Raw genomic sequence first — 494,529 nt, forward strand, 5'->3', positions numbered from 1 at the left:
CTTTCTGGCTGCTATAAAATAGCAAAAATATGAAATTATAAAATAAATGAAATGACTCTTTGAGGCTGAAACAAGCCTACATAATAGACCCTATATACAGCATGACAACCCGATTGCAAAAGGCGGTGAAATCCTACAAAGTTAGACTCGAGTCAGACTGTACCTCAGGCTATGACTGACTAACAAAGACATGGATTGTGGTGTGGTTGTGTTTTGAAAACACTTGAATGATTGCTCAAATTACTGATATCCAAACTCTTTAAAGAATAAGTAGACATGAACTGCCATTTTTAATGAAAGGAAAATATTTGAGCCTTTTGCCGGAGCTCCTTTTGTTTTTCAACAAAAGCTTTAAATCAGTGAAAAGCCGTTTTCTTCAGAGTGAGAGGAGAGATGGAGAGGAGACTCAGGCCACATCCTCCCCTCACCTCATTCCCTGTGAAGCCTCTTCTAATGGCTATTTAATTCATAGTACTAGCGGATTATCAAAGCCATTTAAATTAGTCATCATGGAGAGGATAGATTGTGAGACTGCCATGGGAGGTAGGTCACGTTAACCAAAAGGCCCGGAGCAAAGATGAGGAAGAGCATGCAAATGAAATACAAAAAAAAAGGATGATTTTTCTTCGTTCCGTCTGCAGATTCCACAGGCTCTACTTATGATTTAATCTGCTATAAAAGCTGAGCCCACTGTGGGAAGCCCTCGAGGAGGAGCCTTCGATGCTACACTTTAACCAGAAATAATGTTACAGATTTGAGAGAATCTGAGGAGAGAGAGGAGAGACAAAAGAATATGTGTGTGCTAGAGAACAAAGCTGGAAAGAGAAACGTAGGAGCAAGACAAGGAGCGTGAAACACAGGCAGCACAGAAGCCAATAAAATATAGATCTCAAACATCACATCCAAGTGACAGGGTGACCTTGTAGCCAGAGAGTGCCATTTATGAAAAACAAAAGGAAATGCAAATAGAGTTAGGTTGTACTTAATGTAAGCCTGCATTACTCTCCCAGCTGTCTCTCTCCCACTCTACATTGTTTGGTTTATGCATTTTGCAAGGTGGCTGGACTAAATCCAGACTCTGTAAAATCCCTTTCACAATGAGAGCAAAACTACTTTCCTGTCTGGCCCTGAAGACAGTATCAGTCAGAGAAAAATTAGAATTATGACATCTGAGTTTATTTTGAAGGCATAGTTCATTTTGGTGAAACGGGTTTATTCACTTTCTTGACGAGAGTTAGAGAGAGCATAAAGACTAGAAGCAGAGGGAGACAGCAAGTCAGGATGTGTCCAGAATCCAACTACCAGCACCTCGAACAACCCATAAATTTACAAATGAACAAGTAATATCTTGTAACAATATCTAACCCATATAAAACCATGTAATAACGAGTTATTTGAGGGATTAAGTGCGGGACTATTTCTTGGCAGGGAGCAGTGACTTCCTAGAGTCTTCTTCATCATGTTAGCTTTTTGCTAATCAACAGACACTTATCTTAGCTTAGCATAAAGACTGGGAACAGAAGGGTACAGCTAGCCTGGCTCTGTCTAAATGTAATAAAATCCACCGACCAGCTTTCACTGAACACTTTATATCTTGCATCAAAGATGAATAATCCACACAGAAACAAAAGTTTAAAAACAAAAGTAATTAAAGGGATTACGTGTCGGACTATTTCTTGGCCAGAAGCAGTGACCTCTTTGTGTCTTCCTCAGCATGTTAGCTTATGCTAAGCTAAGATAACCATCTTTTGGCTCCAGCTCCATATTTACAATGGCTCCCTTTATTAAATTAGGGCATGTGTACGAGTGTAAAACCAACAAGTTATTTGAGAGATTATGTGCCGGTTTTTTTTAGTCTTTATGCTATGGTAGCTATCTCTTGGCTTCAGCTTAATATTTTTCACATTATATATTCATATTTTTTTTGTTAAACATATTCTACCTGTTTAAAACAGCTTTAATTAACAAATGTAACCATGATGACCATTTTGAGTCTATCAGCGAATGATTTTATCCATCAATCACTTCCTAGATTTCATGTCAAACCAATAGTGAAACTCGATGGAGACAGTTTCACATGCTTGATTGACTCAAACCCTCAAATACACTTTCTTTTTTTTTTTTTACAATGATAATGAACAGAGTAAAACAGTTAATCATCACATTAAAGAAGCTCCAATCAGTGGATGTTTGGTATCAGAGCTCTGCAGCAGAGATTAACGATTCAAATTTAGACGATTGCTGGAGATGAGTGAGAATTTAAATGCATTTTAAACACAATAAAATCCCTGTTTCTGTGTTACATTAAACTCCCACATCACATCATTATTCTTATCGTATAACCATGTGAGATTAAAGTGTGCTGAGAGATGCACTTGTGCATCCACACATGAGCGCAGAGTCACAAATGTCTGACACAGACCACTTCATCAGCTCATGTCTCTGCCCGCCACAGGCCACCAGCTCCCCTCCGCCGTGAAAATATCCTCCAAACCATATAAATATTTATGTCCATTAATAGTAAAGAGGCGGCACGAGTAGATGCATAATGCTCTGTGCTGGTCTTATTTTTGCAGGAGATGCACTCCAACTGCCACAACGTCTCTGTCGCCATGACAACGGAGTTCAGCGAGCGAGCCAAAGCAGGACTTGGCCTCGCCGGTCTGCTCAGACAAAAGTATCACGATTCTCACAGAGAGGGGAAACAATGTGCACGTCAAGTGTGCTCCAGCAGCAATATGCATGTTAATGATAACTTGTAGTTACTTTAACATCACAAGGACAGGAAAAAGAGTGTGCACAACAAGCTTCATCACTACCTTTTTTTTGAACAGGCTACATCACAGATGTCAAAACGTGGATATGATTAGATGATCTCAGGCCATTTCTAGACATTGTTACCAAACAGCAGGAGACACAGAATACTTTGACCATATAAAGATGTGAACGCTTATGAGGAAAGCAGATGTGAGGAGTTACAAGCTATCACATTCACATTCCACAGACCAATGAGTGCCTGACTCCAAGTCCAAAATATTGTCTTAACAAAGAGCCTGAGATTTATTGTCTTTCTGCTGTCAGATGTTAGTCAACGGGGGAATTTCCAAAGAATCATTATACATATGAACACATTCACTCATATAAACTAACTAATAATCTCACCCCTGACTCCTCTTCCTTCCATCTCTCTCACTCAAACACATGCCGTTCCTGTAGCTCTGGGCTTCAGCCTGTCAGAGAACTGAAGTTTCGTGATCACGGACATGATTCCTCTTTGCACTGACATCTCCTCTGGGAGCAGCGACGGTTCTGGGGTAGAAGATGGATGTAGAATGAAGGGGGGGTCGGTCCAGCTACAGCTGGTGGATGAGAAACAAATGAAAGACAGGAAGCACAGATAAAGCTGAGGCGTGTGTCAGAAAACAGAAGCAGAGTGTTATTGGAGTGTGTGTCGAACACAGCAGCTCGGTGAGGGATTAGGAGGCCGAGCAGCAGGAGCGATTTGCTCCAGAGAGAACAGCTTACTGACTTTCTGCTTTCAAGGTAGCACAGCTTTCACTCCCAGACTCAGCATGCGTGCATGCTCGGGCTCAAAGTGCATCCTGCAAGATTAACGAGGAAGTTTGCTCATTGTGTGAAGAAAATATCTGCCACCAGAAGACAGAGGTGGAAAGGTTGAGTTTTGTCCCAATGATAAAAAAGTCTGTGAGGTGAAGGTTTACATCATACAGTTAGTCATTTTCCCCATGATGAAGAGTTCCTTTGTAATGACAAGGGTCTGTCCCCTCAAGCTGTCCTCAAAGACTTTAACTTTCCAGCTGAGAGATGGCCTCGTGAGACTCGAAGCGTGTTTATTTAAGCTTTCAAACACGGAGAAAATCAAATAAGAGGAATGAAAATAAAAGAAAGTAAAAATAGAAACTGTCAAGGAGTAAATATGTCAATCAGAGCTACGGGAAACAAAAGACATTTTAATTTAGATTTTGATCATTTGCATGTAGTAGCTACATGAGCCTTGTGCTTTTGGTCTGAAGCTCCAGTTGACTGCTTCCTAAAGAGCCTGTCAAGAGCCTCTACTTGGTTTATAGTCTTCAAGCAAATTAGAAATTTATTTTGGCTTTAGACCAAAACAGTGATTTATAAACTAGCTGCAGCTCGTTAAAATATGCTCTACTAACTATATGGAAGCCAGTATAAAGATTTAAAAGATATTTCCTGGTTATCACAGCCTGACCATCAGAAAGCTGCAGTAGATGAAGAGAAGATTGAGCAGCTGAGCACATTACTCCTGTTCCTAAACGAAGCGTGTACCACAAGTTTGGGTTTACTTTGGTTATTTTGACACCTTCTGATGAAATCTTGGATCACAATCACATCACTACAATAGTCCACCAGGGGAAGAAAGACGAGCGACAGACAATGATGCAGGTTCGACGGGCAGCGGGTCTGTGATGTCTGTAACAGTCCCTCACTCTACAGAACACTCGAAATGATTTAGTTGTTTGAAATAGTATTTCTGCATAATGTATACCAAGTTGAATACCACTGTTGTGTTTTTGCTACCTTAGAATATGTCTTTTATTTCTCTCCTCTACCACTGAGTCCGCCATGTTGCACCGCCATGTTTCTACAGTAGCCCAGAACGGACAAACCAAACATTACAGAGAACCTTTCGCATTGTTTGTACTTTTAGTGGCCACTGCAGCACAGGGTGAGGGGTATTCAGTTGGTAGCAGTCTTCAACCTCACGGCTAGATGCCACTAAATCTTACACACTAGACCATTAAAGGGTAACTACAACAATTTTACACAGGAAGCAGGATTTGAAAAGCAGTCCACTGGTCTAAAATTGCATTCCTATAACACAGTTGGGCTCAGTATGGGCAGTTATGGTACAAATGATGAACCACATATTCTTCCTCCTTTTCAGATGACAACTGCACAAGCACAACAAAATTGTTCACTTCCCCACACAGCTTGCATTCAAATAGGTGGATATTTTAGGGACACCACCGCACTAATGGAGACTTGTGTATTTCTGGTCATGCATGTATTCCACTTTAATTGTTTTTTTAATGCCATCGGCGTTCATCCTTTTCTTGAATAAGATCTTCTAATTAGAATTTACTGTGTGTCAAAGTTGCACCAGGAACTGTGATGGATGTTTCTAACAGATTTGCTTGGGTTAATAATGTTACAATTCGCCTCAGTGCTCGTGTCTAAATAAGTTTGGCTAACCAGCTGGTGTGTTCCAAGAAGTGTTGTGAGCACAGTGTTAATACTACAATTTTAAAAGTTACTTTAAAAACGTCAGGAAACTGATGACCCCAGAATAACTATTGACTAATGACTATTAAAGTTAAGTTGTGTGAGCCAAAAAGTTTTAACAACTTAAAATTATTAGTCTATGCTACTTTTGTGGTAAACGGTTTCCTCGTTGTGTAAGTATAGACAAAGTCAGATTTTACAGTGTACTGATAGAAATGATGTCCAAAGCTATAAAAAAAATTCCTATCAAGTTGTGATAGAGAGGATTTCGTCTTTGAGAACAGGAACATTGTGCTCAGCTCTCCTGTTTCTTGTTAAAATAGTGGCAGCACATTCAGGATGAGATGGGACTGTTAATGCAGTTGTCCACCTCGCTGGAGATATGGATGAGCCCTTTTCTGACATGAAACTTCACATTTACAACCAGCGTCCACTGGAAAATGTGCCCGTCATTCAACACTGCTTTGCACTGTCTACCCATCAGAGGTGATGTTATTTGTTCAGACTGCGACCCAAACATCCCCCACTCCTATTTGAGTGGGCAAGAGAGAGAGAGACCTCATGTAGAGACAAAACAGACGAGGGTGTGGATGAAGACTCCCCTGCTTGCAGTGACAGCAGGACGTTCCCACACACACACACACACACACACACACACACACACACACACACAGTCCATCCCTCTGAGATATCCCAAAAAACAGCAGGAACCCCAGGGAGCGGGAGAGCAGGGTGGAGGGTCAGTGGGTGGGGGTGTCTCAGCTGTGCCTGGGGACAGTGAGACAGCAAAATCCAGGACAGGAACACACACACATATAATTACGCGCACACACCCACACCCACACCCACACATGCCACTCACTGTTATTAATACAGGTCGTCAATTAGGCCTGACCTAGAAAGCCTGTCTGCACGAAGGCTACACAACAAGCTGAAACAGACTGATGGGCCTCCAAATCCCTCCACTCAGCTCGCTGTCTAAAAGCCTGGATTAACTCACACACATATAAACACACACATTTATGAGACAATATACACGCACGCCTGAAAATGCCACTTATAATCAACCCCAAGACTGATTTTAAAGATGCAGTAACATGCAGAGAGGCACATAAACACGGCATGTTGCGGGACAAAAAGACAAATAGGCGGTGTGCCAGTGCTGAAATTAGGCAGCTAATTCAAAGCCTTTGAACGTGCTCTCCGTGCAGTTGTCAGCAGAGGAGACAATTAGTTCCAGCATGTCTGTAACTTGTTTCTGTGACTCTGCAGGTACGGCATGTTTGCGGGGGAAGCTGGTAAACCATGTAAGCAGCGTTAACCTGCCGCGAGTGATATGGATACCGCCGCCTTTTTGTCTCTGTGCTTTTCTTTCCGTCGTATAGAGTGCAGGGAGCAACTTTCACGAGTCTTAGGGGCCATGTTGAGTGCATTAGCATTAGGAGGAGGAGGAGGAGGAGGCAGGAGGATGTTCTGAAGGTGAGGAGGGTGAAAGTTGTCCTCCTGTGCCAGCCATGTGCTCTCAGTTAGCGGGCAAGGACATGCCAGGGGCAAGCAGTCTTGTTTGGCTCCGTTCCCTGTGCCCAGACCCTCTGCTTTCATTCATAGTCTCGTCTTAAGAGCTTTTTATTCCTCCATTGTTACACAAGGCCTATCTAAAGGGTTTATGCCTCTGACTTGTGCTAAGCACTCGGGGTGACAGAGCCAGAGCTCATCGCAAATCCTAAAACCCTCTGCAAATGCCTTTTCTTTTTCCTCGCTGCTTTCTGCCTTTATTATTGTTTTTTTCCTCCCCCCCTCCCCCCTCTCTCCCTCCCCTCAGTCCCCTCCCTCCTCACTCTCTGCTCTCTTCATATCTTAATGCTTCTATCTCCTCTCCACTCTCACTGTGACACTGGAGTGCAGGCGAGCGCTAATCTAAGCCAGATGAGCTAGAAAAACACAGGCTTCCTCCGTCGTTTGCTTTCCCCATTAACTGAGAGGCCCATCATTTCTCTGTCCAATCACAGGGCAGACTTCTGAGGTTTACCAGCACGTCTGCATATGCACTGCAGCAGACGAGCCAGTAAAACTCCTCTATGACTGATTTATAATGACACTCGATGGCTTTGCTGCTGTCATCTTCTATCTCCTCGCCACAGACTATTGGGCAGTGGCTCGGAGCCAGACTCATGGCACCTGTTGAAGATACGGCAGTATCAAAGCTGTTTTACATAATGTTCACTTTTTATGGATGGATGTGGCTTTCCAACATCCTGAAGGTACTTTTTCAGTGTTGCCTGTAAACGTGGCTCCCGATCAGACTAGACTGAGCGTCCAGTCGCCATCATGGTTGGGCTGAGGCTCCTTCCTCTCTGTCATGGTGAGTTTGGGCTGAGGCTTTCATTTAGGACTGGCTGACTCTCGCTCACTGCTGAGGCAGAAGGACATCACGTCCCTCTGGGGACGGTTGCCGTCCCGCCCTGTCACTTTCACTCTCTTATCCACAGGCCAAGAAGCACATGGCAAACAAGTCCAGACTACAGTGAGGCAGTGGGGGGAAGAAGAGGAAAAGAAAGGGGGAAAAGATAAACAGGATGCTTGGCAGAAGGTCGGAGATAGCTGAAAATTGTTTTTTTTTTGAATGACAGTTTCGAGTTTTCACGCAATTGCGTGAACAAAGCTGTGAATCAGGGAAACAAAATGTTATGTTGCCATTACGTTGAGGTTAGGGTTACACAAATAAACACTCCCACACCTCCGCACAACCCTGCAGGTCAGTAGTGCATTTATGGCTTTTGTGTGAATGCTGCCAAAGGACACACTTCATCCTGTCTGCTGTTTGCCTCTCTACTCTGCCTGTGTGTGTCTGTAGCTCAGTCCCTCCCTCGGTCAAGCTGTGACACAAACCTGCAGCTCTCATTGTCCATGGCAGACTGAGAGCAGAGGGGGAGGAAGGAGAAAGCGATGTAACCTGGTTGCTACATTTTTAAAGGCTCCCAACAGGTTCTGTTAATGGTTGGGGAAACCTACTTCTAGGACCTACGTCCTACTTCTAAAGCTAAATGAAATCCCCTGGGATTGTTTGGAGTATGATCTGTTACAAAGCTGAAAACAGGGCTGTTTGTCTCGTGGAATCTCAAAGGAAGGTCATACTACAAACAAAGCACATGATGCATTGCTGTTAATATACTACTCAAGAGTATATCAAGTAGTTAAATTAACTCCACCAAGCACTAAAATGCAACATACACATTCATGTAGCTGTAGTTATATTAATCCAAACACTATTACTTTACTTTTAATACTTTAATGATAAAACTTTTGCTTAAGTATGATTTTTTTAATGTAGGACTAAACCTGCAGGGTATTTTCACAGCGTGGTTTCGCTATTTTTACTCCAGTGAAGAACCTGAATATGTCTGCCTGCACACCAAATCAAGCCATTTCAATATTCTTCTCTTTCCCACTCTGTCTTCTCCTTCCTCCCTTGTGCTACCCCCGTCATGCACCCACCTTCAGCTCACAGCAGTAGGTACAATAAGTGAAGATAGTGAGAATTCAATCAGCGGCAAGATTTAGGAAGTGAGGGGGAAAAAAAGAAACTTTCCTCAACAATTTATCATTTTCCAAGTTCCCCCTTGTGACTGCTCCGCTCTTTTACAGGGCACATCTAAGATGGTAAGTTAATAACACAGGGAGGAGAGCATGGTGCGGCAGGAGAACAGGCTCAGGACCGCACGATAACACACTCACTAGCGAGCCCCACATGAATCAAAATGACAAAGCCAATCTAGCAAAAAATTCTCTCTTGCTGGCTGTAAACTGCTCGGCTCTCTGGATGGGTGGATACAGGAGTACAAGCTGGGGGAAATTGTGAGCTCAATTTAAAAAAGTAAAATTCAGTTAGGTGTGCAGCCTCTACAACCCCACCTCGTATTCCCCGTGGAGGAGTTAATCACATCCTGGTTTATGGCACTAGTACTCTTCCCAGTGATACAGGCTTTCACTTTTTGCGGCTGCACATGTGTATCATAAAGGCCTGTCAGCGGAGACGGGAGAGGTCAGTTAAAGTCGAGCGAGTTCACTTATCCCTGCAGCTGCCTGTAGAGTATAAAACTAACCAGAACCACAAGCTAACCTCAAGAGGGTAAAGTAATCTTTATATATACATACTGCTCGCCTTCGCTGTTGAATTCTGCTGCCTCGAGAAGAACGAGAATTATCACAACCATGAAGCCAACAGGTCATTAGAATACAGCGCAGTGAAAGGGGAAAACATATAGAAGAGGTGAGATGGAAACGTGAAGCACGGAAACAGCTCAGCCGAGGTGAGAAGGGGTTAAGCTTCTTTTTCCATCCAGAACCCAGGTGTACCGTGTCCCACCCCCAGGCTGTGAGAGTCTCCATGCTGGGGAGACCTTTAACAGCCTTGAGATGGAAGCACACTATCCCCAATAACCCATAAAAGACAGCGTTCCCCTGTCCCATTCCCCCCTGTCTGTCTGGTATGGCCTCATAAAAGACTTAAGTGGTCTCGCATGACTCCTCTGTCCACTGGTGCATTGATTGGCTGAATCATCAGCAGCACGGGATGTGATTGGATGGAAAGACTGTAAAGGACAGGGTGTTTCACGGCAGCGCTCATCCTGTCCACTGTCAGCTGGGCCTAAGACAAATGTTTAAATATTACTAAGAAATGTTATTAACTGTCTCAAAAATCTTAAAATACTACTCTGGATATTGCACAAACATTGATGCAGTGGTACCAGAGATACCTTCTTTTTTATTCCATGTATCCTTCTTCCTCATCAATACCTGGTGTCGGCATGACTCACAATGCTACCACACCTTTATCAGTGCGGTCGGAGATTCAGTTGTGCTTCATTAGCTATTAAATCCATACTGTTTGGTTGTTGAGAGAACGCACACAGATTCACACAGAGCACGCACACACGTACACACGAATGCATCGCAAACGTAACTAGCCTAGTCACTGAAGTGCAGATGCAAGGCAGCTCAGTCAAGGTGGGTCGGACACTGTCACCACAAAAAGCCTCGAACAAAGACGAGTATATGAGGTAGGAAGAAGGGAAACATGACAGGAAAGAGGAAAGGAAGGGATGAAATGAAAAGGTAAAGAAGGAACAAGTGAACTAAACAAAAAGGGATGAAGGGTATAAAGGCAGGGAGGAGCTCTAGCAGTAAAGCAGTAATATTTAAATATTTTACAGTAACTGTTACTGCAGTGATACCAACCATTACATTAGATGATACAGCTGGACACTTTGTACTGGTCTGATGTTATGTGATGGAATTTATGAAATAGAAAAGTCATTGTTGCTGATGAATGTGTCACATTAATTTAGATATTTCATTTCAACTATGTGTTGAATTTTATGTTATGTTCTATTTGAAATACCATGAGCCTGCGCCACAAAGCTATAAATTAGTAATTGAATTAATTTACATACTTTAAGCTTTTTAATATATTCAAATATGTGATCTGGGGCACTTCCTCTGGATGAAATTGCAAAATATAGGCCTACTGATAATTATTCTTATGCTACTGTAGCCAGATAAATTATCTAACCACCTGTTAAAAGGCACCAAAATACATGAAATGATATCTACTCTATGAAAACAGGAGGGAACCCCCAAACCTCCATTAAAATCGTCCTACACACATTTTAAGCGCTTCCGGCACCCATGTGTCAAGTTCACTTCTTTCTAAGAAGTCCGTTCCTCATTTTGCTTGAGGCTAGCAGCTCACACACAACTGGATCGATGACCAAAATGTTAAAGCTTGAGTTGCGTTGTGGGAAACGTCGCCACCAGGTATTGACAAAAGCAAAGAATACATGGAATAAAAAAGACAATATCACAGGGACTGCTGCACCAATGTTGATCTTTGTGCAATGGAGTCATGTTTTAAGATTTCTGAAACAGTTAGCCCCATTTTTTAATTTTATTTTTTAAACATGTAGTCTTCAGCCACATCCGATGCTAACTGTTTCCATCTTATTGTCAAGCGAATTTGAAGCAATCTTTTGAAATGTTGCAAACTTTGGTTTACGCATCTGGAACAGCAAGCCATTGAATACTGTGTTTTGAGTTGAAGTGAGTCCAATCAAGTTCAGTAAGTTCAGTTCTTCATTGTCCCACGTGGGAAATTTGGCTTGTTGCTCGGCAGTACCAGGAACATCTAAGCAGACATCAGACACATTAGACAGGGGACAGAATAAATACGACCAACGTTAAAGCAAAATGCAAATAAAAGACATGTACTGTGTTGTTTCAACGGTTTGCTGTAGAAGGTAAATAAACTTTTATGACAAACCTCCAAATGACGGTATACATAAATTGTTGCAGAATAGTCAAAGTGTGACCACAGAAGCTGTGCACAGTAACGTGGGGGACTTTTCTCTGGATGTTTGCTTGTGGTTTTCTGTTTTGTTTTCCCTCAGCTGGGGAGAGGTCGGCTGTTGAGACCAGAGTGCAAATGCAGCACCCTGGGATCCATCCCTCCATCCGACCTCTGCCGACCTCTCCCTTTCTGTCACGACGCTGAGGCTGCAGCCGCTCAGCTAGCATGGACTGAGGAAGTGTGTGGCCTGAGGGAGGCCATTAGCACCGGGACTGAAACAGGATCACCTACACACACAGACACACTTCTGCCTAATAGGGGCCACTTTAGTCTGGCTGCAAACACCTCCGGCCCCCCCCCTCCTGCTGTCCACAATCACAGTCTCAACTCTTTCCTTAAAACTTCTCCCTCTCTATCTCCCCCACTCTCACACACTTGTACATACACACCCACAGGCATTCCAACACATTTGTTTCTGTTTCTGCATCTGGCCGATGTTTTACTCTTCCATCTTTGTTTTGAAGCGCTCGCATGCCAAAAAAAGTAATTAGGTCGCAGTTTATCTGAAGCAAAGTACTTGCACAATAGTTGCTCCTCCAGCTTTCTCTCATATGAAAAGGATATGTACACATATGTCCTCAAACTGGCTGGATTAGGAGTTTCTTCCTGGGGTCAACAGAGCTGAAAGCCTCAGATGTTCTCACCATGAACTCATCCTTAAGCTCACTGAGCTAAAACATCTGGGCCTCCTTCTTTCTCTGCAAAGCTTTTCACTGAGCACAAAGATGGCTCCTTCAGGATTTGGCTGGTGGGCAACACACATATACAGTCTACACACACACACACATACACACACTGAGGCACTCTGTTGAGTGACAGCACCTGACAGGCTATGATGCACTGCTTATAGGTGAAGAAACCAACAGCAGCGGCCCGTTTGTCATTACTCCTGTTAATGTGGGCCAGCTGCCTGCCTGTCACGTGGCGTCGTCACCCGTACTCAAATCCCAAGATGCCGTGCGTTAGTGTGTGTGCGGTGGATGGCTGCTCCTCCCAGAGTGCTGTGCGAGGTGTGTGTGATGTTAGAGCTGCGACTTCACAACTGCGATCATTACAGAGTTTGGAGGAAAAAAGGCCAGATCCCCTGCTGTCTTAGTCCGGTGTAAACACGGCTCCCTCTGCGAGGAAGAGACAGACCGAGAGGAAGGACGTGAGAAAAGGACTAAAATATGAGACTAGGAAAGGGACCGCGCGAAATGGACGGCGCAGACAGCCGCAGCAGGGGGCATGCTGTTCTCCGTATTAGACTGTCAATGAATCTCATTAACATGGCTTCTCTAATCAGAATCCGAGAATATTCCACTGAAGGCCATCCGCTCCCCTCCCCGCCTCCTTCCTCTCATTTTGATTACACTGATGCATAAATTTACCATTATTTTTCTCCCCGTTTTTATTAAAGGAGCCCAATTTAAACTCTTGTATTTCTCTGTTTCCACTGCGTCCAGTAGCCTGTCTTTGCATGCAAACACAGCAGGCTGCCGTGTTAAGGAGATCCACTCTGCACTCAGGAGAGGCTTGTTTTCCACCATTTCAGCCCCGCTCAATAAGCAGTGGGAATAAATGGGCACTCATGCTGAAAAGTCTGTCTTTTCCAAAAGACAGCTCACGAGATAAACACAGACAAATTGCTTCCAAACGGTGACACGAGAAAAATTTGGGGTTGCTCTAACATGGTACAGTAATTCCCGAGTCCTCTCGCTGTTCTCTTCGATTTGTTGACACCACGTAATAGCAGTGCTTGTCAATTATTTCATGTGAGGACGAAAACGCAAAAGGATGGCAGGATGTTTCCATTTCCGCAACGCAGAGCAGGTTTTTCCTCCTGAAGGTCGAGGATGAACAAAGAGGTGTCGCATGTGTCACATGACAGGGCCCCCAACAGGAAGCTGGCTGCTTGTTAAACAGGAAGGTCGGACCCCCTGAAGGGGTGTTCCTCTTTTTTATTTGCCCTGTGCTTTTCCTTAATGAGAGCAGCTGGTATCCAACGCAAACAAACCGGGGTTATTGTCCAGACACATCGAAACAGTAATATTTGATTGCCCTCGGAGAGATTTGCGTGGCATAAGATAAAACAGAGGAGATTAGAGGTTGGAAGCGAAGAGTCATGCCAAAGACATTCCCAACACCACACATGCTCATTCTTTAATCATGATCAAGTCCTGCCAATATTGGGAAATCTGAATTCCAAAGGCTGTTCGACATCAAATGGGACCAGCGAAGCTTCGTCTATCTCCCTAACTTCTGACGGAGTGACTAATGGGAGCTACTGAAGCTCCACTCCCCCCCAAAGAAACCCCAAACCTAAACACTCACTCGTAGACTCCAAGCCTCCCCCTTTATGTCTTCAGAGGCAGCCTAGACTTTACATGCAACAGTTCTGACACACATCTTCAGGTCCAGACTGATTTACTATCTGTCCTCGAGTCCTTTCCCTTTCTCTACACTCTCCAGCGGCTGGAGGCAGCGTTCCCATAGTCCTATGTGCTCTCAGGGTGTGTTCCTGGCACTGAACGTGCAGATAGGATAAATAAATCACACACAGGCCCTCTGGAGAGCAGAGAAACCGACTGGAACGAGCTACAGGGAATAAAGAAGACATCTGGCGGAGGAGCTGGAGCCTTTCTGGTGAGGAGAAAAATGACTTATAGAAAGATATTACGATAGGACGACTACCGGAGCCAGTTACACCGATTCTTCATACATGTTCCACCTCGGCCGCTGTTTGCTGAGATTAGTTTTTAAATATTTACACCCGGTAACTGGAGGTGGTGGAATGTGATTAAGTACATTTATTTGAATATGATGCATTGTTAAAAGATTAAAGCGCCCAATGGTATATAAAATAGTTGAAATTAGCACAGCCTTCGATAGTAAAAACAGCACTTTAATGCATCAGTGATAACAACCCAACAAAATAATAAGAATAGTCGTATGAGTATAACAATTATATATATCAAATATTTAATGTTATTATGTATGAAATTAAAAACAGGGACAAAGTACTGTGGCCGGTGCTTTACTATCGAAGGACAGCTGAAACAATCGTCTCATTGTGAGATACAAATGAACCACTGACCAGAAGGAGAGATCACATCTCTGTCAGCCAGCATCATGAGTCGATTCAGGGCGTATGTTGCGTGGTGGCACCTACTTTTAGTCATTTTGGATGGGCTGCCACATTTGTAGGCCATGCACAAACGCAGCCATGAAACCTTTCACAGTTGATCCCCTATCGACGCCGGTCCTGGTGGGCTAACGAACACAGATCCTATTAAATACTGTTAGCTGCTGCATTCTGTAGAGGAGGGGGGAAAAACACACATGCACCAACCTCCATCTGCTGCGGTCAGCTTTGGCACGGAGTCAGCGAGATTCTCCAAACGACGGAGCTTACTTTGTGTGTGCGACGAGTGCAGGAGAAATTTCGAGAGAAAAGAGAAGCAGACGCGGAGAGATGGAGCAGGGAGGGAAGTCAGGCGGAGAAAGAAGAAAGCAAAGAAGAAGCGAGAACAGCCATCCGCAACAAATGTGCTGCGAGGCTTTCGTATCGGGGTGACAGGTGCATTATCATAGGTTAATGAGAAGCCTAGTGCTGCCTGTAGCTTCAATCAGGGGAGCGCTGCCTCCAATACCACCTCCATCAATCAGATCAGACACAAGCTCCCACTCAGGCACCGAGTACACACTCACGGGCACACACAGGTGCGTACACTCCACCAACACATACAGTACAGGTAAAGATACAAACATCCTCAAGAAGTCAATGCAGAGAATTATAGCTCGTGGGGTACACTGATACAACAATATTGTGATTGGTACAGAAGATAAGAGTGTGACTACGAGGTATTTATGGACACAAAGAGAGATAATTAGCACCTGAAGCAGTCAGCCCGCAGGTGTGATCGTCAAAAGATGTTAACTCCAGCTGCAGTCTGTAATCTGTAGAAAAAGACAGTGGTGTAGATACTCACAGGCCCCGAAGGCGTTTTCTCCTCAATCATAATCTTATTATGAGTTACAGTTACTACACAAGCCAACAATGGGTTTCACATGAGAGCTTTTGGTGTTTGTGTTTTGTATCTTTGCTCAAGTTCGAAGGCTCTGATGGAAAAAAAAGGTGATGTCATGTGTTTCCATGCACCAGTAAGCATTAATATATACTGCAGTTAGAAAGTGATAACGGTTGCCAGGTTGTTGCTCATGGTCACCAGGGAGACGCCACTGTTCATTCAAACCTGATCAAGCCACATCCACACTGTCATCTGTATTATTATTTTATCTATTAGTCAGCCAGTTATTTAAAAATACTGAGAAATGTCTCACTTTTTCACAGTTTCCCAGAACTCAGAGTGAGTTCAGAAGTCTTGTTTGTCAGACCAACAGTCCAGTACTTTGAACAATTAAAGGCTAAATAAAAACAGCAATTACAGTATTCACTTCTGACAGGCTAAGAGGAGCGACTTTATGGCTTTATTGGTTAGAAAATGCCCTTAACTCTATTAACTTCATCTTTGAGACTTCCTTGGTCATGAACATTTTAATGAAAATGAAAATTTTAAATTTAAAACCAGGTACCTCAAGAAAGACCATGCTGTGGGAAAAAATAACCTATTACAGGTTATAGTTTTGTATTCAAGTTAAACTAACTAGCATGTTGCCATCACTGGATGGTAATGATGGGTTTGTGTGATATTGTTTAGACCCAAGTCAGAATAACGGAAGGCTTTTGTTCTTCCCATTCTGCAGACACGGTGTGAATGCAGCATACAAAGATACTAGCTACCGGCAACCTGCTACCAATCTGTCAAGCTAACTAGCGTGTGTACAGCATTAGCAGCATGAATGAACAGGGGTTGAATACACAAATCAAATTGCTCGGCAAGGTCTGCTCAACAAGTTGTTAAGATTTCTCAACACAGGCCGGTAAAGATGTGTTTGTGTATCTTCAGTGTATCTACCGCAGTCTGTCTATTATAATTTTGCAACCTGCATTGCTTACTTCCTGGCAGTCTTCTTCTTCCCTGCCTTTGTTGGTATATTGATTGTGTTGGTTATTTGCCACTTCCTGCAGCTCAGTGGAATAGTGTGAAATCACTGGCAGAAATGTATATCCTGTTATCTGCCTGAATTTGTGTCATCGTGCACGAGAACTGGTGCCTATTTGTAGTTTCCGTCTCTCTCGGTCCACACTTGTCGCCAAGAGTCTCTCATCATGCCCATCTCTCTCTCCATCTCACCGGAACAGGAGTGGAAACAGTGTTTTCAGAGTCATATTGCTGATGTTCACCGGTGTTTGACGAGGAAGTGGAGCTGCAGCAGAGCTACTTTAGATGTTTTTACTCTCCGAGGGGCCAAAGAGGCCTCATGGAGAGGAGAGCTCGCCCTTATCACAATGGATAAGGCCACCAGAGGAATAAGAGAGAGAGAGGGAGGTGTGTAAAGATGAAGAGAGAGAAAGGAAGGTGGCCCTGAGGGTGACTCAGAGTATCATTCTTCTCTGATGCTGGATTGTACAAGCCGCTGGGCAGGAAATGAGGCAGAGGACACCCACTGACCTGCCGCCACTTGCCGCCTCTGAGCCTATCACAGAAACAATTTAAACAGCTAATGGAAGTGGGCTGATCCTCTTTCCATCTCATACAGAGGCACTGTGACTCATACTGCTCATTTCTGATTAGGGCTCCTCAGGCTTAAAAGTAATCTGCACCAGACAGGGGATAGACCGGGCTAGTTATGTTATTATACATATCTATCAGACGGGTATATGTGTAAGCGAGCTGAGAGCACACTGTTTGTTTATGTATGATCCCTGAGAGAGATTCAGAACAGGAAAGCAGGAGGGGGTCCGTGCAGGAGAACGGGAACAGGGTCGGTCTGCAGGTGGAGGTGGGGTCCTTAGTGGGGGTGCTGCCTGAACATGTTCACGACACGAGAGAGCCCCCCCACCGTCATCCGTGGTGGATGAGCACCAGTGGAGCGGAGAGTTCTCTAAAAACACACACTGATAGGGAAGTAAATACATACAGTAAACACACGTCTCATTTGTATGCATGAACTCCTCGCAGTGGTGTAAAATACATGTGTGCTTCAAGTTAAGAAAGGACTGCATTATCCTCAAGAGAGGTGTTTTTCAAATCAGCATATTCTTTAGATTTCACTCCAGGTTACTCAGAGCTTACCGAACACGTGGACTTGACATCTTCATTATTCATCCTTTTTATTTCATTCGGTCTCAGTGGGATCATCATCTGTCCCACTTCCTCTGCCCCCGACTCACTGACTGACAGCTATGTGGAAAAAACACAGAGGAAGCTTTCCTTCCTTGTTGTGCTTGGCTTGTGTGTGTGCACGTGTGTGTAATCTGATGAGCCCAGCAGCAGCACACCATCCTGCCTATAGCCCCGGCTTACTTTTCCACAGCCTATATACAAAGAAAAAAATCCATATTATGGACACAACTTCAACTATTTGGTTAATTTAAGTGTTAATCTGATGATTCGTTTTTCGAGTTATCAATTAGCGCTGCAAATAACGATCGTTTTCATTATTTTAAGCAACATTTTGTAACTTTTTACCTCAAAGTAACAGCTTCATAATCATATTGATGGTACAGTGTCTTGTAAAAGGATGAATGGTGTAGGATCACAGCGTTACATACATGTTTACTTCAACATACAAGTATTCCACACATGACATTGTTATGACGTAATGAGTTTTGTTTGTTGCTAGTGATATTTACGACAGTGGTGTTGCACTCAGAAACTGTGGGGGGCGCCAAATCACACAAAATGCCAATTTCTTCATAATATTGCTTCATTTATTGAATTGACAATTAATCCCATGAGTATTATCCTGAGTACAATAGTTGTTTTCGATGATAGTTTTATTTTATTATCATGACTTGATTGTTTATTCTTCTATTCATATCATTGTTTTTCCGAGTAGCATAAACAGTCTACAATTATCATTTCATTAGACAAATTTGTGTTGTATACGGTTGAATACATTTAATCGTGATGAATTTATTAATAGTTTTGTCTATAAAATGTCAGAAAATAGTGAAAAATTACCATCACCATACCTGAAAGTCCACGGTGACATTTTTAAATGTCTCGTTTTGTCCGACCAACAGTCCTAAATCCAAACCACAGTGACGTCTTCAGATAGCTTGTTTTGTCCTACAAACAGTCCAGAATGGAAATGCATTCACTTCGAATTGAATTGCAAAATAGTCGCTTTTATGAACTTGTTTGAGCAATAATGTGCACATTTTAACCTTCTAGTGGTAAAACAATAATGCAGTAAGACTTGAGCTGACTAATCCAGAGACAGAAGATATTATTGGACATTCCTCAGCCACGTTGTCCCCATCGTTTCTCCCCTCAGTCACACAATTATTCTTAACAAGTTCTGAACTTCAATCATATTGTAAGTGTTGTTGATTATAATGACACTAAACAATGAGTTGACTCCGATGTCAACAGGATGTAATCAGTTATGTGCTAAAATAAACTTTGTTCTTTGTCATGTTGGCCGTCTGCCTGCTGAATATCCGGTAGAGCTAAAACGTTGTCTTTTTCAGTCCTATGACATTTTTGGAGCTTGAATCCAGTTTGTGGATACTCTCCTTGTAGCCCACAGTTGTTGTTCTCGAATCACACAGCATGGACAGAACTCCCTGGTGAGCCGTGGCTCTGTTGAAATACTTGAAAACAATCTCCTGAGAGAACACTAAGCTGTACTCATTAAACCGAGGTTAAGTGTCTTAGACGACAGTGGATTAGAGCAGGAGGGTCCGTGCTGTGATTGCTCTGTTTTGCTCGAAAAGCAGCGTTGGTTGAGTCAGTGGTGAGGTATTAGCTCCTGGCATGACATGACATCACGAGACTCCCTTTCCTTGATAAGAGTCAATGCACTTAAATCTTAAGAGAGGAGCTTTTGTGTTTACTGCAGATGAAAAATCCTGTTATCAGAGGGAAATGAATGGCTGTGGAGCTCTTTGTTCCGTTCAGCCACAGGGTAGTCAGACCAAATTAACAAGAAAACACAAAAGCTAAATTGGGAAATAATCCAAAAAACACACAAAAGGAGAAATGAATTAGCTTAGAGGTGTAGGATTGAGAAACTGGGGAGGTAGTGAAATAAGTAATTTCTTTCGAATCAGCACGAAGCCTTAATTAAAGCTGCAGCTTCTACAAATCAGGTTTTTAAAACATAATTAATCCATTGATGAATAATCTTTCATTGTACACAGAAAACGCCATAACATACTAATTTTGCTCATCTGGTCCAAATGCATTTCAGTCAGAGGCTGTGACACTGTTGATTGTATACTGCCATCTTCTGGTTGCTTTAGGTATAAAACCTAACAACGGACCATGGGAAAGACAAAATATCAGTCTGCATGTCAAGTTGTGTTACCAATGTTCAGGTTTATTTAATAGTTCTCAATAATAAAAAGGTTTTAAACATGGCATACAGGTCCACAAATATTTTTTCTACTACATTGAATCATTCATTTTTTTGTAAAAGCGTAAAAATATCTTAAACAAACAGTAAAAAGCCTTCATCTCTTTTTAACTTAAATTAATCTTTCAATTTGGCAGGTCAGAAAATAGAAAATGAATTTAATTCTAACAGACATAACAGTTTTTTTTTTTTTTGAATGACCAGTCTCCTCCCTCTTGTGTAATCGCAGCATAATGAACATGATTTGAAATGACTCGTGAGGCATGAAAAACTACCAACAACATAAAAGTGCAACATAACCACTGAATTAACCATAAATTCATCCATGATAGTGTGTTTGAAATGAAGCTCAGGGACTAACACGACGAGATGGATACAGTCGAATGAGGAAACTCAACGCGACATTTTTGTAAAACATTTCCAGCAAATCTGACGAACACTATTTTTTTCTGGTCATAGCAATCAAATCATTCTGAAATATGCAATCACTGCTGGCTTCCAACGTTTTCTCTGCTCTTGTTACCGATAATATAAACCGGGCAAATTGACTTCTTGGAAAACAAACTCCCCCTGCAGAGAAGGGAAAGTACATTGTGGTCACAAAGCTGCTATAATGGTAAAAAACTTGATTTTTTTCAAAATGAAGGAAGCGTGAGGAACTTAAATAAAGATGCTATGGTAGGTTGTCTGTTCACAAACTCACGCTGTGCTGAAGAAATGAAAATATAGCTTCAAGAGCGATGACAGATTCACTCGAAAGGGTTCCGATTTCTCTGATTCAGACCTAAATAGTGCTGACGAGCTGCTGTGGCAGCCACATTCTGTACATCATAAACAACAGACAGGAAACGAAGAACAATAGGACTCTTAAAACAAGAGCATGTGGGTGACAGCTTTCCCATATAAAATGCTGACCAAGCACTAAAGTGCCATAATCCCTTACCGAAGTCATATGTACAGTTGTAAAAAAAACAGATGACATGAGAATATATATAAAAAAAAAGAATACAAAGAAATTAAAATACTCACTCAACACATCATACACACATTTACTTCATGCAAAACTAGTCAATTTGGAAAGCTACTGGTTACCAGTCAGACACGCCCGCGAGGACGTGATTTAGAGACGCTAACAGATGGATGGCGGAAACGAGGAGGAGGCGGTGGCAGTGGGTGTAAACGGAGGTTAATATCAGGGCTACTGGGTACAAGGAGCTGATGAAAGAAGCCAAAACCTCCACCACAGCAGCCCTGCCCTGGCTCAGCCCTGGGCCTCTCCTCCACCCTCTGCACCAAAAATACCAGCTGCAGGATCACATAGTGGCATTAATCCTTGAAAAAGCGTCTACCACGCAGCCACCCACACCCTCCCGTCTCCCTCTCATCTTCGAGCCCCGGAGTCAGAAGACGCTCCGGCTCTCAGCTCACCAAATGTCACTAAAGTGCTCTCTCTACTACTATGATAAGCGCTTCATTGAGGTCAGCCAAGGAAAACAAAACGACACATAAATGAACATTTGCATCGTATCAAACCGCACAAGTTCTCAGGCTTTCACCATTGAAATATTACAGAGACATCATAAACGAAATGATAAGACAACAATGGTAACTTGTGGAGTCCAACAAGTGTGTCAAGCTTGATTGAGAGGTGTGTGTGTTTATGTGTGTGTGGGACATATGGAGCGTGAGAAATCTGCACAGCTGTCGCGGCAGGAGAAGCTCAAATGGTGGAGACAGCTGTCTTAATTTGTGTGTGTGTTCATAAGAATGTGAGACAAGGAGAGAGAGAGAGAGGAAAAGAGTCGGTCCATCTGTGTGCGGTGTGAAGCTGGCTCTGTCTTCAGCTCAGTACTTCGGTACTTTGGTATAATCCTCCTGGACGACACTCTTGCACAGACACATGGAGAGGATCATTCCGAGGAGCTGGAGGAGATGGAGTTGTCAGCTTAGTTATCAGAGTTGAAACTGACAAGTGAAGCATTCACTCAATCATATAGATGTTGAAGCCAATAAATTAAAAAGACATGGCTTCCATCCAAATCTAGAGCGGATTTTAACCCAATTTCCAGAAAATCAGCACAAGAAAATCTGAATTTATGTCTGTTTCCATCTACTACAGTTGTATGAATGATGGCCGCTGGTTCATCAAGATAAACAGTTTGTAGAGCTAAATCTTCAATCGAGCACCATAAAGCATTGTGGAAAAAGAGGACGCAACAAGATGCCGTATTGCTTAATTTAATTTTAATTATAATTGTTATTAAGTCTGGCCTTTCTTTTTCTTTGATTTGGCAGTCTATGTCTTAAATACAAGAACAAACTGGTAAAAATCGTCCAGCTGTGCTGTAAGTTTACTGGTGTTACCCTTAACGACTCTACTCTACTCTTGGTCCATTGAGAACCAGAAGATGGTAAAAAATGCCAGTCAAAATTTCCTAAAGATAAAGGGAGATGTCATCAATTTGAATTTGTGTCAGTCCAACAAGTCATTTTATTCCAAAACCTGAAAATAATGTTGATTTTCATATAGGACAAAGAAAAGCAGCAAATACTCATATTTTGGACGTTGGAACAAGAGGATGTTGAGCTTGTTTGCTCGAGAAAGGACAAGCTATTAAACTGATTATCAAAATAGGTGCCCATTATTTTGTCAACTAAATTAATTTCTCTAGTTTTTTGTTGTTGTAATCTCAAAATCCACACTGCTTCTTCCTTTGTAGGGTTACTGCTGCTTTTTTGTCCTGAGAGACCCAGACTGGTGAAGCCTCATATTAGCTTTGTTTAAACTAAGAATGGTTCATTTGTTTGGATTTAGTTTCAGGGATTGATTCATGGCCAGTATGAACAAGAAAATAAAATACGTGTTCAATACATATGTGTGTGAGTATTGTATCATGACAGTTTTGAAAAATAAAAGCACAACTCATTCTTTAAGGCTAGTCTGGAAAAAAGATAGATACCTCAATGACTGCCACACCGACACAGATTCCCAGAATAACTCCACAGTTGTCCAGAAGCCATTTCTCCACACTGGTTATACAGCCCTGGAGGAGAGAACAGAGAGAGAGAGGTTAAGAAAGACATGGAAAGAGGGGGGTTTCAGGCCAACGTGCCGAGCAGAGATGAATGGCTACGTGATCCCAGCCGGACATGAACAGAGCCTTTTCAAAACACAACTGTTGGCTTTGGAGCGAATCAGTGAGGGGAAGAAAAACACGGCTTAGCTGAGCTGAGGAAAACTGTGAGAGAGACTAAAGTTTCTGAAACAGGCAGACCAAACAACAGAACAATGGAGCTTTCCTGGTGTTTGAACAAATCACACAGCACAAACAACACGCCTCGGCTGTCGGTGTTCACTGTGCTGATTAGGTACGACCACGCTGCCACACCGAGCTGGCAGAGTCAAAATGACTTATGTAATGAGGTTTATCAGAACAATGCAGGCGTGCTGTAGCTGAAGTATCAGCGTTTAAATTTTTAAGTTTATGTAAACCTCAGAGGGGCTGGGTAGCATTTCTTATTCATTAAGGTGTCAGGAGAGGTAACAGTAGTGGCATGACATTTTGAAGAATATGTACTTTACTTTGGTAGGTAAACTTAGTAGTACTTTAGCTAGTAAAAGTAAGTAAAAAGTACAAAGTAGAAGTTATAGTTTTCAAATTGTGATCTTGACAAGCATTTGATTAGTCTGTAACATGTTAATGATTTAACTACCCAACAGTATGAAATTATCAACAGAGAACAGACTATGAAGAAATGAGATTTCTGACATCATGTTGAAGACGTCTGTGCAGTATTATACAAAGGTGAAACAAAATAAACAGTTTTAGTGCCGTACTACCAGGCTACAGAGACGCTGCTTAACTTAATTCATCCTCAACACTCCTGGATGGATACGTCAGTATCTGATCCAGGGAGAGGCAATGGGAATACCTATTATAACAAAAAACAAATAGCCAATCTTCTAGTTGATGGTCTTCTTGTTTGCTTATGTAGGTCATATACAGGCATCAGTATGAGACTGAGACTGTTCCATAATCATTAAAAACTCCTTGTAGTACATTTAAGTAAAAGATCTCAATATTGCTTCCACCACTACAAGTTGCATGATGCACAGACTCTCAATGACTAAATGTGAATGTTTAAGCAATAACTCACTGTCTGATATTGCAAAAGACTTAATATAAGCAAACAGAAGATTAAAATTCATTAAAATGCAAGACATGTTTTGCAAGATATTGCCAAGGAAACCAAAAACAGCTGAGTGATATCCGACATGTCTGTGTGGTGAATGAATCATCGCTGATCATCAACCAAAATTAATACATTGACGTAAAAACCTGCATAGGTGAAAAGTCCCTTGTTAAAAAGCAGTTAGTTCATCAGTGCAGCCGACCACAGCTGCTCTACACAGCAGTTTCACACGCTGCCTGCGTGACTGAGTAACCGCAAAAATGATGAACCAAGTTGGAAGGATTTTACAACCAATGGCAGAATTATGCTGCTTTATAACAAAGATTTATTTGCATACTGCCATGCCAGCCTCAGATGGAAAAAAGTGGATGAACAGCTGTTGGCTTCATGAGTAAATTCACAATTATGATTTTCGAAATTACTTCCAACCTTAATGCAGAGAAAACATGGCAGATTTGGGTGATTTGTACCGTTTCATAGATGGGTGGATCTGGGGACAGGTGCTCACACAGGCCGACCTGCTTGATATCCGGTCCAGGCAGTGACTCGTTGCGACAGGAACAAGGGTGGAGCCTCTGAGTGCTGTTCCTGATCACAATGTTCTCAGTCCAGTTTCCTGGACCAGTCCATCCACAGCACTTCATCTGGTGATATGAAGGAGACGGAGGATATGAGTCGAGTGATTAGGTAGAAAAGAGGAAGGAGTGAAACAAAAAGGCTGAGAGCCAGAAATTAACGGTACAATAAATAATATGAAAGCAAAACTACAGTGGCAAATCCATTGGCTCAGTGAAATAGTATTTTGTTGTGCTTGAGATCAATCTGGGGGAAAGCAGCGTGGCAGGAAAGATAAAGAGAGAAGGAGGAAGGAGATAGTGAAGAAAATGATCAGATCACGGAACAGTCTGATTCAGCTTACTTCAAGTTCAGACTTGTTTTTACTAGCTATGGGCTGATAAGTTTAATGAGTCACTTCATCCACGTACAACAAACAAAACATATTTTCTCCCTTATCCTTCATGTGTTTGATCATGCAAATGGTTTCAGTTTTATGTGCTGTGATTCCAACATATCCTCCTCTGAAACTGAAACTGCTGCCAGCCCCAAACATTAGCAGTGAATGGAATTTTGTTTGTTCTCCTCAAAACATTGAAACTTTAAATTTAATAAACTCAACAGCAACATGCTTTCTTGAAACAGTGTCTCAGTTTCTCAGGATAACGCTTTCTTCACGAGAGAATAGAAAAACAATAAAAAACTCTTCACTGTGAGGTCTATGGGTTATTGAAGCAAAGTGAAGGTTAGACAAGTTGGTATTTTTTTATTTAAGTTTTTAATGTTTTGAGCAGCCTGCATAAAATTTCAATTACCTATATTGTGCTAGATACAAAAAAAAACAACTTTCTGAATCTCATTTCACCTTTATTTTACCAGAAAGTCCTACCGAGATCAAAATCTCTTTGACAAGAGAGTAGGTCAAGGTAGCAGGCGTACAAAATCACAACATAATACGAAAATGCAGTTTCCCCTATCTGTCAAACCCTAGGTACATTAAAAAGCAACTACTTCTTGGAGGGGTGTAGCTGGTAACTCAGAGCTGAGACAGACAGAAGGGGACACCGGTACTTTGGAAGTTTACCCAGTATAGCTTTATAGATAAAATTATACCAGTGCTGTTGTCATGTCGTTGACTAATTTTGTTGAAGTGGCCCTATACAGCAAGTTTATGTTGCATTGCTTTGACCATAATTACAAGCAACCATTCACATCAGCCTCACAGTTGTTTGTCCTCATCAGAGGTACTAGAAACGTTTGAATGTTTCCCCCACTTGGTCAAAAGAAGTGTCAACGGATTGTTTGTAAAAATGGCTGCAAACCACCACTTACAGCTACACAAAATAAAATTTTAAAAATGATACCAATATTCGAATTACTTAATTTAAAAAGGAGCTATACTTGGTTTGTTTGTATTTGCTTTAATTTGTCAACAAATTAAAAGGTTAGCTTTAACCCCCGAACCATGTGGAGTAAAGGTTAGTTTTCCTGTTCTTGCCATTCTGCTGACCTTGTGTTCATTGCAGCATTACAATGAAAAGAACATGCGACTATAGTGAAGGGTCAAGAACTCAATTCACACTGGAGACACCCAGTCTATAAATAAATGCACTCACGGTGCTGTAAGAGTCACTTCAGATAACACCTCTGACCAAATGGCATCTGTTGTTTTCAACCTGCTGCTGTTCATGCATCTATGCACGTAGCATGTATTCTTAAGATAACTTTGGCAGTGTCATGGGCAGTAAAGGGGGATTCATGGGACCAGCAATGCAAACTGTCACTTTAATACAACACACTTGTTTTGATGCATTAAGTTCATTCCTTGTTCAATGTTAGTGGAAGAAGACGTGATGCTGATTAAAAACCACATGAAGAAAATGGATATCTAAATTTTTGATTACATTAGACTTTTGTGTGTGTTGAAGAGTCTACTCACCGTCCTCTGAATGTAGTCCCAGGTGTGCTCTGTGGTTCTGTTCTGGCCTGTGTAGTTGACTATCATGCCCTTTATGATGTTGGACATCTCATGTTTCAACTGGAAATGACACAAGAATACATTCTCAACAATAATCAACTTATATCTTGTTTTAAGTTGATACAAATACTATAAATAGCTCTGTGCATGTTTGTATATGATCCAAATACAGAGTAAACAGATCGCCCACAGAGAAATCAATCTTTGAAGCAGAGTAGAGAGATAGAGTTTAAAAAAAAGTAAACACTCCCACACAAACTCTTTTTCTAAAATTTACTACCAACATCTGAACTTAATGTTTCTTAGGGCAACACCTCGGGTGGTATGTCCCTGTGAAGTCTCAAGCTGGGCTGAAACATTGCACAAACACAGCTTCGCAGAGGCATGACTGTGTGTTTATGTGTGTAAAACCACAGAGCGGTGGCAGCGACGTATCTTCAGAGCTCTACAGGAGACGAGCGACTGCCTCACCCTATTCTGGGAAAGAGCACCACCCTGCCCTGTGGTAAGCCTTAAACACAGGGAGTGTGTCTAAAGCTACAGATACACACGTGCGCTCAGAGATACACACAAACACACACACACACACAGAAGCTTGAGGGCTAACAGCTGAAAGAGCGACATCAGCCTCTGCCTATCCTGAGCGCTACAGGTGTGAGGTCTATCGAGGGAAAGGCTTTTCAAGTCCTGGGAGGGAATGGACATGTTCAGAGTCTGAAACCGGTCCAAGAGGTGGGTGTGTCCAAACACAACACTCCCTTCACACACACATCGCAAACAAACATGGCTGATTCTTTTGTTTAGGCCTGTTCTATTATTAATTTGACCTCAGATTCAAAAGTTTAAGAGAAAAAACCCTGGACAAGAGTTCAAACCTTCCCTCTGTTTGATGGTTACCAACATTAATGCTGCATTTTGTAACTTAAAAAGTGTGATAGTGACCCTAAAGGTGCCAAAAGGCTCCACATGTAAAGCTCACAAACAATGTAAAACTCACAAACAATGTATGATGTTCTGATGTATTTTGTAATATTGGATGTATTCTTGACATTTGGCTGCAATGTCTGTCTATTTTATTGGTCTTGTGTAAGGTGCATCACTTGTGATTTGTCTTTTTTAACGACTCATTTATGACTCAGATAACTGCAGGTTATGAAACATAGTCAATCGACCTTGGTGAGTTGGTGACGCCACCTTTAGGGGGCACTGTTTCATCAAAGACTTTGGTAGATAGTGGTTTCTGTCCCTGGGGTGATAATTACTGCCTTGGATGGGGCAGTGTTAGACATAACAATCTAATATGTCACAACCGCTTAGCTTTAGCAACTCTCATCCATCATGAGTTTGTCTGCCCTCTACTTCTTACACAAAACACCCACCCAGAGGGGGAACTGAGACGACTATGGAAACTTTCAGTCCAAAAATCTCGCTCCCTACTTCCTCTGTCACACATCTCCTAAATTCCACCTGCTTCATCTTACTTTCTACCAACTTTCGACCGAACTACCATTTTGTCACTTTCCATTCGCTGAGGTAGGAACATGTGTTACGTCACAGGATGCAGGGGGCTCCTCACAGCTTTGGCTAAGACCTACATGCAGTCAGCCACAGCTGTAAAGAGGGGGAAGCACAAACACCCACTAGGCCCCAGCTGTGCCAGCGGGTAGAAAGGTTGTGGGAGGAAGAGGGTTAAAAGGTGAAGAAGAAAAAACACTAAAAGACTAAAAAACATACTGGAGGACAATTTATAAAGAAGGGAAATTAAGAAAGGGGGGAAGGAGAAAAGTAGATGTAGTGTCTTACCCGATCTCTTTGGAAGTAAATGAGAACTCCAGCAGTGACCTGGGCGATGAGGATGAGGAGGAGGCAGGTGAAGTACTGCGGGGGATTAAGAAAAATGTTTATATAAAAATATTTACAATTACAACTTTTAAAACACTGACAATACAGCAAAAAAAAACAATATTCTCCAATTACTAATTGTAGAAAATTAAATAAAGAAGAAAAATTAAGTGGCTATAATCGAATCCACTAAATTACACCTAATCACCCAGCAGCAGACAGACAACAGTTAGCTACAAGCTGGCGGAGCATTTAGAAGCTAAAGAGCCAGATATTTCCCTCGGGAGTTGGTAGAGACCAAAAACAGGAGAGTGAATATTGGATTTACATTCATCATGTGGACAGAAACATGACTCCAAATCAATGTTAATGTTGCTCTGTAACTGTTGGATGTGTAAACAAGCAACTGTTTGTTAACAAATCTGCTATATTAACTTAAAAGATGGTATATCAATGTTGTGTTTACAACTTGTTTCTGTGGCCGAAAAATCCCACATTATGTAAGAAAACAAGCAGAAGTGAAGAACACTCTTGTGGAGACATTTTGCCTTTAACTAGTCATTAATCTGAGGTTAGAGTATTAGACATAATCTCTCAAGTCTTCTGCAAGACTAATGTAAGTCATAAAGATCCTTCCTTAGTGTAGAGGTGGTCTTTCTGTGTGTCTGTGTGTTTGTGTGTGTGATGGGGGTCTTGCACCAGCTGGTCACTGTCACTGGGAGAAGTAGGTCACAGCAGTTCTTCAGTTAACCCCTAGCAGGTTTAACGCTGCCGAGGTCACGCACCCATCCCCACTCTTGTTGTACCCCCTACATCTCGCTGGCTTTATCCCTGGCACCCCCCTCCCCTCTGTAAATCCACACATGCTGCGAGCCACCCGGCCCACACATAAGCAGAAATGCGAAAGGGCTTTACTGTCAGCAGGAATCTATCATGCGTTCTTAGCCGAGCTTGAGAATTCAAGCAGGAGCTTTTTAGGTGAATGTTTCTTGCCAAAAAAAAAAGTCTGCATTAACTTCAAGCATATAGTTAGCAGACGAACTGCTCTGGTTGATTAGAGAGGCAAAAACTGCTGAGAATCTTTATTATTTTGGCGGGGTATTCTATGTCTTTATTAGAGACTAAATATTAAAGAGAGACAGGAAATGTATTTGCTGTCATACAACAGAGCATCTAGTTTCCTGTGTGGTAATAACTGAGCTGTGGTAAGACGTTAGATCTTTCATGAGTGAAAGCTTCCTTATCGCACCATAGTGGCGGTGTTAACCCTGTGTCTGCCTCTTATTAAATTTAACCATGCTGTAGCTGTAAGTGAATGTCATTCCTCACCAGACCCAGCAGACAACGGATTTCGTAGATGGCTCCGATGCAGCCGAAGAAGCCCATGGCCATTGACAGGGAGCCCACTCCAATGAGGATGTAGGAAGCCACTTTGACTGTGTCTGATGATTCCTCTGAACAGACAAAAAACACAAGAAGAGTTCAACTCACATAGAACCACTGAAACTTATATAGGCACTGAAAACTATAAACCTGCTACGACAGCTTTATAGCAACAATTTGCAGTTAAATTCAGGTCTTTAGCTCCTTTTTCAACAAAAAACACAACCACCTAGCACAAAAATGCACTGACACACATCTCATCTTAATAGAAAAGCAGATGTAGGATGCTAATCTCTGCTCTTGTTTTTCTACTTTATCCACAGAGTGTGTGTGTGTGTGTGTGTGTGTGTGTGTGTGTGTGTGTGTGTGTGTGTGTGTGTGTGTGTGTGTGTGTGTGTGTGTGTGTGTGTGTGTGTGAGTGTGCCCGCAAACAAATGCAGCTCAGAGGAAGGCCTCGTTCACATGCAAAACCCATTTTCATACAGATGGTTACAGCATGCCAAAAATGATTCACAGCGCAAACCTTTCACTTCTCCAAACTCAGAGCATTCAATTGCTTTTCTCCCACAAAAGATTATTTTTAATAGGCCACCAGAGAGAGTTTGACCAAAACAAGTCAATGTGTGGCAAGATTAATTGATTTCCCTCTTTGGTATGTGGAGCGGGAGAGCTCCTGGAGGAGAGGGGTGCAGGGACTGAAATGGAAGATTGGAAGGTTGGAGAGGAGATAAACTGGAGCCATTATGTGGCTGTGTGTTATCTGAGGCTGGAGGAGCTCCAGAGAGTCAGAGCTCGGTCTGCAGACGAAGCCAGAATCGGAGCTCTGTGAAACGGCTCCAACTCCTAGAGATTCCTGGGCCAAGAGAACCAGCCAGAGCGATCAGATAACTCACTCCCATCCATTTGGTGAAGAAGCTGACAGACACAGCAGCTCCTCCATCGCTTCTTGGCTCGCTCGCTAGGAAGCTGAATAGAGGCAGCTCCAAGGTCCCTTATCATATTAGCTGCTGCTGCTTCATGCAGTCATATACAGTACGCACTCTGGCAGATGTGCAGTGATTATGAATTATCCCACAGACAGTAAAAACAAGCTGTCTCTCCAAATATAAGTCTACTGTGTAAAACTCAATGGCTGCACATACACTGAGGCAACATTTGTTCACACATATATTAGACAAGTCAAACTGTAAGTTGCTGCTTGTGATTTAGCACCACCTTACTTTGCAGACCTCCTCAGTCTTGTCTTTATATTCCATCATGGACACTCATTATCACAGGATGCAGGCTGTATCATTATCCCAAAGATAAATAAGCAATCTGAAGGGAGGCAGAGTATTTTCCTCCCAAGCCCCAATTCTTTGGAATAAACTACTTCACTTGAACACGTACTCAAACACCAAGGACATTTTTGAGACAAGACTTAAAACCAATTTATTTTTTACTGTCATAAATATGAATCTATAGGTACAAAAAGTTGTTTACAATAACAGCTTATTCTTATGTAAAAGGTTAATATATTTTACATGTTGGTCATTATTCTGTTATTTTATTTTTTGTGTATGATGTACTTTTCTTTGCCTTTTATGGACAGCTGATGGTAGAGAGACAGCTGGATTTGAAGCACAGATATTGCAGTTATATGCATCTTAACCATTTGCCAAATAGGACCTATATGTAACTGAGTTGAAAGGTCAATAAATCAATTAACAAAAATGTACCGACAACTTTGTTGATAATCAATTAATAGTTCCAGTAATTTTTCAAGCAAAACTTCAACCATTCACCAGTTTATGCTTTGGATTTGCTGCTTTTTTCAGTTTCATATCACTGTAAACTGAATATCTTTGGATTTTGGACTGTTAGTTGGACAAAAGCAAGACACCTGATGATGTCACCTTGGACTCTTTGACATTTTTACTCATTGTGTACTGCATTTACTTTGAAAAATGAATTATCTATTTTTATTTTATTTATTTAACTTTCCTTTTCTTTCTTCAACCTTCCTTCCTTTACTGTGATTTTGTCTTCCTGAGTTTCCTGCTTTTTGCTTGATTGTCAAAGCGCTTTGTAAACTCTAAATAAAGTTTATTATTGTTATTATTTTCTACATTTATTAGCCCAAAAAACATGTACTCAGGAAAAAAATCGGCAGAATACTAAAAAAAGAAAGCAAATGTTAGTTTCAGCCATTTATATTTTGTACATCTTGTACTGAGTTACCAAATTACTATAAAGAAATCTACTAATTTATAACACAGACGCAAAGTACGCAAGCTTGCACAAGGACATCATTATATGTATGTACAACGCCGACTGTTCATGGTTTACCAGAACGGTGCATGTTGAGGTGGTTTGACAATAATTGAAAGCTAAAAGTACTTCAACATATGCAGAGTGTTCATGTGGCTACAGGGTAGCATTTAAAAGGAGGCAGACGAGCGGACTGTATGTTCTATATCTGGCAATCTGTAGAAGCATGTTATTTCAGTCGCTCTCTGTTTCTCTCTCTGAAACACACTGAACATGCAAAACCAAAAGTTGAGAGACACTGCTCGATGCAGATCAATATCTCAAGCAGAGATAAAATAGAGAAAGCAGTGACGCAAGTTTAAGTGTCTAACTGGTACTGCACGATGCATGTTCATCAGTTTTTCTGCTACTATGATTACAGTTGTCAGCCTCAATGTTTGCTGAAAGGAACAGAACTGTTTCACTGCACTTGTGGCACATTTAGTAGGCATAACACAGATTTATTTGGTGGACCATTCAAATATTATATTTCCATGTAGATCATAAGCCTTTTTTCCCTGATTATTAATTGTGGGAAGTGTAATAGAGATTGATGTTTGTGTGCGGTTTCCCTGCAGCCCAGTGAGTAAGTGAACACTTGTTCCAATGAAAACACACACCCTGGAGTTAGAGGAGACATCATGCAACACTAATGCAACCCCAAAACTATTCTCCGCTGTGACCACTTCTAAAGTCAAAATCGAAGCAGTTAAGTCTAATGTTCTTGGCTGTACATCTAACATTTGGACACCATGTAGAATCAGTAGCTAACATGGAACATATTCAGGGGGACTTTTACTTTTTTAGTTGCTATTTCAACTCTTGAAATGAAAGTGTTTTAAACTAAAGATAAGTGGTTCCTCTCAGACCATCTGCCAGGTGTATAAAGGTTTTGGAACAACAGATACTTTACAACTTTCCTGCTGCAGAGCTAGCTTCTAGTCCTGCAGTAATTTCACACCTTTTCCCCAAGTCAGCATGTGTTCCCCTGGTTACTGCTCTGCTCTGTCGTGTAACATGGCAAGTTTCCATGTGGGTCACTGAAAGATATTCTAAAATAGTTCTTTGGGTGTTTTCCATGGAACTTTCCATTTAAAGAGGCAAGAATTATGGTGGCCTACAAGAAAGCTGCTGAGGGAGGAGGCGGGACTGTTTGCAGGTCCTTCTGTAAACATGACCAGAGCCACACATTTAGCTTGTACAGAGCTGAAGGAAAGTCATGGTTGGCATTATATACAGATTTAAAATGTAAACATAAGTAGATCGACTTTGTGTGGAATTTCTAGAGATTAAGCAGCTCCTCCACTTAAACTGTTCCTCTCCTCTGTCTTCGTGACTTTGGAAAGTTTCTGAATTAATCTGCAGCATATTTCCAAACTCTGCTCTGGCGCAGAGACCTCCTTTTCCAAGGCTGACTTTTGTTTAAACATAAGGCAAGCTGTGTTTTTTCAAGTGCTAGCAAGATGAACTCAAGGCATCATATCACCGAAGTAAAGTATTAACAGCATTGTGTTGATACAGAAGGGTGTCCATTGAGGGGAAGATGCCCTTTTAAATGAAAAATAATGGACCCGAAACCAAAACATTCCCAAAGTTCCCTTGCCTGAAGTCATTGGGACAGCTGCAGATGGCCTCTATTAATATAACTCATAAAGAATGGAAACTGAAAACACACAGATCCTGTTTATGGTCAGGCAATGGTACGACTTCTGAGGGGAGCACGAAGAGTCAATAAACAGAGCTGCTTGCAACATTGGTTTTTGTTCCTCTACAGGGTGCAAAGACATTTCCAGTGAGGTTAGAAATCCATGGACCTAGGGAGGAGGTTGAGGTTGACCTATCCTTGGTACAGGGAACAAAAATACATGGGAGGAGAGAAGGTCATCGAGCCCAACATAGGAAGGGATATCCTCAGGGTATCAGTGAAGCAGGATCTCTGCTATCTCTGGAGGAACAGCTGGATTATCATAACAATAGCACTGGGGCTCGCAGATATGATGGATACTGTACTAGCCTTTATGTTCTGGAGGCCTGACTGGAGATAAGCAAACTCAGCTCAATAATAACCTTGAAGCGATTGCTCCCTGAGTATTGACCTCCATAGCTGAAATATGAGCCAGAGAAAGACAGGGCTCAGTCTGACTCCTTCAGGACCCAAGGTCAGTTCTGGCTGGTCTTCGTCAAAACTCCAGTGTTTTCACCATTTGGGAGCCAAAGCAGCACAGACCGCCAGCCTAAATATAGATTTCTCCAGCTCTGCTCAGCCCTCAGAGATCAGCCGTTCTCATTTCATCAACTGCAAACACAAGCTAAAAAATTTCAGGCTGAAACCTACGCTTATTTTCTTGTTTAATCAGTTTATTGTTATGTCTTTAAGAAAATAGTGAAAATCACAATATCCCAGAGGTCGAGATGATGTCTTCAGACATTTTGTTTGTTTTGCCTGACAAACAGTCCAAAACCAACAAATATTCACAATGAAATACACCAGTTAGAAACAGCAAATCCTCACATTTGAGAAACTGCAACCAGAGAGCATTTGGCTTGAAGAAAAACTTAAAATAGTTGTTGTATTTGAATCAAATAATGGTCTGGTAATGATGCCTGAGTAAAGATATTCACTCTTGGAATATTTCATTAAAAATTCATAGCTGTTGATTGGCACATTGATGCACGCTATTACCACATGTGATTGATCTGTAAGGGTTAACACTCATTATCAGACATAACTATGTGACCCACGTCATATGCTCACCTCCCACTGGAAAGGTGTATCTCTCTGAAAGAAACGCTATATTTGACTTCTAACACTTACATTCAGTTGGCAGATAATAAATTGAAAGAATTCTTCTTTATAGACTGATGCTGGGAGAAAACTCCACTGCTGCTCTCGGCAACGCTCCATCTGGGATGAATACACTGAAAACATTTATTACAAGATTTATGGCAACTAAGAGTTTCCATCCGTGGTTCCCTGCGCTTTTGAGGCAAGGCTGGAACTGGGTTTCATTACTCTCTTTTCACAGTAGATAACCAAAGTTAGACATAGTGTTGTCAATGACAAAGCTGATAACTTAGCCTTATTTTGGGGGCATGGTTCCTTTTTTCACTTCGCACTGTCTAAAAAAAGATCTGTGACAACATGTGTGAGGGTGGGAAATTCTATCTGTGCACCTCTGCCATCTGGGCTTCAAAGTACAACTCAGTGGAAACTGTGGGGAAAATAAAGTTGCTGTTTTTCACCATAAGATGAAACAACTTGTGATGCCTTAATAATCATCAGTCTGTCACCTCCCCCTGACTAACCTACTCCCCTGGATCTGCACACATGTGTTTGTCTGTGTTTGTCTGTATGTCTACAGGGTAGCTTTCTGAGTGGCTGAGGAAGTCATTAAATTTCATCTGTGAGTCACATTTTTGGTTTGGTGCGAACATCCCTTTGTGGTTCCTTGGGGAATGAGTCCTATGGGATAAATTTCACATAAACTACACAGAGTAGAGCCAGAGTTTTTTAAGATTTGACAAGCACACTCTCCAATCTCTATTTCCACTTCAACTGTGCTCAGGACAGCTGAACTGACATGGGTCAAAAGTGCTGAATGTTTGCCAACATGAGCGTTATCACTAAAGGACGTGGCAGCTGGACTGCGGGGGTGTGTGTGAGTGTTTTAACACTTACGTAGAACAGCAATGAAGCTCTGGTTATCAAAGAGGACCCAAAGGCCAAAGCCCATGATCAGTGCTCCGAAGATCTGTGAAAGGGGAAACAGAGAGAATAAATCTTGTATGAAAGTAAAACAGAGAGCTTTATTTCTGTTCCTCAGTCTGTCACATCTGGGATTAATCAGTTCCTAACTCTTCTCTATGTCCCTTTCTCTCACAGTGACGTGCAGAGGGAATGAGGATGTGGAGAGGATCAAGAGACCCGCTCTTCCCGTTTTTCTCACAATTAACACCAAGCCAGCCACAGATCTATTAGTCATACTCAGTCTGTGATATCACATTCAAAGCAGCAAACTAAGCAGTGGTAAGTGAGGATAAGGAAGAAAAGAAATGAGAAGAATCATCACCTCTAGACCGGAACATTTTGTCTCTGGCGTCTGAAAGCCTCCGAAAATTATCAGTTTTACCTCATGTACCCTTGTAATGAGGTTATGAAGTGCAGAACTCTATGTAATTATGAGGGATCTTGTTTAGACGTTGTGGGGCGCTGCAGTGGGGGCAATATCCATAGATGAGAGGCTGTTGATTCGCCAGCTTCCCCCCTTGGACCGCCACCCCTCCCCAACCCCACAACAGTCATTAGAGCCCTGGGTAAGAACTGTTCATTTAGAGCGACTGTTATGCTCCCGGCAGCCATCATTAGCCCACCACTTCCTGGCTTCCTCTAGCCTCCACTAGTCTAATCTGTCCACATGGACAAACACTGACACAGACACACACGCTTCCTATTAGAGTCGAGTGTTCACATCAAACAGTCTGCGTCAGGTTTACAGCCGCAGTCTCATTGGAAGGGTCTGGACATCCTCGCAGAGGCAGTTTTAGGAGTCTGGGGTAGTATCAACCCCTGGACTTTATATTGTGGCTGGTTTGAGAGAGGAGGAAACAAACCTGGTTGTTCTATGGTAATCTGTAATGTGTCTCATCACAGGGACAGACACATTTCCCTATGTATCTCCACTAATCTCTTGTGCTATTTATAAAAGAATGCTTATTCAAATAAAGACTGCTGAAAGGTATCAGACGACTCTTTATGTGTCATGACTGTCTGATTCAGCTGAGAGAGAGCAGAGCATACCTATCTTTTTTATCTTGGGTAAACAAGGCTGCTGACATAGTGGAAGTCATGTGACATGATTCTGACAGGGCACGCTATGCTCCTGCAGCAACTGCAGCATGGCCACCAAACAGTGAGGATGTGAAATGTGATTACTTACAAAGAAGAGGAGGTTGAAGAGGAATAGAAAATATTTGGTGACTGTGATGCATCCTTTCCCCATGGCTGCGCCTCTGGAAGACAGAAGTAAACAGAATTTATAGGTTAAATTAAACATCTGATGGTTATATCGCAGTATAGTGTGGGTGGGTCAAATAGAGAAGACGGATGGAGAAAAGAAACAAAGACGGCTAGCCTTTTGAAAAGCCTTGCTTTAATAGTATAATAAGTCAGCCACAGGACACACAGGAAAATCTGCACAGTTGGGTTCCTGATTAAACAGCTTTAATCTTCAAAGCAACAACATCAGCCTAATTCATTTTCTACAGCCATGTTGCTCAAGTATTAAAGTGCCCAAACTGCTCTAGTCCCCACGTTTACAAGACAACAATTGGCCATTTGTCTTAGAATATTAGATTTAATGATGGTGGTGTACACGTTTGAAAGCAAGCTTGTGAACAAATGTAGTTTTATTCTTGACAAACAAGAGGAACTACCCTGGTGAGACGGACCGGAGGGAAGACCACCACAAAAGTAAAGAGTGGTGAAGTCATGATGACTGTGTGGAGCCCATGACAGCATGTGGTTAGGCATGCTATTGTCATCACAAGCAGAAGGAAAGCAGGCCCATCTACAACTGTGTTTACTAGCAGCAAAAAACTTTGTTAGAAGTAGAGTTTTACAGTCAATTTTATGAACTACTTAAAGCCGACTGTACAACAAGAGCATCCCGTTTAAAACCATATCCAGCCGTGTTCAACAGGTCTGGCTCATGTCGGATAACCACATAACAGACAACACCATAATGTTGTGACTCAAGCCCTCGAAAGCAAGCTGAGAGCTGTAGCTGTCTGACATTTAAAGTCTGGGCATGTTACACTGACGTCTGGGTTATTTTATGATCAGTTTACTGTACGTATCACTCTTCTTCATTTATAATTCCCATGTACACAGATGTTATCATGAGCATACAAGCCTACACGTATGACTGGTAGGTGACTTTTCTGTGAGTAACATGTTCCTCTGAGGAAACACCTGTAGGCCAGGCCAGCACCACACATACAGCACAGTGGGGACACTTCATGAAACTCTCTGGCAGCACGGATCAGCCTGGGCTCCACGAGTCCAAAGAAAATATTTACCACAACCAGACCTTTTCCTTCAGTGGGAGAACTGAAAATACAACCAGCCATTGTGGTTATTTGAGGAGTCTGAAAATATCCTATAAAGACAACTCCCTGTGTATCAGATGACAAGCTGTTCTCTTCTCCCTGTCTCTTGTACATCAAAACTGTAGGTTCTTCCCAATGGCTAGGCCTATAATGGTGTGTATTTAGTTAAATTTTAAACAGTGCATACTGCTTTTAGAAGCAGAAACCCATGACCTTATGTTTACTGTGTATAATCTCTGAATATACAAGGTACAGTTACTCACAAACCTTCAAAAAAGGTCCTGCACTTTGCAGTGTTTTGTTTTTGTTTTTGACCTACGTCTTTTGTTGTGATGGATTTCTTGTTTAGAGATTTGTGCGCATGTGTCACTGAAAATTACTTTTGTGTTATGACAGATGACGTGCTGAATGGGTAAATAAAAATGTTTATTATTAATGTTTTATCAAGCAAAACATCACTTTCTACAGGGACTTAATATGTTATATTACCAGTTAAATAACATTAAATTTACCTTGGAAACACACTTGAGTAATTTGCAAATATATTAACTTTGCAGACAACTCGAAGTCATATTTTTGACTTGTATCTTCCTCTTCAGTCAGTGGTGTATTTGTGTGTACATGTAATTGAAAAAGGAAGAAATAATATCGAAGCAAATTATACATCATGAAAACAGGTAATGAACTGCGGCCTACTCTGAACAGGAAACGGGGTATTTAATAAGAACTACACCCGGCTAAAAATGTTATCAGGCTGTTCACTTGCTGTTTTTTTCCAACTATGGTGTTACTTTTACCCCTGCCTTCTGACTAAAGGGACACTGTGTTATTGTGTTTTTGTCTAATCTAATCTTCCCAATTCGATTCATGGGTCAGAAATAAAAAAAAAATTGAAAGTTAACATTCACCAAGTAATACAATTTGAACTTCTGGGAAATGTCACAAGAGCACAAGGTATTTCGAGTAACCAAATGCAAACATGGGCAACTGAATATTGTATATCTCTCTGATCCAAAATGTGTGGCTGGGTTTCAGCTTTATGTGGAAAATAAAGTCTGTAGAGCAAGCCTGTCAAAAGACGGCTACAGTTAACATTGTTATTAAAGGCTATTAATTGTACTTGATAACCTACATACCAACACAATATCATGTTTACAAAACTGCACACAGTATAAAGTCCAAACTACATAGCAGATAACCCTGCAAAGTAGATAATCCTTAAAGGAGATTGCTGGTGTTTATGTCTAGATGGTGAGCAGCAGTGCGGATTAAAAAAGGCTTAGTTATGACAACCATTGTTTGTTGACTGAGCCCTGTCCATCTGAAAATAATTCCCAACAATGCCTCAATGCTGCTACTTATTATATCTTTCAAACAACAATAAAAAAAATAGGCTAACAGGCCCAGTCCAATTTATTCTGAAGCAGCCAGCAGACTATATTGAGGTTAGCAGCCAAGCCAAATCATAAATACACTCAGTGTTTCTGCAGAAATTCATGCAAGCGCAAACATTGAGCACACACTGTAAACTGTGGGGGCATTTTATAGGTTTATTTCTGCTTAACCTACCTAGAAAAAACCCAATCACACTGGACTCCCTGAAAGGAAATGACAAATCTGTTCCGAGGTGAAAAAAAGGAGCGAAAACTGTGATGGAAATTCAAGGCAGAGCCAAACAGCAATTCCAAGTACCAGTGACATTATAACCTTGTATAACAGCTTGTATCCATAATGCTGTTGACAGCACAAGAAGATAAGAGAGCAGAAGCAGACAAGAGTAAGCTCAGTTGTATGGTGCAAAAACCATGTGTAGAAAAAGAAACAACTTGCTCCAAGAAAGCTGCAAATGAGTCACCTGGTCTTTCTGAAGTCTGTGACCTCCTACAGCCATTTTCCCCTCTGAAGCCCCCTGTTTCCTCCCAGTGCAGAGGAGGTGTTCAATTGAAATTAGTGTTGGTTTATTGAACAACAGAAGCATGGGGAATGGAGACGATTATGAAGACAGCACTAGTGGCAGATTGCATTGACTGTGTCTGTAATAGACCCAGCATGGATCAACTGCAGCTCCGTTGTACTCTAAAAGGCAGGCGATGCGCCAACATCCATCTACCACCACCTCCTATCATGTTCATGTATGACCCATTTACACATCTGTGAGGCCATCAGGCTGGCACGAACCTGCCAACACCATCCTGGTACTAAAGCCCTTAATACCATGTCAGAATCCTGCTTTAATAGAGGCAACAATGTTGTTTATCCATCTGTAAGGACAGGATGTAGCTCATGATCTACTGTATAGTGACAGAACTACGTGGAACAATTAGCATTTTTGTTTGAGTAACAGGAAACAGCATAACCACAGATACTTTTCTGAGAACAGCTGAATTCAATTTTGTAAAGGTGAGGACTAGGCCTGGTTGTAAACTTTCATTATCTAAATATTGTATGCGTCTTTAAATGTTCATTCATCTGGATCATACAAAATCTGTAGTCTAGACAATATTTCATCGGTTCAGTTGCTTCAGTTAATAAGCTTAAACACATTTTGTAGAATGGAGGGGATTTCCCATTGAGTAACTGGGTCTCTTACTGTATGACATGTCTGCTAAATGCCCTTAATGTAAATGTAACATAAAGGCCACCATCCAGTGGAAATGATGAGACATCAGTGGCAACAACACTAAACAGAGCATAACTGTTTTTTACAAACTACTACCAGATATTACTGATCATCTACGACACAATGAAACTATCACTACATACCAGAGGCAAAATTACTTAAAAAATTACTTTCTTGGTTTGTCCAGCTAAAACCATTCAACAGAGATTTATCTTATGAAAACTGAAAAAGGATGTGCCATTGTTGCAACAAGGGCAATTTTTTTTCTTTTTCCGCTGATGTAAAACACAGAAAAAAAACTCATGTTTCTGTCACAACCGGCATCAAAAGTGATGGAAACACCATTAACCTCTTGAAGCTTAATGTGTACATCACCAGTAGACCCAATATGAGCAATATGAGGCTTCATTCAGTTATAGCCTTCCTCCAATGTCTCCTGAGATATGATTTTCCACTTGCAAGCAACAATATTGCAAAAAAGCTTCTATGTCAAAAACTCTGTGGTAATGGGATGTTGCCTTCAATGTGGCATGTAGGTCTTACTCATTGCTTCTTTACTTCTTTGTCTCTGTAAAGCTCACAACCTTCTTCCTGTCAAGGCCTCGAGTAAATACACGTATCCTAATGAAAATAGGTTTGTGTCCCATTGAAACCTCCCTGACAGCTTTGTTGTTATCGAATTGTGCCGACTACCAATGTCACATAAGATATCTGTACATAGCCAGGGCTTCTGTTAAAGAATACAATATAAAATACAAGACACATACATGCAATGTTGTATAAATATCAAAACAACAAAATAAAGATATTGTGTAAAAATATTTCTTTGGTAAAAGTGAAAGTCACCCATTACAATAGTACTTAAGTAAAAGTCTTTAAGTGTCTGATATTAAATGCACTTAAGTATAAAAAGCAGAAGTAAAAGTAAATGATGTATATCCTGTATACTATGGGTTGATCGATTATCGGTACGGCCAATTATCGGATCGATTATTCAACATTTTGCTGGTTATTGAAACTAATGGGTTTTTTTTGTCTGTCGATAAAATAAATTAATTTAAACATGCACCCTTCTTCCTCTGATGCCGCCAGTAATCTGCAAAGTAACTAGTAACTTAAGTTATCAAATTAATGAAGTGGAGTAAAAAGTATAATATTAGCCTCAAAGTACCTCAAAATTGTACTTAAGTACTGTCCTTGAGTAAATTAACGAGTTAAACTCCATGCATACATACAGTAACAGTGCAGATAATATTTACTTTCTGAGCGGATGGCTCCATCAGTCACTTTACAGCTGAGACACTGGCCCCTGTGATGAGGACAGTTTTTCTGTCACACTGTACAGTCTCTAAATTGGCTTATACCTCTGTTAGGTGAAAAAAAGACATTTCACCATTTCACCATATGCTGGACCCCTGACAGTAAAGCTAAATTAGCTAATCCTGGAGGTCCATTCATACTGGGGGGCCATATGACATCTGCTTTAACGTTTATGGGATTAAAACCAACAGTACTGAACTAATTTAGCGTTATCATAAAAGATTAATCACAACATTTATGTCACACAACAGCAAAAAGAGCGATAACACAGAGCTAGAAAATGTCTCCAAATTCCCCGAAAAGTTGAGAAGTCCCCCCTGACCATGGAGGACAGGTCCAGCCCGTTAATAGCTCTCTCTCTTGGACTGAGCCTGGATGTTGAGTTGAAACTGAAACTAACCGATTTATACAAACTTATTTCAGAGTCTCCAACACTTTATCGAAGTTTATCAAACGTTAATCCAAACCAGCTCCGTTAATCATTTCACGGACTTCACAGAACGTTAACGTCACGTTACGTTAACGTCAACTGTAAACTAACGTAACTTTAGCCGAGACAGCTAACTTAGTTAACCGACTACTCTAACACGTTAGCTAGCTTTCTGATAAACTAGCAGAAACTTGGTCATTATTTTATTTTTTCGAGAGCTAGACTTTAAGTTTTCTCCTGGCAAACCAGACAGCTGCGAACTGACAACGGTAACTTTAACGTTTAATACTCTGGTGTGAGTTAGCTCATCTTGTAGGCTATTATTACTAGCTAACGTTAGATATGTAAAAGTGATGACTGCTAAAACTTACTTTGCCTTCTTCTCCTGAGGTGGCTGAGAGGTTGACCGTCTTCTGTCCTGCTCGCTGTGTGACTAACGCGTCTCTGGTGAGAACCAAGTACCGTGTGTGTCTATCTGCATGTGTGTGTGTGTGTGTGTGTGTGTGTCTGGGTAAGTGTTCACACCCCTACCGTGCAGCAGACTGTTTTAACCCTCTCCTGACCTGGCAAGCCAACTAGTCTGGAGCAGCACTTAGTGGTGGGCCACAGGCCAAAAACAAGCACCCTTGTAATGCTAAGATGTATTAATTATTGATCCCTTATTAATAATTTGGGATCCTTCACATTTAAAGAGCATTACGCAAAAAATAAAGATCAAATAATGAAAGTGATTAATACAATATAAAATAAATAAAAAGGGCATAAACATTGTTTTACTAATTTTTTATTAATTTAAAAAATGTTTTCACTAGAAGCATCTGACAGGCTAAGTGAACCTTATAACGGGCCAACTGTGGTCCGCTGGCCCCACTTTGGGCAACCCTGGTGTAGAGGACACACAGGTGGTGCATTTTCTTATGATAACCAGTGGTGGAGGAAGTGCACTAAAATATTATAAGTCCTGCATTGAAAGAGTATGCAAGTATGATCAGAAAAGTATGGAAGCCCATTAAAGAAAAAAAATTATGAAAACTTTGAGATAAAAAGAAGAAATAAAAAAATCTAAATGATTAAGGTGAAAATTAAATGTATGAGATAAATGTTTTAATCTTACAGTTTTCATCCTATTTTTTTTTTTTCTTTAACTGGCGGAAATGGGCTCCCATAGAAAAGCATACTTGAAAGTACTATGAATAAAAATACTATTGTGGTAGTTTGTTGATAGTTGGTTGAGTTGGAGCTAATTTAAACTATTTTGTATAGGACTGTCATTAATGATTATTCTCATTATTGATTAATAAGCTGATTATTCTCTTGATTAATTGACTGATTGTTGTGAGAGCCCAAAGTAACATCTCCACGATGCTTTGTTTGGTCCAACCAATAGTCCATACCTCAATGATTAAATATGAATTTAAATAATTCATAGGGAAAGCAGAAAATCCTCTCAAATATTAAGAAAAGGATTTCTGGAGCATTTCTTGACTAAAGTTAAAATCTCAAATTTATATTTGAGTAAATGATAACTGAGCACGTTTTCATCTGATGATCACATAAGGCCTGCTTGGTGGTGGTCTTTACATTATTCAACGTTTTTCTATAATCATCAGGAAACAGAGCTTTTAATAACGCAAAATAATTATACTTTGCTCCTGCAAAAACACAACATAAAAATATGTAGTACCAGAAAATTATCAACTGGTTATATTTACATGTATGTTGATAGTAACCTGTCGCTAGGGTTAACCCAACAACATGTTTAAAACAGTCTTTCAAATGATCCGTTGCAAGCAATCTTAAATACTGTTTACTACCATGCCTTGAGAAACAAACCAGCACTCAATAGATTTACTGGAAAGTATGGGGAGAATGCGTACGCAGTGGACACATGGGAGCTTTTTGCCTATAAACAACCCTGAACCACACACACATTTCCTGTGCCACACAATCCCCCTTTTCACCCTGAGCCCAGTATGTGAGTAAAGTAGGGAGAGCTGGGGATGGGAAAAATTAGGCTGGAATATGTGGGAGGCTAAAGATCTCCGTGCGGACCTGAGGATGATCCTGTTATGACATGTTCAACGCCTTCCAAAACAGAAAACACTAAACAAAGGGTGAGATTACATAACACTGTCGAGACATGTTAGAACAAAGTTGTGGGATCTGCTCTGTGGAGTGATACGCTTTGTTAAATTTAAGTCTCTCCACTTTCAAGGTAACTAAAGGTAGGGAGCCTGTTCGAGGCTGCGATACGCTGTCGGCTATCAAATAAGAGTGTGTACCTATGCTTAAAAATTAAAGTCTCACCCTCGCTGCTGGGCATCACTTATGCAACATGTTTGAAGCGTACTTATACTCACATCAACGAGAATACATGAGTGGAGTTAGAGTAGATGTTTTGACTGAATGGAAAACTTTTCTCAACCTTAATATATAAGTTATTCATTTCTGGTATTTCAGTTTGTTGGAAGTAGATTCAACAGCTTTTTAACTGAATTTAAAGGCCTTGAAACTGTGATGAATACACGATTGTTCCAGCAGACAACTGAGTGTCCATGTGGCCGCTTAATAAGTGCCAATTTACATCATTTGTATTTATAAAGCAGCAACCATTAGTTGATCAGTTGATTAGTTGAAGATTAATCAGCAACTATTTTGGTTTTTTAGTTACTTTCCAAGCAAAAATGTGGTTTGTGGTTCTAGCTCCCCTAAAAAGTGAGGATTTGCTGTTTTTCTGTCAATGCGCAGGATGAGGAGAGGTGTACTGTGTTACATCTTTGATGCTTGGTGCTCACACGCAGTCAAAGTGGATGGACAGTGTTTCCCAGATGTCGAACTCTGATTGTTAAGATTCCTACCATATTATTATCACCAAGTCGCTGCTGCTTTTTACATTCACCCCCGTGGCAAACTCAAAATAATTCCTATGTTTTATGTATAAACTATATATAACTAGCTGTATATTTGTTCAATGTTTGTGTGGCATGCAGGAGTTTACAATGTTGTGTTGTGCAATGACAAGTAAATCATCTTGAACCTTGATTTGTGAATATCTTTTGCCTTCAGAATAAGACAAGCAACTTAAGATACCACTTGGGCCTAAGGAAATTGTGATTTTTCACTATTTTCTGACACTTTATGGACAAAAAAATTAACTGATTGATCGAGAAATATACAGCTACAGATTACAGCCCCTATATACTGTATGCCAGAAATGACGATGGGGAAAAAAAAAAGATTACATCACTTTTGAAGTCTTCAAAATAAACAAGTGTCCTTTATTTCAAACTAAATTGTGGAAATCCATAACAATTCATTTCTGAGGTACAATATAGCACATATATACATAAAAACACGATGCTACAACTTGAAACAGTTTGACCTGGCAGGCTATTCACAACAGTATAATATATGTTGGATCTACATGAGAGGGAACGTATAGCTCAACCTACTATTCCTCTAAAGTTTCAAGGACACGACTTACTGATGTTTTTGACTAATTTACGTCAGAGAACCAGGAGGATGAAAGAGCTATTTCTTTGCCTCCCTGTTTCTGCCCATCCCCCTCAAAACTGCCCCATCCCTCCTAAAATAACCTGCTTCACAGACCTTTTTCATTTCACCAGGCTGATGATTTGAGGCCTGTAGTATCGACGGAAATGGAACGACATTTTTCTTGAACTCCATAATTACCATGCTAGTCAGGACAGAGCAGTAGGTTGGGGCGCACAATGTCACTCGGGAGAGCTGCATCTAATTAAACACTGGCAAAAAGATAATTACAACTTTTCAGGAATACGTGAGACCTCACCCATGTTTCACGTTCCCTATCTGAGCCGAGAGCTCACCCAAGCAACGAGCACATCTGCCCTCGATGCCGGACTCGCTGCTGCAAACCCTCAATCACTCCGACCTCAGGACCACTCCCTTCTGGGGCAGGACTGAACGTGGTCATTTGCAACAATATGGACCACCTTTGGAGGAGAACTACAGTATGTTTCTTGTTCGACTTAAAATAATGTTTCAAGTTAAATTTACAAAATGAGTCAACTATCTTTAGGGTGTCTTTGACTGGCCTTAGGTGCTGAAGAGGTTGACAAATTAGCTTGGCTGGCACTGCTCTGAAACACTGAGCTGGGATGTCACGTACCTGAGGGCGTGCCAGGTATCGGGAGGTAGAAAATATATTAAATCTCATCTATCGATTGGGTGAAAACTGTCAAGTGTTGTGTCATATCTGCTTTAAAGGACGAATCATTAATTGCCTTATAAATCAAAATTTCCTTTTCGTCTCTTTGCCATTTTTAACTTCAGTTCACCACCATTTACATCTTTATTTGCGTTCTAGTCCGTGGCAGCTTGCTACACAGTTCGAGCTATTTCTTTTGCTGGATTATATTGCATGCATAATGTCAAAAAACACAAATGTCACTTAAATAGGTACAAAATATCACACGCCAAGAGAAAGATCAACCTTTGAAAATCATTTAACTAATACTGAACAAGTTCCCTGTTCGGTTCACAAGAACACCACGTAATAGTAAATACTTTTATTTACATATGTACACAAGAAGTAGGATGCAGTGTTGATGACTGTTCTTTTGAGTAGTTTTAAGGCAAGGCTTAGGATATGGTGTATGTAAAAAAAACTGTGCTACATCACTGAAGAGGAACCAGCTCAGGTTTGTTTGACCCGCACACTGACATGCTCAGGTGTGACACTAGTTTTACAGTAAAAGTCAGAATGTTAAATACGTCCTTTCTGTAAGCTTGCTCAGGCTAAAGTCCTGCCTGACTGCACACACAACAAGGAGAGAACTACGCTGCTGCAGTTTACATGTGCATTTATCAACACAATACATGTATTAACCTCAGTAGTGTAAATATTCTGTACAAAACAATTCCCATCAACTTTGGTAGAACTTCTTGACCTCAAGGAATAATAAAATAAAAAGAAAAAAATCACTTTGTCCCTGAAAATTTTTTAGATTCAGCATTTCTTATTGGATAGTCTAAATCTGAATGTGATTGATGGGCGTGATTTCAGAGTCAAAACTGACCTTTAGGAGTTTAGCTTATCTGACTGCACCTGAATCTTACACTAAGGACAGTTGAGGCCTTTTTTTCCATTCAATGTGTTCACTGGAGAGCTGTCAGAGAAGCATGCAAGAGCACAGATGTTCAGGCTTCACTTTGGATTACAGACAGTGTGAGTTAACATCAACAGCATCAAAAAGGAAACACATTATAACACAAACTCTTTGTCCTCCAGTGTGATTAATAAGCCGTTTTTATCAGATGACACTAAATACTAAATCTGGAAATCATGTCGCTGTACATGAATATAGTCAAATGTTTGAAATCAATCTGTACTGTACATATTAAATCATATAACTAGGTGACACAAGTACACAATGCACTACAAACGGCTCCTTCTGTATAATACCAGCACTCAGGACTGAACAAAGGAGGAATGTGTGTCAAGAGGGGCTTGACCTCACAGCCCAGTGAAAGAGTAATTCACTTGCACTATGAGGTTTCTCGTCCTTGTTGTAGAGTCTGGAATGCGACACTGTGCTCGTCTGTTGAATACTGGGGGTTGTAATAGGTTAGGTCCACTGGACGAGGGCAGGGGGCATCCGCTGGTAATGCTCCGAGCCCCTGTCAAAAATTATTCAAAACCTTCCGACCCCACGTTTGTGATCTGTGCTCAGCTGTCCCCTCCCTGGAAGTATCAGCTCAGATCTTCTTCGGCTTACGGCCCAGGTGGTAATAGTAAGCCATGGTGACCACCAGGAAGAGCACTCGACTGAGGAGCAGAAGCATGGCGGCATTGGGCAGGATGCCAATCTCCATTAAGGTGATAGATGTCACTGAAACCCAGAGCAACATTCAGCACTTTAAATATCCTTTTTTATAAAAAGCACATTGCACATGATTTACATCAGGGATATTTAAGAATGCATTTCTACATGCTGTTGAGTGTTTGACTGCATGTCTAAATCTCCTATATGATGATTATATTTGTATGTCATTACCACAACCATTTTCATTATTATTTTATTCTGTACTCAGGTCTCACTTGTAAATAAGATCTTGAATTTCAATGTGACTTCCTGCTTACATAAAGTATTACATGTATCATATAAATAACTGTTTTATTATCATCCAGCCCTTAATCACATTATCTTTGAAAGAGCACAAATTAGATAATAAACATTCCTATTATTATTACCTTTTATTTGTATAGCGTTTTTCTAAACAAATTGACAAAGCGTTCCACAGTTTGGAGGCTCTGACTGAAAAGGCCCAGTCACATTGAGTCACAAGCAAGGATTTAGGAACAACCACCAGAGCTGTATGAAATAACCTTCAATATAACCTTTTTTGAATGGAATTGAATTGAGTGCAAATGTATTTCGGACATGTGAAAACAAAACAAAACAAAGGAGTAGGAAGAAGTATACACTTATTTAATCCTACTCCTTCTCCACAACTCAGTAATTTATCATAATCAATTTACTTCCATTCTATTTCACATGAGAAAGATTATTTTTTTAAAAAGTAACTACTTTTCTTTTTAGCCTGACATATAATTTCCTACTCAATTATATTTTCAGGACTTATGTAGCCTTACAAACTGGTGACAGGGAGCCAGTAGCTCATTTATGTGCCTGTGCACAATTGATGTGACATATGAGATAAAAATCAGATTGTCATCTTAATGGCTGATAGCAGTCAACAAGATGAATATCAGCTGGTGGCAACGTTTGGCTGATAAATCAGTGCATCCCTACAGGAAAGCGGACCCTAACGAATTAAGACCAGATGCAATGATTACGTGTTTCTCCCGTTGGTGCCTGATGTGACGTGAGCGTGTTTTGGATAATGTGTTCTCTTTCAAGACATGTGACTGAAGAAATGCATTGTAATTTCTTAATGAACATTAGAGCAAAGGCAATGATTTCCAAATAAAGCATGAGCTCCTTAATGGTTTTTATTTCAAGGTTTTAGTGAACATCCACAATGCATTTTAAATGACCACCCTAGGTCTTAATAGGATTGAGGAGGTTCACATTTTTATAACTCGATCTTAAAAACAATGCTCATATGTACATTGAAAGGGTTATCTGTCATTAAAAGTTCCTTTTTTGTTAGTAAATTCCCTTTTTGTGTTTCCTTGAACAGCATTTTCTTGCTGAGCTGTGGTAGAGAGATAATAACACAAAGAGGGACTATGGTACTCTCTTTGGTAAGACTGCAAGAAAGCAACTTGATTTCTTGACTGCTGAAGCCTCGTAATGGCTTCAGTAGAACCTAAGAAGAAAAATTTTCCCATCACTTAATTAAAATTGCTTCAGGAAGGAGGCTCTTCACATCCAGTATGGACAGTAGGAATGCTAATATTTTAATTTAAGGTAAGGCTGTGACTCCACACTCTGAACACAAGAGGGCAGTATCAACACATGTGCACAACTGGTACAATCAATCCTGACTAATGGCCTGTCTCAACTCTGACACTATCATAGCGAGATAGAGAAAGGGGGGTGTCTATTGCTGGCATTCTAACAGCTAGAGACAAAAACACAGACCTGTGAAATAATCAACTTGACAGGTTTAATCACCTAGAAACTGGACAGCAAAATAGCAGGCTTCACTGAGCAGCGTCCACTGGATGACAATCTTCTCCGCTGTGTAGAGACCATTCCACATGATGAGGGCCAGGCCTGGAAGAAGACGCGATAAAAAGGAAATTTATAGGTTCAGGGGCATGGGAATGAAAACAGAGGAAGCTCAGGAAAGAAGACTCCTACACGTCCAAGGAGCTATTCCATTAACAAAACTACTCTGAGAACAGTTTACTTGCAGCTGCAATCTGTGATTCCATGCGAACATGGTGATAATTGGCCTATTGATTCTGCTGAATGCTCTGACTCATTGATTCTGATAAAAGCCTGTGCTCAATCATTTCATTCCCTGCCATTCTTCCAGTTAATTTTCCTGCATTTCACTTCTACCCACACACAAACACACACACCCACACACACAGTAGTGAGGCGATGGAGACGAGCAGGGGTAGGCAGAAAGGTGGGAGGGCTGATGGACTGCATCCTCTCCCTGCCAGGTTCCATCTGTGAGGCAGATGAGACCTCATCCTTCACCCCCTTTACCGTTCCTTTTCTTGTAAGACATCCCCCCTCCTCCTTTGCTAATCCCCACAGCCCTGCTGACATTTAAAATAAAGAAGCCCATCTTTTGTTGGCCTTCATATCTTCCTCTAGAGTACCATGTGTTTAAGGTTGTATCTTTTCTCAGGGAATGCAGTAATCGTTCAGAGGGAGATTTTTTTGATTTGGAGACAGTCATCTACAAAGTTTTAGAAAGAATCCTGGAGACCCAGTAGTGCAGCCATCTAGTGGAGCAGAATTTATAAGGGCTGTTGTTTAGTCAGGAGATCACGTAGATATGATGGTAGTTTACCCAGTATTGCTTTGTAAATGAAAATGCACCAATGCTGCTGTCTCCTTAGGCTTAATGGAAACCAGGAAACCAGTTTATAAAGTACACAGTGACGTGTTCGGTTCAAGGAGTTGGTTATGAAAACGGAGAGAGCTGTGATACAAAGCATCAAGGTGGTGAAGTGTAGAGGATACTTAAGAAAGTAGCCTGTACCAGTGTTTTCCTGGCTACTAAGTTAAAACAAGCTTATTTCATAAAGAAAGATCAAGCTCAGCTCAGTACTTGGATAATTTATACAATCGTGTTTCACGCAGTGAAAACGACTGAGCCTTTCAAGGATACCCCTTTCATACCCAATCATGATAGTATCACCTGTTACCAATTAACCTGTTAATCTGTGCAATGTTCCAAACAGGTGTTTTTGGCCTCTGAAAGGCTTTGCTGGCATCAAATTCAAATTAACATCTTTTGACAAAAAATAAGCTGATGAGGATTTAAATTGAATATAGCTTGAAAAGGGTTCGCAAACTATCTCATTGTCTTTTATTTATGTTTTACACCACCTTTTGGGAATCAGGGTTGCAGATAGATTAAATATGTTGTGCCCCCGCATCAATTTAAAGGTCTATGTGCTCACCTCCTGACATATGTCATGGTCTGCTTCAGCTAAAAATGACATCCTGCCAAAATTTACAAAAATATAAACCTTGACTCCCATATTCTCTTTTTCTTGCTTACTTTCCCATCAAGGAGCATCCAGTGTGCCACCTGCATCTGTGTCACAGTCACATTGTGCCTCTTCACCCTGCAATCACTAACTGACTCACCGATTTGCCTGACAGCCTTATCTCAAACTAAGGCCATTAAAATAATCGCTCACATCTCCAATATAATTTGTTCGTGAGAAATGCCATAATTACCTGGCATATTTATGAGCATTGATTGTCTCCTGTGGGTGGTGTGGCAGAACTCTACTTAATGTGCGTTTGAGTGAGCAAGCTGAACATTTTTTAATGTACAGCAATGCACTGCATTCTCTCTGAGATCCACACCAAACCACACCCGCGCGCACACACACACACACACACACACACACACACACACACACAGCAACATAGCAATACACTGTCCTGCCACCCCTCACTGTTCCCTCCCGATTTAGACCTGATATATGAGGCGACACAAAAGCGACTGGAGCTTTTGCTGCGAGTTGAGGAGAATTTGTGTCTGTACCCAGCAAACCCTCACAGTGAACTTTAGATACACAGAACTGCATGAAATTATTCAGCCTGTTTGTAGCCTAAAGGACAGATTTTGCAACAAGAAGGGAGCTTTTTGTGCATAATCTGAATGCATGTGTGACCTGAAATGAATGCATAAGAGGCCATTACCATGAGAGACCACATGTAGTTGAGCAGTGTATATTCTTAGTATGTATATAAATAAATATTAAAATGACGTGCGTCAGCATCATTACAGCAAAGTGAATGAACTCCCTCATGCGTAGCTGCAGTATATTCACTGCGCTGCAGTTACGCATGAAGAAGCAAGAATAGCTTTATGTACTTATGATCGGTGTTTCTTTCTTCATTTTAGGAGTGCAGACTTACTAAGCAGCGCTCCTCCATAAAGGCGAACGGAGAGGTTAGTCGTGGAGAGCTCCTCCTCAAAAACAAGCTCATAGAGCTGGTTGGGAACCACCAGGGCCTGTGTAGGAAAACAAAAGAACAACACAACTCTGTCATATCAACACAACAGCATTCTGTCTTCCCCAAATGCCCCCAAAATGTAGCAGCAGTGACAAAGTCTCCCTGTCTGTGAATCACTGCGAATGTCCTGAACACTGAGGATATTGAGCATTTAGGCGATGTCGCCGACAAAGACGTAGCTGTTTTTCCAGATGTCTCTCACTGATAAGAATCTACAGTCATTGACTGCTGGGTTTGCATTACAAGGTTTTTTTCTAAAATGAGTGCTTTTTCTTCTTCATAACTGTACAGAAGTCTCTGTTGAAAAAGATGGGATGCTGCATAAAAACCAAAACAGAATGTCATAATTTTCCTAATCCTTTATGACACAATCTCAATTGAAACAGTACAAAGACCATATATTTAATGTTTAACATTATCAGCATCATTGATTTTATATACTTTTATATAGTAATATACTACTACTTGCAGTTATATACTATTTGATGCCAGCAAAACATTTCACATTGGTGACAGGGGCAACAAAAGACTGGAGAAGTTGTGGGATGCTCAAAAAATACCTGTTTGGATCATTCCACAAGGAAACAGGTTCATTGTAACAAGTGATAGTATCACAATTGTCTATGAAAGGGGCATCCTTGAAAAGCTCAGCTGTTGGGCTGAGGTTCACCACTTTGTGAAACACATGATTGTATAAAACGTATTACTGCATTGGCATGGGAACACTTTCTAAAGCTGTTAAATGGTAAACACAGCTCGTCTACAAATTATTTCATTCCTGTTTTATTTACATTTTATGCCCTGTGTCAACATAATGTTTTATTTCTGAGTGCTGGTGTCTTTCTTTTTACCTTGTTTCCAGGAGAGAGCATATGTGGCAGCATGTTGCTGCCTAGAGAAAAAACACTGGACCCCGCGTCTCTTTTCAGAGCTCTCTTTTAGTCTCTTTTTAGTTATGAATGTGAAACAGCGTCTTCACTGTGTTGCTAATTTATGTAACACTTACCATCAGGGCCATAACTGTGAAACCCACTGCTGAGATGAGAATCCACACCCTAAAAAGAGAAACATCACATGACTTACTGCATCCTTCCTGCAACCACTGCTGATTGTACATTTGTTTTCTTTGCGTTTACAACATGTTGAACTTGACTAAGAAGTGATACACAGATGATCTCACACAGTCTGCCGTGTGAACTGTGCGCTGTTCTGAGCAGTTGAAGTCTCACCTCAGCCCGATAGGCTCTCGCACTGTAAACTTGATCTCATTTCCGAGCATCTGACTGATCTGTGTGTGAACAAGGCAAGACAAAAGAAAAAGGAAATGAGTTACGCGAAGGGAAATGTAACAGCAATCACGTCATCTTAACAGGTATCTATTATGACAGCCTTCAACAGAAGCCACATAACCAAGAATAAAGTGCCTTTCATCAAGGTATATTCAGTGTTGTCAGTGTATCTGTAGCAAGCTGCTGGAGAGAAGCACATTAAACAAAGCAGTAGAGAGAAAAGAAAAGAGGCTTGGTGTCAAAGAAGGACCTATTAAGATGTTAATTAGAGACTGTAAATGTGTTCACCTCCTTAATCACCCCCTGACGATTAAGAGGGTATGTCATAACAACATCCTGCAGTGAATTTGGATGAATAACCAACAACCAAGTCTACGCCAGAAGGAAAGCCTTATTTTCTACACATTAACTTAATCCTAGCAACACAAGCACCACGCAATGCTCAATTTATAATCCTGAGGAGCAGTTAGTGGGAGAAAATTACCACAAACTCAAGGTACTTGTGCATTCCAGTTGAATAGAAAAACTGTTAATATTTCATTAAATGCCACACAGAATGAATTTTATCAAACAGCAATTTGGAGAAGACAAACCCAAGTAATATATGTCAGGATAGGCATCTCTTATCACAAGCTAGAGGATGCTCAAATGCTAATAATTGGCAACTCATTTGTCCTAGTCTGCTCCACCAAGCACTAATATATTCACATATAAGTCTCCAAGAAACACAAATGTAAAAAGCATCCAAGAATTACTTTGTTCAGTCTGATATTAACAGCCTGCCGTCGTTTATCAAACAAAATGATAAACATTTGCTAGTTCGAGCTCCTGAATTTGGAGGTTTTCTGATGGGTTAGGATTTTCATAATGCACACTAAAAATTGTAATCAATACAAAAATATTGAACAGATTAATTAGAAATAACAAGAATCATGCGCATGCCACAAATGAACAAGATCTCTATACAAAGTACAATGTGTATTCTGTAATTGTGGTGCCTTTAAAGTCTAAAGCATCCTAAACTCAACAGATTCCAAGTGAAAGGAAATACCTAGAGTTATTTAAACTGATTGATGTATATATGTCTGTATATGTCTGTTAATATATGGGGAAAAAACAGAGGACGTAGTTTATAGAGTAAGAACATTTATTCTTTTTGTGGAGTGTGCAGAGGATATAAACTCAGAAAAAAAAATCAGATTCAGACATCAGATTTTGTTATTTTCTAAATCCCTTAAAATACACAAGGGCAGGAAGGTAAACAAGCTATCACAGATAAACCACAGAGGACAAGGGAAATAAATAAACCCAGTTTTCAGCCTGAAGAAACAGCAACTCACAGATAAAGTACAACTGTTGGTTTGCTGTAAAGTTGAATTCCTTCATCCAAAGCCTTCAGGTCCTATCACTCTTCTAACATCAATGAGTTCCCTTTATCATTATATATATCTTCTAGTGTTGCAGTGAGACGTACCATCACTGAAACTAAAAACTACATAAGCATGAAAACCACCAAAGCAGAGAAGATTAAGCTTCTGACTAGCCTTATTTTCAGGGATCTTGGTATCAGTTAGAAAGCCATTTTCTACTTGACAAGCCTGTGAAATCCCAGCGTGAATGAATCCAAATGATTCATGTCGTACACAGGAGTGATCAAAACATTATGATTTTAACCGATCAAAACAAGGGTTTTCAAGGGTTTTGCCACCACGCAAATGACTAATGTATCTGGAACCTTTTGAAAAACAACTGTACTCCATCTAGTTTTTAGAATAGTGGTAGTAGTAGGAGTGGTAGTGGTAGTACTGGGCTTCAGACTGCAACCATTTTTGAAGACATTGTGACTAAATGTTATAACTGGTAGCACCAATGCTCCTTGCAAATATGCCCCTTGTCCATCGTAAATAACACCAGAAGCAGCATTTCCACTGGTAACATTCATCCAGGCTGCCACAGCAATAAATAAAAATTTTAAAAAATCACAAAAGAAAACAAAACACTCCGCGATCAATCATCTGATCCACTTCCTATGAGTTTCTGTAAATTGTCTATTTATTATAAAATTTTGCAACTGTGTGTTGTCCACCTCACTGATTATGTAAAAATACTTCAGAAGCTTGTATTCAATAAGTTATAGCACATTAAGTGATACATGCGTCACTCAAACGCAGTAAAACATACATTATGTGTACAAATCGAAAACAAGTATAGTGGGATGTTCTTGCATCTTTGCACTGGCAGCGTACTGCATTCAAACATGAATGAGTGATACCAATGGGCTGAGAGGCCTCTTTTAAGAAGCTTCATAGAACTGGCATTTTCAGATGTCAAAAATAGAAGAGAGGAAGACATGAAAAGATTTAATGTGTCTTAATAGAACTGGAGAAAAAAGAAATCTCTGTGTTGCTGCTTTTTTCTGAGTTTCTGAAACATTTCCTCTCAAGCATGGTTGCTGCTCGCCTTGATCTGAAAGCAGAGCCTTTAAAAAAGACATCCCTAAAGTTAAACTCCAGGGATAACTCTAAAAAATATTAAGATAAAAGACTAGACTCGGTACATCTCTCCTTGCACTGCAGCTGAAGTGCCTGTACACAAATCCATCTGTGCCAGCTGTGATCACATGACCAGGTGAATCAGCCTTCCTGTGCCATGGTCTTAGGGGCTGTTTTTGACAGGAACATATAAATATTCATGACTGGCATGAGAAATACTCAAAGGGAACTAAGCGTCAACTGATGGCACAGGGCTGGCTCGGGGTGGAATAGAGCGGATGCGAGTTGGGGAGAGAAGTAGAAACAGGAAAAGGAAGAAATACACAATGCTGTTTGTGGAGAGACCCGCTTAATCACAGCTGCTGTGGCCTGGCCTTGTCAGCAGTCACTCAGTCAGCTACATTCAGTAAACAAAGGGCAACTTTTCAACCAGAGAGCATGAACATTATTCAGGAGAAGTCTGTCATCCACCACACTGAAAATTTGTCATCTGAGTATGTGCGCTTCTCATCTGATGGATGTTTTCATTAAGAGGATTGTGATCACAGTTTTGTCTTTCAGCGGGACACAAAATATTCACAAAACATTATGGTATGTCTTATTTATGAAGGCCTGGGCTCATGCTGTCAGAGCCTGGTTGCTGCTACACAACGTTAGTGTACCGGTAGGTTAAACAAGCTGACAGTGACACAATGGGCAATATCTCCTGGCACAGTTGCACTCACATATGGTAGCTCAAAAACAAAGCCTCTCTCTCACTGAGGTGTAAGTAACAGGAGCAGTATTCTTATCTCTAAGCCGGCAGGAAGAGACAGTCAGCGGACTACAGGAGCACTTCCCTCCTTTGTTTACAAGGACCACCAAGTCAACTGTTTCCCCTCCAAACCAACTCCTGCTATGCGGCTAACCTTACTTTAGATCCCATGGGTCTCTTTACCACAAACACTTGTGGCAAGGATAAGTGGAACAGCTCAAGAGCAACAGCACAATGCAGTAGAAGAAGACAATAATATTGTAAGAGAAACAATTTAATTTCTAAAATAGGGTCAATGCCACAGTTAAATAGGGAAACCTATTTTCATGACGGCACATACAATAGAGTGCTGCAGGGATGAGGTAATTTTGTAGGCAAACCCAGAAGTTAGCATCGCCCTGGTTCCCTCTACAAAAATAATTTGGAATGCTCTGCGGCAAACACAAGTTTATGAACAATTGCACATTTTGTTCAGCAAGATGAAGTGAACATCATTTTTTAATTGTGAAAATGAAATTGGAGGAGTAAAAAGCTACTCTTAGGCTATAAACTAACAACATCTCGGTCACATGACTTCAACGTCACCAGCACTACTCTTACTAAACTATACTGAACACACTTTACTATGAATTGATCAATTTATAAGTCGTAAAGTTAGAGTTAGAATTGCAACTTGAGTCCACCTGTAAAGACGGACTAGTGAGTAGAGGAGTCTCTGTTTGGCGTGATGACATTTAATGCCCCGACTTTTTTTGCTATGGTATATATAAGTAAGATAAGATGCGGTATTAACTGATTTTGTTGTAGGACAAAACTTGAATATCTTTTGAAGCTTGTATTTACAGCAAGCCTTATTTCGAGCATTTAACTGAAAACCCATTCCCTCGAAGTGTAAAAATGCGGACTAATTTCCAGGTTTTAGGATCCTTCCTGCACCACTCTCTAACCACGATAACCAAAGTATTGCGTTACTGTATTTTGCATAGTCTGCTGCTGGATCATCAGTCATAACAGACAGTATCTAACCACAGGAATCTTTCTCAAATTAAAGATTAATTGGTATGGGAGCTGAGGCATTCAATGTTTCTTTTTCTTTCTCAGTATATGTATCCGTCAATGCGCTTTGTGGAAGAGATCTGAGTGGCAGATGTCTGGGTTAGTCTTCTCGCTAAAACATTGAGAGAGAAAACAAACACTCAGGAGGGCTGAGAAAAAGGGGCCAACATCTCATCGCAAGCTATCAGCCGCCACCGTATGCCCGTTCCCTTCTGTTCTGTTCCCATCTCCCACTTGCCTGATTAATATTTCAGTGAGGAACAGTTTGCTCTGCCTATCATACGATTGCAATCTGATAAAAAAAAAAGAGTCTTGATATTTGAGCTCTCTGAAACCGAACAAGAAATCATTGTCAGCCTGCAACTGTGCAGCTCAACATGCATGAATATAACAAGTGTTTTTGTGTCTCCTGGAACGAACCAGCATGTGTGCTGTTGTGTTTGTGGTATACACATCACTGTGCACTGTCTGTATAAATGTGCAAATACATGTGAGGCAGGAATATAATGCATGAGATGTAAGATGCAGGGAGTCTCCCAGAGGAGCCAGTCACATCTCAGTGGAGCTGCGGGAACTCATGGGATTACGTGATCTAGATTCATTGAAGCATAAGGAGTAAATGCACACAATGGGACACTATGAGAGTGATGAGCCAATTAGCAGTCTATTGTGGCTTTTAAAAAGAATCCATAGCTCTTCTCTGAGTTAATGAACACTTCTGTGGTGACTGCCATTGTTGCTTATGCATTGCTGCAATATTATCCATTTGAGTGATGATGGTTTAACAAATCTGCTTACATTTATAACAAGTTTGTTTGTTGCACTAATGCACTAGCTTCTTGCCTTTGTTGTCTGTATTAGTGTGAATGAAAATATCATGAATAAATCATCATGTGACGTAATCTGACCTTTGAGCGGTGCACTTCCCCATCATCATCCTCGCCGCCAACTCCAAGTATCTTCCGGCTCTTCAGGCGGCTTATCAGGTCTGTCTGACTGTGCTTCTTCATCAGAGGAGCGTGAGGTTTAGACGTCATGGTGCACACACCTGACGGAGAAGTGGAAAGAGATGTAGATAAGCAGGGTATGCGTGGCAGGATTGTTGGAGGGAATAAATTAAATAGAGAAAGAGTACAAAAGATGTGAAAAAAACATTATATTTGAGTTCTCATACTATTATATACTTTTCCTGTGTTATTTCCCCTCACACTGAAGAGGATACCTCTATGCAGCACAGGCAGGAAGAGGTATCTACCAATCTACCAATAATCCCCTTGGGGACTTGACTTATGCAACACAATTACATAACACGGGTCGAGCAAATACAAGCAACCTACAAAATCCTCCTATTAAATCAGAATGGAAGCAGGAGCCAGATGTCCTCCAGGTCTGCTTAGAGGCCAACAGACGCAGGTGCCCACTCTTAGAGCCAACGGATCTTTACACAGGCTTTACACGCACACGCGCACACACACACACACGGGTCACAAGGCCATGGGTCTCACTGTTCATATTGATCAAGTTCAACTGTCAAACATGTGACTCATCAGGTGCAATATGATCAAACCTACAGACACATTTCTGTCTCATTTGAAATAAACTCAATGGTTTCTTTTCTAACAACTTTTTCATTATCTGATTTCTTTCTTTCTGTATAGTTTGTCACAGTTTCCAGCTTTAAGCCGTAAGAATGCCTTATTTTTATCCCCACATACTGCTGTGATTAAAAGAGACTAAAGCTTCACTGTTGGACAGCCAGACAGCTTTGTTAGTTTTTCAAGTAATAAAAAATGGATTTCATAACCAAGCAACAGTGGAGAAAGAACTCTGCTTACCCTTTATAAGTCAGAAAGTTAACAGTAAAGCTGTGATCCTTGTATTTTTTTTTAGTAGCTTAAAACAACAATTAAAAATCTGATCTATATATGCAAACAGTGTTTTATTTAATGACTAAAACTAGAAATATTGTAAATCACAAACATTTAGATGCCACTTATAGTATTATTCTGCCTATGTATGTTTGAGCCCTGTTAGCAGAATACACTACGGTGGCCCTATTGATCAGTGTGAACGAATAGTGAGCACAAGCAACAGTCGAATCAAGAGAGATCATCATCGACTCAGTAATGAAGCGGTAGTGGTTCAACTGGATGCAAAAAGGCACGCACATGTGCACACACATACAAAGGGACTGCCTGTCTAAACATTGATGGCTGCAATTCACTAGAGGAGTTAAATAGGAGCAATTTTGAGCTTCTCTTTCCAGAATAAGGACAGCACCTCTAAAAGACAGCTTTGTCCTCAGGAAAGGGAGAAAAAAAAAAAACAATATCAGCGGCACCAGGAAACAACATCATCTTCACAGTTAGAGGCACAAACATATAAATAAATACTGTTGGTTTTCAAACAAAAGCCAAAATGCACAGCAAGGCAGGTTGCAAAAAAAGAAAAAAAGAGAAAGTACATGTCAACACATCATGTGGGATATATTACATTTCAGTGATAGTTAAGAGAGGCGTTGGTTCAACTATTATTCTATTACAGCTTTATTAAATGTTCTACTAGAATTTGTGCTGAAACAATTAGTTGATGAATTCATTTAACATATTTCTTTTTTTTTTTTTTTTTACGACTGATTAATTCATTAGTCAATTACCAAGTAAGAAATGATTACAAGGCACTTAATGGTTCGGGTGTTGATGATTTGCTCCTTCTCTTTTTAATATTACAGCACATTTAATATCTTTGGGATTTCTGACTGCTGCTGGTGAGAAACAATGTGAAATTGTATAAATCTCTTGGCAAAACAATTAAGTTAAAGCTGCTACAAGGAAGTTTCCTTTTTTGTTGATTCTGGCGGCCCCTGTGAACAAAAGCGATATGAGCTCCTGTGGTGAAGATCTTAATTTGGCGAGCGCAAGAAAGACGCAACATACTTCAATACGGTTTTTCTTTTTTTGAGCAGCTGTTTGCAGGATGCATGGGGATAAGTTAATGTATCTATTCGTGTCCATGTAAGATTACAACTACAATATGTTGATGGTGAAACAGAGTAGACTTTGTTTTAATGCTATATCACCAGACCACAGAGTCGCTTCCTTCCTCAGGCTGTGAGACCCCTCAATTCATCTTCAGGAATACACATAAAAAATAGTTTTATGACCTGGATAAGTCAGAATGTGACTCAGTGACACTCACAGGCATTTCAAATAACTATACTAACTATACAGAAAAAGCCAATCTTCTTGCTAATGACCTTGTTTGCTGATGTAGGCCATATCAGGCTGCATCAGTATTAAACTAGACTGTTTCATAACCAGTTCAAAGTTCCTTGTTGTATGTTTTTATATAAACAAGCTTAAACAATAATGTAAATAAACACATACTGCAGCCATACATCTTCCTCAAAGTTTGTTCTCCTTCCCATGTGTTCGAAGGGACAGACAGGTGGGAACTAAATGTGCTAAACCGAGTACATTTCTGTCATATGGGAAGATTTGACTACATTCCCTTGTACTGGCATGCATACACAGGATTGCAAAGGTCAGTGAAGGTTGCCCAGCATGTGTTCAGGCTTCTGTTGTCAAACATTCCACTTTGACTCCCACACAGCGCCTCAAGGCTCTAGACTTTCCCTTCTCTGTAACTATCAGCAGAAAGAGGCACCCCAGGAGGACAGGGAATATGATGATGTGCTTCAACCAGGCCTGAGTGCAGGGGCTGAAAACACAGGATTGCTTTTTTTGTTTATGTGAAATGTATTTAGCGAATTTAGCAATTTGCAAAAGCTGTCTTTTCACTTCATCGCTAATTGTTTCACACAAAAATCAATCAGACTTGTAAGCTTGCTTTATATGCTCATTGAATAAGTGAACCATCAGATTGATTGTGATAAGACATTTGCTTCAGGCGACATTATGTTAATTATCAGATGAAATACACTGTCTATTAGCCATTATAAAAGAAAACTTAACTAGTTTTCAAGCAGTAAAATCAAGTGTTGACATGCTGGGCCCAATTTGCTCTGTTACGATGCATCCTTTGTAATTGTGATCATTCCATATGCTTACAGTCAAAGTTATATTAAGGCTGAGATGATATATTTTTCTGCCCTACAATCGCCCTCGAATCATGTCTTGTTTCATGCAGTAAAGTGACCAATTGTATCCCAAAACGTCCCCATTCATAGAAAAGTAACCAAATCATTCTCCCTGCTTTCATTGCCACATCACTGGCCCTATCTGAGGAGCACTGAGAAAGCATGCATTGCATTATGTCCCTGTAAATGATGCAGAACTACAGCAATGACATTGTGGCTCCACCATCAAAACACCATCAGAATGTGCGATAAAGCAGTAAATAAGAAACATCTCAATGCATGCATTGGTAAGCCGCGTGCTTAAATACCCTTGCACGTCTCATCCTTTGAATCTCCCGACCAGTGCTACTCTACTTCCCAGAGTAATGCTGATGGCGTTGCCTAGCAACTGCCAATGGAGGAATTTCTTCTTCATTATCGAAAACACCTTTCATGATTGAGGCCACCTTTGATGATGAGGTTTCTGCTGAGAGCCACTCATGACTCCACTGTTGTTACATGTTAGGATAAATTAAGACACTTTGATCTGCGTTCAGTCAACTGGAGTGAAGATATGCGCTCCTAATGAGAGGCTTTGAGTCGGCGTAAATTACTTAAAAGGAACTTACTTTTAGTCTTCAATAGGGTTGCAACTATATGAAATTTTCACATTTTTAATGGTATCACGTTAACGCTACCACACAATTATTAATTTTATTTAAAATATTATCAGTAACAATAACCTATTTTCTTTCGTTGAACAAACACTTTAAAACTATTACCAAAAAAAACTAAATATTATGATTTCCCAAAATATTATGTCTAGACAGACACTTAACTTGATATAAAGTTGAAAAAAGATGCTTTTTTTTATAACACTAATATTAATATAACTAATTTAACTAACACTCGGTATCCCCAGAAAATGACTGCAACCATTAATCTCACAATTTCAGATTAGCAGTTTGCTTGAGGTGTGAACCAGATCACATTTTACCTGGATAAGAGAACGGTACAAGTTGCGCAAAACACTGAATTATTGAGTGAGCTCGACAGGATGAATGAACAGGAGCTGAATATAGGAGCAGATCAACAGAGACAGCAGTCCATTTTTTTTTTGGCATCCAGGAGAAAAACTTCAGCATTCACAGAAGATGTATCATGATGTATGTTCATCAAGGTGAAGGGTACTTATTATGCTGCCCTGAAGTAAGAGATTTCGTTTCTAATCAGCCTTTAATGCATTAAACACATTTGCCTTGGAATATACATTATGCTTAACATAATCATGTTCAATCGTGCTAATGTTACCATTGAACTGAGGAGCATTAATAAGTTTAGTAGAGTGTAAAACAAACTGTCATTCCTGCTGAGAGCAGAAGAATAGCAGGTGAAATATTATCTAAGACATGCTAATAAAACAGCCTCCAAAAATACTTCCAGAGCACTTGTCATCTCAGCAGGACAAGAACTAATCAGTGCTGTGTTATAAGAGGGATCATTTTCTAGGAGACATAGATGTTCCTGGAGTAACTGTATAATAAGGTAATGCCATTTCTATTCGGGAAATCCTGTTTCCCATTTCAAGCGTGCATTACTTGAAAGAATTTAAAGATATGGTTAATTAAAAAACAGCCTCATTAAAATAGAGCACACCCACTCAACAATTTCCAGCAATACGAGTGTGGTTAATGTCTTACTTCAGACTCTCAAGCATCATCACCAACCTCGATTCTATGTAAAACACAAAAAAGAAAAAAGGTACATCCACAGATTCCTGAAAAGATGACACAAATAAAATTGCCTCAAAGATGGCAGATGTATTTGTGTGCTGGGAAGCCTGCTATTGATGCAGACTGAAGAGACAGGATTTTACTATCTGTGAGTGTGATTGAGTATGTCTGCAGAACATCAATGCATTTACCTCCCTGCAGGATAGACCATTAGGGAAAAGAGTCTTATCACAGAAGAACATTTAAATGAATCAATGTGTCTTGGGGGGAGGACAGGTTAGTCCACCTGGAGGGAAAAAAAGAACCAAAGTGGGGCTGCACAGTGTGGCCAAAAATCACACTGGGATGATTTTCATAGATATTGAAATTGTGATGTGATTCGTGATTAGTGGGGACGATAATTTTTTCATTGTGATTTTCTTGTTCACTATAAAATTATTAAAAACATGATGTGATATTTGTTGGGGTCTTTAGATGTTACTTATATCTGAAGAACAAGATTTGTAGGCCAGAGCATCTCTGCAACACTACAGTACTTCATTATAATCAAGTTTGGTCACACATTTTACCTTTGTCAAAAAATTGAAGCCTCTTGCAATTTGGATATTGCACTTTGCCATATTGTGATTTGGATTATATTGTGATTAATTGTGCAGCCCTTAACGAAAACCTGAGAGTTTAGTACTACCAATAATGTGAGTCACAAATACTCTTTCTGTTCCTTCACCAGGATTTTGTGACAGAACATGTGCTGTGCAAATGAAAAGCTGCTAAACATAGGAGGAAGATATTGTGGGAAAGGCGCGAACTCCTTGAGAGATTTCTGTTAGTGACTACGAAGATGTTCTGTAAAAAATAATTGTATCATACGAACAAAGCAGTGTGTGGGTGTGGAGGAGCAACTGTGAACAAATGTGTTACTCAAAATAAGAAAGCAGACTCTACAGCCTGCTCGTCTCCTCCTTTCCCTCAATAACACGAGACACAGTTGCCCAAATGCCTCTAAATCCCCTCACCACCATGTTTGGGACATATCACAGCACCACATAATGCCAGGATTAGATAATCTCTCCTCAACAGACTCTAAAAACAATTGCCATCTGTGCATCATCAATGAAATGTCTGTCTCCAGTGCCCAATAATTTACTGACCTTTAGTAAATGTTTTACCCCTCATGGTTAGTGTTAATGGTATGGATTTCTCATTGCCCTCAGGAATACTGGAGGTCCGGCTCAGTGTAACTTTAAGATTAGGACAGGAAGATCCAGTCTTGGGTGATCTGACGGAATAAGATCAAGCATCATTGACCATTATTGGATTCCACATATCCTAACAATGTTAAGTGTTGCTTGTTTGTGTTGTCTTGCTGTTGCAACACACTGAGCCAGTCCCTCTGATCCTGATGTTGGAGCTGTAAACAGGGAAGAGGAATCTGGAGATGTGGAGAAGTACTTATATCTTATACCTATATCAATACTTAAGCCTGCTTCACCTCTCATTGGACTCGTCAATGAGAACGGCAAAGAACAAAAAGTACAGCTGATTCTGTGCATCAGCGAGGCATTTATAACACCCACACGTGGACCTGTAAACCATCATCATGGTAAAATCTAAATCATCATTATTAACGTCAGAAGGCCGATCAATGATTATTCTATAGAGCTCATATTGAGAGAGACTTTCAAAGTGCTTCACAATTCATGATCAAATGAAAAGATCATTAGCAGTGAGACTCCAATGTAATAAAAATAATAAAATTAATCAAAAGAAGCTTATAAATGTTCATTTTATAGTTGGGTTGTGAAATAATTACATCCCTGTTTGTGTGTGACCAACATCCAATTACTGTTGAAGATAGAGACATGAGTTTTCCTTGACACATGCTAACATGACTGTCTGGTGCCCTAGGGTGAGTGGAGCTGGGTTACTGTAGGACTCCACTTTGAAGTCTGTGAGTGCTCAGCATTTCTACAACAACCTCAGATACCTACTCAGCTGAGATAATCTGATTCACTCCCACAACCACCAGGAAGGGTTTACAAGATCTGGGTTTGGATAGATGCCTGTGGCATGCAGCAGCATGAGCAATCCTGAGCAGAAGTGAAGGTGTAAACACTGTTTCTATATAATAGGAAGAGCATTAGAAAAGGCATTGTTCACCCTGATGATGTGTCTGTCCTCAACTGTGAATCTAAACTTGTTAGTCTAAAAGCCTTACTTCAGTCTCTTTTTCAACTTTTTGCTCAGAAACCAAACCTGTCTGATACACTGATCAGAGAATACTGTAACCCTGAGTTTTGTTATGTCCCTGCATTACAGTTCTAACTAGTCATGTAACAGATAAAAGCCTCAACTGCTCTCTGATCCACTTTCCTTTTAGCTGTGCTCTATCAGACTGCTGCAATTAAGTCAATTTCTCCCTCACAATGTTCAGTGCTGATTCAATAGAAAACAAGCACTTAGCAGTGTCCACACATCAAGAGTTTTCTCAAGCAAAAAGTTAGCTTTCTGTGGCTTACCCTGGTGGAAAAAAACAGAGTTTCTTTTATGTAACTCTAAAGCCTTTAGTTTCTACATCTCTTTAGTTTCTACATTTCACTGCTGGAACAACAAAAGGTGTGAAGAAGCACTAGACTAGTGGAAGGCTTTTACTGTTCGCTAGTGTGCATTAACAGTCAATTAAGACCACAAAGGAGGACTAGACCTCATTACAGCATCAACAAAGTCATTACAGCACCAATCAAGCACTGCTGAAAGGAGTAGATTAAAACACAGCAAGGCTCATACGAGGTGTTTACACCTGGGCTTTAATAATATCCTGATACAAGTTGGTGCATCATGGTTTGTAGGTGATACTCTAAACCTGGGGTGCTAAAACATTTGTCTTTGGTTCGCCAAAACTGAATCCAAATGGCAGACCATGTGCCAAAAGAGAGCACCAGTTGTATTGTATTGTTAGGATGCAGAATGGTACTGGATGCAAAGTTCTCTTAAATGACTGACTCTGCACAAACTATCAATTTGCCACCATGCTCAAATTTTGAAATATAAATAATTTTGGGATCCTACATATCTAAAGAACATTTTTCCTTATACAGGATGAACAGTCATTTATATATTTTTAAAAATAATTTTTAGTTTTATTTCCTATAGAAACATTGGGTTTTGGACAAAACAGGACATTTGAGGACATCATCTTGGGCTTTGGAAAACACTGATGAATTTTGTCAGACTTTTTGTAGACTAAACAACTTATTGATTAATCATAAAAATACACAACAGATTAGAAAACAAAAATATGGAAATAATCGCTAGTTGCAGCCCTAGATCCTTCAAAGTCACCAGCCCACAAGAGTGAACAACATTAACAGAAAACAAAGCCTAAAGACAAAACCCTCTCTGATACAACCAGAACAAAAACATCACATAAGTATTTGTTGCAATTATATTGTAATAAATATTAGCTTGCACAGGTTGTCAAAATATTTTGGCAAACTCCTTTGTCTGTTAGATGAACTAAAAAAAAAAAAAGACACAAAAATGCTAGCACCTCATGTTGTGCAGGGGCAACAAAACAACTGATCGATGAACATAACAAGTCTTAAATGGTGCCTTTTCTCTCCCTGTGGCCTGCGTCAATGCACATTTTATATGTTCAGTTGACTATGACATCAGTACAGCTCAGTCAAGGTTCAAGGCGCTGGTAACAGGGATTATACCATGTAAATTGAGAGAGAGATCCTGTAGTTGTCCAGGGGTGTTGAAACTCAGATTTCTTCAGATTACCTAAAGTAAGGGTTTCCCCGCCTGATAGATGCTGGATCTGATGTAGTGGAAACTACGAATGAGGTTCAGTTGAGGCAAAAGGGCAGAGAAAAGGAGATGTACACAGAAAACCATGCTCATGACTGCTGGTAATAAACAAAGGACAATGAAGAAGGCAGTGAATTCCTATCTTGACACAGAACAGACCACCAATGCATGCCCTGGAAACTGTACACGCAGTCAATCTGAGAAGAGAACTGCTCCTCAGTCTCCATCAATGGATTATTGTGCTGAGTCAGACTGATTAACACTGTTAAATCATCTGGGGACAGTCACCAAGGAATTAACTAGTCCTAATGATTGTTGGGAATTGGAGTTTCCCTGCCTAATATTCAGTTATTACATCACACTGCAGCTAGGGAAATTACCCTCTTGATGGCTGACTTACTCCAACGTTATTATGTAAGAATGTTCCTAGAGTGGATCTTCATGGAGTCACAATTACATACAAAGCCGACAGTCCCAGGAGTCACTTTCACTGAAATGTGATGTTATAACTGTATCTGTTAGCACTTTTAACAAAGCAAACGTGTTGAAAAGCACAGTTTCGGTATTATTAGAATCATAATTGAATGCTACTTGACTACTCACCTCATAAAGTGAGATATCAAGAGCATTTGTGCGTTTCTGAAAAACAATGTCAAGTACTGTCCTATAAGCTCAGCAGTAGCGACTGAGTTCACAGCCTGAGGTAAAAATAGTAAATCTGGTTGGATTGGTAAATACACTAGTGGGCTGAGTTTAAGATGACAAATAAAAATGTTAAAAACTTGTTTTTAATCACTCATTATGAATTTATTTACTCCATGGCAGCAAACATATAACAATCATCACCACCAGATATTCCGGTACAGTAAACAGGCTCACTCTGTACTTTCCAATTCAAAGAAAAGTGTTGTGTGAATGTTTAGCCTTAGAATATTATACAACCTCCATTTACTAAAATTGAATTTCCAGGGGAAAAAAAGCATCAGATATTTGCGTTAAAACTCTCTAGATCTTTGCTGAATAAATTGAAGATTTTAAGTGGGATAAATTTGCCAATTTCACATATCTCTGCAACTGCCAGTTGTCTACCCAGATGTGACTGCCGTTGATAGCACACGTCACACTGGTTCAGTATATTGATAAAATTGGTTTAATCCGGATTTTCAGCACATTTGCAGTTAAAATGTGGCTACATTTAATACTACTAGTATTATACTATTTGTAGAATTAGGTTCCTGGGGTGGTTGCATAGGGATGTTTCCAAATTGTGTGATCCAAACATTAATAACTCCAGAACACTGTCATGTCTGAAAGTCAAAATGTATCAAATATACATGGATGTAATCATTTTCAAAATTCACAATATGTTTTAATTGGACCAAACATTCTTCTTTAATTCCTATTTTTAGCCTTTCAAAAACAGCATTTTACTGCAGTCTAAAAATGGTTTGCTCTCCTGATTAACGAGTAATGCGAGTTATATTAATTAAAGTTGATTTAAAGCTATTACAAGGAACATTCTTTTGTTGATTTCAGTGGCCACGTCGGACAAATGATGAGAAGGGTGAAACAAAGTGACTAACATCGCAGCTTCTTTCCTCAGGCTGTGAGACTGATGGTCTCTTTTGCTTGTATAGGTCATATAGGGGCATCAGTATGTAACTGAGACTGTTTTATAATCAGTTAAAAATTCCTTTTTTAGGGTAATGACATTTCTAAATTATGACAACATACATTGAAACCTTCAATCGAAAACCTCAACTGAAACTTCGAATGTAAAAAATGACATCGGATATGGCCCACTTTCAAATGACAGCACACGCTTGACACAGCTTTGAACTCGAATGCACCAACAAAATGTATAATTTAATGGTGCGTAATAAAGACAGGTGGGTTATTTTTACCATTGGTTACATGAACTGAGGGGGGCCCTCTAGTAGTGATTGGTTGGTGTTTCTATCTCTGGAGCCATCTTGACATGGCAGGCTAGCTGTGAATCCAACGCAGAAGCAACAAAGACGTGGTGACGTAAAGCAGAGCTGACACTTGGTGCACACACACAGCTGGGAGGTGAATGATCCTCCTCCGAGGAGCAAAATCATCGGAGCTCCGCAGGGATCCAGCACACAGAACAGACGACGAGAATGAGATCCCTGCCTGCCTTCAATCTATACACAAAAAACAAAGCTGACGCAAAGCTTCAGAGCCTGTCTGTACTGTACTCGAAGACACTGCTGTGAAAAACAGCCAAACAGCAATTATTACTACTTATATATAATTATTATTTTACTGTTACAGTGACAGAGTTGTTGTTGATTTCCTCATCTCTGAAGTAGCATATTATAGCACTGTCACTATGAGGAAGCAGAAATCAATGTTCTGTTTCATTACACATACACTCAGTTTTTAGTGTATTAGGTACACCTAGCTAGAAGTAATTTAGTCCAATACAGCAGTCCTGCAAAAAATCCTACCTTTATCAAGGCAATAATGTTCAATTTATGTTGAAGCCGTTACATACCACTTTTAACCCCAAATTAGCATATTTATGCTGTTTCTTTAGGTAACAGGTAAACCTGTTAAAAACAGGCAAATGACTCCTTTCCCTTTGCCTGAGGACTGTTTTCCTTTATGTTTCTGTCAGCTCTGGAAGCCACAGAAGTTCAGATCGTTGTTTTCTTTTAAATATTTTATACTTCAGTTTCTCTTTTAAACTCAGCGCCGTCTGAACGACGGTCATGAGCTGCCAGATGGAAAAGTATTTACAAGACTCCTTAACATCAATGCGTGTCATAACATGGTGCCTGACAAGGGGCAAAAATCTGCATGTTCACCAGGGTGTTGAGCCGATAAACAACAATAACTACTACAGAGTCATTTGACGTGGGGGTGAGTACCAATTGTACCCATTCACATTTAAGACTAAAGTCAGGCAGGTGTTATTTGGGGGACGAAGTTTGTGGTGCTAATGCATTATACAGAGAAGTGTTTCTGTTGTGTAGTCTACCTCTTTTTATATAAAATGGGGTGGACAGCATGTATCTACAGAGTTAAGTCAGGAGAAATGAAGGCCCTGGTGGTGCAGTGGAGTCACAGGTAGCTGGAAATACCAGATGTCAAATGCTTGTTGTCCAGGGTAACTGTGAGCCGAGACTAATTAAATGATCGAATGAGGCAGGCTTTAATGACGCACAACAAATGGTTATTAGTGGATAAATCTCTGCACACCCGATTATTTTCCCCTCAAGACCGCTGGCTTATTAGAAGAGATTTCAGGCATTTCAAGGGGACCACTGACCCTTCACTACACAAAACACTGTCACAGTAAAAGGGGTTGTGTTAGTGCACTTTGTGGATGAGGCGAGTTACATTTCAGATCATGGTGCTAGAATGCTGTACATTTTTGCTTGTGGGTAACAGTGAGAATTATTACTTACATAGCCTTGAAATGCAGGCAGTAACAGCTGCAGTGATTTCGTGAGAGAATAACAGAGAAATTATTATGATTATGGGGTTGTTTTGTATCTACAAGTTCATCTTGGTAAGAGCTGTGAGAAATATGAGTATGTGTTTAATAAGTAGATTGCAATGGGTAATGATCAGTAATGGTGATATTTCACAGCGGTGGTATTTTATTTTGTGTGAGTAAGTTTGTGTTGCGTCTCTCCCTGGGGATTGTAATGTCAGAAACAGGATCCAAAGGTTATTACACATTCCATTTGGTATGCACATTTTCGTACATTCAGCCCACTGTTACCTGTAGACCGAAAGATTATTTTGCTACCAATTTGAGGAATGATCAATTGAAACACCGTATGAAGAAAGCATTGTACATAAGTCCTGGGGCTGCAGAGGTATAGGTTTAGAGATTAAAGGGAGAAGTGTACATTTGATCTGGGTTTCTGACTCTAAAATCTTGGCCTAAGGGCATGATGTCTATTGATACTCCAACACCATATAACTGAAATACATGTCTTAAAGCAGAAAGAAGGTAGGAAAAATCCCATTGGTGTTCTTTATCAATCTCACAATTTTTGTCATCTTTCTGACTTCCCTTTTCACATTCTTCTCTGATCTAGTTGACCGTGGTGCAGAAAAACAAAAAAAGGGGTGTGTGATAATGTGCAATTTCTTTAAGTGAAAAAGACATGTTTCTGTGTTTCTAGGGAACCCCACGTCGCTAGGGGCATTTACTTTCTCTCGCTGACAAAAGTGAGTGTTAAAGCAAATGAAACAGCTTCCTGGCTGTCTACCTCCTGGAGCCTCCGGACTGTGATCAGCGGTAGAATGGAAATACATTCTTTCTATGAATTTTAAGGTCATGCCATACTTAAGAAATACTGTGAAAACTGATTTTGGCATTGTTATAAATGTTGATATATTTCCATTAGCACAAATCAATAAAGGTGTTTCACAATAGATGAAACAATGTTAATTGCATAGAGGACTGATTCCTGAGGTTTCACAATATGACTATTTAAAGACTTCGACTTTGTCCCTCCTTCCTCAGCTTGCCTTGCTTGCTGAAGCGCTACCTGGTTGCTAGGCAGCCCTGCTGGATGACGAAGAGGATTCATTTGAAGGCTCAATATGAGTAACTGAGGGTCTCTCTGTGTGGAATTAATTGCTTAGGAAAGCTCAAAAAGAAATCCTCAAACATCCAAACATTTTATATTGGCTTCTAATAACATGTAGTTCATGTCATTAAATGTTATGTTATCCTCCACTGTCTCACTTCCTTTCCTGAACAAGTGTAAGATAGCTTGTTATACTATAATCCTCTGCTCATCATTCCAGACACAGAGGAGGTAATGAATGCACACACACGTACATAGGTCCATACAGCAATAAACGCACGTTTATTGCCTATAAAGTTCAAATGAGCCTACAAGAAGGTTCCACAGTAGAGCCAACATCATCAACATTAGTGGGTGTAGGTGCAGCTTTTCAGTATAAGGCCTTAGGCACAACTACTTCCATCTTGTTGTCACACACTTGAAAATCAGGCAACAACATGGGCTCACTCACTCCATGATATGTGACTGTTTGTACATAACAAAGGATTGGCTTTCAGGAATAAAGTGGTAGTTTACATTTTAACATTACAGAGACAACATATATACAAACACAGAAAGAGAGAGAGGGAGATCTTTTCTTTTGGACAAATTAAACTAGTGTAACAGATCCACCACACACTGACTTTTTATTTTATTTTAAAGCTTTGTGTTCCAAGAGCAACAAGAATTTATGAAGTTGACATTTCATTTGCTGAATAGTCAGTATGACAAATCATCTTGTTCTACAGCGCACACTGCAGCAGCAATTATGACTCAAAACAACCTTCTTGGGTTATAGTTTATCGTCTCACCAGTAACCCTGAAACAACGACCCCCAACCCTTCAAAGCAGCCCCTTGCGTTGTTTTAACACAGGGCTTTTTTCTGTCTGATGAGCCACTTACAAAACTGACCAATAATGTGATCAAAACTAGAGACACGATTTTGCTGGGGCTCAAGTATTTAAGTTAGATACCCTGGCCTAATTATTACACAAGATAGCTAAATAGATAAAGCCACTAGTTGATTGATTTACTCCACATTTCACAATCAAAGTAATTTACTGCTATAGGTCAGTAGGTCAGAATGTCCTCTCTCATGAGGCCTATCCTCCTGAGACAACCCTAGTCTCTGTGCTTATGGCCACCCCCATGTCTAATACAAAGAACCTGATTATAGCATTTCATCAGCCTGTCATTGTTTCTGTGTTACTCAGCTCTGATACAATGACATAAACGCTTGAATCAATTCCCCCTATTAGTAAGCAGAGCACATTCCACAAACAGTGCAATATACACAGCTGCATCCATGTCAACGCAGGCACATACCATTCTTGTTTCGATTCAGACTCTGTGATTAGTTTGTCCATCATTCTCCCACACTGCAGACAGAGCGCAAATAATAAAGGTTCTCTGTGACAGAAAATCAATACTTTCAACATGAAATGTTATAACCTCCCTAAAACTTCAACCTTTCTCTTGTCTGTAGAAAATACAAAGCAATCTTCAACTAGAGACCAAATTGACTCACATACTCATAGAACTGGAGTTACAGCCGGTGACGTTAATTACCATTCCTTACTCATGTCGACCAACATGAACAACAATCCAACAAAGAACCGCAATTACTCCATTGTTGTCTGCAAAAACCAGCACAGGAAGTGAAGACCCAGTGGATTAACTTGATTTTTGATGGAAATGTCCCCACAACAACTTGCTTCAAAACTCAAGCTCAGTCATTAGAGCGTTCAAACTTGGAACCTGTAAGTTTCGCCACTTCTTAAGGATATACATTTAAAGTCATACTACCTACCCCTATTGGACAGCAATGAATCATGCAACATAATTAAGTGACAGACAATGGAATTTCAGTCATCTCCTTCAAGCTCTTCTTGGAAATGTTATAGCTTTGCTCAGGAAGTTGAACATGGCCTGCATCTTGCCAGGAGTAGTAAAACACAGCCCAAACACAGAATAAAGGCCTAAATCAAGCCTTTGTTCGTTAGTGGGTACTAGTTTCGTCTGAACCAAAGATTGCAGCTGATTTTTTTTCAAAGGGTTCCAACTCTTCAAAGTGTCCCCAAACTCTGTCTGGGCGTGTGTGTGTGTGTGTGTGTGTGTGTGTGTAAGGCCTTTGATGTAGCGAAATCACCCTTTTGCCCTAAACACATCCGTATTAGACTGCCAGAAATAGCTCAGACAGCTTGTTACTAAAATTGTGGAATTTGCTCAATAGCCTACAGTAGCAGCAATCTGCGAAGAGCCAAAAATGATTAGATCACTTTTCACGTCCATAGTGGAAAAACCATAACAGTACAGCCATGGCCAGTGATTAAACGGTCACTAAATAATTAAAAGTGCTGCAACATAGTCAACTGTTTATATTTAGTGACATGTTGCAACATGTCACTAAATATTGTGTTTATGCTTTAAATATTTCCATAGGTAAAACTTTGATTTTTCCTACTTGCATCCAGATAAGCTTTCTCTACCACTGAGCCATTACTGCCAATTTTGTCTCACTCTATATTGTTAACCTATCCTCACATATGCCACAGTGACCACTTGGTAAATGTGAGTACACCCACGCAGCTTGCTAATCAGGTTTTTACTGAGCACCACAAATGCCATGAGGGCTCAGCTGAGTTTACACAGAAACAAATGAGGGAATCAACCTTAGCCAAAGGCTGATGTTGAGCATGATGAGGTGGATATCTAATAGCGAAAAAGGTTGCATTTGACTCGTGGCCCTATTAGCTTCAGTTTACTCCTTTGACAAGAGACATTTATTAACCTATTTAGAAGAAAATTAAACTTTTCAACAGCAAGAAGTTGCTAATTTCTCTGGCTCATTAATGTCAGAAATTCTGTCAGAACCATCCAAATAAAATACTGACTGATGTTAAGAACACTATGAAAGCTGGGAAATAAAGTTGTGACTATCATTGGATTTATAAAAACATTTTTAAATCATTAAATTATATGGCAAATGTTTGCAAAATGACATGTAAAATAATCAAATTAATGTGCATTGCAATGAATTATTTTCCACTGCATTAGATCAAACAAAATTTCATATGAAACACCTTAATTTAATTAGTTTATCAGCTTTTAATAACAATTTGTTAGGAATCATAAATACTAGGGATCAACCACTATATTTTTTTTTCCCCAGGCCAATAACAATACCGATTTTGATCAAGAAACTGAGTGAGACCACAATAGTGGTGACTAAAAAATTAGAAAGGATGCTGCATCAGAGCCAAAGTAGGACATTTTATATTAATCTATTTTATTAGCAATAGGTCACGAAAAATACTGATACTAATAATCACAAAAATGCTAAATATTGGCCCCGCAAGGCAAATAATCTACAGTCTACCCCAAATAAATATGGCCGTAAAACGACATAATATGATATCAAGATACTGTATGGTTCCACTGTAAGGCAATATACTATGATATTGTAGAATACCACAAACATGAAATACTTAAAGTAGCAAGCACATTAAATAGGAGAGAAAAATAATAATAAATAATATATATAGTATAGTATGTCATAGAACAATGACTGGACAGACGTATCTTGTTATCAATGCAGTCTTTATTTCAGACGATGTGTGGCACCTCCACTATAAAACGCTTTGTCAAACCCTGTAAAGTACTGCTTCACTGTGTACTGAAGAGCTTTTCTCAGAAGAAGTGGCATTTGATGGATTAAATTTATTTTAAGAACGGATACAGTTTTTAAAAAGGTATGAAAAAAGGGCATCAAAACTAACCAGAGTTAATGTGTTAGAATGAAATAAGTGACCACAGTTTGGTTGTTATTAGATAAAATGGGAGTCAAACAGTGTTTTACGCTGGGAAAATTAAAACTGCATAATGTTTTGACCCTTGTGTGAGCTCAAGTACTAAGGAAAGGTGTGTACCTGCGAGTGAGTGTGTGAGTGTCTAATGTGTGTTTTGTGCAGGGAAGGGGAAGGCTGGCGCGTTAAGGCTGAATTATATTTTACCCTGGGTTTCAATCATTTTGCACAGGGCGACTAGGGTGTTAGCATGCATTTGCATACATTTGCATTGAAGATGCTTCATCCCTCGGGAGGTGCAATTTATTACCATTAGTCCTTTGCCTACAAGTGGTCGTGTTTCTTCGGAGTGTATGTGATGGAGGTATACATGACACTTGGTACTGGAAGCCCCAGCATGCGTCACTCTTCGCAGCTTGTCAAGTGTGAAAGGGTACAAAAACAGGAGCGCCTGTTGTTGAGCTACCTTGATTTGAATTCTGTTAATTACATATATTACAGTATACACAATCCTGATACTAACCGGTGTGATCATGTTTATTTGAGCTCCTGACATGCAGTTTAGTTAAAACAACTCACTGTGGATGATGCACAGAATTTGGACATGGTATGATTTCAGGTTTTACCATGAATGCAAGCTAGTTGTAATTTATTAAACTAGAACAAAGTTCTCTTCAAAATGAGAGAGGAGGAACAATCAAGTCATTAACTAGTGAAGTCAGCTGAAACTATTTTGAAACAGCGTCATAGGATTGAGATTTCTGTCCTTCTCTAAAACAACACAACAAGAAAAGGCAGATAAAAGACATTGTGGAACAAAGGATGCCAAGTTGGACCAGGGTCATACATTCTTCTGAAAACAGCTGCTGCTGAATGTCCTCTTCAGCATCATATGATAATTTAGACCAACTTCAGGTTTAGATATTTTTCTGCCTCTTTATACACCTGTCTTGGTAACATCTGAAAATGGTAACCATTAATCAATTAATTGACTGATAGATAGAAAATAATTGGTGAATGATTCTGTCAAAAATCCCCAGAATAAATGTTGGCAATGTACATTTCTGCAAACCACGGATATGTTAAACTTAATAAATTTTAGGTTTAATTTTCAATGTTACCTTGCTATGCTTATGCCCTAGTTAGGTTGAGGCACAAAAAACACTTGGTTAGGGTTAGGGAAAGCTCATGTGTTGCCTTAAAATATCTGTTTTGGTCCCTACGAACATGGCTAGAGATTAAAAACACCCAGTTTTTTTCGCCACAATCGTGGCTGGAAATTTTCCTGAGGTCTCCTTTAAAATATCCAGTGGTTTCACACTTCGTAATGATGAAAATCAGTCTTGAACTGCGGTCACTGGCTTGGCAAAGTTCTCATCTGTAACTCCATCACCATCCCCGACAGGACATGTACAAATGTGAACGCATCAGTGGGTTGCAGAAACTTGAACTGCCAACATTTAATCCTGGTGATTGAGCTGGAATATTCCCTGTTTTCTCAAGTCTTTCATGGTAGAAAATTGGTTATATTTGGGTTTTGTACTGTTGGCCAAAAGAAACAATTTGAAAGCCTTAACTTGGGCTTTGGAAAACATTTTTTCCAAACCAAACAATTAACCTAGTCAAATTGGCTCTATTTAACAATTCATGGCAATTTACATGCATCAATCACTTTTTTATTGGCCATATGTGAGCAGATTATAATGTGATGTGAAAAATTAGACCTTCTCCGTCTCTCTCGGCTGCCTATACAAGCCTGTGGACAACTTAATTCAGTCATTTAATGCTGCTGGACTCTGGATTTCTTTTTCAAGGACTTTTGTTGAATTTTCCAGTCCAAAGGATGTGACTTCATGCACGTTTTGGAGTGCCTCATCTCTGTTAAAAATAGAGCAACAGTAGCTAAAATTAGATAACATTAGTCCACTAAAATAAAACTAATGACGGGCTTCCAGCACAACACAGAGGTCCCACATGCCCCTTTAATAGAAAATGAAAAATAATAACTGTTGCAGCTCTATATTACTTACATTTTCTACTTTCTCAAAGTATGACAAGATATGTACTATTAAATTCACAGAGAAACTACTTTAGAGAAGCGACCTCTAGATGAACCCAGAACATTAAGTGATCCATTATGCAGTACTCTGGCACAGTTGTCAGTACAGTGAGAACCAAATGTTCAGTGGTGAACTGCTACTGGTGTCTAAATGGAATCAGTGAGTAAATGAAAAAGACAGAACGCTAACAGGAAATGGATTAAGCAACCTGAATAGGGATGGCTGTGAGGTTATAGCCTGAGCCTATAGAGAGATAAAGCTGCTGCCTCAATTCTTAACATTTAGCAGCTGAGGTACTTCCATTTCTTTCATCATATTTTGAGAGTGTAGTCCTTCCAGTAAAAGTTTGGTAGGAGGTCAGTAAACCAGACATACTAAGCAAGTGATGAAAATGTTAGGCGTGCTGCTGAGGAAAACTGAAAGGGGACTTTGTCCAAAATGGCAAGGGAGAAATATGAAACCATATTATTAAAGAAACTCAAAGCGCTCACACAAGCAGCCAAATCAATCACAATGCTCCACTGTGAGCATGAATACATACAGACCTCAAACAACCAGTCTCCACAGAATGACTCTTTAAACATCTGACCAGCACAGCCTGGCAATTTCCTCATTTTGGGTGACTGCAGGCCTTTTACTACAAACATACCAATTACTAAAGAATTACAAAACAGGTAAGTGAAACAAAAACAAAACCTTTACTTACTGAAATACAGATATTATCAGATGTTGAATACACACTTTGCTCTTAACCCCAGTGGAAGAAGATGAAGCTTCTGCTGCCAATACTCCGCTCTTCCAAATGTCCTGTAGGGTCTCCTTAAGTTTACCTGTCAATTAAAAATTAAATATATGTTTTAGGGCTACACGATATGGTAAGAAAAAAAAAATCTCATTGTGATTATTTCACAGGTATTGTGATTGCAATATGATTTATGATCCCATCAAACAAACATGTTTTCTCACATCTGGAGAACAAGATTTTTAGAAGAGGGCATCTCTGCAGCACTACAGCACTTCTTCCTCATGTTGTTTAATCACACATTTTGGGTTTAACAAAAAGACTGCAGCATGCTGCGATTTGAATATTGCACTTAGCAATATTGCAATTTGGATTGTATTTCGATTAATTGTTCAGTCCTGTTATATTTTACTACGAATGAAATGAAATGAATGAAAGTCGCAGAAATATTCTTTGACCAAACAAGAGGATGCAAGTGAGCCAAACAAAAGATAGCGCCACATGATGCAAAACATTACAACATAAAATGAAGGGTTATCAAAGAAAATGAATTCTAAATTAGATTTTGCCGAGTTTATATGGACAGCTGGAATTGCCTGAGGGAAATTACTTGCCAAATATACACAGAAATTGTCTACAGTGTTTTGCCAGAACTCAATAATAGAATTGCTTTTCAGTCTTCCCCACATGTAATTAATGAGTTGGGCAGCCGATGATCACTGCCATAAAACGACAAAGTCTGAAAGCAGCATCTGGTCTTAGCTTCTCTAATCTTGTCCACTGGAAATAAACAGAAGCACATCTGCTGTAGAGTCTTTATTAAAGTCAATGGCTAACCCACTGTCACACCACACAGTAGAAAATTAAAAGCAAAAGGAAGAAAAGGATCCTTATTGGCAGAAGAATATTGCGGGCACACAGCAACAGTAGTCCCTTGAGAAAGACCAGAAGTCAGTACAGTGAGATGAAACTAAAAATAGCTAACCACCATTTTGCTGAGGTAAATCACATCTGTTGCTGTTGTAAGAATTAATCTAAAGTAACAAAACAACGCTAGTAAAAGAGATCCACATTCACTGTAAGCCTGATCCATCTGTTCTCTGAGAATCATAAAATAAAGGAACAAAAACAAAGCTGTGAGGTAAAGATCCTTTACAGCCACTGTACAATCACATGGGCTGCGACTAATTATTATTTTCATAGTTGATTATTTTCTCAATTAATCGATTAGTTGTTTGGCCTTTAAAATGTCAAAAAATGTTGATGATTGTTTTCCAAAGCCCAAGATGACCTCCTTAAAGGTCTTGTTTTGTCCACAACAAAAAGATATCCGGTTTACAGTCATGGAAGAGTAAAGAAAACCAGAAGACATTCACATTTAAAAAGATGAAATCAGAGAATCTTGACTTAAAATTATTTGAAAAAAATTACTCAAACAGATTAATCGAAATAGTTGCCAATGAATTTAATGGTTGCCAACTAATTGATTAATTTGTGCAACTGTGCCTTAAGAGCTAAGCTAACAAAAATAACCATTACAATTGTAATTACAGTTTGTTGTGTGATTTGTGAAGTGTTAATTAATCACTGAGGGGTTAAAACTAAAAAAGCGGTCACCATCTGCTTTGGTTCCCCAGCATGCAGCATGCCAAGAGTGTGTGAAGGACCTGTGGGACTGCCTCAGGGCTGTCCTCTGTGCCACTGCCTGCCTCAGTGCCTCTTCACATGAAACTATACAGGGATGCATAAGTGTCTACATATGCTACTGCCTAACTCTCCGAGGCTTAGTTCAGCCTCACAGCCCCGGCTCCACTGAGACCGGGTTAACTCTCTATCCAGTCTGATGGAGTGCACTGGGGACGTTTAAAACTTGCAAAGGGATATTATCCTTTTCCACTTGGTTTTGAAGAAAATATAGTGCTACTTCCACCAACAGTACCCCCGCACTGAATCTGACCTGTTAAATAGGGAATTCACAATTTAATGTAGTATTTCCATGGGTCGAACAGCTGTAAAGTACAGTTGTAAGACATGTGTACCACTTCAGGGTGACACCAAGAGGTGTGCTGTGGTTCTGCATGAGAGCCAATAATGAGAAGAGCTTGCAACAAAAGCTGAAAGAGTCTTTGAGGTTGGCTGAGGTGAAAAAATCCTGCAGTCACAAGCGTTCATGGAAAGAGAAACAGTCTAAAAGGTCAACAGGGCAGATACGACCCATTTACCAGAGCTACTCTTGCATCCAGAAAGTGGAGTTCTACGTGGTTAACGGTGGAAATATCTGATGGTTTGATCTTGCTTTGGTTAAAAGGACGGAGATGCTGTTGAGCACGTACCTCCGACCACAAAAACTGCTGATGGCTACATCAGCACTGCCACGGTATCTTCAACAGACATCCACTGCCGCCCACTCCACATCAACTTTATTCATTTCCCACAAAGCTAAAAACTGTGTCACTGTGCACACAAGGAACAGAGGAGGAAGCCACGTTTCAGCTTTCCTTTTTCCTTGGCCAATTAGAATCCCCCGCCCGCCCACAGAGCCAGGATGACAAGTTGATTCCTGAAGTGATTAGAGAAAAACCAGTATGACTGCTGCCATGGGAATAAGACTTGATTCATAAAAAAGACAAAGCAATCCATCATACTTCATTCTGAGCGGTAGAATAGCTCATTTGTCTCCATGTCACATTTTTCATTTTGAGACATAAGGAATGTAATAACCACCATGTTGCTTCCCTCATGTAATTTGCTTCCGTTTCTGTTTTGAGGTTTGTTGTGTGTTGAAATGCTTGTAGTCTTACAAACATGGGCATGTTGATGCATACCTCATTCAGCAGTAGTATCATTTTAAGGTAAAAATACAACTGTTTATTGTCTGTTCTTGCTTCTAAAACACTTTCAAATTCAGTGATTGGAGGTTGGAAACACTTAACACAACACACTTACAATAAGTTGATCATGGTGAATTTTCACCACGATAATCATGAATATCCTCACATTGTTGGCTTGAAAAAGCTGTCTAGCCAAGCCTGACACCATGGCTGAAGGCATGGCTTGTTCATTGTAGAATGACCCCCACAAAAAGAAGCTTTATTGGATGTGGTTAATACTATGGATACCAAACTAGGGAGTTGAGGTTAATGTTCATTAATGTATCCTTTATTTTTGCAGAAAGACCTTAAAATGTATGATAACTTATTTGAGATTCTTTGATTGTTTGGTTTAAACTAAAAAAAAGATGCTTGTCATACTGTGATGCAATAAAAACATTATTTTTTAGAAAGTAATTCCAGTAATGTTTCGCACTGCCTCAATTCTAGTTTTAATTTTGAAGTTTTAAGAATATGTTGTTGATTATCAGGATAATATCGTGAACAGGATAATCTTGACATGACATTCTCATATCGTCCCATGCCTTCTTGGAAAATAAGCTGATATTGCCAACCAATCAACTGTCAGACTAATCAGACTTTCCCTGCAGGCTGCTAAACAGAATGCTACGGTTGCACAATGAATTGCAAAATAATCTAAATTGCAGTAGGGCTACAGTAAGTGAAATATTAAGATTGCAAGAAGCTGGAATTTATTGACAGAGGTAAAATGTGCAACAAAACATGATTGTAATGAAGTATTGTAAATATGCCCCAGCCTACAAATGTTGTTCTCCTGATGCAAGAAAACTTTTTTTTTGTACAGACTTTAACAAATGTTATTCATCTTTGAAATGTTTGAGGTTATTGCAATTTCTTGTAGCGTATGCTGTTATTTAGATGAAGAAAAACATGTATTTGCAACTTTATTCTTGTATACAATAATTTACAAATTGTGTTAAGAATTCAAACATATTCACCTAAATGAAAAAGTCAGGCGAACCAGCACAAGTTAGTCAGGAGCCCGTTTTGTGGTTTTAATGGTGAAAACCAAAACTGATGCAAAAATTATCATTCCTACAAATCTGTACCACATCGCCATATCTGTCAAAATAGTTGCAATATGATTGTTTGACTACGTCGTGCAGTCCAACACAATAGCGATAGCTCATTTCACAGCACTGACAAAACGACTGTTTATTCTGGGAGTGCTGCAGCATTGCTGAACTCCACTTGGGACAAGTCTCGACACCACAAACACTAACCTGAACTGTTAGGCTGCAGACTCACACTGAGTGATTCATCTCTGCCAGGAGAAACAGCCACTATTTCAACACACAATTAATCTCAATTTCAGGAGGGAAATCCAGCCATATAAACATGAACGCTGATACAAACCCCTTTCATTTTTATATAAACATGGCAGCACACTACTGTGTATGCCTCCCTTCTTTCTTGCAATAAACACAGCTTGTACACTGGCATTTCTTTTCTCAATAATAATCCCAAGTGCTGCCCTTATTGGGCAATTTCGATCACTGAAACATCCAGATATCGGGTGTGTTTCGCCTCTACCACACTGCTAAATAATCCACTTTCACCTATTAAGCTGTCAACTCTGTCGCCTCCTTTTGAAAACTTAACATTTTTGAGGGATTTTCAGGCAATACACACGTTTAATTAATAATGGCAGCACATGTTTTAGGGCTTTGAACTGGGTAATAATTAGTTGTGAACCTTTGGCTGCTGAATAACTTCACAGTTTAACTGCGTGGGGTGAAGCACCTCACGTCGCACGGGGATAAATGAATAGGTTCACCTTCTGATTAAGATACACGTTTTTCCTGAAGTTAAAGCTAACTGATGAGAATTATTTTAACGGTTTATTTTCTTCAACGGTTTTTTGACAAAAGCTGTCGACCACGCTCAACTTCACTTCCCCCAGCTTTTTCTATTGTTATCCACACTTCAAAGATAAATTCACACCGACTACCACCACGACTCAACAACTTAACCACCGGATAAAAACAGTCGAGCTTGAAATTTCTTACATTTTTAGCTAGCCGTTAACGACGAGGACAAAACACAGGTTGAAGCATCTTAAAGTACAACTGTAACGTTACTTCGACAATAGTTACGGTGTTTTGTTTTTTTAAAAAGCACAGAATAAATGTGTAACTCACAGTGAGAAGTGGAGAGGTGTCTTGAGTTTGCTTCAGAGTGAGACGCTAGCCGTCATTTCAGTCAGTGGTCACAGTGAGAGTGAGGAGGCTCCGAGCTTTACTCACCACAGCAGCAGCAGCACACAAGGCGAGCGAGCTGCACTCTACCGTAATGACCCGCGCTCACACGAAGGCGCACATTGGATCGTGTCTACCGTAATACACAGACCAGCATGTGATTTATGCAGTGGAAAAACTAATGCTAGTTTCAATCATCGGTGTAAGAAGTATTGACATCGTTAAACTGTATTCAATTCAACTCATTTCAATAGGCTTAACTGGCATGACGTTTTACATGTGTTGCCAAAGCACAATTATGAAATTATTTTTAAAAAAATAAGGAAGGAAGAAACTCAATCTGTGACTACATACAAATCTATGAGTGTCAAAATATAGTCCTACCTTAAAGCAACATTATGCAACTTTTTTTTAATATTAAAATAAGTCTCAAAATCATTTAGATGGCACAGTGTCTTTCAGTGGGGAGCTAAAGTCCAGTGGACCCCATGGGACCTAATTTTGGAAGAACATTGTAATGGAAAGAGACAAATCATTGTTTCAACCCGTTTGAGTTGTGCCATGAACTACACATATGATGTTTGCCAATTTGAAAGATAATTTTCCAAGTCAAGAGAGTCGCAGTTTGTCGTAATTAAAGTGATTGCCAGCGGAACCACCTCCAGCTCAACGCCGGGAAGACCAAAGAGCTGGTGGTGGATTTCCGCAGGCGCAAACAACCCTGCATTCAGGTGAACATCCTGGGAACAGACATTGAGATGGTGACATCTTACAAGTACCTGGGAGTTCACCTGAACAATAAACTGGACTGGACTGATCACACTGCAGCAATATACAAGAAAGGTCAGAGCAGACTCCATCTGCTGAGGAAGCTCAGGTCCCGTGGAGTGCAGGGGGCACTCCTGACTTCTTTCTATGACTCTGTGGTGGCATCAGCCATTTTCTATGGTATAGTCTGCTGGAGCAGCAGCATTTCGGCAGCAGATAGGAAGAGACTTGATAAACTTATCAAGAAGGCCAGCTCCATCCTGGGATGCCCTCTTGACCCAGTGCAGGTGGTGGGAGACAGCAGGATGATGGCCAAGCTATCATCGCTGCTGGTGAAGGAGTCCCACCCCCTACAGGCCACTATCACAGCACTGGTCAGCTCCTTCAGTGACAGGCTGATACACCCCAAGTGTGTGAAGGAGAGGTATCGCAGGTCCTTCCTTCCTGCTGCTGTTAGAGTCTACAACCAGCAGTGCTCCCAGTAGACCTCACTGTGCACTGTGCAATAAAAAAACTCTGCACATATCCACACACTTTCTGGTTTGCACAAATTGGACAATTTTTAATATCCATATTTATTATTTATTGTTTGTAAATAAAAATACCAACTGTTTAAACTTACACTGTCCATATTATAAATAATAAATACTATGTCATATTGTAAATACCAATTTCATATTGTAGATATTATGTATATACCAGTTAAATTCTATTTCTTATGTCTTATTATATTGTTTATTTTTTACTTTTATTACTGTTTAAGTGTGATACTGTCCTTTGGCTGTTGTGACAAAGAAATTTCCCCATTTGCGGGACAAATAAAGGAATTCTGATTCTGATTCTGATTCTGATTCTGAAATACCATCTAGTTTTGTGTTAAACCGCTCAGTGAGCTACATCGTCCTGCTCAACAGACATCACCAACACCACTGCCAACACCAACTCGACACAGAAAAAGTATTAACAAAGGTGAAAACCACAATAACTCTGGTCATATAGACAACTGCAGTTACATGAAAGGGTAGTTCGCCAGTTCTGTGAGCAAGCTAATATACAGGCAAAAGCAAATAAAACTTCTCTATCAAAGTCAGGCCCAGTTTGCCCCATGGGAGCTTATTGGTAATACAACTGTTTGCCCCAGAAAGTTGGACCCAGAAGAAAAAAAAACTTTGTATGGTAGAGAATGCTGTTAACTTTCTATTAACGACTGTGCTTTTCTAGGATTAAATAACCTGTGGAATTGTGCTTAGATTCAGTCATGGCTGAATTTGAGTCATGCATTCTTGTGAACTCTTTCTACTTGTGCGTTCAAGTATTGCTGATTATTTTCATAATTTCAATCATAGGTTATGCCCTACTGATGCTACGTTATGCAAGATTTTTCCCATTTTTTTCATCTGAGCCCTAATGTCCCCACCACTTTTCAACACAAAGTGACGTCCTTGTACAGAATGGCCCTTTTCAAAAAAATAAATCTATTGCATCTCTATTCACCGTTAAGATTTTGCGGCAACAGTTATAAAATACAAAAAATGAAAGCCCATATAATCAGGCATATTTATTCAAATATTGTACTTCAGTATACTTTTGTTTTGTATGCTACTTTACTACATTTAGCTGACATAATAAGCTTATAAAATACAATGCACCGCTTAGGATTATAAACAAGCAGGTTCCATATAGATTTTGTTTTCTGTTTTCCTTCTTTTATACCCCATATCATCTCACAAATCACTTGCCTTGTGACCTTTGAGTCAAGTCTGGTAAGTCTGTTTTAACACAATAATTGCCCATGCTGATACAGGAATTACTTGCTGTAATCATCCCTTCCTAAGACACTTCCAACTACTGTATGGACACCGAACTACTGTTTGAAGACAAAATGGACATGATTAACAAAGTATGACAGCAATGAAAAAAGGCATATTGTGGAAAAAATTAGCAGAGGCTTTAAAAATTCAACACGGTGGTTTGAGAATCATTCTCTTCATTTGACAATTGTGTCAAGGTAATTGAGAAAAACAAAAAAGAAGATTGTCCACAGGCATCAATCACAAAGATATTTTCTTTTACACAAAGGTAATGACGCGAACAAGTTATTTCCTGTCAGAAATATGAGATGGCCCTGAGGTTCAAAACATCCTGTACATACCTGAGTGTGCAAATAGGTTCCTTTGCATTCCTGTGCCTATTATGGATTCACTACATGGCTTTTCTCGATGCTCATTTCAGCCATTTCAAAGAAGCACCTTGACAGCATATACAGACCATTGCAGGCACTCTCATATATATCGAGTGAGCATATGGTCATAGTGCTTCCTTAAAACCTAGTATTTCAACAGTAAGCCTTTCGTAATATTGCAAAATAGTTACAGTTCAACAGCTTTATATTTCCACATTTTATCTCTAGAGCCTGGCTGTAAAGGGCAGGGTTATTTGTCTTTAATTGCCTGTGTAACAGCATCAAGGCTACACAGGCAGGTGCTAATAAAACAGGCTACTCAGCTTTGCATAGAGGTGGTAAATTAGTGTTGGAAGAAGGACCTCTGAGGATTTCCTGGCAGATGCAGAATGAAAGGTGTGGGAGGGAAAAGGTACACGGAGGTTGGCAACCAGATGGAGTAGCACACACTCAAAAGAACAGCTTTATGGTGACATAATGTACACACACATTTCTCTGAAAGAAACATCACAGTGCTACTGCACTGTAGGAAGAAGTCGGCCAATTTTTTATGATGTATTTCTGACACTGTGACCGAAAGAAAATCACACAGTAGTGGAACAATTATATGTTATATTATTTATTTATTTATTTATCTATTTTATTCATTTTATTTGTCAGGGACAGTGCATATTGATGAACATTGCTGTAAATATGCCAAAATTAGCCAAGAGGCTAGTTTTCATCTGTTGTCCCTGGCCAGATGTAAAGTGGCATCCTAAAATCAAGACGCAGGTTTAAAACAACAGTTTCAGTATAAAACGTTAAGATAAAAGTAGGACAAAGATATAAACAAAAATAAAAGCAGGATAAATACATTAGCAACAGCAGAACAGAACAAAGTGCAACAGAGCAGGGACAGACAATAGCAGCATACATAAGCAGGCACACATATGACATGTACAATGCAGCAATTTTGCAAGACAGACAAACAAGAACATACAAGAGCAATCACAAGCAGACTAATCTTAGGAACAAGACAACAATGACACTGATCTATGTGGAGGAGCAGAGCAGTTAAGCATCATACACATTATTTCTATTTGACTAATGCTGACAGATTTGATTGCCAATCAGCCATTTTTTTAACTGTTTAGAGAACGACCTGTAGGTGGTGAGTTCTCTGATATGAACCGGGCCCGGCACAGTGTTCCACTCGTGAGCTGCTTTAATGGAGAGGGCGGATTGACTAAAAGCAGACTTTCTTAGTTATTATTATTATCAGAATGTTGCTTCAACAGACCATATTCACACAGAGGCCATTTCCTCTGACATCATACTCGGGGTGGGAAGGTCAAATGTCGCACTGCTGTGTTCGCAGGTTGCAAGTCCAATAAACACAGTGATTGTCATCAGTTATCATCATTTGACCACTTTCTGATTGGTCACCCACTGAAAAGACAATGGATAGTGAAAATCCAGAGGTGTATGGTGCCATATTCAAAAGTAAATTACATTTTTGATAACCCAGTGTGATGGTTTAGTGTTTCTATTCTACAGTATGTTGTTAGTTTTATCCTCATTGTCTTGTTTTGATTTTTTGTCTTTGTGGTTGGATAAAATGTAAACTTCATATTGAACTAGACAATATTTTATACAATAAACCGCTCTATGAGCCAGTGGAACTACATGAGTAGTTCTCCTTCAGCATATCACACGAGTGAGCGACAACTGATGCTCTTTGTTAGCTGTCCTTGGCTGTAGCTAGCTAACATTAGCTAATTAGCTCATGGCTCAGTTAGCCTTGGAGCCATTTGCCCAAGAGTTTGTCTGGACCGAAACCTTGAATCACAGTGGATGTCACCATGGATGACAGGGCCATGCTCAACTGTAGTTAGCAGCCTGATCTGAGTGTGAAAACAGCTAGACACCTAACTGGGGCTGAACACAGCCTCCAAGGCCGACTAAGGTCAGGGGGGACACAGTACCGAAGTGATTAACAGCGGGTCTGACCAAGACTTCAGGGACTACAAGACACAGCTGGCGGGATTGTGAGATGTGATGAAGAATCGACAGAGTTGAGCGTGTAGAGCTGGAATATTTTTACATCTTATCTGTGAATTGAAGATTTATTTCGACCAAATAAGAGGTGATTGTGGAAAGAAAAACCAAGACTGTTTAGGTGAGTTTTACTTGTTGAGTTGGAATGAAGTGTGTTTTATGACGAGTTAACAAGGCAGTGAAGCTTAGGGAAACTTGAAATCACAAGGTGTACAGTTTGATTTTCCTGTTTAGTAAGGAAAATAAAGAGAAGAGCAGTTAATTTCTTAATATTTTGTGAGTTTATCTTGTTAATGTGTTACACTAACAGCTGGCATATTCAGTATCTGCCAGCTGAAACTACAAGGGCTATCAGACTATCGCCTCTTCCGGGTACAAAGTGGTATTACGAGACAAGAAAGGGTCGGGGCTAGCTGGTTAGCATGCTAACCTCAGTAGCTATCTCTGCACACAATACTTAAATGTCTTTGATGTAATGTCATCACTGTTGTTTCTTGTTGTTTCTTGTTTTTTTATATTTTAAACTAAAATTCAGGCCATATCTTACAAAATGTCAGTGGCTATTTGGCTTTGATACTGTTTTTTGCACATGCAGCTCAGTAAAAAAAAAAGAAAAAAAAACTGTAATTCAGATGTAATTCATAATGTGAACAGTCTAACACAAACAGGATCTGAGCTGTAAATCATAACGTACCATTGTTTGGTGTAAATCAACATTCGTGAGTAGAGGATATCTGATAGAGCAGACCCACTGACACAAAACAGACTCAGCAGGGTGACCAGTGAAAAGCCGTGATGCAGATGTTATAGTGATATCTCCAAGTATTCATAATGTAGCCAAATCTAGGTATTACCAAGGAAGTCCACTTCCACTAAAAGCTTACACTGTTACCTTTAGACTATTTTTACACACCAGATGGGTCTTGCTGTTTATGAATAATGTCAGTCAGGAAACTAACCTATGACAGGATAATGGAGAACATTTTGAAATCAGGACTGTGGTCATATTTCAGTGGCATTTTCCCCCACCTGCGTGATTATGACAGCCACCCTTCAGGATGTTGGACATTCAAGCATTCAAGGGAAACAGTGACATTTAAGAGGGACCGGTAATAGCTGTGGGTGGATGCAGGTGAATGGCAGGCAGGGGCAATTTGTCAAGAGATAGAAAGGGTAGGAGGTCTGGTAGACCGGCGTGAGCAGAGCGAAGATGTGTGGGCACGCTGAGAGGAAAAAGACATTTTTTATTTATACAGGGGGATCCAATGAGAGCTCAGTTAGACCTACAAACAGGATGCAGCTAAAGTGTTTATAAAAGCTGCATTAAATAAAATCTAAACCCAATAATATGGCATAGTTAACCTTCAAAATCTGCACCGCACTAAGACAAGATAAGGGAAGATAAGATAAGAAAAACTAAAAATGATAAAATAGAAATAGACTATCTAACCATTGCAGGTACATGAATTGTCAGTAGTAAAAAGTCTGAAAAATAAATCTTTAAAACTTCTTGTTGAAGTTGATTTTGAGATTCTTGCTACAAAAGTAGACCACACATGTAAATTATATCACCATAGTGCTGACAAGATTATTATGATTTGGGTGGAGAGACATGCCGAGCTGAGACGGAGATGTTTTCACTTTAATTCTGTTTATTATAACATTCTTCTTCAACACTGGCCATCTTCAGCCTGCAGACACAGAAATGTGCACATGTACTGTATGCGCTTTGAGCAATGAGGGAGAAAATATGGGCTCTAAGAAAAGGGGCTGATATGTGGGAGGCATGTGTGCTTTGTCTTCACCCACACTCAAACCTGTCAAACAAACAACACTCTTCTACCACCCCCAACCTGCAGCGACCAATCATGTTTCAGGATGACAAAACCCAATTTCCATCCTCTTGCTCGGTCTTTCTCAGATGAAATTGTCTGTAACAAGGGGTTTCACTCTCATGGATGAGGAGGAGAAGCTATTACAGCCTACCTTGCGCGCTCTCATGCTTAATTATTCTACAGCTTTCGGTTGTAATTTATCATTTGAATATTGTCTCAGATCCAACAAAAGTAACAAAAGTGTTTTTCTTCTTTCACTGTTTGTGTTTTGCTGCAGAAATGCAAAAACAAATTAACAGTAGGAGGAAAATCCCTTTACTCCACTGAAACATTTCACGTGACATAAGAAAATCAGGGTTCTTGGTCACGGCCACTCAATTTCATTACCAACAACTCTGAGATCCGTGTGACATTCGTCTTGTTATCCATTGTCCCATGAATAATTGTCCTTTAGGAGAAGCTGCAGACCAACTCCCTGCACTCAACACCTCATTGGACCTTGGTGACACTGCGCTTGATTTATCAGCTCCTTTACAGACATCCCACCTCTTCAACTAATCATGTTAGACAGCCCTGTAGGCATACGTCTTAAATTCCCCTGCTGTGCCTCGTCTCGCTCCACGTCCTAAGATTCCAGGATGTTTTTAGAGCATGAGATATCTTTCACATATGGTAATCATATAGCCTTAAAAATGTATTAAATCTTATCCCCTTAATCCCCCCGTGCCTCAAGAAAGCAGGATATGCTGTTTAAGAGCAAGATTGTGATATTTTTTTTCATTTTTAAGGAATGGATTATTTAGGCTTTTTGCCAGTGGGCAGAGAAAACTGAAACCACAGTAATCACAACAGGAAGACTGTGGGGGATCGAGGAGGATGGTGACTTCCTGGAAAAGAGCAGGAATCAGCCAATACTGTCCACAGCCAATAATGGCAGGTGAGAGGATGTGTTGAAGCAGACGCTGGACAACAGGAAGAAGTGAGGTGGTTCAACAAGCACCCAGGGGTGATAGGGCTTTCTGTTCTGTAAAGGAACAGTCTTACATGGCTGTTAGTCATCAAGCTCACTGTATCAAGAGTACAACAGTCCTGTTCTTCAAATGTGGCTCCACTAATTCAGGCCAACATGCTTTTATATGGCTTCAATAACTCTATTAATTCTCATCCAGCTACTGTGCTTCTTTAAAAGCAGTTTGAACATTGATTTGACAATCCTGGACGAAGTTATCTCTTGGGCAGAGAGTTGAAATCATCATCAGTCATTGGTTGAGTACTGATCAATGATTGCAGGTGCATATGTGTTGGACTCCCACTACATTGACTGAATATCCGTCCGTTCACTCTTGTTTTACCTCCATTTCTATCATTATCTCTTTTTCGCCTTCTTTGCCTCCTCCATCAGCGGGGTTCTTCCTGTTTTGGCAGGCAGACGACCTTCCTCTGTGCCGAAATTCGACCTCGGTTTTTCTGGGAAGAATCCATCCCAATGGAAAACCAATTAGCATAGTGAAAGCGTGATTTATAGTGGACCAATCTATTTGCGGACGGTGTCCTTTTTCTGCAGCCATTACACTCTTCAGTCAGTCAATCTCTTCAGTATTTACTTAAGGATGATAAGTTAAAGCAAAATAATTCTCTTTGATTGTTTGTTTGTTTGAGGTGCAGTGTTCTGAAAGTGGCATTTCTTTGTTTTTGTTATTGATTTGCACTATGATGCTTATAAGCTGCTTGTTTATATCAAAAGTATATTTGATCTTAAATACAATTTAACGTTCAAGCAGCGTTTGTATGACAATCTTACATTTCTATCTTAGTTTGAGCAGTTCATGTTTGTACAGGTAATTGCACAGAACTTGAATTTCTCTAAGAGCATCATCCAAGACAAACACAACGTGGCGTTGCACGTGGTCACTAAGTCAGCATCAATGTAGTCACACTCTTGGAGGGTTTTATGACCCACTTCCACGCCTCGCTTGTTGATTTTAGATGGAACTTAATGTGGCAGATCCACACGTGGAGGCGCCTAGAAGTGGGTAGGGAAAGGGTGCAGGGGGTGATTTGAGAGAGGCCTCTGGAGTGGGGTGGGGTGGGGTGGGGGGTGCATGACGTGCAGCAGTCAGCTGTGGCTTGGCTGTTTACTTATCAGTGAGAGTCTCCCATGAGCTTTAGCCCAACTGTTGCTCGAAAGTAGAAGGAGGCAAAGGTCAACTATTATTGAAATGCAGTCCCTGTCTCCCCTCCACTCTGTCTGCACACGGGCTTATTGACCCGGCGTACACCAGACTGGATGAATGCACAGCCAGTTAATCATTTCCTTGGCTCATCCGTTACCTTGAGATTAATCATTACTTTCTCTATCTGATCCTGGACAGAATTAGAGAACCCACTAATCCAAAAACAATAATGACACGAGACAAGAAAAACAGGAGCAAAGTGATGTCTTTGTGGAGGTGATGTCCATCTGAGAATCACTTTGGTGCATTCAAAAAGATTAAGCAAATGGAAATGGTTTTTAAAAAAAAAAGCTGTCAGCACATTGTGCTGCTACGTGGGATCTAACTAAATATTTAACACCTAAGCTGCTCTTCTTATGGCAACAATGGTTTCCGTTCTTTCAAGTATAATTAAATTTCCTCTTTGCTTCAGCCAAGAGCTATTTTCATAACCTGGCTCATATTTGTTCTAAGCAGGAGCGAAATCATTAACCCAAACATGGGATTAATTCAGATTTGAGGGCATTTTACCTCCCAGACTTGACAAAAGAGGCTCAGGAGTTGACTCATAAGGGGCTAAATCAGATTTTATATCATGTATGAAACATAAACTCTTCACACGCTGAAAGATGTCCAGAGGGTGTTATAGAAGAAATAAAATATATAGGAACCTGTGTGCTTTAAAATGAGGTGCCTGTGGGTCTCAGCCAGAAGAAATGCTAATAACTTCATTAAATACAGATTCATTCTAATTAATTCTGGTTTGAAATTAGAAGAGATGCTGACTGTTGCGTCAGCAGACTGGATGCACAAACAAGACTATATACTTGGAAACAGCGGCAGTGTTCGAACCTTTTAAACCAATAAATGTGTAATTGAAATCACTCCCACACCCACCGCATCTATCTGATATCCAGTATACCACAGAGGGTATAAATCCACTGCTGTACAGTATCCCCCCCCCTCCAGGATGAATGTATGATTTCCTGCACAAGCCTGCATTTTATATTTACATAATGTTTCATCATTAAGGAATAAAACTGCTCATGCATAGAAGGTGAATAATTTCATAGCTGATGCAGGCTAGCTTCTCTCCATCTGTGAGCCTCGCAGATAAACAATCTAACACGCTGCAGCATGCACAAAAACTGAACACGGCTTAAATATTTTATAGAGGAACTTTTGTTTTGCCAGTACAACATAGTCCTGGAGTGTTTGATGAGATATTTATAATGTGTGGTAGCAGAAATTACCTCGACTTCTTAGATAACAGCATGTACCCACAATATGCCATCTGTGTCTACCAGTAGCCAAGAATTTTAGCATGTTAGCATCCTGATGTTAGCAGCCTTCTCCAGCCCTAACCAACGTACCTTTAAGCTGTCTCTAACTCCTACTCTCACCCAATCAAAGACCAGATACACAACACACTTGCCCTTTACTGAGGCGCCAGCACAGCTGAAGACTCAGTCCTGTTAACACACAGTCAAGTAGGCACAACATGAATACGTAATTTCAATATCAAACGGCTATTTATCGGCTAAAAGGTTAAGTGTTGACATGAAAAAGAGCTGAGAGAGAAAATGGGTGCATGGAAGGAAGGAAAAACTGAGCCCCAGTGTCACACCAACAACATGATGAAACTGATTTGCCAACAAAACCCACAGCTATCCTTCAGTGGATGGATCTGAGGTTTGCCTCTGTTGCTTACTCTGTACTTGTATTTATACCATTTCCACTGCTCCCTCCCCATGGTACTGCCAGCCCCCAAAAAATACTGTACACTGTGTTTCTGACCACAACACAAGATCTGTTCTTAGATTAGTGGTGGGGGAACTCCTGAGGGACTGTGAGCTGTTTTCTCACATCTTCTCATTTTGCAGCCCCTCCCTGCCTTCAACTGCCGCACAACATGCCTGTTTAAACTGGTGGCTGTCTGACTTTTTTCACCCACACGAATAAACAAAATCCCGCCCTGTTTCCGTTTTGCACCCAGTGAATTTACTTCAGTAATGGATGCAGCACTTGGTTATTTCTCCTGGTGAGATACCTGAATAAAAAGGACGTGTTGGGCCTTTGCCTGTTCAATTACCAAGATACTGGGGAGATGGAAGCACATCATAAATTGCTCCTAGCATTAATCTAATCCTGCCTACTTCCATGCCTCACATTTCCCTCTAGCTAGGTTACTTCTTTTCTATGCTTTCCCACTGACCCTGCTTTGCCTCAGAGACTGCTCTTGCACATCTAGCAGCTTCTTTCTGCCTCTGAATCTCCTCTTCCAACTGCAGTTGCTTTGCTCCATGTAAGTTGTACTATGTTTAGTCCAATATATATAACATATAACACATATTGTGATATTTACTTCTTGTAGCACTTTCGAGACTTGGTAAAAATAAATGTGATTCATTCATTGGGAGAAACATCTTGAACTGTGGTCCACGGGGAGTGGACCACAATGTAAGTGTGCAGCAGAATGTGAAAAACAGATTAAAAGGAGTCCAGCTTGGTGCCAACGATAAAGGAGGAAGACTCAGAGTTCTTGGTCTGAATCTCCGGCAAGCTGAGAGATTAGAGCTGAGGCTGGAAGAGAGTGAACAGGGTTGTCTTTGTCAAGGTTCACACATCAGCAAACACCCCACCCTGAGGCCCACAGGCGCAGGAAAAACAGGAGGAAGAAAAATACAAGAATGAAGGAGTTTAAAATGGGCAGATTTTCAAAGTAGGGAAGGTAGTTAATCGTTGGTCCTCGTGCCCAGGTCTTCAAATACTGATGCTTTGGGTTCGAATTTCGCCTTCCTGACCTTTAAACTGAAAATCTGGTTATTTAAGGGCAGGAGAAGAAGAATTAACTTCTGAGTCTGCATCAGGCCGATCTCATGCCTTGAAATCTGGCTAAGAGCGATTTAGACGACCTCAGCTCATCAAAGACGTTCTCATGTAAAAGCACACATTGATTTGTTCTGTATCCTGCTGACAGGCGGGTCACTGAGGGAACTGAGGGTACTGTATCTCTCTTTCCACTCTAACAGAAGATGAAATTAGACCCGACTGTCACTGTTGAAGTCTCTGCTCTGCCTGGTGAGAATACAGCGGCTCACCGACATTCATGTAATTGCCGAGGGGGACAGGGTCTGCTCCATTAGATGAAATATGGAAATTTGTCACCTCCAATGATCCTAATTTCATTGACTAGTTTGTTCTGTGTTTTACCGAACATCTATCATGAGCTGCTGGTTAAAGAGAAATACCCAGCGTATTTGGTTATTACAAAACAAGCCCTTCTACTGACTTTGTTTCAGGTGTGTGTGCCTTCGGACACAAGCAGGAGCCAGACTGACAGGATTTAAAGAACCAAGCTGACCTGCTGATTCCAGTGTGGCGTAACACACGCCTGACTGAAGATTTCGCCCTTGCTCTCTGGGGATACAGAAGGGCAGCCGACTTCTCTTACACTTCCCTGCAGTGCTTTATCTATCAATCAGGATGTGTTCTACTTTGGCGCACAGTGAAAGCTAAAGGCAAAGTCAATATGATCGGCTCCTTCAACAAGCTATTTCAGGCCAGCGATGTCTTCAACGTCACTGGCTCAAACCATATTAGGAAATAATTCTGAGTTTGTATAAACCCTAACAGCTTTTCAGTAAAAGTGTGTTAAATTGATTTTCAAGTACTTTTTTCTGTGACTGTCTGAACTTTAGCGGCAGTGGGACATACGGTCAATGCCACAATAGCAATAATAGAGCATGTGGTGAAATGCACATACTGATGTCTACCAGTATTTTGGCTTTTGCTAAATCGATAGTCAGTTTGTTGCAGACTAAATCATCTCAACAACTATTGCTGAGCTATTGTGCACATATTCATGTTCCCCAGAGGATGGATCCTACAGTCTTCCTTGATCTCCTAATCTTTGCCACCGTGAGGTCAAACATAAAGTCAAAGAGATGCTGATCGGTGATAATGTCACAATCTTTTCTCCGTTTGCTGTGAATAAACTGATGGATGTGCCGCCAGTCTCCTAAAGGAGCAGGCAGTGGCAGAAATACACATGACACAGAGACAGGAAAGGACTTTTTAAGTGTGCCGTCTGTGTCTGAGCCCTATCTGATTTGGTACTGGCATTCATGTTCCCCTCGGGGTGATCAGAATATGTTGTTTTACTTTGAACTGTGGCCTGATGTCCCTATGGATTTCACTATATCTTTCTGTTGCTGATCAGTCAGGAAGCAGTGCAATGATAATATTGTTTATATTGTTTTCTATACAGCTTGCAGCCTGGAACACAGCAGACATTGGAGCTTCCCACCCTGAGCGTGACGTCACAGGAAAATGGCCGCCATGTAAATACAGTCTATTGTTGATTGACCCACAACATTTCATACAGCGCCATCATCAGGTCACAATTTGAATGTGTCCTATTTGCTTTATGACCAGAAAATATCTGGGCTACCTGCTGAGCACCAGCATGTTAGCATTGTCATTGTGGGCATGTTAGCATTTAGCTAACCTAGCATGGCTGTTGTTATGTTTTACACTGAAATATACTGAAAGGACAATGTGGTGAGTCAAACCTTTTGACAAATTATCTGCTTGCTAATGTTTAAGACTGAGTTTTTATTTCATTGTTTGAAGTCTGCTGAATTTTATTTGGGTATCCAACACGTAGCACATCTGCAGCACAGTGCCTAAACTGAAATATACTACAACACTCTTCTCTATTACAGCTTTGTTTTATGAGTGTTTTGTTTGGTAAGTCCTATGTGGGGTTTATTTCTACATATTATATCCTGCCTAATGCATTGTTAAGGCACTCATGGTGCTTCAAAGGACCATTGAGGCACACACCACCTACACACCTACCTTCCAACAAAGTGGGTTGAAGCAAAAACTTTTTGATATGTCTGTAGAACTAACGTGATTGGAATACAGGAGCATTAGTGAGGTAGGTTTTAATAATGCTGCCCCAGGGACACAGACGTTATTCACATTTCGCCATGAGACTGAATTTGAGATGGGAATAAATCATGTCAGCAAAAGCTCGAGGAGGAGGAGACAAATGACAGTGCGAGAAGATAGAGAGAATAAACTGTGGGAATTCGTAACGGGCCAGAGACAGTTCAAGTAAAAAGCAGAAAAACAGCGAGAAGAGTGAATATTTCATTTTAATGAGCACGCTTCATTAGGGGGATTTAAGGACTCGTCGGAAAATAGCACAGAGAGCATTTCAAGGTTTTTCTCAGACAGAAGAAAAATCTGCTACAAGTAACGACCCGCTCGTTACAAAGACAATGAAAGCACGCCATAGAATAATGATTTGTGGCTTTTGAGACAAGATGCCCTGACCGCAATATGTGGACCGATATCATTAGTGTTCATAAAAACAGAAATAACATCATGATTCATATCGAATATATATCCATCCACAGGTGCAAACAGAAACATCCCAATTACCTTGAAACACCGTGAAGCCCCTCAGTCTCCATCAGCAATAGAAAAACCTTCCAGGCAGCTGACAGTGGGCCCAGGAGGAAGCAGGGGAAATGAAAATGCTGAATGGTAACAATAAGGATGCAATACTTTTGCACCAAAAAGGCCTGATTGCAGAAGGCAGAGCTGATGGTCTCAGGCCTGCTTCCTTCATCTTGTGGTCACAAAGCCACCTTGTGTGGAAATGCCAAACGTTTTCTTGCACACAATAGTTCAGCGCCTGTGTATCCGTTCAGGGTCAGGAGCCTTCCTGCCTGACATTTTGATGGTGTAGGGGTAATTTGAAAACACAGCTCCCAGATTCACCATTAAGACTTATGTTGTTTAATAAATTATGGTTAACTGTCTTGATTGTTTCATTGATAGCCACCAGCTATAAAGAAATCTACACAGTGGGGCAGATTGTTGAACTGATCTTGCTAAATGGATCATAACTCTGCATGTTTTTCCCCGCGGCACTCTGAAATATCATTAAACCAAATGCAAAATAACCCGTGATTGACTACACATATCAGGCTGTAGAAATCTGTACCTCCAAGGTCTGCTGTATGACTGCAGTCATGCGTCTCCTACAGAAATGTTGGCTTGTTGATTCTCATGGGAGATGGCTCCACTCTACTTCATTTTCACCCATTATCATGTATGATTTTAGTACTTTCACTGCAATTTTTACTTTCATTCTCAGCTTTCATGGGGGGATCTGGTGAGATATGCTTATATTCTTCCTTGCTAGAGCTGGTTGAAAAGATCGATATGAGTCTAATCTGTCTGCTCAATAGTAACAGCTATCTTGGTTCTGCCTGAAAGCAAGAAAAACTCGATTTACAGGCACCTCTACAGCTCACAGATAAACACACTATGTTTTGTAGAAGTGTCAAAACTGCAATTTAAAATTTGAAACATAATAGTGTTTGTTTCGTGTATGCAGGAATAGTCCTGCACATATGGATCAAAGAAACAAGATAGTACATTAGTTAATTAGTTGGTTAGTTTAAAGGGGCCGGTATAATTGATCAGAATAGCTTGTCAGATGGCTGAACAGCTTCTGAAACTCCTCACATCTCCTACCTCTCTATGACGGCTGACGTTTTACTTGGTCAAAGTGTGGCCAGAATAAATATAAACAAATTCTGGCTTGGTCAGATATGTCTGATATGTCATACAAAGTAGTTAATTTCTAGCATAACTCAGTCCATAGAGGTGCTGGTAGGCAGGTTTTGTTAACCTCAGACGGAGCCAGGCTAACTTTTCTCGCCCAGTTTTTTAGTCCGTATGCTCAGCTAAGCTAACTAGCTGCTGGTGGTAGTTTCATATTTAGCAAATACACGAGGCACATCAACCTTCTCATCTAACTCTAAGCATGAAAGTGAATAAGCGTATTTTATGTAATGTCAAACTATTCCTTTAAAGGTCCAGTGTGTCAGATTTAGTGGCATCAAGCAGTGTGGACGAAGCACGAAGAGGCATAGAGGCAGTGTTTGGCTTGTTAATTCTGGGTTACTGAAGAAACATGGCTGTGCAACATGGCGGACTCACTGTAGACGGCAACCTGCTCCCTCTGTAGATATTAAAGCTCATTTTAAGGTAACAAAAACATGATTCTTCATTTCAGGTGATTATACACTCATGAAAATATAATTATGAATATTGAATTCCATTTCTGCAAAAAGGTGCTCTTAATCCTACACACTGGACCTGTACATATACAGTGACTGTCCTACCATGGTCTGAGTACTGTATGTGTTTGTGTGGGAGAATCTCTGAAACGGGTCACAGGAGTCACTGGATATGACAGAAATAACGAACTGTCAGACGATGTGAAACTTTGCTCTGAGCTGAATAGGAGCACAACAGAAAGAAACGAGGGATGATTAAAAAACACAAGATAGCTCTGTCTTTCTTGTGATTGTTGTTGTGATGAGCAACCTGTAAACTTTGGCCAGAAAAAGACAAAACCTCAGAGGTGAAAGCAGAAAGATGAAGAAAGCCCCAACTGTGTCTGTCTGGGAAATGAAGGTGCAGGATGATCAGAGCTGAGAACGGCTTCAGTTCATCTCTGCAAATACCATTTCATTCCTGCAAAGGTCATAAAGGACTACCAAAAGACAACTAAAGGGAACCAAAAAGTTTAGAAATGAAGAAAATCCAGTCGTCTCTTCAATGACTGACATTTCAATTACGTCTATGTGAACTACCCTCGTGGAATAAATCACACATTTGGGACTCCAAACAAAGACAATTATCTTCTTCAGAATCTCGGCACTGAAGCGACAGGAAGAATAAATGGAATCACAGGAGGTGATTAAAAAACTAGACTGTGTTGCTGCATTGCTATAAAGAGCTATTTCTCTGGCATTGGAGGCGGCACTATGAAAGCTTGAAACCCATATATCACTTTTCTGTTACATGCAGCTTACATTTAACAGTTTCTTCTCAATCTTAAAAGAAAAACGTTGAGTGAGGCTGGTATTTTCCCTGACTGAGGCTGTACTCATGTTTGTTGCATTCCCTCATCTTTGAGTTTGGTTCTGCAGATCATTAGTCAGTCATGTGACCTATAGTATAGATCCAGTCCCTTCCCGTAAAGGATAAGGTCACCCAAAAAAGAAAGTTCAGTCACTATCTATCCACCCCGATTCCAATGGAAAGTCAGGTGAAGCTTTGAATTCCACAAAACATTTTCTGGAGCTTCACCCACTTCAGACAGGGTGCATGCTTACGCTATATCTTAGCAGCTGCATTGAAGATTTCAGCTTTAAAAAGGGTGTAAATAATGTCTTTTTAAATCAAGTTGGGATCTCGGGGGCTTCCGGGACACTTGGATTACGCCGGATGGGCTGCATGGAGCCAATAAATATTTTTTATTAGTTCATTTTTAATGCTTTTTTTTTTTTATTTCTGGGTGAACTGGATTGAAAAACAGAGGGGGAGATGAATTTGTGATTTGAATTTCTGAGGTTCAGGAGATTTTTGTTCAAATCCTCTGGATGATATCTGGAATCTTTTGAGAACAATATATAATTTAGTTAAAGGATGCGTGTCTTTAGGTAATAGGTAGATTGATTTTGAGATAAGTTAGGATTACCCATAAATATTAAAAGATGGAAAAGATTTGAGTCTAAAATAGTTTGAAAACGAGACTGAATGTGTTCAAAATTGTACTAAAAGTGTGATTCAACCTCTCATCCAGTGACGGGTTAAGATAATGTTTTGTCGTTTGTGTAAGACTTGCTCTCTCATGAGAGCAAGAATCCCCTCAGCGAACATGTCCTTGACTAAGACACTGAATCCCAGCCACTTCCTGAGGCTCTGTCTGCCACTGACCCTGCACTCTGACCTGCCTGCGGAGGGGCCAAGTGAAAAGAGCAGGAGGGCGGACGAATAAATAAATAATGCTAAAGACACTGCAGACATTCGGAGAGATGACAGAAAGGACGGAGGGGGTGCTGGTGTTGGTGAGGGGGGGGCAGTATGTAGGATGGAGGAGGAGGCGGAGACAGACAGGCACCATACAGCTGACAATAGAGAGTGCTTGAAATAGATGCTGCTGCAATTTTAGCCTCATCTTAATGTGCTGATGTGTTAGATTGACAAAAGGGCAACGCCACTAAATAACAGCCAGGGACAGACAGTTAGACCCTTTTATAGAATATAGCTATGCTAATCAATCACACAATCAGCATGCTTTGTTTTCTTTTCATGCATTTAGAAACTGTACATTTCCACTACAGACTGTAGTCACATGAGACAGAGCAGTCACAGAAACACATGTACGCTTTCTTTCTTTATCACGTTGGAATGTATCAATTCAGCGCTGGCTGACGGACGGACCCAGAGATAGACCTGCTTCATGAAAAGTCATGAGGTGTTTTTCTGCGGCGCAGTCGGGAGTAAATTGAATTGCCTGGGGAAAGGTGAAGGAAAAGAATAGGCATGTCACTCAACAACAGGCCGTCACTTCTTCTTTCTCGGATTTCCACGGACTGTTCCAGGCCTGGCAGGTGACTGGGTCAGACACGTGAGACTCTCTCCCAGTTCACCTGAGCTCGCCAACTGTTGCCATGCCTACAGGGGGGGACGGATGTCGGTGTGTGTATAGATTGTGCCAACACCTGGTAATACTTGCATAGCATTCCTTCCTCTCTTCCTGCTGCTGTCAGAGCAAAGACCACACACCAAAGCGACTCAGCTCACTCATGTGCAACATCAGTGTGTACTAAACTGTGCAACAATGCCTGTACTCATCTATTATTTCTTGCTTTTGTACTGATGTTTCTTACCATTGTGCGATCCCCATTGTTGCTGTAGCTGTTGAACTGATAAGAGATTATCTTATTTTAGAGGGTGTGTATTTGCAACCCAATCACCAGAATAAATGTTGGCAAAACCACAGATAAGTTAAAGCTTTACGTTTACTTATGTTGCAACTTTCTTTAGGTTCAATTTTCGTTTTTTTCTCTTGTCACAAGGCTGTGCTTGTGCTCTGGTTAGGTTTAGACACGAAAACCACTTGGTTAGCTTTAGGAAGACATATTTCGGCTTAAAATAGCTGTTGTGTTCGCCAAAAACGCGACTGTAGACGCTCCGAGGTCTCGTCAGAAACACCTTGTTTTGTCGCCACAAACACGGCTGCAGGTGTCCTGACCTCCCGTCAAAACTATCTGTTTTTTGTTGTCACAAACACGGCGTGAATTTGTCCCAAGGTCTCCTCAAGAATATCCAGTGGTCACGCTCTATGTCACACTTACAAATCTTGAAACAGTCTTTAACTGTGACTGCTGGCTTGTCGTCCACGTCCAAAAAGGAAAGTCAGGTAACGAACATTTCATTTGAACGTTATATGACACATTTTGTCGACATGTCACTACAGTAAGTAGTCTCTGACACATACAAATTTGAACATATATGTGGTTTACAAGAAACATTAATGCCAACATTTTCTCCTGGTGACTGGGCTCCTACTTGTGAGATTGTTATGAGCACAACATTTAAGACTATTGAATGACTTTTAAAGCAATTTACATGTATTAATCACCTTTTTTTGGCCACATGTGAGCAGATTGTAACATGGCATGACAAATGAGACCTTCCCTGCCCTCTCTTAGTTGCCTATACAAGCCTGTGGATGATTCTTTAAAAGTTGCTTAATGCTGCTGGACTGTTTCTTTGCGGAGGACTCAGCTGGATTTTCCACGACAGTCCAAAGGATGTGACCACATGCAGGTTCTCCAGTGCTTTGCCCCGTGCCTCTCTCCGCTCCGCTAACACGGAGGCTACACAGAGCCTCTTTAATGCCTAATATTTCGAAAATCAAATCTTTTTGAGGGCGTGCAGACAACCTGTGTAACTCATAATTACAATTTTAAATTCTGGTTCATGTGCAGGCTGAGAAAGGACACGGGTCATTCTTTGGCTTTCATAATTGTTCTGAAGAGGAAAAAGTTTGAAAATGTTTTTCTAATCAAGATGTTTTTACAAACTTGGTTTGATTTTGATGAAATGTGGTGCAAAACTAGGACTGCGGCCTTCATAAAAAGATGACATTACCCCAAATTCTTACCTAATTATCCAGAAAGACGGGTTCCTTAATTCTCTAGCAACACCAAGAGAGCGCAACATAGTTGAGTTCAAGCATTTACTTCCATTAATGCTCCCACAACATGCTTGTTGTCGAACACAGTCTGGAACTTGAGCTATGAAGTAATTGGCTGTACTCTAATTTGGGCCTGTGCTCATTAGAAGGCATATACTCATTAACAGAATGACAGGACGACATCTTCCTCCAGAGAGGGCAGAAATCACCTCACAGTCCACTTCAGCAGCTTGCCAGCAGGCAGCACAGAGGTTCCTGCTCATGCATAACAATTGTGTTAACTGCAACTATCTGCTTTGAGAGGTAGAGCAGTTGCCATCCTTTTTTATGAACAATTTATTGATACTTAAGTACTAAAGTTTACACATGGGGATTTTCTACAAACTTCTTGAAAATGAGAATTGGATATCTATTAGTATCCTAGCAGCAGAGCACAGGAGGTCCTCTGTGTGTTCCAGGTTTATTATATCCAGACAAAAGTAATACTAGTCATTTATCCTTTCGTATTGTCAACAAATCCGACAGAACAAAACACCAGCAATGATTTTATCCCACAGAGAAGTTATGTCCGTGTAGCACGTCTTTGTTGTCCAAAAATGATTAAAAACACCTGAAAGAGCCGTCATGTTGTATGGGTGACATATTCTTGTGAGTGTGTGGTTTGAACAGTGTGTTTTACCTTTCAAAACTGCAGATTAGGAGCATGTGATGGATGAAAAGGCAGATTTTTGGTGACATCTAACTTCACAGGTCCCCAAACGTCGATAAGCTGTTCGATTTGAATAACATAAAGCACCCAATTTAACCATTTTTAAAATGTGAGTTATCAGCTAAGATTTTGAGCACACCAACTGATCGGGTCTTGTTGGCTGACTATAAATACAACATTTCACAAGCTGAATGGGCTCAAATCAGCGCGTTTGGCTGATCTCGACCCAGGAGGTAAAGGTTGGCTCGGGCCAGATTTTCACATGGAAGAATGAGGATTGAATTGGCGCCTGTTCCCAGCCCGGGAGCAACTGCAGTCTGTGCTGCACGGTCACCATTACCTCCACAAAAATACAGAAAAAGAGGCTTTGATGTTCAGCGGCCTGCATCAAATGGTGCAGTAGCTATATCAAAATCTCAAAGTAAAAATTAAATCGCTTAACCTAACACAAGGTCAACGACAAATCAAAAAAGCTCCAAGTTAAGAAGAGTGACATTTTGTGGCATTAAGGAGACGCAAGCCTGAGTGGGAGGCTTGCTGCCAACCATCTGCTCGAACGTCTCTGACCTCTGTGAGTTTGTGTCATTCCACTTTCCATCCTGACAACAATGATGAGAGATAAAAGCACGCAATCTAAAGGAGAGTGCTGCCTAGTAAAGCAAATGAGACCCACTTGCCCTACTTACTGCTGCTTTGAGAAGAAAGGCACGAACAAATGAGATGAATGTAAGTCTAGTCTTTAGAGTTGGATGAGTTTAGATTCTCCTTAATTAAATATTGATTTTAAAAGCAAATAGCACCCTCTATTGCCTGGCCCTCTCCTCCTAATCTGCCTGTTTATTTGCCTTTGAGAGCACCATGGGAATTGAACAATATATTACCGTAAATCAACCTGTTATTTTCCCCAGAAGCTTACTGTCGCTGTAACTCGAAGGCTTTTCAGCTAAAAGGCGAGGCCGCATCCTCCGAGTGATTCATCACTGTACACTGGTAATTTAGGGATTTGACTCTTTGCATATCCCTCTGTGACACAGTGCATCTCACCACAGCAGCCACAAGAAGTCCGTAGGGGTATGTTATTATGTGAGGACATTTTGACAAGTAGATACCTTCGGGGACTGATGGGATCACTAATGAAGACCCTGCACCTTTATTTAGGGACGCCCCATTAGCAGCCGATGTACAGTAGCTGTCTAGAGCGCCGTACTTCATCACGGAAATTTTATTCCTTAATAACTATGTGACAAATTGTTCCCTGCCAACACACTATAAGTCATTAGCTCATTTAATTTGATGGTAACAAGTCTGGAAAAGCTTGTAGGAGCCTATCTGTCTTTGAGAGAGAGTACTGGACAGACAGGGAGAAGGGGATTTAATTATCCTGACTCTTAAAGCTCCCCTCGTCAAAGACATGTCTAGTATCCCGCCTTCGTGAAGCGAGAAAGAAAGGACAACCCACAGAGGATTTCGGACTACCTTTCTTGACTGTCCTGTGGCTGCCAGTGTGAAACTGTTGCCATGGTTGACTGGTGCACCTGCAAGTTTGTCTGAAATGCTGCCAAATGAAGGCCTGTCAGAAAGGAGGCAGACATTTTGGCGATATTAGTTTGAACTATGAAAAAATAATTGCAGGTGTTGAATGGACCTTAAAAAGCTCTTGTGTACAAGCGCAATTAAGACTTTTATTCAGTCCTGTTCAAAAGTACTTCAAGTACATTTATTACCATCATTCCTGCAGATTTGAACCCTTTCAACTCTGCCGGTTTTCTACATTTGTAATTTTGCTTGTTGTGTTTATTGAGTATCTCCAAATGCTTCATATCCATGAAACCTGTACAACCTAAGCTTAAAGGATATTTAAGACAATAAACAATTATAAATGATTAAAGTATTGAAATTATGTCACAATTAAAAAAAAATCTAAATCAAAAAGTCATCAAATCTTTACTGATTAAAAACACAAATATCGATCAACAGATTTCTAAATGTAGAAACATGAAAAAACTATTTTTTTAAGACTCCTGAAATCTTTACAACCTAAGCTTAAAGATTATTTAAGTCAATAAACAATAAAAGTATTAAAATTGTGTAATAAACAAGTCAAATATAAAAATAATTTTCAATTGACATTTTTCATCAAATTTTACTGAATTAAAAATCAAAACATATTGATCCCAAAAATGTCTTAATGTAGAATAATAAAATATTTCTCAACACTCAACATTTTATTTGATCTACATACATATGTCAGTGTTTGAGATATGCTCATTTTTAAGAGCAGTGTACAGAGGAGTTTTTATAGCTCCATCTGCAACAGAAACAGTATTGCACAGGTATTTTTGCTTATTGTGATGTCATCTCTTGGAGTATCTTCATATGCTCAGTTTGCTCACAAACTACAATATGCACTATACAATATATACGGCCAGCTGTCTCTTAACCTCCGGCATGCAGGTGCTCTACCAGTCATCCAGGAGTTTATGTCAAAAGCCACTTTGATCCCTCTCAGTGACGTCAACCACACAGACCGCTCGTCAGAATAAATGAGCCTCAGAGCTCACACGGAGTTGGGTAATTTAACAACAGTAGCGACCTGTGGTGCTGTAAGGGGTTTGTGCCAAAGGCAGTGTTTGTTGGTAAGCTCTCATGCTGTGGGGGCAGTGACAGTTCAAAGGTAGCAACTGTTACCTGTTTTTCCTGAGTGGGAACACACTACCCATTCACACACCTGTGTTTCTGTTTAACAAACAGAAAGTATAAAGGAAAGACGTAACGCCGGCTTCTGCATCTTTAACATTTTATTATGAGTGAAAGAGGTGTCAAAAAGGGGATATAAAGCATATTTTAAGACGATATCAAAATGGAAACATGATACAAATCTACTCTTTATTGATCTGTGCTGATAGCTTGCCTCCAAAGTAAAAACTTGCTAATTTATTCACTGACATCCTAAAATTAAAAATCTATAAAAATTAAAATCCTGATACCAAATATATGCGAACACTGTTTAAAATGCTGCAGCGTGGAAAGTTTACAATGATCAGCATTTCTGGCATGGTACAATTCCAGTTCTATCATATAAAAATCACATTTAAGTATAGCATCAATTACAGTGCATGACAAAAGTATAATCCCAGAGAAGTTTACAAATCGGCTCATTTCAAAAGATGCTGATGACATGATATTGACATATATAACTGTGTTTCCAAAAAAGTAGGGACACAGTTGGGGTTTTTTGAATTGGGCCGCGCAACGCCCAGGATGGACCCTCTCTGGAGTCAGGACAAGTGAAATGAAAACCCAACTTTTCCTGATTTTGCTGCTTCCTGTTTAAAGGTTTTAAATAGCTAAATAACAAAAGGACTTTTATAAACATTTATAAAGGAAATTAAAAAGGTGTTTGCCACCAGATTAGTAGATTTTCTTAGCAGCAATTTTTTGGTAGCACTGCAGAAGGAGTATTTACAGCTGCTCCTTAGACCATTACACAAGACAAGCACGTCATTAGTTAGAGGCACCTTCATGAGATGGCCTGTTGAAATGGAAATGCAAATCCCTGCTGAACTGACATGCAGGACTAGTAAAGCTGAAAAATCTTCCTCTGGAAAACATTGCTGATCTGACACTTGCAAATCTATTTTTGAAATAAACTCTTTGAAAACAGTAAAAAAACAATATGATTAATGTTTTACTTCATCAACTTGAACTTCAATATATGCTGATTCTGACATTCTGTTTGCAAATGATTGCAGTCTACTTTTATTTACGTCTTACACAGCATCCCAGCTTTTTTGGAATCTGGGTTATAAAAAGGCACAGCGCTTTCATGTATTCTGTAATATTCAGCAGAACTGACATGCCAGTATTTTATGGTTTATGACTGGAACAGATCACAGATGGCCAGGTGTGTTTTAGACACAGACCAGGCTGGGTAAAGAGGGTCAGTAAACCTGTGCTTGAAGGAATGCATTAAAGCTAGACTGCCCCCTGGTGTCACATTAAAGAATGATAAAATACCCTCTTCGAAGTCGAGGAACACTCCAACCCTCTGCAGCTGGTCTGCTTCCACAGGAGTCGCCTCCTTGTTATGCAGAGCTTCCACCTTCTTTCTGTCACAGGCCAGGCACCAGGAAACGGAGTTGAATCCCAGACGAGAGCTGTCCTTCTGGCCTTTCCTCTCCATCTGACCCTCACACAGCCCCACCTTCCAGCGGCCCTCATCCACAGCCACGTCCACTTCCCAGTACCAGCGCCCTCCCTCCAGGGCGCAGGAGGCCAGGACCTGTGGGAAGGAGCTGAAGCGAGCCTCGTGGTTTGTGTAGGCCTGCTGGACTTCGCTGTAGGTCACCTTCCTGTTGTTATCAGACAGCTGCAGCTTGGGATGGGCTGTATCTGCATCCAAGAAGGGGACGCTACCATCTGAACACAGGAAAGGACATTAAAGGAGAATTTAGATGAGAGCATTAAGACTTATCGATTGTGCCACATTTGGGCCTACAGGATGCATTTAGTCGTTTGGTTTAATTAGCTGTGATTCATCCGTGAGTGGAAAAATAAACAGGTGTTGGTATAAAAAAAACACTCGACTCACAGAGCAGTCTGTAGAGGTCTCTGTCTTTTCCTGGCACAGTGATGACTACTGTGTCCAACCGTTTCTCAGTCCAGCTCTGCAGACATCTCAGCCGGGCTTGATCCACTTCCTCTGGAGCCTCAAACTGGTCCAGGCAGTTCCCCATGTTACTAGCCCTGGTGAAGAAGAGAGGAGTGAGTAATAGAGCAGAGAGACCTACTTGATAAACTTACATGTATGTGAGTAGTTTCATATGGAGACAAAACTAGTAAAGGGCTGGTTCACCAAAATGACAATAACCCATTTTTCTCTAACCTCTTGTGGTATCTATCCATGTAGATAGTTTTGGTTCCTTCTCTGAGATTTGAGCATCAACCCAAATGTGTTTGGGTTGATTTGAGCATCAACCCAAACACATAAAAGTTGAATGTAGTTTTGTTTGCGGGCTGTAATATATATATTTATTTTTGTGTTTTATTTGTGTGTATTTCCTTTATCGTCAAATCGCACAGCACTATGGTAACTTCACTCATCTAGAAAAAAATACAGAAGAAAGTAGCTCCAGGAAAAAATCTTTACAGCGAGGTCTGTGGATCATCGAGAGAAACAGAGGCACCGATTTAGATGTCTCATAATCTTTATAAATAAAAGCTTAAACTATCTGCATGGCTTAACACCACTGCGAGTAGGTGAGAAAATAAGTTGGCCATTTGTAATAAGTGCGAACTGACCCTTACAGACTTTACAGGCTGTACTGAAGCACTGCTTTGTTGGTGACTAATTTAGGTATCGACATTTAAAACTAATAACCACTTTACATGCAACTAGGTAGAAGTTCAGAGATGACTTACAGTTGGGCAGTCTTGCTGTATTCCTGTCATGGGAAAAAAGACAAAAAAGAAATTTCCTTGTGTTAATGTTTTATAATCTAACAGTAAATCTTCTTTTAAATCAACCAACATGTCTGTCTCCTAACAGCGTACACACCATAATGAAAGCCTGGTCCTGAATGAGTTTGTCTCCCTTGGCATCAGCCAGCCCCTCCAGTGTGTGGAGGCCCTGCTGGATGGACTGCAGGGAGCTCCTGAGGTGGCCGAGTTTCTCCTCTAGTCCCCCCAGAACCCTGTTCTCCTCCTTTGTCACACATTGAAGAGCTAATTGCTCCTCCTGCTCCAGGGCCTCTCTGATGGCTCCGTACTGCTGCTGCACCCCCGCTCGGGCATCACTTAAAACCACCTGGACGGACACAGTGTAAATAAATGTCATGTGATGCAATGGTATCGATTCCTAAAAACTCTCAAGTTCAGTAATTGGTCTACCATGCAACCAACATTACAGAAAGGTGAAAATCTGAATTTAAGATGATGTTCTCTCAAGCAAAATAACTCAAGATGTACAGTGGAGATCACTATGTATCAACTTAAAAATAAATTAACTGTTCTTGGGTACTTTTTCATCAAATTCAACTCTTTTTGGCAGACTAACCATATAATGAGAACAAGTCTTCAAAGCCTTGAAACAGTGATTGTGGTAAACATGACTAGATTTCTCTTATCCATTTGAAGCTAATCAAACCTACTTGTCAGAATTAGAGTAAAAAGTCACATCTGGTGGCACTTTCAAGGCTATAGAATCATTAGCTAATAGGCTAAGCAATAATAAAAGTTAGTAATATTCACTAAAGTCGCTAACTTAGAGCTTCATAAATAAATGATAAGCTGTACATGCAACTGCTCTAACAAAGAGGATGAGCATCCTGTTACCATGACTGAACATTTTTATACTGCAAGTCTAAGTAGAGCTGCAATTATTAGTCGATTAATCTATCAGTCACCAAGAGAAAATTTGTTTCCTACTATTAAGCTGATTAATTCATCTTTTATGTCGATTTTTATGGAAAAATGTCGAACATTAGCTGGTTACAGCTTCTTCAATGTAACAATTTACTTATTTTCTTTATCCTTTATGATAATAAATGAATGATATGCCTGCACAGAGCCAAAGGGATGCTAAAAGACAACATTCACCCAGCCACAGTCTGTTCACTCTGCTACCATCCGACAAAAGATACAGAAGTGTCTGCTGCTGTACCACAACACTACGGAGCAGCTTCATTCCTCAGGCTGTGAGACCACTCAATTCATCATCAACACTCCACTCTATGAAATAGTTTGTTTAGTTTGTCTTTGATGTAGCATAAAGGGACTTCAACTCAGTTTCGTTTTGCAACCCTGTTGTTGTAAAATGATATGGTTCAAGGTTCATTTATTTGAGTTCTTTGGACTTTGGACTGTTGGTTGGACAAGAGAAGCAATTCAAAGAAATCACTATGGACATGGAAAACTGTGGGGAGCATTTTTTTTTTTTTTTTTTTACAATGTTTTGACATTGTATAGAATAAAAACTTAAACTGAAATAATCTGCAGATTACTAGCTAATGAAAATAATCTCTAGTTGCAGCCCTAATTCTAAGCAATTAACCTAAAAACATACAGAGTTAACTCTCTCACTTTGAAGGTCTCTTTCTTCTGTGTGAGATCAGTCACTCTGTTCTTCATTTGCTCTTCAGCCTCCTGAAGTTGTTTGATCTCTTCTTTTAGGTTCCCCTGTGGAAAAAGAGTTGAAAATTCACTTATTTATTGCTAAGGGTGTGTTAACATCTATCTCAATTTTAACATAAATTACTGTATATCTACAGTATATATGGTGCTGCAAAGTCACCACTTACCCTGAGCTCTTTCTCTGCCTCCCTGATGCTGATGCAGACATGGTCTCGGTGCGAGCCAATGACAGTACACACTGTGCACACACACACTCCACACTGTCGGCAGTAGATTCGGTTTATCTCCTGGTGGTCCTGACACCTCCAGGTAGAAATGTCCTCCATCGGAGGGACCAGGGTGTGATTCTGAAAGACAGGGGATTCCAGGTGTGGACGCAGGTGCTCTTTACACATAGAAGCTCCGCAAACTAGACAAGTCTTCACAGCGGTCTGAGACCCACCTTTAGGGCAGTAATGGCAGGGTACAGGGCTGGTACTTTTGCTCTCTGACCGGTGGAAGACGCCAAAACGTGTTGGGGATCCTGAAGCAGCTGCAGGATGTTTGGTGGAAATCGTAGGAGACTTATCTTTACCTGGAGTTGAGGTCCCAGGAAAGGACCTGCCAGGTAAGTCACGTGTCTTTGGCGATGCATGGTTTCCTGTCACTTGTGCGTCTTTCTTGGGGGTTGTAGGAGGAGGTGCATCACATAGATCTACTTCATCAGAGCTGTCAGAATCATCCAATGTGACGACTTCTTCGGATTTCTGCTCGTTCTGCTGGATTGAGACGTCATGTGGCACTTCACCTGCAGTGGCTGCTTTGCTGTCGGCGTTGTTGCTGGAGTATGTGGCATTACCACGCTTAGACGGAGTAGATTCTTGGTTCACTATCTCCTTCGATGTCTTCACAGTAGTCGACTGCGCGGGTTTATCTGAGATGGAGTTTGAGAATGAAGTGGTTGGGGTCTCGGGGTCATTGGACCGCTCACGGGGAACTTCCACAGTTGATCGCTTTGCGTCAGGTTGCTCTGCTGAGGGTGTGCTGGCCTTTCTCTTCCCGAGAAGTCGGCTGGTGAGTGAGGGCCTCCTCAATGCTGGATCCAATGTGTCTCCTTCATTGTTACTGGATGCCCCTTTTAAAATAGAATATACAAAAAAGGAAAACTGGTGAGAGGGAGTGTTGACTTCTATAATAATACTTTAAAAAGAAACACTTGTCAGGTGCCTTTTGCTTATCACCTCAATACTCAACTTTTACTGCCAACAGAGCAGTTTCACTTTTGGTGGGTCAAACAGTGCCTATCTGGGTTATTTGATATAATATGAGTTATTATGATGTCTTGTAAGCCAAAGCTACAACAATGAGACAATTAATCGATTAGTCGATGAAAGGAAATTAATGTGCCAACTATTTTGATAAATAATCATTCCTTTAAAGCATAACATTGCGATAACATGTTTATCTCTCTAATCTATACTGCATGCTGTCAAGAGCATGACAAAAGCTATCTGCGCTTGTTCCTTTTCTCCTTCAGTGTATACTGTAGGTATCTCAGTGTGTAGATGATCCACTTTTTAAGCAACTGAAAGCAATTTGGCTTCATATTATTGGCTAAAATTTAACAGATACCAATAAATAACCATTTTTTTTTGGTCCAGTATGTAGTATATTGTGCATCACTAAGTTTGAAGACATTGCTGTGTGCTCTGGGACATTGAGCAATTAATCATACAGCCATTATGAACATAGATACTGATCGTGGACATCATAAACTGTGAAATACAAATTGTATAATGTGGACACTACATGAACACATGCCATAACGTGGTCGACCTTTGCCCTTACTGATTATTGGAAACCACAAACTTTGGGCTTGGAATGACATTTAGATGTAAACAGTACACGAGCATAGAGCACCACTACTATAACACTAAGAAAGAGCTGCCTTAAAAAGAGAAACACTTTAAATATGTGAATGTAATGATACGTACTTGGCTTAAAGCGCTAAGGACGTGGAAGGAAGGGCAATTTCAGGTGTGAAAGTTTAGTCTAGTGTTTGTTTTGTCAGGATGCCAGAATCACAAATAACCAAACACCCACAGAATAACGTTAGCTAGCATTAGCACCTACCTTAAATATGAAGTACTAAGTTAGCCTGGGACAGTTTTAATATCGTATAATGTGAGAGAGTGAATACACAAACGTTAACTAGCTAAGTTAGCTACACCTTCATGTATTCGGCCACTTTTCAGTCCAACATTGACAGAGTGTAGTTTTTATTTACCTGCAGTGCTCCGAGGCTGAGCACGCCGACTGTTGCTGTGCGGCGGCCGTATCACGCTGCTATCAAACGGCAGAGTGTCGTACACCGTCTTGCACCTCCACTCCGGACAGTGGTACGGTCCGTTCGGGGTAACGCTCCACAAGTCCCCGATACATCGTTGGCAGAAGCGGTGGTTGCACTTCAGGGTGACGGGGGTCCCTGTCAGCTCGTTGCACAGAGGACACCTCGCCGGGGTGTCCAGCGATGCCCCCATTTTGTTTTGGCTGATGTTTAGTTTCTGTTTCCGCGATGACAAGCGGCAGAGGCGGAGCTAGACGGTTTGAATCCCGCTCCTCCCCCCCCCGCAGTGCACGTCTTAAAGGTACAGTCCATGGGTTTAGGAACAGGAAATGGTAGAGGAAGATTTTAAAGGTTAAGTTCGGTATTTTTCAAGCTTGATCCATATTCTTTGTGTGTGACTAATGGGGACCGTAGTGCGGTTTAGTTTGTTGTCCTAAAACCCAAAAATCCTTTAGCATTTTTGCACTTCTGGTTCCCTTGTCTCAAAGTCAATGACTTTTTTTAATTGGTCTTCGGTTAAAAGCCTGAGATAAGGTCACGGGCTTAAGATATTTAAGTGTTTTGTTTAAAATACAGCATTAAATGTCCCACAATTGAATAATAAAGCGCTTACGTGTCGTAAAAAACGACGGCTAAATGAGACAACAGACGTCATCACGGACATTAACATCATCACACCAAACAAAGAGACTCATCTACTCACTAGTCCATTTTTAGGACTAGTGGTGTTCACCTGTGAAGATTATCTTGCTGAACAAAACGTGTAAGTACCATAAACTTTTGTTTGTCACAAAGCTTTTTTCCAATCCAAAAAATCCAATTCAGATATCACATAGGCTTTTTGTTGAGGGAACCAGGGCAGTGCTAACTTCCGGGTTAGCCTACAAAAATATGTCATCGCTACACCACTCTATTACCTTTTTTTGTGTGTGTGTGTCTAAGTGATTAATAGACCATATTCACATGGTCATTTTCCTCTGATGTCATGCTCAGGGTGGGAAGCTCGCAATCTTGTACTGCCTTGTTCCAGGTTGAAAGTCATAAACGAAGGGAATCTAACAGATTGTTATCATTTCACAGCTTCCTGATTGAACGGCTACTGCAAAGACAATGGATACTGGAAATTAGGAGGGACATCTGGCCATATTTGAAGGTAAAACAACATATTTGATAACTCATTAGGTACTGTTAGACAATAGCTAACATTAGTATTCAACCACATCCTAGCTAACATTAACGTTTGATTAGATCCAGTGCATTTCACCTCAAGGCTTTAATAAATGCAGTTAGCTGTTGTGTGAATATACACCGTTAAAGTTCATCCACTTAAAGTGCTTGTTTTTGCAATTGACACGCTCATATTGTTATTCTAAGTGTCTGACAACATTATGGAAAGGTTTCCCAGAGCGATAAACCTCCTTGTTAAATAATTAGATCTTTCGTGTTCAACTAGAAACAGACTTTTACGCTCTCGCTAAAGCCACCATACTCCATTTGCAGAAACATTTATTTGATTGTCGTAAAGCATGCTTCATTCAAGCTCAACGTGAAAACCAAATTAAATTCCCCAAAAAACTTTGTCTTTCCACTTATCCAATAATCAACAGCTTTGGTCACAGTAAACCCTCAATTCACCGCATTAGGTGTGAAAACGTCAGGATATCAGAGAAGCAGCAGGGGAAAACAGCATCTAGAGCCAGAGTATTACTTTTCCCAGGTACCCTTTTGTATCAAGACTCATGATTGTGTGGTGAGTTTGTCCTACGGGGCCCTATTTTACATTTACTCATTGTGATTTAAAACATAACTGCGTTACAGTTTCTACCATGAAAGCAGCTTTAACTAAGACACTACAAATTCAAATCTCAAGTCTAAATACTGCTGTGATTTCATGCACTTGCTCATTGTGCTGCAATGAAATGCTGTTAGTCAAAATGAAGTTTTCCCTCGTATGACCCCCTGGATACCCTAAAGGACTCCCGTGAGGACCATGAACCACACATAGCTTCTAACTGTCCTTTTTCTGTTCCTGATGACAAACCCATCTGAGCGTTAAGAAATGGGTTGCTGCTGTTTTGCCTTCAAGCATCAGCTGCAGACGAAAACTGCTAAATGTGCTGTTTTCTTTTCCCCCTCATGGTTCTCTCCCCCACAGCATTCTTTTCTTAATGGTGGTCGAGACATGTGACTTGGATAAAAAGTCTATTGTGAGATGTTAATCTTTCATAATCTCAAAGACCAAATCTTGTCTCAAAGAACCTGTGCTCTCTCACTTGTGTTGCCTGGCACTTATAGATGAGAATGGTGGCTAGATGTAAGCTCTGCTAAAAGTTAATGCTCTGATTTTTCAATCATAGAAGTCGAAGGTAAGCATGAAAATAAAAGGTAAATTAAAGAATTGCGTTTTATTTTAAAAAGCCTTTAAAGCTGAAGAGCAGACTCCATTCTTCCTCTCAAAGCCGCAATCCGCTCTTTTAAAGCTTTCAGGCTGTGGCAACATCCAGTTCTTGCATAATAGAGGCGCACATCAAGCAATAAAGTGTGCTGGCTGTCTTCTGCTTCTTTCTTCTTCTTTTTTGCCCTCAAACACATTTTGAGTGTTGTGCACCAATTTCTTATGTAATCTTTCTGTAACCCATTAAGGCTACATACATTTTAACAAACAGTCATGCTGAGAATGTTGTAATCCACAAATACATCCATTTACTCAGACCTTACCATTGTTAGGCATGGAAGTTTATTTATTCCTGAAAATATTCCAACTCAATGTCCTTATTGTGACTTGTTCTTGTAAAAAATAAAACAACAAAACGAACCCAAGCCACTGAGGGGCTGCTGGCTGGGTACTTGAAGTAATTAACGCGTCGTCTTCCGGGTCCAATGAATGAATGAAATGAAAAACAGTGAGCGTCGTATGCAGTCATCAAACATTTATTTGCTATTTTGCGCTCTTAACAGTAAGCGATCTCCGCCGACCTGTGCAGACACTTAATTCCATAACTTGAATGCAAATCAAACAAAGGCTCACATGTTTGCCACAACGCACTAAAGCATGACGACGACGGCGATGACCGTCAAGACTGTGTGCTTCTCCAGTCAGCAACACACCTGCCGAGTAATTACCTGTGGTTCTATTTGACGATTTTCTGCACACCACCGTACAGAGCACCACCTACTGTGGCTTCCAGTATTACACAGAAAACGAACACAAACACACATAAACCAAAAGATGGCTCTAACAGTCCTCATACTAGCCTTTGTGGAGCTTTTAACTGTATAATGTGGTCTTTGGCAGCAGATAAATGAGCTTGCAACAGATCTGTCTGAGCAAAGTCCATCCATTGATGATGAATATGATACAATTGATTGCTGTGATTAAAAGTAAACCTTGAGTTGGGATTCTTTTATTGAATTTACCCTGCATTAACACAGCAGAATGTAATGTATGCTGACGTGAAAGAAAAACAAACTCTTCAGAAAACGTTCTTCATTAAGATATAGTCCTTATAAACTCAGTATTCATAATTATAGTAAATATACAGCTGTTTTGTGTATTGTGACCAATTGCTCCAAGTGACCTGTTTTTAATAACTGTCAAATGTCCTACCCAATGACCATATTTGGCCTTTTAAAGGGGCACTCCAGCAATTTTGTAAAGCACATCCATAAAGTGAGAGAACTTGTTAGAGACAGAAAAACAGGTTGACATTTAGTGCCTATAGTATATTGAAACCACAAGATCCTACAGTTCCCATAGTGCAGCTCAATCTCTTTTTAAACCCTCTTCTCAGAGCTCAGTTCCAAGCCCCCAGGAACAGCACATAGTGGTCAAACTGTGTAATTACAATGTATCTGCACACTGACCCAAAAAGACTATTCCCACTGGAAAATGCTGGATACATTTTTTAATGCCATTCAGTCAGATTTGGTACGTCTAGCAGAGCTGTATTATTAAATGATTTTATTAAAGTTTTAACCAGAAGTTAGCTGCTCGACTTGAAGTCTCAAGTGTGCAAACTTGCACACGATGTGGAAGCTATGAGGAAGATCCATGTCATTTTACACCCAGGAGGTCAAACTTCTTTTGGCTTCATGCGGCAGCATTTTATTTATTAGGAATAAACGGGGCTCCGCCTCCAACACTGTATCCATATCTTTCCTTTTTGGATCCATGCCCCCTCCAAATCCACAAGAAGATATTATGCAACTGTTCACAGGCCAAGTAGTACTAACCATAATCATTATGTGTAAAATTGATATAATACTGCTTTTTAAAAAAAAATCATGAACAAAAAAAAAATCACAACAGAGTTTTACAGTGAAAACCTTTATTAAGTGTTCATATATTCTTAAAGGAATCTCTTAAATTGATCTAAGTTAATCTCCTCCATGTTTGCTAATTGTTTGGTATCTATAGAATATCTATTTACACAATATCGACAGGTGAGGCTGGGACAGGCCTTCCTAATCCATTACCACTGCAGTTCACTCCTCAGGCACACCAGTCACTGTACACAATACTCCATCATGTTACCCTGTATGTCCCAACAAAACAAAGCCAGTAAGGGAGTCAGAAACAGAAAGAGAGAGCTGGAGACAAAGACAGAGACAGATTTAGCTACACAACAGGACAAGTGTGTGTGAGGCTGGCATATTGGTTCACCGGCCCAACAACACACTTGCACACACGCTCACATATGTGCATGCACTCGCACTCACAGACTTCCCTGCACGCACACACATTCACACAGCAGCTATGAGTCCTGCAGCACACAGTCCTAGTAGCCCCCATCACAGTGTAGATACCACAGACTATAAAATATTAGATTTCTTCTCAAACTGAAGCGCTGTGCAAAGTTAGCTAGCAGGGCATTGAGTGGATTTAGGTAAAATTCTTAGAACATCTTTAATATTCACTGTACATACTTTGTAATACAAGTTTTTTCTCTTTTGGATGATAATATTCTTATAAAACAGTCTTAAATGTCTTTTTTCTAGTAAATGAAGAGGAACAAAGGGGGCATATGAGCAAAGAAGAAGAAACTAAAACTTCCATTTCATTGTCAAACCTTACAATATGAAACACAATAGATTTACATCAATTATCTGAAAATGAGCCGTTTTCTCTTTTCACAAATAAAACATGACACACACATTCTGACGGTGGTACACACGGCTAAGTGTTAACATAGTATAATACTTGTAATTACAGAGTTTGTCGATGTATGTTCTGTGTGTGCGTGTGTTACAGAGTTGTGTTTGTGCATGTGTGTGTGTATGTGTGTTTGTGTCTGTGCTCGTACTGCAGGTGTTCAATGTCAACCCTGTGCCTTCTCAGGTAGGTAGTGGGTAGTCCATATACGTCTTAATAGGATAACAGTCTCTGCCCCTGTCGTGGTCTATGCGATGTTGTGCGAGGGTTAGCTCTGTAGACACACTGGGATGAAAGTGCGTTGGGCTCCATCTAAGTGCTGGGGATGGTGGTTTAGGGACTGCAAGCAAGATGGATGGACTTCAAGGGTAGGTTACACTGGGCTGTTGGCAGGTAGATGTGACAGGCAGGCTGGCTGGATCCATCGTGTTCCTCTACTTCAGAGACATTAATTTGCCTCCCTCCTTTAAGATGATGTTGAGGGACTTCATGAAAACAGACACATGGAAATTCAGGAATCTGAAAAAAAGAAAACCAAAGAAACTGTGTTTGTAAGAGCTGATGACAGTGGTGGAAAGTAACTAAGTAAGCAAGTACTGTATTTTTTGTGTATTTCCATTTTATGTAACTTAAAATTTGTACTTGTACACAACCCCTTCTTTCATTTGACAGCTATAGTGATTTTTAGATTAAGCTTTGGCACAAAAACAAACAACAAAAAAACACATGACCATGGGAAATGCATGCATTGTTTAAGATTAAACCAGTGGCTCACAACCTTTTTGTGGAAGCAAAGAATGGCGGTGCTTGCAATTATTTGCCAATCAATGTCGTTATTCCTACATGACAAGATCATTGCTTCCTTATCTCAAGTTAAAAAAAGCTTCATTATTTTGAGATTCTAAGATAATCAGCCAGTTGTCACGAGAAAACAAGTTTCATTTTATTACTTGTTAGCCTGCACAGATGGCATCTTGACAACTGTGGCAATTGATTTAACCTGAAAATGTCAAATCAAGAGAATACCCCTTAAACAGTAAAATGCTTTTGCTAATATGGGTCATACTTTTACTTTAGATTGTAATAAATATTTGGATTAGGGCTTTTACTTCAGAGTCAGAATCAGAGTACTTCTTTGACCACTGATATTGAGGTACTTTTCACTCTCACAGTTTTTATGCTACATTCCACTGCATTTACTTGATAGTTATAGGTACTAGAGACTTCATGAATGAAGATGTTATTTATGTGATTGTGTATTATTGCTATGTTTACTTAATTTAAGGATCTACAGGAGGCAAAGATTGAGGAAGAGTGTTCATGCTCTGAAAAATCTATTTACAACGAATTGACACTGTTGTACAGCACACGAGGACAAGAGGACATTTCATGGCTATACATTATTAAAGAACAAACAGATCACATGCATGCTTGGATGCAGTAATGATGGCTTGTTTATGACATGTGTATATATTTCAAGATGTATGTATATTTTGTTCTTACCTAAAGATTTGGTTAGGCGTTGCCTCCCTCTGCAAACACAGAAACACATAGAAAAATAAAGAAATGGTACAACATGGTTCTCAAGGTCATGCTATTAATAGACTCTCATGTTCACACTTTGTCAAGTCCATGCATCCCTTCAGCATGTGTGTGTATTACACACAAACACCAGTAGATGGCAGCAGGGATGAGCTAAATGGAAAAGAGACTAGTGAGCTGCTATGAATTATTCATAATTGGATACTAAGGAATGGTACATCATCAGGCTGCAGAGCGAGGCTGCTCATTGACCGATGACGTTACTGATAATCCCATTCAAGTTTCCTCCTCAATGACATTGTCGATAGATGGATGTTTCATTATTGTCTATTTGTCATTTGAAGGTCACTGAAGTTTGAGCTTAGAGACTAAAGATCATCTACATGACTCTCCTCCACGCTCATCCTTTCTCCCCACTTCTGTTTAATGGGTTATTGGTTGCCCATGCCTGTCTAGTTCCATTGCAAACTACGGGGCAAGGACATGCTAATCCCATTTCCCACTGGGAGACATACCTGCACCCAGGCCTTTTCACAGTAAATCACTGTGTAGACCTGTGATACAGAATTACATATGCATGGACACCAGTCTATAGGCCAGGCCATTTCCATGACTAAATCATTGCATCCCTTATATATCTTTGGAGGGAAAGTGAGGTTTGATGTTGGTAAGGACAGATACTCCTACTGTCTTTGGATCATTGTGCTGTATATTTAATAAGGAGCAGAATATTAAAGGAGACCTACTGTGCTTTCATTTTTTCCCTTCAGTGGTTAATATAGGTTCCTGTGCATGTGAAAGATCTTGAAAGTCCACACCAACAGAAGCTCCTCTCTCCCTCAGAAAACACTGTTCCTGAAACAACTCGTCAGTAGTCTCGCCTTTCATTCCGTCACTTTGTGACATCTCACTACATCACCATAGTATACAAGGCTGCTGTGTGTTTGTTAGCGGTACTAGGTCAGGCATGTGTGAGCTGACCAATCAGAGGAGACCAATGGGAGGAGATCCTTAAAAGAGACAGGAGCTAAAACAATACAGTGCTGCAGCACTGTACAGTATGAGAAAACTGTTTTTTGAGCCTTAAAGCATGTGGACCTATTCTAGTAGTGACCTAAAATAAAATTATGAACCTGAAAATGAGCATTACATGTCTCTTTTAACACTCCTTAATAGGCAGAAGACCAGGAAGTAGGCTTGTCATTTTTTTTGAGATGGTATCCAGCTGACTCCTTACTCAATGTTGACAAAATATACATTGTCATTCTGTTATTATATTGATCACTGACTGATCACTATCACTTGTTTTATATAGTTCCCTTTCAGAAGAGAACACAATCATGACTATACTCAAAATACGTCAAGAGCAGGAAGTGTGGACAAAGAAGGGCAAAATGGTTGCACGTGGTTGCCATTTTTTAGCATATGAAACCCAAAAGCAGGCTCATGCAGCTCTTATGGTTATGTTCAAATTCATTTATAGCTTCCTAAATTTAGTCTGGCTGCCTCAAAGGCTCATTACATCAAAACTTTGGCTTTAGATACAAGAGCGTACAGAATGTGATCCTTTTTTTTGAATTCAGCTCATGTAATCTGTTTGCCAGACTCGCGTGTGTTTTATCACAACCCTAATGAGTGCACACTTTCTATTTTCAGTCCGGGTGGAAAGTCACATGGTTTGTGATTAACGAGGAGTCTATTCTTAAAGCGAAATTTAAAGTATTCTCATTTATTTTAAGTGCATGCTTTGCCAGACCACTATAGCACAAATTGCATTGCGAGCGCACTTTTAGAGCAATTTGTCTGGTTCCACTTGGCCAAAACAAAAAGAGATTTATAACTCAATTTGGGGTTTAAAATAAATGGAAATTTAGGGAAATCAGTTTTCTATTATTTGATGCAATTGCTGTACATGTGATGATTGTGGAGAAATGTTTAACAATTCAATGAATCAACTCCCAAAATAAAAATATATACTTTTTTTTATAATTTCCCAAAGGATATCGATAAAATATCACATTTATAGATTTGCAGATTCTCACCCTTGCTCTCAGCCAGCAACTCTTCTGTCATGAGTCCATCCTGCCGGTTCCCCAGGACGAAGGCCAGGAAGGAGAGGATGAGAGCGTCCAGGATGCCCATGATAGCCAAGATGTATGCCCAACGCACTGAGCAGGCCCCCAGGCTGTATTTGTCCGTCTGTTCGCCGCACATCCGCCGGACCTCATCACTGTCCCAGCCATCAGGATAGATCATACAACCGAGCACCAGACAGACTCCTAGCGAGGGGCAGAGAGGGGAAGAATGGAACAAAAGATATAAGCAGAACAAAAAACGAGTTTGAGGCAAAAGTGCAGTGTAATAAATGAGGCCAGGGATAATGAGATTTTGTGGGGAAATGATAAAGAATCATTTCAAGTGCTTTAAAAATCTGAACCCTTACATTCTCTCTCTCTGGAGATTTTGCCGTGCCTCTATTACATTTATCACATTGATTTTCATTCCCTCCCTGAGGCGGGGAATAAGTGTCTAGACACAATGAGTGCCAGTGGAGGAGCAGTTAAAACAGCAGTAAACAAACACAGCAACAGTCATAGCCGGACACAATTGCAGCGAGAGATTCGGAGTGTAGTAACGCCTCTGACAATGTGAAACGTATTTCCTCACATTCACGTACTTCACTTTTTTTTTGTTACACAACTTCAACGCCTCTCTTTCTCTCCCTCTCGGATTTTAAATAGCGGTGATATTATTCATTTGTTATTTTAACTGGCTGCTCCTCATTCTCAGTTGTTGCCCGAAGGCTAAAGATCTCTCTCATCTTCGGTTTGAAAGAGCTTCTTCTCTGAGGTGATGCTGCGGCAGAACGGCACAAGAAAAACCAAAGCCTGTGCACTGTCTTGCAGCTTTTTTTTTTCTTTTTTTCTTCCTCTTTGGATTTTAACTAAGCACTCCTCATTCTCATCTTTTGCCCATGGGGTAAAAAATCTCTCTCATCTTCAATTTGGATGAGGCTCTCCTCTGAGGCGGTGTTGCAGCAGCACAGCATTAGGCCTGGAAAAAGAAGCTGACTGCACAATTATCCGGAGTGCATTGCACATTAATAATAAAACATACACCCCACTTCTTTAACCCCAAAACACTTTCTTGCAGTGCCTCCTCCCTGAATGCTGCTTGTTTGTGTTTTAAGGTTGAGGCTTTTGAACATTATTTGAGTTTGCTAACCATGTAATCTGCATTTCTGACGACCTGCACGCTGCTTTATTTGCATACCTTTTAACATAAATGTATGCGTACATAACTTAAGTTTCAATGTCTTTTCTTACAAACCAAAATGAGAACAATATGCTCTCTTCTCGTATGCATACACAAGCTGCCCACACACGCGCGTTAAAGTGCACACACACTGCAGTTTGTTACAGTAGTGCTGCAGTCTTTCATAGTGCTGAAAGACATCAGGGGGTGTTGAGATGTTTCGGAGAGAGCAAGTGAGTACGAGGCAGACAAACTGCGTACCCTCGTCTCCTCCACCACCTCCCCCCAGGGCTTTAACTGTCATAACAAATTCCTATGCACACAGAGATTCACAGAGCGAGTACTCAGGTACTTACTCAGACAGATAGAGGGGAACTGCAGTGAATTATTTTATTTCATTTTCATTACATTTTTATGGCACAGAAAATATCCCTTTACATCGCTGAGCAAACAACATGTGATTAACAGCTCTGGTTTTATGAATGATTAGCCACTGAATCAAGAGACGGACCCTTCACACTCAAGGAAGACTTAACTTGACAGTGATAGGTTGTGATAGGGCATCGCTAGGACGTATGCCGCTCAGCCCACGTGAAGGCTGAATACAGTATAGCGTCACAGTCTGTCAAATGTCATCTGGAGCCGACATGATTCAGCTCCTTGACGTACATTGTGACCAGCTAGAGCAGACAGTGAACAGGTTCACTTCCGCCTGCATCACATCTGTCTGCCTGTCTACCACTTCCTAACAAGTCTCCAATGTCCCTGAAAGCACCTTTCATTCTTTCTTTAAATTGGCTGAAACAAGAACATCTCTAACACCTCGACATGAAAAACACAGAATGTTTTCCTCGGTGTCTGACTTTCTGGTTTGTCCAGCACTATAAGCTGTTTGAAGAAACAGTTAACACTATAACGATAGTTGCACTCCTCTGCAGATACCCCAGAGGAGGAGTTTGATGCAGTCAGTGCAGAAGAAAGGAGAAAACGCTGCCTCTGTATGTCCTTGGAGGAGACACAAAATGTATTCTGTATGTCAGACTCTGTGTTTACAGCCCAAACCCAAAAACAAATAGTAGCTTGGAAGATCAGTTAATTGTGTGTCTAGTTTGCAATAATGTAGTTTTTCTTTTAGAGGTGCAGTTTGTTAGATAGTTCATTCTTGAGTCCTTTTCCCAGGTCGTCACGTATTGTGGGTTGGTGGCCGGCCGAGCTACCAACCCAGAGTGTCAGTGTAGCCTTTTGTTTAATGTCTTGAGGCCATCTTGAAAAATAATTGTGCATGTTGTCCCTAGGGTTGGTGTGTTTTGTGCAGGGCTTTGTGGGCTTTCTTTTACAGCGAGGACACTTGCATATTCAGACTTGTTGGGGTGAGAAGGGCTTATTGCTTTATTTATTCATGCTGCTTATAAAACATGAAAAAGAGAAATAGTATGACTTGAACTGAAGTAAAACAATGTAAAGGTTACTACAAATATAACATCACATTTGCTCCGTTAAAGGGAGCTGTCCATCCTGAGACGATGCTGAAAGCTGAACTCATCAGCCAGCTGTCATGTGGCAACAGTGAGGGGAAAGCTGTCTACACATTCTCTGGGTGCTCCTCCATTTGTGGTTTGGAGAAAGGGCGATCGCAAAACTGTGGTGCATTGATATGAGTGAATGAACTGCAGGAATGCTATGTATATCATGGGAGTTTATTTACCAGGTTTCACTTAACAGAAGCCGTGCCACGGAGGATCAAAAACCATTTGAAATTCTACGAGTCGATACACATCACTATTCTCTCTCCACCTCATGATGCATTTACTACAAAGGTAACAAAAGCTTTTCCAGATCCTTCTGGGTGTCTCCTGCACACATTTGGCTCGATTCAGCGCCGTCATGAATATTACATTGAGGCTCAGGAGGGAGAGAAGAGGCGCACAGAGCTGTGGAGCAGGTGAGAGAGAAAGAGGGTCCAGGAAGAAGACGAACAAAAGAGGAGTACACTGACAAATACTGATAGCATCAGGGGAGGGAGAAGAGAACAAGTGATACACGAGCAGTAAAATATCTGTCACGGTTGCTACTTAACACTGTAAAATATCTCCTCCAAAGCCTGCCTCTGCAGATGAACATCTCTGAGGGATGCACTGGCGAGGATCATACCAACAGAGGGTGCCACATATGCCGCTCCTGTTCCCAGAAACAGCTTGTGGTTATAGGAGGAGCACATGTCCCCTCCATACACTGTAACAGTAAGCCTGGAGTCAACTAATCCATAACACCACTTACATAATGAGCAGCTTAATCAAAATTCACAGAGGAAAGATAAAATACCTTACAGAGTGCACTCATTTTAATATTACCGAAGGAAGCGATTTCAAATAAATATGATACGGTGCATTAATGCAAATGCCATTAGGGATGTATTGAGACAAATTAACACAGATGCAATATCCAAATCAATACTAAATAGAGTTAGAGATATTGAGATTGATGAGAGAGACTAGTGTTAGCGGCACTGACGGCCAATTTTATTGCATTGTGTTTTTTTTTTTTTTTACCACGGATAACAGGCAGAACATAACAAAGCATCATCATGTCAATTTTGAATTCAAATTGAGTTAAACAGCAACAACAACAACAACAACAACAACAAAACACAACCAAACAACATCATGTTTTTTGTATTTATTTAGTTCCCATTATAATCGGACTGACTTGAATTATAGGAAAACAACAAAATTAACCAACAAAGAATTGATAATGAAAGAAATTGTTAGTGGCAGTCCTCAGGCTTATTATTAAAGGATAAGTTCACCCGAAAATGAAAATTCAGTCATTATCTCCTCACCCCCATGTCGATAGAAAGTCAGGTTTCGTAGTCCGCAAAACATCCCTGGAGCTTCGCAGCAAAACCGTGTGTTGTGTATAATCAGTGTATAAATGCTTAACAACTGGTTTATAACACATTATAATGTGGATGTATGCAGATATGTGTTTATTAATGTATTTGTTAATGCCTAAAAACTAAACATAATAAGTGAAAGCTGTTGTACAAAACAGCTGTAATAACAAAATATATCTTCAAATGAGAAGTTAAAGACGGCAAATGACTTTATAGCTACTTACAACTATCATACTGTAGGGGAACTAAAAGTAAAGTCCAAAAAACATGATCTAATTATCGTCTGGTATCTGTTGGCTTCACCCGCTCGCTCTGCACCGCTGCGGTAATAAGCGGCGTGCTTCAAACCCTGGCAACAGAAATAACAGCACACCTGACAGAACACAGCTGTCAGTCAGAGTGGAGACGAGATATTAACCGACGCCATTATCCTTCCCCTTTCAGCTTTGCCCTTCTCCGTGCTCTCCAGAGACGGCAGGAGGAGAGGAGCGGCAGACAGGCGCAGAGAGGGAGAGACGGATTATGAGGTAGGGCGAGGCGGGGAGAAAATAAAACAGAGGTGGCGAGAGACAGAGCCCGTGTAGGGTGTGTAGGGTGCCCCGTGTGTGGCCGCCAGCAAGTACCCAGCACCGCGCCAACGTCATGAGCACTGGCTACCATATGCTGGAGCCCCCCTCGGCGCAGCTATTCTCAGCGTTTACTCCTTTTTGTCTCCACCTCACACGTACACCTCTCTGTGTTTGTCTCTTTTCTCTCCCTGGGAACAGCGGGATCATGCAGAGTGGAAAAACTGGACTGAGAAATGGTTGTTGGCTGCTTATGTAAGAGACTGTAGGTAGGGCAGATTAGGTGTGAGCAGTCGGCGCAGAACGATATGATGGCGGTAGATTTGTCAGAAGCACGCTGGCTCATCTTCCGCCAAAAAGACGACTAAATCCCATCGATACTGAAAGGATCCCATTGCCTCATATAATCTCTGTGTGTCACTTGCGAGCAGTGTAGGTGACTGGAGGTCCTATGTGACCTCCAAGGCAGCGGCTTGATTGGATTTTCGTTCCTGGTTTGCAGACAAAGAAAAAAATAAAGCACTTATACCGTCGACTGCCTTCCAAAGACTATAGGGTTTAATCTGACTCATGTTTTCAGTGTTTCGGCGTGTCATCGATTGCGCCGCGTGGCAGATGGGAATACACAGTGGTTTGTATTTCCTGCTCTCTCTAAATCAACATCATTTACACATCTGCAGCACATCTAAGCAGCCATGAAACGCGATTCACATTTTTTAACTCCCACGGTCTTTTTTCTCCTCACCTCATTTAAATAGCTGTGACAAACTAAATTATGCACACACACATCCCGACCTGCTCTATCTCACACTTCATATGGATCCAGTTCTTCCGCACACACACATACTGTGTACTGCAACCACCAGAGGGCGCTGCTCAGAGTCAAATCGGTCTCACGCCGACCTCTACTTTTCCTTCGACGACGTCCGATCTCCTTCTAGCTGTTCATAACAGCACGCAAATGTTTAAAACTTCTCACCAACTCGCATAACGTCTCCTCAAAAAGTTCAGCCATTTTTAAAACTTCTTCCTCTTGTCCTGTGGTTGTGTCTTGTTAATTATTTGCTACACTGCCCCCCACAACTGCCAGAGGTACTGCTTCGTTGGTCCGTATCTGTAAGCTTTCAAAGAACGTGCGGAAATACAGAGAAAAATGAACAGAGCATAGACAAAAGGCTCTGTCCGTATCTAGTGTTGAACATAAATTAACCTTTACATTGCTCACTCTCTCTGTAAATCGTACACAGTGGCTCAGCGCTGAAGATCATTTTGTAATTTCTTCTCGCAGTGACACATCTCGGTGCTGATGAATAAGAGAGTGTGTGTTTACTGAACTGGTGAATGAGCCAGCGGCTGGCAAAGTGGCATTTAAGGTAAAGACTAAAAGTCAAAAAAGCGGCACAGACGCTCTGAGAAACAGCTCTGAGTGTTTATCCCAGTGGGGCTCCCCATGAATATGCATAGGTGGGTTTGCTTCAATGTTACAGTTCGTGTTGCACTCCCACAGGTGAAACTGTGACCTGAATGTGGACAAAATCTCACTAGTTTAGTTCAAAGGGTTCCTTCTTTTGTGCTCGTTCTTGCGGAAAGCAGCGGACAGGAAGCTCCACAGGAGGAGATACGAAAAGACAGTAACGTTATTACTCACATCCAAAAAGAACAAAATAACAGCTTGTGATTGTTATTCATTGGCCAGTAATGTGATCTACAACCCCTAAAAAGCATTGCTCATCCCTGATGCTTGTTGTCTGTGTTGCCGTTCTCAGAATTAAGCCTCGGGCAGAGTGAGATTCCTGCCAGTGCTGAGGCACAGTGTGACAGTGTGGCTCGGTGCTCGAATGACTCACGCTGCTGAGACTGGAGACAAGCAGCCCAAACACCACGTTGTGGGAGAGAGGTGGGAGCGGTAGCAATAGCCTAAAGTTTCAAGGACCAAATGGTTACTTCTGCATGTTGTAATGGTTTGACGTCAGACTGCGTGTGTTTTACATTTCTGCAGGCCTTTTTTTTTAAGTTTCCTGTTTCCTGTTAGCACTTAAATGCACCAACAAATAAGATACTGCCAAAGCAATTTGTGCTTATGATTTGATTGTAGGATCATACAATGACTGGGGGTGAAAATAAAGCAGTCTACCTTTTTATTCTCTCTACAGGTTGATTGTGGCGTGCGTTTAAACCACTGCTTTGAAGGAGAAGTTCACTCAAAAATGAAAATTCAGTCATTATCATGCCGATATTTTTTGTGGACTATCCATCTGCTTGACGGTGAGTAGATTTTGACTTAATCTTCACTTTTGGGTGAACTTATGGTTTAATGGAAAGTCAGCCTAAGAATGGAAGCAGTCTTAACTTCGGAGGAGACTGGTATTCATTTTTATCTAAGAGGAAGAGAAAATCCTCCTTAACTTAATCTGTAAATAGCTTCTGTTGAAGAGCTCTGTTGAAGTCAAGTCTCTCCAGCGAGCTGCTCAGTGTTTGTCCTAACGACTGTTGCTGTTGTTGTTTTGATATTGATGTTGATATTTCTCCTGTAATGCTCCGACAAGCCGCTGTTGGGATTGTTTGATCTTATGCGGGAGTATTCACACACCGTATTAAGTTAAAAATTCTCTCCTTCAAAGATGTCAAATCAGATTTTGTTGTGCTTAATTCATAATCACCAGTTTTGCCTTTGTGTTTCATAGCAGATATGAGATTTATAAAAATATATATATACTCAAGCTTTAAAAATAATTTGTATCACCTGGCCTATAGTAAGCAGAAAAGATTTAGCTTACTGTCAGTCTGTGTATTAAATGGCCTGTCATCGATTTAATAGCCTGACTAATATTTAGTTTGGCTGATATTATTGGCCCATACTGGCTTATTAAAGATAGTTTGGTATTGGGGTATATTTTATGATGTGTGCAGATATGAGAGCAGATTTCTTTTTTTTTTCTTTTTTCTTTTTTTACAATACATTTAGTAGAAAAAAAGATGCTGGAGATGAATATTAATTATCAAATTCTGGGTTAGGTTTACTATTTTGGCGCGCTGACACCATTTTGAACAATAATATCTTAATAATATAAGATAATATAATATATATCTCTGTCAGCTACATTTGAGGGAGGTGTGTTTATGTATGTATTCAGTATTTATAAGAGCATCAACCAATATATTGATACCGGAATTTCTGTAGTCCCTAATATCATATCAGCATCAGGCCCGAAAATCCAGTATTGGTTTGACTGTAATCCATTTAGGAGTGATTGCTTGTTCTATTTGTGTGTTTTGAATTCTGGTGGTGGTGGAGCTCTACCCTGTATTTAAAGGTTAGTTATGTGTTGCTTTTCCTTGAAAGGCTGCACTCTGGTATACTGTCGGCTTAGATATTATATGCAGTATTTTCTGGGACTGAATATGAATGTCTGCCACAATCCAAAAGGATTTCAATTCACATTTTCAGCTTGTGAAAGTCTGACTTCTTTCATCTAACTCTGCCACCAAGGGATGCTGTCCGTTTGATCCTCTACTCCACATACTTCCCTCTATAAGCTCCCAGGTTTTTTGCGGGTATTCTTCCATTTGCATTTTGCAGGGTTTAATCCGTGGTTCCTGACTGCATTTGTCCAATTTACTTTCCAGATTCCTGTGATTAGCCTTCCTCATATAACTCTCATAACTCAATACTAAACAAAATATGGTTCCCTCATTAGCTACAAGGCTTTCTGTTAGCATTATGTGGTCATGTGATGAGGGTGTACAATAAGACTGATTAATCTAATCTTTCCGAAGGCCATTGCAGACTCTTAACAGATTGTGGGCAGCATCAACCCCCTCTTCAGGCCGGACAATTACGAATTCTCTCTGGCTCCAAAGATGAGTGAATGACTACCGAAGAAAGATAGCCTAGGACTATGACAATGATATGCCATAATTGCCAGAGGAATAGGGCCATTATATTAAGAGTGCATGATCTATATAGTGGGACTTAATGGAGTGTGAAAATGTGTCACCAATTAAGTCCGCTTCATGGTCCAGGTTTATGGGGTGGAGATAGAGAGTTATGAATGTGGAGATGCTATGATTGAAACTGTTTATTGTGTTAGAGAAAAACGATTGAGAAAAAAAGGCCTATAGAAGTTAGAGTTTCATAGTTTCACACAGCATGGACAGGAGATGAACATTTGTTTTGACAGCTGGCTGGACACACATTTTAAACAGTTCTCCAAAAGAAATACTTCCAAAGTGTCAACGATACAGTGGAAAGTGGAGCAAGGCAAACTTTTGAAAACTGACTCCAGCTATCTCCCCTGGAAGATGAGGAACATGCTTCTTGAGATGAGCTGTCTACAGTCCAAATCTATTTCTGCTTGAGTTGCTGGCAAAACTCGCTGGTTGCTAGAGGGTGAGCAAGGAGCTGCAGGCATCCTCTGGATCCCGTTCCGTCAACATCTTCAGCAATTTTCTGCACAATGAGCACATAATGCCCAAAGCTCACCTACCGATTCAATTCAAAAGATTAGAAGGAGGAAGAACTGGCTTATTTCATCAAATCGTCTCTGTTCTGTGCCGGTACAAGACTTAAAAAAACTTTTTAACTGCCTTGCTATGCTGCCAATAAGCTTCCCACATGTGTGTATTGCATATTATAGTGCACCTGTAGGCTGCAGGAAGCGCTCTGACTTTTACAACAGGGAATAAAACTCAACTAGAAGGAGATCTAAGTATCATTTCGAGTGCAGCATCAGAACAAACCTGATGTACGGACCCAAAAGAGACTGAAAAAGACACTTCTGTATCCAACAGGAGAGGATGAAAAGGATGAAATGTCTCAATCACCACCCACACGTGAGTGAACCTGAATCGTCCAGTGAGTTGATCAGTTAAACAAGAAACTCGAGTGGGTTGCACCAGCTCTTTGTCAATCCGTTGGCCTAAGTTTCTGTGTAAAGTTCTTCCTAATTTCTTAGTAACTAGTGATCTATCTATTTATCTATCTATCTATCTATCTATCTATCTATCTATCTATCTATCTGTCTATCTGTCTGTCTATCTCATTGTCTCCTTGGAGTTAATGATCAGTGACTTCTCATCTTTCAAAGCTTTTCTTTAATCCTGCCAACTTTGGCCAATTGCTGCATATTCAGACGGCGTGTGTGCTCTGACTCCTAATTTCCACACAAACCATCCGGTGAGACGGCGCCTCATTATTACACATTGATTGAAGTTGGTATTACAAAGGAGAGCAGGTCGCCTACAGATGAAGCTGGACATGAGAGAGGGACACGGTGTACTCACGGTGAAATTATCGAGTGACTACACTCAAGTGAAGGTTGACACAGGGGTGAGACATGTGCCTCTATAATAAATGTAGCACTTCAGGTTAAAGCAGAAGTGGGGATGCGGAGCTGCAGGCTGGAGGGAGGGGGAGAGGAGTTGAGGGATGAGTGCAGAGTAAACCGCAGTGAGCAAAGCAGGAGGGAGTCAGGCTGGGGTGGAGGGCTTATGTAACAGGTTCAGATGCAGCCTGTACCTCCACAGAGGATAAGGATTGGCAAGGGCAACGCTGATCAAAAGAGACCTCTGAATTCTCTGCGAAAAAATACAGACTAGACCACCAGTTCAGGAGCGAGGACGGCAAAGAGCCACGGCTTTGGTTGGAATGTGCTCTCCAAGTCAACAGTTAACATTTTCAACAGGACAGACTGAGAGTTACAACGGCATTTTATGTGGAAGTAGCAAAGTTAAAAATTTAATGAAATTAAAAGTACAAGATTGCATCAATGCACCCTCCAGCCACCACTTTCGAGCAATAGTGCTCCAGGACTAGACTGATTTAGGCTACTGCAGCCGAAAGAAATTCATTTTATTGTATTTCAGCATTTTTTGCATATGTAGTGTTGGAAGAAGTATGCAGTATTTCAGTAAAAGTCGGTGCTTATCATGCAGAATGCCCCCCGTCATTGACATATTTACATGTTTGTTTGTTTGTTTGTTGGTTGGTTGGTTTATCAGCAGGATTACACAAAAACTGCTGGACAGATTTCCACAAAACTTGGATGGATGATCGGTCTCGACCAGGAATTGACCCCATTAACTTTTGGTGTGGATCAGGTTAACGGGATGGATCCGGTACGTTTTTCTCACCTTTCTTTTTTTTTTTTTTTTTTCTCAGGCATATTTAGGTGGCTGGTATCTATGAGTGACTACAATTTGATGCAGTATGTAATAAAAATATGGTGATCTTAAATTATGGTTAAGCAGTTACGGATGGTTTAAAATTTAGAGTCGAGTTTGATAGTGGTCAGGCTTTATTGAATTAAAAGGGACTGTTTGGCCTTGATGGAGTGCTGTTCCAGTTACTGATGTATTAACATGCAAACAATAGGCCTACTGAACGTTGCCCCCTGAACTAAAGTAGAAGTATAATTAGCATAAAATGGAAATATTAAAGTACATCATAGTTGACCTGAAGCCAGCACCTGAGAAAATGTACTTAGTTACTTTCCAGCACTGTCATAAAGGGACACGTGCACTCCGACCATTATTGTCACAACAGCATGGAAAGTTTTGTCATGGGTCACAGTGTCCTTGCTGTCCCACCTCATCCCTCCCTCCGTGGAATAAATCAGCAGCCTGAGCTCCAGCCCGAGCCAGGCCACATCTGAGATCACAGGGATTAACTCAGGCAAATCTATAGTCCACACCGTGCAGGGCTGCAGGGACACAAAACACAGGGAGAGTCATGCTGATGACTTGGCTGGCATTTAGAGTTTGTATTCCACAGCTCTACACACAAACTCACAAGGTGTGGGCTAATTAATCAGTATTGATTCGTTTGATTTAAAGTAAAAAAAAAACACGATGTTCTTCAATGATAGCAAATATGCATTACGAAAACAGCAGCACACGGACATTCCTGCAGATCTCTCACTGTGCTGGAAGGACGGTATTTAATTACGGACAAAAGATACAGTATCTGCATGTAAATTATGCGTGTGTGTGTGCAATATGTGTGATGGTGTGTGTGTAGTTGTCCACCATCCATCCTCTCCTCCCGCTGTCCACGATCAGCAGGAGTGTGAGCTGCATGGATGATGGTTCCCCAAAGCCTCCCGCTGGCTATAATTAGGTGGTTCAACTGGCAGTATGTGTTTCTTAATTACAAAAATGCACGCAGGAGTGGAAGGGTGTTGATTTGAAAACAGATTACCTGTGCGGTCGTGGGGGAAAAGGGGGAAAAAACAACCAAGATTGTTTGTCTGATTGCATATGAAAAGAGGGGAAAGAGGAGAGACAGGTTACAAGACAAGCACGCAGAAACGATCTGTCTGTTCTCTAGAGATCACCCCCATCTCACCTTTAAATGTTGAGCCACCTGCTGCGAAGGTGCCATGTGTGGATAAGTGCACAAGGCAGTGCTGTGCAGCCAGTTGATTTGATTCCAAAAAAGGTTGCGGGTCAGCACATTTAGTTTCAGCGCTGCTCTGAAAAAGACTGAGTGAGAATACAGATCGGCTCTGCAATTATCCGGAACCAGCTGTCGTCACTTGTCTTTACCACCTGACTGCCACTGTCATGCACCCCAGACAACTAGTGTGGATTTGAGCCAAAACATTTCTGGAGCGTATTTAGGATTTGAGAGCAACTCTGATGAGGATTAATATTTCTGATGCTGCAAAATCTCTCGGGTCGGTCTTGTTTGTTATGTTAACATCAATATGAGCCCACTTTCTACTAGTGCTTCATAGTTAAAAGCACAAATGCAGAAGCAGACAGTCCACTCCCATGTTGTTTCTCTATCTTTGTTAAACCAAATCTGCCCCACTGGGTACCCGACTTGATGTGCTGTGGAGAGACATTACTCCCTGCTCTGTACGCTGCTGCCGCAGCACGACTGACTGGACACATCAGACTGTTTCTAACATGATGATGATAACCGGCAGCCTCAAACTGTCACAGATGGCTGTAAAATAACAAAAAGGTCCGAGGTAAGATTAACCTTCATCACAGGCTGCAGCTTAGATGTTCCAGTGTAGCATTTATGATGGTTTCAGGTTGGTTTACTTCACATTCATATAATCTCCCAGATTCACACTGCAAAGACTGGACAGAGGAGGAGCAGGAGGTGCACAGTTATAGTAATAACATGCCACAGGTAAGTTATTGATTGGATCAGGGGTGTAATCAGGGTATTCGTAGGCCCTGAAAGAGTAAATTCAGAGAAAAATAGATCATTCCATTTGACGGTGTTCATCAATCATTCACTCAAACAGAAAGGTGTTACAAAGACCTAGTCAAGAAAAGGTTTCTTGATATAAAAATAATACACAACAATAAAGCTGTGCGACGCAAAAACTCAAAACAATGAGCTAAAACAACAATAAAACACCTTTGCGCTGAGAGGAGCTGCAGAGTCAGATAATGGTCGGGGATTGATTGTTTTCCCTTTTCCCTGTGGTCGCACTGTGCCACTGTAGCACAGATAGCGTTAGCAACTTAGCCACTGCTAGCTGGCCGGAGCAAAAAACTACTGTAAGAATCCCAATTTGACCTAGAAACCACGATCTCAGTGTTATGGATTGTAAAATAAGTAGACATGTTTTGTAACTTACTGATACAGAATTTCTTCTGAGTGACAGTTTTGTACAGTCTCATGTACAAAGAGTGCTATTCACTCTTGCTTTACCGCCGTTTCTATCACTCTCCCTTTTTGTTTTTGGTTCTTTTTCAGTTGCAGTGTAGAGTTTCCACGGCTACTCCAGTTGTTTGACCATTAGCCGGGGACAGCGGCCACGAACGATGCCTGTTCTTGTTTTGGTTGCGCAATGGTAGACATGCTTCCTTTGTGATGTAATTCAACCTTCCGTTTTTCCGGGAAAATCCAACCCTTTGTTAGAACAAATAGTGTGTGGAAACGATGTTTATAGGGAACCAATCTATACGCGATGTTGTCATTGTTCTAGTCATTACACTTTGAGGTCAGTATTTACTTCTTATCTTAAGTTAAAGCAAATCTATTGGCGGTGTAAGTACAAGGAGCTGTGTCTGCATTTTCTAAAAACTCGAAAGACAAGAACTTTCCTTCACGGCATTAACTTTGTCTTTCAAAGAACTTCAGTCAAAGTCAAACGAAATTGAAGTTAACTGAACTATGGATAAATAATAATTCACTGGCATTGATAGAGCGGTATATTAACTTAAATCTTTAGGGTAAACACAGAGCTGTGTGAAATTGGTCAGGTTCACTCGCTCGGTGCGACATTCAGTTAAGATCCAAAAGGTCATTCAAGGATGTGCGATAAAAAAAAAAAGAAAAAAAGAAAAGCTGCAAAAGTCAGTCAAACATGACAAACTTCTAATGTGCTTGTTTGTTTTGTTTACAACTTTGGGATGAAGGCAATTATGGACAAAGCTTAACAGCACTTCATCAAATTCAAGGCAACTGTTTTTGTGCATTTTAATAGAAATGTTGTTAATTTATATGCTAATTTTTGCTATGGCATTACGTTGTTTGGGATTGGCAGCTCAAGTTGCTTTTCAACAAAGGTGCATGTGGACAAAAAAGTTAATTAAGCCCTGGGCAGGGATGGACTGTTGTGACTGGATCTGTTCTGTCTGCCGTATGAACAACAAATGTTGCTGTGAAGCAATGTGACACGTACACACACAAACACAGGAAGTCAAAGGTAACAGAATCAGCCTTTTCCTCAGTCGAGCTTTAATCTGCTTTTAAAGGTCTGATATTCAGACAAAAGTGCTCATTAACCGCATTAACTCTGGAGAACTGGAGCACACAAGTCTGGTCCCGCTGCAGCGAGAAGCAAAGCTCTATGACAGCTGCTCTCAGGCCGAGCTCCACCGCTTTCCACCACTGCATTAAACTGGACCTCAATTCTCCTTTCAGAACAAACCTCTCAATGGAGCTAATGGACCATGGGAGTGAGAGTCAGTCACAAAGAAACACAGATAATGATACACACAGAGAGAGAACTAGAAGACCCAAAGGATCTGTTACGTCTTCTCTGAGATGTGTTATCTGATTTGTTTTCTGTCTCTTCTCTCTGTCTCGCAGCCCTCATGCTTCTCTCTCAAACAGTTATTTTGTCTCTTTATTGTCTTCTCTTGATCTTCCCACTGTCCTTTCTCACCATTGTCAGGCAGTACAGGTTTAAGGTTTCAAAGTGTTGATCTATCATTATCTAAAACCAAATTTTGACTGATTTCAGCCACAAGAGCCTTTCTTACTTTTCTGCATACATTCAGTGTCAGTGTGTTACGGCAGCAAATGGGGAAGTCGGGCGAAGTAGTATGAAGAGGTCAGGGACGGATGGTCAGATAAAAAAAACCAACCAGGACACTGACCCAGGAGACTGCTGTTCGTGTCCACAGTGAGTTATTTTAAACTTACTAACATAGTTAAGTGAAGGTTACATACATTACTTACCTGAAGTTACTCATTTATCTAAGTACATTTACTCAAGTACTGTACTTAACTACAATTTTGATGTACTAGTATTTCATGTATTTCCATTTTCTGCTACTCTATACTTCCACTCCACTACATGTATTTGACAACTTAATTCATTTGATCAAAAACTGATTCTGATAACCTGAAAAATGCTGAATATTGGATCTGGATAGGCCAATAATTGGTCGACCGACTAAACATATTAGTACTTTTACTTGTACTGTGGATACTCAAGTATATATATTACCAGGAAGTACATTTACCATCAGATACTTTAATCTTTACCTTTACTCAAACACTGGATGTAGCCCTGTGAAGTTAAGGGAATCACTGGCAATCGGCCTATTCAGTTGTTCACCTATGAGGATGTGTTGCTGGTTACACATTTTTAATTGTGAGGATTTGATTTTTTCTTGACATTGTCTTATGTGATTGGTGACAGAATATGTTTGGGTTTTGAACTGATGGTCGGACAAATCTGTTCACAACTGGCTAAAAAATTACAATTTAATAAACCCGGCATGCTTGCATCCAGTACGAGAGCTAAATTGAACTAATCTTGAAGGTTTGTATGTCTTCAAACTGCATCCAGAAGAAAATCTCATCCATGAGTCACTAATAGTATTTTCACAGAGGATTTTTCGTCTTGTCATAGTAGGACAAAGCTCAGGTGTTACTATTAACAATAACAGTGGCTCCAAGGCTTGTTCCTCAGAAGTTCAACTATTCCTCTCAAAGATTATGGTTACCTCCTCCATCCTCAACCAACCTAATGAAGCTTATATCATCACAAAATGAACTAAAGGGTGAATCCCTCACACCATTAAACAATCACAGAAGTATGTCTATTTTACAACTCTGTGTGTGTGTGCGCGACATCAGCGCAGAACGTTTTAAATTAAAAAGCCATCTGAAATACAGCAGCTCATTAGATACAAGTTTATAATATTAAACTATACTTCAGCTTATCATCAGAGGAGGCCATGCAAGTGCTGCAGAAAGCACAGGCTTGCGCACAATCCGAAGTATCATCCCCAAAGTATTAACTACCAAAGACTTCAAAGACGAGGCAGAGGATGTTCCAGGATGCAATTTTGTCATTTTTGCTACGAATTCTAAAGCAAATATTTTCTCTCTTAATTAGTTCAGGAAAAACAACCACCAAGCCCGCACAAACACAACAGACCAAATAATAAAATAAGCAAAAAAAAAAAAGGGAAAAACAGAAAGCTGAGCCGTAAGTAAATACAGTCCTTTGAAAACAGTCCAGTCTGTATCTTTCCAAATAGGCCACCCTCAGTCTGCACAATTGTTCTGCTGACTTTTTCTTAAAGCTTACGACTGCAAGCGCATGACTCATATGTTTTTGAGAAGAAACAATCCCATCAAATATAGAGAAAAGTCTGGCAGCTGAAATAACAGAGAAAGTCGACAGGGTATAAAACGGTGAAGTAATTACCATTGACCTCAAAGTCCTCTTAGTTAATTGGCATGCAGACCCCTGAAGAACTGCAGTCACGGGACAGAAAGGGAGAAACGGACAGCACGTATATTGTGCTCACTGGAGCAAGTTTATGAGGAGAAGAGATGGGGAAATAGAAGAGTGGGGTTAGAGAAAAGAGAAGGTATGAAAAGAGAGGGGAAAGTGAGATACGGCGAGGTCAGAATGAGCAAGTGAAACGAGTCGAGATGCACAGAAGGGTGAAATTGTGTGAAGGTAGCAGAAAGAGATAAGGTAAAGGAGCCCGTGCATCATGTACCTCGCTGTGCTCAGCTCAGCGGAAGAAACACACGCTTACATCTGCATGCCATGGACTTGAGCAGATGCACGGACGGAAATAGCTCTGGTGAGGAAAGTAAGAGAGGGATGGAAGTCCATCTAGGGCAGGATGGACGCAGGAGCATTTCTGCACTCAACTGTGTTTGGCTGAGGTAGACATTTTGAGAGATCTAATGTGTCCTGGTGGTTTGCTTTCTCATCAAACATTCAGCCTTCCTACCTGGGCTTCACAGAAAGCTCTCCTCCTGGAGATGGCTGGAGATGTGTGCGTGCTCTCACAGACTTATATGCTGTTAAGTGTTTATCCACAACCTTCTAACCTCTGCCCAGGGGGAACTGTGAAAGCGGCTGCAGGAGTGTCTTATTGTATATCACTTAAATTACATATACGTGGCTGACAATCATAGTATGACCTTGATATTGAGAAGTGTACCTAAAAAGCCCTCCTACTCAGTGAGGCATTGTGCTGTTATATGCTGTTGTTACTAACTATAAAGCAAGAAACCTTGTGCGTTAGTGGCATATCTTGAGAATCTTTCATCCGATCTACTTCACACTTGGCAGGTTTGTTGCCGAGGACCCGAGGAAGTGCTGTGTCGAATGTGGACACCAGACACATTTAATATTAATAAAACTTTTGAATAAACAGGGAAAGTGCTGATGCAATCATCCAGATTTTAAATTGTTTGATATAATTAGAGCAGGCCTCATGAGTCTGTGAGCTGTTCAGGAGGCTTAAGACTGGATCTGTAAACCCCTCACATTACTAGATAATCTGATGAACAGCAACAATTGGACAGCCTACAGGAACAGAGCCATTGGAACTGAAATCATGTACATTTGCAACACTATCTTATAACACTGATAATGTTAGATCCATGCTCTACTAAATCCATGGTGGTTACGTCAAGGCAGACGACTATACAGCTATTTTGAAATTAATAACATAAAGAGGTAGTGGTGTGCTCGAGGACTGTCTTCATACTATCAAAGTCGAGAAAAATGCTGGTGTTCTTGCAGAAATTGATCGGCACATGAGAGGAAAAAACAAACGTCAGCAACGCTGATCGAATATGAATCGAGATTTTGTTACTGCAAAGCCTCGCTATGCTGCACTTGTCTCTTCAAATGTATTTTATTGATATTTGAGTCTACTTTCAAGATGTAAAAACAGAATGTTTATGACCAGACGACTGCTTTGGGTGCTTTGGGTGCTCCCAGGCCTGGGTTGTTGAAGTGTTGGCCCCGGGCAAATATTTGTTCAAGGTGGAGCTTTAATTCTGATGTAATGCCGAATAGTTTGATGGAAAATAGTGCATCGTATGTTATATTTTAGCACAGCATGTTTTGAACAAGCACCACACTAGTACCATATATAAATATATAAATCTGCACCAAATGGAGAGCCTTACAACGAGAAATATAACAGACTGACGCTCAGGCTGACCAACTGTGTCGATTTTACTTTCAGTTTGCGTAATTGGCATGAAATGTGGCGTACATTTGTGCAACCAACATGTTTGAAGGAGGAAAGCAGCAGCTAAAGACACACACACGCAAACACACACAAACACCTACACACTTTCTTTCCCGTCATTTATCACCATTATATTGACGATTTACTCCCTATCAAAACATCAGCAGACAGCAAGGTACCCATTACAGACGCCAGTGGGCCACCTGTCCTCCGCAGGGCTAGCAAGTGAAGGCAGCGCGAGTTTAACCTTCAGCTAAGTGTAATGAAGTTTGACAGTGCTAAGCAGCCGGGCTCGCTCATTAGGCATCCCTGTGCCAGCTTGCCATGGTCAGGGTCTCTCCTCTTGGCTTTCTCTTTCATCTCTTAGCTGCAGAAGCACAAAGCCCGGCGGTCTCCTCATTAGACAGGCCTATTGCATTAATTCAGCCCGAATGTAACACACAGCGCTGGAGCTGGTCCAAATAACCCCCATCACTCGTGTTTGTTTGCGTACAGGGAGCCGGCTGCTTCGACCACTGGTGCAGCTGAGCGGACCTGTGTTTGGCAACGCTTGGACTCCTTTCAGAGGACGGAGGCCTCCGCTCACACTGGATGACATAAGCACACAGTTACAGTGACAAATGCTGTCAGCAGCTGAACCACTGACCTCTATAACATTTTAACACCCACTCCACCACACAAACACTCACTCACACAAACCAGTTGTCTGCAGATCGCTGTGTATTTGGCTGCATTGTAGCGAAATGTTTTAGATGCTGTTACACCAGCATTTTCATGAAATGAAGAATATATTTCATGTGGTCTCAGTCTCTGAGAAAAAAAGTTGCATTTGTAAACTGATCATCTGTTATTGGTCTGAATCAGGCTTTTGATATAAATAAAAAAGTATTACTATAGAGCTAATTCATAAAAATGTGTCTGCATTTATACATGAACTTAGTCTTCAGATCATGTCTGACGATGTGATCTATACAACTCAAGTCAACTTTAAAATGACCACACCTGCCTCGTTCTTTCCACTTACATGATTCCTGCACAAGTGAGCGTTTAGTCAGGAATAATGATGGACTGAAAGACACAATCTACCTTTTTGGAAGATGAGATCGCAGCGATGGTAGAGGAGGTTGAAGTATTATTTAGTGGACTAAATACTGGGTCGACCAACAAAGCCCATCGAGCCGTGTGGGAGTGTGACGCTGCTGCACATTGTTCATGAAGCTCATGCAAAGTTGACCACAGGCTTGGACGCATGTTTCCCAAACTGCAATACCTCGACATGACCAGCAGGAAATTCAAAAGTCTACACTTTGCTTCACGATAAGATCCTTTCCACGTCACATAAGGATTTATTAATATCTACTTACACATGGTTTCCTGCTTTAATCATACTTTAGATAAAAAAATGATTACATGTTATAAATGAGGCTATAAATTATTTTTGACCAGCAATAAGCAGAGATATGTGCTTTTTCATTAATTGAAGCTACATGCATGTGCACCCAGGTTGTGGTGATGCATCATGATGAAGAACATGAACACCAAGGCGCTGATGTCTCTAAAGCAAAGACTGGTTTAATTCCAAAGGCACAATATCATGTTCCTAATAGTGTTGTGGAAAGTATCGATGTATCAATACATATTGATTCTGAATATTCGAAAGGGTTTCAATACTCATTTTCTGCAGTATTGATGCGCTGATGCAGGCTGTGCTTTCTCGCTCTTGCTTCTAGCATATTGACAGACAAGTTGTTGTTTTTTAATTGCGACATTTAAAGTACAAAACTAGTTCCTCGTGTTAAAAACAAATGTGCTGCTACCCACCAACATTCAAAATGACTGGAACTAGAAATGCCTCAACCCAGGGTGTCTGCCACGAATCAAAAATCAGTGCTCTCCAACACCTCACTGTGATCATTTTAATATTTTAGATGACAACAGACCTGGGGTTGTGTGGTCACTGAAAACTGTGAAAATGACAGAGGAAACAATTTGAATTCAATAATGGCATTGGTTATGGTTTGGTCACTTCATGGCCTACACCTGAACGGCTTATTAGGCTCAGTACCAGGCCAATAACCATCGTATCAGATGGGTGCATCCCTAATTGGAGCCTTTCGCTTCTGAAAGGAAGGATGGTTGCTGATTGTTTGTTTATATCCATAATATTTTTGCCAGATATTTTGAAATACAATATGATAAGCTGAGAAATGCTTCACACGTGGCTGCGCCTGTAGTTTAAACAGTCAAAAATATAGTAGTTTACTGTGAATTAAATGTTGCGGTGCATTATTACCACAGCAACACTTCAGCACCATGGACAGGTCTTGCACACTGTCTGCCTTACTTCACTTTGGCCTCTCCCACTGACAATTAATTCATCTAATCAACTGATCAATCAAAATCAAGTCCATCCCAGTGTTTGGGAGATTAAGGGTCAGGGCCAAGGACCCCAATCAGAGAGACATTAGACCTCAGAGACACTGGATCAGATCCGTCATGTCATTTTTTCATTTACAGAGACATTTATGTAACCTGTACCTGTGTTTAGAGAAGCTGGGAGGATCATCAAAGTTGCCCTGCTTACATTTTGTGAACACATATCATCTAAGCCCCCTTTCAAGGTCCCTTCCAGCCCCCCGCGCCCCACATCAGGAGCCACTGACAGGCACTTACCTGATGCTGCTTGCATCCAGCCACAGATCTTGTACACGGTGGAGGTGCTCAGCAGGAAGAAGAGACTGAAGCAGCCGATGCAGGTGACAACCAGCATCATGGACATTCCAATGAAGAAGGAGGCGGCCTTGAACGCACCGGAGGGGATAGCGGCGAACTCGGTGAAGCTGCCCTGGCAGGCCAGCTCTCTGGAGAGTCCGTCTCCGACGCAATAGTGAAAAAGGCCGAAGTAGCCGGCCTGCGGCGTATCCACGCCATCCCCGATCCAATAGGGCTGTGAGAAGATGGTCACGTTAACGATGCCGAACAGGATAGTGAAGATGGCCCATAAAAGTCCGATGACACGGGAGTTGCGGACGTAATTGGTCTGGTACAATTTCGCAGCTTCTGCAGACGGTAGCATTGATGCGGCAGATCCAGGTATCATTTTACGCAATCCCGAAGACTAAATGAATGTCGCGATCTGCCCGAGCGCACGGCGAGGACTGAACATCTATCACACGAAGCGTTTTTTTCACAGAAGCATCCCCGGAGCGGCGAGAACGGGCGGAGGATCTGTCTACACCCGTGCGTCTGCAGCGCAGCAACATCTGTCAGGCGCGATCAAGTCATGACGTCGCATCCTAAAGCCAAGCGGTGAACCGAGCGAGGAGCTACAGCGTGAGGAGCGCTTGAACCCTGGATATGGCCGATAACTCTGAAAACTCACTGACTACAGTAGCAGAGACAGGTTCCCTCCCACTTGCTCGGCGCTGCCATCAGACGTGCTCATCGCCGCCGCCGCTGCTGCTGCTGCCGCACTGTGGCGCTCACTGATGCCCTTGGAAAGCCTCGCAAAAACACCAAGGAAATGTATTATCACAGCATATGATAACGCACCTATGTATCTAAATAGCAGCAGCCCACGAGAAGCAGCTTGTCTTATGTCTGCGACGCGCTACAGGCCCGTACTTACAGATGAGCGCAGCCTAACCGTGATAAACCATTCAGAAAACACGACGCCCCCTTCGAGATCGTTAACCGTGAATTTATTCTCCGGTTTATGACAGCATCACCGGAGCTGCCAGTGATGCTGGGAGTCGGAGGGAGGGAGGGGCACGGGCGATACGCGCAAAACACCTTCTGGACAACGCTGCGTCAACACCCAGTGAAATATCAGCACCCAGGATGCTGTTAAATCAACAGTCCGCGCCTGCGTTCATTTTAAGACGCAGCCAGCTCTGCTCGGCTTCATCAGGCGCTGCTCTGCTGCCACCATGTTATGTAACACTTCATGAGACTGCACATGCAGCCTGAAAAAAACAGAAAGACATACTGTGTGCGCTCAGGCCCCAGGTTTCAGCTGAGTGATGATCACTCTCATTTCTCAAGAGAAAGAAAAGACCATGATCTCCTCCCACCTTCAGCTGTAGTGGCTTTTTGTTGTGTGTTTGTGTCACGCTCGGGTGAAAGACACCAGCTATTGTTGGAGTGGTGAAGCAAGTTCTTACGTAAAACATTGTCTCTGTTCCCAAGCTCTGCAATTACGTTCAGACACAAAAAGGCAACTAAAAATACAGATGTTAGTGTTACGCAGAGAGGACAGAAGAAACCAGCAGAGATTATGAATATTTCAGTCTAAAATATCCCTTGAACACGTGAACTGAGCTTTATTTGGGCTCAGCTACATCACAGCCTGTCCTCTTCTTACCCATTTCTATTACCAGTGTGTTCACATCACAGTGATAAGGTGTAAGATCAACCTTTATTGATCTCCAGAGGGGAAATTCAAGTGTTGCAGGAGCACAAAGACAAATAAACAAACGCAAATAAAGATTGAAATAGGATTTTTTTAAAAAATAAAATAAAAATAGGAGGAAACTACAATTGTTAAATGAAGAGTAAAGTGTCTCCGCTGGACAATTGAACATGTTCTATGCCGTAAATGGCAAGTTAAAGTGACAAGTGATGATGTAAAGTGTCATGGTGTGATTGGTGGCAGCAGATATTGTCATGGTGCATTATGTATGGTATGATATGAAACATTAATCTTAATAAAAGTGGCATTGTGCAGTACGATGTGAGTGAGAGTGTCAGAGTCCTGAGTTTGGCATAAGTACGTTTACCAAAGTACATTTGTACAATTTTGAGGTACTTTGCTGGAGTAATTCCAAATAATATTTGTTTTGATCTGAACTATATTTTGTTGTATTTCCAACATAATATAGTTACTAGTTGCTTTGTGAATTGCATGCTGCACCAGAGCCAAAGTAGCACATTTAGTAGAACAGCGTGTCGTCATCGCAAACTGTGTTCCTGGTGCCATCTATTGAAGCAGGAACTAACACAGGAGAGATTGAGAGTATTTTGCCTGGTGTTTATATGTCTGCGGACAGATTATTGTTTCATGCCGAAACAAACTCAGTAAACAAACTCTTTGTTTTTTTTCTCTTGACTGAATAAACTGAATAAACAAACTGACCTTAAAGGACAACATCATTTCATACTGTTTTACTTTGTTTATATTTGGCGGACCCTGCCACCTTTCTAGCTTCAAACAGTGTTCTGGGGGCCTTATTTTCCTCTGAGAACAGCTTGTTTACTCAGGTATGGAAGAATAAATATTTCTGTTGTATTTTACCTCATGAATATTGTTAATATCAAAATTCTAAGATCAATTTCTTCTCCAAAACTACACAATGCCCCTCTAAGTAATCGTTTAACAGGATATCCTTAATTTTACTCAAGTATGACATTTGGTTACTTACATCAGTGGACTTTGGTGACTTATCCTGGGTTAAATGTATGTAATCCTTATTATTTCCCACCAGATTACTGGTGTAACATGACTGCTCCCAGCTAAGACCAATGCATGATGCACTTTAAATCATTCTATGGGCTTATTTCTGTGTCCTTATTTTGGTCTGTCCTTATTTTGCTCCCTTGATGGCTACTCTGCACGATGCCAGTTGCTCGTGGATTAGTGCTCGGAGGATTTACTGTAAGAGTTCAATGCAGATTGTTTAAAGCACGGATGGATTTGAGTCTTTTCATCAGAGAGAGACGAGGCAGGAGATTCATGACGTCGGTGTCGTCACCGCAATTGAATAATTGATAGTCTCAGAAGTTGGTTTACTTGTTAATCTGCTGAACATGGAGGTGAAATCAGGTGAACAATGAACAATCAACATGCTTTTATCCATTAGTCGCACCACACAGATGTATGAGCCTAATCCAGATCTTTTTGTGGATGTGTGGAGTCATTTAATAACAATTTAATCATTTTGATGGAGGGATGTTTTCAGCAAATATCAGATTTAATAGTAAAATAAATAGCACATGTATGATTATGTTCCCCTGCATCAATGTTTGAGATAAAATGCAGCAAAATTAGTATAATATAATATTAATATAGTATATTAAATAGTATACTAATAATTCTGACATGACAATTTCATGATGAATGTTAATGTTTTTAATTTCAGAAGTACTGACAATAAATGATCACACCTGTGGTGGGCTGAATTGGATTATATTGAGGGGCAAGTTGAACTTCTGCAAAGCTACCCTGTAGAGAAATCTGGGTTGGATCCAGCCAGGTAACCTCTGAAATAGCATGCAGCAACTATTTTTAATAAACATCTGTTAATAAATAGCCATAATAGATGTCTAATGACTAATTGGCACCAAATATATGTAAGTTTTCCTTTCATTCTATGGCCCAAACTTATTTGTGATTTCTAGAGATACACGATATAAATTATCAGCCTGATATTGGGAAAACATTTTATTTGCAAATTTTAATGCATCAAATCTTATCAGAGCTATGGAATATTACATCCTTAGCCTTTCTTGCCCTCAGCTGTGCATAAAGTACAGGTTATAAACATAATTTACAATACAAAAATGTGAAATGATCAGGTATCTTCTCTGTTTCAGCCATAAGAACCAGACAATTATTGGTTATCAGCATCAATATCAAAAATCCATATCATGCATCCCTAGTAGTTTCAGTAGTTAACTACCTGCTTTACGCTGCAAAATGTAATTATACATATATAGGTCACGACCCCTCAACACTGCCCACTCTCTTGTTTCCACTGAACTAGAGGTTGAAACTGGTGCAAAATGCATAGGTGAGGGGTCTGGAGTAATATTTGTCATGTATCACAATTAGAGCTGCAACTAACATTCATTCTTGGTTAATCTGTCCATGATTTTCTCGATCAATAAATTAATTTTTTGGTCCTTAAACTAAATAGGATAAAGAATGTAAGGTGCCCTTTACAGTTTCTTCAAGCTCATTTTGATATCTTCAAATGAAGGACCAGCAGCCTAAAACATGAAGATATTCAGATTAAAATAGAAAATAAGTCAAATTATTTCCCTGTAGGCCTTGTAGTTGTACACAAGTTAATCTGTTTATGCATGAAGATGCCAAATCTAATATGAATGTTATTGCTTAATTTAAAAAAAAAAAAGTAGTAGTCTGTATTTCATCATTTGTGTAGAAATGTTTCTATAGTATCATTTAAGAATAAACTTGCATCACATTTCCATCCAGATCTATTTCTTGTGGCGGTGGCAATTTAAATTTTCAGAATTTAGAATGTTCTGGTGATTTTTTATATTTATACATTTAACATTTTGAGTTATTCTTTCTATCTGGCTTTTCTCGTAAACACTGCCAAGGACCCTTCATGTTTTACACAACAACAAACAACCCAGCTTGACTTACCGTATCTGTAGTACCTCATCTGACCACCAAGGGTCAGTATAGCCTAGCATTAGACGGGTACAGGCAGGCTCGAGGAGAGGATCTCAGGATGACTCACTCTCCTCCATGAAATGTGTAGCACTGCACCAGAGATAACTCTCAACACTCGTCTGACATCATTTGACTTATCTCGATACATTTATTGTAAATGAAATGTACGACTGTGTCATATTAAGTTATAATGCATTTAATTCTGGCTCGCTGTTGTACAAAAAAAGGCTCTGGAAGATGATTTATGATGTCACTAATCTCTTGTAATCTGTTGTCTGATCCCTGTGAGAATCAAGGCCCAGATATAAAGGCCATGCCTCTCACGCTCTGTGCCCTCTGGACCATAACCCTCACTAAGCCTGGTGCTGTGCACAGCGATATGAGAACAGAATAAAGAAATTATTTGGGAACCAGCTTTAGCTTTTCTCTTGTATTGCCTTACGATGACCAGTGACACAGGGCAGATAATGACAGTGTAAAAACTTCCAGTTGTTACTGAGTCACTATGTAAATGAATTTAACATGACTTTTGGTCCTTTGGTAACCTCCATACCTGTGACACAGGATGCCTACTAAATTAGACTCGCCTGGTTTTTGCAAGTAGGAAAGTATTGTCACACTTTCTTGGGGCTTCCTCAATTGAACAAGGTGGAAAAGAAGGCTTTCTTGGACTGTGACGAGGCCAGAGAAAAGAATGCATGGAGCGTGTGTGCGTGTGTGTGTGTGTGTGTGTGTGACAGTGAATTGGTCAATATTTGCCAGAAAAACAGGGAGATTTCAGAGGCAATGCTGGGACAGAAGCGGGAACGGTGCCTGCGAGAGTGGAAGAAAAAGAATGGTTGGTAGAGGATGAGAGAGATTTGCCTCCATGAATTTTGGGATGAAAGATAGGCTTGTGTGTGTGTAGTGTGTGTGTCTCCGTGTGCGTATGTTTGTATGTTTAAGAGGGAGAGAGGGAGTGAATGCCAAAGAGAGAAAGCCTGGGTGTGTTGAGATAAGCATGGGTCGTTGTGAGGTTGTTGTTTTCTGGGCACACTGTGGTGTGTACGTGTCTGTGCTTGCGTAAATGATTGTCTTTATGTGTGCACATAGCGGTTGTGACTCGTTGTTGACTAGTGATTTTGGGGGCTGCATGTAGTTTGTTTAAAATGTTGTCCTTAAATGGCGCCACTCTCGATAAGCATCTCCCCTCCTCTCTCTCTCCCTCAGTCTGCTGCTCTTTCTCTTTTTCCCAGATGCTCTTTTTTCCTGTCAGAATTGAGCGATTACGTGTTTCCAACTTTCTCCGCCGTTGTTTGCTCGTTACTTTTTTTTTAATGTGGCCAAAGTGTCTCTTATCTTCTTCATGCTGGGAATGGCGCCTGTTTATGATGTCTTGCTGCCATGCAATCACTACTCAGAGGTTCACACCACCGCATAATCTCCGTGCAGTGACTAAATTTGTGTTCTGGGATGGTGGATGGCAGAACTATGTGGGTTTGACCATCTGTTGATTTGTATTTAATTCACAAGGAGGACATCAAATCTACTTTGCTATGTTGTTGTCCAGACTTTTAGTATCTGGACAGTAAATTCAATCTTTTTTAATCGGCAACCTAATTTACCCACACCAAAATGTTGAAATCCCATGTACAGTAATTCATCTGGGAACAGCTAAAACAACACACATTAAACCAGAAGTCCATCCCATTAGCGCCCCCCATATTTCTATTATCAATTATTAATTGTTTGTGTTTCTGGTAATTGTGCAGTATCTGAAAAACGCCTGATCTAAGACGCTAATGTGACGTCTTCAGATGACCAAAACCTAAACATTTTCAAATTAAAATCCTATGAAAGACAAAAATGCAGCAAATCATCACATTTAAGAAGCGATTACCAGCATATTTTTTCTTGTGAAGGGCTCATTGCACGGGTGAGATATAGTCTTGATGAAAAATATAAAATGCAAGTCTCCTTCAAAAGCAGTCACACAGTGTTGTGCAAAATTGAAATGCCTTTACTTTACATGGCTAAGATATCACTTTCTTGTTATGGACAAGGAACTTAAAAAGGACAGAAGGGTCATTACATCACTGATTCTTGCTTTGGGGCCAGACTGCTGTAAGACACGCCTGTATGTAAGACACGCCTCCAGAAAATGAAAGGACACACTTCAGAGAGGTTAACGACTGTTTTTTTTAATCGACACATTGTTAAACAGAGATTAAAAGTGCAATTTTTAAGCATATTTTGATGAATACAGGGATGATATCGTGAATTGCAATTGTGTTGGTCAGGATAATCGTGACAAGAAATGTAATTTTGCAAAAATCCTCCTGTGTGCATTGGATTGTAGAGTAAATTTCTTTAATCAAGACTGTAATCCACCACTTGCAATGAGTGCTTTGCAAGATGAGACACCTAAAGTATCCAAAGAGCACCTTTATGTGATCACAATAAAGACCCAGCAGCACTTCCACTCCACTGTCTTCTACTACCAGCATATTAATGACATTTTACTTGATTAAATTACTGAAACATTGAATCAATTACCAGAGCTAATTTTCTGTCGACTGACTAATCATTATTTGACGATGTGCTAAACATCCAACCAGTCAGCTCCCAATCAAAATAACATAAAAACATATCCCTACATTCACTATTATTGAGATAAATGAATATTTATCATCAGGCTCTAATTCAAAATGAAGTGTTCATTCATCATCATTTGTGACTTAAAGAGCCAAAGACAAACATTTTTTTTTAAATCTGGCAAACATACAACGTGTATGCTTACAGTAAACAAATCAGCCTTGCTTTTATCTGCTCTATTCATAGTAAAACCATTCATTGATATTCTTTGGCAAATCCTTGTCGTCTGTGCTTTGTCTGTCTTTTTACCCCTCAACATCAAAATGGTCTTGTGGTGTTGTTGATGCTAAATCACCACCAGCCTGCTGTGTGCCGACTCGCTGCCTCGACGCCTGAAAGGGCTGGTTGGATCGTGAGGAAGTTTCCGGACTTTTTATTTCCCAGTTGAAACTCAGGCTTGTCTATTGTAGAGGTGACCCCCACTGAGTCACACAAACACTCCCTCGCAGACTGTTTACCATCACAATGCTGACACTGGCACTTTCCCTCGCTGTCAGGAGGACTCATATTTATGTATTTTCATTGTAATTACATGGCAGTGTTTTTATATTTCCAAAATGCCCTTGTTTTCCCCCACTGGCGCTTTTCATCCACGACCGCAGATCAAACTGAGCTACTGCCAACACTTTGCTTCCCCGAGCCACTGAGAATAAAACCCACCAGTAAACAAAAGATAAAACACCCAAATGAAAGCTGGAGAGGGAGCAAAATCAACACAATGAGAGGGGTTGTTGAATAGTGACGGGAGTGTGTGTGTTGCCTGATGCTGGCTGGTGTCGGAATTTGTTGATTATAGAGGGGGAATGTGTTTCTCAATGTCTCTGTGTGTACGGTTTAGTAGAATTATCTGCAACGTTTTGAAAGCCCACATCAACAAATAGTCTAGTTAGCATCGCTTTTAGAAAAAGAGCTCCTGGTAAATTCTTGGCATTTGTTTGGGAAAGTGAATAAACCAGTGGAGTTGACTCAAAAATGTTTAAAACAATAGATATCATTGTAATAGTATGTGAAGCGTGTGTAATTCTATATTTTTCTTATTGTCATCAACCTGCTGGCATTAATGCACACTAGCGCCCCAAATCCACCACTGAAAATAGTCCCCAAACAGACAGGGCTCCAGGGTGCCACTATTTTGGCTGCCCATGCACCCAAAAATCTGTCAAGCGCACCAACAACTTAGCAGTTTATTTTTTTCTTTTTAGACAATTGAGGCTATTTCTTGTTTCTTATATTTAAGCCCTAATTGTAAGAAAATTATGAAAATCTTTGTGTCTCATTCCCAACTTGTCAAATACTGACGCAACATTTCTCACAAATATAACCTTTAAATGAAGAAGATCTTGTATTTATACCTTTGTTCCTGTTTACAATAATTTACATAATGTCTGTAAGAAATTAAGTTAAAATTTATTATTGGGTACCCCTACATTTTATGTTGATGCTCTTAAATGGAAAAACGAGTGCAACCAGTCGAAGAAGTTAGTCTGAGAGACAAACTAACACATTGTTGGTTTCGGTCTTCACATGGGATTTGTCAGCAGTAAGAAACATCTAGTATATCGCCTTTTAATGGACCAACTATGTTCATATCATGGCACGTAGCAATGCGCAATGTGTTGATGGGTCTGCAATCTTCTGCACTGTCTTCTGGGATTCTTTTGGCAGGATTACAAGTCTGTTCTGTCTCTGCTTTCCCAATTCTGTCTCCCTCTGATCGACATGTTTACACTGCTCTCATTAGACCGATAAAGCCCTGCACTGGACTAATGAGTTTGTAACATCTCTCTGTGTGTTTGTTGACAGTGATTTAAAACATGCCTTTTTAGGTGTTGAAAAAGGGAGAAGGTCTTTGCTGGTCCTAGGTGATCATTATGAATCCACTCTTACACAAGGACATTTCTTTGTATAGGACATACATTAGAGTATGCACACTGACCTGGTTTTTAATTGCTCTGCCCTCAGGACTTTGATGTCATTTATCACAGGGTGAGAGGCTTCAAGTGGTGCAGAAAATCAGCTAATGTGACAGCTTCCGTCCTCTGTGAGTGTACGTCGTTGCCTGAATCTAAATACCTTCTGTTTTTAACACACTTTCCCTTCGTTGAACCTTGTTTAATGTCTTGGATAGTGCAATTCTCCGAATGTATTTATGAATCACAAAGTGCAAAATGTGTATGTGTTGTGACGTGCCACTAGATGGCATCCTGAGAGAGGCCTTGTCACCCCAGCGGCATTGTTTTGTTTTCTGAGCACAAGAGGGGCATTAAGAAATAATGCTAATCCTCATTGGCATTCATTTTATTTGTGCTTAAAAGTGTCCCGATAAATTTGATGCACTTTAGGCCTTTTTTGTGACAGTTGACTCTAATATTGTATCTCTTTCCTTCTGCAGCTGTGCAGCATTTTTTGCCTGTTGATACACAGAACAATTGGGAATTATTCTTTTGCTGTAGATGCAACCATGATTACGTCTAGGAATGTGTTTTGTACAGACTACGGCTGTTCAAATGCCGGCCAACGAAGCCCGCATGTGACTTTCTGAGAGAGAATTGGAGATGACATTTGAAACATTTACAGTAGACGTTTTATATTTTATTTAATGAGAAATGTTATTGCCCGTGATAATCTGTGCCTCCACAGAAATGAAATCCTGTGAAACAACTTTTGTAGCCTGTCAGTCCTTCACATGATGTGTACTTACGTGTCTCCATCCTCGCCTTGTTACCACTGTCCAACAGGGCTCTCACAATAGCTGCTTTGAGCCTTCAGGAATCCTAAAAATGAAGGAATTTCCAACTAATTTAACATTTTTCTGGGACAAACAAGCTCTCGAGCAGTGAATGTTCTTTTATAGTGACAAATATACGCCCCGTGGCAATGAGGTGACGAGAGCTGTGTGTTTCTCTGTGTGTGTGTGTGTACAAATGTGTGTATTGAATGTTTGGCATTGTGAGACAGAACAGGCAGCGTTTGCTGTGCGTGACTGACTAAGAGCAGAGCACCAGGAGCAGCCAGCTGTGTATACTCATGGACAAAGGCTGCACGTGGAAGAGAAATGTTTCACCACACCAGGTCAGATCACCTTCAACATACAGAGACTCTCCTTATTCCTCTCCCAGTCCATCAAGAGCACCGGTCAGCAACTGCTTTTTCCCTCAATCCGTCTCCATCTTTCTGTCCATCCATACATCACCCCCTCCAATCCCCCTTTTTCTCTCTCCCTCTCTGTCTCCCCTCAGCTCAATCGCACCACACCGGCTCTCTTTTCTTAGCAAACCTTTCTCTCATCCATTATTGAGACTTGTTTTTTTTCCTTGAGTCTCAGAATGAAGAAGGGGAACGGATCTTTTGAATTTTTAATGCCCCGCATGAAAAATGTAGCATCAGTCATTTCTCAGCGATACGAACTGGTAAACTTTTAGCAGGACACAACACCCCAAGTCACGAGATGATGCGAGACAAGGAGTGGAAAAGGGGAGAGAAGCCCCGTGGCGTCTGATATGGGGAGGTGGAGAAAGGCACGGGCGGAGGGCGAAAGGGAGATGTAGAAATACAATATTGAAAGGCGACAGGGAAATACATGAATTTGACAAAACCAGAATGGAAATAAAAGAGCACAAAGAAGGTGGACAGACTGAGCGAGTCAGGTTGATACAGATGTTTACTGGAGAGGAGAAAATCATATTCAGTGAATACCTGGAACGATTTAAATCCCGGAGGTTTTACTCTACAGTCTCTATCCTTCTGGGAGTTTGTTATGCATCAGAAAAACCTGTTAGAACCCCCTCAAGTCATGTATCCCACCACCCACTCTCCCCTCCCCTCTCACCTGAGCCACAGAGCGTGCTCCACAGCTCTTCAAACAGCAGCAGGTCAAGGTCAGTTTTGTGAAATGGTAAAGACTCGCTGCCACACATGTCTGGACCATATATCCCCACATATGATGGGATTTATCAGGGCTACAGCAACCAGCAAGACATGTACTGTGACGGGGGGACAGGATAAAGCAGGTGGAGAGTGAGAATGCAGTGAGCAGGAAAAAGAGGGAAAAGTAGAGGCTTTGTATGTTATCATGTTCTTCTTTTACATCTTTTCTTCATGCTTCATGCCAGCAGCTATAGGAGATGATTTATGCCCCGGAAAGATGTGGAAAATTATGGAGCATATTTTCATGATGACTGCATGCCATGGTGCTATTGCACGTCAGACAAGAAACGAGCTGCATGAGGCAAGGAAGGTGGAATCCAGGTAATGCATTTTACGGCTGTAGTGCGGTGAGCTTTGCAGGAAAATATACCGTACCACTGTGGACGCGACAGGCTGATGTGCCCTCATCTAGTTATCCAGATCATAAATCTGACTCTGAAAGAAGAAGCTTCAGTGCCTTTCCCCTCCACCTCTGTTCCATACATACGCGCATCTCAGAGCTCAAGGTGGGGGGAAGAAGCAGAAACGGACCTATAGCCTGAGGGGGTCGTATATTTCTGCCATAAGCCTGGAGCATGTCATCTATATTTATGCGCTCATTTAGTTGTTTGTGTCTGCAGATTGGCCACAGCTTGTAGTAGCTCATAAATACTCTGTGGACAAATTGATGTAATATATGGTACCCTGATGCCCCTCCTTTGACTTGCATAATCTCAAATGGGAGGTTAATGCCTACATACACATATACAAATGGAGGAATGGAGGGATCAGTGTAGGAATGAATAAATGTGTAATCAGTCACTATTTCCATATTGATATGCATTTTAATACAGCAGGAGGGAATCGGGAATTGTCTTGATAAAAGTGTAAACTGCCTTGATTTGTGCATCTTTTCATATTTTTATATGTCTGGAAAATATATCGGTTGGAGTTGATTATACTTATGTTATTAATGTGGTTGCTTTTATTGCATGTTTACAGTCTCTAGTAGCCTTGGAAAGCTTATCGCAGACCACCAGTCATCCGTCAGGGGGGAGCGAGGTAGTCTGGAGGACAGGGACAGGGAGGGGCCCACTGCTCCAGTTTCAAATTGACGGCAGGAGGATGTTTCTGCCACAGGCCTTGGCTGGTTATGACAGTCAGGAGGATCCATTAAGGGACCTGCCCTCATCTATAACGCCGTCGCTCGGTGAACCCCATTTAGCCAGAGGTACTGTTCTCACTAACAGCAGCAGCTTTGAAGGACAGCAGGAGTGTGGTTTACATTGTGGTTCACAAGGCATCTCGGTGGATAAACAATGATGAATTAAGACAGAATAAGCAATCACTGATTTCTTTGAGCTACACCAGTGGGTTATTTTACCCTCTCAATAATTCACAAGGCTTTGGAGGGGATTTCTTCTTTGCATTGCCATGAAACCACAAAGTAACCTGCTGTGGAAAAAGCCCTCATGCTGAATGTAATATTTCACAGTGTGTTACAAGCAGGTGTTTCATATGTAGGTTTCATCTGTACATGCACAATATGCAGAATGTATAGCCTGCGGCAATGGACAGAAATAGAACCAACAGCCTGGCAATGAACTGTCAAGAGACAAGGAGCAAGAGGTTCAAATGAGGAGGAGGAACTGTACGGGCCCGGCTAATGAAAGACGGACTGAACCACTGAAATTCCTCCATAACAACAGGAGGGAAACCAGAGAACATCTATAATCATATATGACAAAGGTGAATGTCTTCTGTCTTCATTTTATCGCCGTTCCATTCCTTCTCTGATGGCGATGAAGTTCTAATAAGGAATTGATTTTTTTAGGGAGAGGGAAGGCGGTTAGAGGGGTGACCTTCTGACCCCATTGCTCATTGTAGGTGTGGCAGGAGATGGTCCTCATCTCTGAGAATCGATGCACCAGTCCTCATAACCACCCTCGGCCGATTTCAGAGGCCCAAATGTGTCATCAATGTGTCATCGAGCATACGTCTTCGCCAGAGGCGACAGGACGCACCCCCACCTGCCCCCCCTCTGTCGGATGAGAGGGCGGAGAGTGGCATTTCCCCCAATTCTGTGAAATGGTGCAGAAAACTGGAGAAAGAGGGACACGCCCCACAGTGTCTATCAATCGTGAGTCTGCAGCGTTGACCTCCTGTGAAACTTCATCTAGATGCCCTCATCTATCTGTCAGTGAATAGGAAAGGAGGTAAAGGAGGAGGGGGTGCTATTGGAGCCAGCAGCCAATCTCCCCTCCCTTCTCAGATGCATAATTCAGTGTTTCTCTCACAACAGCCTGCGCTTCGAAGGGCTCAGCTTCCCCCAGCCATGCGGCGGGCAGTCTGCTAATATGAAAGAAGCTCAGAATCCACTCTGTTGTTCCTTCAGGCTTTCTGGCTCTTCACTCTCAGTCATACTTGTATGATTTATTCAGCTTGTTCATCCATGGCGTGAGACTCGGACCCCAGTGGATGAGTTGGGAAACATTTTTGTCCTTGTCAGGATCCAGCCGCCAAACTTGGCAAAGGAAGTGTGTCGGCATCACTGTGGGTTGTCAGAGTGACACTGGAGTAGTTTAACCTCCCACTGGTGGTTAGTTTTACTGCTCCTTCAGAGAGGCTCGCCGCTGAGCCAGTGTACAGCAAAACAGCCTTGGCCTCAATAAGCAACCAAGGAAGGAAACATAGAGGACAAGAGCACAGGGTGACTCTTCCTGTTCCTCCAAGTGCGGTCCATTTTGAAAGTTCACTTAAAAAACTGTACCTATTTTCATCGCCTCTGCATCTAGTAGCTATAACACTATTTAAATGTCTAAAACAGATACAGTACGTTGGACTTGTGGTCTTCATTCATATCACCACTTAACATTTTGAGATGTTGGTGGTTTGTCTGCTGAGGGAAGGAGGATAGCTTAGTGTTAAGACCTCCAGTAGTGGTATCATGTTGGCTCAGACCCAGAAGTCCACAGATAGAGCCTCCTCACTGAGCCACTGGACTACTTTTTATCTCCCTGAAGGGGTATATTATTGAAACCTGGCACCACCACAGTCATGAAACCTAAACTGTGTGGATAAATTTGTCTGCTGTCTACCACGATGCATTGACTAGGAGGAAAAGTTGCCAAGCACCACCATGATTTTCTAGGACAAGGGTCAGCAGGTGCTGTAGATTTGGCAAAGAGCCTCTTTTTTTATTTATTTTTTGGCTCTGTTCATTGGGGGGCCAACGCAGGCGTTGTCAAGAAGCAGGCTTCTGTGTCTTGAATTATTAGATTATTTACTAAGGCTTTTGAAATTAGTTTGGAAACTAAATGTCCGGGTCTGAATTCCTCTGTTGAAGTCCGTGCATTAGCTGAGCTCGGGCCTGCAGTCCCTTCAATTCATTGAGACGTTAGGTTTTTACTTACCTTGCAACGCAGATGGATTATGCACGTGTGTCTGAACTGCAGTGGTATGGACCAATCAGCATCCTATAAGGAACTAATGGCAGCTACAGTTGGTTGTTGGTTGCAGTTGTTTTCGGTCATCTCTTGACTGGCTTCAGCAAGAGTTTGATTTAACAACGGGCTCCTCTGGTAGCGCTCTCCTACTGTTGTTCTGATTGGTTGAAGTTTGCCTGTTGCAGACGGTGATAAACAAATGGTTCGTCCAATCACCTAACAAGCATTTTCCAAGGACGACTTCCCAGATGGTTCTGTGTAATAAACCATCTGGCTCGTCAGGTTAGCTCTTTACTAAGTATGTATTTTGTAATCTCGAGAGAGGATTTTTTAAACATGCCTAACATTTTTAATGTGGCCCATCAAGGGAAAATATGAGATTTCATTTTGGGGCCAAATAATCCTGGCAGAGGAGCAGATTTGGCCCACAAGCTGTGATTTGCCCTCCTCTGTTTTAGGGTCTGGATTGACCTTTAGCTCCTCATTATAAGGTTGTTTCCCATGTGAGGTTTTATTTCTGGTTGTGGAGGGCCTGGCTGATTAATATGTGAACATATTCTTACTTTCTTATCTTTCCTTAAACAAAATACTCTCTCTCTCCTTGAGTGCTTTTATAATCTGTTTGTGTTTTGCTTCAGAGGCCGAAGATGATGGCGATTCTTTAATTGCCGCTGGGCTCCCCCTGACCTCACTGCCCATGTGCTGCTCCAGGTCAAACATCCTACTGTGACGTCAAATGTAATGAGATGGCATAATGGCTTGTTAAATAGCTTGGCGTAAATTATGGCGAGCAGAGGGGTGGTGGGGGTGAATGAGCCTAGCCTGGCCCTGTGACAGAACGGCTCAGGCTCATGACCATAATCCATCAGCTTCTGCTGATGATGAGATCCCCTCTCCCAATTCATGATTGGAATTGCCATTTAATTGCATGGAAAGTTTCCACCATGGTCCAAGCAAATGGGTTTGATCTCACTCACTGTTGTGTGAACATTTCATATCCCACCCTTATCTCTCTGTCTGTGGCGCTCTCTCTTGATCTTCTCTCTAATAGAGAAGAGCGTAGCTTGGGGAGTAGGTTAATTATGGAGGAGCTCATTACTCATGTTTAATTATTGCAACTAGATTTTTAGCTGATCAAAATGTGTCCTCTTCTTTTCATTGTGTGGAGTGGAATTACTCCATTGTGTGCTTTACCAGTTCAATGATTGATTTCACTTTAGCAGAATATTATTTTACTTTTACAAAAATCTTCTCATAAATCCCCGAGGACTAGTTGAGCACTGCAAAGCATGTCAACTAAATGATTAGTTCAATTTATTTTAAAGGATAAAATCTAGGCGCAGATAGTCATTTATCATTTATTTTTAGCAATACTAACAATCCATAGATGTACCTGTCGATGGTCTGATTGTCACACAGTGTAGGTTATACAAAAGCTTTGCTCTGTATGAGCTGTCACCGAGCTGCCAGTGTAGGACTTGGTCATTAGCTGGCAGTCATTAGCAACTTGTTTAATTGAACTCATTTACAGGCTGTGCTAATCTGCCGAGGTGACCTTGATTCTGCGTCTGGGTAATGTTTATGCAGTGCAGCAGAGTGTGTCTCTCTCTGTATGCCATTATGAGCACCAAATGCAGTTAGGCCCATGTTTTGCCATAAAAGTCTGCACTTCATTAATCATAATTACCTTTGCTGTTGCCCAGAGAGGTGATGAGTTTCCGCGCTCTTCGAGTAGATGCCAGACTGATGCCAGGAGAGCAAAACTCATCAGCAGAGGTGCTGAGGGCACAGAGTGCTAAATTCTCAGCTCTCATCTCTACCTCTACCTCTTTTTCTTTTTCTTTTTTTCTCTCTTTCACTGCTCACTGTATATCAACCTAACCTCTGCCGGTGAGCAGAGAGGTAGTAAATCTGGGGGCACTCGTGCAGGACAAGTAGCAAATGCATAGTGGAGGAGAGGATTGAGGGTGTGGGGGGGCTGCATGTTGGAGTGATAGATTAATGAGGCATGGCCTTGTCTGTGCGGGGTGTGTGGTTGTCTGTATGGGGGGTATATATATATGTACATGTACTCCCCTCCTTCCTGTCCCTGTGGTCACTCTACCAGTTCCGTTTTATGTATGTAGTAGAAAAGATTTCGTGTGAGCTCAAGTATACTAAATACTTGGCCTCATACCATTATAAACCAAACACTAGCGAATGACCAACAAATACTCGAACGAAGATCAGTAATGTTACCGTGCACTGCATTACGAAGGCAGCCATATGTTGACACAGTGACACAGTAACACAGTGACTGCCACACACAGGATCGTCTTCCCCGGCTAGTTAACCAGAAACAAACACAGTGCCGTGACACAGAGGGAGAGAAAGAGATTTTTCTTCTCTCCAGGTCCAGCAAGTTGAAAGAGAGAGCTTCCCTCAGGGCAAGAGACTCACCATGTGAAGGGGAGAGGGAATAAGGGAAGAATAAGGGAGAGAGTAGGAGAGAGACTGAGTGAGTAACAGTGGATGAGCGTAGGAGAGAGGGCTTGGAGAGAGGGCAATGATTGAGAAAAGGGCAACCACAGAGAAAATAGATTAGTCGAGAATCCGCAGCAACAACACTTGGAACCGTATGGAATGCCTGAAGAGTAGACGAAATTAATGGGAGGCGGTTTTAGACTTTAATAAATGATAAAAAAAGATTCAAAAAGCATCACTTGGCTTTTTGTCTTAGATATAGAGTTGGTAAGAACAGAGAGGTGAACATACAAAGAACATAAGCCTGTGATTGGCAGACACATTTGTGATAGAGACGGACAAAGAGCGAATGCTGTGTGAGCACAGTCAATAGCCATTTAGAGGAGACGAAGTGAGAGATGACAGCTGAGCAGAAAGGGTGTGAAGAGAGGAGGATGAATGAATGAATGAGGGAAATGCTGGGAGGATGGGGAGAAGTGAGTGGGGGGAGGTCCTATTGTATATTGTGGTAGGATGGGACTGTCTTGTGACCTCTGACCTGTAATTGGATCAGTGAGTGTGTGGAGCACCGTGCTGAAGGACCTACAGTGGAGGATTAATTTTATTTTGTGTAAAGGTGTGGCTGTGTTGCATGTGTTCGCCGTGATGTGTACCTGCACCTCGCTGTTAATTACAGTCTCTAGCCATCATGATGATGGTGGAGCAGGTGTGCATGAGGCTCAGTTCTCTTTGTCATTGGCACACTGTAGTGGAACAGCTATTGTCCTTGGTTTTTATGATTGAACAAGTGCACAGCGTCCTTTTTATCGATGATTGAATATAAAGTCAGGAAACAAATTCCACAGAGATGTTCTCTTTTACTCTGTCATGATCTCCTTTTCGTGTCTGACTGATAAAATGATATCACTGAATATGCCTCTGTGTGCTTTTCATTTTGGTGGGTTTGACTTCATTAAGCAGGGCCTCATCATTGATTGACTCCCCTGAAATCAACTAGCTGTCTGTGTGTGTCTTTGCATTTGTTTGACTTGTTGATCCCCTCCATGTGGGACCACCAGCTCCTAGTCCACTGACCCATATAATTAAGGGCAAAGGCCTCTATCCTTCTATTCGTATCCACAAAGATGAAGGGCACATTATCATTTGTATCATCTGTCTCACTTGGTCCCCAATGAAGCCCCCCCCATTCCTTGTCAGTACCTCTTCTTCCTCTGTTGTTGGTGGTTAAAGTGGGCGATCTGGCCAAAAAACTAATATCATGATCTATTTAATTTTGATCACAATCCACAATTCTCAATTTTGAAATGCCCTGTAGAAATAGTCTATTCTTTGCACCATTAAAACACAATATTGCATTAAAAATAGTTCTTATTTGGCACAGGCGTCTCATCCGCCATGCTAGTAGCTATAACTCATATTACAATTTTTTACAATATGTCACCAAAGGAAGAGCCCTGTGAAGGTATTTGTCCAATCAGCAGAGTCATGTAACTGGCTGTATCACTCTTTTAGTTTGTTCCAGTAGCGCGGATCCACTAATCGATTAGGTTATATAACGTTTTTTTGACAGCAGATCAGCTTGAAATATTTCAGGGAGTGTTTTTTATACAGTCTGTGGGAGTAATGGAACAAGAAGGAGCTGTTTGTTGAGGCACTGCAGGTGACAGGCTGCACACCTCCAACTTCTCAGTGAGGTAACCAACTCCTTTTCCCTATGGGCGTTATCAGATTCCCTGTTAGCACTGGGTTGAATTCAAGATTTTGCCAAAGAGGTGCTTTTCCGCCATCATCCTTTCAGTCAACTCTTCTTACTCTTGTCATGTGATAAATGAAAAGTGACTCCTGCTACTCTGCTGCTATGACTCTGCTGCTGGCGCTACTGCTGCACAGAGCAGACACCTTCAGTTTATAATTGTTGCGTCCGTCGTCCAGTTAAATAAAGGTAAATCGACGGTGGGGGTAGTGGGTAAGTAATGTCATTGGTGTTTGCACAAACAACGTGTAACACCAATAACACCCACTACCGTGTCAAGTCTACCATGATCTCTACGATTTGCCTGAAAAGTAGATTTTAGATATGAAACTGTCAGATTGTTTGTGTTTTTTTCTGGGTTGGAGTGTTTGCTCTGTTTAGGCGATATCATGTCATGTCTAACCAAATCCAAATCAGTCAGGGCAGGATGTTCATCCATCTGTGAGGGGTTTACATGCCAAAACAGCTGTGATCCGTTGGTTTCACCAGCATCCACACCCACAGAATCCACATGCCTACAGCCACTACTTATCTCTACTTGTTTACACAATGCAGCACAATATGGATTCGGCTACGGCTCAGCTTAAATGAGGTGGTGGGACTCAGCGTTTAGCCTGTGGAGCTACAGCGGACTAAACCTAGATGGTAAATAAGACGGTAGTGTGCCGACTGGGGTCTTTGGTCTTGAATTTATAAGCTCCCATGACATCCATGTGTTTCTCTAATTGGCATCATCCTACCAGCTGCAAACTTCAATATAATAAAACATGGAATATGAAATGGAGCCAATTGAATTTGTTACAGTAGATTCAAGCACATACAATGTGGACCCTGTCCCCTCTGCAGGTTGATTGTCAGGTGTCATTTTCTGCTGCGGTCTGGTACAACTGGAATTCACCGTGGGAATAAAAGAAAGCAGAAAATACAGCCAGTGCAACGCTCCTCGTACGGGTCTCTGGAGGCCCACGATAGGTGGGATGGATGGAGTTGAAGAGATGGATGCTGGGTAGCCAGTCTTTGTGCTTCTCCAGAATGAAACCTTGATCAGGGATATGGGGAGGAGGAGGAGGAGAGCAGGGAGGAGGAGCGGGCTCCAAGAGGGGGTGTGAAGCTACTGGTTTAAAATGAGATTTTCACTTATTTATTTATTTAGCTGAGCTCATAGCTCAAGGCTGTCTGCTTGCTTTTTGTTGTATGTTCTGTGGCCTCAGTGCCCCCTTCCCCCTCCTCCCTCCCCCCTCTGTGTTTGTAATGCAAGTGTATCTGCAAGTGCAAATATGTGTGTGTGTGCATGCTCATTTACACCTCTACCACTACTGCGCGCGTTTTTACGAGTGTGTCTATGTGTTAGCACTGTGTGAGTGAGACTTGTATGCGTGTATGTTAACAGTGTTTATGAGCATTTTTATCACCGCTATCACTACATGTGTGTTTATGCACCTTCTATCTTGTATGAAGTGAGAGCCTGAGCTGGTGTCTGGGGATGAATGGTATCTTTTGGGATAAATCTGTTTTATTATGTGTGTGCCAGACATGCTGTGCATCTATTGCACACACACACAAAAAAGCAACCTCTCCCAGGCTGTTGCTGAGCACAATGCCTGAAAACAGCTCGGATTATGCAGGACACAGCAGAGTGAGAACAAGAGCTGTTTTGTCTTACTTTTTTTTCCTTTTTTTTTACAAGTTTATGGACATTTGCATCAACCACACTAAAATCGATATTGTATCTATTAGGCTATAAGAGTTTTTGTGATAGCAGGAGGTCTTTTTGTGAGTGTGCGTGTAGGATTTCAGATGTTAGAACATTTCTCTATCATTTGTCTCATTGATTTTCAGCCACGCTCATAGCTTATATTCTCTCGGATGCCAAAATGGTAACAAAAGGGATTTTGTGCAAGAATATTGAAAAGTTCATGTCAGGAGGTCAGCTCATTGATCTCTTTTGTTTTCCTGTGTCAGCTGATGAATGATACCAAAAACACATGGATGTACCTCTAAACTATAACACTTTTTCAGTGATTACCTCCACTCACTCCGCTCCTGAATGCCACCCAAACACCAGCATTCCTGTTGCTGTTCCTGTTCTTGACCCTTCTGTGTCCCACATAACTTCTGCCTCCTGTCCTTTCTAATTGCTTGCGTGCTGGATGTTCGGATGGGGAAATGGCTGTCTGTGGTGTCAAACCACTCAGCACCCACTCCGTCTGTCTCTGTCACAATGTGGCCATGTGTCTGTCATCTCCCATGTCTCATATTCCTCAGCTTGTTCTTTCACAGCTCTGTTTCCATGACTGCAGGATGGGAGGGGGGGTTCGCTGAGATGACGGTGAACTGGGAGCTGAACCGAAAACGTGGAGTTTGGAGAACAGATTTCATGTCTAGCAAATGCAAAAGAAGTATGAGGCCAGCAGTCTGCGGACGCAGACAGCCCTGAGCGACGCACTTTGCCATGCTGAGAAGAACTCAGAAAGAACTACTATGACTCACTGCTATTGAAAAATGTATCACGCTTAAATTGTGCCAGGCCATGTGCCTCCACCATTTAAACTTGCAGATACAGACACACATCTGCTGTAGCCAGTGCAGGCAATGATGTCTGAACCCAAGTATTTCACTGCTGAGTGTATTTCTAAAGAAAAAAAAAAAAATAGGTTCACTATTGTTGAATAAAGTGTCAGAGCTAGAACTAGTCCACAAGGACAACAAATGTGCACCTGCACTAGTTTAACCTCTACTTATTTTTGTGTGTGGGGCCCCTGCAGTGTATGCTGCTGCACTTACCTCTGTCTGGCAAGGAAGACAGCAGGGGAACGATCTTTGTTTATTAACTATTAACGTGTGTAGTATACATAACACACCGTAGCTGTGTCCCAGTTCAGAACAGAAATTGGTGTATTTCACTATATTTACTGCTAGGAAATTATTCAAGACATGCGCCAACTAATCCTCCTCCTAGCCAACCTGGGATACAGTGAACCAGTAATGATATCACTGTATCTTGTCATTTTTGAAAGAGGAAAAAATATTGCACTAAAGTAGAGCTTGAGTTATGCTTTTGTGTTGAATCTATGCTGTACCTGCATCTTAGGCACTGCGTAGGCTAAGCTGTGAACTTCCCCAGAAACATAACTGCACATCGCAGCAACAAAGTCCACTAAGACTGTGATTGGTCCACTTGGTAGCATTGTGGTTTCCAGCTTGTACTGCGTCGCTAATACGGGGGTTTGGGACCTGTAGTTTCCCCAGTAAACACAGCAACCTCTTCGGCTGTTGCAATCCCTCCTGAACGACCGGCTGCTGCTCTTTTTGAGTTATACTATTCCTCCGGAGCTGCTTTCTGCTGCCGTGTCTCTGGGCTAAAGAGAGAGGACAGGCCGGATATCTGATTGGCGGACTACTGGTGGAGGTGCCAAAACCAAGTAGCTGCTCAGGGGCTGCCAGCAGATCAGACTGTGGTTGTACTGAGCAGGTGTGAATGTGATCAGTGTGTTCCTGAAAAAGATAGCGTTTTTCTCAGTGAACCCTTCCTGAATAAATGAAGGTTTTAAAAAAATGAGTGTTATAATTCTTATAATAATAAAATAATACCAAGCCTAAACCATGACAGGTGTGTTGTTCCCTCAAAGTCTTGGGTAGTAAAGGGCTGAACGGCATGTTAGAGACAGGACCATTAGCCAGCACATGTTCCTCTACTTCAAAACAATGTCTGTGTGTTTTATCAACATCCTTTTGGTCATGCAAAGCAAAGAGATATGGTCCGTGCCAAGCAGCTGGCACAAAGCAATCTTACTGGCTAAGCTGATAGCTAAACAATATTCTAGACTAGTGTCAATTCAATCAGAAATATTTATTTGAAGACATTATTATAAGGGGAAACACATGCAGTTTGCTTATCCTGAATTAAAAATAAATAAATAATAATTATAACGTTTTTAACATGTTCTCAGTTTTTTGAAAGATTATACAGTTTCTATATTGAGAAATGACATAACGTTATAAATATTTTGGTTTTCTTTAACAGGGCTTTGCTTAGTTTACATTTAGATAACATCTGCAGCTTTTCAAAGGTGGTCAGGAGTTTAATGCGGCCTTAAACTGGAAAGCAAAAACAACTGACTTATCAAGGTTAATTCTGTGCGGCCAAATTCTCAGACACACAGTCACACCCTACAACATGTTGTTTGATTGTTATCTAATTGTGTCTGCCAAGATTTCCAGAAGCGACGGTTGCACTAAGACAAGTTACAGCCCATCAATTTAGCACTCAGACAGTTTATATTGCCTTGTCCAAATAACAGATTTGGATTTGGTGGTCAGTGGTTTATGTGAGAGAGGAGGAATGTTGATCCTACTGTTTTTCAAAAGATGATACTCCACTTGGTCTACACGACAGCTTCATTTGTCAAAGTGTCAGTGGAGCCACTTCCAGAGGCGCTCGGCTTAATCCTCAAGGTATGAGAGGCAGGACAGGGGCCTCTTATCACCCAGGGGGGGACTCACGTTTAGCAGCACTGTATTTCAAGAGGCAAGGAGTTGAAACTCAAAACTCGCAGAATTGACCTGCTGCCGACTGAGAGAGTACAACAAACAGCGCAGTACAACACTGGTCTCATCACTTTGTCATGTAAACATTTCTCTATTTGTAGGAACTGGTATGTTTAATTAGGCAGCTTGTTCAAACTGCAATCATAAATCAGTCACTCAGTTACTGAGCAATTATAATACATCACATGATTAACTGTTGTAATTATTTCAGCAGTTGCACCAACGACAAACAAGTCTGAATGCAAAATGAAGTGGAACACTTTCAAAACATCAGGTGGTTTGGGTAGGACTTCGTCACAGGTCCACATCTTCTACTGTAACCGGACAAAATGAAGAGGGATCTATCCGTATAAGAAATAATCATCGATCAGGGGTGTAACAGAAGTCATGGTCCAGTACGAGTTTAGCACAATGGTAAAAACAGGCTAAGATTAACAGTTTTTTTAATGTGCAGTTCAAGCACAAGTGGATTAAAATTTGCATTTGTTTAAATCCCTGTAGAAAACTTGTGATGGAGTCGTTTATCTTCTCTGTATTTAACTTGAAACCATTATTGGGACAATCTGGTAACAGACAGATAACTTGCCATTCAGCATATTAAATATCCACTCTGTTTCTGTATTTCAGTAGACAAAATCAAGTGTTTGTCTTCTGGAATACTGGCTTTTTTTTTCTTTTCTTTTTTTTCTGTGGCAGCAGTGCACATGGAAAAAGAGCTCTCCTATGTGTAGTGACTTAAACTTGGGCTAGGTTACAATGGAAAAACACAGACGCGGATATGTGTGTCAGCGAAATCAGTCATAATAACTATATCTTACTTTTCGCGGGTCCTGCTGTGCACAGTCAAATCTTATATTGTGTGAAGAAAGTTTTGTAAAAACTTGTGGGTTTGCACTGTTTGTAATCTGTACTGTAAAAAGAAATGCATTCATTGTCAGTAACTAAACCAGCACAGTATAACACATGCTTGTGTCACTGATGGTCTCAAGACACTCAAGTGTCTTTGTGTTTTCATTGCATGTGACCTCTGCTGAGACCCGACTATCAGCAGAGTTTGTTCCTTGTGTGCTGGCCCAGCGAGAGCCTAGATGTTTGCGGCTGTGGCCCTCCCTCTGTGATAGGGCATTGAGTTTTTGGGGTGATCCTGGCTGGTTTTATTTACACATCGACCAACGCACCCCTCCTTTTACTCCTCTCAGGGGGGACAAGCTTTTCATGGGACTAATTGGAGTGTGCAAGCCATCATAGCTGAAGTGCTCCCGCAGGGCCTCTCTTTCTCTCCTTCTCTTTTCTTGCCTTCTCCCCTCCTCCAACACCCAGCCTTTTATTATCATTTGCCATATCGAGTAAACAACCTGTTAGTGTAAATTAGGGTCCAGTGAGTGATGAAGCGACACATGCAACCCCTCCTGCCTCCCCTGCCTCTGCTTTCCCTTCTCTCCCTTGCCGTCACACTCGTTCCATCCCTTTGAGCTCTTTCCTCTTTTGTGCCCCCACCCTCTGTTCTTCCTTGTTTGGCACGAAGCCTTTTCAAAGACAGTGGTAGTGATGGTGGTGAGTGTGTGTGTGTGTGTGGATGCAGGGGGTCTGGAATGAAGATTGAAGCGGACAAAAAAGCCCTGGCGCAACCTTGAGGTGGAAATTAATAATGATAAAAATAATTACTGCCCCACTCCCCTCGCCCACGCCTCCCCGACCTAGTTTTCATAATGGAGAACGATAGCCCCAAGTCTCACACTATGTGTGTGTGTTTAAGTGTGTATTACTGTCTGTGTGTGTGCACATAGGGGAAGGGGCTGCAGAATGACCGTGGTGTAGTAGGGATAGATGTAGGACAGGACCTACATGAAGAAAACACAGAGGCCATCAGGTACAGGGCTGTGTGTTGCTGTTAATAAAGACTGCTACAGGTAAAACAGATGGCTCTCTGGCACACGCTGCTCCTCTCTCTTACTGCCTCTCTTGCATCAGAAACACTTGTGCTGATTTTCGTTCGGTATTACAGTGCTGGGATCTTGTCATGGTTCCCCATTTTGGGTGATTGTTTTTGTGTGTGTGTGTGTGTGTGTGTGTGTGTGTGTGTGTGTGTGTGTGTGTGTGTTTGAGCCCTGCGAGCACGTGTATTCAGCAGGGGTGTGTGGAACAGACGGTGAACACTGTGCTGTGACCGATCTCTGCTAGCAGCTCCGGTCAGAGAAGGCTGCAGAAGGTCACACACAAACACTCATATGAGCATGCACATATGGACACACACACACATTTTATATTGATGACCTGTGACACAATTACGTTATTTGGTGACCTATAGATAACAGAGTTCTTGCCATCATAAGAGTTACAATCCTACTAGTCTGTTTACTCCTCATGGCTGTGTTCAGATGTAGGCCTCTGGTGTGATAGTGGTAGCCTGTGTTGCATAAAAGCTAACGCTATGTTCAATTGACAATATCCCTTAGTAGAAAAAACCCCCCCCAAAAATCATGTCACAAGTATTCTGAAATATGTGTTTGCCCCGGGGCCAGGATCGACTTCTTGCCAGAAACCCTGATTTCTTGGCCGAGTTCTATTAATCTGCAAACCTGTTGTGTCAATCCAGTGTTTTCAGTAAAATGAATGAGGAGGCTTTATCACAGCACTTTTTTCTAAATAAGTGGGGATAATTAAAAATAATGAGTTGCGTGGGTTGTCAGTGTACCAGCAATGAAAACTATCCTGTGCAAATAGCGGCTATCCACATGTTTATTTGTGTTACATTGTCAATCCAGGACAGAAACGTGCTTTATATGAACTAAAGAAGTTATATTTGGTGAACTTTGTACTTTGCTAGTTCAATTGGTATATTACAGGCAAAAATTACACAGGGTTGTGTGTACATGTTATTGAAAAGTGTTGTCAGATTTCAGACAGTTTCCAGTGAACCTTAGTTTTTTGGGCGAGGCCTGCTCCCCTTTTTACCCCATCGATGAATTACCAAAACCTCTTTTGAGCCAAACAAAAGTGCTTTTTCTTGGCTCCTTTGAATCAATTTTTTGTTTTTGCAATCTCAGTCTTTCTCAGTCTTTCCAGCTTGGTGATACCTTTCTGCTGATGAGGGAGGTCTCTGGGCGATCAAAGCCTGAAAAGCCTTTTTCTTCGTCCACTGCTGATGTTTCCCAGCAGGTTCTTCAGTTGCCACTCTGACAGCCACCAAAGGCCTCCTGGTCACTGCTCTGAGTAGCCTTCATAGAAGCGGAGGCTTTGAACGCAGATTCCATGTTCCCAACCTCCCCGTGGGACAAATCCTCACAGGACTCCCACGCAGTCTTGTAAAGGCAGGCCTCTCTCTCAGGGCAAAACTCCAACAGAGTTGAGCTCAGCAGGGAGCTGACGCTGAACTGTTGGACCTAATTGTTATCAATGGAGAACTGCTGACCTCAAGTCAGGATACTGTCAGACAGCAGAAGGAACACTAACAAACTTCTGACCCAAAACTTGAGGAAAACTTTCCGTTGAAAGGGCCCTCCAGCGGAGTGTCACCTTGAAATGTTGAAAGCTGAACAATGTTAAAAAATTGTTGGACTGTTTTGGGTGCCATGCCCCGTCAGTGTTGCGTGCAAGGGGGTGTCACTGACTGACAGAAATGGATTGTGGTTTCTACAACAGTGGCTCTGATTGTTGGGGTATCACATTTCGCAACCTCACTTTCTCCTCTTAAACATGTCATAGAGTGACAAAGTTTCTCAACAGTAGTTGAGAAACAGTTTCTCAACTGTTTTTATGTGCATTTTGAAATTGTGCATGAAAAACCCTGAGTGAAAATGCAGAAATTCGAGAAAAAACAAACAGAAACAAAACAAAAATATCCCACAAAAATGTGTATTCTTGGCTGAGGTGTAAATGTTGGTTTATCAATGAAAGCAAATATGAAAAAGTGCAGCAGAAACAGATTCTGTTACCATTGAGAACTCTTTGGTGTCGTCAGATTGGACTGCAAGGCAACTAGGTGTGACACTGGATGACCAGCTGTCCTTTGGTGCCAACATTGCCGTGACATCCCGCTCCGGCCAATTCTCCACAACATCAGGAGAATATGTCTTTTCCTTGCCCAAGAGGTATCACGGGTTCTGGTTCAGGCTCTTGTCATCTCACGCCTAGACCACTGCAGCTCACTCCTGGCTGGTGTGCCTACACGTGTCTATCCAACCTTGGCAGCTCATCCAGAATGCAGCAGCCTGGCTGGTCTTCAACCTACCCAAGGTCTCCTGCACTACACAGCTCTTCTGCACCCTGTACTACCCACCGGTGGATGATCGAATCCCACTGAAAACAATGATGCTTGCCTACCGTGATGTGAATGGCTCTGGTCCATCCTACCTCCAGAACTACTTCCAGCCCATCAGCTACACTCTGCCACTGCCAATCGACTTGCCAGTCAGTCTCTACGAGTGGGGCCCAGCTGCTGCTAAACAAAATCCTGACTGTTTGCTGTCCTGGCTCCACAATGGTGGAACAAGCTCTCCATTGACATCAGGACAGCAGAAACTCTACATATCTACTCTGCTCATCTGTTCAGACTACACCTCTGCCATAAAAATACAAACTCTTTCTCTGCCTCTGTTTCTAAATGCAGCACTTGGAGCAGTTCAGCATTTTTGATGAAGTTTGATGTACTTGCATGATTCTTGCAGTTTTTGGGTTGTATTTTCATGGTTGAACGCACACAATGTTACTTCGCTTTGGATAAAAATGTAAATGTCTCCTGAGGCTGTATGGCTTTTGTTGGACCCAAAGGGAAGTTCTTGTACACTTGTTGTAAAAAAACACAACTTTAATGCTGAATCCAAGTCATAACTTGAAAGATGAGAGGTATTTTTCAGTGCGGGCTCAAGGCTGTGACTACAGTATAGCAACATTTACCGTAAGGAAGGCTATCGAAGCTGCACGTCCTGGTCTTAAGGACTTAAGCTCTTTAAGAAGTCTCACTGGTGAGTTAATGCAGTTAGATTAATTAAAAGTGCTTAATTAAGGCAATGAGGAGCTGGAGGGTGGCTGTGGACTGGTTGAGAGGAACAGCAGAGGAGCGAGATAACCTCCGACCCCACTCTCCAGCCTCAGCAGAGTGGTCCACCTAGCCGACCTCGTGGAGCCACTGGGGAGGACACACACTGTGTCTGAAAAGTTAAAGCCTTTAGTTGGACCAGACTGTTTCTTACTGTACTTTCTTTTCCATTGCTGTTCTCATAGTGTTACACGCTTTACATTATCTTCAATTGGCATATTAAGCGAACATTACTACACACCTGGCCCTTGTGAAGCTGCTGTCACGCTTTCCACATCACTTTATTTAGCCTTCTGATGTTGTGTTGTCCCATGGGCAACAGCACTGGCATGGGTTTGGTCACAGTATTAACGCCCACTCTGAGAAAAAATAATTGCTTTCTCTTTTGAGCAACTGTGATGACTTTGCTCTTTAAGGTATTTAAAGTTTTAGGAAAGAGATATTGCTGCGTGTCACGTCCATGGATGAAAAAAGCAAAAAAATAACTCAAACTCCAACACATGATCTCATCGGGCATAAAGTGTACTCTGGGGGGAATACATTGCAAAAGTCTGTGACGAGGAGCGCACTGAGCAGGCACTTTAATGGAGAAAAATGTGCTTTTTGTTGTTTCAGATGTGACATAATGGAGAATGTATTTGAAGCATTTACAGGCAGTGTCGTTTTTCTCTCCTTTATGGTATTTTTGACAGTTACTTGTAAGTTAATCAGACTGGCCACTGTAATAGAATTCCAAAAAGTGAGTTAAGCTCCCCCTTAATGTTGCATAATGTTTGCCTTTATGTCCAGCCTTCTTGGAAGTCTGGACTGGTATGTGGATAAACATGCTGACTGGAGCAGGCCTGGGTGCAGCAGCTGGCCTGGCAGGTGAATTACTTCATCCGAGCAAAAATGTATTCTTTCTAAGTACCAAAGCAGAGAAACAAGTAATCGGCAGATATACAGTATGGTACACATGCATGTGTGCTTTGTGTCCATGATTGTGCATATGGATGTGTGCAGGGATATGTGTGTGTGTGTTTGTGTGCGTGTGTGTGCGTATGAGATGGAGGGTTTAGACTGTGAAAGCATCTGGCCATGCCGGCCTGGCTGTGTGCTCCTGCTGTGGGTCAGTCAGGCTGTTTGGACATGAAGCGGCTCTGAGTGTGTGTGCAGCTCGCTGGCTCAGGAGTGTTTATGTCTGTAATAGGCACTTAACCACACAAACCCAGCAGGCAGCTAAAGAGAAACGCCAGAGGAGACGCTCAGCGGTGTTAACAGCAAGTTCTTTAAGTTTCCTCCTTTGTGATAATTTGTTTAATGTGGGAGAAAGGGTGGAGGAATAGTGTATCACTTACACATAAAGCAAGAGATGGATGAGCAGACAGTGAGAGACATGGAGGGAGTGCATGGATGAAAAGTGTAAGAGGTGCAGATCCATGTTGTTTGCATTTATCTTTTGTATGAAAAAAGAGAGTGTGAGATGAGGGGTGTGTACAGGGTGTTGGAGATATACTTATCCATCATTTGGTGAGGTGGAGCAGGAGAGAAAGCAGCATTATGGCTTGTGCCTGCACGGTAGTGGTGGGTTAATCTGGAGCAGGGAGGCGGCGCACGCTGCTCTGACAGGGAGAAAAAAGTTGGAGAATCCTGTGGAAAAGGAGATTCTGATGGAAAACCCATGAAAAAGCAACGGCAGAGAAGAAGAAAAACAAATTTGAGCGCTGCCGAGGACGAGAGGAGAGACAGAGAGGTACGGGGTTGGAAAAAGAGGGAGATCGAAAGAGGGGAGGGGGACTAAGTGGGAGAGCAGCAGAGAGACACAGGGAAGGAGAGGGAGGTGAAGAGAGCGGAAGAGGGAGGGAGAAAGGAGGTGTGATAGTGGGTGGGAGAGGAGGAGACAGTCTGGTGGATGGGCAAAAAGACAAAGGAAAGAGAGGAGAGTGAAAGGGATATGACAGTGGGCTGGTTAGGGATGAAGAAACTAACAGATGCATAGAGATAAGACAGTCAAGGTCTCAGGAGGGGGATACAAGAGAGCAATGTGGAGTAACACAGTGGGTTAGTGAGAGGTAAAGAGAAGGAGAGAAGAGAGGGGGGAAGGAAGAGATTAAGGAAAAAGGCAGAGTGATAGACTGGCAGAGAAGAGGGAGGAGAGAAGAGCTGGATGAGAGAGAGGAGGGAGGCCGTCTCGTAGAGCGCATACAGCACGCGTGAAGCTGGTGTTAGAGCGAAAGAGAGACAGAGCGAGGGAGGGAGGGAGGGTGGGAGGAGAGAGGGAAACAGAGGGAGGGGGTGAGGTATTTAAACGCCGGAGCAGGACAGCACAAGCGAAGCTCTGAACTCCCAGAGAGTGAAGGTAGGACAGGGAGAGGAAGCAGGAGAACAGAGCTTTACAGTTTTCCTGACGGCCAAGCCCACACACTCACAGACATAAATACTGCACATACAAACACACACACTCACTCTCACGCACCCACTTTTGGACTTTCGGCTCATCTGTGGACTCCGAAAGCGGTCCTCTGGAACTCTACCTGTGCCTTCCTCGCTCTCACTCATCACTCTCCTCACCTCTCCACCCACCTGCAACCTCACAGCCCCTCGCTTGGTGAGGGCAGATGGCCATGGCGCGGGCCTCTCTCGGGGGTGCCTTAGGCTGTGCCCTGCTGGCCCTAGTCTTGGGGAGCAGCAGCATGGATTTCGGGGCACCCCCTGCAAGCTTCTACCCCCGTTTCAACCCCTTCTTCTTCCTGTGCACCCACCACGGGGAGCTGGAGGGAGCCGGGGTGACAGAGGGTGGGGGAGAGGTGCTACTCACCCTCCAAATTACGGGCAACCCCACCGCCTACACCCCTGGACAGGAGTACCAAGGTGAGCACACCCCCTACAGTGTCCACGTTCTTTTTTTTTGCTGCATGGTTTTTATCGTTATGAGTATTGAATCACATGAAAAAGAAATGCGCTGAATTGATCTGATTGTAAATTTCGGTGGTTGTGCAAAATGAATGCGTTTTGTATTATTTTCATATAGTTTCCTCTTGGGAAAGACTGTCACTTTGAAATCGTGGAGGTTTCAGTCCTGAATTGTGCTAAAATTGTGGCAAAATGCACAAGAGTCAATTTACATTAAAGATATTAAAAACACAACTTCACGGTCAAGAATTCTGCACGCACGTGTGTGCAGCGAACACATTTTCTTGCAGATGTTTTCGCTTCAAACATGAGGTTCTGCTGTGGCGTGTGCATATGGGAGTGTGCAGTTTGTGTGGGGTGGCTGCTGTTGGAAACCGGCATTTATGTAACTGTAATAAGTAGTGATGCTGAGTGGGACTCCTGTTCAGTGCCGTGAGCAGCTTTGGTGTTTTACTGAGCTGTGATCCTGATGCTCCATGTGTAGGTGGCTTCTCCACAGGACTAACAGCGAGAAACCTCCAACTGAATGAGAGAGAGAGAGAGGGAGAGAGTGGAAAAAACTGCGAGTGAGAATGGACAAGCAGAGCAGCACAGAAAGAGATGCTGTGACTGATAGAAATAAAGATTTGGAAATTGGTAAACCAGGCGTACAGTGCATGAGGAGACGGAGATTAACGACCCCTTTCCCACACTGATGTGCTGGCACCTGGTTCTGGAAAAAAGATTCTCTTTGACCTCCCAAACTGTCTCATCATTGCTCAGTCACTCGCTCTCACCACTCTCCTAACACTGGGGACAGTGACCCGCACAGGCCACCATGGACCGACTAAGGTCACATTCCCATGCAGATATCCTCTTCTCCAAGAGTTGGATGTATACGCATTTTATGTATATTACTGATCATATCTAACTTCCTGACTGCACACGCATTTTGTGTACATTTGCGTACCCATATCTTTTCCTAACCCCGTCTTTGTTGTCTTCCGCCAAATTTGATATGGCAAACAGCGGATTCATTACACTGTTCTTGTGCTGTTAACAGATGCGTTCCATTATCATGGCAAATAAACCTCTTCGTTTCAAAAAGGATATGTGCCGCCGAGTTTGTGTAATTGTATACAGAAGGAAAAGGATATGAAAACAGAGCAGGGAGGGAGAGGAGTCTGGAAGAAGCTGTATTATCCTCTGTCTGAAAATAACAGCCCGGATCAACCCTTCAGTCAAGCACCTTTTAACTGGGGCCGGGCATGTAGGGGAGAGCGGGCGGGGAGAGATTTGAATAACTAGCTGGTGGATGGGAGGGATAGAGCGCACGGAGAGGTTTAAATAATTAGCATTAGAAATGTGGTGGACTGGGAGGAGGGAGAGATTTAAATAGGGCCACGGCTGGGATCGGATGGAGTAGGGGGAGATTTAAATGACGATGAGAGGATTGAGCAGATAAGATACCAGCGGCGGGGCTTGCACGGGAAAAAATGACAGGGTTCCAAGCTGCTCACTTTTCTTTCTCCGTCCCATGTTTTGGCACATGATGGCAGCTCATTGTTACATTTCTGGGGTTTTGACTCAGTTTGCATGGGGAAGGGAAGGATAAATGGCAAGTGAGCAAGTGCAACGTGGCTGGCTGTGTGCTTAGTTGTGCAATCAGGAGCAATCCCTGTCTCTGTGTGTCTCTCTCTCTCTCATCTGGCTCTCATCTTTGCAAACCTTGATCCATAGATGTTCTTACCACAGTCACTGGCAGGAATCAGGTGGTTCGAGGGCTAAATATACAGGTGTTGGATGGAGGGCGGGCGATGCGGAATGCAGAATGAGAGAAATGGAAAGAAAGGGAATAAGAGTAATCACGTCTTCTGGTAAAGAGAAGTGTTGGTGCCATTCTCTGCTCGTTTCAGAGACTGGGTGTTTCAGCATGCTTCTTTTATTTGTTTTCGATTGTTTTCTGTCACTGCTTTTTATGCGCTCTCTGGGCTTTAGTTTTGGATTACATTTGGTTTAATCTTCTAAAAGCAACGTGTGATCTAACCGCTGAGAGAGCTGCGTGTGGAAATGGTGGGCGGAAGGCATTAGAAATGCTGGCCGTGTGGTTGTTGAAGGGCTGGAGAAAAGAAAGCTGAAGAAAGAGCGCAAAGGAGAGAGGTTGTCAGTGGAGGGAGAGAAAGTTAGAAAAAGAAAAGAGACGGATGACCCCCTATGAAAAGAGACAGGAGGTGAGTGTCTCAAAGCACCACCTCTGTATTCGGCGCCGAGCAATAGGAAGATTCTGTGTGGCCGATTTATCGTACAGTAATTGGGTTTCTGACCTTCTGCCTCTCTGTTGCTTTCGAGTGATAAGACCATGTGTGGGCAGCGCACTCAGTGAGTGTGTGCGTTGTAGACGAGATTACTGTGTTTAGCTATCAGAATGAAATGACCAAGAGAGGTTGCGTTACTCTCTGTGTGAAATGTTTGAGAGGGTGGGTGTATTGGCAGGGTCATAGTGGACAGAATGAAAACAGAAATACTGTAGAGACACTCTGAACTGCTGGGAAACAGAAGGAGGAGAAATGAAAAGATGTGTGGAGATTTATGTGCCTGCATTCAGACTCTCGGGTCAATCCTTGTACAAGACAAATGGAGACAGAGTGTCACTCACACACACACTCTCATACTGCCCACATATAGCCTTATCTTTCCGAACAGAGAATGAAGCAAAGAAAAGTAAGGTCACGCTGGGATTTGAGCCCGTCCTCTAAATAATCAAACGACCCTTTTGAACCACTTTTAAAGTAACACTCAGGAAGCAGTTCTTTATTTCTCTCAAGCATCTTTTGAAAATGTTGTCTCTGACCTTCTTTAACACTGCTGTGGGAATGCGAGATGTTCTTCGTTCAGCGACCGCATGTTTATAGGAAGCAACATCACAATACGAAACCCAGAGCCCTGTTTCTAAACACAATCAGAGAGTGCTGTTTTTGATTCTTGTTGGTTCTTGCCCGCCTGCTCTGGAAACGTTACATGTTCACTTTCACAGATGAACAACAAGAAGGGATGGTGACAGAGCGGAGGGAGAACAGGAAGAGGCAAAATTCCTCCAAACAGACTGTTTTAGTATCAGAAAACATAACCTTTCCAGTAAGGCACATTGGATTCAAATCATGAGTAGAGGGGACATGATTCTACTGTGTTACGCAGTGTGATTAGAAAGCACAATGGAAAAGATTGGTGAGGGAATTATGTGGCAATGCGGTGTCCTCTGCAAGTCAGTGGAGAATAGCTGGAAAAATGGAGGTGCATGAGCAGAAACGGGGCCAGTGAGATTGATTGAGTGCCTTTGTGTGTCGAGGAATTTGTACCGTTTTTCTGTTGATTTCATTCTAGTTAGTAATGGAGGCGTGTGCACTTGTGGTTAAAGCTACAGTTGTGTTTATCGTGCCAGTGGTTTGAAGCACAGTGCATGTTTGTTTGTCAAGCATACACTGTTATGTCTGGTGTCAAACAGTCCGTCAATTTCATGGCTTACATATTTTCCTCCTACCTCTAGTGTTATCAATCTGGTGCGAGTCGACGAAGAGACGTCTGCCTTCAGTGGAACTAGATGGCACATGCCTTGTGAAAACCTCCTCCAACAAATCATGACCTGGTCACTCAAGAATACTCACCGACTTTGTTGTGTCGGAACTTTTGTCCCTCTGCCGAGCTACACCTGCAAACCTCCTATCGCGCACCTATCACTGCACAGAAGGTTGCATGCATCTCTCATGGACGAGAGGCTCGTGCTCTCGACAGCACAGGTTGTGAACATTATTGACGTCCTCCTCTGGCTAAGCTTTAACAGTGGCTAGCTACTGTAGGTTAGCATAATTAGCTTGCCTCTTATCCATGAGTAGATGCACATTTCCTTCTGCGTGGTGATCTGGTTGGCGGATGTTCTGTGGCTCGATAGAGAGAAAAAAGTTTCGACATGAAAATGCTCACAACAAGATTATCTTGAGTAACTGGGTCACAATTTCTGAAAAGAGACTTTGCAGTTGAGTTTATCACGAGAGTGCCATCTACTTCTATTATATTCGAGAGGAGGCGGCTGAAATCTGCCAAACTTTGCAACTCACACCAAAACAATCTAGACGGATAAATAGCACTAGAGTTGAGAGAAGTAATGTGTATTTTTGTATTTTGGGGTGAACTGTCCCTTTAAGTGAGGGCTCGTATCCCTGTACGTGTATTTGCATATACAGTGTAGAGGTTTTGTGTGTGTTTCTATATGCAGGGCTGTTGAAGTCAGTGTAGAGCACTGAATGAGCCACTCATACGAGCCCCTGGTGAGGCATGCGTGTTCAGGTAGGCAGCGTGGCTCTCCCTCTCACTATATTCATTGTTCCTACACACTATTGAAAGCCAAACAATATTCAATGGGATTCGGCAGGGCTGTCTCTAGCACAGTGCCACAATAGAAAAACAGGAGGAGAAGCAGTGGTGCGAGGGAAAGTGACAGAGGGCAAAACAAGAGAGGCTGCTTAGAGAACTAGTTGACAGTACAGGCTGAAATGGCCATTGCTAATCTGTCAATGGTCTCTACAGAAGTCCCTGGTCCACGGAGCTTTTCATGTGCAAATGATTGAAGAGGCCCGAGAAACAATCAACATTTCAAGGAGATTTGGATGTTGCCACTAAATGACATTCTTAATGGGAACTTGGAGATAAATTCATCCCCACAAAATGCCATCAGCTCTTCCCATGATAACCTATCAGATTAGACATTGTGAATTACTTCAGCAGCTCTCCTGCCAACCAGCAGAAACAACTCAGTGGGTTTTGCAAAGGGAAGGAGGCCATTATCTATCTGCAAAGTTGATTACTCGTTGTGGTTGGGGGAGTTTTTTTCCGTGACTGATGTCTGTTGAACAACGAGTCAGTCGTGTTGAAGTGAAGGTCACAGGCAGAAGGCCCCGGCAAGGCTCTAGTAAAGCAGATACTATCTTCCCATATACCAGGTCGTATCAGTAAAGCCACAGCTGGACATCATGGAAACACAGGGCCCATGTTTGAGGCTTTTCGTCGAAATGGCATCAATTTGCAGTGACGTCAGCCACCCGTCGGATGTCATCATCGCCTTCTACAGCTCTTAACCTCTGAGGCGACTGTTAAGGGCCTGTTTTCTGACCTCTGACCACTTCTTGTCAGTGCTGCATTGCTTGGAGCTCTGTTCCTGCAGCGTGATTAGATTTGGCTGGTGTCCCTGCTCTCCCTCCTTATGTCTCTGTTCATCTTAACTGTAACATTTTCTGTTTATCTATTTAAAAGACCGGGAAAACACTTAAGTATTTCCTACGGTGCATCAAGCATTGGTCAGTGAACCATCAAAAGGCTGGCCTAGTTTTCATGCAGAGGAACAGGGATGCTGAAAAAGAAGGTATACGATGGAGGAAAAGGGGGGTAATGGTTTAATAGGGCTCTCTTGTGAGCAAAGCAAAAGCAACATGCAGATAGCACTCGCACTTTCAAGTGGTCCAAACCCGTGCATTCATTAGCTCCCCGGCTCTTCAGCCTCTCTGCCTCCTGCTGCTTTGTCTGAATAGGTCACTTCACTGAGTAGAGAGAAGTGTGTCAAGTGTATTACTGTTTGTCCAGGCTTGCTGGGTGTGTTTGGGTGTTCTGTCTTTGAGGACATTGAATGATGATCCATTTAAAGAGCATTGTATTCACTGAGATATGCCAGTTTCCTTTATATGAAGGAGCAGATGGGCGAGAAATGAGAATGGATATTCATTGGGAATCTTCCCTTTGTCACACGTGCACGCTTGGCCGTGCACGCAGCACTCAGCTCTTAGTGGGTGATCCATCATGACATAGAGACAGGTCAGATGTTCCACTTGCTAAACACAAACGTCCTGATCAGCGGGCTATTACAATTCTTTGTGCGGACGTTACAACAGGACGCGACATGGTAATATGAACAGGAGGTTACTATTTTCCTCCTGTCAGGTGCTAAATGGCTGTGTCAAGTTGTTTTCACAGGAACATGCTCTAGCTATTAGAATATACTGTACAATCCTATGACAGTGCAAACTTGCTCTGCCTCTGCTTTGTGTTTTCTCATAAGGAGGCAGTGAGCTGCAGCAGCTCTGGAGAATTTGAGACGGCCCAGATGCCACCTATATGCTACATTTCTGGAAAATTGATTTGCTGCATCAGAGCACGGAGAATCGCCTCAGATAACAGTGACATTGTTAGCCTTTGCCAGGCTGGTGGCAGAATGATGCCAGCATGGTGCCAGGTGTGGTAGAGAGAGCTAAAACTGAAGGTAGTGAGTGGATCCCTGCCAGGCAGAGGTGTGTGCCTGCGCCAGTCTTATCTGGGCGAGCGGCGAGGAGCTCTTCCATTTTTTATTTTCAATTTCCTCAACGGATTCATTTTCCAGCCAAAACAAGAAAGCTCTTAACAAGCAAATGCGAGTTGTGTTTTCGGTAACTTTAACGAGTGGGCAGACGAGTGGGCGTAAGTATTTTCAGGATGTTGGAGTGTGTGCTTGCCTTTTGGGGGTTTGCCTGATTTTGGAGTGCCTCTCTGTTGATAATACAAGCTGGGGTGTGCAGATGCTCGGCTCCTGCTGTCCCAGTGTGTACTTGCTCGTCGCGTTTCGCTTGAGTCTCTTTCTGGTGTCTGGAGGTTTAAGTTTCAGGCGGCAGAAGAAGCAACACAGATTCCACTCCTGGAACAACCCAAAATATGGTGACATTATGAGTTTTTCCACGCCTGAAGCATTTGGTAGGATTCCCGTTCGTTGCTTACTCACATTCCTGTTGTTGCTTGAGATTAACTTTGACGAGGAATGCTGAATTTCTGTCATTGTATATACATCAGTCCCTATGGTAAACCCTTAGTGAGAAACAGAACACAGGCTCACAGAGCCCACACAACATCCTCTGGACCCTTAGGGTGTGAGGATGAATCTCAACCACACTGTATTTACCGCCTAAGTTTTCCAATTGAAAACACAGGGGACGCACCCCTCTACAGTCTATTTAAATTATTTTTTATTGGCACATTACAGCCCCCCCCCTTGCTTCTGCCTCTTTGATGTTTACTTTCAACTTACAGACAGGTTGTAAACATAATTATAGGGTATTTTTTTTCATTCAGAAAGCCTAAATACCGGTCTGCCTATGACATTAAGAGCTCCGTGCGTCTATGCAAACTCATGCTAATGTCCCCATCCCAATCTACCTCACAACAATGGACCAGTGTTCATTCTCCTTAAGGAGTACCAAGTGGCCCTAAGCCGGATTTTAAAAAGTGATGGATCCTTTTAAACCTTTCTTCCCTCCTCCCCGTCCTTCGTGCTGGACGCCTTTTTCTCATGGGGTGGTTTCCCAGCCGCTGTTGATTAGCGTGTCAGCTTTGCCGATGGCCTCTTCCTTTTAGAGAATGGAGCTCCTGTTGGAGGATTGTGTACCTCCTCCTCCTTCTTCTCCTCCTCTTGCTCTGGATCCTCCTCCTGGCGGCTTCATTGAGTGAGAGCTGTAATCCCTGCTTGGGGGGCAGTGTGTCGTCTGTGCTGATAGCATTCAGAGGGCCTTGTAGCGCTCCAATGGACCCACTACAGAGGAGGCGGCGTGGTGCAACTGGCTGGGTGCTGGGCACATGGCGCGTGGCACAGGCGGATTAGCCCCGGCGCTACCCCCCATTCAGCGCCAGCCTCCTTCAAACAAGCAGGCCCTCTCTGCCCACAGAGACACGGCAGGCTGGCCGAGGCAGATTACACATCTGCGCACATGCACAAGCTCACACACACTCCAGCTGAAAGTGACAGCATGGGTGAGGGGGTTAGTGTTTACAGGGCCCCTGAAAATACTTCATTCCCCTAATGCTCTGTTGTGAAATCCCACATATCAAACCTCATACCCACCAGCCCCCACAGGTCTATGTGTCATCAGTGAGCACTGACTCAGGATTAGAACATCCACAGAGATGCTCCCAGTAGAAGACAATAAAGATTCATTTCTATTGCTGTAGGGGTTTATCAGGAAGATTTCTGAAATGCATGCTAACCTTTGCCTTCCGTATTTCATTAAAAGTATTTGTGTAAAGTAGTCAGCGATCATTGAAAAAAATCTCTTCAAAATCAGTCCTCAAAGATAACAAGCTTGTAGAAACAGGCTATCAATGATTCATTCTCTTTTAGATAAGACATATATCTCTCTACCAAGGAGTACCCAAAGGAGCAGCATGTCTTACACCTCAGTGGATCAGGTGTTTGATTTTGTCTCGACTGTGATTGGCAACTGAAATTCGGAGCAATCTCACTGTCTTGTCTCACAGTACTCTAGGGAGTCTGATGCCATCCGGACAACCTGGTATAACTGGGTTGGTGTTGTTCCTACAATATCATAATTAATGTAGCTCCAGGACCACCAGTGAGACTGACCAATCACGTCTTTGTAGCTTTGCAACTCGGGAAAATGATCATAAACACGTTCACATGGGAGAAGTTATTATTTCTAACATGTGGTTAACATTTTGAAAAGATTTATTTCAACACAAACCGTGATCTTTTTCCAAACCTAACATAGTTGCTCTGCTGCCTAAACCTCACCAAACCGTGAGAGAAGAGTGAAAATTAAAAAAAAACAAACAAACCAAATTTAATAAGTCAAAAATTTGTTCCAGACAGGACACCAACCCCATTCCCCTGTGCTGAAGTCGTGTTTGATCCATTCATCCACTGCAACCTTTTCCTTATGTGGAAGTTGTCATTTTTTTGTCCAGTCGACCTAAAGGACAGTATACTTCTCTCTTTGGCTGATTTCTTCTGTTGGAGCTGGGAACATGTGTCTGTCACCCAGCGCTCAGTGCTAACTGTCTGTCGGAAGCAAGAATATGAAATGAGACCAACTCTTAATCACACACAGCCCCTTCTGGAGATGGCAGTCAATAATGACAAATGTTTATTTATTTAATGCTTTTTGATCCTGCGAGTAAATATCAGCCCAGTGATGTGCTGGCGACTGGTCCAGGGTGTACCCCGCCGCTTGCCCACTGTCGGTTGAGATCAGCTCCAGCCTCCCCGTGACCCTGTAAAGGATAAGTGGTTGCAGACAATGGATGGCTGGATGGAGTAAATATCAGGAGAATACCTGTATTCTCAACCTTTAATTTAGATGAAACTGTTTTGGAGTCACAATTGCAGCAGACATGACTCAGACATAACTAAAAGTAATTAAGAAACCCTAAAACTAGCATACTTACAGAGGAATTTCAGGGACGACTGCAGACTCTGTGAATGAGGCCTGGCTGAAGTTTAAAGTAGTCGACTACTGAACCACAGATGTAAGTATTGTGGTGAACGCGAGTTTAGTGCAGTACAAGAGGATCACATTGTCTTTGTCAGTGACTCAACACATTTGTCTATGTGCACACGTCACTGTGTCCCGACAGCAGAGGATACTGGAGAGTAATTGAGTGATCCCTGCTATCGAGTGCAAGCAGAGGTCTGAGGTAGAGGTTAAGACAGAAAAGAGGTGGGGATGAGAGAGGGGAGATGGAGGGAGCGTGACAGCGTTAATTACAGCAATGAGTGCATTCTTACCAAGCTGAGCCGGTGTGATTAAGACTGGATGTCAAGGGAAACGCTCCCCATTGATCCACTGCCAGTACAGACCATCTAGTCTTTCATTACTGCAACCAGCTTGTTAATTAGAAATCAATCTTTCCCCTGCTCTATGAACCCCGCCCCCTCCACACCACTGTGCCACTCTCCTTCCACCCAAACATTCATACCCAAAAGCTATGGAGACATGTCAGGCTTTGACTAATGTCAGTGCTTTTTCACTTAGTTGGCCATAATCTGTAATTTTCACGCCAAAAAAGAGCAGGGAGCGGAGAGCAAAATAGTGAGGCACAATATCCTGGCTTCCTTTCCAAGCTCCCAGGACGTCTTTGAGGTCTTAAAAGAACTGCCAAACTTCAGGATTGCTTCAGGATTGAGAACTGAATTCAAATTGACGAGTTGAATAACCATTATCATGTTGTCCTTCTGCTACATCTGTGTGCAATTGTGTATTTTTAGGATCTATGAAGGACCTGCCGATATTTTCTGTGGAAAACGAAATGAGACCAAATAGCGCGGTCTGTGTCTCATTTATCCCTCGTTACATCAGAAGAATTGCTTCGGATCCCTCCCTAAATCATTTGGTTAAGTCCTTCTATCGATACACATTATAATGTATGATTTTGTGAAGTATCACTGTGCAGAGAGAAAGAAGCAGCATCTGTAAAAACACTGTTTCGTTCTAAATTGCACCAGTTTTCTTATGATGGGTCACATTGTGGTTTATAAAAACAAGTGCTGCAATGAAGAAAATATTGTGTAAGCATGCAGGCGAAGGGGAAAGGGTGTCGAGGAGATGCTTAATGGGACTGACAGAGTGGGGATGTAAAGTGAACTCTGTGTAAAGTGACACTTCCATTATTCATATTAGAGCTATTATATCTGTGATAGCGGGACCTGCAGGCAGCTTTGAGCTTGTGCTGAGAGCTCTGTGTATGTATGTGCTCTCATATGTATGCATGTGCATGGAGTAGTTGGTGCTAATAGGCCGAGCAGCTGTCTGGTTTTGCAAAAGGGAGATGTGTCCAGATGTTTCTGGGCAGTTGGTATTCAAAACTTGGAACAGATGTTACAAGTAGACGGACTCATTTGTGGACAGACAGATTTTGTGTGTCAGCTTAAAAACATGTTGCTCTTTTATTTCCTTTCTTTTTGTGATAATGGCATCGAATGAAACGACAACACTACCACTTCACTGTTGCTTCTCTTCTGTCGAGTGCGGCCCCTTGAAGTCTGTGTTCCCTAAAAACTCACACACTACTGTATGTAAGAAAAGACTACTTGTTTTTCAAACACTGCAAAACACAACGTTGCTGTCCACCATAAAATGAGCACCATCTCTTTTACTTTTCATGAAGCTCAAACAGTTCAAAAGTCCAGGTTGATACTGTGATAAAAACTGCAGTTTGAAGTGTCAGCCCATGAGGATGGCTAAGAAGAGGGCAGGTTCACCTGGTGCTAACTCACTTACTTATTCTCTTTCATCATATAAGCCTTCATGAGCCTGGAATATGCAATGTTGAAAATATAGGGGTGGAAATTCAGCATAAATCACAAACAGGCAGGACTGTTTTTTGGAAATATTTTTAAGTATAATATGAAAATAAAGCATTTACTTTTAAGGCTATTTCATCTTGGAAAATATTCAATGCAAGCACCGTGAGTCATTTTAATAAAACATGACTCAGTGGCTCCAAGACATTGACGTTTAATAAGTTTGGTCTGTTTGTCTCCTTGTATGTGAGGAGAGGTGTACGTTGTGTGTCACAAAAACAGCACATCTCTCAGCTAACACAATGATGGACGAGAAGCTATAGCTCTCCATAGTTTGACTACAGTGCATGTGGGCAGGGTTTCAGGCTGTTTATTGCCATCTCTGCTGTCGCTGCAAATATATCTTTGGTTTTGACCCAACATATGACTGTTCCAATAACAACATAAAAACTATGACAGATGATGTTGGAGAGTACCAGAGACAGGCGAACGGGACATAAGTCGTCTCATGGTTAACGTTGTGAAGTGGTCTCAGTTTGGTTAGGTTTAGGCAAATAAACTACTTGATTAGGTTTTCGGAAAAGTTCCTTGGTTAAAATGACTAAATTGCATTAGCATTGTAAAAGATATGATATGTACATGAGTTTTTGTTTTAGTATGTTACGTAAGTTAAAAGAACTCACCAATGGCTTGTTTGGCACGGGACATGAACAGCAGTCGCCTGAGTGAAAGTCCTGTTCTTGTTTGTCCCATTCACCGCCTTCTGGGGACTTTGTTGCTCTTATACTGTCACCTGATCTCCTCCTTTGCCTCTGTCATAATTACTGCAGCCACTAGAGGTCGCCGGCTAGCAACAAACCTAAATGTGGGTCGTATACTGCGTGAACGGATGACTTCTACGGCCATTTTTCTAGTGAGGATGGTCTGTTTTGATCACTAGATTCCTGCATATAACACATGGCTAAATTCTGTTAAAAAGCCAATTAGCACTATGCTAAAATGAATACCATTTGATAGGATGGTTAGCTAATTCTAATAGAATCTGTTTTTAGGAGAATTGTAGAGAGTGGTAGAAAAGACACACTGAAGAAGGAAGACACCTTTAATGTGTCTTCATGAGACTTTCAGTGCTCTTTTACATAGGAATTGATTAAAGCCAGCCAGATTTGGTTGTGCTTCTGATTTGAAATGGTCTTTTATGGCCATTAAATGATGAAGAGCAACTTTGAATTACCAAAAGTTCTCTCTTCCTACCTCGGATCTATCACATTGCTTCTTTTATTGCTGTATTAGCATGCACACCCAACAGAACAGAGGTCTAATAACAGAGGTGATTCAGTGTTCACTCTCATATCAGATATTGGATATGATGGCCTGTGGGACAAATTTCTGAAACGTCAGTGCAGAGAGATTTTAAATTCTCTGCGCCTTGGTCATTGTTCTCCAGACCCCTAGCGATCATCTTATTGCTGACATTGGCCAATTAAGTGGTGTGTTTCCGGATAAGGGCACTGTTTTGCAGTTGTGTCTTTCTGCTTGTCATGATAAAGAACTGCTTTCTTTAGTTCAGAATGACCTGGGTATGGAGTGGTTGCTCAAATGATATGGTTTATGTGGTTTGATCGGTGTAACTGGACTGAAAGGATGTCACTGTTATTGACATGAGCTTCTGTCCCTAAATGTCTGTGTAAATCCTTGCTCGTCTTTGTCTCAAGGTCTTGTTTTGACAGACGCCTTCCGGTCATGGCTCGCTCAGTTGTGAAGCAGTTTGTGACGGTCTGTTGGGGGTTCTGTGAGGTGGGGGACAGACCAGCTGTGGGAAGGGGACGGAGGTCACTTAGGCTAAGTAGCCTGGTGTCCCTCAGAGGGACATGGCAGGCAGTGAGGTTATAGACTGTGGTTGACAGCTTGGCCCTCATTACCTCCTTCCTGTTTCCTATCAGGGCAGCTCCTGATGGAGCAGGTGAGATGGAAAGGAAGTTATGCAACAGTGTTGGTCTTTGTCCAGCGTCTGCATTTTGTCTGTGTGTGCTTTCACAGCTGGCTTGATGGTTGTTTTTGAGTGTTTGTCTGTGTTTTGTTGTGTGTTTGTAGGTTTCTTTGCAAAGAGGTTAGCGTGTGATAGTGAGATGTCTCTTGACACGTATTGATGGATGTGTTTAGTGGATGTGTTGAGCCTGCTGTAGACTTTTTTTTATATATATATTTAACGTTACACTGTGTTTTGGTAAGGAGTTGTGGTTTGGGTTTTACCCCAGTCTTTTAAGGCTGACTGGGCTTTGAATGTTCTCCCACATTCCTTGGATATTCTCTGGGGAAGGCTAAGCTGTGTGCAGTGGCAACTTTCCTCTGTAACCTGCGTTTGTTTACATAGAAAATGTTTATATTTTCTGTTTCATGGTTCCCATGTTAAACACCTTGGCTTTTAGTTGTGTGTTAGCGTGTTCGGTATGACTCTGGTAGGTAAAGGAGGATGCTTTGCTTGTCAGGACTGGATGGCTGAAGCCTTTTCTCTGTCTGCAGAACACATGGTGTTGATCATAAGGACAGCTCGCTCTCCAGTCCTGGCAGTCACCAAGTGACAGAGGGAAAGAATCATGGCGTTCCTGAACCTTATTACAATATAACCCTTTACAGCAACCACCAATTATGCATCTCATTCTGAATGACATTCCCTTTGTGCTGAATCTTTAGTAAATGTCTTGCTTTTTAAGATGCCTTTAATGAGTAATTATGCAGACTGTTGTTGCTCATTGCTTCAGGGTTAGGGTTTTCTGATGTTTTCTCATCCAGTTGTATCTTGTTCTTACACTTACAATGCTGCTTTGTCCATTCTCTTCTCATTCTATCAAGATTTCATCAAGATTGATAAAGACCAGATCCACATAACAGAACTGTAGCTTATCAAAACCCATTAAGAGTCTCATAGCAGAGATCGGTACTGAGATGAGATCTGTGTGCTGTTTGAGGCCTCTGTACGATGAAGCAATGAATAATGTCCAAAGCCCAGAGAGATGATTCGCTGTCAAAGCCAGTCTCAGGTAAAGAGAATAGCCTTTGAGTTGTCACAATGTGATGTGCTCCTTCTGAACATGCGGTGTTCAGTTAGAAACTATGAAGAAAAGTTGTGTCATAACTGATCTGGCCGTGTTGATTCATGGACATGCCTTCCCAGTGGGGCTGTATCTTCCTTGTAAGTCAAATGTCAACCCTTTCGCACATCACTAAGAATGAAAAGCATTGTAGATTGTATGCAGAATAATATGACTTGTAGATGATATGTAAATACTGCTACCCCAGAATTCATAAAAGAAGTAAAGAGCATAAAAACTCAATTCTTATACTCTGGAGACTTCTTAAAAGGAAAATTCTTAGGAAGAGAATGAAATGAATGAAATTGTGTTGAATAACTTGCGCACCTGTGCACCTGTGCTTGCTCGTGTTCAAGCATGTGACACACAGGCTCATATGAATGTAAACAGACACACGCATACATCGCATCGTATGAGAGCAGCACAATGAAGTGTGATTCTGAAGCAGATTATGTGTGAGGAACAGGATGTGTGTGACAGAACTGCCTCTTCACTCCTGTTTTTCTCCACGGCTGTTGCAGGGGTGAAGCCAAGTTGAGCAGGCAGGAAGGCTTCAACTCCCCTCCTTGGTAAACAGAGTAGAACCTCGACAGAGCGATTTGGACCGAGAACAAGAGTGGTCTGTGTGATATAATCTGATCATGAAAGGACCTGTAAACTGGACCCAAGAGATTAATTGCTTTCATTCAGCCCTTTGCAAAACATGTCGGGGATGTTGTGGTTAAACAGACCTGTAGAAGCTCAGTGGCTGATAGGTTGTGTCTGATCTAGCGCTTCACAGCGGCAGATGGCAGTGCCGGCAGGCCAGGATGGTGCCAGAAGGTTACGCAATGGAATGATGCCTCTAAGACCTGACTAGAACACCGCATGACACATATATGTGCAGAAACACACTTCCCACACAATCTTCTCAAACTGTACAGACGTTCATACTTACGAGATTTAGTTTGTCTGCATTCTTGAACTTGTGGTCAGTTCAAAGGACTACACTTTTCCTTCCTTGTCAGAGGAAATAGCGATATATCCTTCATGGTGTCACGTTCAGGTGACTGACAGTTTGAACCATTTCAGGAAGCTCAGAGTGAAGTGGCACCCCGACATTGGCATGGCCACGGAAACAGATGGAACTATAGCTTCCCCATGGTCTGGCCTCCATTTCCTGGTCCTCTCTGGGGCACGTGTGTGTCTGCCAGTGGGATATGGGTCAGATGGTCGCCTATCTTTATCCAGATTGTTGCCAGGAAAACCTCCATCCATTTGGAAACAAAAAGGGCGTCCTCCTGGTTCACTTGGAAAAAACAAAAAGACATTGGGGATTTCATTGATGATACTTCTTGCTACAGCCTCTCATTTGTTGTGTTTTGTGTTTCAAATTACTTGCCTCGCTATGTGGCATTTACTAGCTTATGATATAATCATGCAACAGTACAGACTATAATATTTTCTGTCTGTGGTGTAGGTGGGTTTTACCAAATCAAATCTTAAAACCACATCGTGTAGCTGTGTCTTTTCAGTCTTGGGTCATTTCTCATTATTTTTTCCAAGACTTGTTTAAGTAAAGTAAAGGTTAGGTATGTGGGTGTGGTATTGGGTGGTGGGTGTGTTTGTACACAAAGAGCAGAAAGGAGCTGTTCAGTCCATGCCAACACACGGGGACTTTAGTACAAGTGGACCAGGCTGCGACATAAATCATGTCTTCTCTCGGAGCTCCTAGACTTTTGTCCAGGTCCGACCTAATCCCTCACCATGCTGTTTTCTAAGAATGAGCTCAAGCCACCAATTGTTGCCGTCCATGCTTTTCTTCACCTAAAGGAGACTTTACTATTTCTTTAAGGGTGCCACTGGGCCTGATTTTTCATGTCCCTATGATTGCTGACCCAGCATACAGTGAGCTGCACTTTGGTCTTGGTTTTCCACTATTTAACAGACCTGCGTCTTGTTCAAGGAATCGACCAAAACCACATATCAATCATGGCTGCCCCCTCACTGCTTGTACTATAAATAAAGAAACAACCAGAAAAATTGATTCTCTGTCTGCCTCAGATGCATTCGTTTCCAAAGGCAACCACACACTGCTTTGGGACCGGTGTAAAACCGTACTCTAGTATCTCATCACACTTTAAACATCTGTTCACTGTCCTCTTCCAGTACCTTGTTTGTCCCACATTTTTTTGCAGCATTAAGGTTAAGATGACGCAGCCAGGTAATACCAGGAGTTAATGCAGTCCTGGTTGCAAGGTAAAATCCTAGCTGATGAATTAATCAAACAATTTTAAACCAAGAATTGGTGAGATGAAACAAGTACTATTATGTTCTGCACATGGATGAACCTAGATGGAAAATAGGCTTTTAGATTTACTGGCAATTATTTGTGATCTTATTTTGGCTGAATGGAGTTTTTCAGAGATTAATTTTCCATTACAGATTAGTCGTCACTGTGTGTATGAGCTCTGAGGGACTTGTCAGCAAAGCCAGTATTGTGCTTGTGAATGTGTGTGTGTGCTGGTACTTTGTGCCTTAACATTACTCCTGGTGGATCCAGAGAGGTGAGGAAAGCCCCGGGCCCATCAATAGTTGAGTAGGAGCACGGTTGTGTGTGTCTGTAATGAGGCATACCACATCGCATCATCAATATTACATGCTGGCTTAGGGCCAAGGGATGTGCTCTGTGGTGTGTTCAAGTATAAAGTATGAGCGTGTGCATGTTGATGCGAGTGCTATGCATACAGTGTGATGAGTGTTTTGTAAGACCTATGTCAGGTGCACTTGCGACTGCCGACTCCAGACTTGTTTGTGACCGTGTAGAAGTCCCGATGTGGAGTTCAAGTGGGAGGGAGGGATCAGGAGCAAAGGGCGCCTGTAGGTCAGGAGCCAAGGTGCACCTGACTGCTAGAGAGAGGGAACAGCTGTAACATCCACATGTTACTCTGCCAACACCAAACCCAACCCTGAATAATAACCAGGCATTCAGAGCTGACAAAGAAGTACTGTATTTTCTCTTAGTATTAAAGTTTATATTTCAGATCGTATTAAAAAGCCTCCTGCGATTTAAAATGGCCTTTAATGCAGCTTTATGTACGAAAATCTGTTTCCACCCTACATTACATGTTTCATAGTGAAGCCTTTAGTCTCTCTCTTTAGCCTTTAGCCAAAAATTAGGGTTGCATGAAATGAGCTTTTTCCCCAATATCTGAAATGCTGATATTTCCTAACTCATGTTGGCTGATATATGGACATATTATTTAAACCTAACTGCAAAGAGCATCAAGCCGCTTCTGTAGTGAAATTAACTTAGTATTATGCCTATTTTTATTGCGATGGCCCACTGGCAAATAATGCTTTTCAAAATGAACACAGTCATTGGGAAAAACAAGGAAACTACTCAGTCAGCGACATTTTATTGAAAGCCTCAGCAGCCAATACTGACAAAGTGCCAATACTATTGTGCATCCCTACCTAGAATCCAGTCCAGATGTTTGGATGACTTGTGCCGGCCAAACACCTGCTTTGTTAACACGTTACCAAAACACACACAAGAGCACAAATATGCACACACACATCCTCACACACAAACAGAACCTTCTTATGTGTTAGACGAGAGTGCTAATAAAGTTCACCCCCATTCCCGCCTCATGGCTTCTCATCCCCCTCGGCCAAGTGAACAGTACTCAGAAATGAAGTATGGACAAGAATTTTAAAGGCTACCATCAAAGGCCGCCAGCCTCCTCCTTTAGATCTGTGTGTGTGTGTGTGTGTGTGTGTGTGAGAGAGAGAGAGAGACAGAGAGAGAGAGAGTGTGTGTGTAAAGTACCCCCACAGGTGATTGGATCTCATCTCATCTCATCTCATCTGATTGGCTCATCCATCTGTAGCGTTCCACAGGCGAGTGAGAGTCGAGTGTTAGAGGCCCGTCTAAATAATTTAGATCTTGCATTTGTATTGATCAGGTAGCGCTGCTCTCCGTGGGCCACTCCACTACTACCTATCCTCTCCATCCCTCTTCGCCCCTGCTCTTGTTTTTCGATTGTAACCTTGTGCCCCCAGCTTTGCCTCCCCTCCGCTCTTTCCCCCCCCCCCAACCTCCACATCAAACGTAGAGCGGGCACACTGCTGCGAGGGAGCAGAAAATGCATGAGAAGGGAGTAGATGGGGAAAGTGCAGGAGAGGGCGTTTTTTTTTTACCATGATTCCTCAAATAGGAGCGAGGCTGAGGGAGAGAGGCTGGAAGAAAGGTGTAAGCGGTGGATAAAGAAAGAAATAGCATGGCGGAGGCAGAAAAAATCTTTTCTGTGTGTGCGTGTGTGTGTAGCCCATATGCAAGTGTCTGTGGAGAGTAATGGAGTATGTGTAACCTTGGTGATGCAGGTCAGTGGAAAAGCAGAAATGAGCATATTGTGTGAACGGAGGCTGATGAAGCCCAGTCAGTGCTTTAAACCCAGTCCATTACTCCATTAAATACTGCATCATGCCACGGCCTTGGATCAATACAACATAATGTAAACACTCATAACCTGTCTCACCACACTCTGGAATGGATTTGTTGAATAGGTAATGTATTCTTTGGGAGCAAAAATAGCATAAAAGAGGAGCACATGTATGCTCAGCATGAACATGATAATTGCTTGCTTGAATGAGGCGGCCTTTTCCCTGCATTCTGTTGATACTGCAGTGTTAGAGGTGCACTGAGCAACATGGATTGAATATGATAATTCTTCTGTTGCCAAGCAAAATATCTGCCTTTCTCACAATACGGCTTCTTGTACACGCTGTACATGCTGATATAATTTGGCAGTGCTCGCACAGCTGACAAGAAGAAGGAATACAGCGATATTACTTGTGGCTCGCACGGTGTTATTGGAGCCATTCATACAACAGAGAGATATTCAGAACTTATGTTTGTTAGTCAGTTAGGATGACGCCATCTTTGACTAATGTCAGTGTGCCAAGCATGTACTGTATTTGATGCATGTTGCCATTAGTGTTTCTCCATTGGCACTTTTGGCTGCTCTGAGTTGAACCATGCTGCATTGATTTGCGTTTCAAACACCAGTTTAAACGAGTTGTCCCGGTAATGGACTATCTTTGGAGTCAGGTCAAAGCTCGGCATGGTGTAAGGGTGCAACTAGCAGTTACTTCAATATTGATTATTCTGCCAGTTTTCTTTTCTCACAATTACTCAATAAGTCTTTAAAATGTCCATCACAATTTCCCAGAGTCCAAAGTAAGCCAGAGCCTCTTCCGTCCAAACCAAAGTCTTCATTTACCAACATAAATGACAAAGAAAAGCAGCAAATCCTCACATTTGAGGAGCTGGATCCAACAAATGTGTGACATTGTTGCTTGATAAATGACTGAAACGATGAATCAGTTATCAAAATAGTTGGCGATTGATTTTCTTTCGACTTTGACTAGTTGTTGCAGCTCAGTTGGGGATGATCGATGGCTTCCTCTTCCTCTTTCAGATCCATTTTGTCATCCCATCTCCGTTTTTCAAGAAATAGGCGGTAACTGCCAAAAAATCCGAAACAGCCTGAAACTGCATGATGACAAGTAGCTGGCTACCAACAGCCGTTGCACAGTGCAGTCGTAAACAGTGCGAAAGAAAATGTGTTGTAATGGAAATGTGAATCCTCACGTGTTTGGAAAAGGACTTTTATTACTAGTTTTGGACATTTGCAAGTTTTCAGCGGAGGATTAAAACAATAAACGTAGACTACATAGTTGCAGCAAGTGTCAACTACAGTATATGCTTATGTTATTCCGCTTGGATGGGCACTTTTAGATTTGCGAGTGAGGTTCAGAAACTTAGGCCCAGCAGCCTTAACAAGTATGTAATTTACTGCTGTATACTGTATAGCAGAGCAGAGAGCATCTTAAATACAGCATTAATACTGTAGCTGTATTTGTGTGTGTAAAAACCGCGACAGGAGAAGAGAGGAGGAAATGTCTGGACATAATAAAAGAGAGTTGTAGGATGAATTATTGAGGCTTTGATATGGAGGGAAGAGATGGGCTGAACTGTGCTCTTAAGACAGGGTGTAGCACATCCAGCGTACACATACACATGCAGAACACACACATGCAGACACACATACACAATCGCTGGGCGCCTTGTGTGAGGACGTGTTAATGCAGTCACCCAGACAGACAGGCAAGGAGACTGGGCCACACAGGAGTCTGCCCAGATTCCCACATCGAAAACACACCAAGCCCAGAAGAATAAACACTCCCGAGACCAAACTGACATGTTTCTATTCTTTCTACGCCGACGCCGCGGGTGTCTCCTCCTTTTCCTATTCACGTTTCCCCCAAAAGCAGGGGGATTCCAGGGTCAGGAAATAACAATGCCTCCATCTTTCCCAACTGCAAAGGGTTTTATTCCTCCGTGTGTAAAAAAAGTGTATATTTTGGTTGCGTCGGCTCCTTTGAGCCGCAGACTGTTCCCCTGTGCTCTGATCTGTCTGGCTGGAAGCAGTCCAGTGGCTGAGCTCTTTCCCTCCAGTGATGTAGCCGGCTCTGTGGTCCCGTCACTCAGGGTCTTTGTTTACCGGGTGGATCGATAGTTAACTTGCTGCTGGGTACACTAAGCTGTAGATCTGTACAGCTGGATAACAGACCTCTGGCAGTTTTTTGCTCTGCAACACTGTTTGTGGTGACCTGTGATGAATAGGGGCTTAGCTAGGCTATCAGGGTTACAGCCAATTAGCTCATCAGTCTCTTCTAATATGGTTGTCAATAGCAACAGGCTTTGATTAAAACACAGTGATTTGTTCAGGGTGAGTTAGATTACACTCTTGAGCTCTTTGCTGTGAGGTGATGATACTGTGTTGTTCTTTTGTTCAACTACTTTAAAAGTGACTCGAACCGCCATTTAGCAGGCTCCTGTGTGTGTTTCTTTGTATATCTTTATCCGTACATCCATATTTATTTATTTATTGTTCAATAAATAGTTTATTATTAGCTTTTTCTTCTTCTTCACGATCATACACATAAACACAGGTGCCATATTTAACATATTTGCCTTTAGCACCCTATTATTGCACTCATTTAAATCACAATACCTGCATTGTGGGCACAAGGGTTGAATAGAAAAAAAATATATATAAATAAAATAAATAACACCTGCTTGCACATCTGTGTGCTCTCCTCACCTCCCGCAGGGCGTTCGGTCTCATCTGCCTCACAGCTAATGGTCACTTTACATTAACATTTGTTAACACCTGAGCTCGGTGCTCATTAGCAGCACGGTGTTGTGGCGCTGTTGTGTGTATACGCTTCCAGACTTTCTGTCCACATGTGTGTACATCACCCAGGCTAATTATCAGTGTAGCTTGCAAACAAAGCGTGAGCACATCTTAGTACTTGGGATCTTTGACACCTTATCAGCGGTAAATTTACAGTTTATCTTCCAGTGAGTTAACAATAAAGGGTCGCTAAAACATTAGAGAAGAATGTACTTTATTTCATAACTTACATTTCTTAACTAAGTCCTGTTTTGCTTTGGTGCTTTGTGACATAATGACCAGCTGAATGTAGAACTGCAGTAACATTCACCATCTTCCTTTTTCTGTCTCTTCAGTAACCATCTCCACCAGTGTTTCCTTTGATGGTCTGCTGGTGACAGGCCTCTACACCTCCACACCAGTCCAGTCGGCGCCCATCCCTGCTCCAGCCGCCTTCGGCTTTGGTAAGTTATCATAAGATACCACTGTAATCTGTTTAGAGAGGCTTCCTCAGTCATTCTCCTCATGCCAATACAAGCCTCTCATCAACTGCTCAACCTAGCTTCGCCTTTTGACACAAACAGACTCTCAGATACTTTAGATTGTGTGTCAGTCCTGGAACCATGGAGTATCACGGCGAGCACGACCCAGCTCAGTGATCCACATCCGTTCCCAGAGAGAGCATAAGACCACTTCCCCACTCCGGTTGTGACAGGCCCGTGATGAATGATGTGACCATCGGGTTCGGCCAGATGCGTTTTCATTGATGCTCGAGAGAAGAAAAACAGAAAACTGAATATGAGATGAGGAAAGGAAATTGAGGAATGAAGCAGAAAACAAATGAGGCCTCTGAGAGACAAAACCAAACTTCAAGTATGAAAGAAGAATAATGGTCATCAGGTCAGCTGGACGAATGTTGAGTCGGAGAAAAGGTGCAGCTGCCTGAATGAATTGCATTTGGTTCATTAAAATACAAGGTCATATTGATCATTACACTAAAAAGTGGTTAACGGTTTTGGAAAACAGTTTAGGAAATGTGCACTACTTCACTTTGTTGTCGGTTTGCTGTAAAAACTGCCAACTCGTCTGTCTTAAGTTGTCATCAGAGTTATTTTGTTTTTCGTTGTCAACATGTGTATCTGCGTGTTGTATCTAAATTTACTCTGAATTTACAATGTGCTTTGTTTTTATTCCAAATACTGCAAAACATGAAGTTAAAATTAGACCCACAGTTGTTTTGACGAGTGCAGTCTAATTACACAGTAAAGAGGCAACTGAAACTAAAGTTAAGTGTGACCCATTTCTGGACACACAATGAGGATTTTTAGACTCAGATGAAGTGTGTGCGGATGGAGCCCCTGTGTGCAGGGGTGGGGGCTCTCTCGGGGTGATGGACTGGCCATAAAGAACTCCTTAGAGAACAGGGCTACTGGCCCAGAACTGCTGCCCAGCGGGCTCACTTATCCTGACTAACTCCACTGTTCCTCAGACGCTGACTTCACCCCGGCCAGGGCAGCTCTTCGCTCTTGGCAGCGCTGTTTACTGGGGAGGCATCCAAGCAAGGATTGCGTCACCTTTGCTTCACTCTCATTAATTTGAAAAAGTTTTAAGAAAGGGCTGCACAGACTGATAGGCAGCAGCTTGTGGGACTGCGAGTTTCTGCATGGTGTGTGTTTAAATAAGTCTGTAAAGCTTTCCGTTACAGTATGTGTAATCTGCTAAGCAGTGATGCCATACAGGTTTCACAGCGCCAGTCACTGGATCTGTCCTCGGCAGATAGGATCTCTGCACCGCTGATTCTCCTGCATCCTCTCAGTGTAGACTTCTGGACTCAATGGAGCCTTCATAAAGGCGAAATAGAGGCTTGATTTATTCGTGCGACCATAGTCCTCTTTTTGGTTCCCATGGTGGCACTGCTGTCTACAGGCACATTTTTCCTTTACTTCATTTGTCTGCACAATTATTTTGTAAATGGGAATTTTATGAGACACCCTCCATACCCTAAGTGGCAGCGGCCTGGCTGGTCTACAGAGAGGGTGTCACATCTGTGGAGCGACAGCTCTTCAGCCTTGGGAGGGCTGAAAAGAGATGCTCCCAGAGAGAGGAGGAGAGCTTCATCAATGAGCTCATGAAAACCCGGTGACATCGCTGTGCATAAGAGAGCCAGTGTTTGCGCAAAATGCTTTGAAGATAATGCAGTGGAACAATAACGGATGGAGACAGCACTTGATGTTCATTGTTGTTGTGACAAGTATAAAAGGATCTGTGAGGACGAAAGGGTCACACAACTCCACAAGGGAGTTTAACGAGCCTGGTGTTGAGTGTGGAGCGTCTAAGACAGGGTGTGGCTCTAATCCCATCGGAGGCATGTAGGGGACACAGAGACACATGGACAGCAACATGTACACACACACGCATAGAATTCAATAAAGAAATAACCACCCACTCTCACTCAAAGGCACATACACACTCCAGCTGTGTACAGCTGTTAACGCCGCGGCTGGCTGGGGGAACATGTGGCTGACAGATGTATCAGTGCTGGAACCAACTTGAACCTCAGCATGGGAAGAATGAAACCTCAATGAACCGCCACCACACGATGGCACACACAGGGAGCGAAGATCAGTGGTAAATTAAGATCGCTGAGTGTGTTTGAGATTGGAAATCACAAGATCATGCTCAGTAAGAAGGGAGGGAAGACTATTAAGGTAGTCGGTCTTTTAGTTTTCCTTGGTAGGAGTCAGTGGAGAGAAAGACAGTAAGCAAAAACAAGACAGAGATAGCCGGAATAAACAGATAAAGGCAGTGATCTGTGGAGACAGAGAGGTTAGTGTTTTATGTGTGGGGATGTCTTGTGGTTTGTGCGGTCAGAGCTGTTGCAGCGAGCAGACAGGATGACTGCACGCCGGCCTCGACAGAGAGAATTCCCCTTCCGTGTCACCCCCCGCTGCTTTTTACGGAGAGCTCATAAAACCACTGCATGTATATATGCATGACCACACTGCATGGAAATACGAAAGCTCTATCACCAGCCTTCTTTCTCAGTCTTTTGTGTTTTTCTCTTTTTTTGGTGGGGGGGTTACCACGTGGATTACTGTACACACACAGACCCCGGGACTTGGACACAGAGACAAGGACGTTTTATGAGCTTCCACTCCCTCTGAATAACAATACACTTCACGCTACATTTGTAATAAAATACGAAGCTTTAAGGGACTGACTTTTTACTGCGTCGTCAGAACTTAACACCCCCTCATTGTCAAATTAGCCCAAATGTGATGGAGCAATTGGGGTGGCAATCAGGGCAGTCTGAGGAATGCCTTCTGGGCTGAGCTGCGGCTCGTTCCTCCACTGCCTCAAGGCAGGAGATCCCCCCCACTTGCCGCTGGGTGGCTAACCACAAACCTTTATGATGCTGTAATTGCTTTGCTATGGCTGGTGCAGAATCATACAAACTCGAGCTAAAAACAGTGTTGATAGAGGAGTTTAAATCGACTGTGGTTTTTTTAAACGTGCCCATCAGGGGCCTGATAAACTAGTCTGGCTGAGGCACAGCCGCAGCTATGTTTCTATTTAAAGGTACGCGGGGCTGGCAGGAAAGACTCAAGGTGTCAGTGAGGGATTCATTTAGTCACAATATCCAGTTAATGGACGAGGTAGTGTGTAAAGCGATTCATTTCATTATATTGCGTAGTATAGTTTGACAAGCTAATTGCACATTAGAGACCTTTGCAGCATGTTTTACAGTAAAACTTTTAGATGCTGTGTGTGTGTGAATGTGTGTGTGTGTGTGTGTGTGTAACATGCGCGGAGGGGATGTCTACACACACTGCCAGAAAAGCAACATGAGTCTGGACTGACTCAGCTGCTGGAGAATTCCAACAGCTCCGTGTTTTTCCCTCCTTTGACTTTTATTCCATTAAGAGCTCTTTCTTTCCATTCCAGCCTCCCGGCTTTCTGAAAGGAACTCACACAGCTTTCAAGTTGGCGTCGCCATAGATTAAACGACGAAAAACAATAACTTATGTACATTCCTATTTATTTCATTCGGGTTTACATAAGAACAGTGTCTCACAGCAGTGATGAGGTGACTTATTGGACCCTACGGGCCAGGGCCTGGATGGAAATAAAATGTCACATGTGGTCTGATTTGCATTGCTCCCCTAATGGCAGGATTTTTCCCATCACATCATTATCCACTCAAACACAAAGACAGTACAAGTATTCATTCTAAACGTCTCCAGATTCATAATTACGATGACGAACAAAAGGCACTTGAAATGGAGGAGAGAGCTTTGAAAATAGACAGGAGAAGGAAATGGATAGGCGAAAATGCCAACATGGGGCTGACAAAGTGTTTGAGATTAAGGGAATGAGTGTGAGAGGAGAAAATTGGAGAAAGTGTGCATGAAAAATGGCATAGAGGGACCGATGAAGGGAAGACAGTATGTGAATGATATAAGGAGGGGGGTGAAGATGAGAGGATGGGCGTTCCATCACTCCCTCTGACGGAGTGGCTGATTGGTGTTGCCGTGCCAATGCTGAGCTGCTGAGAAACCGGTCATTGATGGATGGCTCGTTTGCAGGGTGATGTTTATTTTGTCGTTAATTTGCATATTTGTATGTATTTGCGGGGCGGTTGGCTTCTGCTAGCAAGGATCAGTCCCCATCCCAATATGATGAATCTGGCTGTCTGACAAAATGGACAGCTTAGTGACAGGGACATCCAGCCGACACTCTGTCCCCATGACGGATGGGCTCATGCTAACACACAGCGCGATCAGAGATGAAATCCTGCTGCACCTTGACCTGCGGAGGAGGGGCCGGAGGGGGTGTGCAGCCAAAAGAGTAATCACGCCACAGACTAATTTTAATGCTGAAATAAAAACATATAGAATTACACAATAATGAATGGTCTATGCTTCTTATTATGCACAATTATGCATTCAAATCCTGACGTCTACACACTCATCCATCTCGAGGCTGAAGGTCGGCTGTCTGTGCCCTCTCGCCACCAAGCCAGATTGAATGTCAGCCAGAATGTCAGACTATGAGAGATGGCAGCTCATCATGTCAGTATTTACAGAGACACACTCGCAGGTGTGTTTCCCACTGAACAAAGCCTTGTTTGGGAAGTGCTAACAGTCCCAGGGGAGCACAAGTGTGCTTCTGCATACCCCCTCCATCAATGGGATGAGGAGACAAACAGGGATGGAGATACTGTGTAGGGAGAGATGGAGGATAAAGAGGAATGATATAGAGAAAGGGTGGTGCAGGGAGGAGAGAAGGGGCGAGGGAAGGGGGTTCCCATGGGGAGAGAAGCTGTCAGTCCCTGGGAGACTTCAAACGCACTGCAGCCCTGTGATCAGCCTGCTCCCTGGCTCTCTGCTGACAGCTCCCTGACTGCGCCGCTTAGACTCCTTCACACACACACACACACACACACACACACACACACACACACACACACACACACACACACACACACACACACACACACACACACTCTTGCTTGCTACCATAAGAGCTCTCCCACTCTGTGATTTATCCACTCATACCACAACACATTCAAATTCCATTGACATACGCACACTCATGCTGATTCTCACACTTAGGATGCGCATCTGTGACACATTTGCTCTGACATCCATCCTTATCATAACCTTGAACACTGCTGAAGTATCCCTGTTGCAACTCTGTCAAGGACACCACACAGTCCCAAACTGTTGCTCCTGAACTATGAGGCGAGGTGGTGCTGGTGTTGCTGATGATAATGACGATGATGACTTATCTGAGCCATTACTCCTTCTCTGCTCAGGGCTGACGCACCCGAAGGCAGATCCCTCCTGATGATGAATTCATTAGTGCGGAAGATGAAATGAGTTGTCACGGGCAGGGTTATGTATGGGAGGTGATTTGTGTTCTCTGCGGCAAAGTGTTAGATCAGACTCGAGATCGGCTGGGTCGGCTCGCTGTAAATCTGCCTGCTTTGCTGGCACAGGACTTTCCCAACCCTTCGTGCCCAGAATGAGCCTCTCTTCTGTCCCTCCCGTCGCCCGGCACGTCCTCCCCCACCAATCTCACAATGCCTGGAAGCTGCTAACAGGTGGCTAAACATTTGGGTGCTCTCAGAGTCCAGAGGAATGCTCGGGTGATTATGCATCACAAGTCATGTAGCTGTGGCTGCTTTCTATGTGCAAAGCCTCCTTAGAAGCAAAGAGCAAACCCACCTTCAAAGAATTCAAACAGAATATAACATAATCCATTATTAATTTAAGGTTCAGGAACAGCAGACTCTGGACTAGTGCATTAGTGTTGGCCATACATCCCAGCAGCATAGGTCTGGCCTCTCAGGTGTGATGGTACAGTAGAACTGCTGGAGCACTGCAGCTGGGAATTTGCTGGTTCACTAAGTGTACACTAGCTCTCTTGGAAAACATGGTCCCTTCTTTGAACTCCCACGGCTTCACTAGGTGTGCTTACTTCTCTATGTGTATGCGGTTTACAGCATGTCTTATGTTCATGCATATGTGAGTGAGGCTGTGGATGCGTGTGTGTTTATATTCACTTTTTTTTCAGAGAGCACACATGTATTTGTGTGCACATGCTGAGCATTTGAGTGCTTTTTCCTTCCCTCACTGTATTTTTTGCATCCAAATGTATGGTAAAAAAGGTCCAGGGTGACTGGGAAAGCAGAAATAGGGGAGAGCAGGAGCTGGACTGACTGTGATAGAGATTTCAAAGTGGTGCGTTAGATGTTGGCCGGTTTTTTGTTATTTTTATTTTTTGTATCCTGCAGGAGAGAGCAGCAGGCGTAGGCTGTTTCTCCCATGTGTGGTCTCTCTTGAGCGGAGCAATGTTATTTTCTGCCATGCAGAGAGGTTGGTTACATGCCAGAGAGAATGAGAGAGAAATAAAGATAGAATAAAGACAGAGAGAGCTTTGACTCAAAGACTGCTCAGTTTGACACATTTCTGTGAACACTAGTGGGTTTGCATCATTTCAGCAAAGCGGCAAGCTGACTTTGAAATGCATCTTTGTTGTGTTGTGATGTAAAACTTATCCTCTATACCTCCATGTGCACCTTGCAAGTGTGTGGGCATCTGTGGGTTTGGTGTGCAAACTGAGAGAATGTGATTCCACAAAGTCTTCTCCACAAAGTGCACGCCATCCGGGCTGCACTCTGAGGTCTATTCATTTTTAAAGTTCCCTTGAAGAGAGTATCAGAAGAAGTGGAAGTGCTCTGTGTGGCTCTGTGAGAAGAGGAAGCTTAGTGGTTCTCCTGGTCTCTCCCTTTAGGACCCTGACTGGATCTGGCTCTCCTCCCTCTAAAAGCCTCAGAGAAGAACGGGAATGCTCCATTGCTTGGCCCATTTTTTTTATGTTAGTTATGTTATGTGTGAGAGCATGTGTGTTATGTGTGAGCAACTCACCCAGATCCAATCTGACCCATATTTTGGCAGCAAAAATAGTTGGTGACCTTCTCTGTGTTTCGCCCTCCTTACAAGAGCCGGGCTGTTGCCGTGATTAGTTCACTGCCTCCCAGCACTCCTCTGTCAGACCAGGCTCAGCTCCAGCCTCTGCCAGCCATAAACACATTTAGGTACACACACATACTGTAAACACACACATGCAAATGCAGCACAGGCACCATGCCTTGCTTTCCCTAGGCCTTCCATTGGCTCCTCACCTGTCGCCCCAGGTCCCTATCCCTCACACTCAACATGTGTGTCAGGACAGAGCCTGCGAGACCACCACGGCCTCACCAGTTTGTTTGTTTGCTGCATTGACGGGTGGGGAGCAGGGACGTGGGTGCAAGAAATTAGCACAAGTCAAATCAGATTAATTAATCCCCAGCTCAAACTATTAGCCGAGGAGTCGTGTTGAATTAAAAATCAAATTAGCCCTGGCGCCTGCCGCTGAAGCTGTGGTGTGTGCCTGCCAAGCGACAATGACACACACCCACAGAAGGCAGCCGCTCATGGGCTTCACTGATGGATGGACGTATGGATGGATGGATGGGATGGAAGGGTGGAAGAAGAAATGGGTGCTCAAGGACTAGAGGGGCGGGGGAAGGGGAGTTTAGTGACTTTGCCACCCAGTGTGGTAAGCCTCTCCTGGGGCACGGAGCTGGCTGTCCTCCACTGGGTGCTGCTCCACAGGCCTCACACTAGCACTCAGTAGTCTCGGCTATGTCACTCCAAACAGGCCTTTCAGCAACATTTCACCCTGATGGTTTACATAATGCACACACATCTTGAGCCTGGGACTGAACCCAGATTTAAACAGGCCCCTGTACTGCAGCTTGAGTCCATCAAAAACAGGGAAACCGGGAAAGGGAAATTCCCTTTTAATACAGTGCTCATTTTCAAAGTTTTGGCCATCCTTCAACTCAGTAATAACAACATCGTGCTCGGCAAGGATCTGAAAACGTGGCAATGTCACTCAAAAGCATGAAAAGCCTGAAGATCAAAGAGTTTTTGGACTCATTTTTGAAGAGAAAATGAAGGTGGAATGGTAAAGTTATTGGCCAAATCATCTGTTGTAAATATCCATCGCAGTTTGGAGACTGTCTCTGGGTTAGTTTTCCTGTGCAATGAGGGGTATTTTTTGGGTGTGCTCCTTTTTGGTTCTACCTCCAAATAAATCGGCTTACATACTGTTGGCTTGTTCTCAACATGTGTGACTGTCTGGCTGATCCTTGCCGAACTTCGTCGAAGTGATGTTGTGTTATTCTCAGCGGTTACTTCACTGTACAAAATCGTACCATTTCATCCAACGATGGCTAAAACAATGAAAATGAGACCCAATTTGTAACAAACTGGAGTTTCATTTCACTACTACAATATGTTCAGCTATATAAGCAACATGCATACTTGCATTATGTGTGTTTGCAAGTGTGTGAGTGTGTGCCTTTTAGATGGATGGCAGGGCTGTGCAGAGATGTAGAAGTCTCATCTATCATGCAGGGTGGGGCTCCGAAACACACAACACTTGTTTGATTCAGAACAACATTCATTTCAATTATGACACATTAGTTCAGGGGGGTATATTAATGCACCCGTAGTGTTCCTGTTTTCCATTTATCATTCATGCTTGTATGGCTTGTAGCTCCTGATCATTGAATGGGAGCAGTACCCAGCCTCAAGCAATGAGCTAAATGTTTATTTTCTTCATATTTTGTATATATGGTGCATGTTACAGAAGAATAAGCACTTATTTAATTAGTAGAGTATTTGTAGTAAATAATTGTTCATGTGTGACCATATGCGATTGTGTACTTTCAGCTGGTTAGAGCCACACTGGCAGCTCCTACAATAAGCCCTCGCTGTGTATGTTTGTGTGTGTTGTGTGGGTGTGTGTGGCCTTGCCTTCAGGAGTTTATGGATGATGGATGCTGTGAGATACAATGGAGGCCTAAATGAAAGAGCAATTGTTCTGTGAATGCAGGCATATGGGCAAAAATTGGTTTGGTGCTTAGAGCCCGTCCATGAAAACATACATTTTATCTACACACACAAATGGGTTCTTTCACAGAGCATTCAACTGAATGACTGTGCACACATGGAAAAACATAATAATGTAAACATATACACATGCACAGTCTCGTGTGCGTGCTCACCTACACACGCATACAGCTCTGCAGACCTCCAGGTGTCCTTTACTGCCAGTTAAACTCTCTTTCATTCATGTGGCCAACGTCTCCCCCTCACATTTTCCCACAGAGTCTCTTACCCCCTCTCCCCCTGGCCACTGGCATCTTTCACCACCCATATTAACACACAGCTTCCTCCTGGCAACGCTGTGCCGGACCCCTGCCATCACCTCAGCGCTGCCAACCCGTCTCCATGGTAGTGTGATTGGCAGATGCTGAGATGGATGCCCGTTTCATCCAATGGCAGATAAGAGCTGGGCTGTCATGCGCCGACCTTGCAGTGGTCTGGCTGACCAGCTGAGGATGGCGTTTGGAATAAGGGGTGAATGCGACGCAACAGGCGCGCACGAACACACACCGACGCACATAGCAATGGATCATTCAGCAGCACAAAGCGTATGGGGTCCCTGCTCAGGCTGTCAGTACCGTCGTGATGTATCATTTATGTCGCCATTGTGTGGCCTTCTCTTTAAACATGTTGACAGAGGCATTATTCTGGCTTTTGACAGATTCCCATACATTCACGGGCTTTTAATAACACATGTTAATGCTCCAATAGGCTTATGACAGGTTTTAAGAATTACCACATGAAATATGGACCTTTAATGGGCCCGCTCTCCAAATGATCTGGGGTGGTATACATTGAATTTCTAAGTCTGAGCAAGAGGGAGAATGATCACCACTTGTTATCAGTCTGAGTGCGCACACACACACACACACACACACACACACACACACACAGGCCTGGAGGACAAAAGATGTGCATCGTAAACATTAATCTGTGCTTTTTAAATGAGACCCACTTTTCTGTGTTTAATCATAAAGCATGTAGTGAGTGGTGACAAAAATGATTTCCTTAGACAAAAATCAAATAAGCTAATCTGCTTACAGCACATTAGGCTACTTCATAGCGCTTTCATTAACGCTCCGAGCAAACTGCCGTGCATACACGCATATGCATTTTAATATTCTGTCTGTGGTTGCTGTTATATGTGCATGTGCAGGCATACAGGGTGAGGAAAGTGCGTGTTATGATTGTGAATGGTGTGTGTGTGTGTGCTCTAAAATTAAAAGGTGTCCATGAATTTATTGAAATCAATTGCTCTAGTGAAGAGAAAGTCCGACCTGAGTAGTTGATACTGGAGGAGAGGAAAGACAAGCATCCAGATTCCTCTCACCTTTCGGACTTGAGTGCATTATCCCACCGCCTTCCTGTCAATCAGAAATATAGCAGGAAAAACATGTTGATATCATCTCAGCAACCGTTTAATCAGGACTGGATACAGTCAAATCAAACACAGACACATTACTCAAACTAATAGCTTTCTGTTGCTCCACACACCAGACATTGCTGAAGGACACTTGTGAAATGAGTGCAAAATCCAGCAGCTATTTGGTACCGACCAGATGTCAAATGGTGTGTATAAAGTCCGAATGATTCTGGTAAATGTGCACATCAATTTGAATGGTGCCTCTCGAATTCTCGCCACTCTGCCACAAAGCCTAACTATCAGTTCTAGTGCCAGTTAGACCGGCTCCTGCTGGTCCTACAGTGTGAAGTCGCTGCCAGCCTGAGCCACCGATTGCCCATCTGCTCCATCGGGGAGAATTCTCACTCCATCTATTTGACTTGTTTTGAGCTTGGCTGTGGAAAAGCTCATTAGCTTTGCAAAGTGAGATATAAAGACAGATAAAAAATGCTGTCTCCAAACACAGAGATGTTAAGAGGACACAGACAGATGTGAATGAAAGTGTTTACATATTTAAAAGAAGCAAGACCAGACGGAAGGAAAAACTGTGGATAAGTCTTTGTTATTGTAGACATGGGCGGATTGAATATGAATACATATGAGGCGCTCAACTTCCCACTTCCTTTTTGTGGGCCGCTTAGAAAATTCACCACAATTACCAGCAGAGATTGATGTCAGGGTGACACTCCTACAACCAACATATGACCCTTAAAATCCCGACACACCCATTTCCTGTGTTTCTGTGTATCTGAGCGAGTTTGTGTGTGGGCATGCCCGAGGGTGCATGTATAGGCATTTGTGTGTGCGTGTATATATGTGTGTGTGGGTTTATATTTATGAAACACGCTCTGCCCAGTCATACCGTGGGAGTTAGCAGGTCATCTTCCTTTGCCATTAATCACTGCCGACAGCTCATAAGTGCCCAATCTGCATGTGAAAGAAGTGCATGTGTGTGCGCGAGCGTGCGCGTACTTGCATGTGTGCATTTGACTGTGGCTGTGTGGCTGCAACAGTCCTCCAAGATCCCCCCCGTGGCTGCTTATTTAATTAGACGTGGCCTCTGCTGATACTTGTCTGACATGCACCAGTGGCATTTGCGCTGCAGCTACAACTTGTGTCATTGTCCATGAGGGCTGCATGCGGCTGTAATAACCAGTGGAGAACAAACAGTCACAGCTGATGGAGCATAAAATGTTTAAGATGTTTCCTTCATTTTACCGACGAGTTCAATAACTGTCGGTTTTGATAAACACAACTGCATCAAGTGCTTTCATTAGAGGAGGAGAATTGGAATCTGCCCTTTCTCACTGTTGAGAAAGGGGAGAGGATGAAAGGCCAAAATACTGACGACAGAAAAAAAGCACGGGAAGCAAAGTTAACATCTATCACATCCGCAGGTACCAGATAAGGTAAAATCAGAGCTCAGAGGCCAACTGAGGGGAGAGTAAATTAATTAACAGCCTTTGCGGTTGGTGTGACCCCACATATGAGGACACGGGAGAGGCTTTGTTGTATATTTTCATTTCACATTTCGTTCTTTTTCTATTTTTCTGCTCATCTCCACAGAAATAAACAGGAATATCAGAGATTTGCTTTTTTTTCTGGCCAGGTTCACTACAGCTTGTTGCTTTACTGGAACCTTTGGGATTTGGATCTCATTGAATAATAGTGATTTTCTTCTCTCTCTCACTCACTCTTCTACACCCGGACATGAAAGGGACTAGTTTCGTTATTTGCATTTTTACGCCTGAGTGTATTTTTCAAGTGGGAATAGAAATTCTGTGAGCAGTGTCGAGTCCCAGCGCTGCTGTGTCCTGGAGTGCATCAGTCTGCCTTTTCATCTTCACCCTGCTCTAACTGCTCTCTGCTTTTCTTTAGCCACACCAACAGTTCCTCCCTCTCTGTGCAGCTCTCTGTCTGCCGCTGTCGCCTTTGTTTTATCACAATGTCACGCTCAGTTTTTGTTTCGAGCGCTGAATTCTGTGCTTGTTTTCGCTTCATCCAATATTAACTCATTTTCCTATTAAAGCAAGAGTTACAGTCGCCTTTGGTAAAGGAATCAGGGTTGTATTGCAGGAGTTTGTCATCACTCCAAATGAAAAAGGCGCTCTTATTGACAGCGCCCTCCTCTTTTTTTTCCTCAGTGATGAGTGACAGCAGCGTAAATGAGAATACTCCTTTGAATGAGTGATTCAATGTTTCTGTCCGTCTGTCCCCACTGGCCACAGCCCGTCTACTTTCTCCTTCTGCTATCTCCTCTGCTCAGTCTGCTGCTCAACTCCAACACCACACTTCTCTCTCTCTGTTTGTCTTTGCAGCTTTCCAGCTAGTGTTTCCATTGCCACCACAAGAGCTAAGCTTGTATTATGCACATCTGCAGGGATTCTCACATTGCGCCATGGCAATGTGGCGAGAACAGATTCACGGCACTTCTCCCTCTCTTCTGTTGCCACAAAATTGGACAATCAGGGCCAAAACTGTTGTCCTGACTGCCTTGGTTGCGACGGTAACTACGTGACACGTAACAGCAAGGAAATTGTTCTGGAAATGACACTCTTTTGTTGTCAGAGGGGGTTAAAAAGAGAGAAAGACGTATGGGTATGTCGGTGCATGCTATTTTCTTCAGTACCGTATGTTGGCGGTAAAGATAGGCTGCTGACGAGGTCTCGCCCAGACAAACAAAACAAATCGCAATAACCCTAGACAGTAATGTGTGTTTATGTGCGTATCTCTGTACGAGTGTATGTATTTGCTAAGGAGTAAATCGTGGCCATTACGCGGAGAGGTTGTAGCTGAGGTGATTAGAGAACAGCAGTACTATTAGTGGGTGATTACATCTCAGTCTGTTATTACACACCAGCAGCTCCTCCGCAATGTAAAAGGCAGCGTCGCTCGACAACTCGTAAATCTGACACACTAGGGCCACACGCTGCTTGCACTCACACATAATGACACAATATGCTGTTGTCATGTGAGAGCTCTTAAATCATGCAGCTTTGATGATTATTCAAATTGAACTCCAGTTAAGTAAGGAGTTGGATGTTTCTCTCCTTGATGAGAAAATGCACTACTCCTCGGTGGAGGAAAACCTTTGCAGACCCCACAGGCTAAACAAATACATGCACGGTGCTCAATTAAAAAACAGGCTTGTTTTTCTTAGTTTTTCATCCGACAGCAATGATAGCTAGGTTTGTTTGTACCACGGCCCACACACACACACACGCGCGCACACCAACATAAATTTCCACGCAACGATACAAATGACCTCACGCACGCACACACAGCTGGCCGAAAACATTTATGGAGCTGTCGACATTGCGTGTATTTATGGGTGCAATCTGTGAGGTCAAATTTATTACTGTCAGAAATGGGCGGAATTATTTCTCTTCAAATAATTAGTTTTGCACCACACACACACACACAGACACACACGCACACACAATCTTTGCATATTGATTTGCACATTGATTCAGGGGATATTAAAGCTCTGATGTTATTAATCATTGCTGATTATGTTTTCAGTGAGTTGAGTTATGATGGAGGAGCGGATTGTGTTTGCAGGTTGTACAGAGCAGAGGGCAGCCACCACACCGCTGCACATTTTCATACGCAGACGGGACATCACATACATTTTTAAACCGTCCGAATGTGCTTGCTCTGTGTGCACTGGACCAAGCTATGTTGACTTAGTGTTGCAGAATTATGACAAACTCCCAGATTATCTGCCCGAGTTATACTCTAGTTGCATGTGCGCGTCTCTCCGCTACAAAGCCGTGTACTTGCAGTAAATTATTGAACTCTTCTGTATGTCTGCACAGTGATTGATGAGTCAGGCGGCGTCCTGCCCTTGCCCTCTGCGATGTGAAGGAAAGATTGTGTGACATGATGTCATCCCATCGGTGCAATCATAGCCGGACACAGACCCTCATTAATAAGAGCACCGTTATGTAGTGTCAGCTCACAGGGACGGGGAAAAGAAGGAGAGGGTCGGGATAGAAAAAATAATGATGAAAGGAGAGAAGGTGTGTGAGGAGTGGATGTGAGGCAGGAAGCAATGAAGAAGAAAAAGGAAACCGTGGGATGCCAGTGGATGGAAATAATAACAGTAGTATGGCATGAGATCAGAGAGGAGTAATAAAAAGCAAATGAAAAGAGGGAAGGAGGGGATGAGGTGTATTGTGTGTATGTGCAAACTTAGAGACAAGGTACTGTAGATGTCAGTACTCTTTATGCATCTGTTTCAGACATATGCTGATTTGTTTTTAAAGTAATAAGTTAAGAAGTTAGTTTTATTGTCTTACAAAATATTACTGCAGCATTTGAACTGAAGTCTTTCTGTTTGACTTTGCTGCAAATGCACAATAACATTTTTTTATTTTAATGTGATTTCCATTTCATTACTGTGTTTGAAAATGCAGTTGGTAATCCATCACAGTGAACAGTATTATTTTTGTGTGTTTTATTTTTGTGAAAGTGACTCTATGAGGATGTGGATTAATTAAGAACGCTGTGTGGAAACTGGTGACCAAAAAGAGACCGTGACTTATATATAAAGCTTTACACCACGACTACAGTGTGTTTTAGTAATTGTTTGTCTTTGGGTGTTGATTTTATGACTCTTTATAAAGGCAATAATGATCAGGAGGTCTGTAAACGCACACCACTGACCACTGACAGAATGAATCAATCTTGAGGTATTCGTACTTAAAGGTGCTTTATACAAAATTCAGCAGCATCTAATGATTCTGACACTTACAAAACAAATTAATTAATATAATTAACTATCACATCTACTCTAGCCTGTAAAGTTATGCACGCATGAAGTTACTTACACATTGAAATTCAGAAAGAAAAACAGCTCCTAGTCGATTTGGAGCTACTGAAACAAAGAACAGAGAAGCTTGAATCACAACACACACGGGATGTGTGACTATATATTTATATAGCAAATACAGTAGTTGTTTGCTGCTATATTCATGTTCAAAATCTCATATATAGAACCCCCCCCCCTAGCATTTCCAAGTGGTATCATTGTTGATGCTGCTGTTGTAGAGACAACTAGCCTGTTGTCCTCAGTGTCAAAAATAACGACAACACAGGACAAAACGTGAGTTTATTCAAGCATTTAGTATCTTTACTTTTACTCGAGCATGACTTTTGGGTACTTTTAACAACACTTCTACCGGCAGACTGTAAAAATCCGTATCGTAAAATAGGACTTACCACAATGGTAATGTAACGTTAACAATAACAACATACAATAAAGACATAGTTGACTTTAATACCATAGTAAAATGAATGAAAACCAGCTGCTACCTCCAAGTCAGGGAAAACATCTAAAGGACTAAGGTCAGCTTCGGAAACTGTTTTGTAATAATTAAATGATAGGATGACACAAAACACTGTGAACTGTCCTCTTTGGCCTCTCACTCATACTCTTCTCTTTTCTCCTCCAGGTGTGATGCCAGAGCGGCAGTTTGGTGGAACCCAGTTCGTTTGCAGTGTGGTCGCTTCCCACGTCAGCCACCAGCCCTCCTCCAGCTTCAGCTTCGTCTGGATCGCCCCGCCGCCTGGCACTGGCTGCGTCAACTTCCTGTAAGTCACGCCTGAGCGTCTGTGTGTGTACAAGAGAGCCACTAAAAGAGAACAAAACAGAGACACTGCAGATGACCGTTGCAGCTGCCACGCGTCCAACCCCAGTCACGGAAGTCGTAAAACTCTTAACAATAATATCCGTTAATGTTTTGTGGCTGCATATTGACCCAGTGAGCCTGAGTGAGGATTATCAGCTGACATCATGGGCTGTGTTTTCATTTTCATTTTCAGAGAAAGGATGTTTAAAGGCCATCCTGTCAGAGAGAGCATTCATGATGACTGGAAAGAGGTTATATTGAGGACACAGATAGCGTGTGTGTCTGTGTGGTTACATCCTCTATACCTTGCTTGACAGGGCCTGTGCATTAACAGGTTTGAATGTGTGTTTGCCCTGCTGAGAACAAGCGGAAATATGAATTCCTATCCTCTCATTCAGCGGCCTTGGTCCCCCTTCCCATTGGAAAATGTCTGAGAGGCTGAACAGATACACCCATTCCCAGAGGATGGGTGTGAAACAGACATTCACAAAACACTTTTTGAGATAGAAAAACTGGCGTTACATAAGGGCATTAATAAGGAGCAGTTATCCAGACGCACTAGTACAAATTAGAGGCTCAATTTGGATTTTCAGCCCATTTGCAACAATCTGCGGGGATTGTGCACAGGTCTGTTTGTGTACATGTTACTGACTGTGTTTCCCTGAAGCTTACATGTTGTTTGATTGGCTCAAGACGAACAAGATCTATCTTAATACGCCCGAGAAAAGCCATGGTCTTTTTTTCTCATTTTCATCCCCCCCCCCTCCTCTGTCTGCTCTTGCTCTTCATCATTTTCTCCATCTCTGTCTGTTGGAAACATCCTCTAACTCTCTTTCCCTGTAGTTCTCTTGGCTGGTGATTTACAGCCTCATGCTGATAATCAGTCAAAATGCAATTAGCAGCTGTTACTGGAGAAGCATAGAGGAAAAGGGAGGACTCCAGTAACTCTGCCCCATGCAAAGTCACAGCAGCACGGCACCACATTTCAAAGATCTATTAGAAATTAACCCATAAATATTGTAATATTAACACGTTTGACTAGAGTCGCTCTCACATTTCTGCATCAAGAACAGCGTGTTTTTTTGAAAATGAAATCTCAAAAAGAAAACATCATTATCATCACATGATTTTAATCCTTGTATAGTCAAATCAAACTGCCAACTAATCTTTAATTTTTTTTTTTTCCTTTTTTATTACCAGTCATCCTCTCTCCAGACTTGAAAGACACTGCGAATTGCACATCAGTGCTTCATAACAAAAAAGAAAAAAACACAACTAAATTAAACATTTTGGCAGTACTCACAAAAATCCCTCAATGAATTCCTGGAGGGACACGATAGACTGTCAGACTTTTATGGACAGACTGACAGAAAAAGGATTCAGTTGGGGAATTTGCTGAAGTGGAGCTGCCATTTAGACAATATCCACAGAGCCAAACAGATTTACTGGCTTTTTTGTCTGCCAGCAAACACATTTACTGTTGAGCGTGTGTCAGCTTACGAGGATTGTGTGTTTCCTCAGCGTTTGCGTGTGTGTAGTGGGTGCCCATGCGTGCGCTGTGTGTTTGCGTCTGAGTGTAAACCATGGAGCAGCAGTGTGCCAGTGCTGATGACAGTGGGGCTGGCAGGGGTCCACGACTGTATGACAATAGGGGCCCCTGCGGCTGACCTTATCAAAGTCAGCCAGTCACACTCCAGCTGGCTGGAGACTGCTCCTTACACACACACACACACGCACACACACACACACCCTGTTCCAGTTCACAGCCCCCATCTCCACAAGTGTATCCTCACCTCCAGAGCTGCCCTCCCTGGGTTCAGGGACGTGACTCTGGGAGAAATTCAACAGGCGAGGCCCCTGTGACCAAAATCTAGAGTTACCTTGGTGGGTTACATGACATTTTAGGTTGCCCTTCCTTTTAGATGTGATCAGACGACTGTCACTTTTGTCATATTCTCTTCCAGCGTTGGATTTTAGAAATGAACTCACTCAGGAAGTGCAGATTAATGTCAAATCTTCCAATCAATTTGAAAGTCAAACAAAGTAATAAAATATGGGTTAGGAGATGTTTGTCTTGGCCATACAAAATGTAGATAATTCAGCGTCCTGCCCTTGTCCATAGCACTCCTGCCCTGATTGATACAAGGTCCATTTTCCACAGGCAGTGTCCATGAGTGTTTAAATTAAAGGCACAGACACCCAACGTCCTTCACAGGGCTGGAGCAGGTCCGCTGCTGCATCAATATGAGGCCTGTGAGCAGTTTTATGGGCAATATTGTGGGAGTGTTCCTGGTAACACATCACTAGCAGGAGTGTGATAGAGTGCAGTGACGGTGGGCATTCAGAAGAACTCATTTTCTGGGTGGCTGTAAATTGCCATCTAAAGAGAAGGAGAGGCCTTGGAGAGGAATAAGAGAGGAGAGGAGACACACACACACACACACACACGTCCACAGTGATGAAATGTACCTAAGTACCTTTACTCAAGTACTGTACTTAAGAACAGTTTTGAGGTACTTGTACTTGACACAGGTATTTCCACTCCACTGCTTTTTGGAGGCAAATATTGTACTTTTACTCGACAAGATTTATTGAATAACTTCAGTTACAAGTTACTTTGCAGATTACATTTTTAAATTCATTTTTTTTTATCCCCCAAAAAAACCCTCTCATTTCAATAATCAGAAAAATGCTGAATATCGGCCAGAGCAGTATCAGTTGACTCATAGTATACAGTATATACATACATACAAATATATGTGTAATTTACTGTTTACTTGTACTTTTGATACTAAAGTACATTACCAGACAATTGCTTTTGATACTTCAGTTCAGATACTACTGCAACTTTTACTCAAGTACTATTCATATGGGTGACTTTCCCTTTTACAAAGTTATATTTTAGCACAATACTCTTTTTTAAGCATGACTTTTGGGTACTTTTTACAACCATTCCAATGATGACTTGCACCTTTAATACATACATATTTGTACAGTTTTGGACAGTGGACAGTGAAATGAAAACATTTACAAATGAGCAATAAGCCTAAAACAAAATCCAGAAATTTACCCCAGTAACCAAAGTTACTGGGTTCAAATCTCTTTGTAACCTTAATATGAATATGTTGCCTTTGGATCTGGGAAATTGTTTTTTATATTTTCAGACATTTAACAGACATAACTTTCAATTAATTAATTAAAAGAATAAATAATAGATTCATGTGTAATTAAAGTGATCGTTAGCTGCAGCCTTTATATGAACTCACTCTCTGCGATTATTCCTGCAAATATCATAGTGAAGCCACACTGTAGGCCGCGAGCAAACCTTTTCTTACACACAAAATGCAAACCAACTCACGCTTTAATGATTGCAGGAAACGCAGTTGTGCCCCACTTTTTATTCTTCTTGCTCAGACATGACAGTCCACACCGCGACATAATGTACTGAATGCTTTGCTGCACTTAACAGAGGTGAGAATGGTTAAAAGCCTCCTCTGGTGAATGCAAAGATGCACTGCTGTGTCTCTTCCTTTCTTTTCCTTTATTCTGCTTCACTTACAGCCTCCAGGCAGTCAGTGCTATGTGTGTGAGTGTGTATGTGTGTGTGTGTGTGTGTGTTAGTGTGTGTGTGTGCGCATGGGGTTTTTAAATGTAACAACAGCTACGTTCAGAGAAACATATTCAAACATAACTCCTAACTTTGTAACTCTTTCTTGCTCATGTGGCCGTATCTGAGTGCTGTATGCGCACATGCAGCCCCACACTGACAGTTCCTTGTGTGTTGGTAGTTGTGTGTGCATGTGTGTGTGTTTGAGCTGCAGTGTTGTGTACTGTCTCCCTGTGGGTCTCAGACAGCTGCCTGGTTAGAGATTGCTTTAATTACCGCACGTGAGCCTTCATCCCAAAGTGTTCCCCGAGGAGACGGATGTCTGCAGATCTAATGGCACACCGGATCTCTATGTCACGGCACGCTGTGCATACATGTGTTTATATGTATTTATTTGCAAACACTTGCATGTTTGCTCTTTCTCTACGTCTCTGCTACCTGCGGTTCCTCTGTGGAGACTGATTGAAGCCACTTGTAGGAGCAATTAGGAGGAGAAATAGAAATAGGGCAGGTGGGCGCTTAAACGCTCTCTTGTCTTGTTATCTGTAATTGAAAAGGAGCGGTTCCTGTGTTGTAATTATTCCGGGTGTTGTTGTGTTGTTGATACTGCCATCTGCTCAAAGCAGGCAGGCCTGTGTGAGGACGAAGTTTGTGAAACAAGGTGTTGCATCGTATGTCGGTGCAGACTACAGTCCACTGGTGCATGTGAACACAGCCTTGTTTGGCTGCTTTTGTTGAAGAAAAGTCTTTGTGCCTTCATTTCATTCATCCACTATCTGTATTCAAGACATCATTAAGGGGCGACCCCTAATTACCTTTGCTAAGGAGGTTATGTTTTCAGCCGTGTCCGTTTTGTCAGCAGGATCACACAAAAACGACTGAATGGAATTCCATGAAACTACGATGGAGGATGAGTCTCGGCCCAGAATAGACCTCATTAACGTTTGTTGCAGATCTGGATAAAGGGACGGATCCAGAGATTGTTTTCTCACTTTCTGTTACATTGCAAGACGGGGCTTTTTAAAATTATTTTGTATATTTCTCAGGAAATAATTTTGATAAAATCAGGCATATTTTGGTGGCTGGTATCTATTAGAAGGTGGGGATGGTGGAGGTGTGCGCTCTACTGAGTGCCATTCTAGTTGGGATGATAAAAACGATAAGAAAGAGAGATACTGACAAGAGAAGGTAGGCCCACAATTGGCTGATAAAAAGCCATTAAAAACATCTAGATTAAGATAATTATAAGGTAAAATAACAATATAAGACAATTATACACAAAAAGATTTGAGACAAATTTTCTGAAATAGCCAAAAGGTATACAGTACGTGTGTTGACTTAAAGCAGGTGCTGTATTTTGTTCCAGGAGTCAGGTGCGCTGAAATTACAAGCAGTCTTTCCAAGTTCAGTCCGAGCTTGTTGAACATGTAGCAAGAGCCAGTCAGCAGAACCAGTGTGATGAAGCCCATCTGAGCGCTAACAACAGCTGCAGCAGGTAGACGTAATTTTAGGCCGGTAACATACAGTAGATTTATTTATGCTTTCACGTGTGGTGCTGAAAATTTGGGTTGACCTTTTTCCAGTTTATCGCAAGAATGTGTCCTTGAGCTCGTCCAGTGTGGTGATTGACAGCTTGTTGTATTAATCAGAGGTCAAAGGTCAGAGTTCAGACATCAGGCTGGCAGCTGATCTATCTCAGCCAGCACCTAATTTCTCCTGGTATTAGTCGTCTCTATTGATTTCCTGTTATTCAAGTCAATCTTTCAGTCAGTTTAACATAAAATCACTGGTTAATGAGCTCCTCTCATCACTAAAGCTCCATAGAAGCCTGTGGCTGTGTGACAGATTCACTGTAGACATTGGGCCAGTGAAAATGAAAGATTGGTTCAAGGTAATCCCATTCTGGCATTGTAGATTTAGAAATACGGGGTAGAAATGTGAAGCATGACAGAGCACATAAATCTGAACCACTTTTTCCTCCACAAGCCGACCAGAGCTGCAAATCTGACAGAGTCTACCCATATAATTCCAATTTTCATATATCACGCATTCACATACAAGACAGCAACTCTTATATCTCTCATATTCATGTGTTTAACCTTTCTTAAACTTTAAAGACGTGCCAGTTTTTCAGAATTTGGCACTACATCTTCAACTTTTAGAGGCAGAGTCATTCCCGTGCTCCTCAACAGATCAAAGCCTGGACTCCTGTTGCTGTTTACCCTAAAGGTCTCTGCATCCGTGATGTGGTCTTATTTCCCAAGGGACGGGCCACGACCCCTGAAATTATATACATACACCCGTGTACACAGAGACACACATGTGCACACAGATACATGCATAGTGCACCGATCGATACTGTCACAAATTGTCCACATCACATCTGTGTTGCGCCAACATCACACACTCTCATCAGCAGGTCACCGTCCCACCTGCTGGGACGCTGACCTCCTTATCAATTCTAGAAGAAATAGAGCGTGGAGACTGAAAAAAAAAAAAGATAAAACATGATTTTAAATGCAGCAGGATGAACCATGCTCAGGGGGGACGGGTCCACTCACATTGTGTGAGAAATGATTGCTTCACATTCTGTGCTGTCTGTTCCTGCAAATGTGACTGACAAGATGAATTACAGACGTGACTTGTTGTGGGGATTCATCTTTGGGTTGTTGACTCTGGGTCAGTACTGTAGATTCTTCTCTTTCTCCCCATCTTGTCCTAGTCTGACCCTCACCGAGGAAGCGAGGAAGGGAGACAAAGGTTTTTAAAAGGCAGATTTTTTAAGATGAAATCAACAACAGAAAATAAGCATTTGAGTCTTTTTAGACTCAACTCTTTCTTTTCTCCTCACATATTTACTCCTTACCTCTGTTGTTTTCCTAATCTCCCCTAATTATTACTCGCTAACAGTAGTCAAGGTCAATTGCTCTTCTCCTGGCTGTATACTGAGCAGTAACTGTGCGTCTTCTGGCTGTATTTGGAGTCGTAACTCTCTGTGACCCTGTGCTAACAAGCAGGTAATTTGCCAAACAACTCCCAAATCCCTCCTCTGTGGAGCTTCATTAAATTTGCATGTTCTCCGAGAGCCTTTTTCAATTAATTAATTTAGGCGTGGAGGGAATGGAGCGTGGGGGAGTAATGTGATTCTTCGAAGCCAGTTACAACTTCTCAGGCCCTGACGGGTATGACAATATCAAGGCTCGGTTGAAATAAATAAAATAAAGAAACAAAGAAACAAAGCTTCATCTGTGGTTTTCTGGAGATTCTTGTTTTCCTTTTAGTCTGCTTCTCTCATTGTCCTGTCTTTGCTTTTCCGTCTTCCTTCCTCTCCCGTCTTTTACTCGTTGTCCCTGATTGTGGTGCCATAACCGCAGCTGGTCCTCAACGTGGAAGATAAATCAACCAATTAGGGTGTATTATTTTAAGGGCTTGGTCCAAATGCACCAAATCAGTGCTGGCGACTGGAGCTGCACCCCACCGAAACTCCTCGTATTAATCATGATTACCAACAGGCCTAGTGAGCTGGGAGAGAAAATGAGCTTTTAATTGGGATTTTCAGGAGAACGGGATGGAAGAGTCTAACGAGGCAACGCGTGTGTTCTCCTCCCCGAAGATGTGATAGTTATTGTCGAAAGAGAAAATCATTTTCTCACTGGTGGAGCGTAAAAAACGCTTCAAAAGTTTGTTTGTGTGGTCAGTTTCAGCGCATATTCCTTTCTTTAAGGTAGCAGCAGCTATATTTAACTGCATGTATATGGCTTTAGGGTAAATCAGCCGCTGTGCTCCCCGCTGTATGTGTGTGTGGTAGTGTGTGTGTAAGTGTGGTTAGCAGGGAGCTGTCAAGCTGGCTCCTGGGGGATACTTATGGCCGACAGCAACATGTAATCTAACATGGAAGACATGCTTGGTAATTACCCACTCCAGGCCCTTTTGGGAGCTCTTTGAGTGACAGCCTGTCCATCTGCATACATGTTAAAGCTCATATGTGGCTTGGAGTGCGTGTGCATGTGCGTGTGTGCGTGTGTGTGTGTGTGTGTGTGGACTGGATCTCTGCCCTCACTCGCATGCCTCGCTATTTGACAGCAGATTGTGGACTTTGAAAGACAAGGCCATCTAACTCCCATCACTATTTCCTCTGACCACATCCCCCCGTCCTCTCCCTTCCTCCTACATTTTTCCATTTCTCTCACTCAACCTTTTTACTCAATCCCTCTTTCTGTTTCCCATCTCTCAGATTTGCTCCTCTTGACTAATGAGAGGGGAAAAGGTGACACTTATTTTCACAAGATGAACGATCCCCCGTTTGATTCAGAGGAGGAAAAAAAACAGCAACACGTTTAGGACCTTAATTGCCTTTTCTCCCCCCCCCCGAAGAAAGTCAAATTAACATTTAGATGTTCAATAAATGTTTTGTGTGTATCAGTGCTGTTCTCTGTGTGTGCATGTGTGTGTGTGTGTGTCTCCAAGAGTGGAGGCGGTAATGAGAGACACACGCTGAGGAGCCGCTGGAGTGTGACGGCAGGACAGACGCTGGCGTCGCGCTGCGCCGATCACACACTCCCCGGCTCAGACTAAATGCCCTCTCCTGGCTACTGTTTTAATGACATGACACGTTATTAAGTCACACATAGTTGGACCACCAGAACACAGCCTTCACACACTTTCAAAGGAACACACACTCTTTCCCGCTGAATATCTTTTCTGCCTCTGCCTGATAGATGCTTTTGTATTTATCGGAGGGAAAGACAACAACGTCATTAGAAACAGACAAGTGCGTCTGGACTTTTCAAACACTCCTTTGCATAATTGCATTTAAATGAGCTTTCCTTCAAAATGACTTTACTTTGCACATTTTTGAGTTACTTTATAGTTTAAACTCTGCTTTACCTTTCATTCCACTACAATATTGTACCTGCTATGCCACTACATTTAAAAGGCAGTTGATTTACAAATTAAGACGGTTTTACAATATTGATGCATTGTTATAGATAAACACCCAACAGTATATACAATTGTTAAAAGCATAACTGTGCTTCTTACACATTTATGAATCAGTGATGAGACCTCAATATATAAATATATAATGGCACTACTTTGACAGGGGCCATTCTGTTGCATAATAACTACTTTTACTTTTGATATAGTACATTTTGTCATACTTTTGCACTTGAATTCAGGACTTTTTACTGTGGAGTATTTTTTACATTGTTGTCAGAGCCAGGACCGACCCAATCCAGTATCGGTAGAGGTGCTGATACTGACATAGTTCACTTGTAGGATATCGCACTGACGTAACCATCCGTGATCCACTGCAGATTCCATAGACAGATTCGCTGCTGTCAGCTTTGCAGTGCGTTTTTCTTCTACCTGGCTTGGTAAGGGTTACAGTCACAAATGTGTTCAGTGAGTGTAAAAGATGTGTGTGAGGTCAAATGTGCTCTTTGATGGAGCCCAACGTCCCGTGGCACTTAACAGAATCTGTTTAGTGAACTTGAGCTGAGGCTGTGTTTAGTAAATATTTAAGGGCCTTGTTCCTACATCCCCACCCGCTGTTTCGTTACGCGCCATCTTTTATTCATAAATACCAAACTCAAATTAGTTTTCACCCAATTCTGAAATATGAGTGTAATTAAGTATGTTTTCTCCACAGCTCTGCGCGAGCACAGGAGCTCTTTACTAATTAATGAGGGGCCGGTTCATTATTCATGAGCTGAGATGAACGAGTAAATGCCTTGGCACCCATAAAAGGCCTGAGTCTGCACAGTGGGCCGGGCTGGGGGAGAGTTAGGGAGGTGCAAGGCAAAATCCACACGGGACTGTAGAGAGGGAAAGACGAATGAAGCCAGGGAAGGAGAGAGTCTGAAAAATGGATGCGGGGCTCACTGACTCAGCCGCCCGCCATATTGTGCACACCCCATAAAGTTTTGCTGATTTTTAATCCTCTCGTTCTCCTTTTAGTCTGCGTTGTAATGGACAGTGTGTCTACTGCTGACCGGGGTGTGGCACAGAGCACACACGCAAACACACACACACAACTGTCTGGACTGCTTCCATAGAGTTTGAGGTATAGTGATTTTGAAATCACAGTGAGGTTACTCAGATCCCCACTCTATTAGTTTGACTAAGATAAAAGAAATGTTGTGTAATGTCCCTGGATCGTGGGAATATCCTGAACACAGAGACAACAGTGTGTCCTTACATGGCACGGACCAACAAAAGAGGCCTCTTATTTCCACAAGTGGCTCCTTGAAGGGACTTTCTCACTGTATGTGGGTGGCTCACATGGTTCTGTGTCAGTGTGTGTTTTAGTGGTTTGCTCGGATCGTTTGTGGTTTGTAACACAAATGATGTGTGTGATTAACAGCAAAGCCAGATAACAACATGAGACATAAGTGCCAGACAGATGAGACTTCATCTGCCCTGCTCTCCTTGATGGACAAGCAGTGTTAGGAAACACGTCACGGCTGTGATATTTATCCTTTTTATGTTTTTGACCTCAATACCATTCCAGCTATTTCTCCTCTGTGTATTATGTGGGGAAAACGCAGGTCGAAGTGGTGTAATACAGCTTTTACTAGCCATTTAAAAATGAGCAGCTGTCTCCGCTTGCACAGGATTTTCCTTCATTGGGCCGCTATACAGTAGATCCCAGTTTGCTGCTGCAGCTGACTAGAATGAGCTACAAAATGCTCGAGGTCTCAAAACTTTACAATCTTTTTCCAATGACTAATTTCAAGGACTCTGAAAATTGTAGCTTCATTCACACTCTCTCCACCTCTTAGTCCCAGTTATGGGCTTTTATATTTCTGTCGTTCACTATTTATTCTTTAACTATCATCCAACAACTGTGGTATTATTATTATTATTATTATTATTATTATTATTGTTATTAGTATTATTCATAGTAGTATTGTGGTGGGGGTTTTTTTCATCGGAGCGATGACAGTTCTGTACTCGCCAGTATCTATCTTCACTCTGCTATTGAGAACGAGAGTGGATCTCTCTCTACATGTCTCAGTGTCCGTGTAAAAGATCCCACCGCACCACGAGCCATTTCACCCTTTTTAAAGCTCTCTCCATTTTCAAATGAATAATGCATTTCATGGTCACCGGAAGGAAATTCATATTACATTCGGTACATACAGCACGCAACATATAGGTAGTTTTACACTGCCACGCCAGAGTAGTGCAGTAGAGTAGTGCAGAGGATATTGGCAGATATTTGATAACGCACACTCTATTTCGTACTGTACAGGCACAGACAAGTTGCATTATACAATAATGTGAATCCTCACCCTGGACAAATTTCCTCCTGGTCAGAGGATATGCAGTCATCTGCAGTTTTCACATACGTACTCTGGACAATGTCCAGAGAATCATCCAGAGAGTCATTTTTATCCTATTATTCCATCCCACATGTGTAAATTTAGCCTCAGTAAAGCTTTTGTTGTCGTTTTTACCTCAAACTCACATTGTAATGAACTTCAGAAAAATGTCCCCCTTTATGTAACTCACTTTGTTTGAGAGGGAAATGATGCCATCTGTGCACGATTGATCATCATATAAAAAGGACAGTGTGGTTAACTCTCTCTCTCTCTCTCTCTCTCTCTCTTCTTTCTCTCAGAGCCACAGCAACACACCGAGGACAGATCCTTTTCAAGGATGCTCTGGCCCAGCAGCTCTGTGAGCAGGGAGGTGAGTAGCAGTAGCAGGGACAACACAAATATCACCCTCTATGACAAGAAGCATATATTCATACATGAAGAGACACCTATGTTGAAGCACACATGTGCGCCGACACATATACATACCATACCATACCCCCTTTCTCACTTCCCATTACTGTCAATCACACGCACAGATTGTCAGAATATAGATGACACAATATGGTTGATATGCTGCTTCTTCGTGACAGTGGCATTGCAGCACTTCCTGGCTCTCTTTCTGCCTAATGATGCAGCCGGAGCCAGAGATATTTGGATGTCCTATATTGCCAGCTTAATTTCAGCTTATGCTAAACTCAGCTTCTTTTCCCCCCTCTCTCTCTCTCTCAGCCGGAGATTTACGCTTTATGGCCGACACTTCTTACATCCACTTTCTGTGACAGTCTTAAGTAGCTATTGACAGACAGTGCAGTCCCACTCTGCATGCTGAGTGTGTATAATTGCTTGTTTACAGGAAAGAAGCCTCCTCCTCAGTCAAGAACTCCTCCTTGTAGATCAAATTTGACTTAAATGCTTAAAGTGAAGTACACTAACTGCTGCTGGGTTTTTTTTTGCTAACTGTTTCGGGGAAGAAAACAACTCAATTTGGGCTTTAAAATATATATCGAGTCTGCATTGGAAAAAGATCATCTCTGTGGCGAGTCTCTGAGGACTCTTCAAAACAAGTGTGGCCCTCAGCAGGTCATGGGAGGAACTACTGATGATTGTAGCACATGCCAGGAAGAGAGTGCTCGACTTCATGGCACCATGCCCACTTGGAAAAGATGTGGCACAGCAGAGCCCTCAGTCAGGCCTGGAAGAGTGACAGAGAGAAAGTGGCGAGGCTCTTCTCCTCTGTCTCCTTGCCCGAGAGCTCATCCGCTCACCACCGCTGACACACTGCCCCAGTCTTCCCCCCTCTGCAAATAATATATCTGCAGCCAACAACAGTCACTTAGTTGTTTAGTGCCAAGGCCCTGCAGTATCACACTAACACACACAGCTAGTCACAGCAGACAAGCTGGAAATAAGAGATTTAGACCTTACAAGGCCTTGGAGGAGGCAAAGTTGTGAATGGGAACAGAGGGAGAGAAAGTAGCAGCGAGGTATTTAAAAAGAGAGAGAACATGTACAGGTATGAGAGGCACAGAGGTGAGAGTGATAAGGGGTACGCAGGAGCTGAAGGTTGTCGAGCTATAAATGACTTGTGTCAGTAATGACAGTCTCTGTCTAATTGGTAAACGAGAGACGGGGGGACAGAAGGACAAAGATGGCGGGATGAAGAGATAGTAGTAATGAGAATGATGAAGGTCATAAATTACAGGTGATTTGAGTGTTTGTGGGAGCTGGCGCGTTGATTTAACATTATTAACAAAAGAAAAGTGGGGAAAGAGTAGATGTGAGCGGGTGGACGACCTTGTTGTAGGCTAATTCCTTTGATGGCCAATACCGCATCGCTCTTTCTGTCGCCAAACTACGCCAGAAAATCTGAATTACAAATGAGAAAGGAACATGCCGTAGGCAACAGAAGGCAAAAGGAGACAGAGGAGAGATGAGAGAGAGGAGGAAACAGAAACAGAAATGGGTCTGATCATTTTTTGGTCTCTTGTGGATTGCCCAAATAGAGACAAGCATCATTTTTCTCCGCTCCACTGATCTAACTCGCCGTAGTCAGTTCCTCTTCCTTTTTCCAAACCAAAACCTGCGACTTCAAAAGAGCTGCGCAGATTAAAAAAAAAAAACTGGAATGTGCAAGGACCTTTCATAAAAATGAAACTCAAGAACTTCTTTGACATTAAACAAACTGATCTGTGGTGCAGCCCAAACTGTATTACTGTGTAGCAGAGCAGTGTGCAGGACACAGATTAAACAGCTAAAGTGAAAAACTATGCATAATTTATGTTTATTGTCTTCGTTCCCTCGGCAAAGTCAGACTCCAGCCGGTAGGTGAAGCAGAGGCCTGTAGACGTTTCCCTTCCAGCGGGATCAAATAGGCTACCGTCCCAAATTCAGCAGCAGAGTGGCAAAGAGAGTGCAGACCGCTGTGAGCAAAGTTACTTCAAATCTAGGCATTAGCATTCAAAGTGGAATAAAAGATACGGGGCCAGCTCAAGCCACTTCAGAAGTTCATATGCTTAAGACTCAAGCTTTGAAGAGCTGGAGAAATGAAAGCTATCTAAAGCAGGGTTATGATCCATGGAGGAGAGAGAGGGAAGGAGGGAGAGTGAGAGAAAGGAAGGGATGGAGGCAGGGAGAGAATCTAAGGGCAGGCTGCTCGAGTAAGAAGGCAATCAGGGGTGATCAGCCGGGGTGAGGACTTTAAGAACAAATGAGCAGATTAGCCAGGGAGCTGGAAAAAGAAGGTTACTTTGGAGTGTGAATTTGAGCTCGGCGTGATAAAGAGATGGAGGAATAAACTCTAGTGTAAATAAGAGATTTAAGGATAAAGAAAGAAGTGGAGAGGTATAAGCCTTTAACGCGCTGTGGAACGTCTGACATGCAGCACTTCGCTTCCCAGTAACAGAAAGCCTCCCTGAAAGTTCACGGAGACAGGTGTTTGTGTTAATGTTTCCACTCCGGTGCACCGAAACGCCTAGAGAGTCATAAGCAAAGGCTGGATTTGTGTGTGTGTGTGTGTGTGTGTGTGTGTGTGTACATGTGTGTAAGATAATCCGTCTAGCAGTGTAGGGGGATGCCTGGTCCCAGACACACTGCTCTCTCCTGGGCTCACAGAGCTCCTTTCTGCTGTGCCAGCACCATTCTTCACCCCATTCCTTCATTCAACGTCCAATCCATCCCTCTGACTTCCCTCCTGGTTTGCTTTGATCTACACCCCATTACTGTACTCAACAACCAGCACGGAAAAAAATGCCCATATTTTTGTTTTTATTCATGGATTCAGAAGACAAAACTAATAGGAGTATGACAGATACTGCTGCAACCAAATGAAATGCAGAGCACAACGGAGTAGTTCTTGGCACCAATCAGCACATTGCCAAATTGTTTGGACAGGCTCCTAGAGATTCTTTCGAGCATGACGCGGCAAAATGCAAATTACCGCCACCGTTTTAAACGACTGCGAGTATACGAACAGACAGGCGGGAGGATGGAACAAAAGTACATTTCCGCTCCTACTGAGAGACCATAAAAAGACTTATTAAGTCTAGATGAGAAGAGCCAAGGCGGGAGATGAGGAGAGGCAGGGCTGGGCAAGGTAAGGGTGGAGTGGTTGTGGGTGTTGAATGGTGCTGCAGGCCGTCCATCAGCTCTATCTCCTGACAGCAGGGCCAGCGGTCCCTGCCTCCTGCCCAGCGTCGCCAGGTCCTCTCATTTCCAGCGAGGGAATAAATCAGGTCTTTATGGGCCTGGCCGAGTGCACTGCACCCCAGATGGATTATTAAAGGGACATATAACTCAACGGGGCCACTGCTCCCTGAGGGACGCCTGATCACAGCGCAACAGAGGAGGGACGGGTGGCCTCCACTCTCCCACCTCCTCGCCACCCACCCAGTCTGCCAGCCAGCCTGCTTGCCTGGCTGAACGCCGGCGCGCCTGCCATCCCTCATCGCTCACCAGCGAGAAACCTTGAGACCTCGCTATCTCGTCTGTATTCCCCTCTTGCATCCTGACTGTCTCCTCGAGCCCTCTTTTGTCCTGTTTTTCATTTTCTCTTTTGTGTTCTTCTGCCATTAAGATAGTTCCTCTTTTGCCACTTTTTTGTGCAATTTTCGTTGGAACTACCTGAATTACTCAACTCCCACAAGAAAGGTGGGATGATATGTGTAAGAATGTTCTTTGTTATTTCCCCTCCATCTCTAACACATTGACAGCCAGGAGATGTTTGCCAAGAGATAAACAGAAAAAGCCCAAAATTGCATGCTAAAGAAGCCCGTCCTCATGTTTTGAGACACGGCCAAACTGCTTAATTCTCACTATTGTGAAGAAAAATATGTCTCACTTTTACCTTGAATTCCACCTTTACTTAAAAGCGTGGCTAGAAAAGGTAATGTGGAAATTGGAAAATGGTAGTGAGTCTAACTTCTTTGCTCTCCTCTCCACTCACCTATGATTATTGTAATGATGCCAATTGAAGCCCACACAAAGGCCCTGGCTTTCGTTGAGTGGAGTGAAGTGGCTGCGGTCTGACCTCGGAGAACCGATTCTTTCTAGTCATTGTAGAAGGAAAACAACAGCATCCTGCGTCCTGGTGAGTCAGTAATTGCAACCGCCAGTTAGAGGGGCAGCGACTCGACTTCAAACGCGGTTCACGTCGTCGAGGATGTGAGCCAGACGAGGGGGGAAAAGAGCAAACGAGAGGAGAACAACGGAGATTGGGAAGAGTGGGTGCAGTTTTCAGGGTGGGGAGAAAAGGAGGAGAGTGAGAGAGAGAGGAGAGAGGGAGGAGATTAGAGCTGGAAGATGGAGAGAAGAGGGGGAGAAGATTTAACATGACTTGTGCCCTGCGCTCTTTGTGCCGAGATGTCTGAGTCTGCCAAAGCTTATGCTCGTTTAGTCCCCCCTAGTATCACCCCAACCCCGTTCATCAGCACCCATGCGATTTTAGTCCCGGTGTAGTTTATTGAGAACCCCCTCCTGTTTATATGTGCAGATATGTGTGCATGTGCAAAATAGCAGAGAGAGTTGGGTCAGCTGTGGAAGGCAAAGACGCGCGTGTGTTATATGTGTGTATGTGTGTGTGCGCGCCCCTCTGCGTGCTTGTGAGTATAAGCCCTGGCCAGGGAGATACAGGCATTAGCAGAGATGAGCCGCAAATAGAGGAGGCAGTAATTGAAGTCTTTAAGAAAGTGAGAGGGGATTAATCCAAGTGAAATGAGCGCCACTGTCTGCTCCCGACGCGCAGAGGGTTAGGCAGAGAGAGACAGAATGGGTGCGGATGGAGGGGTGGGCAGGAGGGAGAGATTGTGATAGAAGGCAAGTGAGAGAGACAGCAGGAGAGCGTGATGAAGCATGGAGAAAGAAAACTGTAAATGAGGCCTTTTTGGAAGCTTGAAGGGATTATCCACCCAAAAAAAAAAGGAAAAAAAAAAAAATCTTTGGGCCTTTCTCCAGCCAAATGGCCTCACTAGAAAGACTGAGAGCGATTTAGAAGAGTTTGTTTAAGAGACGGGAGACTGTAGAGAGCAGAATACCAACCAAGCATTTATTACAGTATGTCAGTTTAAGAGGGTGGATTACCAGGAATTGGGTTTTAGTACATGCTCTTTTCAGGTTCAGTTTGTAAGATGAATATATGCTCATGTAAACTGAGCACACAGCTGCGCATTTCACCGTTATTGTAGTTGAGCAAAAATGTTAATGAGGGAGTTGCACATGCCGGGATTGATAGCTCCTCTAAACATGTTTTGAATCAGCAGACATCGGAGGATTAGAGGGGTGAGGAAGGGAGAGACGGAGAGGGAGGAAGAAGGCCCTTTGATCTGCTTTTAATGGGCTTCATCGTCGAGGCGAGCTCCAGCCACAGAGCTGAGCGTCAGGGCCCACCAGAGCAGCAGCGGCGGCGGCAGCAATCGCAGCCAGTGAAGCGCCCAGCTCTGTCACACAGGCCACTAAGACTCCAACTTCTACAGTCAGCATGAAACTTCAGCAGCGCCCTGTGAATAGCAAATCCATTTCTAAGCGTCCGGCATTTGGATCCAATTGGGAGAAATGAGGGCAGCTAACGAAAGAGAGGCTTGAGCTCAAAGTAAAGACATTTGCAGAGCCATTACGATAGCAAGAAACTTTTTTCCTTTTTTTTTTTGATAATCCCTCCTCTTTTGGTTCAGGTTCTGTTGTTTATGAGGGGTTTTAGGTGGGCTTTCTCAAATGTAAGCCCATCTATTAGAGGACATTTTAGAACTGCAGTAAGGTTTGAAAGAAAGTCTTAAGTAACTTGAAATTAAACTTTGGAGTGAGTCCTCACTGTGTTATCTCAGTGCTTTTTATCAGGTGGGCAGGCTCATCCTGGATGGAGAACAGGAGACAGATTATCCTTCTCTTCAGTCTGGAGTAAGGCAGCCTTAAGAAAATACCAGAGGAGAGTAAAGAAGCTCAAAGGGATTGAAGGGTGACATGTTCACTGAGGTTAAAACCACTGTGCCGCTCAACGGTGACTGATCATGAAACAAGGTTAAACTCAAATTCTTTAATGTGGGCATGCAGCATAAACTCTGGATATCTGCTTGACAAGATGAAACAAATGTGTGTTAATTGAGTTTTACTTTATTTCCTCAACGGCTGAGTCTTAAATGTACAACAGGGAAGTTTTTGGGCTCGATTATCAGCTGGTGCACCCTTTTTTTGTGCAAGTCTGATCCACCAGACTGCGTTATTTATCTTACCTTTCCTGTCACTTTTTTCTATGTGCACCAGCTAATGAAACACTTTCTACCACTTTTTTTCACTTTTCTACCAAGCTAATCTATCAAAAACTCACTATGCAGTACTTCCTCCATCTTTTCTAGCCAAAGGTTAACCCCATGCTCTGCAACCTTATGATGTGTTGATAAAAAGTGGGCTGTATTAATTGAGTTAGAGGCCGTGTGCTTTTTAAAAACCCATGTTTGATTCATTAAGTCTTAACACTCCATTCACCTCCCTCCTCTTCTCAGAGCTGTGCATCCCCTGGGAGAGATTGATGGTAGAGTGTGTTAGCTCGGCAGTGGCCACAGATTACAGCACACAGGCGCCTCTGGGGAGGATGGCGGTTAATTGGCATTGAACCGTTAATCATGGCCGCCCGGCCTTTCATTACTGAAAGGAATTAGCAACAGCAGCAGCCAGGAGACTGCAGCCGTGGCCGGCCAGGACACAGAGAAAGTTTGTTTCACTCAAAGATGATGTAAGAACGGGCCCATTTCCCTGCGCGCTGACGAATACGCACCTCATCCAGTGCAAAAGTGCACAGATACGATACAGCTACTTCTCCAGATCTCAATCTGCCCACGAAAACCAGCTGCCTGCTACTTAGGCCCAAGACTGTACATTCAAGATGTTGCTATGTTCAATTCAAAATATTTACTCTCCTCTTCTCCGTCTGTTTCAGCTCCAACCGAGTCCCCATTGAGACCCAGTCTTGGTGAGTCTGCATTTCAATATGTGCAGTTTTTTTCTTTTTCGTTTGACATTATCATCACACAGGTAATTACAACATGAGAAGACAAGGTGATGTACAGATTGTGTCTAACTGTGAGCATATGGCGTATGTGCTTGTGTAGTGGAACTCCACGGCAAACACGCTGTGCTGCGTGACGACTTTGACTCCAACCTCCAAGGAGAGCTGGACCCGAGCATCTGGTAGGTGAAAAGGTTCACGACTCCTCTTGTAATCATAGGGTGAAATCACTACATCTTCGGTGCTCTCCCGTGATACCTTTTGCTTTTGTTATAACTCATTCTACTCTCCTCCCCTCGCAGGTCTGAGTGCAGTAACTGTGAAGTGGGCGAGCAGTGTGGTGTGCTGATGCATGGCAGAGCGGTGACTTTCTGCGAGCCCTTCGGAGAGCGAGAGCTGGTAACTGCCATGTTTGACCACACCGCGACCGCCGTACACTTTACGGCCCATTGACCATACATTCAAACCAGCCACTCTGTAGCCACAACCACAACTGCAGTACATTACAGCGTACAAGCTGTTACCACATTAGGTTCTCATGTTTAAACATCTGCATCTCTGCAGAATCTTGTGCATTATTGTGCCGCTCTAACAAAGAAGGCATGTCTGATAATGTCTGATGTAAAGAGCTGGAAATTTGCCTGGATGGGAATGAAAATAAAAACGTGCATTTAGCAAAAAAACGATAAAACATTTTGCAGTTTACTATCAAGTGTTCTATTTATAGTGGGAGCTAAAACATTTATTCGCATCTAGTCAGCAAAAGCCAGCTCAAATTAAACAAAATCAGACATGCGTTGACTCTGTTTGCATGTGTTAGGCTTGGCATGACTGAGCATGCCCAAATATATCTGGCCTGCCTCAAACCAAAGTCAAATAAAAGTAAACACGGAGCCAGTATCACGAAACAGTTTAATACTTGCCCCATGTTCGTGGTAAAAACAAAAAGCTAACGTTGTCTGACTCGAGATGTGTTGAAGTAGCAGAGCAGATATCGCTTCTTGCACATTTACACAAGTCTTTATGCATCTTGTGATGTGTTTGTTCTATTTTCATTCTTTGTGTGGACAGGTTACATTTTTTTTATGTAACTTGTACCGGACAGCTTTCTTTAGTCATCTGCCAACTTGAACTGAAAACGTTGCTGCACCTGTTTAGCATCATTGAGTTCTTGCTTCAGATATGTTTTTGACAAAACTAACTTCCTGTACAACTGTAGCACACAAGTTTAAGTATTTGAAAATAAAAATGAGACTAGAAGGAGGACAAAGGACTGAATATTGTATGATGCATATTATACAGTAAAGTACAGTAGTATCAGTGTACTGCCTGACATGCAACGTGGCACACACACACACACACACACACACACATCATGCCAAAACACAAACACATCCTCTCATAATTGCTTATCAAACCTTTTCATGCCCTCTTTCTATCTTTATGAAGTTGATTTGCGACTGTTTGTTCTGCTGTAAGAGATGAAAGCCAGTCAGCAGCAGCGAAGTGTTTAGTGCCTCATGCTTCTATGTACTTCTCTGATAAGCATTTGCTTTGTCTGTCACTGTTCCAAATGTTTGATGCCGCTGCCTGGCAGCTCTTCTATCAAGCGCAACAAGCGTGCACATCCAGAAATACTGACACATTTACACACGGATAGTCACAAATACAACATCATCAACAATGGGAACATGCATTCATGTTCACGTCGAGAAAAATGCCCGACCGACTTGTCATCTAAAGAATAATTTCACGCCATGTGATGTTGTTTTTCTCACCTCCAGTGTCACTTCTCTGCGGTGTCTTCGAATGTCTTCGGAAAAGGGCTTAAAACACTTGTTAAATGTGGTTTCGGCCGCAACAGGCTTCATACTGAGAACCCCAAAATACATCAGTGAAACTAAGATTTTTTAGCGAGGTGTAAATTTAAAAACACTTTCCTACTTTAGTGCAACAAATCATATTGGAAATGGAAATAGTTAGATATTATTTCATTTGATTATTTATGGGTGATATTCTGAACTGCCTTGTGTATCTTCCCCAGACCACCGTACCCCTCAACACGAGCACAGCCTCGGTCCTGCAGTTTGCCCTGGGTGAGTAATAACCCAGCACACGCATCGCAAACATTAAGGCAGATTTTGTGAAACAGGCTTTTGTATGAGACCTTTTAAACCCTGTTCAAATGTCTTTACCCTGCGTGCAACAGTCTTTTCCATCCAGGACAATAGACATCTTTGTCATCCTCAAGAAATAGCCCTGTTACATGTCAGTAGTGGTACACACTGTGTTTCCGTGTGTCTCTCTCTCTCTCTGCTCTGCCTCTCCTATCACAATAATGAATGATTTACAGTATTCTGGAAAGACACCCAGAAGGCCATGGCAGAGGTTTTAGAGGTGTTGTATTTTTCATGTCCATTACATGCATCCACCAGTTCCCATGGGAGCGTAACTGGGAGGAAATAAGAGTACACACCGTAGCGACAACCCTGTCTCACCCTCACCTCCTCGCCTGTATTTCTCTCTCTTTATGCCCATCTTTCCTTCTGTCTGGCTGCGCTCTCGTTTGCAGGTCATTAATATGAGTTTGTGATGCAGCAGCAATGAAGTGCTGGCAGGTTAATGCACATCTGTGTTCAGGGGGGATGGAGCGGCACGGCAGGACACTGACCTAACATGGACGCTGCACACCATCAGACGGTGCGGGAGGAGGGGGAGAGCATGGGTTGGGGAGAGGAAAGGTGGGGTTTAAGTTTAGCCCGCTTCCTCCATTAGCAACCTTTGACCCTCCCTGCCAGCTCCCACAGCACCATCACAAACCTGCGTTTTAAAGCTGAAAAATAGTCGGATCCCACACAAAATCTTCAAATAGAAATGCACAAGAGTCTTCGGTCCTACATCAGCACTTCTCCTCCGATCACCTCTGTCCAACCCCTTCATGCCGCCTCCTAACTTCTCTCAGCCCTGTTAAGCTGCTGATCACTTAGTTCCACCATGACACCATTTAGACATAATTTTCCACTTGGCTGAGAGGGAGAATGTGGGAGCAATCAGTCAGAAGAGGCCACCCCGCCGTGCCTGGCTGCCCCTCAGGGCATACAAAGGATCATTGCCCTGCTGATAAAATTCAATTGTTGGAAAAAGGAAACTGGCTAACACTTTCTTCAGCTGTTCCCTTCAACAGGAGTTAACGGTCGTATATGTGTGTCCTCTGTGTGTGTGTTTGTATTCCCCAGGCTCGGGCTCCTGTCGCTTCAGTTACTCAGACCCCAGCATCACTGTGTCATACAGCCTAAGTGGTAACGCCAACACCTCAGATGACTGGATCACACTGGAGAAGATCAGGTCCCTCTCTCTCGCTCCTCTTCTTCCTTCTTCCTCATCCATCCCACAGTCCCTCCATCTGTTATGAACACCCGCCCTCTCTTTTTTCCCTCATTCACACCTCCCCCTCTCAATTTGTCATTCCTCTCCTGTTTTTTTTTTTTTTTTTATCCCCCTGTTTTTCATCCCTCTATCCCTGCCTCCCCCTGTTTAGTCAGCTCTCAAACAGGGATAATGTAATGAGACTGTCTTAGTGCACGTGACGCTTTGTTGTCGACACAGACACCAACTCATAGATCAACCACTAATCATTCAGCTTCACTACAGCATTGGGGCATGCAGTGTCTCTCCATATCTGACCATTTCAGCCTTATTTTAATGCATAAACATGTAACATAGCTAAATACCACCACACACACAGTCACCAAGACCCTCACTGAGCTGTATGTTTTCCTCCCCTACAGAGCCCCGACCAACAGCAGCACCGTCATCCACCTGCTCCCCCTGCCACATCACTCCAAGGCTGAAGCCGTTCGTCTCCGATGGACTCAGGAGGCCCCCCAAGGCCCTGAAGGTTATGAGTCCTGCTGGGGTCTGGACAACATGCTGCTGGTCAATGCCGCCCACAGAGCCCCTCTCATGGAGGACAACTTGGACCCTCCAGACACTGCAAACTGGCTCTTCTTCCCTGGAGCTACAGTCAAGGTACACTGATAAACCGTTGGACATTTATGTAGATCCCTATTTTACACGTGGATTGTATTCACAAATGGTCAAAGCCCTCTGGTTATGTGGTTATCTGAGGAAGCCTAATGAACATTCAAATTAATAAAGAAACTCAGTGTAACTAGAAAGAGACCAAATTATATTTTATCCTCCGTTGCAAATAATTACCATAATCAAGAGTTAATTTCAACCTTAGAAAAGGGGAAAAAACACTTGAAAATTGTTACAATTTCCAAAGACGCTGCTTTGCAACAGTGGTTACTGATTGCATGTTTTAACACCTGTGTTCCACTTGGCCAGCACGCCTGTCAGTCCGAGGGCAACGCCCTGTATTTCCACGGTGGTGAGGGGGTTGGCCAGAGCTTTACGTCCACCAGAGACGTCGACCTGCATCGTGAGGAGGGAAGGAGCTACTGGGAGGAAGACTTTGAAAGTTCACCCGCAAAGTAAGTCAAAACACTTGTCTCATTTCTTCCCCATCTGCTTTACTGGATCATTTTATCTAAATGTAACCTAAATAAGTCAGTAAGTAATCCTTCTTTCTATTACACCTCTCAAAACCACAGTTAAAAAATGCCTCACAGGTGCACATGAGAACCATAAAATACAACAAAAATGTCCAAGTAAACAATTAAAACTAGCACTGGAGTAATACATCATTAAAATGTCAATCATTACAGGTTTACAGGTTTTTAAAAGCTTTTTAAAATGTGGCACTGACTCAGCTGACCTGATCCTGATACGCTTTCCACAACCACTAACATCTGTCTTTAGTGGAAAGGAGTACGATTGGCATTCATTCCCAGGTCAAAGGACTCTGCGGTAGTCATGTGTATCTAACGACTCCACGTCTGAGTGGCAGTGATGGAGACATGACAACCGGGTGGACACGCTAATCTTCGCCTCTTTCCCGGCGTGCAGATAGTTTTCCGACCATCTCATTTGAAGCAGAACTCGAACACTGTTCAGTCTGTGTTCAGATAGAAAGAGAGACTGAAGTTAGATAAATAATAAAGTCTTTGCTACTTTCTACTGTCGCCTGTTTTCTGGCATGTTCATGATGTGAAAGTTGACAAACCAGGGGAAAAAAAGACAAGAAACTTGTCTGCTGACAATGGGACGGTAGTCAACAACCTACTTTCCCATTTTTGCATTTGTGAGGGGGAGTTTGATGGTCAGACCTGAGGCAATAGTCTTTAAAACTTAGGGTTTTAAAAGATCAAAATATATTAAGGTTTTGTTTAAAAAACAAAATGACCCAAGAAACCATTACTTAATGAGGGTAGGATCGGTCCTGGGTGATAAATCTGACATCAGCACCAGGAAGGAGATGGTTAATAGAGGGGGAGGATTTTGGCATTTCTCTGTGTGTATACATGGACGTGCTTTGACACCTGTCACTTGTCATATGTCAAGTGATGCAACATGCAGCGTATTGCACAAGTTTAAGTCAGGCTTAGGGGCTGACACAGGTGAATGCCATGCCTCTCACTGCTACAGAGACAGCAGTCCATCTGTTCAGAGTGGGACACATACACATAAACACATGCACGCAGGCACACACCGGACAGCAGACAGCAAGGAAACACTGTCAGAGACACCGCAAGAGGTAGAGAGATAAAAGAGGAGAGATGATAGATAGTGTTACTGCCAGAGAGTAATTAACAGGCCTCATGCACCAGCTCTGTCAGGACATTTTTCCATTAATGAGAAGGACCTCAAACAGGAGTGTGTTTCTACGGCCGCCCCACACCCTCGCACCTTCCTGCAGCGTGCCAACATGCTGCACTGCATGCTAGCTCTCACCCATCAGGCATCATGGGCTGACACATGTGTGAGGTAGGAAGGGAGAGGTTTTTTTTTTCATGCTACAATCCAGGAAGTGTCATTTAACCCAATGCCGGCTGTGACAGAGACATACCAGCGTACAGACCGCATGGCAGAAAATAGAGAGGAACAGGGGGGAAAGGAAGGGGAGGATAGAGGAACACAGGAGAGGGCTGACACACTGAGTTAACTTCTGTCAGTGCTAATGAGGATCCTCTCTCCACTGTGCAGAAGTATGTGTCTGCACGTGTGTGTGTGTGTGTGTGTGTGTGTGTGCGTCTCCTGTATGTGTAAATCCTCTTCCAGGTGATTTATGCTGGCATTGTGTGTTTGCTAACTGGCGAGGTGTGAATTATGGCAACTGTTTACCGACTTCAGTAATGCTCCAGAGAGAGATGGTGTGTAAAAGAGGCAATCTATAAAGACAAGTGTTTGCATCCTATAATTTATCTGTCTGTGTCTGTGCTGTTATGTCAGTAAAGTCACATTAGGGGTTAATACCTGGGCGAAGTGTTTAAAGGTTTCCTTTTCTTGACTGTAAATCACTCTCAAGATTTAATTTGTTGTTACTTTTAAACCAGAACCAAGCCATAAACCATCTGGCTAACAGTTACAAAAGAAAGTTTTGTACGAGGAATACATCATGTGGCATGCTTGCTTGAATTGCTTGTTTTGTTTTCGCTTGGGTTATTCATGTTGTTGGAATATTGCCTCTCAAATTCCAAGTACCAGTCGAAGTTCACGTCCCTGTCTGTGTTTTTTTCCCACTCAGCTGGGACATAGAAGGAGCCGTCTACGGCACCCAGTGCGGAGAGATCGAGTCGGGCTCAGCTCTCGTGTTTGACAGGGAGGGCCGGAGGAGAGTGTGCACCCCCTACCTCGACACCACGTCTTATGGAAACCTTCGCTTCCACTTTACAATGGGTATGAAAATCCTCCGTCCATCATACTTGAACAGTACATTGTCACTACTTAACACGTCGTCACGGTGAGGTACGTTTGTGTTTAGGTGGTGGCGACTGCAATCCAGGAGAGTCCCATGAGAACGACGTGGTTGTGTTTGGAAGGTCCGAGGGCAGGAGGGAGCGCGTGGTGCTCGACACTCTTCCATACTCTTCTTACAGGGTGAGACATATCGACAAAAAATATCTACTCCATCACAACCTCATAATTGATTATATTTCATTTCTTATTATTACATCGCAGTTATGTTTAATTCCCTGTCCCACCACCAACATTTTTCAAACTTTCAGTGAAGTGGCAGCATGTTATCAGTATTACTGGTGTTTGACTTTAAAATCCTGTTCTTTGATCGCATGCTCTCATTCAGAGTTGTAGAATAAATTAAAACTTTGGAATAGCTTTGTGTGTAAAGTATGTTTGAACCTTTGAACCATCCCTCCATCATTCTGTATCTGAGAGAGACATGCTTATTCCCATTCCCAGACTTGATTTGATACAATTGTATGACGGCTGAAACTATAAGTTTGTCAATAGATAAATAGATAATCGGCAGGTATTTTCATAACCGATTGATCATTTTAGTAATTCTTCAAGCAGAAATGCAGAATGTTTACTTGTTCCCGCTCTCATCTGTGAGGATTTGCAGCTTTCCTTTGTCTTATGTGATAGTAAACTGAATATCTACGGAAAACAAATCAAGCAATTTGCGGTCATAATCTCGAGCTTCAGGGCAAACCGTGATTGTAAAGAATTGATGACTTTTCACTATTTTCTAATTAGTACAATCCCTCTGGTCTGATCTATTCATTTCTCCTATCTCAGACTCCTGCAGTGGTATCTCTGGCACTGCCCACTGAGCTACAAACACCAGTCACTCAGTTCTGCCTGGAGCAGCGCTCACATGGAGGTGCCAGCCGCCATGTTTGGGCCGTGGACTTCATGCAGCTGCTCCCCGTGCTGCCTGGCACCCACACGCATGTCGCTCAGTTCTCCATCAACCTCGGCTGCGGCTCCTACCAGCCAGCCAACAGGTGTGACACATTTTTAAACTAGGTTCGACAGTGCTTTTATGTTTTGTGGTCAAAATCATGAAATTGGGCTGCAACAACAGAAACCTTGTCACTTCAAGTTATTTTGGTCAGGTAATGGTAACTGCTGTACCAAGGAAACTTAAGTGCATAATGTCATAATGCTTCTAAACAGCAGCATCTAGAGAAAGCTTGAATGCACTTAGCCTCTAAGAATAAGAAATGTGAGTTCAAGGAGCTTGTTCAGATCATGTTACATTTCTTCCGGGCATTTAAATCCTCAAGGTTCAAACTGATGCTGTCATTTGAAGCTGCGAAGGTATTCGATTGCAAAGTGCAGTTTTAATTAAAAAAAAAAAAAAGGTAGAGGGGGTAGATGATCATCAGCATTTTCTCATTTTCACCTAATGTAAGCTCAAAGCGATTCAGTCATTTTACAACATCTTAGGTTGAAAATGAAAATGTTCTTTCTTTAGCGTGACTTTGGAGTTTTCCACCAACCACGGTCGCTCCTGGTCTCTGCTCCACACCGAGTGTCTGCCGGAGCTCTGTGCCGGACCCCATCTACCTCACAGCACCATCTACTCCTCTGACAACTACAGCGGGTATGAATGAGTCTACACTTCTGTACGTGTGCGACTGTCCTTGTGTGTATCTTATACATTGTACACTACATTTACATTGTATTTCGTGTCTCCAGGTGGACCAGAATCTCGATCCCTCTGCCCAACTCTGCTCTGACGGAGACGACACGGTTCCGCTGGAAACAGTCCGGCACTGGAGTGGGGAACATGTGGGCCATAGATAATGGTTAGTGTTATATATACAGGTCATATCTTACATTCAGTCTCATGAAAATGTTAGGTTTCAGGTTTCAACCGATAAAATACAGATAAATAAACAAAAAAAGATTCCTTCTGCAGTAAAAGAAAATTTAATTTCCTGCCTGTGTTTTGCCGTAGTGTATATTGGTCCTGCCTGCCTTCGATTCTGCTCTGGGAGAGGACATTGTTCTCGCACCGGCTGCAAGTAAGGATCAGCGTTTTATTAAACCAAATAAATCCAATGTCTCTCCTTCAAAATGAGTCTGCTCATTATCCACCTAATGCCTCACAGCACCAATCACCATTCAAAATTAATCCAATTGTATTATGGTTATGATTTATTAATGGATTTTCATTATCTTTGTCTTTTTCTCTCGTTCATATCCTTCACTCTTTTTATTGTCTCATGTCTTCCCCTCCCTGCGTTTCCCTCCTCTCCTCTCCTCTCCTCTCCTCTCCTCTCCATCTATCAGATGTGACCCAGGCTTCAGTGGTCCAGCCTGTGAGCTTGCCTCGCAGACCTTCCCGGCCTTCCTGTCAGAGGGTTTTTCCAGCCCACGCCTCTCCTCCTACCACAGCTTCTCCTCACTTCGTGGGGCCGAAGTCAGCTTTGGCTGCGGGGTGCTGGCCAGCGGCAAGGCCTTGGTATTCAACAGGGACAGCAGGAGACACTTGGTCACCGCTCCGCTCGACAGTTCCCAGGCCAGGTAATGAAACTGCTGATACAGAACGGGATCATGAATGTAAAAACAAAAAGAAACTTGTTTTTCAAACTTTAGGGATTTTTCTTGTACAAACGTTTACGTGCACATCAGCATGCACACAAGCAGATTAAGATTCTGCTGATTTTGCCAACAGCAGATTACTTTGTAAAACGGTGTCTTGTCTTCATCAGGCGTCTTTACTTCTGATTTATACTCCAAATGTTCCAGCCAGTCAGCTATCCACTCTCCTACTTCGTCAATCCCTCTTTCCCTCATTCTTTGTGCTCCTATGCTGGGAGATGGATTGTGATCATGGGGAGGACTGCAGATGAGGGGAGAGATGAAAGGGGGGGAATGAAAATGTGAGAGAGAAAGATAGAGAGGGAGCGATGAAGTTAGATATGGCATCTGTGTTAGATTGATTATGCCTGTTGCGCCTCTCTGTGTGCCACCTGATGGCCATATTTAATGCCAGTTTCCTGGCTGATTGAGTGAACAGCTGCCTGAAAGGGGAAACTGCAGCGCTATTGAAAACACAGCTCAGCCAAGGACGGAGAGAGCTGGGGAGGGAGGGGGACTGGCAGCCAGAGACAGATGACGGAAATTTGAATGAATATTACATTAGTACAGACGATAATAATGTCCGCCAAAATAAAGATGAACACATAAGAGGACAAAAACGAATGCTACATTAGAACCATGGAAAGTTAACCTGGGTACATGGATATGAACTCTGACTCTGTCTTACTCTCTTTCCCTCCACCTTCTCTCATCTAATTTTGTCCTCATTCATTTAATCATCTCATCCATCATCCTGCCACCTCCCTCCCACCTCTCTGCTCTGCATGACTGTCTGTTTATCTACCTCTTTACCCCCCTCTCTCTCACCACTCCCTCCTGAACACACTGTTGGCCACCTTACTTTTTGTTCTTCCCATTTATCAACCTGTCCTTTTTTTTTCTCTCTTTCTGTGTCATATCCTCTTTTTACACTTCGCTTCCCCCCTTCTCGCTTTCATTTTCCGTCATATTCCCGCTTTCATTCCTTACAGGTACCTTCAGTTTACTCTTCGTCTGGGCAGCCGTAGCACCCTGAGCTCATGCCCTGCCCCGGACCAGCCAGGTGAGGGTGTACTGCTGCATTACTCCTCAGACAACGGCATCACCTGGACGCTGCTGCAGCACTACGCTTACCAAGGCTTCCACGAGCCAAGGTATGTTCAGAGAGTGTGTGTGGATGCGATGTGTGTCCGCCTGCACACCCTTGTAGCGTTTAATTCCACAGAGACACTATAACTCCATTAACACACACATTTGCGCCCGCTAATGGCATGCTGGAGGTGTAAGCCACTGGGACCCATTGAGTCAGTTAGTGCCATCTATGTGTGTAATGAAGATAAAGTGGGCTGGGTTCCAGCTGCTCAGGCCGGGTCTCAGAGCTCTTCATCAGCACTAGAGAGGTCAGCGGGGGCCAGTGAGTCAGGGACAAGCTACACAGCAATCTGACCTGCAGGGGCAAGTGCAAGTTGTGTACAAAACAACATGATGGAGAGAAAAAGGCAAAGAGTTGGATATAACAAACATAAAAGCGACATAAGATGCTGTATTCATAATGCTTGGTTACATTAACCATCTGCATTATGTCAGAATCTATTGAAGACTGTCCAAGTGTACATTATTTACAAACAGCAGACTGTGATTATGTGGGCTTTAGGTCCAAGTCAGAGTGTGAGTCAGCTTGTGTGATTAATTCCAGACCATCTCATTATTCTTACATTTATGACTGTGGCACGTGCAATATTTATGTCGAGCAAACTTTCCAAAGATTAGTTCAATAATCTCTCCCTCTCCCTAACAAGGATTGTGTCAGTCGAACTCCCGTCCGGCGCTCGTAAGTTTGGCGTGCAGTTCCGCTGGTGGCAGCCGTACCACTCAGGCCGTGGTCACGACGTGTGGGCGCTGGATGAAATCAGCATGACATCTGTGCTGTTCAACACCATCAGTCTCGACTTCAGCAACGTGCTTGACGTCACCCAGAGTCTCGGTTTCTATCTCGGCCACGTTCAGCCCTACTGCCAGCATGACTGGACCCTCAGGTAGGAGGCTTGATGCTCTGATGCAAATGTTGGTCATTATACGGCAATGGCATTTGAATTTGCAACTCATGCACGTATTGAAAATGTCCAAGTGTGGTGCCTTCCAGTTTTATTTAAAACCCACAGTCCATGTAATGAGAGCTACACGTAGACTCCACCTTATTTCACAGGGATTGTCTTTGTTTCTACAAAGAATAAATGACATCAGACTAATTTGAAAGATGCTACAACCACATAAAGGCTTGACACAAAGTGGCTTAAAGATCATATCCCACAGCCATATGACATGTTATCTTTTCCTTCATCTTGTACTCTAGTTTCTCAGGGGAGCCCAGCCCTGGCTCCAGCATCCGTTACGTGGAAACTCAGTCAATGCAGATCGGAGCCTCCTACAGTCTGCAGTTCTCTTTGGTCATGGGCTGCGGCCGAGAGCCCTCCCCTCACATCGACACTCAGGTCCGCTTGGAGTTCTCCACCAATCACGGCCTCACCTGGCACCTGGTCAAAGAGGTGAGAAGCCTGAAACGTGTTCAACTTTCCTTCCCTGCCCGATCCCCTTTGTTTGCACAGCCCGACTCACGCCTTTGTTTACAACTAAAACTTGTAGAAGTCATCCTGGAGAGAGACGAGGAAACATATCATTTATTCATGATCATGAATATTGATTTACTCATTACAGCCTCCGTAATAATGTGTAAATAATGAGAGTCTTTAAATTTGGCACTTTGTTTCAGATGAGAAATTATCGTAATTACTTTTTTATCATCCTACTATTAGCAAATACATGGCAATACTTGAATCAGCAAGCAGATTATCTTCCCATGATTCAACAAAGATTTTCTGTGATCACAACTGGCTCATAAATATTCATAAGGAAGCAAAGTATCTGCCAAGATTTTTATTGCCTTTGGAATTGAATAGGGCGTAATGAGTCCTCCATCAGTGAATTTTCTCTAATTCTCCCATGTGCATGAAAATGCAGTCATCTGGCAAGTGCAGAATGTATCTCACTGAATGTCCTGTACTGTTAATCCTTGCCCGTCTTCCAGTGTTCAAGGTCAGAGATACTTTAATCCTACGTTAGCCCTTTATGAGCGTACACTGTGGGGCTGATGCAGTTTGGGCGTGTCTGCAGTATGTCATGCTACTAAAGAAAATCCACAATGATGAATGAAAAACAATGAATATGAATTTTGCATCTTCAACATTAAGCAAAACTAATGAGCGTCTAATGAATAGTGTATTGTAATTAATCCAATTGTGTCTTTCACCTAGGCCTGTCTGCCCGGCATGCCAAGCTGCTCTGAGTTTACAGCTCCCAGTGTCTACCACCCGTCAGAGTTCAAAGACTGGAGACGCATTACTCTGTCTCTGCCTCAGAAGACATGGTAAATAACACCAATCTGTACAATAGACGGAAAGAAAAGAGTCACATAGCACCCACTGGGATGATATGTTCTACAGTTTTGGTTTCATGATGTTTTTTGCAGTTAACAAGAATAAAGCACCTGAAAAACTGTCAGGTGTACAACATAAAGCTGAAAAAGAGGACTCTAGGAAGCATCCACACCTGTTAATGTCTGCATGCCAGCACATAAATAGACACAAGTCCCTCATACACATCCACACACATAACAGACATGTGCACAAACTATTTTGCATCCCACACTTAAAGAAAGTGGCGCATGCTTTATTCGCAAGCATTTCCAGTGCACAGAACAACACTTTTTCAGCAACAAATCACACAAAGATTTTGAAACAGTTGAACAAAGAAATTTCTTCCTGCAACCCTTTAATGCAAGATAGTCAAATAAACTCTCTTATTCCCCCCCATAACACACACACGCACAAATATCCACACAGATATCCTCTCAAATATTTATAGTTTCGGAGTCTTGGTTTGGTATGTTTTGGTTCAGATTGAAAAACAAGAGATAGCATTTCCCTCTATTTTGAATCAACATCGATACTAAAAAGAAAATGACTCTTTGGCTTTTTATATCTGGATAATCTGGTCGTCTAAAAAGAACACAAACGACGGTTCCAGCTCATTTACAAAACTGTGCACATTTGAAAAATAAAGACATTTTCAATAAACTGATTATTGTGAAATATTCTTAATCATAAACACTGTGAAGAGAAAGGTTTGGGAAATTGAATGATTCCAGCAGAAACGAGGCGCACACACGTTTCGTGTGGTTCACTAATCCTTGTCTGGAATCTATCTATAAGAATATGATATAATTAAAAACAAACTAAGATAGGATGACTTTATTATGGACACACAAAAGGCCCATAGCACACACATACCATTGATTCTATACAAAAATACAATAAAAACATTAAATAAAAAAAATAGTATATACTGTACAGTACATAGCAATACACAGAAGTCAGCAAACTGCACGCACATACACAGCAGACAGCCTGGATATAACATCAGCTCAGCAGACAGCCTGGATATAACATCAGCTCAGCAGACAGCCTGGATATATATAGGTATATAGGATTTGTATTAAAAACACGGCTCTCTTAAACATGTAATCCAAACAATATGGGACATTCCTCCAGCTCTGGAGAACTGAAACAAGGCCCATACAGAACCAGCCTTCCTGTACTGACCAGTTCTTGAGGAATACATGTGCTGTTAACAGACTCAGCTCACACATATATCAACTGGAATAATCACATAAACCTTCCTCACTGCCCACCTCCACCTCCATTTCATTCTACGAGCCAGCTCCTAAATAACGGCGGTCTAATCTCCTGCAGGGTGTGATGAGAGGTCACAGGGTCACGGCAGTAAATGATAATAAAACAGTCGCGGCTAGCTCTGCATGATCAGGAGGTGGTCTGAGTTGATATGGGTCACCGAAGCAGCGGACCAAGAAACCTCCCTGCTTTATAATCCCCAATATACCTGACTATCTACGCTTTTACAGCCATTTGTCATTGCTGTGCGCACAGACATGTTCCCACACTGCACACACATTCACAGCACAGCCTGCCTTTAGCGAAGGCGTTGTGATGTTGATATTGCCCTCTCTCTGACATTCATTTCACACAGCAGCAGAATCCACACACACATGAAAATAGACATGCACACATGTGATAAGGTTAATCTTTACCTGCCAGAACACTAAACCCACAAATCTCTATCACTGGTAGATTAGTGAGTTTAACATGACGACGTGGTGAACATGCAGCAATAACTGGTCATGTAATGTGTTTTTACCTTTACATTCAGTTACCATATTGCAGTTTTTAGTCAATTTATGTACAGTTTGTTGAGCCTCTATAGTCTGAATCTACATGTAGTTCAACTTTCTGGGTGTGTGTGTACCTTCTGTGTTCAGGTCCAGTGCCACACGGTTCCGCTGGATACAGAACTACTATGGCGAGCAGGATGAGTGGGCCCTGGATGACATCTACATCGGACAGCAGTGTCCAAACATGTGCCACGGACATGGCTGGTGTGACCACGGACACTGCAGGTCAGCTCGCACACACACAGAAACACACATTAAACCTCTCAAGGTTGTTCTTTAATACTTTTTAACTCAACATGGAGGCCCCTAGATATTTTTTGGAAGGATTCATAACATGCAGCCAGAGCAAAATCAAGTTGTTCAGCCGCTGTCTTCTCTCGCAGGTGTGATGATGGTTTCACTGGAACCGACTGCCAGCCTTCCTCCCCGCTCTCCTCCAGTGTGCTCTCTGACTTTGAGTCCCAGGATGCACTGCTGGCCACATGGCAGGAGGTGATTGGTGGAGAGGTGGTCACCCCTGACATGGGCTGTGGGGTGGTCTCTTCTGGATCATCCTTGTACTTCAGCAAGGTAAAACAACTATGAAATTGCCTCAAGAATGTAATGTTTATTGGTTTTTGCATCAGTTATCAGGATAAGGTAAAGTAAGATTAAGTAAAGTTTTGATGGAAATAAATGCTTAATGTTTGGGTGAAGATCCAGGTGCAGATACAGGAACTTTGAAAACAATTTTCTCAACAACATTTTTCATCATTTTCCCATTTTTACGTAAAGTACGGCACTTTCTTCTTCTAAGACAGAAATGGAAAGCCACATGGATGATGAAAATCATCATTATCCATGTTTGTTTTGGTGTAAATCCAGATCCAAATCTGGAATGTAAAAATATTTTGAGTTATTAAAATAACTAATTTAAAAGGATTGTTCTAACTTGGCAGAGTTACAGTATGCAATCTCTGATTACTTTCTAGTTTTTACTGCCAAAGCTGCTGACCTTTGACCTCTGAATTACTTCTGAAAATGGACTTCTTTTTTAAAATCATGCCATGGCTCTGTAGAATACTTAATTCTGATTGGATGGAGGGTGTGTACAATTTTCAGTCAGCTGCACACCTCTGACGTATTGGAACAACCTGATTGCTTTTCTAAATTAGTACTTATAGATGGAAATCTAATTGTTGCAGCTGTTCCCAGGAAAAAGCTTCTCTTTTTATTGGCAAAACAACCAATATTCAGAACTTGATTACTGGAAAGTGGTTAAGATACAGTGTAACTGAGACATCTTTCTTTATCCGTGCATTCAAAAAATAACCTTTGCAGTTTGTTGTGCAGGTCTTAGTTGACTTCCCCTTCCTTAATAAGTAAAAATATACTCTATGTGTGTGTTGTTGCTAGGCTGGGCTGAGACAGCTGGTGAGCTGGGACCTGGACACTGAATGGGCGGAGTTTGTGCAGTTCTACCTGCGGGTGGGCGGAGACTGGGCGGAGTGTAACCAGGCAGACAGCAGGGAGGAGGGGGTGCTGCTGCAGTACAGCAACGATGGTGGCATCAGCTGGGGCCTCATCGCTGAGATGTACTTCACCGACTTCACCAAGCCTCGGTGAGAAAGTTAATATGTCTAAGTTTTACCAGTGAATAAGTCTGATTTGGGAAAACGGTTTCAGGTGTGGTTGTGTTGATTGTTTATTTAGGAAGAGAAATGCCAATAACCCGCCTCTTCTTCCATTCTCAGCTTTGTCCACTATGAGCTTCCCTTGGCCTCTAAAACACCCTCCACACGGTTTCGCTGGTGGCAACCTCTTCATTCTGGGGAGGGCTACGACCAGTGGGCAATTGACGATGTCATAATTCTGTCCGAGAGGGAAAAGCACATCATCCCTATGGCCAATCCAACTCTACCACAGGTGAGGAATCAGCCTGAGAAAACCTTTTGTGCTCTGACCTCGTACTGCAGCTTCCTCTTCATCTTGAGATACTGCTTCTTTTGTTGTAATGGAAAGTGTCAGCCACACTGAGATAAAACAGCCATAAAATCTTGAATCTTTCCGGGAGTGTATCCATTTATCTTGCGAGAAATATGTACTGCTGCAGACACCGGTACCTGTTAACACAAAACACTACAATAAACTCTAAGCTCTCTTCTGTCTCCACAGAACTTTTACGAGAAGCCAGCGTTTGACTACCCTCTGAACCAGATGAGTGTGTGGCTGATGCTAGGAAATGAAGGCATGGAGAGGGAAAGCAACAACAGCTTCTGTGCTCCGACGCCCTCTGCCATGGTGTTTGGGCGCTCTGATGGGGATAGAGTGGCCGTCACGAGGGACCTGGCCCTGCGCAATGGCTACACACTTCAGTTTAAGGTACCCACATTGAATGGGTAAAAACTGAAAAATAACAGAAGACACGGACACACAATATTGCTTGAACCGTTCTTTAATCAACCATTTACTATTTCCTCCACCAGTTGAACATAGGCTGTGAGTCAGAGTTCAGCGCGTCAGCCCCAGTCCTGCTGCAGTACTCCCATGATGCAGGTCGTACCTGGGCCCTGGTGAGAGAGGGCTGTTACCCAGGAACCCCTGGGGCAGGTATCTGCGAGGGAAGTGGTCGTGAGCTTAGAGAGCCCACTGTCTACAACACTGGAGACTATGAACAGTGGACCAGGGTCACTGTGGTAACACCACGCAATGTTGCAGCCAGGTAGGTGTGCTAACGGGCATGCAGTTGGATCTGCGAGACACAGTTGACTAGCGTAGTTTAAATGTCTACTTGACTCCCTCTCCCCTCATTTTCCCAGTAAAACCAGGTTCCGTTGGTTCCAGGAAAGCAGTATTTACAGAGATGCTCCACCTTTCGCCCTGGATGGGGTCTACATCTCCGAGCCCTGTCCAAACCACTGTGGCGGACATGGAGATTGCATCTCTGGAGTCTGCTTCTGTGATATGGGATACACAGGTAAGAACCTGAACTGAAATAAAAGAAGGTAAAGATCATATTGGTCTTGTATATTTAGGTTTTAAACTGTATAATTCCTTGTTTTTTTTCTCATAGTGGAGCAGGATAGTTGTGTCCCAGCTGTAGCCAGTCCACCTGAGCTGACTGAGGGCTTTGAGGGGAAGCTGAGCCCTCTCTGGCAGAGCCTAAGTGGGGGACAAATCGGAGGCGGTTGTGGCATCATTGGTGAGGGCAAAGCTCTTTACTTCAGCAGCCCTGGGAGGAGAGAAGCACGCACAGTGCCCCTAGACACCACCAACACACGGTGAGTTTAATTCACACCTGTAAATCTCTTGTGTGTTTGTTTTTACTGTGAACTGAAATGTAAATATTGCTGTTCACATACAGGTTGGTCCAATTCTACATCCGAATTGGCAGCAAGAGTTTGGGGCCCACTTGTACCAGGCCTCGCTCCCGCAACGAAGGTAATCATCACATCCTGTATTGAGGCCCTCTGCTGCATTCATGTGGCTGTTCCTTAACAGTGCAGCTCCACCTCTGATCTGATCACCACTGGCTAGTCTCCCACTTATCTTATCTACTATCAACCTTTTCAATCCAGCCGAGGCCGCTTGGGTACAGATCTGGTCCAGTATTTTTCCTAATGCAGGATCGATTTCTGTTGTCAGTTGTTGTTTTGTTCTGTTCGTTGGTCAGCAGATTGTAGATCTCTAGCCTGCAGCAGTGCTGAAGGCTCAGTCCGACTGTTTCCGCAGCATCTGATAAAACACTGCCAGCCTCCTAAACAGCATGTCTGTAATAATCGGGGCCTCTGGACTGTTTCTACATTATATTGCATTTTGTTCTATTGTTTATGTTTATTTACTTTTAAATTATTTGCCATCTAAAAGTGATATCCACTCTGTTGTTTTTCCTGTGATTCTAGGTGTCATTGTGCAGTTTTCTACCAACAATGGTGTCCAGTGGCAGTTCCTCAGAGAGCTGGACTTTAGCTCTTTCCTGGAGCCCCAAGTGGTGACCATCGAGCTGCCGCCTGCAGCCAAAACTCCCTACACTGTATTCCGGTGGTGGCAACCGCAGCAAGGTTAGTGCACGATTAGGGTGCACAACACTACAGAAAAGTACATAAAAATAAAAAAGCTACTGCGTTAAAATATCTTTTATTTATCACAGCTTTCATTTTAGCTTCCTTCTCTTCATCCTTGTAGGGAAACACTCTGCCCAGTGGGCTTTGGATGATGTCTTGATCGGTATGAACGACAGCTCCAGAACAGGTTTCCATGACAAGTTTGACGGCACGACCCCTCTGAGGCACAACTGGTACCGCATCCAGGGTGGGGAGGTGACTGTGGACTGTCTGTCTCTGGACACAGCACTTACGTTCAACTCTGAGGCCATCGACAGTGAGTCACACAAACACATTAATCTTCATGAGCACATATATTTAGAGAAGAGGGCTTATGACTACAGGCTTGTCAGCTGTAATTGTGCACACGAAAAGGGAAGGAGTAACTCACTGTTCCCTCAACAATCACTGTCAAGTGGCTCCCGAGTAAGACACTTGACACAGGAACTGCTTCAGTTAAGCCGACGTGTTTGGAGTGAGCAGCCCGGTGTGAATGTGTCGAAGTGAATGAATGTGAAGCGGGATGTTACGGCAAAACAGCTGGAACACTTTGCTAACTTTGCATCTTAAAAAAAAGGTAAAAGACAAAACAATACGTGCATTTGAACCTCCACTGACACAAATATTCATATACACACATCCACAACAAACCACATACATGGCAGTATGGTGACATCACAGTATTACCCACACAACGGGCTGAAATTGAATCAGCCATTTACTGTGGCGCCGCGGGTCCTGAATTATTAATGTGAGCAAACCTGAATGAACATCCTGCTTGTTATTTATGCTTGCATCAAGCTGTGAGCGGATTTACTTTGTGCAAATATCACATTACAACTGGGCCCATTCATTAAGCATGCACAGCAAGAGCAATTTGGCAACACATCTATAAACATAAAGCTTCACTGTGTGGACACATAAAGCACTGATTTCCAGACTCCACGGCTGTTCTCATGTGAAACATGCACACATCTGAGACATAACTTAGCAGTACCTATTATTTTCAAGGCTATTGTCGCATTTGCATCTGGACTTGTATTGACTTTGTGTTTTGGGTGGACACTTTTCATTTCATATGGCATTGACGGGGAAAGTTGGAGGGTGAAGGGCTTTGCCTGGGCAGACACACTGCACTTGGCTGGTCCCTGCTTGACCTCATGTTTGTTAGGAAACTGTTTTGTAACATCAAATGTTGCTGTTTATCTTAAAGGGTAACTACACCCTCAAATTCATATTTTCAAAAGGAGGGGGTCTTTCAGGGTCAACATAAGTAAGTGATAGTCCTCGGAGTCCAAGTCCAAGCAGACACATATAAGCTAATTCTTTCTTTCATTTTAAAAACAGTATGTCAACCTGTTCCCTGTGGTATAAAGTTGTGATTCCCAACAGCTGGATCATGTTGATTTGTAAACATTTGTATGAAGAAAGTAATGTTAAATCACTGTGACCAGGCTAAATAAAAGAATCAGGGTAAAGTAAATACCAAAAATTGTGACGCCGCTTTTGCACTGTGTCTACAGAGAAGCCAAGATATGCAGAGAGCTGGGACTTTGAGGTTTCAGGCTCATCATTCCTGCAGTTTGAGCTGAGTATGGGCTGTAGTAAGTCCACTTCCTTCTCCCATGGTGTGCGACTGGAGTACTCCACAGACTGCGGCCATCACTGGGCTCTCATCACCCCAGAGTGCGTACCTCCCGCCATCGGCTGCGCTGGTTATACTCAGAGCTCCGTCTATACCTCGACCCAGTACAAACACTGGAGGAGGATCACTGTCTACCTGCCAAGTGCTGCTAAGTACGTGTTTTCCAACTTTTATCCCCAAAATTAGTCGACAGTATTTTTTCTGAAAGTACATGAACTCCTGAGACTACTTTTCTTTATAACTTGCTTTTGAATCCCTCAGTTCCCCCAGAACTCGGTTCCGTTGGATCCAGACTCACTTTACCCCAGGGGCAGAAGGATGGGCTCTAGATAACGTGTTACTTGCCCCTGGATGCCCCTGGATGTGCTCTGGTCATGGTCTGTGTGACAACGGACGCTGTGTGTAAGTAAAACTGGCTGATTCATTTAATATTTAGACATTTTTACACTTGTTTTCTGCCCACATGAACACGTTACTTACCTTTGCTTTTCACAGGTGTGACAAGGGTTATGGAGGGGCACACTGTGTACCTTTGGCCCCCCTTCCATCTGTACTCAGAGAGGACTTTAATGAGAACCTGCAGCAGGAGACGTGGCCTGAGGTGTACGGCGCCGAGAGGGGAACTCTAAGCGGCGAGCCTCTTAAATCTGGCGCTGCCCTTATCTTCAAAGGGGTAGGGGGTCCCAAACACCAAAGCAGTGAAACTCCAGAGCAATAATAATATAGTTAAATCACAAAGACACAGTTGATATCTTTAAATCATTTACCAACAAGACCATCCTTGTCTGTTTGTTTGCAGGATGGTATGCGAATGATAGTATCACGGGATCTGGACTGCACCAACACTCTCTACATCCAGTTCTCCTTCAAATTCATCACTAAAGGTCGAACATAACTCAGTGATCCTCTCGTTGTAGCTGTATTTTGATTCAACTTTAGTCAGGATGTAGTGATAATACTCTATCTTATGGGTTTTCCCAGGTGTTCCAGAGCGCTCTCATTCAGTGCTGCTGCAGTACTCTGTGAACGGAGGAATCAGCTGGCTGATGCTGGATGAGTTTTACTTCCCAGCTTCCACTGACACTCTGTTCCTCCACCTGCCGCTGCCAGCCAGCGCTCAGACCAACGCCACCCGCTTCAGACTCTGGCAGCCGTACAACGGTGGTGCGTGGACACATTGTGTGGTTGCACACTAAAATAAAACTAAATCTTTTTTCTTCACATTCACTTTCTTCGTGCCTCCTGAACCTGTAAAATATCCATGTGTAATAATCTCCACAGGTAAGAAGGAGGAGGTGTGGGTAATAGATGATCTCATCATTGATGGCAGCTCCTTACACAACCCACCAGTGGTAGTAGACAGCTTTGAGGAGGGCCCTAATGAGTCCAACTGGCTGTTCTTCCCTGGTGGAAACACTGGCCTCTACTGCCCCTATCAGAAGACCGGACTGTAAGAGAAAAATGAGTTTTGAATGTTGACAATTACGACATCTTCACAGTGTCCTTGTTTTGATGAAACTTACAAAAAGATGTTTTACCCTTGACTAATCTTTGTTATTGCATGTGGGATTGGTGCAGGGAGGAGGATGAGTCAGCCATGGTGTTTGTCTCCAGCGAGCTTGGTGAGCACTCCATTACCACCAGGGACATTGACGTAAATGAGAACACTATCATCCAGTTCGAGGTACAAAAACACCGCCTTGATGACTTCTTTTCCACAGCAACAATCATAATACTTACTCATTCATGACTTAAATCTTTCATCATCTTCGCTGATGTTGTGTTCGTTTATGTATCTTCAGATTAATGTTGGCTGCACAGCTGAGAGCTCCTCTGCCAACCCAGTGCGTCTCGAGTTCTCACGGGACTTCGGTGCCACGTGGCACCTGTTGGTGCCCCTGTGTGCCGGTGCACCCCAGCCCTCCTCACTGTGCTCCACAGAGCTGCACCCTGCCAGCATCTTTTTCCCTGGTACAACTCAAGGCTGGAGGAGGGAAGTCATTCATTTTGGCAAGCTTCGCCTCTGTGGGTAAGGACTGGATACATCATGTACAGCAGAGGCAGAAAATAGCACCAGGGCAACCATTTTGGGAAACTATTTATGTGTGTCTCTATTTCTCTCTAATCCTTGAATTGTGGCCTCTCCACAGTTCGGTGAGGTTCCGTTGGTATCAGGGTTTCTTTTCAACTGGTTCTGCTCCTCCAACATGGGCGTTGGACAACATCTACATTGGCCCACAGTGTCAGGACATGTGTAATGGTCATGGGGCTTGTGTGGGTGGAACGCACTGTGTGTGTGACCCCGGCTACTCTGGATCTGACTGCTCTGTGCCCGACACCCCCAACCCTGACTTCCTCAAGGAGGACTTTGAAGGTACACCAACATACAAATACACACAGTACTCCCTCAGGAAATCAGATATTACTCCTGTTCCTGTGGTCACCGCAAATTTACAATAACTTGGATTCAGCTTATTTTTACTGAAATTAAATGTGATGCAGGCTTGCAGGTTCAGGCTATGATGGATTAATACATGTGTGCTTACTATATTTGTGTTTGTGTACGTTTGTGTCTCCAGGAGGATCTGTGGATGCAGAACGGTTCAGACTACTGAGCGGCGGCAAACCATCCAGGAAGTGTGGTATCATGTCAAGCGGGAACCACCTGTTTTTCAGTGAGGATGGCTTGCGCATGTTGGTCACCAACGACATGGACCTGTCCAACGCCAGGTAAAGCTGCAGCCACACAAACATAACAAGAAAAGCACATACGAACACACATCAGAATGTTTTTGTCATTAATATTCAGTAACAGTCTCATGAATCAATGGCTGTACTCTGCAGGTTTGTTCAGTTCTTCCTCCGTCTCGGCTGTGGTAAGGCAGCTCCAGACCCTCGCTCCCAGCCAGTTCTGCTGCAGTTCTCTGTGGACGGAGGTCTCACTTGGGGCCTCCTCCAGGAATTTCTCTTCAGCAACAGCAGTAATCAGGCTCGCCTTGTGGCCCTGGAGATCCCGCTGCGTGCCCGCACGCAATCCACTCGCCTCCGCTGGTGGCAGCCCTCTGAGAACGGACACTTTTACAGCCCATGGGTCATTGACCAGGTACAGTAAGTGAGGATCCATCCAACCATCCATCTATCCAAGTCTTTTAATATTTTTTTTATTCAAACATCCAAACATCATGGCTATTATCCATCCAAACTATTTTTTTTCATCCCTCTGATATATCTCAAGTAAATTTAGTTACACTTTCCTTCACATTAACGATGCATGTATCTTTCCCTAGGTGGTAGTAGGTGGCAGTGCCAGTGGCTGGGGACCTTTGGAAGATGATTTCTCCTCAATCGACGGGCGCTCATGGCTCCTCCACCCTGGAGGAACCCGAATGCCTGTTTGTGGCTCTGATGGGCCTGCTTTCGCATTCATAGAGAAATCCAACACTCGCTACGCTGTCACCACTGACATCAGTTTGGGTCCAGACGCCTTCATCCAGTTTGACTTTTCGGCATCCTGCTCTGTCACAAACTCCTGCTACTGTAAGCATTGCAAACATACTCACTTACTATTACATATGACAATGAAAGTCTCACATTTGAGAAGCTGGAGCCATATTTAAATTATTAATACATTATTAGAATATTTGCCTTATTGTTGACTGATCAATTTATCATTGCAGCTATGTCTGCATTGAAAAGTAATGTGATACACCAGTAATGCATTGATTAATGAGCATTGATTTGCATCACATTACATTATGTTCATTTAACTGATGCCTTCATCAAAAGTGACATTACAATTGCATTCAAACATGAAGATACAACCCCAAAAAAGAAAATTGCCAGTAGATAAAATTAAAACTAACAAACTCATCCTGACAGTTGTGTTTCTCTTCTTTCTCTGCAGCCGTAGAGTTGGAGTACTCTCTGGATCTGGGTCTGAGCTGGCAGCCCGTGGTCAGAGACTGTCTGCCTACAAGCCCCGACTGCTCCTCGTACACCCTGCAGAGGCTGCTGGTTTCTGACACTTACAACAAGTGGGGCCGTGTCACCCTGCCTATCCCGTCATATGCCAGGTCAGCACTGCCTTCAGCTCCGCTCAGGCACATGGACTAACTTGTGTAGCGTATAACATATCCTGACACTGAAGTATGCCCCTTTGCAAAAACAGTTACAGTCTGACGCAAATCATACAGTGCCATGCCAGGATTTAAAGTTTAATTCCTTGCCATGTCATTTATTTTAACTTTACTGTGTCTGTGACTTTGATTTATGTCCTTAGGTCTCCAGCCACAAGGTTCCGTTGGTTCCAGCAGGCACCGTTTGACAAACAGCAGACTTGGGCTCTGGATAATCTCTACATTGGAGATGGCTGCCCAGATATGTGCTCTGGACATGGACGCTGCCAACAGAGCTCCTGTGTGTAAGTAATGGCAGCCTCATGCAAGCATACACCAAAGATTGTACTGTTTTCGTCTGGAATGTCAGCAGCGAGTAATGAGCAATAAGGTGTGAAAGTGAAGTGAAGACTTTAGACTCTGATTACTTGTATCCGACTACACTCAGGTGTGACCCAGAGTGGGGTGGAGAGTACTGTGACGAGCCTGTGGTACCTCTGCCCTCCCAGCTGAAGGACAGCTTCAGCCGAGCTCCGTCGCTCAGCCACTGGCACATACTCACCGGTGGGAAGCTCAGCACTGTGTGTGGAGCTGTGGCCTCTGGAGCTGCTCTGCACTTCAGTGGGGTAAATATACATCTACCCTCAATGTTTGAGTCTTTTTTCGTACTTCTTTCCGTTTCTTATAACATTTTCTATCATGAAATTCTATCCAACCAGTGGTTTGCCGGAGGAAAAATGCAATTTGTAGCCTTCATATTTTGAAATAAGTTTTCACATGTCATCTGGGGCGTGCAGTATATTCACAGATGTGTACAGATTGAAATCTCCAATCCAGTTCCCCCCTCTTCTCGGAAGCAGTTTCCTGGCATTTTCTGCTCCTGTTACATTTTTATTAAGTGTTGACGCACTGTTTTGAGCGTAGATTTGGTTACGTAAACGGAGGCATTTATATTACAAGGTTAGTTGAAGGACTGACGGAAAATTCTAAATCCACCCATAATTCCTGATTTTACAGCTTCTGGCTTTGACGAGTGGTTTACTTTTGGGGACTGTTGAGGTTCTCCAGTCATTTTATTCTCCACTGAATCCTGATATCTTTTTGTAAACAGGAGGTATGCGTTCACCCACCTTCCACTCATTCAAGCTGGGGACTGAAAGGACAAACATCTGATAAATATGCTGATTCAATAGGGCAAACAGAAGATACAGAGAGAGTTAGAAAAGAGAGACATTTAACATTATCGGAAAGATGCTCCATCACATATTAATCTGTTGAATAAACGACCACAAAGTAAGTAGCTGTCAGCTTTTATGTAGTTTTCCCGAGGCACTTACCGCAGTCTTGTAAATGGATACCTATTGACAGGCTGATCTTGGACAGACACACTGCCAGAGAAACCTCTTAAGAGCGGCCGTTAATGTCTCGCATTAAGCTGTATGAAGATAAATTACTACTCTGGTTCACCCAATACATTTATTCCTAAGTCAGTTTTATTATTCTGTTTATGTTCGGGTAATGTCCCCTGCAGTAAAGACAACATGACAGATCATGTTTGAGACCTTTGCATATGTTTTTAGGAGGATAATAGAGAGACAGACAGGCATCCATCCATCACAGGCCCTGACTGACTTAGACTGTATTTCTCTGTGTCTTTGCTCAGAGTTGTAGCCGTCAGCTGGTGACAGTTGACCTGAACCTGACCAATGCAGAGTTCATCCAGTTCTACTTCATGTACGGCTGCATGATCCCACCAAGCAACCGCAACCAGGGTGTTCTTCTTGAGTACAGTCTGAACGGAGGAATCAACTGGCACCTACTCACAGAGATCTTCTACGATCTGTACACCAAGCCCGGGTGGGTTTTTTCACCAACGACACACAGATGTAACTACTGAGTGAAGAGTGAAGAAGGATGTCTGTGACTTTTTTTCCTTTTTTGTCTGGCACCTAGGTTTGTGAATGTGCTGCTGCCCCCTGCTGCCCGTCAGGAAGGAGTGCGTGTACGGTGGTGGCAGCCACAGCACGAGGGAGCAGACCACAGCGACTGGGCCCTGGACAACGTCCTCATCGCAGGCTCAGACCCACGGGCGCAGATATCCGACACATTCGGAGGGGTGGCGCTGCCCAATCATGAGAGAGCTCCTGCTGATGGGACCACAGGGAGGATAGGGCAACCGAGCGAGCAGGAGGAAACACCCATTGGTATTTCTTCGATCAGTGTCCAATTGATTTTATCACTAAAAAAAGCTTTTTGGTCTTATATATCAAGTATCTTATTTTTGCTCCTTTTTTTGCTTTCAGTGAGCGATCATTGGCTGTTCTCCGAGGACTGCTCAGTGCAGCGTTTCTGCAGCTCTCCTGATGGAGTTATGGTGTGTGGCAATGCTGATGGGAGGGAGGTGTATGCTGTCACACATGATATTGTTCCTGGCAAGGGCTGGGTCATGCAGTTCAAGGTAACTAACGAGCCTTAAGTGGCACACGGCCAACAGAAACATTTATTTCTGATTTGTGATGTTGCTAATAATCCCTGTGTGTTGATTTAGATCGCAGTAGGCTGCAATGTGCTGGAGCGTCATGCAGATAGACAAATTCACGTGCAGTATTCGGTGGACTTTGGAGTGACCTGGAAGTACCTGGTGCCCCAGTGCCTGCCAGCTGACCCCCGCTGTGGAGGCCAGGTCTCGCAGCCTTCGGTCTTCTTCCCTGCTGATGGCTGGAAGAGGGCAGTCTATCCCCTCCCTGACAGCCTTGCTGACACGTGAGTCATCATACACTTCTGCTTCATATTTAATGGCACCATCATGGCATGCTTTGTCTAAATTATTGATAGATCCAATTATTGTACTCATATAAATGATTAAAACCATTGTCATATAAATCATGAAGATGGTATGCATGTTGTTTGAATAACCTATCCTGTCTTTTCCTCAGCGCGGTGCGGTTCAGGTTTTACCAGCAGCACTCAGACATTCAGTGGGGTGTGGAGAACTTTTACATCGGGCCAGCGTGTGACGGCCACTGTGGAGGACACGGAGATTGCCTGGATCAGCGCTGCCTCTGTGACCCAGGATTCACCGGACCAAACTGCTACGCCAGCACGGCTCTAAAGGTGGAGTGTGGCTCCCATTCACAGATTAGAAATAGACAAGTAGAGCTCGTCCTTCATTTAGATGTGTGTCTTTTGTCTATAGGCATCGCTGAAGGAGCGTTTTGACTGGGATGGGGCGGCAGGCCCTCAGTGGCAGGTGCTTGAAGGTGGACGGCCATGTACAGACTGCGGTGTGTTGGTGGAGGGGACAGCCCTTTACTTTGGAGGGGCTGATGCCAGACAGGCTGTGACTTCTGATCTGGACCTCCGCGGAGCAAAGTTAGTACTCAAGTGATCCTCAGGTGTTTTCTGTTTATCTTTAGTTATTGTTCTTCTGTAAGCGCTTTTTGAACTGTGGTGGTTTTGTGGATAGGTTTGTGGAGTACTGGGCCAGGATTGGAAGTGAAGATAACATGACCATGTGCCACCGTCCAACTTGTCGTAAAGAGGGAGTGCTGCTGGACTACTCTACTGACGGAGGTGCACTAACAATATACGTGCATACAACGCAATGTGTATTTTTCCTTCTGCATCATCATCACTTCATTATTTCCTCTCTCCTTACTTTTTTTCTTTCTGTCCATATCTGTTCCTCAGGTGTGTCCTGGACACTGCTCCATGAGATGGACTATCTGAAGTATGTGTCAGTGAGGAGAGATTATATCGTCCTCCCAGAGGGATCTCTGACCAATGCTACTCGTCTGCGCTGGTGGCAACCATTTACCATTTCCTCAGGACTTGCCACCCCCAGCCTGGAGAGAGCCCAGTGGGCCATAGACAACATCTTGGTGGGGGGGTCAGACATCAACCCATCTACTCTGCTTGACACTTTTGATGATGGTGAGTTTGTTTGAGGTAATGTAGCCATATCCTTACCACCACGAAAAATGGTTTGGAAATCACCTTGACTCTTCCACCTCATCTCTTTACCTTTCACCAGAGGGTGTTTCTCATGAGGAGAGCTGGAGTTTCTACCCCAATGCTGTGCGCACAGCTGGCTTCTGTGGAAACCCCTCATTCCACCTGTACTGGCCAAACAAGAACCAAGACAGGACACACAACATCCTGGCCACCCGGGAGCTCATAGTGCAGCCTGGATATATTCTACAGTTTAAGGTAGAGTACTGCAAGAGAGCCACAAACCTGCTGTGTTAAAACATGGAGCCTTTAGTCCTTAACTGTACATCTCTGTTGTTGATGTAGATTGTTGTTGGCTGTGAGGCAGACACCTGTGAAGACCATCATTCTGTCCTGCTGCAGTACAGGAAGGATGCAAGGTAAGAAAGACGAGAACAGCACCCCTAAAAGTGGAATATATTATACAACACTGCTCGTTGGGACTCATTTTATTATTTGATGGTGCTTTCCTACTCCTTATTTAATTGATATTTTTGACAGACATGTGCAACTACTATACAGTAATTGTTTTTATAAACTGTTAACTGTCAGCTCTCACGCTCTGCCTGTAGGTCTGACTCGTGGCAGCTGGTGCAGTCAGAGTGCCTCCCCTCCTCGGTCAACAACGTAGGCTGCTCACCCTTCCAGTTCCACGAGTCCACGATCTACAGTCCGGTCAACAGCTCGACATGGACCAGGGTCACTGTCCAGCTGCCAGATCACGTCTCGTCAGGGTAGGAGCTCACAAATATTTCATTTACTGACTTTAGCCTTGTTTTGACAAGTCGTATTTTTATACTTATAAGCATAATTAGAGACAATAATTATCTCCTCTGCAGTCATGTAAGCCTTCTGTGATTTGTTGTATATTTCCAGGGCTACCCAGTTCCGCTGGATTCAAAAGGAGGGGACAGGAGAGCGGCAGAGCTGGGGAGTGGACCATGTTTATATCGGCGAGGCCTGCCCGGGGATGTGCAGCGGCCATGGCTACTGTACAAGTGGAGTGGTCTGCATCTGTGATGAGGGACACCACGGTGGGCCACAAACAGCTTATTATGTTCAGACTACTGCAGGAGATAAACACGCAGTTGTTTCTCATTTTTACTGTTAGGAGAAAAGTAAACATTTGCAGCAAGACTGAGCAAACTTTTCTGAAGAAACATCTTGAACACAGTATTGCATCACGCTCGCTGACAATCTGGCCTTGCATTGTTTACGTTTTTCATCACTCCCCCTCTGGTTCCTCTTACCTCACCAGGTGACGACTGCTCCTTATCCAGCAGTGACCTGCCCAGCTCCATCAAGGACAACTTTGAGTCCGGCACTGTGTCTCAGGAGAGCTGGCAGCTGATCCAGGGTGGCGGAGTGGGCAGCGGCTGTGGGCAGCTCTCACCACATGCACACGGAGACTCACTCTACTTCAATGGCTGTAAGATGAGGCAGGCAGTTACCAAACCGCTGGACCTCACTAGAGCTAGGTACAGGTACTATCAAAACATACTGTACATCAACTAATTATACTAATCACACCTACCTGCCTCACAGCTACAACTGATTACTGATCCTCCTCAGTAGGATCTGTATTATCAATCTGTAATGTCTCTTTCTCCCTTTTTCCTTCCTTCTCTGTCTCCACACAGTAAGATCATGTTTGTGCTGCAGATCGGCAGCGTGGCACAGACAGAAAGCTGTAACATAGCTCTGGATCAGGCCGACACAGTCGACCGGGCCGTGCTGCTGCAATACAGCGTCAACAATGGCGTCAGCTGGCACGTAATCGCCCAGCACCAGCCCAAAGACTTCATAAAGGCCCAGAGAGTCTCCTACAACATCCCATTGTGAGTGACCATCAGTGTAAATCTTAACATTTTCTAATAAGGCAGCATTTATGAAGATTTTCAGAGATGTAACTAATGGCTTTGTTGATGATAATCAATCTTAAGCTTCAGACATGTTGGCAAGTCTTTTTTTAAAGTCAGCCAGTATGTAATCTGCAGATAAACTTGAACCAATTTTGGTCCAGATGGTCTGCAGCTGTTTTCCAGCAGATAAGAGCGAGAGCCTTCCTGATAAAGAGATTTATCACCAGGAAATCTTTGTAATATTTTATAACTGATCCATAAATCATTTGCGAATCATTAATTATTAATCATTAATAAATCCATTCGTTGCAACTTCTGAACCTATAATGGTGCCTTATCAGACAGTAGTAATAAGTACACAAGTGTGGTAAACTTCATCAGGCTGGTTTGAAGCTACTATAACCCTCACTGACCGTACGATGTTTCCCATGGTCTCTCCAGAGAGGCGAGGGTTAAAGGGGTGATGCTGCGATGGTGGCAGCCACGCCACGATGGTGCAGGACACGACCAGTGGGCGTTGGACCATGTGGAAGTAGTTCTGTGAGTACCCAATTCCCAGCTGGCCCACGGCCCCCCAGACTGGCCCCCAAAAGAGCCCCGATCTGCCCCTGTCTCTACCTCTGCCTCAGCCTCACCTGTAGAAACGGTCCCCTCTGCTCCACACAAACACAGGGATACAGTCTACACACATATATAATGTAATATCTGCACTTGTGCTGCTTACCACATACAAGCAACCTCTCAGCAGTTGTTTGAAATGCTCATCACGGCTTCTGGTGTCAGGCAAGCAGAGTAGAAAAATGACTGCAGTGTGCTTTGCTGTTTGTGGATGGCTGTTCTGTGTACGATAGATCAACTCCTGCTGTCGGATCATCATATTTTCAGTGTCCTTTAGAAGCCACGCGTCTCCCAGGGCAACAACTTGTCAAGAAGTTTTTCCACTGAAATGTCTAGGAAGTCTTCAAAACCTTGAAAGGTCGCAGACCTATCCACATATCCATTCATTACTTACAGGATTCACTTATTTACAGTTTGGGATGCACAATATGCATTTTTTTTATGCTTCTTGTTTATTGGCAGATCACAAACCAACTTTAAAGGTGCATACCGCCATCCACTATATCAGGCTGCAATTTTATAGATAAATAACCGATATTGTAAATGTCCCATGGTAGGTATCCTGCATCCGTATTAACAGTTAGCCCATCTGCCCCCTAGTGGCCGATGTAAGGCGTGAAACAAAATGCTGAACCAAGATCCCACTGTGTGCAATGAGAGTGAGTCTTTGTCCTGCTGTGAAGTCAGTATTGTCACACTGGCCCATAATCTGACTTTTTGTTTTCATTTTCACATTCATTTCATGTGCACAGATGGTATTTAATTCTACTCGGATTAAAAGAAATTTAACAAATCCTTAAATTTGATTTGATCAGACACCCAACTTACACTCTCTTTCTTTGTTTCTCTCTTTACATGTATGTATATTGTTCCCAGCACCAGTAAACATTTTCCCTACATGCCGGAAAATGCTTTTCAAATAAAACTGGCAGACTGGAGATTCTGCAGGGCACTGAAGATATCATGAACATGGTCTTTTCAGCGAGCATATTGTTGACATGGCAGTATCATGAAGCATTTTGAATGCATTTTCTGCATGTTGCTGTGGGTATCGGAGCAATGTTCCCTCTGACCTGGGTGCTGATTGGTCATTCAGATGTGTACCCAATGCATTTCAAATGCTGCATACCACAGTCACATAAGGCTCTCATGTACAGTTGAGAGAGAGAGTTGTACATGCACACAAACACACACACACACACACACACACACACACACTTATGCCTAACCTGAGCTGTCCCTGGTCTAAGTGGTCGTGACCTGTCCCACTCCCTCCCTCGCACTCGCACGGTTTTCAACAGTGTCTGCTGAAAAGAGTGACCGTGATCCTCACACTTTGCTCTGTTGTTTATTTCTCTCTGTTCGCCACTCCTCCACTCCTTCACACATCCTTCCTCTCACTCCTACTCCTTGCTAAATCTTTTCTTTTGCTCCACGCGCCTTTCCTCCCTGCTGCTTAAAACGTGTTTGATCATGTGGTCATGCTCACTCCTCTGCTCGTGCCGCATCGTATCCAACCTTACTTCACCCTCCTCCTCCTCCTTCTCCTCTTCCTTCTCTCCTTCCTCAAAACTCGCTCTTTCCCCTTTTCTCTTTTTCTCTTCCCATTCTTGCATACAACGGATGGATTACTTCTGTATATCTTGCTCTCTGTCTCCACCTCTACCTGTTGGTGTCTCTCACTTTCTCTCCTCGTCTTCGTTACATTTCTCTGCTCCTCACTCGATCTCTGTCACATTCTTCCTTCATACTCTTTCTTCCTCATTCTGTCTGTCTGTCCGGCTCACTACCACTTCTTCTTCCTTGAACCTCTGACTATCTTTATGCCTCTCCTCTCTCCTCCCTTCTCCCCCGCTTTGGACCCCCTGCCTCCCCAGGCCGGGGCTCCTACCCCCCCAGACTTTTCTGCGAGACAGCAGTCCCCTCCTTCTGCTTCTCCCCTCTCGCGCTCTAACCTCTGCTCTCTTCTGTATTCTGCTCCCTGTGGCATGGCTGTAGTGTCAGGTAAGTTCTCCGCCTCTTCCTGAATGCAGCCCCCTCCCTCACCCTCCTCCCGACCCTTTTCTTCTCTCCCCCCACGTTACGCTGTGCACACCCTCCGTCACATTCACCGACACACCCGGCCCTCCTCATTATCACCACGGTCATATTCATGCCCTCGCTTTAACACGAGCCCCAGGCAGGTCGACAAGCGGGCCAGATGCTCACAGCGTCCAGGTGGAGGCTTGCTGACAAAACGATCCAACGCACAGATCTGACGAGACAGCTCTCAGCACAGAAAAGCAAAACAATATTCACAACAACAAATACAGATATAAAAGGGCAAATTTTACATTTTTGAAAATAACATTACATCCCCAACAAGGGTTCAACATAATGTCACCAGATGAAAACAAATTCCTGTTAAATGGCCGTGATTTTGAATGTTTCCTTGAGGCATTTTTAATGTAATATTTTACATATTAAAATGTCAATGGTACTGTGTTTGTGTGTATATGTGTGATGTAATCCATCACTATACCTATATCTGTTTTGTTTTGTTCTTGCTACTACCTCGACTGAAAAGTGTTTTTGACCTAGCGGCAAATTTACTAAGCCAACACGCCCAGTTCAGTGATCCTTCTTGTGGATCCAGAATTTATCTCACTCCAGCCCAAGCACTCAAAGTCTTTTTTCACTCATATGACGACATAACAGGGCATCTTGCATCATTAATTTCAAATGAAGGCCCATTTGGCAGGAGAGTTTCATCTGACTAACCTCCTCCATCCAGCTCCTTGCATGGCTTTACGGATCGACTGTTGCAACAGCTCTCCATCACCCTTTTTTCACTCATGGCTGTCTGTCTGTCTGCGGACAACAACAACATGACTCCAGGATGAACCAGGAGCTCCCTCCTCACTACCGTCTGGTTTTTGTTTAATAAAATCAGAAACTCACACACGCACTCTCAGAAACAGTTTACCAGCCATCCCTCCCATCCGACACCTCCACAGCATCACCCATCACACGCACACACACACGCACCATCCTCCACCCTTCCCCACCCCTCCTGACCCCCCACCCCGCTTTGCAGAGGCCCCTGCCTGCCCTGGCTGCACTCCTGGCTCACTGGCACCGCCCTGCTGGATGGAAGAGGCAATGAACAGGCTAAGCAAAAGCGATCCTCCGCAGCTTTTCTCCGTGTCTCTTAGTTTCACAAAACCACCCCAGTCCCTGCACTTTTTTATGACCTTGGTTTAGTTATTTTTCATTTCTTCCCAGTGATGGCTGTCGACTCTGACCTCAAACACTCAGAGTCAGAGATCCCCTCTAGTATTCTGTGGTAGTATGTTTGTAGACTCTGTGTCCCATGTCTTGTCTTGTGGCATTTGGTCTTGGATACATATAGCTAGTTCTACCGCCATGTTCACCTTCTAGCTGCTCATTTTTGTGCAGAACGTAAACGAATCCAGTCGTGTAGAGTAGTGCCACCCATTGTCCGAGCCATGAGATCCATACTGCTGTTGAGTGTTTGAGGTTACGGCTGAAACGTGATTAAAAATGCCAGCATGAACCTGGGTGTGAGTGAGCGCGAAAGCTGCATTCACCCATTCGTGTGTTTGCGTGCATGGATGAGAGTGCGTGCATGGGGATGTGTGGATTTGAAGCACCCTTTACGCGGTCATTAATGTTCACAATCCTCCTCTTTCCCTCCCTCCTTCACTGTCTTTGTATCCCTGCAGCACCCGTAAACAAAACTACATGATGAACTTTGCCAGACAGACCGGCGCGCGTCACTACTACAGCCGCAAGAGGCGGGCACTGCGACAGCGTGCCTGAACCAACCGAGAAGGGATTCGCCCTCTGACCTGCCAATCACACATCGACCCGCCACGCTTATCCTTTTCCTCCTGACGACATATCGCCCAGTCGAGTCCCGTCCACCAGTGGATTCCAGTCAGCCTTAGACTTCCCTCACCCACCTCTCCCTACCCTCTGCCACATCCAATCAGTTTACGCCAGCCAATCAAGGCCTTCCCAACCACACGGGTCGGCGGGAATGAAACTTAGAAGAAAGGAGTGAAGCGGCCATTTTGTTTACTTTTTATCATGGACGGTTGGGGTTTCTAGTTGTTTTCTAATCGTTGCTGTGGTTCCTCTGATTCCTGCTCCCTCCTCCGATAACCCCTCCCTCTGGTTCACCTCCCCCTTCCCTCTCCTCATCCTCCTTTTTCCTACCACACTGTGAAATTGAGAGATAATATATCACTGCTGAACTGACCAGCCGATTGGAGAGCTGCCTCCCAGTTCCACTGAGCCGCCGGGGGGGAGGACCACTCCACTGCCGCCAACCAGTACGCCAGGAGAAAGACCACGACGATGATACTGACCATAAGGAGGAATAACGGTGATGAAGAAGCTCAAAAAAGAAAAAGAAAAAAAAAAAAAAGAGTACTGTGTTCTTGCTGTTCTGTGTGTCTGTGGATTCTTTTTGTGATGAGTTGACTGTGGTGTTCTGTTCATTTGTTTGTTCGTTTTCTACTAATTCATATGCTTTTAAGGGGGGGAGGGGAGGGGGTTGCTGGGTTCTGTTTCCTTTTTCCTCGTTTATCCGGGACGGATCTGTGCAGGGCGGGAAGAGCCCGGCCGCCACGGGAAGAAGGAGCGAAAAGAACGATTTGCACGACGGGAAAAGGAGAAAATAAGAAAAAAAATTAAAGACTGAATAATTTTGTTTTGTTTTTTTATCATTTTTTTTTATATATGTTGGTTCCCGAAAATACAGATATTTATGGTAAATGGTTCTTCACGTAACCTATTTAAGATGCACTGTGCGTGGAATCTGTATGTTATTTTCTAGTGTTAAGTTATTAGGCAGTCGAGTCAAGCTCTCAGACTGCATCATCTCCCCTCTTCCTTCTCTTCCCTCTTCTCTTGTGCTGTTTCCCACCTTCCCATCTCTCTCCCCCCCTCTCTCTCTCTCTCTCTCCCTCTCCCTCTCTCTCTCTCTCTCTCTGCTGATTTCTGAAACCTGGAGGTGAGGCTCTATTAGTGTTGTTTTTTGAAGTCTGTGTAATATGGACCCTCTGCCCTCAGTGTAACTCCAGTATAGCAATCTCCTGTATATATATGTATATCCACTATGGGGAGACCCAGCAGCCTTATAAAAGGGAAATAAAGAACTGTCCAAACCTCATACTGTACACTTTGCTTGAGCTGCTCTCTTTCATTCTCTCAAGACTTGTTTAGCTTTTAATTTGTCTACACTTTTAATGCCAACAAATCTCAACGATGTGTTTGTCCTTCCGTCACCTCTCAATGCTTTCTGACTCCCTCCCGTCTGTTGCACACAATAATGGTTAACCCCACTGCCTGGAAAATCTCTGTTTTGCAATATATTGGAGTTTTTAGTGGCGATGAACGTTTGCCAGAGCTGAAGGGGCAAGCGACCGCAGTGACACTGCAGGCTACAGCAGCTAGGAGTAGGAAATATGAAACTTTTCAAAGTTTCTGATGCTCAAGATAAAAAAAGAAACTCTGCATTCAGAGCAGGGCTGCACAATATATAGTTTCAGCATCAACATTACAATGTGTGTGTGTCAAGCAAGGCTAACTTACAACTTTGTTGCTGCTTTATACAAAGCAAAACTTGCGAGGTGCTCATTCTCCATGACTAATCTACAAGAGAGGTCTGACTAATTCTATCCAATTTAAGGGTTCTTGAATACATGGACGTCTGTGGATTGTGAGTGGCACCAATCTCAATCAGTTTTTTCAAACAAAGCAGGACCTACTTTGGTTGTTTGATAAAATGCACTCTACAAAATCACTCCAGTCACTCAGTCTAATGATTGACTCTTCTCCAAAACAGAGCTACTCAAATTAACTGGTGGAAATTCTTGTAGCTTTTCAGAGGCAGATTAGAAGAAAGTGCTCCTGGGGTTTGAGAGATGGGGAAGCATACGTCATAAGCATGTCTCGACAGTGTTTGTAATTACTCATCCAATTACTCTCACTGCTCGGAGGGGGAGTCAAAAGCACTGCAGGTTTAAATGTACAAAATAAACCGCATTTGTTGGGAACTATTATTTAAAACACATTTAATGCTTCTCCAAGTATTTACAGAAACAGGATGGTGCACGTTGGATCAACTCATAATAAAGTAGTCATTGTGATGAAGAAACATGTCACCATGTTCAACGGTGTGGCTCATTCTTTTTTTTTTATTGTTGCTTTTCGACAACAATGGAGCTTTAAGGGGATTTTGGTCTTTTCGTGGGATTTGTCAATATTAAGAAAAATTCTGAATATCACCAGCCCTGTCGGGGGTGTGTGTGTGTGTGTGTGTGTGTGTGTGTGTGTGAAAAATGCCTGAAAATATTCAAAAGAGCACATAAAAATGTTATTAAGAAATTACATTTTTATTTGTAGACATTAAAACGTTCACTAAATATTGTACTAAACACTAAAATATATATACTTTTTTTAATTTAAAAATGTTGAAGCCTGTGCCATCACCTTGGTGCACACCTCAGTGTCTTTAGACTGGGCATTCACCACACACTTCTGCAGGCTCTCTGCATTACTCTATGCAGAGCACTGCTCACTTGACCCTTGGTGTTGACCCAACCCTTCCCCCCTTGACATGAACCCCTAAAGATGCTCATAAACTAGCACAACAGGAGCCTTCAGTCACAAGCTGCCAGTCATCACAGCTACAGTCGCAAGTGTTACAGTGATGAGGAGGGATTTGGCGTCGAGGCCTGGGCAGGAGTTACAGTACGGCGAATCACAGCAGTTGTAGCTCATGGTGTAGACGGTTCCTTTGAGTCTGAGGCTCTTCACCTGGCCGCAGACCTTCTTCGGCATGCAGCCCCTGGCCGACAGGGCGCTGTGGTTCCCATAGCGACCATCTGCTTTGAAGCACAGCTCGTCAGGAGGGCATTCTGTCACAATGAGCTCGAATGTAATCTCATTCTCCAGGATGGGGCTGTAGTAGCAAAGCAGGTTGTCGCAGAGCAGTGAGGGGAGGAGAAGGTGAACCAACAGCACAGCAACACGCAGCAGCTGCAACATGTTCGGCCTGCAAGTCGAAGAGAGAGACCTCATCAGTCCAGTCACCAGAATGAAATGTTGGCATTCTACGTTTCTGCAAATGTTAAATATGTATGTTTTATATGTACAATATCAATATTTCTACAGTATGCATCATATAACTGCAGTGATTGCAAATGAGCAAATAATGTATTTTGTATTTATTACATTTATTTGATAACGTAAGTTACAGGTTACTTTGCAGATTGCATTCTGCATCAGAGCCAAAGTAGAGCATTTTTAAATTGTAATCAGAAAAAAGCTGACTATCAAATCCAACTGGCCTACCAACAGTGTACAGTATATACATAAAAGTAAATACATTTATAATTTACTTTTAATTTTATTTTTGATACTTGAGTACATTTAATATCAGATACTTTAAGACTTTTACTGAAATATTATTTGTATGGGAGACTTTTACCTTTATGAAAGTAATATTTTAACACGATATCTTTACTTACTTTTAATCGATTACAACTTATTTGCCGTCAGATTACCTGTATATGAATGGTGGAGTGACAGCCAGGCAAGACAGCTGCCGAGTCGACCAACGAAACTGTTATTTTAACAAAAAGCTGTGACACTTTCTAGCCCTGTTTTTGGCAACACCACCAGGTATTTTAAGACAAAACATGATCTTTTACAAACCATGACAAAGTCTTTTTGTGCAGTAAGGCAGTTTTAGAATGAACATGGTTTGCAGAAACATACAATGCTAACATTTATTCTGGCATTTGGGTTGGTGCTGCACTTCCATAAATGTAAAACACTTGAGAGAGATTTAAATAAACCAGTATGGGTCCAGTTCCAAAACCATTGCATCCTACACTTCCCATAATGCAACTTAATGGTATCTAGAGACTCTGTCTTGGAAATGTCCATATTCAACATCAAACATCAAAATATCCCACATCTCAAATTCAACTTCCACAGTTTGCAACACAGACGTTCTGTTAAACGTTTGTTCTCAGAGATGAAGTCACATCACTTGAGTAATTATCTCTGACTTCACAAAACTCCTCCAGAGTCACAAAAAATGTAATTCAGCTTCAGTTTTCATTAGCTCTAATATATTGACTTTGACAAGTAAAATCAGTCTTCTTTTATCACTTGACTTTTTCCGTTTGTTTTTCTTCTTTATACGTACTTCAGTGAACCAAAGATATTCAGCAAATTGACAAATGCTTTGATTCTTACACACAGGTGCCAATGATCTGTACTGATTGTCACAATTAAAGGGCTCAAAGCAGACAAATTGATGGCTGAAACAATTTCAGTGTGCAGTTTAACATAAAAATCATCATGAGGACTCACCTGCTCATTTTAAAGATTACAACTCCAATCAAACAGATACAACTTTTCAGAGCTTCTCCTGATGGACTCAAGTTTCACCACTGACTCCAGATCTCCTTGCACAGGCCACTCCTCCCACAACACACCTGCTTGTAAAATATAAATCTACACAGACTAAGTAGGAGCTTAATCACGGTGCTTTTATTTGCTGTATTTATCATTTCACACATAAACAATGTCAACATTTACTCAAGTATAGCTGGAGGATGGCTGACAAGTCCACCTTTTTCTCTCTGGAATAAAAAATAATGTAGCAAAAATACTAAATCACAAAACATTTGGCCATTTTACCAAATGTTAGCGACCGTGTAGAGACTCGAGTGAGTACTGATGGCTAACAGGCCTCTCCTCAGCCTTCTATAAGCACTTCTATGATGCGGTGACAGGTAATGTTGAGTTCCTTGATGATGTGTAATTTGCACATGAACCCCAAAGCTCCTCGTGAGTAACATTAGTGATGCCAGTGTGCTCTATTCTGCCTGCGATCATCCTGAGTAGCATCTTCAGGTTGGTGTCAGACTTTGGCGGGACGTTACATTTGTCTTTGCAGCAGCAGGTGTGGCTGACGTTGTACTTGACCCCATGATGAGAGAGGATTTCATGGGAGCCACAGAGTTCAGAGTCCACGCAGCCCTGAGCAGACAGGATGTGGATCGGGCCGTAGCGGCCCCTGGAGCTGGAACAGTGCTGATGAGGCAGACACTGGCTCGTGATGTTGGGGCAGGACTTGCCTTTGTGCTGCAGGGGACAGTAGTAGCAGAGCAAGCTGTCCAGGCTCAGAGCAGGGAGGAGCAGAGCAGCTGTGGTCAGCAGGATGGAGGTCAGGAAACAGCGTGATCCCAGACTAAGTAGATCCACACACACAGTTAAATAGGAATGATGCAGACTGGAAACATACTTTCATATAATTAGTCCAGTTCATCAGTTCACCTGCTCTTTCTTTGTGATCCCATCTTCCTGTAAAGCCCCCTGAACGTGCGAAGATGTGTCAACCTGAGGAACGTCCAAACACCAGCAAACCCTCTGATTACCAAGCAGAAACAGGTGTGTCCTGAAGGCCCTCTGAGCTTAATTTGTGAATAATTATACAGTGACACATACACAAAACAAAGAGCTTTGAAATTGGAATTTATCTTTCAGTTTATTGCCCAAAAAAAAACACCTTTATCCTTGAAAACATTTAGTATACAGTCTTTAAAAAAGGATAGTTCTCAACTGAGGCAAAAGACAGGATTACGGTGCCATCTGCTGTCAGGTGTGCCAAATGGGAGTTGTCATGAGGGAAGAAAATAAACGATTTTGATGTTTTAAAACCTCATGAAGAAGGCCCGTCTGTTTTTTTGTACAGCACCAGCAATACAAAATCTAAAAAGAGGACATATTCCTCCTTCTTTCTTGATTTTCATGTTCCATAGGCAGATGAGAGGGCGAGCTTCCCCTCTTTGTACAAAGGTTCCTGTAAAGAAAAACAAACAAGGTAACCACAACCCTGAATATGTGATAGAGAATGGAGGATTATTTGATATCATTAGTAAAATTTTGGTGGTTTGCTTACAGTCAGCTCCTCTTCTTCCTCCTTGCCTGCATCCCCCCAGTCTTCTTGTTCCTCTGTGGGGTCGTAGTTATACAGAGGGATCAGCCTGTGGCGCAGCTCGTCCAATCTGAAGCAAAACATACAAGAGAAACCAAATCATGACTGAATACAAGAAAAACAACGTGAACAATTTGATTTAAAAGAGATGCTTTGCAGAGACCACCTTACCTTGCTCTCCTCCTGATATAAAGAACCTGAAGAGAAGCACAACAACAAAAACTTGAAGATAACACTACGGTGTAATGAAGTCACGTAAAGTTAACTATGCAGAACGTATCTTACCGCTGCCACTACACTTCCAATCAGTGTGAGCAGTACAAGGGGGATGAGTAAATAGTAACCAGCAAATCCAGGTTTGGGGTTTGTGGGGAAAATGTGTGGAGTTGTGAGGTTGGAGCGCATTTCTTTAGTCCCAATCTCCTCCATCATACGCCCATCTGCTCCATGCACCTCAGCTGACACCTTTGTGACACATTCAGTGGAGCGCCGCTGCTGTCATTCCCACTGAGAGGCCACGTTTCTCAACCACAGGAAGACTCATGAGTATTGCTGTAGAGAGAAGAAGAATTTAAAAAAGGCTTTCAAAGAAACTGACCAGGAAGTTGATGATCGTACAAAGGAAGTTTCCTGTACCGTCCAAAACATTCCTCAGCTTAAAGAAAACCCTTGAGTGATTCAGTCTTACCTTATGTGTCATGCGTTGAGTGTGTGGATAAACATTTCTCTCTGCTGCTTTAATTTCACTTCCTATGAGAAGCTCACTGCTCCCAAACCTTAACCTGCTCAATGACATTCCTGAGTGAGGAGTGGATGTAATGTAGTCGGTCAGTATGGTTCAACTGGATAGATGTGTTTGTTACTGGAAAAGGAAGTTCGCACCTTTACATTTATCGGAAACACAAATGGTTAAAGCATTAAAGGTAATGCGTTTGTTTTGGGGTTTTTTTGTCTTCTGGCTTTAACTTTTCCTAAATCTTGCTGTTTGGTTGTCTGCTGTTAGACTGTCCCTCCGCTTTGTCCGTCAAACCACTTCATAATATCTGTTTTAAAGCTGCTACTTAAATGGAGATATTATATATTACACACATGAAATGTTCTCTTTTCCTCCAGCAGAGGGAGAGTTGTTGTGGGCTGCAGGAGGGAGAGGAGGGGAGGGACACAGGCAGCAGACAGGGCTGAGGAAACACAGATGGGAAGGTCCCTGAACCTTTTACAGGTCTAACTCGCCGAGCATGGCTACATGTCAGGCATTCATCTGGTCGAGACGGGGTGAGAGCTTTAAGGGTAAGTTACACACAAAATACATTGAGTTCAAAAATACTTGCATTGAGATTAAAGTTAGGTATTTGTACTGTACTGAACTGTATTGGAAGCTTATCTAACTGTGAGTATGCTGACTTAACTGAAACATATCAGTCTGTTTGTATGGATTACAGTTTTGACTGAATTTGTCATTTCAGTTAACTCATGTTCAGCATGTGGAGTTAAAGTTTCGATGTATGAAGTAATTGTAGTAGTGGTGAAGACTTGTTTCACTTTACACAAGTGTTCCTTAGATGAAGAGGCATGCACCGGTGGATTTCCTGTTAAGATTTGAAAGCATGTTAATGATTAGACCAACGTTTATCCTCAGGTTGAGCTAGACTCGAGCCATAAAACACCTTTCTTGACCTGCCAGTAAGTCTGCATAAGGGATTAGAAGTTTTAAGCAATTTCTTTAACTGTTAGTCGGCTGCCTTTAAAATCGATCATCGATTAATCATTAATAATATATGGAATGTTTTGGACTTTTTTTTTCCTATTTGAAAACAGTTTTAACCACTGACATGATCTATGTTTGACGCAAAATCCGAGTAGGTTGCATTAGAAGTTAAAAGAGCAAGTAAAGTAAACAACAAGTTACTTGAATGATAAACTAAATAACACAAAATGATGAACCAGCCCAACAAAATCCATCCCATCTCGAGGCTATTAAATGGATAAATGTAGGCTAACAATGTCAGTTTGTATAGGATGTCTTTTTGTCTTTCATTTTGATATATCTGATAAGCAAATATATTTATTTGATGTATTTGTGCCCATCTCTGATTGGTTGTTAATACTTTTTTAATTAGTTAAATTCTTAGCTGCGATAAATCAATTAATGGTCAATCATAAACAGCCCTAGTCTCTATTGTAATTAATGCCTAATTCTGTTTTTTGTGATTTTTTTTTTCTTTACCACATAATTGTTGAAATGAAGTGAGCACGTGCTGAGATAAAGCATCACCCGGGAGCGCTTGTACATCTTCCTAACATGTGATGGATCCTCCTCAGAGGCGAAATGGATCAATCCAGAGACAAGATGCAAGCGACTCTGACCTCCCCATGCCCCTAACTGAGGATCAATATGGAGCGCACATTTATGAGCGCCTTGAAAACTTTCCTGAAGATAATGACGCACATATATATGAGACCACCTTGTCTGGGCTCATTGCCCCAACTGAACCCCAACCCAAACCTCCAGGGAATACAGAAAGCACGAATTGGCCTAAGCCTGTTCGTCCCCCTCCACCCCCACCCAGAACCAGACTTCCTAGTGCACGTTTGCCGGAAGGACAAGGCAATGCACCCCCGCCTGTTCCCCCCAGGACGCGAGCATCCCTCAGCATGAGCAAAAAGCAGTTGTCCTGTGACCTCCCTGAGCCCGCTCACAAACTGAACCGTTCCAGGACTGAAATAGCGAGACATGTGAGTATCTCTCGTAGTTTCTCCCTCAGCAAAGACAAAGAGCTCCTTTTATGATTCAATACAACAACCCAAATTAATCATTTTTTTCCCCCACACATCAGGACCCGTTCACCATCAGTCTGATAGACACCCCACAGGGCAGCACCAAGAGCCTGGTTTCTTTTTGTGCTGCAACTTCAAAGTAGGAGAGAGAATTAGTTCCTACATCTTTATACAATTTAATTTTTCAACATAATCTATTTTGTAACGTGAATGAGATAAATGTATTGTACTGTATATAATGAATTTGAAGCGCTCTGTTGGGATAAAACGAACAAAAAACTTTACTTGTTGACAGATTCTCTGTATCTGCTTTTTGGTCCTTCAGCTCAGCCTTGTTTTGAACCTTTAGTGAGCAGATATGAATCATGCTGTTCAACCATGTTGAAGCGTGGAACATGTTTGCCATCATTCTTTCAGTTTCATACTGGCAACCTGTTTTTCTTTTCTGTCTCTGGCAGTCTTATGTCACACTACAAGCACGCAGACAGCGTTCACAACTCAGGTATGGTGTGGGGTCGCATGTTACATGTGCACCCTGCACTGCTGCAGCAGGTGGAGGTGACTGTCAGTGTGGCCACTGAGTGGGATGATAACCAGGTCCCCCTCCCCACCACAGGTAAGATCAGCCATCACAGAACCACAGTCACTCATGTAGGAAGATAGATTTTCATCAGAAATGGTGGCTTGTTTAACAAAACAGATCATAACACATAAAAACATATAATTTTTTGGGACTTGAGGAGCTACCCTGTAAAATGTGTGGGTACATTTTATTCGTACATGGTGACTTCATGTAAATCCCATCAAAGGTTTTGTTAAAATCCAACCTGAGCATGTTAAATCAACCACAGACAGTACGTGTTAACGCCTGCGTGGGTGTGTAGGGCCTTTATTCTGTGATAATCATGATTGCAGCTGCTAGATAAATGTAGTGGAGTTGAAAACACAATGTTAACTCTAATCTTTTATCCAGTGAACAGGACAGTGAAGAGTCTGATCGATGAAGTCTTCCAGCTGCTGGACCTCCCTCGCAGCACAGATGGGCATTATGTTTTAAAACTGTGCGACTCTGACGAGTACCTCCGAAAGTAAGTCACAAATCCAGAAACGATAAACTAGTAAGTATACGATGCTGTCCTCAAACATGGTGCGTTTAATCTCATGCACCAAATGCAATTTTTCATACCTCTCCCTAGTGAAGAGCTGCTGGGACTGCACGAGACTATTCAGATTTACTACAAGTCAGAGCAAGAAGTGCCCCTCCGACTGCTCAACATGAACAACCTCAAACACCGTCTGACCAGGGATGTAAGTCAGTTCAAACTCCTTCAGTGTTTCCCACCCACAGTGTTGATCATTAACTAAGAGAGGCCGGCCTGTCTTCAGTCTTGAAATGCTGTTTGTGTCTGGCCCCTAGCCAGCGTGTTATCATCAGGGCTGTAAAAGCCTCCACCCTGACTTCTCGACTTTGCTCTGTTTACACATCACGTCACAGCGGGTGGCATTTAGCAGGAAGAATGAAATGGAATAAAGGTGAAGCCAATGTGGACTTAGAGTTATAGCCACAAAAAGCCAATTAATGCCATTTAATTACCCCAAATGCTTGATTAAACTTCTATATATAGATGGATGTTAACCTATGTTTCTCCTCTGAGGTTGAGGACGACGTAGCCTCATTCAAGCTGTGCGAGGTCCTGCGTCCTGTCTCTGTCTTCATCGCCTGCAAGTAAGATCTCTAGATGGTCCTGCATCCCTAATCCGTTTTTATGAAATGGTTTCGATAACAATGACAGGTGTTCAGTGGGTCATGTGTCAACCGGCGTCTGTTTGTAGAAAACATTAGGAAAGGGAGCACTGCTTTGTGGTTTCCTACCACTGTGACACCTGTGTGTGTGTGTTTAACCTTTCCTCGTCCGTCAGGTTGAGTCTGCAGGAAGTGCTCAATAGCTACAACAGAGAGGTGACACAGCTGATGAGATTTAAGGTTAGTAAAGAGAGGGTAATATTTATCTAACTCACACAGCCCTCGTTATCATCTAAGGGTAATTCAGATATATCTGTGGGAGTGATGCATGAAAAGTTGACTTCCTGATGTTTCTCTTTGTGTCTAAAGTCTGGGATGAACGTTAATGTGATCGTGGACTGTGTTCGCACCATCAGCAATCTTCTGTGTGGGCTCTCCTGTCAGGAGCTCGAGGAGACTATAGGCAGGCTCAACCGAATCAACCCCATACCCCTGGTATAATATCCCAACGTTCATTTGTGAATCTTTCCCTGTGGTGAAGGGCTCCTCATTCAAGCAGTGTAATCCTTTCACCTTTCATATCTGCCAAAGTATTGTGACACTGCAGTGCACCAAAGAAATGTAAAATACCTCCTCATTCCTCCAATCGGCAATACAAAGCTTTGTTTTTTTTTTTTTTTCTTTTTTAGAGTCATGAGGAGATGGTTGAGTGTGAAACAGGTGGGTATCTGTTACTCAACAGCAAAGCCATTGTTGTGCGCATGGGTGTGTTAGTATGTTAAGGTTTTATGGTGTGACTCTTAACCACTAGAAAACCCCTGATCACCATATTAACTTCCTTTTAGTTATGTCACACTGTTTTGACTGCGTCTAAATATATGCAATTCTGCAAGACACAGCAGGCATGAAAGTGCTATAAGACCATTCTTAGCAATATTATCTCGTCTATCATATTAACATTTAAAATTGTCCAAAATCTCAATTAAGTGCAATTTAATGTCTATTGTACAGGGAGCAGTGAATGAAGAAGAGGTTTTGATCGAGCCAAGGTTTTTATTTTCAAAGGGACAATTCGTCCCCAAATTCAAAAACACATATTTTTCCTCTTGCCTGAACTGCAATTTGTCCATCTATGGTTTAATGTCAGTTGTTGAGTTTTGGAGATATCGGCTGGAGGTATAATGTGACTAGATGGCACTCAGCGTGTGGTTCTCAAAGGGCAAAAACATTACATCTGAATAAGTCAGCAGCAAAGTCTCTTTCCAGAAATCACGACCTACTCATGATAATCCACTGGCCTTGTTGTGAGCAGTTTCATGCAGGAACAGTTTTCCTTCACCATCACCGTGCAGAAGGAAACTTGTATCTACACATGGAGGACTCAATAAATAGTTTATTACACACCATGATGTAGTAAACAGATATACGTGTTCACTGATGTATTTGTTGGCGCTAATTGGTTGAGGCTCAATGATAATACAGAAAAGAATAACTGTTACTGCACATTAACACATATGAATAAATATTCGCATACCTGTGAAAACATTGTAGTGTTTTATAAACAAAGTATCAATTGTTTTCATACTGTTTATAAACACATTATAGGGAGGCTTATGTGTTTCCTGTCAAAACTAATGTTATGTCTCCGTTTTCCAGCCATGATCATGCTTCACAAGGAGCTGCATAAAGTGCTGCAGGTCTTTTTTGACAACTTCCATTCAGACTTCAGAGGTCAGGAGTTCACCAACAAGCTGCAAATACTTGACGTGGAGAACAACACTGAAATCTTACAATTCAACATCGCTGCTCTCTACCAACTACAACCCGCCTGGATGATCAAGTATGTGTGCATTTATAGTCACACACAGACATGCACACATTATGATGCATGTGCAGAAATGCAAGCGAACACATACTGTTGAACCGCATCCTGACCAGGGTTTGTTTTGCTTTCTCTTTCCTCTCCTTTGTTTTCAGTTATGAGTGCTTCTCTGTTTCCTGTGATTTGACGTACGGAGCGACAAAGATCTGTGACACAGGCATTTCTGAAAATATCAGCACTGCCTTGTCATACGGAAACAAGATCCAGTGTAACCGCATGTAAGAGCCTCTTAGTGTACACTTTGTCATATTCTACTTCCTCCTTCCTTATTCTCATGAGAATTCCTTCACCACTGATGAGGAAGTGAAAGTTGATGTATATGTGTTTATGAGAGAAATTACCTATAGCTCATTTTAATACACTGACTAAATTCTAGTTAAGAAAAAACAAGGAAAAATATTTATGAGCTATGTTTATTTATGTTTTTTTTGACTGCATGTGCATGTTGTTGGTTTTCAGGATGGTGTTCCCTGTTCCAGTCAATCAGCTGCCATATGAGTGCATGTTGACATTTCGCCTCAAGGGCTCCAAGCGAGGCAAGAACCCTGAGCTTTTAGGCTGGGCCGTACTACCTCTTTACTGCGACAGGTAGGTGTTTACACAACGTTCACACCACCTCGTAAAGGTTTTGACTGAATGCTAACACGGGAGGAGGCTGGGAAGGTGGAGGGAGTTAACGTGAGCTCACGGTTTAACAAGCAGCAGATGTTTTTATGGACTTTCTGTTTTAAGAGAAAGGTCGTCGACATAAGTAATCGGAGGGTGCATGAAACAAACACGTGAATATAAAATGACTCCCGTGCCTGTCGAAACTACCGCGAAGATCAGTTTGTAAAATCGGCGGAATGCCTCTTTATGACAAGTGAGGTTCAATGGAAGAGAGTTTATTTGAAACTGTTGGATTCATAGGCCAACTCCATACAAATAGGTGGCAATATATCAAATCCTCATAGTAACAACTAACTGCTGCTAACTGTAGCTGCCGTTAGCGAGAAAGCTCAGTTAACCATGCAGACTCTGCCTGGACTGGGAGCTCGGAGCACTCGGAGCGTTGGTGTTGTTTACAACACAATATATAGACATTTTTGATATAATAGTCAAACATTTAATCAATTTCTTTTCACAGTCTGTTTATAATGTTAGTTAACTTTTGAACGATTTAACTAAAATTCATACATACTGCACCTTTAAACTGTTACCAGTGCATAATCTGACAGTAAATGTGTTTATAATGCTATAATTAACACTTCAAAAGCATTACCAAATATTTCTACTATCATACAGTGCTTCATGTACATTTTATAAACTCATTCCTGAGCTCTTCACCGACACTGACATAGTATTTGTACTCTGTGTGTTTAGGACTCTGGTGATGGGGACCGTTCTGCTCAGTATGTCCACGCTGGCTGAGTTTCCAGCTTCTCCCTCTCCTGCTCTGTTTGACAGCCACAGACAAGCCGTCGGGGTCATACTGCAGGTCAGTATCACTGGACAACTCTGCCCCCTGTTGACCTAAACACAAACTACACCACATTACCTGCTCAATCATTCATCTTCCCATAATCCTCCAGCTCGAGTTTCAAGATCATTTTGAGTGGAAGTATCAGAGGCCCATCGCACTCCCTGGTTCAGCCCTGTTTACTCAGCCTTGTGAGGCACTGCAAAAGAAAATGTTGAAAGCCTCTAAGAAGCACTGCCTCTGCTTGTGAGTAGAAGAAAACGACACACATTATAGAGATCTGTAATCGCTCCCTTTCCCTTAACAAATCCTTGAAATGTTCTCTCCCCCCCCCCTCAGTCTGACAGAAAATGAGAAAGCCTTCCTCTGGAGTAAACGTTACTGTAGTGACAAAGGAAGCACTTTCCTCCACCTGCTGCTGGGTGGGGCCCCCCGGTGGCAGCCTGAAGACTTGACAGAAATCTATACTGTTGTAGAGAACTGGCCGATTCATCTACCTGAGGAGGCCCTCTTCCTGCTCAGCGACAAGTGGGTTACATTTGGTTCACATACAGAAATATGGACACAGTCCCTATGCAGCGCTGCAAAGACCAAGTTTGTTTGTTGTTGCTTGTTTTGTAAAGTGTTTTGGTTCATAGCTACAGTATGTCCTGTCGTGGAAAAGAAGCAATGAAAAATGCTCCGTTACAAGTAATATTTAGAGTATCATTTATGTAAAAGTACATAAGTATTAGCATCAAAATATACTCAAGCAGACTAGTAACCCAAAAGCTATAATCACAACCATGATTCAGGTTTACATTCGTCTGTTTGGTGATGTCGAACATATTTTTCAGTTTTCATGATCAGACTGTGCGAAGGGCTGCGGTTCACTACTTTGAGCAGATACCAGATGGAGAGCTGGAGTTGTTTCTGCCACAGTTGGTCCAGGTAAGCACACAGACAAGTGTTCAACACACCTATGAGATAAGGTGACTGCACACTCTGTATTTTCCTCATCGGTTTGATGTTGGTTTCATCAGTCATCCTGTCCTGCAGGCTCTGAAGAGTGAGTGGGAGTTAGATGGACCTCTGGTGATGCTGCTGCTGGAGAGATCATTGAAGAGCATACAGATTGCCCAGCAACTCTACTGGTGAGCCAAAGAGTTAGACATCAGACTGAGGGAATGTAAATTTGGATTAGTAATGTAGCAAAATGACAGAGTGAAAGTTAAAGCTGCTCTAGGAAAAATTTGTTTTGAGTCTTTTGATGCTCAGTAATTTTCTCTGCAGCACAAAAGTTTTATTAAAGTTTTACATGCTGGCAGGCTGCTGGAGGACGCCAACAGTGAACCCTACTACCAGAGCTGGTTCAGTAAGGTTCAGGCTGCCCTGCGGCACTGCTGCGGCCAGGCACTGAGGGAGGAGCTGGAGCGCGAAAGCCGCCTCGTGTCTGTGCTCGTACAGGTGGCGGAGAAGGTTCGAACTGCTGACAAGGCTCGCCGTAAGGTATCCAGCTCTCTCATCTTCTCATTTATTAATGTACTCAGTCACAGCAACGTAATCCATCATTGTTATGATGACTAATTAACTTGACTAACTTGGTTGTTTGATTTTTGTGCATTTCTCTGCAGAATGTATTGAAGAAGGAGAAAGCTAAGATTACTGACTTCTTCAAAGGTGGGATCAGCTGTTGTCTGGCGCTGGATCCTGCTGTTCGTGTAAAAGCATTGGACGTTGAAGTAAGAACGTCACACAGATACCAGAAAAGATGCATAAAACAATTTCTAATTTCATTTTACATAGCGGAGGCCTTCCCCAGGTATTAATTTACCAATATTCTGTTTGGTACATCATTTATATTTAAGGCAAGATCCAGAACCAATTTCAATCTGGCTTGTTTTTGGTTTTTTTTAAAATCTTTTGCAAATCCAATTATATAGTATATAAAAATGAAATATGCTCTACAGCTGTCAAGGAGATTTTTATATATAACAATACTAAAGTCTGACACGTCTAACACAGCTCTATAGCAGGAGTGTTTACTTGTTTCCGTCGATGTGTCGCCTACAGGCCTGTAAGTTCTACAACTCCAACGCTGCTCCTCTGGGGATCTCATTCATCTGCTCTGACCCTCTGGCTAAGAACATCAGTGTCATCTGCAAGGTTGGTAATAATGTGTTATTTTATTGATCTCCACTGGGCCTCATGAAAATTTTAATATTGGCCCACTGCCTTTTATTCTTGCCTCCTTCAAAGGGAAATTAAAGCTCATAGTCTGCTCATTTCAACACAAAGAGAATACCTGTGAAATGGCACTCGTCAAGTCAAAAAGCAGCCTTTTTTCAAATGGTGTCATAACTCGGTTAAATATTGTTTCAGACAGGAGATAACCTGCGTCAGGACATGCTGGTACTTCAGATAGTCCGTGTGATGGACAGGGTTTGGCTTCAGGAGGGACTCGACCTGCGAATGATCACCTTCAGATGTCTTTCTACGGGCAGAGCTCAGGGTCAGTTTGTGTTTCTGAACGCACATTAATTTTTCCCTCGTCTTATTTCTCTGTGGTTGTGAAGTCATGATTTTCTATATATATTCTATGTGGTTGTCAGGCCTGGTGGAAGTGGTTCCAGAGGCGGTGACCCTGGGGAAGATTCACCAGGAGTGGGGTCTGGGTGGCTCCCTACGAGAAGACACACTAGAGAAATGGTTCAACAATTGGAACAAAACTAAGGAGGACTATGAGAAGGTGAAGACCAACACAAACTCTGTGATAACTTTACCATTATGCTTGATTTTAAACTTGAGTGTTCACTTTCGCTCCTGCTGTGTATCTATGCGCAGGCTGTGATGAACTTCATCCACTCGTGTGCAGGGTGGTGCGTGGCCACCTTCATCCTCGGGATCTGTGACCGCCACAATGACAACATCATGTTGAAACACAGTGGACACATGTTTCACATCGACTTTGGCAAAATTATGGGCAACGCACAGAAGTTTGGAAGCTTTAAAAGGCAAGTCGAGGAAAATACGAGCAGCAGTTTGGAAGTGAAAAGAGTGGTGTTTTTGTTTAAACGGCAAAAAAAAAAAAAACTCAGAAGAGGATCAAGTCAAAGACAACGATTTGAATTCACAAGAATCTTCCCCCACTCTTTTTTTGTCACGGTAGGGACCGATCACCATTCATCTTTTCATCTGAGATGCAGCACTTCATCACAGGCGGGGGGCTGAAGCCTCAGCGCTTGCATCGCTTTGTGGAGCTGTGCTGTGAAGCTTACAACATAATCAGGCAGCGCTCTGCACTGATACTCAGCCTGCTGGAGCTGGTAAGATCTTAATAGCGATATCTGAGAATAACTAATATTACATAAAACACTGTTTCATTCGTGGTGTGCATGTGGTTTCTAGATGCTACATGCAGGAATGCCTGAACTGAAGGACACTAATGACCTGCAGTACGTCCAGAACAACCTCAGAGCTCATGACACAGACCTGGAGGCCACATCCTACTTCACAAAGTAGCTTAATCCACAACACATGAATACACGCAGTCTTTAAAGTAACTCATATTTTATTCATGTATAAATCTGTTTCTGAAAGTGACAGTTTGTATCCCTCCTGATGTAGGAAGATCAAGGAAAGCATGGGCTGTTTTGCAGTTAAGTTTAACTTCCTGACGCACAGCTTGGCTCAAGTGAAGAAACAGGATTCACAAACCCGGAACGGCAGCCCAGCTCCCAGCAACAACATCCAAGAAGCTGTCATCCAGGGATACACCGTCAGGTCAAAAGATGTGGTGAGGCTGCATGTTGCTCTTTATGCTGTGGTAATTTAGTCGCTGTGAAACTTTGCCTGATGCATCGCAGAGATTTGTGTTATTACATCCTAATAATCCTACAATCCTACATCCTACATCTGCAACTGACAGCAGGTTCTAGAGCTCGATACATCAGTCAGCCGATATTATCGACTGATATTGGCCTTGGTAGATTATATTTATTAAATTCCCTGTGAAGTTTACTGTTTAAGTACATCGTTGTTGCATCACTATTGGCATCGGCCCTTAAAAATCCAGTATTGGTCGGGCTCTTGCAGGTTCACGCATACATTCTGGGAGGATTAACCCCAGGCTCTGTCTGTGTTGGGTCTGCTGTCACTTACTTTGTTAGAGAAGTTACTCAACGTACGTGACTTTTCTACGGTCTCTCCTCATTTTCTCAGCTTGCAGCCTAATGGAAAACTGTATTTTGTCTGATTTGCAGATCTATGACCTGAGAGTGAGCATTGATGATGGTTTTCTGAACAGTGAGAAGACATATGGGCAGTTTGAGCTGATCCATAAGCAGCTGCAGAAACACTTCATTGAGTCTAGGCTGCCTCAGTGAGTGAGAAAAAGAAGCTTTTTCTTTCACAGTAAAGACATAATTTGATCTTAACTCTTTACTCCTTCTCTCTTAAAGGTTTCCGAGCTGGTATAAGATGTCATTCAGCCCAAGCAAGAGGATGTCTCTGCTGAACAAGTACCTCAAACAGCTTTTTGAGGGACCATGCAAGGGAGTAAGTTCCTCTCGTCCCTGGTTGGTTTCTCTCAGTGTTGTCTTGTTGTTTCTTGCTCTAACTTGTAACCTGCCTCGCTCTGCAGAATGAAATTGTGTGCAGCTTGTTCCTGGATGGCCCCAACATAGTCCAAGAAAGTGTGACTGGTACGTTTTTAAAGATTTTAAAGGAAAAAACATCATGCTAGAGTTAACATTTAGAATGTGAGGACTAATTCTGTCGTGAGGATATTTAGTTGATAGACCGTATACAGTATAGGAGGTTTTTTGCTGTGATTTACTGGCACTGATGTGTTGATCTGTTGCAGGATCCAAACCTCAGATCCAGCTCTACATTTCTTACTCTGACTCTAAGCTCTCAGTCTTAGTAAAACACCTGAAGAACATTGTAAGTTTCCTTCGTTCTTATTATTGCATTGTTTGTAGCATTTAACAAGACACTCATAGTGAATGTGTTTTCTCTTAGAAATACTTTGTGGTGTACTGTATACTCAAGAGCATTGTTTTTTTCTCTTTTCAACAGAAGCAGGCAAACGGCTCTAACCCTGATGCCTATGTGGTCACGCACCTCAGACCGGACCCTCACCAGCGCTCAAAGAAGAAGACAAAGGTGGTCCGCAATAATGACAACCCCACCTTCAACGAACTGGTACAACTTTCATCCTATCCATCTTTTATTAATGAATTAGCACAGTCTCAGCATCCTTTGGTTTTTCATGAGATTACTGGGCAGGTTTAAGAAAGTAATGCGTTAATCCTTTGATGAAGGGCCGGTGCTTAATACTGTAAGTCCGTGTACCTTCCAGGTAAGCTGTTAAGCACAAACAGTAAGTTACAAACTGAAGTATTTAGTCAATTTAATGAGAAACATTGTATGCTGTGGAAAAAATAAGCAGGGTAGAGTAATCAGGGATCAACAATAGGGATTGTCTGAGACAGATAAAAAACCACGTCCAGCTCGTAAATCTAGCAACTCACTTGCCAGAAAATCATTTTTTAAGCAGCTGATGATGAAACTCTCTGTGGAAAGATGCACATGCACAGTACCAATCAGGCACACAAGGAACAGAAGTTTACAAGCAAATGCACGAGCAAACATTTCAATTATCCTGGAAACGGGATGTATGTATCTATGACTCAATTTGTCCGTGTTCTGATTATTAAACTTAAATATTAAAAATGACAAATAACTTTTGTCTTTGCCTCAAAGGATTTACAAACTATATAGCATATGACACCCTCTATTCTTAGACTCTTGATTTGAACGAGAAGAGGACAGGCACATGGTATGTACAGCATGTTGTGTACAGATAACACCTTCCTGTTTCACAGTTGCCTTACATAACTTAAACGCTAATCATATTCAGAATTTTTTTTTTCAATGTGTACATCCAGTCCCTCTTGAGATTAATTGCTGTCACTCAGAGCTTTGAACATTTATCCAACTGTGTTTAATATTACTTTCTAATGTATGCTCTGCCTGCGGCGCCGCTCTCTTCACTGTGAGTCTGATGTGATCTTTGATTGTTGAACCCTGCACACTCTGACCAGCAGCTTCCCACACACTTAACAGCCTCTTACCACCTTTTATGTTGCAAAGCGTTACGCCTTGACAAAGCCGCACGGAAGGAAATAAAAGAATAAAGCCCCTGTTCTACACTTCTGACAGAAATTTCAGATAAAAGCCAAACTGTATAAAAGACATACCCTCACATAACTGTTTGTTCTGAATGAAGAGCTGTTTGATAGCTAAAATATCTGCCCCTTATTCACAGCTGGAGTACAATAACGTGTTGCTGTATGGGATGGTGCTGGAAGTGACAGTGAAGAGCAAGAAGACGTTTGTGGCCGCAACCAACATTAAACTTGAGGAGGAGCTGCTTGACAAGGAGACGTGGTTTCCTCTCGGGAACTGTGCAATCTGACTTAAGAGAGAGCTGCGCTGTGGGCCTGCTGCCAGCAGGGGGTGTAGCCACACCGAGGGAAAGAATCGATCCAAAGATTTCTGACTGCATGAGTGAGACAAATGCACCTGAGCGAAGGGACTGTGCACTCTCATTTATACCTATTTATCAGACGTAACATCACTCCAGAGCTGAATTCTGCCGGCAGTGGAGGATGTATGTGGAGGATGTTACAAGGCTGAGTAAAACTCAGACAAGAAGACTGTTTACTGTGTGAAGCGACACTTCCCCTGATACGTTTATTTTTAAATGTTGATCAAGTGAAGGATATTTGTTAATTATTTTGATTCCTGGATGTGGCCTTGACGATGGCTGACGGGAAGAAAAACGATAACTTTTATTATCAGAATTGCACTTTTGTTTATACTTTAACTTTTACTTCTCCGTGAGTCAGAACCGTCCTTGTAAATGTGTGTGGTCGTGAGCGTCGATGTGAAGGATTAAAGAGCAGGTGATGCAGCGCTGTTGATACCTGCCCAGACTGAGTGTGTTTATACCCTTTGGGCTGTGTCAACTGGATGTCCTTGACCAGTAGAATCGGAGGCGGGAGGCAGGGGGAGAGGGGTGAGGCGAGTGTGTGAGCAGGGTGACAACTCTCTCTCTCAAGCCTCTCTGGCCTGAGGGGGGCCGAGTTAAAACTCTCCACCTCGCTCCATCCTTTGTCTCATCCATCAGTGGCATTCAAACACAGTTATGCACATGCATGCACAAACAAGCAATGGCAGACGCTCACATGCCCACACAAATACCCCTGAAAAGCCACCTCCTCACTCACACACACACACTTTCTCGGCTAAGGCAGGTCTTCATGTTATCTTAATGCCATCCTCCTCCTGACAGGCCTGCTGACCCGTAACTCTCCTCTGCCTCATTCATAGGATTTAGTGATGAAGGAGGATAGAAATAGACCTCCCTGCACCGGATTTGGTTCAATAATGTATACCTCTGTGAATGCTATTTATATTATTCCCTGCTGGGATCCCAGTGATGTAGGCTTGGAAGAAAATGCTGGCTGCTACTCTTTCATAGTAGTATTCATGGAGTATTAATATATCCTGGCATCACTCGCCAGTTTCAGACCTAATGGGGGGGGGGGCATCTATTGTTTTGGAATAGATGATTAATCCAAAAACAACACTGTGTCTCGTGGTCGGGTGAGATCTTCTTATGTGTGTTAGCTCTACCACAATAATTGCACTTGCATCAAATATTAATCCTATGATAAGAATCTAATATCCCACTCCAGGGATTCCTCCAGCAGAGAGTTATTCTGTCTTTGCAGCCCTGCCGGAACCGTCTGGTCGTTTCCTCTGCAGCACAGAGTGCAGGCAGCAGAGAAAAGTCACGTCTATTTTCTGACAATAAAACCGGTATTTATATCTGAGGAAATGGTGCTCTTGATTTATTTATATATTTTTGTTGTTGTTGTTGCTGCATCAGCCACGCTTTTTCTATCTGTTGGCGAGGTGTGTGCGTGTGTCTGTGTGTGACTGTGTGTGTGTGTGTGTGTCAGTCTGATATGGAGAGCTGTTTTTAGGAATACCAAACAAAGACGAAGAGGGAGGCTGGATCCAGGCTGCATCCGTCTCGGGACCGCAGAGGAACCCAGCGGTAGCCTGGAGGTGGCGGAGGAAGGGGGACATGAAAAGAAATGTATGCATCACATAGATACAGTCTGTGGAAGCATTTCTATAAAAACTCCGGAGAGCAACCTTCAATAATGCTGACACTGTGAACGAAGTGAAATACAATGATGGTCACACAATGTCACCTGATGTAATTTAGCTCTTCATCCGACTCCCAACCCCCACTACCCCCTCTTGCTCTTTCTGCCTGTGCAGCTCACCTCTCTTCAGGCTGGTGAAGGGCAGGGTGTACTGGCCCACAAATTCACTGCTCAGAAGGCCGGTCTGGTCTCGCGCACAGAAGCGGATTAGGCAGAGCTCGGGGACGCTGATGTTGAAGTTCATGTCAGCATCCCAGTGAGGACTCAGAGCTGTAATGGTAATCAGAGTGAACCAGTTCATTAGAATCAATAAGCATTAGTAGGTTTACTTAAAGCAGCCCACAACTTCACCATTTTGATTCACTCACAGCCCTCATAGCGTCGTTTTTGGCCACTGAGGGCACTCTACGCTACCAGCTTAGCTCCAAAGATAAATTAGCAACTAGCTAATGAACATAGTGGAGCATTTAGCTGCTAAACAATGGACTCTGGCTTGCTTGCATGTCTTTAAACCAATCACAATCGTCTTGGGCAGTGTTTATCCCAGGATGCAGCAATGGTGCCCTTGCAAAATAACATCGGGGGGAAATGGCTAAGTCCCTATAAAAGGTAACAGCTGCTAGCTTGATTATGTTTGTGCCATTAGCGAACAGGTTAGTGTCAGAGTAACTTGCCAGTCTCAGCGTGAAGTCTGCTATCTCGGAGGTTGTTGTTTCATGTAGCAATTTACACAATTTAAACATCCAGTTATTTAGACTATTTATATGGTGATAATATGTTAATTTTATTTTTGCAGCTTGTTTCTGCTGCCCCCAAGTGGCCAATATTTAATTGCACATTTAAAATATTATACAAAGTTACATTATTATGAAGCCAAAACTGTAGAAGCACTTTGAATGAAAGCCTTTCTGGAAGAACTTGTTTTGACAAGTGATGTTCAAGATTAGGTCTTGTTTATTCACAGTGCTCTGAATCAAAAGGACTCTCACAGATGAGATATTTGGTCTGGACTATTGACTTGATAAAATATAGACAGAGCTTACCCGTGTCTGCAAAGTGAAGCCAATCTGGAAGGTCCTTAAACCTCCACTGGTTTAAAAAAGAAGTTAGATTCTATGTAAGCTTACGAGAAAATGAACCCACTTCTGATCTTATTTATTAACTCAGACAGTTAACAATAATGAGTTTATGGTCTCAATTGCTAGTTTCAAGTCTTCTTCAATACAGCATGATGTTCATTTTGTAAATTATGGTGCCCTTTAGATTCAAATAGACTCTTGATGGCTCGTGATTGACAAGTCTGTAACAAGTACCACAGCATGTCCTCGGGTTCTCAATCAGATCCAATCAGGATATCCAACTTGTTTCCACCCTCTCGTCTAAATATGGTCACGCGAAAATAAAACAAGATGCTCACGGTCATACTGACATTGACATCTATAGAGCAAATAAAAAATTAACAGACCCGCAGTGTGGCAATACATGACAAGTGTTATTTGGTGCAATGTTACAGTGACAAATGAGCAGAGCACACGTAGATAACTAATGAGTCATCTCTGCTGCAGTTCTGAATCCATTTCTGATTTTAAATAATTTTCCTCTGTAACCCCTCCTCAGTTTTAATCTCAATCCACATTCATTTGTATTCACCAGTGACCTTATCTGTTTCATAGTGTGAAACGATTTTATGATTTATGCCCATGCATAAGTGCTCTGCGCCCTCCAGGACTCTTAACTGTCTCCACCAAGCCCTTTCTCCCTCCCTCTCTGTCTCGTCTCAGCAGCACCAACAGTCTTGTTTCTCATCAATATCATGTTTGGATATTAAGTTAATTTTCATGTTGCCATCTTTTTTTAAAACACGAAAGCTCCAAATCAAATGTGACGTGCCGTTTGTTCTATGGTGAAAGAAAAGTAGTCCGTCAGAAACCTCTGTAGCACGTCATCCTTTGTGTAGTGACTGTCAGCTCCATGTTTCTTTTCACAGTGACAGTGTATGACAGACTTCTCTTCAAAGGAAATCCACTTGTACATTTTAAAGAAACTATTCAGCACATTTATCTTCAGAAGCCCAACAGCAGATTTCTGGGAAAATAGATTTAAAAGGAAGATCAAAAATGCCAACAGAAACCAAAAGAAACCAAAAGAAACCAAAAGAAACCAAAAGAAAGGCTGATGTCATTGAAAACTCCCACGAATCCAGTTTAGGTCATGCTTCTTGTACCTTGAAGTTTGTGGTTTTGAGTGCAGTGTCTCGACAACAGTGAGATTATCTTTTTTTAAATTCATCCAATATTTTGTTTGTGAGGAATACCTGCCTATCTAATGACATTACCATCATCATAAGCTGTATACTAACATGCTAAAGTAAGATGGTTAACCTGGTAAACATTATGCCTGTTTAATAGTGCGTTCACGTGGTGTCGGAAAAGTCCGAAAAATGTATTTCCGTCCGACAGATTCTTGCACTTATTATGTTCCCGCTGTAGAGCAACAATTTAAATTAGCAATTTTCAAAGTCAAAATGTCCAACTTGAGAGAGAATTAATCTTTTCCATCCTTCTAAATTTCTAGAAAACTGAAAGTTAATGCAGAAACAGCCAACATCAGCAGTGTTTTTTTCTTTTGCAGTGCAGAGTTTCCAGTTATTCCAGTTGTTCCACCGTTACCTGGGAAGAGTGACCGAAACATTCCCTCTTCCTTTTATGGTTACACACTGGCAGACGAGATGCCTTTGTGCTGTAATGCAACCCCCGTTTTTCCACAAAAAATCCACAGCAAAGTAAACATGAGGTTTATACTGTAGCCAATCTACAGTCATTACACTGCGCAATCAGTATTTACTTGTCCATAGATCTCACATCAAACTGCGTCAGTACAGGCCATGTACAGTCTCATTGTACTTACAGTTGTTTTTGACTGTATTAGTGTTTTTTCGGCACGAGTCAGACTGAATCCCATGAAGCTCCACTCTGACGAAGGGATCCAGTGCTTTGCCACTCCTGGGGACAGGTAGGTTGGACCCGCTGATCACCTGTGGATACACAGACGCAGTATGGATGATCACACAGGGCGAGTATGAAATCAGGGCTAAACATAAATTCTAAAGAGAAAACAGGGGGCCACTAAGAGAAGAGAAAAGAAGCGGCGGGGAGAGGGCTGTAATTATACCAGTCTGGAGAGAGGCAGGCTTATCTGCAGTCCTCTCACACTGAGCCTTCTCTTCCCAGACTCTGATCAAAGACAAACCTGCATGTACTTATCACGACATGCCCCGCTTGGCACTGATGGAGCTTTACAGTGTCCGGCCTAAAATTACAGTGCCTTTCCTCTGCTGAAGTCATGCTACAAAGCACCCTGCATTGTGCTCGTTCACAGTCACAATGGTCCAGTCCTTTGAGTGTATAGATATCAGCTCGGAGTCATCTTTCCATAAAGGTTTGAATTGAAAAACAGACCACTGCTTATAGTTGACAGTTTTATGCTAAATAGTCTCAGGAAGCTCAAGGGGAAATATTGTTTTCCTGAACAGATGAATAATTCACTGTTTAAAGATTGAAAGCTCGACCCTACCTAAGTTACAACACTGAATGCGGCTCATGCCTCCGATTCCCTCTGAGTTTAGAGCTGAGTCAAGATTGCAGGGTTTTCCCTCAAGTGATCAAATAATACAGAGTGGTGATGTGAATAAATAAAGGTGAGGTTTTCCCCAGGGGCATCCAAACACAGAGCACACCACATTTATATTTCATGCACGGTGCTGGGGAAGATGTACAATGTGTTTGTGTGCATACTCCATTAGAGGACGATGTCTCACGTGCTTTTGTTTGACATGTGTTGTCTGATCAAGATTTAGTCTCTTCATCAGACAACAGCAAAACCAAAAACATAAGGAGAAGTACTGTATGATTTAGGACTTCAAGGCAACAGATTGCATGGCGTGAATTCTTTATCTGGTTACATTAAGTACAGCTACTACACTCACTGAGTGCAAATGAGTCTGTTTACAGTTTTTCTCAATTGAACTCACTCAGTTATTGAGTTCAACAATGAGTCTCCAGAAGTGAAAATCCCATTTATATTCTGTATCAAGTATGTTGATTATTAGTCATAATCTTGTAACCATCCAAAGTAGACAAACCACGAGTCATGAGATTGTGGAACTATGGCATATGCTCCCATAGAAGTCTACAAGTCCACATATGTACTTGTCAGGAAAAAAACGTTTTATTCACAACGTCATTGAGTGCTACACTACCCACGATCATTTTACCTCACCTGCGTTATAAGTCATGTCAGCTAGCGAGTAACTGCTACCACGGTCGGGTTGTTTACGTTACATTTAAAACAGAGCAACCACGATTTCCCTTTCTGACATGCTGCATTTTTTTTTTTTTAAACGTTAGGAAAAATGTTTGTGAGTTGGAAGTCGTTGGAAAGGAATCATTCGCAAAGGTTAATGGGATATTTTTCCATTTTTGGATTTTTCTTTCTCACCTCTGAATCAAACATTTTATAGTCGCTTTTCATCTTGCGGCTGTCCCTTCCAGGCTTAAAACTTTTCATCAGTATTTTATGAAATGTCAGTGGAGTGAATGAATGGCAAATTCACTTCCTGGGACCACAACTCTATTGTAATTTAGGTGAACAGATCCTTTAAAGTTGCGGTCGGTAACATTGGCGAGAGTATCAAAAGTAAGCTGAACACTGAAAGACTCTTAACAGAGACAATCCCACCCCCTCACATTAGGCCTCCCTCCAGAGCCACCGACCCAAGATGAGTGCATCGCATCATTGTCGTTGCTAATTTATGTCTCATTCACATGTAAGAAAACATCTAACATTATCTCAATGAACAAAAAAAAACAAATATGGCTATTTGTAGTACTCACATAACATATCTATTGACTATCTATCTATTGATTGCTGCCGGGATGTAAAGAGAATTTCAACAAATACAACAAACATGCTCTTAAAGTACACAAGCTTTCAGAGGGATGATTCATGCTGTTTGTAAGACTGGTCCCAGCACACCCTCCTCTAAGTCTCCTGCACTACGTCCCATGTGATTCCAGTCAGTTCCACATATTTCCTTTACAGTACAAAGCCTCGTATATCTCTGAGTCACACCATTAGGTTCTGTAACAAACTGTTGCATCCGTCTAATTGGACTTAGAAGAGTTATTGTGTGAACGTTGTCCTCATGGCCCTCTAAAGAGATGCGACTTGATGTGACTGTTCTCCACTGCTTCATTTCCTCTTTGTCATGTGGCTTGGATACAGAACACTACAAGTGCTGCTATTAGTGTCCCCTAAGATGCTTAAAATAATGGAAAAAGGATGATTTATTAATTGGACCCTGGGTCTAATTGCGTTACATCACCCCTCTCTCTCCTTGGCTTTATTTGCAGAGGGAGATAATCTAATTAAACGAAGGCACTCTCAGGGAGTTTTACATCATTGTTGGTTGCCAGCATCCGGCAGGAAAGTATTTATCTGGAGGCAAAGAGCAAGATGCCACCCAATCCCGAGATTGTGAGGTATGGACACACATACTGTAGATGCACATAAAGCACACACACACACAGTCCTGTAACATTACACCTTAATCCATAAAGCCTCCCTAGTGGATTATTCAGCACTCCACTCTCTGTAGCTGTACCTTGAGCAGCAGGTGTGTGGGTCTGAGACCGCGCTGGCTGCAGCTGGGATCAAAGCTCCTCTGACCGGACATGAGCACCGCCGGCTTCAGGACGTATCCACAGCCCCCGTTGTCCTGGAAACGGCCATCATTAAGATCCATAGGAAAGCCAAGGGACTGGAAATTGAGAGCCACTGCAAAACACCACGGGACAATCTCAGAACAATGAAAACGAGGAGCCACAGAGCAGCGGCAGAGACAATTATGGGAACAAAAATCGAGAATGCCTAAAGCTTGCTGAAATAAAATGAGCAGCTTGAGATGATCTCCTGCACACCTTGCGCTTCTTCTTTTTTTTTTAAGGCTCTTGTTCTCATTCTGCAGGAGGGAGCTAAATTATACAATGACTTGAAATGTTTCCGTAACAATAGCGTACATTGCGTCAGGGACACTTTCACAATCAACCAACTGTGTGATAAGTGCATCTGTGGTGGGTTTTTCTGCACGGCAAAGCTCTGTGTTGGCGTGTGCGCTGCATACACTGTGTCTCCATGTGAATAGGCTGTGAGATAAAGAAAGCAGCAGATGTAATCCTGCTGACAGGTTTGAGCTTGGTCTCTGCAGGGTTGGATTGTAAACACTTTTTTGTTTACAAAAACAAAGATAAATACGTGATACATTTATGAGAAATATGGAGGAAAAAAAAACACCTTTAATTTTGTCCTAACCAACACATTTTTATCCATCTTTTCCTGTGTGTGTGTCACAGGGCCCCTGCTCATCTAACTGTAATTGATCCACCCAGGCTGCTGCTTTGTGCCGCAGTCTCCTGCAACTGTGAAAAGTGCCGATCACCATCTGCACAGCTGCCAACGAGGCACGTTGACAGTCCGCTCAGCGATCAGCGGGGCTGCGTGTCAGAATAGGCGGCTGCCTGATTGAGTGATTGAGACAGATGAGGAGGATGTGTGAAGACAGGTGAGGTGACAGGAACACTCGCCAAGACACTGCCAGACAAATCAGGGTTGTGACTTTAAGTGCATGAGTAATCACGTATCGCAAAAAGCCTAGATGATGTAATGTCACTTATTTTGAGAAGCAGAGTTACTATCAGGAGTACAGGTATGTGGTGCTTGATACTATAGAAATGATAAGTGAACGAAAATAAGCAGAAAGGTGTGATAAGGGCCAGGAGAGGACACGCTCTGGGGAAAAACACAGATGAAGGTGTCCGGCTGTGGGCTGGAGAGAAATGTTCTTTTCTCTAGGTTTTTGCTAATCGAGAGGACACTTGGCCACATTGTTCCCTTTGAAGTTTGACAAAAGTAGTTATCTCCGTTTGTAAAAAAAAAAAAAAAAAACAAGAAAGAAAGAAAGGAAAGGTCAAAAATGGATTGTTTTTTGTTCCGTTTGTGTCGAGAAGTTTTTTTATTCCTGTTCAAACTGCTGACTCAAAGGAATCGAAGAAATTCTCTTTTCAAATCCGTTTTAAATGGATATTTCAACCAAAACAGAAACAGAGTTGACATCAAAGTGTGAATAGCTTCAGGGACATTTCATTTCCACTTTATACTTTGACATATTCATTATCGACTAACATATCTTCCAATCTAAATACAAATAAATAAGAAGAACTGAGTAACTTAATCAATTCCCTGATGGGTTAATTTATTAGCTTGTAAAACGTTTCATTGCTTCGTGTATGTATCGATCAATTAGACCTAAGTCCCTGTTGCTATTAATCCATCTAGATTATTTTGGCATGAGCTGCAAAAATTTGGAGATATCGGCAAAAGAGAAGTCTACCTTCTATTGAATATAATGGATCAGAGGGCACTCGTCTTGTGGCCCAAAAATAAATACATCTGCTAACTCAAGGTATTATCTTTCTACCGAACCACACCCACCAACCGTATCACCACAGAGAGGGACTCATGTGTCTACTCATGGACGAGAGGCTAGCTTACTAAGCCAATTTAGCTAGCTGATGTTACTGCTAAGCCGAGGAGAACAACAAAAAAATATTTACAGCGCTGTCACGAGCGCGACCATTATCTCCAAAACTTGGCAGCTCACACCAAAACAAACTAGATGGATAAATAGCAGTACAGGTAAGAGGAAACATATGCATTTAGGTTTTAGAGTGAACTGTCTCTTTAAGTTTGGAAAGGTGTGAAAGTCAGCATTGTTTGATTAGTTCATTCCAGATTCATGCACCTAAATAAACGCATATGTGTATAAATGCATGTGACCTTTTACTGTATACCTTACACCGTGATCCTGCTCCTGTTTTAGACAGGCATACATTCGCTCTCTCTCGGACTCACCAAGCTGTGAGCCGACGCTCCAAAACTCCTGAGGGTTGTAGTTGGACGAAGACGTCCTCGAGCCTGCCGGGTAAATCCTGCTGAGGAACCTCTGGTTATGCAGAACGAAATCTGCACCTGAGAGACAGAGAGAGAGAGGACCCCCACACTCAAAGGTCAAATGTGTCCTCATGAATGACACAACTTCACGTGTCATCCTTATGATCCTATACAGTACATTTCAGTCAAACTATCCGATACAGGGAAGCAGGTTTACCTACAGTCACATGGTCACTGGTTGGAATAGGCTCCTATTTAATTCTTAATCACACCAATTTAATTGTTGTTGTACTTCATGTCGAATGGAAACTTTCAGAGAGTATGTGAAAAAGATGGGAACCGTTTGTCCTGATGGGGCTTTGATGCCTGTATAATTATCCCCATTCTGGATCGACTAAAAAGAAACTGGCACACGGCTTCAGTCGGCGTGCGATTGCTGTGTTGATTCCCCGCGGAGACCACAAAGTTTTTACAGACTCTTCATGGTCGCTGCCAACCAAGCCAACAGTCTCATAATGTAGCTGTTTGTTTGGAAAGTGTCATTCCTCCTCAGCAGGAGCAGATTTCATCTCTCCACATCACCCTGTTTCTCTAATAGACTGCAGCACAGCAGCACAATGACAGTTAAACTGATTATCAGTTGTTTCGAACCTCTGTGGGCTCTTTCCACATTTCTGGGCTTTTGCTGTTGTGCTGCACTCCCTATAAAGTGCTCCCCTTTGCTGTATATGTCAGGTATGGTTCGCTTAACTTTACAAACAAGGCTAAGCAAACAGGCAAGCGTCTCAATTTAAGTGCATAGCAATGCCATACATCATTAGAAACCTCATTATTGTGATTCTATTCATGCAAAGCATTTCAAGATAAAACACCAACAGCAAGGTACAATCAACAAACAAACAAACAAACAAGCTTACAAACTATCATGTACAAAGTTTTGCCAACTCACTGTTTCAGTATCGGATCAAACTCCGTCTTCTCTTGTTTCCACTAGCTCCATTTCATTAATATATGTAATCCAAAACACATTATTCCAGGATTTGATGGTGACAAATGGCAAAAAACTGCAAGTAATGCTTCATCTCTCAAAAATGAGGTGAGCTTCTTTCTCCTCTCATCCTGAGCCACTTGCACGTCTCCGGATGATTGATGCATCATGTTGCCAATGAGATTTCAAATCCAGTAATATATAGTTTATATCAGTTTTTAAAGCCATAAACTTGGAAATGATGCAAGTTTATGTAGTTTTATGCTCTTTGAATAGGACGTCTTTTCACCAAAGCACTTGTTTTTGACTATTTTATATGCGTAAAGTGTAAAAAAAGACATAAAGAATTATGATGAGTTTTTGCACCTCTTAGTTACAGGTTTATTTTTTGTAGGTGAGAAAAATAAATGATTCACTGTGTTCAAATTCCTGTAGATTAATGCTAGAAGTGCTTACAGAGTGCCTCTGACAGCTTGGGTAAAGAATTCAGCTCATAACCTTTCAAAACGATGCCTGTACAACAGCTTTGACTTTACTTTGGGCTAGACTGGCAAAGGCGTTTTAAGATCATTTTACATACATTACCAGGAAGAAGGACAGGTTGAAATCTCCTTATACTCCTTAAATAACATTGTACCTGAGGCTTTGACCAGCTTCCGAGCTTTCTTCTCCGCCATGGACGTGTTTTCATTGGAGTTCTGATTGTCCTTAGAATGACCGAAGCTGACGAACTTGACGGACCTGGTGTATACGACCAGGTCAGATAAAGCCTCGGCCACCACCACCTTCTTCTCCTTCTACTCGTTAGATTTAGGGCAGAGAGGAAGACAAACCAAAGAGAGTCTTCACCAAATTGTAACAAATCATTAGAGATCATCTTATCATCTTATCATCTAACCATCTGTACTGTATCTCCTGTACAAACAGTCTATATCTGTCTCTGTGTTTCTCTTCTTAAATCTAACTTACTTTCATCTTTGACCCTGCCTTTCTTGGAGACCAGAACTTTGCTTTAGGTTGCTGATCTTCTTCCTCCTCATCGTCCTCCTCCTCCTCATCCTCGCCCTCATCTACACTCTCCTCTGCCTCTGTCTTTGGCTTTAGCTTTTTATTCTTGATGAGGATCTTATACTTCAGGTCCTGGCACCCCCACGAAAAGCACACGCAGTATGAATTCACACATGAACAAATGCAAAAGTGGGAAGTATCAAAATGCAAATACTTTGTTACTGTACTTAAGTAGATTTTTAAGATATCTGTACTTATTTATTTACTTAGTATTTATTTTTTTTAGGCTACTTTTTACTTTTACTTCCTAAATTTTAACACAAATTTCCATACTTTCAATCCATCAGTGTATATCACAACAGATGTAGCGAGACAAAAGGAAGTAAAAGACAGAAACAGTGGGGAGCAGAGGTGTGTTAGTGATTTGAATCTGCAGAGACCCTGCACCCTCTGCCCGTATTTTCTTATTTTCTCAGTTTGTTGCTGTGCTTGGGACACTTAATAACCCAAAAAGTCGGTATTTGACGTCCTGATAATGAGACTCAACAATCAAATATCTTTCTGGTGTGTTTACGAACAGCTCGGACAAATCCTACTGATTCTACCTTGAAGATTAATAGTCTTGAATTATATTAATACAGAAATGTCCTTCAGAGGGTTACTATTTACTTTTATAGCCTTTTTTTATGCAAAAAAACATGCAATTCCCCAAAGAGTCACTCGGTGGCCACATCCACATCGACGCATAACAACAGTATGTTTAGGATACAGAAGCAGGTGTACCGAATCACTCAATCACACATCTGCTGCTGCATCTCACCATCCTGTCTCCAAATCTGTCATCACTCTATAGGGCTCTTTATGCAGATGAGCAAGCAATATGCTAAAAGTAACAAACATTACGGTCTGGACTTGGAAGCAGCGCTGCGGTAAGCCACACGACAGGAAGTCACCCTCTCAGCTTCACATGCTGTTTGCACAGGCAAAATATGCCAAAATAATTACAGATCTGCCAACATTAACAACCTGTAAGAGTCCATATAGTATGAAAATTATAAGCTTCCTCTGGCACAGCACTCTTTCATTTTTCATTGCTGCTGCACAAAATGATACAGTCTGGAGAGCTGCGACGGAGGCTTTGCTTATGTTGATGTAATTGAGGATATTATATGGGGGTTCTTGTGGAGAATTATGCCCATGTTTATGGTTAAAATACAATAAAGTAGAGTTATAACTTGTTAATTAACTATAGCTTCTATATAATCATACAATAACAAGGTGTAACGGAAACATAAAGAAAAGAAAATTCCGTCATTCGTGTGGTTTTGACAATTTGGTAAGCAGATTTAAAACCTCTCATTTTAAGTAGCCAGAGTGGCGTATAAGATAATGAACGGTTCTGAGTATAACCGACTTCGTAATTGGATGTGTGAAGCTGCATGAGTGTGACACAAGAACCCAGATTCAGTGTTCAAGTTGCTGGGGGTTAAAAGTCGAGATGAAACCGCACGTGCTCCTCTGTAAGCCTCCACTTCCCGAGTCATAAAGATAAAAAAACAATAAAAGGAAGAAAATCTTATAAAAACTCATTTTTTTTTGCAGTAAATTCTGAAGCAGCAGAAGTCGGAGGCAGCAAAGAAGCTCCGGCGAGACAGCGCGCATTCATCCACCCTGAGAGAAAACCCCTTCATCCTTCTTGTCATGTTCAATAGACTGGAGTGACTGCAGCAGGCCAGCCTCTCAGTCATGGGTTCAGGCAGACGCTTCCAGTGGAGAAGTTGCAACTCAGACGGGGTAATCTAAATGAACAATCGGCTCAAGTGCCTCAGCATGCTTAAAATGATGGACACTTCTCAGGATCAACCAAATCACATTAGATTTCGTGAACCCTGGAGATTAAAGAGGCTTGCAAATGCAAGCGTCCATCTACCCGTCTGGTCCCTGTGGAGGAGAGAGGCGAAGGAAGCCTCGGAAAGAGACTAATGAGGCCCTCTGTGACGACGAAAGGGTCTCATTTTCTCCTTGTTTTGCTTTGCTATGACAGACGATGAGGATTTATCCATACAAATGCTCCTCATCAAATCATCCCTCCGCCTGCACCGGCAGCTCTGACAAACAGATTCTGCTTCCGATTTGCAGCTCAGATGGTCGAGCGCCTGCTTCTCTGAGTCTTACATTCGGGCTTGGGAGGTCTCCGGTGGTTGAGTGAGCCAAGGGAGTCCTCAGCAGCTTGTCCCCGAGGACAGAGACGAGATAGTGGGCCATGACCTCCTGCTGCTCCTGGGAGCAATGGTTTTCCAATGACAGGATCACAGGGTAGGCAGACACCTGTCAAGAGATAATCACATAACACACACACACACACAAAAATCATGATTCAACCCTCATTTTCAACAATTAGCATCAACCTAGATCTGCAGCTCTCTCTGCAGGCTCTAAATACTCCAGATACATCACAGAGAATGGCCTGAACCGCCTGAATCAAAGACAACTCGCAAGCAAAGCGCTGCTATCAGAGATGCTATTAATTAGAGCAAATGCAGCTGAGCAGGGGCTCCTGGGGCCTTCAGAGGCAGCTGTGAACGCTGAGTTAGATGCCTGGGGCACGACTCCGGGATATACATGTCATGTAACATACTGCACACCTCAAAGGCGTGTTGCTCCACAGTGGTGATGACATCCTTAAAGAGTATCTTGGTGGTCAGGGTGTAGCCATGGTAGACTACAGGCTCCATATCTGGCCCATCCCAGCAGTCAATCTCCAGACAGCGGCAGCCTTTCCTCAGAGCACTGTCCCACACACAAACACACACATACATACACACACATAAGCGCATGATTACAAATGGAGACACATGTACACACATTAAGCTGTGGCAAGGCTATGATGAGCACTTGTGTACCACGTCAGACGTTAGAAGAAGAGTTGAGGCACAAACTGAGGTATTTCCTCGCAAAGCACAAGTTCTCACAAGTCAAGCCAACATACATGTCATGTACATGTGTGCTGTTTTGTGTGGCAAACAATGCAATCAAATCATTTATCACAACAGCTTCCTCTACCAGAAAAGGCTGATGTTACGTTTCCATTTCTGTGCCGTCTCTATAACAAAACTATGGTTTACACAGGACAGAATGTGTCTTCTTTATATAATATATTGTTTTCTGTTGGTAGTGGAGGAGAATGACATCACTTTCACAGCAGGAGTGTGTTGCACAAAAACACTGTGGCAATGATACATTTTCTTGCAACCCTGATGCAAAGTGATATCACCCTTTTTCTCCACACAGTGCGGCTCTGGAGTGGCTCTGCTTTTTTGGAAATCAGACATTTCTAGCAGTTAACTGGAGTCCATGTATTTTGTTCTTTCACTTCATTCCTCAGCTGTGTATCTCTTGTCGGTCACAGAAATGCCATGATTGTCTAGCTTTAAAGTTGTGTGTTGCAGAGTTGCTTTGTAACCCCACTACAATTCTGAGAAGTGTAGTATCATCTTGCATCTCAGACTGTAACTACCTCCTGCATTTTAGAGAAAGGATAACTGGACAGCACTTCAACTGGAACACACATTTTCATCTGTTTTTTCTTCTCATTTTTGCATCTTGGCTGTGCTGTTATCTTTTCTTCTACTTTATTATATTTTTGTGTTTAATGACACAGCCCAGTCAACAGGATAGAATGGGTTTTTTTTACAAAACGTGTCATATCCCGTTCGCATTACATGTTTTTCGTAAGCGTGACACCACTGGATATTCTTACAGAGACCTTGGGACGATTTCCAGCATTTGAGGAGAAGTTGGGACATCTCCTGCTGTGTTTGTGGCAACGAAAAACAGGTATTTTAAGCCTGAGCATGATCTTTTCCCTAATCCTAAGTGTTTTTGTGCTGAAACCAGATCATAAGCACAGCATTGTCACAACATAGAAAATAAACATAATTCAAGGACAGAACTAGAGCTTGGAAGCGATGAGCTTTGTTTAGCAGAAAGACTTTTCGTGGGTGTACTTTGTATGCGGTTTAAACGCATATGTAATGTGTTTTATGACCATTAAATGTGCTGTATGTGTTTTTTTTATACATTTCTGACAGAACTAGGCTATCCATCTCCAGCTACTTCTAGTCTTTATGCTGACAATGGCCTGACTCCAGCTTTATCCACAGACGTGAGAGTAGTATTGATCTTTTTCATCCAGCTCCTGATAAAATAATAAAAAGCAAATGAGTGTAACTGTCACATTAGCAAAGTGGTGAGGACCCAAATGCAGATACGGAGGCAGGCAGATTGAAAAGGAAACATAAGCCTGCACAGGAACACAGGAGGGAATCAGAACACTGAGGAACACAAGAGGATATAACGACAAAATAAAGCAGGAAATAACTGACCAAAAACCAAAACCATCACAATTTTTGCCAAAATCTTATCTTAACTATTCCTTTACTGTCTCTATGCCACCAGCACTTAAGTGGACACTGCAAGTGTGAAATGTTGGAGCTGTTCATTACTTCCAAAAAAGACACAGTTAAATTCCCTGTAAGTATTTTCAAAACTAAAACATTTTGAGCATATACAACTAAAAGCCTCCTTTGCCATGTCCTTGTTTCACAATTTACAGGCTCTTGATGCTCTTGTATGTCTTCACTCGCCCACCTGTGGGTATCTAAAAAGCCACCTTCTACTCGTGCCACTCTGCTCTCCTCTCTCGATGATTATTTCATTATCTAAGTAAACCAGAGCTTCCAGGCCACTGGTTTGGAGGGTTCCACTCCACCAGACGGCCCAGGCACTCAGCACTTTCACAGGGACCATAAATACAGCACTTCTGCTGCCATCAGCCCCTTTTGTAATCACCTCCATTACCTCATAAAGGGCCCACAGCAATTTTACCGTCTGCCTCAGCACATGAGTGGGTCAATGAAATGAGAGGAAAAGAGAATACCCAGATAAAACACATGTAGGTCTGAAGGAGATACTTCAGAGAGAAGACAAGAGTGTATCGAGAGGCATTTTAGATCTGTATCAGATCAAAATGGGGTTTAAATTGGCCTCATCACTTGTTTTAAACTACGATTAAATGATGTTGGCTAATTCCAGGTAGAATTAACTTATTTTTTTGCATATATGTAACCCACATTTTTACAAACTGTACATTTCAAATACAAGTTTACAGATGTTAAAACAGAATTTTGGAAAGACACGAGCTGTACTGTATTCTGTACTTCCCTACCACACATAGGCATCCAGGTGGCTCTTTCCCACTAGCTGATCTCCAGTCAGGTAGGTGTTGTGTGATGAGGAGATGAAGTAACTGGTGAGAGGCTGGTCCATGTCTTGGTACACTGACGTGTGGGCCTGGTCAAACACGCAGCAGTCTTTGGACTCCATGTACCTGAGGAAGCCTTCAAACGTCATGGACTTGCTTTCTCTGGCTGGAGGAAGGAGCAGAGCAAGACTGTCGGTGACAGCGCACAAAAAGAAAGAGGACTACACTAGATGGCTCAAGCAAACTTTCAGTCTCTAGTGTTTAAAATTTTGAACAAATCAAAAATAATAACATATAAGAGGCCACAGGTATGAAAGTGACTCTGGGAAGTTGTAGCCATGGATGTATTAAGGACAAATTGGATACAGCGTCAGAGACAGGGCCAAGTCCGTTCCTATGAAAGTTGCCCAATTACAACACTAACATACTGTGTTTAGCAAGCACAACTGCAGGCATAATACTATCTTAGTTTATCTTGTTACCAGCCATCACAGTGTCGGCTGGTAATGTATTCACCTTGTGGGTCTGTGTGTGTGTCATTATAGCAAAATGTAGTTTTCTGCAACTGTGCAATATACAGTCATGACGACGGCATGGTCTGGCAGCATAATACTGTACCGAGTACTAATGTTATAATGTAGTAAAATAAACATATACAATATTTTCATAGCTGTATTGTAGCCATGATGTAGCCTTCTCTGTGCTCAAGTGCATGTGTGAACTGAATTGTTGTTTAAACATGTCATGTTGAACTGTGATGAACCACAACACTGTTGCCATTGTTTATGAATTCATTTGCATTGTTTATTACAGATCATGTTTGAGAGGGTTTCTATCAGTTTGGGCAAATGTGGAGCAAGAATTGAACTGGAAAGCATCAATCCAGTCCGGGAACACTGGTCAGAAGGTGAACATGTTGGCGGGTGTCACGACTGATGTGATCCCAAAGCAAGATGTTCTCTAGTTAGCATGCTAATATCTGCTAAACACAAAGCACAGTTGAAGCTAGTTTCTCAGGGTTTGGATCATAATCTAAACTTTTCTGATTTAATCCTTTGGCACCATGACTGACCTGTAAAATAATTTCATGGCAATCCATCCAATAAATGTTGAGATATTTCAGTCTGGAACTTACACTGTACAGACTAGAAGAGGCCAGTCAATTACAACTCCCAGCGTACACTGTACAGAAACATCCAACTACAAATTGACCGTTTTCACAGCAGACATTTTAGCACAAGAGTAACTGATAACATTAGAAACAACTACGTCCCATGTAGGTGAACTAGTTCCAGGGTCTCATGCATGCTTATGGGGCACTTGATGGAACGGAGCTATCGTAAACAAAAATTACTCTAAGCATTTTCTACCATTACAAGTCCCTAATGTCTGCAGTGAAAAAGGTTTGTTTTGTTGGCTAAACCTACATATTGCACCTCGTGGACCTGCATTTATATTCCACACCTCCTCTATATACAAGTAATAGATTTGCTGAAACAAATATACAGCATGCAGTGTAATTATGGTACACGTGCCAGAAGAGCTACAAAAAATGTTGGGCCTTAATTGTGTTGTTTTTCCTCTTTCTGGTGCTGTGAGTTAGCCAGCAGTACACTGAGCCCCAGACAACATCTGGTCTACTAGTTCATTGATGTGCCTGACTCTTCCATTTTCCTTCTGTCAATTCAACCCACTGCCTCTGGACTTACAGCAATCACTCTGTCAGCCAGGCACCACTGGAGCTCGGGCCTTAACTTCTGTTATAACTAAATTAGCATCATTACGTGACAGTCCTCAAAGAACGGACTATTTTTTTTTTTTTACCCATAGTAATGAGCAGCAAGCAGCCTGACATGGTAGACAGCTCACACTTCACCTTCACCTACCTGTCTCTTCAATCTCATATCTATCAATCAGACTCTCTGCCGTCTCCTCATTTGCTGCGAGCTCCATCTGCTCCTTGTGGAGGAACCTGAGGAGGGCGCAGGCGGGCAAAGTTGTCTGGCCTGAGGCGTAGCATTGGTACAGATGTTGGATTTCAGCTCTCCTGGAGGAGGGAGCCTTGCTTTTCTTCATCTTGCCCTGCAAACAATCATTACAGCCTCTTAATCCCCTGTCGTCAATCCCATTAAGTTATTATTTCCAATGTATATGAAATCAAAATGCGTATCTGAGAACAGTATGTGCCTACTAGTAATTTAGTTAAGGCTCGTGCTGTTCTGCAACACTGAATATCGGTCATGATAGCGTTAGACAGAAGAGAATGTTGAATGTAGGTCCATTTAAAGAACAGTACCCTAGATTTCTTCCTTTACAGTGCCATCCTGTAGATATTTTAAACAAGCGTAAGTATTTCAAAGACACAGCACTTCATTTGTTTTCTAAAAATACACAGGAAAGAGTGAGTGGAAATGTCAACTCGGAGATGCATCCCAGCTTTTACCTGAGCTCACTGCTGATGTTCTTCAGACTCAGCATTAGAGAGAATCCGAGAGGAGTCATGGTCTTCACTCTGCACAAGGTTCTCCCTTCTTCTCCCACCCTCCCTCTCCACTCTGCGCCTCTTACTTCCATCAAATACTAAGGCAACGTCTGTGTGACTCTCATTTTAGTCCCTCTACTCTCCTTGTTGTTCTCTCCGTCAGTGTGACAAAAGCGCCTGTGACTTTCCCTGCCTTTATGAGTGTCTCTCGCCCTCCGTACCTTTCATCTCTCTGTTCTGCAGCCCTTGACAGTTGAGACGTATGCCTAAGCCAGTGCTGTCACTGGGTACCCTACAGTGGGCCGGCCTCCCGCTGCATCTGTCGCTTCAGCATGAGCAACACCACCAGCTCTCTTATCATCCTCATTAACCTTTAATGAAGTTGCAGCAACTACATCTCAGCCAGAACTGTACTGTACCAGTACATATATGTTATAGTATACACTATACAGAGACAATCCAGGGACTCCAAATATAAGAAAATGTATCAAACAAGGAAGAAAATATTGCTAAGTTATCATTCTAATTCATTATTAAAATTCATTATCATTATAAAATCAAACGCTAGTCATTAGAAAAGCCAACAGGGAAACGGTGGAAAAACAGGCAGAGAGGAGGAAAACACATGGACTAAATACACAGGAGGCTAATCAAGGACAGGTGGAACTAATCAGGACGATCACAGGGGAGGGAAAACAAGACGCAGGGCAGGAAGCAACACAACATGACACATGAGGATGAACCCTACAAAATAAAACAGGAAATAACAACTACACCAAAAACCCCAAACCATGGCAGAGATGACATATAAGTTTACATCATGTAACCTTTTGTTACATGATGTTTCACGTCAAATCATACATCAATGATTTAGCCACCATAATAAAGGCTCCTTTGTTTGATACACTCTCTTATAATTGGAGCGCCAGGATTGCCTCAGGTTTGCCTCAGACTCTTTTTCCCATTTTTCAAGAGCACCTATCACAATTTTTATCTACATTGTAATCCACAGAGCAACCAGTCATCTCCTTAATCTACTGCTCACACTTCAATTTTGAGTTTCTCTTTTAACTTCTCGAACTTTTTAACTTTTTACTATTTGGTGGTTTGTTGTTGATCATTTTGCAAAGTTCTGATATATTTTTATCTTGTATTTTATTTATAACTTAGCTATAATAATGTCTTGTACTTGCATCATGCTCAGCCTATGAGTTTGACACAACATCTTGTCCACTATATTTACTTGTATGTATATGTGACAGACAAAATCTCTTGAATCCTGACTCTTTCTTGAAAAGGGAACAACCCTGAGGTGGTTAATTGTGTGTAAAATAGCTAACAACTCATTGACCCGAGAAAAGCTACTGATCTTGTAAGATGTGGATCAACCTCTTTCTCACTTTAATACTTGCTAGTATTGCATGCAGTTACCCACTGTTCCTGTGGAGAAAGTTAGCTGGATGCAACTCCAGTGGGCTGAAATGTTCAGCGTACTCAATAAAACATCACGTAAACAACAGCCTACCTTAGATGTTGGCGTTCTTTGAGCCTTGGTATTGTAGATATTTAGTAAACAGGAAATCAGCAGGGTATAAAAGTGCTCAAAAATAATCTGTCTTTCTCTGAAGGTTTCTGGGGAAGTACAGGAAGTTGTTGCCATGGTGACAAAACATTCTGATTCTATGCACATGTTGTGTTAGAAAAACACCGACGATCACGAGTGCGTTGCATCCAGCTCTCACTGAGGTATAGCAGAGGAAGATTAAAACTCAGCCCGTGTCTGTCTCCTCTCGTTTCTTTTCAGACATGACTGGTGGACTTTCTGTTAGAAGACAGTCAGAACAGAGACAGACAGAACAGAGCATGCGAAGAAAGAAAGTCTGCCTTCATGTTTCTGCCTGGTGAAAAACTGTCTGGGGTGAGTGAAAAGTCTTTTCCTTTCATATTTTTTTTGACAAAGTTACTGTATCTCACACCTACATCACAACACAGTGGTGAAATATACACGGGTTAGGCCGAGCTAAGTCAACATACACTGGTCGTTTTCACCATCGAGGTTGTGTTTTCAGTCATGTTTGGACTTCACAGTGATCAGGATCTCCATTTATCTTTATTCATTTCCACATGTGCCTCATACCTCCTGAACTTTCATTCATTATCTGAAACCCCTTATCCTTTGCAGGGCTGCAGAGGCTGTAGCCAATTCCAGCTGACATCCTGATCCCAGGGCTGAGTACTGCAATGCACAAAAGCAAAATTATGAATTTGGAAGATATTTTGAATTTTTAGGAGGCAGTTTTTTTGTGTTTTAAATGTGCACTACGTAGTTTTGGGGAAAACATTTTAATCAGAAGAGAAAAATCTTCTTTGATTGATTTTCATGCTCAACTCTCTTCGTTTTAATGACTGAAAAAACAGTTTTGCTTATATTTAGCAGACCTTGCCACCTTTTTAGCTTCAAACGGTGTTCTGGGGAACACTTAGCCTTAGTTTTCCTTGAAGAAAGCATCCTTGGGTCTCGTAAAAATCATTATATAAATCCAAGCTATTATTATTGTTATTATTATTTATTCAGTTATGAAAACAATAAACATTTCTCAGTTTATATCATTACCTTGTAAATATGAGTTTCTGATTGTCTGAATTGCTTTTCCAAAACTACGTAGCGTACCTCTGACTCACCGAACTTAGTACAAATAAAATTCAGATCCCACAGAATATTTCTGTTATTTTGGTGGTTATAGCCACGCTTGTTGTTAAATCAAAAACATCTCTCCATCCAGGGAATTGTTCATTGTTCCCTGCTTTTTTCCCTCACAATGAAATAAACTCTCCAGCCATAACTGATGTCATCAGCATCTACACAAAACTCTTCACAAGCAGCCATTCTGTTCTAAAATGAACAGTCGCTTCTCTCGCTGGTGGTGCCAGTAGTTCCTCAAAAGATACTGACTGGTTCGACGCTGTTGTGCTCAGCCACATGCGGATATAGCTTGAAGCCTGTATGGGAACTCAGTGGTGAATCATAAAACAAACAAAATATGAAACTTGATGGGAGAGTTTAATCTGTTATCTGTCTCAGGTATCAAACGGCAGTGATGTTGTGGTGTGTTAGATCAGTCTGATCCGCTGCAGAGTCCAATCAATAACCAAGATTTGTCGGTAGAGGACGGTCAGAACAGAGACAGGCATAATAGAGTATGTGTCCTGCTCAGAGGCACAGGAAATATTTCAACTCGCAGAACTGTATCAGAATTGTTGTGTTTTCGTCGCCTTCATTACATCTACAGAGGGTTAGGCCTCTTCCACAGAGCCTGCAATGTTGCACCACCATGTTTCTACAGTAGACCAGAATGGACAAACAAAAGACTGCGGGGTGTAGACGAGGTGTGTTCAGGAACAAGAAAAATGTGTCTAAGTCACATGAAAATATGACATAAGGCATCTTTGTACTAAATATTTCAGAACAGGATGAAGGTTTTCTCCAATCAGCATCACTATGATTAAATTGGCTGTAGCTCCACATGCAAATACAAACTTTAAAAAAAAAAAATTATAATAATCAATCTAGATGCACAGCGTGTACTCTTTGACTGCTCTGTATTTCATCAATTGATCCGGTTCAAAATGACTCATTGCTTGTGAATTCCTGCAACAGCATGTTAAATTGAAGTCCTGGCATCCCGAATGTCTGCTACAGGGTGCACTGCTGTCTGAATACATCATGCAAATAAATGCTGATAGTCCATGGAGCAGTGGAGATTGACTTCAGTGATAATAATTTCATGGAATAAAGTCCATATCCTCAAAAATGTCAAAGCCTCAGTGGATGAAAGTGCGAGTACATCATGAAAATGCATCTATGCAACAGTCGGTGAAGCTCAGAGAACATCTCCACTGATTCTGTGTTGGTTGTTTTAGCAAGTTTGACAAGAACTTCCTCCCTGGTTGTCTGTGTAAATCTGAATGTTATTGGTGTGGTGTGAATCACTGGTGCACAACAATAGTCATTGCCTAGTCATAGTCCAGCAGAGTCATTCCTGTCTACACCAGGCTGTAATGGCTCGGCCTTGGGCCTGTCAGAACCATTGAGCACACAAGTTTGATGTGATAATTCCCAGGCAGTGAACATGAGGCCCTGTATATGGCCCCCGTCTCTGCCTCACTGCACCTCCCTCTCCACGGTCGGTTAGGTGGATTCATTTGGGAGCGAGCAGTGTTGTTGTGTACGGAGCTGTTAGTTTTTTCTTCTGAGCTCGTGTGTATCTGTGCATATTGAGGGGTCGATGGCGAATAAAAGATCTGTACGTGTGTTTGTGAGTGTGTGTGAGAATGCAGCGTAACACACGTGGAGCTCAGATGCACCCGCAGGCCGGGGCACCATCCGTCCGTGCTGCTCGGTGTGGGAAAATCACATCACTTTGCTTTGTATCACATTTTGATGTGCAGAGATGATGGTTTTATCTTAACCCAGGGCTCAAGTTTAATACTGTGGCGAGGCAGAGTCAAGACCCCACCTGTCCCCATGCTTAAGATGAGAAGAGCTGAGACTTGTGCACCTTTTTGAAATGTGACTCTGCACTTGAAAAAGGAGGGTGTGGGGCAGACCATGTTTCCTTTTGACAATGTATTCCCAGCTGGATTTCCACCGGCTCATTTGCTATTCATTGGCCCGTTGGAGCTTTGAGTCAGACAGCAGAGTGCCAGTGGTAATGCCTGATGTCAGGGGATAACTAGAGAGGTGAGGAGCTGTGAGCTCTGGCATGCAGTATGTGCATATATACTTTATGCACTTGTAGCATATTATCTAGCAATCCTGTGTCCTACAAAATACATTCATTTACTGGTGACTACACTTTGACAGAGCTGTGGTTACGCACATGTAAATCACTGCACTTTGAAACCTGAGACATTCTGTTTCCAATTTGTTGTTTAAACAACTAAAACACTTACGACGAGTAAAAGATTGTGCTTCTGGTTAAATATTAATAAGGCAACATGTACTCCTCGCAAACTCTCCTGGGACCAATGTTCTGACTCTATTTATAACAAGGCCCACGGCGCATTTAGTTTCTTAGAAAATGTAACTTTTTAACATTGATAACAAAATCCTTACTCTACTTTACAAATGTTTTTAATTAGAGTTTCCCGTGTTATTGTATTGTGCGCTAGTATGGGCAATCCAAAATCACCTTTAACATAGTCATGTTTAAAGTAGTGTGGTTGCTATAAAAGTTTCATTCATTCCCGTATAACCCACACAAACACCACAGAAACGCACACTGTCACCAGCATTTCTCTGTCACACACAGAGAAACTGCATGCTGGCAGAGTTTGCTGCCAGCTGGTTGAGTAAGATAATACTGATGGGCTCATTATTATGAACAATTGTTTTGTTTGGATGCCTCCACTTCACTCTTTCCTCAGGGTTCGAGCTCAACTTTGTCATCAGGAAATCCCAAACAGTTTGGGGAAACTGCTGAAAACAAAACCAGGGAAAATGGGAAAAAAGATGTCCAACTGTCTTGAATTTAAAAACATGGGTGATAAATTAGACAGCTATGAAATCTGCTGTTTACAGAGGATGAATCTAAGTTCATGGCTGTTTAATATTCTTGCTGTTCCATTACAGAGATATTGCTACAGCCCTGAGCAAGCGGCCATCTGTTGGAGAAAAACACCATCCAGCAGCATGCATGTTGTCGAGGCATCAGAGTCATGTTCTCTGACAGTGCCGGTGTGTGGAGAGAGAGTGAGAGAGAGAGAGAGAGGCAGGCAGTTGGTTATTAGCAGAGATCCAAGCCAAGGGAAATCAGTGAGTCAAAGCAGCAGGCAGAGGTGTTCATTTGTTATTCAGCTCAGGATGGAGACAATGATTCAGATCTCGATCCATGGCGAGGAATGTGTAACACTGATGGTACATGCACGCTGTGTGCAAGAGCCTACATGTTGTGACAGGTCCTCCACATCCTGCTCACCCGTAAAGACGAATGTTCCACGTAAAGAGTTTGACATAAATAACAGAAATCCTGAGTTCTGTGGATACAATGGAGACAGATTGCCGGGGCATTATTACTGTACGTCTCAAGAAACGCTACCAGTCTCTCACTTACGCCTGTTCCTATCACTTTAAACATCTTCTGGCAGAGAGACGTGGAGAAATGTTTTAAAGCTAGCAAACTTTCTGAGCAGCTGTCATGCTTTTCTCTCATCATGTCACGTTACAATTTGTCAAAAGACTCTTAAGCCGCCCCCAAAGTGAGCTGATAAAATGAATGGGCTGACACTTTGTACGGCTTATACAGAGTTTAACTATAATTAGAAAGCACTACTATGAAGAGTGCTAATTTAATTACCGTTTTACAAATTATAGTATAATTGTCAAACTTTTGCTGACTGCTGTTTTAATTATAGCTGGCTCCAGCCAATGCGCGGCAGTCCCCAGCAAATTACATATCCTCTTTCTGTCTCGCTGTGCTTTGCCCATCCATTTTCTGTGCCATCCTGCCCCATAATAGCCATGGGAGATTAATTGGTGTCTTTAAGCCTCACTGACTGCCAAGAGTGATGTGAGGGAAGTGCGTACCACCTGACAGGGAAAATTGAACCATTTAGCTTTCTCTCATGGTTCACAAGGCTTCTCCATCCTCCCGACTAATTCATACACTGATATTAACCTAAATAGAGTTAGGCATCAAAATGGCACTTCCATTCTCTATGCTTGGACTCCAGTACAGGATGGAAGAGCTGATAGTGTCTGGGGTTAAGTTAATTAAGCATCTGTTTATGTGTGTGTGTGGGTGGGTTGGTGTGTGTTTATGGTCCACTGCCCTGTGGATGCAGGCCATTTCTGGCAAAGAAAAGAACTGGACACCGTTTACCAAGCAAGCCAGCCATCATGATATTATAAAAAGACGGAGGGCTTCCTCAACCTCTCACAGTGGCAACAAACTGCCTAAGCTCTGAAAGTGAAGCTTTGGCATGAATAACTGTAAAGTTGTGCACAGCCTCAAGGGGAGAGTAATGGGGAGTTTTGAGTCACAGGCCAGATATTTACATGCAACACATCCTTATATGTAAACAACTGAATGAGTAGATTACCACTGACTCCCAAAATGACATAGCCTACTGTAAATGACCATTGGACAGTACCAGCTGCAGGACTTTAGTTGCCATGTGGTTAACTTTGTGAAACAATTGCAGTTTGTTTGGATTAGGCACCAAAACTACAAGGTTAGGTTGAGAAAAAGATCAGATTGGGTGAAATTAAGTACATTAAGTAGCTTGAGTTACCTTATGTATGTGACCAAAGTTAAAATAACTCAACATTGACTTGAGTTTTTGCAGGGAACATGTACAGTGGTCTTGTGGCCTAAAATTTGTGGGTGTGTTTGACCAATCCCCGAGAAAGAGCACCAGGCTTTGAAGCCCGTTTTTGCAGTGGCCGAACTGTGTAAATGCATCGTTATGTGATGGACTGCAGGCCCAAAAGACTTTTCCCATGATCTTACATTGTGAAAGAAGCAGCTGTAAAACCATGGATACACTTTTTTGAGCATCACAACCCCCGCAAAATGACGTAAATGTCATAATTTTATCCATTCAGTCCAATACAATTTGCAGAGCCTGGAAGAGCTGCACGATTAAATCATTTAATCCCTATTCAAGTTAGCTGGGTGCTAAACTGGAAGATAGCCAGCTCGGTTAGTGGAAGTCTCTAAAACCCACGCTCCATCTCAACACAACACAGAAAATTCACGTATTTTCATACTCTACTGAGCAGCTTTTATAGGAATGAACGGGGCTCTGCCTTCATTACTGTACCCAGGTCTCATTATATGTCCATCTGTTTGACCCATCTATCTACCCCACATCCTACATATTTTTGAGCGTTGGTGTTCTTCACACCACCTCACCTGAATTCCTCCTTTGCTCCCATATCAATTACATCAGTCACTAGAGGTTGCAACAAAACAGTTAAGGTAAATATAGTGGTGAGGACACGCTGTATTTTTGTGCAAGGACACCTTGCAATGCATGGGTTTATGAAATGACAGTTTCTTGAGGCACAATCATGTCTGTCCTTCACACTGCAGTTCGGTATGTTTTAGTATATTTATTCTATTCCAGGAGAAGCACAGCAGGGATCTGGCAGTCCAGTGGAAAACCACAATTTTGGTGTTTATTACTATGATTTGTGCCATCCACAGCCCAACTATTAATGAGTCAACACAACATAGCTTGGGTTTTGCCACTTCAGTTGACAGAGGCATAGCACGGTATGTATTTAATGTGATGTGAGAAGGTTTTTTAGCTAGTACTGCTGATCCAACTGAGAATCATAACCACCGATTGAAAGTAAACCTGTCAGAGCATCATTTCAAAGGCACGAGGCTACATACAAATTTCATAGTGTGAAGATCTAATTTCATATAATATAATTTAAATCATTATTTAAATTGCATTACTCTTACCACTACTTGTGTTTTTATAAGGGCTATTCCACAGCCAATTGAATTATTCATCATGATATACGATTAAATCGGTTATCATCTCATCTCTGTTCACAGATACTGTGCCCTTAGTTTTGTTAAGCTTGGCCTGACATCATTGGAGCTCTCATAAAAAAAAAAAAATGTGTTGACACCAGAGTGAAAAGGTGTCACACGCAGACACTTTGCATTTATGCTTTCTGACAGGCTGTCAGAAAACTCCATAATAGGAGGAACCGAGACGTGCCTCTCTGCCAGTGAATTGATAGATAGCTGGGCAAAATTCACGCTGTTATAGGAGCATTTGCATTTGAGTACACATGAGCGAGATTATCTGTATGTATGACACAAAACAGGAAAATGAAGGTTAAGATGACATTGCGCGTTATATCTTCTGCGTTAGCTGTACTCTGTAACCCTGTTAATTATACTTTTGTCTGGATTAATTGTAATCCATTAAAATGCTACTGTTAGACCCATTACAATGTTTTGTAGAGATTACTTTCTTTAAAATTCCTTTCTCACTAACACTTAAATTGATTACTTAGAAGAAACTACTGACCATACACAAGCCTCAGGCAGAATCTATTTACATGAATCTTAAATTCCCCATGACTGTATCGTCCTGTTGCCATCAATCAACCAGTAAACAGAACATTTCCGACCACCTGTGCTGTCCCACCCACAGATAGAGCGATCGATCATTGAAAAAGGATGAAATTGCGAGCATCTGCTATGTTCACATGGGGTTTGAAGTTTTGGAAAAGAACTGATTATTTTAATTGTAAAAGTAAAAACATTTCCCTAACACAAGGTTGACAAGTGTTTACGGGGATGGAGGTGCTTTCATCTGCTGCTGTCTATTGTTGCTTTAGGGTGCGGTGAACATTCTGTGATATCTAATTTTTCTTATAGATACACAAATGTTTTCTCTGTGTCTCTCTTAAACCAAAGTGTGAGAGCTGGTGGACTCATCGGACCACTGCGAGTGAAACGAGCTGTCCCTTTGGTCCATGTTGCCCACTCAGGAGGCTCGCCTAATTAATCAGTTGCTTGGCAACATCTGGTCGGGATATAATTTATGGCAAACAGTCTAAACACCTGTTATGCTGAGACAGGAATGGGTGCAAGTTGAGTTATTGTGCAGCCAATCAGGCGCTCTCACACTGTGTAAATATCTGGCAGCAGAATGGAGTGTGACAGGGACATTTGCATATTTAGGCCTCCCTTGCTCCGGATTTGAGCAGCCGATTGGGTTTCTATTGTAAACGAACACAATAGCCTTGAGGATGTTTTCAACTCAAGTCTTATTTTAAATTTTTTTCACTGGCATCACTTCATCTGATCACACCGTGGTTAAATCAAAAGCGTGCAAAACATTTACGCTAGCACAGCTAAGATAAATAAAAGCTTTGTGGCTTCATAAATGGTTCCCTCTCATTCTCATTAATCCCTCGCATCCTATTCAAACAAAGCTAAACAACAAAGCAGAGATTTCCAGAGGGTAACTCCAATTATTTCCATGCCGTGTCCTGTTTTCCCCCCCAAAAAATGTTCAAGTACTTTGCGTGTACCTGCAGGGACGTGGCAGTCATCCAGGGAATCGTGTTGTCTCACATTTTGCAGACGGTTCCCCTGGCATCTGTCTGTTTGGAAAACAGGAAGATTGTATGTGCCCTCTGCATGGCACTCAACCTGACTCCAAACAAGAGGTTGCTGTTTTGACACCCCTGTCACCTAATAGAGACCTCAGAGCGACACATTGTTGATCTGTCAGGCGATCCCTTTTTTTTGTCTCCTGCTTTTATATTAAACTAGGTGTTAGCAGTAAATTTTGGGCATTTTATTCTCTCACTTACATCTAAATTTACATTTCTTTGAAAGCGCCTTTCTTTTTTTCTCTCTCCTTTTACATCCTCGCTTATGCTTAGCCAGGATGGAGCATTGTACGCTACGATCAGCCTCAGTGAGCACAGAGGAACTCGTTCATCACTGCTCACTAAATAAATCAGGAATCCATTAATTGCATTTCACAGCAGTCATGATCTGCAAATTAGGAATCAAGGAGCTCATTTTGTGTATGCTACTGTAATTGCATGGTAGTCACAAATGCAATTATTCCACCCCTTGCTGCTCTGATTCTTTGCCAGTTTTTGCTCTTCTTCTGTAATTTCCTCAATGTGCTATACATCTAAAACGGTGTTTTATTTATTTTCACACCACCCACAAATAAGTTCATTCCTTACATTCATAAGGAGAATAACAGTGTCATTTAATAAATATTTAATTAGAGCACTACTCATTGAGCAGCTACTGAAAGTATTTCTGTTCCTATTTTTTCTTGCTATCAGAGGCTGATTACATCTTGTGACTCAAGGAAAAATGTATATGCCATACTGTGGAGGCAGTCTTATTCTGAGTTTGGGCATTTCCCCCACTGCAGAGAAAATCGTTTCTGGCCTGTCTTGCACAGAGATGTTGAGGATTCCTAAAAAATGGGGATGTCCAACACTCCACAAGCCAAAATAGTGACATTCCTGGGAAACCTGACAGTGTCTGATCTTTAAAAGTGGATTTTTTCACAGTGAGAAAGTCCTATAGGTGCCAGGTTTTATTTCAGAAAAAATATATAAGGGACAAAATGTATATGGTGTAAAAACAATACCGTGGTCACCTTTGGTTGTACTGTTCATGAACACTTCATTATTATAGGGATTATTATATATGAGGACAAGGACAGCCAAAACATGTCTGCCCAAATGAATTCAAATACACATTTCTTCATCGTGACTGCTCAGTGTGGTCCCAGCTTTCCTCTGGAAGCCACTGTTTATGGCATCCCTTTGTGTGCCGTCACTATCCAACTCTCCATATAGAAAGGATTAGACAGAGAATCAAAAGACGTTTTCAGTCCAAGGAGTTATGATTTAATGCATATGTAAATGTGAGCGAAGGAGAGGGGACAGCCAGGTGAAATATTGCTAAATGTTTAACATTCACAGCACAAAGGCACATTCAGGAAGTTTTCTTTGGTACAACTCCACCACCTTCCTGTGCCCTGTAAAGTTTCTTTTCAGCGAGTGCTTTGATCTGTATACACATTTGCATGTTTCTCTGTGCCTCCTGTAACCTCTCCTTTATCGTCACTTGACAGAGAAGTTTAACATGCTTTCATTAGTGATACTATCCTGTCTCCTGTGTCACATTAAAGGTGCAGTTGGCGATTCTGAAGAACCAGGTCATCAAATACAGACGCTTTAGTTTTCGGTCTGAACACCATCCAAAAGCATCTGTATCAGGTGAACTGGGAATGAGACTCAGCAATCAACTATCTTTCTTTAAAATTGCCTACTGCACCTTTAACCCTTCCTTACAGTCTCAGTTGCTAAATCTGTCTTCATTTTAACTTTAAAATAGTTGGTTTTAGTAGTTTTTCAGGAGTTTCCAGAGGTGGCTCATCACGCTAGACGTCCCTGAATTGCACAAAGTAGCCAGACTTCAACTTGCATGTACATATTGGACACATATCATCAGTGTACAGTATATGAAGCTGAACTAATGTTTGAACTAAACCAGAACCTAGAGTTGTGGATCCTACAGCCTTGGTGTAGGCCTAAACATGTGCCAGCAAATTAGGGTAATGATCCTTCCCCACCTCTCCTGCAGGAGAGGACAGGTTAGGCTGCAGTCGAATAATCAGAACACTACATCCCATTTCTTTCAGAATGCGTGAGGATATAAGAAAAGACAACCGCTGTGCTTTGAGAATCCGACTGTGCTTACGCTTAAGGGTGCAAGGATTTGTCAGACAGCATTAGCTCCTTTCTGTGTTATTGAAGCATTGACGCACCTTCCCTTAGCATCGAGAGAATTTCATCAGTTCTTTGTTAGGTCACCTTCCAAAGCAAAAAACATTGTTCAACTTCAGCCTCTAATGCATTCCTAACGCAGGCAGAAGGGGAGGCGTCGTAACAGTGTGATATTAAAAGAAAGCTTTATAATGGATATTGTCTTAAAAGTCACCTCTGTCATATCGCAGCCTGTCCATCCATCTGCCGATCCATGTGACAGTCAGTTTAGAGGGCTTGCTTGCTCTTTATTTATTTTACCTTTCTGCTGAGCACAGCGACTGCAGTGAACGTGAGCCATCCAGCCGACAAAGCACTGATTAATTGTCTGCCTGCAACAAGAGAGAGTGAGAGCAGCAGAGGGAAGAGGTTTAGAGGATGGACGGTAAAGAGGATAGCAGTAGGATAACTGGTCCATGCAAGCTTTGACAAGTCAAACGTGAAAAAGGAGTATCATTGTGTGCCTCCTACTGTGTGTGTATACATTTTCTATTACGCAAATCCAAATCTGTGCATACCTTTCCTCGTGTATATCTGTCTTTCCATCAGTCAGTGTTTGCCTATACGCTCCCTCTAAACCACAGGTATGAAAGCTTTCTCTGCTTGTGTACATGTGATGCTGTGTCTTTGTTCCACAGCACAGCGCTGACGCTGCCACCCGCGCTCTCCTCTCCCTGCAGGAGGTCATATGTGTGACATCTCATCAGCCAGGCTGTATCTGAGATAAGTGAGGAATCGATACTTATTGATTAGGGGAGCTACCACAAGAGACTGTTCCCTCACCACGCCTGCTCTGCCTCAGCGTCCAGGTATAGAGAGCAGATGGCCCTGCTTACCCAACGGTGCTCAGCACACGGGACATGTTTAGTGGCCCAGACACAACCTCTCCACAGGACTCAGCTGTGTCCTACTGCCTCTCCAACAGACTGACAAATTTAGACACACACATACTGAGACACACAGAAAGAGATGTCAAGGAAAAAAGAAACCTTGTGAGGATTATTATGAAATGCAGTTTAATCTAAGGGTGTCTGATTGAGATGATAATTTTTATTTTTTACTATTTTCCCTCCTCAGAAAAGATTTTAATCACTGTGAGTGCCTGTAGATCATTCTTTATGTTTCTGTGTGATGTGCAGTAAATGCCTGGATGTTGATGTACTGTACTAACCTTATGCTTATTGGACCTTGACAGGGGAGGAAATGAACTGAGATTTCCCACAACCCTTCACTCCCACTGGTCGATTCAGAGCCAATTTACTGACATTGCAGCCTTTTTTACTGATGCTGACACGGGCCATCTTGCCACATGGCTCATCTGTATGTGTACATCTTTCTTTTCAGTTTGTGGTGTAGTTAGGAGGTCTTTATGTGATATTCTACGGGAAGCATTAAACTCCCTACACCTGGTCATGTGTAAGGGAGGTAAGAAATACCAAAAGCTGAGTCAATGACTCAGCACAACTTGCAATCTGCCGCATAAGCAGAATAAATAAAGAACAGTCATCATGTGCGTCAGGAAGAGAAAGATGCTCAAAAAGACTTTAATTTTATTTTATTGTTTCTTCGTCTATTGATAGCTTCGTCTGACGTGTGTTGTTTCACACATATCATTAAAAGTGACAAATAACAGGGACGCTGGATGTTCTTGGGTTTCATTAAAACTATTTATAAAAAAACATTAACCAAACTTCTGCCTCTAGCGAGGCCGTGTATTCTGTTCCAGTGGATTCAGTTGAAGTCTCCATCAATTACACAATGGTACAGAGAAATATTTCAGGTTTTTCCGATGGAACGTAGGCAATAATATTTGGCAGCCCCTCCTTGATTGTCTTCCCAGTGATCTTGTTGATCTATCGCAGAAAGAACGCCTGCATCTTGTCTTCACAAATAAGTCATAAACACTGTCATATTTCTTCCTTTGACATGATACTAATATCAACAACAATGTATATGATATGATCAATTTGTGTGTTGATTAGTCATTAGTTAATTTGGCAACATCTGTGCTGTCTGGTTCTGTGTTAATGTAAAATTAACATTAAAAAATAAAACAGAGATGACCAGAGATATGGATTCAAATCATTGTGACTTCGACTCGAGTCCACTTTAAATTAAAAAAAGCTTTTATAAAGTTTTTTGTTTGACCACATTTATTTCACTGAATCTCAGTAAACGACTTCAATTCAAACGTCATACTTTCTAAACAGGTTAGATAAAAGATTTATGAAGTTTCTTGAGATGGGGACTGACTCGCACTTGAATTGAATTACCTTAACTAAGGACTCGACACGACTTGTGACTTGACTTGATTTGCTCAAGAAAGGTGACTTGGGACTTGAGACTACTTGACTTGAGTCTCATGTCTGACGTTTTATCTGTTTGAGTAGAACTGTGGCTGCGATGACAGGAGAACATTTCCTCAATGATGACACATCCTACTATTTCCAATTCTTGGATTTCCCCATCTGATCCTGTTATGCATTTATTTTTGTATTCCAGGAAATTAACACGCTGTGTAGGAGTTTCACGGGTGGCTTCCAATGCCGAATGACTGAAAGTCACTGTTTTTCTTGGGTTGTTTTATTAACATGCTGTAACCTGCCTTATGAGGTCTCTAAGGACAGATCATTTGCGGCAGAGCATTAAATTCTTGTGCGCCATGTCTACATAACATGACAGGCTGAAGTAGAAGTTGTGGCAGTATAAAGCTATGTGGCTTCTAACTGCATACTTCATCAATCACAGGCAGATCCATCTATCTTTGAGGACGTTACTACAATGTGCGGCATCATTGTATAAACAAATAAATAAGGCAAGGCATCTTCCCCTCAGTTGTCTCTCTGTATTTTTATTAGAGAGCTCACTCACTCAGCGCTGAAGGATGTGGGTCAGGTTGTGAAGAAAACAATAATTTAGGAGAAAACAGACACTTCCTTGACAGATTTTGTTTTAGTAGTGTCTCATTTTCTTTCAGTTTCTGACTGACTGTACACAGCTCCTGAAGAGCATGATTAAGCACACAGACTAATTCTCAGGAATATAATCTGGAGTCATTTATTGAGAAACCAGGATTTCACAATAACTTCCTGTGTCTGAGTTGTAGGCCCTTAAAACAATGCCAAAATAGACACATCCCCCCTCAAGGCAAAAGGGGCGCAACTAAACAACTGCTCATGTAATGTCAATAAAGAAGTGACTAAAGCAGTAACTATACTTTGATCATGCAAAATGTTGTGCAGATCACGCAGTTTTGCATGACCTTGAATTTGAAAAACTCCAGGCTCAAAATAGCCTCAAGCAGAGCAGCTGTTCATACATAAATATGTGAACTGTGATGTCAAAGACCGGGTCATATGTTTCCTTTCTTTTTATGGAAGATCTAATTTGAACCTTTTTGCATAATTAATTACTTTGGAGGTTACTCTGCTTCATCTGGACAGTGGGTATATACTGGGCTTTGTTTGTATATTCTCTCAAGGCCACCAGTTGACAGAGAAGTAACGGTTCTGGTAAGTGTTTGTTCTTTCTGCTGATTCAACATGAAAAACTACTTTGTGTGCCTTGTGTTTTTTTCTTCCACATGTGAACAGAATATTCTGTATACAAGGCTTTTTTTCTCAGCTGTGTAAAAGCTGTACTGCAGTGTGTGCACCCCATTAAAATGAAATCGCTTCATTTCATTCATTAGCGAACATTATTTATGTATAAGACCGCTCTCTTCGAATTTGACAGTGGATAGCGTGGAAGGGATGCTCATAATCAAAAAAGTTTTGTTTATTGTCTCAAACTTTTAAATCATTTGGGAATATCAGTGCTGTCCTTTAGGATTTCTTGCCATCCGCCTGAAAGAATTATTCCCGGACTGGAGCCTCTTTCACTGTCGCTCACATGACCCTCGCTGCCCTGAGAAGATGCTCATGACCTGTTTGTCACACTGCTCTGCTTTCCCATCCGATACAGGATATGTGTGTCAACAGGGGAGGACTGCATGCTGAGACATTCTGAATATTGCAGAGCCAAACAGATGTTGTGGTTGCACTGTTATACAGTCCATGTCATCAGTTTTTTTGTTCAAGCAGAAACAGACAACTTTTGAAACTTTTGAAACCACCTCCTAGCGTTCCCCTGTGGTATTACTGTTAGTGCGACCGTCGCAAAAACGGCGTTAGCAGCATGGCTACTGCCCAAAGCAAAAAAACATTTGTAAAGGCTAATTTATGCTCAACTTCAGATACGTTCTGTCGGTACTCTGCATTCATGCAGTGTAGCCAACAGTTCAAGTGAGACACGACCAATGGACAAGAGGAAGTTTTAAAAATGGCAAAACTTTTTGCGGAGAAGTGTTGCTAGTTGGTGAAAGTTGGTTTTACTTGCTGTCTTTATTTAAAGTTTATCAAGGTGAGATCATTCCTTTATCTTTATGTATTTCTATTTATTTGTGTTTTTTTTTATTTTGTGTTAACAAAATTTCATTGTCCCTTCATAAAATAATTAAATTAAAATGATCGTAAATTCAACCTTTTTTCACCACCTATCCATACCAACCAATATGAAACTTCACTATCGTGATAGACTTTTCAGCCATATTGCCCAGGCCTACTCTCCCTGCCTCTTCCTCTTTTGGTTACAAAATGGAAGTAGTGCTTCATTTGTGCCATAATGCTATCTACATTTTTGTGGGTAAAATCGAGCCCGGTGCGCTGGCCAAATGGCCGAAAACAAAGCTTATAGAGAACCAATCCTTGCGCTCATGGTGCCCTTTTTTCACAGCAATTACACTGCGCAAACAGTTTTTAATTCAGAATTATAAATTGAAGCAGAAACGTGTCTATTGCCTTTTTTCCCTTTTTCTTTTAAAGATTAAGTTTCTTGGTTGGGTTCACATCCACACATTAATGAACACCGTACATCACCTCAGACATTTAAGATGTCTGCAGTGGAATGTGGCCTCGTCCCCTCCCACCACATAATCCTGCCTTTGAAACAGCACTTTCACATCACACAGCACTAGGCCTGAATTAATGCTCTAAGAACTGATCTACAATCTGCTACTTAAGCATAAATACGCTGCAGGGTGAAGTCACAGTCTTGCACTCATGAAGATGAAACCAGGAGGCTCTGTGTGTCAGGATTTGTGATGTCAGCACGTGTGTTGAGCATTAATGAGCACTGTATATTGGGGAATCACACCCCTGTCAGGTTATTTATGCATTATATTAAAGTGGAGCTTAAGACCCTGATCAATGTTAAGTAGTCCTTCATCTTAATTAATAATCTACTCCATTACTTAAATGACACAGTGGGATCTTCTGACTAATGGTGCCAGCTGCAATCAATAGGGAACCCTCTGATGTTACTGTATGTGTGGATGATTTAAAGTCCTGTGCATTTTGTGGTGCTTACTAAGCACAGATAGCAATTAATAGGTAGCAGTTCATGATGCAGAGAGAGATAGAGGAAGGCAGGTTGATTTCATTATGTTTACACAGAGGGCCTTGTCTAAATGATCCCTAAAGACAACATGCAGGTTATGATCATTATGTTTGTTTAGATATTTAACAGGCACATCAATTGTAAGAGGTTGAGCCCTGGCCCATTCATACAAGATGTATGATACTTCATTCCTGTCTGGTTCTGCTGCCTGTTTTACTGTATGGTAGAGCTGTAATGATTATTGATTAGTTGTCAAATATTAAATTAATCTGCAACAATTTTGATTAGATTGATTAATTGTTTTGAGTAATTTTTCAAGAAAAAGATAGTCAAGATTTCAGCTCCTAAAATGTGAATATTTTCTGGTTTCTTCACTCCTCTATGACAGTAAAGTGAATATCTTTGGGTTGTGGACAAAACAAGACGTTTGAGGATGTCATCTTGGGCTTTGGTCGACATTTTTCACTGTTTTCTGACATTTTAAAGGCCTAACAGCGAATCCATTTATTGGGAAAATCATCAACAGATTAACAGACAATGCAAATAATTGTTTGTAGCAGCCCTACTTTATGGCCAGGACTCCTAATCTCAGTCTGGATCTCTGCAGGAAGTCACACAATCAACCTTTTCACTACTTGAGCATGAATAAACTATCAAATCGAACACAAGTCCAGCTCTGTTTTTACTTTACATTGCAAAACAGAACCCAGTAGGAATGGGGGAAAATAACTTTTCTCGAATTTGTTTTTGCCACGGCAGAGCTGCAAAGCATTTCCTCTCACAGTTAAAACCCACTCCGACCACTTACAGCATCCTCTAATTACAAAATAGAGTACCCACTGATTCAGTCTTAATGACACATATCACGAGTGGAAATCTCATAAAACCTGGAAAGAAAAACATTTGGACCGCATCCAACGAGGCTATAGATCGAGTGAGGTCATCACTGTGGTGAACATAGAGCCGTTTGTGGGTTGGGAGTTTGTCAGGCTGTGACTAACCGTGATTCAGGGAAGCGTGTTTAATGATTCAGTTGTGAGAACTACACCTTCTTTTTTCCACAAACTTCCAAAGCCTAGTGACCCATATTCATACCATTGCTACTACTGCATAGCTCTGCATCTACAACGGAATTAAGTGCTTTACCACTTTTCCAGTGTTTCCTATTATCCTCTCCTGCTGACTTGACTGGCGGGCGTAACTGTACTGGTTTGTGGGTTATGCATGCCAGTCAAATGATACCGTGTGTTGCAATCAGAGCAGCAAAGATGACATCATGTTCACATCATTGAGCAATATCTAAATACAGTTCCATAGGAAGTTATTGTGCCCAGTCAGTTAAATTTACACTGTACGTCTGGGCTGAATATTACCTCCTGGGGCTATATTAGGAACTGTTATTTTCATCTAATCAAAGTACGAGCAGTTTTCCCTTAGTAGCAGTTAAGTGGCAATGCAATAAAATGTCCCTCATTTCAATTCCACTCATTTCAAAGTGCTGTATTCAGGCTGAAAGATGGCTCTATCTGTAAAGGCTTTTGATGCCAGCAGATGAGAGGTCTGCACAGATGCCGAGTGGCTCCAGTCTAAAGAGGAGAGTCCTCCCTCTTACCTAGCACAGACAGGCACGAGGCTACTGCTGAGCTGGCAGCAGAACAAAGCCCTCCAACAGCTGCTTGATAATGTGCAACCATTAATTACATTCTGATGCCTCCAGCCTGGCCCGTGTCGCTGAGCAGAGAACCCCTCGCCTTGCAGAGCATGGAGGGATTATGTAAGAATACGTTGCACAATGTTAACCAGACACAACACTGTATGTGCTTAACAATGACTCTCTTGCATTTATGTATTCAGACCCGCAGTCTCCTTCAGGACATGAATTAATATTTTGGAGCTGAATTGAGTCTTTGAGAAGATGGAGGTATTGTTTTATTCAGCTAAGTTTGTTTCCTTTATTTGGTCTAAAACAAGGCTGCAAAGTAGCCTTGTGTATGCGAGCAACAGGAAAGTGTTTTTCTTTCTGATCTTCGAAATTCTCTGCGGAGTCAATTTTGGATTTGCATCACATTATGACCGGAGGCTCAGTTAAGTATAGTGTGACATTTAGTGGATCCCAGAGAAATCAGTGCATGACAAAATGAATAAGCAAATCCACGGAGGTCAAGGACTTAATGGCTGCAGATCTGTTTGGCTTGTTCTTCGTATAATTCCATTTTCTATTACTCAACTCGGCGCTGTTGAGAAAGGTTTACACACAGCCCCCATATGCACGTCCTGCACTTCAAGCTCTACCTTTTCGCAGAAAGACAAACATACTTTGTCACTCTCATTTAGGCTCCCACTTAAACTAAATGGTATTGGATTGCTTGAGTGCTGATGATAAGCTACAGTGCAGAGAAGCATTTATCATTCACCCTGGCAACTGTGGGCTAGAGTTGAGAAATGTCTACTCCTGCCAAAAGAAGAATTACATGAGCTGACCTGCGGTGCTGGACTTTCTGTTATGTCAGTACTGTCAGACCTTGGAAATACAAGTCCATGGAAACTTGCATACTGACCACGGCACCTGTGAAGAAAAGCAGATTTAAATGAAACTGAATTTTAAATAAGTTTCTTAGCTTTCTCGAGAAATACTTTCATAGTAATACTTGTGACTAATATGCCTACTGATGCTAAGCTTTGTGTGTCATCAGGTTAGCCTATAATTTTGAGAGTCAGGAAAAGGAGCTAGTACTTGCATCAGGTTTCATTTCTCCTTACTGAATGCTAAAAACGGCAGGACTTAGAGAAGATTTGCCCACTGGAAAACCGAGATGCAGGAACTCAGGCTTTCAGACACTACCTCACTTTCAGGTCCCACGAGTATACCAGCACATGCAGGCAGGTATCAGGCTCTAATCCAATTATTTCCACCTAATGGATCTCATTCATAGATATTCTGAAAGAGATTCAACAGAGATGGAGAAGGTGGGAATTGGGCAAGTAAGGTATCTCCTTGAAAGAATACTTAAACTGTGCAAAAAAATCTGAACGTCAGAATCAAATCTATACGGATTAGATAAAAAATTGAGAGGGTGGAATGCATTTAGCTGTGCATTATGCAAAAAAGCCTCTGCACTCACTCAGTCATGACGCTCAGCTTTTTTTAATATTGTGTTCTTTCATCTCATGGACCATTGTCTTGACTACCTGGGGAAAAACAAGCAGTTCTTTTGTATGCCATATAACTACAACACTGTGCTGCTTTTTCCCCAGGTGAGTAAAACAAAGGACTCTGTGTCTGACATCTGTCTGGGAGAGGCACCAGTGCCTAACTGCCTCACTGTTTCCCCTCTCTCTAGTGCTATTCTCCAAAGTGGATGACCTGGCAGTTGGCAGATATGTCCTCTTCCCACCATCACCACCACCACCACCACCACTAGCTCCCTCAAAAGCAGTGGCTTACCATGTGTCGAGAACACAATGCAACACAATGCCACGCGCAAACAGGCCAGGCACAGCGGTGTTGGATGACTTGTCTTTGTACGGTGTGAAAGGCTGATGCTGCAGTTCCACAGCACAATGAGATGGAGACCAAGAACCTAAAGGTAGAGTTCAAAGTGTTCGGCAGCACGTTGTGTGTGTATGCCAGTCTTCCCCCGACAAGGCAAAGCAGACAACTGCTCCAGGACACCAGAACTCAAGGGGCCACAAAAGCTGCAGGCATATTGTGTTTGTGTGACACCTGGTTTGTTCCGGCTTAACTGATCGTTTGTTTTGGAATATGTGCCACAATACCATCTGAGATGAGAAGGGACTCACGGTGGCTCCTGCTGCTGCCAGACATCCAGGCACTGTCTTGAAGAGGGCCCTTGTGTCAAAAAGACCCTCATTATTTTTGTACATTTTTTAGGCATTTAACTGTATCAAATAGTAGACAGTAGAGACGGAAATGAGCAGAGTGAGAGATCAGCGCTTTACAGCTGACACACCTGAGACCGCATATCACATGACCATTCATGTGCACTGGGCATGTGCGTCCCAGTGTCAACAGGAAGCAGATGTGGTTGGTTGCTTGGTTACAGAAAAAACTATCAACGATTCTTACGATTTACTTAATTACGTACTCTTACTTTCGATACTAAGGCTGGTACCAAGGCAACTGGTTATTTTTCCTGAAAAGAGGAAAAAAAATGATGAGGCAGGGAAACATGACTGCTCTTCACATAATCCTCCTGGATGATGCTTTTTTCATTAAAACATTGTCATAAGCCTTTTTAGTCTCTCTTTTCCATCCTTATTATCAATGTTTGTGTCTGTCTAAATATAGACTATATAACATCCACTCCCTAGACATTTTAGCCATCAGTATGACCGATGTTGCAAAGCCTGTTTTTTTTTTTTATCTTAGCACAATCAAAGCTAGAATGATGAAGCCTTTGATTTTGTTCCAGTTAGGATCCAAACTTGCAATTAATCAAATGGCCAAAACCAACTGATATGCATGTAGTGAATCTGAGGCTTTCCAGGACCCTGGGCAGTTGCCCACTTTCCCTGTTGGGTATATAGAATCCATAAATTGATGTGCTTAATCAGATTACCACCCAGAAAACTGCATTTCAGCAACAGTACACTCTAACAGTGATGGCGAGGAACACTTTGTTCCTTCGTAAGCCTTTTTCACTGACGACATTTAGACAGGTCACTACAGGAGAAGCACGGGTATAAAGTGCTGCAGAAATAAGTCCTAAAATCAGGATATAATTTAGTACTTTTGCTCTGCCTATATCGGCTGATATGAAACTTCACTACCATGATAGACTTTTTTAGCCATATCACCCAGGCCTAAAGTATCATAAACTAGTAAAAAATGTAGAAACGTGTAGGCATGTTTTTACTACTGTTGCGATTCAACAGCCACGATTTATTAAAGGATTTTTAACTCATTACCCTCTTGAGTGCCTCAGACTTTTTCAAAGATTTTGAATATCCCTAAACTGATGAGCACCAGAGAGACACAATTTTTCCACAACAGAGCAGCTCTCCTTGCATCTTGTTTTTTTTTTTATCATAAACTAGTGTTTGTCACAGAGGTTATTTCCTGCAATAATCCAAAATCCCATAGGCTTTTTGCCTATCCAGGTTAGCCTTCAAAGATACATCATCCCTGCAACACTCTGCATAAATACGTGAATTTCCTGTAGCTTCTTCTTTTTCAGCATCCCTGTGGTGTGCAGACTGGCTCAGTGTCACACATCCCTGTCTTAGTGGGACTCTTCAAAGGGAGCCATCGTTAATTGTAGTAGCAACACCTGTGCCTTTCCTACCACAAGTCAAAATGTCTGCTGTGAAGAAGACTAACAGGGGCCCAGTAGATAAATCTTGCCCTGGGGGCCTCTGAGCAGGTTAATCCTGCCCTGCCCCCATGGTTGTACTGGGGGGAGTCTTTGTTTAGGACAATGTGGATCCACAACCACACAAAAGACAACAGCAGAGAAAAACAAGTTGGGCATTCAAACAGTAACATCCCACAAAGACAAACAACACTTTTGCATGTCAGTTAACGCATGCACCACGTCTGTCAATGTAATAATCCCAGACACATGAGGTGACTGTACCTGCCTGCCCCTACCCCCTGGGCTCCTGCCCTCCGCTCAGCCATCCGCCGTTGCCAAGGTTTCCGTGTACGCGCTGCCTGCTAGAGAGAGGGAGAGAGAGCGGAGCCGCGCGACTGTCATACAGTATTGCCAGACATGGCGGCGGACCTACAACCCGACTGGATTTCTTGTCTCCCTTCTTCCTGGAGTTATGGGGTTACTCGGGACGGACGCGTCTTCTTCATCAAGTAATTATCCCCGAAAAGAAAGCGGCTCGAGTCACGTCTGCCCGTTTCTGGCTCGAACAAAGTCGCCGTGTAATAATGAATGATATTTCCCCCCTCTCTCTCTCTCAACAGCGAAGAAGCCAAGAGTACAACCTGGCTGCATCCAATAAGTGGCGAGGCGGTAATAACCGGACACAGGAAAACTCTAGGTAAGGTGTCACCCAACGGCCGTCAAGTTTTCTGTGCCGTGTTCATTAACGCCGCTCGTGTTCGCCGTCATGTGCAGTTGTTTGTCCCCCCTAAAAAAAAACGATGTTTCCCACAGCGGGAGAGAGGCTGTGACACCCGTGCCTCGTTTCATAACGCATGAGTGGGCTTTCGTCGCTCGTGCTGTTAAAAGTGTAAAAAAAACCCTCGTGCCCACCTCTCTGCCCTGCTCGTGCCACTTCCTCGTGAGCCTCTGCCCCTCATTCATGTTGGTCAGTGAAGTTGACGAGTGGACGTTAGCTTGTTGTCAACTTGTTAAACGGCGACTTTCGCGAGAAATCACCAGCATGTAAATACGTTTTTGTTTTTAAAATAGTATTTGTGTTGTTGTTGTTTTTTTAAAGAAACTAACAGCTTCAGTTGACCGTCTAGCTCGTCTCATATCTGCCGTTGTTGTTAAATTGATCCCTAAACAGTTTGACAGGTACACAGCAACAGCTGCTGTTGGCTGAAGAGCTAGTAAAGGTTAGCCGTAAATCTACAAAATTAGCTTCCTCTACGAGACCACTTCAATAATCTCTTCATCAATCTTAAACGCAGTGTGGTACATGGTGAATTTAGCTCCTTGCAGTGTGTCATAGCCTACATGCGACTAACTATGTAGCAGCCTCCTCCTCCTCCTGTCTCCTCAAAGCATTTCCACTGATATTATTGAGTGGCTGCTACATCTCAGTGGGGTTCAAGTTGGATTTGTCAATTTAGTCTTAAAAATGTCAAAAATAGAAAAAAAAAACAGCTGAAACGATTAGTTTATTAATGCATTTGTTGATGACATTCATAGTCAGAAAAAGCTCAGTAATCAATTAAATGTCTTAATAATTTTGTTCATTTTCTGCTTGTGTTTGTCTTATGTTGGGGTGGCTGATGTGGCTTTTTCAGGGTCGACATCGATACTGATTATTAGAAGTCAAGGAGACTGAAAACCGATATTTGGCACCGATATTCGATATCGATAGGCTATTATTGTGACGCGTTAACAAGCAGATACTTTTATGGACGGGGTGTGTGAGAGGATGCTGCATCAGAGAAAAAGTAGCACATTTTTAAATCAGTTTATTTTATTGGCAATCTGACAGAAAAATCACAGATACCGATGATCGGAAAATGCTGAATATCGGCCCCGATAATCAGTGAGGAGCAGATAATCGGTCTTCCCCTAGTCTTATGTATTAGTAAATTGAATATCTTTTGGTTTCTAGAAGGAATGAACGTATAAGGAAAGATCTGAGGCACTCAAGAGGGTAATGATTAAAACGCCATTATTAGTACATGGCTAGTCTAATAAAAACATGCCAACGCGTTTCAGCCTAAAAGGCCTTCGCCAGGCAAGGGCAAAGTGTTTGTCAGTCAGATCTTTTGGTTTTGGACTGATGGTCTGGCAAAACAAACAATGTGAATAATAGAGCCCGACTGATACATTGAAGGCCTATGACAGATACTATATATTTATATATACATATATTTATGTATACGTTATATCACAGATGTATCCGATTGATCAAGAAAATAACTGATAGATTAATTGATAACAGAAATAATAGTTTGTTGCTGCTCTAAAAGTGATGTTCAAAAATTGCTTAATGTCTCAATTTATTGACTTACATAAAAAAAGCAGCAAATCCTCACATTTGAGATGCTACAAACTATTAATTTTTGGTATTCTTGCTTGAAAAGAACTGAAACGATAAATCCATGTTGAAAAAATAGCCGCTGAGTAATATTTTTTGGTCGAATGATAGTGTGATTGACTAATCGTTGCAGCTCTGCATCTCAGTGTTTGAAATGACAGCTGGTATTGCATAGCCCCAGTTAATTTAATACGCACAACATCTGTTTGTTCCACCCGTTTGTGTTCACATGTTTTTGTCCACCTCTTCCTCTTTCACAGACCTACCCACTGGATGGGAAGAAGGATATACTTTCGAGGGCGCACGGTGCTTTATCAAGTGAGTTTAACAGCCTCGGTCCTCAAGACACACACCCATCATAACCCTAGAAAAAGCTGCATACAATATCTAAACATGCCATATGCATTCAAAGCAGTTCCACTTTGCATGTCACCTTCATTATAGCATTTGTTTATGACCATCAGTTTCATCACCTCAAATGAATGAAACCACATTCAAAGGCTGCCTTAATCCCTGAAAACAACTGTGTAATACAAGTAAATATTGCATGCTCATAAATTTGGAACCTTTACTCCCTACTTGTGCACTGTCGAAGCCTATCGCAAAAGTTAATGGTTACACAGGAACATTGTGCAAATACTAGACAGATATGGGCAAAGTGTGGTTGCTGTCTTCTTGAGAGCTATTTTTATTTATTCAGACTTACCCCTGCTAAGAGCTGAGCCTACTTGGAGAGTTGAGCATAAAGTATAATGTTTTCTGTTCTTCTAACAGTTAATAAGAAAAAGCTGTTATCCTTCCTGTTTGGGTTTATATGGTCTACAGTTCAAAATGACGCTTGTCTTAAGTAGATGCTGGACAATATTCCTACAGTACATGCCAACAGAGGGTATTAAATGCTTATCTTTTAAAGTCTCCTTCCATTGATTTTCTTTAAACATCTTATCCCCAGTTAGCTCATTTGTTTGCTTTGTGTTTGCTGGAGAAAATCTGATATATCATCCATGTCCACAAAAACATGTTATTTTTTCTTAGTATGTGCCCCTCTCTGTTTGAAGACCAGGGTCTACATGAGCAACATTCATAGTTTGCTATGTTATAAAGCTGCTGAAATACAGTATATTTCACATGTTCTTCTCTTTCCTCCATGGTAGCCTGATGCATGCAGCTAACGAAAAGAGAGCATAACCACTGTCATTTAGTCAGCACTGATTCATCATCTGTCCTCAGAATGTTTTAAACCCAAGCATAGGGGTTGAAATATTTTGTTATTTTGAATGTCCTGCTAAAAACTGCTCTCACACAGCAGGTATTGGTATTCCACAGATGAATTTCCCTGCCAAAATACAAGAATGGCTCTGTGTGATTGAAGACACTGCAATACACTGGCTACGAATTTAGGATATTATGCCTTATTATCCTCACTGAATCCGCTCTCCGTCTTTGACTTCCTCATGAATTTGAGGCGCTTCATGTGGCAGGTTGCCAGGCAGTCTGACTGAAAGGCAGTAATTTTATATTCAAGTATTTTATCACAGCTTCTCAGTGCAAAACAGACTTGGAGACCACATTCATTAGTTGATCACTGTGATTCTGGCACAGTTCAATGACATGGTAATTCTTTCTGTAAAAAAAAGTTGCAAAACCAATCATGCGGTCTCCCACAAAGTGTGCAGACTGAATTTTGTAAAGTTGAGAAGCCATTTGTTTCATCTAGTAGCTACATTTTAGACACATTTTAAGTTATAAGACAAGTTCATACTTGTATTAAAGGAGTAATTTGAATTTAAATGGTATGTTCTTAGTAGCTGCAGATTAATTTGTAGCTTTGTTTTAGTCTTAACCCTGTAGCTGCTTCCTCTTCATATTACAAAGCTGAGGTCACTGCAGAAAAACAAGATAAACCTGCTGTACACAAGGTTTAACTGTAGTGTAGATGGTAGTGATTAAGGGAATATGTGTACACACAATTTGAATGCCTCCCTGCCCAATAGTAGCTGTCCATCCATCCATTGTATTAGAATTTGGTGGTAAAAGGTCAATATCACTGTGACCTGACAAAACACATTTTGTGGACATAACCCAATATAAGGGATCTACCAATATTTTTATACAGATACTGATTATTAGTAATAATGTAGACCGATAACCGATATTTGCAAACAAAGATACATTTGCAGTATAAATGAAAATGTTAGTGTCAAAATGTATAATAGCCACAGGTGCAATTTACTAGAGTATTGTACTTGCGTGCAATTTTGAGTATTTCCATTTTCTATTACTTAAACTTCCTACATTTATTTGATAACTTTAGTCACTAGTTATTTTGCAGATTCAGATTAGTCAGTGTTTATAGGCTATTACCTGACGTGTAACCAATCCAAAAGATTGTGTTGTGAGTGGTACATAGAGTTGCATAATTGGTCTATTCCTCCCCAATATGCTAATTCTGACAACATTTCACACAAATCATGAAATTCTGCAAAATGCACTTTTCTGGCCATTATTCACTGCTGTAACTCTGTAACAGAAGGAGAGATTATGACCATATTTCATATTTGGCGGCCCATCTTCATACTGTGGTGTTAGTATAGATCTTCTGCTGGGTTGAAGGTGTGTGTGTGTGTGTGTGTGTGTGTGTGTGTGTGTGTGTGAGTGAGTGAAGCGTCCATATTTTACAGTTTTTCATGTTCTATCATAATCAGCTTTATTGGCCAAGCATGTGAACACATGCAAGGAATTTGACTTTTTTTTGTGTCCTGCAATGAACTTACACACTAATAGACATACAGCTGTAGCTCACCACAGACTCACTGATTTTGCTGATATTGAGCTTCAGGTGATTGCCAATGCAACATGTGATGAAGCTCTCTATCAGTCCTCTGTACTCCTCTGTAAAAATAGTCTCCAAGTGAAGACAGCATGTTTCTCACTGGAAATTATTCACTAGAATCATGCATGTCAGTATGGTGATAACTTCTATTTCACTTAGACATATGCTTATTATATTACCTTTTAAATTCCTTCCCTACATATATAATATGCATCTGGACAGACATGAATGTAAAATGCAACTTGACTTGTGAGGCATAGGCATACATCCGCGAGGCTGTAATGCTAGTTTTACCATGAATGTTACATTCATTATCGAATCATCCATTTAATATGTGCTACCTCAGCTGAAAATTAATGTTATGTGGTATGATTACAGAAATTGAAAATCTCCCTCAGTTATCTTAATAGCAATAGTAAGCCCTATTGATTATCTGATGAGTGGAATAGACAATTTACAGCAACCATGTTTTAGCTGATGCACCACTGCTCCACAGAGGCCCCATGGTTGTATGTGTTTGTCTGCAATGGAGGTGTCACCTGTAATTACAAGTCACAATTAAAAGAAAACTGCAAACAAAAAAATGGCTTCAGCTGATTTAACTTAGCCACAGATAAAGAGCGCCAGCATATCCCCTTGTTTTAGCCTTGTTTTGACCAGCAAACTGACTAAAATGTCTAATGTCTGTGCAATGTAAAAAACATTCAAAGCAACGGGACCGATCATTCCCTAGCATTCATTTGTACAGGATATTGTGAATTAAGCATGTGTCCATACCAAAATCATACACTGCAGTTCAATAGATTACCTTCTTCTCTCTCCCATTAGTGTCTCTCAGTCCTCTCTTACCGCGTTCCCCTCTGTCACTCGTTAGTGCTGCATGTCACTTGCCTATAATGTCTGTCATTTATTTTTGAAGACTGCATGAAGAGAATAACTGGAAGCTCAAGTGTGTCTGCTTATTGGGTAGACACTACTGTGTAGAAAGCTGATGGCAAATTTTGTTGGTGAAATGGAGATAAATAGTCTACATGTGACCAAGGCTACCACAGCCTGGCTTGTTTGGACCGCTTAAGCAAGACACATTTTCCTAGAGTGTTTACTGGTTCCTCTTTATTTTTTCACACTTGTACTGTAGTTATGTGTATATTTGTGTCTTTATGCTGGCCGCATGTACTGATAAACAAGTCAATGATCTAGTTGTCAATCCTAATTGATGGCGATGTATCTCAGACGTACTTAAATTTGAGTAACTGGGCTATGTACAAACTTGCCTATTAATTTCACTGTGACTCATTGTTTGGACTGAGAGACATGTTGACAGGTTTATGTGATAACTGTCTTGGACAGTACTTGGGGCATTTTGAGGCTTTATGTGAGGCTGCCAATAAAAGCCTCTGAAAACTATCCAAGACCATTAGTCGGATGACAGCTGGATAAGTCTATTCCTTATGTTTGACAGTAGGTGTTCATTACTATGTCATCAATTTTGTTAAGTTTAGCTAGTTTATGGTTATATTTTTGCATTTTTAATGTACATTAGCATAGGGCAAATAGATTAACCAGCAAACCAGCTTCCTCCTCTTGTTCACAGACTCTGGATTATTGATTCATTTATGTGACTCGAGGCTTTTTTGAGCCTGTGAAAGGATCTGGCCCATTCACATGCTGGCTGTGTGGCTTGGCTGTTACCATCGGGTGACACAGTGTGAGCATCAAGGAGCAGATTGTGCAGACGTAGGCTGTCTTCTGACGGGATGTGTTCAGGGGGATGGAAGGTGCAGATTGTTGGTGTGATAGTGTAGACAAGAGGCATGGCCCATCCCACGATTTGATTATTTTATGGTACTGTGAGTTTTGAATGAGTGAAGGTCAGTGCAGATGTTAATTGAATCAGTCACGCTTGCCGCTCTCCTCAGACTGGGCAGTCTCTTCTGAGTTTCTCTGTTGTGAGCAGGTGGCCCGATGCCAACACGTCTTTCCAGTTTTGGGAACCATGTGTCAACTGGCCGGTGCTTGCTCCCCCACCGGCAAAGAATGAGATCATGAGGAGGTGTAAATCTGCAAACTATTTGCCTGTTAATTTCATTCACAGGCAGACATGTATTACTAACATCAGTTTGTTGTGACGGTTTTGTTTCCAAGTCAGACGGGACTGCAAGCTGTGAATAATGCTCCTTTTGTTAAGATGCTACAGTTAAAGACTACAATTTCAATGCTGTTCAATCTTTCTTTTCAAATGTGCTTGTTTGTTTTTCCACATAACCATTACACACACACACACACACACACACACACAAACATTCAGTATCATTATCGATACTGAGTGTGTGCCCATCTGCTGTGGCTCATTGAGGAGAGAGTAACGGGTCAATAGCACCCACCCATTAGTCCTAATATATTCAAGATTTTAAGCTAGTGGCTTTTGGCCCTGGCCTCCAATGCTTAACTTGGCAATAAATCAGAGAACACTGAATTCCATCCATCTATCCAATCTGCTGCTTTGGTCCTCCAAGAGTTGAAACAATATAATCCAAACGTCAGAGTAACTGACACCTTCTTCTTTAGTTTACCCATCTGCTGCTTTGTTCCCTGTCTTGAGATTGAACTACACTTCTGTGCAAAGATCTGCTCTCTGATGTGAAGATGTTTTGCACACATGCAAAAAACTGTATGTTGCATAGGCTCTGTGCAGGATACTACACGGAGAGTCGAGCCACTGGACATTTTATTGTCAGGATATTTTCTCTATATTCCTCTCTTGGGCCTTCTAATAAATTCTACAGCCACCCAGAGTGCAGTATCCGTTCAGTTTGTTTTTGTTTGTGACGTAAACTGCGTTTTGATGAGACTGTGCCATCTGGCAGATTTGTGTTTTCCATTTTATCTCTGTAGCACATAATCCCACATTTTAACTTAAGCCTCATTTTGAACAAGATGGGGGGGACATAATTTGGGCAATTGAACCAGCATTTTGTCAAAATGTTTGTCTGGCTCCTAATGAGGCTTCTTGACGGCTTTTCAGAAATATGTATCAGGATAAATGTGGTGAAGAAGTCAGTTTGGCTGGTACAAAAGGCGTAATATTTTAGTAAAAGAGCGATGACCCTAATTAGGAGTTTGTTGCCTCATGGATGCAGGAAGTGTTTACAGCAATTATGTTTATGAATAGACAGGTGCAGATCTCCTGCCAGCTCCCTCTCTTTGTTTGCTATTCTTGTCTCATTTAATCTGTCTGGAAAAGGAGGGGAAAAACCTATCTGCTGAAGCCAAGGCTAATTACGGTAGCTTACACAATGAGATATCTGACATCTTGTTTTGAGGCTAATGAGTGAGGCTCAAACAGCTGACCCCCACAGTGCTGTAGAGCAAGAGTCTTGCTTGATTGCTGCCCAGTTGTTAATGTTGCGTTTTGGTGACATTTTGTCTGCATCCTGTGAGGGCAATTTGCCGCTTCAGGATCCTCATCAGTGTAAAGTGCAACATAAAATATAAATATTGTACTAGCCTTCTCAGCAACAACCACTTTCATTAGACTGCTCACTTCTGCTGCTGCATAATTCATCACTCAGAACAGAGGAAAGCATGTCAATTGAAATTTGGCCAAGTATAACAAAAATCTCTCTGGTGGATCTCTGTTTAGCTGTTGGCTCATTTTGTGGTTTGAAAGCCCACTCACTGGCTGACAGCACATTTAAACACAGTATTGGGTTACAGTGAATGATATTCAATTGTGGTAATTATCTCTCAAAGATAAATAATCAAATTGTTCTTTTTGATTACTCTGTGGTTTCTTACTGATAACCTATTAGAGCCTCTGCTGGTCATAATGACCCTGCAATATCAGCGGAGACAAGTTGTAACACAACACTGACTTATTATCACTTTCAAGTTGATATGGTGAACTTGCTAATGGTAACCTCCGCCAAGGAGGATATTTTGTCACCCATGTGTGTTTGTTTGTTTCTCTGTTGGTTGATTAATTGGTTGGTACTGAACGGTCCAGAATAGACCCCATTAAAGTTTGGTGCAGATCTGGATAAAGGGATAGATCCTGTAACATCAAAATGATTTTAAAGCTGTTATTTTAAGGTCAAAAAGTTACATAATGCTTTATTGGTAGGTTTTACCAGGATTCAAATAGTTAAATTTTCACTTTTAATCCAATTTGTACCAGTATTTCTGCTCTCGTCTCGCCTCTTCCCTTTTTTGAGTTTCATCTCTGCAGTTGTAGCTCCTTGCGACACTGACACTTAAGGGCATCAGTAACATGAGGCATCTTATCAGAGATCTGAAGACTGGATTAGCATGTCACAGACTTCAAGCATAGGGGATATTCATGAGTGACATCTGCAAAAGTGAGTAAAAATCCCCAATAGAGGACAATCAGAGGAATGAGCTCACACTAATTCTTATTTCTATCCATGTGGGTTTGCAGTGGTTTTGTCTGTAGCTTCACCTGGAATGTAGAAAGATTTGAGAGTTGAGGTCTTAATCTTTTAGGGCAAACACAAGGGGAGTCCCTATGAGCCCTCCATAACTGTCAAACACACAGTTATGGCAGACTGTAAAGGCTCTCCTTTCCCTTCAGGGAATAATCCAAGCTTCTATCTGTGAGCAAAGCCTTATATCAGACCTGATTATATAACCCTGAAAATCCTGTCACAGTAGTGACAATGTAAGACAGGTGACCAAGTGTTTTGACTTGGCATGAAATTGAATACAAGAGAGGGCTGTATATTATACCATTTAATAAGTGATCACAATTTTGGCCTCCACATTAAGGCTTATTAAACTTTATCAGGGGAAATATTGACTTTATAGTTAGTGCCTGCTCCAGTGCTTCAAATCAAGCTTTGACCAATCAGTGTGTTTGTTTCAGTTACACTGTGATTAACTGTTCTCTGCTTCCCAAACTTTGCATTTGATTGCAGCTGCAGGCAAGAGCATTGCGACTGCACAGTTAATCCTCAGTGCAATGTACCTCCGTTTTCTGTGTAGGGATCAATTCTTTTTATGCTTTTAAGGATAGCTCTAATCAATAATTAAATGTTAAACCACTGTTGTAATTCAGTAAGCATGGTATATATTCTCTCTGGAACTCTGCCACGTCCACCAGTGGCTCGTTGTAAGTTATTGTTTTATGTAAAAACCCACAAAAACATGCATTTTTCAGTTCTTTGCAAGATACTAGATGCATCACCAAATGTCACACGTGATTGAAGTTGTGTAGGAAACCATAACCAGAATGTTTTCATTTTATGGAATGGCCATAACACATTCAGCATAAATATCACATAGCTTCAGAGAAATCCGGGGACAAGCAAAAACAGTCATTGCTGAAACTAACATTAAACTTAATCAAACCTAATAAACCACATCCTGTGCATGGTTGCTGCTCACAAATGTTCCTCATTTTGCATTTTCTTTCAATTAAATCAGTAGCAGCCGTCCACTCTCCCACATAGATGTCTCTTCCTTTGTGTGTGTTCTGGCTGGTAGCACCTTGAAGTACTTTAAGAGATTTATCGTAAAGTCAACACGTAGAGCCAGTTTCTTTCATTTGTTTTGCTGGAGCTACAGCCAATTCCAGCACACACTGGGAGAGAGGCACTGCGCACACTGGACAGCTGCTACACAAAGACGTACGACCTAATTCACACCTATGAGCAAATTAGTTTTCACCTAACCTGCGTGTCTTGCATGTTGGAGGGAACTTAAGCACTGACACACACAGACACAAAGACAACATGAGACTTCTAAACGGACCATAAACAAACTGTAAAAGATGAATGACAGTTTAAATGTATATTTTTGTCTTTGGAAAATTGCCTTTGTAGAAGAAAAACTTGCACTCTGAAGTGTGATCTCATTGAGCTCTTTAGGATATTCCACTCGGTCTTGTGTCATGCTAGTCTTTGCTTCTACCTATGAAATTGAAATTGATCTGAAATCTCAACTGCTAGGTGTCTCCCTATCATAAAAAAAAAAAGATATTAGCAGAGTACTGTGTGTGTGGGGAGGGCCGGGTGGAGTGGAAGGGGATATAGCTGCTGCTCACCTGGTAAGAGCTGGCCAGCTCTGTAGGAGGAAGTTGGGTGCAAAGCCTGACCTTCTGGAGGAGTAAACACCCTGAATTACATTGACTTGTGCTCTGATTCGGAGCTGTTTACTGGCGAGAGCTTTTCTTTATCTTCACTCCCATTTATCAACCTGACTGCAGCAGTGGGTGGGTGTGTACTGTAAGGTTGACTGCTGACTGGACTTCCCTCCTCACTCTATCCTGGAAGTTTTAATGATTAGTGTGGCTAGTGGGGATGTAGTGTGTCTACCAAATGAAAAGCACTGTTATATTGAGTAAACCCAGATTTCTCTGGGTTTGAACATTGTTGGAAACATTTGGAATAATTTAAGTACACAACTCAACAAAATATATAACACAAATCTCGTTGTTTTTAGACATGTTAATGCAGAATTCTTACATTTTAAATCTTTAACATAAAAAGAGTGATAGATAATGGGTCTTCAATTTTAAATAAAATATCATCTTAACCATAATCATAAAGGCCATCTGCAGTGTCTAGCGGTATGTTTGTAAAGAAGTAAGATGTTCGTTCCAGTACACATGTTAATAAATGGCACATCAGGGACAATGTCTTATTCAAACTGTAAAGCTCTGAGAGACTGTTTACTCACCCCCTTGGCAGGAGGAGGCTCTGATGGCTGTGGCTGCTGACTCACTAACTCTGTCAGTGCTCGGCACTCATGCATTTCACTTGTGTGTGTAATGTGATTTAAGAGGGAAACCAGTGGACCTGGATCTGCTGTACATCATCCCCGTCTCGAGCCCCATAACTCTCTGTTCTGAGGCTGGGTGCTGACTGGGAGACAGACAGGCTTTGAGCAGTTCAGACTGCTCTCACGCGTTTCAGTCTCTGTGGGGTCCCTGCCATCTGGCCAGCACTGGAAGAAAAGTGTGTATGTGTTTTGGTGTTTGGATGCTCTGTGTGTGAACATATGTGTAAGAGATCCTCTGATGTCAGTGGCCGCCCCAGGTGCTGATTAAGGCAGTTTCCCAGCGAAAATCCACATCAGACCAAGTAATGCTCTGCTGTTGTGCATAATATTCTTGGCTACCTATCCTAGAGTTTTAAGTTGCATTTGCTGTTTACAAATTGTGTGCAGTCATTTTATCTTTTCAGAAAGATTCTTTTCTCAAGATTGAAAACTAAAGGCGTTCCTGCTTTTAATAGGATCAAAAGACTCCTTGTCTACAGTGCTTCTCGTTGCCATCAGTACGAAGGTGACGGCTCTCTGAGTGTAATCTGATGTCAGACTTTCTGACTGTCAGAGTACATACAAGCCTAAATGATTATCATCATCTTACAAAATGCACTTTTTCTTAAATGTCAAACTCTGCAATGATTAACATCCATCACTAAAGAATATGAATGTATAATCTTCAGCTATATATGTTGATTGAATGAATGCAGGCCTACCTCCTGGATTTAGTAGTGGAGCACACAGCCTACAGTAATTCTTTGGCCCTAAAGCCTCTTAGTTGTGTGGTGTCTTTGATTTAATGCTGATAGAGCTGTTGAACTCGAGTAATCCCTGCAGTAATCTGCAATGAGCCACCCTTTGCTGATGTTGTGCCAGGTTCAGTCCTGGGACAGCTGCTCGGGGTCAGCTATTATTCCTTACATTATCAGGTCTACATAGGAGAACTTATTATGACAACGTTGTCACAATTATTTCGAATTTGACTTCCCTCAATTTATATTTCTTAGGGAACTCCTTTGCCTTTCCATCAATTCCAGTCTGCTTACCTTTGTTTATTCTTCCCATTGTTGGAAAGGAGAGACTAATATATATAAACTGTTTATCATTATTTTGAAATCTCCTCTAGAGGACTGGGTGGCAAAATCAAATATCACAATATTTTTGACCAAATAATATGGATTTTTCTGCGATATTGTTGAGATAACTATTGATACTTGATATAAAACAGTGAGATATTTAATAAATAATCAGTAATGTGGATATATTGACTGAGGGTTGGTAAAGATGAGTATTAGAACAAGTAAAACTAGGTAAATATAGAAAATGTAATCACCTGACTTTATGGCAGCCTTTAAAACCAGAAAAAAAAAACGTATGCCATATCACGCTATAACAATTTTCAAAATCCAACGTGGTATATATATTCTCATGTCACAATAATGATATAATATTGTTTTATTGACAAGCCCTAGGAGAGAGGAATATCAAGTCAGAGAGGCACAAATGAGAACGTTTTTGCCAGATATGATCTTAAGCCATGTGTGAGACGGACTCCAGACTCCAGTATCTTCGTGGTTCTCTGCTCTGATCTGATGTCACATGTTCTCCATCCAGCCCGACTGACTTCTTCTAAAGGGCCTGTTTAGTTGAGGAACATGATATTGCTTGAAGCAGGTGGAAACCAACTTCTATTTGCTGATGAAATCCCTTAACTTTGATTTAATGATACCTGTTCTGTGATGTAGGTGATGTTTATCTCTTAAGCTCGTAAAATGATACACATGCCATATCATGCCATGGCAAAGCATTTACCTACTGGCCTTATCTTTTTCCTTCTCCCTCTGTCTCTCTTGTCTTTCTACCTCAGTCCAGTGGACAGTGCACGGCCCAGTTGTTTTCCAGATGGTCGATGGTGATTAGGCGGCTTTTGGAAGCTGTCACTCTGCCCAAATGTTCTACAGCTGTGAGCTCTTGGAGCACCGTGTTAAAATGTCCACAGAGGGCTTTGGAACAGCAGACTGTTTCCTGAAACAAATTGTTACAAATTCAGCCCCTGAATTTGTCTTTATCCACGTCCAAACAGGCAGTCAGCGCTCTCCTTTTTTTCATCAACTGCTAAGCATAAAGAGAATCCGAGCCTCTGTTTTCACAGTGATCGCACCTTCATGAAAAGGCTTCACTAAAATATTGCAGCGTATCTCCTTTTCACACTCCCCCAGAGGATTGAATAAAAGGGTGTAGTGCTATATTGATGTACAGGTTGACGCCAAGTTTTCAATTTAGCAGCAGCAGTGGAAGGATTAATATCATACCCTCCTGGTCCTGTGGCTTTGGCTTATTCCCTCCCTTCTCTCTCCTGGCAGCGCTGTCAGCTGCTCCGTTCCCCCTGTAGACCTCGCATGTCTCACAATTGTCCATGTCGTTTAGGCTAGACATATTGTATGCTACCAGCAGGATATGTTTATTTCTGTAAATCTTCTTTAAGTTTATAATCCTCACACAATTGTTGTCTGTGTATCTTGACCTCCTTTGGAGTCGTGTGGCCTTCGGATGTTTTCTTGCTCATGAGAACCATCGTGAATGTCAAGAATTGGGAATAAATGGCTACATGTCCCTTATGAACATTCGATAGCCCTTACCTTATCTCTAATTGTCCATCGACATCTAGTAGAAATTAGATGCACCGGTAGTGGGCTTATTTATTTCATCTCCAGTGCTGGCACTTGTAGAAACCATTCATCTAAAAAGTCCTTATGTAATATCATAACTGTGTGAAGGACTTCCATAGTTATTCCCAGCAAACATCAACCCAAAGTGAAACTGCTTTTTACGACCACTTATCGGGCCTCTTGTATGTCTGTGTGCACGCAGTTTAGTGCATGGCCCATCATGACTGGAGTGCACTGTAAATTCAGCTGCTAGATGGGACACTTGACAGATATAAATAGTACTCAGGTCAGCACAAATGCTTCAAATAGCACCAAGTTCTCTGAGGTGTACTAGCACCATCAGACCCATCATATTAGAGAGAGGATAGATATTTCAAACTTAATTGCAACACAAAATACACTTACTGACATTATACTGTATCTGTAGTCATGTAGCAATGCTCAGTTACTTGCTGTGGATTTGGTTCTCTGTCTGGGCACAGGGAGGGATGAATGGTGGCAGTGACTGGATAATACACTGCATTTATTGCTCAACTGTTAGGTAGTGACTCTTCTGCTGTCAGACTCCTCTCCCACGCTCTGTCCTAGGATCAGGCCGTCACTGCCTAAACAAATATTTGAACTCTGTGCCAGGTCTCTCACTGAGTAATGTATACCTGCTGTGATTGATATTGTACAATTGTGTCTCTCACGAGCTTAATGTCATCACTAGAGTTACCACAAGAAGAATGTGCCGTAGTGTGATTAGAGTCACAGAAAACATGCTAAATTGTCGTCCCTCTTTACAAATGAATACAAACTATTTGTGCAGTAAAAACTAAACCCTGGAAAGAACAAACAGCTAAATGTGCATCCCTTGATCTAAATTGGTGCCTTGAGGGCATCCTGCTTCCCGGAGTCCATCTGTTTGAGGTCAGGTGATTCACAGATAGCTGAAGAGAATGGCTACTGTAGCCTTATCCCAAACTCTCACTTCGGATGTTTGTCAGGATCCGAGGTAGCCTGTTCACAGCATTTTAGGAGGTTGTTTGTCCATCTCGCCCTCATTGTCAGAATTGCTTAGGCTGAGGTGGATTTGTAAACAACTAAAACAATCCTATGTATTCTTGTCTAGTCAAGTCACATCAAAGTTTACTATTGCCCAAAATCCAAAAGCATGACTTAAAGAATGTACATGTAACAAAAACAGCAGTAAGCAACATTAGCAAAACACACAAAAATGCAAATAAGTTAAATAAATTACATAAGAAACATAAACAAGGAATATTTTTTAAATGGTACATCATTTCTTTGAACTCGTTCTATGACAAGATATTGTATTCCGTATTTGTCTCATACAATACGACGGTAATGAGCAGCATTAATAAAATGTACAGGAGTGAGACAACACATACATGAAAACACACCTATATGCAGTATATACACACACAAAAAACCTTACAGTAATTTTATGTAATGATCTTTATATTAACGTCCTAGCTACCTTTCTACCTTTCATAAGCATTTTTTTTTGCGGTGAATATTTGAAACCTTGCATTGTTTATATTAGTTTTGTTGGGTTACTGCACTCTGCAGTCTGCAGAAATGTATGTGGTGCACATGATGGCAGACCTCAGCATTCAAACAATGCAGCGACCTACTCATCTAAACATCTCTCCACCTTGCCACTTGGGTGGTTAAAAACCTTATAGATTACCTTTAAGGAGAAGGTGAAATAGAATCAATCTGTCCCTCCTCTCATGCTGCGTATCAGCTCCGTGCAGCCTGCTTTCAGTTTCAGTAAGAGGATGTTTGAGAGTTAGAGAGATGAGGCACACAGTGGAGTAAGCTGACAGGGGCTTCATAACTGTAGTAATGGTTGCACCACATAGTGATCCATCAGTCTAATCAGCTGTCAGCCCTCTGCAATGTGTTCCTGCAGCAGTAGGGATGAATGTCTCTGGAAGTCAAGCGCCTGGTTTAAATATCAGCACTACTTGCTCAAGGATAAATGCAGCCTTCCCACCTCTGTGCTGCTATTCACAAACTGATGTGTGCAGGCATTCCTCCTCCTCTCTGGATGAGAGGCATCATACTGTTTTTCCCCTGAAAGTCCTCTGCTGGTGGTTCAGATCAAATGCACCCTCAACTCTGACTGTGATGTTATGATTGCGATGTCTCTGCCTCTGTGTCTTCCTCTTGTGTCAGGTAGCTGGATTTAGCCAGACCATTTTCAAGACGTCTTCCCTGTGTGACAGCTTTATTACTACCTGCCATTGCGCTGATGATTGCCCTTATTGAGTGTGTGGGTGGTATGGTGTGTGTGTATGCAGGGGTGGGAAAAAGAAACTGGTATAAATGTCACAGTGGTAGAGAGGCGAGCCATGATATGGATCTGATTTGTACTTTTTGCACCAACAAAAGATGGCGCAGCTCACTGCGTGGTAATAGTGCAGTTGTCAAGATGTAATGCTATTTTTATAGGATATTAAAAACAAGTGCGTATGCTGCATTTGAATCATTCTCTTGAAATGAAAGGGAACATTTTGTAATTAGAGCGGCAACAATACATCTGGTAATTGATTGACTGAGACTTAATCAGCAAGTTTTTGACAACCAATTCATCTTTTCTGTCTTGTTCCTGCAAAAATGCCAAAAACTTAATTGTCCCTCATACTGAAATGTGACAATTATCTGCTTGCCATACTTAAATTAAGATGTTTTTGTAAATTGAATGTTTTTGGCTTTGAATTGACAAGAAAAGAAAATTGTTGAAGCCACCTTGGCCTCTGGAAAATTGTGATTTTTCACTGTTTTATATTGTTTCAGAAACTCATCATTTATCATCATCTGCAGATAGATAAATTGTGAAAATAATTGTTAGTTGCCTATTTGTTTGATAGAAATTCACAGTCTGTGTCTTATTAAGTAATAAGTAATCCTTCTTTCTCCATGTTTATTTCGCCATAGATTCATCTAACTGCCTGTGGGTCTTTTTAATGACTTTAATCACACTGTAACTACTCACAATAAATTACAAGACTTCATCTTTAATTTAATTTGACTCAGTTTTGCATAAAAGTGATGTCAGTCACTTTGAAAGGAAACTTCTACTCCTTTGCTGAAACTGCTGTGTAGGAAGCCTCATAAATAACTCTCAAGTCTGTTTGAGTATTTTTAGTCCTCGTTAGACGTGCACGATTTCTAGGAGTGATTTTGAAATGCTTGATAAACGCAGGCCCTTGTCCTTGATGCTACCAACTTGCATCTGCTTGTCGAAAGAATCTGAAGCCTCCCCCAAATCAATAGGAAGTCTCTGTGTAGGGATTTGGATCAAGCCATAAGTGGACTGTAAGATCTTTGGAGCTGTAAGATTTGCCTCTCTGCCTGTTTGTTTTCATTGTTTATTTATGGAGGAGGGAGGCTCATTAGTCATTCAGTGTGACAGTGTAAATGTGTACACAAGAAGTTTGCTCTTTGCCAAGAACTAAAGCTCAGTTGAAGCTGGACCACTGCCAGCCTTAAAATTGGCTTTACCCTACCTACATTCAAAAAGGCAGCATTCTCAAAAACATGTTTCTTCAGTTTTATTAAAACCCAGCCAGGACAGAGCCTGACAGAGATTGTTGTAGTTTTTGGCAGACTGGTCTTACATCTTTAAATCCCCAGCAATGTCTTTAAATAATGTAGAATTCGGGTCAGATCTTACTTACTATCTTTACTTCATTGGCAAAAGGGCTTGAGTATTAAAGGTGCGGCTATTAAACTTGGTTCTGCCCCACAAAAATCCTTAAGGAGGAGAACACAAAGCTGTAAAGACTCAAATTAATCCCACACACACAAGCCATATAGTTGTGAAATTCAACAAAACGACAGTGTTAGGTGACTGGCAGTTGGAGCACTTCTGAGGCTAGGCTGGGCATGAAACTCACCCTGTTGAATCATCAGTACAACAGATGAGCAACTGTGTTAGAAAATATCTGTTTCTTAGATCGAAAGCCAAGGCCTGTGTACATAAAAACCTTAAGATAGTAGTCAACTGTGAGTCCAAAGCAGCATTTTAATGAGATACATCTAAGCTGAAATTCTGTTTGTGTCGCTAGAAGCTATTTAAATTAGTTCACTTTCTGAATTTGGGTCAGTTTTGGATGAATACAGCAACTACTGAAATCGATTCATCAAAGTTAAGCCATACCTATCGTGGCTCTGATAGGCTCATTTGTTCCTTCAAAAAAGTATCACCAGACTCCATGTCTGGAGCCATGTCCGGAGCCAGGCTAGGCAAGATGTGTGAGACAGACACACTGACGTCAGTGTACTGTGGTGTTCATGTTTCTTGTCCTCGTGATGACTAGCTGAAACCTGTTTGGTCAAACCTGGATGGAAGCACTTTGGTGCTGTCCACACCGTTTCAGATTTCAGGTAGTGCCCGACTCAGAGGCAACACAATGACAGCATTGTAACTCGGGCACTGTCTCATACTGTTCCTCTTGAAGTCTGAAGTCTTTAGTTAAAGCCCAGCAGCCATATTGAGCCAGGAGGTTGTTGGTTATGTACGAGCAATGCTAACAGAGTTATCCTAGTAATGATGAACAAATACCACAATCTAAAGATTTAGTTGATAAAAACTGGTATACTAGTATATGAAATGGAAAAAAAATTGTTAATGTTTAGTGACCTGCTATTGATATGCTGTTTTCTCTCAAGAATTCAGTCCATGCAGCTTAAATTTGGCACAGAAAGGAGCAGAAAGTTTAGTACAAAAAAGGAATAATGAAGCAGAAAGAACAAATGAATAATTCCCCCATCTAACTAAAAACTACACCAAAAAAATGTGGAGGATTCTTGTTCTACCTATCAAAGTATCTTCATGTTTTTATGATAAACAACCCAAATATCAACTCATGTTGAGAGCTTTCCTCAGATGAGAGAGGTATGTGTGACCAGCTTGTCTTTCTCATACTCCCACACCTTATTGCAACACTAGGGCTGAAACTAACATTCGTTAGTCATTACATTATGGATTCTTCTGCTGTTTATTTTCATGATTATGTATTTATATTTTAGTCACTTAAATGTTTCTCACAGAATGACCGTGTGCCTATGGTGGGTGGTGTTGGTGGTGGTTTGGTGGTTTTGTCGGACCCAAGCCACAAACCCAAAATGTCAATTTGACTAAGACTGAGCCTTAAAATCCACCTTAACGCACACACACTGGCTTGCCTCGCCTTCCTGCTTCTCTCTCCCAGTATGCGTCAGCTCTGTTGACTTTCTTCGTCAGCAGAATGTTTTATAAAATCACCCAAAAAACACACCTTGTGTTTTGGATTCTTTCCACCGCTGATTCCGTTATCACAACAGCAGGTGAGCCAGCAGGTGCACCTACAAGCTTTTACAAAACAACAGTGTGACACTTCTGTGACTCCATTATCAAAATAGTTGGTCATTATTTTATTTTGATTTTCTTTTTGATCAACTAATCGATTAACCGACTAATCCCTGCAGCTGTATTTTAAAAACTGACAAACTTAACCTCATCTCTATGCAGTATGGTTTGCTCATTAGGATGTAGTGACAAGTCTCAATCTTTTTCTTGCTAATTGTGAATTAATTAATACCATCAATGTGAAATGTCATGGCTGTATAATTTGAACCGCAATCGCAGACTTATTACTTTCCTCCTGATAAAAGATTATCAGAGGAGAGGTGTGCCTCGGCCTCATTCCCCTCCTTGATGAATGCACTGACTCTGTATGACCTGACGTGACTTCAATAATCACCAGCACTCAGAGAGATTACTGTGTCTCCTGAGAGAGGAGCTTTATTTTGTTGCGTAAAACAGGACTATTGTAGCTCGGTCAATGCCTGGGAAGAAGCGTGTGGAGCGACAGTAGAACAGACCTGAGACAGTATAATAAATCAACAACAGACTTTCTTTAACACATTGGTCAATGTTATTGCTGCACAGTGTTCTTGAAGAGAAGACTTACAGAATAAATCAGTGACATGCTACAAGCAGTATTAATTATTTCCCTCTTATCTCAAACTCGGGGCAGTCCTGTTGCTTCCTTTGTGTTTATGCGGTGTTCATGTAATCGGAAACTGTCACACCCATATCAAAGTTGCAATATGGGATATGACATCATGCAGTGTTGCTCAATCTGATTGCGCCAATTCAAACATCATCGTAATAATGCAATTACTATCATAGCGCTTTGTTGACAGACCTATTGTTCATGTTACTGTGCTCCTGTGTGTCTATGGCTCATACCTCCTAGTTTGTGATAAGGTGTCGTGTCGATTTGGAGCAATACAGTGAAGTATTTTAAAGGAAAATACATTTTTCTGTACCACTGCAGGGATTTTCTTCACTTCTTCTTGTGTGATCTAACAAGGTATGACAATTATTTTTACTGTTACTGAGTTGAGGAGGCTTTCTGTTTGGTTTCGTGAACACAAGTGTGAAACAAGCTGGTACTTGTAAAATGTTTTTCTTACGTCTGAGAGCTTTTCCACAAACTGAACTGAATTCCTCTGCCCTTTAAGTGGATCTCACTTACCACCTCGGGGAAATCAATCACGGTCTGTTGGGAACAAGTTCATGTTCTGTCTGGAGAATTTGTCCCCCTTCCATCTCACTCTCCTCAGTCCTAATGCTGTTTACTGTTAGCTTCCTTTAGCCTATATAAAGCTCCACTGAAGATGATTCTGATTATTCATCAGTCATGGAAGTCTGCTAATCCTGTTTACATAGGATTCGTCAAAGTTTCCCAAGATAATTGGGAGGAAATGCTGTTTGTGCGTGTTTGTGTGAGGGTTTCCCTTTGTCTGTTTCAATCAGCTATGTTGTAATGAATGGAAAAGAGGCCTTAAGTCAGACTTGAGGGGGATTTTATTAAACTTTTGCTGACATTATACTCATGAAAGACTGTTTTTTGTTAGTGCTTCGTTTTCCCTCTGTTTTTCCTTCAAGACATGTTTGACTTTGAGAAGAAGATGGCTATTATCTCCTGTCTCTCAGGTATGACCCATTCTTCGTGTATAAATAGCAGTGGCACAGGAAGAACAGTGTATGCCTTGATGCTGCTTATTTGACGTTTAATGTGTGCCCAGACTACAAAATGTCTCAGTTTTACACACAACCCATTCCTTTGTGTTTAGAAATGTCCAAATGGACAGTTCAGCAAACTTCTAACTTTAATTAAAACCTAGCTAACCTTTGCTAAGCTACTGCTAGTTACAATCACTGATCAGTCGAAATTAGGATTGAAGTAACAGTTCACTCCTAAATCAAAAACACAGATTGTTTGGGTGTGAGTCACCGAGTGTTGGCGATGTCGGCTGTTAGTGTTGTCACGATACTGGAATTTCTATCTTTGATACAATACCTTGAAAAATATCGATATTCAAAACCATGTTTGATACCACGGGTAAACATGGGGCATACACGTTTTGATTTTTATTAAAAGATAAATATAATAATGCTTTTGTTATCTTTGTCAAGCAGCAACAGCATTTAAGGAAATATACGTCTGTCCATAGTCAGAAGAGTGAAAAGAGGCGGCCGTATGTGGACACTGCAGCGGCGTGTGCGTCACTGAGAAGAGAGAGTGAGAAAGCACAGCTGGTGTCAGTGTGTTATACCGTGGAAAATCAGTCTTGAAACAGATGCAAATATCCAGTATTAATATTTTTCGATATTTCAATAATAAGAACACTATCAGTCGTAGAGATGTCTTCCTTGCCTTTTTTGGTGCTTAAAGTGCAACAAAATACATTTAAAAAAAACTCATCAGCAATGTCTCTTTGCAGAAATCATGACCCACTTAAAACTAAAATAGTTCCCACGTGAAACTGCTCACAACTTGGTCTGCAGATTATCTTGAGTAACCAGGTCACGATTTCTGGAAAGAGATATTTCTGTCGAGCTATTTCCCAGTATTTTTTGGCACTTTGAGCACCACATGTCGGTCTCGTTCCATTATATTTGAGAGAAGGCAGACATCTCCAAAACTCTGCAACTCTCTACAAAACAATCTAGATGGATAAATAGCACTACAGGTAACAGGGAAAATATGTATTTTATATACAGGGAAACACTGGGGGCTGCAAGCCTTTTCATGTTTACACACTTCCTCTCTCTTTTTTTTGTGGTGTGTACGATATATAAAGGGACAACTGAGACCTGGAGAGCAAGAGTGTCTTCCTATTGTTTTCATTTGATTGTTACCTCCCACTGAAGTAACCTTGTTTTCCTGCTGAGTGGGATGTTGTCACAATAAGATCCAGCATCTTTAAATCTAAGACCATTTTCTCCCTCTGAAAAGGGTGCTGTGTGCTTTTATTTTACAAAGGGAGCAGATGTCTCAGTTGGAGGTGTTTATGAGCTCGTGATAGAAGGAGGGTTTGCGACATTGACTACAGATTTTGAGGATGCAGTGATGTGACTGATTGAAGAGAGAGAGGGAGAGAGAGAGCACATCTTGATTTACCTCATCCCGTGGTCAGAAATCAGATCAGGGCTGGAAGCAGACAAAAATAGTAGCTTGCATTACTTTTCGTAACAGGTTGAGGAATTCAGTGACCCCGCTGGAACTTGGAGTTGAGCAGCTGATTCACTCTGAAATTAGTATTTTTAGGTGATTCAGGCATGTGGAAAGGATGCTTGCTCCAAGTCTCCTTTTGGTGGTAACCAGGGAACAGATGACTGAAAAGAGACCTTGATGCAGTGGAGAGGCCACATGTTCAAATTAGCCTGGGGGCACATGGGGATCCCTGAAGCAGCTGGAGGGACCTGCTCATGAAATGATGTAATGACACTCTACCTGCACCTGGAGTGGAGCGAAAATGACAGAATGAATGGATGTTATTTGGAGGTCCTCATGAAAGCCATCTTTGACAGTGCCTGTGCTGCGTATGTTGTGTGTGTGTCTGATTGTCTCTGTGACACATGCCGTTGTTTTAGTTTCCTCCAGCACAGCCATTAGCAGAATAGGTTGCACATCCATGTGTGCAGCAGAGAGATGAAAGGCACTTTGATCTGCATTATTTTTAGGCTTCCTTGTTCGATTGAAGCTATATTTTTTTTAAAGAATTAAATGTAGGCTATTCTTTGATCAAAGTTTAGTTTCTGACAGTGTCTGATTGAGTTTTAAACATTTGTCTGTTCTTTGATCTAAATAATCTCTACCTCTGTGGGAGTTGAAAATGCATGAAATTATAATCATGTAAAAAATAAAACTGAAGTCAGAATTAAAATGTTGCCTGTAGTTTATGCTCCTGTCTGATGCAAACAATAGAGTCCCAAATACCAGTCTTGCTTTTATGATTTGGTTTGCATTTCCAAGATATAATAATTCATAAAGATAATCATTAGTTGTGTCAAGTGATGCTTTACTGCAATTTGTGCATTTGACAAATATATCCATGAAACGTGAAGATTTTAGCGTTTAACATCTGGATTATTGCGAGGACGCTTGTGCTGGATATTTACATGTGAGAGAAAAGGTAGTAGACAGAAAAAATTACTCATTTCTGCCTCGGATTTGTGTCTTTTCTGTTTGTACAGCGGCTTCTCTCCTCTACATAGACCCGTCTTAACAGTCAAGCAGCTGTGCTCACAAATCTCCGTCTTTGTGCTGTCTTTGATGAATATGCATAGATTTACTGAGATCATCCGATGCCTGCTGTCATGTGGGGTTAATTGTTTACGCCTGCATGCATTCCCTTGCTCATATCCAGACAGTCTTTGCATCCTTTTCCAGCTGTAGGAGTAGCTGACTGTGCTGCTGAAAGTGAGATACAAGCATTGAGATTAAGACCAGATGTCAGCCTGCATGCAATTAGTTCTTTGGCTAAAAAGTGTAATTACTGATTTTTCCCAGCAGAGGGCCTCAATGTAACACAACATGGTTCATGAACCCAGTTTTCTTTCATACTTCATTACCTCTGCCAAGGAGGATATGTTTTCACCCATTGTCATCAGGCTTACACAAAAACTACATAATTGATTTCCACAAAACTTGGATGGAGGAAGGGTATTTTTTTTGTGTGCAACATTTTAGTTGATTTCCCAGGGAATAACGCAGGGATCTTGACGAAATCAGGCCTATTTAGGTGGCTGGTATTTTTGAGTGAGTACAGTTTGATGTGGATATAGGGGACTGTTTGGCGCTCTACTGAGTGCCATTCTAGTTTCAAATGTGATATTTAATCTAACAGATTGTAATAGTATAATTCAAGTCTTAGAAGCTGGTACCAGGTAACTGCGAACAGCTTTCATATTAGTGGATTGTATGCCTATTCTTGGCATTTTTACTCCCTTGGTGAACTGAAATCGTTTCTTGCTTTTTTTTTTAGGTAAATTCCAGCATTTCTGTTACTTATTCGCCATAGGAGGTTATGTTTTCACCTGTGTCCGTTTGTTTGTTGGTGGTTGTTTTTTTCAGCAGGATTACATAAAAACTATAGAAAGATTTTCCACAAAACTTGATTGGAAGATGGGTCTTGGGCCAAAATAGACCACATAAACTTTCGGTGTGGATATGGTTAAAGGGAAGCATCCAGGAATTGTGTTTTACTTTCTTAAACATTGTGAGATAGGGATTTTTTTTACATCTTTTGTTAGGAATAATGCATGGACCTTGATGAATGATATCAAGCATATTTACGTGGCCGGTATCTATGAGTGAATACAGTTTGAAATGGATGTAGGGGATTGCTTGGCACTCACAGACTGTGTTTATATTATTCAAGTCCTACAATCTCGTACCAGTAAAGTGTAAACAACTTTATACCAGTGGATTTTATTTCTATTTTTTGCTGTTTCACTCACTTGGGAAACTGAAACAATTTCTCCCCTTTTTTGGGTAAATTCCAGCAGTTCTTTTACTTACTCTTATGAAATTTTTGTTATTTTATTGTTATATTTGCCAAATGTTTGCCATATTTTGTGCTGCTCTTTAGATATTTTGTGTAGGTAATGATTGTAGCCATTGGGGGGCAGTGTTGGAGTTTGCCCATAACATCTAGCATTTTTCCAGACATTGTAATTATACTTACAAACTTAACTCCATCCAAAAATAAACTTCTAGGCTGCAGAGTGCGTGAGAGGGAGGGTTTACAGTACTTGTTTGACCATGTTGTGCAGTCTTATTGACAATACATTTTCTGTTATCCTCTTTCTCTTCGCTCCTCGCCCCCACTTTGTGTGCGTGTTGCATCATCAATCCAGGTAAGTGGTACTTAAGTGCATGTTTCACTTAGAAAATAAAAAAAACTGGCCTCTGCCAAGAGTAGGAGGATGGCGGTGTGTATTTCACCTTGAGGTGTTTACAGTAGTGTGTGGTGCCCAACAGGGAACATTTCTTCCTCCCGTCTTACCGTTCACTGCTTCTCACACAGGTGCTATATCTATTTTTATGGAAATAGCCCTGTGCAGGTGTCCCATGCTGCTGCAGAAACTGTTTTTTGTATGCAAGTCTCTTTAGTTTAACCTTCCCTTGAGGAGGAGTGGACAGCATCTGGATTTTAGTTTTTATATTGTTTTTGTAGTTCAGTCAGCTACCATTCACCCAATTTACTCTCTGTCTCTCTCTCAGTCTTTCCAAGTAATTCCCTCCCTTCTTATAATTTGTGCGGAGCTTGACAGGACGTTGATGTATTGCCTTTGTGACCCTTTATAACTCTACACCTGACACATGCAGCTGTTGGTCAGAGGGCTGTAACCAGGGGGGAGCTCCAGCCGAGAAATTTACAACAGATTTTCATGGAGCTTCTTTATCTGAAACAATATCATCCCCCCACAATTGTCGTGAAAAAGCTGGATCTGACCGCTCGGTTGTAGGCGTGCTGAGCTGTAAAGGAACAAGAATTGAACCCTGACAGAAGTAGCTTGTTGTTCTTTTTCTCCCAGGATTTGAGCAATGCAGCTGCACCTACAAAAACAGCAGCGGGCGAACTTAAGGAGACACTCCCTGTAATAGTGATAAAAAATTTGGCCTCTCCCTTTCATGCGCCAATCCTCCAAATACAAAGCGTTACAAATTTACTCATGCTATAAAGTCAGAAATAGACTTTGTTGCTCTGAATGAGGAATATGAGGGAAGATGACAAGAGGGAAAGAAACGTGAACGTGCCAAACTCCCATTGGATTGAGTCAGTAGCTCAGTTGACTGCCCAGCGCTGAAAGCTGTCCTCAATTTGTCAGCTGTGCCTTCCCCTGCACACGCCCAGCCCTTGTTTGAGAGTGGCATTGATTGCCCCCTTTTCATATATGGATTAACAGGGTGTTATAATAGAATGTCAGATCAGGATGTGGGAAAGTTCAGTGGGGATGTACTCTGGGATGCACTCAGACCACGTTTTATTTATTCATGAGAAATACTCCACACTTTTATCTGCACCTTTCACTAAAAAATAGCCTACAAGTACAAACTGGCCACTCAAGTGCTAATGAGGTGCAGCTATTCTGGTATGCATTAGGTATGCGTGAGGTATGCATGTCCATTTTTAAACCAGTTGACAGACAGCAGTGGTGAGTGGAGTACTGAAGATCTATACTCAAGTATAAGCACAATTACTCACATAAAAACTCTGTGAAGATATGATTTGAGAAACCCAGTCAAGTAAAAATGAAAAAGTACCTGGTTTCCATTTTAATATTTTAAGTTTTAATGAATTGCACTGATGAAAATAATGTTAATGTTGAACGTTAACTGCTTTCTAAAGCCCAAAAGGACACTAGCTACAAGGCAAGTTAATGTAATGATCATAACATGAAAGATTGATGTCAGACATGAAAAATTAACCTCACTAGATGCATGTTCACCTACGGTATGTGCTACCTACTTCAATGTGCTTGCAGAGGTTAGAAGAGGGGAGGCACAGGAAGCACTTTATCATGCAAGTGTCATCTCTGTAGATTTTGGTGTAAAAATACAGCCAAATATGGCCAGAGATTGCTGCTGGAAGCTGCTTCTTGTTCTGGATTTTGCACTGTCATCTTTGCACTGGGGTGGTGCTCCTTTTTTTCCCAGGCAGTTGGCAACTTGACATCTGCAGTAGAGATGCTCCTGCATGCTCAACCCCTTAATCCCTGCATTTAGAGCAGACTAGTTATAATGAAGGTATAAATGGCAAATGAGCAAAGTATAAAGAAGATAACTGGCTCATAAATATACTTGAGTAAAGAGAAGAAGTACTGCATTACTATTACTTGCACTGCGTTACTTCCCACCTCTGACAAACAATGACTGTCAAATGTCTCAACTGTCATCATTACCTGAACATGCTAATACACACATAACATGTTGAGGTATTTGAAAGCTATATTACATACATTTGAGTCCCTGAGAGTGTGGAGTAATCATGTCATGTGCCTGTGTGCTTTCCCAGTTCACCACTGCTTCTCTGTACATCTGTTGACTTGGATGCGGCTTTGCTGATGAGACAGCAGTTAGGTTGGAGTTTTGAAGCTGCAGCCAATCCATTTCTTCTCAGATTCAGCATTCAACGTGAAGTCTGATTTCTGTGTTGTTGTGTCTGCACGAAAGTTTGTTGCGAGTTACGTGTTCAGAATTTCCGTCTCCCGTAAATTTTGCTGATCTTTTGCAGTGCGGTTTTGCTTAGTACACGTTATGCAAGTGACGGAGTAAATGCACAGCAAAGGTAACAATAAGATAGGTCACCAAAAAGTAGGCTGTAGACCTCATTAGGTAACTTTATATGTCGTCTGGCACTTCTACTTCACGTGACTGATACCGTAAGGACAAACTGGAACATGTTCTCTCCACATTGTTTGTTTAGTCATCGGCTGTTTGCTTTGCTGCAGCCTGAAGATGATAATATTTGACAATCCACAGCACATGATGCATGTTTTGTGCATGCTGTCAGAGAGTTCATCTGGTTCGCAACAAAGGCCTGAGAAAATCCTGATTGTGATCAACAGATGTACATGTTATTATAAGGTAAAATTCACAGTAAATATCGCCCTGAGTGATTACAGGCGCTGTTTTCTTTTAGGTGTAAACAACTGTTTACTCCACAAATCTCCTTCCTTCTAATTTCCAAAAACAGATAAGTTTTGAAGTCATTACACTCACAGTCACACGATCTGTCCCTGTGGCTCTGACTTTCTTTCTCTCTCTGTCTCTCAAAGTATCTTGTTCTGTCACTCTCATGGCTGACCCACTTCTGTTGGTCATCTTTTCTATAATCAGTTGGACCGATGTCTGAGCGAGGCAGTGCTGGCCCGTCTCTCTGCTCACGCTAGTAGCTATCAATGCCTGGGGACTAGAGGAACTGGAGCTTAACAGATCCTTTATTGCATTTCATTACAGTTAGGCCATTCCCTCAATCTCTTAAGTATTTTTCCCTCATCTGCAGTTTTGGTCGTTGCTTTTCTTCCAGCTACATTATGTCCATATCTTTGTTTAAGTTCTGGATGGTAGACAGATCAATAATGGCGATCACCAGGGGTGCTGTTATCAGTTTGTAGCTGTGGTTGATGGTATTGGATTTTGCTCCTATTTTGAGGGCACACACACTCTGTCAGATTGACACACATACACAGACTCGCTGCAAAGAAACTTTCCATGACATTATTGGTTTTATCAGAAGTAGGCCAAAGCAGGAGTCTGGCCCTCTGGCAGGCCTACTGAGCATGCTCAGCACTGCTGAAGGCTAGGTAGCGGATCAGAACGCTGTTTTACTACTACCACCACATTTATCTCTCTCTGTGGGTCTGTCACAGACAGATTAAATGAGCCCCGATCAGGCTATAGAGGAGGAACATAACAGGATTGAATTAAAGTTAGCCAATGTTTTATTCAAGGGCAGTTGTATCAAGTGTTCATTTGTAATATAAAATGTAAAAAAAAGAAATGTTTCAAAAAATGCCCAGCACAATTTCCTACAGTACATGCTGATGTCTTCAAATTTCATATTTTGTACAAAACCAATGTGTTGATTCAATATACTGTCACATAATACAAAGAAAAACAGTACATTTTAATTAAAAAACTTAATAAGTTAATCATTTTTTTTAGCTACATTTTATTAATAACTTAGAAGACTATCTTGATAAAGACTTATTTAATCTGCAAGTCAGTTATGGCTGCCTTGTTGAGTGGATATGTGGCACTGTGGAGAAAAAACAAGCGGTGATGATGATGAGAGGAAAAGGGACGAGGATGAGGAGCCAACTTAACTTAAGTAGCCTGGCCAACCCAGGTGGATGATATGAGGCCAGGCGACCCACCCATCACAAGATGTGGCTGTAATGCAACAAAATAATACAGACAGCTGGAGGAAGAGCATCACCTGAGGGTTTCACTGTCTCTGTGTCCTAATTTCCTTACTAATTTCATATGCATACAGCTGATGATCTGATTACAAGCAACCATTTGTTTACCACAATACTATTGTACACTGAACAGGGAATTTTACGATACATCCAGGGCTCCAGGGTGCAACTATTTTGTTTGCACATGTGCCCAAAAATCTGTGCAACTAAACCTTTTCATTGGTCGCAACTGTGCACCTGAAACTAAACAGGTTTTTTTTTCACAAGTCAACTGGTTATAGCAATTTCTTCTTGTGTTTGGTTTGATTTAAATGAAGAAAAAAATGCATGAAAAACAACATTGCAGCTTTTTTCCTGTTTACTTACTTCTGTTTACTTGCAACCTTCGAACACCACTTCAAATAAAACTTACACAAGAAAAAGCTTAATGTCTCTCCAAATATTTCGTAATTATATTTGAGGGTTTTTTTTAGTTATATAGCCACAACAGCAAAGAGAGACATATAAAACACATGAACATAATGCTAATCAAAAGTGTCTCCAAAAGCCATTGCTGTAGTACTTCACACTCCCCCTGATACTCCCATGCTGTCCTTCTTTCTCAAACACGTAGTTGCACCTGTTGCAGTAATTCTGGGGTTGTGACTAACTGACTCTAAAGAAATTCTTCACCATTTCAGTTCTTTGTTCCCATTCATATGCATGTGGGCAATTGGATTGGTCTTCAAATAAGTGAGTGTCATAAAACCCACTTGAAGAGTTGAGCTGAATAGACAGTTTTTACTCAGTTCCCTTAGCGATGGAGGAAGAAGTCGTGAGAGAAAAAAAGGGAGGAAAAGAAAAAAAAAAGGAGCCAGTAAATTATTCTTCTGGCTGTGATGAATGGAAATCTGATGTAGATCTGAAGTCATTCACAGAGGAATTACAGTTATTGTTCTTTAGAAGAGAGATCAGTGCTATTCTGTGAATTGATACATAACTAATCTTTTACTACATGCAGACACACATCACAAGTCTGGCAGAGCAGAGTTGATTACATTCAAGGCATAAAGTTTGTCTCAGCTTTATTGCTGTACTGTATACAGTATAGCAGACATTTGTGAGGCAGAAGCTGATTCTGCATCCGAAGGCTTCTCCATAATCAATCTTAAAAGACAACTTAATCTCAGGAGGGAAATGAGCTGATAGAATGGGCGATGATACATGCTGTGCTGTGCTTCTCCACTGCTGTATAATCATCAGTTTTGTAGATGAGGTTATTGAAGCTCCTATGTGGATGGGGTGGCTGTTATTGGCTCTATCAAATCAAATCAGCACCATGGCCTACATTATTCACTCCCAACAGGCTCATTACACCCAAAGACAAGAGCTGATACATTCATTAGGCTTACAATGAACTGTGTGCATCTTTTTATGTGCCCACTGTGGAAGCTGAAAGTGAGTGAGGCCTGACGTATAACACAGCTAGCATTTACCTGGAGGAAGTGTGAGTGGATATTAAAATGGTCTATGTGGTTTCTCTATTGTTTTTATAATTAGTTATGGCTTTGAGATGACACCACCATGAATGAAATGCAATGGTTTGCATTCAGAGTTATTTTAGTTTTGGCCTGTCATTCACATAAACTGTATATCTACAGTAATATCTTCTACTTCTCTGCAGCTCAACTCTATGTCTGATGAGAGACATGCATGTCTACTGTATGTTTGTCAGTACCTTGTTAACACCTGTTCGCAGCCTGCAGCTGCAGCTGTACATTACAGCAAACCCTCAAATTTACACAAAATTGCATGTACACCTCAAAATAACCTCTCCGTTTCAGTTCTCTGTCTGCATGCTTGTGCTGTTTTGCTAAATGTTCGTTAAATATTACTCAAATGTCAATAACAAAGTCCCATCTCTGATAAAAAACACCTGTCCACCACATTATCAGGGTAGTTGGTGCCAGTTAAGGGGCAGTGGTGTGAAGCAGAAACCGAAATTCCAGTGTGATTGCAGTGTTGTAATGTATGTATGTATAACAACACCTCCTCTTTGTGCATATGCAGTGCCAAAACAACAATTAGTATCCTCTGCGAGCCCCCATTTATATGACTTGATCAGATTCCAGCCTTTTTTTGACGCAGTAGAACTTTTCTCATCATTCTGCAGAACTGAAGCTCCAGATTGACACTCTGCTTACCCAAGGTTTTAGTGATTATCCTGAACAGTTCAACTATAAATTATTCATAAACAAATAATTACCTCTGTGTTTGGTTGCTGCAGCATTATAAACACTGAGTTGACAGGCTGATGCTGTCAGTAAAGGATTTATATATATATATGTCTTGGATAACTGGAGGTGAGAGCCTCTGTACTCTTTGCTGATCCTGGAAAAAGAAAGTCAAGCCTGGTTGGCAAGCACTCATGATTTGGCTCGACTTGTGTTGAAGGGGGCTGGGCTGGTTTTGAGGGCTCATGCTAGAGTGCATTGCTCTTGGTGTTTGGACTTGCTAACTTTGGAATTTGTGATTGTCAGTGCTGCCACGGCTCACGGAGCAGCCAGAACAGTGAAGCGAGTCAGTCCGACCCCACTTTTCACTACTGACCTTCTGTGATGTCGCTCACCAGGGCTGTTGTGCTTGACTAACACTGATCTGCAGGCCTAATTCTTCTCCCAGTCTTTTGCTTGATCACTTAGCCTTTTGGTGTAATCCCAGGACTGTCTGTGCCTCCAACTAGCAGATCTGCTTCTGTGCATGGAAGAGACAGATCCTAGAAACTACCTTTTTGATTTTCAATTTTCACTGTGTCAGTAACACAGTGATTTTTGGCCTTCTCATGTAATTGTGGTCAGTGGGGTGTTGTTATTCATGAGAGGATTGAGCTCTTCTTAACTTCCTGGCAGCCTGGGGGGACTGTTAGTTTGACTTCCTCATTGATTGGTCCATTTTGTTAGCCTCTGCAAAATCATCCATGTTCGTTTTGATCTTTTTCTAATTAGTCTTTTCTTCAGTGTGCTAGTGTAAACACTTTTTCCTTTCATTATGTCCTCCCAAAAAGGCAGCTTCATGGCTGAAACTGTTGAGTGCAGTTGCTTATCTGTTTTTAGTATCTTTACATCCTGTTCACTGTGGAGGATTGTGTCACTTTTGACATTGGCAAATCAATAAAACATTTAAAAATAAAGCAAGAGCCATCTAAGCTGACGTTTTCATTCAGCACAGTTATACAGAGTGGCCGCAGTAAGTTTGAGAGAAATACTCTCAGTTCGCTATCAAATGCAAATGCTTTCATCTCTGCAGATGATAAAACCTGTTCTGAGATTTCTCTAATCCCATCAACTACGTCTCCATCACAGTGTGGAAACAGCTCAAGAGGTATCTCCTTCCTGCTTTGTTCTTTAGAAATCATGTTGGTGCCTTCCCTGGAGCATGCCATGACTTGTCAAACATAAGCTAGAAATCATGAATGACTTTCAAGTCTTCCCAGAATTCACACCACAAATCAACATGACTATATTAGCATGTGTGTGATCTCATGGCTTCACCATTAGAAGTTAATATTCATTGTATATTTGAACTCTGCCCAGTAATTTCCAATTCACTGATGTCACTGGAGTGACTAGATCTCCGCCTTGTGTCTCTGGATGTGAACGCACAGGCACCAAGGAGTCCATTGTTGTTTTTCAGCTCCATTTGACACACACAGCTAATTACTGGAGAAGGAGACACCCCCTTTCCCCATAAACTCACACACCAATGCATCAAGAAGAGTGGCCAATTCAGCCCATCTTCTCCCTTCGCTCCCTGAAGTCAAGCTGCTAACAGAACTGTTTATGCATGCAGTATTTCTTCGGTATCGCTCAGTTGGAACAGAGGCCCCTGCAGAGTGCTGGCAAACACTCTGATGCAGCCTGTCTTCCTCACCATCAACCTCAGGCTACTGTTGCTTTCAGCCAGTGTACCTGCAGCTGCTTGGAACACCAGCAGGTAATAACCTGTAAATCAGTGACAAAGGAGAGAGTGTGGGAGTGTGGGTGGAAGACGAAAGAGCCAGAGACGAGAGCGAGTGGGCCTGTAGAAGAGGATCCTCGGAGAGTGGATAAACATGTGAACACTTAGCGATTCCCTCTCGCTTCCTGTCTCTCTCTCTCTGACTCTGTGTGGGCAGCTAATGAGTCTGAAAGCTTCTTCTCGGCATCTGTCAGCTGAGAACCGGATGAAGCCTCTTGAGCAAGCTGGAGCTGGAGAGAAATGCTCCATTGCTCATTGATAATTGGTACAACGTATAGAATTTTTTTTTTTTTACGTCTCTGCTTCATCCATAGACTACCATATAGGTCCAGTTGCCCTGTACTGTACTGCACAGCATGACTGTTTTAGACACTATGCAATTCACAGTAAGAATGCTGTTAGAACAGAAAAGAAAACAAGGGGGAAACAATACCAGCAATAGGATATCAATTAGCACAGCATGTTGTACACACCTTTTCACACTTTGGATTCATGAAATTTTGTGCATGAAATAGTTTATTTCCTACCTTTTTTATGTACAATTTGGCTGTCAAAATATCAGGAACACCAAATAATGCTCTTTTCTATAAAATCTGGACAAATGTTGCCTGGATACCTCAGAGATGACTCATCACCTGTCTGACACTGTCTAAACATTGAACATTATAATCTTCTCAAAGGTAGTGTTGTATAAAGCCTAGCTATTGTTGTCTCTGTAACTACCTCCACAAACAGTCCATCGTTACTTTACGAGGCCTTCAGCTTTGACGTCCAGACAGGAGTGGTGGAGCCAAACCGCTGTGATAACATCAACTGAAATGAGGTAGCCCACCATGTTATCCCTACTCTGTCATAAAGCCAAATGGTGTGTGGCCATAAGATGGAGTCTAGTTAAGTTTTGGGTTGAGAAAAAACAGAATCAACAGAGTTTGTATGACCTTGGTTTGGTCATACTCCCTTTCTGGGAACGGTAGTTGGATCTCCCACTCCCACTGAATGCCGCTGATGAACTTGTGTAAGGATTGTTTGGGGGTTTTCCACTAATGAGCTTGAGCTTGATATGCTTCCTAATTTATGTGAAAAGAATGTCAAGAAATAACCTTCAAGTTGCCATGAGAACAATTTAAAGATATGTCTAAAAAAGACTAAACTTTTGTTGTATGGTTGGTTAAGGTGGAGACTTAATGTTTCCAAAAATACTTCTGTTTTCATGAGACTATTATAACCAGGGGACTTCATGTGATGACCCCCCACGTCTGTGTTTTGTGCGGCACGTTCGCAAGGGATAAGCAAAGACTGTATTGTACTCATGTTTACTGACTTTATCTCTTAGATATGATGTCAAAGCTCTGCATAACATCAACATTTCAGAAGCAGAGTGTCAGTTTTTTCAGTGGCCGCATTATTTAAAAAAATTTACAGTGGGCACCTTGCTAGCTCACCTAACTCTAGAGCAGGTGGGCAATGTAGGTCCTCAGCACCGGTTCAGGTTCAAATTCGGCCTGTGGCCCTTTGCTGCACATCTTCACTAACTCTCTCTCCCCCTTTCTGTCACTCTGAGCTGTCCTGTTAAAAAAAGGCTAAAAAGCCCCAAAAATAATCTCAAAAAGAAAAGAAATTGTTTTACCCACTTATTACACACTCATTTAGATTAAGCAATCTATGACAACCCCTCTCTGTCAGTCTGACAGTGGAAAACAGATGTGATCAGTGTTTGGCAAAATATGGAAGGTAATTTGCAGTTGAATTTTACTTATGTAAATTATGGAAAAGGCAGGATTAAAATCACACGACATCTACATGATTATTCCAGATTAACGAAGGTACCCAGGTAATACCAGTCCTGTGCAAAGAGGGCTAATTTCAAACCCAGAGACATCCCTAATTTTATTCACGGAGAATGTGCCTTTAATTTGGTTGCCTGCTGCTATAACATCCTGGTAAACATCACATGATACGTCAGCGCGAGTGAGGACAGAAGTCAGCCTTTTGTGTCTTCAGAGGGAGCTGCATGTAATCTGATTAATGGCCTCCAGGGTTGTCACTCAGTGGGTACATTGCATTGTGGGTAATGTATGCGCCAGGTTTTAAACGGTGCATTTGCCCTTTAAGCTTCAGCTTCTGTGATTTTGAACCCAGTCAGGGTAATTCAGGGAGGCTTGGTAGCTGTGATGGTGACATTTACCTTATAAGCACCTAGCAAATGGCCTCACACTGACTTACAATGGCTGAGCAATTAGGAACACTCTGTCTAGGGGGACTACTTTGATAAAATGGAGTTGCACAATTTAGGTGTTTGTGAGGAATCTGTGAACTGATGCAATGTTCTCTGTAACCACCGTGTTATAACAATGTGTGAGTATAACAGTGTGGGACTGACAGTGAAAATCTTTTTCTTTGTTTGATTTGGGAGCTGACAGAAAACATGGATCCTCTCCTGTGGCAACACACACACTCATACACACACACAGATGGCTGAACAGCTTGCTTTGACTTTCCCCTCTGACACCTTTTTTGTGGGCGTTGGAGCTCAAGCTCCTTATTGGCTACAGATTCATCTTTCATGAATTGGGTAACTAATCATATCACATCTCCTCCAGATATTCATTTTCCCCCTCTTTCTCTCTTGGAGCTTTCTCCTGGGGTATGGTGTCCATTCTGTGCCCCAGGTGGCAGCCATATCCTCTGGATCCAAGATCCAGCATGGGAGGCCCTCCCTGGAGGATCAAGGATAGCTGAAGGACTTAGCACACCCCAACCCCCAATCCCTGGCCTTTTAATGGAAGCATGGTGCATTATTTATGTAGCTGGGCTGGTCAAGGTAGTTCAGATATTACTGGTGGTGTTAATGCATGTGATGCCTCTTTACCTTGTTTTCAAACCATAAAAAATTAATTTAGTGTTTGTGTTTGGCTTTTGTTCAACCTCAGTGACTTTGAGAGCTACAGTACACTCTTAAGACATGTGGGAGGGAGGGAACAGGGAGGGAGAAGCAGCCACTAAAGAGCGTATTGACTGTCTCTGGGTGTCTTCCTGCACCATTGACTGCACTCAGCGGGTTGATGAGTGGAGGAGCTATTTGGCTTCTAGGTTTGGGGCCGAGGTCATTGTCCGGGCTTTCATGTCCTCAATAGCTGCAGGCTCCCTGCTGAACCTACTTGATATGCAGTTCTTTCTCCCTCTTCATCCCATCGAAACTAACAAGCTTTGACTAGATAGCATAGTTCCAGTAACAGGGCCGGACGTGAACGGAAACCAGGCCTGAGATACAGTATTACAGATCTATGAAATGTTTTGCAACAAAATTAACCGCAGCTTCATCAGGATGATGGTGGGCCTTTCAGAGCAGTGGTGCAGCTCATTTTTCAACATACCCCTTTTTGTCAGGACTTGCAGAAGAATGAGCTGAGGGGAGGCGCAGCTACCCACACTGGAGTGTAGGGAAGTAAATGCCAGGAATAACAGAGCTCACAGAGGAAATAAAGCTCGGATTCATTTCTGTGCATATTTAACCTGCCTGGATACAATCCCACATAAACAACGGGGCAACTTTAAATCCGGGTTATGTGTCACTTCAGTTTTGTAATGGAGTGGCTCCTATTTGTCCACGCCGGTTTGCGTTTCTTCGACGTGGTGGTGGTGGGGTGAACAAAATGCGTAAAGGAGAAATCCTGCGCGGCTTCTGTAGAGGACTCATTTCCCCATCAGTCTCTCTCTTTCTGTGCACGCTCTGCTCGCTCGGTTTGTAATGGTGCTGGGAGGGAATAATAAAAGCGCCACCGGCCACCTTGCTCGCTTTCCATCCGGACCGTGACATCATCGCCTCTCGGGTTTCACTGTGTCTCTTTACTACGGGCGCACGCGGCGCAGCAGTCAGCGCGAGAGCTTGTGCCGTGCGAGCACAACAGACACATCAGCGGCGGCAGCAGCAGCAGCAGCACGAGCGGACCGAGTGCTTCAAAACAAACCCTCTATTTAAAGTCTCCAGAAAACTCTCACGTCGTCAACACCCGACGCTCACTTTCGGATTTCTCACATTCGGTTTCTTGTGTTTTGTTTTTCCTGCACGTTTTTTTTTTTTCCTGGCCCGTTTCACTTCACCGCCTGGACATTAAAGGAAGCTCTTCATTGTAAGTAAAAAACCTGCAGTGCTTTGCTTTGTGCGACATACATCGCATCGCACGCACACAATGCTTTCATTTTTCATGTGTTTAATGCTCGCTGCTGCTATCAAAAGGCTATTTACGTACACGCAGCCCCTGTGGTCGCTCACTGTAGCCTATTGCAGATATAATCAGCTCCTGCCAGGCGTTTTGTTCCTCACATGGCTTCATGTGCAATCAGCGCCTTGTGCACTGGACTTTGTCATCGCTTTGTCAAGGCAGCTCCGTAAACGTGGAGTTCAGATAATGGCATATCAACGTTTTGTCACATTTTATTTTTGAGTGATATCTCATAATTTAGTTCTAATAATAAAATAATAATAATAATAACAACAGCTCTGTTCCATCCTGTTTGTTGTGTAACAAGCATCTCTTTCATCCTCTCCTTTGGACTTGCAGTGCCTAAAGGAAATTGCAAACCAAATATTGGATTTTTGTCTTTCCTACTTTGAAAAACTCATATTGTGTTGGTCTGTAGAGCTCAGCCCCGGGAGTTTGGAGTGACTGTACACAACAGACAGTGAAGGCAAACCCCCTGGAAGGAAAATACTTTTGACTTTGTCAGCTTCAATTTTGTCTCGCTATTCTCTTGAATTTCAGTGCAGTCCGATTTTGATGCCAATTTAAAAGAGTGCTTGTCCTGCCAGTTTTAAAACTATAACTTCAAACTATTTTCTGAAGTGTTGGTTATCACTTTAGTACTATAATAAGTCCCGATGAGCCACTGTTTCCCCTCCCATGACTGTATTCCATGACTTCATCAGATGATATTTTTATTTCTGACTGAACTGCAGTGGTTTTGGATGATCTACAAAAGCTTTCTTCTGTTAATCACAGTCAGTGAAGCCATAATTATAGCAATGCCCACTGTCTCTCCTGCGGTGACCTATGTAAATGTAGAGAGGTTATAGATGTCCTGACCAGATCTGCTAAGCAACGTGTATTTTATTGTTGTTGATTGATCTTGTGGTTTATGCCAGAATTCCTGGAAACACACAAGGAGCTGCTGAACCTGTTCCTCATTATCCAGTGGGACGTGTTTGCAGGCAGGTTGTTAGCTTTCTGATTTTTTGAGCTCTCATTTATAGTCAGTAACCCAGCAGAAGCATTCTCTATAAAGCTAACCATTATTTTTGTGTCTGCATGTAAAAATGTGGGAAATCTGAAGACCGTTTTGATCCTTCCTGTTTTGATTGAAGTATTTCTGTTCTTGTCTGATCGGTTGACTACCCTCTGGATGTTTGCATCCTGCACAGTTGTTTGTAGTGTTTGTAACTAAAACCTCTTATATTTATTCAACAGCATGCACATAGAATAGTGTGGTTCAGCTTGTGTGTAGTGTTGCTATCGCTGTACAAAGCCAAAAGATTAGGATGACACTTGTCAAGCCCACAAGGGCTATGCTGTCCTCTGTACTTATTCACTTTCCCTATGAACTCAGTCAGTGACCATTGTCCTCAACGCTCGGTGTTTCCTCCAGACTTGGAATTATCGTGTTTCTGCAATGTTTCCTACAGACAGATTATACTTGTGGTGTTCAGCCTGGGGGCGGGGCGCTCCGTCATCCAACGCTTGAGTTGGCTGCAAAACATCATTGCACTCACAAACTAACTTCTGTTTAAAAGCAGTCATTTTACCAGAGAGTCTATATGATTCTACATCAACTTCTTACACCATTCTCACAGACTTTTTAAGACAATTCAGTTTTATAGACTGCTGAAGGGGCTCTATGAAACAATTTGTAGCAATTTACATGCATTAATCACTTTTATTATTGGCCATATGTGAGCAGATTGACATTAGACATTAGATGAGACTCTTTCTGTTGCCTATACAAGCCTGTGGGCCATTTGTTTAAGTTGTTTAATGCTGCTTGACTGTTGATTTCTTTGTGGAGGCCTCGGCTTCCAGCACAACACAGAAGTTCCTCACAGCCTCTTTAAGTTTAAGAAATATTCAATAAAAACAAATCTTTTCAGATGGCCATCAAAATTAATTGTATATATGGGCCGACACTGATATCATTAAAGAGCAGTCAGTAGTAATGGATACGTTCAGATGCCCTGTTATTGGCTGCTGGACCAGACCCAGCACCCACTGAGCAGAAGACATCAAGGAGAGAGGAGGGCGGAGCCGCATTTGATTTCAGGCTTTGAGATAAACCAGCAAAATGGTAAAAACTACACAGAGGTATCCACTCCCATATCCAGCCAATTTACTGGTTGTTATACACAGACTTACCATCCTTGTCAAAAGTTTGTATTTTTACTGAGATATGGAGAAAATGAATGCACGAAGTTGCCTTCCAACTTGCGAACCTAGCCTCCCAATTGGTTGCTGATGTTTGTATGTGTTTATACATTTTGTAAAAATTCAGTAAGGGCAATTTTGAATTTTGCATGAATTAAAAGGCTTCTCAGTTGATTTGCCTCCTTATTCCAGTATGTGATAAAAAGAGGAATCAACACATGAAAGCAAATGTTACTTCCCACTTCTTGCAACGTGTACAGTCTGTACTGATAAGAAACAAAGCTCAGGGTAATCATTTAGACCTATTCACACATCTTTAAGAATATCAGTTTGTAGTTTAATCATGCCATTTGTCATATTTTTAATTGCCTGCAGCTTCCAAGCCTTTCATCCATCTATTCCTTTAAGTAGATGACCTTGATTAGAAGAGTCTGAGTACTATTTTGGGTGCTACACTTCTGCTCTTTGTCCTGCAATGGACCTACATACCTACACAGTAAGGATAAGGATTTTTGTCCCACTTTCAAGAAGTAAAACACAAATATCATTACGTTTTTTGATACTTTGGATTGACAGCCTTTGGGCTTCTTCCATGTACTTTATCTGCCATGAAAGCCACATTGAATTCCTGCTGTTGTCTTTAATGAAGCCTGAAATTGACCATTGAATGGTTAACAAGGGGAGTTTTACTGACACGGAAAGTGAAGATAGAAACTTTAGATGTGTGGTTAATGTGATGATTGGAACTTGTTTCATAAATAGACCTTTAAGGAAGCGATCCCTTCGTCTGATGAGGAACAGTTGTAACATGCTGGCCTCCGATCAGAAGGTCACAGTGAAGCGTGGCTTTCCATGACTACATTGCACTGCAGCTTTCCCCCAGTAACCTCATGAATTTCTTCATAAATAAAATGTTTTGCTTTTTTCAATCGGTGCTTTATATTTCCTTGAGAAGGCAGCTAGCTTCCATGGCTCTGAAATCTTCTTGAATCACCCGTTCAGCTGTGTCACCTTGACACATTCTGCACACAGTCGCAGCTGCTTCGGGTGGCTGCTAATTTAATTGTTTGTGAAAAAAAAATCTGATTTGTTGCCCCAATGAGCAGCTGTTTTCTGTGGTTGAGTAAAGGTTAAAGTTAAAGCTCCTTCAGCTGAAGCTACTGGCTGTGTTTTCTGTAATGATTGTGGTGTAATGCAGGTTTCCCACGACTTCTCCTTTTAAGATAAAATTAGTTAAGGTTATTAAATTAGTCCAGGTATTGCCTTTTTGTGATACCACATTGCGTCGTGCTGCTGCACTGCATTTGATGTGGCCTCTCGGGGACTGCAAAGCCCCTGTTTTGTCTTTTTTGTCTTTTCTCCTGCTGCCCTCCACATGCCCACTCACAAACGGCCTATTCTGCTTATTCAGCTCAGCTTTTGTGAGAAGGACTATTCATACCTCCAGTCAATGTCCATGTGGTATTGAGGAGTTCTACTGCAGCCAAACTCCTTTTTTTTTTTTCTCTTTTTTTTGTTTTATGCTAGTTAAGAGTACTCACCTGATAATGTGAAAGCGTTAATCAGTACTCACTGGCCTTGGCCAACGTTGCGTCCAAGTTCCTTCCTGTGTAATAGGATTAGATTTATGAGCATTAACAGGAGGATTAATTATCACTGAAAGGCTCTGTTTGGTGATTTGCAGTTGGATTTGGTTAGGGACCAAAACCTGGTGAACTCTTGTAAAATGACTGTAGGTTTTCCTGTGATGACACATCATATGTGATACTGCAAGGACAGAGTTCATTTTAAAGTCACCAGTCACATGTGTAAATGCAGAGTTAAACGTGACATGTTCTGATGTGTAACATGGATATGGGCAAATGGAGCTAGGGCTGAAATGTTTACCATGCAGCCTGCTAAATGGGATAGTTTGATTTCACCATCACAGCACTGCAAGGATAAGCATGAGGAAATCCCCTTCGGTTTTGACAGTCATGCAACACTAAAAAAAACTGACAAATCAAATGACCACAAGTAATGTTTTTATTTTTCTTCCATTTTGCCTTTAGCAAATGAGTCTGTAATGATGTTAGTTGCCCTCATAATGACAAGTGACACATTTAGCCCAAAGTGACGTCCTCGGATTGCTTCTTTTCTCCACCCAACAGTCCAAAATCCAAAGACTCTTCATTTACTATCATAAATGGCAAAGAAAAGCAGCAGATCCTTACATTTAAGAAGATGGATCCAGCAAATGTTTGATATTTTGGCTTAGAAAATTACTTATTACTCATCAAAATAGTTGGCAACTAGTTTTCTTTCAATCAACTAATTGATTAATCGACTAATTGTTGCAGCTCTACTTAACTGTACTTTCAAATAAATAGACAGGATAAGGGAAGGATGGTGTTGAGATCAAATTGACAAATGTTTTAAAACCCTACTGAACGGCAGATGAACGTCAAAGACACTTTTTTAATAAAAATGGCCCAAAATAAATTGGCTGTTTTAGGCTTCACAGATGGAAAATGAAATGCTGAACCAAACGTTTGTCCTTATCTCACCTCTTTTTAAAACATTTCAAGCGAAGATCTGAATTCCTGGTTTCGGTTTGGGTCTTAAGTAAAATAATAACGCAAAGGAGCTTCCAGTGGGTTTTGGTTAGTGGTGTTAAAATCTAACGATATGTTGTCAAAACTAATGAAGACTTCTCCCCTTTCTCTCATGTAAAGATCCTTTTAGGAGCTTTGTACCTGTTTATGGTTAAACTGTAGTTCGAGGGGAGTGAAGGATCAAAGACCCACCCAGAACAATAAAAGCTAAGCCTGTGGAGTGTTGACCCTCGGACCTTAAGCTCTTCATTACTGCAGCTCACTGCTAATTGTTGTGGACAAGACAGTGCAGAACCCAGAAATCTGCCCAGCCCTTCTCACTGCAGGGTGGTCAGCTCTTACAGCCGCTCCTACAGTAGATCCCCACTTCTGTGCATCTGAGGTCAAGAGGCAAGGAACCTCCTGTGCCCTTCACCCAGGCCCGCCCAATAAACTAACATCTCCCTCTTGAAAATAAGAACAAATCCTAAACGTAAATGAAGAGCATAACATGTTTTTGCCCTCTACTGAGGCAAAAATGCTACCATATGCTCTCCTTTCTGTGCAGCCCCATGATTTTATGCTAACTTGATCTTGACTGTAGTGACCACAGACCACATCCTCCAGAGCATGTGTGACCATTTTAAATGGTGCTGTGAGCTAAGATTAGTCTGCCGAGATTTTTCATAAAACATATTTACTCAAAAAGGACTTGATTCTGAGCTGGTAGCTGTGCAGCATCAGTTGATATTGATTTTACGATGGCTGCTGTCATCAACTTCTATTACATTATCATCCAGTGTTTTCAGAGGGCCCTTATGTTGTTTGAGACAAGGCAGCCGACCCACATATTCTGTCAATAATTGTTTTGCAATGTGATCCTGTCATATTTGCAATCAGCTAAGGATGCCATGTGTAGGCAATAGAGTTGACTTTGAATATTAAACAGATCTGCAATGTGGGATGCCTTTATCCTTTTTTTTTTTTGCGTTCAAGCCTGTCACAGTGGAATGCACAACATCACTGCTGTGTAATTTTGAGAAGGATAGCAAAATAGCTTAAAGAGAGTTCAAAGGAGACAACCGTTGATTGTCAGGGGCTTCTTTTATAGGTTTTCCAAAAGGATTTTTCTGCTAAACAGGAAATGGTGTATTGCTGTTAGTCATCCAACCTATTTTTGCCTACACACAACCACAGCAGACATCATGTTTCTTCATAGCCCCCATGTTTTCCAGCGAGGTTTGAGGACACGCTGTCCTCCAGTGCCACATGGATCATGTTGGGAATGTTTAGGACCTTCTCAAATAGCTTCCGTCCATATAGGCCGAGTGACTCTTTGATGTCACACGCCCCCCTCTTAAAAACTCTGACCTCGCACACGTGTCAGTCAACACATCTGCAAGATGTTTTTTAACATCAGGAGGGCCTCCTCAATTTTATAGATGTAACCCTCAGGACCTTGGTCAGCTTGATTGACGGTGATATTTTAACTAATAGCTTTGAACACTTTTACCTCGCCAATATGATTTATATCCTTTTATTTTAAGTTCAGCTGTGTGTAGCTTGCTAACAGATGAAACTGGCTTTGTTGTTCATGATTTAAAATTATTTTTATGTGACATTTTATTGTTTTTTAACAGGGGAATTAATCTTCGCAGTATGTCTGTCCTCTCTGCAGGGAGGACAGTGGGCAGGATGAGCTAATCAAGAATCATGATCGTGATTAATGAGGCAGTGTCATCAACAAATATCAATTAGCCATGTAATACAGCACTCCAGAAAGTACATTTCGAAAGTTTTGTGGTCCCAAAGAAGTAGGGTACATGAGCAGATTCATTGAATTATCTTCTTTGACTCAGTGCCTCCTCAAAAAGTCTTAATGAACAGGTGTTGCTGATGGGGGTTGTCTTTTAATCAGGGTGGTTTTGGGCCAGTGCCAAGTTCCTTTGTCTAATATTTCAGCAATCACTTGTCTAACTTACAACAGCAGAAACAGAGGGTTGGTATCATATCGGAGCCCTGCTGAATACAAATTAGCTTTTAAGGTGCCTTGTATGGCTTTAGTTTAGTCTCCCTAAATCTGAAAAATGTTGGTCTCTTTTGTTGAGTAGGTGTTTGACTTGTTTTCTTTGGCTGTTTTTAGCCATTTTTTTCATTCGGCAAGAACTGTACAATCAGCTTATATTAGCTAGTGGGCTGAGAGGAGAGTACATATTTACTCTCCTGTCTATTAGAGCCTTTTGGTACCTAACCACAAGCACAACAGTGAGCTGAAACAGGCTGAAAACTGCCTAGAGCTGCACATTGGGTGTTGATTCCCAGTTGGGAAGTTACCTGCTTCATTATGAATACAAACTTCCACACCAGGGAACACAGTAATGCATCCCTCCAATGTATTGCAGTAATGAAAGTGTCAACGTATGGGGTTAAAGTGGGTGGTGCTTCACCTTGTCTCTCGATAGGAGATTATACACACACACAAGTGGATACAGTGGAGGGATTTTCTTAAATGAGATGATTGTTTCCTTGAAAAATCCTAGAAGGTATCAAACACTTTCCTAGAATAGTTAGGCATGCATTGCATAGTAATGGGTCGGCAAAATTCACCCATCTATTTAAACCTCTTTTCCTTTTAGTCATGGCCAAATTACCACATGAAAGAAAACGTGTGGTGCATGCATTAAGTCACTCCTTGCAAAGGAATCATGAGTATCAAAGCTAAAAGTCTCTGAAGTATTGGATAGTTTGGAATTATTATTAAGTCTCACTTGTCCACATTTCCATGTAGCATCATTCTTTCAGCGCACTTCTTTGCACATGAATATTAGAATACTTTCTTCCTTCCTCTTAAATCTGTAGCCAACCTATGTGCAGAACAGTATAGACATGTGTGAAGGGCTACCAAAGAAAAATGGTGCCGTTGGTCTGCCCCAAGACCGCACAAAATGCTCTGCTGCCAACAGTGCCTCCAGTAATTATAGACCAGAGCTGTGGAGACTGTTGCTCTCCAGGCTAAACTGAAACTAAACCCCCTATTTCATCCTTGGTATTTGCTCTTTTGAGCACACGAGTACCCCATGTTTAAAAACTGTTATTTTTGTGCTGTAGCTTGACTCTTTTCTGTTTATAGTGCATTCTGGCTGAGTTGAAATCTAGAATAATTGTCAAGCACATATAGCCAGTAGTAGCTTTGAAGACTGATACAGCCGCTCTTCTCTTAACTCATATTAGCTGTCCTGTTTAATCTCTCCTGCTGTCAATATATTTGATTAATGTATTCCCAATATACTTTGTACAGTTACTGAACTTCCCATAGCTGTTACTCACTGACAGTACAATCAAATAACTATTGATTTTCCCTTTCTAAATTGTAGTACATATGATAGGAAGCTGATGAACTTGATCTGGATCTTGGATTAATATAGCGGTCTAGTCATTATTCCAGTGAAACTGCCAAAACAAAAACTTGATTTAGGATTTTCTAGCAACAGTGAGAATGAATTACAAGCTTAATTTAAGTTTACTGGGCCTTCCGCCCTCAGGCCATCACACAACACTGACCATGCTCTGCCTTACTGGAAAGCTGTTGTAAATGAGCCAGTCGCTGGACTCCTCCCATCAAAAGACTGTGTGGTCCTGGTGTGCTCTAATCACATTATGAGGTGGAAGTGACTGTGGGCCGCTATAATGGCCAACAGGATGGGTGGGTGGCATCTTCTGTATCTCTCATTACATGCAGAGTGTAGGATGGCACAAAGACCTGCTGGAGCCTGGACATTCTGGTCATTTTAATGATTTGTAAAAAGTGAAATGGGCTTTTAATGATTTTAAAGTTCAACACACATTTATCTGTTTAAATTGCTCTTTTCTCCTCTTGTTGTGAAAGCTGTGGTGCTCTTGTCTGAAAACAAAAGAGATATTTTTATTTTGCTGTCGTCCCTTTGTAGCATCTCGCTGTTTATGCCCATACTTTACTTTGTCTATTCACTTACGCTGTTGTTTTCCCCACAAGCTGCATCTATTTGTTTTTGTCTGGATTTTGGTGCGCTATGAGTTCTCTGGTGTCACACCGACTCAATATAATCTCGATTGGCTAGTTTTTAATTTATGAATTCCTCCCTTGGCACAGCTTTCTAATATTATTGCAAAACTGTGCATCTGTCTTAGGGCTGGGCGGTATGGCCTTGTATCACTATATTTTTTTTAGGCCATACCGTGAAAAATGATATATATTTTGGAATCTGCTCAAAAGTAATTCATAATGTTAGGACTGGGCGAGAAAATCTAATATCACAATTTTTTTCACCAAATAGGTCCTACTTCGATATCGATATTGCAACAATATTGTAGGGATGACGATTGATACTTTCACATAATATTTACACAATTAGATATCTGATCAATAATAGTTAGTAATGTGGATATAATGACTGAGTGGGTAAAGGCAAGAATTAAAACAAGTAGAACAGTCTGGTAAGTTTGGAAAATTATATCTTTACTGTAATACAGCCTTTAAAACCAGGAACAAGACGGCACTTACATATCACCATATAACAACATCCAAAATCATCCGACATAGTCTCATTTCACGATAATGAAATACATCATATACACTCGTCCCTAATCTGCTCCGTCTCCACTCAATGTTCCCATTTTTACCCAGCTAATACAAACTCTGACTCAGCTGCTCTCATGTTTTGCAGATGGAAGTTTCTGAAAATCTGTTTAGGATTTTAGGGCAATAAGCAGCATATCCATTAACTACTTCTTAAAAATAGATAAAGAATGATTGATGGGCTTACTACTACTGACATGTGTCTGCTGTGTTTTCTAACATTGATCACTCTATTCTTTCCCTTTTCCCCTCTCCCTATTCTCAATAGTCACAATGAGCGGAAGGTGACCTGCAAGCATCCTGTCTCAAGCCTACCCTCCCAAGACAACTGCATCTTTGTCGTCAACGAACAGTAAGTCTCTTGTTTTTTGCTTTAAGAATGCCACTGAGCATTTTTGAACTCTACAGTATGATGTTGCAACCCCTGATGTGTAGGCAACATTGCAAAGGTCTGCGCCTTACCACCCTCTATTTGTAGCACTGCCCTTTCAATTCAAAGCCGTTACTATTCAGTACTTCCTCAGTTATCTATCTTCATAAATAATTTCCTTAGAAATAAGAACAAACTGTCCATATGGGAATGTCCCTGTTTCAGATACTGCTTAGAAACTCAAAAAGGGAGTTTATTAACTGCATGATTGGGCTGCTGTTTTCTACAAGTGCCAAAGCAGGGTAATTATAAGAAAAAGGCCATTGTATCATGATGTATCATTGATACATCAGCCAATAGGAATGCAGTGATTCACAGCTCGTCCCTCTTTTTGACCTGGACAAAAGGTCATGGCCTTTTCATTTGTCATAAGTCCAGGGATATGTCCCCCAACAATGTTACGTCCATGTGATCATCCACACAGTCATCACATGTCTGCCCACATGACTGGATGAGAGGCCACTCATCTTGAACTTTCACTTCAAGGAGAATGATTCTATGAATCTGTCAGACTAAACTTAGTCAGTTTCTCTCCACCCTAGGAATCATCAGTACTCCCATTTTCAGTTTAACCTGCCTTTGACATCTAACCCTGCGCACGGGCTGCTCATATACCCCTTTCACTCTGAAGGAAAACCCATCGCCACCCACTAACATTTAGCTTTTATATTCAAAGGGAAAGGGTGCAAATGTCCTTTGTTTGCAGTTCTGATCGACTGTGACGATAACGTGACACTTGGATGGACGCGCTAATTTTCACCCTTTTCCAGCGTGATGCTATGATGCCCGTTGAAGTTAAGGGCATTGGAGTGTAAATACTTTTCCATCCGTCTCTGTTCAAGTAGTGTTCTAACACTGTTCATTTAATGTTCCGTTTGAAAGACAGACTGAAGTAAAAGATATAAAAAATTTACCACCGTAACATTGTCACTGGCCTCCAAAGAAGCAAGATGACTCACTCCTTCGCTACTTCCTTCCTTTCAAGTTTAAACGTTTTCTGGATGACATCTGCTGAGGCGTATGATCTGCTGCTTTCCACTGTTCCCTGTTTTCATGACGTCAAATGTGACACACCAGAAAAATAAACAGAAAGACTATCTCAAGTCAATTGCCTATTTACCTGCATATATGCGCTAATATCGGTGTAAAAACAGTATTAGTGAGGTGTGAACAAAGTCAGGCACTCTGTCCAGAGGTTTGCAGGATGTCCAACACAGAAAAACGAGGGCAGATGCTGATTTATAACTTTGCCCTCCTCCACAGATTCTCACTTCTCTGTCCCTGTCCCAATCTGAAAGTGTCCTAAATATACATGTACTAGACTGTTTGCTTCACAGCCCACACCATGACACTAGCCTCAACTTTCATCTTCCACCCGAGCCTTCTTAGCTTAATGCTGCTCGACATGTTTCAGCTCCACTCAGTTTCTCACTCCCCTCAGAAAACCCCTGTCATAGCAGATTCTCCATAAAGAGATGTCATCACAACTGGTGTCAATTATTTTATTGAGCAATGAACACTAATTGAAATAGGTTCTGCTTCAAGACATGAAATTTCACTCCCATGTGGGGAAAAATGGCCAAAGTCCAATAACTAGTCAAGGATGAATTCCCTGATGGCCGATCATGGGCACCAGTTTCATCTTTTGCTCAATATGAGGCTTAGAAATTAAAATGCTGGTTTTAATTTAGCCTCTTATGAGCTGTGTTTTGTTCAGCAGAGATGGAATAATCAGAAAATGGTTGTGAAGAAGCTTGTTGTGCCAGAACGGTCATGCTGCACTCTCTTGACACATTCCTCCCCTCACTGTGTTACTCTCACATCTCTGCTGTTTTTCGCGCTGAGAGGCGCAACATGCCCCTGTAAGATGATATCTGATTTAGCAATTATTACTTTATCGTTTTAAGATAATCTGCAAATTGAATCTATATCAGATGTACTAGAGGTCAACATTGGTAAGGTGACATCAAAGTGAACTGCTTGACCCATTGTTATTTTTAAGTTTATTACAGTGCATTTCATCCAACAGTTGGCTCTGTTTTGAGCAAAAGTAATAAGGGGGAAAATCTTCACCCTGGACAAGTAATAAAAGGCAAAGACGGATTTAAGCTGCCACAGGGATAAAGAGGCCAGGCTGAAAATCACTGCCTAATCTGCTCTGCACTTTAAGTAAATCCAAAACACAAAATTTAGTTTAAATTTGGCATTGTAAGTTTTTGCATTAGTCTCGCATAATAAAAAAAGAACATAAACTCAACCCACCCTAAGGCACATATAGAAACAAACAAGCTAAAAAGGAAGTATTAGAGTATTAGATAGTTTAGATAGTGAATAGACAAAGAGTCTTTTCTCCTCTGAGACTGCAGTTGTATCCAAGGAAAGAAACAAAGATCTTCCATGATGTGTGAAACTTATTTACACAACTGTGATGAATTTTGTGGTCATGAGAGGGTGGGCCAGCCTCCAGTGAAGAGGCAACATATAACAGGCTAAACGACAGGCAGATATGCTGTAGCTGTACCATACAGTGTTGATGAGCATTACCATTGAATAGTAAGAATGTTGAGTCAGTCTTCTTCACATGCTTCAAGTTTTTGATGCAGATAAACACAAGTCCTTTGACCATGAACACAACTAGAGCAGGTGAATCAGTGCCTGGGCCTTGTTGCAAATGTCACAATTATCGTAGGCTCCACTTCAAGGTTCAGTCTGACAGTTAAAGTTTGTGAAAGTGGAGTTGGTGCACAACCCACAGATGGATAAATGTGTGGCAAGAACACCATGTTTTTTATCAAGCAACACATTTAAGCTATTACTAACCTGCTTTAACATTGTTTATGGATTGTAAAATGACATACACGAATGGATATACACTGTCACTAAGACGCAAAAGCTATGCTGTGATGTAAGTTGCAGCACAAGTCATGGCTCAGACCCACCTCAGCGAATGTCAGCCTAAGCACTCTGCTGTCGTTACTGTACATGTGTGCCTATTTTTAGCATTCCACATGATCATGTTTGAGCTGACAGGAAGCATTTTGTATAACTCATGTGCAAAACATGTTTACCAACATGAACTGACCACTGGGTTGGGTGATACAACACTATATAATAAATGAATTTACCATGCAGATCATATAATGGTATGGCAATTAATATCACTGGATGTATTAAGCCTTTGAAGGCAATGTTAATGTTTGGTGTTTGTGTATTTATGTGACAAAATATCTCTTCCCATAAGGTATTTAATTTGCAAGATTGCTTTTTGTACACAATATCCCAGAAAACTTGTAATACAGTATACTACAGTCAACATGTTCATCGTTCAACATTGTGACCTACAGTATAAGTACTCAATACACTGGAGTTGGACCACACCCATCTTCACATTCAGCCTTCATTTTTATCTCAACTGTACACTTGTAAAGTTTCATGACTGCATCTTGCATGGTTGTAATGGTTTTACATTGACAAAATCTGTCCACAGACGAACATAAACACCTGGCATGCAATTCATGCCAAGTACTCAAAACTGCTTCTGTGGTTGCGCTACACACATGCACACACACATGGACGCTGAAGGTTTAAACGTTACCAGCAGATGCTGTCGCGGCTAGTAAAAATTACACATAATGATTTTATCACCCACTCCTAAATCCAGGGTTGGGATGATGCATATACTCATCAGCGCTGACCACTAAAAGCAAGAGTCTGTGCTTTGTAAAGTGAAACAAGAAGCATTCCATTAAATGTTCTTAATGTGAAAACAATCCGTAGTTAAACTTCCACTCCACACCACCACAATAGATGAATAAAGTCAGGGTGTAAATCTTTTTCAGTAGCCTCTATTCAAGTTTATCAGAAGTGGAATAATTGCTTTCAGGGTTTAGACTGTCTAAGATAAGGTTAAATTGATAGATTCACTACATAAAAACACTATATACCGCCTATGTGCAGCTTGTCTTCACCTCAAAACTCTCATTTGTCAAAACATTTGAGATTTCATTCTGAACAAATGTGTCTTTCCTCTGTTTTGTAGTGTGAATTGTGGAAAATTGTGTCACCCAGCGTTTAGCAGGTAATCTACTTGTAGGTGAAAATGGATAACTGTGTGTTCTCCACATTTGTTTGATATGTAAAACACTTGAACGTGTCTGTCTGTTAATAATCCTTGTTGTTGCACACTACCAACACACTGTGGGTGTTTTGTCTGATGACCTGTTATGCATTCCAATGTCCTGTAAGGTGCACTTTACATACTTCACTGTCTGAACCGTTTGTTGTGTTCCTCTAAACCTTCGTGATCAACTAACTGCAGGGAGATCATTACTCACTTTTCCTAAACTGAAGGTCAGGCTCTACATCTTTGATGAAAACTGAGCCTCTGGACAAATATTTTGTGTCACTGCCATTCAGTCCGCTGTGTTAGCGGTTTACTGATTCCTTAGGAAGCATTAAATCTGCACTCATGTTTGGTTACAGGGTGTACTTTGTGATTCAGACCTCAGTTATCTAATCGGTTTGTTTAGACAAACTGTAAAAAACCTTGACTTTGTGAACACCCCTTCATGCTCTGTCCCTTATGGATGTACAGACTACATGTACGCAGGTAAGAGTCCTGACTCTGTTCCTTTGCTTTGCTAGAGCTGGGTGATATGACCAAAAATCAATGTCATGAGAATATATATATATATAATATACATTTGTACTTGATACCAATAAACTGACAGTACATTTAATAACATTATTATAAATATAAATGAATATATATATGATACAACATAATAGTAGAAATTGGAGGTGTCACGATTGTCCAAATCCATGATTTGATGTCACTTTTACTTTCAAAGACATGATTCGATTGTTAGAGGAATGCATTTGGATTTGTAAAGATCAACAGATCATTGTTTTTATGGCCTGAGAACTGTCATTTTCAGGTTTAATGTTTCTTTATAAAGATAGGGGTACTTTACAACAACAGTTTGACTTTATCCTTGTGGTTTTTTGCAGGTTAGAGTTGGGCAAGTTAAAAGGATATTCACCAAAGACAAACTGTCCAGAGTTCAATAAAAAACAGGCCGGCCTTCAGTGATTCAACAAGAAATAACAACAGATAGAAATTCAGTTTGTCACAAAGTTTGGTTTCTCAAACCTATCCAGAGTAAAAGCTCTTCTCATAAGAATCGATAAAGGATCTCTGAAACATATCCCACAATAATGCCTTTGAGTTCGATGATTGAAATGGAAAGTTCATTCCGATTGATTTTTGATTCAAAATCACAAAATTGTGACACCCCTATTTACAAATGGAACCTAATTTAGAGCAAATGTGAGGATTTGACTTATTGTTGTAGTGTTTTGAGGGGGCAACTCTTGAAATCATCACACTTCAATAGAGCATAGTGTCAAGCAGATTAGCTTGATATGTTGTATTGTTGTCTGTACATTTTTTAGTTTATCACCCAGCTCTGTGCTACGTTGCATCTGTGGACTGTGTGATGAATGTATACACTGATATCTTGGTCTGTGTATGCTTGCCTTGTCTTCTAATCTTTTGTCCGTTAAAAATAGATAAAGGTCAGGTTCACCAGCAAACAAAAGTGTTTGAAAGCACCCTTATTTCTTTAGAAATGCTGTGTGGTCATTTTAAAATGCACCCTCAGCCACTCCGTTCAGTGTTTCCCCCCAGTGTGCTTAGAGAGCCAAGCTTCACTGGCAGTATAATCCCTCATCACTCTTTCTGCACACACAGACCCTCACAGGCACACAGAAATCCATGTAGGAGCAGACAGTGATGTGGCACTTTAATACATGTTGGTTAGTCCTAATTTGTGGAATGATTTTATTCTAGTGGTACCTTGTAGCTCTCAAGGCAATATGAGGGGTTTTTTTTTGTTTGTTTTTTTTTTTACTTTTTAACAAATGCAAATAAAGTTTTGGCCATTATTCAGGAATAGCAAGTTGACTGCTGCGTGGAGGCATACAACTGCAAGGCGGTGATAGTAATTTACCATATCCTGCAGCCCTATTGCTAACCTTTCCTTGGTTGGAATCAAATTGTGAACATATGATAAAACAGTCGTTGTAATATACAATATAACATTAAAAAAAACATGCAGTTTTTATTGTAAAACTAAGACAATGCAGTGTAAATCTATGAGGGGCCGTACAAGACATAATTCATTCTGGCCCTCTCACACACACACATTCTCCTCTCACATACATACATTCTCCTTTCATATACTTATGTTTTCACTCTCACACACACATACATTCTCCTCTCACAAACACATACATTCTCCTTTCACACACTTATATTTTCACTCTCACACACACATACATTCTCCTTTCACGTACATATATGTTCACTCTCGCGCACACATACATTTTCCTTTCATTCACACATATTCTCCTCTCACACACACATACATTCTCCTCTCACACACACATACATTCTCTTTTCACATGCTTAAGTATTTTTATGAAAGCAATGCAGTTACAATTTCAAGTGATTTCAAACTCTGAAAACACCACATTAAGATTCAAGCGTTTAAAGATATCAACCCTGATTTATTGTGCAGATTGTTTGATACCCTTTCAAAATACCATACCGAATATTCAATACAATATATTGTGTCAACACAATAATAAGTTTGACATGTGATGCTTACAGAGTCACTATTTATTAAAGGATTAATGGCAAAACTCTTTCCAGACTTTCTTTTCTCTAATGCCACAGTGCCCTGAGTGTTGAATTCAAAGAAGACAAAAACTTTCATTAAAAACAAATCACTTTATTCAATGCCAATGAGGATAAATTAGGTATAGAAAAAAGTTGGAAACACTTTAATTTTATGTAAACTGTCCAGATCATGTCCTGAAATCAAGTTTCTTTTTTATACTGAAGTTGTGTCAGCTGATAATGGAGCTCTCAGGTCACACAGGTCATCCTGATGCCTCTTCTGTGGATACTGATACTTCCTGATGCTGCTGGCCGTTGTCTTGCGGGCTTTTGCTTGACTGAAGCAACACCCGCCCAACAATACCTTCCTCCTCTGATGGTTTCTCATACTGCAAGGAGAGTCTGGCGGGGTCCAGGAAAACCTCAAACACAGCATCATCAGGTCACTCTGATGATCTGTAAAATATGGCAGAGCCACTGTTACTTATATTATACGGTCATGATTAATCAGTCGCAACCATGCACCTAACCACTGCATAAATTTGGTTTTGAATGAAAGAGAAGCATGTAGTGGTATAGTGATCTCAGTACTCAAGTCAAGGTGATTACAGTATTAAAACCCAAATGACAACAACATGTTGTTGACAATTACATTTAAATACTTTCTTTGTTCAATTGTCCTTCTGTAAGGATCACTCTTTGTTGACGTGGCCTGATAAAAGTGTTGTGACATTTGGAAACATTTATTGGTGTGTTTATTTTAGTGCAGGCATGTGAATTATTTTGAGCACTAAAAGTATTACTCCTGTTTAATTTGAACATGGTCGTGTTCTCTGTTTCTTTGAATATTGTCAGTAGTTGCACCTGCCATGCTTTTATGCAGAATCACAGGATTACACTGTTGAAGGCCTCAGTAGTGTTGGCTGAGCATCTCCACATCACCTAAGACTGTCTGAGAGACAGGACTGACTGCCACTGAGCCTGAAAATAATATAGATTAGACTGTGTTAGTTTAAGCGAATAAACAGGCAACTAATAAATATATATACAGAAATGAAGGGATATTTGGAAACTCACAACATGTTTGTCAGCTCTGTCAAAGATGTGGTGGTGTCTGCAGGGTCGGTCTTGTAGTGGTACGGTATGTAGGCCTGTGTGCAGAACAGTTACAGTTTACTCCAAAATCATCTCAAAAATATGCAACAGCTGCAAACAGTTTGCAAAAAAATTATTACAAATCATTGTTTGCCAGTATGGAGGAAGAGATTGATTAAATAGAGCATTTGCTTTAGACTGTGATCTGTGTTGCGACTGACACTCTCCTAGTGATGCTCTGGGTTGTTTAAAATGCAATTCTGGACAACATGACAGCAACAGGGGAGACTTGGAGCTGTTGACAGTAGGGACAAGCAGAAAAATACACAGACCCCCCATAATGACATTTTTAGTTGAAACTGGCCTCTGCAGGGGGATATTTTTAAAACAAGGTCTATTTTGATTCTTTTTTTATGCACCCAAGCACCTTGTTTACATTAGAGTAGATGTCTTAATCATTGTGGCTGCTTATGTCCATCATCAGCCATCTGACCATGACTTACCTGCTTACTTGTACTCAACTAGCCTAGTCCCATCACTCCCTATTGCCATGGTCAGATGGCTGATGGAGGACAGAGGCAAATTTACATTTAGCCAATTATATTGCCCTTTTTTGTTTTTACAGTTCATTCTGATGTGCTGGAAATAAACAGAAAATGATCTGAAATTAATCTAATTTGAGGCTAATTTATTTTAATTCATCAGTCCAGTGTTGAAACAAACCGAAGCACATGGCTAATTATTATGCAGAATGACGTCATCGAAGCGTTCAGTAGGATATTTAGCTTAATCAACAATCCATTGTCAAATGCAATACTGATATTCTGAGGTTAGTGATGGTTTCATGTCCTGCATTCATCATAAAACGTGCCTCAGGAGTTATCACTGTTTGACTAACAGACTGATAAAATGTAAAACCTTTTGACTAACTTACAGGAGGCTGGTTTAGTGTTGCGCCTGGGAGAGACACAATGAGGCTAACGGCTTAGCTGTCTGTGATGCCATGCTCAGTAACTTACGTTAGCTGCAGCGCTGCAACTTATATACCTCTACTGCTCATGTCATGTTCACGAAACTTAAAACTCATACAGACATTTTACACACCACCTCATCCTCCTTTAGCTGTCCCTCAGTAACGTTTTTAAATACTTAATAGGTCCAGCGATGCTAAATTAGCCAGGTTAGCCGCGGACAGTGCTGATGCCTGGCTCAACAGGCTAACATGAAAAATAAATAGTAAAGCATCATAAGAAAGGGCAAAACTTACAGCTTCCAAGTTTGAAGTGAGTATCAATCGATCCTTGATCTTCATTAAACCTTCTTTGTACTGCCACAGGAAAGCAGTCTGCAGTAGTTTTCACACAATTTCCATTTAAAATTAAGTGAATCCACTCAGCTCCTCTGTCCTCTGAGGTGGGGGGCTATTCAGCCGACAAAAGAGATGTTTGAGTGATTACCTCTCAGCTTCTACACAATGCTGGTAAGGCCATCACATGCCAGAGAAAAAATGGCTCCCTTCACTAAAGTAGTTTTCAGGGAGTCCCACCCAGTTCCACCCGAACAGCCAATCACAGCACTTTTCCACTAAACTACTTCCTTTTCCACTATACTTTCTCTCACACACACCTACATTCTCCTCTCACTCATATATTCTCCTCTCACACACATATATTCTCCTCTCACACACACATATTCTTCTCTCACACACATATATTCTCCTCTCACACAGACATATTCTTCTCTCACACACATATATTCTCCTCTCACACTCATATATTCTCCTCTCACACTCATATATTCTCCTCTCACACACATATATTCTCCTCTCACACACACATATTCTTCTCTCACACACCTATATTCTCCTCTCACACTCATATATTCTCCTCTCACACACATATATTCTCCTCTCACACACACATATTCTTCTCTCACACACCTATATTCTCCTCTCACACTCATATATTCTCCTCTCACACACATATATTCTCCTCTCACACACACATATTCTTCTCTCACACACATATATTCTCCTCTCACACACATATATTCTCCTCTCACACACACATATTCTTCTCTCACACACATATATTCTCCTCTCACACACCTATATTCTCCTCTCACACTCATATATTCTCCTCTCACACACATATATTCTCCTCTCACACACACATATTCTTCTCTCACACACATATATTCTCCTCTCACACACATATATTCTCCTCTCACACTCATATATTCTCCTCTCACACTCATATATTCTCCTCTCACACACATATATTCTCCTCTCACACTCATATATTCTCCTCTCACACACATATATTCTCCTCTCACACACATATATTTTTCTCATACACACACATATTCTCCTCTCACAAACATATATTCTCCTCTCACACACCTATATTCTTATCTCGCACACATATATTCTTCTCTTACACACACATATTCTTCTTTTACATTCATATATTTTCTTCAGACATATATAGACACATATTTTCCTTTACATGAAAAATGAAAAAATATATGTGTGTGAAAGGAGAATGTATGTGCGTGAAAGGACAATGTAAGTATGTGAAAGGAGAATGTATATGTGTGAAAGGAGAATATATGTGTACGCAAGAGTGAAAATATAAGTATTTGAAAGGAGAATGTATGTGTGTGAAAGGAGAATGTATATGTGTGAAAGGAGAATATATGTGTACGCAAGAGTGAAAATATAAGTATTTGAAAGGAGGATGTATGTGTGTGAAAGGAAAATATATGTATGTGAAAGGAGAATGTGTGTGTGTGAGCAGGCCAGAATGAATAATGTCTTGTACGGCCCCTCATATAAATCTTCAGAACCACTTATGTAGCCTAAAGCCATTCGCTGTAAGACTGGTTGCAGTCTTCTTTCCTGAGGCAGCAGTGTGGATTGCACTTTCATCTCACAGTGAGGAGGTCCTGAGTTTGATCTGTGGGACTCGAAGTGTGTAGTTGGCATGTTCATCTCTTTTGCAGACCAAAAGCATATAGGTTACGTTGGAGCCACCCGGGTTTCACATTAAGTGCGCTTGTCTGCCTGACTGTGTGTTGTCTCTTGCTGTGATGCAACCTGTCCATATTGTTTCCTTGCAGTTAGATGGCACTGCATTTAAAAGGCATGCATGCTTGGTAAACCTGCACTCTATCATTTGTACCTAAACTAAACTATAACTGAGTCAACATTTTACCAAATTATGTTTTCTTATCCTGGCTTCGCAGGTAGACGTGGTAATTATTTGAATTATTTTAGAGGATTGACTACCTAATGGCCCTTTCATGATTTGATTTGAGATTTATTGACTTTGCTGCTGGCAAAGAGCTGTGTTGCATACATTAAGACATACATACATACTACATACAAGATTGTTGTTGTTTAGCTCTGGTATTTTGCTACAACTATTACTGTGTCTGTATTGTACATGGTAGTCATATCCGCAGTGAGCTGGCACCATCCTAAACAATAGTAATTTAAAGCAGACAGACGCAGCATGTTGTTGATGGGAACAGTGACACAATCCATGTGGAATTTCATCTCAGAGGAAACCAGTTCGACCAAAGTGTCATTTTGAAATCTAACCCTGAAGCATTTGGCGGTCTCCATTGCATGTGTGCATTGTGTTTAAGAAATAAATACTGGAGATGCCCGGATTGGGAATGGTTTGGAATGAAGAAATGTCTTATACATTCTCATCAGGGCTTCAACTAATAATACTTGTCAGTGTTGATTAATATGCTGCAACTCAGTGTGATGTCAAAGTTGTTTTTTCTGTCAAAGCAACAGTCCAAACACCCAAAAAGTAAAATCTGTGACATTTTTGTTTGAAAGTCAATTGTCAAAATAGTTGGCAGTTAATTTTCCTCCGATTGACTCATCAATTAATCGACTAGTTGTATCAGCTCTAATTCACATCATCAAGGCTTTGTTTGTTTTGTATTAATTCAGTATTAACAACTACTTTGTATTAGCACTCACTACTTTTCGATTTCACTGCATGCTGATTTATTATCAGGCCAAAAAGTAATTTCACCACAGCCTCAACCCACACAAACACACTGCAGGTTAGAGCCTGGAAATGGTCTGTTGGCCAAATAGAGCAATTTTTTAAGAACAAAGCCAGTCCACTTTCTCCACGCCTCCCAAGCTTTGTGTCTTGTTGGCATGTCGACACACCATTGATTATGGTTCACTCAGGATTTCGCCCTGAAATGCTGAACCTCCTCGCAGCTTCATTTTTCGGAGTGGGCTCATTAGATGGAGAAGAAGGCAAATCTCACTGGCCACTCATCACTCTGCACAAGCAGCTATTTCAGACTTGAAAACTGTGTGCTTTCAGCTCGAGAGAGCATTAGTCACCCACTTGCCGACCCAATGAATTGCTTGATGGTTTCTCCGGGGATGTGTCACCGGCTTATATATTATATATAGTCAATTAAGACAGCCAGTGAAGTGAACTCTAATAATAAGTAAAAATCTCTTTCATGTGAGAAAATCTCTTATTGAATTTGCATTTATAAGACCTCAAGTACGTAAAAGTGAGATGTTCCTTTTAACAAAGCATGTAATTACTCCTCTAAATACAGGTAAGACAAGATCAGTCTGTGATTGTCATTGTTTTGTCTTGTCATTGTTTTGAAGGGTCTGCAGGTCGTATCAGTATCTGCACCGGAATGAAAATCCTGTGTGTGTTGCCTGCTGTTGTGAGCCAAGCTGATGTTATCCCTTGTGATCCCGTTTCGTGTTTGTGCACCTTGAATTTAACAGCATGGAGTCTTAACTGTTAAACTGTTTTGAAAATTAGTTTCCTTTTTTGAAGTGTTAATAGTCTTGCCTTCGTGTCTTACAGATGGATAGATTGAAAGATTGATTAAGGGGGGAATAGATCAAATGGATACAGAATTAATGTACTGACTATCAAAAGTGCCTCTTTTATGCTGAGCCATGCACCATATAATCTGACATCTATGAATGTTAGATCATTGATCAAATGGGCATGTTAGATGGGGGAAGTTGCAGTGCAGAGTTGGTAGTTTTCTGTCCTTATTTTGTGACCTGAAACTGGGACATCAGGGAGAATACACTTGTTTTACTGCTGCAGTATTGCTGCTCTACTCTGGTTCTCCTGTCTTTTTTTCTCTAGACCACAACGTTGTTCCCTTCCTAAAGAATGTAGGACATGTCCATGGGCCAGAAACAACTTATTTTGCAAGGTGTTCTATCCTATGGCAAATGTATTGAACTTCAGTTTAAACTTTTTCTTTTGAAAACTGTTTTTAGAGGGATCCTGACCTGATTCCCTGCTGCAATTTAGTATGCCAGGCAGACATCTACAGACCATTTAAAACTGTGAGAGGACTGGAAATGTATCTGCAGTGACATAGTGGGAGTAATTGGCTTGATTCATAGGCCCATGTTGAGATCTCATTATAGAGAGAGTTTGAACTTCAGACGAATGTTCAGGGAACGGACAATAAAGTCTGCTTCCTCCTATTTTTCTCCTTATTTATTGAGGCCATTGGACATAAACCGGATCTCTATATTTCTGACTGGTGATCTGCATATATGCTCTGTGTCGTTTGTTTAGATCTGCCCCCAAAGTGCCGACGAATGAGAAGAAGGACCGGCCGCTAAGCACCATGAGTGAGGCCTCTAACTACACAGGCAGCTCGGACTATGCTGCAAACCCCAGCAGCAGCCCAGCAGGAAGAGTGAGTGACACACTTGAAGAAAGGATTATCAGCATGTCATGTTTTAATGCCTTGAAGAATTTGAGAAAAAGTCTAGAAAAAGGTTTGTTTTTTAGTGGATTGAGCTCACTTTGCTGTTTACTCATTTCAACTGTATTTCTAGCCCTCAAGACCTTCCAAAAAAATTCATAACTTTGGGAAGAGATCCAACTCCATCAGGAGGAATCCCAGTGCCCCGGTAATCAAGAGAAACTGGCTTTATAAACAGGTGAGTAAAATTATATGACCGATAGAACATATAATGTGCAGAGAATCAGAGTGGATAACTTGGCATAATTTTTAGTCATGCTAACACCGCAGCTTTAAGGATGGCGTGGGCTGTCTGTTAAGACTGTAATGGCTCATTAAAGCAACATTCTATTAGTCTTTTACCTTAAAAAAGCAGCTTCAATATCATTTTTGATGGTACAGTGTCTTGTAATATGGTGAATGGTGTCTGGTGGCGCCAAATCGCACAAAATACCAATTCCTACTTAATGTAATTGGATAAACTCCCATGAAATCTGGCACAGGCCGTGCAGTTTCACAGAGCTGCTAGCATGGCTTTAGGCTGTTGTTAAACTGAATGTAGTCCATTCATAGTGCATACACAGCAATGAAATCCCTACTTCATTAGCATAAAGTGCCAGTGTGTGGGATTAATGAAATTTATGGACCAGAATATAATATTTATGTTTTCATTAGTTTATAATCACCCAAAACTAGAACTGTTTTGTTTTTGTTACCTTAGAATGAGCCATTTAAATCTTCAGAGGGATGGCAGACTCCATGTCGTTTCTACAGTAGCCAAGAATGGACAAACCACACTGCTTCAAGAGAGGGCCTTTTGCCTTTTTACTGGCCACCATAGGGTAGGGTGAGATGAGGTGATCATTTGGTTGCAATCTGCAACCACACTGCTAGATGACACTAAATCCTACACACTGGTCCTTTTTAAAAAGAAAATATCAAAAACCAGATAGAAAGCTTAACCAATGCTCTATTTATCACACAGCATCAGGACATAACTTATTATGGTACAAAAACAATCAACAGGTTCATTTGTGTACTTATCTGCAAATTGTTATGTATGTTATACACATATTCCTGTAACTTCATTCGTTGTTTCTGTTTGTTAAGTCATTTTTTTCGATAAATGTATTTTATTTAATGTAACTGACATTTAGAAAAGGACATTTGGAATGAGTGTATGAGTTTAGCTTAGCACAGGAGGTCACCTTATGAATGGAAACTTTATTTTTATTCAATTTTCCTTGTTACACACAGAACAAGGTGAAGGTTTCCCGCTCTCTGTAAGATTTGCAGCAAGCTTAAGATGAGCACAAAGGCAGCTTTTTGAAGCCTTACAGGATCTGAGCATTTCTTTGTCCAGTGTTTCTGCTCAGCCAGTCATCCAGTGCGAGCGCTGTTTAAATACCAATCCCTCATCACAGCTCCCTGGTTACTTACAGGAGGGTGAAAAGGGGGTGCTTGAGGCAGCTCTTGGCCAGACAGGACTCTCTCATGCTTCTTAAGTGGGAGACTCATTTAGTTTTGATTGCAGCCTCCCGGCGCAGCTTTGTGAACACATGATGGCTTCCTTTAGTACAGCTGCCAGCTGCTATTTCTTTGGGGACCTCAATCAGGGTGACGTAGATCAAGCAAAAGACTCACAAATCTGCTACAAGGAATAAAAGCTGGATTTGCACTTTTATTTTCCTGCCTCATTGAAACCTGGAAGCTATTGAGGTCCTTGGCTGAGTAAAAGCTGCAGCCCTTCAGTTGATCCAATGGGAGAGCAAAATGCCACAGTGATTGATGTGATGGTGAAAGCCTCGTTTTTCTGTTCCCGCCCGAGCAGGGTGAGATCTGACAGAACTTTTGATAAAGTTTATTCATGAACATCCTTGTAAAATGAGTGGTTAAGACTTTCATTGAATGGAGGGAAGGTGCAGAATCAATGCACACGAGAAATCTGAATCTTTACGTTAGATTTGTCATGTGCTTCCATTATGAACACACGCAGCAGAATCTGGCATTGTGACTTTTTGGTACTGATGTGTTAAACATGCTGGTTCATGGAAGTGAATTTCCATTTAAAGTAAACTGCAGCCCACATGCTGTTTGACCATAATGACAGAGTTGTTGAGGTCCTTCCCCCCTACTTTTGTCTCCTGGTAGAATCCATGATAAAGGACTTTGCTCAAGTTTTCCAATAAAGCAAACGGGGGAGTTAATACCCTTTTCCTCACCCTCCATCCTTTTTAAGCAGCAGCCTGAAACCCCCTTTGATCACAGCACTTCGATACCAAAAAACAACTTAAGCAAAGGAGGTTTATTTTTGTTGCCTGTTGAACAGCATACTTCCTTTTAAAAGTGAAGACTGTTTATTTTTACACAGTGGAGCACTCTCTTCATTTTCTTTATTCCAAACCAGAAATCAAATGCTTCCCCTGAACCAAATAATTTGTTATGAATATGTGAAATTTGAGTGTCATAAATTTTGCAGCACAAAGAAAAACATGTTTACTTCCAAAATTTAAAGGAGATCGATTTTGGACCAGGTTATGCAGAAATACATGCACAAAAGGAAACGAGGGAAAGACAAAGTGATACTTGGTGACTGATTGGCTGCTGTCCTTTGAAGTTCACACCCAGTCTATAAGCTACATACAGTAGAACATATAGAAAACAGTTAGACGAAAGGAATCGAGTTAATCAGGGCTCAACAGTAAGGATTACCTAAGGCAGATAAAATGCTATGTTGGGTTTGCAACTCTAGCAGTTCATGTGGTAAAAAACGATTAAAGCACCTTGTTTTTTCCAGAGCTGATGATGGGAAGTAGGAGTGAGCCATCTAAATAAAGATCAAAGATGTTATTGATAACATCCATCTCCCCCCTACCATTGCATGCACGTCACAACACCGCTGCTGATCAAATCATCTGTCCTGATTCGTGGAGTAACTGTGCCCTCTTCCTCTGGTTACTTTTTAGGACAGTACAGGGATGAAGTTGTGGAAGAAGAGGTGGTTTGTGCTGTCTGACCTGTGCCTCTTCTACTACAGAGGTGAGTCCACCAACATGTTTTATTAGTCTAGCACTGACTTCAACAATAGCAGTTTTCGATTAGTACTTCAAAGTGATGCCATGACCTTCAGAGCCACAAGCTGCGCTCTGGCAAGTGTTAATATGTCTGGACCCAAGTCCCTGTGGTAAGCAGCCTGTCAGGACTAACCGAGGAGACGTATTAATTGAAATGGCTCTCCAGTCGTCTGATATGCCATTTGAGAGATTATTTTTTCCCCCCAAGCAAAGCCAAGCAAGGCTTTAACCAAGCTTGGGCGCATTGATAATGTTGAATGGGAAAGCAAAGCAGCAAATAAGACTTCATAGTAATGTGAAGTTATAAACAAGTTTCCAGAGATGTTGCGGTTTTTATACAGCGTCTTGTGTAAATCTTTGTTTCAGTTGCTGGAAACAAAATGTAAGTTGCAGCTATTTAAAGATCCTCTTTTGATTCCACATTAGACGGACCACTTGCATTATCACTTCCATCATCCTTTTTAATAGAAGTTGTATTTATATGGTTCTGAAATTCAATAAAGACAACCCATACTTTCATACACAAGTAATAAAAATGTCTATTTTGACTGAATTTGAATCTGCAATTTTGTTTAAATGGACCATAGCACCTCATTCATCATCGATCCTAATCTGAGCCATGTTTTATCACGGATAGGGACTCCGAGTCCAGTTCAAAAAGTTTTCCATTCAATTTTTAAAATCTGTCTCTCCTTATTATAGTAGGAAAATATTTGCATGTGTTAGATGTGATCTGTTTTATAAGATGCTGTTGACTGGCCATTTCAGCCTCTCTCCGGCAGGACTAATGTTCATATCAAATATTGACACAGCTGTTTCCAGAGAACGTTTTGAGAGATTTCCTATTTAAAAAAAAAATGAAATGAATACTGTGAATCATTGAGGCCGTATGGTAAATGTAGAATAGGTCTACTGTTGGGCTGCAGCGACAGAGAAAATATAAGTCTTTCCTGGCACAAATCCACATATCCCAATGCCCCCTGCTTACTTGATGCGGATACAGTCATCATTTGTGCTGATCAGGATGACATCTAGTCTGTGTTATTTCTAGTGTCTGCCAGTCCTGTTGCCTTCTTTCCGCCCACTGACTGACAAAAGCCACAGACAGCAGCAGACCCAAAGGCTTTATCCAGACGGTCATGTTGAGAATCCATCCATCAGCAGAGAGTGGGCAGAGAGGTCATGAACTGTGCTGCCCCTCAACTAAACAGAACTGCTATCTGCTGTAGTTATCAGACTATTATGTGCGCTCAGGATCTCCCACAATGTTAGCCTGCGCTGATCAGCTGAATCCTCTCTCTCTCTCTCTCTCTCTCTCTGTCTGTGTGTGTGTGTGTGTGTGTGTGTGTGTGTGTGTGTGCGTGTGCGCATGCGTGCGAGAGAGATAGAGAGGCAGAGACTTGACAAATTAATAAATGTGGGGCTAGTGGGCGGCAGGTTTAGCCGATACTGGCGACTATATCAATCCTTCAGACATCAGAATCGGCGCCAGGGCCCTGAACATCAGCTCCAGGACAAACAGTTCACCTTAATTTATCATGATATTCCTTGATATCGATATTGGGACAACATTGGTACTTTCACAAAATACTGAAACAATGATTTTGATAAATAATCATCAGTATGTGGACATAAGAACTAAGAGGGTAAAGAAAAACATATAAAGCAAGTAGAACAGTCTGCTAAATTCAGAAAATCACCTCAATGCAGCCTTTAAAACCAGGAGAGCACAACATTTATGTCACACCACAATATAACCATATCCAAGCCATACTTTTACATACCATCCACAGTCAATACAAACATGCACACACACCAAGCAGAAAGAGCAAATGCACATATGGGGCTGCAGTGACCTCCCTGATATATTTTGTTTTCCTTCACTGTTTTGGGTAAGCAGCACAGATTGCTTACATCAAATTAGGAGGTTAAGCAATTCTCTGCTTAAAACTCGGGACTCAATCTAATCCCCCCTGTGGAGAGTGCTCCATTGTCAATGTTGAGCCCTGTCTGCGAACTTAATGAGGATTAGAGCAGCCTAGCTGCATCGGACATTGAATCAATGCTCATCTTTTCTGCTGATTGGACTCTGCTGACTTGACCAACACACTCCCCTTTTAGTTTTATCTTGCAATCCACATGGTTTGTCTGACCCTTTTTTGTGTTCCACAGAGTTTCGTGTGGTACCATTGTAAACTTGAAGTTGACTGACAAAAATAGCTTCTAATGCATTGTTTTGTGTTGGTTTTTCTCTGTAGATGAAAAAGAAGAGGGGATACTTGGCAGCATCCTCCTACCAAGCTTTCATATATCCATGCTGTCTGTGGATGATCACATTAACAGAAAATATGCCTTCAAGGTCAGAGCATGTTTTCATTCCTGTCAAACTTTGTTAGACTGCACATTCTATGGTTGAGTACATTTCAAGGGTAGAAAAGTAAAGCACTGCTAGACTTTAAAGCTCTAATAAAATAAGATGGTAAGAGCTCAAACTACAAAGGTCTCAAACGGTACTTTTGATCACTGGTATGCAGTTTGAAAGTTAGTGTTTTCTTTAGCATATAAATCAACTTCTAGGTTTACTTTGATTTAGCAAAGCTTTGTTCTAGTAATAATGTTTGATTGACAGTGAAAACTGGAAGTGCACACTGCTGAGGCAAAGAAAATGCTTGCCAACAGTTAAATGCCTGTGCTGGGGAAGTAGAGCATTGCAGTACTCTTACTTGACTCGGAAACCCCAAGTTTCAGGGCAACAGGCATATTTAACGGGATCTCAGTGGTGTGTACAGTATTTGACTGTGGGTCCTTCATAAACCCTAAGAGACAACAAAGTTGACCTGCCAAGTACAGCCAAACACAGACGCCCGGGAGTCTGCTCAAGGTCTCTCCAACCACACAGCCCACTCCTTTTCCAACTTAGTCTCAGGCTGAAAGAGAGAAAGCTGAGTTAGAGAGAGAAACACGAGAGCAAAGGCTGGCCTCTTCAGTTAATAGTCAGCAATGGGATGACTTTTTGACTGCATAGTTTTCATTCTTAACTTTTCCTGTCCCTTGTTGATGTGGCTCTGTCATTAAAAGTTGCTTATTTCTCAAGATTATTCTGAAGTAGGTGGAGTGGTGACAGGGTGTTTTTTGTTTTCCAGGGATTGGTAAACAGGATATTGAGGTTGTTCACTAAACATTCTGTTTTTCTCTTTCTGTGTCTGGCTGTAACAATAAATTGCTTCACTGCAAGCGGACAGAGCAACTGTGGAACAATGTGTCTGCCATACAATGCACTGCATGGTAAGTCCTACAGTATTGTGGCAGATTTACTACCCTAATCTAGTGGTATGCATGAAACTCAGGTTGCTCACCCATTGCTAAGAAATATGACATGTGTTTCTCCAGTTCTGCATTCTTCTTTTTTAGTGATAATTGCATAAAGCAGCCTACATTTATTAACCGGTTAAGTGTAAAGATCCCAGTTGACTTGAACCTTGTCTCTTTCTCTTTCAGGTTACTTTCTCTGTGTGTCACTTTTCCTGTCCCTGATCCTGTCCATTGTCAAAACAGGCGACACATCCCAACATGCGGACATACTATTTTTGCACTGACACAGCCAAAGAGATGGAGTCATGGATGAAAGTAATGACAGAAGCTGCACTTGTGCATGCAGAGCCGGTCAAAAGGTTTGTAATATTTTTACAGAGAGCCTGCATTTTATGTGAAGTTTGGGGATTGCAGTGGGTTGTTTTGCTTTTGAACGGAGAAAAAAAGACATTGAAAAAGGGCAATTGAGGACAGTTCTTAAAACAAGTATGATTGACTTTGCATTCCTTGGTTCATCCTCCCTTATTTTCCTTTTCATCATTTGTACTGTAAGCAAGTGCTTTTCAATCCCTCTGTTAAGCCTGTTAAGTTCTTAAGCAACAATTCAGCACCAGTGTTTGACATCTCTGCTCTGTGGGTTTGTTGAAGAAGCGGTGACTCTTTTGAATGTTGTGATACTATTTTTACTATCAAAGTTTATTACAGAGAAACATACACAAGCCATGTGTATGTGGGCATATATGCACCGTGACTGCATGTTACAGGTGGTTCAGGGGATGTTGTGTACAGCTGTGCTGGCTGATCAGGATCACTGACTCAATAGGATAGGGTTTTTTCCTGCCTTTTTTTAAACTGTGGTAAATGTCTGTCATTTGGCAGCCTGCCTGTCTAATGCCCTCCTTTTACATGGGCGAGCAGAGGCGTAATGGTAAAGTGCTTTGTAATTACACAGAGCAGTAGAGCCTGAAATCAACTGAAATGCGTTGTTAAATTGGACTCTGTGATGCTGCTTTAAGGCTATATAGAATAATAGCACTGTTATATCCATCTAGACTAAAGGCTATACTAGTTTCAACATCTTCTATTTAATCAGTATTGAATTCAATCACATATTTTCATATTTTAAGCTGGTGGGTATTGTAAAAACAGAACAAGATTCAGTAGCCTGAATCCTACAGACAGTCTGATTAAATGCACGCAGACTTTTCAGAGGGCTAAATGTGTGCTCTACTGGGCTGGTGGAGCCACAGAAGGCTGGAGAAGACATTACGTGACTGGTGCGGCTATTTAAAAGGATACAAGTGGAAACTCTGAAGGAATGCCTCTCCTACTGCCCTCTTATTGCTAACCCAGTGAGCCATGCTGCTGAGGGGAATTTGCTAAACTTTGAAGCTGTGACCTTGAGTCTTGCTAAGGCCAAGGAGTCGTGGTGTCTATTACCTCAGGAGACCTCCCTAAGGACCACTGAGCTGTAGATAGGTCTACTAGAGAGGGTCAAAAAGGAGCCGCAAATGGATTACCAGAGTCTGAGCAGCACCTTTGAGATGTGCCCCAGCAGAGGCAGCGTTTTATTGGAGATATCTGATTTCCTTTTACACGCATGGCCTCCTCTGGCAGCTGGAGGAAACATTGTGCTCCTCCACCCATTTTCTTTGCACTTTTTTTATATCAGAGCTGCCCCCATTAACAAACTTTACAAATGTAGCTGCAACAATTCATCAATTAGTTATCAACTATTAAATTAATCACCAACTATTTGATAATCCATTATTCAGTTTGAGTAATCCTTAAAAAAAACAATGTCAACTTCTCTGATTCTAGCTTCTTTAAGTGAGTATTTTCTGGTTGCCTAACTTCTTTATGATGGTAAACTGAAACTCTGTGGACAAAAATGTCATTTGAGAATGTCATCTAGGGCTTTGGTAAACTGTGATTTTCCACAATTTTTTCACATTTTGTACACCAAAAAATGAATCGATTAATCAAGAAAATAATCGACAGAATCATCATAATCAACAAAGAGAAAGTGTTTGTTACAGCCCTACATACTTTAAACAATTACTCAAAAACCCTTTACTGGTCTACGTCAGAGATGTGTATCCCAGCTGCCAAATTTAAATCTTTCCATGTCTGCCAGGTGATCTTATGTGTCTTGATTGCCTCTTGTTATCATTCTAACGCCTCCTTATCTTTATCAGGTTGGACAGGCTAAAAGTGGAGCAGTGTGGACCGCAAGAGATCAACCATGTGGCTAACCACAGGCCGCCCCTCACACAGCCTGAAATCCAGAACAATGAACGCAACCGTGAGGTGGACCGTGAGGTGGACCGTGAGCGCGCTGCAGCAGTCCCCTCCGCTGCAGCAGAAGAAGAAAGGAAGCAGCGAGACGCTGAGCGCTATGGCTTCCAGAAGGATGGGATGGAGCGCGAGCGTCCGCTCACCAAGATCAACAGTATTAAACTGCAGCCAGCTCAGGCAGCAGCTGTCAAGGCTAACATTGCCTCGCCGCAGACTCCGACAGAAATGGATGGCTCACACCGCGGGCCCCAGGTCAATGGATCTGGTGAGCAGAGTCCAGCTGATGGGATGGGAGCCCCTCCTCGGAGAAGTCCCACCCAGGAGCCAGACCGCGGCCTGAGCAGGACCAGCTCCATGCAGCAACTGGAGCAGTGGGTCCGCACACAAAGAGGGCGCAACCAGGACGATGACACCAGGAGGTTGGATTGATTAATGTCATAATGCAATTATTACATTATGTGATCTCAAACTATAGGTGCTGCAAGAGGAGAAAATATGCCAGCACAAGTTGTTTTAGGGTTATTGCACAAGAGTCCAATCTTGTCCTACTTCCACAACAAGAAGTGGAACTTGGCTAAACTTGGTGTAATCTAGAAATAGTGATTGACCTGCATCTTGAGACTGGAGGGATTCTCCTTCAGCATCAGAGTGCCCACATACAGTACATATGCAGACTCAGATTTTCCAAAGCTTCTTAGACCCATTTCTTTCTCATTCTGTGCTGTTTAAAGCTCGAGGATTCACAGGCTCCTTACCATGATTCAGACAATTTGATATGGACACTATAGAGTGTGCCAGTGAGTAGAACTGGGGATAAACAATAGCTGAGCAGAGCTTTTGGCCAGAGTTACAGCCTGCCGCTGACCCTGCTGTGAGAGTCACATTTTTAATTGGTTGAGATTAAACTTGCTCCCTCATTGTGTCTGTCTGTCTGTCTGCCTGCCCGCCCGTCTGTCAGTGTGTCTGTCCCTCCATATGTTTATCTGTCTGTCATTTTCTCGTCGCCTGGCCTGTGCTCACTTTTGACACAGCCATGCTTCTTTGGCTACACTCACTCTTTGAATAATTTACTAAAAAATGGACCTACACATCTGTTTTAAGCAATGCATGAAATAGATGACCACAGATAAAACCACCATAGCAAATCCCCGATGCTTATTTCTGTAGTTAGTCCTCTGTGATAAGCGCGTACAATCCCACTCTGTTTTTTCTGTTTGTCATTAAATGCATGTCCTCCAGAATGAGGTTTAGTTTCCATGTAGTCACAAGACTTTTATTTTTTTAATGCTACTGGGTTTTTACAGACCAGTGAGTGTTCCAGCCACAATCTGTCAGGGAGTCTCAATAGGAAGCTCTCTCACTGCCAGCTGCACTGACTTTGAACCCACTGTGGGAGGGGAGCTTTTCAAAGTTTTGTTGTCTCTTGGATGGTCTGGCTTTTTCCTGTAGAGGATCTTTAGAATGAAGGGTCGGATTGAATCCAAATAGAGGACTAGAGATGTTTTTTTGCAATAACAAATCAAAAACATTTCACTGCTTTGCGATTTCATACCATGACATTGCTTTGATGGGTGAGTTAGTGAGCGAGTTTTAATTGGGTGTTTTTGTTTGACGTTATTCAAAATAAAAATGCAGAGAAATCAAAGTCTAATTGACTATAAACAACTTCTTCCCCTCTTTGAACCTTTTAGGTAGAGCATCTTATTCATGGAACAAAATCTTTGCTTTCAATGATAAAGTAGTTGAAGAAGGATTAAATTGTACCTCCTTTGAGGGCTGATGATAAAATCCTAATCAAACAATATAGATATAAAAGCAGCAAAAAAAGCTGTGTCCAAACAGTGTGTGAAACCAGTATCTCTGCTACTCGTCTGTTTTATTATTAATAAGTTAATAGTACCAATAAATCACTTTACTTTCACTGAACATTAAGTGAGAGTTTGTGTTCAGCAGCTAAATAAGATCTCTTTATCTCCTTCATAACAACTTCTGTTTTCTTTCTCCCCAGCGTTACGTCCTACCAGACGCTGCCTAGAAACATGCCAAGCCATCGGGTTCCCTATATGCCTCATTATGGCGATGGCTACTGCAGTATGCCCAGGAATAGCATGGCACAGCGGGACAGCATCTGCAGCATGTCGCCGTCGTTGTACGACCAGGCCCTGGGTCCCTCGCCGGTTGACAAGCGCCGCTCCATGCGCGACGACACCATGTGGCAGTTATTTGAGTGGCAGCAAAGGCAGGCCTACACCAGGCCGCCGGGACTCTACAGCAACATGGCCAGTCCCAAAACCATGATCAACCTGTCGGAGCATGCTGCACCAAGCCACTCCATCCCCCCCTCGCCCTCCCATGGCTCCCTGTCCATGTACGGTGGCTACTCTCCGATGCGGTCCTACAACATGCACAGTGCCCGTTCAGAGGTGTCCTCGCCCGTCTATAGAAGAGACCTGAGCATTGACAGACGGCTCAGGCCACAAATCAACAAGGTCAGTTAAGGCAGATTTAAATACTAAAGCGGTGGTTCACCCACATAACAAAAAATGAATATCATCGACCTTATTGAGTTTTGTAGATAGTTTTGGTTCCATTTACTCAGATTTTAAGATACCCGTCCCTGAGATGAATGGAGGTGAGTAAAATGTATTTGTAATGCTCCCAGGCAGTGTCTGAAAATACCTTGTTGATTCACTGGTAGATGAATGACTGGTAGATGAAAAGATCACCTAAGCATATTTTTTACCAGCCAAAATAGTAAATAGCTTTTTTGTATCACATTTATGGTAATTTCAGTACATTTCATAGAGATAATAATAAGGTATAATGTTGAATCCAACCTTAAAAAAGAGGCTTTCACTCAATGGAGGTGAAAGTGACGACTTTTAAATAATTTCGCTTCAGAGTAAAACACAGCACTCTTCTCTCTCGTCTATCTTTCCATTGCAACTCTTTTCAAAAGTCACAGCAGCAATAATATTTTCCAAACTTTGATGGTTAAATTTAGCAATTAATCTATGGTTTATATGCGTGCTGAACTGTGTTTGTGTTTGTTAAACTCAGACAGAACCAACACAGCTGCAATATCAACAAAACACGGTAGTGACTCTTTAATAGCTTTTTATAATATGACTATCTTGGTACAAACATTTACCCGCCTGTGTGGCCTCCAGAGATTTACTCGCCAAATGGAAAATCCATCTCATTTGTTGCTTGGCGGTTGTTAATTTCAGACGCTGCTCCCAGCATTACATTTTTTATTTAAAAGAAATAAAGGGCAACATTTCTTTCTATGATCAATGTTAGAAGTTGCTCAACTGTTTCCATCTCCATTGACAGAATGTGCCATACTTTAGATTATCTGGAATAACAGAAATGCATTTTTCGATATTTTGAGCAGCACAAACAACATTCCATTCATCTTTACTGTGTTTGTTGAGACAGAAATCTGCGGGTATGTCAGTACTTAAAATATCTAAATTGCTAAATTACACATAATACCACAAAATATTGCTTCATATTTTGGTGAAGCATTCAGCTGTGAATGATTATTTAAAACAATTCACAGTATAAAATGACTGTTTTGTGTTTAATGTATTGTGTCCTGCAGTATGCCTACCCACCTGATAGGAGGTCGATGCCAGCAGGGATCCCGGTCCAGACTATCAATGCCCAGTCACTCCAAGGCAAAACAGTAAGGCCTCATCCATCTCGTCTCTGTCCCTCACTTTCTTCTGTCTGAAATTTTGGGAATACACCACCCAGTAATTTCAAGCTCCGGCTCCGCACATTTATTCCTTTGAGTTTAATTGGACTTCCTTTGAGCGACAAGGCTATTTTCATAACACCTTCTACCCTCCTTTTCTCCCTCTTTCTGTCCTTCATTTCCCTCCAAGAAGACATTGTGACAGAATCGTAAAAGACAGACTTAGACAGAACTCGGATGCATGTTCCAAGTGGTAGGATTTAGGATATGTTCACTTCAGGAGCTCCTTTGACTCGCTTCACATCAGTGGAGACTTAAAAACCCTGTCAGTCACAACTCTCTAAGCCAGATCAGGAATTTATGTCAGAGCCGCAAACATGCTATGTCCTCATGGAGCTGGTAAAGTGTGAACTGGATTCTGAGATAAATGCTAAACTGTTCTTCTGTCTTGAGTGGATGTGTATACTTTGCATGCTGCTGACAGCGATAGCACCTTGGATAATCTCACAGTGCTGAGCTGCATGAAAACTCAATACCTAGATATAACAACTGTTCACCTCTTGGGAGCCTGATACCTCTAAATCTCCTGTCCTGGTGTGTTCTCTCCTTTCCTCTCCCACTCCCCCTGCGGTGTGTCCCTGTTTCATTGTGGCTGTGCATCCCTCCCTTCCTCCCTCCCTTGCAGCCTGAGGAACTGACTCTGCTGCTGATAAAGCTGCGGCGGCAGCAGGCAGAGCTAAACAGTATCCGGGATCACACTGTAGCACAGCTTATGCAACTTAACATGGATGGCGACAACCCAAAGGTCAGGCCCCCAGAGATGCCCCTGCAGGCGTGTGTGTTAGCGTGTGCTGCTGTGTGTGCCATCTTTACCCACTTCCATTATGCATCAGGATCCAGGGGATTTTTTTTTTTTTCACACACAGCTGATGAGGAGGAAAGGCGCTACAGTCGGCATTTTCTCTACACTTTCGCTTGAAGTTGTCCGCTCATCATATTTATGGAACTAACTTTTCCCAAACCCTGTGAATTGTCTGGAAACAAAAATAATAATTTTTTTCTTACAACCAGCATCTGACTTTTTATAGCTCATCCAGTCATTAAATTTGTCATTTTACTTCCCTGAAGAGTCCAGACAGATGTTATCCAGAAATGAAACTTAAAGCCATTGGTGAGCTTAAAAGAACAGCCAGCTAAGAAGGTCAAGGCTGTTGGCATACGTGAATGTTTGCATTTTAAGTCTCTTCTAAGACATCCGACTACAGATTTGACTGTTCCTGATGTAGGTCAGCCAGGCCTGAGGTGGAGAATGGATGGATGTGAGGGATTTAGGTTTATAATCATTTGTGCACTGTTTTTTAGCTACTTCTCTAAACCTAATTTGTAGTCTCCTTGTACCACTATAGCCAAATATTGTTGCCTTACCTTCTGTCATCCAGTTAAATGGATATAGTTTAGGTATGATTTGAACGAGAGCCCTGCTGTTATATTATTGGCAGATTTTATCAACTCATATTGGCCTATCTCTAATATGTATTTATTGGCCTACATGTTGACTGATACAACACATTTCTTTTAACAGATTATGCAAAATAAGTTAACTCTGTCAGTGCACTAGTTTCATTTTAGACATTAAAGTTTATTGTTAAACTTTAAAATCTCGTGCCTCCGTTACATACAGATCTGTGTTTGATAATCACATTTAAGGGATCGTTGCCAAAAAGTGCGTATATTGACCACCGATATTTAGATAATGGATTTTTTTACTCCCTAATATCGGAATCGAGTATTGGTCAAGCTCTAATCTGAACCTCAGTTTACTGCCTTCTTTGTAGTTTGCCTGCATGGCCATTTGGTCATTATGAAGCTCTTTCATGTCCCATAATGAACTCATTCTGTTACTTTTTCCTTTTTCTTCACCTTGACTGGTCCTGCCTTCCTTTCTGTCCGTTTTTTCTTTGGGTATACTGTACTTGACATGTGTGTTTGTGTGAGTAAGAGAGGACACAGCGAACATTAGAGAAAGAACGTGACGTCTTTACTTTTCTTTTCTTTTGTCTTACTCTGCTGTTGTCTTTTTTCTATCCTCTTCTTTTTGCTGCTGACGTTAGAACGACATTCTCTCGCATCACCTCCAAAGGAACCTCATGTATTTGGACAATCAGGTGGGGTAATGCATGAATGCATGGCCCTGTCTCCTCATGAACTGAACTCATTTAATGCTTTGCTATGATTAAAGTAATCAGTACTGTTTGCCTAGGTAACTTATCATTAATTCATTTAATGTTAGTTTTATAGGCACAGCTACATAGCATGAGCCAGTGTCACATACTGCAGCATTTATAGCCTCAGCTAATTTGCAATGCACGTCCCTAGATGGGCCTGTTCATTCATTCATTAGTCTGAATACATACCTTAAACCCACTGTCAGCTTTACTAACTTAATATCTGGATATCACTCTATTCTTTATAGTTATATAGTTATAGTTTGGAGGTGTGGCAGCTTTATGTGTCCCATATACAGTACCGTGCATATAGAGAGCCGTGTATCATGTCTTTCATAATCTGTTTTTTTTATTGCTCTAAAGTGCTTTGAGAGTTTGAGTATTACAAAACTGCAATGTACAGCACACAGAGGCCCAATAACATATTTCTAATAATGAATATATGGAAAATAACTTCATACTTCAATGAGAGAGCCTCAGATTTGTGTAACCTTTGAGAAATATGTCATTTTGCTCTTCACACTGAAACCTAAGTCATGAGGCTCAACATTTACCATCTGCTGCACTGCACTACATAGATCACAACAAAACTGCTGCTATTTTGGCATAATTAAACCACATCACAGTTTAACAGCAACTTCCACTGCTAATAAGTAAGCATCCTCGAGCTTTGCTCCACAATGTCTTCCTGATCCTGTTTGTAAAGCGTGTCTTTATGGTTCCTGTTGCTGTCTCCATCCCTGTCCACTCTGGATATTTGTGTTTGCTTCTTGAGAGAGATCAAGTGAGGTTGTAACAACGTTGTTGGTGTTGTCTCTGAAGTGAAGCTATAAACTGACATTTGCCATATTGCTCCTCTCCACACTGGACTAGATGAAGGAAAATGACCCTTTAATCGTCATGACTCACACTTTGATTGAGAACTCTGCCCCAAGGCCTCAACTTTACCAGCAAGTAAGGCCAGCCAAAGGCTTTGCTCCGCCTCATCCTCACCACCAGTCGCTGTTGTTATTTTTGGTCTGTCGTGCAATGCTCCTCCTCCGGTGTCCAAGTCCTCATGGCATCTTGAGACTGGTCTCCCTGTATTGTTTGTATCGCCAGCACCTCCTCATCCATTGCTTTTGACTGTTCTCTTATTCTGAGAAGTCATGCCAATATGAGCATGACTTATAAAAGAGTAGTATGATGTGTATGCTTCACTGTTCAGTCGAATTCCTTCCTCACTCTCTGGGCTGGATATAGTTTCCTCTAGAAGTTGTTTAGAAAACAACAAGGCTAGCTGTAGAATTGTCCTACATCAAAGGCTAAAGCTGTGGTTGCACCCAAATCATTTAGGTAGTGAAGCTTTTTGTATTTACTCCCCTTTTGTCTGGAACCAGTGAAGGTTAGTGTGTGATTTTTCATAGCCCTTTGCAGAATGTGCTCCCTCTCATTAGCAGAGCCACCTGGGCCTGTCAGAGGGACTCTAATTAGTTTGACTTAATTCTGTGTTGCCAGACGTGTCACTTCTCGGTCCAGTGTATTACTAAATACTTTGTCTTTCTGGGAAAAAAGTATTGTAGTGGATTGTTTTTATGCCAAATTTAAATACATTAACGGTGGTATTTATATTGTTCAACTTTTAGCAGGATACAGAAAAATATCAAAGTAATACCAAGTAAGGATTTTGTAGTTGAAGACACTTGAGCATCAGCTGTGCACTTTAAACCTAATATAGCGAGGGAGGCACATTGATGATGAAGATGAAGACAGATGTCTTCAAGGTAAAGTCTCCTTTCTTTTTACCTGTCTGCATTACCTCCCCCTCCTCTTGCCATTCTGCTGGTGGAAAGGATAAAGAGGGCCGGCTTGTGTGTGACGATGGCTATGACATCACTTTTGCCACTTTTGAGACTGCCTCTCGAGGTGTAAAAGTGCCGCCGGAGACCGCCCCCCACCCACCCTCACCCCTCCCACTCATTCATCGGCGCACCAGCCCGGCAACAGCTGCATTCCCACCTGTTCAGCTGCTAAAAGTCTGTCTCTCCCCCTTACCTCCTCCTCCCTCTCTACCCCATGTCACTTGTAATCCACACCACACAACACCACGGTGAAGCTGTGGGAGAGTCTGCATGTTCTGTGTGGAATGCCATGTGGTGCTCAGGTCCCACCTGCTTTAACTGTACTGTGTGGTTCAACTGAGGAAAAAGGTGTGAAGAAAAGTCTGTGTGTGAATGAGTGCGGGTGTGAGTGTTTGGATACAGTGAAGTCTAAAAGTATTTGGGCAGTGTGTCATTTGTTGTTGTTTTGGCTCTGTAGCCCAGCACATTGGATTTTGAAAACATCAATGAAGTTAAAGCAGAAACAGACAACTTTTCAGCTCTCCCCCCTCCTAGTGTTTCCCTGTGGTATTACTGTTGGCACTGCTGTCGCAAACCTAGAAATCCTGATCCCTGTATTAATAAGTCAACATGTTTTGTTACTATCTGATCTAGTAGAAAGAATGCTGGTCTTATCCGGCTCAAGTCCCGATGGTAAGAGAAAACACGTCAGACTTTGACACAACATCGACACTCTCCATCGAGTGACTGCCCGTCCATTCACTTTTATTTTACCTTGGTTGCTATCACTCTCCCTCCTCGCCTTCTTTGTCTCCTCCATCAGCAGGGTTTTTTTCTTTTGCAATGGAGAGAGTCCTCTTTTGTTTAGGCAATGGCAGATGCCATTTTTGCCGTAATTGTATCCTTTGTTTTGTGGGGGAAAATCAATAGGTAAGGAATAGGGATGTAAATTAAAGCTGAAAGTTGGCACTTTGACCTATTTAGTCATTGTATCATTTCATGTCCAATGCAAGCACAAACACAAAACAACAAAATAAATATGTCACTGTCCTTATATTTATAGACTGCACATGTATTTTTAGATTTAGAGGAGTGAGTGAACAATGAAGCATAATGTGATGAATGGATTTTCTGGAAACATGGGATCCAATGCAGTTGAAATAATTCCTTGAGTTTGAGCACTGTGGTTTTTTTTTAAAATCTTTAAAATAAGTAGATGAATGATTTTAATACAGGCGGATGAAGGATGAGTTTTTCTCCTTTTGGTTCTCTAACTACATAAATGCAGGTGCTGTTATATAAGAAACACAGGTATTGAGACAGTGCAAACTAGTGTAGAAGTAACAGCAACACGCTCTGTCACTGAACTACTTTTTTCTGCATTTTAGCCTGGACTAAAGTGACTAAACTGTTTCTAATTGTTCTGAGCATTATGGCTGTGAGTTAAGTCCCAAGGAGCTCCGTGGTTATGTCATTATTATGGGAATATCTTTAAGCAATATTGCACTTAGCCTTAACACAACACACACACAGTTGACCGCAGCTACTGGACTGGCAGAGTCCTTCTGGACCAATTAGCTGCAGAGCAGGTGCTGGAGATAAACAGAGTTGGTGGACACGGCGTATGTGCTGACTCCAGAGTTTAGAAAGCAAGATTGTTATACATGCCTTCGCCTTGCATTTCCAATAAAACCAATGTGCTGTGCTGATGCTGATGGAGACAAACGATTGTGGGTGATGAAACACGAGGCACCAGAATCTGTGTTTGGACTGGCTGCTGTCCCACTGTTGGTTTACTAACTTAGATGGTCTGATTCAGTGAAATATGAGTTTACGCTCAAGGACAAATCCTGTGGCTCAGTGAGAGAGCCCTGTCGTGACACTGCATTAGATCTCCAGATTCTGACGTATATGTGCACATTCGGTGTTTCTGTCTAATTCTCTGTCTTTCTTCACAGTTGAGTCCAGAAGACTACAGGGAACGCGCCTATACATGTATGCCAGAAGAGGTGGACATTGATGTAAGTTCACTGTTGCACTCTCGCACAACATGATGCTCCATTCTGCTATACACAATGGGTCACAACTCTTTATTGTTTTTGTCTCCAGACTAAACTGAGCAGGTTGTGTGAGCAGGATAAATTGGTGAGGACACAAGAGGAGAAACTTCAGCAGCTTTACAGAGAGAAGGTAAATAAACACTTCACATCTGTCATCATCGTCACATCTCTCACACAAAACACAGTTTGAAATGTTTACAACAACGTGGTGAAAAAAAACAAACAAAAAAGAATATACAGTTTACGCTCTGTTTAAGTTCGAAGAATAGCTTGAGTGAAGTGTATATGCACAAAACTGAGAAAGAGAGAACTAAAAAGCTTTTTGCATCTGTTGTAATGCTTAACTGTAGCCAAGTTACTGTCATACTGTCAATATATCTGATTGTCCACTGTTAGTAGACCGTAACATTTTATTGGTCACTGTTAGGCCTGCACGATATGAGGAAAATCTGCAATGTGTGATAACATTGTTCAATATTGCGATGATGCAATGACTTAAGTAAATAACCAAATCTTGAAGTGTGCATATTATCTCTCCAGATTAATTGTAAAACAGCACTGACAGTTTAACCAATAAGTGAGTTACTTGCAGCCATACTGTTTTTAATACCATTGTAAGACGTATGAAAGCTAGAAAGCGGGTCATCGGCTATAAAAGTTTGAGAGGCTTGTGTAATCCATCACGACTTTGTTAAAGTTATACCTGATCTCAAAGGTTACGTTGACAAATTACACTCTCATGCTGTATGTGTGTTTGATATGTTCTGTGTTCCATCAGCACACCCTGGAGACGGCACTGCTGTCAGCAAGCCAGGAGATAGAGATGGGCTCTGATAACCCTGCTGCCCTGCAGAGCGTCATGCAGCAGAGTGACTTACTGCAGAGCGGCCTGCTCAGCACCTGCAGAGAGCTTTCCCGAGTCACAGCTGTGAGTCATGCAGCACATTCACGCACACTCATGCTGGACTCTGACGCTCTGTTTCTTCAGGAGGAGGATGCAAGTTTTTGTCTGCTTGTTAACATTGTCATTCACAAAGTGTACTTTTCCAAACCAGGAGCTGGAGCGGTCGTGGAGGGAGTATGACAAGCTGGAAACAGATGTGACTCTGGCTAAGAACAACCTGCTGGAGCAACTTGAAGCACTTGGAAGCCCTCAGGTAGAATCATTCTTGCAACTGAAGCTGCGCTGCCTCACTCTTTCACCACTTCTGCTGTCTAACTCTTGCATGGTATAACAGTCAAGGTTTGGTTCCAGTAGATGTACTGCTGAGGTTCAAAGAAAGCTGAAAATGTGACAGATTACCTTGAACACCTTTTGTAGACATTTTTTTTTGCCTTGGGGAAAAGGTAGAGAAGATTTCTGGAGCACTCCAGTTCCCTTAGCTGCAGCATGGAGAGAAGTAACTGAGAGATCAAAGCTACATAGTGAGTGATTGATGACTTGAGCAGGTCTTAATTAAGTCTGTCTTTTATCTTGTCCTTTATCACCTGAGAGGTGTAGAGACAGAGAGAGAACAGTTATTCCTGGTTCAGCCTGAGTCAGAGCCATTGCTAATTTAGAGTAGACAAGTCAGAGGGCCAGCAGGGAGCCTGGACATCCTTCTTTTAAGTGTCCTTCACTCACAGAGAAACCTGTCAGTGAGGAGGAGATAATGACGCATCTGTTTCCCTTGGTCTTTTGCCCTTCCCTGTGTCCATAAAACCAAGTTTTAATTAAGTATTAATTTGCAGTTCACGTTGGGTGATTTGTGAACAAGTGTGTTTTCTGTCCACACCCAGACGGAGCCCCCCAGCCAGCAGCATGTCCACATCCAGAAAGAACTTTGGAGGATTCAGGATGTGATGGAGGCCCTCAATAAACATAAAGCTCAGAGAAATGCTGTTGATGGCTCGTATGGGCCCATGAACAACTACAGCAAGCACAGAAATGAGGTGAGGCACCACCTGCGGTCATGTGGACCCTAATATTCCACAAATAATCAGATTTAATGCCCAATCTGAATAAAAATGCACCATGTATCTGCCTCAATCAGAATTGATTTTCAATCTGGTTGTGAGGGGGGTGTAAACCTTTGATAATCTGCCCACGTGAATGCATAATCTGACCGTTTCTCTGTGGTTGGACTGATTATATTCTCTCTGTGCATGTTTTCCACATGTGGGGGTAACGTTAGGGGGGTTGAATGAATTTCCAGAAGGGGAGGAAACATGTATATCTTAACAATTTTACTAGTCACCTAGGGTTATACATAAGTTCACTTACAGGAATGAAATATCAACTCTTTTAACTGTTCTGCCTGTTGTTGCCAGGAACACTCTCCTAATTGATGTTACTTGGTACAGGGTCGTAACAAGTAAAGCATGTGTTAAAGTTGAAATTTCGTCTAAAGTACATGCCGAATTTAAAAACTTGTTTTGCTGAATCACAAGTTGTCTTTTTTTTTTTTTTGTTAGATGTGTACATTCACCAGAAAGCAAAGAAATTCAAAATTATGATACTTTATAAATGGAATTTGGCACAGCAGGTTCCCCATAGAACAGAAGAGTCAAATTCCATTAAAATATCTGTCACTATACTGTACATGTGCCTGTGGCCCTATCGGCCAATGTACATTGGCAGATTAGATGCTGCTGCGGGTGAAATCCCTGTGTTCATTTTAAAAAAGTCATATCCTGATAAAATGCTTTGGGGTATGTAAACACACATCTTATCTGATCACTTTATAAAGCGTCCATGTAAACACTTAAGTTGGAATCTGTTATCAGAATGATTTTAATAAGGTTGAGGAAGTATTGTCCATGTAACCGCAGCCAGTGTAAGTGATTTATCAAGCTAAAATGCCAAATATTTTGTGGTTCCAGCTTCTCAAATGTGAGGATTCATTTCTTTTCTCTTTTTATATAATCGTAATTCAAGTCTTTGGTTTGTGGACTGTTGTTCAGACAAATCAAGCAATTTGAAGACGTGACATTAAGGGATTTTTTTCTGTTTAAATCAATCATGAAAATTGTCTGTATTTGCACTCATACAGTTGTCTTTACCCAGATCTCCTATAGTTGAGTAGATAATGACCTACTTTAGCTGAGTGCTCAAACTGCCAGCGCTGCTCATGGACAGTATGAGTGGTGGTATCTGAGTGGATGTGTCAGTCATTCTGTAACAGCATGTGGAGCCTTCTCTCTGGCTACCCAGCTGTGGGCCAGAGCTGCTCAGTACCAGATGGTGGTTGCCCTGAGCGTGCATGGTGGTGCCATGTGTCACCTTGCTTCCTGTCCTGTCATGCCCTGTATAATCCCCAGGAGGAGGACTCGGTACCCCCACGGCCACCCCTACCCGAGTCCTATGAGCCCAACCCCCCCACTGTGCCCCCTCTGCCCTCTCGTGCCGGTGTTCGCCCTTCATCCCTCCACAGGCCGGAGGAAAGGAAGGCCAATCAGAGGAACGGCACGCACAGCGTAAGCTCGTTGACCCGTTGACCTCATGGTTGACCCTGCCCTCAACTGTGTCATCACTCGTCATTGCTTGCCGTGATGGTTTTCACTTTCATTTTGATGGACTTCTCATGTCTTTTGGATTGTTTTTGGTTCAATCATTCACTCATCCTTTTTTTTTATTTGATGCCATTCTCTCATCATCTTTGTTTTTCAGTTAATTGGATGAAGCCTCGCTCGTGCATTTATGTTTTCTCATTTTAATTTATTTGCCTTCTGTTTCTCTTTCTGTGTTGAAAAGTGGTGTTTTTGTTCTGTTTTGTTGTGTTTGGCCTTGGTTGCAAACCAAACTATGTCTGAGTTGAAATGTGTCTGCCTGCTGCCTGCTATTTCATTTAGCTATAAAACTGTGTCAAACTCAAAGCACATGGAGAGTTTTTCTTCAAGCTGTATATACCTTTATGTTTTAAGATTGCCATGTCTGTAAAAGCAATCATTTTTATGGAAAATGTTTGTTTGCCAATCTTCTTTATGTCATTCTGTAACAGAAAATGTCACTTTTTTAATGTTTTATGACTCAATTTGGAACCAAACTCATAAATCAAAGTTGTTCTGTATTTGTGTTGAACTTGGTCTTTCTCTCTTATCAGCAGGGCCCAGACTACAGGCTGTATAAAAGCGAACCAGAGCTCACCACAGTGACCGAAGTGGATGAGAGCAATGGAGAGGACAGATCTGAACACCCGTCTGAACATTCTGGAAACAAAGGTACATTAGAGTCGAACAAAACCAAGTAATTTGATTCTAGTTTCTGAAGATAAATTATACTCTTGTATGCATCATGACATTTGCAGAGGTATCACTTTGACACAGAGGATAAACACAAGGTCAGGCTGTTCTCCAAAGGCTAGGTCAGTGTATCTCATAGTGGTTGGATAACCATGGGGACAGCGGTATTTGTTTCTGTATTTTTCTGGATTCCATTTACACAATACTGATCAGGGTTTATATTAAGACTTAACCACAGTACTTTCTCTGTGAAAACGTGGTTGAAAATGTCCAAAAGATCAAAATGGCATACATTTGGTGAAACAGCTTGCACAGCATAATCCAGGTGTTGTGAAGATGAATGATTACACGGTAGCTCCACATTTGTTCCACATCACCACACAATCAATAGCAGCAATGTGCAAACGCTGCGGAAAACACTGTCGGTAGTGTGTACCAGATTTTCTTTTCCGAAGGTTAAACTTCTCACCGCCGTACAAATAATTTTATCATCCAAACCGAAGGAAACATGACTTACCAGCCTGATGTCATAACCACTGTAGTTGTATTGTTTACCACTCTTATACTCGTAAGTACAAGCTTACGTCCTACTGTAATATGTCTTAAATTTGGTTGTTTGAAAAAAAATTGTTCTGAGAATTTTCCGTTGTGACACAAACATATTCTTTTTTAAACTCAGTATTTGTGTCCTAAAACACAATTTACGGCTCAGTAAGTTGCTGTTTAATTTCAAAGCTGTGTCACTGAACCAGGTGGCTAACTGACCCATCGTCTTGTTTGTTCATACCTGACAGGGATGTCCTACCCAGTGGGAATTGTCCCACCCAGGACCAGATCACCAGTGCCTGAGTCTTCCTCCATAGCTTCATATGTTACCTTAAGAAAGAGCAAGAAGCCTGACCCCAGGACGGTGAGTCCCTGGACTTAAACCTACACTGCACCATAGCAACTGCAAATAGTGCTTAGTTTGTTTTTACCTTTAGAGCCGATGGATGCTGCTGCATATTATGATCACTTGCTGGAAACTTACTTTAAAATGTAAGGGCTAACACTTATTTTCCTTTGTGACAAACCAAACATCTTTGTCTCTAAGCAGCAGAAAAACAATTTCAATAGTGATAATGAATAAATAAATGCTTTTTTCTTCTCATTATGAGCTGCCTGTGGTTCGCAGCAAACTGGCCACCACTTGATTTTCTTAATTGGTTGTTTTGGTCATTAAGCTGTTGTGTGAAAGCTAACATGTGGCAAAAGAGGCAACTTGTCACACGGCCAGGGTGTGACTCCTACTCTTAAAAAAAGGCTGTCATAAAATAGATGCCAAGCTTGGTTTATACAGTTTCCAGCCTCAAACACTAACAACTTAAATATACTAACCATGTCATTACTACACCACACTGAGGGTGTGTCCTGTTTGTCCTGCATGTATTTGTGTTTAAAAAAGAGATGTACATATAGTATAAATGAACCTATGTGAACATACTTTAGTCTTCCCTGTAAGCCATATAGCCCACAGTTGTAAGGAAATTAGTTGCAGGCTCAGTTTAGGCCCTTGGACACCAGCCTCTTGAACAATCTGGCCAGTGGAGGCTTCGTCCTGGGGCTCTGGACAGAATCCAGATCTGTCAGTCCCTCCGGCATGGCACAAACCTTAAGTGAACAACTTCTGCTCAGTTCACTTCACATCATCTGCCTCTCTGAGCGCACCCATGTGTGCCAGTGGGAGTGTGTGTGTGTACAGCAGCCAGTCAGGTTGCAGCCACATGTGTTTGGACTTGTGCTCATTTTTGTTCTAAGAGAGTGAACATTAAAGAGGCATTTCACAATGATGATTGCGGTTATTATGTCAATCTTGACTGTTTTAAAGAAACAATTCGTTTTTTCAGAATGTGCAGTATTGCAAGAGAAGATGTGATTATTCTGCCTGGTTAAGTTTAGACTGTTTTCAACAATACATAGTACTCACTGCCTCCACCAATTTCCACTTAGCTACACACTTGAGCTGTAGCGTGCTGACATTTGTCTCCAAGCATTGAATTTCTAACAGTGATGCTACATTATTATTAACTCTTATTTTTTCTGTGTGTTTCTGTGCCCCTCTGTGGTGCTCTTGCATGTCTGTGGTCGTCGTCTCTGGCCAACAGGAGCGTCCAAAAAGTGCAGTGGAGCAGCAGCTGTGTGCTGCAGAGAGCGGCCGGCCCAGGATGAGCGTGGAGGAGCAGCTGGAGAGGATCCGCCGCCACCAGCAGGGTGCCCTCAGGGAGAAAAAGAAAGGCCTCAGTATCAGGGGTGGCAGCCAGGAGAACACGCCTTCTCGCAGTCACTCATTTAACAAAGAAAACCATTTTCGCAGTGTACAGGTACAGTATTGTGGCGACTACTGCAGACACTAACAGCACCCTGGCCAAACTGAAATTTTGGAATCATTTTTGTCCTTTTTTTTCTGTGCCTTTCCTAGTCTCAAATGAGGCGCAGAGGTGACGTGATCAGCAGTGACATTGATCAACTGGAGGCTTCACTCAGGCAGCAGGAGGTGGTGAGGGAGCAGGAGACGCCTGCCGAGGAGATCGCCCGTCTCAAAGAAGCCTCGCAGGCTGACCACATAAATATGGACCGAGAGGTAAGGCACAGCAGTTGGCTGTCTTAGTCAGACTGAGACTGAGAGGGCTAATATTGTCACGGGCAATTAGTTAGGAAATGTTTACTACCAGCATTTAAGGTATTGTGTGTTTGATTCTTAATGCCACAGCAGAAAATCTGTGTATTTTTCAAATGAAACTGGAATCATTTAGAATAAAATTGATATAGTTACATTGTAGTAGCAGCCCCACAGATTTCCAGCCGTTATGCTCTCTCTGGCCCAGAGACGTAAAGGAGGGAAAGAAACGGCTGAATAGGTCGGTGTGTTGACTGGGGAAACTACAGGTCACAATCCCTTGTATTAGCAGCGCCGCCCAGCACCGCATGAGATGCCGGGAGATGTGATGCTAGCAGGTGGACCAATCACAGTTGTGGCGGTCTGAGTCACTGTGACTATAAAAAAAAAAACACCAAAAAAAATGGTTTACTCATATTTCAGTCATTACAGTATCATACTGTATTGGTATTTGTATTTGTATTGGCCTTTTTTATGAATCATTTACTCTATTGTTATTACATTTTTAGAAATCAATCTATTAAAATGCAAAAACACAGCAGCCAGGATTTATTCCAACTCCAAAGTGAGCATGACACAATGACCATTCATATTAAAACCTTTTATACGTTGCCTATACGCCCTGCACTTCATTTTAAGTTTCTTCTTGATGTTCTTACAAAAGTTCACAACCTTTTTCTGGATTACATCAATGAACCCCTCACAGTTTGTGTTCCTAACTGATCTCTGCATGCTGCAGAATGTCTCACATTAAGTGTTTCTCGCTCTAGGACAAAGCCTTCGGCGATGCTCCATTTAGCTCTTACGCATCCAAAATGTGGAGCAGCCTCCCTGTAATGTAGATAATGACAAAATAGACCAGCATCTGTTATTTATTTTTAATGTCTTTCTGATTTAATATCTCCATTTATTCACTGTAGACACTTTTAGATTATAGTTTTTTTCTGTATGGCACACAGTATCGTATTCTTTACTGTGAAGTGTGTTAAGAAGTGTTCTTTGTGTTCTTTCTTCAGCTCTCTGTGCCTGACAAAGTGCTGATTCCTGAGCGTTATGTGGAGTCAGACCCCGAGGAGGCTCTGAGCCCTGAGCAGGAGGCTGATAAGCAGAGGAAAGTTGATCGCATCAAAGCCCTTATAGCCAAAAACAGGTAAGCACACACTCTGTACCAGTAACATTTTATCAGAAAGGACAGGGATGCTCAGACCCTTGAAGGGAGAAAAGAAGTCTTAGGTGAAAGGCCTGTCTTTGGAGGTGATCGCTGATATTTCCCAGCAGATGTCATGCATAAAATTCCTTGTAGAAGTGAGGAGTACAGTAAGCCTGGGGTCATAGCTGGGCATCACTATATGTGGCTCAAAAGGGGCAGATCAGTGCCTTAGATGTGCAGAAACATCCCTGCTCTTATCTCCTAGCCATGGTGACATTTTATTCTAAATGTCAGCCTTCTTGGATTGATTGAAAAGAGATAGCTTGTCTGTCCCGGGGTAATTGTGTTAATTCTGAAACTATGTTTACACTTGAAGCTGTATAACATATATCAATGCCAGAGACCATTTTGTATATGTGTGTGCTCCTAGCATGCAGAATGTGCTGCCTAGTTTGGCTCTAAGCCCAGAGGAGGACACTGAAGAGGTGGTTACCGTACAAGAGAAAGAGAAGATGATTAATATCTCCTACGAGCTGGCAGCAGAAGCCTCCAAACGCAGCAAGCTGGTAGCAGGTACGTCCCTAGAGAAAAGAGCGAGGAGGTGGTGGAGGGCTTGTTCTTAAAGATCACAACTTTTTTTTTTATTGTTTTATCAAACTGCCGCTGCTTCCATTGTGTATGTGTTGAATCATTTATCATTGTAGTTTACTCTTTAATTTAATTGATTTCAGTCATCATTTCCTCTGTTGTTTGGCTGTTTAGTAATTAGCTGCTGATTTAATTTGTGTGCCTTGTTTGTGCTCAACATCTTGATCTGTTTCATTGCAGTGAAAAGCCTGTCGCCCTCTTCCCCACCCCTTCCACAGTCTCCTAACACACCCCCTCAACTCACTGATGGGTCTCACTTCATGTGTGTGTAGTAGCACCAGTAAGGGCCTTCATCAACATGTTTTGTCCATACTCACAAAGCTAAAGTGTTCTCAGTGTTGTAATTGTTGTCCCTGGGGAGAAGAAGCACGTCAGAATGAAGGGGGTGATGTCAAGTTTTGTAAAAGTACGGGGAGGGGAAACAGTTGCGATGTGTTTGTATGCACTCTGTCTTAGTCGTGTAGGCACATGACAGCTCAGCGTTCAGTCGGACAATATTTGTTGGGTAATAGGACTTAAATGACTGTTACATGCACCCAGTGGCGACTTTATTAGGTACACATGTTCAATCTAATGCAATTCAATAAAACAGCTCAACCATAAATTCTATCATTATAAAGTTAATTATGTTCAGTTTCTGTTGACATTGTTGAATATTAATTACATTAAATTAGTTGTTAATCACTAAGGTCATAGTTTATGTGTTGTCCATTGACTGTATATAAAGAAGGGCCATATGACAGCTCCCCAAACGGTGAAGCCAAAACATCTCGATCGCCACCTGATGGCTGGCAGCAGTATAGGTCATAAACCCTCTATGTTAGCTGATGGGACATGGGCCAACCTAAAAGCTAAGAGTACATATCAAATACATTTTCCCCAGAGATGATACCTGTCATTTTTGGTCATTCTTATCAAGCTGATGTATTTCAAAGTGTTGAAAGTTTGGTTTTAATTAAGTGTGAGGGGTTACTTGTCATTTTTCACAGCTGTCCCCTATGAGTGGAAAGTGTCACAGTGTGATGTCACAAAGTTACAGAATTAAAGGCGAGACCACTGACGAGGCGTTTCAGGAGCAGTGTTTTCTGTGGGAGAGAGGAGCTTCTTTTGTTGCTGACATTGGGCTTTTTAATTTTAAAGAACCTATAGAAACACTAAATGCTTGGTAATTCTCATTTAACACCTCAATGATCGTCTCAACAAATAGTGACCATTATAGGAATACTTGAAGTAGACAGGTGTACCTAACAAAGTGCCCACAGCTATGAGTCTTAGGAAATCTTAGGTATCCATTGTCTAGTATTATTTTTGGAGAATAATTTGACCTTTGCCCTCATTCTCAAACCTTTCCTTCTCTCGCTGCAGCACAGGCTCTGGCCTCAGTGAAAACCTACACATGAAGGAAAGAGCAGTGGAGGTGTAAAGACGCCTCAGAAGACTTCCCCAAGGACATCAGCACAAGGCCACGGCCTACAGAGAGAGAAACTGCCCACTTTGTTCTCTAGGGTCTTGACCTCTGACTTCTGTATGCTCACTGTGACGTCTTAAGCTTCTATGCCACCAACGACACTTTTTCTGTGTGACTTTTCTCTGTTATTGCTCCTCTTTGGGGTACCACAACCTCCTCAACCTGCTGAGACAACACAGCTCTGGTACTGTTACCATTTCAGTTCCATTTTCAGTTTTTACAAGGCTTTTAAGGTTATTTTTATTATTTATATGGTTTTATTATGTTCTTGTTTGAATATGGGCCAACGTCTATCTGTATATGAATATATGAGGCTAGTAGACTGAGCTCTCTTGTGAGAATAAGGGCCTGTGATAAAAATCTTTTGGTCCATGATACATTTTCCATTCATGTTTCACCACCTCTGCAAAAGGTTTCAAGAATACGTTATTTTACTTCCGTTACGTCTTTTAAAAAGTCACTCAGTCTTTTTTCCAGGCATTGGTCATCAGCTAACCATTCATATTTATCATATATTGTAAAAAAAACATGCAAAGATTAGTATATAAAACATGTAGATCTCTCCATTATAACAAAAGGAGGGGATACTTTATTGCTGCAGACTAAGATTCTTTGTAATCTCTCCTGTTTCTGGGTTGTAAGTATGAATTAATGGGATCCTCTGCAGTCCCTGTCGCATTGTTGCCGACATATATGTGAATGTTCTGGCTTTAGTCATTCTATACTGTCTTTTTTTATTGCCGAGAGATATATTTAAACTGAGAGAAGGAAACAAAAGAGTTTGGTTCTATTTTATGACATGTTGGTTTGAAGTCGTGGAACTAAATAAAAAAAGATTAGCACATGTAAAAAGCAATAAAAATAAAACGTTTGTGGATCCAGGATTATTTTTTGTGTGTGTACAAAGTGTAATTATCAGAGGTTTACTGTGTATATAATGTACATGGTAGAGCAGGATGGGATGATGTATCCAACATATGGTTACAGACTAGATTTGATTTGCAAATGTTCATATTCCATCTGTTTTATATCATGTTAAATAAATGTTGCTGTTCTTAACAAATAAATGCATTGTGCTTTTTTACCGCCCTTCCAGCCAGCTGTAGTGGACAAATTGAGAATGAAGCCATGTAAACCTGCTTACTGGAGTAATGATTTTAATTAGCTTCATCAGATATAAATGTAAAATGTGGGCTGATTAGATTTGGAGACTCTGGCTGGAGGTCCTCAGGTTGCATGACTGCCAGTTTAAATACAAACCAGTGGCTCCCTCTTGTGGTCGTTTGGCTGCTGCATCAGTAGTTATTCCTCGCAGTCAATATGTCCATAAAAAGTCAGTTTTATCCTTTTTCAGTATACGTACAAGTATATATATATATATGTGTGTGTGTGTGCGTGTGTTTGTTTGATTCTTAAGTACATATTTTTTCTAGAAAATTACTTTTGATACCTGAGTAGATTTAACATCAGATTCTTTAATACTTTTACTCAAGCACAATACATATGGGTGACTTTCACATTTACCAAAGTAATATTTTAACATGACATTTTTGCTTTTACTTAAGTATACTTTTGGGTACTTTTTACAACACTGAACATTAACTACTCTAAGCTTGATGGCCAAAAACATTCAATAGATAGCCTACAAATAATTGCATCACGCAAAAGAGGAATCAGCCACAGGCGTTTTTTCACATAACAGTTATACTTATATTTGCGATCACCACTGCAATTACTTATTTTTTTTGTAATTTTGTGATGCTTTGTTGACATGTTGCATGTAAAGAACTTTGTAACTCTGTTTTTAAAGGCACTATATAAGTAAAGTTATTATTATAATCCAGCAACTCAAAATTTGCCCTTTTAAATGGCAAATAACTGATTAAAAATGAATAAATAAATAAATTGACTTAGAATACTTTAAGGCTTTTACTTAGGAACAATTCATGTGAGTGACTCACTTTTACCAATTATTTTAACATAATATCTTCACTTTTACTCAAGTATGACATTTGGGTAATTATTACAACACTGTCCATAACAGTGTCCACCTGATGATCTACATAACTTGCAATTTAACTCAAATGTGTCTTGCTGGAGGAGGATGAACACAATTTAAAGCATTATTATTTTTATCATTATTATTATTTTTACATATTTTTGTTTTTTCATTTAATTGTGCAGTAACAAACAAGGTGTTGCCACTCCAGGAGAAAGACAAAAACATAGAAAACGAAACAAACAAACAAAAAAACAGACGAACAAAAGTATAAAAAGAAAAGAAAGCAAACAAAGAACAACCAAACATCAGAAACTAAAACATCAGAAGGGTGAGTCAGTAAAGCGATAAGTGAATAACAGACTCCAGTGGTCTATAATTAATGTAAGGAGGTATGTACTACACGGATTTACATTAAGAGCAAATGAAGCACATAAGAGATTAGGTTTTAGCTCATTGGCAAATTTGAAGTCTTCAAAAAGGGAATCAAGGAATTCAGCCGTTTGGTTTTTGTTAAATGCTGTTATTTGTTCCATTGAGAGGTGTTTTGCCAACAGATCAAGTCATTGTGAAGTTGTTCTTTTGCATCTAAATTTATAGTTGAATCATGGTGACCTTTTTTGCGATGGTAAAGGTGATAAGTATGGCCTTCTGGTCATTTTTGTAAGTGACCAATTGGTGTGAGGTCCCCTAAGAGGAGAGGGAAAGAGAAAGTGGACTGCTGTGATCCAGCACCCAGGAAATTTCAGGATTTTTCTCAACAACCTGGCAACCCAAGCCTCCTTCTTGCAGTGGGCTATAACTGAGAGTGTAGTAAAATAATCCTTATTTGTGATTTTAATATGTGAACAGCTGCTTTACTACACACTCACTCCTGTGTTTAAACCAGGCTGGAAACACATGGAAAGTTTAAATACCAACGTCTGAGTTTCTCCTCCTCGTGCCGCCTCCGACCAATCAGAGAGCAGACAGTGAGCTCTGACCCCGCCCTTCTTCTGCAGTGGAGCTCGTGACGGTGCCACGGTTAAATTTCAATACCGAAAGTGTCCCACGGTACGTACGCCGCTGAAATGGCTGCTGCGGCGACGGAAGAAACACCCGCACTGAGTGCTCATGGCGACGCATTGTCCGTGGAGACAAACGAGGGCAACGGTGAGGAGAAAGAAAAGGGCCCCGCCGAACCGGAAACAGACGAACCTCGCAGTAGCGAGGAACCGAAAATGGAAGCGGTAGACGCGGAGGCCGGCGAAGAGAAGCCCGCTGCAGCGGCAGACAAGGCCGCGAGTGAGGCGGTGACAGACGACAGCGCTGGAACGGCCAACCAGGAGGCGACAGCCGCTCCTGAAGACCCGGAGCCGAAGCCAGAGTCGCAGCAAAGCCCCGGGGAAGGCAACAACGAACCTGCCACAGATAACGCTGTAAAAGAAGCGAAGGAGGAAGCGGGAGAGGACAGCCGGTGTTCGGGGATAGACTGCGAAAAGAGCAAAACAGTTTGTGAAGATGGTGAGAAAGCCAGCGGCGGGGGCGGGGAGCTGGGCGACAAGAGGCGGCCGAGTGTGGAGATCTCATCCTCGGATGGTGAACCGTTGAGCCGTGTGGACTCCGAGGACAGGTTGGTTGGGGGGGGAATGACAGGTTGTTGTTGTTGAGCAGTGTTGGGTGTGAACGGGGTTACACTAGTAGTCTCAGTGGAGGATAGCTGTAAATGTTATTTCTGTTTGTTTGTAGTTGTAGTTAATAGATAAAGCTATCAAAACAATGCACCCGTTTATGTTATCAGCATACTAACCAAAATGAAGGTGACCAGATTTCCAGTTTTACGGTCAGTATATCATTAAAATATCCAGTGGTAGTATCTATGATTTTTTAAAAAGGGGGGAAATTCTGTTTTCATGTGTTTTGACAGCAGTAATTGTTTTATTGTAACAAACTGTGGTGCAGGCCGACTGATAACACTGCACTACCTGTACATGTTTAAAGTTAAGTTCATTTGAACTACCTTATAAACTGTTGGGCAGTTTAATCTACAGCAAAGCATCATACAGTATTACATAAGGTTTATATATATTTGTTTTCAGATTTGTCGCCATGCATTTTTTTTTTCAGGGTTTATGAAGAGTTTATTTAATTTAAGAAGCTCCCAAAGGATAAATTCATCTTTCAGTTAATCACAAACATTCAACATCTACACATCTGGTTTTCCCTTGACAGGAAGGGTGTGAAAAATTGTAATCCGAAAAGTAACTGGTAACTAAAGCAGTCAGATACATGCATTGTAGTAAAAAGTACAGCCAAAAACAGGGACATTTCCAAAATGCATTTAACTCGCACCCCTGTTCATTTTCCATCCTAACTTGTCTTATTTTCATTTTAGCTAGTTAGATGAAACATCAGACATGTTTCAACACAAACTCTTTCCTTGGATAATTTTTTGTGTCTGATAAGGTTTTCCCACCAAAAAAAACAAACTAACCTCTTTAAACCTGCATCTAACACTAATTCTGTCTTATTATAAAATCCAGAAAATATGTGTATGCATTTTTTTTTTATTTCAAAAGCTTCATTCCTGGATGCATGATGTTTCCAATATCATTAAGGAAAGGTCCATATTCAGTATATGTGTGCAGAGGTGTCCGATATCACAATCACACTTGTGTAAGTTTGGTATTGGACTATGATTGGCTTCTCTCACTCATTTCTGTCACAAAATCATCTTGTATGTACATGCCTTGAACTCAGATTTAAGGTAGGCACAGATAAACATTCCATTTTCAGCAGACGAATGGGAAAATAGCTTTCTCGTGAATGTCAAACAGGAATTTAAAACATGGTGGAACAATTTCTATTTATTGAAAGTGAAACGTGCTATTTATAAGAAAAGTTGATTTTCCAAGTCCCATTCCTAACTTGTCAAATAATGACGCTCTGGGTTTCCCGACCTCATCAAAAACGGACTCTTTGGGTTTGTAGGACGGGCCGACCACCATTCCAAAGTGCCAGTTTTTGACGAATTGGGAGTGCAACTTAAAAATCAAATTTTCTTACAAATGGGTCTTTTGATTATGCTGATCTCATTAATTAAACTAGGGCTAAAACACTGGACTGGAAAAAGGTAACAACTAACTGTTGCGTTGCTTGTTGAATAAGTGAACTATTGTCTTTGAGCCCTTAGGTGATGTTGTCAGCACAGAAAATTAATAACACAGTGCTACGAAGCCTGAATGCAGCAGTGTAATTGATTTGGCATGAGTGATTAATGCGGTATGCATGGAAAATCAGTCGCAGCCTGAAGGATTTCATGCATAGTAGCTAGTAATGTGTGCACCTGTTCTTCACTGCTGTGCAAAGCCTGATCTAAGCTATGAAGATATTCTGGATGGCCTTTGCACCCATGTTTTCTAACCCCCTCCTTCCTCTCTCTGTGACAGTATCAGCAGCACCCTGATGGAGATGGAGAGCACAGTGTCCAGTGGGCGCTCCACCCCTGCTATGATGAATGGTCAGAGTAGTGCCAGCTCCTCAGGGACTAAGACGGTAGCCTACCCCTGCTGCTGGGACCTCTGTCCACAGTGCTTCAACTGCAGTCCTGATCTGGCAGAGCATATCAGGGGCATTCATGTGGACGGGCAGAGAGGAGGGGTCAGTAGACTTTAAACTTTTCAATATGCTTCATGTTGATCTCGTTTATTCTGAATAGCAGTTTCAATACTCATTGTTCACAGTATCAACACACTAGTACCAAGTTGACACATGCACCGCTGTAGTGCCCACACAGCCTCACTTTCTCCAGAAGTCACTTAACTAAGATGCTGTTGTTCTTAACAGTACACAAGCCTTCTTATATTTATCATTTAATAAAAATATTTTTTTTGACCAACCTTTTAATACAGCAGTGAACAAATTTGGCGTGTGTCACTTGGTTACATTCATCTCTGACAGAAGATGAATAAAATGTACACTGATGGGAGGTGTCTGTAACTCCAAACTCAAAGTCAACTGTACTCAGCAAAAGTAGTCTACTTCAGTACATTTATTTAGTGTAAACTTGTTGACCAGAAACTCCCGCTGTGTGCCTCTGCTGTTAGCCTTTAGCTCAGTCAGCTGTTGGCTGTTAGCTCAGTCAGCTATTCACTCTGGTTGTTGTCAGCACTCATGCTTCGAAACAAAAAGAGTTGCTTCATCGTCCCACGCAGGACAACAGAAAATATACTTATCACAAACAGACAATCACAAATGATAGATTGAACAGACTACTTCTGACTCCAGCGGAGTGCGAATTCTCCTGCTGTTACTGTAGTTATCTGTCTCCACAGCGCTGTGTCAGCGCTAGTTATAATCACTGGCTACTCACGTAACGTTACGAGAATTGTTCAGTGGTACCGTTCCATCTATCCCCTCAGTCACAAACGGCTTGCTGGCAGGACCATGCTAATATGTTGAGCTGGTTAAACCAAGAGGACACTGAAAATCTGTATTGATATTGGCAGGAGGAAAGTTAGTTAGCTGTTAGCAGCCAGTGAGCAGCAGAGTCCTGTGGTGTGTGTGGCTGTGACATTTTAGCAGCACATAGAGAAACTGTCTCCTGTGTTTAGCGATCATCTCTTCTGATCAAGTTCTTGAGACCACCAGTCAAATTTTTTACAACTTATATTGGCTGATAACGATCGGTGCCTGATCAATCGCGCCCTTACTGTCTGCGTCTTTCTGACTAACAATCTTCTTCCGAGCTGTCTTGGCAACAACCTCCCTTTTTTCTGTTGTTTTATATTGTCCCACTTTTCTTCTTTTCCTTTTCTCCCCTTGTATTGTCTGTTCACTACGCCAACATAAACTCCATCTCCTCTCTTCTTGTTTGGCTCTTTTTTTCCCTCAGGTGTTTGTTTGTCTATGGAAGGGCTGTAAGGTGTACAACACACCATCCACCAGTCAAAGTTGGCTCCAGAGGCACATGTTGACACACAGTGGAGATAAGCCCTTCAAGGTAAAAACAATTACTTGGATACCTGCAGCTGTTTCTCCAAATTCTGTTGATCAATGAACTTTGCTATATTATAGTACTCTGTATATGGATAATGTTTATAGTATCAACATCTAGACTGAGCCGTCACTTTTGTTGTTTCGTTAATATAAAAGTCTGGTTGCACAGGACAGTTCCCCCTTATGTCTATTGTTCAGTCTATGCGTATATTTCAGTAAATACCCCTGAATGTATTAGTTCATTAGAAAAGTTATTGTCATTCCCTGCGTTTTTTGTGCTCTGCTGTAGTGTGTTGTTGGTGGCTGCAACGCCAGCTTTGCCTCCCAAGGAGGGTTAGCGCGTCATGTCCCCAGTCACTTCAGCCAGCAGAGTTCCTCCAAAATGTCAAGCCAGGCCAAACTCAAGGAGGAGTCACCCTCCAAGGCTGGCCTCAACAAGAGGAAGAAACTCAAGAACAAACGCAGGTGCTCCCTACGTACGTACCTAACGGGCACACAAACTAACTCCATTTCAAAATGTTTCTCATTGATTTTCCTCTTTGCTTTGTTGGTAAGGATTACAAGCTGGGCACATTTTTACTGTCATGTTTGTTGTGCTGAAACAGATTTTTTTAGTTTCTAACCTTCCACATCTTTTTGTAGGAGAAGCTAGAGCTGGACCACACACACACACACAAACAGGTAGATATATTTGTGCCAGCTGTCAGACAGATTCTCCCTATGGTAATGTTCTACATCTTACAAACATCTTTTATAGTCTTCTCGCATACATTGCGAAATGCATGCATGCAACTAATGCGTCCTTGCTCAGATTGATACTGAGAGTTCACTCCTTCGTGGTGGGGTTTTTTCTTAGATGGCTTGTGTCAGATCTTTTTTTCTACTTGTAAACCTCATCTTGTGTTGGAAAACAGATAATCGTAGGTGGATATTGATGTAAAAAAAAAAAAAAATGATTTGACTTAATTTGTGTACTTCACACATATTACATACATACATACATTAAAGACAAACAGCATATTGCACTTCTCTGCTGTTGTCGTGAAATGCTTATCTCCCACTGCTTATATGGTCATTAAGAGCCTACAGCAGGTGGTTTTAAAGATGTGAAGATCAGCAGCAAATTGTGTATAATGGGGGTTAATGCCAACTGTTTTCCCAAGCATAACTTTGTAGGTTCATTACCTCCTAGATAGCCATTAGTTTTTCATTTAAAAACATATCCATCTAAGTAAACTCTTCTCATGTTTTAAATCTTGCACTGATGTGAGGTAAACCTTTTGAAAACACCTTAGTGTTGCATTCAAGGACACTCTTGACATCTTAAAGTTAATATTTGAATGCTAAGTGCATTATTTTCACAAATATTTGTTGGTAGAAAATGAAACGCGACAAATGAGACAAATGACAAGAAATTGTATATAATGTAGAGAGAAGGATCGTTTTTTAAAATTATTTTGCCTAAAAAAGAACAAGCTTGTCAAATGACTCTGATGTCAAAGTGCCTCTGAATGCAGTAACAGGTCATAGAATGGTCTTAGCGTACCACCCCATTAGAATAAGATCAAAGTTTAACTTAAAACTATGACAGAAAGCTACAAAATGAATGAAGGAATACCCAAGTCTCTGCAAGTTTGTTCATACTGTAGTGTAGTGGATTTAAACCAATGGCTGTCTTGAATTCAATATTTTTTCATTAACCACTTCCTGTTAATTTTTGTCCTTGTTGCAAGTTGCAACGGTTGCAAGCACTGTTTTTGTGAAGCCACATGTGCATCCATTGAGTCGCGTGCATCAGAGCAACATACTGGTCACCAGGGATGAGGCTGATGTTTAGAATATTATTTGTCCGTCTGAATAAAGTCTGTCATCAGAAGTTTCTCTCTGGACATGACTAAAACAGCCACCAACACCTAAAATTAAGTTAGTTGACTTACAGTAACACACAGACTTAACTCTAACACAGTAAGTTACAAACATGGTGAGACACTTTGACATTTGACAGGGACGCGTTCTATGTTAAGCACTCTTCTTGCACCCTACAGAGAAAACGGAAAATAAGAAATGTATGAATATAGATGACAGAATAAATGAAAGAGTGACAAGTTTGCATATTTGTTGCAAGCCTTTCTACAAAGTGCTTTGCTTGGACCTCAGCCCAAAATCCAGAATAAATGTATTTTCTTATAATTGTAAATGTCACAAGGTCCGAGTATCCTTACCACTGAATATGTGCAGTGAGGCAGTTATTCAGAGGAGCAAAACCATAAGAATCTCATTACTGCAGCTTTCAATAGAGAGTTGTACTTTTGTTCCACATTTGGATTTTTTTGTTGATGCAAAGCAACGTTAAAAAACCACAAAGGAATCACATTTTTCAGTTATGAGATGCTTCTGACGTAGTTCTGGTTAGTTACAGAAAGACTTGGAAAGCCATGGAATTTTTATATATTGGGCCACAGTGGGAACCCTGGTGTCATGTTTGTTTGACTCTGCTCTCATCTGAGTCTGTCCTTCTCCCCCTTCAGCAAGGCCCCACGACTTCTTTGATGCCCAAACCATGGATGCTATTCGCCACAGGGCCATCTGTCTCAACCTCGCCACCCACATTGAAAGTGTGGGCAATGGCCACAGTGTGGTCTTTAACAGCACGGTGAGTCTGTGTGCTGCTCCACCACTGTTGTATATCTTGTAGTGTTTGCCTCTGGCTACCTGTTTCCACTTGAAATGGTTCAAACACAATGAGTTGCTGAGAGGATTCAGAGAGCAGGATTGAAGGAAGGATGCACTCAGTTTTTTGTATTTTTTTTTTTTTTCAGAAATTTCAAGATGCATTCCTCTTTTAGATGGTCGGCTCTCTGAAAAATGTTGACAAGTAGTTTACCGCTCCTTAATTAGCATGTAACTGTGCATGTTAAAAGGTGAAAATACGCTACAGAAAATGAGGACAAAGACACCACAATTTTAAAACTGAATGCTGATGGGCTTATTTCATATTTAGTATTACGTTACTACATAGACCCCATGAACAGAAATCTTATATGCTATAATGATATACTGCATTTTTAGTTTTGAACTTTGGAGCTGTTTTAGGCGGTTTTAAGGTAGTAAAGTCTAGACAACAATTAAGTTATACATTTGAAAAAATACTCAAATTAGATTCTTCAATCATTGTGTGGAAACTACTTCACAAACTGATTTTTATTCACTGTATCTATTTTGAAGGTCTATGGTTTATAGACATAATTAAGTAGCATGGTAAGAGGTATTCATGTGTCCCATAAACACTACTGAAAATATGTAAGTTACTGTTTGTACTTATTTTTTCTTGTAGTGTATTTATAATTAGAAAAAATAACACTAATTTAACACCCACCCTTTTTGTTATTTTCTTTTTAGACAACAGGGGGCATGAAAGTGTCACTTTTTGAACCAGCTTCTGATCACTGCAGAGTTTTTCTCTGTGCACTTTAGGTGAACCTTGTGAATCGCCCCTAGGCTTAACACTGTTTTTCTCTGAATCGGTTTCACTGGAAAGACAATTGGATTGTTTTTGTGTGTATAGTGCGTGGTCCACTCAGGGCCCACTGCGTGATACATTATTAATGAGCTCTAAAATACCTTGAAACCATACTTTTGAGGCACACGAGCACTCGCAAGAAAGAATATTTTTACAGTGAAAGGTTCTATGTCTATCACTGACAAGGTTTCAGAGAGTGGATGAAGGAATTCTATATTAAAAGAGGTTAACTGTAATGATATCTTGAATGTCAATGGGATTTTCTTTTTTTTTTTTTTTAATGAATGCTTTTCTTGTGCAGCGCCACTAGGGAGCACTCTCTCTCCTGTTCAGGATCCTCAAATTACATGACACTGGAAAAAAGGTTATCTGCTGCCCAATTCCCCTTTCTTTCACATACAGTAAATCTGCAAAAACGCACAACCTCCCTCTCTTGTTTCTAAGCATGGTCTGTCATTATAATCAGACATAAACTTCAAACTGTGTAGTCAGTGACAGTGAATCTGTTTACAATGGGGCACCCTAGGGCAGAAAGTTGGCCTCTATTATTGATTTGCAGCATTTGCCATTTGGTATTTTTCCTCCCCACTGAGTTGACTCATATATACATAAATTATGCATTAAATGTGCTGTGCTACTGTAGCATGCCACCACTGGCTAACCTAGCAGAAGTAATTAGCGCACTCGGGTAAAGAATCTACATTTTCTCCAGAAGAGAAAAGTGAAAACACCTCATGTGATTTACACCACTTAGATACATACCCTACGTTCTTCTGCACACAGAAATCTAGTTTAAAGGCATGATCAGTATTGTTTCAATTGTTATCATCAACTTTTTATTTTGCTTTTTTTTATATTTTAATTACAGATGCTTGTAGAATCATTCATTTTTTACAGAAACGTACCAAAAGAAAATAATTTTGTCACAATAAGATTCCACTCAAAGTCAGTAAACTATGGTTAGTGTGAAGCACAAGGGGTTCAGCTTTTCTCACAGACAGACAAAAGAGATCAAAGACTCCAATCACGAAGTTTAATTTTGAATGCGTATGTGTGGGCACAGATGATGCAAGTGTGTGATAGATCTGCAGATTTCTAGCGTGCATGTACATTTTTATAATGCAAACCGATAGCTATCAAGCAATGTCATACATCTTTATCAAGTAAATCAATTTCCACTGGCATGGATTAAAACATGTCTGAAAAAAAATGGTCTTGAGTGCAGACAAACTCACTGTTAATGCTCCTGTTCACGTATAGTGTAATTAGACTGCTGACATCAGTGCTATCCTCACTACAGTATTATTTTGCTGTTAGCACAGTCTCTTTCAACTCTGCTCTGCTCCGCTCCTACAAACCTCAACTGCTCACCAGCAGCCAAGAATTTTAAAAGAAAAACTCGAGAAAAAAAGTGAAGATAAAGCTTGGGAAGAGGTTAAGAGAGGTAACCGCATATTTGGACACAGACTGAGAAGGAGGAAGAGCCAGCCAGGGGAGGGAGAGTAACAAATGGAGAGAAACAGACTTGGAGAGAAAGGACAGGGAAAGGGGTTAAGTGAAGGTCAGGGTCATGGAGTCGGAAGGAGATCTGGCCAGTATGGCACACATTCTCTCTTTGGCCAACCCCTGGAGGATTGTGGTTGAGAAGGACTACGGCACTGCGTCAGACCCCAGGCCCCAGCGGACGCTCCCAGGCCTGGGGAGATGAAGCAGAGCTGTGGGGGTTCTGTAGAGGTTGGCCAGCGGGCCTGCTGACACGCCAGAGCAACTCAGTCATGTTTATGATGGGATATTTTTGTTATTACGGCAATCTGCGTCATCCACAGCTTGACCCCCTGACACTAGACAGGCACCCAGTTTTAGCAGGCCTGCCTTCCCCCAGCTTTGGTCCTGCAGTTTTCACTGCCTTGTTTCGGAGCCACACTAATATCCACTGTTCACTCCCTATTTCCTCCCTCCCTCCCTCTCTCTATTACCTCCCTCTCTTGGGTCTGTAGAGGATTAAGATCTGTCCCTTAAAGCACCAACTTCCATCATCAAACCACTCAGCTCACAAATCACTTCATGCTGCTTAAACACAAGCCTACTTCTTCATCTTCAGCCATTACATACATGGTCATGGCCTCTGCGGGTGTAACCAGGGCTTGTGATTATTAACCTGGTGCTTTGAGGAGCCTGAGGGCACAGGTTAACAGCTATGCATTTTTAATTAAAAGGGCAGCAAAGCAGCTGCTGCTGTACAGAGTCTTAGCTGCAAGGCTTGAGACACTTATTGTAGGGCCCACTGCAGCCTGCACAGGATTCAATCTAATGCTGCAGCCAGACCCTGTTGTTGTCTCTTCTCCCACATGTGGGTTTACTGTGGAGCAGCAGTAGCCAGCCAAGCCCTGGTGGAAAGCTAGCAGATAAAGGCAGAAGCAGATAAACAAGAACAAGATGCAGTGGCAATGCTAATTTGTGTTGCTCTGAAACTCTGGCAAGGAGTTTTTACATCTTATACAGATTGAGTTGGAAATGTCAAAGAGGGGTCTCTAACTGCAAGAGTATTAGAGAGAGACCGTTATAACAAACTTTTCTGAGTGACCGAAATAAATGTAGTTACTTGGTTACTACACAACCACGTATACATGCAGCAAGTCAGAAACCAGATTTCTTCCCTTATGGTTTATGGATTTGAACTGTTGTAGTGATAGAAGACGCTGTGACACTGCTTTCTGATTGATAGTCATTTTAGATACAAGGACTACTAAATGATGTCTTCTTTCATCCAGCCGCTCAGTTGTTACTTTCCTGTCTGCAGCTTTTTGTCATGAACATGCACACTCATAAAAAAGCTGATTAGGAACCTGGTTTCCTGTGTAAATGGCAGAGGAATCTGTGTTCTGCAGGGGAAATCTACCTGGGGAAATCAGGTTGCCCTAATCCCCTACCCCAGTTCCAGAAAACGGATTTCTAATTTACATGATAAGACATGGGCCTACTCGAAAAAGCAGACTGTAACCGGGTTAGTTTATTTCATGTACACGCACTGATGGAGCAAGAAAGGGGCATGACAAAGTAACTTAAGTACATTTACTCAAAAGCTGCAAGTACAATGTTGAGGTAACTGTACTTTACTTGAGTGTTTGAGTATTTCCGCCTCTGTATATTTTTCCTCCACTAGAATTCAGAGGCCAATTTACTCTTTACTCCACTACATTTAATTGAGTTCAGTTAAGTTACTTGCTACTTTTCGGGTTCAGATTATTAATACATAAAATAATAAGCAATGGGCATCTGTACCAGCTGCAATATAAAAATGATGCACACAGTAAGGATCAATATATATATATAATCCAATATTACAATGAACATTATTCTGAAATGGGCTGTTCTGCCGTATGAGTACTTTAAGTGTATTATGATCCAAATATTTTTGTACTTGAACTTTTACTTGCAATCAAGTATTTCTACACAATGGTACTGCTAGTGTAGTTTGACTTGAATAAAGGATGAATACTCCTTCCACCACCTGTGTCAGAGAACACCGGCCCAGCAGGACGCCTCTGCAATGGTGTGCTCCATGTATCATTCTATCCCGGCCCTTCTATGACTCACCGACAGGGAAACAGATGCAAAAATCTCTGCTTTCCTTGCAAAATCACAGTGTAGTTCACATATTTGTTTTTGTAGGTCAGAGGAAGGTTTTCGATTTCACACAAAGAGTATTTCTGTTGAAGTGTAAGATGCTCAAGTTCTTTTTCTCGGTTTCATCACTCATGCTGTTCCTTCCTGCTGCTTTGCTTTGCCTGCTTGTTCTTTTTTTCCTCTCTAAGGAGCCTGAGCACTGTATTACAGACAAGAGGCAACAACATAGTTGATTTGCCAACTTGGCTGCTATTTGTAAAGCTTCTCACAGACAAATATTAAGGCACAGAGCCAGCAACAACAAAATTCATATCTGCTAACCAAGCATACATATTTCTTTCAAAAAGTTAATCAAACTGAAGCTAAACTTCTGCCAGACAGCTCTATACCTGGAAGCTTATCAAAATATAAATATAGATTTGTACGCTTACTCTCGCCCCTCCTGAATTCACAGCAAAATGGGAGGAGGGAATTTTAACACGCTATCTTGGAGAAAGTATGAAAGGAAGCCAACAATGTACAAGTTTTTGCTTTGCGCTAGACAGAAGACAAAAATATGGATCTCAGCCTAAGAATATCAGATGAGTGAGAGAAATAAATATATATATATATATATATACATATATATAAATAAAACTCTTTAAGATTCCTACAAACAGAGAAATTAATACATGTTTTGCCTCAAAAGGGAGAGGTCGAGAAAAGATGTAAGATGAGGAGGAGAGTAATTCAGGTCTCTGTCTATGTCTCCTGTCTCAGTGGAGCTTCTCCCTCCTGTCCTCAAACCAGTTTCCATCAATGCCGCAGCCAGTCTCTGGAGTCACAAAAATAATTTCAGATATTCATGTGCGTAAGAGAAGTTCTTCACATGTGAGCTCACTCCCCGTCCTAAAAATAGACATTCCTAACGAAAACGAGCCAATTGACGCAAGAGGTTATATTTGTGGCTATTTCTGACACTCCTGGTTTATTTTTCTAGCTTTTCTTCTCCCTACTGACAATATTTGTGTGAATTCCAGACTAGTTTTACTATAAACCAACACAGCATGATAGATGAAATGTTATGCATAAAAAGGACCAACTATTCAGGAAATCTGGTATTGTCTCAACTGTATTTTCACAAGCAGAAATTCCTTGATGTTTGAGGTTGTGTGGGCAGACTAAGTCTTGAGTAGTTAAACCAGCTAACACAATAATAAAAGATAAAATGAACACACCTTGCCATGTTTTTCAGCAAACGTAAGAAAGTGAGTGTTAGTCTTCCTCAGACACACTCTTGTCTTGAGGCCCTCAAGTGTCTGGTGCTGACATAATCCACAGCAAGAGCAGGGACATGTTTATGGTGATAACTGCTCGGTGTGTACCCCACGTCTGTCTTCGTGGCTCTCAAGATTGTCAGCTGTGATAAGGAGTTCTCTGTTGAGTCCAGAGACTTTTGTCTGAATTTTGAATTCCTTGGTTGCAGTATGTTGCAGGGGAATGTGGGATAGATCCAGTTGAAAATAGAAGTCTCACCAAACTCTTGCATGCATCATTAACAGTGCTCACATTGCCTATTAGTGAAATGATCAACCACTGTATCACTTGGTGAGATTTTTGAATCATGTAGCCTCATTATTCATTACAGAGATGGGGCCAGGATGGGGGCATGTCTTTGAAGCCTGTTCTCAACAGAAGAGAGAGAATGCTGCAATCGGAGCCAAACCTGACACATTAATGCTAATCTGATGCTTGTAAAATCACAAACTGTATCGAATTTTTAAATTAACCGTAATATGTAGGTTAGATTATCTGCCTGTCTATTTTTTTGTGTTTACTCTTTCATTGGTGAAGCTGCTTACAGGTTACAGGAAGAAATACTGACTGACAAGAAGACAGGAGTCATCATTTTCTTAGGCTTTTGCTACTTTTTTTTTATTGCCTTTTTTGTCTCATGTATTTTTGCTTCCTTGTCTGTGTGCAGGTACTAGCCAGAAGGAAAGAGGGAACTGGCAAGGTGAAGGTCCTCCTACATTGGACACCTGAGGATATGTGAGTAAAACTTCCCCTTCACTATTCTGAAAGGTAGAATACATTTCTATGGCACTGAGTAGAGCGCCTACCTCCGCCAAGGCCCAACAGTCCCCTTCAATTCACTCAACCAAAAGTTAATGGGGTCTTTTCTTGGACAAGACACATCCTCCATCCAGGTTTCATGGAATCCGTTCAGTAGATTTTGTGTAATCCTGCTGACAAGCCAACAAACGGACAAGGGTGAAGACTACCTACTTGTCGGCGGTAAAAATGGATAAAAATAGACAAAGATGTACTTCCAGAACAAATAGAGGTACAAATTACAAATAGTGATGCAGCACATGAATTTGAGTGCAAGGTACCAGTTACTTACATATAAATCATGTCAAAATATATAAAACTGCATAGAAAAGTACAGCAGTGTTTCAGTGCTTCATGGCACAGGTAGCAGTAGTAGTATTGATAAAATGTTTTGTTTTTAGGTCTAGGGAATTTGATAACCACAAGGCTGCAACAGCTACTAAAGGCCACAAAATACAGTACGCTGAATGCCTCCAAAGGCTAACAACAACAAAGGATGCAGCTCATTCCTGAAGCCAGACATGCTGACCAGTTAGCTCTCTGCTGCTGTTGTACTTGTTACCCCCAAAGCGATGCTCACTTGATGGGAGGTTGGAGCCGAGCTGGGCTTCCTCTGCTTGTGTTGTCAATTGTGCACTGACTGAACTAGACAATAGATGCAATTAATTTAGATTAATAAATAGATGCAGACAGAAACTAAACCAAAATGCTCCAGGGATGACGGTTATCATCCATTGTCCATCACTGTCTCAATGAAGAGTTTGTCCTGATGGCAGCACGCTTCGCTCATCAGTCCATCTTCCTACTCTCCTCCTGGCATCTTGGCAAATGCCTGTGATTGTGACATAGCAGTATGTTCTAACTTGACAAACATAATGTAGTACATGTAGATAGATCTAGGATTTGGATTGTAGTTGTTTAAGAAGTTTATCATTAATACTTTAAGTGAACAAAATAGGAGAACTGCTGCAGACTGTGCACTGGAAATCCATGTAGCTGTTGTTGTCCCTGCTATGCATCTCCCTGTAGTGAGCTGCATATCGTCATCATAGCAGAAGCTTCTGGGTCAGATTACCAGATGTCCCAACTACCTGCCAAAGTTATTCATTGTAGCTTTATTCCTGTTGGGGGACTGGTTAAGATAGATATGAAATACTGTTCAGTATATATTTTTAAGTAAAGGGTTTTTGTATGCATGACAGGCACATGCATGTATATAAACACTTTAAGATTTGTAGATAACCTTTAAAATGACACTGATCTACAAACAGGCAACTCAACATCACATTAACAAATCTCCTGCACATGCTTACCATGTAAAGCCTGGGCTTGTCACACAAACATTACCTTTTTTGAGCAGCAGGGATTCACGCATGTACAAGTGAACATCAACAACGTATGTTTCTCTCTCTGATAGTTTAACGATTCTCTTTTCTATCCACTTTTGCACTCAACATGGTGGGTCTGCTTCACATCAGGGCCTGCTATAAATATTCTCAACCTTCTCTTGGCTGATCCAATTTTTGTTGAGGAGGGTGTGAGGAGTTCAAGTCTCCTAATAGTTCATATCACACTGACACCTCTGCTCAAAGCCCAAGGGCTCTCCTCAAAGGGAGCCGAAAGCATCAGCCATGACTTTCCGCCAGGAACCTCAACCGCGTCATGATACCCACTAGTTCTGTACCATCTGCTTGACTTATTCAGTCTTATTCAGAGAATCCTTGAATGGGTCCAGCGAAGTGCCTTTTTTAAAAGTGGATTAGCAGCCAAAATTACTTGGAGCCGGATTTTTTTTGGCTCTACTGTAAATTTTCCTCAATTTTCCGTTTAATTTCATCATAGTATTTTGGTGTGAAAAATAACTTTGCACTAAAAAAATCATGCTCAGCTCTTTGGGGCATGAGCTGCTCCACCCAGCTTAGCCTCATCAGGCTCAGGCCACTTGAGGCAAACCTTTGTACCACTTAAGCCCTAGCTCATTTAAGCAATTGGGCAGAAGGACACGCAGGTCCGGCACACCGCTTATGAAACGAGTCCGTCTCATAGAGAAAAAGAGCTCACAGAACGCTGTGATTTTCAGCAGGGCAGTTGCTCTGGGGAAGCTCCCCCCACACTACCAACACTCCCACACTCCCATTAAAGGGTTTGACTTCACGGCTGCTGAGGATAATCAGAGAGCAGAGAGAGGAAGCAGAGAGGAGGAAAGTGTGAAGGGGGTGGGAGATGAGAAGAAGTGAGCAGAAAAGAGAAAGTGGTGAATAAAGAGAGGAGGATGAGGTGGAAAAGAGGAAAAAAGTGTAAAGTCAAAGGAGACAAAGAAGAGAGAAAAATAGATTTGGTGAAAAGAGGAGCAAAGATGACACTGGACGAAGAAACCTGGATGATGCATCATGAAGCAGATTGCAGCTGACAGCTTCTGATGAACATACTGTAGCTAAACCCTTGTTCTTTCAGCCATCCGCTGCTTCATCCTCCCATCCTCCCTCCTCTTCTTTCCTTTCCCCCTCTCTGATCCACCTCTGCTATCTCCTCCTCGCCCCGCATGTGGGAGTTTAATCTTGTGCATAGAGAAATAATGAGGTAAAGGGGGAGGGAGAGAAAGATGAAGTTGGTTGATCAGGAAAGACTCCTCAGATTAATTCCAAACAGAGAGACATAGATGGAGATTGATACTGAGACTCAAAGACAGATTGAGGCAGAATGGATGTGGGAGAGAATGGAGAAGACAGAGAATGGAGGAAAGTGAGAAATGGGAGTGGGAGCAAAATGGTTGTGGGAGAAAGAAATGTGAAGCGGCAGAATGAAACCTGAGAGAGTGAATGATAGGAAGAGAATTAAACAGAAAAAGAAAACAAAAGTGAGATGCCTTTCTGCTCCATCCATGCAGGAGAAATCAGTGTTGCTACTGAGTCATATATTTGCCCCGCAGCAGGAAAGTGCTCCGGTCATTAATATGCATAACCAATCCATAGCAGGGGGGTGAAGGAAACACGCAGTGATACCTTAAACTGTGAGGGTGGCTGTATTATCTCCCAACAGATTAAAGTCAGAGTTATTAAAGTTGACCAGGAGATTTAAATATGTACAGTATGTGTCCATTTATTATTTTGTATCTTTTTTATAATGTGAAGAATTGGCTGCTCGGTGAGCCCCGTCCCCTTAATTACTGTTGCCACGCTTGCGAAGCTTGATCATTTTTTGAACAATGGATTCGTGATTTCAGAATGAGGTAGTCAAAAGAAGCTTCTCATCTTTAGCCAACAACCATCCACTTTGTCGGCTAAAATGACAACTCCAGCTGGCAGATTTCATCATCTGTAGCTCGCCACTTTATAAAGCTGCACATAGGCTTCATGAGTTGGTTAAAAAAACTGCACCTCAGCGTAAACTTGCAGTGTGTTACTTTTATATACAAATGTCTGTTACAGTTCACAAAATACTAATTAGACCTATCACAGCCAGATAAATCTCTCGGTGATTACGCGAGTAGCAATATGTTACGTCAGCCAGCAAAGATTGGTTTGTCAGAGCAGACAGTGGGAGCAAGTGTTGCGATCAAGTAGGCAACGGCTAATAGGAGCCTATGTTGTATTAAAGCACATGGACAGTGTAATGTGTAATTACTCTCACTGCCAGGAAGGGGAGACAGAAGTTTCGCAATTCAAGTCTAAAAGTTTCCATCCGACTTGTTTGAAAGAAGAATCTCGTAAAATCGATCTTGCCCGGTAAGCACTTGGCGGCTAAAACTCCATGTCCCAGGCATGACATGGAAGTCATGGAAATAAAGAGACAGTGTTGTTCTTGACTTGCTGTGTAGAAGCAGTTGGCCCTAGTGTTATGAGCATGATAAGGAAATATGTAAGATTTATCCGAACAAACCCTATTTGGCTACTTATCTTGCATATGTGTGCATATTTTCAAACATTGTGTTTTCATTTATTTTAGCACAAGAGAAAAGGCTTTTAGGATGAGGACTTTGGTGGGGTTGCTGGCCAGTAGACTACCCCAAGTTCACTCAAGAGATCGATAGCAATGCTAATGTTAGTCTGAAATCCGAAAAACCCTGAGCTAGTTCACTGGACAGCTATTATAGCTAACATTAGAAGAGATAGACAATCCTTTCCTTACACTTTTGCTTCCGTAATTTTGATTTTAGAATAGCCCGAAAACAAACGCCACCATGCACACACAAATGCTGTAGGCATCACTCTTAGTGTACAGCCTTGTGCACATCACAGGCCAGAAATCACTGTTGAGGGGAGGGATGAGGGATTTAGTCAACGGTAAATTGTTTTTGAGACACGGATGGTTTGTAGTGAGGCCAAGTTAATATTTAGTCTTTGACTCAGTGTAACGTCCTAGTATCTGCCAAGCAATCTGGCGTTCATTTGGACCACCATCGAGTGTCGTGACTCTCAACATCAAGGTCAACATCAAGTGCGGTACTGTGTTTGTGTATGTGTGTGTTTCTCAGTCACTGAGTCAATGATTAGCCGTGTGAATGTGGGAAGTCATGTTTATTAATACTGGAGCAAACCATTCACGTCCTGGCTGACACTCATTAACTCCATTTGGATTAATGAGTAACTGATTAACATGAGCCATTCTGAACATGAACCACCAGCGGCTCACTCAGGAGGGAGAGGGGGGTGGATGGGCTGAGAGAGACAGAGAGAACCATAATTGCCGTCTAATCTTTGATGGATGGGTGAATGGATTCCCCTGAATGCTGTTGAGTGCTTTAGAATAACAAACCGTAGAATACACAGTGACAGTGAACGCCTCGAGCCACTGGATACATCCTGACACGTAATTTGGACAAATTACATGTTGCTTATCATGTACGAAATGGGTTTATATCTTAAACCTTTGTTAACTAATTTGGTGTGTTTTTGCAGGTCCCAAACTGCACATGATGTAACACAATCTAGTAGGGCTGTCAAGAATAGCTGTTGTTCACATATTTTTTTTTTTTAAAAATAGCAGAATATGCTTTCAAATCAAATAAAAATTGTAATGATAAAAGTGACCTTTCTCAAAAACCTGCCAAGGTAGAAAGAAATTATCCAGGGAACTTCAAATTGTCAGAAATGGTCACATCAAATTTGCAACAATAAGTAGGCATTCAGAAATACATTGATGGTGCGCAAGCAGCATCCATTTGAGTTGTGAAAATACTTCCCAGTCTTTGTACATATCTTTGATCTTGGAGGACTAGCAGTATATGAATGGCATTCTGAGTTTGCAGCCAGTGGGTATGTATTAGTCATTTGTAGGTCAATTTGTGCTAGCTTAATTGCGTTCCTGCTGTGATATTGCATAAGTAGGGAGAGTCATTTTGTCCTGCCCCATAACTGGATGCATATCAGATCTATAGATTAGAGAATAATGAAAACAGAACTGCAGGAAAACTATTTGTGTGTTACAAAACAATAAAGGAACTGCTCCTTTGATTCAATAGCAATAAAACAATGTTATAGATCTTCAACCTATAAGCTCAATATTAAACAGTCACATACAGGAAGGTCATTTCAACATAGATGTCAGGTTATGGCACCTTTCATTTACTCGATACAACTGTGACAGCCCCCAGGCCTCAAGAACAATTTTGGTCATAACGCAACCCAGGGCTTGACCCTGTAAGAAGGCCACTGTGAGGTTGATCCGTGTTGGTCTTGTTTTTAGGTTGTGTATTGAAGATTCTTTGATTTTTTTTTTTTATTGATTTTTTTTTTTTTAAGGAAGCCAGACACCTTTTTGTTAACCTGTTTTTGCAGTTTTCTTGCTTGCAGACATGAAATTTTGGGAGGCAAAATTGTTGTTTAAAGAAACGCGTTCCACAGTGGCACTGAACTTTAAAGAGCTGCAGGCAAGAATGGACATCAGGCAAGGAAAAAGCACCAAGTCTGAATAGCAGTAACTACAGATACTTTTTTTGCCTAGTTGAAATTTCAATGCTTGCACACAACTACTTGAGTAGTTGTGCATATGCATCTCAATCCATTGATAATTCCAAATCCAATGATGTACGCCTGAAATATTTAAAGTAGGCCTAGTTTGCTCTACTAGGATTATGGCTCCATGAAGTAATTTGAAAGGTAATCCACTTAATGAATTGTTCTAAGCTCATAAGAAATATTTTGAATAAGCTGCATCCACCCCCCAGAAAAGCCTTGATCTCTTCTGGCCTGCAATAATGCATGTCATCTTAGAAACATGGCAGCAACCAACCAACCTGTCGTTTTCCAAATCTTTTTAAGGTTAGAAGGAGAAAGCAAAACCTCTCTGACGTTGGTGATCTGACATCAGGCTAGCTCCTCTCAATGTAACGTTAGCTTACCTTTATACATTTGCTAGCTAATTAGGTAAGGTTAGGTTATCCAAATATCTACGTAATCTAACTTTACATTGTAATGTTACCTTTGAACAAACGTAGGTGTCTTTGGTGACACTGTTGATGTTCAGCTGATGGTGAGGTCTGCTGAATAGCCTAATGTATCCTTTACATTGAACAAAATTTGTCTACGGTGTTGGGGACGGAATAAACAAAATGGCCACCACACGGTCAGGGCATCAAGGTATAGGTGCAGGTCCCCAGCAACGTCTTTTAACCATCTTCCAAACATGTTTTTCTTTTCAGCATAGATGAACCTTGCACATACAAGTTGAAGAGCTAATGGGAAAGTTGACAGAGGTTCATCTGGGTACCAAACTTATTCATCTTTTGGCAGTCTTCCGTATGCTGCAATTATTTTGCAGTCCCTGAACCAACCCTATGAACCTGCACTCACATTCTTTGGAGAATGATGCAGTTTATAAGGATATTGAACTCCTCCTGCATTCAGTCCAGGAGTTCCATATAAAGCCACTTAATGTGTTAGCAATTTAATACACACTTTGCTGCTTTGTGATGAACTTATTGCTCCTGTCACCAATGGGAGCTTCAAGGCCTGGAGCCAGCCATCAATCTAGCCTGGAAGCCTGGGCTTCTCTCTGGCAGGCACCCCCAGTAGCTCTCCCCACAGAGGCCCCACTCACAGTATACATTTCTGGCTCATAAAGAAGCAAGCCAAATAACAGTCTCCTCTGGAAAATAAAATAAATCCATTTGTCTCTATTTGGCTTGGTGTGACTGAATGGAGTCTTTGGGTGGAGAGTTCTTTGAAAATCTGTTTGTGAGTGTGTGAGTGAGTGATTTGAACACTTTGGTGTATGTGTGTATGCGTGACATGTGTGTGACATGCTGACCCCCTCACTGCACCCCTCTCATCCATCAGAAAATAATCACTCATCAGTACCACAGCACACTCGCTCTGACATGTTTACGATCACGCTGGAGTGGAACACGAGCACGCACACAAACACACATGGGTGTTTACTGCATATTTAACACTCAGCAGGTCCTCCTCTGTCATTTGAGGTTTGCTTTGCACAAGGACACTAACTCAAGACTAACCCAAACTTTAAAGCTGCTTTGAAGGGGACTGTTTCTTGTCTTGTCCCTGCTTCTTCTCAACTTCCTCTTTTTGCTCTCCCCACCATTAAAGGGGATAGTCAAACTTTTGCCATGCGCTACCAAGTCAAAAAAGAGAGAAACTTCCCATCACAACGTTTCACTGTAGACATCGTCATATGCCAGTTCGGCGGACATCGCCCAACCCTACTTCATGTCATGAATGGAGAGCTGAGGGCACTTTTTTTTGCAGTGTGTCCATTTGTGTAATTGTCGGTTGGTTTTTCAGCAGGATTACACAAAAACTACTGAATGTATTTCCACAAAATTTGGATGGAGGATGGGTCCCAGCCCAGAGTAGATCCAGATAAAGGGACAGCTTCAGGAATACTTTCTCTCTCTTTCTTTAGCATATCAATATGGGGCTTTTTTCACATGTTTATAAATTTCTCAGAGAATAGTGCATGGATCTTAATTTAAAAAATTACTAATACTCTTGCCGAATCATGTACAAAAGGGGACTGTTTGACCTTGGCAGAGGTATGCGCTCTACTGAATGCCATTATAGTTTCATATCTGTGTCTGTGTGTGCATGTTTTTATTAAAAGGGCACAGACAGAAATATCAATCTGTGATATGGATGAACAGCTTGGCAAGCTTAGGTCAAATAGTGATTGCAAATTGTTTGTGTAACAATGATAACTTTAATTTCAAAGGACTTTCATTGGAAGATTATAAGAACATTACTATGGATTTCTTGAACCTTACAGTATTTACTTAATTATCCTATGTGGCTCGCCCCACCCTCCAGGCTCTTAAACATGCCATAAAAGGCTTTGAAACCACTGTTCAAGCTAGTTGTTGTACATGAACATGAGCCACTTAACTTGTTTTCTCTCCCTCTCCGCTTTCCCTCTCCATCTGTCTTTTCTCTTCCTCTTCTGTTGTCAGTTTTCTATCACTTTTTTGTTCTTTTGTTCCACCTCTACCTGCAGCCAGTTGCGCTGAATGTGCTGCATGCGACGCGCTACCTGCACACCATCCCACTGAATGGGCTGACTAGGCATGTGATTGAGTGATTTGGCTGGGTGGCTGGCTGCTTGCCTAACTGCCGCCTGCAGTGTGTATGTGTGTGTGTGTGTGCGTGCGTGCGTGTATGTCTGCATCTCTGGGGGCTCCTGTGATGACGCACATAGTGACGGGGGGAATGCTGGGGGTGGAGACGGGGCGGCTGGAGGAGGGAGGGGAGGCGCAGTCGACTCGCTAAGCTCTTTGTTTCCTCTGCACCTCGGCTTGCCACACCAGTGCTTCTTTCACAGGGGGGTCACACTGCTGTGGGTACAGTGAGGTGCAGCTGAGCAGTACAGTAGATTGTGTGCTTGTGTGCTTGTGTGTGTGTGCTTGTCACACCTCACATCCCATCCCATACCCTTGAGGTGTAAAAAAACAGGTAATGAAAAAATAGTGTAGAAATGATTTGATAATTAATAACACAGGAGGACAGAACTCCTTGTCCTCTGTGTGTGTGTGTTGACCTGCCCTCCCGTGTGCATGTGTGTCAATCCCAGTGCTTTGGTCAAGGCCATGTTACTTATGGAAATGTACTCAGTGCTCAGAAGAAGGTGTTAACATGTGTGCTGGACTCAAAGAGGCTCTTTGTCCATCTCTCTCACCCTGCTCCATTCAAACTTCCTCCCACTCCCCCCTCTCTTTTCTCTCTCTCTTTCTGTCAGAGCTCAAACCCTGACCACATGTCCTCACTCTGCATGTGTGTGTGTGTGTGTGTGTTTTGTCTTGCAGACTACCTGATGTGTGGGTGAACGAAACAGAGCGATCACAGCTGAAGACTAAAGTGGTGCACTTGTCTCAGTTACCGCAGGACACAGCCATGCTGCTAGACCCAAACATCTATAGGTGAGTGTGTGGGATGACACCAGTAGCCTCTTGCACGCCGTGCACCCCTTTCTTTGCCTGTACACTCACAGACACACAATAAGGCACAATCTACTGCAGATCTATTTTGTATTAGCCAACACATGTTGCCCATGTGTAAACATTATCTAATCCTCATTGTGAAGCAATTAAATGCCACAAGAAAGTGTTTGCTAGCGCTTGCCTCTTCCTCACACACGTGTGTGTGTATGTCTATGTGAATATGAATGTGTGTGTCTGTGCTTGTGTGTGCAGCATCCTTAACGCATTGCTCCACCAGGTGGCACCAACTCCTTCAACGACTTCAACAATTAGGTTAAAGAAAGACAAGTGCAGAGAAAACACTTTAGTTTTTTGTGTGTGTGTGTGATGAGGCAAACATTTTACACTGTACAACTCCTTCAAGGATGTTGTTGATCAACAGTGTGAGATATGATTTTAATTGTCAGAAAACAGACAATGATAATGAAGAGGCCTGTTACTTGTGTATTAGAGATGTTAACTAAACTGGACCTTCAGTATTCAGGCTACATTTTATGTGTGCAAGCTTGAGCTTATCAATAAGAACACAGACGATTAGATTAAAGAAAGTGATGCACTCACACTCACTTTGTTCATTTAGAAATAGAAATGATCACGCTAAAGATTTTAAACCAGGAAAGAAAATTCTTTCTACTGTCCAAAAGTAACTCCACAGCCTATATTTTCTCCGTCTTTAAGTGCACCACATTCCACTAAACATATGATATTATTTGAATCCTGTGCAGCTCTGCCAGACTTCACTCATCACTGAGAAGAAAAATCAAATTTAGCTTTAAAACACACAATAAAAAGCTCAAAATGCATCCTTTAAAGAGGAGCAATGCGCCTAAAATAACAAAGTGGTCATCTGACCGGAGATATGTGTCTCACAAGTGTGCTGATCAGCACACAGGCTGGCTGATTTTAATTAGAACTGAAGGCTCAGTAACTGCAGGGGCTGCTGCAGGACTCTGGTTTCATAGTTGAATATAACCGTCAGCACTCAGCCAGTTTATGTCAAGGTTGTCCTAATGCATGAAATCCCCAAACAAATGAGGTGGTTGGTGCCTGTGGCAGTAAATATAGAGGGGTGTTTGAACCCCTGCACATATGAATGGGATGGGCAGAGAGAGACTAGTGGCAGTCTGGGATTATATTATTTCAACAATGTTTCCATGTTGAGGTTCTCTCATTTTGTCATAGTGTCATCATTGTATCCAATTTATACCAAAGATGATCTGTCACAGTGACCTCACAAACTTTTTCTGTCTTTTCAGAGCACTTCCTCAGAAGCGGCTGAAGCGGAGGTGAGTTGAACCGTGTGTCTGTGTTAAAGATATTGATAAACACTTAAAGATTTATTTATAAAACAATTCTAAACACTTACTGTACCATGGTGTGTGGCTGCAACACTGTTCTGTAGTGGCTCACTGCCACCAACCTGAATTTTGTTGATCAATCAATATAAGGTCATAACAAGAGATGCACCGTTTGATCAGACGGTTTTTAGCATGACCAGCCATGACCGGCAACCAGCCTGTGTCAGATACAGTATATCCGACTGTGCCGGTCACATATACACGCATGCTGCCCCCAACAAGACCGCCAGCCAGAACTAAAAGAAAGAAACTAAATATATTATTTACCCAAATATTTGCACCCGTTTCATTATCAGTCATTGTGAGAGTCTTTACTGCTTTTTTTCATTCACAGGGACACTGTTTTATTGTGAACATAGAATTTAATTTTGCATGACGTTAATTACAGTTCCTCGAGAGAAAGAAAATCAGAATCGGCAGGTCAGACTTAAGAATCAAAAAAATTAGAATCAATCAAGGAAATTGCAATCGGTACATCTCTAATCATTCCTGTTGTTTGCCAACAGAATTTATAACCCTCACATACTGTACTGTGTAGGCAAGTCATTCTATACTGTATTGCGAGCACATATACATGCTACAAGCATAAAAGAGTGGAATGAGTCAAATGCAAACTACAGTATTTGAACTATCTTTCAAATGTTTTTTCTTGACAATTTACTTTTGAATTAAATTGTTAAATGCATTTCTAATGAGGACAGTATTTTCATAGTTTGTAGCAGCACTGATGTAGTCACAGATGTACAGAGGCTAATGCATAAAAGTGTCTTTTTATCAACATCCCTGCACAGCTTTTGAAGTTCACAGTTGGCCTGTGTCTGCAGACAACACAGAGCTGCCGACTGATTCTTTCTTGTTAACTCAACTGCGACAAGTCTATACTGCAGCATCCCACACATTTAAAATTTCCATATTATTTTTGCTATAATGGAGATCAAACGATGCTGAAGCCTTGATGGAATGGTAATGCTTCATGCAGTACTACCCGTGGCCTTGACTCTCCTGTGGTGAAACATCATTGTAGATGATTTCTTACCGCCCACAGTTTCACAGTTCCTGTGTACCGTGAAGCCAGCTAATTGGTAAACCGGCCATCTTGGAGCCACGACCCTAGCATTCCCAAGTGTACCTCGAACATGAGGTCATATTTGGATGTTCTTCATTATTCCATTAATTGACCTCAGTAGGTTATTGTAGCAAAGGCTCTTAAATACACAGTGTAGTGTGTCTGCAAATGAAGTCAGCTCAGTGTCTGTACATCCAGGATGAAGCCTATTTCTCACACTCTCTCATGACACACTGAGATCGACTCATTCTCTCCGTCTCTCTCTCTTTCTCTCATGTCTTTGTGTTCAGCCTGTAAGGAGTCGTCTGTGGACTCGATACTTGAGGGGAAATGCTTGTTCATAGGACGTTTGTCTATACGACATGGGAAGCTCTTCATCTGTCTCGGGGGTAGTGAAGTGCCGATTAAAAGTGAAACTTGGGTCTACTGCAATTCTCCAGTTTTCCCTCTTCAATTTTGTATATCTGATATGACTGTTGTAGCCAAGTGTGTTGTAAAATGGGACTAACGATTTTTTTAAAAGTTTGTGGTCATCAAAAACTTCAATGAATGTTTTTTCTTAACAAACACCAAACTGAAAATATGCTTAATACCCAATGGTGTAAAAAACAAAACAACAAAAAAAACAACTGTTTTGTGTAACCTTGTCAGAAAAAACAGCATATTTTATAACTGTTTTGTGTAAAATATTTATGCAGATTTTTAACTTATTTTTATACCATGAAAATGCTGGTGTAATGTGAGTTTTTGTGAAGGTTTTGAAAAGAACCGTATTTACTGTGATAACCTATGTTAATTGTCACTTGTAGGTATATTTGGACATTTTTGAGTTGTAATTACATTGTACATAAAAGAAGTCTTAACAGATTTTCCTATTTATACTTACTGAATGCAGTACATTTACCTGTATGTATGACAATGAAGTATGAGGTTTTGCCAGTCGTGTCAGACTTATATTCAATGCAATGCAAACTGTTTCAGGAGCAATAACTCAGAAGTTAAATGTGCAAAGTGTAAGATATGGCCAGAATGAACAAATATTATCAACAGAATGCAAAGAACAGTGTTGTTGACGTTATGTCAAAGACATCTATGTCTTATGTTGCAGAGATGTTTACTCAAATTAGCATGCTAACTAACTAGCCCCAGCTCGTCCTGTCTCGTAATACCACATTGAACCTCAAAAGGGCGATAGTATGAGTTTCGGCTAGTGTGTTGGCTACTTTTTGCAAGCTTTTAGCTTTTAGTGCGATAAGCAACCAAATTAAAGTCTCAAAATCAAGACGTCAAAAAAGGAAATGTTTTTACATCTATTAACCGTGCTAAACAGAAAAACACAATCGAACACCTAATGAATTCTAGTTTCTCTCCAAACTAAGACGAGCTTAATTGTTCAGTTAACTCATCATAAAACACACTTCATTCAAACTTCACATCAACAAAGTAAAACTCACCAAAAACAGTCTTGGTTTGTCTTTCGACAGTCACTTCTGGTTTGATCGACATAAATCCTCAATTTACAAAGTGAGATGTGAATATATTTTCTCCCGGTGCTGATGCCTGGCTCTTGCGCTCCTCTCCTGCTGCATGCCTCACTTGTCCCCACCTGCCTTGTCTTCTCGCGCCCAGAGTCATAGTCGTGATCAAGCAAAGGGAAGATTTGCCACGGTAATTCACCTCTGTACTGTATCCTTTGTCTTCAAACTCCAGTCAGCCACTCAGCTGCATGGCTCACTTAGAAACTTGCTATCTGCAGCTCGTACCTACAGCCAAAGATGGCTATATCAAAGAGTATAGTGAGGAGCAGGTAGTGGTTTTGCTTCCCCCTATACTTTTGGAGCTTCCTTCGACAAGTGGCCATATCTTACATGTTACACCTTTAATGACACTACCGTGTAGCTCTTAATCTTACCCAGTCTGTAGACAGTACAGCATAGAAATGACTGACATTTCAGCATACACTTGAAAAGTGAAAATCACACCAACTTAACCTCCTTTTCCCCCCAAGTAACATGAACTGTGTTTATCATAGTTGGTATGATTATTTACATAACTACTTTTTTTTTATTGTTAAAAAGGTGTGTTTTCTACTGTATGTTGTCCCTGTTGGAAATGGAACTGTGTTTGTAATAAAATGTGGGAAACGACAGATGTGGTTGACGTATCCAAGTTGTTTTGTACAGATGAGGATGCAAGGTGTTGGAATGGCAGAAAGGAGTGTTGTGGTATGAATATGAGTTCCTTATGTGTGCGTTGGAGGGATTGGTGGGGTTATTTGGCGTCCATTAGCAGAACAGCTTTGGGAGCAAGCTGTGGAGGAGCTAATGACTGGGCCAGCAGGGCAGAACCCCTGCCGGCCTCAGCTGTTAGTGAACATGCCTGCAGAGAAAACCGAGTTCAGGGAGAGGTCCGCAACAGTATGGCTGTCCTGCTCTTCAATCCACGCTCACACATACACAATTCATTGGGACCAGAATGTGATATAATGAGGCCTTCACGTGTTGTTCCACTCTTTTAAGGGGAAAGTACTGAAAGGTTTTATTTGGCAGCCTGTTGTTTCTGCATGCTTTGTTTCATGTCTTTTACATATATGTTATGGCCGCTCATAGAACTGTTTCGTGACAAATTGATAGACGAGTCCAAGATATGCAGGCAACGCAGTTTGGGGTCATTACAATAACTCCACCATAAGCCTGCTTTACATTAGTCAACTGTGAACCTTTTCATGTGTCAACAAATATATATATATATATATATATTATTATTATTATTGTAAAATCATCACTTATTGTCAAACCTTTAATACTTTAATATAATAATCAATATGATTAAAGAATAAGTGGAAGGTTAGCAGTGAAGAAGTTTGCATAATTCTGTCTCCGATTTAATTTAATCAAAAGGTATCCATATTTTGTAGAATTTACCCTCTTGTCCTTTTAAAAATAATTTAATTTTTTTTTTTAGATCTTAATGCGTCATCACTTCTCTCATCCAGTTTGCATGAGTAGGAGGTCTCGCTGCTGCCAGTTGAGCAGTATGTGCCAGCGGACTAACAAAAGTCATCACATTGCTCTCAGGCTTCGTTTAACCACATTAGGATCTGTAACACCGAAAATGGCCGTTTGTTTCTTAATTTGAAGTTGCTCAGGTCATTTTAAGCCCATAAAAATCATTCAGGCTATTGTCAAAAATATGTATACACTCTCTATCCAATCAGTTGCAAAAGAAAGGAACACTGGGATGCATTTATTGTGAATTCTGCAGAGGATTTTCTTACTTCAGTGTGTTTTGCAACTTGGTTTGAAGATGCAGGCGTAAAAGCCGACTGCACAGATTTCATCAACAATCATTCAGAAAATGATGACATTAAACATTTATTGTAAGTCCCATTTATCCTATTTTAACTGCTTACAATTGCATTTAACACCCACTTACTTTGGCTTGTTCTTTGATATGTAGCGTGTAGAACTTATCACATGATCAGAGATTTAAGGCCATCGGTGAGCAGGAAATTCTCAATGATAAGCATCCACTCTGAGGTTAGACTGCACACATTATTTACAGTTTTTCAGTTGCTCATGAGTCATACTGCAAGACAGCTGAATAGACCTATCAGTTTCTTGTAGCAGTGAGTAAATAACATTCCCACACTTCTGTCGAAAACACTCGACTAATTGATAGCAGACCTTTTGGCTGTGACGAAGTTGGAGTCGATGGTTGAAAACAGGAAGCGGGCCTTATCTGCAGTGCGTTGCTCTGATCAATATTTCTTAGTGGGAATCTTTTGCCCTTTTTACACTTTTGTAATGTACTTTGCCTGATGTGATCTTGCCCCGAAAACTCCCACGGCTATATTTACTCTCATAATAGTGAACTGCATTAACAGAATCAATGTTTTTGATGTGAGTCAAGTCATTTTTGCTTTAAACATTTGATAATTACTGTTAGTACTACTCATTAAAAACTACAGCCATTTATTATATTTTTCAGTTTTATATTTTGTTGTTGTTGATGTTTTATATCATAACCTTGACCTTGAAACTTTGCATTTGATAAATATTATTGTAAATCACTTCATAAAAGGTATGTTCATATGTAATATCCACATTAATAAGCATTTCAAGGTCTAATGATACTATTATCCATCTTTCTTTAATGTCTTCATTTCTCTTTGGAGCATTGTATTCCCAGCATTTCCTCTCAAGTGGTGATTTGCAGGATTTTTGGAGTAAAACAATACCACCTTGTTACCAAGGATTTCCTGAATCAAGACTTCAGTAGTGACATCATTTGGAGCGCACAACATGATTGATAGGAAGACTGGCAGGCAGATTTAGAGAGCGGACAGCAGCTCTGCCTGCAGAACCTAATCCTGCCTCAGCCTGTCCGTGAAGGAAACGCTGGGATTCTACCCTGAAGTGACGTCTGTTCACTCAACCCATGAGATAAGTTTTCCCTCCTCCATCTCCTCTTCCTTCCAAACACCCCGGTATGATGCCAATCCCTTCGTCTCCATCAACACTGGAAAATCTCATATAAACAGTTTTTGTTTTGGATTAATCATGTTTGCTAATGTGAATTTATTGATGTCACATTCTTAAATATTGATCTCCATTAATTGGAGAACATTTTGTACTGTGACATGTGAAGCTCATTAAGCCGTTCCATAAGTCATGTGTGACACTACATCTGCAAGTATTGTCCGCGGTTCTGCGATCCAACTGCTCAAACCTGGACCTCTTCCATCGTCTGCAGCTCCGCTTACACTCGGTCCTGAATCATCCATCTGAGTTTCTCATTGTGCACAAAATCTTCCCTTTGCTTTGGCTACATGCACTGCTGTCTGTGTAAAGAATGAAGGCATTACATCAAGAACAAAATCGTTGAGCTGCAGCACTAAATTCTTAACTTGAAATGCTTTTCGTCACTTAGTTGAGGAGTATTATTTTAGAGGCTGATTAATTATTGTGGTATACTGAAAGCTCTTAATTGTTAAACTTGTCAGTTTGACTGTAATATTTCAATTGATACTTTATGACAGTTTATGATTAGGGATGAAATATTCAACTTCTGTTCATATGGTCATATAACAACCTATTTGCCAGAATACATGTTGGCAATTTACTATTCTTTATGTTACATTTTCAAGTTTATGATGTGACAATGCTTGACTAGGATAAGGAAGAGATCATGTTTTGGCTTACCTGGATCTCTCGCCGCAAAACAGGCTCGAAATTGTCCCGACATGTCGTTAAAAATCTCAGATTTTGTCGCGATCACCACAGCTGGAAAATGTCCCGACATCTCTTTAGAAATGTTGAAACACCGTCTTGACCAGTCGTCTCTCGGTTGGCAGCCATCTTGTTTAGCTGTAACTCTGCCATCATCCATTCCTCCTCCCGATGTCAATGTCAGCTCATGTGTATGTTATCAGAAAATAATGTGAACATGGTACATGTATGACACGAATCGTATAAACGTTGATATGAGATGTATAAGACAAACATTTTATGTATCTGTGGTTTACAGAGACATACCAACCTTTTATTCTGATCAGACGGATTCCTTCTAATCAAAATGTAATTGTAAAAATGACAGAATCAAAGAAATCATATCAGACGAATATGCCAGTTTCCAGTGTGACAAGAGCCCATATAAGGGAATCATGAAGGGAGCTCGAGCAAGTATACACATGGTGTGTGTCTGTAATAAAGAGGACAGCGGCATATCGGCTGCAAGAGTATTTTCCTAACTCTTCCTTTGTAGATGTAGATTTAATTGGGTTTCCATGATGTTTCTGTTTCATCTGCTACAACAAGAAGCCCTAATGGTCTTTTTATTGAGTGGCTTCTCCATCTCAGTGTTTTTCTTTTAGGTTTATTTGAGATGCTGCGAGTCGGTATTGTGACATAACTGTCCATCCGTGGCTTCATCTTCATTCCGATGGGTTATTCATTTGTTTCAGCATTGTGCACAAATATATTTTGACAGCCAAGGGCCCTTCCGTTGGTGCGGACTGCATGGAGAAACGGTCAATAATCTATCCTTAGTGGCCCTGACTGTTGACCCCTCCTGTCAACACAAGGACCTGATCATGTCTAAACGTCTTCCAGCTGGGGAAGCCGGCCACTCAGTGGTGGTCTCGAGCTTGCTATCCCCGCCTTCGGTTTGTCTCGGATTTTGTGGCGCTCATGAAATTTTCTGTCCTCAGCATGGAGCAATTTGGCCGAAAAATAAGTGGGTGGAATTATTGCTGCAGTGTTTGGTCACAAGTTATTTGAACAGTCTGATGCTAAATCGCAGCTTATTATCAAATGACCATCACACGGCATGGCTAACGTGGCTTAAAGAACTGGAAAGATGGCCCTGGCATAAAACTGGGCAATTTATGCTGTAAAAAAGACTGCAGGGGCTACGTGACCAGAGAAAACAGAAAATGGGCTGTGGTATTCCCTTTTTGCTCAAAAGGTAGAAAACCTACATCAACTAGAATGAGAGAGAGAGAGAGAGGTACATGGATTTGCATCTCTGTGCGGGGCAGGCTAGCAATTTACCTCTGTTTGCAGTCTTAATGCCAAGCTAGGCTAATCGCCTCCCGGCTCAGGCCTCATATTTTAACTAGCATCACAAGCACATACTGAATGCAACGTGTAATGGCTGTTGAAAAATGCCACCATCCGCTTATAGATTGGTTCCCTATAAACCTTGCTTCTACTATGCTATTGCGTCGTCCCACGGCGATGGATTTTTCCCCGCAACAGTAAAGGCAGCATTACCGCACAGAGGAAACTGAGTAAGAGGAAGAGGCATTGTTTTCCCTGGTTGCTATCCCCAGGTAACAGTGGAAAAACAGGAACAACTGTGGAGAAGAACCCTGCTGGTGGAGGAGGCTAAGAGGGTGAAGAAACTGAGGTAAAATAAGAATTAACAGACGGGCATTCACTCAAAGAAGTTGTTGCACGGTTCAAAACCAGCTTTCTTTCTTCTAGATCAGTAAGAAAGAAAACCTGCTTACCTCTAATACAACCAGATGTTTCACCTGGCCTTTTTATAGCACTGAGATCAGGGTTTCGAGGTCAAATTGGGATTCTTATGGTTGTTTTTTGCCTTGAACAGTGGCCACAGTGTTAGCGGTAGCCATGTTGCTAATGCTGCGCCCCCCCAGTGATACCACAGCGAAATGTGAGGAGGAGGAAAGTTGAAGAGGTGTCTTTCTGCTTTAACTAACAGACATGGGAATGTTTTTGCATCTTCTCATCGAACTCTCGGAAAGAATGTTACTAAGCATATTTCCCCAAATGTCAAACTATTAAAGGAATAGTTTAGACAATGTATCATGCCTGACAGTGTCTTTATATAGACTGACCAGTCTCGAAGTACACGGTTGCTCTCTCAGTACAATCAGTTCACTAGACTCAGTTGACATCATGCAAATATCACAACACGACCCTCCGAAGGGGGAAAGTCAGTGAGCGGAGGTTATGTAAGTGGTAATTACAATTGACCTGCAAGCAATAGGACGGCCTGCATTAATGAGTTAATGTCTTTGTGCTTGCCCACGACTCATTCACTGCTGTTTCAACATTAGGGCTCTGCTGCAGTGTCAAATGGCCCTTTGGCCATTTACCCAGCATCACGCTCCCTCTGCACTCTCCCATTCGAACAGCAGTACCAGCTTTTATTTATAGACGATAGTATTTCATCAGATCCACAGTGTGTCATCAGCACTGCAGGAAAAACAGTAACAATGGGGAGCGGAAGAAACACAGTGAGTGTGATTGGGACATTATGTTTCCTACTTCTTCTGTGTTTGGATTTGTTGTAAAAATGTGCTCATATGATATACAGTATCTATTTTTCCATGTTTGTTTTCTGTTTCTGGTGGGAATAAGGGAGGATCGGGTGGGATTAGATTCTGCGGAGATAAAACTGTACGACCACCAGCTGGCGATCATCATACGACAAATAATCACCAATATAAACAGAAACCAATTATGCTCCGCTTCTAGACTCGCATTAATTTATGTTTCTGACCTTCACTTATGATTTATGTTTCTGATATCTACAGTATTTATCCATCGTTGTTTATTTAGGTTAAGTTATTTCTTTTCAGATTTATACGATCCACAATGACATGACAAATAATTCACTCAGAATTTATTCTCTCTCTGATTTTAGGAGCTTGTGTGGCCAAATTCCTGATTCCTGGCCAGCGTCAGCATATTTGATTCCTGACAGCACTTAACTCGTCTCAGTTTTGACGCCGCATCTTAATCGTGGCAGGTTGACGTGCTGATTAATGAGGGTCAAGGGAAGCTGGATGAGATGATAGTGACTGCAGCATGCTGTGCGCTGATGACAGATGCAGAAATGAATGGTAAGGGCTGTTTTCTGTGTTCTGAACTCAGGCCCTGGGGAGAACCAATTAGTGAAGGCACATTAGCCATGCCTAGCGTCAGCTACCCTTCTACCTCATGTGAAACAGAATAAGTCTATTTCAATCTTTTAGCCATTGTGCCATAACGTATTTCCCATGCATATGTCTCTGGAGGATGGAGGTTGTGTGTGACTGAGGTTGCCATATGGGAATAATGTCATGCTTCTTGCCTGCCTCTTAACCAATTCCATCATGTCAGATCACTTTAGATCATCCTCAACCTCAGACAGAATGAAAACTACTTTCTCCATGACACATGCGACACGTGAGAGAGATTAAGTGCTATTGTGCAAAACAGTGTCAAAAGAAATTACTCACAGGACTTCAAGCTATACACTAATCATTGCCAGAGCACTCATGGCGCACACTCAATCGGCATTTTCATTGGCATCTCCCTCATCGTCATGATACAGGTTGGTAGGTGTCAGTGGGGGTAATTGGGGCCTGCTGGTTGTGTTGAGATTCCTCTTCTATCTAAATACATTTGTTTTAAAATGTGCTTGGCTTGCGACCTCTCCTTTTTGCAACCTATTCTCCAGGCTTCAGCCATTTGTCAGCATTGCTGTCCAGCTTTCTGTGTGGTCTCTCTCTCTCTCTCTCTCTGTATATCTCTGACTCTTGCCCTCTTTCCATCCCATCCTCCCTTCATTATCTTCTTACGACATCGAGCATTAGGCTTTGACAGCTACAACTCTCTTTCTCAAGTTCCTCCTCACATTAGGCAATGTCTTAGTTAGACGAAAGCTCATCAATCACATAAGGCCTGCCAACAAGGAAGTAGATTTACAGAGTGTCTGTTGCTCACTTATTGTACGCAGGCAGGTTTTTTTTTTTTCTTTGGTTAAACAGCAGCGTGCCGTGTACACATCGCAGTGAATATGGAAACATTGCTGTCATATACAAAGTATAAGTAAGTGAAAGATAAGCTGCTGAGATGTTGTTTTTTAAGTTAAAGGTGCAATACGTAAGAATCGGCCTCCTGTCCAGTGTGACTCAAAAGGAAAAGGGGGCAGCAAATCAGTGGAGTAACCGCTTACTGCTGCTTACTGCTAGCTGGTTAGCATGCTAACTTCAGTGGACATCTCTGCAACAAAGTATACTGTATAGACGTCTTTGACATAAAAGCAAAACTGTTATTTCTTCACGTTCTGTTGATGATTTCAGTTTAATTTTGAATGTTTCAAACTAGATTTCTTACACACTGCACCTGTAATGTCATTGATCTTAGATTTTGCATAAATGATAAAGCTCTCTTGAGAATAGTTTATTTAAAGCTTGATCTTTCTGAACTACTCTGAACACTTGCGACAAAATTTTGTCTTTGTGATGGCAGTGCAGTCCTGGAGACAACAGGTAAAACTTTTGTCTGCATTTATTGGAACACAAGGTGTTACAGTCATATATCCTGACAGAAATTGACAAACAATCTGCACGCCGTACTGTTGGCTCTCAGTCAACTGAATTTAATAGAGGCACATTGCCATGAGTCTTCGTCTTGTTGAGTAAACATCACCGAGCAGAACATGCTATATATACACAAACACACTCATTAGTCAGGTGGTTGCCATCTGCATAATTAATAATCAATCATCTCCCAGACAAAACCAATCAGAGCAGCACTAGACAACACTGGCTGATTCACTACTGGAGGATTAAATATGTGCCTCCATAAAAGGAAAAAACTGAAAGAAGTATTGAATAAAATAAAAACATTGAATCTACTACTGTACAAATTCAACAAAATGCATAAATTAGCATAAAAAGGAGCAATTATCTTAGAAAGTGCTACCTATAAATAGATATATAGTACATAGGGAAACCTGAGAAATATAATAATGATGATTAATGAACATATACAACCCGATTCCAAAAATGTAGGCTAAATAAAAACAGGATGTAATCATTTGCAAATGAACAGTGTTTACTGACAATAGTTTTATGCAGAGCACATGTGTCCTTTATACAATAATGTGTTTCACAAAGTGATGAATTTCACCCCGTCCGTGCTTGTGAACAACTGAATCACCTGTTAACCAACGTACCTGTTCACCTGTGGGATATTCCAAACAGATGTGTTTTGAGCACAATGTTCCCAGTGTTGTGTTGCCCGGTCCCACCTTGTTTCAAACGTGTTGATGGCATCAATGTCAGAGGAAGCATTTATTTACAGAAACCAGTGGAGTTGATGAGGAAAACATTAAACATATTGTCTCTGTTTTCAGTTGAGTTTAATTTCCTCATGTCGAAAAACATGAGGAAATTATTACATTCTGCTTTATTTATGTTTAACACGACGTCCAAACTTTTATGGAATCAGTGTTGTAGAAATTTATAAAATACAAAAGATTTTTAGAATATTGAGAGTTAAATATGTCCCTAGATAATAACTGTTGTGTGCTTTAAAAACCATCTTAAAATCATTATAAGAGAAACGAGTTCAGCAAATCACACTCTGCTTGTCTCAGTCACATCTCGTGCAAATCAAACTGTTCAGCTGAGCTTGTTAGATCCGGATGACTTGCATGGCAAGTGTTTAGCTGCCTGCTCAGGTCAGATTACTTAATGTAGTGGTGACCAGTCTCTCCTCCTCTTCACTAACACACGCACACACACACACACACACACACGCACACACACACACGCACACGCACACACGCACATGCATAGAAGAAATGGGCATGTCACGCTAACTCTGGCATGGATGCTACCTCTTTCATCTGAGGGCCAGCCCACCTCTCTGAATGGGCTCCTCAGCGCCAGCTGCATTGCCTGATATGGAAATAACTAGTGAGTGTTAAACCGTCTCTGTGTGCGAGGACGCTTGTGTCTTTTTAAACCATCAAACTAGCCTCGTGTACAAAAATTAAGTCTCGTCTGTGCAGCACATGAAGCCCTTGACAACATGAGAGCCGCTCTGTTGCCACGTAGTCTGTATCTTTCCAAGAATGGCTGGGAGGCTTTTTTAACTTACAGAATTAGCAGTGTTTGCACACAGGTAATAGCTAACTGAACCATTAGCGTCTGATCTTTCTTGCTTGAAGTGACCACTTGACAGCTGTATCCTCCGGATAACATCATGAGGCTCAGCTCTTCTCATAATAAACCCGTTTCCTTGAACACAGCATCAAAAGATATCTAATCTCTGATGACAACGCTGTAAATCCGGAGCACTATTTTACACCTGACACATTGCTGATACAAGCCCAACATGGAGCTTTTAATCAACTGTGTCCCCACTGTTAAATGTTGCTTTTCCTTTCTAAGTCTGTTTTCCAGGAATACAGTATATGTCATGTTTGTTATTTGTTATTGGTCCCACTTGTGCGGTAAATCAGAGTTAGTGTAACAATGGCTCAGCATGCGGACAGAAAAATGGAGGCTTGTATAAACACCTGAGCAGGATTAATGTTGGCTACATGTCAGTTTTGTTTTGGCCAGTGCATTCTCATCCGAAGGGAACAACTAATCAGATTCCAGTTCAAAAATATAAATATTGACATTATATTTTACTCTTTTAGTGGATCCCAACGCAGGACACCACGAACATTAAATGGAAAACTTTATTTGTTCTCACGCCTACACTCTCTCACCGTGACGTCATCGTGGGCCAGATGATCTAACCTCAACCTCATGATGAGATACATGACATCCGCACATAGCAGCGGTGGCTAAAGGCATGATGACAAGCTGCCTCCTGCTCTCACAGAGACTGAAGGAGGACATTGATGATAAGGGCTGAGCACAGAGCGCTGCGATGTGTCTTTGTGCTGCGGTTGTGGATGACACGTGGAGAAGAGGGGCCTTTGCAGCCTCCTGCCTCTCAGGGCTCCTTTGGCCTGTGTATAATTGATGAGTGGAGTGAATAAGTGATGAGTTTGTGACTGTCAGCCAGCCCGATGGGGATGGACAGAGCTCAAGTTTGGCTCTCCTCATCTGGCTGATGATGACAATGATGGTGATGATGATGCCCGCGTTTCTTCTGCGACACTGTCCTGGACTCTGCCCGGGCCCGTGCATCACCACTGTCGTCACTGCTTCTTACCTCTTCTGGATGGCAACACAAAGATAGAGGGACGTGCCAGAAAAGAGGAGGCGAGGAAGGGAGAAAGAGGCTAGAGGCGGGGTTGGTGTGTGGGGGAGACGAAGAGCGCGAGAATGGAAGTTAGATAAAAGGAGGGCAGAGGATGGGAGTGGGGGAGGGGAGGCAGCTAGAGAGTGGAGAAAATCATTTAAAAGAGATGATGACATGCAGATCGGACTGAGAGGGGGGTTCAGTCAGAGAACAAATAAGTCGTTAGAGTGGGAAAGTCTGAGCAGCTGGACATTAATAGTAGTAGTAAATTAACTGACCTGGCAAAATTAGTCATATGTTTATTCATAATATCATCTTCATCTCTGATAACAGGGGCAGTTTGGTGATGGTTGAATATAGGTCCCGTAGGTTGGAGATGTTCGGACAGCATTGTGTTGTCGTGGTATGAATACATTACCGGGGTCGCCCCTGAATCATTTTCAATCTGGTCCCCTTTTTAATAACCATGCTGCCATTCTGAGACAACAATTTGCATATCTATGTGTTCCTTCAGAGAGGGATTACCACCAGAAATTGGACTTGTTACAGATTTGATGGAAAGAAGCGTTCTTACAAATGGCTCATTGAGGAATGCATTTTCTCTCTCCCTGACATGAATGCTGATGATAAGTTGTCGCTGTGGAGTCCAGAGATCAGCTCGGGTACGGATGAAGATGCTACGAGGTAGTTTCAGGAAAAACCTGCAGAGGATTGACCTGGCTCTGAGATGTGAATCATAATGCCCTACTGCAGGTAATGAGGGCTACATTGTAAGATGTGATCTGTGTGTAACTCAGAGTGTGTGCCTATTTACCTATCTAAACATGAACTTGCAATATGGAGGTAATCATTAATTTTTTAACGAGCTAAATCAGTGTTGTTACGGATCAGGTGGTGACTGCTTTTTGTATTCTGTAATCCACATTGTACAGAAGACAACAGTAAATGCTGCAAAATAAGTATGCAAATGAACAATTTCTAACTTTTGTACTTATCAGTTGTGAATAAAAGCATCACCTTGGACAGCCATTCAATAGCTCTAAAATAAAGAGGCTTACGAGAGCAGCTATTGTTAAATTATGACCCAAACGTTGGGGGTACAATGTCCTTCAGGTGGAATTCAGGCCTGGAAAACAATCTGCTTCAGGTCCAACAACTCAATTGCCAGAATCAAGTCTGGCAAAGTATTTCTCTGCAAATCTGTCGAAAGATACAGGGCTCGGTTCAGACACAAAAACCACTTGATTAGGTTAAGGAGAAGATCGTGCTTTGGCTTGAAGTGCCTGTTTTGTCCCAACTTCTCATCAAAAATATCATCTCAGCCTTCTCGCCTGTAACTCCACCCCCATCCCCTTCACCTCCAGATATGACAGTCAGGTCGTAAACACATAATACGAGCATGATAAGCATAATCAATATCATACGTAGCCTTTGACTCGTACAAATGTGAGTGTTTCTGTGGTCTGCAGATGTTAACTGCCAAGATTGTATCCTGACGACTGGGTGAAGAAAAAATTCCTCTGACATCTGAAGTATTAAATTATTATTTCATTGTCTATCTTTTACAAATTCTATAAATTGCACAATTTTGCTACAGTAGCTATGGGTCCAAAGAGTGGAGGTCTTGGTCTGTCAGTCTGTGGATCCATCCACCACTTTGGTATCTTTACAACTACTGGCAAGATTGCTTTGAAACGTTCCACTGAAAGCCATTTTTATGATTTCCCTGAATTTTCATCAAGTCAGAATCACTCCTCATCTAACTCTTTGGTCGATTCTAAGGAGCTCCAGACTCATTTTTTCAAGTTTCCATGAAATTTGTGGATATTTATGGATGAATCCTGCACATTTTTCTTCTCCAGTGCCACCGACTGGACAAAATACTGACTTGTAGTAAAGGTGTCCAAACCCTAATAGTCAGATCAAAATGTCAAATTTTGCACACAAGACATATTGTAACCCACGAAACAGACTTGGGGCACATTTAGTTGCCCTTTTTGACGTTTAGGACCTACTGCCGCCTTCACAGAAAGCTTTTAATGTTTTTCTCTTTATGATTTACTTTCAAATAGAAACTTTTCTTTAAGTGGTGCCACAGCTATCTGACTTAAGAAGAAGACTCCTGAAAAGATTTTTCTTTAGCTTCAAAGAGCGCAGTGTTCATGCATATATAATCTATAGCTGTCTGTCTACTCCATCCTTTGAAAATGAAATGGAGACATGCGATGGGAATCTGCTGGTTTAGTGGATAAATGTGGTGGTGCCATGGAGAAAGAAAGTCTGCCCTTTACACAACCGCTGGGACTGGGTGACTGACATTTCTGCTAATGCCATCACATGAGCCGTGCCATTTCAGTGAAGACATGGACAGATGCCTCCCTGTGCTCACACCACTGTGACCACACAGGAAACTCCACGTCTCTCTGTGTTTTCAAGTGATGGCCCGCGGACGTATATTCATCGAGCCATCTATGGACGTGTGCCGCCTCCTCAGACGTCATATGTTGAATTCTTTGAGTGATCAATGAGTGCAGGTGACAGCGCGGAGGAAACGCAGGCGAGTACAGTATACGCTTGGACATCGCGTGGTCGCAGCAAACACCACATGGTGGAGCTTTTATTTGTCGCATTTTACAGCTTCAAATGAATCTCAGACACGACAAGTTGCGTGTCTCAGTGTCATTTACAGCCAACATTCTGCAGTGTTTTGACCTCACATGAATCCCTTTCGTTAACGATGCATGGTCCGCTTTTACAGCGCTCCTTGTTGTCTGAGAGGACTAGGATTTCTTCTCTGTTCTCTGACTGTATTCTCCCTCCTCCACTTTGTGTCTTTTGGGGGAAGGTGTTAGTTGGATATGAAGCAGGCGAGTGCGCAAGCAGTGTAGCGAGGGGAGCCGAGAGTTTCAGCTGAGTCCAGCGTTTTTCTCTCCGCTCCCTGATGGCTCCCAGATGTTTTTTAAAGCAGCAGCCGCTCTCTCTGCATTCGCTCTTTTTCTGCCGTCTCCCCCCTCTGTGTCTCTCTCCTTTCACATATTCTGCCCCCTCCTTCTGCCTGTCCTTCCAATTTTTCCCTCTCTTCGGGGATCACACCCTTCGCAAAAGTGCTCGCTTCACCTTGTCTGATCGTAATCACCCCTCGTCAAATAAACAGTCGTTCTCCACACTTGTTCTCTTTATTTCTCTTTTGCTTCTCCCTCCTCTGCCTTCGCTTCTCTTTGCTTCTTTCTCTCTCCCTCATCCTTCATCACTCATCGTTCGTCTGGTCTGATGCAGGGAAATGGCGTTCAGTTGCTCCTATAATATACCGGACCGTGTTATGTTTTCGCAGTGTTTAACCACAGAACCAACTGGCTTCACTGTCACCGTCAAATGCATTGCACATGCAAAATTCATGGGATTCTAATGCACTCCTGCGCTGGTGAGATTCATTCATCTGCTCATTCACCAGGAATCCAAAACATGGCAGACAATGACTCGAGCCATTGTGTTTCAGTGCTGAAATGCCTTTGGTTCAAGCGCAAAAATAGCAGCTGTGCTTAACCTGTGAGTGCTGTATAAAAGCCTGCTTCCTCATGGCGCGTAAAAATGTAAAGACAGACATATACAGTGGAGTGGAAAGGAATGAGTGAGGAAGTCATATGTCTCAATCCTCCTATTTTCCGTAGCTCTGGAGAATACAGGAACTTTGCTCATGCATGAAAACGTCAGCCTCAATGGAGACCGCCAGGCTGCGTCTGCCATGAACACGATTCATGACCCATTCATTGATTTAAGTAAAATTATCAACACACTGTGAAGAAATAACAGGTTGTAAATTATGTTGTCTTTTTTATTGTGGTGCAGAGATACACTGAAGTTAGCATGCTAACTAGTTAGCCCCGTCTCAGAACCCAGAACTCCCCTGGTGCTCCGAGCTCCCAGTCCAGATCGCTAGATGAACGGCTAACCGAGCTAACTAGCTTACAGCAGCAGTTAACGGTTGGTTAACAGTTAACCTGGTGACATGCTTCCCCCTTTTGTTTCAATTCGACAGGTGGCCAATTCTTACATATTGCACCTTTTTAAATAATAAAACTAGAATAGCACTCAGTAGAGTGCATACCTCTGTCAGAGCCCATCAGTCCCCTTTTGTACTCACTCATAGACACCAGCCACCTTAATACGCCTGATTTTTTTCAGATCCATGCATTATGGATATCATTATCCTGCTGACAAACCAACCAACCAACATCAGACACGTGAAGACATGACCTCCTTGCTGGAGGTAAAAATATTGAAACTCAAAATTAAGAGGGTATAAAAATGGACATATAAACCATCTCTAAAGCTTACTGTCATGCAGTTTCAAATATTTTGCATATCATCTTAAAAGAGACAGACATAGGTGAAAAAAAGCTAATAGTGTGAAATCTAAAAACTACAAATGAGCTCATGTATCCTTTTTTAAGCAGCCTTGAAACCCGACATTTCCTCATTTCCGCAAGACTCGAGAGCGTAGCCGATTCAACATGTTTAACTAGCAAAACTAGAACAAACAGAAAATATTCATATGAATAAAACACTTGTATTTACTTTAAAACAACAAAATGTAACTCCCTTGAGAAAGATAGTTGATTGTTGAGTGGTTTGGGTTGGCAGCTCCGGTTGGACGCCAACCTAAAGCATCAGTATTTGACGACACATTACTGCTCTTGTTTGCTTGGACCTTGGCTTATCTGTTTGTTTAGCAGCAGTTGTTTTATGTGTCTGTTTTTACAATGCCGTATTTATTTCTTCTCTTTTTTCGGTTGTTACTCGTGGTGCACCAGGATGTCCTTTTTTCTATTTGTTTTGATATTTGTGTCATCTCTTGACGTAAAACTCATTTTCATGTAATATTTATGCTTTTGTATGTTTTTAGATATTTTATGTTTTCCATAACTTGGAGTATATTTCCCTAAATGTTTATGCTTATGCTCTTAAAGCATGATTGTTCCTGAGGGCCTCTGTAATCACAGTGAGTCGCGAAAAGCTGTACTGTGGCTTGGCTCCAGCACATGAGCCATAAAGTTAATGATGCATCCTACACTTTGGACAGCTCCGAGGGGAATAACGATGTCTCTTTAATGGTTAATATATCACACAGAACATGTCAGAAGCTACTGATTAGATTTGGCAAGAACTGTGATGCCACATAGAACACATTAAACACGTAAGGTAAAATATTGATGCACTTCAGCTCTAAATCATCACCAGGTCCATAATCGTTACTGTTGACAGCTGTAACAGTAGATTTGTGACAGACGGCTTCCTCCGCCTGTGTGACTGCAGCTCTCCCTCTGTCTCTCTGTCTCTCTAGATACAGGTTTCACATGAGTGTTCACCGACAGACAGAGAAGTTGACTGTAAACACTGTGATCTGTTTTGATGACGCACAACCCAGTGCGAGCTCATTGATATGGAGAGGGAACTGAGGGCAGGAGCTTCCTCATCAGCAAACACATTCCTGTGATGTTGACAGACTGAACTCCCGACTCTGCCATACTCTATTTAAACATGTGTCAGTAGATGTGCAGAAATGGAGGAAAAAAAATCGGTTCGCAGAGACAGCATGAGTTCCTTTGCTACACTCACATGCCGCACCTAGCTTGTCACAGAATAAACCCGGCTTAAAGGAGTAGTTCCACATTTTGGAACATTTGTTTTTTCTTATAGAGCATATCTCTCATGCCTCCATGCCAAGCTAGGCCGATTGCCTTCTTGCTATAGCTTCATACTCAAGGAATATACATTGGATCTTCTCATCTATAAAAAGGATTCAGAATCATGCATCATGTATTTTGAAAGTGATGTCTAAGTAAACCACAGACAGTGTACTGCTGTTTTTATTCTCACAGATCTTCTGGAAGATGCATTGTCTTCTGTTGGCTGCTAATTTAAATTGCTGAGCTCCTGTTTTACGCCAAGCTTCAACATGAGTGAATGTCATCGGTTTATCAAATGGTAAATTGACTAGTGCTTTCTAGTCTACCGACTACACCCATATGCACACGTTTCTCCATACAAGGTGCCAACCAGCTCATCAGGAGAGATACAACGCTTTCGATCCAAAGTGCCCCACAGTATTTCTATGCTCAGCTCACATATCCACTCACACACAGATGGAACAGCCGTTGGGAGCAATTTGAGGTTCGGTTTCTTGCCCAAGGACACTACAACCCACTCTATCGCGGCCACAGCTGCCTCAGTAGCATGCTATCAGTGTTATCACATCCCGTCGTCGTTCTACATAACCTTTCGTCGGATGGAACTGTCTGCTGCAAGCCATAAGCCATATGATGTCAAATAATTGTAATTCATGTACATTTTTTTTCTTCACCCGCACAGTTTAGTGCAATTAAAACTTTATTAACAGAATGTGAAGAAACAACAGTGTTGACGTGAGGTGGCTGAGCCCGGTTGAGCTCAGCCCTGCTGCTGTTTGGAGCGTCTTGCTATAACGCAGTCCAGTACGACATCACCACTATCTACTACCTCAATCATGACTGTCCCTGAACACTATAGGCATGATAAAGGTAGATTAATGGCAGAACAATTGTACTGGTCACACTCTGAACTCTGTATTCTGAATACAAACCATTTGTTTCTCGTGAGCTGTGTGTGTGAAATGGTGTCACTGCAATCATGCAAGCATATTTACACAAACATGCAAAAACACAAGGTTAGAAGGTCTCACACACGCTGTGAGCAAAACAACTTCTTTCCTTTAATTGCCGTTTCAGATTCCTTCTTCTCACGTACTTAATCCTCAAAGTCATAAATGAAAAGCACATATGTTTGTAGTCATGTTGATGCTGGTGTTTGGAACAATGTGATGGAGGAAATCCTCAGGGACGCAGTGTTCCTCTTCAAAAGAGACGGGCATGAATGTAATTATCACACAACAATGTTTATAATTAGCAGGAGCACAAGCTGGTGCACTTTAGCACAATGACGAACCTTGCTCCAGATTCTGTGAATCATATTGCTTTTTCCTCTTGTTATAATATTCATTATCATATGATGAACTGTGGATCAGCCTCTTCCTGCTCGCATCTGTTTATTTCTCTCTCACTACAGATAACCTCCTGCTTCGTCTCTCCCTTCCTTTCTTCATTATGCATTATGTATTTTTAGTTTTTTTAGTTTCTCTCTGTCCTCTCCCTCGCTCTCTCCAGCTGATTATCACTTACTGTACCCTCCATCCCCTCTCCTCCCTCCGCTCTGCTCTTATTAAAAACTCTCCCACTTCAGCGTCACCCTGGCTCAAGTCCCAGTCGCCTGAACCAACTGATCCGAGGCGTCTTCCAGGCACTTCGACTCCCTTCCATCCTCCTTCCCTCCCTCCCTCCCTCCCTAACTCCTCTCCCTGTCCCATCCTCTCTCTCTCGCTGGCTGGCTCGGCATGTAAGGAGTGACGCACGGCCCTGCTGTCAGAGAGAGATAGCAGACTTGACTCTGGCTGTGACGTCACCAGGTTATCTCCAAGCTGTCCTTCTGCAGAACTCAGACCTGCCACACACACACACACACTCACACACAGACGAGCGCACACACTGCACGAATCACAACCGTCACGATCACGGCGCTCCTGCTTGTACAGTATACGAGACGAACGCACACACACGCAGTCACGTTTCACCCCTCCAACACCCCCAAACCAATTATCAGTATGCATGTCTCAGCGACACACTCTCGCATGCCAGTCACACTCGGTGTAAATCTCTTACACATCTACATGAAATTATTAACATGCGAGGTTTATCCTTTTTCCCCGTGGCTGCAGCTACATCGAAATGCCCACAGTGTTCCTTCGACCCGTGAATGAACCCAAGACGTTCAGTACTTTTAGAATAGTGATAAGACACATTGCATATGCAACAATGATGACTTGTCCTACTTATACAATCTGAAATGATTAATGAAATCTTGAAAAACAGAATTTTTGGGTAAAGATATGTGACATGAACTGAGAAACATTGGATAGCTCATATGGAATCCTGTTAAATAATTGACTCATTGCTTCGCTCACTATAACAGAATAAGACATGGAGACAGAACAACAGACAACCGTTGCAAAACAACAGAAACGTGTTTCGTAAAATTGCAAATGCATACCATGTGCAGTATTTGATGCAGTTGTGCCATCAGAGAATACACGATGAGATGCCAAGTGAGGCCCTGCTCCAAAGACGGATGAAGTATCGCAGCTGTCCGACCATTATTGGGGTTAATTTGGAACCAGTGAGCTCGATTGCTACACCACCTCCTCCAGTAATGAGAGGAGAGGTGTGCTGTGTTTTCACAGGTGGGCAATGGACCCAGACTACCTATGATGGATGGATAGGGAGGTAGCAACCCCTGGACAGCTGTTTCATCAGCTTGTAATTAGGTTCTCTGTGTACTCGATATTAATAAGCATCTAAATTCATAATTGTTGTTTGAGTTTGGTCTCTATTTCTGTCTGCGTCGCTCGAAAAATGTGTTTTTTTTAAGTTCTATCCCAAAATATTAACACCTTTAACAATAATGGTTGTGTAAGGGTCAAAATCTGTTCATCCACTCATGTCTCTTCTTCTCTCGGGGTTCAGTCCCTGATGTCCTGTCCACTTCGAACCCTGCTTCTGATACAAAGGTAAGCTTTGTTCTTGTCCTTCGTTAACGTGACAGCATTTATCCCTGAGGTGCTGCCAAAAGTACACCAGCTCCACAGAGAGCTCCACAGGAAGAGAAAGCTTTTTTATTTCTCTAAGAAAATTTCCAACGCCTGATTTCACATTTACAGTCAGTCTTAGAGTCGAAGCTCCAAACTGATTGGACCCTTTACTCACAAAGCAGAAAAAATGGCCTCTCTCTCAATATTCCTTTGAAGTGGAAAATCAGGCAGTGGTGAAGTTCAGTGGGTTTGGGTGGGATTCACATGAATAAAATTGGATGGCCCGCTTTTTTCCATTTCATTGAATTCAGATCAGGAGACGACGCCAACTCTCAGATGTCGCAGAATTTGGCATCCCCAGCGATGGCAGAGACAGCTGTATCCAACAGCCCCCACCTCCATCGCAACTCGAAAAAACTCCACCACCCACAACGATCCTGCGTTTTGATCATCCTGTTCTTTGTTATAATTTATGGATCCTTCTCTTTCATCACATTCATATTCTCTGCTGCGTTCTTTGAAAAGAGCAAGACGCATTTGAAATTTCATAATGTCGTTCTCATATTGCATACAATTGTTCCCAGGATACGTTGTCATCATCATCCTGCCCAGCACTTGGCTGAGAGGGATCTGTAGTCTTAACAGAACTGGGACAGCCAGACACAGGCAGATGTTTGGACCGGTGTCGGGGTGTGACCAGGGACTGTATTAGAGCACAATAGAAAGCGAAGGACAGGCTTCCCCAAAGTAATGACGGCGAGTGTGAGCCGCTGTGTTTTCCTTTGTGCTCATCGGCTTACATCAGCCAGCCATGATGCAACATGGCAAAGGAAAAGAGGCCTACAATAGACATGTTAGCAATGTTGCAAAAAAGCACTTTGAACATGAACTATTGTGAGAGAACCTTGTGACATTTGCAGCTTGTCAGGAGAAGCCGGATCAGACTTTTCTTTTTAAGCTGCGGCGTAGAGCTTAGACTACTCTGACCATTTGATCACACTCTCCCTCACATTTAGTTGAATCTGAGCTCTGTAGAGGAGGGCTTATATTACACTTGCAAGAATTTAAAAAAATGCTGGAGCCAGATGAAATACAAATAAGATCAAATGCACTTGGTAAAGAGGTTTGTCACACATTTGCATGGAAGGAGAACTTTTCAAATGTCACTGCTGTAGTCGGGCGTCTCTTGATGGAGATGCATTTTGGCGCATGTGGTGACACTGTGGCACTTCTCCTCCAGCTGTGGACCCGACTGTCATCGCAATCACACCTCTTCCTCTCTCATATTGACTCAGATGCTCAAACCCAAGGGATGTGCTGATATGTATCCGATACTGGTTCTCTTCTTTCTTTTCAGTTCAAAACTGGCCAACGTTCTTCTCCAAAAAATTCTTTTACTTTTTGGGAAATAGACGTTATTCCTCCAGCAGTCGGGTAGCTTAGCATAGAACAAAGACTGGACATGGGGAGACTGCTAGCCTGGTTCTGTTCAAAGGTAAACAAATACATCTACCAACATCTCTGAAGCTCACTAGTTAATGTGTCATATCGTGTTTGTTTAATCTGTGCCAGAACCGACGTGAAAAAACAAGTTGTTGTTGACTGTTTCCTGGCCGGGTGCAGTGACCTCGATAACCACCATATCATTAGACCATCTGTCGTTTTTACAAAATGTGGGCCCGTTCATAGATTGCATCATGAGTATACAGAGACAGGATTGACTTATTAGCCCCGTAATATCTACCTTTCTTTTAATCATTGAGATTTACCCCTGCTCCCATCTCCTCACTCCCTCTCCTTCCTTTATTCTCCATCCCCTCCACTTCTCTCACCCTGATGAAGGTTTTAAATACATAACGCCATGTATGAATGAGGCATTTTAATTTTGCACAAATCCTGTTCAGTAAAATAAGAGGAAAGTGAAAAAAAAAATTCTGTCCACACAACCTTTGTTTTATAAACTATCTCTGTACATCTGAATGCGCCTAAACAATTCAAAATGCTCAAACAAGCATGCTGGATCAGTTTGTGACAATAATGTCAATACATCAAACACCAGAGAAGATCATTCTGAGCATGCATTAGTGAGCTTATATTTAAAAAAAAACAAAGCAATGCATAACCATAAAAAAGCTAAATTAAGTGCAATAATTGTAATAAGACCTAGCTAATAAAAAACGTACACTGGTGCTAACCAAACACAAACAAACTGCAAGTCTGCCATTGTTGTTGTTTCAGGTGCATGCTCATTACACAAAACAACAATAGGGAGCCGAAGTAATGCCCCTTCTGGTGGACCTCATGGGACCTTATTAATTCTAATTTTGTATTTTCACAGTTTTACACCTCATTAGTTTCATGACAAACTACGACTTTCTCAAGTTGGAAAAATATCATCATCTGTGTAATTCTCCATTCTCTACCATTCATATTTTTCCTGAACTAAGGTCCCACAGGGTCCGTCGGAAAGAGCGTGACTTCTGTTTTGTGTGGGCATGCACAAAATGAGGTGATGGCATCATCATTTCCCTCATGCGTGAGTATTGACAAATCTCTGTCTAAAGAGGTGGAAAACACAGAGGAAAATGTCCTTTTAGCAAAATATCCATATATATGTATGTATATATTTATCTGTTGGATAAATATAAATCTCACTACTGGCTGATGTGCATGATTTGTGCATTCCAAGTTATGACTCAAGAAGCTGCATGCCACCCGTCCCTCATACTGTATGCTTCACTGTAACGTCACCATGTAAGTGAACTTAACATAGATACAGTAAGAACATTTTTTTCCCATCTGATTAATTGGTGAATCTATTTCTGTTCACTGCTGCACCCAAGCCTCCAGTCACGTCATTTTTACGCAACGCACAAGGGATGAATGAGACAGCTCTTCACATGTCACAGATGCACCTGTTCATATGAGAAACAGATATAAAGATGTGATGCTGAAAATATTTATGGACACAGATGAAGAATGCTTGTTCTGTCATTTTTTAATGCTTCACCTGAAGATTCAAACCCCACACGGTGAAGTTCTGTCAGAATGGGATCAAGAATTTCCACAGAATTGGACAATAATTGAAGTATAACCATCCAAATAGAAAGTGCTATGGGTCAATCCTCTGAGTTAAATGGTAATTTTATGAATTTATATCATCAAATTGTCCTGTCACATCGTATAATGTGCAGTGCGACTTGATGTTATTGAAAGACGATTTGGATTCTGGCTGTATTTTGTGAGATACATACAAATCACATAATTATAATGCACTCATTTATACGTAAAACTGAGTTCTGTGCTGTCTGGTCCACATGAATTAAAGAAAATAATGTAAACGATGAATGAATGGGTGGAAACTGGAATACCTTCCAACATGCAGGAGTGTTCTTTTCATATTTCTGGGCTCCGTCTTCCTGAACGCTCAAAACCTTTGACACAGCACCGGGCAGCACAATCTCTTTGCATTGTGTGGTGACGACATCCCTCTCTTTTTAGGATCTCGCTCACTCCTGCAGGCCTGATGGCGTGATTCATACCTCATCTGATTGTCAAAGGAAGCAAAGCGCAAGGAGAGGGACAGCAATCCCTCTGTGGCTTCAGATGTGCCGGAGAGCCTTTAGTTCCTTCCTTTCTGGTGATGAGTGAGAAATGAGCGACCTGAAAAAGGGAGTTTGTCTCTTGAGCTCTTAGCTGTTAACCTGGCAGAGGGATATGAGAGTGATCAGAGGCGTCACATGAGACGCAGACAGTGCCGGAGCTGGGAAACAATCTCCTCATTTTCTCGACATCAAAAGAATGTACTGTCTGCGAATGTAACGATGCAAAACAGGGTACAGGAAAGAGATTAGTCTGGAGCTTAAAATGGGAGACAGATAATCGTGTCCTCAGTTTGCTTTGGAAAGATGCGTTTCTGAGTGAGCCAGAGAAATCAAACAGGTCAGTGAACTATAGAGGCAGATAGCCCCGAAAATCAGCCAGTTTCATCAGTCACCCTGCACTGATGTTGGATCTTCTTCCTGATTAGATTATTAAACGTATGAGTCATTTAATTCAGACCACAGTTTCACCTGATGACTACAGATAATCCATTAAGTTAAAGTTGTTGCCCAGTTCGCTTCAATATGATGAGCACAGTGTTGTAACATCACAAAAACGAACATTAAACATGAAGAAAAGCAAAGTTGCAGCACGGAGAAATGTTAAGTTTTAAACATATCCGCGCTTTGCAGAAACTGATATTGCCGACATTTGTTGTTCTTCAGGTCAGCCAGTGATCAGGTAGGTAATCTCCCAGCGTTGTCAGCAGGACAGTAGAATAAAATGTAAAATGTTGGCAGTTAACGTTTCTGCAAACGGAGGAGGAGAAGGCCCAAACCAGAGGTGGCTGTGACAGATTACTGTGGTGCCCTCTGCACTGTTTATCAGACCTCTTCCTTTTTACTGCCTGCATCTATCAGGCTCACAGTAGTTAAATACTGAAGATAAAAGCAGGGGCCACATAAAAAACAGCCACTCAGCTGATTTATTAGGTTGTCCTCCACCAAAGATCTGTGTTTCTCAGGGCCACAGTGCAATGACCTCCCTGCAACATGTGTCCAGTGTTGTGTCGTGTCCACTGACAGATCCATCCACCGTGCCTCCTGGCAATAATTGTCACCTGCTTAATGGCTCTGTTTTTCGGCTTTGATGCATTTTCTCATGTTGCTGAAACGCGGAGCTACCTGGAACATACTGTTCTTTAGGTGGCTGGCTGACGTCGCACTAAAGGCCAGCCCGTGACACATGTCACCTCACGGTTTGCTGCGCAACGGACGGCGACGGTGCCGCTTTTTATTCACTCTTTGAAATTCAAAGGGTTTCTTGATTTAATAGGACTTGACGAAACACATCTCCTGTGACCTGCCCGTGGTTAATCTGAAGCCGACACCACGATGCTTGTTTAAAATGTGTTGCCTGCAGTTCTTCTCTCTATTTGATTGACATTTAGAGATAGCAGAGGCTGATGGAAAGGGTCTGTTTGCTCACGGCGATGCAGGAGGAGGCAGGGGAGCCGGGGGGAAAGAGAGGGGAGAAGATAGACAAAGAGATAGAGAGAAAATGTGAGAGCAGAGCATCCTGAACTGCGATAACCTTAAGTCCTCTCCTGATGACACATGCTCCCATCTCTGACTGGGTTGATTATGGTGACAGCTGCTTTTGCTCATCTCAGTCCAGCCCCTGCATCACATTCCTATGATGAAGACCGGGAAGGAAAAACAGTCTTTGTTGTTTGCTTTTGGAGCAATGCCTCTGCGTATCTCTGTGTGCCTTTACTGTGACCGGCTATTGAAGAGAGAGTTTCTACTTTTTAACAGATAGAAAGGGCTGCTTTTGAAACAGTCAATTGCAGATATTTATATTATTTTTTCAACACAACTCCCGACATCAATATGGATGGGAGCACTGGAATTATTAAGCATCTAACAGTTAGAGTGCTGAGTATATAATACCTTTGCTCCACTCCGCTCTGTGTAATTAATATTACTTGCAGTAGTTTTTATTATTCAGCTGGAGAGAGTAGAAGCAGCTCTCCAAACATCTTCTGAGGAGAAATGAATATTCATTTTTTTGTTAATCTCTTGGCAAACAAAAACTTTATGGAAGTCTGAGAGGAAGTGTGCCGTCCGACTGGTGATAATTTTACCAGGCTGTTGATGGTGAGTCTGAGGAAAAGCGCTCGATGGCCTCGCTGAAAGTTTTATGGCACTATCGTGAACTGATGACCCACTGTCACCACATAAATTAACTTAGTTTATTGTGTGTTTTGTCTCTTTTTGGGAAATATATTACATTATCAAAAGTATTATTAACACATTATTGTTTTTTTCATTTTTTAATATCACAGTTATCGTCAATATTGTGACTCCACTATTTCACACTGGATACAAACACAAAATGCTCACACTGAATGAGAGTCTTGCACTTTTTTAACACAATCATCCGTCCTCGGTCTCCTCCCTATATGCACTTTTTGCTCTTTATACCACCTCTCCTCACATCCTCCTTTGCAGCCTTAATAATTACTACATCCACTGAGGGTCACCTGCTAACAAGAAATGCAAATATGGGTCGTAATGAGCTGCTTTCATCGTCGAGCTATATGATAATTTTTCTGATGAGGATGTTTTGGTAAAAATGGCATTATTATTATTTTATTTGACCATTGTTATGATTTAACCAGAATTATCTCTTGATATTGAAATCGTGGCCAAAATGGCCACACATCATGTTATACAAGCAAACATTCGCAGAGAAAAGATGGAAAAACAGTAGTAAGCCTTTATTTGGGGCATGCATATGTACTGCATACATTAATATGTGTGTGCATATGACCCAGTCTCAGGAGACTCCCCACAGCCACTGGCATTTTATCTCTTACATGAGATGGAGGGAAACATAGTAAGCTGTTGTTCAGGCCTTTTACATTCAGTGGAATATGATTCTTGCATGCGTTTTTTTCCCTTCTCAGTCAGGACGTTTAACATACATGCATTCAGCCTCAGTAGACACCGAGCCGGTATATGATTAGAATCTTCCAGCCTGACCACAACCACCGCTGCCGTTACCACCGCTGCCACAGTCCTTCTAAGAAATAGATCACCTCCAAATGCTGTGTTATGTAACCTTTAAACAACTGCAGATTTCTCCCCTTGCTTCGTTCTCGAGAGACGCGGGACCACAAGCGTGCCTGGAGGCCAGATGCAGATGATGGTCTGTCAGTTTGCGGACCCATGGTCAGGCCATCATGATGACATTAACACTCCAAGAATGTCTGTAGCACTCACTCTCAACCATCTTTCCACCCTCAGCTCGAGCAGTGTAGGCTAATTCTCCCCTGCAGAATGTGGATTGTTATGAAGGATTGCTTCTACAGTATGTTAGCGAAACCGCAGCGCTCGCTCTTTAGGTGAGCCTTTCTGTCCTTTGTGGTATCAGATTCTTCATATAGGATGATATATAGCATAAGTAATATAAACATTTAAAGTAGAAATAGAAGCACATAATGATAGAATTGTTATTGAAGTCACCAATCAGTTTTGATTTGGAGTGTAACATCTACTGAGTCATGGGCGATGTGGTGGCAACAGCAAATTATCATCAAGTTTGGACCGTTCGAGCGATGCCGTGCAGCATCGGGGAGCCTAAGTGAGGACGGATGAAAAGAGATTTTTCATGCATCACATACATCCCCCTGGATCTGCTCATGACATGCACAAGAGCTTCAGATGCTTTGAGGGAGGTCAAGCTCACTCCTATTGGCTCGATCTCACCACCTGATTCCCGTCATTCCTCCTCCTCCTCTCCTTCTCTCGCTGACCTTTTTTTTGTGATAGCAGCCCTGATATGACGAGGGTTTCATGAAAGAAATATTTAGACAGATCACAAGCTTGAGCCCGTGCTTTGAAGCCCACGATGGTGGTGTTGACAGCAGCTACTGGAGCGGCTAATTAGGCTGCGGAGACTGCACCTCTGTGAGGGCTTCTCTGATGCAACTTTGGAAGGAACTCAGCTAATGCCACCACACAGTAGCACTGTGAAGATAAAGCATGCAAAATAAATGATAAGTGTTCACACTGTGTCACTTACATCTCCAGAATGGATTCACTTTCAGGGTTTGATCGCTGGGCTCATTGGAGGACAGCCGGGAGAAGTTGTTAAGTTGTTAGTACACTGATCTGAAATTTGAGGTCAGCAGGAACCGGGCTTGGCGTATCCATCATGTTTGATGTACAGCCTGCTGAACATAAATCTTGGCTCTCTTCCGTCCTGATAAAATATCTGAGGCAGGAAAGCTGAATGGCTGTCGCCTGTAAAGCGAGCTTCCTGTATGCAGCCTCGCTCTGCGGGGCTTGTATGAATTAAACATGGAATAGGGCCATTATAAATGACAGGGTCAGAACAGCCAAATAGGGATGTTGGAAAAACAATGCGACCAACAGAATCTATCATCTTTGCCAGCTCAGTGAAACTTTGTCAAGTAAGGCCAAGTCAGCAACTATAAGACTACAGCTCCAGTGAACGCTCTAATACTGAAATGAACAGAGGCTCATTCAAATGAGGATGACAGTAATGACTGGAGAGCAGTGCAGTGACGGTGGTTGTCTGCTGTGGTATTGCTATTGGTATGTTGTGAATGATAATTACCAAGAGACTGCTTATTACCCTCGTATTAATTCACACATGCATGAAAAATAACGTTGTTACACTGAAGCACCTCCCTGAAAGGCTATTTGTCACCAGTTTCACAGCACACTGCATGATTTTCTCGATTAATCAAGTCATCATTTTCTCTGTAAAATGTCCAAAAATAATGAAGAGTTACCGTTAGTTTTCCCAAAGCCCAAAGGTGACATCCTTGAATGTTTTGTTTTGTCAGACCATCATAGAATACTGAGGGCAACACAAAATGTTCACACAGAAGGTTTTTGTTTTGCAATTTCTGCTTAAAAATTGGATCAAGAAATTAGCTCTGATATATTTTTCCTCTTGTATAAGATAAGATAAGATAAGACCAGTAGGTTCCCCGGGTCAGGCTCACACACTGGGCCCAGTTTTTTAAAAATATTTGTGAAATATACAAAATAAAAAGTGTGCCTCATAGAAAACAAAAACCTGTGCCTCATAGAATAACAATAGAAGTAAGATTAGTCGCAGTGTACACAGTGTACAGTTTCACACTGTTCAAAGTTGAATTAAAATAATGAAAATAGTTGATGAGTTTCTGCCAGAATTTTGCTTTATCTGCACGTCCTCTCTTGTTTAGGTCAAGCCGCGCTTATGTCCAGTGTGTTTCTAATGTCTGCGACATTCCTCGTTCCATAAAATATTAATGGCACTTGAGAATTTAATGGATTTTTAAACAAAGCCACAATAAATGTTCATGACATCATTGACTAGAAGTATTGAGAAGAAAACTCATTGCATGTTGATCACAAAGAAAAATCAAGTTATGATTGTTGAATCTCCCTCGATCAGTTGTTTCCAACACTTGTGTCAATGTCACAGCAGCCTTAAATGCACTGCGACGTTGTTTGCTGTTTGGGCATTGGTTTGTCAAATGTGTCCAGCCTCTCCGATGCCGATGAGGATGACGCCGTGTGCCAAGGCTCTGGATGAAACTTGGACTCCCTGTTTGTTTCGTATATTTGGACCAGGAACTGACACATTTATAAAGTAGACCCTTGAAATACAGTGGGATTTGAGCAAAACACATCTTTCTCACTTGTCATGAAAATAAACCAAAGAAGGGTAATAATTAACACGTAGACCGGGGTGATCCTTACTGAGCAGTAAACACTGTCATCATTGTTTAATTCCAAGATATTAACACATTTAAGAAAGGGCAAAACATCCTTTATATGAGAGCAAAATCCCTCACTGTTGTTGGTATGTTCTTCATACTTGGATGACCGAGTTAGCTTGGTTTGATTGTTGGTAAATCTACATGATCCTGGATTGTTTTTTTTGTTTTGTTTTTCTGTCTGGTTTGTCGAGCAACGTACAGAGAATGGAGTCCAGCAAAGGGCAGCTGATGTCAACATGTTAATTAGTTTTTCGAAGGACAGTCACTAGCTTAACAATGTGAGAAATGAGAAGCAGAGCCTTTCATTTTGAATAGAGTACATCCCATGTAGAACGTAATGTATGCATACATGTCGGCACTGCTTCAGAGTGGACAAAGGTCAGGGTCAGGTAGTGCTCGGGTCAGCAGAAGTTAGCATGACAGAGCTCTGACGGTGTTTAGCTGAGATATTGTGCAAATGTTATCTTTGAAATCATAATCCGCTAACAACAAAGATCTCAGCTGTAAGATGCTCTTTGGAAACTGAGTCCTTTTCATCTCTTGACATTATCTTCCCTGCTTTCGGTGTCTGGCCTTTTCCGTGCTATAAATCCAGTCCCTTACAAAATGCTCTAAAAACCATCTAATTCTACATGGCTAACCAAACAGATTCCTTTGTTGATTACTGCACAGACGCACACGCCAGCTGGAAAGTTTCCCTTCTAGATTTGGCTCTGAAGACAGAGGAGCAGACAGAAAAAACATCGGTAGGGTAAAAGGGTGGCAGGGTAGCCTAGTGTTCAGAGATACCCTCCACAAACTGAAGGGTCAAGGATTTGATTTGCACTCCCACAAATGCAGGATCACCCACAGCAGTTTGTAAAGCAGATGGAAAAACAGACTGAAAAAAAATAAAAAAACACAACCCTGATTTTCCTTTTCTGCTGTATTGTTTATATGTGTACCACAGTGTGGGTGTCCTGCAGTGTTAGCATGACTGTATCTCTCACATTCTTCCTTGTCAGATAGACTATCGTCTCGTGTGGTCTGAAAGGTAAACAGGACCCAGGGGGGTCTGGGAGCTCCAGACTGCACTCACTCCTCAGTGTCAGAGTCAAGTGTTGGCTAATGGAGCCTGTCAAAATCCCTGTAGCCTAAAACCACCTGCCTTGGGAGGTCCTGTGTGTGGATGTCAACCCACTATAGTAATACCCACCAGCCCTGCAGCTAGACTCAATACTGTGCTGTCACACTTGATTTATACACTAAGTGGGGAGGAATAAATGCTACAATTAATCTTAATTAAGCCTTGGTAATCCCGACAGAGCTCTATTAGCTGTGACTTGTGTGACCTCTACATTGAAAATGCCTCTGTGTTGACTTGGTCAATATGGTAACAGGCCAGCCATAATGTAGATTTGAGATGCAGCTATCAGGCAGTATTTTTTCAGTATATTAAATATTCTATAATTATTTGATAATTGTTTGTTATTAGTGTTGAGTAATTCAGTGATGTCTGGGTGTATCAACATAAAAAGATCCCAGCGTGTGTTTATGCAAATGAACACACACATACACACAAACATGCCCTTGCATAAAGAATGAATAAATCCGTCTTCAAATCACTTTATGATAATTATAAATATGAATTTAATGGGGCGTGGAGTGGAAGTCTAAATAAACTGTGAAAATGTCATTAACACTGCAAGGGATTTGAAATTGTAGGCGTTGTTATCTTCAGACCTGAAAAAATCAATTGACTACTCGACAGAAAAAATATTTGGCAACTATATTGATAATCAATTGCCTTTTATTCAACGAAAATGTCAGAAGTTAATTACGACTTATTATATTATTCTGTAGTAATGAGTTTTAGACGATTAGGTGAACAACACAAGCAAATGAGAATTTGTGATGAGCATGTAAACCGAAAGATAAATTGATTTATCATTTAATCGAGAGAATAATTGTCATATCAGTTGATAATCAATGTAATTGTGAGTTGTAGCCCTGGTTCTGTTACTGTCCAGCAGGATATAACCAGTCGGATTCACCATGGCTTAATGTTGGGGGTGAACGAGCAACTCGGCACAACGGTTGTGTGTGTTTATCTGATCAGACTTATAGAGACCACCAATCAAACTTTTTACAACGCATATCGGCCGATAACGATCGGGTACCAATCAATTAGCACACCTTTACTTTTCTGCAAACCGCTGACATATTGAAACGTTACATTTCTGCATGTTGTAACTTTACATTTCTTTAGTTTCAATCTTCTTTTTATGTTGTGACAGTGCTGTGTTTATGCTCTGGTTAGGTTAAGGCACAAAAACCTTGGTTAGGGTAGAAGAAGGGTTTTTGCTGCACACATACATTGCTGGAAACCAGTTCTCCAGTGGTGTCACGCTTACAAATGTTGAAAGGTTGTGTTGAACTGTGGCCCCCTGTAACTCCACCACCGTCCCCTCCACCTCCCAATGTGAAAGTCAGGTCATTAACATGTAATGTGAATGTGACGTGACATGTTTTGTAGGAACGTCGATATGGTATGTAGCCTATGATGCGTACAAATGTGAAGGTATAAGGTATAAGGTTTAAGCAATTACCCCTCAGGGATCAATAAAGTATCTCTGATTCTGATTCCTTCCACAACTTCTGTGAAAATGAACCCCGGATACTGTTTTAAAGAGAGCCAGCGACTGTCCCCCTCAAGATACATACTGTACGGTATACTCTCAGCTCTCTGCTCCTGGTGTTCACACATGCAGTGTTCATTCATGCTGCAGACACTCTGCCAGTCAGTTGACTGAACCTGGCTCTCTCAACTCGCATTAACCAGCAGCTGTTATGCGAGCTGGAGAACCACAGCGAGTGCAACAAAGTAGCTGATGCATGCTGAAAAAGTCTTGTATTTTCCCTTTTCCAGTAAAAGTTAACTGTATTTTCCTCTGTTTATCCTGTGTTAATACAACTTACAGCAGTGCCCTGGTTACACTGACGCATAGATAAATTAATGAGAAAAGAACAGACACAAACAGAAGATAAAAATAAACAACCAGAGTGCAGGCTCAGTTAGTAGTTAGAGACAAGTATGGAGTGATTACTGTCCAGTCATTTAGTTACAGAAGAGTGTTTTAATGCCAGTGTGCTTACAGTAAAAGCAGTCTTTCTCCTTTCTTCTACTATGGGCTTCTAAAGCATCAGCCAATTGTCGGACCGAGTTAAGTATGGACCAGAGGTCCAAAATGAGATATAAGATGGCAATTTTCTGATGGAAGCTTTTTAGATAAATAAATGCCAGTGGTTATTACGTCTCTCAGTCAACCAGCCTTATCATATAAAATTCAGTGGTGAATGTTGTTATTATCTCCAGTAATGAACTTGAGAACGGATGGTAAACTGGACCTCAGGGCATAAATGTGGACACAGCATCATGTCTATAAAATTACATCTCCATAAATCAGAATTGAGAGGAAGATGCTTTCAGTAATCCTCTTTTTACAACTTAAAGGAAAGCTGGCTCTGTTAAAATAAAGCTTTTTTTAGTGAGTTTACCAACAAGTTCTTCTGTATGAATTGTAAAAGCCATCCTTTAGTGTCTCTGAAGCAGAAAGGGCGGGCAGGGGTGAAAGTCTGAAGCTCTTTCATGGTTTTGCTGCCTATAAGAAATGCTGTCATATCATAATCCATAGATGGATATATAAAAATTACTGTATTATATATCTTAGGATATGTAGAAAAAATCTTTAATGTTTTTTTTATTTTTTACATTTGCATTAATTACCAGTTTAAGACTAATAAGAGTAACTTGGCGTGCAATAAAGGAAGTTAAACTTTCACAGAGGCAAGTTGTCAGTCAGAAATACTTATGTCCTAATTGATACGAATCAATTGCATAATATTTATGATTTTCACCCGAATTATGTTAAAGTAGGAAGAAGAAGATGCATTCTTTAATGGTACCTGTGAACGGATGCAAGTGTTATTAGTGATGGTATCGTATACAGTGTAAATAGTGGACGGAGCTTCACATTTTTAAAAAGGAAGCCAATGCAGAAAGATATCTGACATCTTAATCTTTCTAATGGCCAGCAGGGGGCGACTCCACTCGGTCCAAAAATAAGTCAGATTGAAGAAGTTTATGAGAAAATGACCCTAATTCGAACTTGATTTATAACCTCCTTAAAAAAATAGTTGCCTAGTGAGTTTATGTTCTCAATCACTAGTTTAAAGTCTACTTCAATACTGCATGATGTTCATTTTGTAAATTACGCTCCCCTTTAGAGTGAAATAGACAACAAAGCAGGGTTTGCTTGAGAATGTGGCTACCTTGTGGTTAACAAGTCGCTACCACAGCGAGCCCTCAGGCTCTCAATCACGTTTTCTCCCCAGCTCTACTCTCTCGTCCAAATATGGTCAATTTTAGTACCAAGAAAACCAAGATGGCGACAGCCATAATGCCAAACTCAAGGCTTCAGAAGGCTTTGAGAATGGTGCCGACATGATCAGGATACCAAGTGTTGCTGTTACACCCCTACAGGCACATCTTTTGACCTGATATCTTCAAAGTGTAGTTTGTAGTATGTAGCATGAATGTAGACACAAAGCACCCGAAGCTTGCGAGTGCGCAGCTGACCGAAGTTGTCAGAGCTTGTGCTTGGCCTGGACGACTGCAATTTGCTCCTGGCTGGCATGCCTGCATGTGCTGAAGTGCAGCAGCCCGGCTGGTCTTCTGCCTACCTATAAAAGAAAAACAATACTGTATCTCTTATTCCATGTTGTCGCATGTGAATCAATTCAGCATATCTGATTAAGTTTGATGTACTTGCGTGACTCTTGCAAATCGTTGGACTGTATCCTCACGGTTGAATGCACGTATTATACTGTAAGTCTGTCTGAATAAAAGCGCCAGAGTAAGTTCTTCCCAGATGGTTTGCCAAACATGACGTGCACGTGCTCTCAGCTGCACATACAAACAAATATAAAAAGCTCTCACACACATGCAAATATAGCTGCAGCCCCGGTTTGTCACGCACATTCATGGGTGCATGCCCACACATCCTTCCACGGGCATATGTTCCCTTAACTTAATCTTTGGATTCCTGAGTGGTTAGTTAGTCATAGGCTTATCTGAGGCCAACGTCAGAGTGCATGTGTGGAGGAAGGAGCACTTTCCCCGTGCACCAGAATAATAAGAAGCTGTGCAGGGTTTTCTTGCCGAGCACAGATTAGATCAGAGCCAGGGCCTGATGGTTTGGTCTTCCTGAGTGCTCCAAGACTTCAGCTTTTACCACTTGGACTATGTGGAGGCCCTGTCCCCCAGGGAACAGTCCAGTTGAGGCCAAGCAGAGTAGAGTGCTGCAGGGACCGTCCAAGTCCAACACACAGAGGTCTGAGCACCAGGAAGTACAGACAGGAAATGACCTGGGTCTTTGGAAGTCATTAAACCCTTAATCTGATACCACAGGGATAGGACACACTTCAGCAGCTCCCACTGCCTCCTGTGGATGTTTTATTCAGTCTTTCCAGTGAATTTTTCAGTTTGTAATTTAGTTTTTGCTGCATGGGAGTGTATTTGTTCCATTTTATTATATAAAAATAAATTATAATTTATAATTTTAAAAACAGCGTATCATGGACAAGTCAAGTCCAACAGAGAAATCATTATAAGACTTGTTTTCTAATGTTTTTTTTTTATTTTTTGTCCTTTTTTTTAGCCTACTTTGTTTTTTCTTTGTGTGACAGCAATGTTATTTCTTTATGTTATCTCTTTAAGTTTTCCATATGCACATCCCCCATGACCATCAAAGTAATAGGACAGTGAGAGGAACACTACAGTGCACAAGTCTGGCAAAAGGAGGGGTGTTTAAATTTTTAAACGTATGCCATTTTAGCAGTTTAATTATTGAACGCCCCCAGTGAGGCGTGAATAACTTGTGCATAATGCAGACCCAGAGAGACGTTTCAGCACCATATATTCTGAGATATTTGGCTCAAGTCTGCATTACAGTCACCCTGTAAGAGAAAAAAAGAAACAGTCAGGGGTTTGTTACGTCACAGAACTTGAAAGTCAGCTTAATGTTTGGTCAACACGAATACAAATTCATCGCTGAAGATGACCTTGACTTAAGACTTCCTGATTTATTCATCAGGCCTCCTGTAGTTGAGTGGAGACCATTGTAAATGTATTGCGCTGATAGAAAAGCATGTCGGCACAGATTACAGGAGAAACAGAGCAGAATCCAGATGCCGCTCTGCCCTTTGTCCCACTCATTCACACAAAACCTTTACTGACTGTGATGTCATGTATGTTGAGAGGAAAAGCATGTGATTTTTAAGGGTTAAATTTACGTTCACTGACACTAGATACCGCACTAGAAATGTTTTAAATGCATCTCAGACTAAAACAAATGGGCGCGTCCATCACTCAATAAAGTTGGGGATATAAAAAAAGTGGCAGCTGAACACACACTGCACACAAACGTGAAGATGAAAATGGACTTGGTGAGGACAGGTGATTATGGATACAACTGCCTTCTCTTGCTGTTATTGGCTAGTACCAGAGCCCTTGAGTAGAGAGAGTCATGCCATCTGCATTTACTCTAATGGAGCATTTTGTTTTTAAAGCAATGGCAGACTCTCAATGCTTCCTTGAAGTTAACAATCAATCAATCATGTATTAACTATGAACTGCCAAACATCATAGTTCTGTCTCAGCAGCATTTTGAACATCCGTTGTCGTGACTCTCTCTAATGGATGATGGCAGCCAATCAGAGGAAGAGCAGGGAGCGTCTCACACAGGGAGCGTGACGTCATTCTCTGTTCAGGGCGGCATTATTCCACTATATATTTACATAGCAAATAGCTGTTTGCTGCTAAATTAATCTTCATGTTTAACCTTTATTTCAGATATGCTGATTACTTTATTTTTCAGGTTGGGAGGAAACTGAGACCACAACTCAAAACATGTGCACCCCTTCTTTCTCAATCATTATTTCAACAATAGCACGTATCTCCGCTGGCTTTGCCTTTAAAGGGTAACAGGGATCTGCTGGCACAAAGAGTCTGTGTATGCACCCGGCTATTATAAACACTCCTGACACGGGGTAATGTTCAGTGTATCCTGGGGCACACACAGCCTTCTGTAAATTGTATCAAATCTCTTTTGCTCTAAACAGAAAATGAGTCAGACGGAGCTTATCGTCCAGGAAGAGGGAAAGAGAAATATTACAGCTTTGATTGAAGGAATTTAATATTTGTAATTTTATGCCTTTAAATATCGCAATCAAATCAAGGGTTTCGTGGTAAATTAAACACACGTCCTCTCTCTGTGCCAACTCTGGAACTCTGTTTAAACAACGTCAGTCAGAGAGATCCCTATTACCAACAAAGCACCGCATTTATAGATTAAGCCAGTGCAAATGCTTTAGCTGAGCTGCTGCTAACTGATGGTATTACATTTATGTCAATTTCCATGGCAATCTAGTAAACATATTTAGGGGTTGAGTACTGACTGAGAGCGACTTGACACGAACATGCAGAGAACAAACGTAGGAAAACGTGGGGAGGATGGAGTGCTTCGGCATACACGAGAAGTGTTTGCATTGTCACCGCCATCAGTTTGGCATTGTAGCCAAAACGTCTTAAATGTCTCCCTTTTCCTGGGCAGCACCTTGTGGGTTTTGGGACCCGTGATGCTTAGGTTGCAGAAAATATGAATATGGGAAAAGTACATTTTTCAGGAGAAGCAAACTTTGCTGTTTTTCCTCATGGAGGAAATATGAACTAAAATGAGGTATAAGCCCTTTCTCTTTCTGCTCCTTTTTCTGCAGCACATCTGGATTATCAAAGCTTGTTATTCATATTTTACTGCCGGGGTCTGGCTTTCACTTATCTCCGCTTGGAGACTATAACAGGGTGTTAGGGTATTATGGAGAAAGAAAAATGTCAAGTATGTGTTAAGACGTAAATCATTAATATCTCTCCCAAATTCTGCTGCATTAAAACGTAACATATAGCGCATATTGTAGTCTGCAGAGGCTCATGAGCAGCAACGATCATGTACGATTTTCCCCTGATGTTTACAATGGTCAGGCTTAGCAGAATGACAAGTGTAAGCTGTTAGAGAGGTTTCTCATTTTTGTCAGTTTACTTAAGACAGCCCTTCCTCCATTAAATGACGTCAAACAGCCACTGGAAGACTAAATAGGGCTTTTTAAAGTCTGTTGCCGTCTACACAACTGTCCTCACACTGTTCTTAATGGGAGATTTTAAGTCCCTCCTCCTCAGTTGATGAAGGGAGAAAAGTGAAGGGGCGAAGATGCTTTATATTCTCAATTGAAGAGGCAAAAACGTTGCCTTAAAAGTCTCTGTTTAGGGTATCAACTGTGTAGGTGTATCCCATAAAATGTTATTGATAGAAGAGGGATCAAGTGTAGAGAATGAGGGTTTGTAAATGGAGGCCTCGATCCGCCTGCTTCCTCTTGAGGGACCACACACTTTATGGATCACTTCCTCCTCTTCTTTGGTCCAGGAACGGCCTGACGTTTGTCGGCGCCATGCTCTGTGATGGCAACCAGGATAAACGGTACAAACAGCGGGGGATACATGGCAGCTTAAAAGCCTCTGTCCCAAATAAAACTTACGAAAAAACAGAAAGAGGCAGAAGGGGCTGTCAGAATCTAGAGATGAAGACCAGCCATGTGAGATGCGAGCTGATTGGACAGAGCCGGGATGAAGCCAAGTGTGCTGCCGCTGCGTCTTAGGGACAGGAAGTCTGCTGTGGTGTCCTGTCTTCTCTCTGTCTCTCCCTCTGTTTAGGTGCCAGTTTGCCTGTCTGCCGCCTTTGTCTGTGTGCTTTTTTTGAGCGCCAACCCTCCACAGGTCAGCCAACATCAAGCTGACTGTCTTTCCTTTTCATCACGGAGCTCAATCGTGTTTTACAGTAAATCACCTGACAAGTGATTCAGAAAAACTGACTTTTTTACGAAAGTCTGCTGAAGTTTGTAGGATTTGGCCTCAGGAGAGGAAAGTTGACTTGCATGCTTCAGTGAAAGCCCGCAGCTGTTGGCTGATTCTGAGTGGTACCCTAAATTGTTCCGTAGCTTTTCATCCTTGATGATTGTTTGTGTCTGGCATTTATAAGACCAATAGCATGTACTTCAGATTCCTCTGTGTATGGAGTACTCCCCTAAGCAGCCAGACACATTCTCCAATAGCATATTTACACCCCAGGAGAATAAAGTGGTCTGCCAGCCTGCAATGTCACTAAATTATTACATACAGCTTGGAATCTGACTTTCTCTCTCCTGATACTGATTCTGATAGCTAATCTCAGGGCCAGACAGAGAACTGATACCACCGCTCACTTTTTCCCCAAATTAAAATCTGTAAACTTCGCTGCATGCCTTGTCTAGAAGTGGGGGATGTTGATACACCGTACACCGTCCTCTTGGCCTGAGTTTAACCTGCATAAACGTGATGTTTTGGCCACTTGCAAAAAGCTGAAACAGGCTGTAAACCTTTAAAGTTGACATGGATAAACAAGGTAGCGAACCGTTGCTTATTTACACCTCCAACAGACCTCCGAAGGCAGCTGATCAAATCCATCTCGCCAGGCTTCAAGCTCTTTGCTTGTGGCCAAAAACACAAGAGGAACGAACGGCACTGCCGGCTTTTCTCAATGAAAAAGATCCCTTTGCTCTTCTCTTGACTGGCTTTGGTAAGAGTTTGATTTACCAACTGGCTCTGCTGGTGGCAGCACTCAGCAACTGTTTAACAGAGTCGATGAAGGTAGCCATAGTAGGTGATAGACATATGGTTCATCTAATCACCTGCCAAGTATTTTTGGAAAATGCCTGCCTTTTTCCAAACAGTTACCAAACAGTTTCCAAGGACCGAGGGTTCGGAGCAACACTATCATTCATTTGGAGTCAAGTTTTTGTCTACCTGGCGAGTCTAATAGTCGATCTCTTTTAGCTCAGTTTTTGATCTCAGCCAACTCTTCAGGGAATATCTGGCTATTTAGCTGCTAAATGCTCCACTGTCAGTCAAAACAGCCTCCTGATGAGAGCAGTGAGAAGCAAAGCAGTAAAGTTGACTGCTTTGACAACATTGCCGGAGATAGTTCATGACTTTGTGTTCCTATGATGCATCAGCGTCTGTCGTTTTTTAGCATGTCCTGAACTTAGGGACAATAGAGGTTCCCTCAGCATGTTTATTCCAGACTGCATAATTTCTGTCCTCATTGTTTTGTGTGCCACTCTTATCCACCTAAAATTGTTTACGCAAAGCTTCAGAACAATTTCTTGAGTGTAGCCATAACTGAATAAATGAATGAAAGTGATGGCAGAAACACCAGTTTTTATACTGATACTTAGGAGACGGTGTGGATCTGAGCCATAAGCCGCTTTCACTTATGAACTCGGGACAATATGAGCAGGATATTCTCCACATTTGCTTGTGAAAACATGCAGCACACAATCATGTTGTTGTTGATTGTCCGTGTCAGACGTGTTCACACGTGTTGGAAATACTCCATGTGGTTTGTGCGAGGGGCGGTGCCTGGGTAGGAGCCTACAGACTGCTCCGTAATGATGACTCTTTTTGCGCTGATATCAATACTTTATGTTTTGGGACATACTCACAATATCAATTGAAAGTAAGTAAGTATAGCATACAGGCAAGCAGAGAAGAGTACGAAGCAGCTTCACGTGCACGAAGATCACACTGCAGAAAGAAAGCTGCAGCATTTTGGATCCGTGTCCAGCAGCAGTGTGAACGTTCTTGACAGGTGTTTTGCAGAAGTTTGACGATGAACTGTTCAAACGCCATTTTTCCGCATGTCACTAACACTGAAGATTACTTGCCGTGAATTCACTCTGGACAATCGTCTGCTCAAATTATCACATGTGGCTCACCCACACTCAGGACGAGGGAGCTGGCAGGGTAAAGTCCAGAGCAAATAATGCAGACAGTTGTGCTCACATATACAGCTCCTCCAGGTAATAAATCCAGAGGTATACTGCATGTGTTAAAGGGGCTATATAGTCAGTAGCCTATCTGATGTAATCAGGCCGGTATTGGATTGATACGTCCCCACTTTTATTGCCATATGTATATAACCAGTGGACTGTGAATATTTCTAGGAACAAAAATGCTGTTGTGTAGCAATAAGGAAGGCCATATTTGCTAACGTCAACTATAAATGAGGCATTTGTGTGTTGAACGGGTCTCAGATAATCTCATCAATCATATTTTGCTGCTACAAAGTGAAAACTTTAGCCTCCAAAATGTCAACTGCTCGTAGCCTGAAAAATAGTCTTGTTTTTAACCTGACAGTGGTGCATCTTTGACTTCATACAGCTGGCTTGGAAAGAGTTTCATCAGTGTGCTTGTCATGGGATTTTGTCATCCCATAAAGCTGCTTGTGATCTTTTAAAGCTGGAGTCACACACTTTCTCCCAACACTAATGACTCCATTTTGGGGTTGTTCCTGCTTATTAGTTATTTAAACATACAGAACAGGGCTGAAGTATGTTGCAGTCAATAAGAATCTGTTTGATTGTTGTTTGTGATTATGCTTTTGGAAAAGGTTGTCCATTACCCTCATCCTTTTTCCCGACTGGAAAGTTGCCGTGAAGCACTTTACCCATGACCCCCTGTTTCCCTGACAAGTGAATGGAGCCTAAGGATCTGTTTCTGGGCCTGAGCTCCCAACAGCATTCCTCATGTTTAGGAAAACATGTAAACTGACGTCGAAAAAATAAAAGTGAGCAGTCAGCTCCCTTGGCCTTTCTCGCCTGGCCCAGATGCCCATATGAAAGCTGACTTTTGTGTGCTGGACAACTCTCATACAAGGTGGACGACCGGTGTTTTTCCTGGCATGTCTTGAACAAACACAGACCAATTACACTGGACTGCCTGGTGTGTCAAGTCATGATCTACAGTTTTATTTTGCATTATTTGAAAAGGCTTAGGAAGTAAATCTGTACTCTGCAGAACAAGAGAGACAGAGATTTATAATAGAAGTTCCTGCAGTTTCCCTGGGTTAGCATAAATCCCGGGCTCAAGCAGATATCTAGTGTCTAAGACAAGCAACGTGTCCCACGCCAGCTAACTGGCACATGGACTGAGCGAGCTGCGGTGGCAGAGCAGCTTCGAAATCTTTTATCTGAAATATTCCGAACTCATGCGTGCAACTTTTCTGACTCCCCTGAATATATATGCAATAAAATGTGTGGCTCCTTTCCCACTCAAACCTTGGAATTGCATTATTCATCTGAGGCAGTGTTTCAACTTCCTCTCTTTCTCTGCCCGCAGAGCTGCCACCCACTCCATTGAATTAACTACCCGTCTTCTCATTCAATCCCGATACTCTTCCCCGTCATTCTCTCCAAAAATTGAGCCCTACTCGTGTGCACATGTTCTGTTTGTGTGAGCGGAGACAGACCACTATTTTTACCTAAACAGTCCAGAAAGTCCCATTACTGTCAAATACACTACTGTAACAGTGTAAGGTCCTGCAGCTTTGTGAGTGTTATGCTGTTACATATAAAATAGATGTAATGTAATTAGAGATGCAGTACGTAAGAACTGGCCACCTGTTGAAGTCATACTCAAAACAAACAGGCAAGGGGGCAGAAAGTCTCTAGAAGAACTGCTAACTGCAGCTGCTGTTAACTAGTTAGCTTAGTTAGCTAAGTTAGCTGTGTAGCAAGTGGTCCTTTTAGCTGGCACAAGTATGTGCAGACTGTGAGCTTGGAGCAATGGGGGAGTGGTGGTATTATCACCGCTAGCACAGGACGGTCGAGGCTAGCTAGCTAGCATGCTAACTTCAGTAGATGTCTCTTCAACACAGAACATAGACCTCTTTGACATCACATCAACACTAACATTTCTTCACCTTCTGTTTATAATCTTCATTTACTTTTCAATGTGTTAAAGTAAAATTCTTACATATTGCATTTAAGTAAAGTGCAGCACCCCCCTGAGTGAGTGCACGTACTTACATTGCACCACTGACTGTATGCGTGTGGTATGATTGGACTGACATGGAGCCAGTTTGACCTTCATTAAGTTGACAACCATCACTTTAATAAAGATTTGTCCCGAAGCAGTTCTGTGCGCATTTTTATTCCCTTTTTTGTTCTTTAATGATGTGTTCAATTTGAATTCTGTTAAAGTTCTTACAATTTGCTTGACTTTCAGCTGCTGTATGTTTTTAATTAAAAAAAAACGTTTTCTACCACAGAAATGAAAAACAATTAAGAAGCTGAAGATCAAAACCAAGACAGCTATAGGCAAGCTTGTTTTTATCAGAACTAGCCCTCAAAAGTCCATCTGCCAAACCCCTGTGTGTTTGCATGTGCATGTACTACATATGGACACTTGTTTTGGTTTGACATTATAACTCTTCTTCTAGAGTATGTTACAGTCAGTCAGCAGTGGTATTTACCAACAAGCACTGAAGGAGAGCGTCAGACAGAGGTTTTCCTCTTCAGCAGTAGACTGTAGTGAACTGTAAGCAGTCGATTTTATTCATTTTCTGTATTATTTCAGTCATCATTCGTTGCTTTTTACGACTTCTTAAAGTCTAAGGTATTCTCATCATTGATCTTGTTCTGTACCATCAACAGCCAAAAAGCCAAATTCAGTTAACTATAATGTAAGACAAGGAAAAACAAAGCTGGGGCCATTAGATGTTTGGCAAGTGTGCTTAAAAACTGCTGCTCAAGATCATATGTATTAGTATATTAGAGAATTACAGTTTCCATTTATAGTATTGGCTTTGTCTCATCACCTTTGGCTTGAGCATGTTAAGTCAGTAGATATAGGATTCTTAAAGTGATATCTAGACAACTACATCCTGTGACCAATGAATCCCTGGACTCATACATAATGACACTCTGCTGTAGGTTCCTGCTGCATTTTTGCCCTGATTGTATAATACAAGATTGCACGGACTTATTGCGGCTATTATTATACATGGCTTGTTGATTCCTCAGGTGTCACAGGGTCAACTGCGTGCAACTGTGTGTACACACACACATGGGCAGATAAATGGCTGTTAGGAAGTGTGTGCACGTGCATGTCTGTGTATATGATGGTGTTGGCATTTGACTGTGTGTGTGTGCGTGTGTGTGTGTGTGTGTGTGTGTGTGTGTGTGTGTGTGTGTGTGTGTATGTGTGGAGATGGATGTCCACAGCACCTCAGTGGAAACTTGGCGGCGAGCCGACCGTTGCCCATGAGGGCTGGTAAACACTCCGTGATGGATCTCACTCTGCACACAAGTGCCAAACATAATGTAAACTTGTTTCCATCACTCCATTCAGCCTCACGCTCTTCTCTTTTTCCTTCTGTTCCTTCTGTGTCTTTTAACTCTGAATCGCTCTGTATTTTATGCATAACAAATTGATAATGTGCCTTTTGTTTTTCAAGACAATGCCTGGCATATATGACAAGAAAGACAGCTGCTCTTGGTATATTTAAGATTACTGAAAGCTATTTACAAGCACATTTGCCTGAAGGTGTAAATCAAGTGTGAGGTAAGTCATCGGTTCATTTTCATGGTGGACACGAGGAGGGCATATAGGGGCTGCAGGGTGGAGTGGTTTGGCGGTAAACAACTCCGTAGGAAACCAGCCTTTGACATTCACACTTCCTGATTATACATCAGATCTGTCAGCCGCAGCACCAGAGGCTGAGCGAGGTCACATCAGATGACCGCCCCCCCATGCATCATCCAAACCAGATGTCTGATGAATAGCTCCTCATAAAAGGATTCCTCTTTTACAATGGGCCGTGGCATTGCCTAATAGGGTAAGATGGTTACGTGTGCATTCCCCCCAGTTGTTAAAATTCTTACGGGTAATTCAGAGTGGCCTCTAGACATGTTTTCAGAGAGACGATTTCACAATGACCTTGTCCTGAGATGCTGCTGCTGCGGACTGTAGTGATTTATCTCCATCAGCCACAAACTACAGCTAAACTACAGAGTGATGCTCTTCATTGGGGAAATACACAGATTATATGACGAGTTTCATTCTTTCTGGCCATTGACAACTTTTTCACATTTGATAGTCCACATCTGGCACAACTGTAGTTTTTCTCTTGTTTTCCAGCCTATAGCATTATAGCATTACATTACCACACAGATTTAGTTATTTTGGATAATTTTTTGCCCTTCAGATGATGGATTTGCCTCTGAAATGTAAAAGAGGACAAACAATGTCACAACATGAGAGCACAAGTAAAATGACTGCGTCTGTAACTCTGTTTTCTGGCTGACTTCGACTCCTTTCTCCTTTGTCTTGCTCTTATCTTCTGTTTCTGAAGGGGGAATGTTTCTGTTCCTTTCTCC

The 494,529-nt window shown here is 41.8% G+C and overlaps 11 protein-coding genes and 1 long non-coding RNA gene across 42 annotated transcripts; 4 read left to right on the forward strand and 8 right to left on the reverse strand.

Annotated features, from left to right (window-relative positions):
• Positions 1 to 20,086: 20,086 nt before the first annotated feature.
• On the reverse strand, positions 20,087 to 43,409 carry cd82b (CD82 molecule b). Of its 2 annotated transcripts, none has more exons than XM_084364818.1 (9): positions 43,234 to 43,409; positions 37,322 to 37,394; positions 36,064 to 36,136; positions 30,042 to 30,166; positions 28,674 to 28,748; positions 26,832 to 26,930; positions 24,808 to 24,981; positions 23,104 to 23,187; positions 20,087 to 22,066 (listed from the first exon to the last, which is right to left on the reverse strand). In XM_084364818.1, exons 2-9 carry the CDS (start codon positions 37,382 to 37,384, stop codon positions 21,989 to 21,991), a joined length of 771 nt encoding a protein of 256 aa, XP_084220944.1. In that variant the 5' UTR covers positions 37,385 to 37,394; positions 43,234 to 43,409; the 3' UTR covers positions 20,087 to 21,988. The 2 variants fall into 2 exon arrangements, with proteins under 2 accessions (XP_084220944.1, XP_084220945.1); XM_084364819.1 differs by lacking the exon at positions 43,234 to 43,409 and adding an exon at positions 42,833 to 42,895.
• Positions 43,410 to 47,397: 3,988 nt separating this feature from the next.
• LOC311264181 (tumor protein p53-inducible protein 11-like) lies at positions 47,398 to 84,603 on the reverse strand. 8 transcript variants are annotated; one of them, XM_084364821.1, is made up of 9 exons: positions 84,465 to 84,603; positions 79,411 to 79,499; positions 65,585 to 65,712; positions 59,531 to 59,670; positions 54,261 to 54,319; positions 54,038 to 54,086; positions 52,933 to 53,029; positions 50,488 to 50,589; positions 47,398 to 48,735 (listed from the first exon to the last, which is right to left on the reverse strand). In XM_084364821.1, the coding sequence occupies exons 3-9, from the start codon at positions 65,607 to 65,609 to the stop codon at positions 48,602 to 48,604; spliced, it is 606 nt and encodes a 201-aa protein (XP_084220947.1). In that variant the 5' UTR covers positions 65,610 to 65,712; positions 79,411 to 79,499; positions 84,465 to 84,603; the 3' UTR covers positions 47,398 to 48,601. The 8 variants fall into 8 exon arrangements, with proteins under 8 accessions (XP_084220947.1, XP_084220946.1, XP_084220953.1 ...); XM_084364820.1 differs by having other exon boundaries at positions 79,376 to 79,499; XM_084364827.1 differs by lacking the exon at positions 84,465 to 84,603 and adding an exon at positions 83,547 to 83,606 and having other exon boundaries at positions 79,376 to 79,499.
• Positions 84,604 to 108,129: 23,526 nt separating this feature from the next.
• LOC311264134 (tripartite motif-containing protein 14) lies at positions 108,130 to 115,029 on the reverse strand. The gene is made up of 7 exons (XM_084364746.1): positions 114,749 to 115,029; positions 112,650 to 113,596; positions 112,432 to 112,527; positions 110,909 to 111,157; positions 110,773 to 110,795; positions 109,943 to 110,097; positions 108,130 to 109,770 (listed from the first exon to the last, which is right to left on the reverse strand). The coding sequence occupies exons 1-7, from the start codon at positions 114,999 to 115,001 to the stop codon at positions 109,226 to 109,228; spliced, it is 2,268 nt and encodes a 755-aa protein (XP_084220872.1). The 5' UTR covers positions 115,002 to 115,029; the 3' UTR covers positions 108,130 to 109,225.
• A 4,086-nt stretch (positions 115,030 to 119,115) lies between these two features.
• Positions 119,116 to 145,852, reverse strand: LOC311264527 (LHFPL tetraspan subfamily member 3 protein-like). Its single transcript, XM_084365447.1, has 4 exons — positions 144,603 to 145,852; positions 123,545 to 123,781; positions 121,464 to 121,492; positions 119,116 to 120,479 (listed from the first exon to the last, which is right to left on the reverse strand). Exons 1-3 carry the CDS (start codon positions 145,027 to 145,029, stop codon positions 121,476 to 121,478), a joined length of 681 nt encoding a protein of 226 aa, XP_084221573.1. The 5' UTR covers positions 145,030 to 145,852; the 3' UTR covers positions 119,116 to 120,479; positions 121,464 to 121,475.
• Positions 145,853 to 175,428: 29,576 nt separating this feature from the next.
• On the forward strand, positions 175,429 to 268,641 carry reln (reelin). Of its 4 annotated transcripts, none has more exons than XM_084364313.1 (65): positions 175,429 to 175,987; positions 197,784 to 197,891; positions 213,789 to 213,927; positions 225,197 to 225,267; positions 232,321 to 232,353; positions 232,493 to 232,571; positions 232,692 to 232,788; positions 234,434 to 234,485; positions 235,626 to 235,734; positions 236,178 to 236,418; positions 236,740 to 236,885; positions 239,039 to 239,190; positions 239,276 to 239,391; positions 240,052 to 240,260; positions 240,734 to 240,862; positions 240,958 to 241,067; positions 241,220 to 241,286; positions 241,555 to 241,788; positions 242,838 to 242,999; positions 243,645 to 243,881; positions 244,199 to 244,391; positions 245,157 to 245,269; positions 247,238 to 247,375; positions 247,534 to 247,720; positions 248,546 to 248,751; positions 248,884 to 249,055; positions 249,305 to 249,511; positions 249,616 to 249,851; positions 249,949 to 250,106; positions 250,203 to 250,410; positions 250,494 to 250,570; positions 251,032 to 251,190; positions 251,315 to 251,509; positions 252,756 to 253,029; positions 253,139 to 253,279; positions 253,373 to 253,550; positions 253,677 to 253,761; positions 253,859 to 254,041; positions 254,159 to 254,327; positions 254,456 to 254,561; positions 254,680 to 254,906; positions 255,028 to 255,251; positions 255,457 to 255,607; positions 255,722 to 255,980; positions 256,165 to 256,414; positions 256,782 to 256,950; positions 257,157 to 257,297; positions 257,441 to 257,618; positions 258,656 to 258,849; positions 258,946 to 259,196; positions 259,296 to 259,450; positions 259,541 to 259,755; positions 259,929 to 260,106; positions 260,189 to 260,364; positions 260,459 to 260,565; positions 260,683 to 260,925; positions 261,026 to 261,201; positions 261,289 to 261,362; positions 261,555 to 261,716; positions 261,859 to 262,016; positions 262,241 to 262,466; positions 262,623 to 262,820; positions 263,286 to 263,384; positions 265,340 to 265,466; positions 267,188 to 267,271. In XM_084364313.1, exons 1-64 carry the CDS (start codon positions 175,735 to 175,737, stop codon positions 265,458 to 265,460), a joined length of 10,461 nt encoding a protein of 3,486 aa, XP_084220439.1. In that variant the 5' UTR covers positions 175,429 to 175,734; the 3' UTR covers positions 265,461 to 265,466; positions 267,188 to 267,271. The 4 variants fall into 4 exon arrangements, with proteins under 4 accessions (XP_084220439.1, XP_084220440.1, XP_084220441.1 ...); XM_084364314.1 differs by having other exon boundaries at positions 262,241 to 262,460; XM_084364315.1 differs by lacking the exon at positions 265,340 to 265,466 and having other exon boundaries at positions 267,188 to 268,641.
• Positions 268,642 to 269,845: 1,204 nt separating this feature from the next.
• bncr (bouncer) lies at positions 269,846 to 272,262 on the reverse strand. 3 transcript variants are annotated; one of them, XM_084364337.1, is made up of 3 exons: positions 271,857 to 272,262; positions 271,004 to 271,077; positions 269,846 to 270,528 (listed from the first exon to the last, which is right to left on the reverse strand). In XM_084364337.1, the coding sequence occupies exon 3, from the start codon at positions 270,519 to 270,521 to the stop codon at positions 270,138 to 270,140; it is 384 nt and encodes a 127-aa protein (XP_084220463.1). In that variant the 5' UTR covers positions 270,522 to 270,528; positions 271,004 to 271,077; positions 271,857 to 272,262; the 3' UTR covers positions 269,846 to 270,137. The 3 variants fall into 3 exon arrangements, with proteins under 3 accessions (XP_084220463.1, XP_084220462.1, XP_084220464.1); XM_084364336.1 differs by lacking the exon at positions 271,004 to 271,077; XM_084364338.1 differs by lacking the exons at positions 271,004 to 271,077; positions 271,857 to 272,262 and adding an exon at positions 271,690 to 271,712.
• A 584-nt stretch (positions 272,263 to 272,846) lies between these two features.
• Positions 272,847 to 289,229, forward strand: pik3c2g (phosphatidylinositol-4-phosphate 3-kinase catalytic subunit type 2 gamma). The gene is made up of 34 exons (XM_084364339.1): positions 272,847 to 272,939; positions 274,600 to 274,773; positions 275,732 to 276,219; positions 276,321 to 276,400; positions 276,720 to 276,877; positions 277,235 to 277,349; positions 277,458 to 277,569; positions 277,917 to 277,987; positions 278,182 to 278,245; positions 278,375 to 278,500; positions 278,695 to 278,725; positions 279,662 to 279,845; positions 279,983 to 280,105; positions 280,347 to 280,475; positions 281,250 to 281,364; positions 281,459 to 281,592; positions 281,686 to 281,874; positions 282,183 to 282,276; positions 282,385 to 282,479; positions 282,654 to 282,834; positions 282,960 to 283,067; positions 283,399 to 283,491; positions 283,708 to 283,837; positions 283,938 to 284,074; positions 284,170 to 284,339; positions 284,495 to 284,651; positions 284,734 to 284,843; positions 284,953 to 285,121; positions 285,588 to 285,706; positions 285,786 to 285,882; positions 285,968 to 286,028; positions 286,190 to 286,269; positions 286,405 to 286,530; positions 287,657 to 289,229. Exons 3-34 carry the CDS (start codon positions 275,791 to 275,793, stop codon positions 287,804 to 287,806), a joined length of 4,137 nt encoding a protein of 1,378 aa, XP_084220465.1. The 5' UTR covers positions 272,847 to 272,939; positions 274,600 to 274,773; positions 275,732 to 275,790; the 3' UTR covers positions 287,807 to 289,229.
• LOC311263837 (small integral membrane protein 29-like) lies at positions 273,114 to 274,239 on the reverse strand. Its single transcript, XM_084364168.1, has 5 exons — positions 274,175 to 274,239; positions 273,772 to 274,038; positions 273,658 to 273,683; positions 273,451 to 273,556; positions 273,114 to 273,351 (listed from the first exon to the last, which is right to left on the reverse strand). The coding sequence occupies exons 2-5, from the start codon at positions 273,916 to 273,918 to the stop codon at positions 273,298 to 273,300; spliced, it is 333 nt and encodes a 110-aa protein (XP_084220294.1). The 5' UTR covers positions 273,919 to 274,038; positions 274,175 to 274,239; the 3' UTR covers positions 273,114 to 273,297.
• On the reverse strand, positions 289,225 to 308,994 carry LOC311263935 (1-phosphatidylinositol 4,5-bisphosphate phosphodiesterase zeta-1-like). Its single transcript, XM_084364335.1, has 12 exons — positions 308,845 to 308,994; positions 306,724 to 306,919; positions 304,802 to 305,003; positions 302,220 to 302,364; positions 301,750 to 301,902; positions 299,536 to 299,706; positions 299,204 to 299,363; positions 297,540 to 297,656; positions 295,234 to 295,406; positions 292,479 to 292,605; positions 289,692 to 289,841; positions 289,225 to 289,461 (listed from the first exon to the last, which is right to left on the reverse strand). Exons 1-12 carry the CDS (start codon positions 308,977 to 308,979, stop codon positions 289,379 to 289,381), a joined length of 1,812 nt encoding a protein of 603 aa, XP_084220461.1. The 5' UTR covers positions 308,980 to 308,994; the 3' UTR covers positions 289,225 to 289,378.
• Positions 308,995 to 323,519: 14,525 nt separating this feature from the next.
• On the reverse strand, positions 323,520 to 330,738 carry LOC311263938. The gene is made up of 3 exons (XR_014623420.1): positions 330,693 to 330,738; positions 327,577 to 327,661; positions 323,520 to 323,663 (listed from the first exon to the last, which is right to left on the reverse strand). It is a non-coding gene; the product is annotated as an uncharacterized lncRNA (long non-coding RNA).
• On the forward strand, positions 330,709 to 421,648 carry LOC311263933 (pleckstrin homology domain-containing family A member 5-like). Of its 17 annotated transcripts, none has more exons than XM_084364317.1 (30): positions 330,709 to 330,919; positions 331,031 to 331,107; positions 333,054 to 333,111; positions 378,227 to 378,310; positions 382,428 to 382,466; positions 391,775 to 391,898; positions 392,041 to 392,145; positions 394,913 to 394,985; positions 397,279 to 397,379; positions 398,576 to 398,691; positions 400,531 to 401,049; positions 402,639 to 403,119; positions 404,238 to 404,321; positions 405,019 to 405,138; positions 406,445 to 406,498; positions 407,432 to 407,512; positions 410,337 to 410,399; positions 410,488 to 410,568; positions 411,217 to 411,366; positions 411,494 to 411,595; positions 412,218 to 412,370; positions 413,739 to 413,894; positions 414,521 to 414,638; positions 415,454 to 415,569; positions 416,804 to 417,019; positions 417,118 to 417,279; positions 418,332 to 418,465; positions 418,896 to 419,038; positions 419,294 to 419,393; positions 420,479 to 421,648. In XM_084364317.1, the coding sequence occupies exons 1-29, from the start codon at positions 330,828 to 330,830 to the stop codon at positions 419,383 to 419,385; spliced, it is 3,894 nt and encodes a 1,297-aa protein (XP_084220443.1). In that variant the 5' UTR covers positions 330,709 to 330,827; the 3' UTR covers positions 419,386 to 419,393; positions 420,479 to 421,648. The 17 variants fall into 17 exon arrangements, with proteins under 17 accessions (XP_084220443.1, XP_084220452.1, XP_084220455.1 ...); XM_084364326.1 differs by having other exon boundaries at positions 414,524 to 414,638; XM_084364329.1 differs by lacking the exon at positions 419,294 to 419,393.
• A 1,909-nt stretch (positions 421,649 to 423,557) lies between these two features.
• LOC311264040 (zinc finger protein aebp2-like) lies at positions 423,558 to 450,798 on the forward strand (the record flags this gene model as incomplete). Of its 2 annotated transcripts, XM_084364571.1 has the most annotated exons (10): positions 423,559 to 424,192; positions 426,009 to 426,219; positions 427,454 to 427,561; positions 427,847 to 428,033; positions 428,200 to 428,238; positions 430,086 to 430,210; positions 436,668 to 436,735; positions 446,052 to 446,165; positions 447,482 to 447,511; positions 448,940 to 450,798. In XM_084364571.1, the coding sequence occupies exons 1-10, from the start codon at positions 423,651 to 423,653 to the stop codon at positions 448,944 to 448,946; spliced, it is 1,431 nt and encodes a 476-aa protein (XP_084220697.1). In that variant the 5' UTR covers positions 423,559 to 423,650. The 2 variants fall into 2 exon arrangements, with proteins under 2 accessions (XP_084220698.1, XP_084220697.1); XM_084364572.1 differs by lacking the exons at positions 428,200 to 428,238; positions 448,940 to 450,798 and having other exon boundaries at positions 423,558 to 424,192; positions 447,482 to 447,515.
• Between the last annotated feature and the right edge of the window lie 43,731 nt (positions 450,799 to 494,529).

Source organism: Pagrus pagrus (genome assembly GCF_965226575.1).
Source record: "Pagrus pagrus genome assembly, chromosome: 10".
Classification (NCBI taxonomy): Eukaryota; Metazoa; Chordata; class Actinopteri; order Spariformes; family Sparidae; genus Pagrus; species Pagrus pagrus.

Coding starts and splice junctions, on each gene's coding strand:
- cd82b (XM_084364818.1), bottom strand. CDS start 37,384: ATGGGGAAAGGATGCATCACAGTCACCAAATATTTTCTATTCCTCTTC. Junction 30,167..36,063: donor GAGCTTCATTGCTGTTCTAC/GTAAGTGTTAAA, acceptor TTGTCTGTTCAG/AGGAATCATCAGACACAGTC. Junction 28,749..30,041: donor TCCGTTGTCTGCTGGGTCTG/GTGAGGAATGAC, acceptor AATCCCCCGCAG/TACTTCACCTGCCTCCTCCT.
- LOC311264181 (XM_084364822.1), bottom strand. CDS start 65,609: ATGAGGGGTAAAACATTTACTAAAG. Junction 54,087..54,260: donor CGAGAGCCTATCGGGCTGAG/GTGAGACTTCAA, acceptor TTCTCTTTTTAG/GGTGTGGATTCTCATCTCAG. Junction 50,590..52,932: donor TTATGGAGGAGCGCTGCTTA/GTAAGTCTGCAC, acceptor GTCTTCTTCCAG/GCCTGGCCCTCATCATGTGG.
- LOC311264134 (XM_084364746.1), bottom strand. CDS start 115,001: ATGGGGGCATCGCTGGACACCCCGGCGAGGTGTCCTCTGTGCAACGAG. Junction 112,528..112,649: donor AGGCAGAGAAAGAGCTCAGG/GTAAGTGGTGAC, acceptor CTTTTTCCACAG/GGGAACCTAAAAGAAGAGAT. Junction 110,098..110,772: donor TACAGCAAGACTGCCCAACT/GTAAGTCATCTC, acceptor CTTCTTCACCAG/GGCTAGTAACATGGGGAACT.
- LOC311264527 (XM_084365447.1), bottom strand. CDS start 145,029: ATGATACCTGGATCTGCCGCATCAATGCTACCGTCTGCAGAAGCTGCG. Junction 123,782..144,602: donor CTGGATGCAAGCAGCATCAG/GTAAGTGCCTGT, acceptor GCCCCTCGCTAG/GAGTCTGTCTGGTGCTCGGT.
- reln (XM_084364313.1), top strand. CDS start 175,735: ATGGCCATGGCGCGGGCCTCTCTCGGGGGTGCCTTAGGCTGTGCCCTG. Junction 255,981..256,164: donor GCCCATGGGTCATTGACCAG/GTACAGTAAGTG, acceptor ATCTTTCCCTAG/GTGGTAGTAGGTGGCAGTGC. Junction 262,821..263,285: donor GTCTCCTACAACATCCCATT/GTGAGTGACCAT, acceptor TGGTCTCTCCAG/AGAGGCGAGGGTTAAAGGGG.
- LOC311263837 (XM_084364168.1), bottom strand. CDS start 273,918: ATGATGGAGGAGATTGGGACTAAAGAAATGCGCTCCAACCTCACAACT. Junction 273,684..273,771: donor TTGGAAGTGTAGTGGCAGCG/GTAAGATACGTT, acceptor GCTTCTCTTCAG/GTTCTTTATATCAGGAGGAG. Junction 273,557..273,657: donor TATATCAGGAGGAGAGCAAG/GTAAGGTGGTCT, acceptor GTTTTGCTTCAG/ATTGGACGAGCTGCGCCACA.
- pik3c2g (XM_084364339.1), top strand. CDS start 275,791: ATGGATCCTCCTCAGAGGCGAAATGGATCAATCCAGAGACAAGATGCA. Junction 283,838..283,937: donor TTCTACGGGCAGAGCTCAGG/GTCAGTTTGTGT, acceptor TGTGGTTGTCAG/GCCTGGTGGAAGTGGTTCCA. Junction 284,652..284,733: donor TACTCAGCCTGCTGGAGCTG/GTAAGATCTTAA, acceptor TGTGGTTTCTAG/ATGCTACATGCAGGAATGCC.
- LOC311263935 (XM_084364335.1), bottom strand. CDS start 308,979: ATGGCAACAACTTCCTGTACTTCCCCAGAAACCTTCAGAGAAAGACAG. Junction 306,920..308,844: donor AAAGAACGCCAACATCTAAG/GTAGGCTGTTGT, acceptor GATTGTTTGCAG/GGCAAGATGAAGAAAAGCAA. Junction 289,462..289,691: donor CTTCACCAGCCTGAAGAGAG/GTGAGCTGCACA, acceptor CGCCACCTCCAG/GCTACCGCTGGGTTCCTCTG.
- LOC311263933 (XM_084364317.1), top strand. CDS start 330,828: ATGGCGGCGGACCTACAACCCGACTGGATTTCTTGTCTCCCTTCTTCC. Junction 413,895..414,520: donor AGAGGAACGGCACGCACAGC/GTAAGCTCGTTG, acceptor CTCTCTTATCAG/CAGGGCCCAGACTACAGGCT. Junction 417,280..418,331: donor ACATAAATATGGACCGAGAG/GTAAGGCACAGC, acceptor TTCTTTCTTCAG/CTCTCTGTGCCTGACAAAGT.